The sequence below is a fragment of the Natator depressus genome, chromosome 10, assembly GCF_965152275.1.
Source record: "Natator depressus isolate rNatDep1 chromosome 10, rNatDep2.hap1, whole genome shotgun sequence".
Taxonomy (NCBI): Eukaryota; Metazoa; Chordata; order Testudines; family Cheloniidae; genus Natator; species Natator depressus.
Window position 1 is genome coordinate 2,923,700 of NC_134243.1, and position 543,235 is coordinate 3,466,934.

General features: G+C 49.8%; 13 protein-coding genes and 1 long non-coding RNA gene across 33 annotated transcripts; 6 read left to right on the plus strand and 8 right to left on the minus strand.

The window, feature by feature from the left end:
• Nucleotides 1-5,069: 5,069 nt before the first annotated feature.
• AQP8 (aquaporin 8) lies at nt 5,070-16,147 on the minus strand. Its single transcript, XM_074964977.1, has 6 exons — nt 16,041-16,147; nt 15,416-15,674; nt 9,620-9,746; nt 8,423-8,637; nt 6,949-7,083; nt 5,070-5,910 (listed from the first exon to the last, which is right to left on the minus strand). The coding sequence occupies exons 2-6, from the start codon at nt 15,664-15,666 to the stop codon at nt 5,868-5,870; spliced, it is 771 nt and encodes a 256-aa protein (XP_074821078.1). The 5' UTR covers nt 15,667-15,674; nt 16,041-16,147; the 3' UTR covers nt 5,070-5,867.
• LCMT1 (leucine carboxyl methyltransferase 1) lies at nt 16,041-54,250 on the minus strand. Of its 3 annotated transcripts, none has more exons than XM_074964973.1 (11): nt 54,036-54,250; nt 52,191-52,282; nt 51,514-51,635; nt 49,336-49,412; nt 47,523-47,584; nt 39,772-39,874; nt 37,792-37,912; nt 36,878-36,979; nt 36,299-36,390; nt 33,475-33,572; nt 30,210-31,041 (listed from the first exon to the last, which is right to left on the minus strand). In XM_074964973.1, exons 1-11 carry the CDS (start codon nt 54,248-54,250, stop codon nt 31,019-31,021), a joined length of 1,107 nt encoding a protein of 368 aa, XP_074821074.1. In that variant the 3' UTR covers nt 30,210-31,018. The 3 variants fall into 3 exon arrangements, with proteins under 3 accessions (XP_074821077.1, XP_074821074.1, XP_074821076.1); XM_074964975.1 differs by having other exon boundaries at nt 30,211-31,041; nt 53,998-54,202; XM_074964976.1 differs by lacking the exons at nt 30,210-31,041; nt 33,475-33,572 and adding an exon at nt 16,041-16,176 and having other exon boundaries at nt 53,998-54,202.
• A 2,086-nt stretch (nt 54,251-56,336) lies between these two features.
• Nucleotides 56,337-125,835, plus strand: ARHGAP17 (Rho GTPase activating protein 17). 3 transcript variants are annotated; one of them, XM_074964988.1, is made up of 21 exons: nt 56,337-56,503; nt 94,719-94,758; nt 99,537-99,641; nt 100,106-100,182; nt 101,500-101,611; nt 101,833-101,909; nt 102,973-103,084; nt 104,681-104,749; nt 104,916-104,997; nt 107,820-107,947; nt 109,311-109,422; nt 110,039-110,120; nt 110,584-110,664; nt 111,585-111,698; nt 112,348-112,439; nt 112,576-112,732; nt 112,927-112,944; nt 114,034-114,276; nt 117,455-117,624; nt 118,110-118,727; nt 124,987-125,835. In XM_074964988.1, exons 1-21 carry the CDS (start codon nt 56,451-56,453, stop codon nt 125,115-125,117), a joined length of 2,673 nt encoding a protein of 890 aa, XP_074821089.1. In that variant the 5' UTR covers nt 56,337-56,450; the 3' UTR covers nt 125,118-125,835. The 3 variants fall into 3 exon arrangements, with proteins under 3 accessions (XP_074821089.1, XP_074821090.1, XP_074821091.1); XM_074964989.1 differs by lacking the exon at nt 112,927-112,944 and having other exon boundaries at nt 124,987-125,834; XM_074964990.1 differs by lacking the exons at nt 112,927-112,944; nt 114,034-114,276 and having other exon boundaries at nt 124,987-125,834.
• Nucleotides 84,368-90,378, minus strand: LOC141994711 (uncharacterized). Its single transcript, XR_012641195.1, has 3 exons — nt 90,236-90,378; nt 89,924-90,159; nt 84,368-84,502 (listed from the first exon to the last, which is right to left on the minus strand). It is a non-coding gene; the product is annotated as an uncharacterized LOC141994711 (long non-coding RNA).
• A 1-nt stretch (nt 125,836) lies between the features above and the next one.
• On the minus strand, nt 125,837-139,996 carry TEX47 (testis expressed 47). The gene is made up of 7 exons (XM_074965002.1): nt 139,843-139,996; nt 137,214-137,283; nt 131,981-132,084; nt 130,129-130,193; nt 128,377-128,578; nt 127,693-127,852; nt 125,837-126,657 (listed from the first exon to the last, which is right to left on the minus strand). Exons 1-7 carry the CDS (start codon nt 139,963-139,965, stop codon nt 126,620-126,622), a joined length of 762 nt encoding a protein of 253 aa, XP_074821103.1. The 5' UTR covers nt 139,966-139,996; the 3' UTR covers nt 125,837-126,619.
• A 596-nt stretch (nt 139,997-140,592) lies between these two features.
• SLC5A11 (solute carrier family 5 member 11) lies at nt 140,593-159,306 on the minus strand. 5 transcript variants are annotated; one of them, XM_074964997.1, is made up of 17 exons: nt 159,051-159,306; nt 156,321-156,350; nt 155,868-156,044; nt 154,760-154,831; nt 153,803-153,907; nt 153,172-153,231; nt 151,881-151,985; nt 150,213-150,318; nt 149,217-149,297; nt 148,540-148,745; nt 147,428-147,563; nt 146,622-146,729; nt 145,791-145,941; nt 145,093-145,261; nt 143,937-144,152; nt 143,234-143,396; nt 140,593-141,923 (listed from the first exon to the last, which is right to left on the minus strand). In XM_074964997.1, exons 3-17 carry the CDS (start codon nt 155,997-155,999, stop codon nt 141,703-141,705), a joined length of 2,031 nt encoding a protein of 676 aa, XP_074821098.1. In that variant the 5' UTR covers nt 156,000-156,044; nt 156,321-156,350; nt 159,051-159,306; the 3' UTR covers nt 140,593-141,702. The 5 variants fall into 5 exon arrangements, with proteins under 5 accessions (XP_074821098.1, XP_074821096.1, XP_074821093.1 ...); XM_074964995.1 differs by having other exon boundaries at nt 156,219-156,350; XM_074964992.1 differs by having other exon boundaries at nt 156,199-156,350.
• Nucleotides 159,307-162,329: 3,023 nt separating this feature from the next.
• GRID2IP (Grid2 interacting protein) lies at nt 162,330-267,458 on the minus strand. 9 transcript variants are annotated; one of them, XM_074964981.1, is made up of 23 exons: nt 266,899-267,087; nt 245,639-246,231; nt 240,189-240,343; nt 200,905-201,159; nt 198,415-198,500; nt 198,013-198,082; nt 195,950-196,044; nt 192,884-193,067; nt 189,313-189,467; nt 186,627-186,734; nt 182,875-182,972; nt 182,190-182,307; nt 180,828-181,153; nt 179,827-180,240; nt 178,292-178,379; nt 176,395-176,472; nt 174,927-175,123; nt 173,353-173,508; nt 169,758-169,844; nt 168,232-168,361; nt 166,107-166,225; nt 165,463-165,627; nt 162,330-164,611 (listed from the first exon to the last, which is right to left on the minus strand). In XM_074964981.1, the coding sequence occupies exons 1-23, from the start codon at nt 267,017-267,019 to the stop codon at nt 164,540-164,542; spliced, it is 3,870 nt and encodes a 1,289-aa protein (XP_074821082.1). In that variant the 5' UTR covers nt 267,020-267,087; the 3' UTR covers nt 162,330-164,539. The 9 variants fall into 9 exon arrangements, with proteins under 9 accessions (XP_074821082.1, XP_074821080.1, XP_074821084.1 ...); XM_074964979.1 differs by having other exon boundaries at nt 176,395-176,484; nt 266,899-267,086; XM_074964983.1 differs by lacking the exon at nt 266,899-267,087 and adding an exon at nt 250,550-250,993.
• ZDHHC4 (zDHHC palmitoyltransferase 4) lies at nt 262,039-276,713 on the plus strand. 3 transcript variants are annotated; one of them, XM_074965000.1, is made up of 8 exons: nt 262,039-262,132; nt 263,166-263,300; nt 263,782-263,912; nt 268,246-268,319; nt 269,546-269,724; nt 270,824-270,949; nt 271,961-272,205; nt 273,516-276,713. In XM_074965000.1, exons 3-8 carry the CDS (start codon nt 263,790-263,792, stop codon nt 273,798-273,800), a joined length of 1,032 nt encoding a protein of 343 aa, XP_074821101.1. In that variant the 5' UTR covers nt 262,039-262,132; nt 263,166-263,300; nt 263,782-263,789; the 3' UTR covers nt 273,801-276,713. The 3 variants fall into 3 exon arrangements, with proteins under 3 accessions (XP_074821101.1, XP_074821100.1, XP_074821099.1); XM_074964999.1 differs by having other exon boundaries at nt 262,124-262,232; XM_074964998.1 differs by lacking the exon at nt 262,039-262,132 and adding an exon at nt 262,281-262,485.
• Nucleotides 276,262-291,907, minus strand: E4F1 (E4F transcription factor 1). Its single transcript, XM_074964991.1, has 14 exons — nt 291,751-291,907; nt 289,749-289,900; nt 289,551-289,650; nt 287,874-288,079; nt 287,115-287,235; nt 286,602-286,754; nt 285,891-286,054; nt 284,207-284,434; nt 283,773-283,875; nt 282,559-282,776; nt 281,552-281,750; nt 279,477-279,637; nt 279,022-279,084; nt 276,262-277,519 (listed from the first exon to the last, which is right to left on the minus strand). The coding sequence occupies exons 1-14, from the start codon at nt 291,905-291,907 to the stop codon at nt 277,172-277,174; spliced, it is 2,373 nt and encodes a 790-aa protein (XP_074821092.1). The 3' UTR covers nt 276,262-277,171.
• A 571-nt stretch (nt 291,908-292,478) lies between these two features.
• PGP (phosphoglycolate phosphatase) lies at nt 292,479-297,601 on the plus strand. The gene is made up of 2 exons (XM_074965001.1): nt 292,479-293,094; nt 295,172-297,601. Exons 1-2 carry the CDS (start codon nt 292,479-292,481, stop codon nt 295,495-295,497), a joined length of 942 nt encoding a protein of 313 aa, XP_074821102.1. The 3' UTR covers nt 295,498-297,601.
• Nucleotides 297,602-302,069: 4,468 nt separating this feature from the next.
• On the plus strand, nt 302,070-308,465 carry BRICD5 (BRICHOS domain containing 5). Its single transcript, XM_074964866.1, is given in 5 exon segments — nt 302,070-302,294; nt 304,402-304,554; nt 305,633-305,740; nt 307,256-307,409; nt 308,203-308,465. Coding segments are annotated over 5 exon segments (735 nt in total). The 3' UTR covers nt 308,298-308,465.
• Nucleotides 308,466-308,773: 308 nt separating this feature from the next.
• On the minus strand, nt 308,774-320,321 carry MLST8 (MTOR associated protein, LST8 homolog). 2 transcript variants are annotated; one of them, XR_012641196.1, is made up of 9 exons: nt 319,787-319,942; nt 318,135-318,186; nt 317,575-317,737; nt 315,766-315,841; nt 312,073-312,225; nt 311,719-311,843; nt 311,029-311,192; nt 310,027-310,215; nt 308,774-308,978 (listed from the first exon to the last, which is right to left on the minus strand). XR_012641196.1 is itself a non-coding variant. In XM_074965004.1 (9 exons), exons 2-9 carry the CDS (start codon nt 319,913-319,915, stop codon nt 310,097-310,099), a joined length of 981 nt encoding a protein of 326 aa, XP_074821105.1. In that variant the 5' UTR covers nt 319,916-319,924; nt 320,215-320,321; the 3' UTR covers nt 308,774-310,096. The 2 variants fall into 2 exon arrangements, 1 of the variants encoding a protein (XP_074821105.1); XM_074965004.1 differs by adding an exon at nt 320,215-320,321 and having other exon boundaries at nt 308,774-310,215; nt 319,787-319,924.
• Nucleotides 320,322-326,352: 6,031 nt separating this feature from the next.
• Nucleotides 326,353-357,036, plus strand: LOC141994713 (hexosaminidase D-like). Its single transcript, XM_074965005.1, has 16 exons — nt 326,353-326,526; nt 328,193-328,310; nt 336,091-336,254; nt 338,223-338,319; nt 339,145-339,382; nt 340,042-340,151; nt 341,412-341,499; nt 343,018-343,182; nt 344,620-344,803; nt 345,450-345,521; nt 346,183-346,387; nt 347,596-347,678; nt 349,756-349,834; nt 351,687-351,788; nt 352,964-353,053; nt 354,358-357,036. The coding sequence occupies exons 4-16, from the start codon at nt 338,225-338,227 to the stop codon at nt 354,539-354,541; spliced, it is 1,695 nt and encodes a 564-aa protein (XP_074821106.1). The 5' UTR covers nt 326,353-326,526; nt 328,193-328,310; nt 336,091-336,254; nt 338,223-338,224; the 3' UTR covers nt 354,542-357,036.
• A 14,806-nt stretch (nt 357,037-371,842) lies between these two features.
• CASKIN1 (CASK interacting protein 1) lies at nt 371,843-541,320 on the plus strand. Its single transcript, XM_074965006.1, is given in 21 exon segments — nt 371,843-371,994; nt 481,335-481,386; nt 487,657-487,754; nt 488,647-488,792; nt 489,802-489,897; nt 490,794-490,924; nt 498,529-498,637; nt 499,766-499,874; nt 500,846-500,940; nt 508,463-508,580; nt 521,296-521,403; nt 521,697-521,815; nt 522,914-523,001; nt 525,483-525,579; nt 527,832-527,901; nt 527,903-527,941; nt 529,859-529,960; nt 530,913-531,051; nt 534,560-536,752; nt 537,940-538,333; nt 539,703-541,320. Coding segments are annotated over 21 exon segments (4,494 nt in total). The 5' UTR covers nt 371,843-371,900; the 3' UTR covers nt 539,800-541,320.
• The last annotated feature ends 1,915 nt before the right edge of the window (nt 541,321-543,235 follow it).

Below are 543,235 nucleotides of genomic sequence, written 5' to 3' on the forward strand. Positions count from 1 at the left end.
CGAGAAGGACTGAAAGTAACATTTGTGAAGCAAATGTGAGGAATAAAACAAAAGCGAGTCCCCCCCTCCCCCCGTGCTTTAAGGAGCTATTATGTAAATGGATTTGCTGGGAGAAAAATGCCTCAACCACTGAGTAAGTGCAGGTACAGAGAGAAACTCACTCCTGCCTTCTGGATCCCATCAAACCCAGACCTTATATTTCCCCCTTATAATTCAAGCCACTTCACTCTTCACTGTTCGCATTGGGGCTGTTTGCTAGCCAGACAAGCCATAAGCTTGTATTATAACAAGCAGTAAGCTCCCTCCTGGCTGTTCACACCTTTCAAATCCTTGCAGGTTAAAGCACCATATCCCCCACCCCTTTGCTCACGGCTCAGCCCAGCTAGACAGATTTAGCTCTTCCAACACCATCCCTCCACACTACTCATTTCTGTTGTCTGAATTCCCTTTAATTTGTTTCTATCCCTCTGCCAGGCAATTGCTTGGACCTCTCCAGGGCCTCAAAACCTTCTCCAGATTCCATGCGTTGATACAAATGCAGCTCATACCGCTGTCCATGCCCAGTGCTAATGTAATTGCATGGGAGAAAGAGATTTATGTATTTTAGGTCTTTAAAGCACATTAAGTGTTCGGAAGTTAATTGATATTTCATTAGCATGACTTAAGCACTTTAATAAATCTGGAAAAATCAACATGCTCTTAGCAATGTGCTATTAAAAGTCAGCCCGACACATTCAAAATCGACGTTCGGCAGCGAAACACGTCACTGGCACAACAGGAAAGTTGAGAGGCAAGAGCAGAGTTTTGTGTGGGAGCCTCCAAACGTCCTGCCTTCTTCGCTCAGGCTTTATGTGTGGAGCAGCTTCCTGAATGCTCCACGCGGGTAGATATAAAACGCAGCTCCCCTCCCCTGGCCATTTTGCCTGCCCCTGCTGTGTTTATGGGCAGGCAGCAGCTCTCTCGTTGTATCTTGCCTGTAGCAGTGAAAATGGTGTCCTTACACTGAAACCCCCAGAAACAGAACTTGGGGCCCTGGCTGGTTGGGGCTAACCCCAGCTGGAGCAGGGGTTTGCATTCAGGGGAGGAAGCTGCCTGTAGGAGGTGGAGATTCCTGTGTGCAGGGGGGCAGTGGGCAGGAAGAGGCCCACAAGCAAACGAAAGGCATGTGTGTTTGTCAAACCCTCGTGGGGATGGCGGGGTAGGAGCGCAGCAGAGTCGGAACAGAAACAGTTCAGAATTCAGGAACTGGACTTAGCTTCTGAACATCTGTGTGGCTGCTTCTCTAAAAACACTTCCTGGAGGTACCTGAGGCTGCGCTTCCTTTTCAAAAGGGGAACGTTTGTTCCCTACCAGCCTTCTGTTGGCCAGTGCAACAGCTATAATTATGGAGGTCCCCATCCTGCAAAGATTTGCACCCGTGCTTGGCTTCCCGCACAGTGTGCAACCCCATGAATTCAAAGGTACCACTGCCAGTGTTTGCAGGGTCAGAGAGTGAAATGCTGAATTCATGCAGAACTTCAGCCCAAGTTTCACTGTCCATCTAGTGCTATAGATAGAGTTTCTGGTTCCTTCTTTCTGAGCCCAACGAGGGGCTCTCAAAGGGAGGAAGCCGATGCTTTGCTTTGCGCTGCTATTTGGTTTGGTATTTTTAAGTGTTGCTATGGCAACTGTCCTAGACACATCTTCGTGCCATTTGTGTTTATTTGAGAGGGTTTTTTCGTTTTCCCTCCCAAAGGAGTAGCTGTCATTGCTCCTGACTCAGCTGCTAAGGGAGAAGCTGCAGTTTGGAATCTCGCCCACTGGCTAGGTAGGATTTCTTCCCTTTTAACAGCATTTTCTACTGGCTTTTGCCTGCCTGAGTGCTGCCTGGAGCCCACTGAGAAGCACTGTAGCATGGCCTAGAATGCAGCCACCTTTCTTCGGGGCTGCAGTGTGAGGCTGGAAGTGGGGCAGATGCAGGTGTTCACAGCTGGTGAACTCTAACAAGAAGCCTTTCAGCTCATCTCTCACAGGCCAGAGAAATATCGCGCCTCGTCCTCTTTCCCTTTCAAGGACTGACTGAGAATTTCGTTTCAGGTCATAGACACACTGGGTTTCAGAGGGTTTCCATGAGTCAGTGAGAAACATTGGTCCATCATTCACTATATTCCTTTCAACTTCTGCAACAAATGAGGCAAGGGTCCTACAACCAGCCTCCTTCACTACTTGATTCAGCCCCATAGCATGGTCTATACTGTGCACTGAATGAGAGAGGGCCCTATGGGGAAAAATAGCATGTGATCATGTGATTAGAGACTGTTTTACAATGCATTGGCACAAGGGGGCTGAATGAAGGTACATGGGCAACCTTAAATCTGGAATTTACTAACTTTTCAGGGCTTGTCTTCAGAAGCTTAATAATGGCCCTTTAACTCCGGATCTTGTGCGTGTAACTTCCAATTAAAAAAAACAAACTTGAAAAAAAACCAGAAATTCCATCAGGTGGCGTCACTGTGACACCCACCGGGGTCGTCAGCAGGGCTGGAACCGTTAGATCCACCACGCAGACCTCTGCCCCTTGAGCTAACAGACTGACTGACAGCAGTAGCAGGTTGCCGTGCTATCTGTGGACCAGCCACTAGGGGGGATGCGACACACACACACACACACACACACACACAATTCACCAGTAGGCTTCACAGGTATTTGCTGACAGAAGAATAATGATGAGACTCAGGAATCTTGGGTTCCATTCCAGATGCTGGAAGGAAGTGTGTCCTAGTGGTCACACCAGGCTTCCACTTCTGTTCCCTTCAAACCTGACCCCTTCTGCCCCATCCCCTTTAGCCTGTCCCTCTCTTAGTCCTGTCTCTCTCCAGCACACCACACCACCCTTTGTCCCAGTCTTCCCCCACCCCTCTCAGTTCCTTGTACTAAACCCAGCCCTCTCACCGAGCCAGCCCAGTCTCCACCCCCCCGAAGCTCCTCACCCCGGTTCCAGTCACCTTGCCAAGCCAGTCCCAGAGTCCCCTTGCAGGGTCTCCATCTAAGTCCCAGTCTCCCCCTGCCAAACGCGGCCTCCCAGTCCTAGTCTCCCTCCCCATATTCCTCCTCCCCTTCTCCCCGAGGTTCCTTACCCTATTAACCTCGCCACCCTGGGCTCGTCATCCAATGTCTCCTCCGCAACACCACTGGCTCCCAATATTCATTCAAGTCAGGCTTATTCCTGTCCCAGGCTGCCTGAGTGCAGGACACAGGAAACCATGCTCTGCTCTTAGTTCTCGAGCTCAGTGCCACTGAGTGGCCCTCAGCAGCTTCAGGGAAAGTCCTGCTCGGCCCCTGCAGCCCCAGAATGGAGCACACTCACTTCCTCTGTGGGGATGGGACACGTGCAGTTCAGGAGATGCTGTGAGAGTTTGTAACATGCTCAGTACGGCTGGAGTCTTCCAAACTCTAACAAGTCTCTGCTGAGCATGTAGATGTTTCAAAGACTTGTAACTTGGCCAAATGTGGGCTTTTTTCATGGGAACAGCGAAAAGCACCTCCCTGACAGCAGGGCGACTCCCCTGGCAAACTTGAAGCACTTGCTCTAAAGCACAGGGGCGCTAGAACTGCTCAGTTAAATGGTTAAAAGTATTGAACATTGGAAAAACAACATTTTTCCCTAGCCTCATTCTCAGAAACAGCTGGACCATTGTTGCTCAAACTTTCCAAAGTTCTGAAGCCTGAGGCAGGTGCCAAGCACGGGAAATTTCAGACCGAATTGGTAAAGTCTGGCAAAATTATAAGCAACTGAAAACAGGGTCTTGTAATGGAAAGTGTCAAGCAGCTTTAAGCATAGGTAACACTACCAGCTCTGCCTACAAGTGTTTATAATCACACAGGGCATTTCTATAGCCTGGAATGTTTTATTATGTAATTAATCCCCACAACACCCCATGAAGTAGGGCAGCATGTGGAGAGAGGGGACGTGACTTCCTGAGTACACAAGAGGAGTCGGTGGCAGAGCTGTTTGAGGACACAGCTACTAAATACCTAGATAAGTTAGAACAAGGTGTTCCCGGCTCTGCAGGTGACACTCTCTTGCCTCCTGTGGACAGGCCCCATTTAATGCACTAGGACCAGTTCTGATTTCAATCTCTATGAATTGTTGTGCAAACTATGCGAACTCAGCAGGGTGCTAGCCCGGCCCATGGAGTGCCAACGTTCAGGCTTTCCTGCACTAAAGTGCCCTTTCCCCGGTTGCTCGGCCATCTGTGAGCTTAGGCTAAGGCTTCATACCACGCCCCCTTCACCGTTTCCTCTTCCCTGGCTTTGTTTAGTGTTGAGAGGCCTCTGGAGAAGGCGGCTAGTGACCTCCTACCCAGCTACTGTAAACGGTTATGTATATTTACAGTGACAGCCACCATAATGGTCTATAAACCAAAGCAAACACCATTCACACTGAGGCTTTAAACCAATGCCAGCTAAGCGGTCTGTGTGCACAGACGTGTTCTAATCCTACATTTTTTTTTTTGCTTGAGCATCCTCTGCTGGCCAATTGATGCACTAGCAGTGGTGCTAGTGCCAGGAGTGAGCTGCTGAGCAATTCCTTCGGCTTGCTACAGGGACTGCAGCTGTCATGGGGCAGAGGGGAGAGTTACCTCTCTGGAGGGACAGATCAGGTCAGAGCTGGCTTCAGGCACAGGATCCTGCAGTGGAACACACTGGGATAGCAACGTGCCTTAAAAGGAAAGATCCATTCTGGGGAGAGGGCAACGGGCTTTCGCGCTGCTGAGGTTTGTGGAGGGAAAGGGAGGAGGAGAGCATGGTCCTGGGGAGGCCAAAAAAAAAAAAAAAAAAAGGGAGAGAATCAGAAACAGGAGACAAAGCAGAAAACCGGGGCAGGGCGCAGGGGGCAGGCTCCCAGCGGGGCAGTGACCTTGCTCAGCCGGCCGGTGCTGGGAAGCGCCTCGCCATGTTTCTGTGAATTTATATTCTGGCCAACTGTTTGGAGGATGTTTCCGTTTTGTTTTGGTTTTTTAAGAATTCAGAAATCAATTAGTGTCGGCGCAGTGACTTCTGACGCACATTCCACAGGCATTTCTGTTCAACTCGGCTTTTATTCACCTTATTAGGATTAGAGCAGGCTCCTCACTACAGCGTCTGGCAACCGGTGGAGATGTCAGCCAGCCCTGGGGAGCAGGAGAGATTGCTGGAGATCCAGCACACGGGATTGGGCCATGGGACACAATAAAGAAGTGCTTTCTCCAGAAGCACCACTCGTACTGTGCCGGGAATGTGGTGGGGCCAGGGGAACACAGGGATGGGCGCTCCCATCTCCGGAACAGAAAAGTAAAGGAAGCGAATTTCCCACAGCGACTGGAGCAGCAAGCGCATTGGCATCACCGAGGTACTGCAGCCGCACTCTGTCATGCCAGCAGGAGCACTGTGCAAACCAGGCTAGCCCTGCTTCATCACTGCCCGCCAGACCCGCCTGCCCATTTTAGCTTCTCTCCATACTGGATATTAACCCCCAGGACAACTGCTCTGGCTTCTGGCTGCCATACGTGCAGTAGCAAGAGGCCCTGACCCAGCACAGAGAGGAAAGACCAGCGCTCCTACCCAGCCAGGCAGGCCTTCTCTTTAATCTCAATACAATAGATGTTTTTGGTTTTGATTTGTTTGTTTTTTACAGAATCTGTAGCTTCGAGTGGGATCATCCCGCCGACACCTGCTCTCTGGGGAAAACAGACTGGAAAGCTTGGATCCCTGAGCAGTTCCATGTGGTCAGACAGTGAGAACGGAGGCACTGGTGTGTGGTGAAGCAGAGTTTCTCCCGGGGGCCAAGTAGAGCCAATTTCCTATCCATAAGTGATTGTGTCCCGCATGCAGGCCCAATCCAGGGCTCACTTCAGGAGCAGGCGGATTTTCCTATCGCCAATCAAGAGCCTTCAGGAGCAAAACAGAGAGAGATGAGCATGTGCAGCGTATGTACCATCCCCACTACAGGACTACAGGGGCTGTGTACAGGCAAATTAAAAACAACCTCCCTGTCCCACTCCAAACTGGGCGCTACCCGGTGGGAGGGAAAGATAGACAAGTGGGCGGGAGGGGAAGAGCGATGGCTCCAGAAAGAGCAGGATAACATGCTAAATTCAGGGATGATTTAAACCTCTACAATCTTTCTTCCTTCACAAGGACTCTAGGAACATGCAGAGGATTCCAGACGTCCCCTGTTTTCCAGCTGGCCATGCACATTAAACAGCTAAGGGACTGCTGTCATTCAGAGAGAGGGGGAAACTCCAAAGCCCGGGGGCTGGAAGAGTCCGCAGCTGGTTAGGAGCTGGCTGAAGCTTTTATTGCTGATTCTTTTTGATCAGGGAACTTCATTCCTGTGCCTCTGGCCTTCTGATTCGTGGGAGCAGATTCCCTCCGGCCAACTTTGCATCACCCAGGGGAGGGATTTCTGCCAATCAAGGTGCAGAAAAACACTCACCAACAACTCTGGAATCCTTATTTCTAGCGCGGCACCAGATGAGTGAGGAGGGTTTCAGGAGCTCACCCAGACCCGAGGGGGGGGATGTTGGGAGACAGAGGGGACTGGGAAGAGCCTCTAGATCCACTACCATGAGGATTTGCCAGTCATTCCCCCATAACTGGGGGTTGGGGATGCAACCATCTGGCCAGGGTAGCCTGAGGAGCCGTTCCGATCACACCACAGCCAGTGACTGAAGACTGCTCCTGCTCACCTGCTCCTACTCCCTGGGAGACCCTCTGTGCTAAAGCCTCCCATCTGGGCCTGAGAGGAGGGACTGGACTTGCCACTTAGCGAACAACCACATCCTATTTTACAGACGGGGAAAATGGACACAAGCAGCACATGGCAATGTGGAGATTAGACCCAGGACCTCCGCATGACAAGGTACACACAGCTTTCCCTCTTCTGACACAGTTCATCTCCACTAAAGACAGCGTCCCCTCACCTACCTTATCAATGCACCAACTAGCAGGCTGGCTACCATGGGCCCTACCCAGTAAACCCAGTGATAGTCCCAGTAGTTTGCTACCAGAGCTGGCCCAAAAGCTCTGGCAGGGTTCATGCAAGCCCCAGATATAGCGCCTCTGAAAGAGAAAACAAATGAATAGTCACACAATTCATCCTGCTGAATATACCATGTTCGGCCATGGAACTCCAAGGACAAATTGTTTTCAGAAGTAACAATCTCTGTAATAATGCCCCATTGATGGCTGACTACAGTAATCAGAGCTACCATACAAAATATAATGACCATTGCAAAACTCATCTGAATAACAGTGACAGACCTGGGAACATACCTGTATGGACTCCAGCATTAGCTGTTAGCTAGGGAGCACCTATACCTGATAGTTAATAAATGAAAGTAAAAAGCTTCATGGGACGGAAATTAGAGTGTCTGTTTTAAATTTAAATGTTGGGTTTGCTGGCAGCTTGGGTTTTAAGCTCTTTAATGTGTGTAGGTCTCAATGTGCTGCAGAAGGGGCACGGACACATATCTTCCAGCAATGGATAAACATTTGCACCTGATGTCTCTGCAGTGTTTAAATAAGAGCTTCAAATCCCACTAGAGGGGGCTCTCCCTTAAATAAACAACCTATTAGTATTCATAATTATGGGCTCTTGTTATCGGCTTTCCAGCACCCAAGAAAGTAAACAGCCTGCTTGCTTGAAAAACTGGTGTGTGCTGAGGCCAAGCTGGGCAGTTTCTCCTAACAGCCAGAACATACAGTAAAAAATTACTCAAAATGAACCGGCTTCTGTATCCTTAGGGCTTCCTATTACAAGCATTGGCCCGGGGAGGGGGGGGGGGGTCTTCTTTATCTGCCCACAACAGTTTATTGAAAAACTTGATCTGGCTTCAAGCATCCAGCACATTAGATGCCCGCAGCCTGGCCTTTTCTGACGCCGTCATTGGGCTCTGTCCACGTGTGGCCAATATTCCTCCCACCATGAATTTCAGGCTGGTGGAAACAGCCGGAGTGACTGTCAGACATGAAGGCCAGAAGGGACCACTATGATCATCTCCTCCTGGATAACACAGGCCAGAGAACCTCACCAGGAGAGCAACAGTTACATCAGAAACTGAAGTCCACTGAATATTCATGGGACCTATGTATGCAGCATGGGTGCCACCAGGCAAGCTTCCACCCCACTGTGCTTCCCAGTGTGCCCCAGCCCTGCACCTACTGCTGCGTAACAGGGAAGCTTAGTTTCCACGGCCCATTCACTCCTCGAACTTTCCGCTGAGGCTGTCATCAGGAGACACTAATCACTGTGTATTGTCTGCCATAGAAACTAAATCCAGACCCACCAACTCATCTCCCCGGGGCTGCTGGGCAGCCATCAGACAGGAATGTCTGGCAACTATCATTCCTCCAGAGGTATATGGCTACACAGAACACAGAACAGGCTGTGATGGCTCACCCAGCTAGGATGTCAGCGGTGACGGTGAAACCAATGCAGAAAGGTGCCAAAGGGCTGCTGGTTTTTTCGTTGATGGCTCCCATGCAGACGGCTAAGACCAGAAACATGGTCATGACAATCTCACCCACCAGGGCGGAGGGGATCTGCCCGTCGTCTGTGATGCTAGTGAAAGCCGCTCCAGTGGCGTTTATGTATCTGTCATTTGCTGTCATAACCTACAAGAGAGAGCCCTGGAATTGGTACGGTTCCAATCTCCACACCATGGCTATGTGTTCCCAGTCAGGACAGCGTAGGTGGATATAACATCAGGGAAGAGAGCAGCTAATCTGATCACTTTCTTTCTGAAAGTCAACCTAAGTCTCTAGCGAATGTAAACTCATTAGCAAAGGCTTTTAGCCTGTAGATAATTACAAGTGGATTAGCCACCAGATATCCTAGCAAAGCTGTAAAGAAATTAACCTCAGGTATCTGCTTAATGGTTTGCAACTGTACAGCATGATGCTATTTATATATCAAGTACTTTGGGTGATGAGACAGGCGACATAAAATGGGAAAGACCATTGTAAATAGTGAGGGAAGTGCAGATGGCTGTAGCTGACGGGAGGAATATGCATTCTTCTGTGTATAATAAAATAACTATAACCCTGCTGCACTTATAGAGTAACTGCCACTGAACGTGAGTTAATGAAGATTCCCAGCATCCTGTATAACAGGTATGTCCACATTAAAGACAGGCAAACCGAAGCACTGAGTGATGGGGCAGTGACTTGCCCAGTGTCATACGCTAAGCCAGCCGAAGAGCTGGGAACAGCACCCAGGAACAGTGGCTCCCCGTCCTTCTCTCCAACCACTACACGAACTCTGTACCCACAAAGGAGGTGCTGCACATCACCATTTGTGTTCAGATTCCAAGCACAATGTTACGTCTGTAAGCTAAACTAGGATCGGCTGCTATAATATCCCCTGCCTTTTCCACCAGCTCAGTCAGCTGCTGGGTGCCGGCTTCCAGCATCTGCCCAATGGTGCAATGACAAACTGTTCTCTGACACAGCGCAGACCGCACTGAGAAACATAACCTGCCCTTGAGGGGCCCCTACCCACTGCTGAGATTCACATGTCTGCATGGATGGGAGCCCAAGACCCCAGGAAATTAACCCTTTAATCTTCTTAGTGAGGAAGAGTCACCGATTTCCATACCTTTGCCAGGCCAGCTCCGATCAGTCCCCCACACAGCTGGGAGATCCAGTAAGGGATGAGCAGCACGATGTTCAGCCCACCAATCAGCCATGCGGCCAGGGAGACAGCTGGGTTAAAATGGCCACCGCTGGAATCAACAGGAGAGAGATGTTAAGTGCCTCAGCTGTGGGACCCTCTACCCTGAGTTCCCCTGAGGAGAAGAACCTGAGCCCAGCTGGAAATGACCCCTTTAAGCTGGATTCAGACTCAGTTAAACCTTATGCTCTTTTAGACTGACCTGTTACCTAGGCAGCTGCACACCAGTGACCAGTCTGGGCAGCGATTCTCAGTCCTACTCTGCCTCTGTTGGATTCTGCCCTGCCCAGCCCATTCTGGACAGATGATTAAGAGGTAGAAGTCGGGGAAAGCTTCTGAGGCTGGGACAGGGAGCCAGAGACTGACTGCACACAGGAGCTTAAAAATGGGGGCTACTTACACGAAAACAGGGTGGAGGGACCATTAACTCGTAGGGCAGGAGCCAGGAAAGGGAAGTGTTTGCAAAGAGTTCCCGGCCTTGCACCTGCAGGCCTCTCTGAGCAGCTGATGGCGCTATCACCTCCCAGGGGAGCGACCACGGCAACACGCAGCCCATGGATTCCTTTAGGGAGGGGGCGAGGAACCAGGGCATGGAACGAGCATTGCTTTCCCCTGATGTTTCCCCTCAAGGTTCCTCTTTGGTGCTGACCATTTATGAGTGCCGTTCGCTAAGGCCCCACCCCAGGACTCCTCATTCCAGCCTGGCTGCCCAAAGCTGTTGCATGCTTGGTGAGAGCAAAACTTGGCCTGCAGGTTTTCTTTCCCCGTATTCACTCTTCTGACCAAGGAGGGATTTGTTCACTGACGAGCTGTGCTGTGTAACTGACCCTGGACTTGGGACATCCAGCATCAAAAGCACAAGCCTCCACTACCTGAGCTAAAGCTGGAGCAGACTCAGTAATCTCTCTCGTGGACCAGCCACTTGAGGGGGACAAGGATCCACTCTCTCCTTGCATGGGTTGCATCGAGATAACCCCAAATTCCCCTCACGACGTCCTTGTGGAGCCCAGGCCTGCAGCCCTGGGGAGAAATGCGCTGCTGGCGTAACGAAGCTATGCCTGCCCAGGCTAGACTTGAGCCTGGCTGCCAGCATGCCAGGCCCCTTCCGGAGGGCAACGGGAGTTTAGAGATGCCCAACACACATGCAGGCAGCTGGGACCAAAAGCAGCTTTCTTCTGCCTGGCTGGGGCATTGGATGTCAATTCGCAAAGAAAACGCGAAGCCCCAAACAGGACGAATGAAAACAGCAAAAAGACCCAGAGCAGAAATGCCTGTTCACTGTCAGTATTGCTGGGGTTCCCCTGATGTTGCCCTGTGTGCTGGGCACTTTCCCAACAGAAAAGCAGGCCCCATCCCTGCTCCCAAGAGCTTCCCCACTAAAAGAGACAGAACCGAGACACCAACAAATGAAGGGCAGGGGGAAAGAATGGCAGCCAGGGCAGGGGTGGGTCATGGCCTGGTAGCACAAAACGTTACTGGCATGATGGTTTGGGGGTGGGGTGTCATGTGAGTATATTTGTGTCTCCATGGATGTAAAGATGCACAGACAGTCCCTGATTACCCTGCAGCCGTGCTGATCTAGTTACTCACAGGCATTGCTGCAAGGGAAGGGGTGAAATGAGGAGAGGGTAGGGATATTCTTCGTTTGCTTCCCAGAGAAATCAGAGCTGGGAAAGACTCTTTGGGTCTCCTTGTGCCTCTCTCCAGCCCATGCAGGAGTGTGGCCTACAGATGGTTCCCTCCATCAGGAGAACGCCCTGCCTGCTAGCCTCTCTCCCTCTTTCTCCTGGCAGCAGCACCTAGGTGGGAGGATGGTCCAGCAGGAGGTGGGATTCTGCACACGTCCAGCAGAGGAGCCCAGCCCGGGGTCCTCGCTGGCACTCATCCCTTTCCGAGATACAAGCATTGCTATTCTCCTTGGTGCTACATCAGAACCAAACACGCACCAGGGGATGACAGGTTTCAGAGTAACAGCCGTGTTAGTCTGTATTCGCAAAAAGAAAAGGAGGACTTGTGGCACCTTAGAGACTAACCAATTTATTTGAGCATAAGCTTTCGTGAGCTACAGCTCACTTCATCAGATGCAACGATGAAGTGAGCTGTAGCTCACGAAAGCTTATGCTCAAATAAATTGGTTAGTCTCTAAGGTGCCACAAGTACTCCTTTTCTTTCAGGAGATGACAAGGGCTCAAGAGGCTTCATACATCAGCTAGTGCTGATACAAATGGTCCTCGTTTTCTCTTCCCGAATCCTTTGCCTCTTCTTTGGAACAATTTCTCTCTTGTGAAAACCAGGAAGACAGCAAAAGCCGTGCAGCACTGGCCAGTTGGGGCGGTGGTGCACAGTGTAACACTCCAGGCCTGTCACACATAGGCGAAGTCTGAATGATACTCAAGGCCAGAACCCAGAATCCCAGAGCTCTATGGCCCTGATCCTGCAATGGGCTCTGTGTGGACAGAGCCCTGCGAGTTGCATGCCCCCGATCCTGTAATGAGGCTAACAGGTTCACATGCATGGATCCCACATGCAGGATAGGGGCCTCTTGTCTTGTGACAGGGCCTAAATCACTGGTCTCTAGAAGTACCAGTGAGAGGCAAATGCAAATATTTTTTAATGAAAACAGATTACTGGGGGAACGCTCATTAGTGAACAAGCTTCATAACCAATAAACCCTGATAATAAATTGCCCTCAAAGCTAATGAGTCAGAGGGTTGAGGAACTGTGATTATTTCTGATTATTCGGCTTTAATTGAAGAGGTAATGGAGTTGCTAGGATTTAATTGACCAAACCAGCAGAGAATTACGTAAGTTTTCAGGTAAATTCCTAAGCTTTATACTGCGGCAGTGTACCAATTCCAGCTATAATCTTGGTGTGGGGCTGAAAATGTAAATGATAGGGCCCAATCCTGGACTTAACAACAATAGTACCTAGCCCTTCTCTAACGCGTCACAGCAGTAGAGGTCAAAGCACTTCACAAAGGAGGTCAGGATCATTATCCCTATTCTACAGATGGGGAAACTGAGGCACAGAGGAGGGACGTGACTTAACCAAGGTCTCCCAGCAGGCCAGTGGCAGAGGTAGGAATAGAACCCAGAGGCCCTGTCCAGTGCTCTGTCCACTAGGCGAGTTGCAGGATCTATATTTGCAGTATATGGTCCTGACTCAGGGAAGCCCTTAAACACGAAGTACGTGGTGAAGTCCCAACTTGAATGGGACTTAAGCATGTACTTAAAGTTATGCACGCACGTAAGAGCTCCCTAAATCAGGGTCTCTCATTATAACTACGTATCTGGAGGGTACAAACACCCAGGAAGGTCAGGAGCTGTTTAAGGCGGTCACAGGGGCACAGTTAAGAGTAATGGATGAAATTCAGCAGTGCCTAACAGTGGGAAGAGGGGCAGACCTATGGCTAAACACCACACTGGGGAAATGCTGGAGGGAACGACCTTGCCCTGGTCAAGGAGGATGGATGTGGTGATCTAATCGAGCTTTCCCGTCTCTACTTTCAATGGTCCAGTCAGAGACTTAAACCCTGTCTTTGCAAGAGGTAACAGATGCTTTCAGCTGAGGTAGCACACTCAGGAAACGGAGACCAGCGACCAGTCTAGTCCAACAATTTAGCATTTCAGTCAGAGCTGTGTATGCCCACCTAGTGTGTCTGGTAGTGGGTTAAAGGATAGTTTATTTAGCCACCCGAGCGCAGTGTCCAGTCTATTGCTAGTCATAAAACCTGAGCATCATTCATGTTTTTCCCCCCTAACACGAGGTGCATTGTCAGCAAAGGCTAACGGGGTCCTTGGGTTTCCCTGCTAGCCTGCGTATACTCTATGTATACATTAACCAATGCCAGATAACTCTGAACAACAGGCAGTTAATAAAGAGTTATAAAATGTAGATTCCAATCTATTTTTTTATGGAGCATTGATCAAAACAAACTTGTTTTTGCAGCCTCTTTGTTCCGTCTTGGCAATAAACTTCTAACCCCAAGTTAGTCAGTTCAGAATGATGCTTTTGCAGAAAAACTTTAATTGAACAACCCACTCCTCTTTCCAGAGCTGGAAGACTGCAAACATCCACTGCTTAGTACAGAAACGACCTACTTTATCAACCATTAAAAAGCTGCTGAGGCCCTGTGGAAAAGTTTGCAGAGCAACCTTTTTGGAGACAACGGAGATTTTCTGTATCTCCCTTCCACTGTTTGTGATTCCTGGAGAATAGTGACCTGAAAGCAGATCTTGGCAGATCAGAGCTCCATCACCTCCAGCGGCTTATTCCTCACTTGAACTGATCATTCAGATTTGTGACATCACAATTATCTCCAGCTAACTGAGAAATCCCATGGGATCAATGGGCTTTCTTCTATTAAAATCAATGGAGTGACACTCGTGTACACCAGCTGGGGCTCTGGCCCAATGTCTTTAACTGAGGAATAAACAGGGAGCACAGATGAAATTGTAAGCAATAAAAAGTCACGTTTTGATGCCAGTGAGGCAGCATACCCAGAGGTTAGAGCAAGGAAACAGGAGTCAGAAGACATGGATTCGATTCCTTCCCACAGCAAGACAGTGGCTCACACTGATAGTAAAAAATGGTACCTCCTTGCTCAACAGATCTGCTCCCCGAGGACCCTCAGAGCCACAGCTGCTGGGTTTGCTAACAAACCCAAATTTTTACCCCATCCTTCTCCTCTTAGCCTTGCTGAGCCAAAGCAGCTGTGGGAGAGGGAGTTGGATTCTGTTCTGGCTCATGCATCATCAGCGGAATTGCTAAGTCCCAGTGGCAAAATCTTTACCTTGAGGTTCAGACTTTAATTCCACCCTCACAAGACCAAGATATAATATCCCTCTGTTGGTCCAGGACTCCTGCTGACCGTACGTAAGTCACAGAGGACATGCCTTGATCATCAGAACACAGGCTGAGTTTGCAGGACTGGCAATTAATGGGGGGGAAACCTTCTTCACTTGTATGCTGGGCAAATTTGATCGGGAGTGGCTGAGAGAGAACAGGTGTGGAACTCCCCAGTGCCTGTTTTAGAGTCACCATTCAGAGTGGATTTGTATCTTTCTCTCTCTGGGGCTTTCTTCCCAATTTTAATAATGCAATTACAATAATAAACTATCTTTGCAAAACTCAGAGAGAAGCACTGGACTGGGAATCAGGAGGCCTGGTTTCTAGTCCTGGCTCTACCACCGACCTCAGGCAAATTGGTCCCCACTCTTTATCCCTCTAGGCCCAGATTTTTAAAGGTACTGGGAGTTAAGCACCTGAATACCTTTAAAAATCTGTCCCATTGTCTATTTGGGTCATAAGGTCTTCAGAGCAAGAGCTGTCACTCATTATGTGTACGTACAGCCCCTAGCACGATGCAGCTCTGCTCTGATCTCAGCTGGGGACTGTAGACACTACCGTAATACAAACAATAATAAACCTCAACTGCAAGGCACTGTGTAAAGTGCAGAGTGTGATTATTAATTATCACTATTACAATTATATCTACTGATCCAAAACACAAACGAGGCAGGAGAAACACAGAGAATAGGCTCACTCTAGCTAGCTATCAATCAGCAGAGCCACATTCGAATACTTTCCCGGGAGGTGTCAGGACGCCTTTATGTTTTGGACGCATACACTTTGCAGGTGCCTGCAGCCTGCTCTGTGACTGTCTGAGCCCCTCACTGCGCAGTCAGTGCCGATTAGCCAAGTCCCCAAAATTCTCTCACCTGATGTTTCCCAAAATGGCGATGATGAGCCCAAGAGCCAACCCATGCGCCAGGGCGGGCTGCAGCCTCCCTGTGCCATCCACATTCTCAATCACTGAAGCGCACCCGATGAAGATGAACAACGCCGACCCCAGGAGCTCTGCCACGCAGGGCTGGGCATACAGCTCGTACCAGTGAGGCTGTGGAGGTTTGTACTTGCCCTCCATTTCCACCTCCTTTACGGACATGCGACCAAACTCCAGGTCAGACATCAGGGGAGCTGAAATGAAGCAGGCAGAGCTTTGATGGCATCCAGTGCCAGGCTGGGCGCTGCCAGACAACGGAGTAGACTCACCACAGAATTGACACCTCACATTAGTACATGCAATTCAGAACAATCCAGATACAAACACTATTGCTTAACTCCTTCAGGGACAGCACACTCTGAAAGCGGGGAGCACTCTTTTCCAATTGCTCATTAGGTGCCTTGAGTGGGCTAGGCACTTCACACAGCATATACGAGATACGGGCTCTTATGATCAGGAGCCAGCAGGGGACCTTCTGATGCCAAGCCAACGAAAAGGATTTGGAAGGCAGAAATTCTGTGTGGATTTTTAAAATGCCTTTGTTACACTGAGGTACTTACTTTCTGAGTGCTCTGTTCTTCTGGGAGCTGCAGAGACCTCTTGACGCCAGCAGGACCTCAGCTAGCAATGATCACACTGCACCTAGAGGAATGGCTTATCTGTCTCATAGAAATATTGGAATGCTCCCTACTTGACCTGTACAGAGACACAGCGTATGGGAGGCTTTAAAAAAATATTGGAATGGATTTACATTGTTAAAAAAATGCAATAAAATCTGAGAGGCGGGTACTCCAGCCCACAGGAGTATGAAAGCTATTTATCTCAATGGTTCTATGGTTCAAGGATTTGTTAAGGATTTCTGCCAAGTTGGGGACTATGGTTCCTTCCCCCGTGTGAAGTGCAGAGTACAATCCGCGTCAGTGCCAGTTGGAGGGACAATGGGCCTGACGCTCTGAGTGCCTTTTGCTGGGTTTTGTTCTCAGAGCGTAACGTGCCATTTGCACACCTGGTCTTGCTCCCTTTCCAAGAACAAGTGCGTGTGTGGGGCGCTTATTTGTCTGTAAAGGAGCAAGCAAGCAGAATAGTTGACAGTAGCAGGCTCCGAGGAGAAGGAAAATAGCCTCCTCGTCCAGCCTTGCGTTCTTTCCTCAGACAAAGCTTCCCGGCGGGTCTCCTGTGGAAGTTCTCCTTGAGCAAGTAGTACCCAGCTGAACCCGGACTGAACTGGAAAGAAAGGAGCTGTGCCATTAGCAAGGGTGGACTGAGACCCTGACTCATCTCACGGGCGGCTCATGGCTCTCCTTCACGACTGACGTGAAATGGAGCCAAATCAGACCGTGTGAAGCTGGAGGCCGGGGTGCTCAGGTCACATCAAATGAAGATGGGGACAGGCCTGAACCAAAGCACCCCAGGGACAAACCTTGGCTTGGGAGCTGTTCCATGGCGAGGGGGAGAGAAGCCCTCGGGCACGGCCCAGCACACCAGGTTTGGGGGCAGTTTGCGCCCTGTGCACATTAGAGGCATTGTTCTTCGTTACGAGGGGCCGCACACAGTGTTGCTGCTATTGGCTCACCCCATTGCACACCCCAAGGGCCCCCTGCATCCCCACCCCACCAGTGCCCAGGTGCCTCCTTCATCTATATCAGGGACTGTCTGCAACACCCTCCCTCTCCCTCATGTCAGGGTCTGTGTGTCCCCCTTTCTCTCCTCCCCCCATGCCAGGGACTGTGCCCCCTATTATCCCTTTCCCCCCACACCAGAGAACCCCATTCTCCCCACCATCCCGTGGGCTATATGTGCCCCTCCATGCACTTCTTCCCCCCATAACCTGAATTCCTCTCCACCCCGCATCAGGGTCTCGGTGTACCTCTCCTGTCTTCCCCTGGATTGGCGGGGATGGGCAAACAGCTGGTGCCCTCTCTCTCCCCCTCACCATAGGGGCAGACTGTGGGGAGGCAATGGGCTAGGAGGAAGGGAATGACACCTCCATATCTCCTCTAGCTCCCCTTGCTAGTTGAGGATCTGCCCCACAGCTGTTAGATGGCTGGGGCTCCCTGTGTCCCCCATTCTCCCTTTGGTTTTCCAATATCCCCCCCCAAATCAACAGAGCTCTGCCCTCTGGGGCTGAGATCATTCCTTGGAAGCTGGGAACTGATTGGCTGCAGCATTCAAAAGTTATCATGTTACAGACATGTGTGGGGGTTCGCAAGCTTGGCCAATTCTGGTCGTACCTAGAGGGGCCAACCAAGAGCAGGGCCCCGTTGCGCTAGGTGCTGTCCGTCCACACAGTGTGACAGGCCCCATCTTGCAGGGCTTACAGTCTAAGTAGACCAGACAGACAGAGTTTGAGAGAGAGGGAGTGCTGCTAGTCCCATTCGACAGACAGGATCAGCGAGGCAAAGAGAGAGTAAGTGACATGGCCAGGATCACACAAGCAGTCTGTGGCAGAGTCAGAAACAGATCCAGATCTCCTGAGCCCCAGCTCAGTGCTTACCCCAAGCCCACCCTCCTCCTCTTTGACCAACCTTCCCCTTTCTTTGTGACCATCATTTAAAACCCTTTCTCAGCCCTCGTCCAGCAGGAGCAAAGGGAAATCCACACTGCTGGCAGGGTTAGACTCAAGGGCATTCCCAGGAGTGAGGGCTTCAGCTCTCTCAGCTCCGTGGAAGCACTGTCGTCCCTGTGATACTGGGGATCACATCAAGGACCCGGACCCACCCCTGCCTTCTCTAGCCTCCCCAGGGGCAAATACACGCCCTTCAGCGTGAGCTGCTGCTTGGGCTTTCAGGCTATGTGTTGTGAAGATGGGAAGAACTTTTGGTAGAAAGCAGACAGTGCTTAGTCCCGCTCTCACATGGCTGCTGCCAGCTTAATTCCTGCAGGGGGGCAGGGAGTACCAGCGTCCCCAGTCAAATGGATAGAATAAATCACAGCTCCGGGATGCAGAACCCCCTAGAGAGCAAGATCAAAGTGAAAACCAGATGGAGTGTTTGCCATGTTCCTTGGTTCGGAGAGACCCCAAGTGAGTCACACCCAAAACTGGGAGACTAACAAGTTACTTATTACTGCACTCGTGCTCCTGGCCAAAGGGAGCGGAACAGCCTGGCTGCAGGCTTCCACAGCGGAAAGGCTGTTGCTCTAACTCACTCAGCCATTAGCCCTTCTGCCTCTTGAGACAGTTTGCAAGAGAAAAACAGTAAAGCACATAAACACGATCTGCTGCCGTTATGCTGGCTGTTGCTTCCCGCCACAGAGGTGGCTGCATTTTGTGGCGCGTGAAACGAAGCCAGCCTGCATGGTTTCTCATCCTTTCTTGGGGAGGGGCCAGGAGAGGGGGTTCTGTACAAAGCTGGAAAGCAGCTCTCCCCCCAGAGCCATGCAGCCCAGACATTAGCAGCAAGAGCTTTCTCCAGCCCAGCACTGCCCCACCAACAGGCCTCCGTGCCAATCTGAATGGAGCTAGTGAAGAGACAGAAGTTTGGTCTCCATGGACTGTTAGCTCCTTGGCTCTCTGTGGGGCCCATAGAAACTGGCCAGTCAGTGCAGCTGGGGTGGGGGTGGGAAGGAGGCTCGTCTTCACTCGGAGCTGGCCACCAAGCTAGTGGGGAATTCTGTAAAGCGCTCGGCAAATCAATACAAAATTCCCAGAGTGGCTGGCGGGCAGCTGGGGGGCCACTCCCACTCCTTCCTGCCAGCCAAGCACAAGTCCTCAGGCTGCAAATGAAACCGGCTCCCTGCACTTCTCCGGACCCCATTACCACAGCACCTCACAATCACCAACAGCTTTTATTCTCAAACACCCCAGTGAGGAGGGGAACCCTTATCCTCCTTCTCCAGCCAGGGAATGGACGCTCAAGGTAGATGAAGTGACTAGGTTACGAAGTCCGTGTCTGAGCCAGGAATGGAAGCCAGGTCTCCTCAGTCCTAGCCAGTGCCCTGTTCACTAGATCATCCTTCCTACTCTAGCATCAGCATCACTAGCCCTTCCACCAGGGCGCAACCCAGAGGGCAGGTCACCAGAAAAGGCAGGTGGGGACAGAGAAATCGATACAGACCCTGATGGAGGCAGAAATACTGGGGCCTTTCACCCTAGCAGAGGCTCTTGGTGTTACTCAGATGTGCAGGCAGAGGTAGCTGTCCTGACAGGGGTGTTAAAATGCCACAGCCCTTGCGCCTGAGAGAGGAGCAGGCTTTGAGCAGTGCAGCTGGCATGGCTATCAGGAAGAGTGCCTCTCCCCTGAGCCAGGGCATTGAAGACCCGGCCAGAAACGTGAGCACCTCAGCATTTCACCAGCTTGAGCAATAGTTTATAAGGTTTTATTTTTGTAGTGGGTAATTAAAGAGCCTGGTTTATGGGGATTGTTTCTCTATTAACTAAAGGCAAAGACTCCTGGTAATGTTTTTATGATGTTTTCCCAAGGCTTTGGGGATGGGAAGGAAATTTCCATTTGCCTGTCTCAGAAAGGACTGTCCCGCGCTGCATGCCACAGGAAGGCCAGCACAGCAATGATTGAGGGAACCCAACTTGCCTGCTTTTAAAGAAGAATCCGACTGTCCATGCCCTCTCTCCACAGACTCCATTCTAAAGACCGTGGATAAAAGTCTTCTCAGCGCTGAGCTATCTAAATCTGATTCAGCCAATTAATCTCCAGAGCCCTAGCTCTCCAGCAGGGCCCTGCACACACCAGTTCAAACCCATTCACCTAGAAAAACACCCAGTTGCTCTCATCTTATAAACCACAATGCAGCGCATATAATAGGGACCAGAACCTCCTGGGGTTCCTGAGCTATCAACTCCTCGGGGATTGTCGTTACTCCCTAGGGAGGGCCCTGCTCCTCCTCCATTACTGATTAATTAAGCAACCATAGAACAGCCTTGCCTGCTGCGAGAGCCAAGGAATCCAAACCTGATTTCTTTGTTAGGGTAATGATTGTAAGGGATAGGAGCAGTTAAGGTGCAAAACCAAACAGCGATGTCCTTAGTCAGCTGGCACTTGCATGGGTCAACCAGGAACAACTCCACTGAATCGATGGAGTTGCGCCAACACAGAGCTGGGGCAAGCAAGAGAAGAATCAGACTCTTGGAATTTTTTCCAAGTAAGCAATGGCTTCAGACCACGGCATGGCCACAATTCAAACTGTAGCATTAGCCCAGAGTCCGCAGCTTTTTAAATATTTACCGTATTTGTTTGGGGAAGAGTGAGGTTCTTTTGAATGTGCTGCAGCACAACAATGTAGAGGTTAGTTATTGCTAAGCTCAGGACTGGAAATGAAGCTTCAACAAACAAGAGAGGTGCAGTAGGGAGGAGTCTCTTGTCCTGATGGGGAACCTCACACAGTTTGCAGCCAGCGCACATAAGCAGCTTGGCTCCAAATATTCCTCCGAGCTATCCCGACCTTGCTTCCACCACACTGGGCTGAACTGGCCTGAGAACAGGTTCTCTGGTGAAATTTCAGCATTGTTGGTTCCAGTCTCAACCCAGAGATGGATCCACCTATGGCCTTGCTGACTCAGAAAAATAAGAAAACAATCAGTGTATAACAAATGTGCCACCGTCCCATGTCTCTGTGCCATTCATAACTGTCCTCTCTATGCTGACCCTCCTGTGGTGTTAAGGTTTATCATCGTTTGTATTACGGTAGCGTCTAGACTCCCCAGCTGAGATCAGAGCAGAGCTGCATCATGCGAAGGGCTGTACGTACACATAATGAGAGACAGCTCTTGCTCTGAAGACCTTATGATCCAACTAGACAATGGGACAGATTTTTAAAGGTATTTAGGTGCCTAACTCACCTGTAAAAATCTGGCCCTAGAGGGATAAAGGAGTGGGAAGGGAAACCAAGGCACAGAATGGGAATCAATTTGCCTGAAAATAGATCAGTGGCAGTGCCAGGACTAGAAGCTAGGGCTCCTGATTTCCAGGCCAGTGCTTCTCTCCGAATTTTGCAAACGTAGTTATTATTGTCATCCCCATTTTAAAATTGGGAACACTGAGCCCCAGAGAGATTAAGATTCAAATCTGCTCTGAATGGTGACTCAGCAGGCACTCGGGAGTTCCACACCTGTCACTGTTAATTTAAAAAAAGACATGCTCTTCCAAACAGAGGATCCATATGGGACAGCTCCTCCAGGACAATCTAGTGCACATGTGCAAGATTCCAGGAGCACTCCCAGCAGCAGTACCTCCTATCATGCCCAGCAGTCACTGCAAAGCACTAAGCATCTCTTTCAAAAGTTCCCTTATCTAAGGAGGACATTGCCATCTGGGTCCATCTCAAAGTACATTCCACCTTTAATGTCCATGGAAGTTGCACCTGCTTATTCCAGAGCTGAATTTGGTCCTGTGCATCTAATTCAACAGCTTTCCTCCACTGAGTAACTTAACGTGGAATGGATTTGGTAACATCTGATGTGGCATATGCACAGACATCAAGTAATAGCGGTAGGAATTATACAAATTATCTGACAAACACATTGAAGGCCCCAATGCAACAAGATCCCCAAAGATCACTGAACATGCCCAAGTAAATTTTATTTCAAAAACGATAAAACCAAAAAAACAGGAAAATGACTCAAAAAAAGCAAAATCTCTGGAGAGCAACACACAGAATGGCCTATAACGAACCCGTGATCATTAATAGACTATAGTGCTGCAGTGAACTGGGTCAGTTATCGGTGACCAGTCTCAGCAATCTCTCAATGTCTTGTTCCTCTGGTAGAGTATTTTCCCAAGATCCTACAGGAGATTGCTGTGTCTTTCCTGCTGGCCATGCATCTAGTGTGACACAGTTTTGTTTAGCTTTTTAATTTACCATTTTTTAATTCAGTGTGACGTTCATCATGGCAGCTGCTCTGGAGTTTGATCACCACTATGATCCACTCTGTAGGTGGACCAGTCGGTTTCATTAGAGGGGTTATTAGGCTTCCTTTCTATTGTCATAGAAAAATAAGAATATAGCAAGTGCCAAAACAGGGGTAGACCATGGGGCCATCTGCTCCAGCATTCCATCTTCTGCCACAGCGAACGCACAAGTGATCCAGGTAGTTAGACTTTCCACCTCCTGCTAGACCTGAACAGAAGAATGATCCGTCTGATCTGGTATCTAGCACCCTGGCAGAACAGACCAATGCTCAGTTCAGCTAGATTTCCTTTATCTAATAACAGGTTTCAGAGTAACAGCCGTGTTAGTCTGTATTCGCAAAAAGAAAAGGAGTACTTGTGGCACTCCACAGTATGCATCCGATGAAGTGAGCTGTAGCTCACGAAAGCTTATGCTCAAATAAATTTGTTAGTCTCTAAGGTGCCACAAGTCCTCCTTTTCTTTATCTAATAGTAACCAGTGCCTAATGTTGCAGAGGAAGGCAATGATCTACAAAGGCAATAGAAAAAAATTACCAAGGTGGCAGGTGCTTCAGCTATGCTGTGCATAGATTAATTTGGTTGATATCCATACTTCAGCTACCACTTCAGCACTGTAACAAGGATTTTCAGCTGATTTCTTTATGCCCTGAGGCAGGAAGATTGGGAGCCCTTATAATTCCAATCTAAGGAAGTGTAGAGGCTGCTGCTATTCTTATTCACAGAAATGTCACATTTCTTCCCCATTTCCTAAGGCAACAGCTCTGGCAGCCTCCTGAGTGACTCTGCAGCCAGCCAGCGGTTATCAACAAGAGCACAGTTTTGCTTGCGAGTTTCCTGCCCTTCTGCTCAGATGCTGAGCAGACTTGCTGCTCTTGTTCCATGCCAGCTAGAGAGAGAGTTTATTTTCCAAAGGTAAAGAATGCAACAAACTCCTGAACAGCAGAGGGAAGTTAAGCTACCACACGAGACAAGTGGTCATGTCAAAAGAAGGAAGGGACAATATGGAGCATACTGATAAACAACAGCGACCGCACACAGCGAGTATATATCAATGGAAGGGCATATCAAGCGGGGTCCCGGAAGGATCTATCTTGGGTCCATTTCTGTTCAATATCTTCATAAGTGATTTGGATAACGGCATAGAAAGTACACTTGTAAAGTTTCCAGGCAATACAAAGCTGGGAGGGGTTGCAAGCATTTCGGAGAACAAGACTGAAAAAACTGGTTTGTTTAGTCTGGAGTAGAGAAGACTGAAAGGGGACAGGATAACAGTCTTCAAGTAGGTAAAACAATGTTATGACGAGGAGGATAAACTGTTCTCCATATCCACTGAGGACAGGACAAGATGTAATTGGCTTAAATTGCAGCAAGGGAGATTTAAGTTAAATATTAGGCAAAGCTCCCTGTCAGGGTAGTTAAGAACAAATTACCTAGGGAGGCTGTAAAATCTCCATCCTTGGAAGTTTTTAAAAACAGATTAGACAAACACCTGTCAGGGATGGTCTAGATAATACTTAGTCCTGCCTCAGTGCAGGGGTCTGCAGTCTAGATGACCTATCAAGGTCCCTTCCAGTCCCACATTTCTACGATTCTATTTTGCTCTACTTTAGCACCTCTCAGCTGAGGCTCTCAAAGGGCTTTATACACTTTGACAAATTAACCCTCCTTGCCCTCCCCAAGCAACAGTTAGGGATTACCTCATCCACCACTGAAATGCAATTGACCCTCTGGGGGATACACCCAGGATAGGACATGGAGAACACATTGCAGGGGAATGAATATAGGGAGGCAGAATGCAATTAGCCAAACTGGAATTCAGCCAGAACACTGAACTCTGAACAGCTCCGCTCTAATGAGAAGTGCCGGGGACCTTATAGACAAAAAACAATCAGTGCCTTGGCACCTCCAGCAGTGCCCTAACTCTAGAGGCTAGGAAATTGATTCCATACTCAAACCTGGGCACTGGATCTACACACACTCCAGGAGAATAATGCCACTTTCTGCACCATTTGCATTCCTTGGAGGTGACCAATCCACATAATAATCAATAGCAGACATATTTGTTCTACATTTATAACAAGTAGAATAAATCTGTGGACAGCTCTATTAGACCTTTAATAGTATTTGCGGTATTCTAGACAGCAGTTGCAACTCCATCGTTAGTGTGGAGTTCAGTTTTGCACTTAAAGCAGGGATTCAACCACGTTGTTCTGATTCCCCCGTGAATCCTCCCCACACTTGCAGCACTCACCCTTTGACTACAGAATTGATTTTCTAATCAATTAAGTCATTTGAGTTAAAAATCATTAAAAAAATTGGTCATGCCGTCTATAGCATGTCTTTAGAAGACAGTTTAATCTAAATTGGGACAATCATTAATCATGTAATTAATGCATGGTGTCATGACAGGGCAGCATTAAGGTTGGTTGGGTGCCCTAGGTGTGTATTTCCAGACCTTAACATATTTAGTTTTCTTTTAAATTTAATCTTCATTGTGATTTTTCTGGGTTTATTGTGATGGTTTTTAAGATAATTACAACATCCCTATGATGCATTTTGCCCTAAATGCCGGATATACACTCACACTCTCAACCTAAACTCCCGCTTAAAACACAGTTTTTTCTGGGACTCAAGCTAGATGGACCAAAGTGTTTTAATCTGGATTTTTTTTTAATTGTATGAAATGTTAATTCTATTCCAGGGAAGGGTGTGTGCTTAATCTAGCTTTCCCGGGAGGGGGGGGGGGTTTCCATGTGGTGGGATTATTTGGAAGGTAAAAATCTTCCATACAATAAAGGTCCACACAGATAACTGTTTCTTATACAGCGACCAACAAAAAAAACACCGACCCGTTTCTTAATTCCGTCAGCATATGTTGCTAGTATAACAGTTATCCTTATTGCTCTTTAAGGAAAACATGTTAACAATGCAAAGGCAACACATTTGACGTGGTCTTATCTTTATGTAGAGTTGTCAAAATTATTTGGTTTTACAGACTATTAATCCAAATGTTACACACGTTCAATGAGAACTCGCAGAAACAGCTCTGCCTACATAGGTTTTATTAGCCTATGAACATTTAAAGATCTTGTTGTCATTCTTTACTTTAAGGGGGCCATTTTGCTGACAAAAACGTGGCTAGAAGCGGGCCACTGCCCCCAGAGAAATTCTAGGTTAGTTTGTTTTCTGTGGACTCCAACAGGAAACCAAGGGAAAGAACCACACACCGATCTCAGCTCTGGTACGCACAGCTAATCGCCTCAGCTTTCCGAGCAGTGAATGATGGTACCCGGCCACTCATTTTCATGTGTGCAGCCTCCCAAGAATTATACAACTCTTGGCTCAAAGAAAATGTCTTGATAAAAAGAGAACGATGGTGGAGTGTATTTTCAGTTCCTGATAAATACGGGTTTCCCTGTCTCACAGCAGCCCAGAGACAGAACGTTGCTGTAAATGGAAGGTATTAAAAGGTGCACGTTACTAGTACAACATCTAAAGCCACATTAAGCTGCAACGGCATTTCATTCAGCTCCCAGATAAAAACAGCGGGTTAGTCCCCATAGGAATTAATGGATGATTTGCTAGATCCAGAGTCACCTTGAAAGGTCCTTGAGGGCTGGGGAGGCAGATGCATGGGGAGAAGGATGGTCACTCTGCCCCACCCTCTCATCCAGCCATTCCGCTACCCGTTCCTTTTGCATACAAATTTCAGATATTTAAATGAACCTTCATATAAACCAATACACACACACCCCGGACACCACTACTAGGAAATGCAATTTGCAGCTTGCAGGCTAGACTCCAAGAGCCGGCATAAACAAGTGCAGCTTCACAGAAGTCAGGGGAGCTGTGCCGAGTTACAGGTGTGATCAATTGGGCCTGGTTCCCATTCTGTTGCCCACATTATCCTTTATAGAATGCCATTAGTGTGCATAGTACAAATGAAAACAGAGCCACCAGCGCCCTCAGGAGCTACAGATCAGAGACATGAACTGACAACAGGTGTGGAGGGATATGAGCAAGGCAGCAATACCAAGAGGCGGGAGATGCAGCCATCAGCCATAGCTTGCTGCAGCGAGTGAAGGACATAGCTGCTTCCAACTCAGACTCCATGTTAATTACTTCCCCTACCCCTTCATATATCTGTGGGCCTGAGTTGCACAGCAAAGGCCAGTTTGGTTCCAGAGCCCTGACCAAGGAGTGGGCTTTGGAGCGGAGATCTGAGATGTTTGCCCCACAAGGAGAGGGAAGCAGGTTCAGGCATATGGGAGTCACGCAGAAGGCAACATGAAGAAATAGTGAGAGACTATTCCCATTGCCTAGAAAGACTAAAAGTTTCCCTAAGAAAAGGTGACAGAAGGGAGAGCACTATCTAAACCAGACTGCATTAGTCTAATGATCCAGTGCAGAAGTAACAGCCGGACTTTCTCCCTCATCACATCTTCCTCCCTACAAACACCCCTAATGCTGCCTATGTAGTACACACTCCTTTGATCGTTATTGTAACCCTAGAGCAAATTTGACCTACTTTCAAGCTTCATTGCAGCTGGACCATTTAACTAAAAACTCTAGAGGAATGCTTACACTCAATAAAACAATTCTATTCCCCCCCACCCCCCCGGGTTGCTGCATCTTTCAGCTGTTTTTCCATGTTGCTCCAAACAAATGTTTGCAAACTGGAAGATGTTAGAAAGGGGGGAGCTTTCATAGATTCCACTTGACCATAACAACTAGTAGGGCATTTTTTCTATCCCCATCCTTCTGGCTAGGGCAATATTTCCCCTTACATTGTATTCTTCAATGCTCTCTCCAAGATAGTTGATTACTCAAGAGATAAGGGAATAAGAAGAGCTGACAGGAAGAAATTCCCCCTAAATTACCTGCCTTATCTCACCTATCAGCGAAGACAATTGCTAATACCAAACGGAACACAACATTTCCAGAGGCAGAGGAAGACCCAGATCATCACCAATGAGAAAGTAACAAAGGAGATTGTGTGTATGTAGGAATGGAAGGGAAAACACAGGGTGCAATCTCTACTTTCCGCTTTGGTAAACTAGATTCAAAGCAGGCTTGCATCAGAAACCCTGTTGTAACAGCTTGGTGCTTCATCATAGAACTGGCCATGGACGCCTAAGGCACATCCAAGGCTTTAGCCTGGGCATTTAGGTCATGCCCACATTACAATTTTAAACAGGCCCAAGGAATGCATTAAGCCCCTACCATGGTAATAGCTGCTATATCATCATCAGCAATCCCTCAAGGTCGAGGGTGATCTCTTTCACAGGCTTTATTTTTCATGGGTCCTTTGGTGACTGAGGAGTGCGATCTTTGAACCACAGGCTCTTTGCAGGTGGTGTTGGAAGCCAGGGTTGGACCACCATTGCTGCATGACTGTTGTCTTTCCTTTTGTTTCTGATGTTTTTCCTGAGACCAGGGCAAGGTAATTTTCCTCAGAAGTGGACGTTCCCTCACCAACAAGTCTTGGCCAGTTATCCTTATCCTGGACTGCTGCTTTAAGGTGATTAATCATACACTTCAATAAGCTGCTGGTCAAATAAGAGAGAAAATGGTACTGGCCTATCTACAGATCAGGGCAGAAACGACAGAACCTTAACTATAGCCAGCAGTGATCGATGGCTGTTATTGGATAGCTGTTTGGTGTCCTCTAAAAGGAGCTGGGTAGGATATCTCAAAAGATATTGACACAACATAAGTCATCACCACATTTTGTGCTAACTGGTTCCCTTGCCAGAGACACCAGGGAATGAACAGATGATAGAGACTGCACTCCTGTCTTATTTCTAAGCGCGAATCCCTCCAAACCAGGGTTCAAGTCCATTGCAGGGAGCAGCATTGTGAAAGCTTGCCCTGCTGCTGCCCCTGTTTGGTAGATAGAGGGCATCAGGTTCTGGGACGGTTGATACAGCACTTTTCGTTGGTGCTACATTTACTTAAAGTTAAAATTCAAGATGAATGACAAACTGGCAAACTACTTGATCTTGGAGAGATCAGCTGACAGCCCATCTGCCACAATCATAAGTGAGACAAGGTGGGTGAGATAATGTCTTTTATTGGACTAACTCAGGGCCAGGCAAACATTTTGGCCCGAGGGCCACATCAGGTCTCCGAAATTGTATGGAGGGCCAGTTGGGGGAGGCTGTGCCTCCCCAAATAGCCAGGCGTGGCCCCCACCCCTGCTTCTCACCCCCTGATGCCCCCTTGGAATCCCTGCCCCATCCAACCCCACCCCATTCCCTGCCCCCCCCCCGCCCCAGTCCCCTGCCCCATCCAACCACCCCTTCTCCCTGACCGGCCCCAGAACCCCTGCCCCGACTGCCCCATCCAACTCCCTCCTCTCCTTTGTGACTGCCCCCCCCAGACTCCTGCCCCCATTCAACCCCCCTGTTCCCTGCCCTCTGACTGCCCCACCCCCTGAACTCCCCTGCCTTCTATCCAACGCCCCCGGCTCCCTGCCCCCTTACGGCGCTGCCCATAGGGCCGGTGGCTGGCAGCACTACTGCCACGCCACCCAGAGCACCAGGACAGGCAGCCGTGCTGCCTGACTGGAGCCAACCATGCCACCGCGCAGCACAGAGCACTGGGTCAGGCTGCAGCTTGGCAGCTGTGCTGCCCGGCAAGAGCTCGCAGCCGCACTGTCCAGAGCACTGAGCCAGCGGCGCAGTGAGTGGAGGCTGGGGGGGGGAGGGGTCAGGGACGAGCCTCCTGGGCCAGGAGCTCAGGGGTTGGGCAGGAGGGTCCCGCGGGCCGGATGTGGCCCACAGGCTGTAGTTTGCCCACCTCTGGACTAACTTCTTTTGGTGAGACAGATGAGCTTTCAAGCCACCCAGAACTCTTCTAGAGGTCTAATTTATATAGAGTAGGTTTAACTTATATATCTTACCCATCTTTGTCAAATTTGGCCCTGTGCTCAAGTTAGGATGCAAGATGTAGAGGAATGGGACCACAGGAAGAATTAAATTCTAAGTAATACAAGCATAGAGACTGCAGCCCATTGCACTTGACTGAATTGAACCTTCCCCCAGCAAGCAGAAAGGGCCCACGAGCCAGCAGGCAAGCTGCTGAAGAGGGAGGACACTGAATGGTGAAGGACAAAAAGCATACCATGCTCTTTGGTGGTAATCCTCCTACACAAGAAGAGACTTAGGTGAAGAAGATGGGAGAATCAAGGGTAAATCCTCCCTTTTAGTCCCCATGCACACAGAGGTCAGCACAAAGGGTCAGGGCTATTGCAGACACCGCTTGCCCCTGCCTGTTGATAAAAGACAGGCACACTTAAGCCAAAAGCATGTAAAGGGTACAGGGGTAAGCATGCCGTGAAGATCAGTATCTAGGTAGCAAACAGATGTAAGCTCCGCTTGTGTATGCAGAGGAGCCTCAGTCTTGCATTTTCCTTTCAGGGAAGGGAATGTAAATAATACAGACACTCAGTGAGCAAGGCACTAATGACTTAACGGCATTTATACCTTGTGATTAAAGAAAATAGCTTGATGCAGACAGCAGCTGAGGAACCTGCAGCCACCAATTACTCCAGCAGCATTCTACTGGCAGAGTGAAGTGTACAAGCACGGGGAAGTGTACAGTGGCTGTTTCCCTGAACAGCAATTTTATCTTTCAAGTCACGTAATAAATGCAAGATTCTAAAAAGGGGTGGGGTGAGGGGATACTTTATATACAGTGGGGTGGGGTAACTATTCTGTAGCCAAGTATTATGCATTAGGAAAAAGTAGTGTATGATATTAAGACAATTGCATCTGTTTGCACCCATTACTAGAGGTAATGCTGAAGTGTCTGGTGAGATGAAAGTGTCTAAATATTAGATATTCCCCCTATGAATAAGACAGTAGACAGGTTATAATTACTAGACATTTATTACCCTTCTTGAAGGCAAGTTGCAAGACTCAATTTCAGGTAGCATTTTTTTGGAGGACGGGGGATTGGCATGAAGACACAGCTGGCGCTCTGGGTCTTCGACTCCATTTCTCACCTTTGCCATCACTGCTGGACCTCAAAGCAAAACCTTTCCACTTTCAAAGTCCTGCTGAATACAGCCAGTTTTCCTGTACACAGCTGAGCAAGAGTCAGTGAGAAATTGAGTAAAATGGCAGCCACCTAGCTGCAGCCTGAACCTGGAGAAGGCCCAGGGGATACCTTTTCACAAAAATAAATAAACCTGAATAGAAGAAACAAACCGCTCTATGATCAGCTGTGAACAACACAACATAGCATCCACTAACGCAGTCCACGGCACAGCTTACACATCTTCCCTTCACAAACGCGTTTCACGTACATCCAGAGAGACACACAGGATGAGTAAAACCACCAAGGACACAGTGCTCTCACCTTTAAACAAAGGGAGTGGGTGTTTTAAACAGGAGTTCTCGACATTCAAAACAGTCTCATACCAAGTCCCTGAAAAAGGGAGATGAGTCTCATAGCGGAACGATTGCTCACAAAGGCAGTAGCGATTGATGAAAACAATTACAAGCCAACAAGAAAGGGTCAGCATCAGCAACACTGCACTGGTCACTTTCTTTTCACTGGCGCTGTTATGAGGATGAGCAGCCTGGAGTCCTCACATGCACAGTCCCATCGTTTGTGTGAGCTCCCCTCCAGCAGTAGGTGGCAGCTTTGGCTTCTTTGAATTGAATACTTTAAAATGTGATGTTTGAAAGACCTATTTGAAAAGAAAGTGAAAGGAGAATATATTCCTAGGCCAAACACACTCCACTACTCTTAGAACAGCTACTGGGTGGAAAGTGATGTTTATAACAAGTGTCTGGAACCGAAGCATAGGGGCAAGGTAAACGGTCAATATTGCAACCAGAGAAATTACACATCAGTGATTTAAATATGTTGACATTAATTCCCACGTTCTTCAGACACCATAATATTTTGTTCCCTCCAGTACTTTATTTTAAGGGCCATACAAATGTGAAAAGCAAGAGACCACCATGGGTGATAGCAGGCAGCAATGGAATAAAGCAGAAAGAGTCTAGTCCCTCTCCATATAGTTTCTAGCATAGCCGCCACTCTATTAACAAACAGGAAGAAGCCCAGGAAAAAGCCACAGGACCAATTTATAGGATTAAAGGGACTGATTTGTGAGGAAAGATAAAAGAATCCAGTAGCCTGGCTAAGAGAAAGCCACATGGCAAGTCTGCAAATATTTGAAGGGTTTAAACCAATTTGAAGGAAAGTGAGGATTTACCTAGGGCAGAACAAACGTGGAGCTGGGAGGTAAGGACTCAGGGCAGGAATGGGAAAGTAAGGTTCAGTGTAAGAAAAAGGCCACTTTCTGACAATGGGAGCGATCAGTCGGTGGAACAGCTCCACTTCAAAGGGCTGAAGTCTCACTGCTCAAGGCCTTACAATCAGGGACGTGTGTTTAGAGTAGGATTAGCCAATGGAGGTAACAAATAAGTCTGGTCTCTCTGCAGCTTCTCAGATATGCTGTACCATTCAGTCCCTGCACATACAGCTCCTGCTGATAGCAAGAGGCCCTGTGAACAAAGGGCACCTATTGTTCAAAGTGTTTTTCTAATCAGAGTGAGGCACAGCAGAGGGATAACACTAGCCAATATTACTGGGGAGAGATGAACTTTTTGTGCTGAGCTCCTCAAGATATAATCCTGCATGGTCATCACTTCTCACCTCCCTGTCATCAATAGGGAACCAGGCATTCCTGCACCTTACACACAAAGATTGTAGGCCCTGCTTAGCAGACAGTGTAAGCCAGCAGCTGTTATGCTGCAGCAAAGGAGAGCTTTAGCTCTAGCTTCATCAGCCAGATAAACTATTCTGCACCCAGCCTGGCTAGGATATATGGGAAACCCTTTGGAAGAGGTTTCTCCCACTAAGAGTTGATGACGAAGAGCATGAATGAAGATTACTTTAGAATCTTACTCCATTGCACCTAATGGACAATTGAGAATAACTGATTCCCTGCTGTTTTTTCTTGGGTTACCCAGCTGGAGAAGCTTTTTGGGAATATTCAAACTATCGAGCAGCCTATGAAATTCTGCAGTAGAGTAGTTCTAACTAGAACTAGTCAGAAAGCCATTTTCCCATTCTGCAAAAATGTGAGCTTTTGAAAATGTTTCCCATTCTGCATCAAGACAAACCAGAGACCTTTGGAAATTTTTTGTAAAAAATTGGGGAGAGAGAGCCACCCCAGACTAGCCAATAGCCCAGTGGTTACGGTACTTACCTGTTTCAGAACAGGGACGTGAACCCTGGTTTCCTATTTGCCAGGCAAGTGCCCTAGTCACTGGGATATTGGCTATTCGGGGTGGGTTGGTCTCCCTCTCTCTTTTTGATATATTCCCACAATAAGTGCTGGTTTCAACATATTGGCATTTTCCAATAAAATACGTCAAAAATTCCCAGCTTTAGTCCTAACCCCTCCGAATGTGTGCCAGTTGAAGACATACATCCAGCCACCCAAACCATACCTAGTTAGTTGGTTTGTTTTTTTTAAATATGCACCAGCAACACATGGCGCTACAGAAGATACAAATTAAGACAAATTCCAGTCCAGGACACACAGAACTGTAAGCTGCTTGCAGTTTAAGATCAGGAGACACATATGAAGAGTTAGATTAAGAGGGGAAATTTTGTAGGTTCCCCCCACATGAAGAATGGCTCTTCAGGAGAGATACAAAAGGGGGCAGCATGAAAGGAGCAAAGACTAAGCTGATGGAGAGAGCATTTCAGTGCTGTCAAGTCACTATGAAACCAGCCTGTTTATTAATTTATACAGCACTCTCAGTGTGCAGGACTTCGGAACCCACTTTATTAGCTCTAACACCATCACAAGCTGGCAATTGCCAGAAAGGTTATTTAAGATCTCTGTTCATTTAAAAATTCTAACCCTGATCTACTTTGATAGATTTCCTGGTGTGGCAGGTTGCGTGCCTGTACAAACCCTTGGAGGATGTGGAGTGAGAAGCACTTGTCTAGTCACGACCAGGTAGGTGCTCACTGCTGTACAAGGGTAGAGAAGCTGCCCCCCAGGTCCTGCTACTGGAGACTCCAGAGATACACCTGATGTATGCAGGCAGCCTTGCCAAGCTTTAAACAGACATCCTAAAACTTAAAGAAACATTACCCAGATTACAGCTATCTTTCACAGCCCAGCAGATGCAGTAATGCTGCATGAGTTGTTCAAGGAGTTCCTTTTCGTCAAGGAATTCAAGTCCCTCTATTCTGTAGGGAAATAGAAATTATGATTTAAAACTTAATCTTCCTTGCGCATTTTGTAACACGTCTCTTTATTCCACAGAAGTGAGCGGTTTCTGTAGTAAAAATTTTCTTTTTGGCATACGAATATGTACAAAAGGGGAAATGGCAGTGCTCTGAGCCTTTGCTCAGGATAGAACGTACAGCAGTCAGGGATGCCCGATTTCACCGTTTAAAGGGAAATTTTCTGAAAATACCAAGTAAGTTGTGCAATAACTACCAATGTGCATACCTAAGTGTGATTTTCTATATACTACTTTTGTCTTCTCCCCTCCTTTCTAACTGCTGGGATTCAGTGTACCAATGCTAAACCATGCATCTTGATATTACGATAAATATTTTTTATTCATCTCTTTTGCTAAAGTACACATAACATCATCAGGTTTGTGGAGATGTAATACTATAGGCTGATGAAAGGAGCCTATATCCTGATGAATGATTCTAGGCTACCATTTCAGACTCTACTCCCATCAAAGCCACAATATATTTACTCATTGCCATTGTCCAGAAAAAGGGGAAGTTTCATTGCATTGCAGCAGAGTTTTTCTGAATGCCATCATGGCTCCCAATAACCACTTTCCTGTATGAGCAAGTGACTGGCCACACTCCCAGATCTTATGGATGAGACATGTATAATTATTTATATTACCATAGTGCCTAGAACTCCGAGTTATGGCCCAAGAACCTGCTGTGCTAGTCGCTGTACACACACAGAACAAAGACGGTCCCTGCCCCAGTTTCCCATCTAATGACTTTCTTCCTCTCGAAATGGCCATCCCTACACTTTCTATTGATATTTTAGTCTTTACCTTCCATTCTAAAATACTGTTGAAGTGGAAATGCTGCTGCTGTGGACAAGGCCAGAGGCAGGTGCATTTCGGTGATGGGTAAGTGATTCCTAGATATACACACCACGTCAGTAAACACTGTAAAATCATTCAGGATAAAAGAAGCTATAAAAATAAAAGGCATTCTCCTCACTGAAGGTCAGAGAACTGGGGTAGCTCTTTCACTGGCACCTGGGACAGACAAAAGGAACTGAACAATCATCAATGCTTTTTACCATGGAAGAAATGTTTGACACTTCAGTAACAGATTGAGAAAACCCAACCTGGTCACCCTGACTTGGACCGCATACGATTTACAATCTCATGGCTTGGGAAATCTCCATATGTGAATGTTTATTTTGATCAAAATAACCTGGTTGGCCAGCTCAAACTGCAGCTGATTACGGGCTTCTAAATTGCCTGCAATACTGATTAAACATTTAGCAAGTTACTTATTTAAAAACTTATCTGTCTCATTCTTTTTCACATTAAGGACTTAAACTGATATCTCTGATTGTGGAGATGGCCACATGCCCAGAAAGCTTATTTCATGAATAATCCAACGGTAGTGAATGGTAATGGCTCACTTTGGGAAGGAAAGTGCAGGTGAAAAATCTACTTTATAAAAGCAAATTTATAAAATAGATCACTGCGCCACTCATCAGGGAAATGGCACCCCTGGGTGGGGGCATGACAGATGTTTAACAGCCAGCAACAACACTATGTAACAGTTTCTGTCAGCTGAAGGATAGATACAACTACAGTTCAAACTGTAGATGCAATGCAATTGACCAACTGGAGTTTATTGAGGACACAAGGCACCCTCAGTTTATGCTCTGTGGGCTAGACACTGCCCTTAGACCTGGCCATGAGCAAGGCGAAGTGCGTAAGCTGCATCAACCCATTGCGACTTAGACACTCCTCTCCAATTGCAAGTCTTCTCCTGCTTCTTTATTGTGAGGTGCAGCAATGTATTCTTGGCTTATACCAGCAGTATCCATCCTGCCCTGGCTCAGCTACCTTACCCAGCCAGCAGGGGGAGCAGAACAGAGGCTGACCATTCCCCACCCACTTGCTCCAGAGAGGGAGGAAGCAGACACAAACCCTTGCTTACTCTACAGGTCTGGATCAAAGACCTGGCTAAGGGGAGTTCTGACTCCCTGGTATGAGCACGTAGCATGAGTCACAAGCTAGCCCCATGTGCTTCTAGCTCACCCGTCACTGCAGTGGCTTAGGCACCAACAAGGAATGCCAAAGGAACTTTCATTCCTGTACTTCGCATTCCTACAGGTCTCCGTGCTCGGAGCTATTTTACATCTCCTCCAAAGACAGCACCAATTGTCGTAGCAGTGCCCCGTCGTCATGCTGAGGGAGAGTGGAGGAGGGTAAACTCTTAGATCCAGGGTACTGCCAAGAGCAGTATGAGCAAAGTCCCACTTGCAAGTAAGACTTAGGGCTTGGCTACACTTAACATTTAATAGCGCTTTAACTTGCTGGCTCAGGAGTGTGAAAAATCACCCCCGAGAGCAGCAAGTCAGAGCACTTCCAAGTGCTAGCGTAAACAGGCTCCAAGAGCTGGGAGCTAACCCCATGGAGGTGGATTACCAGGAGCACTGGGAAAGCTCTCTCCCAGTGCTCCACACTCGCACTTCAAAGCACTGTCCTGAGAGTGCTCCCCTGACAGCACTTTGAAGTTTCCAGCGTAGCCATACCCATAGATAAACCTCACTTAGCTCAAGAGATAGAAGGAGATCTCAGGAAGGTGGTGCTATGTATTACAGATACCAAACAAGTGATTGAGATGAGCTATTGTGGAAACATCATTTAAAAGGAGATTTCTGCCTACAAGCAAGCAGTTAGCAGTACCTTTTGACATCAGCCTGTGGCAAGTAGCTGTAGACTTCCATCATATCAATGGCACGTGCAGTTTCCCAGCCATTTAACAGTAACCGCTCCCTCTGTAAAATGAATGGGAAGTAGCATGCTCAGACAACTTGAGAAGGAAAGTGAAGGCAAAGCAAGTGCCCGGTCTTTTCCTTGGCATTTGCTAGGAGTGCTGTGTGCATTAGGGCCGGAGACCTACTCTCTGACATTACAAGTATCTGATGAAAAAATCATTTCTGATTAATGGAAATTAAGATTCCTGATAAGCCTAAACTTGAGGGTAAGATTTTTGCTTTTCTCAAAAAACAAACAGTCACCTTTTCACTCACTGGATACAGGAGATGAATGGTGTCTATGAAATATAGAGGGATAATTCTTTATTATTATGACGAGCGGGAATATGAAGTGTTTGTACTGGCAGAGGCAGGTTAGGGTACACACAACTGCTATCCACTGGTCTGAGTCTTCTTATAACTGCCGTATCTGGAGAAGCTGAAGCTTGCCATTAGATTGATAGTTTACTACCAACCAGACTCATTGCTCTGTGTGGGCTGGCCTCACCTGAGAGTCTAAGGATTTGCAGGCTTCCACTCCAGCCAGGCTGCACTGTCTTCTCTGCAAATTCTCAATCATGATCTGCCCAAACCTATCAGCCATGTTCACCTTGGAAAGAAGAGGAGACAAAAGGTGTCATTTTTCTCTTTGAAAGGGGATTTAACTGAGCATTAACAACTGGACTGGAAGCCTGCCAGTGCTGTTCACAGATCAACTGAAACTAACAGAGCCATGGCTTCTGGTTGCTCCCAACTTGATTTAGATTCAGATCAATAACTTACAAGGTGGAAGGTTCATTATCAACCCGAGCTATCCAGGTACCAAAAGGCAGCTTTTCACTTTCACACAGAAAGGCTCAGTGAAGGCTAATGCAATGTTTGCTCCATTATCAAAGGTGCCAAAGGAGTGATGACTATAAAATGTAATAAACTTATATAACACCACCACGCAGTGCCACTTCCTTGAATTGTGCCATCTGCAACCATCATCTTAGTTTCTTTCCAAAATCTGATTAATCCAGATTTTAAAAGTCTCAGTTGTTTCATTTTGGTACATAATGACACACATCAGCCATTCACCAGAACATGCATTTGTAGCTATTTGTTACCTAATATCGGAGGTCAGTCCCATAGCCTCCCCTGCATTGGAGGTATTTAAGAACAAGTTAGACCAACACCTGTCAGGGATGGTCCAGGTACACATACTCCCGCCTCATGCAGGGGGATGGACGAGACGAACCTTGAGACCCCTTCCAGCCCTACCATTTCTGGAATTCTAATCCAAAAGCCAGCTAAATCCTGAATTTGCAGAGTTTGGATTAGAAAAGTCTAGGAAATTGTTTACATGCAAAACTCCCACTGCTCTCAGAGAGTAATAGGCAAGTAATGCAGCAGTGAAAAGCTACATCTTTTTCCTTTTACCTGCTCATAGTTTATAAACATAGCCGCCTGAAAAGTGTTTGCTGCCCACTTTAGAAGACTTGCGGACTGCTGAGGAGTCATATAAACCAGCACACACTCCGCTATCAGGAGCGTAGGCAATCTTTAAAAAAAGGGGGGAGGGGGAGAGAAAAAAAAAATCAAACTGTTTCTACTATATATCATTCAAGAATGGTGAGCAACAGACAAGTGCTTTCACATGCACATGTGAACCAGTTTGGGACACACCACATCTCAATGAAACAGACATTCCTGGAGGACTGAATCACTTTACCATGCAAAGACTAGGATTGGGTCTCCAGCCTTTCCAGGTGATATTAGCAATGCGAGGTTACTTGTACAGGAGTTGTAAGCTTTTCTATTCCAGCGGTTTCTTAATCTTTTCCATACCATGACCCCAAGTTACAACAGAAAAAGAGGTACAAGGCCCCTTTCCCATCTAGCCACAATGAAAGGGAGGTTTCACGAGCCCCCAGAACCTGTTCATGACCACTAGGTTCTGTTCTTTACCCTGGCCTGTCACTTTCCCAGTAGCAAACCAGGTATTGGCAAGAGCTTGTCCCCTCTTCATCCTGAAATTTTGTCTTGATCAGCAAAGGCAAGATGGATACTTCACTTTCACCATCACATCCTGAATCTTAATTCTCCTTTGCCATAGGAGGAGCTGGAGGCTGTGTATATTCCGTGGAGATGTGGACTTCAATGGATCTTGAAGCCTGTTCTGATGAGCGAATGCTCCCTGCTCTACTCCTTTCACACAGTAAAAGTATCTCTCTGCATGGAATATTTAAGAGGCCAACATTTTAAGGACAGCCACATACAGACCAGTACCAACAGAAAGGCCTTAACAGTACCAGATCACGTTTTGCTAGCTATGATTCAGCTATTGCTTCTCTTTTCCCCTCCATCCACACTGAAAAATGCAAATATCTACAAGAGTAATTTTGCCTATAAGTAAGAAGTTTGCTTTTTGATACTGTTATCACTAGAAATAAAAGGAATTCCACAAGGAGTTGTGTAGATAAGCTGGGACAGTGCTTTTAAGATGAAAGTGCAAAAATCTAAATGACAGCTTAATACATCCTGGCTACCCCACCCGCCTTTTCCCTGATAGCTATGCTCTCTCTCTCAGATTTGGAAAGGGCATAGATCACTTTGGAAATGGCATCCATCAAAGCTCTCTGGGCTCATGTACGGAAACTTAAGTGCATAGTTTCTGAGCAACAAAATCCCAGATTCTACTTCCAGGATAGAGCTCTTGACAGATTCTCCCTTTACCCACCTCAGGAAAAAATAAAAGTCTTAGGAAATAGGTTGACCTTAAGAAGAGGCATAGAAAGCAAGCTGCAAGAGTAAAAACCTGGAAGAGTAATTCTGTGTATGTTAGTGTCTTTATTCTATAAAGTACTGTCGTTGGGTACCAGAATCTCTGGGACAGCATCCGCTAACAGTACACAGATGTAAGAGTACACAGTGAGTTAGTCACTAATCATTAACAAAATGTAAACTGAAATGCAATAAATCCAGCTTCTAAAAAAGGCAATTCAGAATGGCAACATTTGGGCAATGTGCCAGTGTTCTTATTTTAAATCAAGCGAGATTTGTAATACCTGGGATTATAAATGAACTACACACATACTTACAGAGCAGGCATAATAGTTGTAGTGGATTTTCCTCTAAGAGGTTTGATGTTCTCATGTAGGAAGAGTGTGAATATTGCAGAATGGGCTGAAGATGAGGAACTACCCTGATTAGGACTTGGAAATATGCAGGCAATGACTGCAGTAGCAGCCTGCTCCGTGAAGCTGCACTGTATCTGCACAATTCCTTCTGCTCAAAGGATTCAGAACACGGTAACCATGGAAATGGCATAATAAAAACTGGAGGCAGTTACCGTACTCCCAAAACAGATTTTGCTTTCACCAGTACATTTCCACAGACCTTTGAAACAGATTATCTTACTGTGTATCCATGTTAAATTTCTTTAGTTTTTCATCCAGCTCTGATGAGTCTCGAAGATCTGCTGCAAGTATAGCATATCGGCTGGAATCTAGGCTGTGAGCATCTGCAATTTTAAGATTAATGGTTAAGTTCTTGATAAGAAAAAGGGATGTTGCAATTACTGGAGTATTTTTAAACAAAGGAAGACACAAGCAACTTGAGATCCAGAGTTTGACCTGCTGTATATTAAAAAGAAATAAACAGCAAAGTCTTAAAAGCTCTCTGTAGTAACTGAATACTGTATATGCAGGATATTGATTTACAGATTGCAATGGATTACTATCAGACTGTTCAGCAAGCTGAGTCTCTTGCTTCTATCACCACTAATGCAGGCAGATAGCCCTGATTGTTGCCATTGGTTCAGGGTGGGGAGAAGAGAAGGGAAACAAAAGATAAGGATAGCAGGATGTCCCCCAAGTCAAAATAAAGCTTTGCCTGAAGGCTTGATTTATTTTGTAAGACCTCCTAACATTTCCCCATACACTCTGATTTACTAATAAATAATTAAATTTTAATTCCACATAAATCAGCAAAGGAACCACCATTATGATGTAATAAGGATTAGCACATTACTGGATGGCAGACAGAGGACAGGAGTTCTGAATGTTTCTGGTTTTAGGTCATAAGAACGGCCTTACTGGATCAGACCAAAGGACCGTCTAACCAAATATTCTGTCTTCTGACAGTGGCCAATGCCAGGTGCTTCAGAGGGAATGAACAGAACAGGTAATCATCAAGTGATCCATCCCCTGTCACCCATTCCCAGCTTCAACCATTTTATCTAGTGATTACGTTAATTTAGTGTTCAAAGATTAAGTAAATGAAAGGAGGAGGTATTCTGTAGGGGGCAGAGATGCTTCATAAAGCTACAAGGATAGCTGAGCTCTCAGGAAACTGCTTTTGACCAATACGAAGAGATAAAGCCATGGTAGTCAGAAAGTTAAGATACACACGGATGTTCCTTTATGCTGGCATTAGGCCGACAGTATAAGGAAGCCAGTAGTAGCATTATCATTCGTGACTAGTAGCAAAAGGAATCCCATGTCCAGAGTAGCCAACCAATTCAGACTCTCAGTCTAGTCTCCATATGAAGGACTTTACATTTAAACTGAAGATATGGTTTGATGAGACACTTGAAAACTGCCTGGGGCAAAAGGGCAGAAGTCATATTTTGAAGGACTTTAGGCATAAAGTTAGATTGTCCAAGCAACTGGTTTATGCCCTACTTTGAACTCAAAAACTGATTATACTGTAAAACCTCTAGGTCAAAATGGCACATTCATTTCCCCATCCGAGCACTAGTAATAAAATAAGTAAACAATGGAAAAACCCCAAGTGGGGTTCAAATGTCCTTGCAGCATTCAGTCTATATACATCTGCAATAGCTATCACTAGCTTTGGCAAGGTTTCATTTGGAAGCCCGTAACACCACTGCAGACAAACATCATTACTGAATGTTAATACGAGGCCAGGTGTCAAAAACTAGCTAAAGAGAGTGCAGCCAAGTGAATGAAGAGACAGGAAGAACAGGGTTTCCATTTCAGAAAAGACTAGTAATTGAGAAGCAATTTATTAAATTCTGTAAGTACTTCAGACACTGCAACTGGCATAAACCTGCCTAGCTCTCAAGCTACCAGCACTCCAAACTGTCACCAAAACAAAACAAACAGTTGCTGAACAAAGATACAAACACAGAAAGTTCACTCAAAGTTACAGGAGAGAAGATAAAGTCGGGCAGAGTAAATGATTCACCATTTTAAGTCAACATTTTATGCACATTTACTCTGTAGTAACAGCTCTATTTCTGTGGCAAGTTGTGGAAAAGAACTTCAGGGGCTGATCTCATTTGCATAGGCACACGAACCCCACCTAGAATGAGGCCATAGCTGCCCAAATGGTCACTTTGGCTGCTGTGGGATCCCCAGTGTCTCTGTTATTGGGGCAGGAAGAATAAATTGTTATTACCCTGATTATGGGAACTGTGCTTGGAACTGTACTGGGCCTTTTGTTATGATGGAGGGACTCACCATCAACTAAGGAGCACTCGCTAGGCAAGGGACATGAGTTCCAAAACTGTGAATTGAGAGAGATTGGGGACAGGTATTTATACTTGGTGGCATAGGCCCCCTGGTGAGGGCCTTACATGCTAATTGCACTTCCTCCTCTCTCCACTGTGGAATATCAGAGCTAATGTTGATTCCATTAGGACTCTAGTTACAGGCTGCTGAGCTGAATTCCCTTTGGGCTAATGGTGCATCAGCACTAAGGCTCCCCTACTACAAGCTGAAATCACAAAAGAGCTAAAAACTGACTAAGAGCTGAAATCACTGAGCGTTGTGTTAAGTAGTGGGGGAGCCTGATGATATATTGTGGAGCAGTTTGCGGGACGGCTGGAGTGGCTTGTGGACCGGCTGGTGGAGCAGTTCATGGGATGGCAGGAGCTGCTTTTGGGACGTGGAGCAGAGCAGTTCATGCGACGTTGGGAGCTGCTTGTGGGACGCTGAGCGGAGCAGTTTGTGGACTGGCTGGCGGAGCGAAGCCCTATGGAGCTGTGGGGCAGTCAGCTTCCGATCATGTAAGGTGCCCCCTTACCTCTTCTCCTCCCTCCCCCATCTCCACCTAGGTTGGGAGGTAAAACTCTGCAGATAAACTTTCAAACTCTGGGGCTGCCCTGACCAGGGACAGAGACTTCTGGGCCATTGGACTTTTGGGACTTTGGGCGATTTCGGGTTGCTGGACTCAAGAACCCAAGGGAAAGGACATGCCCCAATTTGCTTCGGGTGGGTTTTTGCTCATGGGTTGTGTTATGAATCCTGTTTGCGGTGTTTCCCCAACATAATGCCATTGTTTATCTCTGTTATTAAAAGGCTTTTTGCTACACTCAGACTCTGTGTGAGAGGGGAAGTATTGCCTCTTGGAGGCGCCCAGCGGGGTGGTATATATTTGTCCCAGGTCACTGGGTGGGGGCTCGAGCCGGTTTTGCATTGTGTTATTGGAATGGAACCCCTAGATACTGAACCTGGCCCTTGTTGCTGCCAACTCTGATGGGCAGAAGGGTTACATTTCCCTCACCCATTCATTTCAGTTATTATACCAGGCCCACAAAAGTGGTATTCAAGGGCCAGGTGATCCAAGCAGAATTCCAGATGGCCTAGCAAAAAGCAGGGAAGGAATAATGAGTTAAACTGTCCTATCCACACAGGATATAGCAAAATACATCATCATCCAATTAGCAACTAAGTTAAATACAACAACTTCTGTTTCACACTTCATCAACTTGAATACATTAGTAAATTAAAGTTTGTTCTTGGTTGTAATAAAAAAAATGCAAGGTTTGAGAGGATGTTGTGATGGGCGCAGTATCTGGCTTTTAATACTGGCTGTCTAGGTATCTATAATCTACAAGCAAAGACATCCGAGCTCTCTTAGTGCAAACTAAGGCACAAGTGCGTACATACGGCATGCAGACTGATGCATTTGTCATATCACTAACATGACATTTTTAAGCAATAGCACCTTTACATATCACAATAATTCTTACATGCACATGCACAAAACTTGTAAGTGGTTCTACTTGTTAAGGAATCTTGGAGAAATGAAGTATGAGGTTAAGTGAATCTGTTCTGAAAAGTGAGAGTAGACAAAAGAGCATTAGGAAAAGTCTCTGAAAAGCGAGGAAAAGTTTTTAAACCACCATCTCTCTGAAATTCCTTGTAGGATTTTCCCCAGGAGCTCTACAAAAATTCTGACTTTGGAAAAGATGTGCCATGTAAAATTTAGGAAGAATTAGTTACGTTTTAGTAAACCTAATAGTGAAGTTATATGATAAAAATCAAGCTTAAACCTTTTTTAAATGGACAGACTAACATCCTTCTGTAATTATATACTGAAAACTTATCCAAGGCAAGGCAAGGGGGCTATATTGTGTATATTGCTCTGAGCTCTGAGGCCAAAAGTCAAAGTCAGGCTATAAATAGCTGCTTAAAATATCACAAACTGGCATTGTACTTTGCCACCACATGACAATATTATATTACTTAACGTCTCATTTAGACAGCTCCAGATTTACAGGTCATACCAGTGAAGCAGAACAAATATGAACACATTTTAGCATAACACAGCTACCTATAGTGCAGCACAAAAAGCAAAAGCTAACAGCATCTTGGTACTGCAGTCATATTGTCTTGACTGGTCTGAGTCCTGGGATTTATGAACAGAAAGTTTAGTCAAGTGAAGTTGATTCCAGTTCTCTTTAGTGCAAGGAACTTACACTGCTTCTGCTTTCACTATCTGCCTTGCTCCTCCAAAGGTCTCACATCACAATAACCTTCCCCTTGGGAAGAAGAGCTCACAGTTCCCACAGAAGTTTGGCAAGAAGGCTCCTTCCATCAGCCAAGGAGTGTTGCTTGAGAGCTTTCTCCCCCCATGCTGGGCCAGGGAGCTGCGACCCTGAACTATTCTCCTCCATGGCACCCAATAAAGAGAAGTGGACAACAACAAAAGGTGATTGAGAAATTGAAGGAATAAGGCTTCTTGTTTCAGGCCCTGCTTGTGAATATTTCCAAGTAGGGAAAAGAACGCACTTTTCCCCTCCAAAAGCTGAAATGTTTCTTTGGAAGAGCCGTTTATTTTCTGTGGATCACTTTTCAATAGTCCTGCCACATACCATCATTAGAAAGATTGGGACAGGCAACTAAGCACATGGCTCTTTTAGTATCTTGCGCTGGCAACCAAAACAGATGAAAGAGTCAGCTGTATGCAACTAGGAAATGAAGCAGTTGGGCTTTAAAGTGAAGAAGTCATGATCTGTAAGATTGAGGGGTTTATTTAAGTTTCAGCCTGTTCACCGGTAGAAATATGCAACTAACTTTGGGCCTTGACCCATCCTGGTCCGTTAGTGGATGACAACAGCTTATGTGCTATTTCCCCCATTTTCTTTTGAAAAGGACATTTATTGATTTGTGCCTCTATTTGTTCAATTGTGAAACAACTAACAGTTGTGTTTCAGTTCCATGCAATCTGGATAGGATACACAGATCCAACCATAGCAAAGCTGCAGAGTAGTTTGTATTAAATCATTTATACCTTTGCAGTGTGTATCCTTCCTCTGAAAGTGGGTTTCTTTTACTCAGTTTCCCTCAGTATGTTTACATATGGGGTGATGGCCTGAGGTTTGAGTTCTGTATAATCATTTAAGAAAAAAAAATAATCAATACTTTAGCCTCTCAGTTTACTGAAGGATGAGAAAATGCAGCACTTTCCAGGACAGCCACAATGAATAGCTTACTCCCGTCAGCAGTGTGACAGATGAAGAGTACCACCATCTGAGATAATACGGGGGGGGGAGAGAGAGAGAGATGGGGAATTAACCATGGAAATCAATACCTACATCAGAAATTGTTGTGAATCCATGCACCCAGAACACAAACATCTGAGGGGACCAAGAAAAAGAGCCCCCTGGATAAAGTATAACAGGACTAAGACTCGAAGAATTTTGTCCCAAACATTGGCTAAAACTGAAAGAGCAAACAGACTAAGAATGAAAAGTAACCCAGTTCTCTTGCTGTCATTCAATCACAGGACCCTCACCAATGAAAGATTTGCATATTAGACAGCAAGGATTCAACATCTGAAGATGTATGCATTTGGTAATGAACAAATCTGGAAATGCATGGGCAAAAAAGCTGCTCCAAAGTCTAGACAGGGTACCAGCTAATTAAAGAGCAGGGATCCACACAAGTGGCATGGTAAGACAGTGCTCCAAGAAAGTTCTAGATATTGCTGACAAAGTAATGGAAGGTGGAGAACAATCCTCCTAGTATTACTTTAATAAAGCCACCATGTTGATCTGGGACTTCAAGAGAAAACTAACAATGCATTCAAGTGAACAAACAGCCAAGTGTCCACACAGTGGCTCCAATTAGCTGTACAATTCAGCAAGCTATGGAGCTCTTCCCTCAGATATCTGTTCTCAGACTGCAACCCCTGCTATCATTTCCTTCCATGAAGGACAAGGAAGAAACATGCTGCCCTGGAACCAAGAAAATTCATCTGTTGGTACCTGTCCTAAGAAAGAACTAGAAACATGTTACGCTTGTGGAATGGAAAGCGGCGACAGGACAAGAGTCAGGTCAGAGGATACTTTTCATCAACTGAAGTAGCATATGCCAAAGCATACACCTCAGGAGTGATTTACATACAAGGGGCACTAGGAATCCATCACAATCCTTGATAAATTGTTCCAATTTACCTCACTGGATATAAAATGCATATTTTTACCAATCTGAATTTGTCTAGCTTCACCTTCCCGCTATTGAATCTTGTTATGCTTTTCTTTGCTAGATTGAAGAGCCCTTTACCTACACCAGGAACTGAAATTTGATGCTTATAGACTGATTAAATTCATCCCTTAACCTTCTCTTTGTTAAGATAAACCATTTAGACTTAAGGAGCTCATCACTGTAAAGTAGGTTTTCCAAATCTTTTAATTATTCTCCTGGCTATTCTCTGAACCCTCTCTAATTCATCAGCATCCTCTTGAATTAAAGCCCATCTTGCATCTCCTTTTGGAGCTGGCAGTAGACCTTGCTACTATTAGCACATGCTCTCCTTTTCAGAGTCCAGTCCTGCAAACACTGAGAATTGTTCTTATTAATGAAGTCAGTAGGACTATCTCCATCACGAAGCACATCACCTGGTAGCTGGATGGCCCCCCTTCAGTGAGACTTGCACAGACCTTTTTCTACTGAAGCAGATTAACTCGCTTTGGGACAAGTCCACAGCTGTCACTACAGGGCAATGTTCTCCCACCCAAGGCCTGAGTACTGCTCACTCAGAGCCCTGGTGATCCAAAAGCAAAGGACAGAGTTTTGAACTGTGCAACCTACTGCTATGCAAGGACTCATTAGTGAGACAGCCAAGTTAGAGTATGCTTTTTTGATAGACAGGTAATACAGTCCATCATTGAAAAGCAAGTTACCTATACCACTGTGCAAACAGTTGTTTTGGCACCGGTACTAATTAGTTACAGAAGGGGTTTTTTGGTGGGGGCGGGAAGTAGTCCCTTGGGAATGGAACTTCCAAAGCCAGGCTTTGCATGTAAGCTGCAAAAACACATTGATGGGCCCTACCATCTGAGAATGGACTATGCAGACTGACTTCATTGTGCAGTTCAGATGGTAGATACAGATAAAGGACTTGTGCAATTAACGAGACAAAAGAAGAGAAGTAGGAATAACACACAGAAGATTTTTTTTTTTTTTAATACAAGCTACTGTCCTCGTGATCCCTTATATTCTTACCTTTCCAAGAACCAGAAGAAAGCATAATCAGTAAATAATTACACCGGACCCTCGCTAGAACGCACGTCTATATAGCGTGAATTCACATATAACGCGGTCATGGCTATGGGTCCCAAATTTAATTACTTTCACTGAAATTCATTTTAATGTGGTCCCCGGGGTAATGCAGTACCACGCATGGATCCCAAGCCCTGTGTTCTAGCAAGGGCCCGGTGTACAACGTAAAGAAAAAATCCTGGGAGAGATTGCCAAGGCGCCATGGAGAGGAGAAGACCTTTTCACCAGCCTCCCCTCTCTCACGCCTCCCTTCACACAATGCATAAACCATTAAAATCCTGCCGACATACTGAAGTGAAGAGATTAGAGATTAAACAAAGACAGTGCATTACTGATTTACTTAAGACGACTCACCTATTAGAAACGACTCCCCAGAATGGGATTCCACAATTGGTTTTGACAGGGGAGGTTTTGATCTGTGGGAGAGGGGGGGAAAAGTGTCAGTGAGCAGTTAACTGGCTTACATGATGTCATTTTTCATTACACGAAAACATCTCTGCCCTCTACTGGTAACACACACATCTACGTTTAGATTTACCCTTAGACGTATTTACTAAAGATTGCTTCTATAACTAAAAGATGAACAAGAAACTGCAAATTCCACTAAGAAAAGGAATGTACTGAGCTCTAGGCACTCTTAAGCCTTGGAACAAGTCTTTCATGTCATTTCATGTCACGTATACTTTCTAACTTCCCTATGAGCTTCTATTCACTAATCATAGTTGCTCTTTCTACATCAAAATCACTCTCCCATGGTAGCCAGCCTCAGCATAGAAGTCTGAGGATTTTCCATCTCTTTCTAAGATTTTAAGGGGAGAAACAATGCAGAGTTTAGCATCGCTAGAGACAACCCTCTTCTGTCCTGCAGTCAGAAGTACAGCCTGCTTTGCTCCAGAAGTTTCTGTATATCATAGGTTTCAGAGTAACAGCCGTGTTAGTCTGTATTCGCAAAAAGAAAAGGAGTACTTGTGGCACCTTGGAGACTAACCAATTTATTTGAGCATGAGCTTTCGTGAGCTACAGCTCACTTCATCCGATGAAGTGAGCTGTAGCTCACGAAAGCTCATGCTCAAATAAATTGGTTAGTCTCCAAGGTGCCACAAGTACTCCTTTTCTTTTTGTATATCATAGAACACTCATTAATTTGATAAAGTGACTGGGTAAGCTAAAGTATAATTTGCATATATAACTAAGTCTTGGTAGTAAGAGATCTCACTACAGTACCTCTTATTTTTAGGACACCCAAAACTGTGCTATGCTTTACAACAGTTTTCAAACTTTTTCGGCCGCACACCCCTTTCCAAATAATGTAGTCTACCATGTACCCCCATCTGAGATAGGTATATTATAATCCTATGATTAGATTTCCAAGTCTTACTAAATAAAATGCATTGTCCACTGTTACAATTTTCTCGTGTACCCCCAAGGGTATGCGTACCCCATTTTGAAAACCATGGTTTAATAAGGAGACAGAGCCTGATCTTAAATAACGTACAGTTTAAATAGATTACATATAAAGAGATGTGGGGATAGAGGACTATAACATTTTTCAGTTATATTTTCACCCTATTATCATAATTTTTGTTTATTTATTTATTTTTTTTTTTTTAAAGGCACAGAACTGGAAATCTAATCAGTTTAACAAAAAGTGAATTTCAATTTGTTCCAGGTACCACCCTGGCCATGAATCTTCCTATTCATGTCTGTAGGTTTTAAAAGTAGAAAAATACCTTGTAGTCACATTTTCCTGTCCCTGCTCTATTGTTCATGTGGCTCTTTAACAAGGAAACAGTGACACTGACTATATGCGAAACATTAACTAAATACAAAAAGTAAACTAAAAAAAAAAAAGAAAACATTCTCTCTAATCTCTTCCAGGTGTTACTTGTAATGATTGTGAGCCAAAAGTGTTCAGAGATGTGTAGTTTTTAAGCTGATAGTGTCTTCAACTGTTTGCTAATGACAGCCCCTTTATATAGATTTCAACCCTTTCTTACTCACTATATTAAAGCTTTGCTGAGAAGCAAAGAGATATGGCAGTTAGTACATGTGGTTTGTGATTAGTGAGGTTCTGCTGGATTACAATTTTTTTATTTATTTATTTTTTTTAAAAGAAGCTGTATTCAGCTCTGTATAGCTAAACATGAAGCAACACACACACACTTACTTGATGTTATGTATTTTTCTTGCTACTATCATTGGAAAATCCACTTCAAAATATTTTTTAGGGAGAAGATTTTCATCCTGAAAAAAAAATCAGAGCAAGAGTCCAACCTTAGGGTATATTCACACTTCATGCAGAGAGAAGGGGGGACTTGATTTAGTTTCCCCCTGAACAGTTTTGTTTCATGTTATAGTAGAGTTTCCAGTTTTTGATACCTTAATGCTCTGGGTTTTTTTTTAAATAAAAAGAAAAGGAGTACTTGTGGCACCTTAGAGACTAACCAATTTATTTGAGCATAAGCTTTCGTGAGCTACAGCTCACTTCATTGGATGCATACTGTGGAAAGTGTAGAAGATATTGTATACACAGAGACCATGAAACAATACCTCCTCCCACCCCACTCTCCTGCTGGTAATAGCTTATCTGATCACTTTAGATAAGCTATTACCAGCAGGAGAGTGGGGTGGGAGGAGGTATTTTTTCATGCTTTATGTGTATATAAAAAGATCTTCTACACTTTCCACAGTATGCATCCGATGAAGTGAGCTGTAGCTCACAAAAGCTTATGCTCAAATAAATTGGTTAGTCTCTAAGGTGCCACAAGTACTCCTTTTCTTTTTGCGAATATAGACTAACACAGCTGTTACTCTGAAACCTTTTAAAATAAATAAACTAAAAATTAAGAAACAATATACCCACCCAATAGCAAAGAAACATTTAAGATATTCGAGTAATCTGGACAAACAGTATGGTTTGGCAACCAACATACTGGAAATTGAATTGCAATATACGGTCAGGACATAGTACACAACAGCCGGTTGCAGCAACAGAAAACTTTACCTATGGCGTTCACTCACCATCGCTCAGTGTATGCCTCCAAGGAAGGAAAGAGGAACATCGCACAGGGATGCACACAAAGAGCTTGTACTAGTCAACTGCTCACAAACATGTACCTGCTATGTAGCCCACCTGCTGCATCTCTCAAAAATCCATCCAAAGGGTTATTTTTAGACCACCTTCTAGAGGACAGTTTGTGTGCAGTCCACAAGTTGCACTCATGCTGGCAATCTCAAAGAGGATTAGAGCTCTATACTCCCCTATCAGCACGAAGTGGGGAGTCCCACCAGACCCAAGTTTAGGCACAAAACCAGAAAAGCATGGGAAAGCCTGCACTGTCCCACTGCCTATGCGGTTGTTCTTCTAGGGATAGATATGTACTGCTAGCTCCAGGGCTGTCAATCTTCCACCTTTCTGAATGCTATATTAACAAAGAGTTCTGTTAACTACCACGGAGAACACTGACAATTATTCTTAACTGGGTCTCTTTTTCTATATTACACCTGCTGGTCAAGAAGAACAGAAGGGGGTGTAGCACAAGGATATAATTAAAGGCACCACTCAGCTTTGTTAAACCTTGAGAACAGTGTTTCAACATGGTTTTAGCATAAGTGCAGGCAGGGCAAAAGCCTCAGCACTTGATTTTTTTTTTTTTTTTTAAATCCAGTCTATTTGCAGGACTATAGCACAATAGTTTAAGGTCCTGCTAAATAAACTTAGTTTTTTCAGGATGTCTTCCAGCAATCCATTTACATTGATAGGACCTGATCCTGCAAAATGCTAAACACACTTACCTCTTATAAACAGGAGGAAGAACTAGAGTTTGCTTTTATATAGAGTCTTACCATAATATTTGCAAAAAGAAAAGGAGGACTTGTGGCACCTTAGAGACTAACCAATTTATTTGAGCATAAGCTTTCGTGAGCTACAGCTCACTTCATCGGATGCATTCTTTTTGCGAATACAGACTAACACGGCTGTTACTCTGAAACCCATAATATTTGTCATTTAGAATCTTTCAAAGAATAATGCAAAGTAGTATTTAGGACACAGAGAGATGGTACCAAGTATCATGTTGTACTTGCTCTCTCTTGATTCTGGATTTAGACCCTTAAATATGAGCAAGGAAATGGAAGTATTATAGATGATACAAGAGCTATAAGGAATGGAAAACTAGGATGTTTCCAAACAGCCACTAGAGGTCACCATTGTGCCATGCACTCCTACATGACACTGGATTGACTGGTCAATAATTTGTTTGTTTCTTAGGAGAAAATAGGAGAAAGTTTCAGATATGCGCAAACCCTTCCTTTTGCTCATGTCAGGATTCTGAGTTATCATCACCTTTAATCTCCAGAACATGGTATCCATACCGGCACCAAGATTTATGATTTGACAGTTGCATTCTGTCTTCTTTAAAAAAGCCGTAAGTAGCTGACTGACTCCATGGACACGAGCGTAGTATCCTGCAGGAGAAAATGCGTTAAAAAAACCCAGACAACTATAACCATTAGATGTTTGTTTGTTTTTTAAATTAAGTTAAGATTACTAACAGAGCTCCACACCTGAGGAACTGGAAATTTCAGTTTAAAAAAAAAAAAAAAAAGAGTTCAAACTGAGTCATCTTTGCAGATTAATTCTGGGAGATGTACAAACTATGCAGCTGCTTTTATTATTCTCACGTGGAGAGTATTACAGTATTGCCTTGTGCTTTGAGGTCGTGGGTCACATCCCTGGTCTTTGGTTGCTTTGTGTAGTACATTACAGGTGAAGTGGGACACACATGAAAACACAGTTTCCAATACTAAAGGCAGAATGTGACAGAATATTAGAAAGCAATGTTCCAAGACTGAGGGTCCAGTGTGCAAACACTGGGGAGAGCTCGTATCAACCTATTACATGCTTCCCACATACATTCTATGACATCCAGTATATGGAAGCTCTATCTGCTGTTGTTCAAGAACTCCACATATTCAGAGTATGTTTGCATTGTCTTTGTTTAAGTCCACATGCTAACTTGCCTCTATTAATTTCAGGTGCTTTTCTTTCTTTGGCCTGTCTCACAAAATATTGGATGTAAGGATCCTTCCAGTAGCCGATACTTACAGCAAATCTGACAAGGGCATGGGGTGGGGGAGTGGGAGGGAAAAAAAAGAAGAGGAGGATTAGCAAAGAGAGCCATCAGGGTTTGTTTACTGATGAAGACTTAACTTAGACAGACAAACTAAAAAGCTGTCTTGGGACAGTCTTCCAAAGAGGTATCCTTGGGTGAGAGACTTAAAATGCCACTGGACACCCGAGACCATTCAAACACACACAGATTACATAAAGTAATTCTAACTAGAAAAAGACTGCTGTTACTATTGTAACATTTTTAATGTATTTCTCCCCATGTATTTGAAGAACTTCACAGAGACACAAAGCAAAGTTCAGGTACCACCTGCGAAATAATTTGAAGAACTTCAGTGCAAATATTTCTTCCATGAGGCCCACTAGACAGAGCAGCTGTGTTGTGACAAGTATCTGGGGATAGCCGTGTGGTGGCACCTTAAAGACTAACAGATTTATTTGAGCATAAGCCACTGGTCTGAACTCCTTATTGTCTGTGTTAAATTCCAAAGATTGCACATCACATGGATTTTAATTCCACACATCAACCTAACCTCTAATGGTTATGTGGCTTGCGTGAACGTAAGCCAAACTGGAGCCTATTAGTGCTACCCTTACACTAATAAAAATAATACTTCCCCCAGAATCTCTTCACAATTAACTCTCAGAACTAATCGCCAGCATGTTGTCTCCACACCCCTGATCACAATGACATCAGTGAGGGCAAAACTAGAGGTACAGAAACATTAGACTACAGTAAAAGATTTATAAGTCACTTGAAAAGACTGTCCCGAGACACCAAACATTACTGAACTGTGTCAGACTTCCATCGCAAGTATGACTCACATTCTCTTCACCATATGGCTTTATCTCTACAAAGTCAGGATGTTTTTTCAAGCCCTGCTCTTAAACGTCTGTCCAAAACGTATTAAAGGAATAAGTGTACTAGGTAAAATTAAAAATAAGTGTGCCACCCTGCCCTACCCTGTTCCATCCAGGGTGCTGTAAGTCCTGTCAATCAACTTTCTATTTAATTGTTTAGAACCGTGGTTTTCAACCTGTGAGAGGTCTGCAGACTATGTCTAAGATTTCCAAAGGGGTACACACCTTCACTGGAAGAAGTTTTTTCAGAGTCCACAAATGAAAAGAGGTTGAAAACTACTGGTTTATAATGTAACTTACTACATTCCTTTTCTTTTGAAAACCAACCAGCCAAAAACATCTTAAGCTTTCTGGACTCATTCCTCCTCTTCATCCTTTTTCCCCCTAAACAAATCTTGATGATTTTTTTTCTCTCTCTTCTTTTGCCACCTACTCTCTCTCCTCATGCATTAATTGAATTCCTATACATATATATATATATATATATATATATATATGGGGGGGAGGGGGCTGAAACCCTCCTAAGCCCCCCAGTCACCCGCACCCTGGCATCTTCAGTTACTGCAGGGTCCAACAGTCCCTCCTGCAGCCCATACAGACCATTGCCGACCCTGCAGGGACCCAACACCTTGCGCGCCTATTTTCGACGCGCCTGACCCCAAGGCCGGGGGCCTGGCCGCATTCCCTGCCCGGCTGGCTCCCCCCGCCCCGGGGTGCGGGGGGGGGGGAGGGAAGGGGTCTCCCCTACCCAGCTTCTCCACACCCAGGCCCGCCCCCCTCTCTGCCCCTCCTGAGGCCTCGGCTCCGGCTCGGGGGCGCGGCCGCCCGCCCCGGTACCGTTTACAGATGGACGCGTCCTCGCAGGTGCCCCTCACCGCCTCGTCCGCCTCCTCGGAGCCGGCAAAGGACGGGGCGTCCCGGGCGGCGGTCGCCATGGGGGCGGGTCAGCGGGGGGGAGGCCCAGACAGGGGCATGGAGCTGGGAACTGCGAAGAGGCTCGCAAACCTCCGCGAAGACTTCCGCCCCTACAAACAAGCCCCCATCCATTGGGCCTTCCCGACTCCCATTGGCCACTGGCGAGCAGCCGCATGACGAAGGGAGCTGCTGTTGGTCAGTTGTACTGCCAACTCAAATTCGACCCAATAGGAACGTGGGAAAGCTAACAAGCCCCCCCCATTAAAGGTCAGGTGCGCCGCAAGGGTTTCTGGGAGTTGTAGTCCTAGTGGCTCACAAACCTTAAATCACAAACGTTGACTAATAATATTTAATAAATAGCAGGACTGACCAGTCTCATCCTCCAGAAGCCAGACCACAAGAGAGGAAAAATCAGTTTTCTCTAAGTGCTTACACTTCTGCAAACTTTATGTGATCAGCACTGCCTGTCAGCATGGCAGACCTGATCCCACTAAAGCTTGATGTTGCAAAATCCTTTCTACCTCTCTAGGGCATGGTTCTACTTACACAGTATACAAGTAACTTCGATTGGATTACAAGTGACTTTGTGCAGGAATCTATCTACACTTCACATAAATGGGATTTACTTGTTTCCTGCAGAGGGACAGTACAGTCTCTAAATTAAAAAAATTACCTACCTGTTCACAATTCACTTGGTATTTGGGATTCAAAGTGGTCCAGCGAATAAGGCACTGGAATGGGAATCAGGAGACCTGGTCTAGTCCAGTATTGCTCCTGACCTGCAGGGTAACCTTGAGTAAGCCACTTCCCACTCTGTTTCCCCTTACACCTTTCGTGTTTCTTGTCTTGTTAGACTGTAAGCCCTTTGTGGACTGTTTCTTACTACAGTAAGGAGCACAATGGTGCCCTGGTCTCAGCTGGTGCCTCTACATACTACTGTAGCACAAATAATAATAATGTCACCTAGGAGAACAGTGGTTTTGCGGCTAAAGGACGGGATGGCTTGGAAAGCAAGCTGTCATCGTGGTTTGTGTTTCCAGCTCTATCTGTGTCTTGCTGTATGTCCTGATCTGTAAAATTGAGATATTTGCCTGTTTCACAAGATTACATCAATATCTGTTGAATACTTGTAATAGTTTTGAGAGCCACAGAGGAATACTGCTGTACGAACACGTTATTACAATAGATTTCTACTTTTGCTGCATAAGGCTGTTTACTTTTCTATTTTTTTAAATATAGATTCTTAATGAAAGGTAACACACCAGAGGAACCCAATGTGCAGAAAGAAGTGGTGTTGGTGTTTCAGTAGGTAGCAGACTTCCCTCTAGGTCAGTACTAAAGCTAATGGATTTGTTTTTAGAGGGTGTACTGTAGAGAATGGTGCAACTTTAGGGTGTAAAATAAACTGGTAAACACTTGTGGATATTAAAGATTGCACTTCTGGCAAGTCTTAAGCCTTAGTATCCTGGCCAAACTCCACTGACATATAATTATGTCCCGTCTCACTGCGCTCTGCCTAGGCACAGGACACATTCACTTCCCGCAGAAGCCTGTTCTTTAGCATTACCGCACTCTGCTAAAAGCGACTTAGGGTTGTCGACAGTCCCTTATTACAAGGGGCATCCATTGTTTCTTCATCTCTCTACAAGAAAATCGAGAGTTGCTGAGCGCCGCAAAAAGCAGCAAAAACTACCTCGACAAAGGCGGGTGCTTGTTATTATTAAGGATAATGAACGATTGTATCAGGAAGAGGAGTGAGTCAGGGGTGGCTAAGAAAACAGGCCCCAAAGCGGAGGGAACCCGGTGTGACCCGAAGAGGAAGGGGGCGCACGGCCCCCCGCCCCGTCGGCTGGGGTAAGCCGGACTCCTCTGCGGCTCGCCCTGCTCCTTGGCTGACACCTCAGGAGCTGAGGGCTGGCCTGAGGCCACGGCACCTGGCCCCGCCCGCAGGGCTCTGGGCGCCGGCCTAGGCACGGCCCAGGCTGCCCCCGCCTCCTGGGCAGGACACTGCGGCCCACGTCGAGGGGCAACAAAATGGCTGCCCGCGAGGTGCCAACATCCGGGTCCCAGGGCGCAGGGGAACGGCCCCACGCGGTGACCCCGATCCGGGTCTTTTGGCCCGCTCCCTGCCTCAGAGCCCGGATGTTGTCCACAAGGCAAGCGACTGGGTCACATGACGTTGACCCCACCACCACCACGTGACTCGTCCCTCACGGGGAAGGCGGAGCCGGAAGTGGTGGCGGCTTCCGGTGGGGGACGGCCGGCGGGGCGTGAGGTGGGCGAGCGGAGCTGGCGGTTCGAGCTGCCGCTGGGCGCAGGCCGGGTCTGGCCGCAGCGTTGCCCCGGGAGGCGCCGAGACAGGAGCCGCCGCCGCCATGAAGAAGCAGTTCAACCGCATGAGGCTGCTGGCCAACCAGACTGTGGGCAGGTCAGAGCCCGGGAGCCCCCTTGCCCAGCCCGGGGCCAGCCTTGGGGGCGGCCCCCGATCCCGGGGTGGGAACCTGCCCCGGGAGATGCGCCGCAGCCCCGGAAACCCCCGGGGACGCTCGCTCGCTCCCCTCCGAGAGCCCGGGCGGCTGGAGCCCCGTGGCGGAGGGGTCTGGCCCCGCCCCTCCCCTCCCCTCCGGGGCAGGTTTGGGGGGCCGGTGGGGGTCGTCCCTCCCCTGAGCGTCCAGTGACATGCCCTGGGCACTCGCTAGCCCCGCTGCGGCAGTGACTTGCCCGCTGCGCCGGAGGAGGCGGGCTGGTGAGGGTTCCCGGACCTGGCCAAAATATGTTTGTAATTCAGCCAGGTCTCTGAGCCCTGGGTTGCCAGGTCGGCTGCTCCCACTTGATGGACTCTCTCCCCCTCCCCCCCCCAACTTCTTGGAGAGCCCTTGGCCGTGGTCAGCTCTCTTGGCCGGAAGGGCTCTGCATGGCTGACTTCGAGAAAGACTTTGTCTCTAGGTGTTTGGTGAGACGGACTTGGTTTAGAGAAGCAGTCCTTCGGGGGCTGTGTCTCCGTACGGCATGGGGCACAGCGTCCTCAGTAGGTAGCGCCGCTCGGAATTTGGTCTGGTAAAATGTATGGGAGGGACAGGTCCACAGCTGAACAAGGCCAAACAGATATCCTCAACATCTTGAATACACTATGACCTCACTCTTTCCAGCAGTTCTCCTACAGAAACTGTTTTGTGGCTGTTACACTAGTTTAGTAATTTAAGAAACTTCATTTCTTATGGACACCATGAGAACTTGATCTCCTGCTGTTCCACATGAATATGCTGTTATCCTCCTATGTCAATACTGAAAGTGACTTTGGAAATGCTGCTTCATGAAATTGGGGTTTTGGAAATTCTATTTTTATGCTGCTCTTTATCCTATTGTCGAGGACTTTATGCTCCTTTCACATATATGTTATCACTTTAGCGATTTATGAGATTGGCTAACATAAATATAAAACAGAAAGTAGAAACCTGTGCACTGGGTCCTGTGTTTCCTAGCTGATGTGATTAAGTGTTGCCATCTCAGCAGTGCTACGAGTTTAAAGCTAGCTTGTGTAAAATGTTGCTTCTCGGGTGTATTTTGGCCTATCAGTATATTGTTTTTCAGTAGTATAATTTGACATGTGTAAAGCAAAAAACTTTAATCTATTGGAGGTATGTTATACTAATGCAAAAAAGAAATGTAAGGAAGTATTTTTAGCACCTGGATTGGCTGTAAATGTGGTAGTACAGTGCTTTGATTTATAAGTTGGGCTACACAAAGTTCCTACAAAACTATTTGCATTGTAAGTTTCCTTTTTCATATTTTGTTTAACTCTTTCACTTTCATTTCCTTATTTTTTTGGTAAATTTTGTTTACACTTTTCTAATTATATTTGATATTTTTCAAGAAAGCTCAGACTGCACAAATACAGGTCAGTCTTAATTGGCAAAGAAGTTAGCACTCTGCAATAACAAAAGTGCAAGTTTCACTAGGCATAAATGCCACTAATTTAGTTTTGTTTTATTGGCTCAGACTTTTTGGAAGGTCTTTGGCCTAGTTTCACATACCTAAGCATAACTTGGTGTCATCTGTACATACTGAAATGAGATTTAGTGTTCTTTTAAGACAGATTTGTATCTTTTAGAGTAACTTATTTCTTAAAAAGAAAAGGCGTACTTGCGGCACCTTAGAGACTAACAAATTTATTTGAGCATAAGCTTTTGTGAGCTGTAGCTCACGAAAGCTTATGCTCAAATAAATTTTGTCTCTAAGGTGCCACAAGTACGCCTTTTCTTTTTGTGAATACAGACTAACACGGCTGCTACTCTGAAACCTTATTTATTTCTTGTTTGAGTTCTGCTTTTTTTAACTAAAAGTTGGAACAAGGCTCAACTTTTGTCTCAGTTCTAAGTACCCTGTAAAGAGTGTGTGCTTTCTCTTCAGCATTCACTTCTACATGAAACAAATAAGAAATGTCAACTGATGATGGCTTGAGGGGGAGACCATGATAGCTGGTTCTTTATGATTATAAAATGGAGATATTTCAAACCTCTTCCATTCTCATTTCCCTGCCCCACATCTTACTTCTCATCTTAAGGTATTAGCTTGTTGAGGTAGGCATCATCATATCTAGTGTTTGTACAGTTTGTAGAACAATGGTCCTGATCTTAAATGGGGCTTCTTGGAGCTATTGTAATATATATGGAACTACTTAGACCAACAAATGCCACATACAACTTCTCACTTTAGAAAAAATGTATGGCAAGAGTGCTATATTTAGCAATGTGTATGGGACTAGAAGTTTCAACCTTGAAGGTGATCTTTGACTACTGCAGTTGAAAAATGTTTTTATTGCTAGAGTCCGATGGAAGCTGCAGCTATCAAAGTTGTTTCATTACTGGTATTCTCAGGGTGTGGTAACCATATAGGCATGATTATCAGTCACATTCATCTGCCAGGTGGCCTGTTTCTGTGTTAATAGTCTGTGCCTGGAATACTGGAGTCACTGGCTTCATTAAAGTATAAACATGTACAGAATAACTTCTCATAGGGGAAAAAGGTTGAAAATGGCATGAAAGCTATGAAAATTAACATGTCACGAGGCCCAAAGTTAAAGGGAATTATCAAGATATTTCTTAACTTTTTACTCTGTTTACCATAATTCCTTGTACGCTTTAAATGAAAACATTTCCTTATCAGCTTTTTGCTCACTCATACTGACTTTTCGTATTGTAGGTTTCTCATGAGTGCAGGGCTGTAAGCATGGACTCTTTCCAAAGAGAATTAAACCACTTATTTTTCAAATGGCATAAAGAATTAAATGGAAGTGGGGACATTAAGGAAGGAAAAAGTACTTCACACTTTGGACAGGGCACCTTGATCATTTAACCAGGGATTATGAGGACAGTCTGAGTTAACTCTACAGTTCCAGCTTTAGTTTAGATCTGAGCCACAGTCTTGGGGTTAACTAAATGTAGTTCTTAGTTAGCATCAGTATGCTTGCCAACTATAAACACGCACGTTTTGCTGACTTATCAGTTTAGGGAGTTGCAAAGCACTGATCAGGGAAAATAAATTTTGTTTACTGAAAACTCATGGTTATTCCTTTTTAAATCCATATTAAATGGAATGACTGAAAATCACGAAGAAAACACCTGCATATTTCTGCAGAATATGTGTGGTGATATTCGGCGGAAGGAAGAACTGACTTTTTTTACTATGATGTCTGACATACTTTAATAGACATCACCCTTGTACCTCATTTAGCACAGCATGAGAGACCAGTGTGCTATTATATAGTTGCCACCTTCCAGTAACAGGGGAAGTGATTTCTGTAGCTTGCAATGTGCATTCAGGACTTCTAAAGCAGTGTTGCCCACTTCTTTAAAAGCTCATTTCCCTAGAAGGGGGTGAAATTAATCACACATACCCTGTTAACTCCACCATGTGGTGATAGTCATATATCGGAGTTTTTGATTAAATTAAATGTACTTTAAGGAGTGACATTCAACAGTGGATGTTAAATGTTTGCACGCTTGTTAGTTTGTCTGAAACTAAAACAAGTTTGCAATAATGATACAGGTTTCAGAGTAGCAGCCGTGTTAGTCTGTATCCGCAAAAAGAAAAGGAGTACTTGTGGCACCTTAGAGACTAACCAATGTATTTGAGCATAAGCTTTCGTGAGCTACAGCTCACTTCATCGGATGCATTCAGTGGAAATTCAGTGGAATGCATCCGATGAAGTGAGCTGTAGCTCACGAAAGCTTATGCTCAAATAAATTGGTTAGTCTCTAAGGTGCCACAAGTACTCCTTTTCTTTTTAATAATGATACAGAATATGGTGAAGTGGAAATCCCCCCCCCCGACAGGAGAATGCCTATGAGCAACTCTGGCTTGGCTTTCTTTTGGTGCATCTTAGATATCCTGCTGGGCTGCTTCTTGATTGGGGAGGGATGGGGGGGAAGTGTTTGGTGGTGTCTCCCAAGCCCATCCCCTTCTGGTTTCAAAATGAGTGGTCACTCAGTAGATTGTGGAAATCTTCATAATATAACATTTGCTTTATATGCTTTGATAAGCTGTGAATTAAGTTACAGTGCTGATATTTAAACTGTTTGGATTTGAATGCATGCCCTTTAAAATGAAGGGAGCAATTTACACCTTAAAGCTATTGTTTCAGGCTCCTTGCAAACTCTGGCAGATGTTACTGCATCATTTGGCCTGGAAAAATGTGACTCAAATGTATTTCCACAACCATAACATATGAGATGAGAAAAATTTGAGGCTTGACTATGTGCATCACCCCACTACACCTTAGTAAACACTGTTTTAAAGACTTACTTAAAATGTTAAGTTTTTCCTCAAGCCACCGTCTAAAGGGAGCAGCTATATGACACCCTAACAGAAAAGGTGATTGTGTGAAAAGATGACAAAAGGATAGACAGCAATAACTACCTCTTGAGCAGATGATGTTCCCACACTCTCTCAAAAATAATGTCTGGTGGTTGTATGTAGAACTTGCCCTTACCTTACATAGCAACTGAGTGTCACCCATTTTTCAGCAGAATCGACTGTTGTAAGAAAAATGTCTACTTTTAGCTGGTTAGTGCTAAAGATGGCCTTTTCTTCAAAAATAGCTAGGGATCCACACAATTGACCTTTCCAGGGGTATGAAAGGCCTTTCCTGCAGTCAGTATGGCGGTATGTATTCCTTACCTAAAACTACCGTATCTCTTTGTTAGAAATGGATGTTTTCTTATCTCTAACTTTGTCTCCCTTCTGGAGCTCTGATAGTGCTACTTAGCTGTGGGCATCCTCTGTGCTAGGAAATAGCTTCTGGTGCTACAGCAGAGTGGTCACTTGAAAAATTAACTAGGTTGAAGTAAAGATAACTGAGAATACAGTGGGAAGTCAAGGGAGATTAGTTTCCGAGTGGTAGTCGTGTTAGTCTGTATCAGCAAAAATGACGAGGAGTCCTTGTGGCACTTTAGAGACTAACAAATTTATTTGGGCATAACCTTTTGTGGGCTAGAACCCACCATCTGATGAAGTGGGTTCTAGCCCATGAAAGCTTATGCCCAAATAAATTTGTTCGTCTCTAAAGTGCCACAAGGATTCCTTGTTGTTTTTCCAAGGGAGATTAGTTTCTGCTTCTTGGGTCAAACACATAGGATGGATAAAACAAGAGCACAGGAGAAGCAGCAACTTACTGGAGCAATGAACGCAGCAACTAGGAAAGACTGTGTTAGAGCAGAGAAGTGACACACCTAGGAAGTATGCCTGTAAATATATTGAAAGAGGGATATGGAATTACAAAAGCCCTAAAGGAATTGAGAGAAAATAATTGAGGAGGGGAGAGTTAAGTGGAGCAGAATTCCAAAATCATTAATTTGCCTGGTTTTAGATGTTCTGCAGTAATTATCCTTCAGACTTCACTGGAGAATGGTGTTAGGTACCCCACTTCATTTTGGTACTCGAACAACTACTTAACTCTTGTGGAGTGCTTTATTTTTAACTGGTGGCTCGCTGCAAGTAATGCAGCCCTGGAAACAAGTCACACTGCATGAGATGGACAGAACTTGAAGAGCCATGGTTAGTTTGTAAAACAAAATATCAAGTTGCTGCATTTTAAAATAACTGAGGAAAAGGGCAAAGATAGGGAACTGCTCTAAGTGAGAAGGTGTTAGTAAAAATTGTGTTAACATGCTGATCAGGAAAGAGACCTAGAAATTGCCATACTGGATGGTATCAGTGGTCTCCCCTCTAATTTCATTATCTGTTAGTGGACAGTACCAGCTACTTCAGATGAAGTTGCAAGTAACTCCTTCCTAGACAATTAAAATAACCTGCTATTACAGGAAGCGTCATCTTAGCCTTCTTCAGAGGAGGATGTGTTATGCTTTGAAGAAGTGTTACATCTCTTCCAAAATTACTCTGGATGTTCTTGTTACCATATCAATACCCATCCTGTTTTTGAATCCTACTCAGCTCTTGGTCTTCCTATAGTGGCAATGAGTTTCACAGGCTAACTGTGCATCATGAAAAATTTCCCATATTTTAAAAACTCTATAGTTTTACTAGAATGTTGAATGTATAATAGCTTTAGCTTTTCAGTCTCTGACTTGGATTCCATGTTATAAAAATTTAACATCAGTCTGAGCCAGCTGGCTACAGTTTGTCTCCCTGTGCTAATCTTTCTAGTAATAAACTGAAAATGTAGTCTAGTGTCCATGGGCTGGAATGCATTGAGATTTGGCATGCTAAAACACTGAGGAATTTGTGTTTTTTGCTCTGAGGATTTAAGTCAGGACTTGTAGATGGGAATACTCCTGGCTAATACCTTAACACCTTGTTTTTACATGATACCCACCAATTTTGTTTCTTATTGTAGTTGATAAAAATAATCCTCCAAAGAAACTGAATTACAATTTAATACCAAAAAAAGAACAGGAGTGCTTGTGGCACCTTAGAGACTAACAAATTTAATACCACATCTAGACTGATTTATCTTATTGATTTTAATTGCCTTCGTTTACCAGAGCATTGTTGTGTGGTGGTGGTCTCAGTGTTGCTACAGTTAAGGGTGAAATGGCAATACAAGATGTGCAAGAAGTAGTAAAGTTGAGGACTTTATCAAGTTATGATAATCAACTAAAGTTAATGCTTTCTCTTTAATCTGAAGCTTCAACTCCAGGAAGCTGTTTCCAAGAGACATTTTGCTTAGGTTGGCATTTTGACCATAGCTCAGATGGGAATTGGATCTGTGTTTTTTCGTGTGGTTAGCTGTGTACTGTGTCTGCCAGTCACAGCTGGTAGTATATCATTATATAGGTAGAATTTTTCAACTTCCTTTAGAATTAATAATTTACAGAAGTCCTTATCTTGATAGTCTCATTTTTGCCAATTCAGATATTTGCAGGGCTTTTAGATGTGTATGGTTTGATTTATTTTGTTACACATAATCTCATAAAATAGTGTATAGCTTTTAATTGGTGGTATTGTATGTGAAACTGAGATTTCCTGTTTTGGAACTGGCATATTAAGTTATTGCCAGGATAACAGAAAGGCGGGCATTTACCTTGTTTTGGATACTAGATTGGCCTCAGCCTTTGAGATAAGTGGTTTCTATATTCTGCATGTCCTACAATGACAAATGTATGCTCTTAGTTTCACTTCTATTTAGCCGAATAGACAATCATGATTTAATTTTAAGTAAAACGCTTAAAATTCTGTAAACGCCAAATACTCTGCTATATTCTCTCTCATGAGTTTCGAGAGACAATGAAATAGTGGCTAAGACTGTTCTTTGTTTCTTTATCCTTGACTCCTTGTGATCAGACATTGATTCTGCCAGGTAGAACCTAAAGTGAAGTCAGAAGTAACTGTAAGGGTTCTCTTGCTTCAGTGTTGAAATACTAATTTTTTGTGTCCAAGACCAGTAGACCCTCTAACCAGGGTCTGAAGTGTGGTAGTGCCTAAAGAAAAAATGAGGTTTGGGGTAGTTGTCAGAATTTGGCTTTATAGTTGTAATTATCTCAAATTATATTCTGAAAGTAATGTCAATATGAAGGTTTTTTTTCAAGTGATATGAATACAAATGTGCACTTGACCTACGGTCATCTGAAAAATGATTTCATAAGGGTGTTTTTCAAGGATGTGCTGTTTAGTTTGAGAAACAGGTTTGCAGTTATTAAGACTATTAGACTTCATGTCTAATGAATGTTACTCATCACTGTGGTTTCTTTCCTGATTCCAGAGACCTATCTGTATTACTACTGTTCCCAGTAATTCTCTTGGTGTTTTTAGGATGCATTTACCAAGAAGTAATTCAAACTGGGAGGTGTCAGGATCAGACCAGTTTTCCTGGAAAATGATCTTGTCAGATGTACATCTTAAACTTTAGGTTGACAGGTGCATGTGTTTCTTGGCATTGGCAGGGATGTTATCTATTAAATAATGGTCTTGGTCTCTTAGAATACAGATTGCAAATCGGAATAACTTTCCTTCCAGATGTCACCACAAATCACCTAAACGCCTGCCTTATTGGAGATGGGACAACAGTTACTGCAGCCACATCCCCCTTAGTCCTCCTCTTAGTGCAAGCTCTCCTGTACAAGTGGAGTGTTTCAATATCCTGTACACATGACATCAGTCTGACTCAACAGAAGTGTTCTAATGTATCTTTTAAAAGCTCACATCCTGGATAAAAATGATTATGCTAAGCAATAGTTAGTAGTTCTCCAAGCCATTTGACAGTCAAGATACAAGGTGGAATGAGGAATATGTTGTCATTTTATTGATCTAAATTGGCATTTAATGTTACTCTTAAATATTGCTTGTTACAAAGTACCTGTAAGTAACTCCTGACTAAACCAGTTTTTCATCTATAGTGATATATACAGTTAGTTAATTTCCAATACTTAAATATCATGCAGAAACTGGATACTCAGGCTACCAGTCACTCATAGTTTTTAACATGCACATCTACACTTACTGTTCCCCTTAATACTGCTTTTATTTATTCAGAATTATGTACTTTGAGGGAGGCAGATAAGAGCATTAATCTTCCATTGGTATTTTACACTATATTTTGAAAACTCTAAGACTATGCAGCAGCATATTATCTCCTAGGCTGACAAATTTGCAGGGGCAGCAAATTTATAATAGCAGCCAGAGGCGCCAACTTCCCCCGGCGCTGATGGGTGCTTGTGCCCGCCCCAAGTCCATCCCATGGTGTCTCCAAATGGAGCTCAGGTGCTGCTCAGTGAATGAAAATGAAGTTAGACCTCTGTTGTGTAAAAGATGGTTGGGGGGAGCTGACTGAAATCCTGAAGATCTCATTTTCCTTAACGGACACTCTTGAGTCCATTCGTATGATTGCCAAACTTTAGATCTATGCAAGTTCTGTTTAATGGTAACATGAATCACTAAATTGACAAATGCCTATTAAGTGACATCAGATGCTCATTGCCTCTAAATCACTCTTCTTCTAGTAGCAAAGGGAATTAACAGAATGTGTTTTCTACATGGCAATGCGCAGCACTGTTACTGAACAGTCAGAATCCAAGGAACAGCAAGCATTATTGATGTATGTTGGACTTAAGCTATGCAATGTAGGCATAGCCTACAGTGACACCGCTGTGCCGCTAAAGCCTTGCCACTGTAAGGCATGCAGTGTAGCCGCTCTCTGTTCTCTGGAGAGAGCTCTCCTGCCAACTAAATAAAATTGCCCACTGAGGGGCGGTAGCTCTGTTGGCGGGAGAGCATCTCCCACTGACAGAGTGCTGTCCACACCTGACAAAAGTGCAGTGTAGACATAGCCTTAGTATGAAACTTTAGTTATCTGTGCTAGTTTGAAGGATATTAGTCAGGCTCTTAAGATGTGTATCTGTGTAGGAATTCTGAATCTGCTACTTGTGTGAATAAACAGAACAGCTCATGTTTCAGAGTAGCAGCCGTGTTAGTCTGTATTCATGAAAAGAAAAGGAGGACTAGTGGCACCTTAGAGACAAACAAATTTATTTGAGCATAAGCTTTCGTGAACTACAGCTCACTTTATCAATGAAGTGAGCTGTAGCTCACGAAAGCTTATGCTCAAATAAATGTTTGTCTCTAAGGTGCCTCAAGAACAACTCATGAATACCTGATACCAGATTATCCTTCCAGTCTGTCCTCTCAACACCAAACCAGAGTGGAATAAGTTCCTTCGTATCTGCAAAACTACTTATTTCCAGAGGCAAGGATAGGGGGCGGGAGGAGTGAAGTAATATCTTTTATTGGACCAACTTCTGTTGGTGAGAGAGAGCAGCTTTCAAGCTGACACAGAGCTCTTCAGGTCTGGGAAATGTACACCTTCATACAAGGTGGAACAGAGTGTTTAGCATAAGTAGTTAACACATTTCAAGGGACCCTTCAAGGTGAAATGCCAGTTAATGCCTCTCCTACTTTGTCCCTGTAATATCCTGGAATCAACAGGGCTACAACAATACTGAATACACCTATTTTCAGGACCATTTGAGTACACTGAAGCAATATAATACATGTTGTGCTGTTAAAATGCATTTGCAAGCAATAGAAACACTAAATTATTCATGTTAGGAAAATGTGTATCCATTATGTGATTTCAGTTTGGATCTACTTCTTGCGGTAAGACCTTCTGCTTATCTAACATACTTCATCTTCTACAATTTAGCAATTCCTTGCATTGAAGTAACAATGAATAAGATGCTATGGGGAATTTCAGCTGAAAAGGATTAAATTTGGAGACTAAATCAAGCGTGAAATACTCAGACTTTAAGGCCAGAAGGGACCATAATGACTATCTACTCTGACCTCCTGCACATTACAGGCAACAGAACCTTCCCCACCCACCCCTGTAGACCCATATCCTTTGGCTAAGTTACTGAAATCCTCAAATCATGATTTAAAGACTTCAGATTACAGAGGGAATTTACTCCTGGTTTTAAATGTAGGTATCAATGCAGCCTTAACTGTACATCTGTTAGGGAGCCTACATAATTCCTCCCAATAGGAACAGCAGAGAGAATTTAAGTCTGTCTACTCTAGAGAGCTTACAGTGGCACAGCTGTACCAGTGCAGCTGCACCGTTGTAAGATCTCTTGTGTAGCTGCTCTATGTGGATGGGAGAGAGCTCTCCAGTCGACATAATTAAATCATGCCCAATGAGTGGCGATAGCTATGTTGGCAGGAGAAGCTCTCCAGCCAACATAGTGCTGTGCACGCTACCACTTATGCTGGCGTAACTGTTGCTTGGAGGGATGGAACATTCACAGCCCTGTGACGCAAGTTTTGCCAACATCAGTGGTAGTGTGGACAGCCGAAGACTGTCTGGTGACGTACCTCTGGCTTGCTCTAGCATTCTGTTAATGATGCTGCTTGGTTCTTCAGGAGAGAAGGCGCTATATGCCAAACTCCCTTTTTACAATCAGTGAGAGAACATATTGGATTTACTTGACTTGAGACACTGCTAAAAGAATAGCTTCTGTGAGAATAATAACCTAATGTTCATGATAGTAAATCGGAGTGACTGTCTCTGCACTGCCGCAGCTTTTTCATCTGCCGTTCAAATGTGCATTTCTTCTGAAGTGTCCCAAAGGATCTGCTTCATACATGACTCTTATAGTGCTCACGAGGGTTAGTGTCTGTTTAAAAAGAAAAAAAACAAAAAAGTGTAGGGGCTTGGCTACACTTAAAACACTGGAGCAGTGCAGGGGGCACCACTGAGAGAGGGTGGCAGGGAGGAAGCCTTCACCTAGTAGGCCTGAGAGAGGGGTCCGACTAAGAAGGTCGGCAAAGGAAAAGCTTAAAGAAGTGCAACAGAAAGTAGTCCAGGCAAGAGAGTGGTAAGGTTTATGAGGACCCAGACCTTAACTGCTCATTGTAAGCCCCTTGACTGGAACCCAGAATAGAGGGCAGGCCTGGGTTCCCCTACCCTCCACTGCAGAGTCTTATTGCTTTGAGCAGTGAATGGGAAGACTGCCTGAGTCTCTGCAGGAGTGCCATAAGGCAGGGGACGTGAAGAATGTTTGACATTGCTTGTGCAGGGTGACTTGGAAAGACTTCCCTTGAAGGGGAAAATCAGTGTGACCTGGCCAGAGGGGTGAGTCCTGAAGCAGCTATACTGCTCTGCTGAGGTGGGAGGAGAGCTGCAATGGTGGAAAGGAAGAGAGGGGATGCAGAACCAGGCAGAGCTCACCCCCAGAAGGGAGTGCCATGTAGCAGTGAGTAGAGTGCAACCATTACAAGTATCTACATGTATCCCTCTTTTTATCTACCTTCTGTACATGAAATTTTGGACTAACGGGTTCATTTTCTTCAACTGTTTTTTACCAGAGAAGATCTGGCCTTTGTTCTTATTTTAGTTCCCTCAACAGCTGGCAGAAAATGCTGTTAATTTTACGTGTCCTCGGTATTCAGTGTCAAGTCTTTACTATTTCCCTTCACTTGACTATATTTTTTTTCCAGTAAAATTTTTTTCTGCTTCTTGTAGTGGAATGTTTAAAATGTGCTAGTCAAAAAGTGATGGTGATAAACAGTTGTTTGTCAGACTTTCTACAACTGAGAATCCATTATTGGGTAGACACTGTGCAAGGTATTTAGTTCTCTGGGACAGCAGACAAATGAGCTAAGATCCAGGACTTAAGGATAAGAGAAACGTTGCCTGCTCAGGATTGTTGTCTTTTAATAACTACTGAACAAAATTATTGTTCTGTTTACCCGTTTTGTAATTTTAAGTTTGCCTTTATGCTTGTTCAGCACCCTGAGTGCTTTTGGAGGTGCTTTATAAATGTATTAATAAATATGAACATTTGCAATTTGAGAAACAGGTGCAATTCTTGTATTAATGCTTTTTTTTAAAGATGCCGAAAAGGCTAAATTTTGGCATGAAGGGTATAAGCCTTCATTTGTTAATGTTACAAGGACTTCATATCAGAGTGCCTGACTGGCCAAAGCCTTTCAGCCAACAGTCATTCTTTAGCTACCGCTCTAGTTTTTGAAGGTTCTAGGGTAACTTCAATCTATTTTATAAAGCCTGGTCTACACCAGAAGATTAGGTCAATTTCACTGTTGGTTAAGGTGTGAAAAATCCACACCCCTGAGTGGCAGCATTAAGCTGACCTCAGTCCCCTTTTAGACAGTGCCAGGTCTACAGAAGAATTCTGTGGTTTCAGAGCTAGAAATTTTTAATACCAGCTCATACTCGCAGACTCTTAAAATAGGAATGATTTTAATCTGCTAAAATAGCTATTCAGAAAGAAAGTTCTAACAAGCTGTTTCTACATAATAGAGTAATGCAGTTCACTTGGGATTGTCTAAAGCCAACTGTCTTCGTTAGATACTTGAATTGTTTTTAGGTGGAGTGGACATACGGATCATACTCCAGAACAAGGGAGTTTTTGTGGTAATAGGCTATTTGACCGCTTAATAAATTAAGCCTGTTTATGGTACATGTTTCATAACTTGCCTGTGCACAGTGACCTGTAATAAAGACTTTGTTTGTAGGACACTTTAAAGTTGTATATAACTTCTGGAAGCAAGGTTTCGTTATTGGTTAAAATCAGTGACTCACTGTCTTTCATACTGCAGTAGAATCTAGATACCCCATTTGGGAATTGGGGCCACATTCTCTTAAGTACTATAACTATAGCTACATGGCACATAATGGAGTCTTGAACTCTGAGGCCTCTAGGAGTTACTCTAGTCTTATACAAATTAATACAGTGAGCCACAGTAAATCTACTATACTGGATTATAATGAAGTTGTCCAAAACTTGTTGTGATGGCTTACTAACTGGTTTCAATAAATCATTCCTCTCTGCATCTGGCTCATTGTCTTAAGGCGTGCTTGATAGCGGATTGTTTGTTTTTCATTTCTGTAGTTACCAAGACTTCTGGAAGCAAGGTCACACTTGACGTTTACTAGCATTACCATGTGTAAACCACCACTTAGTGCAGCACAAGTAAGACCACGGAGATTTTCAAATGTGTCTATGGCACTGTTTTATAGGGTGAATTATTTTCACTAATGACTTGGGTAAAATAACCATTAAGTATTTGTTTTTAAGGCTTACGTTACCTTCTCAAACTTGTGAAACATTCCTTTCCCTAAAAAAGCACATCACAGTGCACCTTGCTCTTTCACAGTCCCACGGGAAATGTAGCCTTTTTTAAATAACCCAGCTGGGTGAGGCCACAACTTCTCCTCTTAAGTGAGGTGGAGGCTTTTCCCCTTTGCGTAAATTGTTTTCTTCTTAAGTTAATTACACTGCGAAGTGACAAGGACGGGTACAAACTGGAAACAGCACATGTGGTTTGTAAACCACCTTAACATACTTGTAAAATGTACAAAAAAAAGTCAAACTTGGTTTTAGATGGTACCAGACCACTAACACTTCAAACATGTATGATATGAAGGGCAATCATTGTTTTCGTGTATTTCCCTTGATCAAACATGTGGTTTGTATGTCTGTCTGCAGATGACCTCTTCAGCAAGATATGAGCATGTAAAATTCACGCGGCTAATGGTTCAGGTCTTATTTTGTAAAATTGACCCATTATATTGGAAAGTATAAATTCCTTGGATGGGTCCAGACCACCTCATTACTCTTACATATCTCCATCTACAATATCTGTTGCTGCATTTAAAGTCTGAAACAACTGGGTTGAAGTAGTATAGCTTCATACCTCTGCTTGGATTATAATCCAAGGAAATATTTTGAAGTTTGATAAATTAATACCTCGAAAGATCCTGTAGTGGTGGAATAATTCTGAGGTTTTTCCCCCTATTTAAATTGTTCTAAAGTATTCATGTTGCTTCAGATGAAGAGAAAACAGTAATATGTAAAACTGAGACCATGGAAGAAGCTTCTTTAATTTTTGCTTTTAACAGAAATGGGAATGAGGCGCTATGTTACTGGATCACATTTCTAACAAGCTGGTTCAAGTCTAGCCAGAAACTGACCTGGCATACAGAACCAGTGGTCTTAATGCAGTGTCCTTATGTGAAAAGAACACTGTGGAACAGAAGTCTGATGTATTTTTAAATCTAATGCTCTGCACTGTAACAGCCAACTTCTAAACATGCTAAAATGTCAAAACAAAAACTATATAGTATGAAGCTAGTAACCCTGAATTAGACTTTTACTCAGAGCTCCATAATTCATTCTCAGATGCTTAGTAATAAAGAGTTAATTTCCAGATTCATGCTTGAATAGCAAAAACATACTCTGCATGACACATGCCAGGATGGTAATAGCATTACTCTGCATGTTCTACACATTAACATGGTTTCTGTATACACGGTAGCTAAGTAACATAAAAACAGACTTGAGCGTCCAGTGACGCAAAACACAGTACTCAGATGAGCAATCTCAGATGAAGGTTAGTTATTGGAGAGGAGAGTCCAGCCCAGGTGGGGATCTGTTTAACAGTTATTAAGAGAACTTTTGTGCCCAATTTTTAATTCTTACACAGGCGTGTCTCTCTCAGGAAACCGGTGTGAGACCTGAATGTGCAAAGATTGAGCTTTTAACTAAACCCTCAGTTCCCAATGTTTTTCATTGCCATCAGTGATTTCAAGACCAGAAGGAACTGTTGTAGTCTGACCTATTCCTAAAGCAGATCTTTTAGAAAAACATCCAAGCTTGATTTAAAAATGAGTGTTGGAGAATCCACCACAACCCTGGGTAAACAATTCCAATGGTTAATTATTCACTGCTGAAAATATACACCTTGTTTCCAGTCCGAATTTGTCTAGCTTCAAGCTTGCCAGCCGTTTGGATCATATTATACCTTTCTGTGTTAGAGGGAAGAGCCCATTATTAAATATTTGTTCTCCATGTAAATACTTACGGACTGTTATTGAGCCCTTAACCATCTCTTTGCTAAGCTAAACCGATTGAGGTCCTCAAGTCTTTCACTGTTATTTTTTCTACTCATTCTCATGGCTCTTCTCTGAACCCTCTCCAATTTACCAACATTCTTTTTGAATTGTGGACACCAGAACCGGACACAGTGTTCCAGCAGCAGTCACACCAGTACCAAATGAAGAGGGTAAACTAAGCTCTATGCTTACTCAAGGTTGCTGTTTATGCACTCCAGGATTGCATTAGCTCTTTTGGCCGCAGCATCACATTGGGAGCTCACGTTCAGCTGATTATCCACTATGACCCCCAAAACCTTTTTTTCAGAGTCACTGCTTCCCTGGATAATGTGTCCCAGCCTATAAGTATGGCCTGCGTTCTCTGGTTCTATAATACGTGAGCCCCCATTTTCCCTACTGTCACGCCTTGACTGTTGCTGTGTCACTTCTGGTTTTTGCCCACTTTCTCACTCCTGCCTCTTTCTGTCCCTTTTTCCTTGTTTAATTTGCTTTGCTCAATTTTTGTTATCCACAGTTCTGCCTCTCCTTACAAACTGCTGCCTTCTTTCTCCATGGCCTTGTCTGCATAGAACTTGCATCTGTTTTTAGCCCTGATGTCGTTCTAGAGCACCAAACATCTAGATTCAGATATTAAATACTACTGCAGTGCCATTTGGATGCCATATCAGAGTGTCTACCTCTACTATCGAAGGTTATAAATGGGCTTATTTGGTATCATGTTTGCTATGTTTCTCCTTTATAGTAATAACTGTCATGTTTGAATCTGTAAACGTCATGCTTTTTTTTTAGGGAGGGACATTTTAAAGTTATGTACACCATCTATCTCTGTGGCCAGATGTGCATTTTCTGCTTAAAATATCTCTCAATTCTGGGAAGATCATGTGACTGAGATGCAAGACTTCAGTCTTGCCAATGCAAAAAAAATAAGTTTAAATGCTTTTAATTAGCTCAACATGCTTTGTGAATTCTACTTGGTTGTCCTGTTTTATCGCAAGCATATGCTATTAATATTGTGTGCCTGCATCTAAAACTAAGCAATGAGACAGTGGTATTTTAAACATACGTTTTTAATGGCTGTATATACTAAACATCTTACTGTTTTCAACATCTCATGATATATAACAAGAGCTAAGGTGTTCTTCCAGTATGTAGCAGTATGGCAATTGCAGTTACACAGATTATGGAGCTTTAAACTACGTTAAATTGTACGCTGCCTACCTATTTCTTGGTGACAAGGGCAGGAAAAAATAAAGTTTAGAAATCTAAGGGGGCCTATTTTCTTTTGTGACAGCACAAGGGAACTCCCAGGTCACCAGGTGATTTAGCAAGGGAATTGGCTCTTTTCCAGAACTAAAAGCTTGCCATCTCACATGTAGGGAACTTCTGACTCATTCTGTTATCTAAGAACATTAATTACTGACTTAATGTCACACTTGTGTTCAGTTGCACTGCTTAAAAAAATAGATGCTGGACTCCATCTTGACCAAAGTTAAATGTCTGACATTTTTTTCCCCCTCACAGCACTTAGTATCTTCAGTGAACAGAACTTTCTTTTTGCATTCCTAACCGTGAACGATGGGAGTGCACTTCTTATAGTCAGTGGGAGTACTTATTTTGGGGCTCTTACGCTCATTTAAAATAAACTTCTAACTTTGTTTTTTGGGGAGACGTAACAAATACAGGAAAATGGGTCACTAAAGCCCTACTAGCTAAAATATTCCAGCAAGTTATTTAATTGTATAATGAAGTACAGTATAGCTGCAATAAATATACAACTTGACAGTGGACAAGTTTCTAAGTCAGTATAATACACAGAAAATGCAGTAGAAACTTAGAGTTACTAATTGCTTCTGATTTTTTTGTTCATATCTGAAATTGAAATCCGATTCAGGGCTCAAGGCAAGAAACATAATTTCTCTTTGAAATGTCCATGTGCTAATTTCCTCTAACAAGGAACTTATTCTGCATTCATAGACCTGAAATTGTGCGATGTATAAAAGGTTTGCCTTTAACTCATCATTAAAGCAACGAAGTTTGATATTAGTGTTCAGTCTGTATCTGTCCCCATTGAGTACAGAATTTGTAATACATGTGGCATGTAAAATCAGCCACTGTCTAGATGCTTACCCTGCTCCATTGATACCTGAGCGCACACAGTGGCTTAAAGGTTATTTTAAACTAAACTGAATGCCCACAGTTAAGTATTTAAATGTCTATCAGCATGTATTTTGCAAAGAGGGTTGTGAAGTTCTAGTACAGAACCTCATTACAGTAACTTATGCCTTACAAAGACTCTGAAGTAGGATTTGGCCTGAACTGCAGTTGTTCCTTAATAGCGAAGTCTCTTGACTCACTTGGGAGAGGGCTTGGATCTATTTAGTTTACTACGGCATTCCAGATCTGCTAATATGAACAGTCTGCCTTGGGTTTCCCTCTGCCTGTGAGGAAACAATCCACTTTCCTTCCAGGATGATTATTTGTGGAACTTGTTGGGATGCCTTTGATTAGAATAACTTCATCCTGTCAAAGTTGTGTGGTGGGAATTATATCTGGCTTCGTATGCAACGGTTGTTTAAAACTAAACTGAATAAACAGATTTAACTTAAAACTGGAAAACTCGCCATACCTTTGAGCAGAGTTCACTGGAAGAGCTCAATGGAGCAAGAGAGAGAAGATGAGAATTGAAGTTCTTAACTATTGTTTGTGACTATATCAGCAAGCTTTTGTTTCTTCATAAGCTTCTAAAACTGTAGTTCTTGATTAGTGAAACATCTTGTGCTCTTAAAAATGGCACCCATCAGATAATTAAATCAACTTTCCTGAGGGGTTGGGTATTAAACCCGTTCTGGAACCAGAAAAGCTGCTGTTTCAGAACAAACTCCTTTGACTGAATGCTGTGAACTGCAAGCTGTCATCCAGACTGGTTCTTAACCCAGGAAGAGTTGTTCAGGTGAATTCATGCAGTATATGTTCCAGAATTACAGTATTTATTGTTACTAATGTCTAAAGTTTGAGTTAATGCTTTCATCTGGTGATGAATGCAAAACCCTCAATAAAGAGGTGGAGATGGAAATAACTTATTTATAGTTTGTGCAGTAAACTATCTAAAATTCATTCACAGTAGGAAACTAGTTTGTTTAAAATGGGGCAGGCCATTCAAGATGGAGCTGGATTGTCAGGGCCTAAGGACTAGCCCCACCTCTTGGGCTGCATCATTGGCATCTGCCAGTAATGGCTTGCCTACCCTCGGAATAGGAGGGTTGCTGTGGTAGGTATCGAGCACAGGATTGGCACCTTACCACCCGCCCACCTTAAAAATAAATAAATAAAGTGATAGTTGGAAACTCTTCCCTGCTCTGCTCTGTGGAACACCACCACCTTGTATTTGATTGTTAAATACATGGTGGTGTTTTGTGTACATATAATCATGGATGGCTTGGTTTTAGTGGTATGGCTGATGCTGTCTGGGCATGGACAAAGAACCAAATTGTATGGATATTAACTTGCTATTGACCTGACTATGAAAACACTGAAAATAAATGGCTGTGCTGGGATTTCAGAACACCCCAATCCCTAATCATTGCTAAAATATTTGGAAAATAGTACCTAATCTATTCTGAATTCTTGTAAGCTTTTTTAAAAGAAAAAGTAGAAGAGAAATGCACTCTGGAAATGTTAGCTCCTACTGTGCACACTCTGTTATTGGTAGTTTGTATTGTGGTAGCGCCACCTCAGAATTAGGGCTTCATTGAGTTTGGTATTGTCTCACAGGAGGACGTGCTCCCTTCCCTGCAGAGTTTACAGTCTAATGTAATCTGGCCCCCAAATTGTCTCCTGAGTTGGAGAATATGAATTGACCAGAAGGATTAGATTCCTAACATCCCTTGTTGGGCTATTACTTCCACAGAGTACGGAAGGAATAGTGCTGCCTCCTATTTGACTTGAAAATTAAACCTGCCAAAATTGAATATTAGAACTTCGCCAAAACCTATTGGAAGCTGAATTTAAATATAACCTTAATGAGGAGGCCACCTTAGCTTTTTCCATGTATAATTATGAAAGAAGAAAACATTTCATTCTACTTTTGAAAAGTTCAAGTGCTCACATCAAGAGGTGTGTGTATAGATAAGGATGTATGGGAAATCCCATGCTAGAATTGTGTTTGAAAATGGCAAAATAACTGAAGCAGCATATGTTTTGAAAAAAGATGGTGTTTGCATGTCCCTAAGCCTAGTCAGAACATATGCTGTAGTTTCTTAAATGTTGAGTAATTCTCAGGGGAAACTACTTTTTGAAAAGAAATTTCAAAGAAGTTGGCTTGTCTAACTTTCCATAGATGTGAAGCACACTGCATGTAGGGAAGTCAGGATGCCAAGTGAAAAGGAATATGGTTGGGGAAAAGCATCCTTACAGCTTAGTATCCATTTTTCAGTAATGGGCAAAAAGCATTAAGATGTACCAAAAAGAATCAAGGAATACTTGTGGCACCTTACATGCATCTGATGAAGTGGGTTTAGCCCAGGGAAGCTTATGCCCAAATAAATTCGTTAGTCTCCAAGGTGCCACAAGGAGTCCTCAATTCTTTTTGCTGATACAGACTAACACGGCTACCACTCTGAAACCAAAAAGAAATTATCACACTATATGAGTTGGTCTAGGACTTTTTGTGCTATGCTATTCTGCACTTCATGTAAGTTTTAGAGTCTATGCTGTTCTGGTTAAGTGGGAGCATAGATTCATGTCTTGATTTCTGATGAAAAAATATTTCATTCTACCATGTCTCAAATAAAATAAAATTTTTCAGATAACTTAGCAGTTTTGTGTTGAGTGTCAAATGTACCTAGTACATGTGTTTTAGCTTTCTAAATGTAGTGTGTAATTGAACACTTCTCCTCAGATTGGGATTAAATACTAATCTTGTTCATAATGTATCATGTACAAAACCTAGAATGCAGAACAGTCTAAACTGAAGTATGAAGAATAGAAGTATGCTGTGAGAAATCTGTGCAGAGATTTTCGAGATCTTCCCCTTTGCCATTCCTGCCAGCCTTCTCCACAAGTCATCCATATCCTATGTCCTCTCTCCCAGTCAAGGAAGATTGAAATCAACTCTATGTAAAGCAACAGGTGTCATACAAAGAGCTAATTTTTGAAGAATTTGCTGGGCTCCCTTTGCTCCTCTCAGGCATTAAGCACGCAGCTTGTTCCCTGTTGGGCAGAGGAGCAAGTGAAGCTGTCTTCACAAATAAAATAAGCTGAAGTTGAGAGAGGGCATTCTCAGCAATTTCTCACTAAATGCACTTGATAATAAGGCTGAATGAGACAAAATGAGAAGTTGGGAAGATCATATGAGCAACAGCGTTTGCCATAAGAAACTATTTCCTACTTATCCTCTCAACTACTGACTGTCCATGTGTGCATACTCCCAGATTTCTATACTTTATTGTGTTTCTACTCTGGAAATTATAAGTGGAGAGGAGGGGGCATTGAAGTTCCATGTTTACCTGTCAGTCACTTCCAGATCAAATCTGCTTGGTCAATGTAAAAACGAGAAAAAGGCTTTCTCTGACTGTAAGCCCTGCAGACTCAGGGAGGTGTCCTGAAAGCGAAACTGGTATCTTGCTGACTCTTGCATTGTGTAGTAATTCTGCAGTCAGAACAGAATTGCTTGACAAAGCTGAGTCTCTGAGCTGCATGGATGTCAGTGGAACAGGAGTAAAATAGTAAAAACTACTTTTGACACCAAAGCAGATGAGACTACAGAGAGGAGAGTAGTTGAGTAAGAAGGTGGATTTGGTTTCTATGGTGAGAGACAGTGTTCTGTTTCGGCTTGTGTTCAAAATGCTATGCCAGTAAAATCAAACTCCTGCAACAGATCTTGCTGTGTCCAGAAAGCTGAATGCTGGCACAGATTGCCAAAAGGAGAAAATAATTTCCCTACATTAAAATGGCTCTGAAGAATGACCATTGTTATATAATTCCAAAGGCAGGAACAAATTGTAGAAAATATTTTTCTACTACCCCTAAAGACTTTTTAACGCTTTTTATATAAAAGTCCTGTTTCCTAAAAGGATACAAAACTAAAAGCAACAAATGCACTTCATAAAACTTGCTACACCTCTTCTTCCTCTCCCTATCCAACAACTTCATAGCACTTACGTACTCACTCCCATTAAAGTCAATAGGCAGATTCCCATAATGTTAGTGGAACCAGGATTGGGCCCTTAAGGAAAAGCTAAGTTTTCTTGCTGCTTGGACAGCATATGTTTTTGGTGTTATCAGGTCCGCAAGCAAACCACAAGTTCAAAAGCCCCAAACTGTTTGTTTATAGAAGTAGATAAGTACAGAACTTGTGAATGCTAACAATATATTCTTCCAGCTCACACTAATAGGAGATAAAATAGTAAGGGAAGTGTGGGTTATCACTTCAGTAATAAAACTTTTAAGTTGTGTTGAGAATAACTAGGATAACTTACCAATTTTTAAAAACAATTGAGAGCTGAATGGATAAAAGGAAAGAAGGAAAAAACAAATATTTTGTCACATCCATGATGATCCTGGAGTTCGTCTACTCCCCCATATTATCTCCAGTGGTTAAAAAAGGCCAATGAAAGTTTAACTGTTTTCTTTATGGTAAATTTGTATTAAAAGTTTGCATAATGTGTTCTATCTGTCTAGAGAGAGAAGTTATAGCTATTTCTGTTTGTTTAACTGCACAGTTAACGGTACCTAAAGTAGCCAGCTCTTCCTGAACTTTCTAAAACTTTACTTTTTAGAAAATATCACATTATTTAGTTTTATTTCCACTAAGGTCGGCCAGAAATCTGAAACTGAGTTGGGGACCATTTGCTTTGGTGGTGTTCCACAAAATCATGTTTTTCCCCTTTGGGCATTTTTCTCTTATCAGACATGTTAAGACTTTTAAATTAAGACCTGGAACTTCAGACTAGCATATATAGTTGAAGTGATAGGAAAGAGCTAAAGTCTATTCACCAAGATGCTTTGGATCTTAGTACAGTGTAGATTGGGTGAAAAAATATTAATAAATGTCAAATGTCTGTCAAGTTACATTTTATGGAGAATTTCCAGTTAGCTTTAGAAAAACAAGACTCTTATGGGAAACTAACTTCTTTAATTCTGAATACTTTGTCTTTGTTTTTGAACAGAGCTGCTAATTTTCCATTTTTCCTGGCAGCAAATCCTGCCTATTGTACTATAGAAAATCAGCAGGATGTACTGGCAACACAGCCCTGTGTGAAGGTGCTCTGAAATGTTAGCTTGCCAAAAGCTACCCATCTGGCTTCTTTTGGGTAGCAAGCAACTAGGTTTCATCCAGTTAAGGAAAATTAAATGGCAGGAAAAACTTAATAGTCTTGTGTCATGTTTTCATGGATAACTTTGCCTCTGCTATAATCTTGTCTGAGTTTAGGAGCTCAGACTTGTCATTTCATCATGAAGCAAACTATTCCCATAGGCATCTATTATACCAACAGTTAAGGTCCCATATACAGTGTGAATAAAGATTTGGAACCAGTTTTACATTTGCACTGAGTTACTTTTTTTCTAGTAAAAACAGCTAGGAGTCCTTGTGGCACCTTAGAGACTAACAAATTTATTTGGGCATAAGCTTTCATGGGCTAGAACCCACTTCATCAGATGCATGGAGTGGAAAATACAGTAGCAGGTATATTTATAAATAGTACATGAAAAGATGGGAGTTGCCTCTAGTGAGTGTCCAAGTTTTTTTTTACAGCACTTTTTGTTTTAGGATTGCTCTTGTTGCTTCCTTACCAGCTTTTAAAAGGCATTAAGCTTCTTGTTTTGTAGCTCTTGACCTACTTTTTAGCCCATCCATGATCACAGAATCCTTACTGTGCTGGTTGGACAGGACTTGTGACTTTCTCTGAAGCCAGTGGCCTCTCCAAAGTGTTGCCAAACTGAGGCTTAGGGTATGTCTACACTGAAAAAAAAACAAAAAACAAAGCACAGAGAGAGACTCTGCAACAGCGAGTCTCAGAGCCTTGGTCAACTGACTTGAGGTCACACTACAGGGCTACAACTGGCAGTGTAGGCATTGCTGCCCGGGCTTACCCCTTTCCCAGAGTGTCAGAGCAGTGCTCCAGCCAGAGTGGGAACGTCTGCATTGTTATTTTTAGTCCTGTAGCATGAGCCTGAGTCACTTGACCCCATGCTCTGAGACTTCCTCCTATGGGTTTTCTAAGGTATGTAGATATACCTTTAATCTCTCCTTCAGTTCTCCAGATTTGGCTAATCAGTTTTTCTGCATCGAAGACGAAAATTCCTAGCTCCCGAATTCTTGCTCCTGATCTACTGTTTAGAAAGTATAAGTGACCCTGACCATGGTACATGAAGCAGAACTGCTCACTGAAAGTAGAAGACAAAGGATGATTTTAAAGTGAAAGTGTAGCTGTGAGCTGCTACTTTCCCCACTGCCTATCCAGACAAGAGAGGAGCAGCATATGTTTTTATATTATGTCCCAAAGCTTTATTGGGCTGAAGAGCCCTTCCAGAAAGGAGGAAAGATGAATACAGTGGATATGACTACATAACCCATGTAACCAAGGGAGTGGTACTGGAACATGCCGTAAAAAAATAAACAAACATGGTGGGATGACTAACCTAAAAAGTTTTAAAATAACCATTAAGAAATTCTTGCGTTCTTACATGGTTAGTGGTCTTGGCACAGAAGCGGGTAATTGCCCTAACTGTGGACCAAAATATATAATTTCCTAATGTCTCTTTATAATCTGGAATTATATATTCCACCTTAAACATCCAATTTAATTACTGTCTTTATAAATGACTCCCTACATGTTAACATGCCAATTGAGACTGCATGTCATACTGTGTGACTTGAAATATTAAAGTTCTGTAGTATTCAGAAGGAGATGATGATTTCACCATAGTATTTTTGGCTGGTTTTGAACAAGTTGGGGAGACTATTTCCCAGGCTTAACATTAGAACAGTGATAGTTAATCCTTATTGCCTTTCAAGATGTTTTATATACCATCATTATATTTACAGGAATTCTGCATCTGCTTGTGATATTCCTGGTGAAACTGGTATATTTCTTATGGATGTTCAAAAATACTTGACAAACAATTATGTTCAGGTTTCTTCGGCTTTCTAAACCAGCCTTTTAAAATTTAGTGTAAATTCTTCCTTTTTACTGGAGAACACAGGTAATTGAGATTTGGGTAATTGTGGAACCCTTAGTGGTTATTCAGAAAACAGGAACACTTGTACTCCTCCGGAACAGCTATCAATAAATTGTGCCCTTTGTCCTGTATCCTGCAACTTTGCCTTCAGTTCCCAGAATCCTCCTTTTCCCACAGGTCCAAATCTTACTCTTTCAGTGGAGTGTTGCCAGTTAATCAGGTATTTTATATCTAAACCGTGTGAACAGATGAGCTATCAGATTACCGTTTCTGTTGTAGAAAGGAATGTAACATTTGAGAAGGACCTTGGTGTGTGCAGGGCTTCCACTCTCTGTAATTACAGTCTACTAATAATTTCTAACAGTCTTTTTTATTCTTACGTAAGCATTATCTTTGTTACAGAATGTGTCAGGGAAAATCCTTAGTTTAAACAGATCTTCTGTTTCCAAGACACATGCCAGTAGGTTCTGTATACCAGAAGTTCACACAACAGATCCAGTCATAAACCTGGAATGTTTTGAGCCTCCTAGTACATAGGAGGAGCTGGAGAAAGGGCATGCTTTGTCAATTCGTCATAGTTTGGAGAGAGACTTCATTTTACATTCCCAGTATTTAACTGTTTTGTCTACATTCAGTTGAACTCTTAAATTGTGAAACTACCATAGAGGATGTAGTTTAGGAATTTTAGTTTGGGAAACGAGATTCAAGATCACGCTATGTGTATAAATAAGCAGGTACTGCTGGAGGAATTTGTATATGAAGCTGCAGATGTGGTTTATTACACTGAACACCTTGGTTAAACCCAGCTAGTTTTTCCCTAGTCTGTACATATTTTTTCTAAAGCATCTGGAAATGTTCTTTAAAAGATTCTTAGTTGCAATTGTTAATCTACTCCAATAGAACACTCCTTCATTGTCAGATTTATGCTGTGTCATTTCATGGAATGAGTCTGATACAAAGTTAATAGCCCTTTTAACCTAAGGGGATCAGGCCAAAAAAACACTTGTTTACTGATATAGGCCCACAAAAATTTGGTTGGAAAAACCCCTTGATTGTTTTAAGATGTGGTGGGATCTTACACGAGTCAAGAGGTAAGAGTGCAGAGCAGCTATTTGTGAATGCTGCTCAGCTAGTGGCAGAGTTCCTTAATCTTTCCCAGTGGCTGTAGGAAGAATTAAGAATGCCAGTCTCCGTCCACCACGCCCTCATGCAGTGGATAACAGTAGGCTATGCATTTATTAATCCATGATGATTTTATCAGCCACTGTTAATGTCTGACTTCTGGAACAATACTAGCTTACACCCTTAAGGAATCTGACCTTATTTCTATTATTGTAGCACCTGAGAGACCCAGTCAGGGACCAGGACACTGTTGTACTAGGCACTGAACAGACACTGAACAAAGACCATTACTGTCTTTCCAAAGTAACAAACTTCAAAACTACAAGGTCCTTAATTTTAATATGCAGTACAGGGCCCATTTTTTTTAGAATTGCACCCAAACGCTATCATTGCAAATGGGCATGTAATTAAATGTAATAAGTGCACCTATTCAGTCTGCTTCTGGTGCAGTAAATGTGTGGTTTTTATCAGAAACCATACACATGGCAGAATATGGCTTTTGTACAAAGTGGTTTTTGGTTTTTTTAAAAAGGATTTCCCTTGGCTTGTAACACAACCTAGCTGAAGAAAAATAGTTTTCTCCAGCTCTACCATTAACATCTTTCAAGTAGAATGTAATTGAAACCTTTCTCATTAGTAACCCAAGAGTTGCCCATGCGGCAACGGAGCACTGATCAGTCTAGTACAGTATGTCTTGATTCCTATTAAAAAAAATCATAAAAGCGTCTCTGCAAAATCTTAGTGTGTTACCTCTTCTCATAATGTTAAAGCTGTGCTGGAGCAAGAGACATCATGACACCCACCTCATCACGTGGAGGGTGCAACAAATGAAGCAACTTTTGCAACTAACCTCTATCTAAAGTATACTTTTAGGTCTTTTCAAAATGCAATAGATAATACTTTAAGCCTTACCTTGAGCTGCTAAATGATGTTTAAAAAAGTACGATCCTGTGTGCAACTGCAGTCCATTGATATTGGATCAATCCTTGTAAGCCTAGATATTGACAGTTAACAGATGTTATGTTGAACTAACACTGAGTGAATGTGGTGAATGACTTCGCTGGTCAGACCAGGATCATGACAACACTTCGATTGGAGGCCCAAATTGACACCACTACTACTTGTGCTCTCAACAACCCCAAGCTTTAGCAAAGTGTGGTGCCAGTTTACAGCAGTCTAGCTTGGGTCCTTCTTGTAATTTAAAGAGGCTTATTTTTAACACTCTGGAGACTTCCTTGTTTCATAAAGCCCGCTGTCCTTTTGTGTTTACATAATATTTACACTGTTAATATTTTCTGCGTTCTACAGAGTTGGTTGATTTAAAGCCTGGGCCATCATCCCCTGTTCTAGATCAGCCAATTCACCATGTGTTAAAGCCAGTGATTGGTTTATACTTTGACATCTAAAACGCATTGTTTTCACATGTTTGCTAATGTGCTCTCAGATCTTAGATTCTTGTCTAGACAAGTCCTAGATTATCATGAAGTAGATGGCTTCAAAGGATGCTTCCCGGCTAGCTTCACAGAGAGAGAAGGAATTTAGTGCTTAAAGTTGGGGGTGTGATAGTCATATTAGCAGGAAGAGTTCTTAGCTGAAATGTTGCTAACTATAGTCTGTCTTCAACATGTGCTTAAAATAGCACTGTATATTGTAGACATATGTATTCCCATCAGTTTTAGAGGAAGCGCTTGAAACTGAAAAGCGACAGACACTTGTCTAGACAGCCACAGCATGTCCTTTGTTTTAGTCATTCAGGTGTTTTTATTGATATTACTATACATCTGTCACTGTGGCATTTAATTATTCATATAAAAATACATTGCATCTAATTTGCTCATTGTCTATACACCTTTCTCAACTGTGGCATCTTTTGATATAAAAAGCATACACAATGCTCTTTGTCTGGGAGAGTGGTTGCATTGTAGCTTAAACTTTTTTATTTCTAAGTGTTACTTTATTTTCAGGCAGAGTAGTGATGTCTCTGTATTAGATAAAATAAAAGGATGTATCTTTTATATACACTTACAGTAAAATCAGATGTGTTCATTTGTATATAGGTCCTACAAAACTAGGGCTAAATTCTGCCTATATTTGCTCTCAGTGAACCCTATTTTCAACCACATACCCCCTTTTTTGGTACTTCTAAGCTAGTAGCTAACAAGTTGTGTTGATTAGCTTTGCATAAAATGTTGGGTGAAAGGGTGTCTTCTCTCATCCAGTGTATCCGGTGACATAGTTGCTTCTTAGCGGTACTCATTGCTGAAAGAGAGGAATGCAGAATGCTGTTACAATCTTAAACCTGCTCATCTATGAAAATGTGTACATCTAAATACATTTCTATAAAATCTCTAACAAGCTGATATAATTCTATGGCTGTATTAGATGTCTGTTCCCTCTTACGTGATTCACCACTGTTAAGAACTGAACATACTTTAAATTAAATTCTTCGCTAATTCCTGAAGCAGATGGCAAAAAAAAGTATGTAAATCCCATGATGCTGGGTATTGGATGTAAAATCTGGCCTGGAACAGACAAGCCATAAAATGCAAAAGGAAGCATGGTTATCTGACAGCTCAGCCCTCTGTTCCACTTGCTTGTGACTGTTCAGTAATAGGAAGTAGCTGGAAGACTTAGCCTTATCATAAATATTGTACAGTTGCTTCATGGTTTGAGTACAGTGATGAACAGCTGCTGTATTTAGCATATCCCCTTTGGTTTAAGTTAATAACGCTCCTGTTTTATTTTCTAGTATTCTACTATGCATAAATATTACAAAGCCCAAATTACCACAGTCAACAACTCCGTCTGTCACGTGTAAATTCTTTCTCTTGATGGCTCCATCTGATTTGCTCATGCAAGAGGCATCATTCTATATCTCTGAAATCCAGTGATTGGCTTTCTTTTAAGTCAGTCTTGGATGAAGGGCTCACTCCTGCTCCCAGTAAAATAAACGTCAAAGTTCTAACTGACTTCAGTGGATGTAGGTTCAGAGCCTTAAATTGTTCATGTTTTGTCTTTTAACAGACTTATGCTGTGCACAGAGGGACTGGGATGAGATGTGTACATGATTATTTTTAGCCAAATGCTTTGAGTCACTGCATGGACTAAAGGTCCAGTTGGCAGCCTTATAAAAGGCATATTGATTATAATGTGAGAACACTCTTACCAGATGGCCTCTGATCAATTAAATTGTTTTGGTTTCTAAATATTTTCTTAGTCACAGAACTACTTAAAGTGAGAGAATAAAGATGATCCAAGAAGATTTGTGAATCTTACCCACTCCTGTGGAAGTTCTGGGCAATTGGCTATCTGGCTCATTTTTGAGAAATGTATGTTCGACTAGTTGCCAGATTTGCTCCAGAATAGACACAGGAAGTTATGAGTGTAATGAGAAACTTTTTTCCTGACGCACCGAGATCTTAAAACAGTGAAGTTAACTTGCAAGGTGTCTATTCTGGATATTCATACTCTTGACAGCAAAAAGTTAACTTTTTAAAGTTCTTTATGGCAATGTGAAATTCTGCTTTGCTTATGAAACTTCAGAAAGGAGTTTTCCGAGCAACAGTAAACCTTTCCCTTTTAATTCTTATCTCTATTGATCTAATTAATAGAAAGGTTTGTTAAATTAGCAGTGCACTCTGCTTTGGTATATCAGAATTGTTTTGACCTGTTTTTGAGGTCTGAGTTTCAAATCATGCATTTCCATAAGAAATCTACAGTAGTCTACATAACATTGTTCCCACAGTGACACTCGGTGGTCCTGTATGCTTTTTACTAAGTCTGCTAGCTCAACAGTGTAATTGCTTCAACAAGGGGAACTACACAAAAATGAGGAAGCTGGTTAAATGGAAATTAAAAGGGTCAGAAGGGTGAAATGCCTGCAAGCTGCATGGAAACTATATTAAAAACACCACAACAGAGGCTCAAGTTAAATGTATACCCCTCACATTAAAAAAAAAAAAAAAGAAAAAAGACAAAAATGCTATGAATCATAGAATCATAGAATATCAGGGTTGGAAGGGACCCCAGAAGGTCATCTAGTCCAACCCCCTGCTCGAAGCAGGACCAATTCCCAGTTAAATCATCCCAGCCAGGGCTTTGTCAAGCCTGACCTTAAAAACCTCTAAGGAAGGAGATTCTACCACCTCCCTAGGTAATGCATTCCAGTGTTTCACCACCCTCTTAGTGAAAAAGTTTTTCCTAATATCCAATCTAAACCTCCCCCATTGCAACTTGAGACCATTACTCCTCGTTCTGTCATCTGCTACCATTGAGAACAGTCTAGAGCCATCCTCTTTGGAACCCCCTTTCAGGTAGTTGAAAGCAGCTATCAAATCCCCCCTCATTCTTCTCTTCTGCAGACTAAACAATCCCAGCTCCCTCAGCCTCTCCTCATAAGTCATGTGCTCTAGACCCCTAATCATTTTTGTTGCCCTTCGCTGGACTCTCTCCAATTTATCCACATCCTTCTTGTAGTGTGGGGCCCAAAACTGGACACAGTACTCCAGATGAGGCCTCACCAGTGTCGAATAGAGGGGAACGATCACATCCCTCGATCTGCTGGCTATGCCCCTACTTATACATCCCAAAATGCCATTGGCCTTCTTGGCAACAAGGGCACACTGTTGACTCATATCCAGCTTCTCGTCCACTGTCACCCCTAGGTCCTTTTCCGCAGAACTGCTGCCTAGCCATTCGGTCCCTAGTCTGTAGCGGTGCATTGGATTCTTCCATCCTAAGTGCAGGACCCTGCACTTATCCTTATTGAACCTCATCAGATTTCTTTTGGCCCAATCCTCCAATTTGTCTAGGTCCTTCTGTATCCTATCCCTCCCCTCCAGCGTATCTACCACTCCTCCCAGTTTAGTATCATCTGCAAATTTGCTGAGAGTGCAATCCACACCATCCTCCAGATCATTTATGAAGATATTGAACAAAACCGGCCCCAGGACCGACCCCTGGGGCACTCCACTTGACACTGGCTGCCAACTAGACATGGAGCCATTTATCACTACCCGTTGAGCCCGACAATCTAGCCAGCTTTCTACCCACCTTATGGTGCATTCATCCAGCCCATACTTCTTTAACTTGCTGACAAGAATACTGTGGGAGACCGTGTCAAAAGCTTTGCTAAAGTCAAGAAACAATACATCCACTGCTTTCCCTTCATCCACAGAACCAGTAATCTCATCATAAAAGGCGATTAGATTAGTCAGGCATGACCTTCCCTTGGTGAATCCATGCTGACTGTTCCTGATCACTTTCCTCTCATGTAAGTGCTTCAGGATTGATTCTTTGAGGACCTGCTCCATGATTTTTCCAGGGACTGAGGTGAGGCTGACCGGCCTGTAGTTCCCAGGATCCTCCTTCTTCCCTTTTTTAAAGATTGGCACTACATTAGCCTTTTTCCAGTCATCCGGGACTTCCCCCGTTCGCCACGAGTTTTCAAAGATAATGGCCAAGGGCTCTGCAATCACAGCCGCCAATTCCTTCAGCACTCTCGGATGTAACTCGTCCGGCCCCATGGACTTGTGCACGTCCAGCTTTTCTAAATAGTCCCTAACCACCTCTATCTCCACAGAGGGCTGGCCATCTCTTCCCCATTCTGTGATGCCCAGCGCAGCAGTCTGGGAGCTGACCTTGTTAGTGAAGACAGAGGCAAAAAAAGCATTGAGTACATTAGCTTTTTCCACATCCTCTGTCACTAGGTTGCCTCCCTCATTCAGTAAGGGGCCCACACTTTCCTTGGCTTTCTTCTTGTTGCCAACATACCTGAAGAAACCCTTCTTGTTACTCTTGACATCTCTTGCTAGCTGCAGCTCCAGGTGCGATTTGGCCCTCCTTATATCTTTCCTACATGCCCGAGCAATATTTTTATACTCTTCCCTGGTCATATGTCCAACCTTCCACTTCTTGTAAGCTTCTTTTTTATGTTTAAGATCCGCTAGGATTTCACCATTAAGCCAAGCTGGTCGCTTGCCATGTTTACTATTCTTTCGACTCATCGGGATGGTTTGTCCCTGTAACCTCAACAGGGATTCCTTGAAATACAGCCAGCTCTCCTGGACTCCCTTCCCCTTCATGATAGTCCCCCAGGGGATCCTACCCATCCGTTCCCTGAGGGAGTCGAAGTCTGCTTTCCTGAAGTCCAGGGTCCGTATCCTGCTGCTTACCTTTCTTCCCTGCGTCAGGATCCTGAACTCAACCAACTCATGGTCACTGCCTCCCAGATTCCCATCCACTTTTGCTTCCCCCACTAATTCTACCCGGTTTGTGAGCAGCAGGTCAAGAAAAGCGCCCCCCCTAGTTGGCTCCCCTAGCACTTGCGCCAGAAAATTGTCCCCTACGCTTTCCAAAAACTTCCTGGATTGTCTATGCACCGCTGTATTGCTCTCCCAGCAGATATCAGGAAAATTAAAGTCACCCATGAGAATCAGGGCATGCGATCTAGTAGCTTCCGTGAGTTGCCGGAAGAAAGCCTCATCCACCTCATCCCCCTGGTCCGGTGGTCTATAGCAGACTCCCACCACTACATCACTCTTGTTGCACACACTTCTAAACTTAATCCAGAGACACTCAGGTTTTTCCACAGTTTCGTACCGGAGCTCTGAGCAGTCATACTGCTCCCTTACATACAGTGCTACTCCCCCACCTTTTCTGCCCTGCCTGTCCTTCCTGAACAGTTTATAACCATCCATGACTGTACTCCAGTCATGTGAGTTATCCCACCAAGTCTCTGTTATTCCAATCACGTCATAGTTCCTTGACATCACCAGGACCTCCAGTTCTCCCTGCTTGTTTCCAAGGCTTTGTGCATTTGTATATAAGCACTTGAGATAACCTGTTGATCGCCCCTCATTCCCAGTATGAGGCAGGAGCCCTCCCCTCACAGACATTCCTGCCTGTGCTTCCTCCCGGTATCCCGCTTTCCCACTTACCTCAGGGCTTTGGTCTCCTTCCCCCGGTGAACCTAGTTTAAAGCCCTCCTCACTAGGTTAGCCAGCCTGCTGGCAAAGATGCTCTTCCCTCTCTTCGTAAGATGGAGCCCGTCTCTGCCCAGCACTCCTCCTTCATGGAACACCATCCCATGGTCAAAGAATCCAAAGCCTTCTCTCCGACACCACCTGCGTAGCCATTCGTTGACTTCCACGATTCGACGGTCCCTACCCAGGCCTTTTCCTTCCACGGGGAGGATGGACGAGAAGACCACTTGCGCCTCCAACTCCTTTATCCTTCTTCCCAGAGCCACGTAGTCCGCAGTGATCCGCTCAAGGTCATTCTTGGCAGTATCATTGGTGCCCACGTGGAGAAGCAGGAAGGGGTAGCGATCCGAGGGCTTGATGAGTCTCGGCAGTCTCTCCGTCACATCACGAATCTTAGCCCCTGGCAAGCAGCAGACTTCTCGGTTTTCCCGGTCAGGGCGGCAGATAGATGACTCAGTCCCCCGGAGGAGAGAGTCCCCGACCACCACCACCCGCCTTCTCCTCTTGGGAGTGGTGGTCGTGGAACCCCCAACCTCAGGACATCGCATCTCATGCCTTCCAACCAGCGGAGTCTCCTTCTGCTTTCTCCCCCCAGACATATCATCTGGTTCACTCTCCGCAATGGTACCTGTGGAGAGAACATGAAAGCGGTTGGTTACCTGTGTCTGTGTTACTGGAACCCAGACATTCCGCTTACCTCTTCTGGAGGTCACATGTTGCCAAGCTTCCTCACTGGCCTCTTGGCTCCTCTGTGCCACCTGCTCTATATCTTTAGAGCTTTGTGCCCCTAGAAGCCTATCCTGTGTTTTTGTCCAGAAAATCCTCAGTTTCTCGTATGCAACGCAGGGTCGTTATCTGTTGTTCCAGACCTTCAATCTTCTCTTCCAATATGGAGACCAGCTTGCACTTTGTACAGACAAAGCCGCTTCTGTCCTGTGGAAGAAAGACAAACATGGCACATCCAGTGCAGGTCACAACAGCTGAACCCCCCCCCTTCCATATCACCTACCTACTATGAGCGTCCTCAGAGACGTTTGCAAGATGTAAGCCTCCCTGGGCTCACTCCAGGCGAACTCCCAGGCAACAGAAACAGCAGAGTAAAAAAAAGGTGGTTAGAGGCAAAAAGACCACTTCTAAAAATTGGAAGTCAAATCCTACTGAGGAAAATAGAAAAGAGCATAAACTCTGGCAAGTAAAGTGTAAAAATGTAATTACGCATCCCCCCCAAAAAAATTTGAGGAGCAATGACAAAAGATACAAAAACAGCCAACATTTTTTAAAGTACATTAGAAGCAGGAAGCCTGCCAAAGAATCAGTGGGGCCACTGGACAATTTAGCAGCACTCAAGAAGAACAAGGCCATTACAGAAACGCGAGAATTCTTTGCACTGGTTTTCACTTCAGAGGATTCCGACACCCAAGCCATTCTTTTTTAGTGACAAATCTGAACCGTCCCAGATTGAGGTGTTAATAAAGGTGGTTTTGGAGCAAATTGATAAAATAAACATATCAAGTCACCAGGACTTGATGATATTCATCCAGGAATTCTGAAGGAACTCAAATATGAAATTGCAGAACTAACTGTGGTATTTTAACCTATTGCTTAAATCAGCCTCTGTACCAGATAAATGGAGGATAGCTAATTAATTGCCAACTTTTTAAAAAAAAAATGCTCCTGGAGTTATCCTGGCAGTTACAGCCAGTAAGCCTAACTTCGCTACCAAGCAAATTGGTTGAAACTATAGTAAAGTACAGAATTATCAACACACAGATGTTGGGGAAGAGTCTACATGGCTTTTGTAAAGGAAAATCATGCCTCACTAATGTATTAGAATTCTTTGAGGAAGTCAACACACGTGGACAAGGGTGATCCAGTAGGTGTAGTATACTTGGATTTTCAGATAGCCTTTGTTGAAGTCCAACACCAAAGGCTCTTAATAAAAATAAGCAGTCATAGGATAAGAGGGAAGGTCCTTTCATGGATCAGTAACTGGTGAAAAGGTAGGAAACAAAAGGTAGGAATAAATTGTCAGCTTTCATAGTGGAGCGGTGCTAATAGCAGGATCCCCCAAGGGTCTGTACTGGGATCTGTGCAGTTCAACATATTCTTAAATGATCTTGAAAACTGGGTGAAGCGTGAGGTAGGAAAACTTGCAGATTATACAAAATTACTCAACAAAGTTAAGACCAAAGCTGACTGCAAAGAGTTACAAAGGGATCTTACTAAACTGGGTGACTGGGCAACAAAATGGCAGATGAAATTAAATTATAGTGAGTGCAGAGTAATGCATATTGGAAAACAAAATCTCAACTATACATACAAATTGATGGGGGTCTAAATTAACTGTTACCACTTTGAAAACATCTCAGTGTGCCGCAGCAGTTAAAGCTAATAATGTTAGGAACCATTAGGAAGGGGATAGATAAGATGGAAAATATAATAAAGCTACTATAAATCCATGGTACACTCACACCTTGAATACTGCATGCAGTTCTGGTCACCCCATCTCAAAAAAGATATATTAGAACTGGCAAAAGTACAGAGAAGGGCAGCAAAAATGATTGTGTATGGAACAGCTTCCATATGAAGGATTACAAAGACTTAGTCATCTCTCTCCTTTCAATCCAAGGGCAGATATGATAGAAGTCTAAAATTTCAAAGAAGTTTCAAAAGAGAATTAGATAATTTCATGGAGGATAGGTCTGTCAATGCCTATTAGCCAAAATGGTCAGGGATACAACCCCATTCTCTGGGTGTCCCTGAACCTCTGACAGCCAGAAGCTGGGACTAGATGACTGGATGGATCACTCAATAATTGTTCTGGTCATTCATTCTGAAGCATCTGGCACCAGCCACTGTCAGACCTGGGCTTGATGGACTATTGGTCTGACCCAGTAAGGCCATTCTTATGTTCTTTACTGTTCATGCTTGGAATGAAATGTAAGTACAGTCAACACATTTTAAGAGCACTCCAGTTAAAGGAACACATTTCTTACACTACGGATTTCTCCCTGGTAGTTTTCAATGGGATTTTTCATCTGTGATTATCTGATCCTAGTCTTGTATTACCAGTTTATCACTCACTACTAGGAAGTGATGAATATATCAAGCAGAGCAGTCATGCTTTATTTACAAGGAAAATAATGCTTAAATCTCATATATATTTAACTTTGCCAGAGTGATCATTTTGCTGTAGCCTTTGCACATTTCATTGCCACTATAAAGTATTTAAGTGTTGGTGTCTGTCAGTTTTGAGCATTAGCAGATAATAAATATTTAACAATTAACAACACTTTATGGATCACTGATAGCCCAAGGCAGGTAACTTATCATGAAATTAAAATTAAATACCTTTCAAAGTTTAACACATGTTAACTGAAACATTTCCCATGTGATCAAAGTCCCTCACAAGAGATTAACGGAATTATGGGTGAGAGGTAAAGCAATGCATTGGATTACAAACTGGTTTGGACAGACCAGGGGAAGAACAAATACATTTTTAGTAGGACAAAATGTTAATATTGGGGTGCACCATGGGCCTGTATCGAAACCAGTGTTTAAAAGGGATCAACAGTGAAGTGAAATGTAGGTGACAGACTAGGTTGGGTATGACTACAGAAGACTGAGGAACTTCAGAGGGACCTAACAAAGCTAGGTGAAAGAGGAGCAGCATTATAGAGCAGGTTAGGCAAACACCTGTCAGGCATGGTCTAGATGACTTCTTGAGGTCCCTTCCAGTCCCATGATTCTATAGCAAATGAGATTCATTGTTGACAAATCTATGGTAATTTGAACTACGTGTACACAATGCTGGGATCTAAATTTAACTATGACCATTCAGGAAAAATCTAGATGTCACTGTGGACAGCTCAATGAAAGTATTGGCTCAATGTGCAGCAGCTGATAAAAGTTAATGCATAAGGATTGGGTTAGAAAATAATACTAAACACATCATAGTGCTGTTATATAAATCTGTGGTAAGCCTTCACCTAGAATACGTTCCATTTATAGTACCCTATCTCAAATACAGCAGCAAAAGGAGGGGCCCAGAAAAGGATAGCAAAAATGAGTCATTGAGAGACTACTTTATGAAGACTGGAATAGAAGGGACTGTTCACAGAGGAGATGAATAACCAGGGAAATGGTAGCTCTACAAAATAACGAGTAATATAAAGAAAGTAAATTGGGTGCTTCATTTACCTCTTCTCAGAATACAAGAACAATAGCCATGAACCAAACTCAAAGGCAATTTAAAATTGACAAAATTGTTTTTATACAAGACAGTAGTGGCAATTCACTGCCACAAAATATCATTCAGGCTAAGATATTAATAGATTTCAAAAAAGGGCAAGACCCATTTTGATGAGAATAGTCAGTTATGTTAGATAGGGGTTTTATAAAGAGAACTAGCCCCTCCTGCTTCAGAGCATTAGCCAACCACTGACATGAGTTCTCTCATGAGCAGGTTATACTGTAATTGTCTACCAGCAGTGTGTTTTGCACCTTCATCTGAACATCTGGTAATGGCCACTGTGGCCTTATCAAGACTAGAATTTGGAAGTTGTTAGTTTAACATATGTTGAGACTCTAATGTGGAAAAGTCCTTTTAATGGATTGGCGAACACCTGACAAGGCCTGTCAGACAGGGTATTTGACTGAGTGGACCACTGGTCTATCTGTCAATTTCTGTGTTAAATTAGGGAGGAAGAGAAAACGGAGTGGCGCATGGTCTGATCAGGAATCACTGAGACAATAAACATGAAGCTCCATGATGCTGTTTCTGCGATCATTTTTTGGAGCAGAAGTGCTCTTTAAAATTATCCTTGGAACTTCGTTTTACTCCTGCTTGTCTTCTGGCTAAGTACTGAGAGATTCCAGTTTGTTACATAGAATCATAGAATATCAGGGTTGGAAGGGACCTCAGGAGGTCATCTAGTCCAACCCCCTGCTCAAAGCAGGATCAATCCCCAATTTTTACCCCAGATCCCTAAATGGCCCCCTCAAGGATTGAACTCTCAACCCTAGATTTAGCAGGCCAATGCTCAAACCACTGAGCTATCCCTCCCCCCATGTTTCTTGCATTAGAATTACTCGTTTTTAGGCAGGTAATGTACAGAAATGATAGCTATGGATGCATTAGTGGGTTAGGCTTGCAACTTTAGAAATGTGCAGCTTTCTTTGTTAATCTCACTAATTTGTGGTGTTGGACAAGTGGTGAAAGATTGCTCCTCAGCAGTGATCTGCAACTTGCATGTAGTATGGTACATGCCACATTGACTGAGTGTGCTGTGTATCATAACAATGCTCATAAGCTTGTCGCAGGGTGGTATTTTTTAAAATGGGAGAACTTTTTCATAAGAGATCAGTTCTTAGCTCTGAATATTTTTCCTGTTAATGTATTGCAAGTTTTTTTACCCTTAACCTAAAAATCTTTTTAGGTGCAAATTATTCTAATTCAAGGCTTACATTTCTCTTGTTTTTTTTCCTTTCAGGGCTGAGAAAACTGAAGTCCTCAGTGAAGATCTATTACAGGTACTGTAACTCGGTTAATGTGCTGCCTTTAAATGCTTTATTATAAAGAACTAAGCAAGCCTTTTGACTTCATAGAATGCTGCCTGTGGAAACAAATTACAAGGACAGAAGTTAGGTGGCTGTAGCTCTGCTTCCTCAGACTGGACGAGCTATGATATAGCTTAAGGAGAAGAGGAACTGTGAAGCCACATGAGACAAAAGGGGATTTGAAAGTTGAAGTACACTAAAAAAGCAAGTGCTAGATTAGAAGCAAAGAAATTGTAGCTTTGTATTAAGTAAACTCATTTACAGTATAAAAATGATTCTTTACAAGAATATAATTCAGGTTTCAGAGTGATAGCCGTGTTAGTCTGTATCAGCAAAAAGAACGAGCAGTATTTATGGCAATTTAGAGACTAACAAATTTATTAGGGCATAAACTTTCGTGGGCTAAAACCCACTTCATTGGATGCATGCAGTGGAAAATACAGTAGGATTTTTATACACACACACCATGAAAAAATGGGCGTTGCCATACGAACTCTAACGAGACTCATCAGTTAAGGTGGGCTGCTATCAGCAGGAGGGAAAAAAAACTTTTGTAATATAATTGCTTTTCTTGTTGACTCTCTCATGCTGTTTCTAGCTGGGAGAACATTAGTGTTTGGAAGGCCTCTTCCTGTCCCCTTGTTCATCTATATTTCTTCCTGAAGGAGTTAATTTATATGGGTTTCAGAGAAGCTGCAATAAATGCCCACTCTGCTTGCAGAAATCCAAGGATTATTCCAAATAAGCCCATGTTCTGTTTATTTCTTGCAGTTCACACAGTAAGTGCTGTCCTGACTGTCATGCTGATAACAACTGTGATACTTTGAGTTGTAATGGAAATTTTTTGTGCAAGTTTTTTTAAAGTTGTACCATCTACTTAAACGTACATTTGTGCCTGAATTTTTAGGTACTATTTTTACAGAGACTACCAATGACTGGTATAATTGACAGATCAATGAAAGTTTTCTTTTCACTTTTATTCATTCATTTGCTAGCTCTTAATCAGTTTCTCCTGTATGTGTAGGTCTTTCGCACAGCAACTAGGGGAAGAAACCTTTTTTATGAACAATGTGATTGCTAAACCACACAGGTTGGCTGGGGAACACGGCTACAGTAATAGCCCAAACCAATTCAAACTTATTTACATAACTAGGTTTCAGGTTGACAGTATCTTTCTAATATGATTAAATTTCCAAAAGACTTGCATTTGAGGCTGAAATTTTCCATGCTTGGTCTCTACAAAGAAGCTCCTTTTTTAAAATTTGAGAATCTCTTCAGCTGTTGAAGTTACAAGAGTGGGAAAATTAATTTCAATTTAAAAAAATTTAAATGATGATGATAGAGGTGTATGTATAACTACCTCAGGTAATCTTGAAACAAGCTAAATTGACATAGTCCAGCTTTCTCCTGGACTAGAGGGTTTACTTTATCTTTGGATCAGAAATATCCAACAGTTTTTGGCAACATTAATGAGAAAATATCTGAAGTAAAGCTTAAAAAAATCTAGCTATATTAAGGACTTTAAAATTTGCCATGAGAGAGCTTGCAGGGATCATCTGTTGTCTTAGTTAGAAGACAGAATATGAATGTGAAATAAAGACAAACTCTCAGTCACTTGTTGCCAGCAATTTTTGCAAGCAGTTTTCCCAGGCTTAGTAACCAGACTGGTTACACCCAGATGGAAGAGTTTGCTCGTTCTTGGGGAAAACTCTTGTCTGACTAAACTGCCTACGAGTTTGGTAGTGATCATTTTATAAACAGGCTTTCTACTTTTGTTATGTTAACTCATAAGTTTTGGCTTTTTGGTACATTTTGAAATAGTTGTTCTAATTAGCTGAGTGCAATATTCATCTTCAAATATGCCTTAATTAAATTTAGTGCCTTTCCAAATCAGGCAGGGACTACCCTTCAACCGTATTAGAAATGTTAATGTGTCTCCATAGTGCATTCTCCCTACAGTTAGCGCAATGTTGTCCAACCAATTCTCTCGAGGCAAGGTTGGAAGTATCTGTGTTTGAACCTCGAATGAAAAAATGCTACTTGCTAATCTACACTCTAGATATATAAACCAAGTTACAATCAGTGTTACCAGCAAAGATGAGTCTTTCAGTAGCTTCATTGACCTGGAGGAGGAAAAGGAAGAACTACCAAGTCTGTTCCCCCTTTATATGTTGAGGACAGTCAGATCCACTTTTGTCAGCAACTGGACAGTAGTTACTGTAGCAAGCACTGTGACATCTTCAGTTCTGTATTCTTCTGCAGAACAAAATACTGCTTCGTGCTTTTGTTTCCTGCTCTTTTTGTGATAGTGGTTTCTAATCATGCTGGAATTCTTAAGCAAAGATGTGATTAACTCAGCCAGTAAGATTTTTAGGTGGTCAATTTATATTGAAGATTTAGTGATCATTAATAAAAATGTGGTAATATTCTTAGATAGGCACCCATGACTACTTATAACATTGAGATCTCGGAATCATCTTAGAAGGTCAAGAAAAAAAGCACTGGTATAAATAAGCTTAATCTTAGGAGGCACAGCAAAAATGAAGCACTCAAGCACATAGCACGTAGCAGAAATATGAAAACCAACCATTGAAACCTGTTTTAGAGTAGTAGCCGTGTTAGTCTGTATCCACAAAAGGAACAGGAGTACTTGTGGCTCCAATGAGAAACTGCTGAGCTTGAATTAATATGCAAACTAGATACTATTAACTTGGGTTTGAATAGAGACTGGGAGTGGCTGGGTCATTACACATATTGAATCTATTTCCCCATGTTAAGTATACTCACACCTTCTTGTCAACTGTCTAAATGGGCCAGCTTGATTATCACTGCAAAAGTTTTTTTCTCCTGCTGGTAATAGCTCATCTTAATTAAATAGCCTCTTACTCCACCTTTTCATGTTCTCTGTATGAATCTATCTTCTTACTATATGTTCCATTCTACGCATTCGATGAAGTGGGCTGTAGCCCACAAAAACTTATGCTCAGATAAATTTGTTAGTTTCTAAGGTGCCGCAAGTCCTCCTGTTCTTTTTATTGAAATATGGCCGTCCAGGCCACTCAGTGTCCTCGGTGAGCACGATTCCTTTGTCTAAGACTGGAATCGTTTCCAGGGAGAATCAATTTTAATGGCAATATTCAGCAAATGGAAAGCAATGGTGTACATAATTTCAGTGCAGCATTTTACAGTGGCTGTTTACATCTTGGCTTATGAAAGTAAAAAGCCTCCTTTTATCAAGGTTACCACACAGCTAAACGTGAGTCTTTCAGGTCAGCAAGCTGGTTTCATTTTTTGTTTAAATGGCCATAGATGCCAAGCAAACAGTACATGAAAGCTTTCAACTACCTTGAAGAGGGGTTACATGAAAGGAAATCCATTAATTGGAAAAAGCTTCATCGGGGCTTTGGGTGTAGGACAGTTCTCAAAACGGAAAAGAAGAGAAATAGCAGCAAGTTCGTTCTGCATTCTTTGTAGTTAAGAAAAATTTGAAGCTCAGTTTGCCATTTATGGGGAAGCCCACAGTTGATACGCTTTGTAATTTTACAACCAGTTGCTGTGTGCTTAAGGGTCTGATACCTGAGCAGAACAAATTTTAATCTTTCCTAGACAGAGTTTAAGCTATATTTATGTTTAGACATAAAGTCAGAAAATGTATTGTCCTCCTGAAAATGTTAATTTTTCAGCACTCGCGGCATTTTTAGGTGCTTAACTGAAGGCGTGAATCTGTGCAGATAACCAGTTCCATCTGCAGAAGTTATGCTTTTTTGATCTTTAAATAGAAACCATTCTGAAGGGCCTCCTTTTAATGTTGGTGAGTCATCAAAATGCAGAAAAACTGCATTCCTTTGACATTGTACATAGAGTTTTTATAGTGCCATAAGCATTCCTTCTCCAACACACTCATATTTTGGGGACTGTTCTTGATAAGGTCCTTTACTTAGAAGAATCCTTTAACTATTTCCATTACTGGCTTTCAGTGATTCTTGAAGCAAAATAATCTTAAAATATACAAAGACATTTTAATATTTCAGCTAGCGAGGACAAGGGTTCAAGTGCACTAAACTTAACTTACGGGCATGATCTTGAAAAACATACCAGTATTTTTTCTTCATCACAAAAAACCCTTAGTACTTCTCTCTATCTCATCATCTTTTCCACCCATCCATGCCTACATCACCTTGTCCTCCATCTACTATTGCATAAGAGCTTAGAATTTTCCTTCATACTTGATTGGCAAGCAGGTTTGCTCTCTGGTTAAGACCAATGATGAGGACTGGGGGACACTGGTCAAAGGCCACACTTAGACGGCAGCCACGTGGTTATCTTCCATCCCACCCAACACAGCTGTAGGGAAGGGAAAGGACTATTGAATTCTTACCAGGATATTATCCCTAAATAATGCTTGTGAACGTGCCTTTCATATCAAACTCCAAATAGTAGGTGTCAAAGTGGGAACCCCTTCTGGCTGCTATATGGGGAAACAGAATATTGTCTCTTCTTTCCCTTCCATTCCCGAGTCTCTTGGATTCTGCAAGTCACAGCAAAATCAGGGAAAGTTTAGGCCACCATTAATGGAAATCATTTAAGTCCCTTTCAAAATAAATTTGTTGTCAAGCTCTTACTGTTAAACTGAATTTTTTGTAAGCTGCAGAACTTGAGAAACATGAACTAAATGTGACATAGGAGGAAGATGATGTGCTGAGGCCAAGAAAATAACTTCTGGGTTTTGTTTTTTTCTTTTCCATGGCTAGATTGAGAGGCGTCTGGACACAGTGAGATCTGTTTGCCATATTTCACAGAAGCGGCTGATAGCATGTTTTCAGGGCCAGTATGGCACAGATGCTGATAAAAGACATGTAAGTACTGAGCGCTTCAGATTGTGCTCTGAGTCTGGTTTGTAAAGGCCTTCTGTGTACGGATAAGCTGTTATGTCCTAAGTCAGCTACTGGAACAAAACTCTCCAGAATCATCCCACATGTTGACATTTCCTACTGATTGGAATGCTTTGGTATAGTTCACAGTCCAACTTCAGAAGTCACACTGCATGCAGGGTGCTATAATCCTGTCAGAGCACTTGCTCTGTCCCCTGGGTCTGGGTATGTATTTGACTTAGGATACGTTATTTGTATCCTCCCACCAGATTTTCAAACCTCGGTATAGACCTCAGGCAAAAGTTGTGATCTGGATACAGTAGGGCTGTCAATTAATCTCAGTTAACTCACGCGATTAACTAAAAGAAATTAATCATGTGGTCCCTGTTTGCCTGCAAAGAGTATCTTAAGGGAGAGAAACTAAATATGAAGTCTCGTCTCTTCTACAGAAGAAGCTTCCTCTAACAGCTTTTGCTCAAAATATGCAAGAAGGATCTGTCCAGCTAAGCGATGACACTCTGTTGGGGTAAGTGTCTGGGTTTTTGTGGAGCTATGGTTCCTCATTGTTTAGTTCTGCATGCAATAACTTCTGTAAAATGAGTCTATTAAAATGGTTGTACCTTTAGTTAATTTAAAGTAACAGCAGCTAATCCAGTTGATAAGTGCTGCAATTTAGGCAATCTGCAGGACAGTGCTGATAGTATTTAGCCCTAAAGTTGACATTTTATTCTGGACAAATGCACATTTGCAGGTTTTTTTCTATAGGATCATAGAAATTTAGGGCTAGAAGGGACCTCAGGAGGTCATCTAGCCCAGCCCCCTGCGCTGTGGCAGGACCAAATAAACCTAGACCATCCCCAACGGGTGTTTGTTAAACTTGTTTTTAAAAACCTCCAGTGGAGGTTCCTCATGCTCCTTTGAAGCCTATTCAAGAGCTTAACCACCTTTCTGGTTTAGAAAGGTTTTTCCTAATATCTAACCTAAGTCTCCATTGCTGCAGATTAAGCCCGTTACTACCTGTCCTACCTTCAGTGGACATGGAGAACAATTGATCACCCTCCTCTTCATAACAGCCCTTAATATATTTGAAGTCTCTTATCCCAGTTGTCTTTTCTCTGGACTTAAGAATGCCCAGTTATTACCCTTTCCTCAGAGGTCAGGTGTTATAAACCTTTTAGCATTTTTGTTGCTCTACTCTGAACTCTCTCCAATTTGTCCACATATTTCCTAAAGTGTGGTGCCCAGAAGTGGATACAGTATTCCAGCTGAGGCCTCACCAGTGCAGAGTAGAGTGAGACATTTACCTCCCATGTCTTACAACACTCCTGTTAATATACCCCAGAATAATAGCCTTTCTTGCAACTGCCCTCACATGATTCATATTCAATTTGTGATCCTCTATAACCCCCAGATCCTTTTCAGCTGTATGACCATCTAACCAATTATTCCCCATTTTGTAGTTGTGCATTTGATTGTTTTCTTTCCTAAGCAAAGAACTTTGCACTTGTCCTTACCGCGTTTCATCTTGTTGGATTCAGACCCATTCTCCAATTTGTCAAGATCATTTTGAATTCTAATCCTGTCCTCCAAAGTGCTTGCAACCCCTCCCAGCTTGGTGTCATCTGCAGATTTTATAAGCTTATTCTCCACTCTGTTATCCAAGTCATTAAGGAAAATATTGGGTCCGGTGCTATTCAAGATTGACCCCTGTGAGATCCCATTAGATACGCCCTCCCAGTTTGCCAGCAAATCATCGATTCTGCATCTTTTTTTTTAAGCTGTTGGTGTGTAATAACTTGAGTAAACGAGACAATGCTGCTTTCCTGTCCTTTCCTTTTAACAGGAAGATGCTTGACACTTGTGGTGATGCAGAGAATAAACTGGCAGCAGAGCTCTCTCACCATGAGGTACAGATTGAAAAAGAAATTTTAGACCCACTAAGCCAACTAACCGAGGTAAGTCACTTCACGCTCCAGGAAAGACTTGCGGCATTATATTTTCTGAGCGAAATCATAACTGTGCATGCGGCAAACTTTACTTCGGTTCAAAAAGCAAGTGACTATTTTATTTGTATTTTAATGCAGGCTTGTGTTTTAAGTTTTACAGATTTCAGTTACACTTAGCTACATGACACAATTCTGAAGTAAATGTAAACATTAGATGTCTGTGGTTTCAGGCAGAAATCCCCAATATTCAGAAGCAGAGGAAACAGCTTGCAAAGTTGGTTTTGGACTGGGATTCTGCAAGAGCTAGGTGAGAAGTGATTTCAAATACCATACAGTTTGCATAGTACAAACTGATTTCTTAGTAATATCTCCTCCATGCCTAACCTTCTTTTGGTATTTGCTTCTGCCGTGCTGAAATGTGCATGTTAACATTTACGGGGGGAAAAACATCAGTTAAGTTTAAGACCTTAAATGGTACAAAAAAGAACACATGGCTTTCTGATCCGAATATGGATCAAATTTAGATTTCTCATATTGTCTGCCACCAATTTAGGTAGGAAAACTGTTCACGTTGAAGTGAATACAAGAGTGCATCTTTAGTCTATTCCACTTAGCTCAATAATTTAAAGAGACAGAGTTCAGCATCTGTCAAAACCTTATGCACCAGTGTTGGGAAGGGTTCCTTTGCACAGTGGGGATTATACTGTTTTAGATTTTATTTAATCAGGGTGCTACTAGAACTTTTTAAAAATCCTTTCAATGTTGTGTACTTCCCACCATCTGCTTGTGAACACCAGGCTGAGGGCGAGGCATCGTCATTGTGTTGGCCATAGGATTTTAGTTGTCACCATATTGGAGTGCTTTTATACCATTGTCAGTTGAACCCTCTCATGGGACACTGCCCAGATTTACATTTCAGACCTCTCTACGTCCTGGCTTACTGAACCTGTCATCATGGATAAACGCCGTCTTTATTAAGGCAACGTGGCCTGCTAATATTAAGTCATGCTCATTTTTATCTGAGCTGCCTGGGGTGTTTGCTAGGGCTGGTAGTCTCTGCAGACTCCACATCCATGTTGGAGATGAGTGCCTGCAGGATCCCTGCTAGGATATAGTGGCACATTAGAGTCGCTTGGCCACCCTGTGTCTCCTCTACAAGACAGTAGACATGTTTCACACTAATGGCCCAGAAAGGGGGGTTAAATTGTACTGGGACCTGGTTTTGAAACTACCTTCTGGAGTAGTGAATAGTTGTCTGCTCACCAGAGGCAAGCAGTTAAGAAGAGGGGACCTTAAAGACATTGACTTTGTAAGTAGTATATTAAACACTAACTATAATCTCCACTGAATAACTAGTTTCTCCTACACAGATATAGCCAAGCCTGCAAGACTTCAGGAACTAATTTTCAAATGCATCCATCAAAAATAGATTCCCTTAAGGAAGAGATGGATGAGGCTGGAAATAAAGTAGAACAATGCAAGGTAAGGCTGGCTCTTTGAATCCTCTCCTAGGATATATCTGCCACTAAGGGATGACTTTGTACACCTCATTGTGGTACCAGTTGTAATTGCTGCCATCTTCACGAACTTTAATGTGTTGTTAAGTGTTGTTATAAAACAATATGCAGTTGGGGCTAATAAGCAATGCAGAGATGGATTCACACTTCTCAATTAGCTGTTTGTTTCTGATTCCTGGGCTATCTTACTGCTCTCCAGAAGGTCAAACACTGTGTTGTCCATCCCACAAGTAAAAATGTTGTGCCAAACCTTGCACTGTTCTCTCCATGAAGTGAATTTGGTCTCTCTGGTTCATTCGTTTCTTGGTCTCTGATGCTACGCACAAGGGAGACAATTGTGAACATCTGTCTATTAGGCCTGGACTGAGATGTTTGGATACTTTAAACCAACAAAGAGCCATTAGGTGCTAACTAGAAGGATGGATTTCAAGACAATGACCTGGAGATTATGCTCCCAGTTTCCTCATACACAATCCCTCAGCTGTCCAAACTCCATGCTGGAGATTCTTCATTGGGCTTTATTACTCCCATCTTTGCCTGTCTTTGGTTTTGTTACTCAGTTAAAAAGTAATCAAGAAGTTTGCATCTCACTACTGTGGAATTTGGGCAGGAAAGTCTTTGGGAAGTAATGAGTTTATAACGAAATTCGTAGGTATTTCTGCCATATACTACTATAATATCCAAGCACAAATCATTGTTATATTTAGTGGGCAACTTGACTTGCTGTAGTAAATAAAAACAGAAAGTTAAGTAAAATCCAAAAATGCTTGGAAGAAAAAACCAAGGTGCCATATGAACAGCTCTATTTACTTGCTTCAAGGGATGATGCTGTCAGTATTGTTGTTACCTAAATGATGTACCTCGATAGTAATCCAGTTTAATATAGTGCAGACCTTTGTTTTGCCCTGAGTAGCTGGGTGGAAGTGTGGATTTTTGGAAGGGCGTTCCTAAAACAGCCTTTTCTCTGTTGGCCCTCCCACAGGTAAAGCACATCACTGGTGATGCTGAACCATTGGGCTGCAACTGCCAGTACTGTTTATCCCATTAGTCCACTTGATAGCCTGCCACCTGATCAGTGTGCCATGGGCAGGTGGCTTGCTAAATTTCAGATCTTCTTGAGATTCAGCATTTTGGGCTTAGTGGGGGAAAATTATGTAATATAAATCATAGACATGTAGAACTGGAAGGGATCTTGATAGGTCATCTAATGCAAACCTCTGCACTGAGGTAGGGTTATGTCTTATCTAGACCGTCCCTGGCAAGTATTTGTGTAACCTGTTCTTAAAAACATCCAATGACAGATTCCACAACTTCCCTAGGTAATTTGTTCCAGTGCTTAACTACCCTTAGAGTTAGGAAGTTTTTCCTAATGACTAACCTAAATCTCCCTTGCTGCAATTTAAGCCCTTAACTTCTTGTCCTGTCCTCAGTGGTTAAAGAGAAGTTTATCACCATCCCTTTATAACAGCCTTTTTTGTACTTGAAGATTTCTCTTCTCTCTCCTTTCCCTCCCCTCCCCCCCCTTAAAAAAATTACAAGGTATGCTTTTCTTTCCTCAAAGGATCAGCTTGCTGCAGATATGTATAACTTTGTGTCCAAAGAAGGGGAATATGCCAGATACTTTGTCACGGTGCGTGTTCTCTTGTTTGTTTATATTCAGTTATGGTGTTTGTTATATGCAAAAAAAAACCTTCACATTTCATTTCATGTGTTAAACCTTCTAGTGTTTGTATGTGTTCATCAGAAGCTAACAATATTTTTGTTTTGTTTTTTTAAAATATGGGTTCTGTTCTCAGTTATTAGAAGCACAAGCAGATTACCATAGAAAAGCATTAGCAGTCTTAGAAAAGGCCCTCCCTGAAATTCAAGCCCATCAAGGTAAAGTAACTTGTGCTCTGGCTGACGCTTCTCCTTGCCTCTGCCACCTCTGCCCTATATTCTCCTTCTTTATCTTGACTCTTTTGCATGCAGACCCTTTCTAATAAGGACGTCATCTTTTTTAACCACGTTGCGTTCCCCAACATACTTCCATCTTTTGCCGCTGTGCTCTCTGGAGCTCCTCCAGTCCTGTATTAACACACTAACGTAACATTAAGGGTCTGTCTGAAACCTGAGAGAGAAAGGGGAAGACATGTTTTTAGGTTGCACTGGGGTGTGTTCCCTCTCTTACCTGGACATAGTGTGACTTTTCATTAACCCCTTCCTGGCACCTGTGCGCCAAAGAGAACTCTCCAAGAGAGAAGCTAGGATCCTAATTTCTCTACTAGTACTGTGGGATTCAGACCCCTCCCTAAATGTTTTTCCCTGCCTTTTCAGCATGGGACAGGGGCACTTGCTGGTTTGAACTAAAGTAAATGGTGAATTCTCTGTCACTGTGTCTTTAAATCCAGTTTTGAGGACTTCAGTAACTCATCCAGAGGTTGCAGCCCTACTACAGGAGGGTGTGGATATGGTTTTCTGGCCTGCAATGTGCGAGGGTTAGACTAGATGATCATGATGGTCCCTTCTGGCCTTAAGTCTGAGTCTAAACTTTGTGGGGGATGTTTTTTCCCTGGAAAACGCCCCCCCTTTCCCCCCCCCTCCCCCGTGCATATTATATTGCAACTACATCCTGGCCTCTGAACCCTGTGGCTAATTCTAAGTGTCCGAGACTGCAGAGCTAGCCTACATCTAAATGAGGCAGCTACTTCTGTTCTCTCAGGCTATGCATTACTCAACTCGAGTTTAGGATTACTCTAACGTTGTCCTAAATATCACCCTTACCAGCGTGGTGCCCACTATTGTCATTGAAGTCACTAGTGCCAAAGGGTTTAGCTTGAGCAAAGTCTGAGACACCACTGTATCATGATTGGTATCGAATGTGCTGAGACTTTGGCAGAGCATACCAAGCTGTGGACCAAGTGGAAATTCTTAAATTTTCTAAAGCAAGGAAACTTCGATATATGATTTTGCTGGAAGTGAGAGACACAATATCTGCATTTGATAGACCTAATGGAAGATGCTATTTAACAGGCTAGTGCAAACTAAGTATCTTTATGTGGTGCCATGATGGAATGCTGTGGACAATTGAGGTCTGTTCTGTATTTAAGGGAACTAGATCTGACTGCACTGGCTTGCTTCCTTGCATATTCATTAACCAATTTGTTCAACACTTGAAAGACTAAGTCCTGCATAAGTGCTAAGTATTATATGGCCTGCTAAACCCAGGGTTGTGAGTTCAATCCTTGAGGGGGCCATTTAGGGATCTGGCGCAAAAATAAAAATTTAGGAGCGTGGTTGAAGCACTGGAATGCGTTACCTAGGGAGGTGGTGGAATCTCCTCCCTTTTTAGGGGGGAGGGATAGCTCAGTGGCTTGAGCATTGGCCTGCTAAACCCAGGGTTGTCAGTTCAGTCCTTGAGGGGGGCCATTTAGGGATCTGGGGCAAAAATAAGGGATGGTACTTGGGCCTGCTGTGAAGTCAGGGGTCTGGACTCTATGACCTTTCAAGGTCCCTTCCAATTCTATGAGATAGGTATATCTCCATATTATATAGCAGTCTGTATCGCTTCAAAAGAATGGTCCAGTGGATGCCTGGAGCAGACTTGGGTTCTTTTCCCACCTCTGCTCTAAGTTATTGTGACTCTGAATGACACGTAAGCTCTCTACACCTCAGTCTTGCCACTGTTCGTAAAAATTGGGATAATGATGGCTTGCTTGCCTTTTGTAAAGCCTTTTGCGATTGGTGGATGAAAAGGGCTAAATAAAATGCCAGGTAGGGGTGGTACAGCTTTTTGTATTGCATATATGCGTTATGGAAATTAAATTCTTCGAAGAGGCCACAGTGCATCTGCACTAGAATCTTTCAAACCTGGTATACTCAGCTCTTCCATTTTTTCTTTCTGAAAGAAATAATGCATGATAGAGACTGACAGCCTGTCAATGCTTTATATGCATTTTTTCGATGACAACAGCAGAGAAGTGTGGCTAAAAAGAGAAATAATTTGTTATAGGGCGCAAGGCAAGTTGGTCTCTTATGGGGAAAACATTTTGTGTCAAACTTAAAAAAAAAAAAAAAAAAAACCCAAGGCTTGCAGTCATGAGGAAAATTTTAAAGTGAGCTTGAATGCTTATTTTGGAAAAGGGAGGGTAGGATTGATATTAGAACAATGACAGATCCTTTAATATGGTGGTTCTAATGGAGACATGGGGCTACTAATTATACGTGTCTAAATAACTGTCTTTTTACCGCAGTAGAAGGCTTTGTGTTTGGCTTAGCCGTTAACACACAACGTCAGCTGCAGGTAAAACCATACTACAAACAGCTCAGACCAACCAATTCGAACTTATTCTGAGCAAAATTCTTTATCTACAAGAGGACTGCAAATCTACACTTTGGGGTCTCCGAGAATCTAAAACCACATGAATGTTCCCACTAATGCGTGGTGGAGACTAATGTCTTCCACTTATACAAAGGAATAATTATTTGATACACTATCCAAGAAAGATGGATCATTGTTTTTTACAGTCTTGGTAACACCTGCGGGCTCATCATTTTTCTTTTTACTTGTAAATTTAAGGGGCTTTACAAATCAAGGCTCAAACTTGCAGTATTTTTTTAAAATTCCTATTACCATACTGGAGACTCTTCTCTAAACTTCTCTGGGGCATAATTCAATTTTATTGGATATCTTGCTCAGTGTTTTTCTGCTCTTTAACTAGACAAATGGACAGAAAAGCCAGCCTTTGGAACGCCATTGGAAGAGCATCTCAAACGCAGTGGTCGTGAAATTGCACTCCCAATTGAAGCCTGTGTAATGATGCTCTTGGAAACGGGAATGAAAGAGGAGGTAGGAACTTCTACTTTAGTGCGCAGTGGCCTTTTACGCATGTAAAAGGCTCAACTCAAAAGAAAAAAAATGGACACAGTAGAGCCCAGTAAAACTATTAGGTGGGGGAAGAGCAGCTATACCTATCAGTGTGCGCGCTAAGGTGTATAATTGCTTATGGCATTTTGTCCAGTGGTATGATATAGGCCTTCCAAGATTACGTTTTTCAATTACATCCAAGAATCGGATGCAATGTAACTTAAATGTAGAACAGCAGAGAAACAGGAAAGAAGAAATTAAAGCATGGTTATCCCTTAGTTCTTCTTCGAGTGATGGTCCCTGTTTGTATTTCTGTCGTGGGCGCACGTGCACTGGAGCCAGAAGGTTTCATAGCAGTGTCCGTTGACCTGCACATGTACCATGCATCTCCTTGTGCTCCCAGTCAAGTTTATGATAGGCTGTGTATGCCTCCAAGGCAGACAAACCCTTCACTCCCTTGTTGTCCACAGTGCCTTAGCCACCTACCTCCAGAGGACCCATGTCTTTCGGGCATCACCAAAGCTAGTTGTAGCAATTGCAGACCAATCCAAAGGCCAAGCACTCTTGCCAGCGGATCTCAAAATGGATCTCTGGGTGCATCTGGATGTGCTACGTGCTTTGACGTACAACCACCAGATACAATTATAGCACGTTCTATGCGAGCGCAACCTACCACGTTGGCATACCTAGCAGATGTTCCTGGAAGGACATCAGTCGAGCAGCAACATGGCAATCCGGTCACACCTTCACCTCCTACTATGCTATCCCCCAAGCAGTGGCTGTGGGCCACACTGTATTAGACTGCATTTTCTTCTGCATCCTTGCACCCACCTCCACACTGATTACTGCTCACCACGATTGGAATACATATTGGGACCACCACTTGAAGACGAGGTTACTTATCTGTAACTGGAGGCTCTTCAAGATGTGAGATCCCTATTGGTATTCCAGTACTCGCCCTCCCTCCTATCTGCTGCAGACTGGCACACTTAGCGGTAAGGGGGTCACTGGAGAGCTGTTGACCCGCACAGCTGGGAGCATGAGGAGATGCATGTGTATCAACAGACACTGCTACGAAAACCTCCCAGCTCCAGCACCTGGCACGCAGGTGCACGTATGATTGGAATACCAATAGGGACCCCACAGCTCGAAGAGCCTCCAGTTACAGGTAAGTCTCCTCTTTTTAGTGCAACAAGAGCTGACTCAGTCAGGGCACAGTTTAAAAAAAAAAAAAGTATAGAACTTGTCACTGCTGTGAAAATGGAGCCTGGGTCATAGTACTGCAAGTGTGAAAGATGAGACCAGCTGTTCAAGTGAATTTGACACTTTAATTCTCATCATGTAGGGCTTATTCCGAATTGCTGCTGGAGCCTCCAAATTAAAGAAGCTGAAAGCTGCATTGGACTGTTCTACTTCCCAGCTCGATGAATTTTATTCAGACCCCCATGCTGTTGCAGGTATTTTCAGTATTCTGAATCAGACCCTTCATAAATTACTTCATGCAGTGAAGGTTTAACTTTATTTCATGTTTAACCTGGCAGACACATTACAGTATTTTAAGATATTAGATATGATCTGTAAATGAAAATAAAATGAACCTTCCACCCTAACTGCATAGCCTTAGAGATCAAGCGATGGGTGCGCGTGCCTTGAAAGTTTTGCATGTTTATTTCTGTAAGGCCAGAGCAGTGTTCAAAATTCAGGTGGTGATGTTCATACGAGTGTCATATTTCTCATGACAGGACTATTAAAATGATCAAGAGATACTAAGGCATGTGCAGTTGTAACTGTAACTCTTACCTGGTAGCACCATCTTGAGGCTTTATAGTGTGTACTCTTGTCGGCTAGATTAGCAAATGATCTCTGTAGTGTCCAGTGGCAGGCCCCATTCCGTTAAGTGCTGTACAAATCTATTAAGGGAAAAGTCTGAAGTATGGTCAGTCTGAGGCCTGATCCTGCGCTGACTTCAGTGGGGCTTCACTGAGGTGCAAGGATTGAAGCCAAGATGGTTTCAAACAAAATCTGAAATGAGTCTGTATGATCTACTGGCTAAGAATGTCTCCCTACTTGCAGGTGCCCTGAAGTCTTATTTACGAGAGTTGCCTGAACCTTTAATGACCTACAGTCTGTATGAAGAATGGACGCAAGCTGCAAAGTAGGAGCACTTAGAATCTAGATATGCAAAGAAATGTGTGTGCTGACTTATGCTACTAAATGAGAAAAAATTAATTTATGGAAAAGTTCATAAGTTTACACACTTGTTCCAATTGTCTTTCAACTCCAGCTAGTAAATATTTGTGTGCTGAATTAATCTTCAAACTTTTGTGCATTAGTGTCCTGAGTTTTTTTTAAAAGCATTAAAATATACTTCAGTAAAACAGCTTACGTTACATTTGAGTATTAAACTACTTCAGGCTCTCAGTTACACACCGTGAGACAGGCAATGCCCTTTGCACATATTACAAGCAGAGCTAATGAGGGGATTCAGAGCAGTTATTAGATGAGTGAATGCAGAGGCAAGAGGATAATACATAGGTGGAAGCCTATAGACTCTGCTTTTCAATTGCTGGTAGCTGAAGGAATTCTGTTTGCTGATCTAAAAGTTCTCTTCCCCACAGCATACAGGACCAGGACAAGAAGCTGCAAGAATTATGGAAAATTTGTAAAAGATTGCCAAAGCCTAACCTGGCTAATTTCAGGTACATTAAGAACAACTGCTACAGGTTTTAGCACTACAGGTTCAGTGCTAAGAAGTCTAACCTGTTTCAAGGCTAGGATTGATAATGATATGCGTTTTGATCTGGCTTGTATTAATCTATTTAAATTCCATTAGGATTGTAAAGGGACATTTTGTTTTATCGAGGCACAAAGTGCCTCAGTGTCACTGTTGATGGTTCCATTCACTTTTATTAATTCCTTGAAGTGGGGTCATGTAGAATTGTTCCCTACTCTCTCTCGCCCTGGACTGATCATAGAACAGTAGTGTAGCTCCACTCCAGTGGTGCCAACACTCATTACGCGAGGTTTCGCAGCTTCTCACATGGTATTCCTTTCCCTTGAGAACTTCCCAAGCTCAGACACTGCACCTGGCTTCTTAAGTAGCTTAACCCTCTTGCTTGTTTCACCCTCAGAGTGAAACAGAAGGAAAACAAGGTTTCTAACTCTGAGTAGTCTTAAGTGCATGATAGGAAAATGTTTACTGTAATATGGTATTCTTTAGGTTTTATTTAATGTGCTTTCCTAGTGCATGATCATTCTAACCTCAGTACTCTAGTTTTTGCTGTAAATATATTAGTTTTTGAAGGCATGCTAGTTCTTCCATGCTTAAGATGGAAGATATTTCCCAACTATTAGTCACTTTCTCAGTAAGCTCAGTTTTCATTGATTAATGGGAAGAAAATTAGGAGCAAACTACTAAGCATGACATTTTAGTCCCATTTTTACCAGTCACCCTTAGGAGTTTCTGGAAGCTTGACTTGAAATGTTTAATCTCTGTGATTCCAGTTAGCCATGTCCCCTCCAATGAGAGACAGCAATTATCAGTCATGTGCTAGAGAGCATTGTGTATAGTGAGCTGTTGCCACCATAACTGCCTAATGACTTGATTCATTCTTTGCAGGTATCTAATCAAATTCCTAGCAACACTTGCACAGAACAGTGACATTAACAAAATGACACCCAGCAACATTGCAATAGTGTTAGGCCCCAACTTGCTATGGGCAAAGACTGAAGGGTAAGTTGGTTTTTAAATACTACTACTAATTGTATCTTCAGTAAAGCATAGAAATATAGCTGTAAGTGCTTACCCAAGATCTGAAAAGGTCTTAAACAAGTTGTTGAGAAATGAATTGTAAGGGGTGGGATTTCAGGAGCATGTCTGCTTCTTTCTCCAGCAAACATTATGAAATTGCACACAGACCAGTGGCGTAAAGGCTGTGTAGTTTTCAGAATGTTTACATTCCATGCACTTCGTGGAAGTCTAGAATATTCTGGAAAAACCCTGGGCTTGATTTTTATGTGGCAGTAATTAAGTGTATAGTGGCACTCGTTTAATTCACAGCTTTTGGCATGCAAAATGAAAAAAACCAACAGGATTTTTAACTTGGAAAGATGTCAAGTATCAGAGGGGTCGCCGTGTTAGTCTGGATCAGTAAAAGAGGCAAAGAGTCCTGTGGCACCTTATAGACTAACAGACGTACTGGAGCATACGCTTTCGTGGGTGAACACTCACTTTGTCAGATGCAACCCACGACGTGGGTATTTACCCACGAAAGCTCATGCTCCAATACATCTGTTAGTCTATAAGGTGCCACAGGACTCTTTGCCAACTTTGAAAGAGCTGTCTGTATCCAAGATCACAATCTTCTGAATTTTGTCCACAGATCTCTTGCTGAAATGGCAGCGGCAACTTCCGTCCATGTGGTAGCAATCATCGAGCCAATAATTCAGCATGCAGACTGGTTCTTCCCTGAAGGTAAAGACTTGCAGTAATGGGAGGAATTCTGTCAATACTAGTTCCATGGTATTCCTACACTGTTAAATAATTAGGAATATAAAATGTTGATGCACTGCTTTTGGGTACATACATGTCTTAATCTGTCTTCATCCAGATGTGGAGTTTAACGTATCTGGAGCATTTGTTGCTTTACCTGCCACCAATTCCAATCACTCCTCACAACTTGGGAGTGAGTATGAGTCGGGGACACTGGAGCGGAAGAGGCCTGTCAGCATGGCTGTAATGGAAGGCGATTTGCTGAAGAAGGAAAGGTATGTTTAGCTCCTGTAACTTTTTTCCAGCCATTAGCCCTCACTCGAACTCCCAACCACTGCGGAGGCTGTAATTTGACATGTTTCGTAGCTCATCTTAAAATAAAATTTAAAACCTGTGGTCAGAAGGTGAATTCTATGGAAATACTCCTAGATAACCCGTCAGTGATTTATTTCCCCTCATATTATTGCAGCCTGAGGAAGGGTCAAAGGTAACGTACTGGCATTTACTTCAAGTTATGCTCTATGCATGATAAAAGCCAAGCAGATAATTACTGTTTCTGTTTACAATATTCCCAACTCCTAGGTTTTAGGTCTCAAAATAATCCATTAAAAATAAAAGTTCATTTGATAGTATCTATTGCTTTAACTTCTGAATGTTCCAAGGCTTCTGTTTAAAACCACAGGCTGAAGTGGTGTTATCTGGTGCCTTCATGATAAAAGACTTCTGATTTGATGATGGTACAGTATACCATGGCAGATGTGCTGTATTTACCCCCATACAATAACATGTAGTGCATTTGTTATCAGTTTTTCATATCAGTATTCAAGGGATGTGCTGTTCTAACTCCTTATGCAAATGTTAAATTGTTACTTTGGTTTTAACTATGGTTAGACACATGCAAATTTATTTATTGCAACTGTATACTAGATTTCCCTACTGCTGTCATGTGGTGAACAGTATTGACAGAGGGGAAAAAGAGAATCAATTCAAGGTTCATTCTTTCTTGTTTTAGTGGATTTTAACCACATCAAATTAAACATTTCTAGAACATGTTGTGTTAACTTTTTTAAATGACCTATATTGGAATGACAAAGTTTATCCATAGTTAAATAGTTTCCTTTTTTTTCATGCTTTTAACCATGCAAATGTATATAAACCTTTCTTTAGTAAATAAATGTTTATCTTGAAGTCTATATGGTGACTTGAAGATACCATTTTAAAAAGTTTGCGAAATACCTAATGCACAAAGTCTGAAGATATCCTGGTGTCTAAGGAAATTTGTATATATTTACCGGTGTGGTAAAATTACTCAGCATTCAGATCTTGTGTCTTCAATTTGTAATTGAATAGCCCATCCCACTGATGTTTAGTTTACCCTTCGGTGTGAATATGTCAAGTTGTGTTGCATGTCTTAACAAAAGTGGTGTTATCTGGAGAAAGGTGAAGCTTTCCTTGTTGCTTTTTTGCATGCTAAGCAACAGGTTCCTGTCTGAGTTATAACATGCAATATTGCTCTTTGGCTTTATTTATCTGGAGTTGGCCTGCATGGTGTGTGTTCACTCTCTCTTCTCTCTAGCTTTGGTGTCAAGGTTGTGGACTTCCAAGTGAATCCTCGGAGATGTGGCACTATAAATAGAAAGCACACATCCCCAGCTTTCCAGCCACCACTTCCACCTACTGAGGCTGGCATGCTGGCTCAGCCTGTAGCAGAGCAGCATTCACAGGGTTCTGTGGCTGAAACCAGCCCAGTAAGTGCAACTTTTGCTCTCTTTGCTGGCACAGCAGAACATTTACAAAGTCAAGGAAATGAGGATGTCAGGTAAGAAGTCTGGTTTCTGTTGGCAGTGGCTTAACAGGCTGTTTCAGCAACAAATTGGTCTCTGGCAGTATAAATTAATCAACAGGGTACTACCATCCAACTTGAATATACCTGCCCTTTTTATAAAGTGCTTTGAGGTATATGGATAAAAAGCACCATACAAGAGATGATTATGCAACTTTCTCTTTTTAATTTGAAGTTAATTACTATAAAATCTGTTTTACACATGAGAATTTTCAAGAATTCTCCATCAGTATACTCTGCTGCCCTCTATTGATCTCTTCAAGTCATACTCCTGGAAGTATCTTCAAAACTCGGGCTCAGTTTATTGCTGAAAGCACTAAGAAACTCTGGCAATACTAGAAGCCTGTGAGGCTTGTCTTGGTCATTTCTGTTAAGTGATGTAGATTCATGTCTTGTTTGCTTTTCGTTAGCAAGTGTGTTAGCTAGCAAGGAACAGACGTAATCTTAACCTTAACCAGCAAGTCAGAAGTCAATTTATCACTCTTCGGCATCAGTTTCTTTAGCACAATGGTATATTAGATTTTCACCACTTGACTGCTATTGAAATTCTCTGCAATCATTTACTTTTTTGCTAGTCACTGTATATTCTGATCTGGAGATTAATTATAATAGATTTGCCCATTCCTTATCACCCTCTAGGGTTGATGTAACACTTTACTTTTAGGTATTCTCCTGGTTTGTCCAAGTGAGAGCTGGTAAACCATTTTTAAGTGAAGTTTGGAGAGGATTAGTCTTTTAGGCAACCTCCCACAAAGTAAAACAGTCCACAGGTGCCATTGCTGGATTGGTTCAGATCAGTAACTTTGTTGCACTTTACTTAACTTTTGTTCCCAAGTGACATTCTTGCAGATCTGATCATAATGGATTAACTCCCCTAAATTAACAATGCCCAAGATCTCTAACTCTGAAAACCTGAACTACACCCAAGCTATTAGCAAACAGTACTAGTGGATTCGGAAGTACAGCAGTATAGAAGGGGTTGTTCTCTGCCTTTAAGAGAATGTACTGGTAGTTTTTCTTACCTAAATTTATCTACACAAAAGCTTTCTTGTTTTGTGAGTGTTAATGAATTCTTTAGTTGAACTGGATCTTGTAAAAGCCAATACCCTCTCCAAATTCAAGATTACAATCTAACAATACAGACGGGGGAGGGAAACGTACAACATGCAGGCAAAATGATCAGGCACCGGCTTTAATTTCTTTTCTTTTTATTGTGAGGCAGGTATACGGTGTGGGAATTGCAGAAGTCAAACAGCATGTGTGTGGGAAGGAAGGAGGACATGGATTAGGGGGAAATGCATTCCCAACAACCTGCACTCCACACAAACCATTCAGACTCCTTGGTTCTCTTCCCATCCTGCTGCCCTTATGCCTTGGTGGCTTCACTCTTCCTCTGGCCCTCCTCATTGCTGAGATCTTTATACAGATCCCCACTTTTCCGTACTTTCTCCATTTGTAGGTCCCCACTAACCTCCTGTCTTCCTCTGAAGTACCTCCGTGGTGGTCTGTCTGGCAGAAGCAGATCCCATGGCAACTTCTCTGGCACTGCTTGTGGGTCATGCATGATTTAAGAAGGAAGCTACTCCTTTTATCAAACAGCCTGAACCGTGCCCTTCTAGTGGCAGCTTCAGCATGGTTTTCCCAGTCCTCCTGCCTGGAGCTGCACTCAGAGCCAAGAGCATCACAATGCTTCTCTGCTCTCTGCAGGGCAGTTTGATATGCTCCAATATCTAGGTCAGAGGTTGTCGTGTCAATGGCTCAATCAGAAGCTACTGTCATGTTCTCTAGTATCTCTGCTCTCCTTTAAAATAGTCTGTAGCTGTTACATTGCAAGGGAAACTTTAAATATGAATAAAGCGTAACCAATGCAAAGATGTCTGAGTCTGTTCCAGGGCCCCTGCAATATCCCTGGGGTATGGCCTATCTCAGCTCAGTGAGGTGTTAAATCAGACAGCCAATGTTGATATCACTGGGCACGTCCGGACTGCACAAAATGTGGCAGGGGTGGAGCGGAGTTATACCAAGATGGGTATTTCAATGTCAGTCTTGCACTGTAGTCCCTACCCTGACAAGCTACATGGAAAATAAAAACTAAACTCCAGAGGGTGGCATCAGGTAGCTACACTGTGGTAAAAAATTCCTGCCGTCTTGTCTCAAGACGTTTTCCCCCAGTCAAGGAGCCACGCCAAGAAGCCAGAGGAGCTCAGAACTGCCTGCACACTCTGAATATCTGCATGATCTAATGTGAGCAGAGTCTCATTTTGGTGACTCACATGACCTTGTGTGGGAGGAGCTTAACAGAGCATCCCCACTTTTATTCCCCAGTCTCATCTCTGGGTATATCAAACTAGCTGCTTTTTGAGATGTCCTGCAATGCTGGGGCAACCGAGGTTATTCTGTTAAAGCCACAAGCACATGGTGACTTAAAGTGGGGTATGAATTTTTGAGAGTAATCAAAGGGTTTTCCATGAACTTTCAAGTTGGGAGTCTGATGAACCAGCCTTAAATGTATTGACTCCTCTTCAACACAGAATACAGTTGGTATTAGAACAATAATTAATGTAAATATGTATTCCGGTGTTCATGCAAGGCTGGCTATAGATTTATTTGTTTTGGTGAGACTACATCAAATGTAGTCAGCAGGGCCCATTTAAGACTAAGACTTGGTCCATGCTAGAAAATTAGCTTGGTTTAATTACATCGGGGGGTGAAAAATCCACACCTGCGAGTAGCATTTTAAAGCTGACCTAAGTCCCTGTGTAGATAGCACTAGGTGGATGGAAAAATTCTTCTGTTGACCTAGCTATGACCTCTTGGGGAAGTGGGTTTACACTGATGGAAGAATCCCTCCCATCAGCACAGTTCGTGTCTACACTGAGGTGCTGCAGCTGTGCCGCTGGACTGTTTCAAGTATAGACAAGCTTGAAGTAGACAGCTGAGCATGGCAGCTCTAGAGATGCACAGTCTTGTTACTTCACTTGCAACTCAGAATCCCTTCAAATACCATTTTAGTACAGGAATCTGTTTCCCATGACTCAGACACCTGTATCTGGAATTAACCTGTTTCTAGTGTAAACCCATAAGTGTGATGCAGTACATCTGGGGGAGAGGTATTTCAAAAGCAACTTCTGATGCAGGTGTTTTACATTTTCAGTACCTCAAAGCCCAGGGACACTGCAGCTTCAACCACTCCTCCACCTGTGAGAAATGGTGGGCACTTAAGCACTGTGCAGAATCAGCCGCAGTCATCCAGTAGCTCTAACCAGCTTTGTGTTAGTCAGCCACAGAATGCTGCTGGTCCCAGCCCCCACGCAGTGAGGAGAGGTATGTTGGGTTCTTGTTTGCAGTTTTCAGTGTGAGACTAGACTCATTTCTTAAACAATTGTTGTGATTAAAATATTGACCTCTCACAGCTGGGTGCTTGCCCACGTAGCTGTTTCCTAGGATCGTTGCCCGTTATTGCACTCCTGGTTTATTTGGATGGACCAGTTCTCCACTCAAGCAAATAGTTCAACCGTGTATTTTACCAAAACTTACTTAAACTTGAGTCTGCCACCATGGACAAGTCTGAGGAATATTGTGATGTTGCCAACCATGTACAATGGTATCACTCGGGCAGGAGTTTGCTGATCAATAACCTTTGTGTACATTTCTTGGTAGCCAGTATGAAACTACAACTGTAGTAGGCCCAGATAATTTCAACTGGAAAGCGTATGAGCATTTTAAATGATGTTACTCATTCCCTTATTTCAAGGTTTTATTCCAGCTGTACATAGTAACTAATATATTCTTATCAATGTCTCTCAAAGCTGTGAAAAAGCCTGCACCAGCACCTCCTAAACCTCCACCGGGGCAGCCAGGAACCTATGGTTCTATTGCAGCAGCTCAGCTACCTTCTGCCTCTCCAAAACCACCCACAAGAAGTCCTTCTCCTCCCGGTCAACTTACAAACCCAGGGGCAGTCCAGAGTTCCACCTCTTCCCAGGTTTCTGCACCTCGGAGACACTCCAGCAGCCTCTCCCCAATACAGGCTCCTAACCACCCACCTCCACAGCCCCCAACACAGGCTACTCCTCCTCTGCAGCCTAAACTAAGTAGTCAGGTATCTTCTCCACCTGCTGTACCTAGTGGGGAACATGGACCTGAACAGCCATCTTGTACTCCTCCTCAGACTCCAACACCACCTGATACGCCACCTCTAGGAAAACAAAATGCTAGCTCCACACTGTTTCCACTGCAGTCGTCTACCCTAGAAACTTCGCAATCTCATTCTCCTCCTCAGACTGGTACATTACCGAGACCAAAGCCAGTACCAAAACCCCGGAACCGACCTAATGTTCCCCCACCACCTCATCCTCCTGTTTCTCATTCATCTGGAGACAGTGTTCTTACAAATCCCACTCAAACTGCTTCCAAAATTATAACTGGTAAGTGAATTCTTTGTATGCTGTAGCATGTTAATATATTTTGGGGCTGGGGGACTGTCTACTGCTGTGAACATCAAGTTGAAATATATTGATGAACCTTCTTTGGTGAAATATGAAAGGCAAGCTCAGTTAAGTTATTAAATTACTTGTTTTATTCTGTTAAAATGCTTGACCTGCATATTATGGTTTACGAGGTCTCTGCAGAGAACTGTCCAGCACTTTCCACGGAGAGGACTTTTTGTTCTTATAAAAATGAATGTGATTTACTTTCTGAATATGTTTTCCGGCCTTGACAGCAGAGCATTGTTACAGGACTCAACTTTAAATGGCTTTTCCAAGCTCTTCACATCATGGCAGCTACCATTACGTAGGCACGAGTTGCAGAAATGGCAAATATTTTGAAGTGGGGGGAGGCCTAGCCAAGGAGAACACATTAAGCATCTAAGTCAAGATTTCTGAAGTGGCTAATGCCTTTGTGAGCCCTAACACAATGTTAATGGACCGGACTTTTCAGAGGGTGAAAATCAGGCCCCCATTAAGATGTTCCAAATTAGGCACCCAAAATCGCTGATTGTTTTTGAGCACCTTGGCCTGGTATAAATATGCATCTCTGTATTCCAGCATAACCTACCCATGCTACTCCAAGTATGTCTACATTGCAGTCAGAGATGCAAATAACAATAGGAGTGAAGCTGCAGCAGCATGGGCTACACAAGCCAGTTTGGGGACCCGGGGAATCTATTTAAGTGGCTAGTCTGTGCTGCTGTGGCTTCCCTGCTATTGTTCAGGCTAGTTAGATCACAGTTAACTTGGGTATGTCTAGACATGCTGCAAATACCTCTGACTGCAGTGTAGACATACCCTCATGGGGCACAAGGTGGTATTTGCAGGCTCCCACAGGAATAGTAGAGTCTGCATATTATAGATGATAGGTGGCAATAATGAATTTAAATCTTGAAGAAAAATGTGACCATCACAGTCACAAAAAGCAGCACCTTTGAAATGTCTTCCTGCTAAGTCTGACTTTTTTAGACACTTTAAAAAGGAAAGGTAATGAACATAAAAGACTAATGCTTTTAAATCTGCGTGTTTAATGGTTAAACCCCTTTTCAATAACACTTCAGCTGTCTAGATTAAAGACTAATTTTGTTTGGAATGCAAACTGTATTCTGTTATCTAATAGCTCTACCCTGTGATGCCTTCACAGGTGGGGAAGGTTACTGCGACTAAGGTTTGTACTGATCAGAACCCTGCAATACAGCTACAAATGCTCCTGCGCAGCCATTTTTATCTGTAGCTTTCTTTTGTTCATGTGCTTTAAAACGTGTGCTTTTGTCCAGTTTGCCCTATAGCTCATTATTACACATGCCGTCCAGTTTGTAACAGACATTAGGACCCATGTTTCATTTTGATAGTCACTTGCAAGCTTTTTTGAAAAGAATCCTCCTTAAAGTGTACCATGCAAATAATTAACACTTAATGTAATGCAGTTATCAGAACTACCACTTCTGGTGTCTAAAGTGATGTAGTGACCCATTTAAAATGTCTGTTCCCCTCCTTGGTTAACTTTTGCCAAACTGAAGAGTTAGGAGTTAGCACAAAAAACTTTGCCACTGATATTTGGTTTCTAATGCAGCTTTTACACTAGGATTTTGATTATTTGGATTTTAACTGCTTGGAACTTACTCATACAAAGCGCACACTGTTCATGAACTAAACCCCAATGCAGAAAAGCTCCTGGCAGCATCTCTTTGCATTCTGGCATGTTTGTATTTACATTCTGTAAGGTCCTTAGCCTCCTTAATGGTGCTACAAGTCTCCAAAGAATAGGTCGTTTAGAAACTTGACAGTTGCCTAATGTAATGGCTTAGAGGCAACAAATTATGGTGTGCTGAATAAACAGAGGCCACATACCTGTGTTGATTACCCCAGGATGTGGTTATTACAGGATTTATGGACAATGCACTTAAATTAATATTATACTGAGAAGCTTAATTGTAATTGCAATTTCTAAATGAAACTACCACTAAACTGGCTGTCAAATTGCTGGAAGTGAACAGCTTTAAAAAAGGCTTTAATCTTTTGTCCTCTTCCATCTCACTCCCCCTCCCTTCTTCACAGGTCAGCCACATTAATCTCTCCAGAATAACAGCAAAATTCTGTTTCCAAATTGAATTGGGAAAATAGTGCTGAGGGGCTGGGATTCTTGCAGTATGCTTGACAGTGAGTTATTCTGGGGATAAAGAGCCATGCTGACATGTAGTGGGGGGGAGCAAGGGCTGAGCCTCCTTTTCCAAATGTTGGCTTCTGCAGTTTGACTATCTTGTTTGGGCTTTGGTGTATTTTTCCATATACATGGAGTTTCCTGCTTCATCTGAGGCAGTGGCTTTGTTGCTGGCAAACAGCTAAAAACTGAATTTTATTAGGTCAGTCCCGTAGGGTTATTTAGGAATAGCCATGTAATTAAGCAAATCCCTCTCCTTTGGATAATAGCGATTCAGAATACAGGAGTTTACTTATCTGTTGTAACATGAAATGATTATTCAAATGAGGCAATCACAACACAGTACAGCAATCTGCACAGCTGAGAGGTGTGGCTATATCAGTAACATACAACACTCCTGCAAGTCTGTGCTGGGGAATTCCATCTGTTTAGTAAAAGAAGCCACTTAAAGCAGAACTAAAGTGTTCTTATAGTTTGATTTGGTCCATATATTTTCTTAATGTATCCAGGAACTGACTGCCAACTGTATCTCAAATGATGCCATTTGTACAGTGTCAGACTGGAAAAGTTTAAGGCCACAAGTACTAAAGTAACGTAATAGTGAGCAAGCTTTAGCAAACCAGCCAGATAGAGTGGCTGATGTAAGCAATAGTACAAGAACTTTACTGGCATTATTACATGACTAGGGAAAAGCAGGAGTATTTATATTATTGGATTCTGTATTAAATCTAACAAATGCATCCATGCATATATTCAGAAAGTATTCCAAGAAATCTCCTGGAAGCTAAGGAATTTGGAGAAAAGGCTGAATCTCAATGCTCAGGTTCACCCCTTGCAAGCCACACTGGGATAGGCTCATCCACTGTTTGGAGACTAAAGAGACAATCATACAGACTATGACTAAAATTTCATCCTTAACCTAACACTTGACATCATACTACTTAAAAGCTATGGAGCAGTTACTCTTATTACAGGTTTCAGAGTAACAGCCATGTTAGACTGTATTCGCAAAAAGAAAAGGAGTACTTGTGGCACCTTAGAGACTAACCAATTTATCTGAGCATAAGCTGAATGCATCCAATGAAGTGAGCTTTAGCCACAAGTACTCCTTTTCTTCTTATTACAGGTGCACCTTAAAAGCACTTATTTTAAAGACCACTGGGCTACTGTAGTTTTCATGAATTGGCTCCTTTGTTATATATTTGTAACTGATTCGTGTATATAGGCTGTCTTTTTTTTAACTTTATGCTTAACAATAAATAGCATACTCGGGGAAAATCAGACTCTCACAAGCTGAAACTATGGAACTCCGAACTAAAATTAGCAATAAATGTCTAACATTTGAACTGTAACCCCTGAAAAGCTTGCAAGGGGTTTGTTATACCAACTCCTTAGTCATGCTTTAGATTTGAGTAACTCTTCAAATCTTGTTTATGGTTGTAAGTAATTAGCTCTAAATTCTAATTGAAAATTTTATTAAACAATCTAGATGTTTGACCTGCATTATTCAATGTGAACTGAAATGGGAAAGTTTAATGGTAAGGAAAAGGCATTTGATTGGCCAAAGACATTGCTAGTTCATGACTGAATGTGCACTAATGCCCAATACTAACCTGTCAGCATAACGCCGCTTGCTTGCATTCTGAGTAATATAGCATGCAAAAAGAATGGCTCTTCTATTTTATGCTTGCCCTAAATTTAACAAATACTAAATGGATTCAAGACTAGAATGTAGTTCATGTTTTGCATCACTAATTTCTCATGTCCTATTTTACTGGGAGTCATAACATGAATGGATTTTATCTCTATTCTGAGTTGTATTTGAAGAAGCTGTGCCTTTTTACTATTTCTCTGTAGCAAAAAAAAATCTTACCCCATCATCCTCCTATTAATGGTCACCCTCCCTCTTCTAGTCCATCCTTCACAATGAAGTAGTGATGGGGAGCTCTCCTGTCCCATGCCTTCCCCTAGAGGTTATGACACAGTCTAACATGATTCTGCAAAAAAGCTGTTGGAATACTAAACTACTAGTGCAAATTCAATAGTACTAAATTTGTAGAAAGTGTAAGGTGCTAAGTGTGTAAGTGCTTCCAGGGCCACTGCCATTTTTAAAAAACTTTTTTTTAAATCAGACTGCAGGGATGAACAAGGTATAAAATACTGAGATGGATTTGGAAAGTCTTTAATTGTAACTTGCAGTGTTGTGAACATATTGGTTCTAGGATATGAGAGACAAGATGGGTTAGGTAATATCTTATATTGAACCAACTTTTGCTGCTGAAAGACGTTTTCAAGCTACACAGAGCTCTTCAGGTGTGGGAAAGAAGACCTCTGTGTAGCTTGCAAGCTTCTTTCACCAACAGAAGTTGGTCTAATAAAAGATCGTAAAGAGCTCTTTACTAACATTTGAGTCTAGTAAGTAATGCTTGTGGTGATGGCAGTGTAAGAACCTTGTGTAGGAGTTCCTTTAATACTTTTTTTAAAAAGTACTTAAAATTGTAATCTCTTTATTTCAGTATTAAACAAAAATTAGTTTGGTCCACCCTTGAAACAAGAAGAAATCTAATTTTTTTTTAGTGGTGGTTCACCAAAATATGTAACTTTGTTTACCATGCTGCTTGTTCTAAAATCTGGAAAGTTTTTATTGTACCTTTATTATTCTTATTCCTAACAGTTTAGGAGCTTTGGAATTAAGGATTAAAAAGGAACAATTTCACCTATCACTGAAATTCAGCCACTTTATGGATGGTATATGCTTTTGTTTTCTTCACACAACACCATAGTACAAAAATTAGAGAAGCAAATGCACAACTGACTGGTTGAATCTACACAGTGAATTTAAGTAAGCTGAAAGTTATGTAAACTGGAATCCTATTACAAAAAGGGCCATGGGATCTTATGACTTCATGTGGTAAGGACCTGATTAAGCGTTCTGCAAAGAGCTATCAGCATAGGACCTTCGGGACTCCAGTGCCACCTACAAAGACAGCAATATCACTGAACTGCAGTAACCTGGATTTTCCAGGCCGTTTTTTTCTAACACCCTTGAGCAAAGATTTACATAAATTTAATTTGTTGCTAAAGTGGGGAAGGAGCAGGAGTTACGCTCCTAAATTCTAATTCTGCCTTTGCCACTGACAATCCCTGGGCCCAGATCTTCCATTTATGCATTTGTAAAACAAATAATACTTACCCATTGTTTCTGATTGAGGCTTAGTGTTTGATATCTTTGAGCTCTTCAGGGGGGTTTAAATTGCCTCTCCACGAGCCAGTGGAATAAATTACTGATCTGTGTCTTGAGAAGCTGAAGTGTATGTGGCATATTATGAACACTTGGCTACTTTCCAAAACACTGAGGTGAATGCTTTCATTTAAATGGTTAGCTGTTCTTTCTGGTTTTCTGTCCTGTTCCTAACAGCCACCAGAACTGCAAGATTGAGATCCCCTCTGTCACTTTCTAGATACCTCTACCAGAAAGGGCCAGAACAAAACTCTCCCCTGTCATTGATCAAAGACAAACTACGAGATGTTCCCTACCAGCAAGGGGAAAGAAGCTGAACCCAACCCTTTCTTGGGACCATTAGTGTTGATTTTAAATAGTTTCTCCTTCTGCCTGTAATAGACACCTTCCCTGGATATCATACATGTTCGTTACTTCACAAGTCATGGGGAGGTATTTCTATAATACTCTTTATAGAATGCAAAATTCATTCTTGTTTCCTCCAGAGTGGGTGTCTACAGCAGAAGCTGGGAATATTACAAGGCAGTGTAATTTGACATTGAAATGTTCAGTTCTTTTTTAGCTTGTTTCTGTCAGGCAGGTGACGATGGGGGTGGCTGGGAGGAGCTACCCAAACTTCATTCAGTTTTTCTGAAGTGGCTTGTGTGCATATGCAGGCCCTGAACTTGCAAAACCTCTGTTAAGCTGTTGTCCTACCTGGATCTGTTCCTTTCCCTTTGTTTATAAGGAAATATATCTGAGATCTAATGACTGTCCAGACACTATACATTTTATGTTTTTCTGCTTTTTTGTAGACTCCAATTCCAATGTTCAAGAACCACTTAGTAGCCTCTCTTCAGAGTTTCCTACAGAGTCAGCAAGCAAGGAATTGCACAACCATCTCATGCTTAATGTTGACAATGATACAGAAAGCACTGCTCTGTAAAAGAAAACACATGCTCCAAAACTTTTAAAAAAACCTTTCTGTCCTCATGGAAAAGTAGCAAATCAAGACCTAACAGTGAAAAGCTTTTTTTGAAGATATGGTGGAACTGTATGAAGGCTCTACTTACATGTAAGGCAATCTAACCATACAGAAGAAGTTTAATGATCTGTGTCTTGACAGTGGTTTCAAAAATCCTAGATGGGAAGAGTTGATTACTGTGGAAATTTACATAGGACGCTTAACTGCTGCTAATACAGATGGCATTAGCAGAAATCCCAAAAGAATAAAAAGCAGTGCATCAGTTACTATTTAAAGTGCATGTATGGAAATAACCTACTTAATGTCACTGTTACTTTTGTTCCTAGTTCTTAGACATTATATTAAAAAGGAGATGCCTTGCAAGAGACTTTCCCTCACTGACTTGCTGCAGACTTTTGTTTTTGTTAAAGTATGAACCAAAAAATGCCAGAGTGCTGGTGGTGACTGCTGGTTATCAGTCACCTGTCAAAACTGTGGATGTATTCCAGTGCCTTGAAGGACTGTCATATCATAGAAAGAAACTTACTGTATCTTTAACCATTTTATTGCTACTTTAAGTACTGACCATTATCTGTATGTCATAGTTATTTGTATTAACTATACCTGCTTTTTATGTGAAACTGTGGAAATGTTTATGCTTTCATTTAAATTGGCTGAATTTTGAACATCTGTTTGGATTCATCAGTTGAGTGAGCATTTATAAAATTAAAGGATTCTGTCTTTTGTTGTTTGAAGGCCTATTTATTCCCGTATCCAAATATAACTAACTTCTCCATGCATTTTTGTGATCCACTGAAAACACAATAGGACTTCAGTGCTGAGCTTTAACTGCTACTCTTTAAAGTGGCTACATCTGAGACCTGGTGCCTGTTAATTATTCCACCACAAAGTATGGCTGAGTGCTCAACTGATCTATCTTTCATAGACTATGCAAGAGAGAGAGAATCCTAGGACTGGAAGGGACCTCAAGAGGGACCGTCTAGTCTCCTGCACTCATAGGCAGGGCAAAGTATTATCTAGGTTGTTTTCTAGACCTTTAATCATACTTGTATGATAGTCCTAATTTGTATTCTTTTGTATACAAGCTCATGCACTACCCCTATTTGACCCTGCCTCTGAATTTTTTGGTATAACTCATGCACAGTGATTGTCACATTCCATAGTTTCACCCTGTCCTTGAAAGTCTATTTATTCACATTTCATATGGCAGATAACACATGACTTACACTGAAGCCCTTTTCCTGACCCTCTCCTACTGCATAGAAGCTGCTCCTTCATACTTCCACTGGTCTCCAGGAAGAATGTCAGGTTAAAAGTGCATGGTCTCTAAAAGATAAGTGGATCCAGCATTCATGGTAGCTTGTTCACTGTTACACGTAGAATTCAAGGGGGCCTTGAAGCGTGTTTTGTAAATAATGAAAACATGACATAATGCTAAGAAGGAAGTACTTTAGTTTAGTGTATCATGGATACAAGTGACATGGGGTAGGCCACACAGTTTCTGTGAGGAAGAAAAGATGAAAGCCTTAATCATTGAAATGGAATTGAGCCAATATTCATACAAACAGCTGAAAGTGATTTCTTTAACCCTTACATCCTGCAACTCAAACTAGCTCCTATTAGTCAAAATATCAGACTAGCCCTTCGGGTTAATTGGGGGAACATGCTACCTCTTATAGGCCTTGTGGATTACACTTCAGTCCTACAGCCCTCTCATACTGTAGGGGGATAGGAGTGGTGTATTTCAGAATGGCTTTGTCTCCCACATTGAAAACAAGCTTATTCTAATATAGGTTCTGGAGTAAGGCTTTCCCCCATCTACTTAGCCTGACTGCTCCCCTCACAGAGCAGAAAAGGTCTTGAGCAGCCTTTCAGGAAAGCAGCTTGCATTCCTAGCCACCTTTCCTGGCCGGATTGGGAGGGGCAGAGCTATAAGCAACATAGTGACAATTGCAGGGACCCGTGTCACTGTGATGAACAAAATGGGCAACAGTTCTTGTGAAACCACCTTCTGATTTTTCCTCTAAGACTGAGTTTTGCACTCTTCTCTTCCCCCCCCCCCCCCTTCAATATGCACAGTTGGAGGGTCTAATCAAAAGCATTAAATGCCCACTCCTATTGAGCCCCTAAAAGGGGAGGAGATGGTGTTACCAGTAAGACTAAGCATCAGGTCAAGATTCGAACCTTTTGCCCCTCAGGCACACAATCACATGCTGCAGCTGGAATGAAAAGCTCATTACTGTACTTGTGAAAGGACAATATTAAATATTTTCAGAGGAGGTGGTGACTTCATGGAATAACTTTAAAAGGCAACATTTGTTTAGAAGAGTTCTTAACAGGGAAGGAATCTCTTGTTAATAGGTACACTCAATTACAGTAATTCTCCAGGTTCCTCTACCTGTTAGCATCCCTCTACTTTCCCATAAATTCACCATTATGTGAGCTAGAAGTTTGGTTCCATAGGGTTCACGTTTTGTACTATCTGCCCTCTAAACAATTCATCCCAACCAATTGCCTTGTAAAACTGCAGAAGTACCTGAAGCCATGGCAGGCTGTAAAGGATTGTTATACATTTTCAGAAATGCTTCTGGACTCATAAATTCTTTTGCCTTGCACAAGTAGTTAATTGTTTCTGCTGGGATTAGAAGTTCTGGAACAAGGGTGTGTAGATTGTCACCGAGTCCCTTACTGCTCACCTATGTGTGAAATAAAATTATAGTACTTCAGCGCAGTTAGACTTTTATGTTACAAATTCGTTAAATACACCCAGGGCATTCCTATCCCCCAACGAAGGGAATGTGCTAAAGGAAGCATATCTGATTTATCTTCCCTATTTACAAGTGGTGTTCTTGCTCTGCTCGGAACAATGGATCAGGCTGAGCTGGGTAACCAGAATTTAGAGGGTAGCTTAGCCCATGAGGTTCAAGAATGAAATTTGTATGGTTTTCAGCTTGTTAATGCAGTCAGTGATAGACTGAAAAGGTGTAACCAGTGGCTGCACAAGCCGGTGTAGTTTGGAAGACCGAGGTTTGAAATAAAAGCCAAGTGTTTTCTTCATTCCTCTCACTACACCATTCTAGAGTCCAAGGAGAAAGGCAGGTCGATGCACAGCAAGATGAGACTAAACCAGGACTTATTTGCATTAGTAAACTCATATAGTTTTGAAAAAAGGTTAATTTAGAATAGTAACTTGAACATTCTATTTTAATGTAAGTTTCACCTTAAAAGTCTTTGAAAGGTATGTTCCCAGTTTGAGGAGGAGTGTAAGACATTCAGTGACCACCTCTTCTGTAGACTCTGATTGTGTCACATCTTCCAGGTATGTCACAGGCAGTATCACCATTGTGACATACCACTGCAGGAAGAGCCTGGTTGGGATGTTATGTGACACCACTAAAATCTTAATTTCCTGTAACAAAGCACTAAGTGAAGAAAGTTAGCTGTAGTCTGAATTCCATCATTCTTCTGTACACATAAAAGGTTTCTGACCAGACATGGTGTATTTCATAAACTGGCAATGTTTGATTACTTGCATCATATGGACCATTGCTATTTTTAACAACATTTTTTTTTTTAAAACTTCCTGCCTATATTAGCGATCACCTAGTTCTATTTTGGATCTAACTATTGATATGGTCTCCTTATCTGACCACATCTTAAGGCTCTTATCTTGAATAGTAATTATATATTGTGGGGTGTGGTTTTATATTTATATATTATAAATGTGTGGTTTTGATTGGTAAAAGTTTATACATCTGATGAGTTTGACTAGGACAGCAGTCAATTACAAAATGAAAGCAAATGCCTGAGATATTTTCAGCATGTTTACAGTGTCTCCTTTACTGCATCTTGTGCTGGGGTGTACTCTCCAAGCTGCCACTGCAAGAGCTGAATTAGGCCAGGTGGGCTCAATCACCCAATTAAGCTGTGAATTGGGGATATTTAGGCTGTGTGGAGGAAGTTAATTAGAAGGAGGCTCAAGATTGAGGGAACATGCAGGGCTTTCATAAACCCAGGAGGGCAGCAACAGTGCGGGGAGCAGCAGCGAGGAAGCCTGCAGGAAGGGAGAAGGAAGGGGGAGAAGATGCATGGTGGGTGAGAGCAGTAAAGTTGATATAGACACACACCTTGATTGCTTGTTGAGGGTCCTAGACTCGAACCCAGGGCAGAGGGCAAGCCTGGGTCCCTCTGCCATCTGCTGCAGAGTGGCACAGCCTGGGGCAGTGAATTGGAAGGCTGCCTGAGTCAATGCAGGAGTGACCCAGTTAGGGCAGTGGGTGTGAGGATTGCATGACAACTGTTGGTGGCAAAAGGCTTTGAAAGACCCCCCTGAAGAGGGAAAAACAGTGAGCTGGGCAGAGGGCTGAGTCACGAAGCAGCATGCTGCAACTCTGAGTGGGAGGAGAGCTGCAACAAGGGAAGAGAAGAAAGGGGGTGCTGAACTAGGCGGAGCTAATTGCCACCCAGTGGCTAGTGGAGCACACAATGTCATACCTGTTCTTGTTCAAAGCACAATTCGGAAACTGTACAGCCAAATTAAATGCTAGGCATTGGATCTCAGAGGGCAGGAGAACTGCAAACAACTGAAGTCCAAGGAAAACAGAGAAATTTCAATGGAGGAGTTTGCCAACTTTCTTAGTACTCATTCCCACCTATCCAGTTTTGTATGGGATACTGAAGAGGAGGAAAAGAGCCATTCCTCCTTTCAAAAGAAAGAGGCATATGGCACCTGAAGAACAAGGAAGGATAAATACAGATGATAAATCTAAATGAGGAAAATATTTTTCACACTAAAATTAAAACGTAACCCACCCCATGGTCTCTCAGTGTTCAGCAGGGGGAAATACTAAGCTATTTCTCTCTAATAATTATACTGAATGCTCATTTTAACCCTAACAAATTCATTGTCATTCCTGCATTAAAAGTTACTTCCACAAGAGCAGGTTTCTTTGAGCTCTTCTGAAACACTTACCTGGAGCCTTGCTTCTGGAGAGAAGCTAGAGCTTGGAGGATATGATATAATGTGCCGCTGGAGGACTGCAAAGGAAAAAGTGGGGTTGTTACAAAGGTTCAGCGTAAAAAACAACTGAATATAAAAATAACTGATCAGATGGTATTGGTGTATGATGAGCTTCCAAGCTGGATCACAGATGCTGAGGTGGGAACACTGCAAAGTTCAAGTGCTCAGCCAGAGCTGGGGGGCACTATTCCCTCTGGTACTGATGGACTCTACAGAGAATGTTGTCCCGTCTTCTTCACTCAGAATTGCAAATTGGGGGCATTACTTGAATAGATTGGAACAACATGGACAGTCCTAGAGACAACTGATTCTCAGTCACTAACCCCACCAGTAGGGCTGTAGATTCATCACAGTTAACTCACACGATTAATTGAAGTTTTAATCACCCTGTTAAACAATAGAATACCAACTGAAATTTATTACATATTTTTGGATGTTTTCTACATTCTCAAATATATTGATTTCAATTACAACACAGAACACCAAGTGTACAGTGCTCACTTTATATTTATTTTTTTTACAAATATTTGCACTGTAAAAATATTTTTAAGTTCACCATATACAAGTACTGTTAATGCAATATCGATCATGAAAGTTGAACTTACAAATGTAGAATTATATACCAAAAAAACTGCATTAAAAATAAAAATGTAAAACTTTAGAGCCTACAAATCCATTCAGTCCTACTTCTTGTTCAGGCAGTCACTCAGACAAGTTTGTTTATATTTTCAGGAGATAATGCTGCCCGCTTCTTGTTTACAATGTCACCTGACAGTGAGAACAGACATTTGCATGGCACTGTTGTAGCCGGCGTCACAAGATATTTACATGCCAGACGCGCTCAAGATTCATATGTCCCGTCATCTTCAACCACCATGCCAGAGGATATGTGATCATGCTGATGATGGGTTCTGCTCAATAACAATCCAAAGCAGTGCAGGCTCATGCATGTTCACTTTCATCATCTGAGGCAGATGCCACCAGCAGAAGGTTGATTTTCTTTTTTTGGTGGTTCGGGTTCTGTAGTTTCCACATCAGAGTGTTGCTCTTTTAAGATTTCTGAAAGCATTCTCCACACATCATCTCTCAGATTTTGGAAGGCACTTCAGATTCTTAAACCTTGAGTCGAGTGGTGTAGCTATCTTTAGAAATCTCATATCGGTACCTTGTGTTTTGTCAAATCTGCAGTGAAAGTGTTCTTAAAATGAACAGTATATGCTGGGTCCTCACCGGAGACTGCTATAACATGAAATATATGGCCGAATGCGGGTAAAACAGAGCAGGGGACATACTATTCTCCCCCAAGGAGTTCAGTCAAAATTTAAGGCTTGAAAGTTTTACAGTTTTATTTTTGAATGCAGTTCTGTAACAAAAAAAAAAAATCTACATTTGTAAGCTGCACTTTCACGATAAAGAGATTGCATTACAGTTCTTGTATGAGGTGAACTGAAAATATGATTTCTTTTATCATTTTTACAGTGCAAATATTTGTAATAAAATAAATAAATGGCATTCTATTAACAGTATGATCCAATTAATTTTTTTAATCATGCAGTTAATCACGATTATTTTAATTGCTTGACCGCCCTAATTTTAAGGTTCTAGTCCTTTTCTTTAAAGCCTTAAATGAACTAGACCCTTAGAGCCTGCCTTGCACTACATTCACTACATCAGCTAGGGTTGACAGGGATGGTTGGACAGATAGCACCCAGGGTGTTTGCACAAGAATCAAGGATACAGCTTTCACTGTGGGAGGCCCACAAGCTTATAGAATGTATTACCCAAGGAGATTTACTTAACCTACCTCTAGTATATGAAGAATGGAGCTGGGATAGAGGAGAAGTAGACCTGAGACTGGTTCTCCAAGGTGGTATTTTAGTATGTTCTGAAACAGTCTTTCATGGTAACCTTATTTAAAAAACACAGGATTGGCTGTCATGTGGGAATACAGTGTACAACTTCAGAAAACTAGCATTTCACCTCACCCTATGCTATAGTCATAATGTCAGAGGCCATCAAGAATGCGGTGAGTGAGCTGACTCTTTAAATCTAAGAAGAAACATTAAAAATAGTCATTGGCTTGGGAGTCTATTCTCTTCCTATAGGCAAAAGACTCCTAGATTTTTTGAAAATGGCTTTGCTCAAGTATCATATTCAGTAAAATTGGGGCCAGCTAATCAGATTGATTAGTGGCTAATATAATTAATATAACATTTCAGCAATAGGCTTAATCTTAACATGGTTCACCTAAAACTGTTGTACTTGGTGTATTAGCTGAGGCATGTAGCAAAGAGTGCCCAGAATTTCCCCTAACAATTGCTGCATTGAATGCTTAGCTCTGTCTTTGTTGTTGTGGTTGTTTTTTTTAACTGTGCAGCACCCAAAGGCCATACAGGTTGGGAATGCTTTAGAAATAACTCTGTGGGAGTTTTACAAATCCACATGGATAAGAATCCTTGCCTCTCGCTGTTGCAGCTAAATGTGTAGCTGTTTGATAAAGGCACCAATAACTACTGCATCCTCATTCATCAAGGTATTCAACAGACATACACTAATCATTTGGTTTAACAGAAACAGTCATAATTGAATGTACGTCATAGAATCAGTCTCCTGCTCTGAAAATAAAGATCTCCCCGTTCCCTTCAGGGTTGCTTATTGATAGCTGTGCTCTCATTTGCTCCAGTATTTAGTACTAAGCAAGGACTTTTGACAAATGATAACTTTTTATTGCATTAGTATCTAACCAAATGGTAGGTTCATCTGTACTCCCACCCTTTAAATAGACTACTGCTTTATTGCCAGTCCATTATCTGTAGGTTACTTACCCTTTGTATGAAACATTTGCTATAACTGTGTAGTGGCTACAGCTTTGGACGGATGCTTAACAAAAAAAATTGAAAGAAAGGGGGGAAAAAATAAAAAGCTAGGTATGGAATTAGAAGTGAGCTGTAGCTCACAGAAGCTTCTGCTCAAGAGGGTGATCAGGCTGACATCTAGGGGCTGTCCCTGACCATAGCAGCATAAATCTTCAACTGTTACACCACTGTGAATGCATCACAGTAACTGCTACTTTCCATATTTTATTTGAGTTCATGCCAAGTCTGATCTCTTTGAGGACAAAGCCAGCTCCCTCTGGTGTATAACTGAAAAATCACTGTAAAGGTACTGTAAAGGTAGAGAAGAAATGATGTAATGAATCACCGAAACCAGTACCATGGTGTGATAGCAGAAAGAAATGTCAACTACTTTCACACACTTCTTCTCCAGTTGGGGTTATGAAGTAATTGGTGTGTTGAGGGTTTGTTTTTTTTTAAAACTGTTTGTATTTATCACTTGTCATACCAAAAAAAAAAGGGGGGGGGGTTTGTTGAAAGGCTGCTATCTTTAACATATACTGCAGCCATCCCTGCCCCCTCTGCATACATGATGCATTGGATTTAAATCCAAGCGGTGCTGCTTAATTCACAATACTTAGTTCCATTGTCTTCAAAATAAAGTGAGGTCACGGTGCTCATCTTTTCGTTGTTGATGATGAAGCTGTGAAAACAATGGATTCAGGTCCTCTTCAGCCATGACGCTGGTGTGTGGCTGACAACAACAGACATGGCCCCGAGAGCTTTGTGGACTTAGGAAGAAAGGGCTGGGAGGGTGGGAAACAGGCAGCAGCACTTTAAAAGTGCGTCTTTTACCTGATAGCACAGGTTTGCTCTAGGTGTTAGGGGATAGGTATGCAGAAGAATTTATGGTTTATAATGGCATGAACGAGAAATGTATTTGTACAGCAAGCTTTGTTCTACCAGCCTCTAATTACTTCAGCAGTGAATAAACCTGGTCGTGGTGATCATATAATTAATTCCTTTCAGGATCAGCAATATATCTGGACTTACCTTAAAGGCAGTTTAGCTTTATTATAGGAGCCAAAGAGACTGGTGTATTCTCCCCATGCCAGGTCTGAAGTGGTCGTTATTTAAGTTGTCATTAAAGCTGTATTGGGAACTCTATCCTCACTTTAAAAAAAAAACAGGAGTACTTGTGGCACCTTAAAGACTAACAAATTTATTAGAGCATAAGCTTTCGTGAGCTACAGCTCACTTCATTGGATGCACTGAATGGAACATATAGTAAGAAGATATATATATATATACACATACACATACGGAGAAGGTGGAATTTGCCAAACAGTGAGGGTATGTCTACACTACGAAATTAGGTTGAATTTATAGAAGTTGTTTTTTTAGAAATCGTTTTTATATAGTCGATTGTGTGTCCCCACACAAAATGCTCTAAGTGCATTAACTTGGCGGAGCGCTATCACAGTACCGAGGCTAGCGTCGACTTCCGGAGTGTTGCACTGTGGGTAGCTATCCCACAGTTTCTGCAGTCTTCGCCGCCCATTGGAATTCTGGGTTGAGATCCCAATGCCTGATGGGGCAAAAAACATTGTCGTGGGTGGTTCTGGGTACATGTCGTCAGGCCCTCCCTCCGTGAAAGCAACGGCAGACAATCGTTTTGCGCCTTTTTTCCTGAGTTACCTGTGCAGACGCCATACCACGGCAAGCATGGAGCCCGCTCAGCTCACTGTCACCGTACGTCTCCTGGGTGCTGGCAGATGTGGTACTGCATTGCTACACAGCAGCAGCAACCCATTGCCTTGTGGCAGCAGACAGTGCAATAGGCCTGATAACCACTGTCATCGTGTCCGAGGTGCTCCTGGCAGCCTTGGGAAGGTCGGTCAGGAGCGCCTGGGCAGACATGGGTGCAGGGACTAAATTAGGAGTGACTCGACTAGGTCATCCTCTTTAGGACTACCGGTAGTCCTATTGTACCATCTTATGGCGAGCAGGCAGGAGATGAGGATGGCTAGTAGTCCTACTGCACCGTCTGCTGCTAGCCAAAGATGTAAAAGATAGATGGAGTGTCAGTAAGGGGGGGCAGCATGAGCTCAGAGAACATTTCATCGCAAATGTGTTTTTTTCGCCTTCTAATCTTCACTAGCCTCTGGGAAGGAGAAGATTCTGTGATCCTTGAAACACATGCAGCTGGTGGAGGAAAAAAAAGGGACAGTGGTATTTAAAAAGACACATTTTATAGAACAATGGGTACACTCTTTCACAGTAAAACTTGCTGTTAACATTACATACATAGCACATGTGCTTTCGTTACAAGGTCGCATTTTGCCTAGCCCCACCCCCCTCCCCATGGCTAACAGCGGAGAACATTTCTGTTCAGCCACAGGCAAACAGCCCAACAGGAAAGGGCACCTCTGAATATCCCCTTAAGAAAAGCACCCTATTTCAACCAGGTGACCATGAATGATATCACTCTCCTGAGGATAACACAGAGAGATAAAGAACGGATGTTGTCTGAACGCCAGCAAACATACACTGCAATGCTTTGTTGTACAATGATTCCCGAGTACGTGTTACTGTCCTGGAGTGGTAAAGTGTCCTACCATGGTGGACAGAATAAGGCTGCCCTCCCCAGAAACCTTTTGCAAAGGCATTGGGAGTACATCCAGGAGAGCTGCAAATGCCAGGGCAAATTAATCATTAAACACGCTTGCTTTTAAACCATGTATAGTATTTAAAAAGGTACACTCACCAGAGGTCCCTTTTCCGCCTGGCGGGTCCGGGGCGCAGCCTTGGGTGGGTTTGGGGGGTACTGGCTCCAGGTCCAGGATGAAAAACAGTTCCTGGCTGTCGGGAAAACCGGTTTCTCCGCTTGCTTGCTGTAAGCTATCTTCCTAGTCCCCAAAACCTGCTTCCGTGTTGCCTCCATCTCCACTGAAGGAGTCAAACAACACGGTTGGGGTAGTGGTGGCTGAACCCCCTAAAATGGCATGCAGCTCATCATAGAAGCAGCATGTTTGGGGCTCTGACCCGGAGCGGCCATTTGCCTCTCTGGTTTTCGGGTAGGCTTGCCTCAGCTCCTTAAGTTTCAAGCGGCACTGCTTCGGGTCCCTGTTATGGCCTCTGTCCTTCATGCCCTGGGAGATTTTGACAAATGTTTTGGCATTTCGAAAACTGGAACAGAGTTCTGATAGCACGGATTCCTCTCCCCATACAGCAATCAGATCCCGTACCTCCCGTTCGGTCCATGCTGGAGCTCTTTTGCGATTCTGGGACTCCATCATGGTCACCTCTGCTGATGAGCTCTGCATGGTCACCTCTGCTGATGAGCTCTGCACTCACCTGCAGCTTGCCACGCTGGCCAAACAGGAAATGAAATTCAAAAGTTCGCGGGCCTTTTCCTGTCTACCTGGCCAGTGCATCTGAGTTCAGAGTGCTGTCCAGAGCAGTCACAACGGAGCACTCTGGGATAGCTCCCGGAGGCCAATACCATCTAATTGCATCCACAGTACCCCAAATTTGACCCGGCAAGGCCGATTTCAGTGCTAATCCCCTTGTTGGGTGTGGAGTAAGGAAATCGATTTTAAGAGCCCTTTAAGTCGAAAAAAAGGACTTCGTCGTGTGGATGGGTGCAGGGTTAAATCAATTTAATGCTGCTAAATTCGACCTCAACTCCTACTGTAGACCAGGGCTAAGAGGCTAATTAATTAAGATGAGCTATTATCAGCAGGAGATAAAAAACTTTTGTAGTGATAAGATGGCACATTTAGACAGTTGACAAGAAGGTGTGAGAATACTTAACATGTGGCCTCTTACAATTGTATGGCAAATTCCACCTTCTCCGTATGTGTATATATATCTATCTTCTTACTATATGTTCCATTCAATGCATGGATGAAGTGGGCTGTAGCCCACGAAAGCTTATGCTCTAATAAATTTGTTAGTCTCTAAGGTGCCACAAGTACTCCTGTTTTTGGGGGGGGGGGGTTGCACATACAGACAAACATGGCTGCTACTCTGAAACCTCACTTTTTAAATGAGCTATATAGAACCCAGGAGAGCAGCTGTTTCTGCTGTGTAGCCCTGAAATTTCTGCTACTCCTCACCTACCAGAGTCTGCATCCCCAGGGCAAGTATCTTACAAGTTAAACAGTCAAAAGGCAGATTGATGAAAAGATATTATTGTACCTGTAACCTCTCGCCTGTCTGCTCTTTCTGATAGCTTGGCAACAAAAAATAACCTGTGCAGCAGGAACTTCTAGCCAGGAAAGAAAACCAGACACGTTTACCTAAAAGCTGTTATTCACTGGCACTGATCACTTTTAACTGTGTACTACTCAAGTATTTGAGCACTTCCTAAGCCTCGATGAAGTTAACCTAACAACTACATTGTAAATTCATTTGCAAATTGGATACTATTAATTTGGGCTTGAATAGAGACTGGGAGTGGCTAAGTCATTATGCAAGGTAGCCTATCTCCCCTTGTTTTTTTCCTACAAACCCCCCCCCCCCCCCCCCCAAGACGTTCTGGTTAAACTTGGATTATTGCTGTGCACATTGTAAGATGAACTATTGCCAGCAGGAGAGTGAGTTTGTGTGTGTGGTTTTTGGAGGGGGGGTGTGTGGGGGGGGGGTGAGAAAACCTGGATTAGTGCTGGAAATGACCCACCTTGATTATCATGCGCATTATAAAGAGAGGTTTCAAAGAGGGATGGGCTATTACCAGCAGGAGAGTGAGTTTGTATGTGTGTCTGTGTGTGGGGGGGGGGGGGGGGGAAGAGTGAGAAAACCTTGATTTGTGCTGGAAATGGCCTTCCTTGATGATCACTTGATGATCACTTTAGATAAGCTGTTAGCAGCAGGACAGTGGGGTGGGAGGAAGTTTTGTTTCATGGTCTCTGTGTGTATATAATGTCTTCTGCAGTTTCCACGATATGCTATGCATCCGATGAAGTGAGCTGTAGCTCACGAAAGCTCATGCTCAAATAAACTGGTTAGTCTCTAAGGTGCCACAAGTACTCCTTTTCTTTTTTCTTTTTACGAATACAGACTAACACGGCTGTTACTCTGAAAATTGTAAAGAAGGGAAAGAAAGGAAAGAAGTAACATGTCCAAGGTCACACTGCAAAGGTGGGGAAGAGGTGGGACCAGAAAGGAATCCAGACTCTTTAGGGGCTGATTCTCCACTGTTTTGCAACTTATTTGTATTACCATCCTACCTAGGAGCCCTCATGCAGTTATTTATCTCTGCACAAGATGGGTGCAATCCACTGCTAGTCTGGCCTGGTAGCATTGTACATTGTCTTGCATAGGGGTAAATGACTGCACAAGGTCATAAAATGGAGAGAATCAGGCTCTTTCTTTCTCCCATTTGGCTAAATTATTCAGTTTCAGAAAGCTCTGTCTGTGGGAACAAAATGGCATTGCAAAGAAAGAGACCTACCAATAGCTGGTGCATGAATTTATCAATCTATCATCTCTCTACAAAACATCCTGGTCCCCACTCGGAGACCCAAAGCGGTGACTCCAGCCCCCACTAAGGCTCACAGGCACCATGGAGGAGTGAGTTAGAAATAAGCTGGGCCTTGTTTCTGTACCAGGCAGCAGGGAGTCAAGGGCCTGGCTGGGAGTGGTGCCAGCCGACAGGCTCCAGCGAAGAGGGTGTGGGGGGAGAGAGGAGAGAACCGTGGGCCTGAGAGTGTAAGATGGTCTATGGGCCCCATGCAGCGATGGGGCTCTAGTGGGGAGGGCGGTGCAGGGACAGGCCACTGCCTCTGGGGCGACAGCTGGCCTGCTTCCTCTGACAAAAACAGCAGAAGCTGGAGGACAGCCCCCGGTCTCCTCTACCACCACCCACCCCTCCCTTCTTCCCCTCTCCCCAGCCTCCTCCACCTCTCACCCCCTCCTCCACTCCCCCCACATTGCCCAAACTACCACCCGCCCCTCCTCCAACTACCCCCTCCCCCAGCCTCCTGTACCCACCCACCCACGCACTCCCCAATCTACTCCAGCCCCCCACCTCTCACCCCCTCCCCTCCTCCAACTGCCCACCTCTCTCCCCCTCCCTCCCCCAGCCTCCACCCCCCACCCCATTCCTCAATCCCCCCTCATGCCCCCTCCCCCCAGCCTCCACCCCCCCACACCCACACATTGCCCGACCCCCCCCACCCCATTCCTCAATCCCCTCTCGCCCCCTCCCCCCAGCCTCCACCCCCCCACACCCAATTGCCCGACCCCACCAACCCATTCCTCAATCCCCCCTCGCCCCCTCCCCCCAGCCTCCACCCCCCCACACCCAATTGCCCGACCCCCCCACCCCATTCCTCAATCCCCCCTCGCCCCCTCCCCCAGCCTCCACCCCCCCACATTGCCCGACCCCCCCACCCCATTCCTCAATCCCCCTTCGCCCCCTCCCCCAGCCTCCACCCCCCCACATTGCCCGACCCCCCACCCCATTCCTCAATCCCCCTTCGCCCCCTCCCCCCAGCCTCCACCCCCCCACATTGCCCGACCCCATTCCTCAATCCCCCTTCGCCCCCTCCCCCCAGCCTCCACCCCCCCACATTGCCCGACCCCATTCCTCAATCCCCCCTCGCCCCCTCCCCCCAGCCTCCACCCCCCCACATTGCCCGACCCCATTCCTCAATCCCCCCTCGCCCCCTCCCCCCAGCCTCCACCCCCCCACATTGCCCGACCCCCCACCCCATTCCTCAATCCCCCCTCGCCCCCTCCTCCCAGCCTCCACCCCCCCACACCCAACTGCCCGACCCCCCCACCGCATTCCTCAACCCCCCCCCCCGCCCCCTCCCGCCCGGACCTTGAGCTGCAGCCGCCGCTTCTCCTCCAGGGCGCCGAGCAGGTTGCTCCGCGGGATCAGGGCGGGCACCAGGGACTCGGCCCGGACCGACCCCTTCGTCCGCGACGGGTGGGCGCCCGACATGGCGGCCCCGAGCGCCCCAGAGCGCGGCCGGGCGGCGGGCGGGGCGCGCGCTCATGCCCGGGGGGGGGGGGCTGAGCCCTGACGCGGGCGGGAACTAAGCGCCCCCGGCCGCCGCTGCTGGCTCTGACCAGCCCCCCCCCGCAAACCCCGGCCGCCGCCGCTGGCTCTGACCAGCCCCGGCCCGCTGTGACCAGCCCCCCCCCGCAAACCCCAACAGCCGCTGGCTCTGACCAGCCCCCCCGCAAACCCCGGCCGCCGCCGCTGGCTCTGACCTGCCCCGGCCCGCTCTGACCAGCCCCCCCCGCAAACCGCAGCCGGCGCGGGCTCCCGGGCGCCTGAGACCCGGGGAACGGCCGGGCCCTTGGACCCCGGCGGTTTGCGAGGCTGAAGTTACTCTTTACTGCGCCTGGGAGCCGCGGCTGAGGTGTTACCCCACGGCCTCCCAGGGCACGGGCCCAAACGGCTCCGACTCGCTGCGGGGCGGCCGAGGCAACAGCCGGCGGGAAACTGGGTCGGAATTCCGCAGTCCGGGGATGCAGCTTCCCGCCGGACTCCATGGCGAGTAATAAATAAACATGTTTTTATTAACAGGGGCAAGGGATTTTTAAAAGGACAATACATTAAATTGCTCATAAAATACTCTGGTTGTAATAATACCTAAATTTATTTAAAAAAAATTAAAGGGACACTGTCAAAATCTCTTATACACATATGATCATCTCTCTCTCTGTGTCTGACGAAGTGAGCTGTAGCTCACGAAAGCGTATGCTCAAATAAATTTGTTAGTCTCTAAGGTGCCACAAGTCCTCCTTTTTACCAACACCTGACACTATTGTCTGAAAGGATTTAAGAAGCCTACTATACTCTTCAACACTGATGCTGTTTTACTTTTTGAGCCATACACTCACACTTGACAGTGAAATTATGCTGTCTTGTATTTTTTTAGTCAGTGTCATTTTCTAGTCCACATACACTACCTCAGCATTGTGTTTGGATTTACAGCCCTGCAGAAGATTTAACTTCCCACACTAAGAAACTCACTGACTTTTTAAAAATGTATGCAAAGAATTACAAAAAAAAATCTATATTAATTTTAGTGCCAACTGTATTACAGAAATGCCAACGGAACCTAATGAGCTGTACAACATAGGCACGCATGCATTTATACACCTTACATGTACATACATTTTGGTGTAATGTTTTGTTTTCCTTAATCTCTGTATGCCAATACTGTCCCCATCACTACAGTATCTAAGTATCTTGCAAACATAAATATTGATCCTCACGACACTGCTTGGAGGTGGGGAAGGATTATTATTACCCATTCTTACAGATGGGGGAGTTAAGGCACAGAGAAATTAAGTGCTTTACACAGGTCAGGCAGATCTCCTGAGTCCCTAGTGCTTTAAGTGCAAAACTATCAAGATGTGAAACATAACCAAACAAATCCCTTTTGCCTTCCAAACCTCCCCCAACCCCTTACACGCGTATAGCCTATCACTGTCTGGGGCCTGATATCATTGGTGCTGAGGCAGAAGATAAGGAACCTCAACAACTCTCAGGAGCGAGCCCTTCATTAAGTGTAACTAAAATAGTTAAGTTTTTTTCCTATGAAATGTAAGAATGGATTACAAATCACACTGAACCATCATTAATTATATTATTATTATTTATACCAATCTTAATTCCGGGGCCTAAAATTAGTTGACAGTGTCCCTTGAATCGTCTGGCAAGCTGCTATGCAAAGTAGCCCCAGAGAAAGATGCCGGCACATATGCATAGTATCAAGTTGATGTTCAGAATGTGTTTCACCAAAGGCTGCTCATCCAGTGAAGCCAAAGCGCATTCAGGGCTGGTAGGCGCTGTGTTCTCAGGAGGATGTTCTTGTTTGCTCTCCATCCCACAGAGCCACAAGAAGACTCTCATCAGTTTAGACCCTTTTTGAGTACCAGTCACACCTACAATGATAGTAATTAGTGAGGTAAAAATTCTGTCCATGGAACAAACTCTAACACATGAGTGTTACAATCTTGTACAAATCATTGTGACATTACTACACAGAAAACATATCAGAACTCTTCAAAGTGACACATTCGCTCCACCAAGCTCTAGGTAGCCATTACAGTAATTTCTATTTGTCACTTCAGTGTCATTCTTCTCTAAAGATCTGAATTCAAATCCTGCCATTCACAACAATTTAAGGAAAGGTCTCAGTTAGCCAAGTCTAAAAACATGGCTGTGCTCATCATCTTCCATTTGTTTCTGTATGCTTGAACCCACTTTGGGCCAGGGCTAGTACATGCAAGTTCCCCAAACTTAGGGTGACCAGACGTCCCGATAAAATTGGGACTGTCCCGATTTTTAGTTCTTTGTCCCGCGTCCCGACCGATGCGCGGTCAGGACACCATTTGTCCCGATATTGCAGCTTTGGCCACTCCGGATGCTTTTTTTTTTTTTTTTTCTTCCTTCCCCCATGTGTCCCAATATTTTGTCTGTTTCATCTGGTCACCCTACCCAAACTCTACTGAAGATTAGGGCATGCATAACCCAACAACAAGCAGGTAACAGTGGTGCAGGGAGGGAGTGAGAATGCCAGTCACAAAAGGCTAAAGTCCCAGCAGCTGGGAATCAGCACTCTAGTGCATTAACTCATTTCACCACTTCATACTAGTTTCATTGCACATAAAGGAATACGCATCGGCCAAGGCTGCAAAGCCACCTAAGTGATCGTGCAAGTTTTGCAAAAACCTGACAATCATCTCTGGGTGTATAAGAAGTGCAGGATCAGGATCTATACAAGTATGTATCTAACATTGGTACATCAATCTGCTTAAAAAAAAAATGTTTGCAAACTCTCCTTTGCAACCTGCCAAGAGCTCAGCTCAGGGTTCTATGTTTTCCCTGCCACTAGAGCTGGTGAGAAAATACCAGTGAAAACAGAAATGGAATTTTGTGAAAACTTCAGCAATTTTTTTCCATTTTCCATCCAACTCTCCTTGCAGCAGATACTAACAGCATTATTCCCTAGTGCAGAAATAATGGGTTCCCTGCTCCATTGCAAGGATATGTGATACCATTAAAAGATACAGAAGAAACATAGCCCTGATCTTTAGTCTGTAGATAAAAAGTCTTTCAGCACCTTGAAGATACAGAAATCTGAAAGCAGCAGGAAGATTCATTTAACATTTCCTACCTCTATAACCTTTACAAAATGCATAGGACTGATTTTAATTGAAACACATGCTGTATATAGTAACAGGGCACTTACTTGTATTGTCATTGGAGATATTTTCAGGAACAACGCTAATATCAAGCTGGGCAGGTGGACCCTCAGACTTACATATGCCACTTCCAGAATCAGGAGAAGTACTGACCGCTGGGTGTTTCTTGGCTGGTCGATCCCAGCGTGTGAACCAGGTGAGATGACTGATCTGGCAGCATGAAGAGCATTGTTAAAGAGAACTGCTCCTATGTTTGTTTAAAGGGAACACCTCAGCCATAAGACAGCTTTGAGGGGTTCTTATATTTTCTAAGCACTTCGGGCCAAATTCTGGTCCCCTGCCTGGGCAGCCCCACTGGAGCTGGGGAACATCCAGCGCTGATAAGGTACTATGGAAATAGATACGAGGAGGCCAAATGAAGCAAGAAACAGCTGTTTGGCGGCGGCAAGCGCTGGGAGGTAGGCAGAGGAGCGGGGACGCGGCACGCTCAGAGGAGGAGGTGAGGTGGGGCAGGGGGGTGGGGAGGGGAGCTTGGCTGCCAGTGGGTGCAGAGCACCCACTAATTTTTCCCAGCCCCGGAGCACCCATGGAGTCAGCGCCTATGAGACAGACCCATGATCTGATACAGTATTACAAGTGTTTCCATGTGTACAGGAGGAATGAGAACGTCCATCCCCGTGGGTGCATAATGGGGGCCTTATTGTATGTCCATTAAAAAACAGTGAAAGAAACCTGTTGGGGAAGACTCACCATTTCTTCCGAGGGAGGTTCTGTGCACAGGCTCACGACCACCACAGTGACAGTCGTGATGACACTGAGGATCATTGAGAAGTACAAGTAGTGCACGTATCTCACCACGGCTGGCCGGTGCTCTGGCTCCCCGCACTGGGGCTGCGGGTAGAGAAAGTCCAGCACCAGCCGGATGAAGCCCAGCAGCATGCCAGTCAGCAGGCCCCAGAACGCACCCTAGGAAATGAAGATCATTCCTTGATGGAACAGGAAACATACGTCTACGTCATATCTGGCAACGAAGCGCACGCTGGCTCTCGGGCTGAGTGCTGGCAGGGGTGAGATATGCTCAGTCACAACGGTGACATTCTGATCAGCACATTCTGTGGGAGGAGGGGAGGTTTACTAGGCTTTTGGGAGGGTTTCTGAGATCCCCTCCATTTTCTCCTCCTTTGCTGTTCTCCCTTATACACACAGCCCCCCACGTTCTATTGACCTGCTCTTCCAGTGGAGGAGAGCCACTCTCTAGGCCTGCTGGTGCTGTTCAATAGCGACCAGCTCCCACCTTTACAGCACTACCCACCCCAACGGTGGCCCTAGTCATGGGCTGCTTTAACTGTGGCTGTTGCTTCACAGAAGTCCTACCAGCAAAGGCTGCCCAGAGGAAGCTCTAGAGCCTGCATACAACCCTTTCCCAGCCAGCGCCGCCCTCTTTTGGGGTTGGACTGGCCAGCTCCAGTTTCCCCAGAGGAGTAGAGGTTGTGGGCATCTTGTGTCACTGCAATCCTTCCCTTCCCCTCCCCCCCCACCCCGACTTACTTTCCACCCCCATGGACTACAAGTCCTGGGTTACAGCAGTGCAAGGCCACGACTTGCAAATCTCTGCTCCTAGGTTTGTGAAAGGCACCTGGCAACCTTTGCCTTCTCTGCTAGAGCAGCTGAGGGAGCTGCCTGAGAGCAGTGGGGAAGTGCTCCCTGCTGCCTGGGCTGCGTGGCCTCAATAAGATGCTCCAAGCGTGAGTGCAGTCACTCCACCGAGCGCCCACAAGGGAGAGGCAGAGCAGCGACACAGTGCAGCTGTTCTAGCTGCCTGGCTATTTGTTTGTGTAGACAGCGGAAGGACGGGCTCGCACCCGGCACACAGAGCACGGTGTGTCAGACCCTGCCCAAGTGTTACCTTTTCATTCGTTCTCTTCCAGAAACAGCCCAGGATGAAAACCATGGCCACCGGGGGCTGTAGGTAGGAGCTGATTGTCTGGATGTAAATGAATAGCTGCCCCCCTTGGCTGGCCTGCACCAGTGGGATCCACAGAATGGACACCACCACGAGCAGAAGCACAAACACCCTGCTCAAGAAAAAGACAGTGTTATTGCTGGTCTTTGCCCCTTCCTCTGCATGAGGGTCTCCCCCGAGAGCTCCCCTCCCAGGAGAGCCTCCCTCCTCTCTCTCAAATCTGCCCAATGGTGCTCCATCTGGACTTTGTTCATCTGTATTGTGTCCCCTTGCCCGTCTTCCATCAGAGTCCAGCCTTACACAAACACCCAAATCTAGATGCTGTTGCCCTCGTGTGCCTTTCTGCCACCTCAGCCTCCTAAATCCTGGTTCTGCTGCTATAACTTACATCCCTTCACTGGGCCAGATTCATTCTCATGAGCAACCAGGAAAAGAAAATGTAACATTGGCAACAGAACAAAAAAAATACCATGGACTGGAAGGGCCAAATTCTGCTCTCAGTTATTGCAGGGTAGGTCTGGAGCAATGGGCTCTGACGATGAAGGAGTTGCTCTCCGTTTGCACCAGAGAGCAGAGAGTGGTGTGAAACATCTCCAGGACAGGCTCTGTGATTTAACACACCATGCCCTAGAGTTCCATACCTGCCAACAAGCATAAGTTCCCACTCAGAAGAACGGGGCCGGAAGTGCCGCCAGAGATCCATGGTAAATATGGTGCTGGAGCTGTTAAAGATGGAAGTCAGGGAGGACATAAGTGCTGAAATCATCACCGACATCATGAGGCCCCTGAGCCCTGAAAACAAAGGGAGAGGCATGTTCACTCTAGTAACAAGGTACAGACCTTGTGCGGAAAGCGCTAAGGGTCCGACTTCACCCCCCATCAGCCAAACCTCTCAGACTAACGGCTGCATCTCCCTTCTGAACTCACCCCTTCCTCAGTGCTGAGGGACTGCCGCCTACACTGCCCTCCCAAGAGTCTGGACAGCAGGTCACCTCACAGGCCATATGAACTTGTCAGTCTTTCCTTTTGGACCACTATAGCTCTGTCTGCATGGGCAGAGTCTTTACTCTCCTCTGGTAGCCAGCTGGCTGAGAGAGGCTGCTGAGATGCAAGGAGGAGACCTCATCTATCTGCTCACTCCTGTGTTATAGTGATTGTGCTCCCCTTAGGGTTACATGTAACTCAGTAAACTTGGACACTACAATGTCCTCATCCTTTAGGGAACTAGTCGTGCCCAGGTGATAGAAGTAGACCTCCTGAATGCTGGATGCCTTGTTACCCAGCAGAGGCCTCTCACAGCAGCTGTGCACCCTGTTGCATGTTATTCCTTTTTTGTCACTATACCATCAGGCCCAATATCAACCCCAATATCATGACTGTGGTGTATTCTCCTCCCCAGACATTTCCTACAGCCTGGGTTTTGGCTGGTGTAGGCCCTGTCCCAGTTAGTTAATTGCTGTGAAGTTCCTCACCTAGGGGCAGCAGTTCTATGACCAGTTTGGGGTAAGCAATATCGGAACAGCCAGATGGGTTGCCACAGATTTTCTGACAGATTTCTGGGTCTGCACAGGCCACCAGATCTACAATAAACATGGGGGGGAAAGTAATCCAATAGTTACAAGAAACAAATACGCCCGGACGGTAACCACGGAGTGAAACCCATCCAGCAGATAATGAAGCATATACACACATTCACGAGGGTAGCTCTCAGCTTTCCCCTTTCTTATCTTTATTTTCTGTGTAAAAGATCCCACCAACTGAAACAGGTTTAATCAAAAGATTTGCCTTAACAGCTCATTTGTCTTGTGTGCCTGACTCTCTTCTCTGAACGTTGTCCTTTTTTAAAACTCATGCTGTTCATCATGAGAAAACAGTGACTCCCTCCAGACGTGCTAACACCGACAGACATGCATGCTCGCTCTCTCACTCTCTCTCTCTCAGAACATTCAGGGAGCAGACTTTAGGATTTTTTCTTTTCTGATTGCCACAAACATGGGGCCCAGAAGGAACATCATTGGGGCAGCTCTTAAAGCTGGGTTGCTACCGGAAGCACCTGGGACTTGTGTTCAGGATGAAGGAGTGTGGTCCCTAGGGAGCAAGGTAGATTAATAGAGTGTTATCTGAAAAAAAATCTATTATGAACTGCAAGTTCATGCTCCTGGCAATTGAGCTGCTACAACCTTTTAGCTTATTCTGGCGGGTCTTCACTTATGCACTATATAGAAATCACAATCTGTAGTGACAGACACCAGGAATATTTATCTCCTTCAACTCTTACCTGGGAAGAGAACCCGGCTGATCATGCCTGGCATCACCATCATGAAGAGAGGCAAAATTTTCAGATAGGAGGCCAACAACGAACCTCCTTTGGCATGACAAAGGTTTTTAGCTGCAAGGGACCTTTGAACAATGACCTGTAAATGAGGAAGACAGTTTGATCCAGTGCTTTGCAGAGAGAGTAAAGAGAGGCAAGATGATGTGATGTATGTTTCTATTTATAATTGGACATGCTGGTTCCGAAAGCACCATACTGGATCTCTAGGGCCAGACTCTGTTCTGGATTGCATTGATTTAACTGAGAGGGAACTCAGACCATTATCATGATGAAGGATCTGATCCTGCAAAGTGCTGAGTGTTCTTAATTCCCAGTGGCCACTCCAAACCTTGTAGGATCATGCCGTGAATTACCTAACTCACCTGTAGTGCTTTAACTAGCGCGTCTTGCCTTTATGCAAGGGAAATCTCACTGTGTTCACTTCCAAGCTACGGAAATCACTCGTCATTATTTTTCTCCATAGTTTGTTCTTTTTTGGACCCTGTGTATCTTATACGCCTTGAGATGGCTTGTCAGGTCAACAGGACTACTGACTCACAAACCAGGGCACAGGGGTAAACTTCGGGACATCCTCGAAATTGACCCTCACTCCGTAAAAAGAGTTTGATAAACAAATACCTCAGAAATATCTGATACGGATTTTGTTACGATTCTGCTCTTCTTGGCACTGCTGTTTACAATTGGAGAGACAGCAACTGGAGCCCTGCAGAGCCTGAAGGGGTGGTTTCACACAGAATTCAGACATGCCCACTTTATAGTTTGGGGTTTACATGCCCCTCATGTTGCATATCTGAGTTCAAATGAGCTCCAAAACTCGAATTTAACTTAGCTATTGGTGTCAAGTTTTGTCTAGTTTGAGGTTGAAATCATCAGATTTCACATGGTTTCCACAGAAACAGTAAAGCAGCCCAGGTTCTGGCCTGAGTCTGGATTTTGTAATGAGACTTGGCCTTAGTTGCTTGCAATGAAAGTTCTGCATAGTTCTACAGCCAGCTAGGTGGCATGTCTCAAAACCGAACCTGAGGGTTAATCTTGTGAAGGAAACATTGGTCTACCTGATCTGTACACCAGTACCACAGAGATGGGATGGTCATTCCAATCAGAACTCCTGGCCAGGGAAGGTCAGAGGTGACAGGGTCTCGGAAAATGTGGAAGGCATCTTCTCTTGGTAAGCCACAGCTACTGTTTCCTTTGTGGCTACTAGCAATGGCTTTAAAGTATTTGGCCTGCAAACTTCCAAGCCCACCAATTTTAACAAAGCCTAAAATGGGAATAGGAAGCAGTTACCACATTGATCAGGTTCATGCTATTATTTTCACTCTTGGCAGTTTGCTCTGTATGATCCCAGTTCAGTGTCCACTGAAGTCAACGGAAAGACTCTGATAGACTTCACTGGGAGTTGGATCAGAACCTACAATGACAAACCTGGTTTAATACCATACGTTATTTGGCTACAAGAGGTAGTTGTTTGCTTTGATATGAATCTCAGACCACAGGGTGTTTTCTGTTTATTTTGGGTGGTTTCATATCTTTCATGGAACACCCCTACACTTTTCACCCTATAAAGAACTATCACAAGATTATTTGTATAGAAAATATTCTAACATGACTGTCTATTTCACAAGATGCACTGAATAAATGTTAAATGGCTTGTTCCAGTGATGCATATTTGCAGTGATTTGGTATAGGAACAAATGTATTTTTAACAGTAAAATCCCGGAGAAGTACTCACTGAACCCCATGAGAATTAATCCCCCAGCCAGCATGATGACAGTCTGCAGAGTGTCTGTGTAAATCACAGCTGCCAGGCCACCTAAGGAAAAAAATATCAGAAGGACAAATTGTCGGGAACTGGGTTTGTTTTGTGTAATAACATCTCCTTCTTTGCAAAAGTCTGTTGGCCAGTAGCATAGCCAGAATGCTTTGCCTGACACAATGGGATGTTTTGTGGGTTGTTCTGACTACTTTGTGGGATGGTTTGGCCAACTCCCATTGCTGATACTTTGGCTGAAATGTTGCATGTTTTGAACCACAGTGAGTCAGTGTTTTGTCACTAGAATCCCAAACTCCATAGCAGAAGTCTCTACAGGAGATGCATTGAAAACCACAAGAAGGAAGGACCCGATTGAAACAGAAGCTGCTTCAAAAAGACAACATAACAACAACCAAAAGGAAGTAGCTGTATGGCCCACATCGCTGGGGGTGAGCGCTGCAAGAAGAGAAACTTCCATTCGTTTTGGACACACATTACACTCCCTTTATGGCACCATTTCCATCCAAGTTGTGAAGATATTTCTCACATCACCCTGCGTAGTGCTGTGTGTGGCTCTCACTTACACACTCATAAAGCCAAAAGGAAGAAAAGTCCTGAGCAAAAACCTTCGGTGTGGCTCCACTTTGAGCCAGAGAGTGCTGTGCACAGATCTGGGCTGACTTTAAGCAGGCACTTTACGCTAGCCTTGTAAAATTACACTCACCCGCTCTCACCTGGAGAGTAATACTTGTGACAAGTGCGTTACTGTAATTAGTGTTTTCATTATAAACAGTCATCTTGGTAAAGGGCAGACAGACAGATTTAGTGCCTCGGGCTAATAAGGAGGAAGTACTTTATAGAACGGTACCTTGTGGAAACTGCTGAATACTTATTACATGGGAAGATGGCTGTTCTCAGCCCAATAGCGAAGATGTAGGACATTGCATTCCTATGACCTGGAACACAGAAACGCACCTGCAACAGTGTAAACAGCAGTGATTGCCAGAAGACCAATGACAGCAACATAGAGGTCCCAGCGTAAGGCTTGCTGAATGAACAGGGCCCCAGCATACATATCAACCTAATGGAAAAAGATATTTAGAAGGGTTATAATGGTGACAGCTCAGTGTGTAATGCAGACAGCTGAGTGGATGCACAGTGTATGCTAAGCCAACCAAAACTTGTGTTTCTCAAGGACCAACCTGTTTGTTAACTTTTCATGGCTCCCTGTTTTCTATCAGTCTTAGGGACAGCTGCTCCAACTGGCACATAAACCCTAACCTGGCCTCACCTCCTTCTCCACACTCCTCATTAACAGCCAAGCTCAATTTAGTTTTGAGATACAGTTTAATGAGGAAAATGCTCGTTTTGCGGGGGGGGGGCAGGGAGTTTTCCATTGAGAGAGAGCTGAGTTCAAAGACGAAATTACTTTTAGTGGTGCGGGGGTTGCTTCTCCACTCCTCAGGAGTAGTGGGCACAGGGTGAGAGCCAAGGAGTGAGGGGACAATGAGGGTCAGGAACTGGAGCTGCCATATGAGCTGGAGCCCTGTGCATGGGGAGTTCTGAGGGCAGTAGCCAGCCAGAGCTCCAGGGGTTGGCATAATGCAAATTCCTTTTCTCTGACTGGCATAGGATGAACCTCAGCAGGGATTTCCACTATGTGCTGTTATAGAGTTGTGGGTTAGGGACTGTGCAGCCTCATGTCCCGGTGGCCTGAGGTGATTGCTCTGCAGAAGAGTTAGGTATAAATGCAACCTGCAGACCATGAAAGCATGTATATGTGCAAAGCCCTGATGACTTTGGCCAGCTGTAAATAAATGGGCCTGTCCCATTATCCAGCAACTGGGGATTGGAATGATCCAATTTCTCTCTCAGAAAACTTGTCATCAGAGATTTGAAAAAAATAGTTGATTGTTTCCATAAAAAAACCCTACTAAGGACCAGCCACCTGGCCCCAATCTGACACCACAGGCATCTTCAGTTTCAAGGAGGAGGGAAAGGGGCGAGAGGCCAGTCTACCCTTCCCACTGCTGCCTGTAAAAGGAGTAACACCCAGCTAGGAGTTTTTCTTCTTATTTTGTCAATTCAAGCACTATATGGTGGTTAATTAACAGCTGGCAAGGCCCTGCACAAAGGGTGACTACATCACTCATTTAAAGCATTAGAGCAAACAGGAGAAATAAATGCTAAACTAGGCAGCCAGCAAGCTCGCGGGAGGGTGCATCCCACTCCCATATGCCTCTATATCCTGCTGCTGTCAGAAGAAATGTACAGAGAGGACAACCCAAATTAACTGAGCAGATGCCAAAAATCTAACAGCAGATAAGACTCCAATGAAAACGACTCCTTCCCCTTGACTGGACTGGTGTGCTTTGATACATTACCAAGCTCTCCCTCCGACAGCAGCAAACATTCAAACCATTCATGGCAAAGCTTATGGATCCTGGGGTTTGGCACCTAATGTCTTGAAAGAATTGAAATCCATCCCTTTTCTCCACTCTTCCAAGACATTTTCATAATATCACTATCACTAGAGCAGTAAGGGGACCAGGACTCAGTTGCACTTATGAATCCCATAAATTAATACAGACATACTCTTTCAAACTGAATTCTAGTCAGTCCTCTTTCCTTCTTCTTACTTACTGATATTTTGGTGAATATATAGATAAACAAATAGAGAATTGCCAGGAATATCTGTATTCTTTTGCCACCAAAGCGTTTCTGTAAGTACTCGGGCATGGTTGTAACCTGCAGGGAAGGAGATTGTATCAGAGGAGGTAGAATACAATAACTTCCTCTAAGTAGCATATAGAGACATTGGTACAGACCTTGTGTGGTTGGCAAACCCTGGCCAGTTGCTGTGTCTTGGCATATCTGCTGGGAAATGTCTGTCCCTCTCACACTCTTACACAATGAATGGTCACCAATATTTTGCCTCTAGGGTCTGGCACACGGTCCAGTGAGGCTACTTGATAAAGGAGCCTTCACACCCTTTAGAGACTGCAAAAACAGCCTCCGCTTTGTTCCCTACTTTATCTGGGAATTGTGTGCCCCATGTGGTTCCCCTGGCCTAACCCTACCTAGCAGTTCTCAAGGCATCACCTGTCCCCCTGACTTGGTAAAGCCAGACTTGCCCACAGTCGCTTGGCAGTGTCTCTGGACTGTCAGGTGTCATATCACCGCAACCTCTCTCCTCATCTTTGTGTCAGGGAAGCACCATTTCCACCTGAACTCCAGCCTCTGTCCCTGAAGTCTCATTTCCAAGGAGGCGGCAGCTTTGGAAGTAACGTTTGCTCTTGGCAGTGGGACATGGCATTGCTCCCTTGGGCTCAACACGAGTGGGTCCTCCTGTCCCCTCTTTGATCCCCTTTCTAAACTATGTTTTTTAAAACCATGAGATCTCCTGATTTCCTTTCCAAGGTAAATCTTTTGCGGGCTCTTCTTCTCTCAGTTAGTATATCAAGAGAAGAACACCCCTGCGTGTGAGTCCTGGAACGCTGCTGCTTCAGGAACTTTACCCGGAGCCCAGGCCTTTTCAGTAGGTTCAGCATGTAAAAACCCATACATTTAAAAGGATGTTAAAAAAGCAAGTCACTGATACTGTGTGGGGGGGGGGGTGAGAAAACCTGGATTTGTGCTGGAAATGCCCCAACTTGATTATCATACACATTGTAAGGAGAGTGATCACTTTAGATAAGCTATTACCAGCAGGAGAGTGGGGTGGGAGGAGGTATTTTTTCATGCTTTATGTGTATAAAAAGATCTTCTACACTTTCCACAGTATGCATCTGATGAAGTGAGCTGTAGCTCACGAAAGCTCATGCTCAAATAAATTGGTTAGTCTCTAAGGTGCCACAAGTCCTCCTTTTCTTTTTGCGAATACAGACTAACACGGCTGTTACTCTGATACGCATAGTGTGGCCCATTAACTTACCCCAGCTGCTATGTAAATAGGAAGAAATAGCCAGGCCAGCACCAAAACACAAAACATTCCCTAGGGAGGCAAAGGAAACACAGGTCAGAGATACTGATAAATGCTGTCGTCAACTGGCTAATGCCCACGCATGCCTCTGTGTGTGTGTACATACAACTGTCCAGCTGTGACTCAAACGCCCTATATAGCTAACAGCGATTCTCTAGCTCATGTAGTAGATCACGGGGTTTTGAATCTAAGGGATCTGAATTCTATGCCTGCTCTTCCTGTGAGGTTTCAAGGAGCTGCTGTGGGCAGCATAGTGACAGTCACAAAGACCTACACGGGCACAGGGTTGCTACAAGGATGTAATGTTGCCCAAAATTAGTGCACCTGCAGGAGCTGCAAGGCCAAGCAGAGTGGAGCAGATTGCGGGCCCTGACTCTGATACGTTAGATCAACCTGAACAATCCTCGTTCATTATAATAATAAATATAAATACAATTAATTAATATAATTAATTAATATGGAAACAGCTTCTGCCTCTTACATAGCTGCCGATGGAGCCATGTGGGTGCAATATGGTAAAAGCTAGAAAGGACCAAGCCAACTTCAATGATATCGAGAGCAGCTCCTGCAGTGCAATACTTACGTTCCACTCATACGCTGTAGCAGCAATTCCTGACGCTGCCCCTGATCCAGCCAGGCCTATGAAATGCCCACTCCCAACATTACTAGCAAACAGGGACGCACCCACCTGCAGAGATAAAGAGGAAGCTAGTTCTGTGTGTGGCATAAGGCATGGTTCTCAGACCCTGGGAGGAGCTCCTAGTCCAGTGGGGGTGGGCGGGGGGTTCTCAGAAGTGAGCCATATATAAATAAATGGAGTGGCCAGTGTCTCCCACTGCACTTAGCTCTCCATTGGATCCATTCCATGTAGACCTTGCAGAGCCCCAGTTCCCACAAGGCCAGACTGCAGTTTCCTCACAATCCGTGGGAACTGAAATCCCCTCCCTCCTAGCCCCTGCTGCCTTTTCTCTTCGCCCCATTCGCTCACTGACACCGGTACTGCTGTCAGACCTCATTCCTTCCCTCCTGCTCTGTCACTCATCTGTGAGGTTGCACGGAAGCAGCCCGCTTCCTAGCCGCAGCGTCATGGTCCCTCCACTGGGGAGCCTCAAAGACAAGCAAAGGGGCATGGGATGAAACAAAGAGAAACGCCAACTGATCAGTTAGCTGGTTATGGCTTTATTTACTTCATTATGATCAGTCCATCCCAAATCAAACCTCTACCCCCATAGACCAGCTAAATGCCCCTTCCTCCCCAGAGACCCAGCCACCCATGCTCCAGAAGCCCCAACCCAACGTTTGAGGAAATAAATGAGTCTTGCAAGTCAGCAAACAGTAACTATCTTGGTGCAGGGGGTGGGGCTGTGACAGGCATATTATTGGATGGAAAGTGCCCCCTCCCCATAGGCTTTGGAAATGCAGGAAAAGCTGGTCACAGGCTCTCCTGTTCTGACCATAGAGAGACATGCCAGTGGGACAAAAAGCACTGTTCAGTCTCACTGCGACATAGTGGAACAGGCAATTTGATGGAGACACTTACAGGCCACCAAACCATCTTTCCTCCAGCCAGGAAATAGCCCTTCACCGAGCTTCGCTTTGTCTTCCACATGGACTGGGAAAGCAGAAAAACAGGACAAAAGCTTTAGAACACTCCAAGTGCTGCTCAGAACGTTACAGAGCAGAGCAGGTTCCCCAGAGGGACACTCTGTACTGTCATCACCACTGGACGTGGGTGAGTTTGTTATGGCAGAAGAACCCTCAGTTGCTGCAGCTACAGGATCCTGTGTGGCAAAGATCAGAAATGAGGGACACCACCATGAACAATAGTTGTTGAGGGAGGAAGGGAACTGCCACCGTGGAGAGGTTTACGTCTGTATTGCATGCAAAGCTTTTCACAATCTCAGCTTCCTGGTTCAGTGTTTTCTGCAATAAACGTCAAGATCACTCCAGAGGCACAAGGAATGCATGCAGATTTGGGTCACCGATTAGGGATATCACTTGTTTCAGATGTACCTGAGAGGGATACTCAGGGTTAGACTTAGAACTCTGGACTCTCCCTTTTCATAGTCTTCACACGACACTATAGTATATCACCCTACAGGAGTTATGCCCCTGTATCTGGAGAGAACAGCAATTCCTGTCCAATCTCATGGCAGCTGGGTTGGCCTTTTCCTGTGATAGAAGCCATGCCAGAAAGTTGATTTATGGCCTAGCCACAGTTTAAGAGTACTTGTAGTTTGCAGGATCTGCGATCAGAATCTTATTGTCAAGCTGATATGATTTCCTGGATAGCTCTGTGGCAGCCTAACATGTGTGTTGGATTCTGTCCAGGCTAGATACCAAACATTAGCAATAATATTAGGTTGTATGTCTACACCTCTTCTATCAAAGGGTCCTCAAGTGTTTAAAAAAGAACAGTAACCCTGAACAGCACCCCTTGGAAGTGGCTGAGATTATATCCCTGGATCTGGGTGAACAGGTGGTAAAAACACAAAACATTGTGGTCAGTTGATGCCAGTGAAGTTAGGCCTGATGAAAGCCTAAGTACAAAAAAAAAAAAGAAAAAAAAAAAAGAAGTGCTACGTATGTGACCCTCACCTTTGAACATAACAGGACACATAAGAAAGGATCTAAGAGCATCTCCTTACCCACAATCCAACAGCCAGGACGAATACAAAGTACAGAACAAGAACGACAATGTCCACAGCCTCCAAGATCTGTTGGGGAAATGTGTTCCAGTTGGGAGTGACGGAGGGCGGAGTGCTACCAGGGGTCTCCATTGCATCTCATACGGATCCAGTTCCTCTCTTTTTTGATGCATTTATCTATTGAAAAGTGGGATAGAAAGTTATAGGGACCTGTGTTGTTATGACAGCGATGGCCGCCCAGTGAGGATCCTGCCCCCATCCTGAGTTGGGCCAGCAGGGGATGGTGTCTGAAACTGGTGGGTGGGCTTTTCCTCTGGGCAACTCGTGTTACCTTTGTGCAGCAGCTCCTACCCTGTGCTGTGGGGAGCGGAGCAACCACTGCCAGATGAGGTGGGCACTGGTGGTCTGGAGGGGCCCTGTGGCTGCAGGTTTGGCAGCACTGTATGCACTGACCTTGGAGAGAAGCCACAGCCACAGAAATGCCTGTGAATAGCCAGAAGAAAGGATGAAATAAACAAGAGCTGAGCAATTCCTTCCATGGAAACCAGGAGAGCGGGGGTGAATGTGAACGCCTAGCATCCCGATGGTTGGTCGCCCTGTGCTACCATCAAAGGGCCCAACCCAGATTCCAGGGAAGGACAGTGGGAGTCTTTCTGTTGGCCTTTACTTGGAGCTGGCCTTGGGCCCAGGAGGAGAGAATGTTTGAACCACCTCACAAATGAGTCCAAATGGCTGGCGTCCAAGCACTGCCCGTGCCATTCCCTGACCACCCCGCATGGCAGGAGGGGGAAACGGGAATGCATCAGCAGGCACTGAGACAACGTACCCCCAGCAGGGCCGGGAGGAGCACGGAGGCACCACGCACCTTGCTTGTGTTGCTCTGCTGCCGTGACAGGTTCCAAAGGGAACAGCTGCCAACACCTAACCAGGGGCTTCCACAAACATTCCTCCCTCTGCCAGCGACAGACCCACTCCCCAAGGAAGGGGGAGGGAATGATACATTTGTTTGTTTTCCACTTAAACAAAAGCTCTTTCTTGTAAGCCTGGCCCAGGGGGAGGTGGCACCGGAGGGTGAACAAACCACTGAGTGTCCTGGCCGGAGCTGTCTGTGCTGGGATCTGAGCCCTCCGCTGAGTGAGCTGAGAGTACCCTGCAATGTCCAGTGTGTGCCATTTGGAGCAAGGGCACAGAGCAAAGACCTTCCAGGAGAGGTGTCCTCCCCCGGGGAATGAGCTGAATAAATCTACCATTCGGTACAATTGTGTCCCCTGCACAGGCAAAACATTTGCTCTGCAGAAGCGCGGGGAAAGTCCTTTCCACGTGGCTGCTTTAGCGATAGCCAAAGAGGGGGCAACAAGAAGCAGGGAAGTTGTCCCAAGCAGCTTCCCTTCGGTTTGATGGTGGGGCTTTAACAAGGGTTTCCCAGGAGCCCCCATGATCCCCCACCAGCACATCCCCCACTGCCCAGCTCCCCAGTGATTTACCTTTCCTTTCCCTGCTGTGCCATGCAGCTGGTTCCTTTGAATGGGGACAGAACTTCCCTTCTTCAAGGCTCGCTCTGCCCCCTTCTAACGGGTCAGAAAACTGGACGGCAGGGCAATACTTTCCAGGATGGCCAGATCCAGCGTTTGCTGCTCCTCGCGCCCTTGTCACAAGTAGGCTGGAGCCTTTGGCCTCTTGTGCCCAAAATGGGACACCTCACGATGCCGCCTAGGTGCGGGGGGAAACCGACACCCCGAGCAGGAGAGGTGGGCTGTCTCACCCAAAAGGCCCCAGCGTGTGTGCTCTGGCCCAGTGCTCAGCTCCTCTGACAAAGAGGCTCTGATTGTCTGGTGCTATGGAAGTGAGGAGCAGACAAATGAGTTCTGCCTCAGAAAGCCCTGCGGAGGTGAGAGCCAAAAGAGCTCCTTGTCTGTGGGTGTCAATTTCACCACGGCCACTGGCCTCGCCCACTTACGGTACAAGGAAACAAAGCAGCCTCTCCAAGGGAGCAGTCAGCAACTACCAGTCCCAAGCATTACCTTCTCCCTAAAGAATGGCTTGGACTGTCCCCAGCCATGCCTCTCTCTGGCATGGCTAGTTTCTCATGCCTGGATGAGTGAAAGAACCCAGAGAGAGTGTGGATTCTCAACAGCTTGTTCATCATCACACACTGAGGCAATGTTGTAGCAGCACCGCAATACAGTGTCACACGACGGCACAATGGAGCGATTTCATCCCATTAGCCAAATATTCAGAAGTGCCAGCTCTAGCCAGTGCCCCTTGTTGGGCTCAGTCCTCCAGCATATCCTGCTTCAGGAGCAGCGGCATTTGGTTCATGCAGCTGGAGGACGGTTGAACAGTGAGCACCACTCCCAGGGGAGTGATGATCAATTACCTGCTTTCAATCACCAGCATTTTAATGCATCCTACTTCCTGTTCCTTCTGTCTGACATGCCTATAGCCCCTTTCGTGTAAAGCATTTACCATAGCATGGCCAAAATCCCAAGTGATGCCCAGGACCCACAGCTGAAACTGAAATCAACGTGCACAGCACATGCTCTGCAGCATTTTGGCTTTCTGTACAGGAGTTGCTTCACCCCCAAATGCAGCTGTTTGTAGCACACAGCCAACACTGCAGTGGTACTTTGCAGCAGTAAAGAAAGGAAGTGAAGATATATGCACTCCAAGTGGAATGCCAAGGGGAATTTAGGTATTTGCTTACTGGTCTTTCCATAAGATCCCCCTGTAGGACAGCCTGCCTGGGGGCAGGGAGAAGTTTAGTAAACTCTGATGCATCTGATTTCAAATTCTATGTGCACCTTGAGCCAGTGGAAAGTTTGACTGTTTTGCTAATTCAGGTCACAACCGAGTCTCCCGTAGTTCCCTTGGCATGAGCTGCAGTGATTCGCTAGTCAGGGATTCTGAGCAAAGAACATCTGTGGCATTGAAATGAATCTGTTGAAGCCAGCCCTTTATCGATGGCCTGGGAGAGAGGGCAGCCCATATCGGTCTCTCGTAACCCACCGGGATTGTATCACTTCTGTTGCTTCTCAAATAGGATTTTTAAACATTCCTAATTCCTTTCACCTGCTAAAAACATCACAGGCATGGAAAGGATAAAACTGAGTCCACAACCAGAACAAAACCCACTTACTTACTGAGACCATCCCAGACACAAGCAAGACGCTGAAAAGAACTTACCATGTTCAGCTGGGTCCCATTCTGTTCACTTGCACTGGGCACCAGCGATCAACCGTCTGCCAGCCCACAGGGCAGCTTAAATATTGCCAGGGAACCAGGAATTGCCAGTGAAACCGTTAACAGTTTCACAAGGAATGAGAAGAAAAATGTGTAGGGGGATAGTTAAACTAATTCGCCCTAGTTACTGTTTCAGTCCCTCTCTCCTCTGGTGTGAATTCTGTGCTATTCTCACTATCAGGGCTTGTGGGGTCAAACTCCAAAGTGTGCGATTCTCTTAAGCAATCATTCCAGCTAAAAGGAAGATGAATTACACTGAGGAATGGGCTCATCCAACCCGCCAAGATGAACTCCCCAAGCCCTAAGGGGAGCTGAAATCCAGCTGTGTATCTAAAGTCACAGCTAAGCCCTAGATCTGTATAAAGCAGGGGGGAAAATCCATCTCCCCTTCACCCCACAATCTTGGGGCAGGGTGAGTGCTCAGAACACAAATCCAAAATCTGGATATTAACTTCTCATCTGGATCCCAATCTGAATCTAGATTTGGCTTCTGGCTTAGGCATCATCTCTGATAGAAATATATTAGAATAAATAAAGCACTACTGTCAAATAATACATGGATTAAAAACGTTAAAAGAGGACCTGAACTCTCCAAAGCACTGAGATGCTGCAGCAGCAGAGGGATACGACCGTCTGAAATAGATACCATTGCTGGCCTCTGGCCAGGCAGGCCCCAAGCATTGCTGTGTATGCCCTTCTCAGCCAGAAGGTCCCATGGCACTACATGATGTCAGAGAACATGTCTGATTCAGAAATATCCCCCTGCTACCAGTGCTGGCATTAACCCATTCACGTACTTAGCCCAGGCAGGATCCACTTCCTGAGGCTGTGGGTTGAAGTCAGGATTTTAAAGTGTTCCATTCTCTTAGGTTATGTTTTACAGGCCTTTTAGCTGTCACAGTCTCTGTTCCACTTTGATGCTGTGGTGACCTCAATCGCCTGGAAGGATGAGAGCTGCTGGGATCCCAGCTGCTTCCCACAGCGTGGCCTTGAAGGGTGGGAAAGCACGTTCCCCAGAGACAGATCTGATGAAGTTTCACAGGACTCTAGGGAACCCATCTCATCCGTTTGTTTCACTTGCTCATTGCCTGGCTAATTGAACCAGTATTGCCAACTCTGGTGATGCTACTGCAAGTCTCGCCATATTGGATCTTTCTCTTAAAGCCCCTCAGCTGGACCCAAGAGACAGCAGGAGAATCTCAGCTTTCATTTTTATGCAAAGGTCAGGCCTCACCCTCCCGGTTGTGAAGGAAGGCTTGGAAATGTGACTTGGGTGAATCCCAAAGGCTCAGAAACCGGAAGACAAAGAAAAAGAACCCCACATTTTTCATGTAAGCTTATGATTTCCTCCCCCCGCCACAGGATTTTGAGGGGCCTGACTCATAGTTAGCAATATTTTAATTGGATTTCCTGGGATCCAGTATCTGTGATTTGATAGAATTGCATCTGTAACCAGTGACAGGCAGACCCTCAAAAAGTTCAGACGTCAGCAGCCAGATCCTTCTGCCAGCTTCCAGACCCTTGCACCTACACAGCTGAACCGAGTCTGATTTTCAGCCCTTCCGGGTTGAAGCTGGGCCAGAAAATGCCTTGAGAACAGTCATGTCCTCGGGGATTTCTCTTCAATTTCCTTCACAGCATCCACCGTCATGGTATCTGAGCCCCTGTCTCAGTGCATGGGGCCCCAGGAAGTGCAAGGAATCTGAATCCCTGTAAAAGGTAGCTAGAGGAAAGGTTCCGGTTTGGTCCAGTTTGGAGCCCAGATGCTGGTCAGGTGTCATTTTATCCCAGCTGCTCTGTCCACTGGGTCTCGAGGGAATCAGACTTCTCTCTGCTGTGACTCCACTGAGGCTATTCATTTTTTTCCTAGAATTTCCTCTTTTGCTGCAGAGGAAACCTAACACGTGCCAAGGTCTGAAATCGAACCTCAGCTTAGCGGGGGATGATTCTGTTCTTGGTGCAAGAGGGAGACAACATCCTAGAGCTGAGCCAAGCAGGGGTGGAGCCAGGCCCACAACAAGGTGTGTGACACTGATCAGGAGACTGGCTGCTTTGTGCCTCAGCCACGTCGTCCTACTTCGGTTGCAAAGCACTCCAGGCACAAACTGTTAACGATTAACGGCGCAGGGCTGCAGGGGCAGCTCTCAACTGATACTTCTTTTTCTAGAGTGTTCGAGGTCACTGCCAAAGAATCAACTGATCTCAAGAGCATATGACTTAAGTTATGCTGAGGTATAAGAATGAATTTCAGCCTGTGTCAGATAATAGCTGCAGTGGTGGCTTTAGGTCAGCATAGTCAATGCCACTCAGTAGCTCACCTCAGCTGCACGTGTTCTCATTAATTAAGGGCATGTTTGAAAGTGCTCCTCAGTATTTAACTGTGGTGGGTGGGCTCTTCCAGAAAGGACCGCTGCCTGGCAATCGCCTGCTGGAATGTCTGAGGTGTGCGTGAGGCAGGCTGAGACACCTGCCCAGCTGGCCGACCCGGGTTCTGGAGAAGCCAGTCTGTTCAGTTAACAGCTGTGAAGGGCTCAGAGAGATAGGAAGGAGGTACATTTATTTGCCATGTAAGTGGCACTGAGGGCTTGCCCAGTGAATGGATTTTATCTGTGGCATTTTGTAAAACCCTTTCAAACTCAGTCTACACTTTAGGCCTATGCTGAGGCCTCACTGTCAGATGAAAACATTGCACATATGCAAAGAGCAAGAAGCCACAGCGCCTACCAGCCGCCGCAATGGGAAATCTGGGAAATCAATCACATGGTTTATTTCCTGTTAATGCAAATGCAGCAATTGCCACAGGAGAGTAATCCCCTGGGAACATGAGCTCAACCTGCTCCAATTGCCTTTGAGAGGACTGCAATTCTCTGGCTCATGCTCACACTTAAATATTGACCGTTGAGCAATACAAAATGGCAGCACTATTTTAAACCAAAACACTCCCGCCTCACTCCCCACCCTACTCTGAATACTGATTCGCAGGAAGCCTCCTGCAGAGATAATTATGCAATTATCCCTTCTGTTCTACTGCTGCTATTGAGATGGTTAAGCAAGTTAAACCTCCATAACTGGGGCAATGATGCCTCAAGGGAATAAGAAGGGCCATATAAAATATTCAGTCTTAAGATGTGCAGTTATAAAAGCTGCCAACCACAGACATGCACCCTCTTTATAAGGCTATTGTGGAAAACCAGGGCGTGTTATAGTTTTTACCTATAATGGACTCAAATGCAGTTGGAAGGCAGAAGGCAGTAGCTTTATTTTGGGGGACAGCACATAGGTTTTGGGTAGAGACTGAATTGTGACTATACACATAGTCCTGTTATCAAATAATATAACCATATCTCAGAAGTTCTGGTTCTCGCAAAATTTTCACATAAAAATACTATCTGGAAACAAAGCGACTGGAGTTTTAGCTATTTTGTCAAGTTACAACAGATAGCAAAGTCTATGTACAGCATTTTCATTAACGACAGTTTCAAAATAACCTCAAAGGGTTTAAATACATAACATGTGCTTTAAAAAAAATCAACTATACACAGTATGCAGCATCTGAAACACCGAAGGGAGACAAATATGCATTGTCCTATCATCAATCAAGAAGAAAAAACACAGATCTGATAATGCAATGCTTGGGCATCTGATAATACAATGCTAGAAGCTACCTGGCACTTAAAGCTGTAAAAACTGAAAACACTTGTGGAAACATACATCACTTTCTACAGCAGGGAGTTTTAAAAAGTACTGAAAACAAAGGATTTGATGCACATAAGGTCTCCTGTAAATAATGCACCAGTTGGTGAATCTCTACTCTCCGTACAGGCTGTGATAGGACCTCTTGCTCTGGCATCAAGTGAGGAGAAGCATTTGGATGAGAAATGTTACCTAAGCTCCAGGTGTTGCTGGAGTGTTTCAAGGAGCAGGATGTTAGAGCACATCAGAGTTGAAAGGCAATGACTGCTTTTTGCACAAAATAATGCCTGACAATGTGAACGCACTGATGCTTCTTGCTGTAAGGATCTTAGCAAGCTGTATCACCTGGAGGCACATGCGCCGACCACAGAAGTCTAGTAGAGCATTAATCACAGAAGGACATCTCAGATATAATTAAATTTACCTACAGAATAATCAGAGGCTGCCAGAACAATGGAGCATGGTGCGTACAGTTCTGCAGTTCACAGAATACACTTGGCATGAAGAATTGATTGACTCCTCCATTATGTCAGATGTTATCACAGAACTACAGGCCCTCAGTAAATGATTGAAAGGTACAGCACATACTTGGTTTCCTGCTAGGCTCTCTGGCTAGCCTCAGAAGCTACACTGCAGGGCTTTAGCTGCTTGAAGGAATCCCACTGATTGCTAGACTTTTAGACTGCCAAGGGTTTTATACTTTCTACGGAGGCTTCAGGATGCTCAGTGAACTATGTCTCCTGGCAAGTCCATATAGATCTGGTGAGGAAGATGTTAATTTTCTAGTGAACTGTCCAGACCCATCCGTCATTGCCACACACCTAAGCAAATATGACACCGCCAGGAAGGAATTTCAGGATTGTCCCATTGTATAAAGCAACTGGATGGAATCATACTGGATCCATGTTTGGGGACAAAGTGGATACACCATGCACAATTCTGGGAGGTAATTTCCTGACATCGTCACTGACCTTTCCCTGCAAGAGTCCAGGATTAAAGATTCTGAGCCAAACCCTGAAGCGCCCTGACTCAACCAGCGAGGGGTCAGTGGGAGTTCTGACTGCAGCACGGCAGGGACTCTGAGGAGGGATTCAGCTGGACTCATCAGCGGTTCCTCCCAAGGCTCCCTGGGGCGCGTGCTCCAGTGGCAGGTCCATCACCCTTTCAAGGGGTATGCCATGTGCTGCTTCTGTGCCCGACCAGCTCTTGCTCACTGGGTAGGGGGCAGGCCCTGGCCCTGCTCTCCCTCTGACTCCTGCGGAGCAGGGCCTGTGTCCCACAGTGGGAGAGTGCTGAGCCCCTGTTACGTGGGGAGAAGAAAACGCTTTGTGCACCCACAACAGAGCCCTGGGCAGGGATCCCAGGGTTTACTATTGCCGACATGTACAGATTCTAAAAAATATAAGCAGGTTTCTACATCCCGGTGTGTCTGCAAACCTGATTCAACAATACACTGGAAATCTAGGGCACTAAAAGTAAGATCCTGTAGTTAGGACTAACACAGTGTTTGTCTTAACTCTGTAACCCTGCCCCACCCCTACATCCATCCCAGGACCTATCCATGGTGCCTTTTCACAGAAGTTTTGCCTACAGTGTCCAGATTACCATTAAACAAGCCCCTTTGCCTTGGTCCATGGTTCTGATTGGTGCTAACATGACAGCAGCATATTTACAACCAATAGGAACCCATTGCACTTTGTTGGCAATAAAGTGTTGCACCAAATGTCACCACAAGCCCATCACCAGGCAAGGGGCGAGGTCATCCTGGGACTGCGCTGGCTTTCACAGGCCTGCACGTCACCGAGCGCCCGCTGCAAGGAGAGAAGGAAACAAAACGAGACGCGTCATCAGGCAAAGCCAGCTCTCCATGGACAATAAGACTGCTTCAGACTCGCAGAAACACACAGGACTGAGCTCTGCCCTCAAACTGCTCCATGCAAATTCTACCCAAGTCAACGAGTGGTGAGCATGAGTGGCTGAGGGCAGTAACTCTGGTTGCAGGGATAGTGCCAAGTAGAGAGAGGATCAGGCCTATACCCAACTTTCCTCTTCTACAGCAAGTTTAGTACAGGTGCAGGGGACTGCACTGAGCCTCCGAGACTGAAGTCCTCTCTTCTTCCACAGAACTAGTACAGCATGCGCTGTGACAGTTCCTGTGACAGTGCCCTGCAGGAGTGCTTTTCCTGTGACAGTGCCCTGCGGGAGTGCTTCAGGGCTGTCCCGGGAGGACTGTCTGCAAGGATACCTCTGTCTCTGCACCCTTTCCATCCTTAGCCTTCTGCTGGGCCCATTGGCAAGGGGTGCCAACTAATGCCAAGTCTGTTGTGGAACTCGCTGCCCCTATGCTTAGATTCAAGCCCGTGATCACTGTCCTTCACAACAGCCCATCAGGTGGCAACAGCAATTGTTTCACTTTCCATCTGGTCAATATTCAGCACGGTGACCTAGAGCTGAAAGGCTCTGAAGTATCATCCGAGTCTCCCGAGCCAGCCAATTCCTAATTTGCTTTTCTTTAAAGATTTGGATTTTATTCACATTCAGAGCCAAATATTGAGCTAAAGCTAAACTAAGCCCCAGTAGCAGGTGATGCAGCAAAACCCATCCCGGGCCTTTACGGTGAGACCCCACCCACATCTGCTGGCTCTACAGCAATGCAGCTCACCTCAAACTTGCTCATGAACTCAGCAAAAATGCCAAAAAAAGATTCAGATGTGGTCTCTTTGGAGTCTTCCCCAAAAAAGGACAGCACTTTGCCGAATTCCTCCATGGCCTTATGCTGCAGGTCATCCAGAGATTGCCTCGTGGGATGGGCGCTCTCCAGGAAAGACTGAGAGGAGTGGTTTAAGGGAAAACTACACCATACTGTGGCAAGATCTTGAACAGATGCTGCTTATAAAGGGGTGGGTTTTCATCTACAGCCCAACAAAGGGTCCCCTGCAACGTGAGCACAGCAACTGTGGGCTGAGATACTAGTTAAAAAGAAACCCACACAAAAAAGGGAGTTTGTTTTGCACAGGCGATGTCTCTGCATCCATCTCCTACAACACAGGGAGAGACAACACCAAGAGCCTTCTGCCCACAGGGAAGTGGCTTCCCCCATGATAACTCTGCAAAGGCATGAGCACCGGCAGCCTCAGTGCAGCTCCATTGGGAGCCCTCTCACCTCTGGGTCATAAGGGTGGAGGGCCATACCATGCTCTTCACCAAATGGTGCCTCCTTACTAGATGGCCGGAATGCTTAACAAACACAGGGATAAAGAAGGCAGATAGTGATGTTTGTGATTTTCCCCTTTTATGGAAGGATACATTCATCACAATAGCAAATTTGTCCTCCTCAGCAGCTGGCATGCTGTGGCAGGCAGTCTCTATTTCACTGATGGTGGTGTGAAGGTCGTTGAGATCAGTTGTTAATGTTCTCTGATTCACTGAATAAGGAGGAGAGTTTAAAACAAGGTCATGAAGATAGTTCTGAGTCAGTGCCGGCTTCTGCTAAACCAAGAGCAGCGAAAGTGAGATCCATGGGTCAAAAGCACACCAAGGGGCTTTACAATGTGGTCTACAGCTGCCCTCATCTTTAATGCAGAGGTTCTTCTTGTGGAGGTACATGTCTCAGCATATGCTGCTCCCTCTTGACCTGAGTGACCAACCTGCATTGCATTCTGGGTGAAGCCAGACCTCCAGGAGGGGATAGAGACATTCTTACTGACCTCTACCAGGCGAGTGAGCTACCCATTCTCTCAGAAAGAATTCATGATTGTCAGGAGGAGACATGCAGAGAACACTGGAGAGAAACTGGGTCTTGCCAAGTGCAAGAGGCCTGGGGGATTCAATGGCAGAGGAGGAAAGGTAGTTATGGATAAATAAGTACTTTGATGTGGGAAGGGAATTTAGTGAGTTTAACCACAAAATGAATGATGGAAGGAAGGATATTGACTGTTAAGTGGTGGCGGGGGAGCAGGAGCTGGGGAGAAAAAAGTAGTAATAAAGGAAGAGAATTATTTTAAGAAAAGCTAGGTCAAGTGAGAGCGCTGGGCAGGAATATTACAGGTGCAAACAGGCTAAGAGGAGAAAATTAAAATCTAGGGCCCTGAATCTCCTGTCTCTTACACTACACCAGTTTTATGCAAGTGCAACTCCACTGACTTTGACTGAGTTACTTCCAAATATCAGGGAGAGAGAAGAGACTTAGGCCCCATGTATGATATTCAGCATGTCCATACTGTATGTTGGGCCACCACTGACACATGCACATGACAAGCCAAAGGACCATGAGGCCTTTCAATTATATCTCGGCAACACCTGATGTCTGCAGTTAAAACGTGAACTCCTTGGAGCAGGGCCTGGGGCGGCCGGGTGTGTCGCTAAGGCACACAGCACAGAAACATTATTCTAAACAATCAAAACGCTGGGATCTGTAATCATCACAGCTACCTTTGTCACACCTGCACACTCAGGAGGATGGGGCCTGCAGATCACATGTGGCTGTCAGGTCCCCAGCGTGGCTGTGATAGGACCCACAACAGGCCTGTGTTTGTGGTGCTTGTGAGCTCAGTACTGCTGCACCATCTGGTCCTGACAGCGTGATGCTGATGAGCCATGAGAATGAACCAACCCAGCTGATGTCTGTGAATATTCAATATAACAACTGGGGCCTCATCTTTGCTGCTAAAAAGGTATGTTTTTCACAGCAGGGTAACTAACACACGAGAACAATCCTGAGGTAAGAACACTGTCCAAGGCACTTTGGTTTTACAATGAAGTACATTAGGCCAGATCAGCACTAATGGGTCTGGCTTAAAACCAGCAAAACCAAAGAAGATGCAAGGTCAGACCAACTACCACCGTATGCAATGTCTCCTTTGGGGTCTAGTGATTGCTGCGCTGCCCAATGGGCAGACTCTGGGCTGAGTTCAAACACACACCCGAGAACTGGAACACTTCCCCCAAGGCATCTGAACTCTAAGCCTCCTGAGGCTGGAAATCTCACAAGAGCAGGCTCCCTTCTGAGATCTCCAATACTTCCTGCTTCCCACGGGGCCAGAAACACCAGGGACAGAACCTTCCCTATGGTATTTCTCCTCCATTGCTCACCAGGACATGGACGGACCAAAGCACAGCATAAGGAGTAACTAATATTAAAATGGGAACCAAATGTTTTCAAGACACAAGAAAGGTTCCCTTTAGAGATAGGTCCAAACTAAAACTCCAGATCCAGATACATCCGTGCTTTATGGTTCCAGCCCATCGCTAGTTCTCATTTATCCAGACTACTTTCCCTGTCTCTATGTGTGTCAAACTACTGCAGTTCATATGCTATGCCTAATGGTGGCATAGAACCAAGAAGGGGGCGCAGAGAGGCCAGGGGCAGGGGAATCCTTCATTGGCCCTATATCAAGACAGGTGTCTCTGAGGATGCTCCTTGTTTATTTACCTTTGGCAGCGAGCAGAACTGTAGGAAGGTCCTTGGCAAAACCCAAAAGTTCTGGGAAATGTTGGCTAAGTGATTTGGCAAGAATGTGAAGGAAAGTGGATTTCCCATCAACGGTCTTGGTTGTGTTCAGCTAGAACAAAGCAAAACAGGTAAGGAGATTCCTACACACATGAGGGTGGGTTTTTCACTGACCATTCAGCCTCCATGTGAAGTTTCCAAAATACTGGCAGAAACACTCACGCGCTTCTGCTGGGATCACTCTGCACTCACGTCCACAGGAGCTCCCACCAGCAGCAACGGCACGTTATGGATTAATGTTTAAATGTGGTGTTTAATGTTTACACAGTATATTAAATCCAGATTAGTGAAATGGAGAAACTAGATGAAACCTTTCCCCACGTTGGGGCAATGTTCCCTCTAATTTTTCCCACCCATGTGCAGAATGAATTTTGTTAAGTGCACCAATATGGAGGTGAGGTGTGACACATCATCTTCATATAGGTGCACCTAACAAAATTCATGCGGTTGGGGTAGGGCCGAGGGGTTCAGAATGTGGGAGGGGGCTCAGGGCTGGGGCAGAGGTTTGGGGTGCAGGTGCGAGGGCTTCGGCTGGAGGTGTGGGCTCTGGGGTGGGGCCAGGGATGAGGGGCTCAGGGCTGGGGCAGAGGGTTGGGGTGCAGAGGTCGGGGGGAGGGCTCTGGGGTAGGGGCAGGCAGGAGGGGTTTGGGGTGCAGGAGAGTGCTCTGGGGCTATGGCGGGGAGAGAGGACTCCTCCCGGCTCTCTGTCCCTGCAGCAGCACCTGGGCTGCAGGGGGAGAGGCACCTCTCCTCGCTGCAGCAGCTCTGGAGCTGGGGCCGTAGGATAGGCGCCCCCTCCACCGGCCCCAGCAGGTCCGGGTCATGGCATACTTGGGGCCGGGGGGCCGCCTGGCATAGTTGGGAGCCAGGATAGGTTCAGGCCAGGGGAGGGGCACCTGTCCCCCGGCAGGTCCCCAAGCAGGTTCCCTGAGAGGCCTCCGTGGTGCTAAGTAGGGTGCTGCGCAGCTTACAGGGAACTTAGTCTGGGGGCCCTGTGAGTCTACCTCCACCCCGAAGCATTCTCTCTTTATGCCCCCTACGTCACCAGCACACCTGAGCTGCATGAGGGCACAGACAGGCACTCAGATACTACAGCAATGGCTGCAGTATAAGAACCTATACAGAATAGCAGGCCTTCTCCCTGGAGATGTCCATGGTGCCACCACAGCACCATTATTAGCTCCTGCCAACCTAGGAACCGAGTGTGAGTCTGAGACCCCCACAGGGAAGCGCACTGTGTCACCACTGGCCCAGCCATGCTTTATAACCCCTGCCTTGGTACCCCCACCCTGCCACTAACATGCTCCCTTCAAGGGGCCCTGAAATGGCCACTGCACTCAAGAGCTGTCTTTGGAAATACATCCAGTACCCTGGTCCCTATCTGAGCTCCCAGAATTCATCAGCATGAGAACAGCATGTGCAATGAGGATTGTTCCCATTCGCCTTACCTCGGTGAGGAAGTTGATTTTAAAGCCTGTCGTTTTATTGGTCTTGGGTTGCCCGTTATTCAGATAGTTCCCCATTGCCAGCACAAACTGCAAAGAGAACCTCCCATGAGTGATCAGTCACCGAACCCTGAGCTGTTACTCTCCCTCCCTCCCATCCTTCCCTTCCCACTGTGTCTCATGCTGGGCTGGAGCTGACACATCAGGACTCAGCAGGGAAGCTAGTTTTGGTGTAGCACCTGGATCATGGATAGAGAGCACGCCCGTGGAATAAGCTGAGAAAACAAGCTTATTTGTGTGCCAGATCAGGACGTAATGTGCATGCTTGGAATGTTATGAAGGGAAACTGCAGTGATTCATTACAATGCATTAGACAGACGAATACATGTCAAGGGCAAAATTCTGCCTGATCTTTTGTGAATGCACAGTCAGTCTCTTCTTCACCCTGGCTCACCTGCACAGGAGCCAGGCACAGTCCAGGCAGAGCACTCCCTTGAACTCTAGGCCCCGGGGCTACCAGCAGGGTAGCAGCATCCCAGCCCCATGGGGACTGGTCAGTAAAGTGGGGTGTGGCCAGAGCTCTCTATTTCCCTGGCTCTGTCTGGCAGGAGGTGCTGCGAGGAATGTGTGCCACTCCTTTCGAAGACAAGTATAGGATGCACGACATAGCAGGCTCAGCACCATCAATGCTCTAAGTCAGCTCTGGAAACTCTTCCAACTCCAGTTCTTTTTCTTCCCTAATGAGGGCTACAAAACATACCACGTTGGCCATCTTCAGCATTAGCTATCTCTGAGTAATGACTGTGCAATTATTTCAATCAAACGGTCTTCAGGTATGTAAAAGATGATGATATAGAAGATGGTGATCAATTGTTCTCCATGTCAGGCTGGATATTAGGAAAAACTTTCTAACCCTAAGGATAGTTAAGCACTAGAACAGGGTGCCTAGGGAGGTCGTGGAATCCCTGTCATTGGAGGTTTTTAAGAACAGGCTAGACAAACACCTGTCAGGGATAGTTTAGTCCTGCCTCAGCACAGCAGGAATGGACTAGATGATCTCTCAAGGTCACTTCCAGCCAGATATTTCTCTGATTCTATGAATCAGGACATATGGCAAAAGGGTCATTTTTCCACCCACATACATAACTCAGCTGAACTAATTCCGAGGCTGTGTCAGCAGTGGGCTGAAACAAAGCATGGAAAATGGTAGCCTAAAAAACAACAGGGAGAGAAAGTTCTGAGTAACTGGGAAGGGAGGAAGGTGGGGAGATAGAATGGAAACTGGAACGTACCACGAACTACAGTGGCTGCTTCAAGCATGTTATCATGTTTATTAAAAATGAATTCTCCATGCAGTTTGTGGGAATACCCATTGCTGCTTTATTAGGTCTGTAAAAGCAAATAGTGTCTCTCTCAGCAAAAGCTGCCACTGCAGTTCCCAGCAGGTGCTCCAGTCTGATGGTCTAGAGACCAAGGCAAAGAATGCAGTTCCCAAGTGAATGTACAGGAACTCCGGAGACTTTCAAAGTCATTTGGGGGTCTGTTACTTACACGTTTGGTTAATGACTTGGAGGGGGCTTGTGCAGTCAGAGAGCACAGTGGGAGTTACAGACAGAGGATTGTCCTGAAGGATCTGCAATCCCGCCTTAAATTCAAATGGGAACTAATGTACTGATCCATCGCATCGCACTGGCCATGAGGCAGCTTCTTGCATGATAGTTAATGATGATTTGTATGCTGTATTTGACCCCTAACTTTGTGCAGGCATGTGTGCATGATAGATTTACTTTGGCTTGCAACTCGAGGTAGTAAACAGAATCTCCTTTATATTCTGCAGCAGTCTCCCTTTCAGGATCAATGAGCTTATGTTTTGAGTATGTAGGCCCTGCCCTGGGATCTGTAAGCCTGTTGTATCGGGAGCTCTCCTGTTGATTCAATAGCAAAGTGCCCATGCTCTTTGCCGCACATGGAGATCTTTGTGGAGTGAATTCTTTACATGTGACCCTTTCACTAGAGCCATGCTTTCCCTTCCTTTCTGTCCCTCTGACCCTTCACAGTGGGGCTGTGCAGTTTTGGAAACAGGCTAGGACCCCCAGGGCTGAGCCTTCAATAAAGTGCTCTCAATGCCTTTCATTAGAAAAGGCCAGTCACAGGAAGATGATTCAAGGAGAGGCCCCAAGACCTGTCATGACAAGAAGACAGAGGAGCTAAAGGAAAGTGGGGGGTCCCCTTGTCATGAGAGCTGGAGACCACCGCTGGAGCTATGTGAATTTCTCATACCTACAAGTTAATCTGTAGCCAGCTACTGGCTCCAGACTGCTAACTAGGTGTGATCTGGGTTGCTGCAAAAAGGTCATTAAGATGATTAAACATTCATTTGGAAATGTCCTTTGTCACATTGTGTTCTGTTTGTTTTACCAGTTTCTTCTAAAGCATGAAACTGATAGCAAGGGGCAAATCTACAAGCCCCACACTCAGTGGATCGGTCAGGAAGGCAGGGATAGGCTGCTGCAGTCCAGGGCCAAGCTGGACAGCAAGGGAAGAAGGATTTTTTCCATATGGCAAAAAATCTTTGGCTAGCTAGGACTTCACAATTGTTACTGTGCTGCAAACCACGGCCCCTCAGATGTTCATAGCGACTGCTAGGTACAGCCCACATCCTCCTGCTCCAGAAGCCCAGGCCCTGGCCACTTGAGCTAAAGGAGAATCTCTTAGGCTCTGTAAGTCCACATACAGCCAACCATTCTGCTGCAGTGTTAACATGCAGCCAGCTGTCAATTCTACCCCGAGCCCAGGATTGGTCCTTGATGGAATAAACCAATAACCTGGACTGGATCAGCATGTGCATTAACTCTCTCCCCATCCTTACACCATACATGCATTCCAGAGGAGGGCAGCGTTGGGACCGTCTGGAGCCCAAAATGCTGCTGTAGAACCCATGAGGCACCTACACATGGATGCAATCTGTGGCCTTCCATCTCCAAGGCACAGAATGGAGAAAAAGAGTGAAAAGAAATAATTGCATGAGTTCAATGAAGCTTAAAAAGAAATTGACCTGCTCCCCATAACTCCTCTGCATTTCTCCTTTTAGAAGGGCCAGCATTAATACTAGCAAAACTAAGTCTGCTGCTGCTTGGGGCTTTGCTCTTTCACAGTCCGTGCAAGCTCTGCAACTCATGGGTCAGACCTATCTCCTCAGCAGTGAGACCACGGGAGAAGGAAACAACCCACTGACAGCTCCCCGCTCTGGGAATCAGAGCAGAATAGAATGTCCCTCTTCTGGCAGAGTGGGCCTTAAAAAGCATGAAGGTGGTCCTACCTTAGAGGAACTCCTGGAGAGCTCAGTAGCTACCACCGCTGCCTTACCTACTGTGGCAAGGGGAAGGCCTTAGAGAGCGTACCATTTCCATCTGTCTTTCAGTTTCTCCTGAGAATTGTGATGCCCCAGCAGGCTAATGCAACACCACCACTGATCCAAGGATGCTGATGGGCTAGAGGGAGCCCTCAACAGGCTGGCACACTGTGCGCGCTTCGCTGGGTGGCGGACCCTGGATGCCCCCCCAGTGGCTATTACTGGTAATGAGGTTTGTTCTCTGACCTCTAAGATCTTAGCCAGTTTCTTGCTGCTTTTCAGCTCCAGGGATGCCTTGCAAATACACTCATAGCTGGCTTTGATCTCCTCTGCCTTCTCCTGCAGGGTGGTCTTACAGTAAAGGCTGCGTAGCCGGGTTTTATATTCTGGTACTGATAACATCTGAGAAAAAAGGGAGCAACAAATTACTGGGGTCACTGTTGATTAACTTCCTCCCCTCCCACTTAACATGCAATGTTCCCCTTAATGCAGAATTTCCCTCTACTGTGAAGCAGCGCTTGCCTGCCCTCTCTCAGGTATCACTGGGTGGCAACTGTGGGTAGCTACTGATGTTTTTATCAGCAATCGCTTTCAACTCACTGCCACAGACTGGGTTTAATGCCAGTATCCACCAGAGAGTCTGTCACTAGGAATCAGAGTAACAGCCGTGTTAGTCTGTATTCGCAAAAAGAAAAGGAGTACTTGTGGCACCTTAGAGACTAACCAATTTATTTGAGCATAAGCTTTCGTGAGCTACAGCTCAAGCTTATGCTCAAATAAATTGGTTAGTCTCTAAGGTGCCACAAGTACTCCTTTTCTTGTCACTAGGAAGAAACTCACAGCTGGGCAAAAATCGCACAATCAAAGCTCAAGCTCAGCTGTTTGGTAACACTGATTTGTCACAATTCCCATCCATTTATAGAGTGGTAACCACATGGCAAGAGAGATTTGGGAGACGCAAATGGCAGACCCTGAGGTCGATACGCTTTACTTTGGTACCTGAATGCAGGGCAGTTCACAAGGCCTGGCCACATACTTATATGTCATCAGCTAAACCAAAACTCAAGAGCAGATCTGGCTATTCCACTGAACACACACCAGACCCCCACCCCAATAGTGCTGTGATCCAATACTAACAAGCAGATCACAGAATTCTGATAATCCTTTCCTCTCTGCATTGTGTTCCTGGGCTGTAAAGTTGAAAACTGGTCAGAACATTGCATTATTTCCTTTAAAAAAGGAGCCAGCTCTGTGAAACCTACTAACCATTACACTAGAGGAAATGCAACCCTGGATTCTGGAACTTCCTCCCTGACTCACTTCCACCCTCCCCTCATTAAACCAGTTTTTTTAAACACCCTCCTGCCAAGAAGCCTATGAGCCCTGAGTCTTGTCTCAAAAAAACACTGGCAAATTAGACCTGAGAAAAATCTACAAATAAAACCAAGTCTAGTTAATAATCCCAGAGGTGCCGAGATGTAAGCTAATCCGCCCTGCTCAACCACGTGGACTCCCAGGTGCTCCACCTCCCTCCCCGGGTCTGCATAATGAGGGTTTAGGCTGTAGGCTCTATTGTGCAGAGACCTTGTCTCCACCCATGAGTGTAAAAGGCCCAGCACACTGTTGGTGCTACACAATTTATACCTGATAACACCTGAAGCCGTTTGATTTGATGCAGGTTAGTCTATGAAACAACGCGCAATTATTCTCCTATAGCTGGCTGAACTGCTTCCATTTACACTGGCTGGAGTTTCAGCAGGACCATCCCAATGACCCTGCGGTACCCATGCCTCCCCCATGCCCAACCACATGGCAGCTACCTGCAGGACAAACTGGTCTGGCTCACTCAGCTTGCTGGGATTGTCCTGGTAGTTCTGGTACTGCTGGACCTCCTCCGCATCAGGCGCATACAGCAGGAGCTGCTTGATGTGAGAGGACTCCAGGCGGTCGCTCTCCATTGTCATGAGAATCTGGCGCAGCTCGATGTGTGAGAGCTTGAGGTGGGCTATCAGGATGGCTGGGGAGGAGGAGGAGGAAGGGCATCAGCTGGGGCACAGGGAGGAAGCAGACTCCAAAGGCTGGTTACAGTCTATATGAATTTTAGTGTTAGGGAAAAGCTGCCGGGTGGACACCCCAAAGGGAAGCTCCATAGGGGCAGGAGGGCAGCCTCTTGGCCTCTCTGCTGAGACTGTTGGCAAGAGGGCCACCTAAGGAGCTGTTTTTGTGATGTGGACACCTGCCCAACAGGAACTGGGCCAGGACAGTTATATCTTTTCACCCGAGCCACCAAACCACCATTAGATGGTAAGAACTTTCAGTCACTACCCAGCTGGGCTGGATCGAAAGATGCAATCCAGAGGTAGAAGACTCCATTCCCTTTCCCAGCCCCCTTTATCCAAAGTGTGTTTGGAATATGGCTCATTTACATATATCCGAGTGGAAGCAATGCAGGGCATTAGCCTGGGTGACAGAGCAGAAGCATGTCAGGGTCTAGTCTCTCCATGGAGCTCCCCTAGGATTAATGGGATTCAGGTGCATGATAAAGTCAAGTACCTAACGGTAACATTCTGCCTTGTTCTATGCAGTGCACAGGGGGTGGAGGACACATGAAGCCTCTTTCTCCTCTGCACCTCACAGCATTCCCATGCAGGAGCCTGGCAGAATGGTGACCTGTCGCTCTACTGAATGCTAGGAAGCAGGACCAGGCTAACTCATCCACTTGCATTCCTTGGATTCCAGGGGGAGTGGCCAAGTTGTCTGGGGTCACCGTCAGGCCCTCACCCCCCATCTATGTGCCTGCTGGTGCCTCATCCAGAGACAGGCGCTGGGGCAATGCACACTGATCCTTACTGGAGCAGTTGTAAAGATCAGCAGAGTGTGCTGCCCTCAGGTGCTTCTGGCCATGTTCTGCCGTGTCCTCTGCCTTGCACCTCCTCCCTGCCCACCACTCTCCACAATGGGGGAAGAAAAGGCTCTTTCCTGGGGCTGCCCCATTATCTGGAGCTCTATCCACCCCACTCCAAGCCCGTGAGTCACATCCCATCTTTATAGTTCTCCTTCAAGCCTTCCTTTCGTTAGCTTAGGGCTGACTCTCTCTGCTAGCCTACAAAAGGCACTGTATTGCAGTGGCCTCTATTGTCCTGTACCGACCACTGCACCCAGGCTAGCTGGGATGTACCTATTTATCTTTGCTCTCTTTTTACCTTTCCAGTTCTCTATACTGCCAGGTACTGCCGTTCCATCTCAGGACCTGTTTAGGGTTTTGCTTCCACTCTGACATTTACTTACATGTGTTGTAGGCCTTTTTGTGAGACAAAATTTCAACCACATCTTTCTTTTTAAAGGATTCAGGCAACAGAGTTGGCTCTGGAAGAGAAACTGAAAGATTTAATCAGATGTAAGGACGGGCTCAGCTGACTCCAGCACAGAGGAAACTGGGCTGAAAACAGTGAGATAATGAATGAAAGTGAGGAGACATGATGCTTTGGGCACAGGAATGGCTCCGGGAATCCTTGAATTCTGTAATTCAAAGATCTCCTCAATGGAAGACTCATGCTGAGCTGAAAAAGGTAAAACAAGAGGTGAGATACACAGAAAAATCCCAGATTGCTCCAGAAACTTACCTGGGTGACAAGGAGTACTTGTGGCACCTTAGAGACTAACAAATTTATTTGAGCATAAGCTTTCGTGAGCTACAGCTCACTTCATCGGATGCATTTTCCACTGAATGCATCCGATGAAGTGAGCTGTAGCTCATGAAAGCTTATGCTCAAATAAATTTGTTAGTCTCTAAGGTGCCACAAGTACTCCTTTTCTTTTTGCGAATACAGACTAACACAGCTGCTACTCTGTTACCTGGGTGAGTTAGTACCACCTCACCCTGCCAAAAAGCCTCCCAGACTAGCACCCCCGAATGACCCTCCAAAACCACTATCAGATTTATTATCTGAGCACAGAAATCCCACTCAGGTTTTATTCTTCTCAATTCAAGTGAGTCACAGACTATGCCTTTCTAATGCTTAGTCATTACTTCCTCCCACATCCAGGAGAGCAATCGGAAGCCACCCATCCACCTTCCCCCAGGAGACAGATGGGTTATCACACCCCCATGCCCCCCAGGAGACAGACGTGACCTTCCCCCACACACATACACACTCTTTTTCAGCTATGGAACTGATTTTCATTCATTAAAGGTTGCTCTGCTAGGAAGACAGACCAGGACTCCCAAGTTCATGCTTAGAGCTCCACCTGGAGTTCTTTCTAGTCCATTCAGTGCTGTTAGCTTCTGACCCTCAGTGTGTGATTTGCACCCACAGACTTGACCTGTGTCACATAACTGGGGTGCCAGCTAACCTCAGTGGGGCATATACGCTGTGTCTACAGCAAAGCCATGATTTAATGAGACTCTGTCCACTAGGCTTAGGGCCAACATTTAGATTTGTGTAAAAAATATTTTACATTTGAAACATATAAAAGGAGAAGGGGGTTCCCAAATCTTATTATGCTTTCATGACTTTTTCAGGGCCTGGTTCTCAGCAAGGCAGATGCCCAAAGCTGCAATTCTGCACATAATTTGCAAACTCAGATACCAGTACTGTGAGCACAAATCAGGTATTTGTGCATGCAGTTCGCCAATTAGATGCCCGATTGGCCATTTGCATGTGCCAATATCCTAATATGCAGAGAACTGTAGTAATTGTGTACACTATTTAGATACAAAGTTATGCATATGTTTTTGGTGCAGGTTCAAGCTGCTGGTATTTGAAAACCAGGCTCTTAATGATAAGGAAAAGAAGTTTTTGCATGTCAGCTTTCCCATGTAGTGTGGGGAGCCGAGATACAGCTGCATGAGAACAAGTAAGTGAAACTGAACATAGAAAGTGAAACTATCCATTTGAGTTTCACAGCCCGATTTTGGTTGAAAATAAACAAACAGCATCACTGAAGAATATTAAGGGAGATTTTAAAATAATCTCCACTTTAATAATCTGAGTTGTTATTTAGTATCGTGTGGAAGAATTATTGGTAGACCATTATATATTACTTCTGTGTTGACAGTGTCCCTGGAAATAGACATTATATTACTGATTACTTAGTTCTTTCACCATAAAGTGTTCCCTATGTCTGTTCTGCATCAGCTCTAGGTTCTAGTGGCAGCATGGCTGTTCATAAGTGGTTTACTTACTTGCAGGCTTTTGAGTTCCAAAATGAAGCTCCAGGTCGAGGTATTTGACCATATCACTCAGTTTGTCATAATCTGAGTCTTCTCCAAGCTGCAGGAGGAGGAATATAGTCAGTAAGACCCTGTCCCAGGAGGAGATCTCCATGCTGCACATCCCCATTCTGCGCTGCGTTCCCACCCCAAAAGCCCTAAACTATGCAGCCCCAGAATATGTAGAGACAGGTGCATTTTGTGGCATTTTCCTTATAACTGGGGTTTGCCCACTACAAAGCCATTGCAGACACTGGAGTCTACGTGGTCATGAATTTCTCTCTAACAATGTCCTGGAGCAGAGGTATTTTTTAATATCGGAGTCTGACTACATCCCACAGGATCATTCTCTGTTCAGAAGACAGTCCCACTGGAGTTAATTTAGCAGGTTGTATGACATTGAAATTTAAAAAAATAACAACTTTTCAGCATGTTTCTTGGGCAGATATTACTTCACTAATGCATACGATGGGAATTACAGAAACCTCAAGGGCCTTTTGCATCCAAAAAAATCACTGAGCAGAAATACTTCATTCCCAGGCCCCCCAAAAGGGGAGTGAGAATCAAATTTACAGGCAGAGTACTCCAAGTTAATTCACAGACTAAAATCACTTGGTGAATTAGGGACCCGCATGAGAGACTGCCCCGCTGTTCATTTCTAAGTTTTCTAACGTTGTTTAGGGAAGAAAGTACACAGCTTGGAATTTAAATCTCACAGGGCTCAGCTTTTTCCAAATCAATTCACAGCAACTAACATTCACCTCAATCAAGTCAAATCCTATCATTTTACCTGAGATAAACAGCTGAGTTCTGTGTCACCACTAAGGGGCGAATCATAGTCTACAACACTGTCTAATGAACACTTCTGGTTCTAGCTTCTCATTCATCTCTCCAGTTGTAATGCACCCGTCCCTGTGATACCTGGCTGCCATTCTTCTGCTTTCCAGCATGTTCACAACTTTTAGCCCACCCCTGTCAATAAAAATGCAATTTCCTAGGGCTGGTGATTGATGACAGCTCCTGCCCACACTGACCAAGCCATATGGATATAAAGGAATATTCCGCAGCGTGCTGCTGGGGCAGATCTTATTTGATACGTTTTCCACTAATAATCACACCTGACCCTTATGTGGTCCTTTGGGTTCTGATCCAAACAAAGCAAGGATGAAATTAAGTGAGAGGCACCACATAATACAGCAGAATAAGAACTGACACCTTGGGACAGATAAGTGAGTCCACCTGTTTCAGTTTCTTGCCTAAGGAGTGGCCAACCCCTGACATTCCAGGGGAAGGGAAGAACACCCCCACAGAATGCACCTGGCCAACCAGAAATGCTGCTGCACATGACGAAATCTTCTTTCCTGACCCCTATAGTGTATGCCTTGGAGCCTGAGATTTGATTACTTGGATTGTTAACTTTGCTGATGCAGACGTCAGTGTGACTAATGGACCCCATGTCATCCTGAGTCTGAGTGCTGTCATTCCAGTTGCTGGGTTCCATACTGTACCTGCCCCCAGATGGTGCCTTCCGAGTTCTCCACTTGCTCCCACCGCAGCCTTTTGACGCTCATGTGGCTGGACTCACTCCTGCGATGTACGAGGCCCCGCTGCAGCAGGGGGGGTGCACATGGCAATGGTGGGGGAGGTGGGGGAGGAGGAGGGGGAGGAACTGGGTGTGAGTGACTCCCTAGGGTTTTGGAGAGTGGGGAGGAGATATTTCTGGTGGCCTCTGAGCTCAAAGTGACTGGTCTTGGATCATGGAACTGCGGTGGGGGCGGGGGCGGACTGAGTGGGGGAGGGGGGATGTGATCGGATAGGGTGGAGTAGGTCAGAGAGCTCCCTTCATCGCTGCTGCTGATGTACTCGCTGGCACTGCTCATATCATTGGTGACATAGCTGCCCTGGTCGTCATGGAAACTCATCTGAGTTGGGAAAAAGAGAATATAACTACACCATGAGAAAAGCTTCTACTCCCAGCCACTGGGCACAAAAGCCCACAAGGGTACAGGCTAAAGCTCGAGTTAGCACAACTCGTCAGCCATTAACATGACCACTCTGTAGTGTGGACACAGGCTAGCACCTAGGACACAATTCACTGGGAAAGAATTCACATCTTCCTGCCGTGCAAAGAAGCATGATCTTAGTGCCTCACGGGAGGACTGCAGCGCCCGTGTGCATTCAGCAGCCTCAGTGGGGCCACTCTCACTCAAGCTAGGCTGACTGGAGAGCAGTAATGTAAGTGTAGATAACTTGAAGTTACCTCTACAGCGCAGTCAGGCCCTGGGGGAGCTCTCGGCCCTAGGATCGCAGTGTTGCTGTACAGCTCAGAAGTCTCCTTCATTGTCCCCATCCAGCTACTTCTGCAGGAGCCTCCCCGAGATATAGCCACCAAGCTTCTCCCTCCTGCTGTCTGATTCTGATGCGACTGTACCTCATCCAAACAGGGAACCCAACCTGAGGGAGCCCAGGAGAGCCCTGAGTGCAGCCCTGTCCAGCTCCCCTTGCTCACCTCCTCGTAGTCATTCTCAGGTGTGAGGAAGTCATCCACAATGGTGACCCTGTGTCCCAGCTGCTCACTCAAGGCGTCCAGGAAGCGATCTGTGTCCCGGCTGCGTGGGGGCCTGGAGAAGGTGAAGAGCTTCTTCCGTCGAGACAGTGGGCTGAGCGTGTAGTCCATGTGCTTGGGGGAAGGGGCAGGGCTGCTGTCTAGGCTGACGTAGGGGTTGGACTCTGTGCTGCTGGGGGAGGGGATGCTGCTGTGTGGGTGGTAATAGCACTGCTGGGAGGGCAAAGGATCACTCTGCCAGGAGATCGTCATCCCCGACTTTCGAACACCTGCAGGAAACAAACAGTGCTGTAGAGTAAACTCCTCCAAGCCTACATCTCGTTTAAAAACAGGGCTATGAACATTTCCTGTGGTCTAACATGGATGCCTAGACTTCACCCAGCCATGGGTCACTAGAGCAAACTGTTTGGAGCTCCAGTGTCTGTGTACAATACAGCAACCTTGATATAAAGGTGCAGACTGGAGAGATGATAGTTGCCAGCATCTATCATCTACCCTGATCTGAGCAGAAACTTCTTGGATCAAACCAGAGCATGGCAACTCCCCAATCCTCCCCACTGAAGAGGAAGGTCACATTCTAGAACTCTGTGGGCCCCCTTAGACTCATAGGCTGCACCATTGCCTTCCTTCGTATAAAAAGTTGCGGTGATGTGGTGCACAGACCCCACACTGACCAAGAAGGGGTTAATTAGGGTTCTGGGTTCCATAAGCCCTGCCCCAATACACCTGCGAGAGCTGTCAAGCCTGGAGGGAAGGTTAAAAGGCGGAAAGCCCAGCTCAGTAGTGGCTGACCAGCAGAGAGAGGGGACGTCTTACGCTAGCTCCTTGAAAGAAGGAGTGGATGCAGCCAGGGGATGTTTATAGACTACCTGAAAGAAAGTGTGGCTGGGGCCAGGATCTAGCATCTAGCAGTCTCTGGAGAGAGTCTCCCTGGGGGTAGGTAGGGACGGTTACACTTCACACAACTAACGTGTTTTTCTTTTCGACCTGGGAGATTGTGTTTGTTGTCCTGCCCAAGCCCTGCTTAAGGTCAGAGTATGACCGGGGAATCAACAGGCCCTTCACCCACTTTCTCCCCAAAAGGGGATGACTGCCTGCAATAAACCTGTGTTGATTTCACCCTTCTGGAGCCCATGCAGTAATTTGTCATGAGACCTCAAGTGACTTGATCCCAGGTGCAAAGAGAAATGTAACACAATCCTGGGACTGCATAACTAGCACCAAACCTGCATGTTGCAGGTCATCATACCAGCTAGAGCAAATGAACTGCCTCCATCCCAAAACCAGGAGAAAGAAAGCCTCTACCTGCAGCGTTTGCCTGGTCTGGGACAGGGGGTGAATCTCTGTGTGTGGTGGCATTAGCCATCTTTCCTGCAAAGCTGCTGATCAGGCGATTTTCTAACTCTGCATAGACAGCCGACATCTGAAAGCAAAAGGGAAAAAACAACCATAAATGTCCAACTCTGGAAGTGTCTGAAAACCAGTGACGTAAAGGAGGAAGGCTCTGTGTCCCATCCCTGATCCCAACTGCTCTCTATTATTGATTGCATTAAAAATCACCCTTTTTTAAGGAGCATTTGGCACTAAAGGAAGATGATTCCCTCTTTTCTGAATCTCACACAGTTCACGCTCCCTGATTAGATTATACCAAGGCTTTGAAAGATGCCAGTACTGTTAAAGCAACTGACTGCCAGGGTAATTTGTTTAGAGAGCCACTCTGATGAGGTGCTGAAGGGATTGTGTCTGGCATGGGAAGCAGATACCAAGATGAAACATTTGCATGCAGCTCCCTTAGCACCCTTCCCTTGTTTATCTACCTTCTGATGTGAACCTAAAATAAAGTCAAACTGTTCTGCTGCCCTGTGAAGTCAAAATGTTACATATTCATTGAGCAAGACGCTGCCCAGGAAAGCTCCTCTCTCCCAGCCGCCACCTTCCTCACAGAAAACCCACCCAAACAGCTGCACACATAGATAGCCAAGGTTCAAACCATTTTGGGGTTGGGAGTCTCTGGAAGGGATGTGCCGTCACCCGCTTGCCTCTCTCCAGGCGTCAGTCGACTTGATACTTCCCCGGTGTCACTGTGACCTGCTGGGAAAGGAAAGAACTTCCAGTGATGTCCTCTGTATGAGCATCCTTTGATTTCACTGCTGCACCTGCCCACCTCTCACTACTCAGAGAAAAGGGAACATCCACTCACATGAGACTAAGGGCCTGATCTCATCTTCCCTGTGGACCCAAATATCTCACTCCCTTCAGTGGAACCTTTGGATGCAGAACAAGGATAGTTCAGACTTTATGGACTGTACAGTCCCCAAACCCTGAATGAATGATGAAGAAAATGACATATTTCCTGCTGCACTGTGGGTAATTTGTTAAAAGCTTCATTTAAATTGGCATCTACACTGTAGGACAGGGTCGCTCACTAGGGAAAATATTTGTGTAGAACAGGCAAATGTGCAAAAATATTTTAATTATGACACTTAGCATGGAGACACCAGACATCACATGAGGAATTAGCTGTGGTCTAGTGATTGGAATACAAGCCCGGCAGCAAGGAACACCAGAGTGCTAACTGCATTTCAACAGCTAGTCCTATGCTTGGGGGCAAGACACTTTGCCTCTCTGTGTTTATAAAATGAGGATATTAGTGTTCACCTGCCTACCTTGTTGGTGGGTTGGTGTGAGGGTTCATGTAATTTCTCACTGTTTGAAAGGTGCTTAGCATTATTATTACTCTATAATCGATGATGCACTTTACTGGTGATGGTGTTGCACAAATTTTCATCACCAGTTGCACGGTCTCTAGTACAACGTTGGGAGGAAGGAACATTACCCAGTTTGTCAATAGGTATTTCTAATGTATCCATCATGGTGCTATCAAGGCATCTTGTTACTGCAACACCAAAGGTTTTCTCCTTTTTTAATAAATCCCTGGATATTGTTTCATTAAGACACTTCACCCTAATTGTCATGTGCTGGATAACAGATGAATCCAGAATCACTGCAAATGAAAAGCACATGCCACAGATTCTGAGCTGTCACCAGAATAAAAGCAGGAGCACGAACAGTGAGGGTGAGACGAGGTAAGCGCTGGGACTCACAGGGTTGCAAGGGGGACTATGCAGATAGAACAGCTTTCCTAGGACAGCCACTCCACTAGCAACAAGCTAGCAGGCATATTCCTAAACTCATTTTCCTCTGTGCCAAATGCATCAGAGTGTTTTTTCTGAAGTTGCCATTAATAGCTGGACTTTGTCCATTCAGAGCAAACGGCTCAAAGTCAGACCTGGTGTGAGTGCGTGGCACACCATGGCTTTCTCTGGAGATGTACCTGCTTGTACCAGGGTTGAATTTGGCCCTAGATTTGGAGATAAAAATATCTGGGCTGAAAGGAATGTAAATCTCTCCATAGGCTCTTTAACATTTGGAAAAAGATGGGGATTAAAAAGCATTTCCTCCCTGGCAGTCACTCACCCGCGTTTCTAAATAGAACTGGGAGTCTGAGCCTGCTCTCAGGAGAAGTGGCCACGGCAGCCAATCAAACCATTAACCTCAGGCCAAAGAACCAGATTGGCCATAAGGGAGAGATGGGCTGCAACTTAAAGCTGAGCAAATCAGTTTAACAAAAAACTCTAACTGAGTTCAAACACTGTCAGACCGTCCCACCCTGCAGCATTATTGCTCATGGTCAGAGGAGTTCCAGGGGCTTCTTACTTCCTGCTGGACATGGAGGAGTTAAAATACAGCCGAGGGACAGATCCCCATCCCATCTCATGCCCTTGTGCTATAAAAGGACACCCAGATGGAGTAGAGCCAGCATTCCAGGTGTGTGTTGGGGCAGGAGGGGACATGGCTGGAACACCTTGTACTCCAGTGATCCTGGGCCAGCCGGATGGCCCCTACAGGGTCACTATAGTTTATGCATAATGCCACCTTTGCTCCCCTTCTTGGGGACTGGAATCCTGGGGTCCTCACTCAGTCCTCAGGCAAAGTGCCCACTGCCTTCAATGAAGCTTGCCTGAGTAAATGCTGAGTAAGGCCTTTAGGCTTTGGCCCGCTGAAGTCAATAGGTAAAACACCTGAGCAAGGCCTGAGTAAAATCTAGAGAAGGAATTTAGGATTTGCAGCTCAACAGGCAGAAATTCACCAGGCACCCTGCAAATCCAGCAGGTGCGGGTAGCTTGGGTTACATTCAAAGAAGCCCCTGTTTTTGGGTGTTCATCTGAATCTCTGGCACTTTTGCCACTCCTCACTAGCAGTAAATAGCAGACAGGCTGATACTATCTTCCAGTTTAGATTCTTTGTCACCTTGACCTCGAAAACCTTTTTAAACATGTGGTTTGTGCAATAAAGACAGCTGGAAATCTGCTGGGTATTGTCTATTCCCAACACTCTCCTTTCAGTTTGGGACTAGTTCATTCCAAATATTATTAGGACAACAGGTCACGCTTTCCTCCTGCTTTGTTTTTTCAAAAGGGCAGCTGAGGACAATATTCCTAACCTAACAGATGCCATATATCTGTCTGGAATGTGAGGCTTCCCTCTGGCTAATGCAGTTGTCTTGGATTCCATGCATTAATGTCAGTCACAAGAAATCTCCCTCAGCAGCAGGTTACTGGATTCTCCCAGTAGAAAGGTCTTCTAACTGGCGGCTCTGACAGCATCCTCCTTTGACAGCTCAGTAACACTACAGTCCCTGTTAATGGTGACAAGTTCACAAGAGGACTTAGGTTCCCATTTTTAAAAGCCCCATTATCCTCCAGGTTAGAGGCACCTGAGGCTGTTACGTCAGAGGAACATGGCTGGTTATGGTGAGTCGCATGGTGCTGAGAAACCAATGAGTGAGAAAGCGCCACAGTTAGAATTCTATTCCGCACTGGGTGCCAGCTGCTAAAGGGAGGTGAACTGGCTGTGACTGCATCTCCAAACTATCAAGCGGGATCTGGCAGAGAACTGAGGTGGGAGGATGGAGCCAGCAGCAGTGTGATGCTCTCCTAGGGAGAGCTGCAGGGGTTTCAGGATGCTGGAAGGAGGCCCTGAAGGAAGGTAAGGAGGCTGTGGCTTATCATGGGAGGAGGAATGAGGTGTTTGCTGAGGACAGAAGGAAGGCTATATCAATCTCTCAGTGCAACTCATGCACTGAGAGTGGCTGGACAGGTTAACAAGCCAAGACCTCCTTCAGAACCAGCGTTTGTGGTCCTGGGGACTTTCCAAACACCATTTTAGGTGTGAGCCTTGGGAGGTCTGGACAAGCAATGATGAGATCCAGAAAGAACTACGGATCCAGACAGACAGAAGTGAGCCTCATCCTTTAATGCTGCAGTGAGGCTTATCCCTGGAAGAGCCTCAGTGCAGGGGCTGTTTAGATGATTATTGCTAATCCACTGGCCTGGCGGCCCACTGTAATTCTCCCTGGCTGCCCCTCTGAACAACATTAGGGACCCTGAACAAACAACTTACAGCCTCCACCCAGGCAGCTTTTCCATTAGGACTTTCTGATGCTAAACACTTTGTTCCTTGTCTGAACAAAAGTGGATTTGCTGCCAAGGACTGTGAGCCTAACTCTCTGCTAGATTGTACCTAGTGCTGCTATTTAGACCAGTGTCAAATCAAGGACTGAGCTGGAACAACAGCTAGAAATCCTGCATCTTGGGTCTGTGTCCTCTGGGCCCAGGATAAATGGGAAACAGCTACAGGAGCTCTCCAAAGGGAATCTTAACAGAGCAATGAATTACCTACCTCCTGTCCCCCCTTCCTCAGGGCCTCGCGTTCGAATGCTTCCCCGACATACTGAAGCCCCTCGAACTGAAGTCCGGTGCCGTTCCTCTGCCTCTGGCTCTGCTGCAGCTGCAAAGAGCCTTTATAAGTTACGGTCTGTCTTTGCAAGATGCACTGGCTCCCAGTGCTCCTCACCTACCATCTTCCTATTAATTACAGAGGGACAACCCCAGGGACATTCAAATTTGCAGCTGCTGTTGACCACAAAGTTCTGTGAGCCTGAAATCCTACCCCCACATGGGGACAGGATCCCAGCATATATGGCTCATCAGGAATGACTCCAGAGGGAAAGAGTCAACCTTCTCTTTCTCTGCCCTCTAGGAATGGGCTCCTGGCATGCAAAGCAGTCTATACTGCAGTGCAAGCTGTAAGAAGAAATCTCCAAAACCACAGGGTTGATGCTGGTGTTGGGTAAAATAATCTTAGCATTACACCAGAACCTAGAGGCTATGGTGTTCAGTGCCTGGCAGGTAGGCAGACATCCATGAAACATTACCACAGTGGAGACGACCATTTGGTTTGGAACCAGATCAAATGAAGAGCTACCCTAAATCTGGGGCGGTTTGGCCTTCATGTTCCCAAACATGGGTATGCACACATTGTACCAGAGTACATGGAAAGTCACATGAGCACAGACTGACCTTTTATGGAAGGGAGCACATCCATCGATTCCTAATTGTAAGGTCTGAATACCAGGAACTCCTGGTTTCAATTCTGCCTCTGAAACTGTGTGGCCTTGGGTAAGTCACTTCAACACCCTGTGCTTCACCTCCCTCATCTGTAGAATAGGGCCAGTAATGCTGACTCCGTGTAGGGCATTCTTAAATTACTATCTGTAAAGTGCTTTGAAGATGAAAAGTGATGTGTATGTGCCAAACAATATTATTAATCCATTCAGAAACCCAAGCTCACATCAAATGACCTGAAGTAGATACATATCTAATCTAACCATATACACGGGGAAAGGGCTAACTTTCAAATAGCATCACCTGTAAAATACATATCTGTGCATGAAAAAGAACACATACATGTATAGTGGGCTCAATTACATGTTTGTAGCACATTTTACTTGTGCAACTTAAATGCCTATGTTTGAAAACTGCATTCACAGAATAGGAAAGTATGACCCATTCTCTACCAGTGTTAAACTAAGTGAAAACAGGCAACTGAAATCAAGACTTCTGATCTGCCTCCTGACATTATTCTGACGTTAATAATATCATTTAAAGTCTTCATTTTGAATGTCAGGGCCTCACTGCTTGGAATGCTCATGTAACAATATGCATGTTTGCCCACTTATTCTGAATGCACGAACACAGTCATGTTAATTGTACGTGCAAATTAGGTGAGCAAATACACAAGCATTTTTGCATGCACAATTCAGAACATGTGTGCCTACACTGCAAGAGCTGGTTGCTCCTACACAAATGGCTTTTCCTTCGTAAACAGATGGTGTGTAAAAAAAAAAAAAAAGAAAGAAAGAAAAAGGGTGCCTCAACAAGTCCTCCCCTTCTTCAAACTGAAAACTCCTTCCTGCAGTTTTAGCCATGATGGGTTTAAAATAAACTTATCCGCAAAATGTAAATGGTTTAAAACACAGGAATGTCAAAGTAATTAACAAATCTAGATACAAAGATTAAAACCTTTCATTCTAAATTTACCCTCTGCCTTTTTGCTGTCTGATTGTGAAGCCCATAATCCACAGCACACCACAGTTGGTTTGTATGTTGCCACAGCAACGACAGCTAGTGACAAGGAAGAAAAGGTAGGTGCGGACTCCTTCACTGCAGGATGCAATGTGATTTGCTAATGCCACCCTAAATCTCCGGGACAGAACAAAACCTCCTAGGCAGGGGCCTCCTAGGCAGAGACTGGAATCAAGCATGTTTCTCACTTTCTTTGTGTGATCTTTATATGGTCCTTAATTTTAACTGAACCCTAATTGTAGACATTTCTTTATGCCACATGTTGGTGACATCAGGGAAGAAATTGCATCCATTATTTACCTCTGACTATCTCAGATGCATTCTGCCCGCTAAACCATCCATCTACTCCTGGGACTTCTATCATGCTACGCTTTTGAGCAGCCTTCAAAGAGCTACCATTTTTTAAGACAACCTACCACAAAAATATTTTTCTTTTTTTTCCCCCAAAATGTGAAGTTTTCTTCCAAAATTACACTGGTCCAAGGTGCAGGAAGAGCAGCCTTTAGTCCTGGACCAGTCCCAAGTTTAAACATCAATATCTCATGAATGATCAGGGCTAGAAACTGAGGGTCCTGATTCTGCACTGTCTTATACCATGGATAGTCATTTACACCTGTGCAAAGCGGATGTACAACACTGCCATTCTGATCAGGTAGAATTTTACACCCAGTCTTCACAGGTGTGAGTGACTATACAAGGTGCAAGGCAGGGGAGAATCAGGCCCCAGAGCTCTGTCCCATTCAAGAAAGGATGGCAAGCCACCCTTTCTAATGAGAATTCACCACTTTTTTCTAGCCCTAGCACAACACAAGATATTTAACCTAACCTCCACTAATCTTTGGCAGCTCTTGACAATGTGATAACATGCAACAAGTCCTGATCCCCAGGGACGTCAAGAGACACAGCGTGCACATGTCAGAGTACAGGAGCTTTCCTCTCACCTGCCACCAACTTGTAACCAAGGAACCTGGCAATCTTTTGCTGGCAGTGCTCCTGCTCTTCATATGTCAATAGCTGGTAGATAAACTGCCAAATGATCTGCTTGACTGGTGTGTCCAGCACAGGGTACACATCCACTATAAGAGTATCGATGTTCCTGCACAGGTGAAAAGAGAAGGCAAGACAATGATCACCTACTTTTGCTGCAGTATTCCTTCCCATGAAAACTCCCTTTTTGTTTCATCACTTTCTGTCCTATATTTTAGGTTTTAGATTTTAGCTCCTGTAGCCAGGGGCTTGTCTCTTATTTGTCTGTGTAATTGTACTGGGCCCTTTATAAGCAGGCACTGCCAGCCCATTTGGCATGGCACCGGTACTTGTCTCTTTAAAGCAAGAGAATCTGGGAAATGTAGTTCTACAGCAGTCCCAGGGCATGTGACTCAGGGACCATGTGATGGCTAGGCTATAAAAAGCACTGCTCTTGGGTCAGTGTGAGGTTGAGATAAGATCTAAGGCTGAGGCCTATCTGAACTAAGGAAGCAGGCTTGAAGAGATTACTGGAAAGGGCCTGGGAGGAGGCCTAGAGACAGGTGGAAGAAGAAGGAGAAACCCCACGGAGAGGTAAGATTTGGACAGGCAGTAAGTAGGAAGTGGCCCAGGGCAAAGTGAAGCCAGGGGTAGAGTGGCAGAGTTGAAAACAAAACTTGGGAGTCTTGTCTACCAGTCATCCGCACTCGCCTCCTGAGGGATGCTGGGAATTGAAGCAATGTATATTCCTGGCTTGCCATTTGCAGTCCTCAATACAATCATTGTCAGAGACAGAGACGCTGGGATTATAACGTCTGGCATGTCAGTTGGTGACAGGCAGTATTATATCGTACAGTTCTGACCCTTCCAATGTTTTACCATGTAACTGAGCAGCTAATTCTGTTTTGCTGTCCCTCATTTTCAAACAACCCTGGCAAACTACACACAAACAAAATCAAATGAGAACATAGGAGGTGTGACAGCTGATCTGACCACTAGTCCACCAAGTCTAACTCCGTGTCTCTTGCAGTGGCCTACAGCTGGTATATCAGAGCTGGTGTACCCAAAGGACCAAGCCACAGGTGTAATGCAGCACCTGGGAGATGAAGGGTTAGCCTTTGTCTACACTATGCACCTTTCAGCGACACGGCTAAAAGGCGTGCAGTGTAGCTGCTGTTTGTCGACAGGAGAGAGCTCTCCCGCTGACAAAATTTGTCGGCAGGAGTACCGGTGCTTTTCATCGACAAAACTTTTGTCTTTCAAGGTGTGTGTGTGGGGGGGTTAACACCTCTGAATGACAAGTTTTCTCGTTCCGTTGCCAGTGTAGACAAAGCCTTGGACTCATTACATTTAATATCTATGGGCACAATCCTGCTGCCACTGAAGACAAGGACAAAACTCCTAATGTAATTAGGATCAGGCCTCTAGGCTGCAAAACTGCATCTTGTTAATGACCAGCATTGAAACAAAATGCAGAATACATCATCCTCTGCTCCGTCAGGGAGTGCATGATTGGGGAATCCATACAGAACTGTTCTTGCCTCATGAGAGTTCAAAATGCTGCTTAATCAGGGTAGGATTAGCATAATCTGTGTTTAAGGAGGGCTCATTCAGCCAGCGCCAAGGTGCTAAAAGGTATCTAATCAGGTGTGGAATTCTGAGCTCTGAGACACTGCTAAGTAGGGACCTGATCCTGCACTCACTGATGGTGATGGTAATGCTCCCATTGATTTTAGTGTGTGCAGCATTGCGGCCTGAAGGTGAAGAAGAAATGAAGAAGTGCTATGAACAGTACTGTTATTGGTGCATTTTTATTTAGTAGCTTATACCACCATGGACAGTCCCTCATCTTCCATGGAGCTAAATTCTGAAGCTTCCCTTGGAACTCCTAGTGAAATCAATGGGCCAATCCGCTCCCTACTCCATTTCTACTCAGTCCTTATTCAGGCAAAGCTCCCAGTGACGTCAGCAGGAGTTTGCCTGACTAACTCCGGGTAGGAGCTCTGGATTTGACCACTGGCATTTACACCTGTAAACTTGCCATAGTAACTAATATCCAGTGGAAGGGATAGGGGAGCCAGGCTGCTTTTCCCAGTGAATGCCAGGGCTCTAAGAAAGATGGTCCTGAGTAGCCCATCTGGGGACATTATCACTCCTAATATCCAAACGTCAGGCCTGATGATGGCTTTATCAGCATTGTCTGAAAAAGGGTAAGGGTCAAGGGTAGAAAACAAGTGCATTATTGAAGCTCTCAATGCCTCCATAAGATCAGTTTCAAGGCCTGCAGCAGGGCGAAGAGGATGTGTTCAATTACAGGAAGAAAAGTTTGCCAGCGGGAGGCATTCTTGTGCTAAGGCCAAGGGAACACATTTGCCAAAATGCTGAAAGGAGCAATAAGAGGAATAAAATGCAATGAAAACTAAACAAAAGGGGCTGACTGTAAGAACAGGACATGCTGTTGGCTCAGGGTCTGTCCAGGCAGCCAGAGACCCCTAGCTGCATGAAAAGAACAAGGTAACTTTTGTTGGAATAAGGGGCAATTATGGGTGAATCTCAGAAGGTAATAAGTTTGGATGATTCCCTGACCCCTCAGTGGGTTGGGCATCTGGCCAGATGGGGCTTTCCACCCTGTTACCTCAATGCTTTCTCTGATGGATATGTACAGGGTAGGTATGGAATACAGATCGGTACCCTAGTGGATGCTCATCACTTGTGGGAGAAGAGAAACTGCACCTCATGTTGCCTTCCAGCACCCTTTTCTAGCTGCTGCTTAAACAGCAGCCCTGAGTATCTCAGTATGGGAGCAATGGCCACATCTCCTCATCCAGAGCAACAGTCACTGTGATACAGGGCCCCGCAGATAGTTGGGGAACATAGCCAAGAAAGTAAGGAAATCTCAGTTGAATCCTTTACTGTTCTGGAAAGATCCCTTCAAAGCCTTATAACAACTCAACAAATCCATCCCAGGTTTACTCTGGGACCAGGCATAACGGGAAAGAACAAAGTTTTGGGCTTGATCCTACAAAGTGCTGAGTGACTTCAACTCTAAGTGAAGTCAGTGGGCATTGAGGGTGCTCAGCATCTTACAGGATCAAGTCCTTAATCCCCATAATCAGTACAGTGCAGGTATCTAGGTAATGCTGATATGGTCAGTAAAGCTGATGTCTGTTCCAATCATAGAATCATAGAGGATTAGGGTTGGAAGAGACCTCAGGAGATCATCTAGTCCAACCCTCTGCTCAAAGCAGGACCAACCCCAACTAAATCATCCCAGCCAGGGCTTTGTCAAGCGGGGCCTTAAAAACCTCTAAGGAAGGAGATTCCACCACCTCCCTAGGTAACCCATTCCAGTGCTTCACCCCCTTGCTAGTGAAATAGTTTTTCCTAATATCCAACCTAGACCTCCCCCACTGCAACTTGAGACCATTTCTCCTTGTTCTGTCATCTGCCATCAATACCGAGACTCAGTGCTTTGATCCAAGAAGCAGATTGTAATCAGGGACACCAACACAACCAACTAAAGGAGTACAGCATTTAACAAGTTACCGATGCTGGAAGAAGCCTTCTAGTGATTTGCAGATGATGTAGCGCTCGGGTGGTGTCAACAGACGTTCCAGCTGCTGATTGAAGGTCCTTCCTTGGATCTTGATGCTAGAAGGAAGTATCTCTGCCACCCACTGCAGGGAGGTGAGGGCTGAGGAGGGGTTTGGGGAGTCAGCAGACTCAGAATCTGCAGCACATGGGCACAAAGGAAAGATTATTAAATGGATAAAGAACAGGAGGCAACACAGAATCTTAGCATCAGGTTTAGGCACCTGAATCCAGTTTCAGCCATAATACCTCTGGGGGAATCTGAACTCCAGCATGAAGAGGAGAAGTGATTTAAAGAGCTGGGAATGATTGCAGCCAAGTCTGCTGTGAAAAGACAAGGACTCAAGTCCACCAACACCTATCCCTGGTTCCAGAGTAGCAGCTGTGTTAGACTGTATCCGCAAAAAGAAGTACTCCTTTTCTTTTTGCGAACACCTATCCCTGTAACTACAAGGAATTTCTTCCCTTGGAGAAGAAACAAACTATCAAGGCCAAAGGGTCTCCAGCCTTTAAAACAAACCTAGAAAAAAAACCTAACGTGCATAGCCTTATAGCTATACCTGACAATCCTCAAAACTTTCTGCCCTCATTTTATTAACTGTTCCACTTTTACATATACTCAGGCAAAACTCCCATCAGCTTCAATGCGAGTCTTGCCTGAACAGACCTCAAGAACTGGTTCAATCTTTGTGTCTCTGATCTCTGTATACCTGCAGCTTCGATTGCCCGGGCATCCTGGACTCTGCATCCTATTTTTATCAGTAGGAAGGACTCTGATAAGGCCAGATCAGCGAGGTAGCGTAGAGTGTGAATTGAGTGGAAACCCACCAAGACCAATATTAAAAGGAATGTGTGAGGGAGCATATGTGCAGCTTTGTCTCAGAATAAAACAGACCTAACAGACTAAATTTACAAAAACACTACAGCCACTGAAAAGCCATGTGGTGAAGAGGGTACTTTAGCTCTCAGAAGAAGATACCCTGGCTGAACCACAGCTTATCATTACCCTTGCCATTCTCAAATGTGCTGAACCCAATATAAACAGAATAAACTATCATGGAGCTTCTATTATTTCAATAGGCCTGACATTTAATCAGTACAAAGAGACTTTTAGACCTTTCTCTGCTCTTTTGGATGTGGTTTACGTCCTCTCATGAGTCATAATTTCTAAAGTGAAGGATTCTTTTTAAGAATAGCAAATATACACAATCATATACTTTCTTTTTCTATAGAACCTTCTGCTGAGAATCTCAAAGCACTTTACAAACATGAATGTACTTAGCCCTCGCAACACCCTCTTTGAGTGCAATATTATTCATATGTTATACTTGGGTACACTGAGGCACAAAGAGGTCAAATTACTTTGCCACAGTCACACTGTACTTTTCCTACCACTGAAGTACAGCCACCTCTGGAGTGGAACACAGCAGCTGTTTAACAGTGCATTGCAATACTGCACAACCGTTTGAGACAGGAAATCAAGAAAATTGTATCCAACAGAACCTAGAGAGGGAATTTAGGGCTACAAAATGTAATTACCCAAGTAGGCATTTGGCAAGGCACCAGAACTAAAAACCAGACACACTTTTTTTTTTTTGCGAGGAAGGATTGTCCAGTGGTTGGTGCACCAGCTTAGGTGTCCCAGGTTCAATTCCCTGCTTTGCCACAAACTTTCTGTGTGACCTTGGACAAGTCACTTAGCCTCTTTGTGCCTCAGTTCCCAATCTGTGATAATAGCACTGCCCTCCCTGACTGGGGTGCTGAGAGAATAAATCCAATAAAGACTGTAAAGTGCATTGGGATCTACTGATGCAAAGTGCTATGTAAGAAATAGGTATTAATTATTATTATTTATTATTATTCATTATTAAGTAGCCAGGATTCCAGTTTTCCTTTTCATCCAAAAGACAGCACTTTCAGCAGCACCAAGCCCCTAACACTCGGCTCTGGAATGGATTCAGTAGTGAGGGAAAGGGAACAGTGTCATTCATGGAATCCCAATAGTATTTCCTGAGGCTAGGTGTTTCTTGGCAGCATTCCAACAAAATACTGACCAAGCCTGCCCTGGGCTTAGGAAATGACTTAGGGCTTGTCTACACTGCACCAAAGTACAGATGATGGGCACGTGAACTGTAGGCACCACAGTGCTGTGCTCTAACTGGCCCAAGTGCACGCTGCTGGCATGAACTAAAATGTATCTAGTTCATGTTACTGCACTCCTGTTTGAAAGAGGACTATGTTAATGCACCTTTTAGCTCACACCAGCAGCAGCCACACAGGGCAGTTAGAGCGTAGCGCTTTGGTGCACTCTAATTATATACCCTCCCCCCACCCACCTCCCCATAGGCCACAGTGCAGTGTAGACATAGCTTCAGTCACCTATACATTGTGGGCCAAGCTCTCCTCTCCGCTGCACTGAAGTCAATGGAGTTGCTCTGGTGAAACACTAGAATTTGCCCCATATGTTCTGATGACTCTGACATTCTCACCACAAGTTACACAGGATAAATTATTCTGAACACAGCAGAGTTACATTAAATAAGAGGTACAAAATTGCATATTCAGCAACATATGCACTGGTGTGTTCATTTAGTCATATACACAGCACAGGCTTTGAATGCAGGTCATTCTAAAGGGCCAGCACAGGAAACTAACAGCAGTACGGTGATCCCTTGGATAGCAGTGTGTGTCTGAGACCAAGCTTGCTCCCTCAAGACTGGCAGCAGCAACTCTGACTGCAGAGGAAAAATGCTCAGCTGTTGCGGGAGGAACTACCTTTCATCACTGTCCAGTGACTCTCCGGCTAACTCAGGAGCAGTGTCAGGCTGAAGCCAATATGTGAAATTTGTTGGGGAGCATAGGAGAAACCTGGCAGATTCCTTCACCAGGTTTAGTGGTTTGAAGGATAGTCATCCCCACCCCACCCCCAGCCCCACCATGCACTGACACGGCAAATTCACGAGTGAATTCCAGGTTTTCCGTTCTGTCTACCTGTTGTGCATTTCTCTTTAGTAATCTTACCAACTGGAAAATGGACCATCCCTTCTTCTACAACCAGGGTAGGCATTGCCCCACTGCCCTGCAGCATGGACACCACCTTATCATGGGAGCAATTCCTGCAGAGCCAGACAAAGAGAACCCAGATAAATAACACTTTCAGAGTCTGCACTGCACCCACCATTCGTGACATGGGCATCTCTGAAGTCTCCTAAGGATGGAAAGGGTTGACAAGAAAAGTAGGACTCCTCTAACAGGAACATAACAAGTTTGGGGGGGACACCCAAACCAGGGCACAATGGCAGGTGTTTGACAGCTGCACCCCTTGGTATAAAATGGAGAAGACCACAGCTGCCTTCATCTTTAAGACTGAGACTATAAATTCAGCATGCTGCTCAGACTGAGGTAGAGTATGGTACTCTAGCTGTAGTCTTCCTGGGCTGCAGCTCTGCATTAGAGATGTAGGAGCAGATTCTGCTCATGGTTACATCTATCCCATGCAGAACAGAATCTAACAGTGGATCTCATTGTAGAACATTTATGGGATGTTCTTGGCCATGCCTGCAGCATAGAATAAGTACAGAGCATGTATATGGAGGGAGTCAAGGAGTCTGTTGTGGCTAATGATGAAGTTACTTCTGCAGCTCATGCTGACACACTCCTTAACTGATCTTTCCATCTAACATGATACACTTTCACAGAGCCTTGTCTCCCACTTCTCTTTCTACATAAAGAGAAGATCCAAAGTGAGGACGAAACACATTTTTCCTGCTGATGGTATTGCCATTTTGGATAAAGTACAAGCAGACCTGAGACATTGTCTGCCAAAATGCAGGCTCAGAGGGTAATCTACAAATAGTCTCAGCTGTTTTCTGGGGATGCTGCTTCAGCCAAAAGTTTGCTGAATCAGCTTAAAACCGAGAACTCAGGAACCAGCCAAAGTGGCATTAGATGTTTAACCTTTAAATATTAATCACTCTTTTACCATGCAGACTGTTCTAGCACTTCACTTCTGCTTATTGTTCAGTAAGATTTAGCCCTAGAATAAATGCTACTGTCATTGTATAATGGGACACAGAGCGAGCCAAGATTTGGTGGGGTTGGACTGCTTTGTTTTTTTATAATCCTTGTTAGTGCAAATAGTAGGTGGAGAAAAGTAGTTCTGGATGGAAATACTACTGTCTGTGTAGTTTTATGCTCAGGATCCTGTTCCAGGGGTGATCCATGGATTGGTTTGTACCTTGCCCCTTCCACACTATGTAACACATGGAACTGAATTGACACTGATTCGAGTCAGAGGTTCCAGGATTGTTACATTTAAGAGCTGTATTGTTTATATTATTTCACGCATTATGCATGGCTATTGGCAGAATGAACTGTAAATAAACAAAGGGAATGGAAGACAAGAGTCTGGAATACTAATCTTACAGAAATGATAATATTAAAATAAAACATTTGCATGAGGCCAGGATCACTGCAGAGACATCTATGCCTGCATATATATGTTACACACACACACACACACCCCTTGCACAAAAGCACCTCAGACCTTACGTAAGTAGCCACTTAGTGCACATACCTACCATATCCTTCCTCACAAACTTGCACACCTCTCATGTTCATGAAGACAGCTGTGCTTGGCTATTTCACACTATCCTGGGTTCTCATTAAAAAAATGGCCACACTGGGTCAGACCAATGGTCCATCTAGCCCAGTATCCTGTCTTCCGACAGTGGCCAGTACCAGACGCTTCAGAGGGCAAGAACAGAACACAGTACTTATTGAGTAAGCCATCCCCTGCTATCCAGTCCCAGCTTCTGGCAGTCAGAGGTTTAGGGACACTCTAAGCATGGGGTTACATCCATGACTATCTTGGCTAATAGCCACTGATGGACCCATCCTCCATGAACTTATCTTTTTTTAATCCATTTATGCTTTTGGCCTTCACAACATCCCCCAGCAATGAGTCCCACAGGTTGACTGTGCATTGTGTGAAGAAGTACTTATGTTTGTTTTAAACTTGCTGCCTATTAAGCAGCATCATTTAAGCCATTTTGAAGATACAGTTTTAACAGCCAGCATCTCACCTCATATCCAGCCCATTGAGAAATAAGATTCGGTCTCCAGCTTTGAGAGCAGCCTTCTCAGCTGGGCTGCCTAAATATACGAGGAAATGAAATAGGTCACTTAGCTGTACTGGTCTTTTAGTGTGGGATGCATTAAGGCTGCTGACAAAGTAACATGCAGATTGTGGATATGGTTACAGTTACAGGGGACCTCTGCTTAGAGGGAAGTTAGTCTATTGGAAGAATGACTTCATTAGAAAAGGTCCAATTCATAAAGATACTCTGGGGCAAAGCAGCTTGACAGCATCAAAGGGCTGAGAGTTTACGCTAAAGTAATAAAAACAAATAATGTTTCTGGCAGCCATTCAGAATAGATCTTGGGTGTAAAGCTCAATGTCACCTGGTAATGTCAGGTTTCCTTACCAGGCAGAATGGACTCAATCCACACGGGGGCATGTCCACGTAACGTGAAGCCAAAGCTTTTGCTGCCTTTGTAAACTCGAACAGTTCTGCAGGTGGAAAATCAAAAATCAAAACCTAACAAGCTTTTGGTTCCTGTTTCATATTCCCTTCCTCCATCATGGCACGTTTTGGACCTTTTTCACACTGGATTTCACTAGCACTGAATTGGGCGCCCCCTACTTAAGGTGGATACAAATTGATTTATTTTTTTTAAATAAAAAAATTCAGATTTTTTTAAAATTTAAATTAGATTTTTTAAATTTAAATCAGAGTTTTTGGTTTAAATTAAATGCAGGTTTATTTTTTAAACATAAATCTATTTAAAATTGCCAACCACTGTTAAAGCCTAAACTTATTATAATCTATTAAAATCATTACAATGAAATACAGAACAAGAATACTAAGCCTGATATGTTTTCTGCTAAATTTTAAGAAAGTTCCAAATGAAACTTTCTGAAAGCTAAAGCTTAGCGTGCATTAACATGAGAGCTTTTGGCACAGAGCAGATGGGGGACTGAGGAGAGAGGAAGGGATGACAGCAGCAGCAAGAGCTGCTCAGGTCTTGGAAGGAGAGTCAGAACACCCACTCCTGCTCTCCTTTGGAAATTTCCTTTCTAAGTCATTAATTAACAAATGTATAATGGTGCAGTTTAGCAGAAATACTATATTCTTAACCTGAAGACACACAGACATGGTTACCTAAAGATGCAAACAATAGGGGGGAAGAATTACTTGAGGTGATACTAAGACTAAATGAGCAAGGAAAATTTGGGGTGAGCATTAAAAAAAAAATCTTCCCCTCAGGAGGTTTTTTAGACTGTGGAATTGTGTCAGGGAAATGATGGAAGCCCTCTCACTTGGGCCACTTAAAACTAGACTGGATACAGCTCTGGAAAGCTTGTTATAAGGACTGATCCTGTGCTGGCAGGGAGAGGGACTGCACGGAGTTTTGATTAGTTCCGTCTCTGGCTTCTGTGCACCAAACTCCGCCCTGACTTCCATAAAGGTGTACCTGGTGTAAATCGGGGCAGAATTTAGTTTGCTGATTCTGTGAAATACAACAAGGGTGCAAGAGCAAGGGAGAATCTGTGTTATGACCCCCCTTGGGAGGTACCAAGGGATCACCCTCATTCCACTCTGCCTGCAACATTCTCTTTGTAATTAGGCAATCCTAATCCGGTGGCTCCCACGGCCAGGGCAGGATGGGGCTTTTCATGCTTTTGTATTAAAATGAGACAGTTTTTTATTGAAAATGCTGAATGGTCTGAACTGGCCCAGCATTCTGGTGTTACTATGGCACATCTAATTACAGTTAGCATAAGCCTGAGATTTGAACTCAATTCCTCGCTCTGGCCTGGCAGAAACTGAGAGTGCCATGGTGGTGATGTGCTGGGACCCAGAGAGACAGTAGCTTGGGTCAATCTGTAGACACTTCTGGACACTTTAGGCATAGCATTCATAAGCTCTGGAGAGAGCCACATCCAGCCCTTCTCAACCAGGGGGAGGTCCAGTCACTGACGTAGATAAGGAGGGGAGTCAAAGTAACTCAAGAGGGGAGACTCTGGACTACGAGAGGGGTGCGGGAGGCTCCTCTACACCTGGGGAGGAAACGGCCTGGTCCCAACTCGTGGGGAATCCTGCCTGCAGAAGGATTTGTTCTGTGCTTGTGCCCATCAGTAAGATTCTGGTAGGCGTGTAAGCAATTTAAGCATCTCATGATGGCTTTACAGTCAGTCCCGTAGGAGGATTCACCAGCTGTGATGACAATGAAAAAAAGAAGCCAGCACATTCTTTTGTGAAGTATGAAATGAGATCGGGGGGGGGAAGGGAAGGGAACACATATCTTACTAGTCACTGGGGAACGGTTCAAACAGGCTCCTTGAGGCCTCCAAGTATTCTGAGGTCTAGCCACATGGGGCCATGGAAATGGGTGTTTCACACCTCTCATCCCTTCCCCCAATTTCTGCTACAGCTTCTAGTGGCCTCCCATAGATAGTGCTGAGGAGTTCCCAGCAATCATACAATCCAGCATATGCTCTGAGAAACTGAACACTGTGCATGCAGCCTACAATGGGGACCTACGTCGCATCAGACCTGGGCCATGCAGGAAGGAATTCCACAACCCCTAGCAGAGCACGCCCTCTTTCCCAGAAAGAATTCATTGAAACAACTTTAGAAAACCAACTGAAATGAAAGGATCTACCAGGAGATGGGCCTGAGCTGTGACGTGGAGCCCAAACTTTCTCAGAGTTCAAAGGGGAGATGGTTACAAAAAGGCCACAATTCAGTCTCATTTCTATACTAAATTCACTTGCTATGAGCCACCGAAGTCCTGTTTTTAATCTCTTCCCTTTTCCCCATTACAGTGCACCTGCTCCTTCACAATAACCAAGCTTTGTTATACTAAAGACCAACCAGCTTTGCATTTGAAAATTAAAGGAAGGACGTTACCTGCGGGCAGCCCCTGATCCCACACTGCTGGTGATCAGAGAAGTTGTCTTCCGCAAACCCTTGCTGGCTTCCTCGTGGCTCCGAGGCACCGAGCTTGCCCTGGTCGACACTAGCAGCCGCTCCTGGTGGTCTTCGCTGCGGCTGCGCCTCAGCCGGTTGGTGTGCTGCTCACTCTTTGACCGGCAGAGTTTGCTGATCAGGCTCTGGGACACCACTTCATCAAAGCGCTGCCGGTGTTTCTTGGGGATGAAGATCCTGGCAAACATGACAGAGGAGGCAAATCAGAAGAGGAACAAAGCCAGCAGCGTCCCAGTTGTGGTGGCAGGGCTCTGGGTTCAGCGTCACCTGCGGAAAAGTTCAAAGTGGCCTCCTGCAGCACTAAACCCCACTGCACCATAAATCCATCAGCCTTCCAAACAGCAACTCATGCAAGAATACAGGACCACACCCAGTGGGCACGATTATCACATCTTTGGCTAAATCACCTGCTGGATATTTTTGTAGGATTCTGTTGCAAAGTCCTCCCCACAACTCCTTACAGCTCCAGTCAATCCTGAAAAGGCTCTAATGCCACCCTCTATAGAGCGGCTGTAATTTGGGAGCAATGGCCGTGAAAACGAGAGGGATTTCTCCCAGCAGAGATGGATTTAAACGACTCTATTACCCCCCCACCATATGCCCAGTCTCTGAATCTCCTTCAGCTGCCAGTCCCTCTCTTCTGGTAACGACAAGGTTCAACCCGAATCCCAAGTTAAACACTTGCCCCACGCCAGGTAACTTCCCAAACAGCCGGGAATGAGGGAGGAAGAGTCTTGTCCCTGCAGTGTCTATTCTGTTGACGACCAACAGGATCTGTTTCCGTGGGTTCTGGTAGTTCAACACTCCATTGATTTTTTTTTTTCCCTTCAGCATCTGCAAACCGCTATGCTATTTGCTGTGTATATGAAGTATCATGGTTCTACAGCGTGTGTCGTAGCAAAAAGGATTTTTAAAGTTGATCAGCCTGATGGTAATTCATAGGAACTACGTTCTGACAGCAAAAGCAGGATGAAATCATCTGCCTTCCTCCAGGCATGCTCTATATTACTGATATTCAGGTGTACAAACACCCCCACACTAACGTCCCTGCACATTGAGGACGCCAAGCTACCACCTCCAGACATTTACTGTTTTTTTTTTTTATTGGGACAATCTGCCATGCAGAATTTGGATATCCATCTCCCCTCACCCAACTTTCCTGCAATAGTATCTTAGCACACACCAACACTCCAACTCCTCTGTATTTGAGCTTATCTCTTGGCTATAGGGGCGGAAGAGAAAGATATTGTTGTCTTTCTTACTCTTGGAAGATGCTCTGATATTAGGGTGATGGGTGCCAGTATAATAAGATTAGATAGGAAGAAAGAGATTACCAAGAACTGAAAGGCAGAAAGGAGAGAGATGCTAAACAGGCAGCTTTTAAACTCATACCATGTCTATCATATTAGCAGCAACATCTGATATATAGAAAATGCAAAGTGATTTTCTATAACAATTTCTCTCTCTCCAGCATACTGAATCCTAAGGAATCCCAAAGCGCTACCCAAGCTATATACATACAGCACTATTAAAATGCAGCCACCTCTGGGGTGGAGGGAAGCAACCAGCACAACACTGCCGGGAAGAGGAGAAATTTTGGTGGCAGAAATCAGAGCAAACTCTGACACTTCTGAAAAGTGCCTCCAGGAACTTTAGTATCTGCACAAAAGAGACAAGGTCTCGGGTTTTCAGGTCTCCTGTAAAAGACCCACATGCAGTAAACTGTATGGAACCCAATTGCTCTCCTTTGGCAGGACAAGGACAGAAATGGCTTAGGCCTCTAAGTCACCCCTCTAGCAGTGCCTGTCTGAGTTCTGTGGTTGGAAAGTTCAATCTCTTTACATTTGAGGACGTTTGTTTCCTTTTGGGGACCTGTGTTCACAGCACAGGGGACATTTGAATTCCTTCTGCATAGGCAGGCAGGGGGCTTCGTAGCAGTATGTTACAGAACAGCCAAAGAAACCTTTCTTCTAAGGGTGGATTAAAAGTGTACTGAGTCAGAGTCAATACAAATCTTAGCATGTGAGCACCACTCCTCCCCCCGCCAGGGGTGAAAGTAAGTTAGAGGACTTACCAGTACACCAGAGTCCTGAGCAGGGGGTGTGGCCTCAACCGGAAGAGGCAGGGCATTATATCCCTGGGCCCTTTAAATCTTGATTTAAAGGGCCAGGGCTCCAGCTGCGGTAGTGGCGGCTGGAAGCCCGGGGCCCTTTAAATCACCCCCGAGCTACCAGCTGCAGAGGCGACTGGGAGCCCTGGGGCTTGGGGGTGATTTAAAGGGCTCAGGGCTCCAGCTGCCACTATCGCAGCGGAGCCCCGGGCCCTTTAAATCACTGAGGAGCCCTGGGGGCTCCCGGCTGCCACCACTACCCCAGGGCTCTGGCAGAGCTTTAAAGGGCCTGGGGCTCCACTGTGGTAGCAGCTGCAGGAGCCCAGAGCCCTTTAAATCCCCGCCTGAGCCCTGCTGCCCGAGGCCTGGGGTAGCGGTGGCCGGGCTCCATCAGGGATTTAAATGGCCCTGGGGCTCCAGCGCCACTACCACCCCGGACCTTTAAACGCCCGCTGGAGCCCCACCGCCGCTACTCCAGGGCTTTGGCAGCAGGGCTCCGGTGGGGATTTAAAGGGCCGGGGCAGTAGGGCTGGCTGGAGCTCCGGGGCTCTTTAAATCCCCACCAGAGCCCCCGCCCCTACCCCAGGGCTCAGGCAGCAGGGCTCAGGCGGGGATTTAAAGGGCTTGGGGCTCCAGCCGCCGCTACTGTCCTGGCCCTTTAAATCCCCTCCGGAGCCCCGCCGCCGCTACCCTAGGGCTTCAGCAGCAGGGCTAAGGCGGGGATTTAAAGGGCCCCGGGAGGGTAGCGGGGGCTGGAGCTCCGGGGCCCTTTAAATCCCCGCCAGAGCCCTGCTGCCTGAGCCCTGGGGTAGCGGTGGCCGGGCTCCATCAGGGATTTAAAAGGCCCCGAGGCTCCAGCCACCGCTACTGCCCCGGCCCTTTAAATGCCCGTCGGAGCCCCACCGTCACTACCCCAGGGCTTTGGCAGCAGGGCTCCGGCGGGGATTTAAAGGGCTGGGACAGTAGGGGTGGCTGGAGCTTCGGGGCTCTTTAAATCCCCGCCAGAGCCCCCCACCCCACCCCAGGGCTCGGGCAGCAGGGCTCAGGCGGGGATTTAAAGGGCTTGGGGCTCCAGCCGCTGCTACTGTCCCGGCCCTTTAAATCCCCTCTGAAGCCCCGCCGCCGCTACCCCAGGGCTCGGGCAGCAGCGCTCAGGCCGGGATTTAAAGGGCCCTGGAGCTCCAGCCGCCACTACTGCTCCGGGGCCCTTTAAATCCCCACCAGAGCCCCGCCGCCACTACCCCGGGGCTCGGGCAGCAGGGCTCAGGCTGGGATTTAAAGGGCCCCGGAGGGGTGGGGGGATAGCAGCGGCTGGAGCTCCGGGGCCCTTTAAATCCCCGCTGTAGCCCTGCCGCCACTACCCCAGGGCTTTAAATTGCCCTCTCAGAAAGCCGGTCCTGGTACTGCGCACCGGCTCTTACCGGTACACCGTACCAGGGCGTAACGGCTTACTTTCACCTTTGCCTCCCGCCCCAACAAAGATCTGCTTCCCCTGGCCTGACCGCGGTTTGTGCCATGCTTCCTGGTTGAATCGGAGTCATGTATTCCCAGGCAGTGCTCCCCCTGTCCCTTTCCATTGGGGGATGTGACCTGAGGAAGGAGGTGGGGGACCGTGGAATCAGAATGCATCTCTTCCTGCCTGTGACCTTCTCTAGCAGCAATCAGCTGTGCACCATGCCATCTGCTGCTCACTGCTCTGAGTAGGGGATCTGGACCCCATGGCTCCTCCCTGTATCCTGACTTGAGTTTTCCCCTTCTAGTCTTCCCTTTGTCTTTCCATAGGGACCTTTGGCTTCCTAGTCAACATCAGTCATTGGTATAGATCCAGATCTAAACTTTGCTTTGACTTTCACCTCATGCAACCTCAGCCCAGTATCTGATAAGCAGAGTGCAGCACACAGTACAGAGAGCTCTACTGCTGGGGTCATTTTGGCTGAAACCAATTTCCTGAGATAGGCTTCAGCTAAAAGATTTGTGCACAACAGAGACCAATCTTGTTCTTTGTTACATTAGGTTCAGTCCTAGGGTGACCAGATGTCCCGATTTTATAGGGGCAGTCCCCGATTTTTGGGGTTTTTTGTTATATAGGCTCCTATTACCGCCTACCCCCCTCCCCATTTTTCACATTTGCTGTCTGGTCACCTTATTCAGTGCCAACTGAACCCCTTGAAGACCATATCGCTGTCTGATAAATATTATACATGCTCTCCATCTTCATTTGTCTGGTAAGCTGGAAAATACCAGGATCTACCAGCAAACACAGAATTATCCACGGAAAAAAACAGATTCATTCAGGTTTTGAGTATATGAGAAAATTTCTTCTGCCTCTGCATGTCTCTTGTCGTCCCTTCTCTCGCAGTTTATTCAAGGTGAATCAATGATTCCCATGGAACTGATTAGCATGTTCCCACTAGGAGATCAGTAAACTCTCCGAAGTGTACAAGGAGGAGGAGCAGGCTCCCACCGTTAACAATGACTGTCTGGCTGACTCCCCCGGAGCCTTAGCTTTCCAGTATAGACTAGTTCACATAGAAGACTGGTCTCCCATAGAAGACTGGTCTCCATTCAGTTTCTGAGCTTTTTTTTTTTGCCAATAATTGGCTCTTTATTATTCATTTTGGGCCAAGTTCTTACTTCAATTACATGCAGGCAGCCACAGTGGCAGTACCATCGACGGCATGCACATCAGATAGTCAGAGGCCCCATTTTCCTGGATAAAGCTTCAGGCTTCAGCACGTGGAGCAAATTTTCATTTCCACTTGCTGACTGGAATAGTGACTTAATGACATCCCAATTCACCGATGTCCCACCCATTTGGTTTGCACTAGTTAGGGGATTATTGGGAAACTGGAATCCTTTAGCGTTTCTATAGTAACCATCCTTATAACTGAATATATCTCCATAGGGTGTCTTATTGTCAGTCTATTCTTCCACAATTGTTCTTGTTCACTACCCAATACGTTCTGGCTAGAGTCAATAGTTTATTACTTTGCAGCCGTGTTGTCTTCTGGTAATCAAAATGAACTCAGTGCATTTAAAAAAAAAATTTCTAATATCTACGGCGAGCTAGGGACCCATGGTTTACAGCTTCCAAATAATCTAGATTAAAGATCACAAATGATATACATCAAGTTTTTGCTGAATTATAAGCAGAATTATTGCGCCAAACTCAGTGCTGGTTTCACAAGACCCAGCTCCATTACGTTAGGGGAGTTGTGGCCTCTTATCCAGGTGTTGAATCTGGCTCACTGTCTGACAGCCATCTATTTAGTGAACACAAATCAAGCAGAGAAGAAGCTGATGGAATAATGACTGAACATCAGGAGAGCGACTGAATGGATATTTCAGAGGAACTAAAGGTGGGATGTAGAATCAAGTAATCAGCCCAGGACAGTGGTGACCAAAAGTCATTACCATCTGATTGCTGTTTGGTACCTTCTGTGAAATGAGTTTGTGGGTGTCAGGCCAGTTCTGAGGATGCAGCCATCCATTCACTTAAACTCCCATTACAAATGGCATTAGATGGTAATCTAGAGCCCTGGGACTGTTTAGGCCATGAGGACTAAATTACTCTCTAACCCATCGAGTGGTTCCTCCAGGTCAAATTTAACACACATTGGTGGTGAACAGCACTCCTGTTGCCTGTGCAATGCCCGTTCTGTGGAGAAGCAGCGAAATCCCAAGCAGCAATCTGGCCCCTTCTGCCAGCATTAACATTTATTTTAAAATATTTAAAAGAAAAACAATCCCTGACTGTGCTCAGAAAATAATGTGTCTCTGCTGCAGCAGGAATGGTTAGCATTTGCAGCCGCACCTGTCAAAGGCATCAAGCTCCCAGGAGTGTTGTCCCCCTTTATTTAGGCAACTCATCAAAAGGGATTTGGGGGAAAAAAATGGATGAATTCAGGGTAGTGGGAGGAGGGAGGGCTTTAAATCCCACATCTACCAAGTACAATGACGGCTTTAACTCCCTCTCCAGTGAAAAGCAGAACGCAAAACTAGTGTTCATACATTAATAATAAGTAGCAACAAACTGCTTACAAGCACCCCTGAGACTGAAATATGTTCATGTTAAATTTGGTGATTGCTTAAAAAAAAAAGAATTAACACATCCTTAAAAATCAGTGTGTTTGTGAATAAGTGGCTGTGACAGGATACAAGGACACTGCCTAGCCCAGACCCTAAAGGGTTACTGCAGCAGTCTAGCGGGAGCAGGAAAGGGCTGCCTAGGAGGCTGGATAGCATGACTGGAGCGCTGCTTACAGGTCTGCATGTGGGGAGCAGTGGATGTAGTTGCTGTCTTTGTTTTGCTATTGCCAGTTTTGCTTTGTTTGGACTCTCTCTAAGCTCTTATAAAGGTGGCCCTGGGAAGAAGGGACCACAACCCTCCTGGGGAGTAGGACAGCACCATCCCTATTTCTCAGATGAGGAAGCTGAGGTGCAGGTAGCAAACAGGTCTCAGAGTTAGGAACAGAACTCCCAGTCCTGTCCCTAACCACTACATTGTGCTTTGTTTCCCCACAAGGGTAAACGCTGGACTCTGCATGCAAAGTAACCACCCGCTTTTTTTTTTTTTTGCTGTTCAAATTTGAGGGCCAGAACCTCAATTGGTGTAAACTGGCAAAGCCAGTGTGGCTATTCCAATTCACACCAGATGAGAGCTGGCCCACACTCTTTAAATGAAAACCACAACAGAGGGAAACTACAGCTAGTATTGTAAACATGATCACAAGATATTTTAAGTGTTGCACTGTTAACTTATTCAGTGTTAAAGAATTAGGAGTTGTTAGCAAGAATGAAGGGTAAAAGACTGGTATAATAGTCTCTCTAAAACCATATGAAGTGTTTTTCATCTTCAGAGCACTTTACAAACCATTAAATTATAATTACTCACATGGCGCCTTTCATTCGTAACTATATAGTCTACACAAGAATCATATCACTCACCACTGGAATGCATCTGGGGGATGTAACTGTTTAGCAATGGAAAAGGAGGACTTGTGGCACCTTAGAGACTAACCAATTTATTTAAGCATAAGCTTTCGTGAGCTATAGCTCACTTCATCGGATGCAAGCTCACGAAAGCTTATGCTCAAATAAATTGGTTAGTCTCTAAGGTGCCACAAGTCCTCCTTTTCTATTTGTGAATACAGACTAACACGGCTGCTACTCTGAAACCTGTTTAGCAATGATCGGTAACACTACACAATGGTGCAGGGCACAAAGTGAATACTGGATCCAAATGCAAAAGGAGTTCCTCTCAGCCTGCTGAATGTAATTAACTGAGGTGGGATTATTTGGCCACGGGGATGACTGCGCCCCAGCTATACCAAAATCCACTGTGTGCGCAAAATGTGCCAGGACTCCCTTTAGCTCCCACTATTTATTGGCGTTGAAGACACTGTTCTCTGCCCATCTAGAGCTTATATTTAGGAAAATGCAATGGTGTTTCTGAAGGTTATGTGATGTGAACCCTTAGTAATTCTCAAAAGGGAGCAGGTGCTATCAAATCTGTCTGCGTGCTGAACAGATCAGATGCCAGCTGATTAATCTCTAAATATGAGCCTTTTCAATATTTTGGATCAAAGCCCAAGCCCAGTGTTGCTCCCCAGATTCTTTGGTTTGGGAACACCCCCAATGGGGAGCGAGGGCCATGCAGCTGGCACAGTCATAGTCACTCTTGCACCAAAAGTGCACCTGCTTACAATATGTTATACCATGCAGCTCTCCTTTTTGCATCCATGTTGCTAGGCCACTGAATTAAAGAAGCATTTGAGCACTAAATCTCCTTGTTAGCAATAATGCACTAGCTTAGCAAAACGCCAGTGACTGGATCGTAAATTACAACGAGTAACTGCCTCAAGACTCACATTTGGGGTGGCTGAGTAAAAACTCCATATTATACCACAAACACCCTGCAACCTCATCAAAGCAGAGTAAATCTGTGAAGTTTATTGGAAAGCCCAGCAAAGGGACAGCAGCTCCCCACAGATTAGCTCTGGGCTTGATTCTGCCTGAGTTTCACAGAAGTTGTGCGATTCAGCAGGGAGCAGGATTTTATGATTGCCATTAGAGGGCACTGTAATGTCCTAAAAAAGTCACAAGTGGAGTGTCTTGCGCATCCGATGAAGTGAGCTGTAGCTCACGAAAGCTTATGCTCAAATAAATTGGTTAGTCTCTAAGGTGCCACAAGTACTCCTTTTCTTTTTGCGAATACAGACTAACACGGCTGTTACTCTGAAACCACTCCTTAAAACAGGTCCCTAGATTGGCTTGGTAACTCATTATACACAGGTTTCAGAGTAGCAGCCGTGTTAGTCTTTATCCGCAAAAAGAACAGGAGTACTTGTGGCACCTTAGAGACTAACAAATTTATTAGAGCATAAGCTTTCGTGAGCTACAGCCCACTTCATTGGATGCACAGAATGGAACATATAGTAAGAAGAAATATATATACATACAGATAAGTTGGAAGTCGCCATACAAACTGTGAGAGGCTAATTAGTTAAGATGAGCTATTATCAGCAGGAGAAAAAAACTTCTGTAGTGATAATCAAGATGGCCCATTTAGACAGTTGACATGAAGGTGTGAGGATACTTAACTTTAGGGAAATAGATTAAATATGTGTAATGACCCAGCCACTCCCAGTCTCTATTCAAACCCAAGTAAATGGTGTCTAGTTTGCATATTAATTCAAGCTCAGCAGTTTCTCGTTGGAGTCTGTTTTTGAAGCTTTTCAATTAAAAAATTGCCACCCTTAAATCTTTTACTGAGTGGCCAGAGAGGTTGAAGTGTTCTCCTACCGGTTTTTGAATGTTATGATTCCTGATGTCAGATTTGTGTCCATTTATTCTTTTGCGTAGAGACTGTCCGGTTTGACCAATGTACATGGCAGAGGGGCATTACTGGCACATTATGGCATATATCACATTGATAGATGTGCAGGTGAACGAGCTCCTGATGGCGTGGCTAATGTGATTAGGTCCTATGATGGTGTCACTTGAATAAATATGTGGACAGAGTTGGCATCGGGCTTTGTTGCAAGGATATGTTCCTGGGTTAGTGTTTTTGTTGTTTGGTGTGTAGTTGCTGGAGAGTTATTTGCTTCAGGTTGGGGGGCTGTGTGTAAGTGAGGACTGGTCTGTCTCCCAAGATCTGTGAGAGTGAGGGATCATTTTTCAGGATAGGTTGTAAATCTTTGATGATGTGCTGGAGAGGTTTTAGTTGGGGGCTGAAGGTGACAGCTAGTGGTGTTCTGTTACGAAAGCTTATGCTCTAATAAATTTGTTAGTCTCTAAGGTGCCACAAGTACTCCTGTTCTCATTACACACAAGGTCTGCATTGACTGGAAATAAAACATTCACTTCTTTAGCCTCACTTCATGTCCTGAGCCTCTGGCTATACAGGGCATTAGTAAAACTGAAGCAGAGACAGTCCCCAAAGCCCGATGCATAATGGGACAGGGCACAGCAGGAGAGTTCCATCCTCTCTATGGGGACCTCCAGCCCAGCTGAATGTGCTCTCTAAATCTTCGTTCTTTATCTTATTACAGAGCGCGAGAGAGCACTTCCATATATCAAAGATCCTCCCAGGGACCTGTGACAGGACAGCACCATAACTTGCTCTTGCACCAGATGCTGAGACAGCTTCCATGGCTTTTGGGCCCTGACTCCCCAGAGGCTTATACCTTGTGCTGCCCTTAGCCCTGTTCAGTTGCTATAAAAATGCTACCAAACGAGAATTCCCTGCTCACTCACCACTGGATACACCCATTTTGCACAGAAGTAATTTGTGACGCAAGATGCCAGGCTGGGGAGAATCAGGCTCTATTGTAAATAAAGACACCCCTCTGTGCTGCACACGTAGAAATGACAAATGCAAATCTGCTTAGGCAAGTGGTGGTGACACAAAGGACCTGCCTCAGAGACTCTGCATTATATTGGGAAGGAGGAGCCCAGAGTGCATGGCACAAAAGTCTCAAGGTACTAAACTGACGTCTGCCCCACCGAACTAGGAGCCACAGGCCTTTCACCATTGCTAATCAGTGTGATTCTATGGGAATGCAGAGGATGGTACCTTGGAAGGCCCCTGCCAACACCTGGGAGCACTGGAAAAACATTCAAATCACCCAGTGTATATGTGCAATGTTTCTGTCCCTGCCAACTCTCAGATCAGGACCAATGCAAATTAAAGCAACAATGAAAACTGAGTTGAGTCCAGGTTTCTATGCTGAATGATCCCACTAGCCAGGTATCAGAGCACTCAACACAACTCCATCCCCTTTAACCAAATCTAAGGTGGCATTCAGCACCCTCTCCTCCCACTAACCCAATCCTGGGGAGGCATGCAGTCCCGCTTTTCCCCATCCATTGAACCTTGATTTGGGCATTCAGCACATAAATATGTCTGTTTAAATCTTTTTGTCCTCTGTAAAATCCTCAGGCTGCTTCCTGCTTCACTAAACTTCTCCCAAAAAGCAACATCACAGATGCCAGTGGTCTCTTTGTAACCCAGAGTATTTTCATTGTTGCAGAATGATGCACTTCTGGGATGCTAGTGGTGAACTGGGAGGTATCAAGAGCATTTCACGGAGGAAGAAAATATTTTATAAATGATTAATTATAAGGTATTTCCATGCTCAGTATCCCTGCAGCCTGGCTAAAGGAACATTCTTCACAGAAATCAGTGTTTAACTCATTCCGTGCATTTCACCTTAAGCAGGCATAAATCTGAAAGGACAGCTCAACAATTTAGCTTTCATCTGCACTGAGTCATCACTTCAAACTTCCACAACTAGTCATCATGCTCATTAGTTATAGCCTCTTTCTTGGATATGCTCTAGCTGGCTATGCATTGTGCGCTGCAGAATGCAGTCATTCCAGTAGCAAAATAAATTGATGCGACAGCTTATGTCTCCCATTAAGGTTCTGCTCTGAGGTCTGAAATGGGATGGTGGAACAAGGTCAGTGAGGACTAGCAAATGGTTTAACTGCAGATATGTCCCCAGATTGCATCAACTTACTGCAGTACTTTGGTGATACAGAAACATTGCTCCAAGCCCTGCACTGCATTATCTTTATATGACATAAAATACCATTCCATTCTGCTCATAGGAATCTCAAGCCCTGGTGCTGGTATCGTCCCTATCCATCTCCTGAACAGTTCTTCACATTTACTTTTGAGTTGAAAACCCTTGCCCTGGTTCTGGTTTCATTGACAAAAAAAGTAATTCCAAAATGACACTCCCTGACCCCAGATTGGCAGCCTCTAGGGCTCCTTTCCTCAGGCCTAAAATCTGTTACACTTCCTTCCACTCTGGTGGGAACCAGAGCCTAACCCCCTCTTCCCGAGGGCTACTACCATCTCCCATACATTCAGGGTGAAGTCTAAAGAGCTACACCTGACCCCATGTGTCAACAGTATTTAGCCAGCTGCTTTAGACAAGGCTCCAGCAGCTGCTAACAGGGTGGCTCACTGATACAGGCTCTCCAAATGTTCTGCATTTTCATAACACAAACCGGGCAGATGACCTAGTGATAGGGGAGCCCAGGGTTCAGGACCCGAGCGCCCTAGGCTGACTGTATACTCTGCTCTGGAAACTGCTGACTGATTATACAAAGAGGAAGGTAATAGCTTCCATGTTTGTATTTAGAGTCCAAAATATATAAGGGCTTGAAACTAACCCTCCCTTCACTCACACCCCCCGCCCCCCAAAGCTGGAGTACAGCTCTGTAAATCTAGCATGAAAGGCCAGTCTGATGATGTGCAGCTGCTCTGTGGCAACCACCACAATATGTGCAGGTCAATGGGATGAAAAAAAAAAAAGAGTCAGCAGGGGGCATCCAGGCCCCCGAGTTTGCTCACTCTTCAATCTATCCTGGGTTTCTGTAAGGTACCCATCACCGTGGTAACTATGCTGTGTACCACAATTAAGCACAGCACTGAGCATGCCCTCAGTGGCAATATTCTCACAGCTCCCTTTGTTCCCTGTGTCTGCAAGCCTGGGAGTAGTTTTGGCTTTTCGCTTTCCTTCTTGCCTTCCGCTGCCTCCGCAGCTATCTCCCTGATTGTTGGTTGGGCCAGGGAAGCTGCTGTTACTGGAAGAAGGCTTTACTTTGCACCTAGATATGAACATGGTCAGGGTTAGACGCATCTCATCTTCTTCGGTAAGGTATCTCCCACAGCTGGGGTCCTGCCACTGTGCCTGAGCGTAGCTCTTTGGCCTTGTGGGAAATACATCGTCAGAACACGTGGCAATTAACACGTTTTAACCAGACTGACATTACATGAGTTTCCCTTGGTGTGAACAAGGACAGTCAGGTTTAAAACCAATTAGGTAAGTGTGTGATAAACACTTTTAAACATGACCATACTGGTCCATATGAAGGATAAAATTGCGTTTCATATTGTGTGATTTTAAAAATGTTAGTTAACATGTTCTAACTCAGTTAAATTTCTCAGGATAGACAAGGCTTTAGAGGGTTGTGTCCGCCCAGACTCCTCTTACAAAACTCACTCTGCTATAGATGTGTACTGTGTACCTGTGGGATGCATGTTCCCCGGCTTCAGAGCCAAATGCACATGTAACAAGGCGGTGTTATTTTAAAAGTAATTGTCGTTTTTATCTAACCTGGATCTTTATAAACCCCTGTCACCATAGTAGCTAAGGACCACTTGTTTCTCCTTGTTTAATTAATATGAGCAAAGGATTTGCAGTGAATGGATCACGCTCACTCTTTTAAAAACTCACAAAACAGGCTGTAGTGATTTCTCTCTCTTAATATAGGAAAATTCCATTGCTCCAATTGTATTTCAGGGACAAGATATTTCCTTCCTTCCCACTATTCCCTTACCCAGTACAGCACCTTGAAAAAGACACCTTTTTTTTTTTTTTTTGGGAGGTTTCCAGAAACAGGTGTGCACTAATGATGTATGAACCAGAACCAGTTTGCTGTGATTTCTGTGTCAGGTACGGTTTCTGAACTGCAGACTTTCAGTGCAGTTTAGACTCCACAGTCCTGACCTCCAGTAAGGTTCAGATGAAAGACTGGGAACAAGTACTGACCACAGTTAGCAAACAGAGAAGCCTGAAGCTTGTTCAGAGCTCCAAGTCAATTAGTGCTGACTCTATAGCGAAGAACGGCAGCTCCACTGGAGATAAGGATTCAATCAGAGAGGTTAGGGATGGAAAAAACCCTATGAGATTATCCAGTCCAGCTTCCTAACAGTGCAAGATTGTGCTGGTCAGTATCTTCATTCCTAGAGTTCCGACCAGTCTAGTTCTAAGAATCCAAAGCAACGGAGCTTTCCATCCCTCCCCTTGGGGAAACTGCTCCACAGCCCGATACATCTCACTGTTGGGATGTTTCCCCCTGATATTCAGCCTAATTCTTCCCTTTCCTAGTTTCATCCCGTTATGCCTAGATTATGTATCATTCTAAATAATTCCTCCTCATCTTCAGCAATTACGCGCCCCAGACTTCTGTTGTGTACTTGGCTTAACCAAACCAGATGCATTCAGCTCTTTGAATCTTACCCCAATCCCTCCAGCCCCCTGAACTTTTTATTGTTGTTTTTTCTTTTAACTCCCTCCAGTTTCTCCATATCTCTCTGATAATGTACAACAATATTCCCATTACAATCAGCCCAGAGCTATATCAAGAGGGACTCTCACCTCCCTGCTTCACAACATGATACACAAGAGAATATGTTTAAAGAATATAGTTTAATAAAACGGCAACAACAGAAGGCACTAGTAAAATCAGCCTCACGCTGTTTGTGGGGGTGGGACCCATTAGTCTGCTCTGCCAAAGATTATGAGACATCCTCATTAAATCTAACATCATGCATTATAAATGGAGAGAGAGAGAGAGAGAGATCAGTAAGACATACCGAAAATGTCGAGAGAAATTCCGGTCCTTTCCCATTGGTAAGCGTGTGATAGGAACAAAAGGAAGATTCTTCAGATCCTCAGGCAGATGACAGTCAGACTAGGATCACACCCAGGACACGGTCAGATCCAAACAAATGCAAACCATACACCAGCCGGTGCACCTGCTGTTACTTTACACCTCCCTCAGTGCTGAGGGATATGTATCCAGATGGACCATTTGCCCATGAACTGTACCTGGGATAAGCCTCTCCTGTCTCCCCTTTCACACTTTCCTCTTGTCTAGCTTCTTGCACTCTCTGTCCCAGAGTTGGGGGTTTACCACATAATAAGGTCTTCCTTGTTCATCAATTCTGCTTTTAAGGTCTGTTTTGCCTTTTATTTTGCCCAGTGGCTCAAGAGATGTTTTTGACCGTCCCCTGCCTCCCCACACCCAGGCAAGGAAGCCTCCTGCCTTCTCTAAAACTGCAGACACTGTCTCTGTAGTTCCAGCTGGAAACTATCTTGTAGCATTACTGCAAAGAAAGGAGGGCACCAATCTTTCTTGAACTCCAGAGGGATGCCTCTGATAGTGCTAATTAGTTGACTTCTAAAGTGTTTCTGTTTAAATTACATGCCATTATAATGGGTGAAAAGCCTTAAAGGAAAACAGCAACCAGAGACTCTGGATTGCTTAGCTGTTTTCAGACCTATCCTTCGGTGAGCTTTTACTCCTGTGGCTCAGTTCAGAGCCCTCTTTTGCCTGGAAGGTTATGGGTTCAAATCTGTTCCAGCAGACGGCTTTATTCCCAACCCTGATTCTTCAGGAGCTGGTGCTGCACTGATGTAGGGTCTATCACCAATTTATACCCCTTCCAGCTTATTTTCTTCTCTCCGTCTCAGTCACGATAACATTTCCTCCCCTTACGCTCCTGCTTCAAAATAGCACTGAAGGATCACACCAACTCTATTTCAGAATGAGAAATGGTGCCAAAGAAGCAACTGCCTTTCTTGTGGTGTTTCAAGCACACAGCAGGAGCCTATCTGTGTTTCTGTCCATTCACCCTCATGCCTCAATGCAATTTCATCACTGTTACATTTTGAAAAAAGCCCACTTGAGACCAATGTGATTCAGAGCCGAGTGCAATGCTCAGTCTCGTTCCTTACACCCATTACCCAAGAGTATGCAGTGACACCAACACCAGCAGGAAGGAGGGCTTCAGCATTCTCCCCTTCCCTCCTCTTCCCAGCCTTTCTACCTGCTTGCGCTCTTTGGCCATATCCCAGGAGCTGCCACAACCTCATCCCCTGGCAGGAAGGAGGTGCTCTACTCTTGCAGGATTGAGTCCTTTATCTCCTCCTCTCACTCTCAGCTTCATGCCCTCTCTCTACCATGCTGTCCCCAAAACTGGAACTGTCTTCACGTCTTCCTCTGCCAGGTATCCTCTCTCTCCTCAAACCCAAAGACTCCAAGAATCTTCCCATTGTTCTTCTCATGATTAATAGTCCCCACACCCTTCCATATCTGACTGCTGGTCACTGTCCTATGTTTGTCTCATCTAATTTAGGAGAAATTCTGTTTGCCTTGCTCATGGCAGTATTCTCATTTGTGTCAAAAGCAGGCCCAACCCGGCTTATACTAAATCAATGGGTTGATTCTCCATGACCTTTCACCTTGTGTTGTCATTGGCGCATGTGCAAAAACAATGCACAGTGCATTTTTACTGTCATTTTGCACAAGGGTAGATGACACCCCAGGATGTTAGGCAGTGGAGGCCCCTTGAGATGATTCAGCTCAAAAAAGGGAGGTGATTTAGCTTTTATACTGCACACTCTTCAGTGCCTTAATCCAGAGTTGTAAAGTGCCATGTAAATTTATGCTGCAGTGTACATTATTTATTCAGTAAAGATAACATAATTTTAGAAAGTCCAACTGCAGCCCCAAGATATAAAAGCTGCATTATGCAAAGCAGCCCTCCAAGTCATTTCTGCCATGTTGGGAAGTCCAATCTTTAGAGCTATATAAAAAAAATCCCTTGATTTTAATAATGTTGCCTTTCTACACAGCAAAGTATCTCGTTTATTAATAAAGAGGGCGCAGAGCTGCCAATCTAAGAAATTATCTTCAGGTAGCTATCAAGGGAATAAAAAATGAAAAATGTTTGATTTATCGCCACAACAACTTGACCCTGAGCCTGTCAGTTGTGCAGAGAAACACGCCTCAGAATGGATTAAAGCACTGAACTGTATTTGGATTACATCTGAGTTGTACTATATAAATTCCTCCAATAGGGCTACCAGCCTGGAAAAAACACTTCAGCCTTAAACATACACTGCCAGGTAAAAAAAAATAAATTACTTATTCTTATTGTGCAAACATCCTTGCCTGTGTTACAAATACAGCAAGAGCCTAGGTTATTAAACTGAATTAATTTTCTAAAATCTAATTTACTTTTCACAATTTATGCCAGTTTTTTAATTTGTCAGTCACTCATATTCACTTTTGGATTCTAGCCAATTTCACTTTCAGGTTCTTATGCAGTAGCCCAGTGCTGCAATGTGTAAGCTGCAAATGTTGCAGGGCACAATTAATGGTTTAAAAAACAAAAACCTGTTTCCACTGGGATTAAAAAAGAAATTCTTTCTAAAATTCGTATTAGTCTGTAAAGCTCTTTTTACTAAACCTACATTTGGGGCCACATTTTACCTTCAGTACTCACTTAAAGTTGTGCATTCTCAACTCACAAATAGCCCAATTAATGCGCAAATCCGTATATTAGGGTTGTCCCACTTGACTTTTCACAGAACCGTGTCTCTTCCTGACATAAGCATTCTGCCGCCAAGCCCTTGAAGTAGCTAAATATATTTTCTGTGCCACTGCATGACATTGTCAAGGTTTGACTTAGTATTATGATGTGGTGGTGTTTGCCACTTCTCCAAAATGTAGATTCTGCATATATCACATCACACCATCCCTCTAAAAGCAGAGGCTGTATCACAAGGTACCCTAGAGGTTTAAAGAGGTTAATGGGAACTGTTATTTGCAACTGAACACTATTAAAGAGAATTAAAACAAAGTTCCACCGCTACCACCCCTCCACTGCAGCACTTCAGTGGATACTCTCATGATAAATACCCCAAGCCTTAAAGTAGTTGGAGCAGGGGATGTTCTTTGTAAGTATGCTCAGGAGAGATAGTGAAAACATGTAAAGATCCTGCATATCCCAGAGAATAGAAGAGATGGAAAATCTGCAATACATGTGCATGTGTTTACAGTCCGTGTCTTGGAATCAGGCCATCAACAACAACAACCCAGGAACATAAAAGCTTCTACAAAACAAGCTTTAGCAAGAAGGATTTGCAAATGGAAATTATTACTTCAGCTTCTGCAGCAAGTGCAGAACTGTAATTTTCACACAATGCATTTTTATGTGCACTAGACTATTATCCCCTGTAGTTTAAGGCTCAATTATTCGTTTAGTCACAGATGTTTTGCAGACGTGGCCATAATTATCATTAAAGAGAAATGAAGGCACTTTTCCACCTGAGAACAGATGCTGACTTGGGCATTATGTGATAGCTGTTTGTAAACCAAGAAGAGCTAAGCAAATCAAAACAGCGAACAATGGGTCAAATCCTGACGTTCTGAACCGGACCTTCCCGTCTTTACTCATACAAACCTTTGTCCAAAGTCGTCAGTTGGAGCTTTGACTGCATAAAGACTGAATACAAACTGAATAAGGATTTCAGGAGAACCAGAATATCCTTAGATTTGTAAGGTCTGAAGGGACTGTTAAAATCAGCTAGTCTAATCTCCAGTCCTGCATAACAGCCCATAGAATTTCACACTGTAATTCCTGTATAAAGTCCATAACTTCTGGTTGAGTTAAAACCTTGAGCATTTTTTTGAGAAAGAGGTATCTAGTCCTGAGTTTGAGACTCCAAGCAATGGAGAACCCACCACATCTATTAGTAAATTGTTCCAATGGCTAATTACCATCAGTGTTAAAAAACTGCACCTTATTCCAGTCTCAATTTGTCTAGTTTCAACTTCCAACCACTGGAGCTCCTTATGCCTTTGTCTGCTAAGTTAAAGAGCCCTCTGCTATCAGAAATCTTCTCCCCAGGTAGATACTTACAGATTGGGATCAAGTCACCTGTTAAACTTCTCTTTGACAAGATGAGATTGAGCTTCTTAAGTTTCTCACTGTAAGGCATGTCTTCAAGACCCTGAGTCATTCTTATAGCTCTTTTCTGAATCCCTTCCAGTTTTTCACTTCCTTTTTGAAATGTGGACACTAGAACTGTCAGAGTCTCACTAATCCTATAGACAGAGGCAACACCACCTCCTTATTCCTACTCAGTATTCCCCGGCTTATATATCAAGAATTGTATTACCCCTCTTAGCCACAGCATCACACTGGGAGCACATGTTCAGCTGGTTATCCAACATAATCCAAAGTCCTCTCTATAACACCCTTTATCTTGAGAGATCCCCAAAGTACAGTTACCTCTGGCTGCCTTTTTGTATCAGCAACTCACAATATTTTTTTAGGAAGAGGGAAAATGGTGAAATACTTTAACAGTTAAAATGAAAGGAGGAAATTAGGGAAGGAGAAGTCTCTAAGCGTCTCTAGTTAGCAGCATAATATACACAGTATTGCAAAGTGCTGTGTCACAGTGTATTTTTATAATACAACAGCAGCCTGATTTCTCCACTGCCTTGCACCTTACCTAGTAATTCCCACCAGTGCAAAGCGAATGCACAATGCTGCCGTACCAACATGGCTGAGTTTTACACTCACGTTGCACAGGTGGAAATGAAATCACAGACCCTGATACTCTGCTACTCTCCAGCTGCTTTGTGCTGCTCCAGTGTAAGAGAGCAGAGACACGGGCTCCAGATTTCTTGTTAAATGCTAGAAAAGGGTCAAATGAAGTCTGTTATGTCATAGGATACTAAACCAAGATAAGCAGAATCATTTGTATAGCCAATAAAGCTGATGTAGCATGTTTTTATTGATCCAGATAATTAGCTCAATGCTTTGAAGGAGGCATCATAATGGGGCATTGTTTAAACAAAAGAAGAAGTCCAATATCTTCATATTTTTCAGGAAAAGGGACTCATCTGGGATTCCTTCCCCCTATTCTTCCTCTTAGCCCTCCTCTCACTTCGCACAGGTGTACACGGCTATACAAGGTACAGTGCAGAGGAGAATCACACTTGTTGGGTGGTAATGGCTCTCCCACCAACTGGTGAGGGCTGGATGTGATTCAGTTCAGAGTCCATATATTTTGCTTTGAGCATCAAAACCAGGGGGAATAGGTGATACCTCCTTCCCTCTCTCCCAGGTACCGAGGGTGCTGTTTCTGCTGCATTCCTGACGCCAGCTGACCCAGGACCACAGCTCTAGCCCTGAGTTTAGATCCCCTGCGTAGCAGAATGTTTCTCTAACAGCAGGAAGATACCATATTAATCCCCTCTGCACTCACACACCCTGCCATCCTCTGTTCAGATAACTATTGATTGCCACTCTGACACCATCTCCCAGAACAAAAGGCCAGTCAGAGCTTCCCTGGAGCCACTGTAACACTGTGTTCATTAATGAGTGACCTTCCCTATTAATAGATGGGAGTCTGGTCCCTGGGGCGCTCTCACTTGTCACTACATGAGCTCCAGAGTCTGGGAGGAATCAGCAGAGAAGTACATGGGCTTGTAACATCCCTTTCAGCTACTGAAACTGACGTCACCTTCTGCTCAGGTAGTTTAATACATTCTGATCAAGTGGCTTTGTCCTACTGTGAAGGGTAATTCTGACAATCCAGCTTCAGAGACATACCTGAGACAGAGGGACTTCTCATTTAGAGGCAAAACAAACAGGAAAGTTTGTGTTGCATCATCTATTCTAAGCAGCTTAGCAAATAACAATGCCAAGCACCATTCATAGGCTGTGACCTAATCCCTTTGAACCAAGCATCAACTCACCCCCATGCTCCAGGCTCACCTCCAGAGGCCCAATGACCATGTCCCCCTCCTCTGCCAAGTACCACACCCAGCCTGCAGGCTAACCCCTAGGGACATCTCGCCCCTCTCTGCACAGAAAAGTGCCACATGCACAGGCAGCGAACTAGCCCACAGGGCCTGTGGTGATGACTTACCTTCCCCTTGATAGCCTACTCCAAAGCAAAACTTATTCCCACCCTGCAAAGCAGATGGCCAGATCGCACATCCAGGCTTCAGCCTAACTTCCAGAGCCATTTTCTCAGAGTTATTTTGCAATGGTGTAGTTAGAACAATTCCTATCTTTCCCATGAGTGCAGGCTCTGCCAACAGTAGCTGCAGCCTGCCTCTCTCCAATCAATCAGTCTAGACTTTTGTGGGAGAGGGGGTTATTTCTGCAGACACTCTACCTTCTTTTGACTCCCCTACTTCATACTGCCTCTTTCTAGGCTAGGGTGACCAGATGTCCTGATTTTATAGGGACAGTCCCAATTTTTGGGGGGCTCCTATTACCCCCCATTCCCTGTCCCGATTTTTCACATTTGCTGTCTGGTCACCCTATTCTAGGCCCTGTGCTGTCACACCCTTCATCTGGAACCAAACAAGAACCCCTCAGCTCATGACACAGCAGACACACTGGGACTAAACACCTCCATAGGCTGCACCTCAGAATTCTGACAGTAGCCAGCAGCACTCTGTAGTATTTTGAATGCTGCATGGAGGCCCTCCCACTCCATGAAATACATACACCACAGTGAGAAACCACTCCATCCGGGAAAGAGTACCAGCAAGGCTCAAAATGTATCTTATGAGGCAGACGCTAGCAAACTTGGTCTCTGTGAAGGGGATGTTACACTGGAGATGAACTGGTTCGACTTATCTGTAGATCACAAAGTTAGGAGAGCAGGCTGACTTGTTTCCCTCATAACAGATCAGCATGTTCTAGCAGGCTGATTGGTTCCTGCAGGCAGGTGCTGCTTAGCTGGCGAAACTGAGTGTTTGCAGTCAGCTCCCACACATCACTTTGCCCAGCACCTTCCTCATTACCATCTGCAGCTCCTTCTGTTCAGACTCCTACTGTGTGCCATCTACGGCGTCCCCTGCACTGAGAGAGCAAAGGATCGGGATCGGGATCCAAACTCCAAGGACCTTATTCTCCATTGCCCTGCACCTCATGCATTCATTTACACCAGTGCCAAGTGGGGGTAAAACACACCCAATCTGAATAGTAGTGCCTTGCATCCCCTTTGCATTGGTGTAAAGCACTACACCAGAGACAAGGTTAACATGGAATCAGCCCATGAGTCCTCTCTCAGTCCTCCATCATGCCTCCATTTCCAGAAGGACTTCATAGGAGAGCCCAAAGTCCACAATCTGAATTCCTTTTACTTAATTTAGACATGGGTCCTATTAGAATCCAAACTTCCCTAAAGTATAAGGGGAGATAGAGCCAGGGTTCTGACAATCCTCACCTCAGCCAGCACGAAACAGCCCTGCCAAGGTAGCTGGGGATTCTCCTGCTGTAAAGCCAGGATAGCTGGCTTGATAGGGAGATGGGGAGCAAGCAGAGGGTTGGTAAAAGTGTGGCCAAACCATGCTGCAGTCCCATAACTGGAATCTCCTTCCTTTGAAGTTTTTAAGGTCAGGCTTGACAAAGCCCTGGCTGGGATGATTTAGTTGGGGATTGGTCCTGCTTTGAGGAGGGGGTTGGACTAGATGACCTCCTGAGATCCCTTCCAACCCTGATATTCTATGATAACAGACCCTAAAGGATTGTTTCTGCCAACATAAATTAAAGCTGCCCTCAGGTTGCTTTAAATTACACGAGGGGCCAAAGCAGTCCTCAGTGAGCCCCGGGTACTGGTGCAGCTGTGCGGCTGCAGCACTTCAGTGAAGACGCTACTAGGCTACTACTCTGCAGACTGCTTAACCCTGCCTATATGTGCTTCCCCCTGAAGGGTAGAGCAGCCAGCACTCCCATGGACAGGCAGGTAGCAGTTATGCCCCCCCCCCCGCCTCCCACATACTAAAACTGAAAAGAGTGGGCCTAATCCTTTACTCACATATACCAATGAAAAACTGGAGTCTGTCTCTGGAAGTTAGTGGAGAGTTAGTGATGTAAAACTGCTGGAAGTGAGAGGAGACGTGGGCTCCTTACTTCTGTTTTTAAAAGTGACATTTCAGTATGATAGAAAGGGGGCTCCGGGTTTTGTGAAAATATACCATCCCTCCAAGGAAGTAAATACATGTAAATGCATTTCTAACTCTAAAGGGTTGCTGTGTATCAGCAACAGCTTCTTCCAAGCATGTCCAATCATGTTGCTCTATTCAGGGTCTAGTCTGTTTTTTAAACTCCATGGTCTGGAAATAAGAACTAATTCAGCTTCCCATGACTGTTTCATTTATAGAAAGCTAAAAACATTTTTGAATTGAACAATTACTTTCTGACATAAAAGTTACAAACCATTTAAAAAAATATAACCTGCTATCTGTTTTGATCAAACCATTCCTGACACCATGAGAAAGGACTATGTCAAAACAAAGAGCAGTATCTTCACAGGAGAGTTTACACTGGGTCATACTGGTCATGACCTATTTGAACTTTCCCCAATGTAAAAGGAGCCTCACTCCCAGTCATTTTGATTCTTGCTATCCAGTTGCAGATACCTTTTCTGCTGCCCTAATTCCTTTTTTGGTCGTTTAACATATGTCTGACTAGAAGATTAGTGAGTTTTTAAAGGGAAATAAGCAAGAAGCTGCTTTTCCTCCTTTATCTCTCCTGCTTTGCACAGAATTTCACAGAGGATCTGCATGGATTTTTAGACAAGATGAGAGCATTCTTTGGTTTGAAGTTCTAAATTCTGTACAAAATCAGCAAGACAAAATAAAGCAAATCCAATGGGGATATTGTCTCTCTCTCTCTGTCTTACTAGCAGTATTTCCACATAAATAGAGAAATTTTCTCCACAGAGAAAATATCCATCATATCTCAGAGGAGCAGATCTTTGGGTGGGGGGAGTGGGGAAAATGGCACAAACTAAAATATATAAATCCCTCTGGCTAAAATTAAATTTCTTATCCAGTCAGTGTCACAGATGGCTGGAGAAGTTTAATACTGTGACATTCCAAGCAATTTCATTGCTGTGAAAAACAAGCCGAGAAAAATAGATTGTGTCTGAACCATTATTAAAATGAACTTAGTGGAATCTCTTCAGTAATAGAAGAATCCCTGATGGGCAGAGGTTTTATCTTTGTCAGCAATCTAAAATGACTGTGATAAAAAAGGTTTCAGAGTAGCAGCCGTGTTAGTCTGTATTCACAAAAAAAAAAAAGGAGTACTTGTGGCACCTTAGAGACTAACCAATTTATTTGAGCATAAGCTTTCGTGAGCTTCATGCATCCAATGAAGTGAGCTGCAGCTCACGAAAGCTTATGCTCAAATAAATTGGTTAGTCTCTAAGATGCCACTAGTACTCCTTTTCTTTTTGTGATAAAAAAAAAAAAATCACTCATGCTCCCATCTCCCTGGAAGGGGGGTTGTTCATGGAATACACTGTTTGGTTTTCTCCCAACAAATGTAGGTTGCTTAAAAAGCAGACAAATAATTTACAATAAAGAAAGTACCAGTAATACACTGTACCGCTGAACACTAAAATACAGCCTGAGGAAAAGATTATACAAAAATGTATAATAAACTGCATAACATCCCTAGAGTTATCATCTAATGAACAAATATGTTCTGAGGTCAGTGGAATAGACAGGAAGATTAGAATCTGAACGTACCCTGCACTACACACATTCAGCTATTCAAGCCCCAAGTTAAAGGGACATTTATAGTTTGTAAAAACAAGCTTTTATAACACTGAAGATCAACAGAAAGAGTCAATTAATGTCCAATGTCAATCAAGCTGATTGTGATAGGGTTAAACATTTCCACAACTTAACAACTCGAATGAAAATGGTTGTTTTTATACCCAAACACTACTGTACTGGGCACCTAAAAGCGAAACAGACAATAACAAAAAGTGACTGTGACTTCACGGATGTTCACTGTCCAAGCCAAGAGAAATGCAAAATGTTAACAAAGAGCAGAAAGAGCGACAAGTTCACTGGATTTTTAAGGCACTAAAATGCTGTTAGTAACTTAAGAAAGAAATCTGTTTTTAAGTTGAGTGTCCCTTTAAAGTATCTGGGAAAAGACACTCAGTCATTCTGAGACAGCATTAGGAAGTATCAGGAAGAGATGTGCTGCAATCTGACACTTCCCTGCTGATACTGCAACTCCTCCATGTAATAAAAACAGTTGTGAAATGAAAGAAGAACCCAGAGGCTCACACACTGTTGGGATCCCAGCTGGCCCCAAATGAACCAAAATCACAACACAGTCACTTTCTAACTTAAATGTGTGACACCCCCGCCTCTGCACACACATACCCAAGTTCAACCCGGAGGCATTTCCCAACTAACAAGAGAGTTCCATGTCTGGAGTCACTGTTTGAAAAGACCAAGTGCCTGAGGAATAGAGGAAAAAGTTTCCCTATCTCCCTCTACTTGGCTGAGTCCCACTGACCCAACAAGTCACCTCTGACGGAAGCCCTTGTACAGGGAGGATGTTTAGCATTAATTAACTTTAGCCAGCTGAGTTTTTGCAGTGTCCGGTGTTATCATTAGATTACGGAATTAAGTTGTTAAAAATCATTCCAGTTCCGCCCCCTGACTCCCCCAGGAAAGGTCTCATTTGTTACTTACCCAAGGCAGCTCATCTTTCCTTCTCGCTGCTGTATTTCATCATATCTGAGCAGAACTAAAATTGTGCACTTTACTATGTACACCAACCATATGGGCAAGGGGACTGAGTGCAGTGAGGAATTGGCACAGCACGTGCATTATCCCTGCTATCCACAATGAAATGGATGAAAATGTCAGCAAATTAAAATCTGCAGGAGCTTAATTCTGGATAAATGGGCTGAAATCCATTTGAAAAAAAAAAATCAACCCTAGCATGGAGGGAGGGGGAGTGTTTCTCCAGAAGGGGGACTTGATTGTCTGCTAAACCTCTGGTTTCTTGAGGTATGCCAAAAAAACACCTGGCAGGAAATATGTTAAATCATTAAGGGGGGAGACAGGGAGGCATATGGAGGAATCATCAAAGGAAGAGACCCAACAGCAACAGCAGCATCCACAAATTAAATCCAGCTAGTGCAAAAAGGAAAAATCCAATCAGGCTACAGCTATGGTTAGCAGCTAAACTGGGGATTTATAAGCTGCATTACTCTGCACACAATACATGCCAGCATGGAAAAATCTGCATCACATTCAGAGGTGTGCTTTAACCAGAGAAAGAATGCACTTGTGATGCTGGGATCCAGGGGAGGGGACAGTGCACGGTAAGCTGTGGGCTGAGAGATGACAAGTAAATGCACATCCTGCATGAGGGGCACAGCCAGAGCTTCACTGTCCAAAGGGCAGACCACAGAGGGGTTTGCTGGGGGACCCAATTATAAGACTCCTAATCTCACCATTTCTCTATGAAAAAAATCACTGAACTTGTGCTGAAATCTACAATTAAAATAATTCACCAGAGAATTAACATGCAGAAGGACTGTATATATTTTATTGTGAAACCACTGGATTCCAGCAATAAAAACAAGAATACTCTCATGCACACGTCTCCATTCTGCTTTATCTTCTACTCCTGGATGCACAGTGAGTCCCTGGATGCCCCAAGACTTCAGATACAAAGTACCACACTGGTTTAGAAATGGGCCAGAAGTCAGTGTCCATCTGTACCTCCTATATCTAGGAATTTTTGTGGCCCATATTACTACAGTATCTGGGTCTAGGAGTCACTTGGGCAGGAAGCGGACTTGCAGAGGACTTTACTGGCTTTTGATGTCATATGGTGCTAATGATTTCCTGTCTTGCACACCTTATAAGAGAGAATGCAGTAGTCACATTGAGTGGCTGAATATACAGCCACCAAAAGAAGTCAAAGGCTCAGGCTCCTCTTCTTATGTAGAAATTCAACATTTGTAAACCCATGGCATGCTGACCATGAATGACTTAGTCACTACAGAAAATGTAAAGGAAATTAAACAGAGATGCTGGGGAAAGGTTTCAATGCGGGTGAAAAATTACCAGAAGACTGAGTTCCTCGGTTTAATCTCCAGCACAGGTACAGAACAGCAACAAGCCTCCCCAACTCTGCTGCACCCTGACCTGACAGGCCACCTCCCAAAAGGAATTGAGGCTCCAGGGCCCATTTAGTGCTTGGTCTTTCTTCTGAGACTACCAGCAAGGAAGCCAATTAGTCCCATTTGTGGTGACAGGCTTTTTATTATGTGGACATCTTTCTACTGGATAGAAACCATCAACTCATTTCAGCCACTAAATGACCATCAGTTGGTAAGAGAGACAAGGTAGGGGAGGTGATATCTTTTATTGAACCAGCTTCTGTCGGTGTACATGACAAGCTTTTGAGCCACACCGAGCTCTTCTTCAGCAAGGTACTCCCAGCCTCACAGCAAAATGCAAGATGGAACAGATTATTTAGCACGAGTAGTTAGCACATATTGTAAGCGACCATTAGTTGGGAACAAATTTCAGCAACCTGAGCTGAATTCAAATTGACAGCAAACAGGTAACAGGTTCCATCTCATTTAATCTATTCTGAGTCATCCAGTCCCCTTACAAAGGGCATTTGCTGACTTTGCTCAATTTAGCTCAGCTTATGAGGGTCACAGTTCAATTCATTGGCTGCAAACACCATGTAGTGAGTCTCTGAATGAGCTCTGCACAGGTGAGCTGCTGTCATTGTGGAAACCCTTAGCTTCATCTGAACCTCATAAAAAAAATTTAAGTCACGCTGTTCTCAGTACTGCACCAAACTCCTTACGTAGCTTATACTCAGGCAAAACCACCATTCACTTAAGTGGGAATGTGACAGGGACTTGACTGGCAGGGAAGGGATTAACCTGTCTCCTTAGGAACAGCCTCAGCTGCTAGCAATAATTGCAGACAGTCAAGGAGAGGTCACATGACTGAACAGGGTCAGCTGATAATTGGGCAAGCTCTGAGCTTAGCAGAAGGAGAGATCTGTAGGGAGTAGCAGGGTTCTTTTCTAATAAATCCAGGAAATACTACGATGCTCTCTGCAGTGGGCTAGGGAGACAGCCTAGGAAACAGCCAGAAAGGGCTGATGGGAGACCAGGGAAGCCTGGGGGAAAGAATCTCCAGAGAGACTCAGGGTCTGGAGTGAGAGTAGCAGAACCCTCTATTCAGAGGGAACTGGGGAGCTGAGATGTGAAGGAAGGGATCCAGTGGACTTGTGAAACTCTGATATGAGGGTGATTAGGGAATCCAGATGGAGGAGGGCTACAAGGATGTGGGGAACTTTGAGCTGAGGCTGAAGAGTTGAAAAGACTTGGTGATGTTGAACTTCTTGTTTATACAGGGGCGGGAGTATGGAATGACTCTACAACTTAGCAGGAGTCTCCATCACTTAGATGCACCGGAACTGGCTTGTGTGAGAGGGGGGAGACTGAAGTGTCTGGAGCTGGGAGATAAGGTGATGGTGTCACAGGGAGTCTTGCTGCTGTAAGAATCAAGCAAAAGCAGTGTGAACACCTCAGAATATGGCTCCCTTAGAACCCTGGTGTTTCAGGTGAATGCTGAGGACCGTGTCTTCAAAGGGTCATTGTCCATGAACTTTCAAACAAGACAGTATGTTTAATCACAAAAGGCATAGCTGCAGAAAAATTGATGCTTAAAAAAAGCCTCAGCCTTCCTCCATGTGTGTGTGCATGCCTGTGGGTGGGTTTTGTTTTTGAAGAGGTAAAGAACTTTGGGAAGTTCCTTTGGGAACTCTGGGAAATTTCTAGTTAAAAAATGGAAATGTGTAAATACATAGTTAAGGTCACTCAAACATCTCTAACTCTGTCCCTGCATCCCTGCCCACAGAACTGAAAACAAGGGGTTAAATGTGCTCTCAGGTCAACATACATCTTCAGCACACCAGTGACTCCAAACACTGAGAAATTATCTGACTGGCTGACCTCACTCAGGTTCACAGACTGTATACTGCTGTATCATTCATACTGAAGTGTGTCTTTAGATCACTACAGCCAATGACTTCTGTCTTCTTTAAGACCAGGCATTTGCATCTTAAGTCACTTGATTTGGGACAATGCCCCTAGTGTATGAAGGATCCCGAAGAGTAAATGTGTTGGCATGCTGGGAGACAATATAGACTCTCAGGGCTGGAATTCAAAGCCTGGGTAGATGTTTTTGAAACTCCCCCTAGGCGCCTACCTACATCTTAGATGCCTAAATAGCTTTGAAAATCTGGTCCATAGTGCCCAACCCTGCAAGATGCTGAATGCACTCAAGTCCCACTAAAGCCAAAGGGAGCGCAGGGTGCTCGGCACCTGGTAATAACAGGCCCAAAGCTACTGAACGCCCCACCAGGACACATCGTTTCAGTCCACAAAGCACTGAGTCATTCCTCTCAGGACACTGGAGCATTCCTCAGGGGTTTTTACACCAAGTGCTCTGCAAGACAGCTGTGAGCTTGCCTGGATTAGAAGAGTTCCCCAGAGCCAAACATCCTCCTTGGGGGCCCAGCTGGCTCTCCAGCCAAGAGGTGATCTTGCCAGCTGCAGACTGCAGGGAAGTGTTAGGTCTAAATGCTCAATCAAATATTAAACCAAGGCCACACTTACTGCACAGTTCCTCGACCACAAAAAAATCGCAACCATTAATTATACTTAGTTCTCTTAGTCTCCAGGTCTGGAGGCTTTGAATTAAAGGGAACTTATCTGCTTGCTTTGTAAAGCAGCTCCTTCTATTCCCAGATCTCACTTCTGTCTCTGTATTGTCCCCAACTCCTTTACTCTAGGGTCACAATCCACAGGTGGCCAAGAGAGTTACAGTTCACAGAGGTGAGAACTGCTGTTCCTGGTGCTCTGGTGAATGGTTTGCTAGTGCATCATCAGGTCTCTGGTTTGCTGCTGCTGCCCAGCTTCTCTGGGGGTTGGCACCAACGAGGTGGAAAAACTAAATCTCACCTCCTCCCCCCTGGACTCTGATCCTCCGGAAAGAGGCACTGAGCACCCTCTGCTCCATTGGGGTGGAGAGTGCACAGCACCTTGATGACTAACACAACACAAAAGGGTGGGCAGAATTCCAGACAGCATCAACACAAAGGAGATGGAACGAGAGGGAGGAGCAAATCAAAGTACATTGGGGTATGAAAGCAAGAGGAATCCTCAGGCAGGGGTGAGAGTCAAGCAAATGTGCGTTACCCACCAGCCCTCAGCACAAACCATTACAGCCCCCTCCCATCCCAGACAGTCACTCCAGGACCTCCATGCTACTCAGCCTTCAGGCTGCATGTGCCCTCATGGCATGTCCTCAGGCTGATTTCAGAGGGGGAAGGAGAGAGGCTGGGTATTTGTACTGGGTTTTTTTAAACAGCTAGGAAACTAAATTAAAGCAGGAGACAGCTCCTTTCACCATTTCCTTCTGCTTGGCTTGAAATCCTTGGAGACTTCACAAGTCTGCTGTGCTGAGTAGATTTCCATACGTTAGTCTAGCAAGACTGAGAGGGGATTCCATATGCTAGTCTAAGGACCCTGCTGCCCCGATACAATAGCTCAGAGTTAAAGAACATATGATTCAATTAGTAGCATCCAGAAACCCTTATCCAATTTGCACTGATTGCCATTCACCTGAATGTGCGGAATACAGTACAGACTCATGTGAATTACAGCCTGTGTGCACTCTGCCCAGGTATGCTGTAGGTCCACACACATTTCTAATATATTAACAGCAATACTTTTCCTCAGAAAACCCCCAGATGCTTAACAAATATTCCTTTCAAAGCCTCCCAGCCCTCCTGAAATGTAGATATTATATTACCCCAAACTTACAGAAGAATAAATTGAAGCACAAAGCAGTTAAGTGACATGTGCAGGAGCAGAGTCTGAAAAAGAACTCAGGAGTAATGACTCCCTGACACCTGCTCTCTCCATTAGACCTCATTCCACCTCTGCTGCAAAGGAAACGTACCCTGACCTGTGCTATCTGTCTCTTACGCTCTACAGCAAATTCAGGGTCTCAGCCCTTATCTTCAAGGCACTCAGTGGTCTGGGTCAAGAATACCTAAAAGATCATCTAAAGTTCCAGGATAAGGACCCTGGCTGACAGCTCTGCTCCTCTGGCCCAATGGAACCTAGGGATGTAAGATATTAACCGGTTAACATTAGTCTTACTGGTTAACCCACCTTAACCGTTAACCCCTGGGCCGGCTGACCCCAGCAACCTTCGGCCGACCGGATGGCCAGCCCGCCAACCCCAGCAGCCCTGAGCCGGCTGGCCAGCCAGCCAACCGACCCCAGCCCCAGCCACGCCACTCAGCTGGTCAAATCCAACCCCAGCCCCAGCCTCGGACTGGCCAGAGCAGCCCCAGCCCCTCTCCCTTTAATCAGTTAACTGTTTAAACAATCAGAGGGGTAGCTGTGTTAGTCTGGATCTGGATTGGCATGCATCCAACTAAGTGGGTATTCACCCAAGAAAGCTTATGCTCCAATACGTCTGTTAGTCTATAAGGTGCAACAGGACTCTTTGCCATGTTTAAACAATATAATTTTAATTCGTTAAACAGTTAACTTTTTAAACAATATTTTACATCCCTAAAGGAACCATCAACTGCAAGGGTAAAGCTCTCTTGTGCAGTAGACTGAATTTTTCAGAGACTGGTCCAAGACTTTGAAATGAACTCCCCCAGGAACTAAAAACTACCTCAAACTTCACTATCTTCGATTCCAAGTGCCAGGTGCACTTGTTCCACCTGCCTGTGCTAATAGCACACAGCCAAAACCAAAAAAGCCATATGCATTTTTCCCCTTAAGAAGAGGAAAGAGAAAGGAAGGGAGCACACGTGACAGATGCTAGTCATGTCACTTAATGCATTTATTGGTGGTGTGCAGATACCATGGTGATGGATCTGGTACAACAACCTGGATCCAAGGACTTGACTTAAACCCATCCCTAGTGGAAAAGGTAGAAGGATACCTGATGGAATAAATCCATCTCAAGCCATGTAGGAATAACCAAAAACTATATACAACATCCAGTAAGTCTGCAGCAAATCAGGGCATCTCATCATCTTTCATTCTGGATAGCTCATAGAAAAGCTCTGCTCAATCAGCAGCAACAGTCAAAAAAGCAAACAAAATGTTAGGCTAGAGAAACAATGAGATGGAGACTAATGCTGAAAATCTTCTAATACTTTTATCTGACTGAATGATCCCTACCTGGAATACTCTATTTAGTTCATGTCACCCTGCCTCAAAAAAGAAAACACAGAACTAGAGGGGGCTCAGAGATGCTCAATAAGAAGTTGGAGAAACTTCCTCATGAAGAGAAAGTGAATGGTCTGAGACTGTGTAACATTTTAAGAGAGGAGACAAATAAGAAGGAACACACTAGAGGCATACTAACTAACTGTTATAGAGAAGATAAAGGGGTTGCTTCTATTTACCGTTTTCTCATAAGGTGACTTTAATGAAACCAAAACTGAGCAAAGGAAATGCTTTTTACAGAACACGTAATTGACCTGTGGGACTCACTACCACAAGATATCAGTGAAGCCAAGCACATAATAGAATTAGACATTTATATTCCCCATTTATTAAGGAAATAAACTCTCATGCTTGAGGGCATGAGCCAACCACAAAGTTCTGGGGGTTAGGAGGGAACGTACTCAGGGCAGGTTATTCCATAATTGCCCAGTAAGGGCTCCCTGGCCCCTTTCTCTGAAGCAGCTCATACTGGTCACTATCTACCTGGCCTAGATGGACCACAGGTCTGATCTGGAATGGCAACTCCTATGTCACTATCACTACACTTACATACATCTGTAGAGCTGGAGAAAGCACAAGAGATCATGCTAAGAGAATTCTGGGGCTCAGTTCCCCCCTATGTCTGAGCTGGGCCAGGGGAAGGGGCATCAAGGAATTTGAACCAGCTCCATAATTCTGCACTGACAAGGCTAAGAGCTCCCCACACCAGCGTGTAAGGGGGCTGGTGCAGGTTTCCACCAACAGGGGGTTCCTCCCCATCAGAGGAATTCAGAGCAATGTTCTGGCCCCTTCATACCACCCTAGTGATGCAAAAGCATCACTGCACAATGCAAAATCCAATCCCTGGTGTTAGACATATACAGCAAACTGAAAAACTGAAAAAAATCCAGCATAGGCAGCTCATATTGTACAAGGCAAGACACACAGCCTGGCTCATGCTTCCAGCAATGCAGCTGGCAAACAGGAACCTGGGTTTCTACAGCAATGTTTTCTCTCAAACTCATTTCATTAGATTAGATGGTAAATCTTTTCCCTGAGCTAAGTATTTCATTCACATGAAACCGAGATTAGCTGCCCAGGACACCGAGCCCTCCTACCCCACCCCTAACCTTTCACACCAGGGCACAGGGAGTGATTAAGGGTTTTTTTAAAAATCAGTTATTTTCCAAATCACAGGAAACAAAATTTGAAGCTGCCTTGATGGCTTTGCCCTTTTAGGGAATCAGATGCTGGGGAGTGACAGCTCTGATTGTGCTTCAGAAATTCATGCATTACCATCAGGAGAGTAATAGATGATTACTACTTTGACTTCAGACTCTGACACAACATGATGTGCATTAGGGAATAAAATGAACAGTGAGGAAAACAAGCAACAGGCAATGCTCCATGGGCTTAGAGGTCCAGAAGGAATAAGCATCTGAAAGTTCAGGTGCTCATTTGAATCCCCTGTATGGAAAAATCCTATATAATTTCATAGGATTGAAGACAATACAGTTCCATAGTAATGGAACAGGGTCTATAGAAATGATGTGAATACCAAAGAGAATTTCTTAGAGAATAATGTCCTTTCTATAAGGTTTTTTGTTTTGTTTTGAAGTTCAGGATGGATTTGAGTTTGAGTGAAGGTCCAGCTGTGGTTTTATTCTATCCACACTGGTTCACCTGTCTCTGCCCCAGCTGTCTGTACATTCAGTCCCATACAAAATATAAACAACTGAAATTGTATCTATGCTTCCATAAAAATCTAATCAGAACATTCATAATCTTGATAGTGATTTTTACATAACATAAGAACAGCCATACTGGGTCACACCAATGGTTCATCTAGCCCAGTATCCTGTCTTCTGACAGTGGCCAATGCCATGTGCCCCACAGGGAATGAACAGAACAGGGAATCATCAAGTGATCCATTCCCTGTTGCTCATTCCCAGCTTCTGGCAAACAGAGGCTAGGGACACCATCCCTTCCCATCCTGGCTAATATCCATTGATGGAGCTATCCTCCATGAATTTATCTAGTTCTTTTTTGAACCCTGTTATAGTCTTGGCCTTCACAACATGCTCTGGCAAGGAGTTCCACAGGTTGACTGTGCATTGTGGGAAGAAATACTTCCTTCTGTTTTAAACTTGCTGCCTATTAATTTCATTTGGTGACCCCCTAGTTCTTGTGTTATGAGAAGGAGTAAATAACACTTCCTTATTTACTTTCTCCACAGCAGTCATGATTTTATAGACCTCATTCATATCCCACCTTAGTCATCTCTTTTCCAAGCTTAAAAGTCCCAGTCTTATTAATCTCTCCTCATACGGAAGTTGTTCCATACCCCTAATCATTTTTGTTGCCCTTTTTTGAACCTTTTCCAATTCCATCCCTAGGTCTAAAGCCCCTCACAAAGGAGGTAAAAATCATGGTCTCCATTTCCCAAATGAGTTAGCTAAGAGACAAAAAGGTGAAATGAGTCCAATCTGCCCAGGTTTCAGAATAACAGCCGTGTTAGTCTGTATTCGCAAAAAGAAAAGGAGTACTTGTGGCACCTTAGAGACTAACCAATTTATTTGAGCATAAGCTTTCGTGAGCTACAGCTTATGCTCAAATAAACTGGTTAGTCTCTAAGGTGCCACAAGTACTCCTTTTCAATCTGCCCAAAGTCACACAGCAGCAGAGCTAAGAATAGAAGCCAGCACTCCCAGCTTCATGTCTAACTCACTGGAGTTAGTCCACTGAATGCATCTGATGAAGTGAGCTGTAGCTCACGAAAGCTTATGCGCAAATAAATTTGTTAGTCTCTAAGGTGCCACAAGTACTCCTTTTCTTTTTGCGAATACAGACTAACACGGCTGCTACTCTGAAACCTGTCACTGGAGTCTGTTTACTCCCTTCACTGAGGAGCATTACACGAATCTAGAAAGAAATGAACATAGCTGGAAGTTTCCCCACCATCTGCCTCCATAGAGAAGACAATTTTCTGCCTGTAAATTCCTTAAGTGTGCCAGCTCAGCCTTGTATGTACATCTTCCTGTGTGAGAGAGTGGGCTGACCAATAACAATATTAAGATCTTCTATAGTGTCTTCCAGCCAAGGATCTCACAGTTTTACATCAAGTATTGAACGAACCATAAGGTGGGTTAGTGTATTTCACAGATCGGGAAACAAGACACAGAGGTGAAACAACCCGTCCCAAGGTCACACAAAGGTTAATAGCAGAGCCAGGAGCAGACCCCTAATCTCCTGCAAACTTAGACTGTGCATTAGCCCCCAGATCACCCAGGATCACAGTGGCTAAGCACCCAGAGAGATTCCCCTAGGAACAAGAGTTAATTGGAAAAGCAGAGTTAATTTAGCTAAAGGTGACAAAATCCATTATCTAGAATAATTACATGGGACATATGTTTGGTTGGTCTTCACCCAGCAAGGGAGGCACTGCCTGAGAACTGACATCAGCTACATCTGGCCCACCCCTTCTCAGCACAGATGCCCATTCTCGCCAAGGTCTGCTTGACCTACTGGCAATCAGAGTGGGAGTGCAGCCCCCTGGCGCCTCCCAGCAGCATTCCCACTCTGATTGCCACTAGGTCAGAGAGAATCAGAAGTTCCACACACACCAGGAGCTGCAGATGGTTGAAAGGTGGCAAGCATGGATGGGTACCAGGAGGCTGAGCCAATCTCTCAGTCATGTTTCAAAGGTGGCCATCACCTGATTAATGATTCACTTTTTCTTTCTCCTAAAGGAAGCTACATGCAGTAAATGCGCATGGTAAGGTGACAATACTTTCATTTGAAACATGGTGTGATGCTGCATGAAGAAGGCAGGCAAGATGGGCTGCGAGCTCCCATCACTCTCTTTGAGTTGCAGTTCCCTTTGCAAAAGTTTCTAAGACCCTGTGCATGGAGGACAGTTGTTATGGTAACCATAATATCTTACAATTCAACTGATTAAACAGGAATTGGAAAGCTGGTCCCAGAGTGGAGCCAGATGGAGGTCTGATTCCCTAATGAACATCATCTCCGACAGACCATAATCCCCATCATGTGTCCTGCATGCAGACAGCATCCCACTGCAAAATAGACCTGGCACTGCCTGGCCATAAAAAGAACGTGCAGCACCTGTTATACAGACTGTGGGGCCAATCCGGATCTCACTTACAGCAGGATATTTCCACTGAAATCAATGTGTAACTGAGCTCAAAGTCAGGCTTCTGTGCATGGGGTATGCACAGCCATGCCATCATCAGCATTAAACAATCATAGTCTATTGAGGACCATTGTACCAGCCAGAGTGACCACTGTTGAGGGGTTACACCAGGCATCACATAGTGAAGTTCCCAGATCTGGCTCAATTCTGCAAATCCACAAATCTCTTGGATAGCCCCTGGGCAGACCCAGGTAAGGTCAGGGTGTGCACCCCTTTGCATGTCGATGGAGAGTTTAAGAGCACGGTGTGCTGGGGTGCTTTGTCCATCCTATCAACCTGGCCAAAGAGCATGAAACTCCCTTTTTTGAATATAATGAGTGACTGAAGGAAAGCAAGATCTCTGTGACGTTATGCCCGTACGTGGTGCCCAATGCTCATTTACGACTCAGGCCCTTTTACACCGCTCTGGCACTGACTGTAAATGGCATTTATGCCTATTTTAAGGCTATGTTACACTGGCAGACTGGTGTAAAGTGACTTTTTTGTAAATGAGAATCAGGTCCTCACTCTTTACACTTAAAGAGACAGGCACAAAGGCTCTTTCTGCATAGGAAAATCTAACATCTATGTTCCAAGTGCTGTTCGCAGACACACTGATCTCCCCACAGCTTAGCCACTCTTACTGATGTTTTTCGGGCTCCTTTTGGAGTGATGGTACAGGCCACTCTTTCTGCCAATTGGTGAGAAAAGGAGCTTCAAGGGCAGTAATTTTCCTGTACTACCTTTATGTAGGGATTCAAGCTGTGCTGTAAGTGCCAAGCCCAGAAAAACCAATTGCTGTGATCTAGTGTATCTACTGGCAGGTGGGGAGAGATTCAGGTACAGCGCATATACATGGACGTGCAGCCCCCTTGAGGTGCAGCCCCCTTGAGGTGCAATACACACCCACCTCCTTTGCACACACACAAATATACACCTTTCCCTTGGCATACACACACACACATACTACCTTCACATTCCCAAGACACTTCAAACTCTACCCCATACACACACACAGGCACGCAAGGAGCAGAAAGCAGAGCAAATAGCATTGCCAAGGATAGTCTCATCCAGAGGCTCAGAGACGGAGCAATATTTAAAGCCAAGCAAACCTTTTTCTTGACTGGAGGTAGTGACACAGCCTGTAAATAGCTCAGAGCCAAGTGATCTGCCAGCCTTTCACTGCGCCCTCATTAGCTGTTTCAGCTGTGCTGGGTGTAAAAGCTGAGAGGAAATGTCCCATGGGAAACAGGAAATAATGAATTTGTCACTAATTCAACACTGTGTGATATTAAAAGAAAATTACCAAGCACAGAGCCTGCTTGTATCCTTCTGATTTCCCACCTCCCTGTCCACTTCCCCCACCACTAGGAGTTCACACTCAGGGTCAGGGGAAGGGAAGCCTTATTGTCTGGAAACGTCACTGGAGCTGGAGATTTGAGCTGCTTTTTTCCTTCTCATAATAACAATATTTTTCCATCAAGTTTTGAAAGACAAATTATCCTGACAAGACCTTGTAGAGCCTGTGGCCCCCTGTTTTCACATGACAGGCAGCTAGTGTTGGGAAGGCACACGGCAGGTCAGTGCTGTAATTGCAGGCTTCACTCCGCTCCACAGAAAGCTGACACTAGGGCTGACAGATGGACTAAGGCTTGCAGTGTGTTTACTGGGAAATGGAAAGCCAGCCACTTTCAGAAGTCTAAAGTCAGGCAAAAGATCCCCGACTTTGGGAATTTTACCACTGTCTTCAAAGGGAGCAGGATCAGTCCCCGTTTGTTCATGGGAGACAATGGGTATGTGCCACAGATTAATTAAAATAGTGCTGTTCGTTCTGGGGATCAGAACAAACTGGAAGGAATTCAGAGAAGAGAACCATAGTGATAAAGGACTGGAGAGGCTGATTTATGAGGAGAAATGAACAGCGCTAACCATGCAAGGCCGGGTTCCCAACTGCCATTCAGACAGGGCAGCATTTTACACCTGCTTTGCACAGGTGTAAATGACAACAGAAAGTGGAAGGCAGGGGAGAATGAAGCCAGTAGGTCTCGGCCATAATGCCATGAGGAGAGTCTACAGTCCTCATTCTCCTCTCATTTACCATCCCAAGGGATGTGGAAACACTTGGGGCATCTAGACAACTGGACAAAGCACAGAAGTAGACTGTAGAGAGCAATCCTGAATGGGACATGACCCTTCTTCCATTTCTAATGTTCTATTTATTCTAGAATTATATAGTCACTTCGCAGTTGCTCTACAACCAAGGCTACTGAGGGAGTTTTCTCCTCTTTACATAAAAGATTGCCATAAATTTGCTGCTTTGGAAAGTGGCTCACTTGAATCAATACAACTACTAATCTATGTTTCCCAGACCCGTGGCGTCCATGCGTGTTTGCAAGTGTGACCCAAAGAAATGGCAACATCCCATCCCGGGGCACAGGAGGCAGCTGCAGCTCAGACACAGTACTCTGCAGTGGCAGCAGACAGGTATAAGGTAAAAATCTGCCAGCCAATCTGGCAGAGACGAAGCCTTGCCTGCTCCCCCTCATTCTGATTCACCCTCCGGCCCCCGGCCTCCCCACGCAGAAGTCTGCCTCTCCTGCTCGTCAATCCATCACCCCCCTAACTGAACCCTAATTTATCTCCAGTTTTCTAATTGTGGATTTTGGTTTATTTTCCATCATCTTCCTTGGTTAATTTCCAGACATTCTGTAGCTAATTTAGTTTCTGTTTCAAATGATGTCCAAAAAAAGGGATCCAGTTAAAATGCTGTTAGTAGATGGAATGACTCACCAAGGAAGGCAACAAACCAGAATATTTTTGTGAACTTGACAATGGGAGATTTCATCCCTCAACCAACGCTAGCCACAGTGAACGTCACCTCTGCAAGCACAGAACGTCACCTCTGCAAGCAGGGTTATGCATGACACGTGCTAGGGCACACATCTCTAACCAGCTGACTCCTCTACCTAGTGAATGCACTTGCCATGTAAACATGTCCTGCAAAATACTGTAGCTGGGACTCGAACTGAGAGCCTGTGGATCTGTAAGCAGTGATTGTTGCAAGTGGGTTAAATGACAGTGTCCTGATGGCTAATCTGTGGCCTTATGAACTTCACACTGGAAAGAATTCAGGCCCTTCTGCTCTAATTTACAAGCCCCCTCACTTGAGCTCCAGGACACTGTCAGTTACCTGTAGTCATAGCTCCGTGGGACTCCAGCAAAGGGTGACATAGTCATACATGCTGGAGTAGGTCTAATGTTCTACCAAGTAGTAGGGACACAAACGCTCGTCATAAGGTGCTAGATTTTCTACTGAACTCACCACCTACCAGGTCCCATGGAGAACAATGTGTAAATGTCAGGTTTTGACAATCTGTCCTTGTACTGTGTTGAGTTAGTCTCAGCTGCGAGTTAGCGTCTCCTGGCAAAGCTGATCTGGTCTCAGTCAGGAGTCTGCTCCCCTTGGTAGGAGTCAAAACAATATAGTCTCAGCTGAAAGTCACTGTGCAAGTCTTACACTTCCCAAATCAAGAAAGTGAAAGATTCTTGGTGCTGCTGATTGCAATGAAGGATTGGAACGGTCTCTATAATTAGAGCCCAGTGCCCTTCATCCATATTTGCCTCCACCACCTAGACACCCCATGTATTAATTACCTGCATGACAACATGATAGTTACTGATTACTTTGTACCTGATATTGTCAATGAGAAGTTGATGGGATTCTTTGGTGAGAATCATGGAAAGGGTGTAAGCCAAGTATTCCACCTTCCTCTCTGCCGCATACTGTTTCAAGATGGTGAAAACTTTCTCTTTTACCTCTGGCTGATCTCCGAGAATTTCGTCAACCTGTGTGGGCGTGGGAGCAAGATACGCATTAACAGAGGTGGAAACTGACATGAAACTCAATGGAAATAAAACCATCAGAATCACGTACATATTTGTAATACCTGGACCAACACAAAAGAGAGGAAACAATTTACTTAAAAAACAAACAAACCCACCCTTTATCATCAAATGATCGTGTTAGATGCTAGTGACACAAACTCAGGACTCCCAAGGACTTCACTGCTGTCCTTCATCATATGCAATGGTCAGTGAGAACTTTACAGCAACAGCAGGATTAGAAATTCTCCTACTTCAAAAGCACAGAACCCCACACATGAGCTCAAAAATAACCTTCATTTGCAGTGTAGGGCATGACACAGTTGAACAGTTCCGATTCTATCCTAACCCTTTAATTACCACATGATTACACAGAATGACATTTTCTTGCTATTAATTTATTGAAATGCTGCAGAAAAATAGGAAATTAACCTTAGAGAAACTCTTGCTTTGGTGCAGAAAGTGGGAAGGGGCCACGTTATCTCATGGTTCCCAACCACTGGGATGTGTACCACTGCTAGTACCTCAGGCTTTTGTGACTGAGATTCCCAGCTCCCTTTCTCTGCCTTAATGAAAAGCCTTGATGCTAGTCTTCAATCACTCAGTTACACATACTCTTACCCATAGCGGACCCTGGCAAGGGGTCATGACCCTGCAAGATCCCATCTCTGACATATAAATGAATGGGAGGCATAAATAGGTACTGGCAGGTACAGCTGAGCTCAAGGTCTTAGTCTAGTTACTCTGTTACTCCAGTTACCCTAAAAGATTGGAACCTGCTGTGTAAGCTGGCTTTGGAGCTGTCTGCTCACCCTGGAATTTATGACTTCGGAGAGTCTGCATTCTAGGCAAATGTTCTCCAGATACAATAAATGCCAAGCAAGCAGAAAACTGTCTGAGATCCCACCCCTGCCCCTGTTCCTCTTTTGCTTGCTTTTCCATTGGTGAAGCATTTTGTGGGCCAAGCAGTGACCCCCAAATGATGCAGGCATCTGACTTACTGGGGCAGGGCACTGCTAGGAAAGCCCTTCATCAGCTCCTGCAACCCCGTTACACTTACAAATACAGGTTGGAACTAGTAGCCAAAGAACTCATTCACTCTTTGCTCTTGAGTAACAAAGGGACCACACCTTTCCTTAGGTTGGGTTCTCTCCACTCCAGAAAAATATCTAAAATGAGCAGAAAATAAAACCCATCTGAGAAGTGCCACATGCTGGCTGGTGACAGAGACCTTTACATAAGAAAAGGAAAAGGAGCTGTTGCCTCCTGGTCCTTGTTCCACTTTGAAGTTCTCCAAAGTCACTTCTCACCGGTGTTTCTAACCTACATCGCAAACCACAAGGTACCTGCCAATTTGAAAAAGCCATCACGTGACCACTATTGAAATTCCCAGTAAGCAGCAGACATTTCAAGGTTATTAAATCTGGAGCAGTAAAAACAGCAGTTACACAGCATACAGACTCACATGCTCCTTACTCTCAAGTGCCAGTGCAGTGTTTACAATGAACCTGGTATTTTCAGTGGGCCAGATCCTGAGGTCCTCCTGTTAAAGTTTTTTCTGAGTCAGGACTTCAGGATTTAGCCTAAAAGAAAATTATAAAACCTGGTCATATAATGAAAATTCTGGGCCAGAATCCTGGGTGCCCTCTGGCTGCTGCAGCCATAAACCCAGCGATCTAATGAGTTAAAGATTCACCTGCTTACAAGAATCCTTGGGGTGGAGCACAGCTACCAAAGCATCTCCTATACCACACCCTCCAGCTACTTTCCCCTCTCCTCTCCTCCCCACGCAGGGACATGACTTGGGAAAAGAGATTGGCAGGGCACCTCTACGTCCCGGCAATTCTTAGCTCTAGAGCGGTCCTTTGGGCCATGGTCAACTGGGTGTAAAGTAGCACAGTTGACTTGAAAGTCATAAGAGGGAACTCCCTGTGTTTATGCACAGAGCAAACACAGGATGGGCAGTGGCAGGACAAGCTTCCCTTCCTTTGCCTTACTGAGGCACATAAATATGACCTGAAGGGGCTACAACTAGGGATAAGAGATGTTCCGTCTCCATGATCCATTCAGTCCTTGACCTCTCTCTGCCAACAAGGGGGCCTAATGGTGAAAACAGTATCATCTGCCACTGGGAAGGGGACTGGGACTAGCCATCTCATTCATTACTCAGCAGCCACTAATCACTGGGCTCAGTTTACACTGTAAATTCTTCATGACAGGGACTGTCTTTTTCATTGCTATGATTGTCTGTATGGTGCCTGGCACACACCTGGGTGCTCAGTGAATAACAACAGGAGAGGGTGACCTGTAACTGAAAGCCTAAGTATTATTATTATGTCCTGACAAAGCCCCACCCTACCCCACCTCACCATTCAGACAAAGAACAACAAGCAAGGAGGCCAGAACCCCATCTCTGGGTCCATTCTTCCCATCAACTTCTGTAGTTCCCCTTGGAGTGGGCCAGACCGGAACATTAAGTCCAATAACACACAGATCCTGGATCAGTGACTCAGACACTGGAAATGTTTGGATGCAGATTTCGAGCCCCCAGGTCAGGGATAGGTCACTGAGGGTTTGGGTTCATGCCCACAGCATAGCCAGCCATGACAATAATACAAATACTGCCACTTGAGTCACCCAGCCCCCTCCATGAGTGCTGTTAGCCCAGGAAATCAAATCAGATAATGATCTAGCACTCAGTGCAGGAAAAGCCTTCTGCACCTTGGGCTCACAGAGCACCCAGCACAGAACCCAGTGCTACCACAAGCACCCTTAAACCTTTTAGCACGTGACCAGAGCCTGGACCCCAGTGATGTTGTGAAACAGAGGTGAGCTACTAGTTCATTCTGGGTAATGACATGTAGACGAGCTTCCCAAGCATCCCCCCTGGCTTTTTGGCTTATTCTATCCAATTCTACCACCAGCAGCTCTAACTGAAGCAGCGTTTACCGATAAAGGATGGAGGGAAGCACTCTATTGGGTTTTATTATTTTCTGCAGCTTGTTGAAAATTAGGCTACTTAAAACATCCAAGCCATTACACTCCTGTTCCTGAAACCAGCAACCCACAAAGCTCTACAAACTCATTTCCACTCAAACACTCTGGGGAACAAGAGGCTGGATGAGCTGGTACAGAAACAAAGTGTGTGGAGGGGTTACTGCTTGCAAGCAGTGCAGATTGATTAAAGTTACATAGAGATGCAGCAACCACACCTACATGGCTAAATCCAGCTCCACTTCCGTGAATGGTCCCATTGACCTTAGAGGCACACATTGCATGAGGAAGAGCCTTTCCAAAATCATTAATGTGCTTGCTTCCTAAATTTTAATGACAATCATCCGAGAAATATTTACTGTGGTTTAATCCAATTGCACTTGACAGTGTAAAACAGACCAACACCTTCATCCATTTGTTAATCCTCAATAATCAGGAGGTATCTGTCTAACATACAGTGGGACTGCCTTTGGAATCATAAATTAAAAGCCCTCAATTTAAAGCCTGACTGAAGAGTGAGATTCTGCTGATACTGACACATCTCTTTACTAATATCTTGGTGTTTATCAGCTTGGGATCAACAAACACAACCCGGTTATTTCATAACAGTATTTTAAAAGGACACTTTGAAATGGAAAGTAGGAAGATTAAAGAAACAACCATGATCAAATTTATAATTAGCAAGAGGTGATGAGTTTGGCAAATTACCCACCGGGTAACCATCAGGAACACAATGAAGCTGTAATTACTTTGATTTTTTTTACTTTGCTGCAAAATAAGAGCTACATTTTTTTAAAGGCTGATATGATAAAACTCTAAATAAATATTTAGATACTGAAGAGAAGGATATCTGGCCTTACAGATAATCGCTTGACAATAATTATGCTTTAATGGCGAAAAATTAATAATACCTGGCTCTTCTCTTCAGCCTTCCACCCAAAGATCTCAACACCCTTTGCAAATATAAATTCATTCTCACAATCCTCATCTGTAAAATGATGGGGAAACTGAGGCACAGAAAGGGGAAGTGATTTGCCTATGGTCACCATCCCTTTGGTCAATGGCAGAGCTGCAAATAGAACCCAGAAGTCCTGATTCCACTCTCGTTAACCCAAGTTTTATCCAAATGTAGGGTCACACTAATTTACACAGTTATAAATGAGAACAAAATCTGACCCCAAGTCTCCTGACTCCTAAGCCTATGTTTTAACCACAAAACCATCTTGACAAATCAGGCTCCTCCCACAAAACCATCCCCCTTCTCCTTTAGAAGACATTTTTGGTAACAGTGAAAGAGAATGTCCCCAAAACTTGCCTCTGTGAACCCTTCCACTGCACAGATAGAATCCGTGCATGGGACCATTCTTGTTTCCAGCTAGATCTGAGAGGCACACCCCTGATTTTCAGATGTTCAGAGAACCCACATCTCAAACTGACGTCAATGGGAGATGGAAGCGCTCAGCCCAAAGTCAGCCCCCAACACTCTACCTGGCACTGAAAATACTATACACACCAGAAAAACTGGAGCAGGCAATGAGAGCCTAAGGTATAGCTGGGCTTCCAAGACTCTGCATTCAGTGAAAAGTGGCAAGAGAAAGACAGCTCCACAGGTTTCCTGTGACTTACATGGTGGAAGGGAAATAACAGGAAATGGCCAAGACACCAGGCGAGTCCTCCTTGTTTATGCATTAATATATAGGCTCCTGCCTCGACCAGGAAATAGTCACCACCCACAGCCCCTGACCCAAATCACATCTGGCCTCCAATATTTGAGCACACCTGGGATGACTGACAGATTTATATGGAAATCACATAAAACTCAATGACTTGAGTGGAGCTACCCTGATTTACACCGGCTGAGGATATGGCCTTTTGGTCTTTGCATTTTGTGAACAAACCCAGTGCTCATGGTAAAACGCCAGGGGATTTGAATTCCTGAGACCAGAAGTGTCCCAGTTTCACTCAACTCAAACATCAGTGACCCCAGTACATAAGAAAAGGGAAAACATGGATCTATATTATCCAAATCTGCAAAGATATTACTGGACATCTCTTAGTAGAGCTCATTCATGAATAATACTTTGTGTGTTGACTCTTTGTGCACCCCTTCCTTGAGTGAAGAGCTCCACTAAGTGCTCTAATCACTATCACCTATGAACACATGGATCTGGCCATTTTTACCACAGCCGCCTCCTCTTCCCCGGCTTTAGCCAGACTCACAGTGCCCTGCCAGACTGCCATCTGGCCCTGTACCCTGGGCTTTACCTTCTTGTTGAATTCCTGAGCCTTCTGTTTTCTCTCTTGGTGGATGGTGTCAGCACTTTGGATGAATCCCCGTACACTGCTGCTGGTCCATCTCTGCACTCGCCCAAGCCGCAGCAGCCCCAGTCTCAGAGCCTTCCCTTGGCAGGATTTGATCATGGCAGCTGCTGCTTCATAAAGCTTCACTGGAATCCCATTGACTTCCAGCACGTAGTCTCCCAGTTTGATTCCACACTCAGAAGCAGGCGAGTCTGGGGCTACCCTCTCCACTTGCAGTGGGTTGCCACTGTGACACATCAGGCTGAAACCAAACTTTCCATCCGGGCCAGGATTGATATCCATCTGCTGAATGCGTGAGACCACTCCAATGCTGGGAGGCACATTCTCACACTGCCTCGCCAGGTTGATGAGAGTCTCGCAGTTCATGGCAGAAACATGCTGGCCTTCTATCTCCAAGATCTGGTCTCCTGGCTGAAGACCAGCTAAATAAGCGCTGCTGCCCTCTTCTACTGCAAGGATGTAGCAAGGACCATTTCCACTTATCTTAAACCCAAACTCTTCAGGCCACCCCTGATTGGTAGCTGGCATGGTTGTAACTGGAGAGGAAGGGAAGAAAAAAAGTTGTGAAACTGTTTCCCATACAGTCAGAACATTAGGTCTAGCTGCTGTTATTTATATAGGATGCCGTCTGGCGGGAATTCTAGTCTGCTCTGTGTTCTCATTCCTTTGGAAAGGAAATGCCCATGATAGGGTGGGGAGAAGATCCTTTTTATCCCTCTCTACAAACCGCTCCTTATCCTTCTAGTCTAGTCCTTTTGTTTCCTTTGAAGCAAATTAACTGTCTTTTACCCGCGTAGTGAAACCATCATTTCATATTCCTGGTAATGTCACCCTAAAAACCAAGTCACACAAATTACTCAAAATGGGTTACTATAACAAATATTTCTCATTACACAATGACTGCAAAAATATCTGTATTAGAATTTGCCAGATCCTCTAGATCCTGCTGGAATGAGCACTCATGGACTTCACATGGGAGAGGTAACATTGCACTCGCACCAGTCTGGCCAAGACCAGGTAAGCTGCAACACCCTTTATGTGGTACCAACCCACTTTCAGTATGATGAAGGGTAAACCCAGAATTTAAGAAGAGGATGTATGAAAGGCCTGATTCATGAGTAAGAACAAAGGATCTGATTCTGCATCCACTGAAATCAATGGTGTGATGCTAGCAGGCCAGGTGCCAGCTCTTGCTCAGGCTGCAGGAATCAGCTAAGAACTGACAAACTCATAACTGGAGACCAGACCAATTCACTTATGTGTTGCTCAACATAGGTATTAGTCTTATAAGAATGTAGTTAGTGTTTAGAGTCTATAGAATGTTTGTATATTGCTGCATGCATTTATCTTATTTGTAATGTTTGTATTCCATGCTACAAGGAAATACATAAGTTTTGCTTTACAACTCTGAAAATAGAAAAGGAGTACTTGTGGCACCTTAGAGACTAACAAATTTATTTGAGCATACGCTTTCGTGAGCTACAGCTCACTGAATGCATCCGATGAAGTGAGCTGTAGCTCACAAAAGCTTATGCTCAAATAAATTTGTTAGTCTCTAAGGTGCCACAAGTCCTCCTTTTCTTTTTGCGAATACAGACTAACACAGCTGCTACTCTGAAACTTTGAAAATGTTTGCTCTAAACTTGTGAACTCAGATGGGACAGGTGTTTCTCCCAGCCCATCCAGAAGAACTATCGAAATCAGATGGACCATCAAGGAACATTGCAATACAAATAATTGGTGAATGGCCCAGTCGCACTTTGGGAATGCTGCATACAAGGAAGCTCATCCTATGGACTTGGAGGCTGAGTGTAGGAAATAAAACAAAGACAAGGGAAGTCTTTCATCTCTTTGCTGTTTGAACTCTCACAGGCCAGAGACACCAAACTGAAGACAGAGATCCCCCAGGGCTATGCCTGGGTCCGCCCTGAAAGAATCTTGAATTCACCGATTACTACAACTGTCACTCTCAGGATTTAGATTCCAACTCATTTGTGTGTATATGTTTGTTTCTATGAACCTGTAAATAACTCTCTCCTTTCTTTTTCCTAGTTAATAAAACTTTAGATAGTTTATTACAGGATTGGCTACAGGTGTTGTCTTTGGTGTAAGATCTACGGTACCAGCTGATCTTGGGTAAGTGACTGGTCTCTTGGGACTGGAAGCAATCTGAACATTTTGTGATTTTTGGTTTAAGTGACTGTTGCGGTTCAAATACAAGACAGGACAAGCTTTAAGCAAGCAAGCAGGCTGGTCTGCCGACAGGCTGGTCTGCCTGTCAGCTTTTCCACCCTCTCCTTTATTTCTCTCTCTCCCCCCGCGCATTACATACTCCAACAGATAAAAGGAATACACTGGCTTTGTATAATATTCTTATTTACCAATTTCTATCTACCGCATTTCTTGCTCTCGGGCCTTGAGCCCAGTCCTGGGAGACATCCCACGGTTCATGTCATCTGGGCGAGATTTCAAGGTTCATGCTCTTGAGAGGAGCCGTGTGTACACTGCTCCTACACAACACTTCGGGTGTGCCCTGAATGTTGCCAAGTGCATGAACCTTGCATGAATGCTACAAGTGACCATTTATCACTACATCCAGCTTGCCTGGGTGGCAAGACAGACTGGAGAGTCTAAGGGGACTGTCTGTGACTCCATGATGAGATTGTTAGAATGACCCAAGAGTTGAAATGTGTTACTGGTTTGATGAAATCTAATTATAGAACATACCACCAGTTTGGGGTGTCTGCCCTCTCTTTGACAGTCTGCCCTGAGGCAGGCATTCAAGGTCATGAGTCACTACAGAGAGCCTGACAAATGGCAAAACTCCCATCGACTTAATGGGGAAGATTAAACCACAAAAGAAGTGTCAGGCTCATCAGCCATTAGCGTTTGTGGAAGAAGCACACATTTAAGGGGAAACTGGAACATGTGATCACCAATGCTTCTTTAAACACTCCAGAACAACATCCTCGAAGCTCTTCTCAGCTACACTGGATTCACTAAATAATTTGCAGGCACACCCATTAACTGTCCTTTGATACTCGCTAAATAATTTGCACGCAGACTCACTCGCTCTCCTTTGATCCAGCCTCTCTATGAAGATGCTGTTTACTCTCAGATTTATTACACATTATTTAACATGCATTCAGCATTACTGAAAAGCTAATAGAGACAGGGCCCTTGCAATCAAAATATTGCAAAGGAAATAAAAAGCATTTTGCCTGAAATGACTGGATAAATTAGTTTATGGAGGCTTAGAGAAACAAGGTGGGTGACATAATATATTTTATTGGACCAACTTCTGTTGGTGAAAGCGACAACAGAAGTTGGTCCAATAAAAGATATTACGTCACCCACTTTGTCTCTCTAATATCTTGGGACCGTTACAGCTACAACTGCACTACATACAATTTATGGAGGCTTGTTAGTAATAATAATCTTTAATCAATTATCATAATGAATGCATTTTTATTTTTGCACTGTTCAACTCCAAAAGCCTCGAACTCTACTCAAGATTACAAAAAAGCAAAGTAACAAAACCCAGGTGTTTTTAAACCAGTACTATGGACCAGTTCCAAAGAAGCTTCAATAACAACCGCTCATACAAACTAAAAAAAGAAAATCAGTCTCCAGCATCTCTCAATCTTCATACCTAGTGATAGGAGAGTATTCCAAATACCTGACTCCCATCTTGAGATTGATTACACCAAGGGACTGTCAGCAGAGAACCACAGAGAATTCCTGTGCCCATTTGTGTACTCAGTGCCCAATTCCTACTGGAAGTTAAGGGAACTGGGTGCCTCACTCTCCTTTGTATCTTTGAAAATCTTCCCCTTCTTATTTTTCCCTATTATTTTGAGTCGCCCTTCATCTGTGCCAGCCCCTTCACTAAGAATAGCCGGGGCAGCGTTGATGTGTAAACAGAATCTTGATTTATCACCCAAAGTGGCTTTCTTCTGCCTTTGCATTCATGGTCAGAGTCCTACTCCAGTCCACGCTCATCCCCAGTACAGATGCATATGTGTGCAAGAAGCCATGGCATCATCATTTCAGCTGTTCTTTCACCCAGTGACTATCAGGCCAGCTTGACTCTTCTAACTCCAATTTTAGTGACAAAATTATGTTTTCTCTTCTCATTTAAGTCCTGAGAAGAGCTCCTTACATTTTTATCATTTGGAATTCAGCAAGAGATTGAAAGATTTTTAATATCCTATTAAAATCCAAGTAGGTGAAAGACAAATATCTCTTACCTCCTTCTCTTGGAAGGGATGAAGCAGCTTGTTCACAGGGGAAAAGGATAGTGGGGGGAGAGAGAGAGATTCATTACTATAGAAACCTATATTAACAATCACTGTCTGGATCTGCTACTGCAAATAGCTGCTTAAAGCTGTGCTGTAAAGGGAATTGGGAGGACTGTCTTACAAAGGAATATTAAAAGAACTAAACAACAAGCAATAACTAAAGGAGAGATATAACAATTGTCTGTGAACATCGGACAGATGAAAATGTCCAGGAGACAGCGTAAGTCTTTAGGGTGGAACAAGCCTGGGATTAATGGGGTGAAACTAAGCAAAGGAAAATTTAGGCTGAATATCAGGAGAGCTATTAGGTTGTGGAGTGAGCTCCCCAAGGGAAGTTTGGAGACCCCAGAAAAGGGCCAATAAGCAGGGAGACAGACAGACAGACAGTTGTCCTTTAGGCTGGACATTTGAAATGAGACTAGGCAAAACACTGGTGATTATGTACAAGGGAACAATGCTGCTTTGGCTAAAGGGAGATGGAACAGGTGACCACCTACAGTATGTCTTTTCCAGCTCTAACTTCTATGAATCTGTGATATGAGAAAAGACTTACAGAAATCTGTGGCCTTCGGAGGCAGGCCAGCCAGGCTCTCACAAAGGGCATGTTTATCCCCCTGAGGTTTCAGGACTGTCTTCCTTCTCATCCGTTTCCTTCAGAAGCACATATCACTGATCCACACAAATTCTTTTTACTCCTTCAGACAGCGAGGTCTGATCAGCTGCTATATCCACAATCCAGCATTCAAGGTGCACTTCACTGGGGAAGAATAGCCTATACACTTCTTTTTTCCTTAAGGCCCACAATAGTGATTGAACTGGCAAAACACTTATGTAAGGCACCTTAATGGTGAAAGTGTTGAGATCAGCAATATAAACACAGATTCATTCTAGCAAGGTTTCATTTTTCCCAACTCACTAGCACAACAGACTGCCACTAAAATGACCTTCCAGTCTTCTTGGAACAGAAGAAGTTCCCCTCAAGATGCTGTGTGTTAGCTTCATGCGTATTTTTCTTACTCTGTTTAATCTCACTGTCACTCCAAAGAGAACTGCAGACTGATTACAGTGTTAGTAATGGCTTGTCTCACGCTGACCTGAGACTGAGACCTATAAGTGGAATTAGAATTTGAAAGGAGTTAAAATGGATTAGAGCCCAAGCAGGGAAATCTACTACCCACACGAGCAAATCAAAATAGACAACTATGGGATGTCAGAGCAGCAGAAATACAGAGCTAGAGAATGGCCAGAAGCGCTGGCCTGGCCTGATCCTGCAACCAGCTGTGTTGGGGAGAAAATCAGGAATATTGTGCTGGGTAGGAATGCACCGATATGCATTTGGCACAGAGACAAACACGTCACTCGGCTGACTGCCGAGATCTCGGCTGAAGAGTGTGACCAGAACTGTGTTTCCTGTTTCCTATTCATACTTGGCCCCCATGCAAAGAAACCAGTGGCCATTCTCCTGGCTGAGAATGGCTGAGAGAGTTGGAAAGAGTGGGCCAGAAAGGCAGGGAAATGTGTGATAACATGGACTGAATATTAAACTGCTGTCTTCTGATTTTCTCTTTTGCTTCCTCAGCATGTCAGGATCCCTGGGCTAAGCAAGCTAAAAGGGTTTAAGGTATTATACCTCCTGCTGTGGCACCAGCAGGAGCTGGGGCCTGCAGTAGAAATCTGGGGGAGGGATATTATATCCCATTAGGGACTACACAGCATGACTTTCTTCTGTTTTATGTGCCAACGTGGGCTGAATATCAGGAGAAACTGCCCAATGGTGACATCCAGAAGGGCATGGAATAGTCCCAAGAGAACTGGTGAGAGCCCCATTACTTGTGAAACTTGAAACTTGACTGGATAGAGCCTTGGAGAGGACACCACAGGCAAAACTCCTGACTTGCTCTGGTATGGCTGTGATGCTCTGTAGGTCTTTTCCATCTCTAATAGTATCTGTTCATGGCCACAAATGTGTCACTGCTGTAACATTCATAAGCATCTGTCCCTCTCACCTTCTCTTTCTTGATTCCACAGCAATAATTACTTTTACAACAAATCTGTTTATCCATCATATGCACAAGGAACCGAAAACTTCCCTGGTATAACACAGTGGACCTCAGCAGAGTTGCATCAGAGCTAAATCTGACCCAATATAAACATGTGTGCTTTTACTGTCACTTTTGCCCCCATCTACACAAATGCAAAACCAAATGGAAACAGAAATAGTGATGGGCTGTGAAGCATGAACACTGGAAATTTGAACAAAAAAAGCAGCCCAAAGAGATGTTTATGTGGGAAGTATCTGAACCTCTCAAATCTGGAAATGGGACTAGAGACCCAGAAAGCTCAGGTTCTCTCACAGAATTCCCAGCAAACCCTGTCTTCCCTGAATCATGTAGATGCACAGACACAGACTGCACACACAACATTACAGGCCCAAATTTATGCCTGCACAATTTTTCATGTGGAACATTTTGCATATGCGAAATGCTGTGTGCATGCAAGTTATACTTGTGTACCTAAGTCAGGTAGTCAGATGTCTGACTACTCACTTTGAACACACAAATGCAGCTTGAACAGAATACTTGACTTTTTTGCTCCTGCAAATATTGTGCATCAAAATTGTGCATGCAAATACCTAAGAGTAAAAATTTCCCTACTAATTCTGATGTGGAGAAAGTAAATAAGGAAGTGTTATTTATTCCTTCTCATAACACAAGAACTAGGGGGCCACCAAATGAAATTAATAGGCAGCAAGTTTAAAACAAACAAAAGGAAGTATTTCTTCACACAACACACAGTTAACCTGTGGAACTCTTTGCCAGAGGATGTTGTGAAGGCCTAGACTATAACAGGGTTCAAAAAAGAACCAGATAAATTCAGGGAGGATAGCTCCATCAATGGCTATTAGCCAGGATGGGCAGGGATGGTGTCCCTAGCCTCTGTTTGACAGAAGCTGGGAATGAGCAAAAGGGGATGGATCACTTGATGATTCCCTGTTCTGTTCATTCCCTCTGGGACACCTGGCATTGGCCACTGTTGGAATACAGGATACTGAGATAGATGGATCTTTGGTCTGACCCAGTATGGCCATTCTTATGTTCTAATTTTAGAGAACGGGTTGAGGCTTATCTGAAAATTTGCCTCATTGGGCCAGTAAGCATTTCTACATCCTTAATCAGGGGGGATAATGTTTGACTGATAATGTTTGTCAGATGTATGACTGATTGCAATAAAGTGTACAAAATATTCACAAGAAAAGTGAAGGTGTTCAGAATAGGAGGATTTTTTCTCATTTGGCATGAACTCAAGAAGACATGTTTTTCCAAAAATATTTTCTTCCTCTCATGTATTTGGGGGTGCAAAAACAGGCCCTGTTATCAAACCACAAAACAACCCATTTTTGAGCAGAGCTGTCTACACACAGGGGCCTAAAATTGCTCCAAATGAAATAGTGAACAATTCCACACATAATTTAGTGAACACGGGGACTGCCGGACTAGATCAGACCCAAGGTCCATCTAGTCCACTATCCTGTCTCCAACAGTGGCCAGCACCATATGTCTCAGAGGAAGATGCAAGATTCCCACACATCTGCCTCCTCTTCATCAGTTGTGTACACGTCTTGAGATGAAATTCTCGATAGCTTGTGGCCATTGAAAGCTCCATTGTGCAGCAGCCCACTCAGATAGCCCCCCCCCATAGGCAGCGTCATAGTGTGTCACCTCAGGACCAGCGCCTCTGGGCATTCCATGTGCTATACTTCATGCCAATCATCTTGCACAGTTTGAGATGTCTCCCTTATTTCTAGCTAATGGCTGGAGTTCCTGCTGATTCTGTGGTGATGCCTTTCCTGGTTTCTGTGATATGTGCTACCTTATATTTACCTGGGACACTGTGTACATTTCCCAGAACTGAAGAAGAGCTTTACGTAAGCTCAAAAGCTGGTCTCTCTCACCAACAGAAGATGGTCCAATGAAAGATATTACCTCACTCACTTTGTCTCTCTAAAATCCTGGGACCGCCATGGCAACAACAACACTGCATATGTGCCCCTAATCCATTTTAATGCAGCTTCAGTCTCTGGCCAGGCACAGAAAATCGGCAGAAAACAGCAGCTTTATCTCCTGGAGGAGTCTGTGTGTGTTTACCTCCAGACTACACTCTTCTTTCTACATTAAATATTTTCACTGCTGCAGGATGTCCAGAACAGGACAAGGCAGCATTTAACACCAAAGGCTGATGACTGACTTCTCACTCTGCTAACTGGCCAATGTACATTCCTGCTCTCCGCTAGCAGCGCTGTCTGTGTGTTTCTGTTGTGCTCCTTACTCTCCCCTTCCATAATCCCACCCAGTTTGCTGCTGATTCCTACACTGGCTGCCATATTCCCAGGTGCAAATTTAACTTCTCTTGATCAGGGAATGGAGGAAGCTGATAAGGGATCTGGGTCACGACAGAAATGCTGAGCTCTGGGAAGGTCACGGATGTGATGAGTTGCCAGGGAGGGGGGGTCTCAGCCTAGTTCCAGATTGGCATTTGCTCACATCACAAAGTATACTATTTAGCACAGTTCAGCTGAACTGCCAGTCTCTGCTCAGAAGAAACCTGAGGCTAAAATAGCAGAGTGTGCTGCAGACCAGGGTCCTGGCAGAAACGGATGGAAACTGACTAGAATAAAATAAGGTGCCATAAAGCAGAATTGCGGTGCCTGGGTAGCACTCAAAGGGAATTCTTGACCAAACAGCCAATAGTCATGGGCGCTGCAGCTCTGGCCGGAGCTTAGTTTGCAGAGTTGTGAGGACTCATGACTGGATTAGCAGCGGGGGCTGCAGGTTGGGATTGAAGTTCACTGGCAGAGCTGGAGGGGGAACCCAGTGGCTGAAGTAGCAGGGGATGGTCCAAATCAGGACTGTGATGCACTGGCAGAGCTGTGAGCGGGAGTTTGCACAGCATCTCTCCTCCGTATGCTTAGCTCGTCTAGCTCCGCACTTTCATCAGCACCAAAAACACACAACAGCCAAAATAAAGGTAAAATTTCTAGTTCAGAACTGCTCCCACTTCTGCACCACTATGATCAGAGACATCCCAATGTTTGTCAGGCACCGGCAACATGTCTAATTAATATGGCACGGGTGTTATTGATTAGGGAAGAGCTAGGAAACCCTTATAGGTTATCACTGGCCATATTAAGACTATGAAGAACATAGCATCTGGTGATAGGTCTTGTGTAAACAACAAAACCAAATAATCTTACCATGTCCAGATACCTGCAGAATAGAGAGAAAAGGCCAAGATGCACTGGGATTTGAAAAGGAAAATTTCTTTGATTTGTGGGACCCTCTTTTAAAAAAGTCCATAACTAACAGAAAATTCTTTTTTTACCAGCTGAAACAAAACAATCTTGACTTGGAGCACTAGCTGGTGTATTCACTGCCCTCTGGTGGTGACACAGAAATAAAAATAGGAATTCCAGGAGAGATTTTCTTTAGCTATTAAACCCACTCAGTATGAATGAAGGTCAATAATTGTGATGGATCTTCTTTTTTAGCAAGTCAAAAAACCTTTGTCTCCTTTGCGAATAAATTTTCAGTGTAATTGGGTAATTTAAAGCACCAGACACAGGCTTGACACTGAGCTCCAGCCTTTGGTCTGCAAACAGAGCTTCCACAGGAATTAGTAATAGCCAGGGATCTCTGAGCTAAAGGCTAAAACTCTGGATTAGAAAAAAGACTCATTTTGTTTCCTAACAGACCATCATCCAGACTCCTGGATGAAACGCAGCCTCGTATGTGATGACTGCTCGGCACAGCCTGTGGATTAAATTATCTTTACCTACTTCAGATTCAAACTCATCCTAATATTATTATATTTAGTAGGTGATTTTTTTATCTGAGAGTTTGAAAGGTCACTCCCAAAAACAATATCAAGCTGCTGCATCTGTGCCAGCATGCAGCCTTTGGTAGCTCTGTGGTATTCCTACAATTATTCCTATTTATTCAGCCAGCTCTATAGCTATGCATGGCACTTTGCAGACAAATAAAATTACAGTCCCTGCCCCCAGGATTTTACAACCTAAATTAGACTTAAACCAGGGCTCCCAAACCATGCCCTACCAAGGGTCCCATTAATAACTCTTCAGGGGAGAGAGGGCCAGGCCTAAATTGTACATACATATAACATCAAAGAAATACACACACGGAACATCTTCTTGCACTTGAATCAATGCACAAAACTTGCTGGTTGGTTGTATCCACCAGCAGTAAGAACCTGCGGTTCCTTAGCTTTCTCCTCACTCTACGATAACAGGAACAGAATGACTGTGGGCTGCATTGTAGCCTATAGGACACCACACCTGACCTTTGGGTTACACTTTGGGGTAGGTATTGCCCTACAACTAATATTTTTGCTGCATTTTCTGTCTCCTCCAATTTTACTTTGGCACTTTCTTTGTCAGGAATTTACCAGTGAACTGGTTTCCATTGCCCTAAAAAATTACCTTCCGGCTTTCTGAAACTACTCTCCCTGACTAAAAAAATTATTTTACTCTCAGTATGAAAGCAGCCCATGCAAGGCTTACCTCTTTTTCACAGGGTCTAGCCAGTAGCAGATTGGAATAAGGAAAATTACCAGCTTCAAAGCTTTTGGATCAGTTACATGCTGGTGACAACTACCTGAGTTTCTATGGCAAATTCTATCTGAGTACAGTAACCTAATAGGCCATTCATTAGCAAGCCAACCTAAAGAGCTTTCTGGAGAACAGGAGTACAAAGTGTGCCGGGCAGGCACAGGAGCGGTTTCAGCTACCACTGTCACCATGCTTGGAACAAGAAGAAAATTCTCAGGCTCTTAAAGCTTTAACCAGTTTAAACCTTAGATAGATGTAAATTCCAGGGGAGAATTTAGGAAGCAACCGCCAATGTACCTGCATGGGAAGATGCTACTTCCCTTAAACAGTGAATTAAATTCATTCCTGTTTTAACTCCATGGGTGTACAGCAGAGACAACACTTTGGTGACTGCAGAGGCACTGTGCAGCCAGTGGAGATATATCTCACAGCTCCTGCAGAAGCCAAAGGGTTATTTGCTTAAAAAAATGTTTCTCCTAAGAAAGCTGCAGGGAAGAGGAGACAGCAAATCAGATGAATTTCTATGCTGCTTTTTAAACAAACACAAAGAATAGCATATACCATATATCTGTGTTACACACAATCTTTCCTCTTGGGTCTTGGCATTTCCAGGTGACCTCAGCTTTCTCGATCCATCTAGCAGTACACAGTGATCAGAAGGAAATTCAATGGGAATCTTTGAGAATCTGAGACCCAAACATGTATTTATACTACTAGGGCTGTCAAGCGATTAAAAAAAATAATTGCATGATTAATCGGACTGTTAAACAATAATAGAATACCATTTCTTTAAATATTTTTGGATGCTTTCTACATTTTCAAATATATTGATTTCAGTTACAACACAGAATACAAAGTGTACAGTGCTCACTTTATATTTATTTTTGACTACAAATATTTGCACTGTAAAAAACAAAACGAACAGTATTTTTCAATTCACCTAATACAAGTATTGCAGTGCAATCTCTTTATCATGAAAATTTTACTTACAAATGTAGAATTATATACAAAAAAAACTGCATTCAAAAACAAAACCATGTAAAACTTTATAGCCTACAAGTCCACTCAGTCCTACTTCTTGTTCAGCCAATCGCTCAGACAAACAAGTTTGTTTACATTTGCAGGAGATAATGGTGCCCAATTCTTGTTTACAATGTCACCTGATAGTGAGAACAGCCATTTGCATGGCACTGTTGTAGCCAGCGTTGCAAGATATTTAGGTGCCAGATGTGCTAAAGATTCATCTGTCCCTTTATGCTTCAACCACCATTCCAGAGACATGCTTCCATGCTGATGACGGGTTCTGCTTGATAACAATCCAAAGCAGTGCGGACTGACATACACTCATTTTCATCATCAGAGTCAGATGCTACCTACAGAAGATTGATTTTCTTTTTTGGTGGTTTGGGTTCTGTAGTTTCTGCATCTTAGTGTTGCTCTTTTAAGACTTTTGAAAGCATGCTCCACACTTCATCCCTCTCAGATTTTGGAAGGCACTTCAGATTCTTAAACCTTGGTTCGAGAGCGGTAGCTATCTTTAGAAATCTCCCATTGGTATCTTCTTTGTGTTTTGTCAAATCTGCAGTGAAAGTGTTCTTAAAATGAGCAACATGTACTGGGTCATAACCCGAGACTGCTATAACATGAAATATATGGCAGAAAGTGGATAAAACAGAGCAGGAGACATACAATTCTCCCTCAAGGAGTTCAGTCACTAATTTAATTAACACATTGTTTTTTTAAATGAGCATCATCAGCATGGAAGCATGTCCTCTGGAATGGTGGCCGAAGCATGAAGGGGCATATGAATATTTAGCATAACTGGCATGTAAATACCTTGCAATGCCGACTACAAAAGTGCCATGCGAATGCCTGTTTTCACTTTCAGGTGACATTGTAAATAAGAAGCGGGCAGCATTGTCTCCTGTAAATGGAAACAAACTTGTTTGTCTTAGCGATTGGCTGAATAAAAAGCAGGACTCAGTGGACTTGTGGGCTCTAAAGTTTTACATTGTTATGTTTTTGAGTGCAGTTGTGTAACAAAAATATCTACATTTGTAAATTGCACTTTCACAACAGATTGCATTAGGGTACTTGTATAAGGTGAATTGAAAAATACTATTTCTTTTATCATTTTTACAGTGCAAATATTTGTAATTAAAATAATAATATAAAATGAGCACTGTACATTTTGTATTCTGTATTGTAATTTAAATCAATATACAGTATTTTAAAATGTAGAAAAACATCAAGAACAGTTAATAAATTTCAATTGGTATTCTATTGTTTAACAGTGCAATTAAAATGGCGATTAATTGCAATTAATTTTTTTAATTGTGGGGGGTTTTTTTTAGTTAATCGCATGAGTTAACTGTGACTAATCGACCACCCTAATTTACACACAACTCCTATTACAATGAGCTGCATTGGATCATTAATAAGAATCCTAAATAGAGCTTTGGTATTTAGGGGATTTTCTTGGCTTTATCCTCCCTTTCTATTGGTTTTATCCTCTTTCTACTGTTCAGGGCCACAGATGTGGAAGCAAGTCTGAATGAATGGCCCTGCTACTACCTCCAACAACATCACCCCAACCCCACAAGTCCTGATCACAATACTCCCTGAACTGATGGCCACTTTGTTTCTCAATTTGGAGCCATTTCCCTGGTGGTTTGGTTTTGTAATTGCTACATTTTGAATCCACGGTACTACCTGTCTTATTAACTAACCTTCCTGTCCCAGTGGTCCCTACCCCTTGTAGAGCTGCACCCATGGGCTAGCTCTGCATAATACAGCTGAATCCCTGTATAGCCTGGGGAATAAACAAACAGACTATAGAGAGGCATTTTTCCTTTAAAAAATAAGGCTTTCCTCCAACATTAAACTTCATTCTGCACTAGCCTGGATTCTGCTTTCTCTCCAGGGGACCAATGACTCCTTAAAGGCCTGGAATTAAAACTTAATTATCTCAGATTCTTAGTTCAAAGGAGGAAAAAACACAGGTATGTGTTGGGAGCTGAACTCTCTGTACTGACTAGGTCAGCTGGACAAGGGCAGCTCCAGTCCCTTTCTGGCCTGGTCTTGGTTTAACCTCTCAGCAGCCATTCTCATTATGTTCCATAAAAAGAAATAACACAAACGGAGTCAGTATTAAGCAGTTAGTTAGGGGTCAGGGTGCCCTGGCTCCAAAACCAGCCTGAGTCACCTGAAAGGGGGTTGTTAGGAGAGTCCCAGTGCTAGAGGCTTATCAGATTACAACAAACAGCTGTAATCTTTGCAGCCTCTCATAACCCTGTCTCCTGATTCTTGTTATATGTGGCTGGCTGCTGCATCCTTCTTATATTTGTCTACCTTCCCTCTCATTAAACCTTAGTGATAAACTACACTGGGGGATTCTTCATCCCTCCCTCTTCCCCTACCCCAAAAGATCCTTGACTCATCTACCCCAACTGCTGATCTTCCCTCCGCCCATGACAAGAAACCCTTATTCCCCTTTCAGGAAACTCTTCCCCACACATGTACTCCTGGCTGCCACTCTGCCCATCTGGGGATTGAAACCAGGAGCAGAGAAGTGGGTCAGAAAGACAGTACACATCCAGGGCGTCAGGGTAAGTTTCTGGCTGAGGGGAAGTAGGTAGAATAGAAAGCACAGGCTTGGAGATAGATCAGAGAGGCTTTTCAGCAGTTGGGAGACAAGTGTAGGGGGATCTGGGAGGGTTTCTGGCAGGAGTGGTAGGTAGATGAAGGAGGAAGCCTACACCAGGTGTGTGATGTGTGAGGGTTTCTGCAAGCCGGGAAGTGGATCACATAGGAAGTGCATATCTAGGACTCTCAGAATGTTTTCTGGCAATCACATAGGCAGTACTTGGAGGGAAAGGCACGGGTGGATCACTCCATAATTGCCATATTCTGTACACTTCCTGGAAGCCGTACTCACTGTCAGAGACAGGATGCTGGGCTAATTGGACCATTGGTCTGACCCAGTATGGCAGCTCTTATTGTCTAGTTCTCATGATCTGTGCACAACCAGTGGGAATTGGGGAGGGCTTCCAACAGCAGGGAGGTTGACTTGGGGAAAAGATTTGGGCTTTGCCATTGCACTAATAATAAATTGCAACCAAAAAGATCTCAGTTCTGGACTTTGAAGGCGTAAAGGAACATTATTAGGTTATAAATCACAGCATCATTACCAACCAGTTCACTGACTGGATTATTAACCTACCATTTTGCAGGGCTTCTGTACAATTTCCAGTGCCACTGAACTATAAGTAACATGACCTGTTATTGTAACAGTGTTGGTCACAGGATACTAGAGAGACAAGTTCTGTGAGGTAACATCTTTTATGCGACCAACTTCTGTTGATGAGAGAAACAAGCTTTTGAGTTTACACAGTGCTCTTCTTCAGACCTGAAGAAGTAACATGTCCTGGTGCGGTGTTGAATAAGTATTCCAGGGGTGTGGAGATGAAACAGATGCATGCCTCAGACCAAGGTTTTTTGGTCAGACTGGATCATTTGTTCTTTTTTTTTTCCTTCAATAAATACAAGTATTTTTAATTTCCCAGATTGTACCTCCTCTTTGATCATTCTTGTTGTTGTTATCGTTGGCTGCCAATTTATTGCTGTTTTATTGCTATTATGTTATTTTGTTTATAATTAGCTGGCAAGGTGCTTAGAAAATGAGAATAACTGTCTTTAATCCTTAAAGCACATGACAGTCTTGGTCTCTACTCAGAAGACGTCACTTCCATCCCACTGGATGCAGTCTCTGTCCAATTTTTCCATTCAGATTGAAATTTGTGGGCCAGTCCCAAGTTTCACAGGGCTTAGCCTCCTGCATCCAGCCTATGAGACAGTTAGGGCCTCCTGCATTTCAGATGTGTTGATACACCATCCCTGAATGATGACTCATTTCTGTGTCCAGGGGTGCTGAAACAATTTTTACAGTGGGGGTGCTGACCGCGGAAACCATCTATTTGGGTTTATTACTACTTAAAGCCAGGGGGTGTGGCAGCACCCCTAGTTCCAGCCCCTATGCCTGAGTCCTTCTTATGCTGACATGGCACCTTGCAGAATCCTAACAAAACAGCTTCCTTCTGCTAGGGTGTGGCCTGTTGATGCAGTGGTAGCAATTTGAAGACTGTGGCATCATCATGCAGCCTTGGCAACAGCCTCGCCCCGCGGCTGGTGATGTGAGGATTGTGCCAGCACCAGGCAGTGGCAGAGCGGGTTGTGACATCATGCATCGGCTGCGACATCATACACTGGGCAGCGCATCAGCTTCACCACATCATCCCACAGGCCAGTGTGAGGCTAGTGAACTGTCCTCGCACCACATGCCAGGACAACACCGCACTTCCCGGGCCGTTTGGACAGACCGGGACAAATTAAACTTGCTTGGTGGGAGCCACTGCTCCAATGGTCTTGGTTCAGCAGACAACGCTCTTCCGGTTGGGCTGACAGAACTTCCGGTTACATAACGTCTTAGTAACCGGAACTTCAGGTCCCGTAACGGTCAGTCATGGCGAGATCCTTAGAAGTCGTGTGAGCCGGGCTCTGGCTCCCCAAGAATCTTCCCAGCGAGGGGCGGGGCTCGGAGCCTCCCGGTTACTAGGCAACGACCCCTCCGTGACTAAACGATTCCTGAGCAGCCGGCTGCTCGGCGCTCGATTAGCCAGACCTGGAGGGCGCGGCGCGAAGCTGGCGGGGGGTCCTCGCGCCGGAGGCCTCCCTCAGAGCCGGGCTGCGTCTGAGGGGCCGGGCCCCGGCTCAGGGGCTGGGCCCCCTGGGCTCGCTCCGGCCGGGAGCCCCGCCGGCCCCTGTGTGACCCTGGGCGAGTCGCTTCCCGCCCTGCCAGTCCCGACACGGTCAGCGCGGGTCCGCCAGGCTGCCGAGCCCGGGGCGGGCTGCCGAACCTGGGCCCGAGCCCGGGGCGGAGGGGGGGGGCTGTTCGCTTATCTCGCTGGCGAAGAGGTTTAAGCCCAGCCCCGCAGTGCAGCTCTCGGGCCGCGGCAAGAGGGGGTCCGGGGTGGGGGTTCGCCTGGGGGGGGGGGTACGAGCCGCGGGAGGGGGAGCTGTCTACGGGAACAGCCCGGACGCGCGTGGGGACGCCCGGCCCAGCCCGGCCCGGGAGCGTCCCATTGCTCCCAGTGGCCTGATCCGCCCCCCGGCGTGTGGCGGGTTCCAGGCGCGGGCCCTGGGGCAGGAAAGCCTTTCCGCGGGGACTGTGTCGCCATGGCTGGCGTTCGGTAGCGTGGTCCCTCCGGCCGGCCTTTGAGGAGCCGCGAAAGGGCCTAGCAGGGTAGGGAGCCGACCGCAAGTCCAACAAACCTCCGTGAGGCTTAAGCAAGTAGAAGTGATGGCTTGTCAGTGCCTTGCAAAACTGCAGGTGTCATCAGGCTTTAAACAGAGCTTGGTGCAACTCTTCCTTTCCCTTTCTAGTATTAAAAGGGACCCGAAATGTTGTTTTTTTTAAATCTAGAATATCTGTAGATTTTTTTCAAATGACAGATTAGTACTGTTACTTACATGGTGATATCACCCACAGATCCCAGTCAGGGCTCCATTGTGCTAGGCGTTATATAAACACATAACAAAAAGATGTTCCAGCCCCCAATAACTTACAGTCCCAAGTAAAAGACAAGCGACAACAGGTGGATACAACAAATAAACAGAACACAAGGTAAGAGTGATAAATGCAGATGAGTACATTTTAAACCAAAGATGAAAATCAATGTATTTGTCTAGACTTCAGGGTTCTGAGTTTCCCCATGTTTATTACAGTAGCATCCGTTGGCCCCAGTCTGCATTGAGCCCTGTTATGCTGGGCTGGGTGTAAATACAAACGGATTACTGCCCTAAAGGGGCTGAAGCCAGATATGGCTCCTTGTTTTGGCTGTAGACGCTTCTAAAATGCTTCATGCACACTATTAGAGCTCTATAGAAATACGCAAGTAATGTTTTGAACTAGATTCTTTGCCCCAGTCTGTGCCTTGCCAGAGTATTTGTGGAGATTTCCAGGACTTCTTTCCATCAGAATTGGTTACTGTTTATAAATGTTTTGATAAATATTGTGCAGCATTTCTAATTCTCGATACCAGCGCATAGAGGCTAGGTACACACAGCAATAGGCAGCGCCAATAAGCTGCTTTTTTTTGTTGCAGGACTCAGGATGGACTTTTTGGCTCTCTTCATAATTTATCTGCTGTTAGTTCTGGCTAGTGGTGTTCTAGTCTGCATCTATTCAGGAAGGAAACAGAGTTTTCCTGCAAGAGGCCTCAGTTGTATAACTCAGGTAAGGAGTCTAACATCGGTCATATTCATATCATGTTATGGTCATGTCTCCCCAGTTTTGAGTATGAGTACAGCCAGCACAAACTGAGCCTCCGGTTTTCAGCTTTGTCTCTCTGTGACTGGCTGGCTGTGTTAGGCGCCACACTTAAATTTCTCAAAAAGAAAAGGAGGACTTGTGGCACCTTAGAGACTAACAAATTTATCTGAGTATAAGCTTTTGTGAGCTACAGCTCACTTCATCGGATGCTTTCAGTGAATGCATCCAATGAAGTGAGCTGTAGCTCACGAAAGCTTATGCTCAAATAAATGTGTTAGTCTCTAAGGTGCCACATTTCAGAGTAACAGCCGTGTTAGTCTGTATTCGTAAAAAGAAAAAAGAAAAGGAGTACTTGTGGCACCTTAGAGACTAACAAATTTATCTGAGTATAAGCTTTTGTGAGCTACAGCTCACTTCATCGGATGCTTTCAGTGAATGCATCCAATGAAGTGAGCTGTAGCTCACGAAAGCTTATGCTCAAATAAATGTGTTAGTCTCTAAGGTGCCACATTTCAGAGTAACAGCCGTGTTAGTCTGTATTCGTAAAAAGAAAAAAGAAAAGGAGTACTTGTGGCACCTTAGAGACTAACCAGTTTATTTGAGCATGAGCTTTCGTGAGCTACAGCTCACTTCATCGGATGCATAGCATATCGTGGAAACTGCAGAAGACATTATATACACACAGAGACCATGAAACAAAACTTCCTCCCACCCCACTCTCCTGCTGGTAACAGCTTATCTAAAGTGATCATCAAGTAGGGCCATTTCCAGCACAAATCCAGGTTCTCTCACCCCCCCCCCCCCCACACACACAAACTCACTCTCCTGCTGGTAATAGCAGGAGAGTGAATTTGTATGTGTGTGGGGGGGGGAAGGGTGAGAGAACCTGGATTTGTGCTGGAAATGGCCCTACTTGATGATCACTTTAGATAAGCTGTTACCAGCAGGAGAGTGGGGTGGGAGGAAGTTTTGTTTCATGGTCTCTGTGTGTATATAATGTCTTCTGCAGTTTCCACGATATGCTATGCATCCGATGAAGTGAGCTGTAGCTCACGAAAGCTCATGCTCAAATAAACTGGTTAGTCTCTAAGGTGCCACAAGTACTCCTTTTCTTTTTTCTTTTTAAGGTGCCACAAGTACTCCTTTTCTTTTTGCGAATACAGACTAACACGGCTGCTACTCTGAAACTTAAATTTCTGAAAAGGGTCATAATTTGTATGGATTTAAGCATGTTTCTTGCAACACCTATGTATATCCCATAATGCTCTGAAAACAGAAAAGAGCCTGCTCCGTATTTGTTTGGGGGGCAATCCTGGCCCATCCTCTGCTGGTTGTGGGCCTGCTCTTAGCAGAACTGATGTGGTTTTTTTGAGCAATGATGATGTAAGGTGGCCCACTGATAGGTGGCAGCGTCCAGGGGGCGGGGGCAGAGAAGGGCTGGAGATGTGGGGGAAGAACAAGGGAAAATTGTCTGCTAGTGGATCCTCCAGCTGTCTTCTGCATGAAGAGAGTGGGGGGGCACTGGGATAGAGCCTATTCCATATAACCACGTCTGTATTCCTTGGTATGTTGATTTTTTCCAAGGAATTTTGGTAGCAATTCAATGGTTTTGAGACCTACTATGGACATTTCCATTAGGCCATATGAATACCCCTCTAATTAGATGCAAGCCGGGATCAGGAATGAGATACAGTGTCTTTCATCTGTCAGTCATCCTGCACACAGTGATGCACAAAGCTGGTAGCCCAGCTGGTGGTGACAAAAAGTCTAAATGACCTATCTGAAATGAGGTCACTCTACATGCCATCTGTGAACTGGAATCAGTCTCAGCAGAGACACTAAAATCTGAGTGGGCCATGGAGACTGAATTCCCCCCTCTCTTTGTCTTGGGGTTCCTCTGCTTCAGGGTGAGGCACATTGACTGGGAGGCTTGTGTTACAGCAAACTGTGCTGAACCTGCTCAGTAGATAAATGAAAGGTTTCCAGGGCTCTGAACCCACCACAAAATGTAGTTGAAACCAATGTTGTTGCTTCATGGAATAACCATTGTATGGGGTAAGAACAGAACTGGCTGTTCTGTAATATAAAAATTACACTTGGTCAATAGCACTGCAAAATAATTATTCTTAAAAAAAAAAAAAAAAAAAAAAACCACACACACAGCAAGAAACCTGACTTGTCATACATGTACAATATTTGTAGTTCACATGAAAATAACTGAAGGGCTGTTTTAGTTGAGAGAATATAGCAAATGGGTCATACACAACTGCAATTTTAATAAAAAAAAAAAACTTCAAAAATGCTACTCAGTATTATGTATGCAATGTTATTTGCTAGAAAATGCTAACAAATAAGGAGAATGAAGACCTTTAGCTATATGAGGCATTTTTCTTTAAAAGGAGATTTAAAAAAATCATGAGTGTTGCAAATAAATCAGAACAAGAATAAAAAAAAATATTCCTCTCAAATCTGTCTAAATGAAAAGAAATAGCCCAGTACTATAAGCAGGGAAAGGAGAATGAAAAATCTGAAAAGTCAGTGAAGTAACTAGATACATTTAAGATTAGTTACATGATTATGAACAGTTTTTGACTTTTATTATTGTACTTTGCCAGTAAAGGGAGCTGGGCAAATTGTTGATTGTATTTCTTCGTTACTTAAAATGTGTATCGCCGTGCTGTTTATGCAACAAACTAAATATTACAAATACCATTTATGATGTAAAAGAAGTACTCACATTTCACCAAAGAAATAAAATGTTAAAATATCAAAGTTAAACAATTACAGGGTAACTTTAAAGGGGCTTTTATGTATAAACTCAATCTTTAAAAAAATTGGTTTCTGACTGTAGTCCAAAATGCATAAACCCACCGGTTTGTTGAAGGTGTGACTGGTTGTATTTTAAGCACCTCAAATGTAGATTTTGAACAATATAAAATGACTTACTTACACACACCATAGCTGTTTCTAGCTCTCTGGCAGGTCAGCGTCCATCCCACTGTTCTTTTTTTCATGCTGCCAGTGTTCATTGGAGCAAAATGGTTGGCGTCTGTATGCGGTTCTTTCCACATTCATATCATCTTGCTTCCATAACACCGAAAGGCAACATTTTTAAGAGCCTTTTTGCTTTGGTTTAACTTGAATGCTGTTTACTTCAGTGGTGTGCGGGGGGAGCCCTCTGAAACACACAAGCTTCTTATGCCACCTTAATTTTTACATAAGGGAGGAAATGGGGTGTTTACTTCTGTCTTCTTTTGGATGCAATGATAGTTAGAGGATAGTAAACACATTTTCATACAGTTAATTTAAAGTCAGATTCTGAAAGTTGCATAAGAGGGTTGTTTTTATATCTATTTTCTAATGCCCCTCTAACAGCAGCATATAGCCTCCTGTTTTTTAAAAATTTTCCATGAACTATCTTGTAGTATGAGGCAGACTTGTTAAAAGTGGAATACTTACCAACCCTCCCAAACCTGCCTGACTCGTCTGGCTTGTGATCTTGTCACATGTAAGATAAAAGGCCTTAGTGCAATTTTTTCCCCCCACATATTGCAATTTTGCTTTGCTGCTGCGCTTTTTGCACCATTGGTGGAGAGGTGTGTTGCTATAGAGATAAATCATCTTCTCCCTGGCAGGCAGAGACTGCACAGCACTGAGTGTGCTCAGCATGTCACTGAATGAGAACAGACAGGTTTTTTCCTTAATTGTTTATGGCTGTTTTTGAATTGACAATTAGAAAAACATGAAGCTATCAATCTGTATATTCTCAGCATCGCACCTTTCCTGGTCGCTTCTTGACTTTCGTTATAACCCTTTGGTTTCATTCACTCAACTGTATGAAAGTTCTTATTTTGGGCTAAAACTTTCCATGCATATTCTCAGCCTAAAGGTGCTCTTTCCTTTTAAACAAAACAGAACACCTTTAAGGTTTTTTTAAATCGCAAATAACTCAAACAGCTGATCTTTAAAATTTCCCAGAATTGGTAAGATCTGGGGTGAAAAAACAACTTAGTTAGGTGCTTCTGAACACCCCATCACCATCTTTAGGTGCCTAAATACCTTTAAAAAAACTGGCCCTCCGTGCATCAGTTCTCTCCTCTCCTCCCCGCCCCCGGTAAAGTGGATATAACAGTATCCACCTCAGAGGAATTAGGAGACTTTAGTGGACTAATGTTTGTAATGTACTTTGAAATCCTCAGATGGAAGGTGCTATAGAAATATCATTTTTGTTTGAATTTTTCACCACAAAGAGGGAAAAGTGATGTGCAATTCAGATTGGTATCTTCATTTGCTCCAGGTATCTTCATTTGTAATCCCAACATGGCTTCAAAGAGCAACACAGAGGGTGCTTCACAGGCTCTTCCACACACGGTACCATACTTCTTTTTTCTTTGACGTCCTTTTCCTGAACTGTTTCTGATCATTATCGGTGGCAGCCTCCCACTGGTGCCAACAAAGCTGTGAGAGATTGCTCTTAGAGGTGTTTCCCTCTTGGCCAAGGATGTTTCTCTGGGACTACATATTCTCTTTAAAGTTAGCTGTGCTGTTCTCTCTCTCTCCCTTGCTTGCTATTGAGAGAATGGATGTCCAAAAGTATTTAAGCAAACTCTACATAGCATAGCTCCATAGTTCTGAAAGAGTGAACCACATGGATAGATGTTAGTCACGTCACTTAATGTATTACTGGCAGGTGCTCAGAAACTATGGTGGTAAAGGTGGTATAAGAACATAGGATAGAGCTTTTCTGTCGTTGAGAATTCAGGCTATAGTAAACCACATATTGCTAAGGCTATAAAACTGATAATACAGGTATTCATCCAGATTACTCTTGAACAGCGAAATTTAATTAATAGACACATCTTTCCCTTAATCCATAGTAATTCCCCCCACTTCATGGGTGCACTGATTTTGAGGCACAGATTCAGCAAGATGTATCTGAGTATCTAAATGCCAGGGAGATGGCACACTGACTCAGTTTAAATTGCCCACCTAATAGGATATACAGTATGATTTTAGGTGTGAATTAGTGTTTGCTATCATTAACCGTCCAGTATGCTGCTCTTTTGTTCATAGTGCTGCTTCCTTTCTCTTATGGCTGCCAAATTGGTCAATTTTACTTAATATTTTGTTTGTTCAGTGCTTTCAAAGCAGTTCATGGGATCAAGGTGAATCTCTGTCAGCACCAAAGTGTTGTCTAAGAATCAGCCTGTTCCTGTGGCACACTTTTGTGCCCATGAGGGTCCATTTTGGTGAGATTTACTTAGAGCACCCCCTCAAAGACATAAAAATATTGGAATTATCGTAAATTTTGGGAACTCCAGCCTTGAGATTTCTCCTTATGTTTAGGTAAAGCTGTGTTGTTGTGGTGGGGTTTTTTTATTTAAAAAAAGAAAGAAAGGCAAGACAGCAGTTGGCTAGACTGCGTGCTATCAATAGGGAATCCCAGTTAGAGAAGTTAGTTTGACCATGAGCCCGATAGCGGCTCTTCCTGAGTATGAGAGAGCCTTTGCTGCTGAAATGTCACCTCTGAATGATGCTTATCTTGTATTTAGAGCACTGATTGTGAATTAAGCTGTCTTTTTCCCTTTTCATTACAGAAGTCGCCTGTTCATTGTCCTGCATTTAGCCTTACAAGTGGCGGTTTATGGTGAATACACTTGGGAAGTATTTGGCTACTGCCAACAGCTAGAGTTCAGCATTCATTATCTTCTGCTGCCGTATTTGTTGCTGGCTGTGAATATGGGGTTTTTCATTCTGTGCTCTGTGACCAACCCTGGTAAGTTCATATTTGTTTTGAATTGTTGCCTTTCTTGGGCAATTGTCATTTCGCTTTTGACCTGGTGCTTTCTCCCACCACCCAAGGTATCATGTAATTGCCCAGAAATGCTCTGTGTGTCATGCCTGATAGATAATTCGTTCCATTGGATGGTAGATAAGAAATGGCCCCAACGAACCCCATTTCTTTAATGCTCCAAATAAGAAGTGCTGAAATAAGTGATGAACAGTTTAAAATGTACTCTCTGCACTTGCCCTGAAAAAAACAGCTGTGCGTTGTTTTTTTTTAAATAACACTTTGCCATAATTAGCTCTTAATAAGGAAGAAAGTGGGCTAATTGCTTTTGGTGTATTTTAGTAACACGCTCCAACACCAGGAATATTCATGTTCATCACACAGTGTATTTCTGTATAACAAGCAGATATTGTGGTTAAATCAAAGGAGTCGGGAGTCCCAACAGAAGACTGGGTTTTTATTCATGGCTCTGTCACTCACTAATTTACTTGGCAACCTTCCTCAAATCATCTCACTTTTCTGTTTTGAGTACTTGATCTGCCAGTCACTGCTATGTTGTTAGTTGCTGCTGTTTGTATAGATTGGCTTGGTTAGAGGAGTGAGTGAGCCGGGAAGAGGTGCATACAAAGTCACAGAGTCGTAGAGTGAAGAAAAAGTCCTGGAAGAGTTTTGAAAATCAGGAACGTATTTATTGATCAGGCTTTGGAGATAAAAAGCCAGGGAAGATGATGTATTTGTAGGGCATTCATCTGCTTTCCAGAGCTCTAAAGTCATCATCGCTATTACTTCATTGGTGAGCAAATTTTATAACGTTTGCTTTGATTTTCCTGTTTTTGGGGGTTTGAGTCAGGTTAGAAACTTCAGTATTCTGTGAATATATTTCTCTCTGGAAAGATGGTGTAACACCAAAAATGGGCTTCTGTACTATTATTTCTACTCACTACAGTCTTTGTAAGACTGTCGTCCCCTTTATGATTCTGGCAACGCAGACAAATTCAAAGTGCAGGAGCAGCCTCACACAGTGTTAAATATTCAGCACTTCTTGATTGAGAAGTTTGCTGCTATAGTGTTGTTTCTCTTATAGGTACAATAACACAATCAAATCAGGAGTCCTTTCTAAAGGCTTATGGATACGATGGAGTAATGTTTCAGAAAAGCACCCTGTGTCCTACGTGCAACGTGGAAAAGCCAGCCAGATCTAAACACTGCAGTAAGAGTCTTTATCCTTATGCTTGTCAAGGATATTAAAAAACAATTTACACCAGATTCATTTGCTGCTGATGATCACAATTCACCTGCATTTAACTTAGTTATCCAGTTTAATTATTGCAAAGAATTGTTGGCATTATTGCTCATTTTCAGGGAGATGTCAAACCAAGTTTATCAGCAACATATCTATGCTGCCTTTAAACTACTGAGAATATTAGCCTGGAGACCATATCTTGGTTAGTTTCAGGGAATAAATTGCAAAGCAACCTTTTAGCCTAGCTTTGGTATTTTACTTCATACAAAGGAAACTGGCTAGTCAAGTTGGATCCTGACATGGAAAAGCTGTTGAGCATCTGAGGTGAAATTAAAAGCTTTTACCTGCCCAGGCCCAAGCTCAGGATTCTGTGTTTCTCTTGCTCTATTTGATATCCCTATCACTTTAAATGAAGCAGAGAACTGTACCCTCTACCTTCCAAATGATGCTTTAGGTAGCACTAACAGGAGAAACCTAGATCCCTGGGCTCCAGCCTTGGCTGGCAAGTAAAAGAGGAACTGTTTTGTTTTAATCCCTGTTAATATTTTAAAATTATGTTTCTCTTGCTGATTTTGTCATCTGAAACTATCTTATTTGCTTAACCCTGAAAATCCGTACACAGTGGTAACAAACGAAAAGAGGATGAAACATTTCATTTACCATTAATGGTAACAAAGGTCTTTGACAAATGTTCCTTGGCTCCTCTTCTATGAGTCTTCTGGCCATAAAAGATTCCTTAAGAAGGAATCAGAAGTCTGGATATATTCCTACAAACCACACTGTATGCTCCTGTGCACTCTTCTACTAATCAAATGTCATCAGGCACGCACATGGCTATTCTCATATCTTAATGGCAAATGCTGGTCATGTTTCTGTATTTCCTTAGTGGGAAAAAAAATAAACTAAGCTCCATAAAAAATCTCATTGGTCATTTAAAACTCAAATAATTGTGTTGTCTTGTGTTTAATTTTTGATCAGGTGTATGTAACAACTGTGTACATCGTTTTGATCACCACTGTGTTTGGGTCAACAACTGCATTGGTGCCTTCAATATAAGATATTTTCTTGTTTACCTCTTCACTCTGACTGCCATGGCTGCAAACCTTGCAATCATAACAGCAGCATTTCTAACCAAGGTAGTGCTGCTATCAAATATGATGCTTGGAAGTTACATTGATGATCAGGGACAAGAGCATGCAGTTGAGATTCTCTTTCTTATTCAGGTAAGCTCACTGTAATGTCTGAGTTTTAACCTACTTCTGGGTTTGTAGCCTGAAAAAAGGGGTTGTTTAAGTCTCATCTCTTAAGAATCTTGCAGTAGGTCCAGCAGTTCTGTTTTGTGGGGGGAGCGAGCCATTATAGTGAACCCACTTTTGCTGTTCTAATTAGAGGCATAATCATTTCCAAGGAACTTAAAAATATTTTAGAATGGCAGTTTCTTCAGTTTCCAAACCAGTTATATCCAATATAAATTTTTGATCTCTCTAGAAATAACCTTATAAACATCAGTTACAGTATACACTACTAACATGTTTTAAAGTAGTTCACAACCTTCTTTACTGTTTGAGATGTCCTTTACAAGAGATGTTTAACTTTTATTGGCCCAGAGAGGTCTTGGTTTAAGATCTCTGGGTGTGCGCGCGCACACGTCCTGACCAGTATTTTTGCTCACACTTAAACAAAGGTGAGGTTTTTTTAGGTGAGTTTTTGAGTCTCTAATTTTTTTCTGGTGGGTCTCGTGCCTCGCTCTGGAAACCTTGCCCTGGCGTTTTCTTTTCATTTGACACCACCAACTACTGCGATGTTCATACTCTGTTAATGTCGCCATACTTCTGGCTGAGAAAGGAAGACTCACCTTTGGAGCCTGCTTAAGCATGGCTGAGTGATAGGGAGCAATCCATCTCTATCTTCCATGCCCTGAGCCAGCCAACAGCTCTGTCAGGCAACTCTCAAATCCCAAGTTAATTCCTCTTTCTAAAATGGAACCCATCACCCTAGAATTCAGATATATTAATTCATCTTTGTGTAGTATCTTCACAACCGCCCTATGTGGGATTTTAATCCGGAAAATGTCTTAACTAACACTGAATGCATCCGATGAAGTGAGCTGTAGCTCACGAAAGCTTATGCTCAAATAAATTTGTTAGTCTCTAAAGGTGCCACAAGTACTCCTTTTCTTTTAACTAATACTAAAGCTGTGACCATAAATCACCAAAATCCAATAAATTCAAAAGTGAACCAGGTGTCACCATTAAGTTCTTCTAGATCAGTATTTTTTTATCTTTATGGTGCAGGTCACCCACACAGTCTTGTGTTCAGTCTGCAAATTCAGAAGCTTGAGTGTCCTTTCATAAACATATTCTGTGAGGAAAATAAGTTCCTGAAAATCTTTGAATTACTAAAGGCTTCATATGGGATTCACCATCTCTGAGCTGGTTATACTGTAGTTAATAGAGTGAAATCAAAATGTTTTAAAATGGGACTTTATACACTATGACTTTAAAATAAGTTACTATTTTATCTGTCTTTGCAGCACCTGTTCCTGACGTTTCCTAGAATTGTTTTCATGCTTGGTTTTGTTATTGTCCTCTCTCTGGTGCTGGGGGCATATTGCTGTTTCACGCTGTACCTGGTCCTGACTAACCAAACATCCAATGAATGGTATAAATCTAGAAGATATGAATGTTCTTGCTGTAAGGCGTTGCAGCCCCATGACAGGCATATTGTTTACAGAAATGTTTATTCTCAAGGAGTTTGGGTCAATTTAAAGGAAATCTTTAAACCTCCTACAAGTTCAGAAAAAAAGAAAAAAACATGAGGAAATAGCTACATATTTTTAAATCTATATTTACTTTTTAAACTTTTCCTGAAGGATTTAACTCCAAGAATAGCTTTTTGCCAGCACAAAGGACTCTTGAAATGATACTGTGCTTTTCATTAAGTGCTGTAGCTAAAGAGTTTTTTTCCTAAATGACTCTATTGTAAAATATATTTTTATAAAGCTGATCATTGTCTGTGGTGTTTGCCAAACTTCTAGAATGAATGTGCTAGTTATTAACAGTGGGGACTAAGGCCGTGGCTTGTAGGCCTCTTTAGAAAATAGCTTCTTTGGATGTCGTAGCTCAGAATTTCTTAAAAGGTTTTCTATCAGTGCATTCTTTGGGTGACAGTATTAAAGCAAATATACTTTTGCTAACCAACTTCCATGTGTGTTAAGGACTAAGTATAGTAAGCATATTCAGCAGGAATGTCCACATCTTATATCTAATGTTTTTGTTGTAACTATGAAAGTGAAGTCTTTGAGGAACTGCATGGAAGTGTTTTATCAAATGAATGTATAAGACCTTGAAATGGCTTCTTAAGGAATCTTAAGGTGAACAGATCATGACTCTCCTAGTCTTAAATCTTACTGTTGTGTGGCTTCATCACACCTATGTGAATGTATCCAATATTATACCACACTGTACAGCTCTTTTTGGATTTACACATTATCTAGGTCTTGCTTTCCTGGGAAGGCAGTGGCTTTTGTAATTGTTGAGAGAGCAGAAATTTAGGCTGGGATCACACTACTACTGTTTCCACCTCATCTTTGAGGGGGCTAATAAATTATTGTATTCTGTATTTGCTTAGATGCTATCCATGACAATTATTTAATTTCATTTGATTTAATGAACTGGAAATTAATTCTCTTTACAGATCACCAGTGTGGGTTTTACAAGCAATAAGAAGCTGTGAGAATGGTCTCCTTTGGCTTACTAAGCCAAATGTTTCCCTGGCTGTACTTGTGATGGATCTGTAATTTGTAGAAAGTAGAACATGTCCCTGTAACATTGATAAATTTTCCTAAGAGGGGTGCTGGTTTATCATGGAAGTTCTTTAGAGTAGGGGGGCCATCTTTGTGCATGTACGAGGTACCTACAACCATGAGGTACCTCACCCATAACTAGGGCTCCTAGGTGCCACAGTAAAAGAAATACTAAATGGGTGACAGAGCCTTACCTCATGATGAAGAGTATGCTTGCTAAGACAGTCTTGTGAAAACTATTAATCTCTTCTTGTCAGGAAAAAGTTACTTTTTCATTCATGCAAATGTATAAATGCTGGCTATGTAATCTGCCTGTAAACATAAGTAGTTTCACTCTATTTTTTTAAGCTACGGCTTTATGGAAAAAACAAAGATGCATCATTTCATCCAGGAAACAGTGCTATTTTGGATCTTCCTTCAATGCTCTTTGCAATGGAAGCGCATGTGTACGTAGAAGGTGACACAGGCTGAGACTTGATGTTTCAGTGCCTCAGTTTGACACTATGCCCTGATTTTCAGAAACTGCTGAGTTTTCATCCTCTGCAAATCAAACCCAATTATAGGTATCTTAAGTTGCACATTGAAAATTACTAGTCACTTTTGAAAACTGTGGAGATAGAATTTAGGTATGGTTGCTTTGCATATGTAAATGTAGGACTTTCTTATAGAAAAGTATGCATGTTTTTTGTTTTTTTTTAAATCTTGAGACTTTGAAATTGTGGCTGTTTAGCCACCCTTACTATTGCAGAGTCCCACAATCAGTATGGGATGTGTTGTAAAACTTAGACTTGAATTCTGGCAGAGTTGATACATGATATAAGCTGAGTGGATGGGCTTATATTTAATTATTCCTGAATCACTTGTCTTCATCCCAAGCTCACCATGTGTGGCAGTGAAGATGACAGGGGTGAGGTACATTAACCCAGTTTTTCCTTTTTTATCCCTGGAGCCATAATAGGTCAAATTGCAGTTGGTCAGAATTGGTGCTTAGGGGTAGGGGGTAGATTGCACTGCCCTTAGCTGTGCTAGAGTTATACAAAGGAATCCAGGCCCAGCTCCACAAAGTCAACTCAATGCAGTTGTTGACCCAAACACAGTGGTTTCAATGGAAGTTAGGAGTCTAAATACCATCATGGATCTGGGCTGTAGGGTCCAGAATGTTAAGCTAATGCTTGTGAGGAGGAATGAATAAAACAGGAGGTGGCCTTCTGAAGCCCTAGGTTTGTTTGAAGCCTCATAGCCCATGAGGGATTGTGCCACACAGACTTCAGGCACTAAGTTGAAGACAAGTTCAAATCACCCTCAGTGAGGATTTTTTTAAAGTTGTACACTTCTGGGGGGGAAGGGAGAAGAATGTCCCCTTCTCCTTTCAGAGATTCTTCAGGGTGGTTCTAGTGATCAGTTCACTAGAGGAGAAATACTAGAACCACAAAGAACTTTAAATATTTTATTTTTTAAAAAATGTATTCTATTTACAATCTGCAAGTAAAAATCTGTATACAGTTAAAAAATCATGTACAGTATGGCTTCATACATGAAAGTTAACTCTGCGTAGCCACTTGTGGAGCATTGCAAGGATATGATGCATTCTGTCAGATCTCTATATAAAAGGCTATCATCTGTGAGATAAACCTACATTACTATGCCTTATGAGAATTAAAGTAGTGTGGTTGGAAGGCATGAAACCATGGCCTTTCATCAGTGGTAAATTTGCCCAGAAACTCTTCAGTTATTTATTAATCTGGTTCTCTCAGAGCAAGACATATCTTCCATTTAAGTTGCAACTTAAATACCAGAACACTACTGTTCAATGGTCTGAGGTAAATGCTTTGCAAAGGATATTCCTTTATTGGAGGCAGCTGTACAAAAAGTTAGATGTGTGAATTAAGACTGTTAGTCACTTATTGCACCTTAAAGCTAGGCAGAGGTCTTTATGGTACTGGCATTTCCATTTTAAAACAGGAAAAAAGTATAATGTCCTAGTTTATACCACTTGCAGTTTATAAAGTGTTGCCTTATATATTTTTAAGAAGAGTTTCTCTCCTGCTCCCCAAGCAACTGGAACAGCAAGCTTTAGTGCTGATTGAGCCTGGTGCCTGCCCTGGTGAAAAAACACTTGACTAAGGCAGTGGTGGGCAACCTGCGGACTGTCAGGGTAATCCAGTGGCGGGCTGTGAAACAGTTTGTTTACATTGACTGTCCGTGGTTTGCTGTTCCTGGACATGCTGCTGCTTCCTGCAGCACCCAGTAGCTGGGATTGGCAAATCGCAGCCACTGGGAGCTGCGGGTGGCTGTGTCTGCGGACAGTCAATGTAAACAAACTCTCGCGGCTCGCCAACTGTCCACCACTGCTCTAAGGTCTGCCATTCACTATATGTTAGCCCCTAGACAATCACTGTCTGAACTTCCACCTCCCCTTCCTGGGAGGCTATCACAAACTCTCCTACGTGCTCCATTATTTCAATATCCTCTGATGCAACCATTGTCACAGTTGCTTCTTCGGTCTCAATGCTACCCTCTGTTGTCAGCACAGCTCCTTCTCCAATAGCCGACGCCAGTGTCATGGCAACCTGCTCTGTAAGACTTTCTGGTGTTGCTATGGTGATAGTGTCTGCAGTGTCAGTAGTTACTTCAGAGTTTTCTGCCACTGTAACGTTCTGCACGATGATCTGGTGGCCAGAGTTTGCTTGATTTACTATTTGCTGCACAACCTTCATAATGTGACTGTCAACCTAAGTTAAGAAAAAAGTTTATTAATAATCCAGACAATTCCTCTTATTCAGTGTATTGTGCTTACTACTGCCCAGCTACAACTGTAACTGCAGCCTGGTAGCTTTTTAGTGAGGTAATACAAACAATTAAATAGGTTCAGATGAAATCAAATGTTTATTGAAGGTATGGCATCTTAGTGAGATAGCTGGAGTACTTTACATCTCATCTCACTAGAGAATGGCTGGTATTTGAGGAAGAAGCAGTTTGTATAATGAAGTCAAGACAAGTTTTTTTTTAAAACTAGCATGAGGATGTCACACATCCAGGTTCTCAAATACCAGAGTGATGGCCTCAGTGTAAGAACTTAAAGATGAACCACAATTTGTTACAATGTGTCCAGCAGGAGACTAGCCAGCCTCTCACTTTAGCTTTGCAGTTCCAACCAGGAAGTTGAACCAAACCTGAACACTGGTTCAGAGGTTTTTTTGAATGAACTGAATCCAAAAAACCCTAAATTGGTAACTTGTTCCAAACAGGTTGAGTAATCCAATGCTAAGGGACGTCTCTGTAGTCTTTTGGGAGTGCTGAGGAAGGGTGTGTCTCTCTGCTCCAAGCCGGGGGGGAGGCAGAGACACTACGCTTCCCAGGAAGCCACTGGAAGAGGAGAGTGGGAGAGGAGGTTTCAGGTATTGCTAGGACTAATCAGGGGAAACTACAACTTCCAGAACACCTCAATCGCCTCCTGTTGAGTGCCTGTCCCTCCTGTGCAAGTCAGCATAGAAAGGACGTTTTCTGGCCTGAAATTCACTTTGTACATGACATAAGAGCGGCCACACTGGGTCAGACCAAAGATCCATCTAGCCCAGTATCCTGACTTCCAACAGTGGCCAATGCCAGGTGCCCCAGAGGGAATGAACAGAACAGGGAATCAAGTAATCCATTCCCTGTCGCTCATTCCCAGCTTCTGTCACCTTAACAGTCAATTATGACTGACAGAGGTCTGGAGGATGTTGTACTAGTGAATGCAAATAACTTGTAAATTTTTCTACAGTGAAAAATGCTTCATTGTATTCTTTTGCTAGGAGTTACAGTGCAAGCGTAAGTGTGAGACATTAACCTACAGGAAACACAGCTGAACTGGTTACTGAACCATCATTTTAGGTTAGCATTTGAATGGGAACTCAACCGCAGAGTTAATATTGATAATTCCAACCAGAATTGAATCAAATTTAACTCCTTCATTCCAACTACGATTTTTTTGGTTTTAGTACACTTAGTGAAATTAAGAGAACAGTAAGTTTCACAAAGATCTTATGGTGTTAATGTGAAGTCCTCACTTATTCAGTATGTACACTGGCTATAAAGCCCAGTCTGCAAAACTACATATTTGCGGGGGGTTGGGGAGGGAGAAAGCTAGCTGGGTTTTGGTATACTTAGTGTGGCTTTCAGGCACTGTATGTTCATCTTAACAGTGGGTAATGGACAACAAGATCCAAAAGGAGCATCATAATTGGCAGCCTACCTCGTGTCTTGTTCCCTCTATTATTTCAGTAGCTTCACTGGTCTCCATTTCTTCAGTAGCAGTCTGGAAAGAGACAAAGCAAAAGATTGCTAAAGAATGCTATAACTTCGCAATTGGAGTGTGGGATCCCTCTCAACATTCTTCCTGTTCTCCCTCTGCTGCTATGATCTGTCTTTCTCAAGGAGGCAGCTGTATGTAGTTCCCTCCAGGCGTTAACACAAGTTTCTCAGAAGTGAAGCAGGGTGCACCCCTCTTAGAGACACAGCATCCTTTCGCCATAGCACCCTGTGGACTGATGGACTCTTCTCCCCTATTTATTGCATTACAGGTGAGCAATGCACAGAACTGTGCAGGCATTTAGTTACAGCACAGGTTTCAGTGGAACACAAGCCCTTCTTCCTATCTGTCCTTCCTTATCCACTTGTTACTAGCAGCCTGGTAGAGTGGCTTATTACCTCAATGATGTATTCCTGAGTATCTGCCACCACTGAAGAAAATTCTACTAGAACAGTATGAGGATCTTCAGAAATAACTGTTGCCGCTAAGTTGTCAGCTGATTGACTTTCCTCAGAAACCATCACTTCTTCAACCTCTTTCAATGCAAGAAGGCAGCCACCTGAATGATATTTCAGGAATGTCAAGAGAATGTTAGTCTACTATGAAACAAGAGAAATCCAAAATCAAATGCTAGATCCCACCTAATGACACTTTTTATGGGCTACTGGTAGGTGGAAGCTAGCAGCAGTTATGTAGTCTCTCCCTACCCCCACCAAACATTTTGGCCCAAATTTTAGGCTCCAAGATATGCTACCTTGGAAACTAGAATCCAGCCTCAACAACTAATACAATGGAATTACTAGGAACATACAAGAGTTTGAGTGCTTAAATCAGATAGGACTTCAAAAGTCTTGCCCAATAAGAATAGAGGGGTGAAAGTAGGCAGTACGGGGTGCTGGTAAGAAGTGGCTGCTGATACTGGCCTGTATGCAGCCGACTACTAAAGTGCTACCATGGCAGTGCTTTAACGTCACTGCCCCTTTTGTCCATTTCCCCCTCCAAATCAGCAGCCCTGCCCCTAGGGACCCTGCAGGCAGGGCCACCGATGGGGAGTGGGGGAAAGAGACAGTGATGTCTAAGGAGGGTACTTTGCCATGGCAGCACTGTGTAGTTGCCCCTTTTACCCCCTCCCAGGTCACTACCAACAGGGGGAAGGGGCAGCTGCCCCAGGGCTGGCCATTGAAACAGGCCTGGGGCTCCCAGCTGCTGCCACTACCACAAGCAGAGGCCAGAACCCTGGGCCCTTTAAATCACCACCGGAGTCCTGGGCAGCATGGGCCAGACAGTGTGGATGGGCTGGCTGGGGGAGGCTGACCCCGCAGCTGGGCCCCTGTACATGTAAATGCTCAATATTACTTTCACCCCTGAGAATAGATCCCAAGATTCCTTAATCTCCCTCATAAGCAGCCAGGCCATTGTACCAGTATACAATTCAGCATATTTATGTTCCTAGCAAAGCTGTAACTATTCTCTAGAAGCATTATATGCCAACGTGATTTTAGAACATATTTAGTATATATAAGAAGAAGTAGTGTGACTCAATGGGTGCTGATCCAGTCAACCACGTAAATATTCGCAAGTGTTCTGAATATTATTATTTGCCCAGCAGACCATAGCAGCTTCAACTAGACATAGCACACCCCTTTATGGCATTTCACAGAAAAAGGTAGTAAGATAATGGGCAATTTCACTTGTCAAACCAAAAACAAATGTAGAGGTAGATTTCACGTTTAATTTTGCAGAACACAAAATGTAAGCAGCTTTTGGCACCTGGCACTTCTATTGTGTTTTAATCCCTTTGATGTTGGGAGACAGGTGAACTTGCATTAGTTTATGAAGACACCTGTTCCTTCTGGCCTCACCTGAAGCCTTGGAGAATGTAACAATTACAGGATAAAATAGCCAAACCCATATTGTGAGATTCAGAGTGGAAGCTGTGCGGAAGAGAGGATCTCTCCCTTTCAAATGCTGCATTTTACAGATCATGGAAGCTAGAGTTTGAAACACAGATAGCTCAGTGTTTTTGCCTCTGTCAGACTTAACACAATGAATTTGATTTCACTGATTTCCACTTTTAGTTATTGTTGTACTAGATGAATGGACTAGCTCTTGTTACCCATAAACCAGTTCTCTTACTGATCAGGGTTGTTTTTGGGTGGAAGGGTGAATGTAGAAGGGCTTTATTTAGTAGTTTAAAGAATAAATGTTGCACCTTTTGATGCCACTCAACAGCAGGTAAACAATCAACAGCTTATACGAAAGGTAGCTAGAGCCCATTCAAACAAGACTGGTCTATCAGCCAGTGAATTAGCTTAGTGTGACTTGAGCAGGCCTTGCTGTCACACTAATCTGAGAGGTTTACTGTTACATGGAGTCATACAAAATGATCACTAAGATTCAGCCATAGCAGGGCAGGTGGCCCAAATCAAGCCACAAGAGAATCCCACCATAGACAGATGCCTCCCTATCTCACCTTTGGTTTTTAAGTGCCTGTTAAGAGTACCATGCTCTGCGAACCCACGTCCACACTTGTAACATTTGTATGGCTTTTCGCCTGTGTGGTGACGGATGTGACGAACCAACGAGCCCTTCTCCCGAAAGCCCCGGTTGCAGAACTGGCAGGTGTAGGGCTTCTCCTCCAAGTGAGTGCGGAAATGAACCTGCTGGGCATTCTGCAGCAGAAAGTGGATACGATGGAAGAGTGACTGATAGGAACAAACCACTTAAACAGCCTCTTACAAGGAGTATTCTAGTTCTGACTTTGGAACAGACACCCCTTTGAGGTTTTCCTCTCTGCCAAGGCAGGAATATGCCTCTGCGACAAGTACAACACAGATTATTCTTGAATGAGGAAACAGCTCCCACTATTTCTCTACTGAGAGATGAACTGCAAGGCCATTGTATCTAATAGTAGAGTCCAGGATCCTTTAGTTCTCCTGGAACAGCTGAAGATCGCTAACTAAAATAAAACAGACAAAAACTGCATTCCCTCCACTGCATTAGGAGTCAGTTACAGAATGTCTATAAGGAGGCTGACATTGGTCCAGTGTGCTAACCGCAGCCTATACCTAGCACTTCAGAGGTAACTGCATCGTACTGTTTCTGAAGGCAAACTTCATTCCCCAGAGGTGATTAACTTATGCTTGTACATAGCAACTGATCTCTTAACTGTCATATTTAGCAAAGAAAAAGTCAGTTCACATAGCAAGTCATTTTTTTCTAACAAATCTGCTATTTGCTGTACCAATCCCCTGCAGCACAGGCTGTCCATCCAGAACAGGAGGGAATTTTCTCCAAAACTTGTTTGATTCTTACTCCTCACTTTAAGTCCCTCATTCTTGTATCACTGGATCTTAAAACAATTTAAAATTTTTAAAGAATTTCAGTTCCCTGTTAGACAAAGCCTGTTAACTTTCCACAGAGCATGACTTTGGGGAGCAAAGATCTGCAGACAAGAGTGTTTTGGAAAGAGGCACCTACCTTTGTTTTGTATCTCTTGCCACACTTTGGACAGGAATATGGCCGCTCATCTGAGTGCACCCTCTTGTGTCCCTTCACATGCGCGATGGTCTTGTAGAGCTTGCCACACTCACCACAACGGAAGCGCCGCTCATTGACATGCACTTCTTGGTGCTTTTTCAACAGGTAGCCTTTCATGAACTCCTTACCACACTCCTCGCATTTAAACACTTTGTAACCTAGAGGGAGACGCATCTTAGACCACAAGCAACAGTAGCACAAGGGAATTCTGAAATCGTTACTGCACCAAAGTAATAACGTGGTTATAGCGTGTCTGACCAGAGGGACTAGATGGCACAGGGGAGTTAATGTAAGATGATGTGGTGCTTCTCCCCTTCAGAGCCCTGGTTCAAATCAAGATCAGGTTGATAATGGTTCCGTTGGTACTATCTAATGGCTATTTTGTGTCTTACATGAAGCAGATCTGGTCTCAAACCATTTCCCAGTATTTTTGCCCACATCAGAGATCACCCAGTTTGCACTTGTCAGCAGTATCAGAGCCAAGAAGACTGAAGTCCAACTGTCCCTGCATTTTAATAGCGCTCCCTCCACAGCAAGGCAATGTGCATGCATGTAGCGGGAACATTTGTCCTGCTGCTAACTGTGCCGTACCTTTTATGTGGCTAAAATGAAAGACTTTCTGCAGAAGGCCATTCTCGTACCCGCCTTGGAGTGCAGTGAGCAAGAGGGGGAATGATTTTTCCATAAGCATTAATAATGGATAATAAATATGGGGTCTTCTCCATTCTCTTAATTGTAGTAGCTGCCTATTCTTTACAGGATACAGCTCAAAAATTGTACTTGTTTGCTTTTAAAGCAAGTCAAGGAGCTGTTCCAGCCACTCACAGATCTGGTCTCTCGTCAGTCTTTTCCCTGTTCATCTAGAATCCAGTTCTCATGTTCCTTACACTAGTGGGGGGAAGTTTGTGCGGAAGAGCCGTCACCTCTGCACCTCCTGAAATATGGAGCTGCTTTTGCATTTTTTAACCTAGACTTTACATCACTTTCAGATCTCAGGGGAAGTCTCTTCTCAATTGTTCTGACCTCCATTTCTCCATTAGCGTTTTAAACGCTAATTGAATCTGCATGCAGTTGTGGGATAAAGTTTGCACAACAAATGCTATACAAACAGTTCAGATATGTACATTTGAGAACAGCATTTGCACTAGGCTTACCTAAATGTCCTTTGATGTGTATTTCAAGGGAAACAGACCCACTGAAGACTTCACTACAGTGAGGGCAAACATAACTTTTGTATCCGTTTGTTTCTGTATCGGTCTATTGAAATTAAATATCATAATATAAGTGCCTTTTCCATACATTATGTGGAATCAATATTCCTAATCAAAATTCTAAGCTAAATGCCCTTTGATTTAAAGAAAAATCAAGTTATCAAAGAAGCAGATGGTGCTAACACTGCAAGTTCTAACGCACAAAAAATATTACACTCTGCTGGTCACTATGCTGATACATAGTGCACAAATATTAAAAGTGTAGATACACTGAAGCTAATGCCTAAGGTGCTCACATGGGCTGTTAGGAATCTCATGTATTTCCTGTAGAAAAGAAAAGAAAAGCTAATTGATAAAAGCACATGATGCAAACATACAGTCTCTACTTGCTCTACTTCAACACACTGTTCCCCACACTGCTCTTCTTCAGCTTCCATCTCTTCATTTTCTAGTTCTTCTGTAGCAGCCACACCAGGTTCATCTGATTTTTGCATCTCCTCCACAGTAACTTTTTCTATCACAATCCCAGAATTCCTCATGGCCTGCCTCAGCAAGTTCTCATTGTTCACTTCCCATTCACATGGTAGTTCCTCAGGATTTGATGGCTAAAGAAAATAAAATACTCAGATGATAAGAACAGCAGATGTGAAGTCAGCCTTTTAGACAAAAGAACTCTAGGTATTCCAGTGCTTGTCACCAGGGTGACCGGTTCTGTGATCTCAGATACCAGAAAGCAAAAGAGATGTGTCTGCTTTGGAGAAGTCCGAGAGCTTGAGAAACTCCAATTGAAAGGATACTTTCCAGCCTTTCACTTGGAGTCTAACCTCAGGGAGTGGCCATAAAATATGGCCATTTTAGGTCACCCAAGTAGTATACCAGATATCACTGATCACATAAAGATACAGGACAGATCACTTTTTTGATTTTATAATAGAGACTGTAAACTCCACGACCAGATGCTCTAGTATGGTCTTTTCAGGTAACCTACACAGCCATTTTTTTTTCTCTGAACATGCAGGCTGTTTTCCTATATTGGGGGTAAGCAACTTAGGGCGAGCTGATTTTCAATGGCACTCACACTGCCCGGGTCCTGGCTACCAGTCCAGGGGGCTCTGCATTTTAATTTAATTTTAAATGAAGCTTCTTAAACATTTTAAAAACCTTATATACTTTAAATACAACAATAGTTTAGTTATATATTAAAGACTTATAGAAGGAGACCTTCTAAAAACGTTAAAAATGTATTACTGGCACGCAAAACCTTAAATTAGAGTGAATAAATGAAGACTTGGCACCACTTCTGAAAGGCTGCCGACCCCTTTCCTATATGCTTTTGAGATCAGTTTCGCAGCATGGGCAGGAAAAGCATCCTTACCCTTATTTACACCTGGCTTATTAGCTTCTTTTAAGTTTCATATTCACATCAACATTAAGATGTTAGTAAATAAGACATTAGTAGCACCACAGACTTTTGTTTCTCCCCAAGCAAGAGGCTATATTGACAACCAGATGCCCTACCACTCTCAGGTCCTATAAAGCAGTGGTCTCCAAAGTGGGGTGTGCGCAGCAGGAGGAGCACCACCGAAGGAGCGCTGCTGGCACGGCAGCAGCTCGGCTATCCCCGCTCTGTCTTCGGCGGCACACTGGCGGTGGCTTTTTTTTTTTTTTTTTTTTGCACGTCCCTAGAGCTGGCCCTGGGGATGCACGATCCAAAAAGTTTGGAGACCACTGCTATAAAGAACCAGTCAGCAGCATGAGCTATGTCATTATTTTCAAAGGAGTTTAGAATATTTGCCATCTAGTGTTGGAACTGAAGTTCTACAGGAAAGGAAGCTACTGAACATAACAGAATTAAAATTAGCCTATACAAGCCCTGTGCGGACCTTCCTGAGTAAGTCCTCTTTAGATTCCTCTCCTTTTGAGTGTGTCCTTGGAACTGATGGGAAGGTGAATTTATGTGAGTAATGCTGCCTTCCAACTCAAGAGCCCTGGCCAAGGAACAGCAATTCTGCTTCTTTGCATAAAATATGCGAAGGGTATCCAACAGAAACAAACACTCACCTCTTGATCCAAGGATTTTGCATCAACAACAGGAAGCTCCTGCATTTGGACATGGACTTCATGAAGGACATTGCCTTTTGCATCTGTTAATAGGTGAATCACAGGAGTCTCAATGGATTCACTTGCTATAGGTGAAACAGTCTCTGTGTTTGAACTACAGGATTCTTCAAGAAAAGAAGCACAGGATTAAACCACCACTCTAATTCTGAGTGTGAAGCTAAACCCTATTTACAGCCACTTGACTTAATTCTACTTCGGTGTATCTTACTCAGTGTATCTAGAAATATTAATCTCTGGCTGAAGGACTGCTTTTTTGCATTTACCCTGTGTAATCCTTTTCAAGCATTGTTCCATACAATGAAATACAGCATTTTGCAGATGGATACATTTCAACACAGATTTCCATGTCAATTTTGTGATTATAATGGTCTTAGTGCCAGATTCTCAAATAAATCTTCCAATCTATGATCCGTATTTATTCATCCATGGTATGACTCTGTCCATGTGCACTCTGGATTGATACGTTCGCTACCTGTCCAGAGGTAGTTGTTTGTTTCTAAAAAAATGGGAGCCAGATTGCCTGCCCCACCCCCCCACACACACACAAAATATAAAAAAAATATGAAGGAAAATAATGTTATTTGAATGCCAGGAATGTCACGTGACCTACACTTTGTTTGATGCAGGACATGCATTTGCTATTTCACTGACCTGTTGGCAGTTCATCTTTGCTAACAACTATTTCTTTGCTCACGTTGAAACGGATTTTTTCGGTGCAAGGTGTCAAAGATTTCAGATGCCGTGTCAAAGCTCCTGATTCCCTGAAGCTTTTCCCACACTTCTTGCATTTGTAAGGTCGCTCATCTTGACAAAGTAAGAGAAAGCATGAATCATTACACCAAATAAATTTTATTAACTCCATCCAAGAATTTTCACTTGATCAAACATACGTCTAATACAGCATTTCCCAACCTTTTGGGGCACGTGTAGTTGCCTGTGCCCACTACCTTCCATCCAATTACATGCACTATCTGCAATGGCAAGAGTCTTTAAAACTGGGCTTCTGAGTAGCCCCAACACCATGGGATTTAGACTGCACTCAGCTCAATGCAAGGTGGAAAACGGTGGAGTATTTCAGCTCATCATTTAAGGCAAGATGGAGGAGCCAAGTACAGCCCAGTCCAACAATTAGGAACCACTATACTAAAACAGACAGTATCTTACCTGTGTGACGGCGGTGGTGTCGAATGAGAGACCCCTTTGTCCTAAATGATGTTCCACATAATTTACATTCATAGTCCTTCCTGCTACTATGAGTGATCATATGAGCTTTAAGGATACTGGCCTAGAAAATGAGTTGATTTTAAAAAATGGGTAGCAATGCTCCTTCATTAGTTGTTTTACATTTGAACAAATCAAAGACATTCAAGAACACTCACACTATTAATAAAAATGCAACTGTAGAACTGCTAGAATGTTGAGAAAAAACACAAAGTTCCAGCCATTATCAGGATTAAAGAAGTGCTTGTATCATTAAATTTACAAGTGAAGATAATGGACATGTTGGAATGCAGCCTAATGCAAAACTACATCAGTTATATAAGCCTTCCTGCTTCAGGGCTTAAGCCAATTACTACAGTTAAGAAGCAGCTTCACCTGCAGATTATTCCATGATTGTCCATTATAGAGGTTTCACACTTTCCTCACTGGCCACTATCAGAGACAGTGTAAAAGATAATGGGTCCGCTGTGTGATCTAGTATGGCAATTCCTTTGCAGACAGTAATTAAAGCTTTATCATGAATGTCGAATTTGACTGACTGGCACTAGTTTTGAAAGGAGGTCAATCTCCAAATAAGATTATGTAGTAGGAAATGAGTTTTCTATCAAGTCTGAAGAGATCATGATGCACAACTGTCCTAAAAGATTTGAGCATATGAACATTACAAAAGTAGACTGTAAAGCTACCAGCTCCATAACTTACTGTTTTAAACGTCTTGTGGCATAACTCACACACATATCGACCTTCTTTATTAACCAGCAGCTTAACCCTGATCAGCTCTGTGGAGCCATCTTGTTCCAGGTCATCGGGGCTGCCCTGCGCTTCAGTGATCTCACCATCAATCTGGCCATTTGGGTTTTCAAAAACATGTTCTCCTGTGACAATGACTTCTTTGATGTGCCCACTACCTGGGAAAATGATATGAAGACAGCTACGTTCTTTACATAACAAGGTTCACGTGACTCAATGGATTCAATTTTTTAGAATATCAAGTAGTGGAAAGAAAAGAGAAGCAGGTGACTAAACACGAATGGTATATGCCAGAGTCAATATTGACTGATTATGGAACTCTTTATTGCGTTTTCAAAGTCATTCTAAAAGGTGTTAGAGCTCAGGATGGATGTTCTTTGAAGTAGATTTTTAAATCTAAGTAAAATACATAATAAATATACTCAAGTTAGAGTTGGAAAGGTGCCTTGCAGGATTTCCATTCATCATGGTAGCTGCAGAGATTTAGTATGCTACCTCCTTAGTTCTACCAACCCCAAAGCTCAGGAGCCACACACAGATTCCTATGTGACAGTTTAATACATTGTCTCAACCACCAGACTAGTCAACAAGGCCTTTTTTAATCTGAATTATGACAGGGATGTCATCTCACATAACCTTTGAAAATAAATGCCACAATCATTTGAGTTGGAAGGGACCTGTAACTAAGTGGTCTGCAGCATGGATTTATTTTGTACAGAAAATAGGCAATACGGTGCAAGCCAAAATCAGTTACACTGCGGAGACACTAAAACAAAAGGTTGTACTTCTGCCAAATCACATTAGACAGGGATGCAGTGATTATGGACCAAATGGAAAACTGACAGGGAAAAAGTTCATTTCAAACTTTCTAACTGCGTACAGCTTCAATAGAAAAAAGTATTTTGTAATTATGTCTCTTTTAGAGGACCTATCAATTTACTAAAATGAATACATGCAGAAATGAATAATGGAAGTAAGGTTTCAGAAACATTAATGTCTTTATTTTAACAAGAGAAAATACTTCCATTACTAATTATTATGGGCATTGATTAATAATTTAATGTCACTTCATTTGAACTAAAAATCTAAAATTCTATTGAGAAACCATCTTCAGTTGCAGAGTTAACATTGCCACACAAGGACCTACATAGAGAAAAGTTTATTCAATTACAATTTTTGCCTCCAGTTTAGAATTCACTCCAGAAGATCCAAGTTATTTCTAAAACAGTCAAGGTCACCCTTGTGATGTAATAGAGAACTCCTATCCACAAAACGTTCTTAGTAAGTGTACACAGCAATTTTCAGACCAGAAGATGTGTGTATTAAAGTTATAACTCCCTAAAAACTGGAATTTGCAAAAGAAGCCATTAACTGAAAACTAGTATATGTTTTCATTGCTTAAAAAAGCACCTAAAATCTGTTTCTCCCCATATACACAATAGAGTGAAGCTAAATGAGCTCTGGCAGTATACAGTATTGACTATGAAATCAAATTCTTACAGAGCTAGTGAGGGCACCACTCAAATTTACAATGCAACTCCATCTGACTAACCTTTAGAGTAAGGCAATAGACTAAATGAGAATAGATTACTAAAGTAACATCTGTTACATAAAAACCTTGCAACTTACCTACTATAGAAGATGCATTACTGATTTCTTCTGCTATTGAAGATGCTTCAACAACTATATGAGCAACAGTTATGGACTCCTCAACAGAAGGAACCACCTGCTGTAACAGATAATGTTTTAGTAAGAAAAGTTAAAATCATATCTTATGTTCACTTATGATAGATTATTGTTCTAATTATTTTGAGACATGGCTGTCACCTTCTGTACTTCTTGGCTAGGAAGACTTGTTGATGTGGCAGTAATGGCTTCTTGAGTTCGTTGACAGATCTTTTGTAATTTGTGTTGTACAAATTCTTCCAAAGAGGTGAACTCAGAATGGCAACGACCACACTTGTGAACATCATCTTCATCTGCAATTTAAAATGTAAGAAATTATTAGATTTGGAAGTTAACGTATACAATGTTTAAGACTGTATGACAACAGCCCTTTGCCATCCAGCCTACTAAATCTCCCACAATATAAAGAGAGAAAGTTGGAATTGGAGCGTGTAAGAATTAGGACTATTTCTACCCCATTAAATACATTTTTGCTCTTACAGCAGTGTTTTCTTTCGGGGTCTGTAGAGGGTTGTGATGTTAATTTGCTTACAGGGCAACACTATGGCATTTATGCATCACAGGGACACGGGCTGGACAGGTCACAGCAACAAGGGGCTCCAAGTTTTTGAAGCCAAGTTACATAAACACTTTGTGCAGTCTTGCGAAAGCCTCATGAACATTTACCAACACACAGAACAGAGCAGAGGATATTAAAAAAGAAATCTAGTGACATGTTCCTTGCCCCCCCCCCCCAAAGTGGGGTTACTCATCCCAAGAGAGTGAAAATTTACAAAGCTGCCTTACTACATAGCCCATTACAGCATCTCCCTCAATCAGCACTAACCCTCACTATCTGCCTGAGAAACCTGGAAAGGGATAGGAAGCCTTAATCAGGAAATAAAACCAAAAAGAGACAGCCTTTGGAAGAGGACTTCTAGTGTCTAGAGAGCTGCTTTCTAGGAACATAGCAATAGCCATATTGGATCAGACCTGAGATCCATCTACTTCAGTATCTCATCCCCAAGTGTGGCCAGCATCAGATCCTTCAGAGGAAGGTGTAAGAACCCCCCACCCGCCCCACATTAGGTCTCATCTGGATTCCTACTAGTTAAGAGATTAGTTTACATGGTGAAGCATGAGGTTTAATATCCCTTCCAAATCTGTTGTTAGCATTAACTCACATAACTCTGGATACTGTCATTCATACAAATGTCCAGTCCTTTTTTTTGGATCTTGCTAAATTCTTGGCCTCAACAATTTCCTGTTGCAATGAATATGTATTTCCTGAAAGATACTTCCTTTTTCAGTTTTCAATTAGCCATTTTTTAAAAAATTTAATTGACTATTCTCTTGTTGTGTTGTATGACAGGGAGAACTGAAGCTCCCAATCTGCCCCACTAGAACATTTCTCATTTCATCAGGTCTCCTCTTATCTCCTTTCTAAGGGAAATTACCCCAATTTTTTTCCCCACGCTCTGCCAATGAGTTTCCCCAGGCCCCTAATCATTTCCATCACCCTTCCCTGCAGCCCCTCTAATTCTGCAACATCCTCTCGGAGATGGGCGACCAGCACTGCAGGCGATGGTCCCCAGGAGACCCCAGCGCTGCAGCGGGGAAAGCTATTGGAAGGGTCTTTGGCTTAGTCCCCATCCCAGGCCTTACGCCGCGCAACACCGTTTGCCTTTTTCTGGCCGCGCTGCCCACCGGGCAAAGGCCGCCTCCGCGCTGGCGACCCCCAGTCCCTCCCCTGGGGGGATACGGTGAATTCGGCCTCCGCCGCGCCCCGCTTTCCCGGGCACGGCTTTGCCTCCATCCGCAACGCGCTCCGCTTGCCCGCCTGCTGCCGGGGCCCCTCGCCGCCCTCTCCGGCCCCGGCGAACCGACACAGCCCGGGCTCCTCCGCAGACTGCGGTCCCTCGCTGCTCCCCGCTCGCCTGACCCTGACCCGGCGGCAGGAGCACGGGCGGGCGGGGAGGCGAGAGGCCGGGGCGGGCCAGGAGCGCTCTGGGGGCCCAGCGCTGACCGGGCCCCCGCCCCCCTGAGCGGCCCGGCGGGAGCCCCCCGCTGCTCCCTCTGGGCCCGGCGGGGGCTCCCCCCCCTCAGCAGGCCGCGCTCCGCTCAGGCCCCGGCCGGGGGAGCGGGCCCGCCCCAGGCCCGTTACCTTCCTCGCTGAAGGGCGCCGGGAGGCTGAGGACGGTGGCGGGGCCGGCGGGCGCCGGGGCCGGGCTGGAGGCAGCTGCCGCCGCCCCCTCCTGCTCCCCGGCCGCGGCTGCCGTAAGCCCCGCCGGCCCTGCGCTCGTTGCCATCACGGCCTCCATGTCGCAACGCGCCGCACCACCAAGATGGCGGCTTTACGGCCGTGTCGTCATAACAACGGGCCGCATGCGGCGGAGGGGGGGGTGGAGCAGGCGCGCGGCCGGCAGTGGGTGGGGCACCGAGGAGCCCCCGCGCAGGGGCCTCACTCTGACAACCACGCCTATGATCCCACCCTGACCCTCCGTGCCCTTCATGAACCCGAGCTCTCAGGTGACCAGTTACCGCCAGATGCAACTCGGGGGCGGGGCTCCCGGCTCGGTTAGCCAATGAGCTGAGAAGAGGGTGTGCGCCAAAACCAGTTGCCCAATGAGATGGTAGGGGCGGGGCTGAGGGTCCCCGCGCGACGGCCCCAAGGTTATGCATCCGTCACCCATTGGGCCACAGAGTGGGCGGGACTCCGCGCCCGCTTCCCCCAACGAGCAACGGCGTGGGCGGGGCTCCCTCCCCCAATTTGTGGCGCGGGCGGGGCTCCGGGGGCGGCCGCCCAACTGCCCGCCGCCTGGGCGGGCCCCGCGCCGAGCGAGCGCGCAGGCGCCGGGCGGAGCGGAGCGGGCCGGGCCCTTCGGTCGCACCATGGCGCAGGGCTCGGCGCGCCGGTGCCTGCGGCTGGAGCCGGCCGCGGCCCGCGAGGTGCTGGGCGCGGCCGACACGCTGCTGTTCGACTGCGACGGCGTGCTGTGGCGGGGCGACGCGGCGGTGGCGGGCGCGCCGGCCGCGCTGAGCCGCCTGCAGGCCCGGGGCAAGCGCCTCTGCTACGTGACCAACAACAGCAGCCGCACGCGGGACGCCTACGCCGAGAAGCTGCGGCGCCTAGGCTTCCCCCCGGCCGAGCCCCGCCAGGTCTTCGGCTCGGCCCACTGCGCCGCCCGCTACCTCCGCCAGGCCCTGCCGCCCGGCGCCGCCGCCTACGTGCTGGGCGGCCCCGCCCTCGGCGCCGAGCTGCGGGCCGCCGGCGTCCCGCACCTGGGGCCCGGCCCCGCCGCCCTGCCCGGGCCGGGCCCGGCGGACTGGGCCCGCGCGCCGCTGGACCCGGCCGTGCGCGCCGTGCTGGTGGGCTTCGACGAGCACTTCTGCTACGCCAAGCTGTGCCAGGCGCTGCGCTACCTGCAGCGGGGCGGCCCCGGCTGCCTGCTGCTGGGCACCAACCGCGACCACCGCCTGCCGCTGGAGGGCGGCGCCGCCATCCCCGGTGCGTGGCCGGGCCCCGCTCCCGCTCCCCCTGAGGCGGGCGGGCGGGCTGGGCGGGGGGGGCGCGATGGGGCCGCTCCGATGGCGGCGGCCCGGCCCTGGCCTCGGCCTGCCGCCGCTTCCCTCCCGAGACCCCGCCCTGGAAGCACCGCCGGCTTTTGCGTGCGCGTTTCCGCGTTACTGGGGGGGGCCTTGAAATATCGCCAAAAGCGTGTCCCCTTCGGAGCTGAGCGCCACGTCGGCAGCCCCCTCGGCCGGGCAGTGCGCTGATCTGTGGGGTCGCAGCTGCCCGCGCCCCATCCGCAGCCCCCTCAGCCGGCTGGTGCCCTGGCACCGTGGGTCACAGCTGTCACGCGGCTCCCTGCCCCGTCCGCAGCCCCCTTGGGCAGGCGACGGGCTTGCCCCCTCGGGTCACAGCTGTCACGCGGCTCCGTGCCCCGTCCGCAGCCCCCTTGGGCAGGCGACGGGCTTGCCCCCTCGGGTCACAGCTGTCACGCGGCTCCGTGCCCCATCCGCAGCCCCCTTGGGCAGGCAGTGTGGTGGTATCTGATGTCACATCTGTTACGGTTCTGTGCTCCATCCATAACCCCCTCGACCAGGTCATGTGCTGACGCGCAGAACTGTCACACAGCTCCATGGCACATCCAGCCTACTTCACTCCAACGCTGGAATGAGGAAAGGGCCATTCAGTTATTCTCCATGTTCTTCCTTCGGAGAACCCTTTGTGGGCACTACTTTAACTGTCCCTTTGCCCTGGCATCAGCTCCTTTGCTCTCCAGCCCAACCCTAAGTTATAGTGAATGAAAAGTGCTTTCCTGAACAGCATGCATCCTTTATTAGCATTCTGTAGCTTCTTATTTAGTTTCTTAACCCTTCTTTCTTTGTTGCAAGAGGTATGGATGTGATGGCAGTACCTACAGCTTTTATGACTTAATCCTCCATTTGAGTCTCCTCTGCTGTATTTTGTTAGAGAATATGGGGGGACACCTATGCTGCTTGTATATGGGCCTCTGGATGCCACTACAAGTTTTGGAGACAGGTGTCTTTCCTGGATACAGTCCACTGACTACAGCTGCGTAGAAACCAGCACTCTGATGCTGGGTGGTTGGGGACCATGCTGTCTCCATGCTTCAGGGCTGCCCTGTTCCCTAGTGGAGCCTGGATTTGTTGGGACCAGTGGTCCCCAGCAGCCTGATCTCTATGGTTGAACATACAGGTAGAAACTTCCCAATTCCAGTCAGAGCAAATGAGGCAGTCTAAATCTGGAGTACTCTGGAATGTGAGAAGCTTGAGGGGTTTGACTATGGCTGACCTGTGGCCTAAGTGCCCTCTAAGCTCCCAGAGCGGGCCTGCCGTGGCGAGAGAGGGCTGGGGGGAGTCCTCTCTCCCCACCACAGCCCCAGGGCAGCCTGCACCCTGAATCCCTCATCCCCGGCCCCACCCCAGAGCCCGCAACTCCAGTCAGCCTTCACACACACACACCCGCACCCCTGCCCCAGCCTCCTGCACTCCGAACCCCTTGCCCCCCCACCCCTCCCATGTGAATTTTATTATGTGCACCAGTATGAAGGTGATGTGTCACACATCACTTCTATATTGGTGCACATACCAAAATTAATTCCGCACATGGATGTAAAAAACTTGAGGGAACACTGCCTGTGGCCCCCATTTTACCTGTTCAGTCACAACTGGATTTTCTAGAAAAACGTGTACTCTAAACCCTCTTCTGTTGCAGTAACATGCAAGCACCCCACCCTTTGCAGCCGACTGGGAATCTGGTGGAATGCAGGCACAGCAGTGAGGTCTATATGGCAGCAATCACTCTGCATGGCTTTGCTGGCAGGGTAGCTCAGCAACCCTCTTAGTTATTGCGAATTACAGTATTTTACAAAATGAGAGGGAGGGATTGGACTTCCCACTCTGCCTTAATCTGCACCAGGCAAGCTGCCTCTTGCCCATTATTAGGTCTTTAATACTGTGGGGTTACACTTCTGAAATACCATGCAGTGCAGCACTGACTCATCTGGTACCACAAGTCCTCGCCTATATTTCACTTAGCTTTTCTCTTCTGCCTTCAGGGACTGGCTGTCTTGTGAAAGCAGTGGAGATGGCAGCAGAACGTGAGGCATTCATCATAGGCAAGCCCAGCCGATACATTTTCGACTGTGTGTCTAGTGAGTTCAAGATCGAACCTGCTCGTACCATCATGGTGGGAGATCGACTGGACACAGACATCCTTATGGGCAATAACTGCGGCCTCACCACCCTCTTGACTCTCACTGGAGTCACTACTCTGGAAGAAGTAAAAGGTCACCAGGAGAGTGACTGCCCTTCCAGGAAAAGCCTGGTTCCTGATTACTATGTTGATAGCATAGCTGACCTTCTTCCTGCACTTGAGGATTAAAATAGCAAAAACCTCTCCAACTCCTGAAATGGTACCCATGTTAGTGAAGGGCAGTAGTTAATATCACCTCTGATTATTTTAACACACACAGTGTGACACCACTTGCAATTGCAAACTGTTAGCTTTTAACCTTCAATTTGAGTCCTACGATAATTTTGTTTACAAATCTTATTTTCAAAATGCACTTTGAAATGAAGAGGGCATTATAGTGTCACCCAGTCTTGTGTTTTTTAAAGTCAACAAGTACATCCAAATGTTTGCAATATTAGGTGTCAGGGTATTGTTTTTCTGGACTGGGTTAAGGAAAATAGAATAGATTTAAAAAAACAAACCAACCGTGCAGTATGTTTTGATGGACAAACCATAGCTCAGACTTGATTATTCAGGGAATTAACTCTTTGGGTATATAGCTGTCCAATGGCTCTCTTCTCCTATGCTTGCACAGGCTGCTTCAGTTAGAATTTTGGTCCCATGCTGGGTTCTTGATGCTTACTCAGGTCCTGTTCTAGACATGCAGCCTGTTGCAGTGTAACTTGAAGGGAGAGCTGTTCAAATATCTGTCCTGTATTTGATCGTATAAATTGCAGTTGTGATACAAACTAGACTGGTTCTACATGCAAAGGATATTAATGGTATCTTCTCTATGTTGTATTTGTCCAAATATTGGATGTATATGTAAAGTATGTGTGGTATATAAAGTAATTACCCTGACTGACACTAAATATATATCAGAAATGTATTTAAAGTATACATTAAACATAATATATTGAGAATGTATCTTGTTTCCCAAAAGGAAGGATATGAGGAATTTTCTTCACTCTTTATTAAGGATTAATTTTTAAAGGCACTTGCATCCTAATGAGATAATGCAGTAAGTGTAATCACAGAACTGTCCTACATTAATACCATTTGCAAGAAAGAATTATATCAATGGATATTTTAAAAAAAAAAAGTCCATTCTGATCATCCTTAGAACTCCCTAGTCCCTCAATAGCAAAACAAATGTTTGCCTGGACTTCAGCGGCAAACCCTAAATCTGCTCCTCCTTTGAAGAATCTGGGTAGTACACATGGTAAATCTTTCTTCCTCCCTGGGCTTATTGTGGGTGGAATAGTGAGTAAGTACTGGAACAGCATGGGGCTTCCTTTACATTTCTGATTTTAATACCTTCCTTGCAGAGCTGGTGTGAGGGCCTGACACCAGCTACTTGCCTAGGTAAGAATGAATGCTCAGGTTATTTTGCTTCGCAACTTTAAAATAGGCCTCCAGATAGCTTTTGTTCTTGCTGCACTAACAGCCACAATGAATATTTTAAGCTTGTGTGTTTAAAAAAATAACTCAAGTAATCAGATATGCAAATTGCGTGTTCCGTTATTCCACAGAAGTTCTATTGGCAATTGAAGGAGAGCATGTTTTAATTTCTCTCTCATTGTTCAGTTTGAACTAGTCTGGCAGTGTATATTAGTGCCACTTCCTCGTACTTAAACACTTGAAACATGTAAATGTATCATCTTGTTCATACAGCAATAATTGTGCAGTTCATAATATCTTTCAGTGTTACCAGGATATGAGCTGAAAAAACTCTTACAAAAGGTTAGTTATAAGTTGATGTCCGCATTCATCTGTAACTCGAAGTGTGTAAGAGGCATGAGTCATATCTCTACCCTGTATTATGTGTCCTTTGTAAGCCTCAAAAGGCTCTAGCTGAAATGCCTGTGTCATGTAGAATTTGTTCTTGACACTAGTTAATGTAGAATTGGACATAGTGGGTTTATTGCTGTTAGGGAAGACTTCAGATACAATATGTTCTTTGATTTATTTTCTATACTTGTGCTTATCAAATTCTATAGAGATTCAGGAAAATATATTAAGTAAAGAAGTAAATATCAGTGTGGTATTAAACCATATAACAGCTGCACATAATCCCTGTTGAGAACTACACCTATACAATGGTACCATTACCTCTATTCATTCAGTCTTTCCGTAAGTATTGTGGAATTGTATTGGTGAAAGCATTTATTATGCTTAGAGTCTCCATATAAATTTTGTTGGAGTTGTTAGTCCTATACTTGAATTTACATTAAACTTACAAACCTGTTTTTCCTCTGGCTTTTCTCATTGTTTCTGTGGTCTGTTCTGTGTTTACATGCAATATTTCATGTTGTTGTAACTATTACATCTAAAGGGGTGAAATACACATGCTATTATATTGCTAACTCTAATTTTTAGAACTAATATTCACTCAATATCTTATTCTCCATTTTCAATACCTAGATCCAGCAATGAGTGAGTTGCAGAAGCCTATGACCTGGGTAGCATTTTCACATTCTTGCATTTTCAAACAAAATACCTTACTCAGCATGGCTAAGCAGATTCCTGCCCCTTTTTGTTCAGATAAATTAGAATAGTTTGTGAAAGATTTCACTTGACTTTTCTGTCTCTGAGAGCATATATGTGGTGTGAACTTGTTTGGAAGAAGGGTAGAGTGAATGTTCAAATGCTGGTCAGGAGTTACTCTTGCTGGACTAACCAGTGTGGTTAAATTGCATCACTGCCTACTCTTTCTTCATCGGAGCTGAAGCTACTTCCTTTAAGGAACATGTTGTGCTGCAGTATTTCACAATGCCGGCATGTGCTGCAGAGTTATTTCCTTGTACTACTTTTACAACTTGAAAGGAATGAGAAAAGTGGCAGGTAACCCTCTGGCCGTAGCAGAACGTAGGCATGCTTTCTTAATTATGTGTCGTGAGCACTGTATGGTTGATTTCTAATACATTAACTTCACACTGTCTTCCCTGAATTTTCAAGTCCTACAGAAGTAACAATAGAATGAGAAGAAGCACAACTTTCTCCACTGTCAGTTTCCCTTTTTGTATCTTTCCAATATAAACCAGTGGGTCCCAGATAACAAGGGTGGAGCCCTCTTTGGTCCTCTGCACAGTTGAGAGGCAATGTGGAGGGCAGGCCAGGTGCTTCAAAAGGAATGAAAAACCAATGACCAGCCACTTTGGGCTTGCACCTGCAGTAAGGTTTAGCTTTATCCCAAGCTTGTTATGAAAATTCTTCAAGACAGCCTGCTCAGGGTTGTTAAGAGTACAAGGAAACTGCTGCATTACTCTTCTAGATCTCCTCTGGGTAAACTGGTGGTTGTAGGACTTACAAAAGTCTTACTTGTATAAGATCTGCTTTAAAGAGGGTCCTCTATAGGGCCATGATGAAGCCCATAGCATTTATTATAATAGAGGTTGGGCTTGATGTGGCCACATTTCTGAGCTCTAGCTAACCCTACAGGAATACACAGGGTACCTGGTATCAGTCAACCTATAAAACTGACAACCAGTAGGAAAAGCTGTATATCTAAGTACTATAACATACAGATCCCTTCGTCTTTGGCTGCCAGTGAGGGTGATTGGTAGTAGCTTTGCAATGCGGGTACCTCTTCACTGGGAACTGGACTATGCTCATTAAAGTAGCTGAGATACATAGGTGGATCCTGGGGCAAATCTGTACTGTGATGACCTGTGCTGCATCGGTCTCAGGGTGAATAAAAATCAAGGTAAATAAAAATGGTTTTTGAAATTTTTTTTAAAAATCCATTTAAAATTAAATTTGAAATTAACCTATGTTAAGGCCTAAACTTACTATAGTCTGTTAAAACTATTTAAATTAAATACACAAATATTTAGCTGCCAATTTTAGAGAGTCAAATCACTGAACTGCTGGAAGTCACTAGCTAAGCACCTGGAACCAGAGTTTGTTGAAGTGCTAAATCAACTTCTGACAGCCATAGCCTCTTCTGCAGGTGCAGAGAGTTTTCTTCATTTCAATTTATTCAACTAGTTCAGTTCAATGACTAGATCATTCAAACTTAGAAACCAATTGGGAGTTGAAAAAGCTTGTTTTTCTCTTCCAATCTATGGGGAAAAAACTAGATATAAGAGGATGAGATCTAAAATCTTGAAGGATGTGATGACAGAAACCATCATTTCAATTCACTGATTACAGATACTTCTGTTGCACTTAACTCATTTATTAAACAATGTTTTGATAAACATTTTTCTTATGTATCTGGCACATTTAAAGTAGTTTTATTAATTTTTTTGAAAAATGCTGTTTTGTCCATTTTAAATAGAATTTTAATATTCATACAAACCACTAGAAAGAAAGGAATTAATAATCTAACTTCTTAAACGTTAAAATTAAGAATCTGAATAAATGTACATTAAGTTTATAATATCTTAGATCTATTGTATTCTCCTAGTTAACAAAAAGAAGCACCAGTTTAGTGTAAAGGCTATATTTAGTTGCAAATCAACTTGTTTCAAGGATTACCAACCAATGAGAATCAACCTTTCCTAAGGAAAATAACTAAAAAATACGAATGCAAAACATGATTAAAACTGATGATTAAAATAGCTTTTATTTAAATCAATTCACTCTGATCAGTCCTAGAGATAAAACCGTTTGACTTCAGCCTCCCAGAACTATCTGACCAGCATTACATTCACTTTGAAATGTAAAAGTAATTAGATAACAAGGGCAAACGGCTGCTCTCCCCTATTCATTTTCAATTTTTCCTAATAAATAAGACTTGGCATCTGCCATAAGTGTGGCTGGATAACACAGAAGGCCCTGCACAAAGCCCGTGATTGTGTTCCAACTGAATACCTTCAGCTGACTCACAAGGGGAGGCAGGAAGAGCATCTTTACGCCAGTGACAGTATCTCTCCACAGTATCTGTTTTGCCCCCATTTACTGGATCTAAAGTTTCAGCCTCCACGTGGGTTTCTCTGAGCTGAGAGGCTGGGGTAGGGATTTTATTTGGCTGTGATGGACACATCCTTCATTTCCAGCTGCATTCAGAGGGTTCTGATCATGCACAATCTGTACATTATCAGGAGACGCAGGAGCAAGGGCTGTGTCTAGATTGGGAGGATGGAGGAAGAAAGGAGCAGTGCTGGCAACGCCACCTCTGCAGTAAGTATCCCTTCTGTCAGGGAACAGCCAGACCAAGGACCCCAGGACCAGTTGCCTCCACCAAGTCCTTAGTTCTGTGTTTTCACAGGTTGTTGGAATGGGAGTTACCAGACTTTCCAAGGTGCTGAGCACCTGCAACTCACACAGACTAACGTGATATTTGTGAGGGCTCAGCATTTCCAAAGTGCCTATCACTGACTCAACTAGTTGGACTAAAATCTTCGTTCCTGTAAACCTGTTGGAATCATATCATCTGCTGATTTGCTGCAGATGCCCCTATGTACATAGCATGGAATACACATAAGATGAACTAGCATCCAGGGACATGTTTGTAGTGAAATCAAATGGAAGTGATACCAATCCATCATAAAGTGCATATTGCAAGTCAATTGGAATTTGCAGAGTTACAGAGGACCTTTCACAGAGGAAAGAGCTCTGTGAAAGATAGGACTTCATTAGACCTTCATTATACAAGGGTTCCCTTGTCCATGTGTCTGTGTAAATCTGCCCCTGCAATCCAGGGGAATTTCACTTGCAATTGAAAATCTCATATCAATAAGTCTTGTGCAAATTTATATTCAAACAAACAGGCTTTTGAATGTAAGTATCTTTAATTTTTTTATCTGTTACATCCAGTGGGTGATTTAATATTTAATGCATTTTTCTAGAATATACAGTAGATCAACAACTGTAAAGTATGTGTTTAAAAATATAAATTCTAACAACTTGATGAACTTTTAGAAGTTCATTTACTGTTTGATTCTAACATCTACTTGCCTGAAATTATTTGATTTATCCCTGTGCTTCAGAGCCCGAGAAACAGGTTATTTTGTTGTTAAATCTGCATTCTGCTATTGTATTTTCTTGGTGTAACATGCTTTGTTTACAATCTGTTATGAAATTACTACAAAAATGTTTCAAACACAAACATAAAAGTGAGACTGAACCTTTTCCATGTAGTAATGAAAATGCTCTGTGTATCAAAACGTACTGTGGAAACATTAGAAATACCCATCTGACTTAGTCTCTAAGGTGCCACAAGTACTCCTTTTCTTTTTGCGAATACAGCCTAACACGGCTGCTACTCTGAAACCCATCTGACTTTAATTTTTTTTGCTTTAAGTAAAAACTGTCACAGGAAAATAAGATATAAGCAATTATCTTTTGTAAAAGAGGGGCAACGGACCATCGTTGCAGTGTACAGGGAATTTTAAAAAAAGATTTTTTTTTCTATTTCAAAACAAGATAATGGCATTTAATACTAAAATATCTATCTTCTAAATCTTCCCCATGGTAAAAAGTAAGGTAGCAGCTTTTCCACCCAGGAAGCCTGGTTGGTTCAAGTAACTGTACAAACATTTTAAGGGCTTCCTATCTACATGGGGAAATTATTGAGAGAACTATAGTGGTATGATTATACCACTATGGCTATGTTGGTATAACGTCTCATGTAGACACGCTCTGTTCCAGAATAAAAGTGACTCTGTTCCAGTATCATTACTCTGCTTTGGAAGTTCTGCTGGCCAGTTTCTCCCATATAGACAAGCCCTTACACTTTGCCTTTAATCCACAGGGCTGCCCATCCAGCACCTTTCATGAGCAATAATTTACTTCTGCAACTTAAACAAATAAATAAATGTTTAACTCCATTTGCTTTCTTATTTATTGATCTGTGTCTTGGCTCCTAGGAGAGAAGACCTCTGGCAGAATCCAAAACTCCTTCCAGAATACTTTGGGTCATCTTGTCTGTAATCTTGTTTTTCGCCATTGTTGGCATCAGTGTGGTGGTAATTTTCAGCTTTACCCGTAGGACTACCAAGGTAAGGAATTAATTCATTTATGGTTCCATATACATAGTTCAATTTCCTATGGGAATATTTTGAAATTGATCTTGTGGGCCGGGGAAGAGGGAGCACAGAGGAAACCTTCCACAAATTTTTTTCTTCCTCTTTTTACAGTAGATCAAATACAACAAATACACAGCTACTTATAAATATCCGGAAAGTTTTGCCAGTTGCTTGACCTCATGTTGTCAAATTCTGCCCTCAATTACCCTTGGAGTCAGTAGGATTACATGGTTCAGAATTTTGTCCAAAGGATGCCTTTTACCTTCCTGAGAGCAGACATCCAATTTTTCTTAACTGTTCCTGATATTTTAATCTCTCATAATAAATGCTGCCTCCCAGCAATAACAACATCACTCTCTGTAATCCCAGGGAGAGTCTGGATGGAGGGGAATACAATTTTTCTTTCTTGTCAAGAATCTGACAGCCAAATGGTCAAGGGTAAAAAAAGAAAAATATTGATGTTTGCTCCTAGTTAAGAAATCGAATAAAAACAAGCGTGGCCAATTCCCACTGGTCAGGACCAGATTAAGGAACCGGTGCCATAGGCCTGTGCCAAGAGCCCATCTTTTGGATTCATGTGACTACATCAGAATCTGTTTTCTTTTTGTTCTTTTCTTTCTTTGTTTTTTTTAAAGTACATTTCAAGCCCTTTATGCTTACTAATAAGTGTTGAAAACATGATCCAAGCATGACTGTCTCAAGTCGTCCGTGCTTGAGTCTGCAGAGAGCCTGAAACAATAACTCTGAGGTATGAACTGCACGACTTAGCTCATGGAGGTGTTAACTCCAAGACCCTTTGCTCTGGAGGCCTTCCCAGCTAAGGTGTCCTTGTGTGACAGAAGGAGGGCAACAGCCCCACCCACCCAAGCAAATGCACCCCAGCTAAAGGGTTTAAGTAATAGGGAGTGCCTGCTGCCCCGCTCTGGGAGAGAGCAGCGCTCTTGTTGTTACTCCTGGGAAGGAAAAAAGGGTCCCGTGCCATGGCCCCTGCTTCTCTGGGAGGAGGTGGGGGGGTGGAGCATGTCCTTGTTCCGAGGGCCCTGGTTTGCCTACTCTGCCCTTGCCCCTCATGTAACTCTACTGCAGTCAGTAAGATGAGATCAGGGATTAATCTGCCCCAGTGTCCCTTTTAAGGTGACCTGCCAATAGCAGCCCTCAATAAATGCATTTGAGAAGCCACAGTATCACAGTAGTGTCCAAGTGGGGGGGGGGGGGTGTTTCAAGGAATGATGCACGTAGCCTGGTGTGCTATTTACATCTTGGGGAGAACTCATCTGCAGGGGACGGCTAAATCAAAGGAGTCTGAATATCCCATTTGTTAATAAAGGCAGGTGCTGTTCTCTTCTAAGCAAACAGATTACATGTGTGATTATAACCTCCTGCCACTAGGGTAGCCGTAGAGGGTTGGTGCGCCCACACAGCGAGCAGTGCTGGCGGGGAACAGGTGAGCAGTGAGGCTCCTCCCTTCGGCATCCTCCATTTGACGGAGCTCCTTGGGAGCCTCACTGGGATCCAGCGCTTCCTCTCTGCCAGCGAATACACTGCCCTCTATTAGGGCGAATGTCTGCATGGGTGCCAGGGGCAGCCCTGGTGTAACTATCCCCTGCACTGGCTGTCACGGAGCTGGCCTGGCCTCTGCTCAGCACTCCCACACTGGCTCCATGTTTGCCTCCAGCTGCATGGCTGGGGGCCCCTGCCGGAGACCAGCTCTCGCCCACCCCAGATAGCGCCCAGCATGTGCTCCTGCTCACATGCCCTCGGTTTGAATCTGCCCTCTGGAATCTGCTTGCCCCCTTGTGCTGACAGAGTCTGCATTTGGCTCTGTTCATTGTTAAATAGCTCAGACTAAGAACGTGTGGAAGCGAAGGTCCTGGGAGGTTATTCTCGTAACGAGTGAAAAGCACATGCACGTTCCCTGAAGCAAGTGGCTGAGAACGATTAGAGAGGAAAAGATGCCTCCCTTGGGCCAGCTGATCCCCCCCCCCCCCTCCCAGGCTCTGTAGCCACAATCCCAACCCGTCACTCCTTGGGGCTGGGAGCGCAGCCTCTGCTCTCATTTTGTGTGTGTGTGTGTGCTCAGCCTGTCTTGCAGATTGTGCGGCTAACGTTTCAGAATCACCAGGGCTCCCAGACGAATCAGTCGGCCTTTGTTGACAAGTCCAAGAATACTGTTACTTATCATGTAACTTCGCCAAGTAACCACACAACGGTGGTCTTGTTCGACAGCAAGAATGTGAGTGCAACAGAGCAGGAGGGCTTTGCTTGGTGTTACCATCTCTTTGATTGAAATGGGTGACTTTGCAATTATAAGAGTAAATGTCTCAGAGAAAAGTTTCAACTAATTCGTGCCTGATTGTCGTCGGTTTGAGAGCTAGGTGCAGACAAGGGGGTGGTAGTGATCAGCTGGTTTTTTCTAATGATCCTTTCAGAAGCTTCAGGGAAGCACGTGTTGGCCCTTCGTCCAGGCAGCCTGAGGCAGGAATACATACCGTTTACAGCACTGACTCTGGGATGCGCTGTTCCTCCCTGCACATCAACTGCTTTTACACAAATCCTAGAGCTGAGGTGGCTTTGGAGATGGCTGCTGTGCTATACTGGAAAGCCATTAAATGCGAGACTCTGTCCAAGATGGGGAGCTGTCCAATGTCATTTTAATGACCCCATTTTATCCCCTATCTTCCCCGCATCGCTGACCATGCAACAGGGAAAGGACTCTGCAGCAGATCCTTGAGTGATGGAGACAAAGCGGTCTGAGTAGGTGACCAGGACTTTGGAACTCATGAGTTCTAATGCCAACCTCCGCAGATTCCCATTCATAATCCCAGGGACCCCACCTCCTTTCCTGTTCATCATTGCCCAGTCCCACCTCCCTTCCCAACTGTGATCACATGGCACCCCTATGGCAACTACAGGAATTACTTGCTTGCAAAAGTATCAAAGCCCATTTAGTACTTTCCTTTCTTCTAATGCAATTTAGCAGGTGAAATGAGAACAGCTTGCACACTGTCACCAGCTAGCTCTCTACAGGCAGCTTCCAACTGCTCCTTGGACCACAGTTGGAGAGCTACTGTTGTGTATATACCACTGCAAATTCCCACTGCTGATCCACAGTCAGCGGCTAATAAATCTCCCCCACCCCATTTCCAGGGCTATGCTCATTCCTGTCGAAAGGCAGCCATTCTGGCTGCTGCTTTGAAAAACAATGCAGGACAAAGGGAAGACTTTCTATTAAGTGTTAGCTTAGATAAGCACTGCATACACACATGCTGTGTCAATGAAACATACGCTGTTCTGTGTTATGTTTTGCACAGGGCTATGTCTGCTATAAACTCGCAGATCAAAATGCATGTTACCTGCGGAAGATGGATGATTGGGATCTTGAGAACGTGCAGATATCTTTCAATCTGTCTGAGCACAGGGTGAGCAGTTACATGATTTCTGCACAGGGGAAGCTGAACCGCTGGGGGAGGAATAGACACCAGCTTCCCAAAGGCTCTCTAGAATCTTGTTAAATCCCCATTGCTGGGTGGATTTGTTTTCCTAGTGAACGTTTTTATACATTGAACCAAGGTGATGCAAGTGAAGCTAAACAGAACCACCAGCTCTTCCAGCTGTAAAGGAACTTTTTGGTATTTCCTCATTTTGTACCATTTGTACTTCTAAGATGAGAGCAGAGGGCTATTTTCCTTCAGAGAATAGTGCCACTCGATTCTGCCTTGCACCGGTAGCCAGGTTGGATTGTGACAGAACAGTTCAAATGACACTGGGAGGAAATGGCTGACTGGGTTTATAGTGATTTAATATTTTTTGTACAAAACATAAGAAGGGGGATGGAAGGGCAAGACAGTGGTGTGCCATGGGATGTGAATAACTGGACTTTAACAAACCCCAGTCGCACTGTACTGGCTTGGCAGATTCTGTTACCTGCTAATAATAATTCTGGGGAAGAAGACACAAAGGTGGTTTTGTTAGCAAATCAACAGTGGAAATAAGTTTTGAGTAATGATGTATAACAACCCTCTGAACAAAATGTTAATGGATTTAATAGAGGGGAAAGCCAGCTTCTATTTCAAGAAGACAGAGGGCCCTATTTTTTGAATGTCAGAAAACAGATGCCAAGCTCTGGGCCAGGCTGTGCTGGATTTCCTTACTGCCTTGATAATGAGGGCTGCTTAATGCAGACTCATCCTTTACTTTCCTTACCCCACTCCCTTGCTGGATAAGGACCATTTAGAATAAACTAACAGAGGAATGAGAGACCCCTGAGAATGTCAACAAAATGCACCCAGGAAAGAGAACCCTTCAGCGGAAGCAGTGTTCTGGGTTCAAGGCCTCTGCAGGGTTGTTAAATGAAACTAAAGAAAGAATGACAGCCCCAGAGGCAGCACCTCTGGTGGTCACAGCAGGAAAACAGCAAGTCTGTCTTGGTTTTAGTCCTGTCTCTGCCAGTCACTGAGTGTGGGGCCTCAAGGTCTTATCTGGATACTCTGGTGAAGGAGAGATTCACACCTGTGTGTGTCAGGTTCCCCACCTGTAAGTAGGGATAGTAAGAGACTTAATTATTGTCTGTGAGGCACTGGCAGATTCTTGGGTGAAAGGGCAAAGGGACATTCTCATGTGGTCTTTGCTGTTAAAGTGACTTTTTCCCACAGGAGGCCTCAGAGTCAACATGGGAGACCTGCATCCAAGCTCCCCTCCCGTGAGGTAGCGTCCTGAGAGGAGGACAAGCCCTCCTGCCCCCCTCAGAAGGGTTCCACCCATCGCTCATCCTGTCCTTCCTAGCCACAAGTAAAGTTCCTGTGAGAGGGGAGATTCCATAGAGAGGTCCCTGTGCTTGCCACTAGGTTAGGGATTGCTCTTAGAGGGTCTGTGAAATGAAACCAGAGACAAGAAGTCCCTTGGGGACACTTTCTTTCCTGTGATATTCCTTTCAGGTCAATCAGCTGCTGCTTCAGAATAATCAAACCAAGTACTACAGAGAGTTCCTGGGGATCTTGCCGGGGAGACAAGCAAATGCCGGAAGCCTGGGGGAAGCCATCCAAACCCTGTGTGAGCAGACTTTCATCTACTGGGTCAGGAAAGGGGATGGTAAGTTAGAGGAACTACCCTTCAAAGGAGGGGAGCAGTCATTGCTTCTGAACTGAGGATCATGGACCTGGAGAAATAATGGGCAAAGGGGGGTTCAGATATGTCATATGTGGAGACAAGAGATGCTGTAAGTGACATGAGTGCAGGTTATCACTGCTGCTGGCTTGACAGTCCAGGCACATGAAGTGGTCTCTGCCTCCCCAGACAGACATGGAGCTATGCTAGTGCAAACTTCCCCATCCTAGCGTGATAATGAGCATTAACTCTGCTGAGCTGAATCTCCAGGACCATTTGATATTGGCCACTTTGCTCAGACTTTTAACAGTGGGGCCAGCAGCGATGGCTTCTGTAACATGGACAAGGCACTGTCCTAAGATCAAACAACTCATTTCACTAGTCACTGCATGGCTGTTAGATGCTAACAACTTCCAGCCACATCAAGCTGGCTTGGTATTGAATTAGTGAGGAAAGGCTGCATCCTATTTCCCCTGGCTTGAGCCACTCCACATGCCCCAGGTAGAAGAGTGGAATAAAAATCAATAATGACCATCTCAGGGAGCCCCACCTCAATGGCTTTGGCAGTTTAATATTCACCATCTCCTCTCCCCCCTCCGAAAGTGATCCACTGAAGAGCTTGTTCTGTTTTAACTGAGCTCTTCAAGGACAGAGAGCTGGGAAGACTCTTACCACAGGTTTCCCATGTTTCATTCTCCAGAGGGGCAGCATTCCTACATGTGAAGGATTTGCGACAGGCCAAGCTCTTTCTGTGCATTTTATCTCATTTTTTTTGCAGGCCCTGGGAAGAAGCGGCTCATTTACCTATGCATTGACATCTGTTTTCCAAGCAACATTTGCTTGTCTGTCTGCTTTTATTACCTTCCTGATTAAGCCCTGCTCCAAGGGGACTGACTCCCCCTGCTACTTCTCTTTGTACTTGAATTTAAATCCTGAAAAGCCTCTGACTTAAATAAGCTAATGTCTAAGGTTATTCAGATAACTTCCATATGAAAGGCTCCGATCCTGATTTCATGATGCAATTTGAGAGGTTGGGAAAGTGACAGAAGGGATCAAATTAAACAGGACTATTTCCAAAAGCATGTTGCAATATATATACACATTTTATTTACAACCCTATGCCTGGGCTGGGACCTGTAGACACGCATGTAGAGTAATTACATCACATAGGGAGGGGACAGGCTAGGCTCGGGGCTGCATGTACTAGTGTTCAACAAAGAAAAAAAATTTTTTGTTGATCAGTTAAAACTGATTGTCTAAAATTCCCCTGCTAAGTCTGTGCAATTGATTTAAATAAAGTGACTCCAAAATGAGGAAGTGGTTGTTGCTCCTCTGCTACCTTTTCAAAATGATTCATTCCAGCTTCCGCCCGAGAGAGGCTGCTGGCTTCTTCCCCTCCGCATAGAGGAACTTCCAAAGGCTTTCGCTGCACCGTCCGTGCTGCAGAGGCCGTACAGGGACTCGCTTGAGCTGCACTGTCTCCACCTTCCCTGCACTGAAAGGGGCTGGGCACTCTGTTCAACTACGGTTCCGGTCTGTTCCCAGTGAGAAGTGCTGGGGTGAGGAAAAGGGGCAGTGTCCTTTTACTCTAAGGAAACGTTACATGCAATGTTTATTCTAACAAAAAACCGGGCACCCAAGGCTAAGTCCATTAGTCAGGGTACTTGGTGCATTAAACGATCAGGCGCTTACAGAGCAGTGCCTACCCAAAGCTCCTTTATTTTTTCACTCTCTCCTCTAACCCTGCTCTAGTCACTCCACTGCAAGTTCCAAACCACCTATCTGAGGGAAGGACCCTTTAAGAGCAGACATCCATCAGGGGTAGCACTGCTACAACTAATAGAAAATTTGTATGCAACCCCAACAGCAGGAAGGCTTATTCTATACTGCAGAAGTCTCAATTCAAGACAGTGCCTCCCTCCCCCAACTATGATGTAAAAATCAAGTACAAGCTGCCAGATGATGTTTACTGGTCCTCTTTTGACTTGAACACGATACAGTGTCACAAGGCCAATCTCCAGCTGCTTCCATTTCATTTTGAAACAGTAATGGGAGATGTCATGCTGCTGACTGACCAACAGCCCTGGAGAGTGAAGGCCTCTCTCTGTCCTCAAAGGCATTGCAGGACCAGCTTCCCTCACAACCTGCCTCAACCCTGAGCTGCAGGGATGCTCTATAGCAGTAAGAGGAATTCAGTCTCCAGGGCCCATTCCGTTCTTTGCCTTGCTGCTGAAATTGAACAAGGAGACCATGTAGTGCCAAATGTGATGGATGTTTGTGGGTTTGGCTGTGCATCCACTAGGATTTGGACTGTGCACATCAGCCTATTTCACACAGGCCCCGAACACCCATCTGCACAGAACCACTTCTAGCTGCTAACTACCGGAGCTGGATGTGAACGGGCAAAGTGGAGGTGAAAGGTGCTGTGTCCCACTCCCACCCATCTGAGCCACCCAGGACCCCTCTCAATTTAAGATTACTTCAGTTTTGCTTTGCTTAAAACTGAAGGCTGTTCTCATTCCGGTTGAAGGCTGTTTCTGCTGAAGATTCAGCCGTCTCCTATCAGAAAGGGGGGTTGGTTACAAATGTATGTTACACATACTCTCACTAGGATACTTGTCACGAGAAGACAACTGAATGAGCAGAGGTCCCTTCTCTCCAACACGTGCACGTTATCCCAACACGCTATCGTTGAAAGCGAGGCAGACGACTGCTTTCTGGTGGCCACTGTATTCCCTCTTGATCTCACCAGTCTCCACACACCAAAGCCTGGCCAAGTTATCCGAGGAGGCTGAAAGGGGAAGAGAAGAGATATTGACCATAAGGAAATTTCACACTTGTGCCTGTTTTTTCTTGCAAACATCCTCAGGGATATGTACTGCACTGTTCCATACAGCATGGAATAGTGACAGGGAGTGCTTTGAAAATACTAAAATGGTCATACGCATTTCAGGCTACCTCCTTACCACATGGAAAAAATACAACACACGTTGGGCTTATATTAAAGAGACAAGGTGGGGGAGGTAGTATCTTTTAATGGACCAACTTCTGTTGGGGAGAGAGATGCTTTCAAGCTTACACAGAGCTCTTCTTCAGGTCTAAAGGAGGTCAGGTCCAGACTTGAAGAGGAGCTCTGTATAAGCTAGAAAGCTTGTCTCTTTCACCAACAGAAGTCGGTCCAGTAACAGATATTGCCTCACCCACCTTGTCTCTCTAATGTCCTGGGACCAACACAGCTCCACCACCAGAGCAAACATGAGGCTTATGTCTGATTAAAACAAGATGCGATAGCTATTTTTACCTGTTTGTTATTTAAACATAAAACCTAAGAGAATTAGTCAACTATATGGTATAGTGGAAGAGTGTATGAGGGATGGATCACATGCTTTCTGTGCGCAGGGGGGGGGGGGGGGAGAGGAGGAGGGGATCCTCCTTTCCCTTGTACCAGATGCATTTGGCATGAATGGGGGAAGTCTGCGGTCTTTGAAGCATTGTGAATTGGCAGCACCTCAAGCTAGAGAGGTCAACAAATCCTGTGATGCTATACAGGCCTCCCTCCCTCCAAGGGATTATTGGGATATCTGGCCAGTGATGCATATCTTACCGGTGACAATATACTGAGAGTCCCCAGAAAACGCGCAGTCCCACATCCAGCCACGGGAGGTTTCTCCAGGGTTGTTACTCTTAATGCTTAGCTCCGTCATTAGAGAGAAGTTTGAAGTCCTCCAGATCTTACACGTCTGGTCTGCAGAACAGGTAGCTAAGAGCCTGGAAGGGAAAGAGGGAAGGGAGACGTGTACATGTTTACGATTTGGTGCTATGCTTCTAAATGACTCACTAAGCTGGTTCTGGACTGGCAATAAACTGATGAAACACAGCATGCTGCGGCTGGCAGTCTTCACAGGCTGTTTCCCCAACCCGGTATTAGAGGACAATGGTCGCAATCTGCCCTCCTTAATGAAAGGTAAATGGGGTAGAGAGAGAGAGACTTTCACTCAGAGAGGTCAGTAAATCAGATCTCTGGTGTCAATGCAGCACCGGTTCTCACAACCATAAAAAGGGTTGAAGCTTCCCAGAGCACTTCTGAGATCATTAAGCAAAAACGGGGAAATAAGTGACAGTGGTCCAACCGATACCTGAGCTGCCTCCTGATCCACTCTCGGGCAGCTGGAATGCTGCTACGGAGCCAGCATTATGTCAACAGCTGGGGGCACAGCCAGTCCCCTGGCACCTGACTTGAAAGGACACTTTTGTTTGAGCCACCAGTAAATAACTAAGCTGGCAAGTCACTCACGTGGAATCAGGGCTGAACTTGCACTGAAGGGCATAGCGGTTGTGTGCTGGAATTTTGGTCTTGGGGATTAGCTGAGTTACCTCCTCTCCAATGCCACCTGTTAAATTCCAAACATAACAATTGCCCTACGAAGAGAGAGAGACATTATTGCTGCAAGAGATCAGGAGAGATTTGAGCACCACCCCTTTTGGTCTTTATACCCAAGTACTCACCACCTCCTGCTCCACGATACAGCAAACTTTGCACATCAGACACACGTGCAGCAGCAAAGTGTTGATGTGCAAAGGCAGGCCGACTTCTAATGTGTCGCTGCAGCAGTGACAATTCGTATTCCCTTTCTCCAGCTGTACCTACCGAACTATTGACAGCTGCCATGTAACTGGCATCTGGGTCAATATGAACTGAATTGACAGAAACTTCAGGCTCTGGAATCAGTTGTTCATTGTGGTCTGTTTTCAGGTCCCAGATGTGAATGGCACCACTCTGATCACCTACAATTAGCTCAGCCTGCAAGAAACAAACAAATTCTCCATAGTGCTCAGAAACACCAACTGGGGTAAATATCTGTGTGTGGCACACCCGAGGAAAAGTGCATCAAATGCAGCTGCCACTCTTGTTTAAGAAGTCTAGACTTTCCTATTCTATCCACTTACTCATTAATACGGCAATCCTTTGGATCTCCATCTCACTGTACAAATGTTAATAGTTAATCCTCGCTGCAAGCTAGAGAAATATTATCCTCATAATACAGATGGGAAACCGAGGCAGAAAGATTAAGGCCTACATTTTCACAAGTGTCCATTAATTTTCTGCACCCATCTACAGACAACGAGAGCCTGGTTTTCAGAAGCACTGAGCGCCTACAACTCTAGCTGAAGTCCACTTCAGCACCTCTAAAAAATCAAGCTCTAGAGGTCCAGTGGGCACCGAAAATTGAAGCACTCAAAATTAGTGAAGACTTTGCAAACCGTGGGTCTAAATGCTTTTCTCAGGGTCACAAGTCACTGTAGGATTTGTTCTGCTGGATCAGATCATGGGTCAATCTAGTCCCCTCTATTATGTGTCCAACAGCGAGCAACAATTATTGCTTCTGAGAAAGATGGCCACCATCCATAATGTAGTTAGCCAATGGGGCAGTGCAATAATTTCTCCCGGATATCTGCAGTGATCAGCTTCCACCCTTAACCATGACATTTGATTGCCCCAAATGTTAGAACAGGTCATTACATTATTTAGGCCTCCATAAAATCAATCTAGCTGCAGACCCTGAGTCAATGACGTCCTACAGCAGTGAGTTACACAGGTTGATGACACTATATGAATAAGTATTGCCTTCTCTTTGTGCTATTTACTCTGATTTCCTCTTGAACTAATGTCCTTCTTACAGCACTGTAGTGTTCTGCTTAGCCATGTTTTCAAATGCAAAAATTGTGTACAATATTGGACACTAATATAAAACTTTCCATTTTCAAGCACCGTCACTGTACGAACAGTATTAATTAGGTGAAGGTCATCACTGATCTAATCCAAAATTCAGCTCTTGCAAAATTAAGCTTTTACAAAGCCAAACATTTTCAGGCTTATGCACAATTACTAGAGCTGAACAATCAACAGAGAGAAATCTAAAACCATAAGAATCAACACACAGTACCAATAACACGTCCTGGGACTGACAAAGAAGAGGTCTGATATTTCACATATCTTGGCAGCATTGTAAGTATTAAAGGTGGAGCAGATGAAGACATTAAAGTTAGAACAGCAAAAACCAAACATGCCTTTGTAAATCTAAAGCCCATCTGGAGAAACTGAAACCTTGTACTCCAAACTAAACTTAAGTATTTCATCATCATTGTAAAGTTGATCTTACTATATGGGGCTGAAACTTGGAGACTTCTTAAGATCTCCTTAAGGTCTAAACTCCCAAGTTTTCACAGTTAGTGGCCTTAGATAAATCCTCAATATCAGATGGGCGGAAAAAATTACAAGCCAAGAACTCTGGAGAAGGATGAAACAGAAACAGATAGAAGAGGAAAATACAGAACAAAAATGGAGATTACTTGTACATCCATGGAGAAATATCTGAACAACATAAGACACGCATTGGATTGGAGCCCTTGGGCAAGAGGCAACAAGGTAGAGACCAAGGATAACAGGAAAACACACAACAGAAGCAGAACTGAAAGCTATCAAAATGACATGGGAAGAAGCTAAGACTGAAGAAGGAGACCAGCAACAAAGGAAGACAGCGATGAAGGCCCTATGTTCCATGTGGAATACAGAGGCATAAACATAAGGAGGCCAAGGAAGCGTTTGTGATTTTCCCCTCTAAAATGACAACGGATTGTTTTTCATGACAAATAAACCTTTCATTGCAATGTTTGCAACTCGAACATTGAGCTTGTAAATATGAAATTAATTTAACGTGGATTATCAAAATAGAAGTGAAATCAAGTGGTCTATTTGCATTGTCTCAGCCGAGCAAACTGCAAAATTTTAAGAAAAAGCCCACACACATTTTCCTCTTATTGCAGGAAGAATTTAGGTGGAAATCAACCCAATAACAGCTACAGTTTAAAACATGTTTAATGTGCAAATCAAAAGTTTTAAGCCTCCGCTAGCAGAAATATGTAATTTTAAAATAGGATTAAAATTCAAAATCAGCCACCACAATGTCCTTGAAAGAATCCAATAGGCAATCTGAGTAAGAATGAAAGAATGAAAAAGCTCCGAGCGCCTTTTTTATTTACTGCACAAGGGAGGTTTTGCTTTCACAACACAGAGAGTGAAGAATATTTCCATGGATCAGGGCGCCTGTGTCTCAGTTCAGCAGGAGATCATAATTAACAAATAGACACTGTGCACACTACACCAAGAAGTGGATCTGCAGCAACAAATGGCAGTATTGCTTACGTAACAATCACGCACTATGATGCTTATCCAGTAATGCCATCTAGTGCTCAGAGAGGCACTGGACAATCATAGAAGTAACTCATCTACCATACTCGCACAAATTCACTCTTCGTGGAGCTGGGTCATTATCTGGCTCAAAAGTATTATAATATCTTTGACTCTGACCACCCTTTGTAGCAACCACAGCATCTAGTAGTTAAAGCAGGGGTTGAAAATCAAGACTAGTGGGTTCTAATCCTGTCTCTGCCTTTGATTTGCTTTGTAGCCTTCAACAAATCACCTTACTTCTGTGTCTCAGGACTTGCCTACACTAAACACGCTATAATGGCACAGCTGTGCCGCTGCAGCACTTCAGGGCAGACATTACCTACACCAACAGGGAATGCATCCGATGAAGTGAGCTGTAGTTCACAAAAAGAAAAGGAGTACTAGTGGCACCTTAGAGACTAACCAATTTATTTGAGCATAAGCTTTCGTGAGCTACAGCTCACTTCATCGGATGCATCTGCTGTAGCTCACGAAAGCTTATGCTCAAATAAATTGGTTAGTCTCTAAGGTGCCACAAGTCCTCCTTTTCTTTTTGTGAATAGAGACTAACACGGCTGCTACTCTGAAACCAACAGGAGGGGTTCTCTCATCCATGGAGGTACTCCACCTCACAGAGAAACGGTAGCTAGGTCTATGGAAAAATTCTTCTGTCAACCTAGCACCATCTACCCAGGGATTTAGGTCAGCTTAATGCCACTCAGGGGTGTGGATTTTTCACACTTCTGACTGCCATAGTTAAACCAATCTAATTTTCTAGTATAGACCAGGCCACAGTTTCTATCTCAGGTGCTGGGAGGCTGCATGGTTTGTAAAGCACTCTATTATCCTTCAACAGAAAGAGTGGAAGGTATTACATGAATTACAACAGTTGGGGAACTCAGATCTTGCTGACACTAATTACCTGACTCACACAGCCAGGAAGCCCTCAACGTTATAAACAGAGGAGAAAATATTGTCATATACAAGAGCATTTGCTGTAATAACTGCCAACATAAAATGATGTAGCACATCAGATTTTTAACGAGAACATCCGTAAAACCTTCCTCAATCAAGAATAAGTCTGGTAAGTGCAAAAGAGACTGCGTTTACCTGGTTGGGATGCAAGCAGACACAATTAATAGGAGCATTCACTTGGAAAATGCGTTGGCACTGAAGGTTACGTGATCTGGCAACAAAATGAACACAAACAAGGGAAGTCAGATGAGATGAGAGTTTACACTAAGATCTTCCATTTCTTGTGGCCTTGAACAAGTCACCTTACTTCTGGATCTTAGGGTTGTTTACACTTAACACTACAGCGGTGTTTACCCAGAGCAGCTGTTTGACAGCACATACCACCACTACACAATAGCAGGATGTGCAGAATTCCATTTCCAACTGAAACTTCAGAAGGGATTTTAGGGAGACAGAATGTAATTACTGTGACACAGAGACCCTTTGACAAAAGGTCCCCTATTCTTTGTAAACAACTCTCACCTGACCAACTCATTACACCAAATATGTCATACAGGATATTTATCCATAGTAACATGTAAGGTACCTACCGAAAGCTCATAACTTGTCTAGAGTCATAATCGCGGTGAGATGTATATATAGGTAATGTTTAAGGAAGAATACTGAAAATATGCTTAATGGACTTGGAGCAAAACGTAGCCACCGGGGTAACAGGTATCAGGGATGGAACATTCAGGCAGGAGCGAGTTGTCACCAGCCGTTTAGCTGGTGATGCAATGCGAGGCTCAACTGCTTAACCTTGCCAATACCAAGCCTTTCAATGGACAAACATCAAAGACAACTACAATCAATCAAACCCTCTGGAAGGTAAAAAAGGAACATTATAACACGAGATTTTCCCTGACTATGAACAGAAACAAAAGACTATTTCAGTATAACCCAGAGAAGGGGGAGGTCCTCTGTATCCTTTCACTGAAGAGACATCTTGGGGGGCAGGGATGTTCTCATGAAAAATTGGACCTTAGTTCTTTGTGAAGCCAACTAGCTCTGCCACAGACTATACTTAGGGGACAAAACCTACTTTATTAGCTAGGAAAGGGACCTATTCATAAGTATAGACCCAGGCTCACACTTTATGCTTTTCTTTTCTTTTGTAAACCATTTGTTTCCACCACTCTCTCGTTTCTAGTTAAAATCTGTATTCTTTCTTACAGTAAAACAAAGGTAGGTTTATGTAAGTGCTGTGTAGTTTACAGGAGGAGAGGTTTAAAGTAAAACTGGGGCACACTGCTTTTTTGGGGGCAGGGGATCTGGGATTTCTTGAGTAGCGAGTGTCAAGAGCTGGAGAGCACAGAAAACGATTCAAAGGAATTCAGTGACTGGGGTACACTCACGGTTAACTTGCAAGACAGCCCAGAGGAGAGTGCTCAAGTCACTGAAAGGCTGGTGGTGTGAGAGAGCTGATCCCCACCCAGGCACAGGTAAGACTCCCTGACACTGGGGCAGAAGGTAACGGAGTAATTCACAATCTGGGCACCCCAAGAACTGTCACAGTTACTCAAACTGGAATTAGCCCAGAACACTAGGTTTAACAGTCCTCTCTTGTTAAAGGTACTTTGGAATCTCTAATGATCAAAACTGGCCAGGACCTTGGTTTTACATCTCTTCCAAATAAGGCACCTCCAGGAGCCCCACGGCATCATTACTGGTTCAATATCGATTCTGGGGAAAGACTGCTACCTCCTGAATCCCCAGTGCAACTTCATGTGGCACCTGGCATTTCCTTGGAGACCTCCCATCCAAGTACTGACTAGTGTCAGCCTTGCTTAGCCTAGGAGATTTCATAAGCTCAAAGCCCAAGGACATTTATGGAAACCTCAACTCTCTTAGGAGTTTTGTCCCAAGTGGCCCACCACAGGGAGGTGGGCTGGCATCAGCAGTTACCTCAGGTCCCATATCCTAGCCATACAGTCTTCTCCTCCCGTGTACATCCAACGACCATCTTCGTGGAATCCAACAGAAGTGATGTTCTTACTTACGCCATCATAATTAATGACAGGGTTGGGGTTATTAGAGTTCAGATCATACATTCGAATGTGCTGGTAACCTGGGCGACAGAAATATGAACGCTAATAGTCAGACACTCTGCATGTTTGGCTTCTGTCAGAAAACTGCCAAAGCCCTATTCCACAACCGCCTTGCTTTGGGGCCACTAAAACACGGTAAAGGGAAATTTCACCATTTCACTCACCTCAGCAGCTGCAACTCAAAAACTGCAGAAGCGCTTCTCACAGGGATTATAGTGAGACATGCTCATGAAATAAATGACAATTGGCATTTCTGAGCCTATTGCTGGTGGCCAACTGGAAATTAAAATTGCATCATGTGCAATAGGGCTAAATTACAACAAGGGTAGTGGGGATCACCCATATCAGAGGCTGTAGAACAGTTTCAACTCTGCAGGCATGAGAAAAGGTGGGGAGAAGCCCAACAGCAAGACTCACCTGCAGCAGCAATCATGCTGCGGTCTGGGGTGATCTCCAGAGCATTTACTTGCTAGCAGCACTGGTTAAGGTTAACAAAGAGAACAATTAGCTCTCAAGCAGAACAAAAGTGTCATCTCAAATTCACACTGCCCTTAGAAAAGTACGGTTAACAAAGACTTTCTGATCAGGGGACCTTTCTTTAGGGATTATCCATTTTGGAAAAGGGGCACTTTAACACACTATGATGTGTCAGGAGATTTTCAAATCAAAAGAATTCTCCTGTTTAGACCTTTAGTCTCACACTGACTCTGTTTCAAACATGTTTATTTAAAAAGTGGGACATAAAAAAGTCAGCTCCTCGGACATAGCATAGTTAGATGTTAATGCAACTTGATTTAAGCTCAACATGCTCCACCGTTTAAATACAGCACAGTACCCTTGACCACTATGTTCTACTTTGGACACAGTTGTCTTTTCAAATTCTGGATTTTCATTTAATGTTGACAGTTGAGATCAAATACAGAAGCAATAAACTAGCTCTTCTTTTTGCCCCAAAAATCTGTCAGAAAGTGTATCCACTGTTGAGGAGTTAGAAAGATTTGTAGGGGAGGCCAAACATGGAGAGCATCAGTGGGGCTGTTTTCTTACAGGCACAGACCAATTCCTGCTTATTAAATATATTTGTATAGGCGGTGGGATCCAGGAGGCTACTCTTCATTGATTGCAAAGCCCTTTTCCCAAGACGTTATATATTCATGCTTTTCCTGCCTCATTTTTGCCCTTTGTCAAACACTATTTATTTATCCTTCGCTGTTTCTACTGAAGTTGGGTTTTGTTTGCTTACTTTCTCATCTGGGGAGTAACATAATGCATGATGCCATCAGGCATTTGCACTATTCTAGGAACCGTGGAGTTTTAGCTTACTGAGTTTGGCTGGTCATGAGGGTGAGAATGGTGGCTAGATTCTGTAGGGCAAACAATTTTTTTCTTTTCATAAAGCAAGCATGCAAACAGATGAGAAAAAATTATCTGTGTTCCCCCCGAATCCCCTCCCCACCAAACTAAAGCATAACAGTGTTAGACAAGCCATCGTCTCATCATATTTTGGCATCCCATGTAGCAATTTCTGGGTCGTGGGCAGAGGATAGAAGAGTTCCACCACACCCCCACCAAATCCGACTGCGCTTTTAGAAAGTGTCTCTCACAAAGCCTGCCTCTGGTATGGCCACACCCTAGCACTTCAGATAGCACACTGTGAATGTGTGCTGAGCGCGCAGAAAGATACACAGAGAGAAGACAGCAAAGCCATTTACTAAATGGAAAGGCCATTGGTGGTTTCCCAGCTTTAAAGGGCATCCAACGACCGACTGAAGCCGGGGTTGAAGTTTGGGTCACGTGTCTGATCTGGGGACCATTTCAGGGCCAGCCCGTGCCACAGGGGTGGAGGAGCGCTCTAAAGAGATGGGGTGAGACATACACGGGTTTGCTTAGGGAAGCAGGGAGGGTCGTGCCAAGGCACTGCCAGGAAAGCGTCCCGTGACCCTTGTCCCTGCTCCTCAGGGCTAGCAGGGCTCAGGCCTGGCGGGCGCAGCGCTGCGGGGTGCCAGGCTAGCGAAGGGAACCCCACCTCGCGGGCCCAGCCGGGGGCACCCTCCGTGGGAGAAGGATACAGAGTCCTGGTGCTGGACGGTCCGGGTGCAAATGCCGCTGTGCGCCTGCCAGAACCGGACTGTGTGGTCGTAGCCAGCCGTCGCCAGGATCACCGGGTCGCTGCCCACCGTGCCCTGCGCCGCGTTCATGGCCGACACCTGTGCGGGGACGGAGCAGAGAGGGCGGTGAGACCCAGGCCGCCCCCGTCCGGTCCGAGGCCCGGTCCGGTCCGGTCCGGTCCCCCCGGCCCTGCCGGCCCCATCCCGGCCGCACGGGGGCGCAGTCCGGGGACACCTGCCCTGGCCCGGCGCGGGCTGCCCTGCACTGCGGCCGTGGCGTGCCCATCACCGGCGCGTCGGGGCGCCCCTGGGCGTCGAGGCGGCTCCCAGCGTGGGGCGGAGGCTGGGGGAGGGGCCAGGGGGTGGGCCCCGGGCGAGCGCCCCGTTACCTGCAAGGCCCGGCAGGAGGACCGGGCTTGAGAAAGAAAGCCGTTCCGCGGCGCACGCGCACAGCGAGCAACGCCCCCCCCCACCCGCAAGAGGGAATGCGCACGCGCAGAGTAGCGTCGCTTGTCGGGGAAGGGGCAAGAGGCGCGATGCGCATGCGCACAGGCAGTCTCCGAGTCCTCGCGGGCTCGGGGGCGCATGCGCAGACTGCAATTGCCTGTCAAGGCCTCAACGGGGCGAGACCATGGGAGGCAACGGGCCGGGGGGGGAGATGAGCAGCGGGCACTGTGCTCGCGGAGGGAAGCCGCCCCCAGCCCATGCCTTGCTGGCCCACGTGTCCCCGAGAGGGGGCGCTAGAGAGAGACTCAGGCCCAGTGCGCGGCCGCGGCGGGGCGTTTCCCTGCTCAGGGGGGTGCCCCTTTCGGGGTCCATGCTCCAGCTTTTCTCCACACCCAAAAGGGCTAGGAACGCCCCTTTCCTAAATGGAAGCGCGGGCTATTATTAATAATAATTCTCATCGGCATCCCCTGAGCACCTCGGAGCCCCAGCCGTGCACCAGGACCCAACTGTGCAAGGTGCTGTCAGACAGGGAACGGAAAGACGGTCCCTGCCCCAAAGCGTTTCCAATCTACGTGTAAGACAAGAGACGGGGGCAGGCAGGGAGGACAAGGAAACAGTAATGGTCAGCATGCGAGGCTGTGGTCTCTTGGCTAGTCACCTGCCTTCTGGAGTTGGGGCTTTCAGAAACGTCCAGATATTTGAAGACTTATGAGAAATTTGTGGGAATTGGCACGTGCCAGCTTTGCCACCGCCGGCCCTAGGCAGGAGAGTGGCTTAGTTCAGATTCAGTCCAGCAGCGGGCAACGGGGCACAGCCAGGTTATCACCACTAGTTCTGCATTCCTGCTGAAGGCCCAGAGCAAAGGGGTGCATTGCACCTGCTGGCTCCTCACTCTAGGTGCTGTTTCCTCAACCCAAAAGAGCTGGAGGGAGAGGATCTAGCCAGCAAAGGGCACTGGGTCACGCTGGAGCAGCCCTGTGCATTCTGCTGGCCAGGGCAGAAAATATTTTTGAAGAAGAAAGAAAGAGAAGAAAAAAAGAACCGAAGTGGCCCAGCACCCCTCAGAAGCTGGTGCTCAGAGCAACGGCCCTGCTCACCTTCCCCTCCAACTGGCCCCAGTGTCAGTTCAGCTGAGGGCTTCATAATGCCTAGAGAACAGGACCAGGGAGTTTTTCCAGACATCAAATGGGACCAGGCTGGTGGTGAATGAGCAAGGACAAGGGCAGCAGGCAACAGCTGAGAGTCAGGCAGGGAAGCAGCCAGTGGCTGGTAGGGATCAGCAATAGCAGCAGGATACAGGGCAGCAGCCAGCACACAGGGCATATGGGACAGCATTGTGCAGAGGAGCTCCAAGGAGACCATGGACAGAAGAACTGGGCTCTGGACAGCCGGGCCTGGAGGCCAGAGCTTGATTGCTCTGGGAGGGTGATACAGAGTGGAGGGAGTAGCCCGGGTATGAAGCATGGGGGAATCCTACAGGGAGCTGTGACCTTTATACCCCCTACTGAGCAGCCCCCAAGGCGTTGCATTAGGAAGTGTTGGAAGTAATTCTGTTGTACAAGTGTTTAAGTCCTTGTGTCTAGGGTATTTGCATCTGTTATTTCTTGCAGCCCTATTGAAATATTTGGTGTATTTGAAATGTGTGAGTGTTAATAGTGACCCATCAAGGGTCTGAGAGTAGCAGCCGTGTTAGTCTGTATTCGCAAAAAGAAAAGGAGGACTAGTGGCACCTTAGAGACTAACCAGTTTATTTGAGGATGCATCCGATGAAGTGAGCTGTGGCTCACGAAAGCTCATGCTCAAATAAATTGGTTAGTCTCTAAGGTGCCACTAGTCCTCCTTTTCTTTTCATCGAGGGTCTGGTGCGCCTTGTGCGTGGGGTGCCTACGACACTTGTGGTACACCAAGCGTGGTGACAGACACCTAGAGGGGACTGGTGCATCACAACTCCCATCGTGGGGGACACCTTGCAGCGGGGTCCACTACAGGGTGTTTCACAGCCCCAAGATTTCAAGGGAGAAATTAAGTGAAGAGAATGAATCCTGTGACTTGAACCTTCTTGCCACGCTGTTGTTTTCTTGTGTCCCTTGGCAGCTGCAATGCTTTTAGTGCTTCTTGCTTGTGAGTACTTCTTAGCTCAATACAAAGCTGAGCTGCAAGTTCATGAGATGGTGCATAATTTATAGGAAGACTTGGCCTTTCCCCTGCTGGTTCCATTTCATTTTTGTTGTAGCAGAACATTTCCCCTTCACTGCAGGTGTTGAAATAAAAGCCCCTGTTTAACTCTCTCTCAAACACTCGCACCCTTGTATAATGCCTTACACCTTCTCTGATCAAAACCCTTAATTTACCTTGATGGTTTGAATCCAGGTTCGTAAATGTATTAACCCTAACTGCTTTTCTTGCAATGCCTTGGCAGATGCTGACTGCACTGATGTGCTTTTAATATTCTCCAATAAGCAGACAGTAAAGGGAGGTTTGTGGGAGAGCTTTCAATCTCTGCGTGCTACCATCATTCATCCACCATCAGGGTGAGAGTTCCCCATAAACCTTGTATTGCTCCAGTTCTTTATTTTCCATTGGCGTATACGCACTGCTGAAATTTAGAGCATGCTTTAAATGGGAGCAAAGAATTGATAGCGCAGGCAGTGTTATGATTAACAGCTCTTTTCTTTTAAATCAGAGAGGAGATATTCCGACTTGGGCAAAGCCCAAGGGAAACATTAATTTATCTCGAGGGTGACTTTACTCTATTGAAGGTTTCTTGTTGACTTTAATGTTTAAAGCGTCTCTACAAAACCACGATACAGGCAGTACAACATTAACTGAAAATTAAAACTATGTTTGGATAAAATACATTTAGTTAATAACACAAAGGTCAAAGAGGGTTTATGAGAGGTGGGCTAACAGTGCCAACACATGTCCACTTTAATATTTTCAGTGATTTCATTCTGGCCAGGCTCACGCCCTTTGGCATTTGCTTTCTGCAGATACTCACGTGGTTGAGTTTTACTAGCACAAATGTGTGTCGAAAGCACATTTCAAAATCATTTGTGCAAAGATTGGCAGAAATTACATTTTACATTCGCAAAAAGAAAAGGAGGACTTGTGGCACCTTAGAGACTAACCAATTTATTTGAGCATAAGCTTTCGTGAGCTACAGCTCACTTCATCGGAGGCATTCATGAAAGCTTATGCTCAGATAAATTGGTTAGTCTCTAAGGTGCCACAGGTCCTCCTTTTCTTTTTGCGAATACAGACTAACACGGCTGCTACTCTGAAACCTGTCATTTTACATTCACACACACAAGTATCTGTGCTAAAACAGAGGGATGGGTGGTTCAGTGTTAGGGCATGCTGCTAGCCTTGGACTCAGGAAACCTCAGTTCAGTTTCCTTTGCTGCCACAGATGTCCTGTGCGAACTTGGGCAAGTCACTTAGCTTTCACATTTATTTCAATGGGAGTTAAGCACCTAAATACGCTGGAGGATCTGGGCCTTGGTCTCCCTATGCATCACTCCCCTCTCTGGAAAATGAGCTTTACGTTACTGCTGTGCCCCAAAGGGGGGTTGTAAGAGTAAGTACCTTCAAGTTGTGAGATGGTTTGCTACTGGGGGGGCTATATAAAATATCTTAGCTGGAACTGCTTCCACGCTCATCCTATCAAAGCAAAGTAGCATGTAAATTATCTCACTAGTCGCAGCTAACCAGCATAGCTCAAATAGCAAAAAACAGTATACAATAAAATAATCATAGCAATCCGCACGTAGAGTAAAAACAAGAAAAGAAAGTCTCTTTCGTTTGAGGATCTTGTGAACTCCTCACAGATACTTCATGCACAGAAAAGGAGGCTAATTCATCATCATATATGTTGTATGTTAAGAATAATTCACTCAGCTCGCAGTATTGCACATATTAATTTATACTGGAATCACAGAATGCTCAGAAAAGGGAGAGTTTAATAGCACCAGCTAGGGAGAAAGTTCACGTGGCAATTGTTATGTAAACTTTCCTTACACAGCTCTGCTGATACGCTTCAGCCCTGCCCTGCGCACCCTCTGCTCTCCAGAAAAGAGATTTGTTGATCAGCTCATGGTGAGCACTGCAGTGGTTTTGTGATGTGTAGGGACTAGGACTGGACTCCGCCAATGCATTTTCACCTGTGGGGTAGACTAGAACTGGAACTTACGTCTCCCGGTGGAAAACGTTTGTGCACCATCCTGCTGGCCAGACCCAATTTAACCATCCATTTTCCGTTTCAGGAACTTTATTTGTATGGCAAAGCAGCAGGTGCTGTCAGCACTAATCCAGGGTGCCCATAGCAGGTTTATGCTGTCTCTCCTGTGTTATGGCCCATGGGTGACTCTTTCCCTCAGCAGTCCTGGCTCCTCATGCTCACTGATGCGCCTACCCTCCCTCTCTTGCATTTCTTTGCACAGGGTGACTTTAGAGTTCTGCACTTTGGCAGTTCCTCTCACAAATACTCACACCCAGCCACCCCTAATTCCTCATCCGCCTCCCTCTCTCAGGCCATCGGGATGGGGCAGAGACTGAGCTCCCCATCTGCCCTTGCTTGTCAGCGTCACCTCCTCTAGCTTCCCACATCGGAGCCTATGGCGCTTCACAAACTGGTGGTGGACGAGGGGTGCCAAAGGGGGTCTCAGGCAGATTGGGGCGGGGAGAAGGTGGTCCTGGGGAGGGAGATGGCTGGGTCCTTCCTCATGTCAGGTTGCACAAAGTCCTGCAAGGCCCAGCTCCATCCCTGCCTTTGCAAGTCAGGCGGTAGATGAGCAGGTCTAACCTGTAGCACATGGGGGATGGGGAGGCTAGTGATGGGCTGCACATGGCTGCCCCCACCCCTCCCAAGATCTGCACCAGCAATGGGAACTCAGTGCTGGGCACATTAAACAGAGCCCTGCAGGGCCCCACCTGCACCAGTGTGCCACAGTGCTGGAGGCACTCATGCCTCAAAGCCCTCTGCATGCACCCCAATTCCTCCATCCCCCCCCCCATGCACCATGATACTCCCATATACCTACCCTCCTGAATACCCCATGTAACCCACCCTGTCTGCATTCACCTGATCCCCTCCCCATCCCCATCTATTTCCAGTGCCCTGCAGGTACCCGGGTGCCCCACAACCCTATGATGCTCCTGGGTGCCCCCCTGCATACCCCCTGATACCTCTATATGCACCACCCCCTGCATGCCCCGATACTTCCATGTGCTCCACCCCCTGCATGCACCTCGATACTCCCATATGCACCACCCCCTGCATGCACCCCACTACCCCATATGCACCACCCCCTGCATTCACCCCGCTACCCCATATGCACCACCCCCTGCATGCACCCCGCTACCCCCATATGCACCACCCCCTGCATGCCCCGATACTTCCATGTGCTCCACCCCCTGCATGCACCTCGATACTCCCATATGCACCACCGCCTGCATGCACCCCACTACCCCCGTATGCACCACCCCCTGCATGCACCCCGCTACCCCCATATGCACCACCGCCTGCATGCACCCCGCTACCCCCATATGCACCACCCCCTGCATGCCCCGATACTTCCATGTGCTCCACCCCCTGCATGCACCTCAATACTCCCATATGCACCACCCCCTGCATGCACCCCACTACCCCCATATGCACCACCGCCTGCATGCACCCCGCTACCCCCGTATGCACCACCCCCTGCATGCACCCCACTACCCCCATATGCACCACCGCCTGCATGCACCCCGCTACCCCCATATGCACCACCCCCTGCATTCACCCTGCTACCCCCATATGCACCACCCCCTGCATGCACCTCACCACCCCCGTATGCACCACCCCCTGCATGCACCCCGCTATCCCCATATGCACCACCCCCTGCATGCACCTCACTACCCCCGTATGCACCACCCCCTGCATGTACCCCGCTACCCCATAGGCACCACCCCCTACATGCACCCCGCTACCCCCATAGGCACCACCCCCTGCGTCTGCATGCCGGGCCGATCTGCGGGGCGGCCCGCAGCAGCCGGGCTGGGTCCGTGCCCCTTTAAGAGCGGAGCGGAAGGGGACTGGGCTGGGCTGGGCTGAGCCGAGTCGGCACGGGGGAGGCTCCGCTGCAGGCTGATGCCGGAGCCTGGGCTGAGAGCCCCGCTCGTTTCCTGCACCAGCTCCGGGCAGGGCTTTGCTGCGGCTCTAGCCAGGCGCTGAGCCCGCAGCTCCCCCCGGCCGGGCCGCCCCCTGCACCAGCACGGTAGGGGCGGGTTGCATGAGGGCAGGACCCGGCGCCGACCGCCTGGCGGGCCCGGGGGGGTACCGGGCAAGGGCCAGGAGGGGAGATGGGGCAATGGGGGGCAGAGGGATGGGGCACTGGGGGGATGGGGCCCTGGGGGGTACTGGGCAAGGACCTGGAGGGGAGATGGGGTAGGGGGATGGGGCTACTGGGGAGATGGGGCCAGGGGGCAGAGGGGTGGGGCACTGGGGGGTACCAGGCAGGGGGGCAAGGGTCCGGGGGAGGAGATGGGACAATGGGCAGAGGTCACTGGGGGGATGGGGGGGCACTGGGGAGGTGGTGCACTGTGCAGAGGGATGGGGTACTTGGTAGGGGGCACTAGGCAAGGGGATGGGGCACTGGGGGGGTACTGGGCAGGGGGACACCAGGGAGGGATGGGGCACTGGGGGGAGTAATGGGACACTGAGTACTGGGCAGGGGGTACTGGGGGGAAGAGAGAGTAGTGGGCAGGGGGACACTGGGCAGAGGGGCATGGGGGTACCAGGCAGGGGCACTGGCATAATTTGGGAGTGTTGGGGCTGGTAAGAAGGAGCATGGGCATCCGTTGGGGGAGGGGTTGCTAGGAGGTCTGTACAAGTCTCCAGAAAGTGCCTTGGCCCCAGGGGTGGGGTGGGGTGGGGTGGGGGGAGCTGCAAGACGCTGCTGCTGGTTCCAGAGAGATCAGAAAGTGAGACAACCATGCCTAGACACCCCCAATCTCTTCCCCTTGCCCCTGTAAGAGCAGTAGGTTTCTCTGCTCTTGCAGGTGTTGTTCCATAGGGCGCTGTCCTGCGCTGGCAGGGAATGGGCCAGGTTTAGGGCTTTTCTGCCTCAGCCTTGGGGGCCTGGGTGTTCCAGAGAGTCAGATTGATCAATGTGCAACTTGAACCCTGCGGACGCCAGGGGATGGTGCCTGTGGCTTATTGAACAATACAAGGGTATTTTATTTGTCTGGCTTTCACCATCCTGTTAACCAGCCACTGTTAAAATCAGCACATCAGACAGAGGCTGATAATGATCTGTCTGTATCTTCATCCTGCCACCATCACCATGGCGTCTGAGCACCTAGCACAAGAATATTCTATAACTGATCAAACCCGGCACCTAGCATCCCCCCATGCCTGATCTCCTCCCAGGGCTGGGCTGCTGGTGTCTGCCTCTGCTGATGGAGGGTTTGTCCCCATTGCCAAATTATGGAGGTGCAAGCCGGCAGAAGGGAGCTCTGTCAGGTCTTTTAATTATTAAACTCAATTCTGGTGCCAGTGTACCCTGACCTTGTGAGGCTGCTTCCAGCTGAGTGCAAAACCACTTTGGCTAGGTTGCAGTTCATTGCAGGGACGGGGGCCCCTCTGGGCCTGTACTGTCTGCCTCTGCTAAGTTGACATTTATTAGACTCTATGGGGCTGTGGGTGTGGGGATGTGTGGTTTCACATAGTCTCACACTTGCGGGAGAAGAATTGTATATGCCAGTAATGGCTGAAGAATTTATTTAAAATGGAACTGCAGACAGACCTCTCAAATGGATGTGCTGCTGTATGAGGCAGCAGAATTCACAAGAATAAAATGGTCATTCTCTGAGTCCAGAGTGCTTTCTGGAGAAGCTGCATTTTCAAATCCATCTGTCTCCTGCTGCTTTTCTTCTGTGCAGGGCACCCTCCTCTGGCTACACCAAATCCTGGGTGGCAGGGCCAGAACACTGATGATCCAGCCAGCCCTTGTCCCACTCCACTGCGTTTTTTAGGGTTTCTCTCATCTGACCTAGAAAGGTAGGTCGTTGTACATAAATCCCAGCTCCCCAAAAGGAAATTATAAAACAAACTCTTTTCTGTTTGCAGCAGTGGGGGGGTTTGAATTGGGGAGGGAGGATTAATGCATCATTTACTGCCATCTCAGACAATTACCCCAGGCTGGATAGCAAGCCATGTATCTAGCTATGTGTAAAGCCATGGTATTTGTCCAGAGCACAGCTTGCTATGCCTAGACACTTGTACAAAAACAAAATTAGAAGCTCAGTTTATTATTTTCTTGGGTGTAATTAATTTTCTACATTTTAAACTCTCGCCATCTCTATCCTGCAGCTTTGTTGTATTGTTTCCAAAGAACAACATTTAAACTAATGTGTAAAACTGGAGTGGCTGGAAGTGCTGTGTACTTTGTAGGCTGTTTTAGAATTTAGCTCTCAAATTTGAGAAGGGGGAACCTTAAAGCTAGTCTGACCTTCTGTCTTCAGAGGCCCTGGGGCTTGCTCTTGAACTCTGAGGACTTGGCTTCAATAGTATGCCTAGTACTCTCCTAAAAGTACTTCTGTGAGCAGACCATGTCCCTTTAATAAACATAGGGTTCGGTTGCATGTGGCCGAGTGATTGTAAATAGCCGTTTTCAGTGGAATGTTTTAAAATTGTGGAAACGTTTCTATTGGACAGAGAAGGCTGTTGAAATGCTGGGCCACATTTAAGTTGCCAGTGCCCTTTTAATGTATATAAAGCACTTCCCTGGTCCCATTTGGAAGGTGCTAAAGATGGGTGAAGTATTTCTGGTTTCAGAGTAACAGCCGTGTTAGTCTGTATTCGCAAAAAGAAAAGGAGGACTTGTGGCACCTTAGAGACTAACCAATTTATTTGAGCATAAGCTTTCGTGAGCTACAGCTCACTTCATCGGATGCATACCGCTTGTCTTTTTAATTCAAGTTAAGCATCCAGACCAGGTACTGGGGGGTTTAAAGGTCTGATTCTCTGTCCTCGTGCTTGGTGTGGGAACTGGGGTGCAGTTGCAAAGATGCGTGTTACCATTTAAGCTCTCTGTCCAAGCTGACTGAAAAGCAAAATGAAAACAAACAAGGTGATCTGTTTTGAGAGTCTCCATTGCTCACGCTAACTTAGGTACTTATATGGCCCCATTACCCTACTGTCTATCTACCATGGCATGGCTGCAGATGGAGATGAAAGTTCAAATCCAAGCAAATTATTTTTCAGTAAAATTAAAAACAAAATTTAAAACCAAATAAAATGAAAGCCAAATCTCAATGATCTGATAGCACCTGTCTAAATATTTATAGTTATTCTGGTGAGGCATGGTGGTCCCATGACGGTGTGACTAGCATGGTACATATTTATGGACTTTCTGAAGTCAGGTGAAGTCTGTTTCTCGGTGCTTCAGAATGCTCTGCACCCTGTCTGTGTTAGTTCATTTCCCATTTTAGTTTTTTGGGCATTTCTTTTATTTTCACTTGATGTGTTTTCATGTGGTACGATTCTGTTTGTGGTCTGAGCATGAATTACCACCGGCAGTGCACGTTCTTTACACAACACAAGAATCCTTCCTGGTAGTAGTCTTGACTGTGGAGGAAAACGAAGAGGCCTGAGGGGTAGGGTGGTCTCTAGGGGATGGGGCGCTGGTTCTGAGCTTCACAGCACGGTCTAGTCCCTCCTCTGCCACTCATCTGCTGTGTCCCCTGGGTGAATCACTTCCTCTTTCTCTGCTTCTTTCGCCTCCCACCCTCATCTTGTCTCTGCTGTAAGCTGTGTGGGGAAGGGACTCTCACTATGTGTATGTGCAGTGCCTAGCAGAGACCCAATCTCGGTTGGGGCCTCTTGGCACCACCATAAGAGACACATTAAATAAGAGCAGTGGGTGCATGGCTATGAGAGGAATTAACTTAACTTTGTATTTGCTTTTCTTTTTTTTTTTAATTGTAACCAACCTGGCTTCTCACAAGGGAGTTTGTGTAGCTTGCAGAAAAACACTGTGACCAGAGATCCCTGGAGAAATTCCTAATGTCTGGTTGAGGACTTGATCAGATGAAGAGCCTTGATGTCTAATTATATCTGTTTTAGATCAGGGCCCTAGACTTCCTGCTAACGTACTTGGTATCTGAGAGACAAGATAGGTGAGATGATATCTTTTACTGGGCCAGCTTCTGTTGGTGAAGTCTGAGAAACAAAAAGAAAAGGAGGACTTATGGCACCTTAGAGACTAACCAATTTATTTGAGCATAAGCTTTCGTGAGCTACAGCTCCGATGAAGTGAGCTGCAGCTCACAAAAGCTTATGCTCAAATAAATTGGTTAGTCTCTAAGGTGCCACAAGTACTCCTTTTCCTTTTGCGAATACAGACTAACACGGCTGCTACTCTGAGAGACGAGATTTTGAGATTACACAGAGCTCTTCCTCAGATCTCACTGGAGGGATGTTAATGGGCCACTTCATCTTGAATGGTCCCTTGAACTATGTGTTAACTACTTATGCTTAAAGCTATGTTTTAATCACCAGTATTTTTAGTTTCAGAGTAGCAGCCGTGTTAGTCTGTATTGGTAACATGACCAAACGTGGTGAGGTCCATCCCTCTTCCCAGAGTCTCTATGCACGCTGCTGTTTTCTGCTTGCTGCCCATTCACTTTCACTTCCAGTGTTCCTGATGAACACTGGCAGGACTTGGAGGGGCATGCACTGCCAGCAGAGCAGAGGGCTGCGTATAGGCACAGGGCTGCCTGCTGCACAAAGTAAACAAATGGACAAGAATCGATAACAATATTTTCTTCACTTTCTTTTTGTGAGTCCTGTTTAGAGGTGCTCATAATAACGGCAGGTACAGTCAGTAGCTATGGATACGTGGATGATTTTTAAGTTTTTGCTTCTTTAAGAAATAAAGCACGCTGGCTAGAACCATCTTCCATGCTGTGAGCCTTCAGAATTACGCGTGCTTCCCGTGTGCCTAGGCCAACGCTACCGGCTGAGCACTATTATCACGTGGAAACAGCAACAGGACAAAACGAGCTCCTCGGAATAGGAATGGTGACAGACTTCAGCAAAGAAGTCTTGGTTTCTTTTTTAACTTTCTTAGGGCAATATTTTTAGCTCAGCCACAACATCTAGCCCCAGGCCCATTGTTCCCACTGCAGGATGTGGACCTAGCAATCACTATTCCTGTTGCCATTAGCACAGCACTTGCTTTGATGGCTAACAGAAGCGTCAACGCTTAACAGACCTCAGGACCTTTCCAAGGCAAATGCCTCCTCTCGGTGGCTTCTGCAGGGTGGTTTCCACTGAAATCCTGGTCCGGGCTGTCTGTACAGATTGTGAAAGACCTTCCTGCTGAGAGGTACTGGAGACGGATTAAGCTCCACCCTTGTGCCAGGGAAATCAATCCAGGAAGAATCTCTCTCTCCTCCTTCCAACCTGCCTCCCCTCCTCTCGATGGAGCTCTCTTGGTTCTGCAGACTGTAGCTGTGCCGACTAGCTCCCCAAAGAGCCAGTTAACTCGGTAACTCTCCGGGGGCGCCCGGGAATAGCTATGTCCTCAGCCAGCCGGGTGCTCTAATCTCTTTCTTATCTCTTAGCTGCTTGTCTCCTTGCTAGTGCTGCAGGAAAGCACAGTATCCCCAAGAGCAGGTGGCTGCATGAGAGGAAAGTGGTACCCATCGGGGTTCTTTGGCATCACTGCCCTTCCCGCCCAGAGAGAGTCGCTGTTCCAAGAACTGGAGAGCATCTGCCAATAAATCTCTTGTCTCAGGACAGCTTGAGGCTAGTGACTAGGCTGTTAATGGGCACCTGTGTACTGTGGTGACGAGCACAGTGTAAAAGCCTAAGTGGTGAGCATGTTGTCTAGGACCGTGTCTGTGCCAGGCCCAGCAGTGTGGTGGCACTCGTGGATCAGGACGGATGGCATTAGGGGGTGAATGAGCTGCAGGCTAATCGTGCTGTGCTGAGGAACCATAGCTCCTGTTGCTCAGTGCCTCTGAATGTTGGTCTGTGTGTGACTGGACCTGCAGCCCTTCATCCTGCTGAGCTGAACGGGAACTTTGCCTGCGTGAGGATGGCAGGATTTGGCCTGATGTACTGAGCAGCTTGCTCCCAGCCCCGTGACGCTCTCCGTGGTTCTATTTCCCTCCCCCCCCCCCCCACCCCGTTTGTCTGATCTGTTGGATCTTTGAGTTCTTTGGGGCAGGGACTGTCTCACCGTAAATGGAGAGCCCCTAGCACAATGGGGCCCTGATCCCCCTCCGGGGCTTCTAGGCACTAGAACTACTAAGTTCTATTAAGTAGTGGGGATAAAAACACATGAGTTGTGTTGGCCCTACAGCCACTTCATCGGGAGTAGCTCCACGGCTCCTCACCATCCTACTGTAGACCCAGCCCAGCCGTTTGTCACCTAGATTTCTTTCTTCACTCAGCTGGGCTGTTTTCTTTGCCACGTCTCTGATCTGAGAAGGGAAGGGATTTGGGCAGCTGAGGCAATAATGGCTACAAAGGCTTTTACCGTGTCCTCCCTTATTGACAAGACTGCTGTTGACGTAACCTAGCACAACCCAGTTCCAGTTTCTCCTGTGGCTCCTGCAGCCTGTATCTCCAAGTGCTGTAGGGTGAAATAGCTCTAAGGGCCCCACGCTGAGTGTCCATCTCCCTTTGGGGGTTTTTGTTTTTTGTTTGTTTTTTTTTTGAGGAGGGTTGCAGGCAAGTGATTTGCATCTCTGCAGGTAAGGCCCTAAGTTAAAGAACAGCTCATAGAGGGAGAGGAGGAAAAAGAGAGATGAATAACAAAGAGAAGCCTGGTTTCAGAGTAGCAGCCGTGTTAGTCTGTATTCGCAAAAAGAAAAGGAGGACTTGTGGCACCTTAGAGACTAACCAATTTATTTGAGCATAAGCTTTCATGAGCTACAGCTCACTTCTGTTTCCTTGTGACTGGAGAAAAGGAGTGAGCACATCCAGTTATACTGAATTTTGGTAAGTGCTCGCATGCTGTAGCAATGGCTGCTGTACAAGAACCCAGACAGAAATGGGGAAGAAAAGAAGAGAAGGTCAGGAGTTGGACTGGAGAAGGCTCTCCTACCAAGAGCAGTATGGTTACATGAGGAGCAGCCGAGAGACTGCTGTTTCATGAGTGGGGTGGGATTGGGGCAAGTCCAGGAGGATTTTTAAGACTGAAGAGAACAATTTTGAGAAGGATCTTGGGATTGTTGTGGGGCTTGTTTCTGGCTCACTAATTTCAGTCATGATTTCAGTCACTGACTTTAATCATGACTGAAATTAGTGAGCCAGAAACCTTGATTTTTATTTTTTTTTAAATAATTGAATTTAATCTTGTTTTGCATTTGTACTTTAGTTATTCCTAAAGAAAAATTAATTCTTAGTGATTGGTATAACAATTAAAACATTGACTTGCAACCAAATATAGTCTTCACACTAAAAGTGAAAAGAAAAGGAGTACTTGTGGCACCTTAGAGACTAACCAATTTTATTTGAGCATAAGCTTTCGTGAGCTACAGCTCACTTCATCGGATGCTTATGCTCAAATAAATTGGTTAGTCTCTAAGTTGCTACAAGTCCTCCTTTTCTTTTTGCGAATACAGACTAACACGGCTGTTACTCTGAAACCGTACACTAAAAGTGGTTCTTTTTGCTAACTAGGCAGATACACTCAGTGGTTTTCAACCTCTTTTTTTTTTTTCCCCCCCCCCATTTGTGGTGAAAATTTCAAAAATGGCGGCATAGACTTCTTTAGAAACCTTAGGCAGAGTCTGTGGAGCCTCAGGGATTGGCAGACCCCAGGTTGAAATCCACGGCACTGTCTGTACACAATCATTTACGCTATTCTATAGCTCAGCGTACACTTATTCAGATTTTTAACTTCTGTGTTTTGTGTGTTGTTTTTTTAGTGTGTTAGAAAATGACAAATGATGCATTTCTTATTTTACTGGATTGGGGTGTTTGTTTTTATTTGGGATTTATGTTAAGATGCCTTAGGATGGTAACCAGAATTTAAATTACAAATATAAAACAACAGCATTTTGAAATAGTCTTTATTAGTTAAATGAAACTTCCTTAAATGAGCTGCATACATAAGAAAAAGGCTTCTTGAAAACTGCTTTTGCATTTTAAACTGACTGATTAAACCAAGGAAGTGTTTCTGATCACTCTCCTGTCTGTTCTCTATCGGCCAGATTCTCAAAGGTATTTAGGCCCCTAAAGATGCAAGTAGATGTTTTTGAAAATCCCAGTAGGGCGCTAGCTGCATCTGTAGGAGCCTAAATACCTTTGAGAATCTGGCCCCTTGTCCAGGCAGTGGTATAAATTTGGGGGATGTGCAGGTGCAAATGCACTTGCCCGCCCTAGTTGCTGCGGAGCGTATTTTATAACACGGCCCTGGAGTCGGTGTTGGGGGTACAGGCTGGGAGGCCTCAGCAGCGCATGGCTGGCGTGGCTCAGTGGTGTGATGCCAGGACTGTGTACTCAGTTCCAGGGCTGGGCCAGCTTGTTTAAACATCCTCCAAGCAGAGGCTGAGTCAGGGAGGTGTGTTTCCTGTTAGGCCGTAGGCCTACGTGGAGTGGTTCCAGGTTCTCCAGCGGAGGGCAGGGTGTTGGGTGCCCACGCCAGGTGCACTCTGACCTGAGGGTGGACTCGGGGGAGGCGTCCCTGCACGGTGGCCAGCCCGCATTCCATCCTGCGCCCCCTGATAACCTCATTGCTCCCTAGGGGAGCACGCCCCCCAGTGTGAAACCCAGTGCAGTTGTGTGTCTGTGCTGGGCACATTGTGTGTAGCAGCCCTAACTGTTTCACCACAGACTTGGGTTTATTGAGCTGAGCATCCTGCGGGTTCCTGGTACATCTTGTAGCTCATCTCTTGTCACACACCTAGAAAGAAATACACAGTGAGGGGCCGTTTTCTCTGAATCCCCGTCTGGGTTTTACGCTGTGTGCCCCATCGTGTCGCGCACACAGACCTAGAGCAGAGAGCCGTTTCTCTCAGCGTGTGTTATATGTGTTACAAATCCCTGTCTGCACAGTGCTAATCCACAGCAGCATCTAGCTGCAGTGAAGAGGTGCTCCTTCCTTGTACGGGGCATGACCTCAGCCATGCAGAGAGAATGCCTAACTCTTGGCTTCAGCAATTCAGAAAGCCAGTTCTGGGCACTACACCTAGAAGTGGCACAATACACGCGGTACCTGCTCAAAGGTTGGTTGCATATTGGCGACAAGCTTTAACAAAGCAGAAAGAATTGACACACCCTCTGCCTAAAGAAACGTAGCCACAGAGCCGCACTGGGCCACCATGAGAGCAAAAGCCGTCTGTCTGGTCTGTTTCTGGGGCTAGCAGAACAGCACAGCCTGCCTGGAAGCAAGGCAGGATAAGGGATTTATGAAACACTGCCAAGTACGATGAGCAAGCTCCCGTACAAGGAGAGATTAACACAAGTGGGATTATTTCTGGCCTGATCCGGTGAAGCCTTCCTCAGGCGATTGGTCAGGGCGAAATCATTAGGGCTGCTCCATGAGTACGGGACTGCACAGTTGGTCCCTTAGCTTGTAAAAGGGGGAAATCTGAGCTGGGGTGAGGGGTCTGAAATAACAGATGTGCCAGTGAAGGCAGGTGGTCTGCTCTTTGCTTCTGTTTTATGGTCCTCCTGTTTCCTCCTCTGTGGCTGGAGCTAAACTTCTTTGCACACCTCTCCCTGTCTCCGGTCCCAGCCTCGTTTGGCACTGTTCAAGCTTCTCATGTGTCTGAGAACCTTTGCTTGTGTTTTCTAACTGGCCTCTCTTTCCCCGGTGCAGGGACGTTCTCCCTCATGCTGGCTCCCTCGGTCCCTGGACAGGTTAATCCAATGAAGTGTGCTCCCCACGCCAGGATGGCTGCTTTTTAAACCTGCCCTGGCGCTGTTGGCCTCCCCCAAGCTCAGACACAGCTTTTCCTGCCAGTTGCCACCTGTGTTGTCCAGGTAAAATCCATCACCTTGTGCAAGGGTGGCCAACCTGACCCTGAGAAGGAGCCAGAATTTACCAATGTACATTGCCAAAGAGCCCCAGTAATACGTCAGCAGCCCCCCATTAGCTCCCCACGCCTCCCAGTCAGCTGTTTCGTGGTGTGCAGGAGGCTCTGGGGGGAGGGGAGGAGCGAAGGCATGGCAGGCTCAGGGGTGGGGGCGGGAAGGGGTGGAGTGGGGGCAGGGCCTGTGGCAGAGCCAGGGGTTGAGCAGTGAGCACTCCCCGGCACATTGGAAAGTTGGCGCCTGTAGCCCCAGCCCTGGAGTCGGGGCCTGTACAAGGAGCCGCAGATTAACTTCTGAAGAGCCGCGTGTGGCGCCAGAGCCCCAGGTTGGCCACCCTGGTCCTGTGGTTTGCAGTAAATCTTCTGCTAACTAACGCTTTCCTCTAACAATGCCGTGTGTCTGGATTAAACCCAGGAGCACCAGAGAACCTGGTGGTCTGTCCCTGGTGTGTCCTGTGGAGCTGGCCGGCTCCGGGCAGGGGACAGCAGGGGTGCAAAATGAAACTGCTGCTCTGATCTGCTCCCAGCAGCAGGTGCTTTGCTCCCTCCACCCCAATAATGATCTTATAAGAGCATAACCTAGCTCTTGTTTCACAGACCTCAGCCTGCGTCCCAAAATCCTTATCCCCGCTGTACAGATAGGGAAACTGAGGCACAGGGCTGGGACGTAACTTGCCCAAGGTCATCCAGCAGGCCAGAGCTCTACCCAGTAGGAAACATTGCCTTGAGTCGTCCTCCTCCCCCCCCCCCCCCCCAAAAAAAAAAAAAACAGTATTCAACTCCCAGCATCTGCAGCTATCTCACTGCTTCCCCACCCACTTGTCACTCGGGTCAAGTCCTTGCCTAATTTAGGTTGCGACCCCTCGGGTCAGCGGTGGTACCATTCTGTTTGCCTGGACTCTGCTTTGCACCCCAATAGCACTAGTTTAATGACCGCATGGTATAGGACCTCGCCTGCCCCTCAGGGGGGACCCATCTCCTCCACAGTGTCTCAGGGCCGTTGCTGAGTAACAGCCAGGAACGTTGGCCTCAAATGTTTGCTTTGTATCGCAGCCAAGACACAGGTGCTATCTCGGAACAGAGCCAGGTCCCTGCCTGAAGGAGCTGGCGACCCAGCTCCGACACCACCACCACCCCCGGGCAGGCTGGGGAGGGTCTTGCCGGCAGTTGGTGAGTTCCTGTGGGCAAGGCTTGGACTTTCTTGCCTTGCAATAGCACCGGGAGTCCCCACCCCCTTGTGCAGGCTGCTCTGCAGCTGCGTGGTGAGAGACTGTCCCTGCTCCAGAGAGTTTGCTGACAACAGCCACAAAGATGAGCAGGGGAATGGTGTGTGGAGGGATGAAGTGACTCCCCAGGTCCCAGCTCATGTCATATGGGCCTGAGCGCAAGAGATGGGAGGAATTATTCTCCCCAGTTTCCAGAGTGGGAACTGAGGCTCGGAGAGGTGATCCGACACGCCCGAGCTGGGAATGGAACCCAGCTCTCCTGAGCCCCAGGCCGGTGCCCTAACCATACGGCTGTCTTCCCCCTGCATTGCACAGGTGGAGCAGAACCACACTTGGGATGTCTGGGCATCAGCTGAGGTAGCCTTGCCAGGCAGGAGCCGGCCAGCCAGCAGGGTCCCTTGTGAAGGTGTCTCTCTAGTGTGTATAGCTTGTGCCTGGGTGTCTCTTCCATCCCACCCCTGGAGTAACCCCGTGAGTCGGTGGTTAGGGTCTGTTCGGCTGGACACGCTTCTGTCCTGCTCGCTCGCAGCACCACTTCACAGCTGTGCGTTGGCTTCCGTGGCCTGAGCTCTGCCTCCTCCCCCGGGCGTGAAAGGCAGGTCCTGGCCGCAGGTGGAGGTTTTATCAGCGTTTGTCAGCTGCCTGCTCCACATCCTGCTCTGCAGCGCCTCCCGCCCCCCTTTGCCTTGCAGACATGGCCTTCCCACGGAACCAGAAGCTGAACCTCCTGCGCCTCACCGTGCTCTTGATCGTGGCTTTAGCTGGTATCAAATTTATCTTCCGAGACAGGTAAGACGCTTGTCCGCAGCCAGGCTGCCCACGGAGCCCGGGTAGTGCTGGGGCCAGTCCCCTGGTGCTTGGAGCTGAGTTCTGTCTGTCTGGCCCCAAGGCAGCTCCTTAGCTGAGCTAGCATCAGTATGCCCTCGCCCCGTCTCTCTCGAGCGCTGCACTGGCATGGCCAGCTGAGCCTGCCACACGCCTCTGGATTTGTAACCAAATGGTGGGGGCTGGGATCTTACTGCTGCTCCCCGGCATCTCTCACTGGGTGCTGGAGTGTCCTGGGTTCCCATTGCTGGGACAGCTCTCCCCAGAGCGTACAGACCTGTAGATGGGGAGGAGGGTCCCAGTGACAGAGAGCTGCGTCTTTCCCACTCTGCCCCCAGCGGACGTCCCAGTCTGCCGGTGACAGCGGGCACTGGAGACTGTGACCCATTCCCAGGTGGCCTCTATGGGACTCTCCTGCAGAGCACACGCTGGAGGGCACAGCCGCAGGGCAGTAGGTTGGACTGTTCAGCTCAGATACCCTCCAGGGCCAGCAGCTGTTCTTGGGGGCGGTGGGGCTGGAGCAGGGCACACCCCCTTTGGCTTAGGCACGGGGAACTATGTGACTCCAGGAGTGGGTGGAAGCTGCTCTCACAGCCCTGGAGGCTGATGTCCCTGCCCGTCTCCAGAGCAGATGCTGTTGGGCTTTCCCCCACACCTTCTGTCCTGGCAGAGCCCCTGGGGGCTGGGAGGGGAAGTCAGTGCCTGGGGCCACTCTGCTGAAGCTGCCCACAAGGGAGCCGGTGCGTCAGGACACTGAAAGTTTCCAGCAGCTCTGTTCTGCACGCGCAGTGTTACCCCAGATCTGCACAAGCACATCAGTAAGGACAATGACTTCTGGGGAAAGGCTGGAGAGGAAAAGGAGGAGGCCAACCCTCACAACCAGGCCTTAGAGCTCTCGGCGGTGAAGATAATGGGTCCAAAGGAAGACACCAAAAAGCAGCTCTCCAAGGACTTCAGCACCACGGAGATGAGGCTTGTCCACCTGGACCTGAAAGGAGCCGCGCCCAAGGTGTCCTACTTGGAACAGGTGAGCAGCAGAGGGTTCTGGGATGACACTTGTCCCCTCTCTCCTGCCCTGTCCCTGTCCTGCTGGGCTGCAGGTGGACATCCCACTTGTTACGAGCAGGTCCTGTGGGCGCCAGAGTTCAGCCTCTGGCTTCCAGTGCTCGCAGAGAGCACTGGGCACCTTCCCGCCCTGGTCGCCCGAGCCGCTCTCGGCTCCGTGGTGGCTGAGCAGAGCAGGGGGCAAGGGAGAGGAAGAGCTGGCTTTGGAACTGCCTGAGCGTGGGATGTTGCCCACCGGCCAGGGATCTCACACACTCCCCTCAGAGGGACGTAACAGAATCCCGTGGCCACAGTTCAGAGCGAGAGAGACCCGTGGTAGCCTGGGAGCTCTGACTCCTTTTGCTGCCCTTGTGCTTGCCTGGAACCCATGCAGCCTGGCAAGGAGCCCTGCTGAGGCGGGTTTCTAGCCAGGCAAGGCCATGGGCTCTTCTCGTGCTATTGAGCCTGGCTCCATGGAAGCCAGGGGAATTGCACCATAGACACCCAAGCTCAGTCTGACCTGTGGTCTCTGGCCAGGAGACTGATAGGCGAGCTTTCCGTTTTTCCCCCCTCCCAACCCCCGCTATGCTCTCCAGCCCCAGCAGGTCGGCTCATTGCCTTGGGCATTTGCTCTCCTTGCAGGTGTTTCCACTTCTCTCCAAACTTGGTGCAAATGGAATCCTGGTCGAGTACGAAGACATGTTTCCCTTTAAGGGTGAGCTTGAAACCCTCAAGTCTTCATACGCTTATAGGTAAGATGTTGCAATGGGCACGAGTGAACCGCAGCGCTTTTCCACATGGCGGGAGGGGGCTGGAGGTGACAAAGGAGGAAGCATTTGGCTGTGTGTGTTGGCTAGGTATCCAAAAGTAACGTGACCCACTCGGTGCCAGAGGGTCTGCAAGTCTGGGCATGGCCCTGCTGGAACAGCCCTCGATAAGAGCCCGCTGCCTGCTACAGTTCTGAGCCCTCTGGCTGGGCCCGCCGTTGGAGCAGCCTCCATGTCTGTTCTTACAGTGTCTGTGTTTGGATCCCAATTTGCATTCCCAGTTTCTCTCCACATGGAAAAGCAGTGAGCCAATGAGCAGGGAGAGACTCTGAGCTGCACCAGTGTAACTGTGCCACTCTGGGGACGCGCATGGGTTTCCTGAGCTAATGTGCAGCGCTCTGAATGTGGGTGTGTAGTGGGGCAGCCGCCCTGCTCTGGCAGAATGGGATAAAAGCAGCCCTGGAGAGGGCTGTGGCTAGGATAAAAGGAGTGAGAGCAGCTGAGGGAGTGGCTGACCACAGTTGGCCCTGATAAGAGGGCTGGGGGCCAGGAGCTGAAGGAGTCTCACGCTAGCCCTGGAGTGGGAAGGGCTGGCTGCCTGGGAGCAAGGTACCTGAAGCAGAGCAGAGCAGTGCTGGGGAAGGGCAAAGGAAGTTGGGAGCTCCAGCCTGGTGGACTCAGGCTGCAGGCCTTGGTGAAGGTACTGGGCCTACAACGGTGCAGCCTGGGGATAGGCAGAGGCAGCTGGTCCAACCCCCTTGCCAATGATGGGTGGCCATGACACTGCGGTCTGCCCCAGTGAAAGGGGGCTAGATCTTGACTAGCAGTAGCCACTGAGGCAAGATGGGCTTAGAGGGTTGGGGGTTCCCCTGGGAGGGGAGACCCAGAGCGTCAGGGCACGGCGGTGGGGCAGCACCCCAAGGCATGGGGCACTGGGGTCCGGGAGGGACACGGGGCCTGCGGCAGGAGAGACGCTAGCCAGCAGAGGGCGCTCCGGAGCTGGAGTTGAGCTAATTCCCAAGACGACCAGCAGGAAGCGCCGCGGCGGTGAGTCGTCGCTCTGCTACAGGGAGTACCAGACTCCTCCTGTCTGTCGCACAGCCGTTAACACCGCCAGTGCCCTGAGCCAGATTTAACACTCGGGCGTCGGCGTGTCTGGGAGCCTGCGAATGGCCTGAGTTTGCCAACCAGCATCTGCAAAACGCAAAGCCCTCTGACCTGCCGATTGTCCCTGTCGCCCTGCAGCGAAGATGACATCGAGAAGATCCAGCGGCTAGCAGCGCTCAATAAGCTGGAGGTGGTTCCCCTGGTGCAGACCTTTGGGCATGTGGAGGTAGGCGTTGATCTCTGTGCGAGTCGGCCCTTCTGTAGGGGCAGGCTGAGAGCAGCTGCTCCTGGCCCGGAGGCTGAAAGGCATGTCCTGCCATCCAGATGGCTCCAACTGCCTCCAGAAGTGGGGTGGATCCAAGTGCCGACATGGCTGGTACCAAACACTGCATAGAGCTGCATCTCTCTCTCCTCTCTCCCCATCAGGCATGCCTGGTGGTGCACAGACATGGCCCCACCCTGGAGCTCTCCCCAGAAAAGCTCTGTTCTTTTCTGGCTTAAACCAGGCTCACCCAGGTGTTACTGTGTGGCTTTAACAATTACTGCACACCCTGAATGGCTTGGCTCTGGATGTAGACCTGTTCCAGCAGTAGATGAGGATGGGGAAGGCCTGTGATGGGACCTGCTTAGGAGGGCACTCTCCTCGGGATTGTTTGTGCAGGGTTTTGTTTGTGGTGTTTGCAGCTCTCCGTCTTTCAGGGAGCCAGGCGAGTTCTTGGCGCTCGCAGACTGTTTCCTAGTGGTTATTCTCCCTTTGTCAGGGGGAGGCAGGGTGACAGTCCATTGCCCTTCTTGACTGGAAGCATTTAAAGGGCGCTAGATATAGATTGGGTTTTTTTGGGCTCTGAACAGGCAAACGTCTCCCTGACCGCGGGGACCGGGTGTCATTCTAAGTCTGAAGCACCATGCCCACCTGTGGGGCTAGGAACCCCCTTGTAGAACAGAGCCACTCAAGCCAGTGTCACACCAGAGTGACCTCCTGTGAGGACCAGGGTCTGTGAGACACCGAGTGCTCCGGTCTCCCATGCGATGCCCGTTGGCTGAGCTTAGGCACTGAGCCAGGGCTGTTTCTGTGGCTGCTGGGTTTCCCTCACGAGTGTCTGGCTCCCCTCTCTGTTGCTGAGTGAGGAATCTGCTTCTCCTGAGGGTGTCTCAGTCTCTCTCCTCACCCTGCCACCTCAGTCTCCTCAACCCAACAAGGTGGCATTGGTCTCTGCCCCCAAACTGGGAGGTAGCTGTATGCTGGCTTTCCTCCAAGGCAAGGAGGCAGCTTCCTCTCTGTCTTGTGCCCCCCTGGGGCAAGGAGGGAGCTGGCAAGGATGCCTGCCATGGGTCCAGCTTGGCTCCACCGCCACATCACCCATTCGTAAACAACTGCTGTTTGCACAGGTCTTGACAGTGAGCCTGGTGGAGGCTCCTGTGGACTCTGAGCTGGTGCGCTCAGCCCGGGGCATTCCACAGGGAGCAGGTACGCCTCCCAGAGACCGTGCTGATCAACCCCCCGGGCATGTGGACGGGGGGTCCCCCTCTTCCTGGCCCATGTGTCCCCATTGCGCAGCATGACTCTAGCTGGACAGAGCCCCTTTAAAGCAGACCCGTGACTTGCCTCCCAGTTACTCCTTTCCCTTGCAGTCAAACTGCTCTCTTTCCAAAGCACAGTGCGATCTGCCTGGGGTCCAGTGGGGTTGGTTTGTGCACGGTGTGGTTTGGTGCTACGTTGGGTTCACACGCTTCCTTGTGACAGTTTATCCTGAAGCACGACAAGTACCGATACCTGCGGGAAGTCGAGCGCTTCCCCAACAGCCTCAACCCCCACGTCCCAGACACCCTGTCCCTGCTGAAGAGCATCCTGTCACAGGTGATGGACAAACACAGACACTCGAGCTGGATCCACATCGGAGCCGACGAGGTAAGTGCTGGGGAGGTTTCTGTGGAAGGCGTCCCGTGCTCTCCCCTCTGCCGGCTCAGGGAGTTGTGTGTGTGTGTGTGTGTGTGTGTCTCATTTGTATTGCAGTAGTCCCAGCTGTAGATTGGAACCCTGCTGTACTAACACAATGGCTGCCCCTGCCTTGACAAGCTTACTGTCTGATGGTCTAAGGAGGGACACAGTAGACTGTCCCCAATTCTAGGTGCAAAGTCCTCTACAGCTTACGACAGCCCCTCTGGGTAGAGGGAAGGGAAGAGGAACAAAACGTCTGGAGAAGAGGCTTGCAGAGCTACTCCACCTTCCAGCACACCGAGCACAGCTTTTAGTGGCTTCCTTGCAGGTCCTGTAGCGATCTGGCTTCTGTTTACAGACCCCAAAGTATCTCCAACTCTGCATACAGTACCAGTGAAATGTAGCCCCCTGTGGGGTGCAGGGTAGCAGCTCTTTGGTGCCCGACACTGGGTTGGGAGGAGGTGACATTTTTGGCCAAAGTACACGGGGACAGACTCTTGCATGTTACGCAGTGTCCCCTGGGTTCTCGAACGACTCTGCAGAGCAGATGGGGCCTGGTGTTCCAAAGCATCCTGCAAAGGTCCCATGAGCAGTAAAGGGCCTATAACTCATCTGCCCACCCTGCAGGGGTGAAGGTCTGAGTTGACCCAGCCTGGGTGTGAACTCTGGGTTAGTGGGGGAGCGTCGAGCTGTGTTCCAACCCAGCTGGCTACTTTTGCTATCCAGGATTGCCCCAGTGAAGAGCTAATGTAAGCTGTGCTGTACTGACTCTTGACTGTCTAGATGTTCTGGTGGGGGGGTTAATTTTATTTATTTATTTTTAAACGTACATGTTTACATCCGTGTTTACATCAGCGAAGGCCAGTCTGAGTGCGCACCTTCGCTCCTGGGGAGCTAGTTAAACAGTCTCGAACCAACCCTGAGAAAGGTCTCTGTGCTGCTCAGACAAGCGTTGGCCTTGTGGGGGAGAGCTCCAATGTGGGGGTGATCCTTCACACAGAGGAGATGGAACTGTGCCTACAAGCTCTTCGGAGAGCTTTCCTCTGCCACTGTCATCACCTCTGTCTGTCTGGAGTCAGGCTCAACCAGCTGCTCACGCTGGGCCAGCTTGGTGACACTGGTATAGTTGTGTGTATCATCTGCATGTTGCTGGCACTTGGGTCCGTCTCGTCTGGTTGCTTTGCCTAGTTGCTGTGTGTAGCTGTTGACTAGGACTGAGGAGAGGCCTGATCACTGTGGGGCTGCACTGGGGAGGGGTCTGGTGCAGGGGTGCTGTTTCCCATCATTGCTCCCTGGGTGCATCCCTCTAGGAAGGACGTAAACCTTGCACACTCTTCACTCTATGCCTGTTTATAGAGGCTATTAAGCTTCTGATCTTAACAATAGTTTCCCTTCCGGTAAATCCAGGTCTTTCATCTAGGGGAAGGGATGGATTCCAAGAACTGGATCAGCCTCAACAATGGAGATGTGGGGAAGATGTACCTGAATCACATCAAAGAGGTCGTGAACTTCATCGTGAACCAGTACAAGGGACTCCAAGTCCTCATGTGGGACGACATGCTGAGGAAGATCAGTATGGGAGCCATCCAAGGTCAGGGTGGCTTTGTGCTCTTCTCCAGGAGCAGTTAGTTGTAGGGGATTCCCTAGGGTGACCCTTGCGTATGTCTCTCTCCAGAGCAGCATCCCAGTTGCACCCTCACACTGCTCTGGCAGTGCAGCTGCCTGGAGGGTGCCTGTAATGCCCCCTTCCCTCCCTCCCTCGGTGTCATCTGGGATGGGGCGGGGCAGGGGAGAAAGTGTAGCACTGACACTAGAGTGTCTCCTGGGGGTTTGGTGGTGTCCACCAGGAGCGGTGGAAGGTCCCTAAAAAGTGGGGCGGGGGGGGGGGGGCACGGGTGCCAGAACCATGGCCCTGCCCTTCAGGCTGCCCCTTCCCCTGAGGCCGTGCCCCCGCTTGCTTCTCTCGGGGTGGGGGGGGTGGGCTCCCCCCCCACCGGCACCCCTGGTCCCCGCCCATAGCGTGGAACGCTTCTGGACTCACTTATATCTGTGCAGTTTGGAGTTGTGTATCCTGCGCACAGTCACCCCAACTCTTCGTGTAGGGAGCAAGGGGGGTCTGGGCTGGAGGAATGTGGTTGTGGGGAGGGTTTCCCCACCAGCCTTCTCTCTCCTCCCCTGGAGCTATTGGCAGAGATGCTGTTGCATTCTCTCCCCTCCGGGTTTTTTTTGTCCTGCAGAGTCTGGCATACCGAAGCATGCCTCCCCAGTGCTGTGGTTTTACGCCCCAGACTTTGACACTGAGCAGATAGGTAAGGGGCAGAGCCTGTGACGGTTTCATCCATTAGCTGCTTTGGGAGACTTGCCAGATTGCATGTCAGGAGGCTAAAGGCCAAGTTGAGTCCTGGTGTAAGCTGGGGACGGCGCCATGGAAATCAGGGTCACGTTTCCTTTGTGTCCTGCCCTGCTGATGTCCTTCGCTTTGTCCCGGTTGTGACTGTGACTTTTGTGCCATGGACCCCTGGTGCCTAGGAGGTCGGCAGAGTCCCCCCCATTTCACGGCCATGGGGCTGCCAGCTGGTGACCCTCTTACTCTTTGCTAGTCTGGGTCACATTTGAACCGGTTACTTAAAGGTAGCATAGGATCTAGGATGGAGCCTAACAAACTTCTGAGCCACCCGCCAGCATCCTGTTGCCAGCCCCAGACAAGAGGAGCTGATAGGTGGGTAATGGTGTGAGTTGTCCGGCTGGTGTGTGTGCCCATGCCTATGGCTTGCAACAGGACCAGTGCGTCTCCGCCTCCACTTGTCAGCCACTCAGTGGTGCTGGTGGGTCTGTGTGGGGCCCAGGGCTGGCGCCCTCCAGGGGCACTCTGCGGTAGCACTTCGGGAGTGCTGTGTTGAAGCTCAGCCTATTGGCACTGGCAGATGTTTTCCAGCTGTTTGCTGATCATGGTATCTCCATCTCTCTTAGGAAAGTTTATTTCAAAGTACGCAGACAGTGGCTTCAAATCGGTGTGGTTCGCGAGTGCCTTCAAAGGCACCACCGGCCCCGCGCAGGCCTGGACCCCTTTAAATTACCACCTGAAAAACCACCTGAGCTGGCTGAAGGTGATCCAGGCCATGTCCAAGTTCCCGTTCATCAAGTTCCAGGGAATTGCCCTCACGGGGTGGCAAAGGTGAGGCCCTGCACTAGGGACCGGAGGGCGGCAGGGGGAACGGCTGTCCCTCCGCTTCTGAGCGAGCGCCAGTCTAACAGACGCTGCTTGCAGAGAGCGTGACCTCTCCCCGGGGGGGGGGATGGATGGCGGGCGAGACGAGAGCAGCCCCAGGCTTTGCTCACTTTGCTATGCCATGGCCGCAGCTGGAACGCTGCCTTCAGCCGGGGCGACCCTTGAGTGGGAAGATCCCGATGACCTGCCAGGGGCTTGGAGAAGAGCATCAGACAGGATTAGTGAGCTGGGGGGCGGGGTTACGGGGGAGTGAGACCAAAATCGTCCCAGCTTGGCTGGGTGGCTAAGGGGAGGATCCATCAGTCTGGAAATAAGCGAGGGGTCATGTCACAGCAGGTGATACAAGGCAGGGGAGAGGGGGAGGTAACTAGGGGCAACGGCATCCAGAGAGATGGGGCAAAACAGATTGAGCCTGCGGGAGGATCCCTTCACCTGCGGATCCTTTTCCTGAGGGGAAGGGTGAAAGCTGCCATGCTGGGGACTGGAGAGAACTCTAATAGGGAGCAGCCCTGCCCTGACAGGCAGCTGGGGACCTCCTGGGTCCATCCCAGCTCCAGCCCTATACTTTGCTAACTGCCGCCCCCCGCACACTTTCCTTTGCTTCTCCTGCTGTTACCGCTTTTCCTGACCAAATCTCCTGCCCTGGTTAGATAGAAATGCACCTGGAATCCTAGGCTGTGCAGCAGGAGAAGTCCCCAGCGGAGTCCCTGGCTGTTGCAGAATGTTCCTCTTCTGGCCCGTGGCCATGCCCCGCAGCACCAGTGCACCAGCCTGCTGGAACGGCTCTCAAAGGGGCTGCCTGCAGCACGGACGAGCAGAAGCTGGTGTGGAGCTCTGGCGAGAAAGGGGCAGGGATAGCTGCGGGGCTGGCAGAAGTCCCTCAGGGCAGCGGGAGTTGGGGATTCCTGCTGGGGCTCAGGGCAGCTTAGGGACCCTACAGATCATCAGTGGCAGGATCTGCAGCTGTCCACCGCGGCTGTGTGTGCGTCTGCCTCCCAGTGCGATGCCAAGGGACTGCGGTGAGACAGTACAACAGCTGGCAGAGGGTGATGGGCTGGGGATACCATTCTGCTGCTGCTGTCCTGATAGCAGGCCACTGATGGGCAGGGGGTTCCACAGCGTGACCACGTGCTGTTGCTCTCCTTTCCCCGCAGGTACGACCACTACTCCGTGCTGTGTGAGCTGCTGCCGGTGGGGATCCCGTCCCTGGCCATGTGTCTGCAGACGCTAGTGAACGGTGAGGGGCTCGCTGCCAGGGCATACAGTGCGGGCTGGTGTCACCAAGCCTGAATTAACCCATCCCTCTAACGTGAGAATGAGCATGGTCTAGCAATTAGACCAAGTGACTAGGAGTCAGGACTCCTGGGTTCTATTCCTGGGTCTACCACTGACCCCTTGTGCGGTTTAATCTCTGGCTTCCTCTAAGACTTCATACAAAAAACAGTGTTTAGACCAATTTTTAACGGTTTCCTCTACGTGTATGAGATCTATAGTTACCCCTTTTGACCCAAGCAGTTAGCCAGTGTTCAAGGTCTTGTGGGTTGTTTTTGTTAGGAGGCCAGGTGTTTCTCGGCAAGATTTACAAAGTTCTGCATCCCTGGACACAGGAGGAATCAAACAGGAGGCAGTGTCTTTACTCACCACTCCCAGCCTCTTTCCAGCCAGCACTCTGCTTTAAAAGCACTCTCTTGGGACCACGTTCCCAGTGCTTTTCTGGCAGCTTCTCACACTTACCCTGAATGAAAGGCAGCTGTCATACCCACCAGCATCAATGAGGTATCACTCGGCCTCTATCATTATAGGGAGCTATACATTTTATATATATATATAAAATGTATCCCTTATCGCCCATAATTTACAGGAATGAGCTCTAGGGGTTTGTGCACCCTTCATACCAGTGTAACTCCATCTGTCCACACTAGGGGGTTGCGCAGCTTTAGCTATCCAGGTTTCAAACCGATGTAGGTAAAGCTGTACCAATAGTGTGTGTAGACCAGCCCTTAGTGACTTGCCCAGGAGCACCCAGCGCATCAGTGGGAAGGCTGGGATTAAAACAGTGTCATAACTCCTAGCCCACCAAGCTTGGAGTTCCTGTGGTGAGAGGAGGAATACCAGAATTATGCAATTCTCTGGCAAGATACTCTGTTTCTGTGGCCTCAACCCAGCCTGCCTGCTAAATACATGCAGCGCTGCTCACTCCAGGAGTGTTGCTCCCTAGCTGAGCGATGCAGTTGTGCTGTTTGTTTCCCTGATGGGTGAATATTGTGTCCTGGAAAAGCAACTGGTTTGGCCTTGAACCTGCATGTTGACGGCCAGGAGAGTAAAGGTTGCCTGTAAAATAGTATTGAGCTTTTTGGGGGCATTTTGGTCCTTCATGCTATTTTTATTCAGTGATCACCGTTAAGGTGCTCTTCCTACCGGGGGGGGGGAGGGAGTGTGTGTGCGCATGCGCACTGTTATACAGATCAGGTTGAGCGGAGCTTTCTGGCCAAGAGCGGGTGTTTCAGAATGCTGTACCATCCCCAGGCGTTCTCTGACTGCTTCCAGAATCGCGGTGCCGCATCAGGGAGAGGGCCGGTGGGGGAAACGTGAGGTCATCTGGCCAAGGGGTTCCCCAGACACAGCCCCTTGTACAAACTAGCAGTGTCTAGTGTTCCAAAGGCTCTCCGTTGCCTAGGGCTGGAAGTCGGTATGCCCGGCCGGCGCTGGGGTTGGCTAGTAGCTGGTGTTCCTCCATAGGACATACAATATCCATCCTGTGCATTCGGCCTGTTTGTGGCTTGATGCTCACAGTGCTTTCCTGGGTATTTTGTTTTTCCCTTTATAACAGGGGGCAGCCGCAGTGCATCCTCCCACATGCCTCCCATTTCCCTAGTGTGTGGGCAGCTCCCAGCCTGTGGCGATGTGCCCATGTAGCTCTCATTCAGCTGGCACATGCTACACCTAGTGGGCCCATGGTAGCATGGGCGGCTGTCAGTGGGGCTGGCCACCCTGAGCACGTACCCAGGGCTTCCAGACAGGTTCCTCCCGCAGCTGCCTGTGCTCCTATGGCTACGCTACAGTCCTCGCCACGCTGGCTGGCCGGGTGCTACGCGGGTGTGTCCCCTCAGATGGGGACCACGCCCCCAGCGCCACGTGTAGGCGTGACCTAAAGATGAAGGTGCCCCCCCGTTTGAGCTCCGAGCAAGCTGCCAGTACAGCCCCCATCTGGGTAAAGTTTAGACTCCCTCTCAGGGCTTCTCCTGCCTGCTCTGGCCTGTCCTCTCCCCTTCCGCTAACCCGTGTGTCATCCCCCCCTCCCCCTCCCCCCCCAGGTGGATTTACTGAAGCAACTAACAAGAAAATCCTGGACGTGTTGGGCTTCCAGAACATCCATCTAGAGAAGAGCACATGGTACGTTGCTCAGGCCAGTCTGTTCCAGCTGGCTGGTTTCCCGGGGCTGCTGCCCGTCAGCCATGGCTCCGAGTGCTTATCCTGGGCTGTGCTGAGCCATTACGGAGCCCATCTGGCCTGCTGTGTCCCCCCTAGTCCTCCCGTTAACTCTTGTTTGTGGGGTGTTACCAGCGCATCCCAGGAGCCTGCTGCACCTCCTAAGGGGGGTCAGACAAATGTCACAGACACACACAGAGGCAGGGCAGGGCCATATCCCCATTGTAGGATGGGGCCAGGCGGCACAGAGAGACTGAGTGATCCGCTCCAGCTGTGTCATGGGGAGTGTGGGTCTCCTGCATCTCAAACTAGTGCCCTAACCCACTAGGCCTTTCTTCTCTGTCTAACCCACCAATCCTCTGTTTTAGCTGCTGCTTCCATAGTGGTGACCCTTCCTCCGAAGCATCCAGGTTCCATGCCCATTGGACTCGTCAGCAGCAGGTGCTTGGCATGCAGGCATCTCATGCCTATGCCCCAACAGCCTCTGTGTATCTCCCCCTGCCCCTCTCCTGTGACCCGCTTGGTGCCTCGGTCCTGCGGGCAGGCGTCCCGGCGTCACTTTGAACCTGGTCTCCAGGCACCCTGCGGTTAGCACCTCCTTGCACTAGAGTGCTACTCTCCTGAATTTAGTGCTTGTCTTGTGGTGGCTGCTGGCTAGCGGGCTAGTGGTTCAATTCATTTCTAGCAGCCTCTGTAGCCCTTTAAAGCTCTGGCAAAATGTTCCTGAGAGGTGGATCCAAGCTCCTGTGTTTAGAGTCTCTCTAAAGGCTCCTCAACGGCAAGATAATTGAAAGTCTTGCCCTGGTGCTGATGTTCTAACACCCAAATTCTGAGTTCCAAGGAGTTGTCTGGCTCTTAGTCACATCAGTGAAGGAAGGATCCTGTGACTGCAACTCCAGCTGATGGCGAAAGGCTTCTCATCCGGGGCTGGATCAGTCCAGCCATGCCACTTGTGATGCTCTAGCGGGTAAAACGCCGGGGGCAGGAGGAACTCTCTTGCATTCAGAGGGCGCAGTTGTTAGGTAGCCTGGGATTTGGGAGATTCTGCTTCTTTCCTCTGCTCTGCCATAGACGCCTGTGTGACCTTGGGCAAGTCACTTAGCCTCTCTGTGCTGCCATTCCCATTTATGCCATGGGGACAACAGCCCTGCCTGCCTCACGGGGTGCTGTGTGAGTAAACACATCTGATATTGAGGTGCTCAGACACTGTGGTGATGGGCGGGGGGGGGGGGCTGAGTAACTCAGACAGCATCCAGAAAGGAAATATCCACATAATATGGCAAGCACCTTTGTTTTACGTACCTAAAAGATCTGCAGTAAGAACTGTGTAACCAATATCCCTATCGTCTATCAGTCCATGCACAGGGCTGTCCTCTTAGTGTGATCTAGTCTCTCCCCATCTATTTGAGCCTATTCTCTACATAATGACCCAGTCCCTGGCACAGAACGGGACCTGCTGTGTCTGACACAGAGCTTGGGTGAAGTCATGGGTGGTCTTTGGGGGTCTCTCGTCTTTCCTGTCTTGCTTGGAAACTTGTCCATGTCCTTATTAATTAAATTCCAACTTTCTGTTGTCATTGGCCCAAACCAAAAAGGCTTGGTGGGGATGAATTAGTGGCTGCCCAGCAAGCGTGAAGTAGGAAGCTGGGTGTCCTTTGGTTCCAGAAAGGTTGGTCGCATTAACCAGCGATTGGATGAAATGGAAAGTCCCCTGCATCAGCTCTGAGAGCAAATGGGGATTTGGGGATCTGCTTCCTTGGTGGTATCAGGAACTATCCCGTGGCTCACATCTGCTCCTGCTGTGTGTTTCTCCTAGCGAAGGGAACGGCGCATTTCCAGGCTCTGAAATCTATCGCATGGTCGAGCAAATCAATGGCCAGTTAAAAGAGAGCACTGTGAAAGTCCTGGAGGAAGAAAGGTAACTGGGTGCTATGGGGCTGGAAGCTGGGCTCTGTACCCTACCCTAGTCTCCCAGCTCATGTCGAGGCGTGCTGGAGTCTGGGTGCTGAACCCAAAGGGCTGGATTGTTGGGAGGGGGTGTTTACTGGAGCTCCTCTCTGGTCTCTGCTATGTCTAGCTTTCGTTCAGAGGTGTGCAGAATCAGTGACTCCTCCCAGGCTCCTTGCCCAGCTCCTTGGCTGATTTCAGTCTCTTTCCCTGCCCAGCCTCCACCCTTCAGGGTCCTTGTCCTAATCTCCCCTTTCCACTGCATGCCCCGCTCCAGCTCTAGTCCCCTCTGCATTCGAGTCAGCCTTATTCCTCCTGGGCGCCAGCAGCGGGTGCATTAAGTGCATGGGGGAGACATGCTGCTTGCTCTGTTTCTGTGCCCAGCACCACAGCCTCCCTCAGCTGCTGTGGGGAGCAATTTCAAGGAAAGTGCTGCTAAGCCCCTCCAGCCTCAAGATGAGGCATGCTCAGGTGCGCTGTGGGGATAGTGCATGCACAGTCCAATTGCACTAGGAGCTGTGTGGGGATGGAGCATGCTCAGTACACATGGAAGCTTTAGAGAATTTAGCTGCCGAATTCTTAACAAGTCTCTACTGAGCACGTGCAAACTGAGATTTTATTTTTTCATAGGCTTATAACTTGGCCAAATTTGGGTAGTTTTTCACAGGAATGGCAAAAGGCACCTCCCTGACACCAGGGCAACACCCCTGCCACATGTCAAATCTGTGCCCCAAAGTATGAGGGTGCTGGAGCGTCTCAAGGAAAAACGTGGTCAGATTTTTTTTTTATATATATAAAACCCAGCTTAACGTATTTTCCCCTAATCACGTACTACAAACAGCTGAACCCTTTTTGCTAAAACTTTAACATAAAAACTCGGCCTGAGGCAGATGCCTGGCTTGGGAAACTTCAGCCCAAACAGCTAGTCTTTTTGGCAAAGTTATAAGCAAGTGGAAAGTGTTGGACAACCCTCAAGTAGAGATGTTGCTGCCAGGCCTGCCTGTAGTCCAGTTTTCTGGCGATTTGTTACGGGGCTCCCCCACCAAGGTTAGCTTTTGCTGGCGAGACCTGCTGGAGTGAGAGGCGTAGTTACAAAACAACTAATCTGGTGTTTCTGGGGTGGGGTCCGTTTCTCTCTCACATCAGCGCCATCAAAGGCTGGTTCAGCCCGTACCACAGGAAGCACCAGTTCGGTAACCCGCGCAACCTGGAAAACTTCGGCAGCAAGGTGTTGAAGTACGTGGGGCTCCCTTGGCCCACTCCTGGGGGCGGGTAGATGGGACTCGTACCGCTGTGTGGGCCTGGCGGAGTCTCTGTGCGATGATGGGCTCCTGGCCAGGCTTTCACCCTGCTTCCCGTCAGGGAAGGGGAACAGAAGCAAGCGCTCGCCTTCCCGGGGCTCTTCTCCGAGGCGGGGTGAAGGCCTTGCGCCACGAGCGAGGCCTCCGCACTCGAGGTCCCCACTGAGCAGGAATCTGAACTCTGCCCTGTGTGAACGGGCATGGGGCTGAGAGGGGCAGTGTGGGCCTGCCCTGTCGCAGCCCTGGGGAGGGCACACAGGGAGGGAGTGCCATGTGCCCTGCGAAGGCAGTACCCAAATCAAGTTGCCCGTGTTGCTGAGAGCCGGGGCTGGTCTCTCACAAGCCTGAACCTTGATCCCCACCCAACCCCTCTCCCTGTCTGAGGGGTGGAGGGGGCAGCTTCCCTTGTCCCCTTTGGGGATGTCGCATCCAAAGCGGCAGCCCTAACTTGAGCAGAGTCCTGGCTGCTGGGTGTGGCCCAGGGCTGGGGTTCCTAGTGCAGTGCTCACAGCAATGGCCTGCTGTTCTCCTTGGAGAACTGGTGGCCTCTTTCCAGCCGCGAGAGGTCACCGGGCCCCCGGGTCTCTTGACATGGCGATGGCGTGCTGGCAGGGGACACTCCCACAAAGCCCAGTCCTGCCTTCCTGGGGCCGGAGGGGTGGGGGCCGGTTATGTACCGGGCAGTTAGTTCTAAAATGACGGGAGGAGGGCTGGGCCGGGAGGTGGGAGACCAGGGCCTGAGGCTTGGCTCTGGCCTAAGCTTCCGAAGTGACTTTGGACCAACCCCTGCCCCTCCCTGGGCTCGGCTGCCCCTCTGTAAAGCAGGGAGGGGGAGGAGGGCCTTCCACCCAGGGGTCTTGTGGGCCTTCACGTGGCATCATCAACTTCCAAAAGAGCATGGGGGCCTGGGCCTGCCCCAGAGCCCCCGCTGGTCACCATGGCGATGCAGTTGCCCCCTGCTATGTTGAAAGGACTCTGCTCCCGTGGCTGGGCGGGGGGCAGGAGGAGCTCACAGAACAGAGCCTTTCACCTGTACCTGGAGCGCTGCGCGGAGCAAAGCCTAGGTCCATGGGGAGATCTGTCCGTGGCAGGAGCTAGGCTGGTGATAGCAGGTGTGATGCTGTGGGGTTCGTCTGGTTGATCTGACTCAGAGCCCCATGGCAATGGTGGTTAATCAGCCTGCACCCCTGCAAATGCCGCAGGCTCCTGGCTCTGACACGCTGCTGCTTCTGCCACCAGGGTCCATGAGGACTGGGAGAACTTCATCCAGAACTTCCGCTCCCAGCTGGAAAGCATCTACTTCCCCGACACGGTGGAGGAGTGGATGGAGGAAAACGTGAATCCCTACATGGACCGGCTGCGGGAGTTTGTCCGGGACTACAGGGAGATCATCCGCCTGAATGCCAAGCCCAAGGCCTTGTAGGGACAGGAGCCCAGGCTGGCTTGCTGCAGCAAGGAGCCCAATTTCACTGCACAGTGGACTTGAGCTGCCAGGAATGTGGTGACTCTGGCCGGAGCTTATTTCCCCTTGTCGTAGTCCATTAGCAACCCCCAGGCCAGTCTTGTTTCCTGGCTCCCTCTCTCTGCAGAGGTGGCCACTGGACTTCTCTGTTCCAACCCCTCTTCACACTAGTCCCTAAAATAATCTTGAAAAGCATGAGCGAGGCCCTGGGGGGGCTCTGGGATTGGGCAGCTGTTAATGTCTTGGGCTTGCCTGCTCAGAGCCACTGCAGCGCCTGTCCCAGACAGCAGTTGCGGCCCACGAGTCGCTGGCCATCTGAGCTCTGAGCCCTGTGGCTGCGATGCGTTCTCCAACCTTGGAGCAGTGCCCTTTTCCCTGCATGCCCAGGATCATGCTGTCACTGCGGCTCCCCCAGGAGAGGTGGGATGGGGCTGGCTTGCCTTTCAGCCCCCATTCACGCTTGTCCGGGAGCCCATGGCTCTGGCAGCGCAGACCTGCTCCGTGGATCCCCCTTCTTTGTGGGACCAGGTAGGAAAGCCATGCTCACCTTCTTCGAGGGGCCCAGGGGTGTGTCTGTCCCCAGCCTGGCGATCCTTGAAGCCGTAACAATGGGAGCTGTTTGGCCCTTCGTGGGAAAGCTTTCCTGGCAGTGACCAGCTCGTTTGGGACGGAGACCCCCATCTACTTCCTGGTGACCCAAAGTCATGAGAGGGAGCCTCTCCTTAGGGGGAGCTGGGTCTCTGCCGACACTCTGGCCACTCGGGGAACAGCTCTTCCCCGAGCGTCGGCTGTGGGGGGGTCACACAAGGTCTCATGCTCTTTGCACTAGTCGCAGATTGGTGACCCATAGAAAATAGGTGTATCTGTGCCCTCCGTGCCAGTGAGGTGACTGGGCCACTGTCTAGTGCTCACATTGGCCCAGTAGCCATAGTGAATCTGAAGACGACTTGCTTAGGCTTTGGGCTGTTTGGAGCGGGGCTTTCCAAAGGTCTTGGAGCTGGCCTCGCTCCTGCTGGCCACGTCCCTGGTAAAACATCCCCTGACTGCAGCGGGTGCAGAGTCATGCCGAGCGCCATTGAACACTGCACCCTGACCCTACGTCGGCACTGCAGTCCCAGGTGTCACGGGCACTCAGGCTCTAATCTCGCTAGCGTGGCTATAAGTAGCAGTAAAGCTGCAGTGCGGTGGGCTAGCCGTGTGAGTACGTAGCCAGCAGTCTGGACCGGCGTGTCCAGCCTGTACTGAAGCAGTGCCGCTGTGGCCTCACAGCTGTTTTAGCTGCACGAGCGAGGTCAAAACTACCTCCCGTAAGCCTGCCTGAGCTGCAGTGGCTCCTCCGATTGTAGGGTAGACGTCCCCTTAGCTGCTGGTATCTATTTTGAACGTTGAGATCTGATGCCCACGATCTGTTTCCTTCTGGAGATGTGGATCTTCATGGGCCGGGCGAGTCTCTGGGGAGAGCCGCTGCTCTTCTGCACCAAGGCTCCCCCATGCAGGAGCCCGGGAAATGTTGAGGGGTGTTGTCCACTGCAGTCTGGGGAAGGGTTAGGCAAATGCTGAACGATTCCTGCTTTGGGAGGCTCCTCCAGGGACAATGCTGCCAGACAGGCTTGCTGGGTTTGCAGGGAGAGGGTCTTGTTTTGGCAAATAAATGCCCCAGAGCAGGAGCCTTCTTTCTACTAGGGATGGTGACAGACCCTGGGCCTTACAGCGGGACACAAACTAGAGACACTAACAAGTATCAGAGAGCTCAGAACCTGCTGGGGGTTGGCCTGGGGGCACTAAATCCCCCTGGAGCTGGGAGTTCTCCCTGCATTGGTGGGACTGACACAAACCCAGTGTGTGAGCTCCCCCTGCTGGTTCCTCATCAGCGCTGGATCCAGATGCTTCCCCAGACTGATAACTCCCTTCACTGATGCCGGTGCAAGAACCAACGTCTTGGCCTAATTACTGTGTAGTAACTCGGTGTAGCAGCAATCTCTGCAAGCAGCTGTATTCATATTGGTTCCATTTGAGGGGGCAGGGGACTCTGGTGGCTTCTGATCTGTGGAGTAAAGGGCAAGTCCAGGGTGGGAGACCCTGATCCAAACATCTGAACTCATCGCAAACAATGCAGTTCCAATCAAAAGTGAATTGTGTGATGTATGGCGTCCTGCCCCCGCCCTCCCAGTCACAGGGCTAGGGTCCCTCGTAGGTTCTCGCTGTGGGCTGAAGTACAGTGGGATGTTTCATTTCCCCAGGGAAGGTGGCAGACACTGTGCAATAACCCAGGCTTCTCTCGCATTGCCACTGTCTCTGCACTCGCTGATGTTGCTGTAATACAGTGAGTGACACTTGGGTCCGATGCCTGCATGACTATATGGAGAGGACACCTGTTTGCCAGTGGATCTATTTGGTTTAATATATTGAGCCTAATTTGTTTTTATACTGTATAGAAAGCTCATGTAATAAATACCAACTTCCACAATAAAGTATTTTCCTAAGAAATGCAGCAAATGGTCACTTGTGGCTAGAGTCCCTCTTACTGATTCTACTGCCCCCTCAGGGCCTCTTCCTTCTCTCTGGGAACAGTCCCTGGGCTGAGGACAGGGTTCTGCAGCGCAGCGGATTAGTGCTAAATGGGCATTTCTCCCAGGAGAGCCTAGGTTCAAATCCCAGTTTGGTTGCAGGCTGAAAGGGTGGGAAACTGCAACAGTGTGGACTTCAGCCTAGCTGTCTGAGTACACAGGGTCCGGGGTGGGCTTGACCTTGTGCTGCTGAGGCTTTGAGGCTATGGTACTCACCTAAGCCATTTGTAATTGAGTTAGTGTCCCCCCCCCCATGTGCTGCAATCACCCCTCTGATTGCAGCATCGACAGACACAGACTTAGCCCTGGCTGGATACGGCTCTGTTCCACCAGAAAACTACCATGCTGTTGGCCAAGAGTGGCAGTCTCCAGGCCCAGGATCAGACTGTCCCTGGGTACTGCTGTCATGGATGGGAGCTGTGCGTGAGGATCCCAGAACAGCGAAAGGTGCGTCAGCAGCAGAGTTATGGGGAGGCTGGGATAGCAGGGGGCTGTGGGTCAGGACTGAGGGGCACTGGCAGAGCTGTGGGGGGAGCCCAGGGCTGGGATAGCAGGGGAGTTGCAGGCCAGGATTGAGGGGTGTTAGAACTATGATACACTTGCCCAGCACCGGCCTAGGCCTTGCCTGTCTCTGACCCAACACATATTTTTTCATTGCTTTCAGGAGCCCCCTCTAAATGTGAACGGGGGACGCTCCCCCAAGGCTGCCTGCTCAGCCCATATACAGCTGGAGCTGTTCCCCACTGAAGTGCTTCACGCAGCTCAGGTCCAGGGGTGCTGTGGATGGAAACCATCTATTTGGTGTTTGTTACAACATGAAGCTGGGGGGGGAGGGTGGCTGCACCCCCCCCCCCCGTGCCCCTAGTTCCAGCCCCCCCGCAGAAGCTGCAACTCTTGGGTGTGATGAGCTGGAGGGATTTTTCAGCCAAGAGGTGGCGCTGTTCTCTCTCCATGGACGCCGGCGAGGTGCTTTGAGCTGCTCTGCCAAGCGCCCACGGTGCAATGGGCGCTTGGAAAGGCTGCGGCGCGGCCACCCGGCAAAGCAGGGGGAAGCGTCGGAGCCGACACGCAGCCACGGCTCTCCTGGCTGGACCGGGCGCTTGGGAGCCGTCTCTTCGGAGCCTGGCAGCCTGGTTGCTCGGGAGCTGCCTCCTGCCTGCGCCGTGATAACCCGGGGGTACTCCTGGCAGGGTGCCCGCCCTGGGCCAGCCTCCGGCGCTGCTCTGGGGATGCCTGTGGTGCCCCAGAGCGGAGGCGGGGGCACCGGGCCTGCGCAGGCACCGCTGCTGAGCCACGAGGCTGTTTGCAAAGCCCTCCGTGTGCAAATGCCATCAGCGGAAATGGGTGGAGGGGTTTCATCTTGGGGCCGGGGGGGGCAGAAAAGCCCCTACTTAAAGGGGGGGACAGCAGCCGATCGGCGTCTCTAGGCTCCCTGCAGCGCTCGCTGTCCTGGCTGGCGGCACGTCAGGGCGTAGGAAACGAGACCCAGCCGCTCTCTGCCGGCCTGTGGGGTTTAGCTCGGTCTCCTCCTCTTGAAGCCTGAGCCCTGGTTAGTCGAAGCGCCAGAGGTAGATGTAGCCTTGTTTAAAGGCCTGGGCTGCAAAAACCAGCTGGCTCTTTGTTGCTCTGGCCTGTGCAGGCCTCGGAGCTAAGGGAACCGTCGTCGTCTCTGGGGAGAGAACCGTGTCTCAGGCAGGGAATCCCTTCCAAGGGCAGCGTGCCCTCCGAGTGGGGGACATACCCAACAGCAACACTAGGAAGACCGCGGAGGGATGAGCCAATCCAGCCCAGGCCTTCACAGCTGCAGCCAGGAGCGGGGGAGAGCAAGGGGGGCTCGGTGGCAAGGTCGCAAGGAGAGCGCTCCCGGTTTATCATCCCTGCTTGGCACCTGGGGGCGGGAGAGCGCAGCCCTTGCTCCAGAACGACTGTCCGCTTTTTGGGAGGCCGGGGGGGGGGTGCCGATTTGTGGGTCAGTTCTGGGCACTGAACAGGTCTGTAAAAGCAGCGAGGGAGCCCCTGAGCTCCAGGCCCTCTTCGGGGAGGGTCTGAGCAAGGACGTGCTTCCAACCCCCTCGAGCTGCTGCATGTTCTAGGCCAGGCCAAGGCTGGGATGAGCTGGGTGAGCTCCCTGCTCCACAGCCTGCAGCCCATGACACTAGCCTGCCCCTGGCTTGCCAGCCCTGCCTTTGCTCCCGGGCTGGGAAAGGCGAATAAGCAGGATGGGGGAGATGCTGTCCTGGATCCGTGGCCCTGGAGGCCTGTAAGGCAGAGTCCTCCTCTGCTTAGTGCTAGGCAGGTACCACGGCTGTGGGACCCCGCCATGTGGGGAGCAGAGCCTGGTCTCTCTTCTGTCACACAATTGCGCTGGTGAGAATTTTCCCTGTGTTTGTTCTTCCTGCGGCCGCAGGCCAGGGCCAGGCTTTGGGGTTCAACCCAAGCCAGTGAGGAGTTGTCATCACCTGCAATGCTCGGCTGCTATGGCCCCTAGCCTGCCCCCTAATAGCTAACGGACAGTCCCCCCTCCCCTCAGCTTCCACCACCCAGTTACTGTTTGCAGAATGACCCCAACACCCCTCATCCCAAATTTCCCCAAAACTGGTGGACCACTCACAGACGTAATTCGTTTTGCTGCCCCTTTAAAGAGACCGAAACTGCAGATTGGTCTCGTGGCTGGAGTTAACAAGCGTGTCAATTCGGTCAAAGCACTGGGCTGGGTAAGAGAAAATGTACAACCAATGTATTTAATGAGAGAGAGAGTTCAAGTCTAGGGGATAAAGCTAGAATGGGTTACGAACAAACCCTAGCTCTTGGGTCATGAGGATCCCAGCCTGTGGTCAGAGAGTGTACCGTCACTGAAATGCAGCTCCTGCTGGGGAGGAGGAACAGTCCTCTAACAGCTCCCAGCATCAGCGCATGCCATCTTCGGGCTGGAAATGAAGATTTCTGAAGAACAGCCTAGCCCCTGTGGGTTTTACAAAGCCCTGCATCACATACACAGATTAGCCGGGAGGTTTGCCTTTTGTTGCAGGTAACTGCGCGGATGTTGGGATGTTTCTGAAACCAGCTGAGTGGAGGATCCAAAACAAAGGTGGCTTCGATTGTGCCGGAGCAGGGCACAGCTGCTCCAGTGAGGTGCACTTGGAGGGAGCTTTCAAGTGACTGTGGGCTGCAAAGGACAAAAGAAATAGGAGTGGCCCCCATGCACTCCTGCATACACAGCATATAATCCCACTGATCACACAGGCACCCTCTGCCAAGGGTCTTTCCTTGACGTCAGTGGGAGTTGCTCAGGACAGGACTGGGGCCAGTATTGCGCATGTAGGTCTAGGTGTGGGTAGCAGGGAAAGGTGAGATGTCCCAGTCATCGGCTGCTGCTGCTTTTGCTTGGAACGTTTCAGTTTCTTCCGAGAACCTGGAGAGAAGGAGACTGCATGGAATCACAACTGAATCCTGCTTTCTGCCCTCCGTGCAATTCCCCTGAGAGCTGCTTGAGCTGATACAGCTCCCACCCTGCTGCAGCTCCGAAGGACACAGGGTTTGGAGCAGAGCAGGACACATCAAGTGATGTGCAACTGAGCAATACAAACCTGAGAGTGTCTCTAGCTCTGGCCTATGACCCAGGGATGCTGATGGAAGTAGCTGACTGTAATAAAAGTGGGCCAAGGGCAGCTTTGTATGGGATGGAGGGGTTCAGGTGTCAAAGAAGGAAGGGACCTAGAGGAGCCCAGGCAGATAGTCCGTGTCTAAGGCCAGCGGCCATTCAAACCTGGAAGCACTGCCAGCAGCTGTATGCACCAAGCCTGTGGACAGCAGAACAGAGGCATTGCTGCAGCTGGCCATGGAGTGAGGCACCAATCCAGGGGCACAGACCCCTTGTGAGTGGTATCCTTGTTCCCCTTGCCGTTGGAGCCGTTCAGCATTCCAGCCGTGCGCAGCTGTGGGCTGAAGGAGGCAGCAGAAGTGGCAGCCACAGCAGGAAGAGGACTCAACGCAGCGCACCTGCTCCAAGCGCCTGCTTTGCTGAGCGTGTGAAATGCCCCATACTCCCAGGCCTGTGCCCTCTTCCAGCTGTCCTGGCTCTTTAAGGACAACAACATGCCAGGGCTAGGGTGGAAATCTGCATTCTGCTGCTAAAGAGGGAGGAGCCTGTTTAAAACTGGCCAGCTGAGGCTGGGAGCTGAATAAACAAGGCTCTGCCGCCAGTTTCTGCTGCTTAAGCTTTTCCCTTGTTCTCTAACATGCTGGGAACTATCTGGATTATGGCTCTGCCCAGTGGGGGCAGGCGTCCATATGCCCATCTCCATTGGCACGGCTCGGAGCTGTAAGGGTGAGTTAGAAAAGGCTCCTAGCAGGGGTTTCGCAGACCTCAAATGTGGTGGTTATGCCCCCAAGGATATAACGGTTTTGCCAGCTTGGCTGGCAGTATGTTCACAGCCAGAGCCTGCCTTCCCAAGGTGCTGAGCATGCGTCAGTCCTGTTGACTTCAGCCGAGGTGCTGGGCCCATCTGAGCATTACCCCCATGGTGTATCTCAGAGGAATGTCCGCTCCCATGCAGTGCATGGACTGGCCCTTCACATCGCCCCCGAGCTGGTGATGGAGGGGGACAGAGCCTGCTGTGTGCTTTTTTTTATAGCACCCTTGCTGTACCATCATGCCAGAGTGTCAACGCCCCAGCCTTGCCCTCCACACTCAAAACTGGGAGTAGCTCCTGGGAGCAGGACATGGGGTGGAGCCCTATAGTAAGAGAGTCCATCCCTTATAAGTTGCAGGCCCCCAAGCTGCCTTAAGATGGGGCTGGGCAACTGCCTCGCACTCCTACCTGCAGAGGCTGGGCTGGCTCATCAGTTGCTGAGTCAGAGTCGCCCCCATCGCCCCCCCAAAATCCTGTTGCTTGTGACACGAGATCATAGTGTTGGAAATGCAAATGGTCAAGGCCTTGCTCTGGCTGTTAAAGCCAAAGGGAGACAGGTTTCCAGTCAAATGCATCTGCCACCACCACACAAGAGCAGGACCGGTTGTTGAGGGCTGGTGACAGGGAGCAACCTTGCAGAGGCCCCGGGGTCAGGACTGGAGAGATGGAGGAGACAGATTAGGTCTGAAATTCTCACATTCAATCTGTGATGCTCAGGGCTGGCCTTAGACCAAATGCCACCCCAGGCGAGGGGTGTCTTCACTCCCACCACCCTCAATTTGTTAAACTTTTGAATACTTTATTTTTTTTTATTACATTTGTAGCCCATTTCCCTGACTGACTGGTGATGCCCCGTCCCTGGTATACCCATGACGGCCTGGCTGACGGAGGTTCGAGGAAAGTGTAGTTCTCAGAAAGTCTGGAAGCTTCCATGATATTCTACAAAGGTCCAGAACGTTCTAGGAGGTTCATGGAAAAATGAATCCACACCCGGAATACCAGGAACATTTTACTTCAAACATTCTATTTTCTCTTTTGTGGCTAACAACCCAAACAGCAGCCTGAGCCCAGGGTCCCCCAAGCCCGGCACCCCAGGTGGTTGCCTGCCCCTAAATCTACCCCTGGTGATGCTGGACTCCCCCCTCCCCTGCCAGCATCGACTAAGCTATTGCTTCCCAGCAAGATGGCCACCTGCAGCTGGGGGTTCAGATGGAAGAAGCCGGATCACAAATTCAGTTTCCAGGTGGGAAGCGGTCGGAGACTCGCCCAATCACTGAGCTGAGCCCAGTGGGCAAAATTTCCCTTTAAGCACGAATTTTGTCACTGGAAATCTCTTCCTGGGAGAGGCGGCTAGCCCCTGAAACAAAGCCATGTGCCACTGCTAACCGTGAAAGGGATACAGCCAGCTAGGCGAGAGGTGGCACTTGGAAGTGTGCAGATGTGAGCTGGAGAGAAATGTTTTCATTATTTGTTTACCTGTCAGTGAAAACAGGCCAATATCCAAGCTTCCTTCTGAGGCGGCAGCAGTCCAGACCCAAAAGCAGTGCTGGGCTGGTGCATGGGAAGGGGAAACTAGCCAGCCTGGCAGAGTGATGTTCTCCCAGTCACACAGCAGGGCTGGGGAAAGGCACCAGAACATTAGCGTTCTTTCTGTTCCAATAATCCAAGGTGTATCTAACAATGGGAAGGAACGTGCTGCGTGTCCCATTAAAACCTGCCGCTTGAAAGCCAGACTACAGCCTGAAATGCCAGCTGGTGCTCAAACAGCCTCTGATCATAGTGTGAGACAGAGGAAACAGGATAATGAGCGAATTTTCATATTTCAAATGTTACTAAAAACATGTCCTAATGGAAAATGAAACCTCTTTAGTTTCTCCTTCGTCTACTTTTAATCTATAATCCATGTACTGGGCACGTTTCCCACCCAGTATGTGCTCTGCTTCCTTTCCATAAGGGCAGCGTCCTTCACTGGTATTTATCTAGCTTTGAGATGGAATAAATATTATAATGAATTTCTGATTTGTATTTTAAGGCACATTGTCAGCTAACAACTCTTGTATTGGGACCAAGCCCATTTTGTTATCTATGTTACTAAAAACACCCTAAGAACATAAGAATGGCCATACTGGGTCAGACCAAAGGTCCATCTAGCCCAGTATCCTCTATTCCAACAGTGGCCAGTGCCAGGTGCCCCAGAGGGGATGAACAGAACAGGTAATCATCAAATGATCCATCCCCCGTCACTCATTCCCAGCTTCTGGCACCTTGGGTTATTAGAAGTGAATGAATATGTAAAATGCAGGTTCCCCTGTCTTGCCATTATTTATTCTGTTAATTGTACATCTCTCTCAGCTTCTGCAGAGGGAAACATTGTAAGTCAGTTTTGCTGTTATTTATAGGCCCTTTCAGTTTTGCTTAGTGGCTTTCACATTCAGCTTCTCAGAGCTCAGTGTTTAGCTTTCACCCACTCCAGAGTGATGGCTTTTGTTTACAATGTTCATGTTTTCTTTGTTAAAATTATGATTACCATTAGCATAGTGTCCGAAGGGCCCAGCCAAGATCAGGGCCCTCTTGTGCGAGGTGATGTACAGACACACAGGCCCAGAACCTCCCAAGGATTTAGGCTCCTACCATCCATTGAGCACCTGAAATCAATGGCCATTAGGATCCCAAATACCTGGAGGATGTGGGCCCTACTAAGAGACAGTCCTGCTCTCAAACTGGTTACAGTCTAAATAGATAAAGCACACAAATGAGGGGAGGGGAAACAAGTGCAGAGAGGGCATAGGGCTTGCCCAAGGTCACTGGCAGAGCTGGCAAAAGAACCCAGGGCTCCTGAACCCCAGTCTAGTGCTCTGCCCACTGGGCCAGTTGCTCCCTATTCATTGTTAAGACCTTTCTGTTGATGTCAGGGTTTATCAAAGCTTGCGTGTACAAAATGTATGGGGCAAGTTTGGTATGACCACGTCCGGGGCAGTGGTCCCTCGTCCAAAGAGGAAACGTTTGCTTTCCATCGGTGCCGTGTCAGACAGGCAGAGCCCGGAGGATCTGGGAGCAGAAATGCCATTTCTTCCATTCAGTGCCCCACAAATTATGGGCACGACGTAAATTATCTCCCCGCTGTCTCGCTCACTCCAAACTCCCTCTTGGCTTGGCCTGGGCTATGCCTCAGTACAGTCAGTTTTGTTTTTGTTTAGACTTACAGAAACAGGAGGGAGCTGGGAGGGGAGCCACAAACATGCAGAAAGGTTTGGAACACGCTTTAAAACAATAACTGGCTCAGTTCAGGGGGGAGAACGGATGCCTGTGGGAGACCAGTTACTGAGCCAAGTTACCCTGGCTCAACCCCACTGCCTTCAGCTTGGCGAGCAATGGCCTAAAGAGAACAGGGGCAGCTCACTCTTACTAAGCAGCGAGGGCACAAGAGAAAGGAGTGGGTGAAACGGCTGCAAGCCCAATCCTGGTTAAATAGTCGGAAAAACACTCTGAGGGGACAGCTCAGTGCTGGCACAAGGTGGTGTGGGGTGGCTGTTAGCAGAGATAGCCCAGGGGTGGGGTTGGTTTGGGACCACGAAATCACTCCACCCATGGGAGCAGGCGGGAGAAGAGGTCCAGCCAGGGTCTTTCCGACCCAATGGAGTGTAGTCTGTGCATTTAATTTTACGCTGCATTCAGGATCTGGCCTCAGTGGGCAGCCAGCCCCCCGTCTGAGACCCTGACAATCGTGGGATTGTCAGTTCAGAGGCCAGGCTGGCACCAGACCCAGGCAAGTTACCAAGCAGAATCCCTCTGTGTCCACAGACTGATTCACCCTGGGAAAGAGCATGTGGAAGAGAATTCCCCTCTGGCCTGCCCCTTCCTTCCATCCTCCTCGCTCCCTCCCTCTGCCCCAGCCGCAGAAGGCACAACCGGTGGTGCTCTGTGCCCAGCTGGGATTTTTGCTGCACAGAGACAGGGCTGGCTCCTCTCCGTAATTACTGCTCAGTTGTTTATCTAGCATTAGCCGGGCTGCTGGAGTGTTTGCTCTTGCTGAATAGCTGCTGCCAGGCTGTTTCTCTGCTGTATTTCAGGCAATGCCTGGGGAGCAGGGCGACGGCCAGGCCCTGCACCGGGCAACTCCCAGACCCAGCTGAGCCAGGTTTAGCTCCCATCCCATTAAGGAAGGCGACTCCCATGTCAGCCCAAGTAATTGTAGCAACTACCGGCTGAGCCTGGAATGATGGCGCCTCACTGAGAGTCCGACCAGCTCAGCCAAGGAAGGGGGCTCCCAGGCATCGGCTCACTGGTGCTCCTACCACAGTGGCCAAGGCTGGTGACACAGCTGAATCCAGCATGGTGCAACTCCTACCAGACTGGCCTGGGAGAGGTGGTTCCCGCCTGAGACCAGCTCTGCCGGCGGGAGGCTCCGTTTGGCCGATTTGTGCCTCGGGCTACAGCTGTTTGCAAAGCCCCCAGACGGTGAGAGAGGGCCGGCAGCTGCCCCGGCTTCCTGCCCCAGCCTTGGCCATTCAGCTTGTGGGTGAACCGTGTCTCGACAGGGGGGCTATTCACTGAGTCACCAAGTGAGGTGGTTGGTCTCCACCTGATTGGCTGACTGGGACATTAGGAGGCTAATGATCAGTTGCTCACGCACAAGGCACTTCCTGGTACCAATTGTCACTTATCTGAAAACTCGTGCAAACTGCGGCTTCAGAAGCGTTTTCCCAAAGAGCTGGCGCTCGCCCATGTACTCGTGAATAGTGAGTGATGGGAGCCGGGACTTCACAAACTGGAGCGACATGCTCGGTGCTTTTCCTCACAAATGTACCAGCAGCTCAGTCGTGTCAGCATGGGGCTAGCTCTGCTTTCCCCACTCGGCTCTTGCTGGGCAGGAGATGCGGGCTCACAGCAAGGCTAGCTGGAGTGTGTATGGGAATTCCTAGAATCAGACGAGTCCATGACCAGAGAGGCACTAGGCTGCCTTCCTTGTTCCACACCAAGCTCTCCCCATCATCAGGCTCCATCCCCTCCTTTACTTCCCTTCCATGCTGACGCTGTGATCTGTCCGCGGGGCTAATGCCGCATAGCAGGGACGACAGGTGAGGTATGGACCCTGCTGAGTGGTGGGGGCTCTGTTATGCCGTGGCGAGGTGTGATGCTGATGCTGGCAGTTCCCTTCAGCATGGTCTCAACGGGTGACACCAGGGCCCCGTGAATCTCTGATGGCAGTCCTGTTGTGACAACGCACCTCAAGACTCATCACACGAATGCTGCCTTCTTGGAGAGCTGGAACGAGGTGAAGCTGTTAAAGAATCCCATGGTTCCTGGGCCAGCACAGGGTTGGGGCATGGGGGAGTCTTTTATATGTCTAGGAGAAGCCAATTGCAATGTTGATCAAAGGAGAGGCCCTGGTAAGGCATGGGCAGGGTACTGAAGAGACTTTGCTGCCGAAGGGCTAGTCAATGAATGGGCTTAGATGCAGGAAGATCACAGACTTGGGCTGGGAACGACACTCCTCAGAGACACCCGGGTTTGGGGGGAGGCTGGAAGCTCCTGGGAACAGTGCTGGTGATGGAGGAGAGCTCGGTTTAGAGATGCTCAAGGTGGAGGCATCTGCTCTGTGAGGACTGTGCAGTGACGGCACCAGGTGCCTGGCAGGTGAATTAGTGCCTATGTAGCCCATTGGTCAGTGCGTGCCCCGTGCCCGACCCACAGCGGGGGGTGTCTGTCCCGGCTCAAGCTGGAACACCTGGGCCTGCTGCTCAAGCTGTAGAGAGGTGTGTTTTCAGTGGTGGTCCCTGGTTCAGTCCCACGGCGGCCGAGCTGGTGCCATCAGCGTTGCACAGACTTCAGTTCACCCTCCTTGCACGCGTAGAGCCCCCAGTAAATCCTGTCCTCCCCCTGGGCTGGGGCGGAGCGGGAGGGCAGGGTCCAGCCTTGTTAACATTGCTGCATGCAGAGTTACGGCCCTTACGAAAGGGCAGACAGTGGAGTGATTATGGGTAGAGTGAGAGAGGCCTGGGGCACAGCCTGATAGGCCAACACAGGAATGGAGGCAGCCGAGTCCCAGAGAGCTTAGGCTCAGATAAGGGAGAGCTCGAGGACTGGCTAGAGAAGTGGGCTGAGCCAAGGGGCCCATCTAAGATACGAGATCTGCTGGATCTCTGCGAGCCCAGCAGAGCCACTCCATGCAAATGGTCACGTTCAGAGCGAGTGGACAGAGCATTGCCGAGGGCACGAGACTGAAGCTTAGGAAGTGCTGCTGGGCATTCCTTGATCTGCTTACTTTCTTGCCACACGGAAATTAATTTTGCCCAGATGTGCAGGGCAGGGTTGGGGACCGAAGACCCAGTCACACCCGCAGAGGAAGGGCGGCGAAGGGACAGTGACAGAGCTGCTACTCCCAGGACTGAGGTGCACCCCAGGCTCAAGGTCTGGCTGTTTGGCTGATGGAGAATCGTGTTGCTCTGGTTTCTCGATTCGCTGCCCTCTAGCGCCCCCAGGAGGAAGGCTTGCTGCCTGGGCGTATGCATTGCCAGTGCCAACCCTGCTGATGCGCATAGTCAGTTGGTCACAGCGGTACCATCCGGAGTGGGGAGACCTATCCAGTCCCACTGCAAAATGGAGAGAGAGGACATCAGGACAGACTCTCTGTGCATGTTATGGGTGTCTCTCCTGTACCCATCACTGCTGAATCTAGGCCCCTAGCAGGGATGGAGCTAAACTCTTGTAGACACAAGGGGCCTGAGAGGAGATGCTCAGGGTGAAGGAAGGATTTGTTATAACCTACAAGATGCCAATGATTCCCTATGACAAGGTGATGGCAGCCAGCACGTAGGACCCCCTGAAACCGATCACTGCCGATGAATTCCACATGGACCTCACTGTGCACACGCTGTCTTGGAACAGGAAGGCAGCTCCTGGCTCTGCAGAGCTAGATGAAGGAGATCCTCAGCAACCAGAGATCCCACAGCCAATGGCATAACGATACGCTGCTGGATTAAAGGGCAGATTAGAAATTGTTTTCATCCTGGAATCCATGGATTGCCAAGTGGGAGTGGGGGTGGGGGCGGGGAGGAGGCCTAGAAAGACATGCTCAGATCCTGGCGAGAGACACGGTGCACTGAGGGTAGAAGGGTCAGCAGAGAACGGGGGAAGCTTTCCTGGAAGACTGTGCTGTGGAGAGAGTACTTGGGGTACTGCCCAAAGGCACACAGCCTGGGTAGGGGGCTGGTGTGGAGAGGGGCAGTGGCCAGGGAAGGAGGCTGCAGCACGCCCGGGTAGCGTCAAGCTTCCTTGACCCGTTTACAGAGGTTGTCATTGTTTTAAACTGAGACTCACACCTTCACTGCCCCCTCTGTGTGCTCTAGCTGAGGTTATAGGCACTGGGTCTGAACTCAGCCAAATACCTGCTGTAGCCCGAGTCCACTGCACTGCAGCCATTAACCTCCTGCATTAAACACAGAATCTGTGACAAACAACGTTCAACCAAACTTTTTTTCTGGGCCATCAGCCTTTCAGGAGCCTTGATTGGTGGAGACATTCTCTGGCAATTAGCCCCTGAGCTCACCAGCCCCAGGGGCAAACACTCCAAAAGGGTCCCCACCAACCAAGGCTCCTGCAAGGCAGGTGGCCCGGAAAAGAAGTCTGGTTGAACTTCTTTTTGTTTCCACCCCGTTTTATGCACGTGGGGCGTTTACGTCACCACCATGTTTACTCGGCTTCACTGGAGCATTAAGGCCGGGTACGTTAGTCAATCATGTTGAACAATAGGTTTCTCAGCATCTTGTTAGCCCATTATAGACTAAGACATTCCTGGCAGCGTTTTCTCATCTCCACACTTTTAATGTCTCACCCATTTAAAAAAAATAAAATAAAGGCAGATGGACTAATGTCCCTGGCCATCTGGCTCCGAAAGTGGAAAGTTAGAAAGTAATCAGGACTTTATTTAAAGAAACTGAAACCTGCTCCCTTCTTCCACATTATTACTGGCCAAACCCTGATGTGTTGTGCCTGCCAAGGCCAAAGGAAGGAAAGGGGAAGAGGAGATCGCACAGGGCACTTCAGAGCCTTGGCTTTGAAAGGGAAATGTCTGAGCAAGTGTGAGGCTAGGGAAAGGGAGCCAGGAGCTAACCCCCCAGTGCAAATGCCTCCTGCAGCTCTGCCCGTACACATCAGTGGTGGCCCACAGTAGCCCCACTAGGCCAGTAGTGGGCTCTCCACACACCACTCTGCTAGTGCTCCTCAGGCCTGGTCCATAGCCCTGCCCCCTCCCCCCCCCCCAGCACAGTGCTCTGCTGACCCCCCTCCATCCTGACCTGCAGCCCCTTGCCTGCCTGTCACATTCCGCGCCTGTGCCCCCCAGCTCGGCCCATGCCCCTCCATCCTGACCTGCAACCCCCTGGCCTGCCTATTGCATTCCATCCCTGTGCTCCCCACACACAGAGATCTGTTCATGCCCCTCAATCCTCAATAAAAACACAACACCCAGTACAGATCATGAGGAGGAAGGGCTACCAGAGAAGTACCTTGTTAATGGGGAGCAGAGCCTTTCCAGTACCTGTAGTGCCCTCACCCCCACGCCACCCCCATCTTTGCTGCTAATTCAGACCCAATTGCATCGGATCCCGTGCTGATTTGGTCATGTGGACAAATGAAGCCCCCAATAAACATCAGAGAAAAAGAAGAGTTGTTTAAGTCATAGGCCAGTGTTGGCACAAGCACAAATTGCTATAAATTGGCCATCAACAAGTTTAGGCTTGAAATTAGGTGAAGGTTTCTGACCATCAGAGGAGTGAAGTTCTGGAACAGCTTTCCAAGGGGAGCAGTGGGGGCAAAATCCTAACTGGCTTCAAGACTAAGCTTGATAAATTTATGGAGCGGATGGTGTGATAGGACTGCCTACAATGGCATGTGGCCCATCTGCGACTGCTATTAGCAAATATCTCCAAGGGCCGGAGACAGGACACTAGATGGGGAGGGCTTTGAGTTACGCCAGAGAATTCTTTCCCAGGTGTCTGACTGGTGGGTCTCACCCACATGCTCAGGATTGCCCCATTTGGGATGGAGAAGGAATTTCCCCCAGGTGAGATTGGCAGAGACCCTGGGGGTTTTTCACTTTCCTCTGCAGCGTGGGGCATGGGTCACTTGCTGGTTTGAACTAGAGTAAACGGTGGATTCTCTGTAGCAAAGTCTTTAAATGAAGATTTGAGGACTTCAGTAACTCAGCCAGAGGTCGGGGTCTCTTACAGGAGTGGGTGAGGTTCTGTGCCCTGCGATGTGCAGGAGGTCAGACTAGATGATCACGATGGTCCCTTCTGGCCTTAAAGTCTCTGAGTCTAGCCCTGGGGGAGGCCCCCTGCACCTGTGCTTCCATGGCCCGCAGAGCCAGGAGGAGCCGAGATTGTTCTGTGGGGTCTTCCCCAGGCTCAGCTTGAAACACCCTAGGTGAGGAGGCTCCGCCCCTACCCTGGGGACCCTGCCCGGCAGCCAGAGGGCACCCCCCGGCCGGCAGCCAGGCCCGGCTCCTTGCAGAGCTGTAGCAGCCGTGCTGGGGCACACTCCGGGGGCCCAGCCAAGGAGCGGGGCTGCAGGAACCTGTAAGGAACAGCCAGTCCCTGCCCCCCACCCATGTATCCACGTCCCGTTTCCTAGGCTCACCCCACTCCCAGGCGCCCCATTCAATAACCCCTCCCCCCCCGCCCCACTCAGCTACCGACAGACCCGCCCCTGTCACCAGCCCTTAGCCAGCCGCGGGGATTCAGGTGCCCTGCCAGGGATCGGTCCGTGCGCCCCAGGGGCTGCCCGGGGACTCGCCGGCGGAGCGCGCCCCGGCTCTGGGCCGGGAGAGCTCTGCCCTGCCCGGGGGTCTGGCCCCGGCCTCCCCGCCCCCTGCCCGGCGCGCCGGGGAGGGGGGAGCCGAGCGGCCCCTGCACCGGGGCTTCCCAGGCGGCCGCCGCGGCTGCCCGGCTTGGCAGGGAGGAGCCGCCTTCCGGAGGCACCGGAGAGCCAGTGAGCGGCGCGCTTGCGGCGGCGAGCCCCAGCCATGGAGGAGCCGGCGCGGCGCAGGGGGGCAGCAGCCCTGCAAAGGCGGCGGCGCCGCTAGCGGGGAGCAGCCGCGCCCCCCCCGCCCCTCCTGCCCGGGCTGCGGCCCCGGGGGCTCCTGCAGCGGATGCATCGCGGGCGCCGGCCCCCGCCGCGCGCCCCCCGGCTCCCCCCTCGCCGCGCCCGGGCTCTGCGGCTCCAGGGCGTGTGAGCCGCCGCCGCCGCCGCTCCCGGAGCAGGCTCGGGGCCCCGCGCCCCGGCCGGAGGATGCTCGGCCTCTGAGGGCGGCCCGCTGCCCGCCGCGCCCGGCCGCTCGCCATGGGCAAGGACCAGGAGCTGATGCAGGCGGTGAAGGCGGAGGACGTGGGCACGGTGCAGAAGCTGCTGCAGCGGCCCAAGCCCGGCAAAGCCAGTGAGTGGCCCCGCGGGGCACCCCCGGGGCGGGGTGGGACGGGAGGGAGGAGGATTGCGGGGCAGGCTGGGCCGGATGGGGGGGGCTGTGCACCCCCCAGGGGAACTCAGGGGGCGGGGCGGGGAGAACCCCCCTCCCCGATCTGCCTGGTCTGGGGAGCAGCCCCCCGGGCTCGGGTGGCCCCTGGGGTCTACAGAGGCTCGTTGGGATTTTCTCCTCAATGAACCGATGTGCAGGGGGAGGGGGAGCCGGCGGGTATCTGTGCCCTGCTCCTTCCTGCCTGGGTGCCCAGCTGAGCTTGCAAGCCGGAGCTGTCAGGCTGGAGCGGGGTGCAGGGAGGGGAAAGCAGGCGCTCCGCTCTCCCTCTGGCTGGGATGGGGGTGATGGTGATGGTGCTCCTTGCAACAGTGACTAAATCCCAGAGCCGCCCTCTCACTCGGCTGCTGCATGTTCCCTGGGGTCACTCTGTTGCCAGTGCAGTACCGTGGCTGTGGGGTTGCATTCCCCCCGGCCTTTTCCCGAGCCACTCGCCTGCCTTGCACATCCAGGATGATAGGATCCTTTATTTGATTGCAATTGGCTTCTGGGGCAGCTGGGCTTGGGGACTACTGCCCTGCACGGCCCTCTCATCTGAGAAACCCAGCCCCGAGTGGCACTGCAGCTGGGTTTTGCCCAAACATGGACTCGGGCATTCCTAAGTGCCTGGGAGCAGTGCTTAGAACTGTAGCCAAGTGCACAGGATACGCACCGTGGAAAATAATTCAGTGCTACTCGCCCAGTCACCCCCCTCCCCATCTATCCTCTGCCTCGTGTACACACACCCTTCGGCACGCCAGGCTCGCATCCAGCGGGTGGGAGCGAGATGCAGCAGGAGGCGAGGGTGTTTCTTCCACGCTTTAACCCCCCAAGCAAGCAGCCCCTCGGGCCCCCTGGTTCAAGCCGTAGCCCAGCCCAGTCCAGCAGAGCAATGGGGTGGCTCTAACATTTCAGGCTGCGATGGTATCAATAATGTAACAGCAGTGGTTTAGTGTTGGAGTGGAATTAATTGAGGGCGGGGAGAGTTTGAAGTGAAAAGGGGAAAAAATGAACCTTGAGCCTTTCGGCAAAGGAACAGCTCTTTGGGAGGGGGCTGATTGCAATAGGCTCCAGGCCGAGCAGGGCCCAGTGTTTGGGGAATCTCTGAATTTGGATTAGTGTTCATGAAAGTGAGGGATGCAGCCCTGGCTGGAACCAGGCGGGTGCTGTGTGGCCGTCGCCCTGCACCAGTCCTGACCACAACAACCTGCTCTAGTCTGTGGCGCAGAGCTCCGGCAATGCCCCTCAGTCCTGAGCTGCAACCCCACTGATGTCTTCTTAATCCTGACATCCCCATCCCCATCCCTAGCTATAGCTTTGCCAGCCCTGCCTTGCTGCTCCAGCCCTGCCCCCTGCAGCTCTGCCAACGCACCTCAGTCCTGACCTGCGGTTTGCCCTGTCTAATCCAATCCGGCCCCTCGCGAGCAGCAGTTATTTGTGCCATAGCTCTGTGGTGCCAACAAACACCCCCAGGGAGTTAAGCTGAGCCCCCCCACCCCCCCATTTGACTGGTGACCAAAGAAAACGCTCTTTTGATTGTTTCCCAAGATGGAGCTACAGGTGGGTGGAGGGGCAGGAATGTTGGGTGCCTTTCCGAGTTGGACACCTGGGGCCAGGTTTTCAGAGGTGCAGATTCTCTGTCGCTCCCATGGTTTTCAGTGCGAGCTCCGTGCAGGTGAAAACCAGGCCCATGGTGCACGCTGAATGAGTATGTCCTTATTTTATGAGGAATGAGGCCTCTCTAGTGGAATGGGGCGAGCATCAGGTTTGCATTCGGCTTTAACTCCCTGAACTGGGAGGTTCAAATCCCGGCAGGTTCAGCTTGGAACTTCACTCTCAGCAGCTAACTATGTATGGGTCTTTCAGAAGCCTGAAATGATACCCGCCCCCCCCCCCCAAAGAGCTCAATGCATTTAATTTAAAAAAAGAGAAGGTCAAGGGGTGACTTGATCACAGTCTGTAAGTACCTACATTGGGAACAAATATTTAATACTAGGCTCTTCAGTCTAGCAGAGGAAAGTATAACACAGTCCAATGGCTGGAAGTCGAAGCGAGACAGATTCAGATCGGAAATAACGCGTAAATTTTGTGGATTCTCCATCCCTGACAATTTTTAAGTCAAGAGTGGATGATTTTCTAAAAGATCTGCCCTAGGAATTATTGTGGGGACATTCTCTGGCCTATGCTATACAGGGGGGTCAGATTGGAGGATCACAGTGTTCCCATTTGGCCTTGGAATCCAGGACTCTCTAAACAGGGTCTTGTCCCCAGTTTCCACTGAGTGGGACATGTCCTGGTGCCTATCAGTGTTGGAGGTGGAGTCACGTGGCAGGGTGCGGTTCTGCCGGGCTGGCCAGGGGATGCACGATTTGCTTGGCTGGGCAGACTAAGCCATTGAACCTCACATGGTCGTAAGTTTGATGAACACTTGACACGCTCTGAACTAGCGCTGAGGTGTCAGCCCACAGGTCCAACGGCTTTTGATTAGATTCGGTGATGAAATAAATGACTTTATGGAGCCTGGAGTGTCGAGGAGAATTTGGTCCTGGTGCATGTTACATAGGGGCCAGATGTTGAGCGCTATGAACCTCTGCAGCTCATTCTGTCTCAGCACTGTCTACTGTATTCACCACCATGTACAGTGTAGCTATTTCTTCCCTTGAACTAAACTAGCTACCGTGACTCTCCATATAGGTGTAGTTATGAAGTACTCAAAACTTATTGACAGGTTTCAGAGTAGCAGCTGTGTTAGTCTGTATTCGCAAAAAGAAAAGGAGGACTTGTGGCAGCTTAGAGACTAACCAATTTATTCTCTAAGGTGCCACAAGTACTCCTTTTCTTTTTGCGAAATTTAGAAGGGTTGTTACAAAATCCAAGGCCAGCAGGAATGTTTTGGGATTGTTTGAAATTCCAATAGATAGCATGTTGTTCATGAATCGACCCTGCTGATGTAGTGTGTGCAATCCAGACATTGCGGAATTGATTGGAAACAAGAGTGAAACTAACCAGCCTGGTTTCGTTGCCCCGCCTGGGAGAACTGCAGAAAGTAAATAAATGAGACAGAATGAAAAGTACATTTGATTTTTTTAAAACAGTTTTTTTGTGATCATCTGAGAGGTGGCGAGGGAGGTGGAAGAGGCAGTCATGTGTTTTTCAATATGGTTTCTCGCCTGAAAGGGTCTCTTGAAGTAAGAGCTGCCAAGACATGTGCCTGTGTTTGTTTACTATACTGTATAAACTCACAGGATCTTGAAATTGCTCTGCCAAAATCTCAGCCTGAAGGGATGCTCTGATTTGTGGCGTAATGGTAAGAGCGAAATAGTTTTGATCGAGCCAGAGCCAGAGACGGATGTTTGTTCTTGTTTGGTTGCAGATGGTACCCTCCTGCGCTGGGGGGGAAGGTTTGGCTTCACAGCACTGTTTGATGGGGAATGGGGGGGTCTCAATAGAGGGAGACTGTAACAAATGTGAGATGTTACAGCATTGTCTCATGTCAAATACTCTACAGCTCCCACCACTCTAGGGGTCAAGCAAGATGGATCTGTTCCTATGGGAGTGTTTAATTTGGTTCACTCTTCAACCTGCACAAACTCTGTTTCAGTGCACGGGGAGGCAGATTGTGTAGACTGCATAGAGCCCCCGGCATATGTTGTTATCTCCTAAAGTCTTTGCCCTTCTCTCTGTGCTGCTGCCCGTGTAGTTGATTGTGGCGAGCGGCCACCCGCAGATGTGCTGGAGCAGGAATAGCTTTCCCATTATGGGATCTCCTGATTTCTAGCACTGCAGATTGCTTGTGGAGCAGGCTGGCTCGGCAGAGCAAGCCACGCTGGAAATCGAGGCTCGAGACGCTTTTCAGGGGAACACATATGCAGATTGCAGATTTACTGTAAGCCACTAACATGCAGCTAGAATTCACCAGAGCCGGAGTGCAGGAAATTGATTCCCATTTCAGATGCTGAGATTTTGTGTGCTTTGCACAAGCAACAGGCATAGAGGGACAGATCCTAAAGCCCCTGATAATGGTCAGAGGCTTTCGGGGCTTTCCTCGTGAAAGCCGGGTGTGAGGAATGAGCCAGTGCTGGGACATGTATGATTGTTCCTGTTTCATATCTCGTTCGCAGTATTGAGACGGGGGAGTTGGCTCTGCCATGCACCTGGCAACAGGGAGCTAACTCCTGCCTCAGGTCTGGGGCAGCCCCTGCCCACGCAGGTGGAAGATACCAGGGTAATGAAGCATTGCTCCTCCTTGAGGCATCAGGAAGCCCTGGCCTTCTGTTAAACACAAGGGAGAATGAGTGCAGAGAGCAGCTAAGCCAGGAGCCTCATGCTAGGTTACAAGGTGCTATTGTGGTAGCACTAAGGTACACAGACCACAGCCCCATTGTGCTAGGTGCTGTACAAACACAGAACAACAAAGACAGTCTCTCCCCGTTGTACTCAGGTTCTTCTATTGCGCCTATCACTGTGCTATCATAGAATCATAGGGCTAGAAGGGACCACCAGGGTTATGTAGTCTAACCCCCTGCCAAGATGCAGGATTTGTTGTGTCTAAACCATCCAGGACAGATGCTGTCCAGCCTCCTTTGGAAAACCTCCAGTGAAGGAGCTTCCACGACCTCCCGAGGTGTCTGTTCTATTGGCCGACTGTTCTTACAGTTAGATTAAATCTCAGGAAAAACTCCCTAACTCGGCTGTGCTGTAGTTTGAACCCTTTGGCTCTTGTCCTGCCCGCCGTGGCAAGAGAGAACAACTTTTCTCCATCCTTTTTATGGCAGCCTTTCAAGTATCTGAAGACCGCTATCCTATCCCCCCTTAATCTCCTCTTTTCAAACTAAACATACCCTGGCTGTGACACCAAAAGAACCTTTGCGTTTTCTGCTTGTGTAAAGCCCTGTGGGTTTTGTAAGAAATCTGTTTAACTCCCAGCCCTTACAGTCAGTGCCTGGGAGCAGAGCCCCCTCTGTGTAATATTCTTACTGTCAGACCATGCTGGCTGACTCTGCCCCTTTAATTGTCTTAAAGCTGCTAGCAATCTCTTTAAAGCTTGCCCGAGCAGCTTAAGCGTGATATCACTAACGGGAGCAGTCCAGGCTGTATCGGGGCAACTGAGATGGGCATTATTATTATTATTGTTGGTGCTTCAAATGTAGGCCCCATGTTGGCATTTCGGCAGTCCGCCCACTCAGCCCCGTGGAGAGCTCTGAGCTGATAGGCAAGCGACCAGGCGAGTAAGGCCTTACGCTTCTGCAAGCGATGGCATCTGGCAGAGAGCTGGTTGGGGTAAGAGCTGATGGGACGTCCCGAGGGGGAATTCATCACGCAGCATGGGCACGCTGGAGTCAGGAGAAAGCTTTGCTGCTGGTCATGCCAAACAAGATTTGTCATACAAACAAATCCCAATAGGTGGGAACTCCCTTTTCTTCCTGCCCGCTCCTCTCCCGAGAGCGGGTTGCTGGTTGCGCCTAGTTTTCATAGAGTGGAGCAAGGTGTAGCTGCTGCATCAGGATGCAGCGGTGCATTGTGGGTTATGTAGTCTCCGCAGGCCGCACTTGTGTGCTAAAGAATTCCTCTGCCTGTGTCCTCTTGCTCTGGCCACCCCTGGCTGCTGCTGCTAACTTTGTTGTCGCCCGTTCAATAGCCACTCTGACTTGTATGTGACTTTAAACTACATCCTGGGGGAGGGAGGGCACCGCCCGCGAGCAGTCATGCTTGCCACGGAAAGCAGAGTGCAGAATTATCCGTCTGCGTGGGCGCTCGCCGGGTGAGTTTGTATCTTGTAAGATGGAGACAGTATTTCCTAACTGCTCTGGTTAAAGGCATTTCATCCACCAAACGGAATAATTCATGAAGGCTTATAAATATACAAATTTACCTCCAGCCCTCCCCTTCCCTGTGGGACCCAGATCGCTGATAAATATGGCACTTACATCCTGCAAGACTGCATTTCCCCAGCAGAACCCGTAGTCGGGAGGGGACGTGAGGGATGCTCCCCTTGCAGGGAGAGGAAAGCGCATGCATTTGCCTTTTGGAGCTGGTAGCTGCGGGTGGATAGGGGAGGGAAATAGGCAATGGAATAGCAATATAGTAATGCTGCTTGTGCCTGGGGGCTTTTTTTAGTGTGCTTTGTGTGGCTTGGTTCTTTTACCTGCACCATTCCCGCTGCAACAGTGGTTTCTCTTCTGGAACCTAAACGCTTCTGCTGGGCCATGCGTGAGACAGCAGGAGAGACCCTCTCTTGGGAATCTGACCTATCCTTGCAGTCCTCCAGCTGGAAATGGGTTTCTTCTGGCAGGGCGTCTTGACAGGTCTCGGGACTAGGAATGGCAGGGGATATGTAGCTTTCCACCTCCTGCGACGCTGGCTCCGATCTGGACCAAGGCGGGAGGGGCAGAAAGTGACTCCCACTCTGATGGCTGTTTGGCCCTATGTGAAATGAGTTACTGGGTCTCAGTCCAGGTGCGGCAGGTGTTCACTTGACAGGAACCACTCATGCAGTTGGCACTGATGATTGGTGGATTCTGGGGAGCAAGAAGCAGTTCACACCATTAACCGGAGTCCTTCCAGGGAAGAGTAAAGCCGCCTTGGGCCCGATCCAAGGTCAATGGGAGTCTCTCTGCTGGCAGGGGGCAGTGTATGGGGAAGGGAGCCTGCCACAGTACCAGCTGGGCTTTGCCTGGTCTGTGCATGGAGACACTCCTTCTGTTTAAAGTGAAACTCTGCAGAGGACGAGCCCCTAGTTTGCTCCAGAACGTTCCCACGCTGTGAGAGGGGCTCAGTGCACGTACCTGACCAGGTAGCCCCGACATGAAAGACCATCCTTGTGCCAGTTCATAAAAGCCGCTTCCTCTTAGCTGGGGGCACCCGTATGTCCTCAAACCTCCTAGCAGCAGCACCTCCAGGCCAGTCCTGAAGCGGCGATAGGCCTTGCACTGCAGCTCCCTTCCAAACTGAGGCAGATTCCAGAACCCGGGTCCCTCCACTGTGACCTCCCTGTTCCTGGCTTGCTCAGGATTCGGTCCATGGACTGCATTTTGCCTGCTGTGATGCACCACAGGGAGAGAGGGGGAGTGCTGCTAGCCAGGACCCAGGTCATCCAGGGGTCTCTAGCCCAGCCCACCCCTTGTATTGCAGGTGGGGTACCAGTCTCTGCCTGACAGCAGACAGGAGGGGGGATTGCAGCACGTGTAGACAGAGCCGCTAGCTTTGCTCAAGCTGGCTCAGGTACCTAGAGCAATGAAGCTGCGGCAGAATGGGTGATCGCATCAGGTAGTGGCCCGAGCACGTACCCAGGGTCCTGGGTGGGCTTGAATTCAGGTGCCCTGAGCCACCATCTATGCCGCTGTGGCTTCCCTGCCAGTTTTAGTGAGCTGGCTAGATCAGAGCTAGCTTGGGTGTGTGTACCCGTGTTGCAGTCACACCCGCGCAGCGCGGTGCAGACATGCCCTTGGTGCTCACAGAGACAGTCCTGAGAGCTGATCAGAGAGCAGTGCTCTGTTCGGCCGATGAGGTGCTCTTAAAGGACCCTAGCAGCCCTCAGCCAGGTGGCCACCCCCAGCGTTCATCTCTTCAAATCCCCTCCTGCGGGCAAGCACGCACAGCTGGCGTTTCCATGGCAATGCCCAGCTGTGTGTTGGAGTGAGGCTCTGCCCCCTCACTGATTCTTTCTCTTCCTGTATTTTTTTAAATATGCCCAAATCCTCCTCTGCTAAAAACTCAGCCCTCCAGTTTCTCAGTCAGGGAGTGTCCTGTATTTTTGAAGAGACCAGGCCGGTCACCTGGTAGATATCCACGCCCCTGACTACGCATTTAATCAGGTCCGCAGGCCACTTCTGCAAACAGCCAATTAGTGGATGGCTGATCCTATGTGCAGCGGGTACTTACCCAACCCGAGACATGTGGCTTCCCACCAGACTTCACGAGTTCTGAAGGCTGGAGGTAAATTATATGCCGGTTCATGTTTTCCATAAGCCACTTGTGTGCTCAGCGAGGGGTCTTTGCAATGGAGCAATCCTTGTATTGCAGCCCCAAGATAACTGGAGATACACACACATGCTTTCTCTTCAGTCTGTTGATCTCAGTGGTAAGACCCGCCCACACCAGTAGCATCTTTCTGCTGGAAGAATGGGGGTTTCCAGTTCTCTTGTGCAAATGTCAGGAGATAGCAGCGGTCTTGCCACCCAGGCTTGTGAATGGATCTTGGCTTGTCTAGCTCCCTGCGGGATGCCTCTCACCCACCTCTGCTGGCCAGAGTCAGGGTTCAGCCTTTGCTCGTCTTCTGATGACTCATGTCAACAGGTTGCTGAGGATTCGCTCTCCCGGGTTGACTTTCCGTTCAGTGTTGAACTGAGAGCCCTTCGGGCAGCCTGGAGCACAGGTGCATTTCTTATTTGTGTGGGGATAGCACCAAGGAGCCCCAGGCACGGGCCAGAGCCCCGATGCTAGGGGCCGTACAAACCCAGAACCAAGAGACAGTCCCTGCCACAGGGAATTGAGACTGGAGAAGAGTGGTGGGAAGGAGCCTGTCACTGGGTGTCCCCGGCGTGCCGCACTGCCTGGCTTGTCTGTTGGTCTCTTAGTCACAAACGCGCAACAGGTTGTTACCTTGTCACCATGTGGGTGTTTGTTCTTCATTTCCCAGCTATGTCAGAGTGCACTGCAGGCTTAGAGCAGTCCTCAGCCCCGGCTCACCCTCGGAGCTTGCTCCGTTCCTCCCACTTACTGAACTCCTTTCTCATTAGCCCAGCAATGGCCACCCCAGAGTCAGGAATCCCCAGCAGAGACTGGGTTTGGCTTCAGTGAAGCCTGCACTCCTCCCAGTGCTGCAGCCACCGCAGTGCTACTGACCCAGAACCGCAGTGCTCGGGTTAGTCAAAGCCAAGCTGGCCAGAGCACTGGAGACCGCAGCTGTAGGGACCAGTCCTGCACTGGTCCCTGGGAGACGGGGCGAGATCACCTGAGAGGGCCGGGTGGCTTGCTACATGTGATTGTTACCCGAGCACCTTGCTGTCATTAGTGTGTTTATCCACCCAATGCCTCTGCGGTAGGGCAGGACCATTGTCTCTCCAGGGGTCCCTGAAGCACAGGCCCGAGGAAGTGACTTGCCTGGGGCCCACAGAGGGAGGGAGCATACCCCTGAGCCAGGAATTGAACCCAGATCTGCTGGGTCTCTGCCTAGTGCCCACCCTCCCTGCCCTAAGGTGACCACTCCTCTGGGCAGTGACATGCCTGCCGAGGTTGCTCAGTAAATAACCCGCTGGTAGGGTCTCTAACTGGAAGGGAGGGGTGCAGGGCAGGAGCTGTGATGGGGGAAGCAGTCTGGGGGCCTGTGCGTGAGATCAACTTTAGCACGTGATCCCCTAGTCCATAGCCCCCTCTCGACTGGTCCCCGCTCCAGCTCGGCAGGGCCTTGGCCTGGCGGCTCCCTACTATTGCCAGAGAAAGACCCTTTTACTCTCTGCTGCTCCTCTGCCGACGGGCCTGGAAGAGCTGTGATGGGAGCTGGCGGCCAGGGAGACCTCTCTCCGTAAAGCAGTCCAGGGCCGGCTCCGTGTCCCGCATCCTCAGAGACTCGCAGGCACTTGGAGCCGCGCACGGATCTTAAGCGAGCGAGAGAGGGCGGGGGAGGCGTTGAGCCACAGGAGGAAACGTAAATAGTGTAGTAGGTGCAAGCTAATGTTATTCCAAAGGAGGCTGCCAAGCGTGAGCTGCCTGCGCTGCGAACATGCGTCCTCGCTCTCTTTCCACTGGGTCCCAGCCGAAGGAAAACCAGCCCCGTCCCTTCCCCTCGCTGCCCGCCCCAACCCTTCACAATCTTTGGGGCTAATTTCCCATCTGCAGAGAGACCCTCTTCTGTTTTTACAGGGAAGATTTGAGAACTCAGCTTTGGATCTGGATAATGTCCTCTTCGTAAGGGGTTTAATAAATCAGATTTTTAAAAAATCCCTTCATGAATGAACACAGGTTGCCATGGCGACCCGGGGCCCAGGTTAGCGTGCAGAGTGAAATACTTCAGTTCAGCGACGCGTCTGGGGCATGGCGAACGGCTGGCGAACGCAGGGCGTAATTCCCCGGCATCCAGAATGAATTAGGTTGTCTGAAAGGTACGCGGACGGAGACTCGAGCGCTTGGCAGCAAGTTGTTTTTCCTCCCCTCTAAATCAACTTACCGGATAATTGCAGTGACTTGGCAGTTTTACGTAAACACTCATCACTTCTGCTCCCTGTCTTTGCACCTCAGCATCAGGAGACAAGAGAGAGGATTTCCGCTGCCCTGGCCAAGGGCTGCATGTGTGACGGGGATGTAGGCCACCCAGGAAGTGCCAGCTCGGGTTATTTCGCGTGTCAGATGATGTTTAGCTAGAGTGTTGCTGCTGTTGTCTCTTTGCACCCCCGCCGTATCCGGCTCCCAGAAGTCCTCGGCTCTTAGCTATTGTGGGGAACACAAGATTCTCCCTGGCTCTGCCCAAATAAGGAAAAGGGCTGAAGAGGTCAATGGAAAACTCCCCTTACTGGTGTCTGTGGCTTTGCTAAGGAAACTTGTTGCTCATGGATAATTGGCACTATATTATCCAAATTGGCACTATATTGGCAAACAAAACTGACTTCCCAGGGACGGCCTGGCCAGTTGGCCCTGCTGGCTGGTTGCCTGATTTGAAAACCCAACGCCACTTCTGATGGTCACAGGCTTTTGGCTGGTGCCTAGCGCATCCCGACTGCTTCAGGAGGAAGGAGTCTCCGCAGGGAGCACCGATATTCGAAGGGGTTGTACTTGAGTCCCTTGTACTTGATTTCTGTCTGCCCAGAGCTGCTGTGTCATGAACTGACTAGCTCCAGAGCCTGTGCTTTGTGTAACGAGCCAAGGGCAGGTCAAGCCAGTGTCTCTTTCCAAGACACATTCATGTGTGTGTTATTCTTGTGGGGAAGTCTGTGCTCCTGACTGCTGAGAGCAGCCGTGCTGTTGTGTGCATGTCCAGGGAAGGTGCATGTCAGCCCCTCTTTAACTGTGCAGGGCCCAGGCCTTCAGTGCGTGCTGGGGGTGACTGGCACCTGTGCAGTGATGAGCTGCCAAAACCTTAACAACCGGTTCCCGATACAAAGTTTTGATTTAAGGGATGTGCCCCAGCATGTATTTTTTGTACCAACAGGGTTACCATACGTCCGTATTTTCCCAGGAGGAATTTTTAAAATTTAAAAATCCTCCTGGACGGTGATTTAAGAATCAAAAAGCCTGACCTGTCCGGGAAAATACGGGTGTGTGTTAACCCTGCCTAAAATTCTTTGTTAAAAAGATGGGCCTGAACTAGAAACGAGCTCCGTTTCACAGGTGTGGGTCCCCGCCACGCCCTGGGGGTGTGCTGGGGGGACCAGATGTCCCGATTTTATAGGGACAGTCCTGGTTTTGGGGTCTTTTTCTTATATAGGCTCCTATTACCCCCTACCCCCGTCCTGATTTTTCACACTTGCTGTCTGGTCACCCTAGGGTGTGCACTTGTGTGGGTCCCAGCTGCTCTCTGCCCCCCTCATTGAAGCAGGTAAAGTGAGTCGCAACCCTGTTTTAATGGACTCACAAGGGCTGGCTTAGATTTGCTGGGGATTGAAACCAAAGCCGGAGCCCCACCGCCCAGGACTGAAGCCCAAGGGCTTAAGCCCTGGGTGGAAGGGCTCAGGTTACAGACCCCCTGCCTGGGGCTCCTTCCCCCTTGCCCAGGGTGGTGGGGCTTGGACTCTGGCTTTGGCCCCTTACCCTGGGGCAGTGGGGCTCGGGGGGCCGGGGCTCAGGCTTCCAAGTCACAGGGTTTGATGAAATACATCCTAGAACACTCAAGGAGCTGACTGAGGAGATATCTGAGTCATTAACGATTATCTTTGAAAAGTCATGGAAGATGGGTGAGATTCCAGAAGACTGGAAAAGGGCAAATACAGTGCCAATCTATAAAAAGGGAAATAAGGACAACCCAGGGAATTACAGACCAGTCATCTTAGCTTCAGTGGCCGGAAAGATAATGGAGGAAATAATTAAGCAATCAGTTTGCAGACACCTAGAAGATAATAAGGTGATAAGTAACAATCAGCATGGATTTATTAAGAACAAATGGTGTCAAACCAACCTAGTAGCTTTCTTTGACAGAGTAACAAGCCTTGTGGATAGGACGGAAGTGGTAGATGTGGTATATCTTGACTTTAGTAAGGCTTTTGATACGGTCTCACACGACCGTCTCATAAACAAACTGGGGAAATACAACCTAGATGGAGCTACTATAAGGTGGGTGTAGAACTGGTTGGAAAACTGTTCCCAGAGAGTTATTGTCAGTAGTTCACAGTCAAGCTGGAAGGGCATATCGAGTGGGGTCCTGCAGATATTGGTTCTGGGTCTGTTCAATATCTTCATCAATGATTTAGATAATGGCATAGAGAGTACACTTATAAAGTTTGCGGACAATAGCAAGCTGGGAGGGGTTGCAAGTGCTTTGGAGGACAGGATTAAAATTCAAAATGATCTGGACAAATTGGAGAGATGTTCTGAAGAAAATAGGATGAAATTCAATAAGGACAAATGCAAAGTACCTCACTTAGGATGGAACAATCAGTTGCACACACACACAATGGGCAATGACTGCCTAGGAAGGAGTACGGCGGAAAGGGATCTGGGGGTCATAATGGATCACAAGCTAAATATGAGTCAAAACATCATTCTGGGATATATTAGCAGGAGTGTTGTAAGCAAGACACGAGAAGTAATTCTTCTGCTCTACTGTGCACTGATTAGGCCTCAACTGGAGTACTGTGTCCAGTTCTAGCGCCACATTTCAGGAATGATGTGGACAAATTGGAGAAAGTTCAGAGAAAAGCAACAAAAATGATTAGCGGGCTGGGAAACGTGACCTGTGAGGGAAGATTGAAAATACTGGGTTTGTTTAGTCTGGAGAAGAGAAGACTGAAGGGAGACATGATCACAGTTTTCAAGTACATAAAAGGTTGTTATTAAAAGGAAGGAGAAAAATTATTCTCTTTAACCACTGAGGATAGGACAAGAAGTAATGGTTTTAAATTGCAGCAAGGGTGGCTTAGGTTGGACATTAGGAAAAACTTCTTAACTGTCAGGGTGGTTAAGCACTGGAATAAATTTCCTAGGGAGGCTGTGGAATCTCCATCATTGGAGATTTTTAAGAGCAGGTTAGACAAACACCTGTCAGGGATGGTCTAGACAATACTTAGCCCTGCCACGAGTGCAGGGGACTGGACTAGATGACCTCTCCAGGTCCCTTCCAGTCCTATGATTCTATGATCCACCCCTGTTGTCCAGTCCCAGCTTCTGGCAGTTGGAGATTTAGGGACACCCAGAGCACAGGGTTGCGTCCCTGACCATCTTGACTAATAGCCATTGATTGGCCCCATCCTCCATGAATTTCTCTAATTTTTTTTTTGAACCTAGTTATGCTTTTGGCCTTCACAACATCCCCTGGCAATGAGTTCCCCAGTTGATTGTGCATTGTGTGAAGAAATACTTCCTTATGTTTTTTTTAAACCCACTGCCTATTAATTTGATGAGGTGATCCCTAGTTCTAGTGTTATGTCAAAGGGTAAATATCACTTCCTGATTCATTTTCTCCACACCAGTCATGATTTTATAGACCTCTATTAGATCCCCCCTTTAGTCATCTCTTTTCTAAGCTGAACGGTCCTCGTCTTTTTAATCTCTCCTCAGATGGAAGTTGTTCCATACCCCTAATCATTTTGTTGCCCTTCTCTGACAGGTTTCAGAGTAACAGCTGTGTTAGTCAGTATTCGCAAAAAGAAAAGGAGTACTTGTGGCACCTTAGAGACTAACCAATTTATTTGAGCATAAGCTTTCGTGAGCTACAGCTCTCTTCATCGGATGCATCCGATGAAGTGAGCTGTAGCTCACGAATGCTTATGCTCAAATAAATTGGTTAGTCTCTAAGGTGCCACAAGTACTCCTTTTCTTTTTGCCCTTCTCTGTATCTTTTCCAATTCTAATATATCATTTTTGAGCTGGGGCGACCGTATCTGCACACAGTATTCAAGGTGCAGGCGTACCATGGATTTATATAGTGGCATTATGATATTTTCTGTCTTATTATCCCTATCTCTATCTCTTTCCTAATGTGCATTATTTTGCATTTATCAACTTTGAATTTCATCTGCCATTTTGTTGCCCAGTCACCCAGTTTTGTGAGATCCTTTTGTAACTCTTTGCAGTCTGCCTGGGACTTAACTATTCTGAGTAATTTTGTACTGCCTGCAAAGTTTGCTACCTCACTGTTCACCCCTTTTCCCAGATCATTTGTAAGCATGTTGAATGGCACAGGTCCCAGTACAGATCCTTGGGGGACCCTGCTATTTACCTCTCCATTGTGAAAACTTGGAATGATGCAGAATCCTCCATGCCCATTGGTCGGTGGCAAGCACTTGTATGTGACAAGGAAAGATAGACTAACTCTGCCCTGGTCTATGCAGCTGGGGCTTCTGCAGTGGAGGTTAATGGGAAATGTGACCTCAAAAGGAGCGAGCATAGTCCCAAGTATGGGACTCGGAGCCAGGATTCCTGAGTTCTTTTGTGGCTCTGTGGCTGACTGGTGTGACCTTGGACCAGGTTGCTGCCACAGCGTTCTCAGAGCAGGCCCCTTCCTCCATGTAGAGTGTTCAGAGATAGCATCTTCCTTGGAGGAAGGCTCTGTTTTGAAATATGTCATGTTCTGTCTCTCTGGTGAGAGCTCCTTTCCTTTGTGGCTGGCAGTTAATTCTAGGTTTCTTGCCTGCATTTGATCACGTTAATAATCTCCTCCGATAACAGTATTTAATAAAACCAGGCTAATGTGGCATAGTTAAGAAATGTCAGATGTTTTATAGTTCAATTTTCATGCTGTAGAAGGCAGGGCACCAGCAAATCCAGCCGTGGTGTGGTATGCACAGAGCGTGCTGGGGTGAGAGGGTGTAGGAAAACCACTAGGGATGGTCCAAGGGTATTGTTCCTACGGATAAACTTTCTCTTACTTGCCCCGTAAAGCTGCTAGCACTCTGCAGGTGCTGGAAATGTAACTACTGTGAATGATATAAAGCGCCTCTCTTAACTGCCGTGGGCACCCAGCAATAGGTCACGCAGCAGATCTTATCTAAAAGGACGTTAAGGAGGCTCCTCAACCCACCCTAGAGAGAGAAAATAAACCCCCACTCCCGTCTCAGTCACAGGGATTCCAGACTTCCCTCCAGCACGGCTGACCAGGAGGGCGCAGCACCAATGCGTGGGCCCAAGGTGGGCTCCTGCTATTGTAGTGCCAAGGCTAGTGACTGTCTGCAGGGTTGGCAATAAAAAACATCTGACCCATGAGAGGAACTAAGCAATGCATTCATGTTCTCGCCATGGCGCTGTTGGGGAGCCATCACAGAACAGTGAGGTACCAGCCTGTCTCTAGGGACCTGATTCAAAATTCCAGGGGGATCGGTTTCTATTTGAAAACCCTGCATCCACTCCTGGGCATTTCCGTGCTAGAAAGATGTCACGTCAACAAGCCACAGGGAATTTGGAGAAGAGTGACAAAAGTGAGGAACAAGCTGGTGGGATTGACTCCTGTGGAGAGATTAGTAGACACTCACAAGGGTCCCTTTGGTTTTATAATCTGTGATAGTTTAGTGTCCCTAGCCTGGCCAGTTAATGGCTGGTGGGAGCCGATGATCATTGGGTTACGAAGATGCCTTCCCTCCCCTGGCAGGTGCTGTGTGATGACTGCAAACGGCAAACAACACTGAAAACAGGTAGAGATGTAGAACGGGGCTTCTAGATTTGATTGGCTGTCTGCTTCCTAATCTGATTCTAAGGGCTGGCTGGGATGAAGGGTGGGGGGAGAGAGGGGGAAGGAATAAAACTGAACAGAGTGAAATTTAGGAAATATCTCCAGCAGTGTGATCTCTGCATACTAAATGCCCTTCCAGGGAGAGGCCAGGCGTGGCCGTGTGCTGCGTGGAGTAGTCCTGCCCTGCCAGTCGACTGGCTCAGTAGATAACCCAGAAACTCATTTCCATCTCTCCCGCCTGCGAGTGCGGCGGGCTGGCCGCGTCCGGGCTGCATGCTGTTTGTCAGAAGGATGCTGCTCAGCTCACTGCCGTACTTAATGATGTGTCAACGTTTCCCTTATAAACCTCTTTGTGGGGTTTATAACCTGACTGTGAAGTCTTGTTCCAAGATGGAGCTTGGCAGGCTGGGAACACTCCTGCGTGCCAAGTTCCATTCTGGCCAGGAATTATTACTCAGCCTGGGGTGACATGTATTTATGTTACAGTTTTTGCTTCTCTATTTGGCCGTTCTGAAGTTGTAAACACGAAGCCTCTGCTTCCCTCCAGCATCTTTCCCCGCTGCAGCCCCCGCCAATGCTGGGAATCAGAATGTGGGCAAGGGCTGGCTAGCTTTTCCCGGTCCATCAGCACGAGTGGTTCGCCGGGAGTCTAGTGCTGGTGAAAGGTGCTCAAGTGCCAGCCCTGGACGCTGGAGCCCTTTAGTTATTCCCAGAACCAAGGATGGGCCAGGACCAAAGCCCAGGGTCTGAGCAAAACTGACCTTTGGGGGATTCCCAATCCCAGCCACCTGCTAGTTCTGTAACAAACTGAACTAAAGAAGGTTTCAGAGTAGCAACCGTGTTAGTCTGTATTCGCCAAAAGAAAAGGAGGACTTGTGGCACCTTAGAGACTAACCAATTTATTTGAGCATAAGCTTTCGTGAGCTACAGCAGATGCATCCGATGAAGTGAGCTGTAGCTCACGAAAACTTATGCTCAAATAAATTGGTTAGAATCTAAGGTGCCACTAGTACTCCTTTTCTTTTTGTGAACTAAAGAACTGGATCTTGCAAAATCTAGGTTCAAATATTGCAGCTGGGCCCCATCTCTCCATCACACAGGTGCAGCAAGGGCTGCCTCCCGAACTGCCCCTGCCAGGGCTTCTCTGTTAGGGGCAGCAAGTTCAGTCTCCATGGGCCTTCAGATCTCGGCCTCATTGCTGAGATTGCCAATGAGGGGTCCCACTAGCTAGGAACTTACATGACTCCCATCACACGACCTGAGCATCTCCTGGTGGTGTCTGGGATGGCCACCGAGAAGAGGGGTGAGACTTCCCAGCTTGTTGCACGTAGGTCTATCAAAGCGCTGGCTTTGTTCTGTCACTGCCTGCCTGGGCTGGGGCTGGACCAGCAGCCTGCAGGTGATGGGCTCTGCTTGGCGTTACTGACTGTCTGAACAGACACTGTCCATGTGCATTTTAAGCATGAAATACGCCTAGTTTGGATTAGCATTCTTGAAGCACGTTTCCTAATACCTTTGCTGCTGAGTCCAAAGCTGACAGTACCTGGTCTGCAGCAGCTATCCTTGCGCTCAGTAACAGCTCTCGTCCCACCCTGTGTTTGGATGCTGAGTCCAGTGTTATTCCTGTTGACCTGGGAAACCTGGGTTGTTATCCCCCAAGTCCCTCTGAGCAACCATGGGGATCTTTAAATGGTGTTTGGAAGCTGACAGGAGGGAGCACAGATTGCTGACGAGAGGTCAGAGTGCTTCCCAGTAACACTGCACCAGCACTGGGTATGTGCCGCGATCCTGAGGCTTCATTTGAGCTGGTGCCCTTCTGGCCCAGAGGAGACCCTGCCACTAACCAAGCCTAGGCCTGTTAGCACGGGGACTGTGCGTTCTGTGATCAGTCTGATCCTGCCAGGCAGATAGGAGTGATGGTCTGGGGCCATTCTTGGGTAACTGGGCAGGTTCAGAAGTGTCTCTGCTGATGCAGGCCTGGTAGGTGAGCAGCAGGTGTTGGGAAAGCTGCTCAGGCAAACATTTAATAGGCCAGAGTGACTTTGGGGAATAAAATTTGCCTGAATTTGCCTGAGAATTTGCCCTCCGATATTAACCCGGAACAACTCCAGTTTCTACCCTAAAGCTGCCTCCTGTGTACTGCTCATTTTGAAAGGCTCCTGGAACCCTTTCAGCAGGAGAGATTTCTGCCTCTGCTGGAGGGGTGAACGTAGAGGGACGCTGCCATGTTAAGAATTCGGCACCTACAGACAAGTTTCCATTGTTGGTGCCCCAGGACCAGGGTGGAACGAAGAGGGAATTTCACTGGAGGCTCCGCTCTGAACGTGCAATCACCGTTTCTGGCTCAGGTTTTATTGCAGGGTTTCGGGATGAACCCAGTTCAACCCCAGTTTGGCCAGAGTCTCTAGCGCCATATAGCAGCTGTGCTGCCCTGGGCTCCCTGCTGGTTTAGAAGGAGGATGGTGATTTTTAATATTTGGATTGTCGTAGCGTCTCCAGGCCTCAGTCTGAGGCTGGGCTCTTCAGCGCTAGGTGCTGTACACATGCACAACAGAAGGCGCTTACAAGCCAGCAGTATGATGAGGAGACAGGTGGCTACACCAAGCAGAGTGGAGAGCACAACAGAACTGCGAGCCAGTCACCGCGGCACAGCTGACTAGCTCCTGTCGAGTGTTCTGTAAGCGTGGCCGCAGGGGGGAATTTTAAGATACAATGCCGGAACATTGTCTACACTAAGGCTTGCACCAATGCAGCCGGGCAGGTGGGATCTTTTTGGTGCAGTTCCCACCCAGGTACAGGCATGAGTAATGTCTGCTTTGCTAAGGGGTTGAGCCCAGATATGTTCAGTGACACCTTGTTAGGTCCCAGCTGGGAGTGCCTCCCTGGGATTCTGAACCCTGGCTGGGAATGAACTCCCCAAACCCTAGGCTGTTGGCCGGCTCAGCAGGGCCTCCTCCTCAGGACCCAGGACAGGTGCAGCAGGGTCTTGGGCTCATCTCCAGGGGCTCCATACGCCCCCTTTCACCTATTGGGTTGCTAAATCCACCTGAGAGGATGGAAAAAGAAATCCGATGTCCTGTTTGCCATGAATGCAGCTGCTTGCGCTTTGGTTCTCACTCCTCTTGGGAACGAGGACTGGTCAGTTTAATTTTCTCCTTGTGGACAGCCTCTCTTCCTGCTTCCCTTGCATTAGCACAAGGCTGTTTTACTTGGGATTCATGTTTAACCCTTCTGTCACGGAGTCCCTGGGCGATGCTCTGGAACTGCTCCCCATGAAGCCAGTCAGGACTCTGGGGCAGTCGCCTTTCTGTGAGCAGCCTGTCTTCAGGACACACAGCTCACCCAGCTTCCACCTTCCTGGGTCTGACCTCGGAGCATTCAGCCTCCTCTGCCCCTCTGTGCGCTTCCCACAGCGAGTCCGCTCAGGCGGGTTCCTGGGGAAGCCAGAGGGTCCTGCACCCCAGCTTCACAGTCAGACGTGACTCTCAGCCAGCCAGTAAAACAGAAGATTTATTAGACGACAGGAACATGGTCTAACACAGAGCTTGCAGGTGCAGAGAACAGGACCCCTCAGCTGGGTCCATTTTAGGGGGCAGTGAGCCAGACAGCCACGTCTGCCCTTCACTCCATGTCCCAGCTATCCCCAAACTGAAACTCCCTCCAGCCCCACCTCCTCTGGGCTTTGTCCCTTTCCCGGGCCAGGAGGTCACCGGATTCCTTTGTTCTCCAACCCTTTAGCTCTCACCTTGCAGGGGGGAAGGGCCCAGGCCATCAGTGGCCAGGAAACAGGGTGTCGGCCATTCTCTGTGTCCAGACCCCTACACACACCTGCCCTCTAGGGCTCTGCAGTGATCATATACCCTTACCCCACCACCCGGACACTCAAGAACTGTATAGGGGAAACTGAGGCACCCCCACACTATTCAGAGGAAACATTAAGAACAGTCCCACTTCGTCACACCTTCCCTTTCCAGCTACAGGGGAAGCTTAACATAGAAAACCTGCTATGATTAACACTTGGACCGGGGGTGGAAATCATGAGAACATTTTCAACCCTCTGGGCTGTGTAAAACCCTTCCTCTTTGTTTTCACCAAACCTAATCCTGACCATCTCCCTTGAAAGAGACTTGAACTTGGGCCTCAGAATTTAGATGTTGTGGAAAAACAAACTGAGCCCAGTAGAAATGTGTCCACCGCAATTTTCTTTAAAATGCCCCCAACCAATTGCTGGGTTTGCAGCCCCAGCGCTGCATCTGGCAGAACCTGGATGTGAAAGTTGTCACAGGCCAAAGTGAAAGTGCACAAGGGAATGGCTGGGACGCTCTGCTGGGCGGAGCATACGGGAATTCTCTCAGTCCAGCCTGTGCGTTTCCTGCTATGACTGAGTTGTCAGTGTCCTTTAAGTCAATGAACTGTCAATCCTTGAGCTTAAATGTCTTCCAGACTAAAGCCCCCCGGGTGGAGAAGCCAGTGGAAATGCCCATGGGGACTTTGGCCCTCAGTCCTGGGCTCCTCCCCTCCTCGCCATCACCCCATCATTCCAGTCCATATTCACGCCCACCTTGGGGGCCGTCTTGCCCCACTCTGCACATGGTTTAAACGTGGCCTGTCCCTTTCCGGAGCTCAGCTGGGTCGCTCCATGCTGAGCCAGCCAGGCTGTTAAGCCTTAGCCATGTTGCCAAAGACAGCGGTGAAGTGAGCACTTCTCCCACATCCTCGGCTGAAAGCCCACCCCCCTTCCTTGGCAGGTGTGGGGAGAGCACCCCCTCCTTGCCCCACTGGCTAAACGTGCCCATAGCGATCAGGGGCACAGTAGGCAGTGCGGGGGCAGGGGAAGAGATTCAATGACTCAGGTGTGAATGCCAGGGCTGCTGGAGGCTTCCCTGGGGTGGGGGTTCTGCATGGATCTGAAGTGGTAACTCCCAGCCGCCCCCCCCCCTTCCCTCTTGCCTGTGTGTCTTTCCCTTCGAGCACCTGAGAAACGGCCCAGAAGCTCGGCTTGCTGGCTGTTCTGTGTCCTGCGAGGGGCCCTCTGGGACACACGGTGCAGGGGTTGCTCTGGCAGATCAAGGCCTCGGGTACGCAGCGAAGATGGCTTAGTCGCCATAGACACGTGAACAGAGAGTGATGCCTGCAGCCATTTGAACACACTCATGGACGTGCAGCGTGTGCAAATTTTTCCTTGAGGCATCAGCTGGAGCGGGGGCTGGGGGCTGAGCTAACTGAGGGCAAATCCATTCGTATCGAAAGACGTGCGCCTTGGGGAGATGATGGTGTAATGGCTAGAGCCGGGGGCTAGGAACCGGGACTCCTGGGTGCCGTTCCTGGCTCTGCCAATCACTCGCAGGCCAAGTCGCACCACTTCTCTATGTCTCAGCTTCCCCAGCATGGAAAGAACTCCGGCAATGTAAACCAGATAAGCTTTGCATGTTCCAGAACAGCCCCGATGGTTTCTTGGACGGCTGAGCAGGGGCCTGGTTTGGATTTTTCCTGGGAACGGTCCTGTCGTGTGCGGAGCGAAGGGCCCCTGGGGACGTTCGGTTTGATTGACGTCCCTCCAAAAAGGCTGCAAGAATCTCAGCCGATGAGGAGACTGGTGTAAAGGTTCCTCCCCCATCCCCAAGTCTGGTGATTGTGGCCGTTTTATCTCCAGGCTGCCTGTTCCGTGATCTCAGATGCCTTAGTCACCCAGAGGTCTGGCTGTGCTCTGTGCTAGGGCGGGCCCCAGGCCTTTACTCTCTCTGCATCCTTGTGGTGCTCTGTATGGATGTTGAAGCCCTAATCATCATCCCGATTCTGCTTGTGGTTTCTAAAGATCCTGTGGCATTTTTGCAGGAGTAGGGAATAGTAACCTCGGAATGCTGGCCGAACTCAAAGTCATTTGTTTCCCTAAGTAATTCAATTCAATTGAATACAGGATTCCTGACATCCTGGCATAAGCAGCTGGGTGGTGCTGCTGTGGTTTGCCGAGTAGCCACTGCGTTTTTAGCGGTGGATGAAGGGATCCCTGCAGTGACAGTCTGCACAGCTCTTTGGGGTCCCTTGGACCGCCGTCGATAGTAGGTATATGCCACCACTGCCCTCTGCTGGACTAAATTAAAACTGCTCAGCCGTGTGTCATAAGGCCTATACAGTTAGCTGCTGATGTGTAGCAACATAAGGCTTGCCAGATGGGATCAGACCCGAGGTCCATCAGGCCATTCTCCAGCAGTGGCCAGCACCAGATGCTGCAGAAGAAGAAGGTGTAAGGACACTGACGTGAGCTCTGAAGCACAAGGTTTAATATCCCTTCACACTGATTCACATTAACTGTAACGACTCTGCTTACTCCTCTTATCCACATCAGCGTCCCGTCCCTCTTGAGACCTTGCATCAGTCTAGGCCTCAGGGACCGAAATTCAGCTGGGTTCTCCTGCAGCTCAGGCAGGAGGACTGGACCTGTGCTCTGGCCATTGCTGTGGGGTTCCACATGACTGCAACATCCATACGGTGACGCCCGTGAAGTCCTAGGTGGTTTTGTTGCCACATCCTGTATTCATGATGGCAAAGACCTGCCAGGAGCAGCTCCCCCCTGAGCTGGGCCCAGTGCACCTCCTGCCGACACAGCGTGGGGGAGAAGTGCTTCTGGCTCCCCGGGCAGAAAGGCAGGGTGTCTTGACTGTTGAGCGAATTGGATGTGGTCTTGGCGTCTCTGTCTATGAAGTGGGTGCTGTGTGGGGGGAGGGGTCTCGGCTTAGTTTAGTTAAATCCGTCTCTGCGAGGGGGTGCCTACCCCACACAGGTGGTGAAAGTGTTAATGTGTCTGGGCAAGGCCAATTCACATAGCTGGCTGCACCTGAATGGTGGGCCAGGCTTAAAGATGAAGCCCAGCTGGGAAAGACTGTGGGTGATGACGGGAAAGGGAGGAAGGGGGGCTGGCACAGACGGGGGCTTGGAACGAAGCGGTGGGGCTGGACTGTGGAGGGTCAAGGAGGATGCCCAGTGGGAGAATTGGCCCTGGAATCCTCTCCTGAGTGGGGAAGTCTGGCTGGAGGCCAGGAGAGCCATGGAGCGGGCTCTGGTGGTGAGGAGCCCTGATAAAGGGCAGGATCTGGAGTTCCCAGGAGGCGTCAGTGGAGGGATAGAGCAAGGGGAGCCTCAGAGGGCAGAAATTGGTTTAAATCTGTACTTTTAGTTTAGGTTCTGTTGGGGGATGCTAGGGGGAGCCCTGTGAGTCTGGTCCTGGGAGAGGGTGAACCTGGAGAGGCTCTGGGAAAGCCCTGCTAACAGGCTGTGCCAGGGAGAAATCCAGGAAGGCAACAGCAAGGAGCCTGCAGGCCCAGACTTTGGCTGCTGTTATGGGCTCCCTGGACTGGAATCCAGAGTAGCGGGAGGCCCTGGGTTCCCCGACCAGCCTCCCTCTGCTGAGGTGGCGTGAGGCCCCTGAGAAGGGGACATGGTCAATTGAGAGCCCTGAGAGACAGGTGTGGAGACCAGAGTCAGAGCCAAAGACATTTTGTGAGGACTCTTTCTGGTGGACTTTGTTCCTCCGAAAGCAGTGGAAATAAATGGTGACCTGGCTGGAGGACCATCGGGGCCGGGAGTGACAGTCAGCAGAGAGTGCTAGGGAGGAGGAGAGCCTGCTATGCCATAAGAGGATGTCAGTGGCAGTCCCCTTTAATCTGTTCTCTGTCTGCAGAACTTAGCGGTGGCACCGGGAGGGGAGGGGACCAAAGCCATTTCCACAACGCCAGGATTCTGCCCAGGGTGGTACTGCCCATTTCCCTGCAGTCACTCACGTTTGTGTCTGTAGCTGTTGGAGGGTCTCTGCTGCAGGTCGCTATGAAGGCAGCAGGTTCTGGGGTGTCATTCTCAGGCTGGTGGGGGCAGCACACTCAGTTCCTGGGCGTGGGGGCTGGCAGGCAGCCGCTTACATGGCTTGCTTGAGCCCCTTGGCCAACCTGGAAGGGGAACAGATGGCCTGGGGAGGCCTGGGCGAAGAGGAGATATCCAGTGCTGAAGGGAGCAGGGTGGGAGAAGAGGAGATATCCGGCGCTGAAGGGAGCAGGTGAGTCTGGCCTTTTCAGGGTCTGGAATTCGGGGGTGGGGGGTGGGAAGTGGGGTCCTGCACAGTAAAAAGCGGATTGTGGAAGCCAAGATTCACTTTAGTCAGCTGGACACTTGCTATGAATCATGGAGATGCAGGGCTGGAGGGGACCTCAATGTGTCATGCAGTCCCTCCTGTACGGAGGCAGGATGAAGTGTAGACCTAGAGACCATCCCTAGGAATCTCAGGTACTGGGCGTGTGTGTGTGTTGTAAAGCTCTTCCTCCAGTTGCTAGTGTTACTGGATGGGTCAGTGTCAGTCTCTGATTCTGGTCGGTTTCACCGTCCCCTTCCTGCCTGAGCTCATTGTTGGTGCATTGGTGTTCCCAGGGGAAAGGGTCAAATCAAGCCCCTGCCCCATCCTGGTTTTTTTTTTTTATGGTGGCTTGAACCCTTTGAATCTACCTGGCAGTGCCCTGTGCAGTGAGGAAGGGGCTGTCTCCACCCGCCCTCTTCCTGAGCTCTCTGTTCAGCCCATCTCCCTGTTCAGCTCTGGCTGCTGTCACTTCTCTGTTCAGAGGTGAGATTGATTTGCCTATTGTTGAAGGTTCTTACAAACCCAGCTCTGTACCCACTTCCCCATGCCAGGAAGCTAAAGGTGCCTTTCACAAGTGTTTTAAAAGCCATTGGGAGAGCATTAAGAGCTAATTTGCTAATATTTAATGGTCGATCTATATTACGGCCGGACTTGGATCCGGTGTGCAAAAAAGGATTACAAATCAAAGCTGCTCTTTCTCTCTGCCTGGGAAGTGTGCTGTGTATTTGGTCTGCTCACAAAGATACGATGCTGTTCAATCCAGCAGCATATGGGTGGGATTCATGTTTCTGGGTAGGAAGCGCTGCAGTCAGCGTAGTTCCCTTCACAACTGCATGCCCTGGGTGGATGAGAAGACCCATGGGACGGGGGGAGCTCAATGGAGTCTGTGACTTCTCTTATACGTACAGTGTGTTGCAATGTCTGCTTAATGCACACAAGGGGGAGGGAGGATGGTCTTGTGGTTCAAACACTGGCTCAGGTGTCGGGACTCCTAGGTTCTGTCCCCAGATTTTCTGTGTGACCTTGGGCAAGTCACTTACAGCCTGATCCTGTGGGGGTTAAATACTGGGAGCTCTGGAGCCAGACGACCTGCAGGATCAGGCTTCAAACTCTTCAGGCTCCGTTCCTCAGTTTCTCCAGGGCAATGATGCGCTCCTACCTCCTTCATTCGTTGACGTTCGTAAAGTGCTGTGAGATCCTGTGACACAAAGTGCTATCTGGGCAAGGCGTTGCTATTGCTTGTTGTATCTCAGAAAGGAAGGTCCGTGGGTCACGCTGCGGCAACCCTTAGGCGCCTGTGTTGCGGTTGTCAAGTAGCATTCCTCTACCACCCAAGTCCCCTTTTACACTGAAATATCTCCTGGCTACCCCTCCTCCAGGCTCCAAATCCACTCTCTGTGGTTTATTCACTATCTCTTCATGGCAGAGGGAGACAGAATGGCCGGCGAGTCCCTCACCCAATGCGGGAGTGATATGGGTATGGATTTTGCTGTACATCTCTGAATGAAAGGGATCTTTAAAGCAGTAATGAAATGTTAATAGTATTTTCAAACTCGGCTATGAAAGAGAAAATGATCTTTTTAAAGCCAGCCTCCACATTGACAGAAGCAATCAGGCTGAAAAATTAGAGTCTACGGTCCCCAGAGCACCAGCCTCCTCGCTTCTGCACTGAAATGCCTCAATAATAAGGTCACATTCAGCCTGCCACCCCATGCCTATCGCTAACCTCTAATGAATACTGTGGCATGAAAGCTTTCTGCTGCTGTTCCAGGGGAAGGAATTGGCTACGGAGTGTGTGCGCACCACTGCCCTCTTGTGGATGGAATGAGTCGCTCAACTATGTGTCATATGCCCCATACTGCCAAAGCATATGAGAGATTTTCTGTTGCCTCCAGTGGTAGGAGCCTGTGCTTTGGGAGCAGCAGGATTTGGATTCTGTCCCTGTTAACACCAGGAGCCCCCTGTGCTGGTTTGGAGATGCTGGGGGTGCTGGGTGCCAGGCTTTGCAGCAGATCAGCTCAGAGCTGATGGGGGTGTCTACACTGGGCCTGCTGCCTGGGATTCACCGACAGAGTTGCCTGGCTGGGTGAATCCAGAGCTGCTTGTGGCAGGGCTGAGAAGTTTGGATGCCTGGAAAGGTGGTAGTAACCCTGTTGCTTAGATATCACCTGCCTGCTGTCCCTATGGTGACTGGCAACTTATGGTAACCTCAGCTAGACAGGGGAACATCCTTCTCCCTCCCCCCTCTCCACCCTCCAGTGGTGTGAAATCCAGAATAGCTCTTTGGGAACCTGTCCATCTGCAGCTTCAGGACCAGCTTTCTCTTCCTTTCCCTAGCTCCAAGGAGCCCATTGTCTGTGGCCTATTTCCCTGTGTCCTTGCTCCTTCCTGGCAGGGCTGGGGCTCTGACACCTACCCCTAAATCCCTGGCCACTGCTGCTGGCCAAGGGGGGTTGGGTTTAGCCTTTGTTCACTGACTCAGCCGGAGAGGGGTGCTAGAGAGAGGTGGTGCGCACCAGACCTGGTGCGTGAGACCTGGGTGGCTGGTTCTCAGAGCTGCCTCAGCAAAAAGCCAGAGGAAAATGTTTGCATAACATTTACATAGAGACATCTTCATGCATATTAAAGTCCATGCCCCTCTCCAGCACCCCCTGAATCCGCTGGGGCTTAGGTCCTGTGGTGGTGGGCCCTGGAGAAAACCCCAAGACTGAGAGAATCCCCTGATCCCTCCCTCCCCTGCAGTCCATCCGTTCTCCCCATGGCAATTAACACACACTCTCCCTGCTCTTCAATCCTATTTCCCTTCCTCTTCCCAGCCAGGTTCCCGCCCATCCCTTTTCAAAACTTAGTCGCACTCCAACCAGCTGCCTGGTGACCCCATCTCCTGAGCTGATCCGTCCCAGTGAAGGGACCTGTGTCTGGGCCATGTGGATGGGGGTTGCAGAGCAGGGCAGGCGCCCTGGTTGTGCACCCTGTGGCTGGTGTGGGAGCTCCTCGCTCCTGGCAGATGATTGCTGGATTATTTAAGGCTTCCATTTTCCCCCCTTTTAAATTGCATTTTAATGTGATGGGTCATGAACTGCTGCCAAGCGGCTGCTCACTCTGCTGTGCCATGTGCTCCCAGCAACTGTTCCTCCTGCCTCTCCAGTACCGGGCCTGCCCTTGCAGCGGGAAGCTCGCTGAGCGGCCGCATGCCTGCCCAGGCAGAGGGGAAGCTGGACTGAGGACTGGGGGGATTTCAGCAGTGCAGACTGTGGATGGTGCTCTGGGCCAGAGACCTCCCCTTGTCCTCCCTCCCTAACTCCCTTGTGGCAGAGGCTCTGCAGCTGGAAGCCCCCTCCAGGCTTGCCCTCCATTCCCCCCCCGGCTTGGGGGGCTCAGGCTATCAGGCCTGCAAGTGGGGAGGGTCCCAGAGCCTGGGCTCCAGCCCCAGTCCCAGTGTCAACACCACAATTAAACAGCCCTGCAAGTATGAGCCAGCTGACATGGGCCAGCCACGGGTGTTTACTTGAGTGTAGACGTACCCTGCGGGGCCGGACGAGGGCTGCTCCAGGAGGTGCCCCGGGTGGAGATGACGTGGGATGGTTGCCCTGATGCATAGTAGCTGCGTCCCAGCTGGAATAGTGACTTGATTGTGTGCCCAGCCCCTTAGGCAGGTAGGTTAGGATCAGCCAGCAGTGAATTCCACCTGCAAGTGACCAGGGGCTGATACTGCAGGGTGCCCAGGCATCGCCCACCATTGCTAAGCTGCAGTTGCCAGTTTGACACCCATAGGGGAAGCTGTCTGCGTCCCTTGCTGGCAGGGGCATCACAACAGCAGCAAGCCAATGGCCAGCCGGAGGCTGAGGCTGGCTGTCCCCCAGGGCTCAGTGCAAAGAGCGAGCGGCTGGTGCGTGCAGGCTTGCAGGGGGTGGGACGGGTGCTTTGCCAGCGCATTCTCCTTGTCACTCCTGAGCAAGGTTGCTGATGGCATTCCTGGTGCCAGGCCAGATGATTTGAACAGATATTTCAGGTGGCTGCATGGTTGGTGTGAGAGCCCTTGTGCATTGCGGCGCCACGGTGCAGGGAGGCACTGGGGCTGTGTGGCTTGGTGCGTGTTCGCTCTGCATCTCCCCTGGGGGGCCCGTGCACGCAGTATAGCAGGTACGAGGCCCGTTTCCTCTCCTCCACTCCTTTTGTCCCCCCATAGGCCCTGTGTCAGGGTGGCCCTCTGGGCGAGGAGGAGCGTGGGCATGCTTCCCTTCTGAGCGCGGCACCTCACCGTGGGGTGGTACGTTGCCTCCTGGAGCCCTCTAGCGCCAAGGATGGCTTGAGATGGAGCATTGCACGGTGGGTTTTCTCATCTCTGGGCTCTTTGGCTGGGATGGAGTGTGCTGGGGCCCGGGTGCCAGCACAGAATGCTCTAGGCCGTGTGTGCTGGCTGTGTCTGCAGCAGTCTTGGCAAGGGGGCAGTCGCAGCCCATCACCCTGGTTCCTGTCACCGGCCAGCATCCCTGTTATCCGGGTAGCTGTGTCCGGTACTCTGCTTTGTGTCCCTGTTTGTCTCCTCTTATCGCAGTATCAGACTAGTTAGTGTTCCCAGGACAGGCCCTTGCGTAGGGGAGCAGGCGGGAAGGGGGGCTTAGGAAGAGGGTGGGCTGGAGTAGCTGTTATCTCCCACAGGCAGCTAGAGGATGGGGGGCGGGAGGGAGGTGAGTTTTGTCTTTGCTTGGGTCCAGTCAGGTTCAGAATTGTTCCGCAAGCCTTTGAGCCTGGAGACAGAGAGAGTGGCTACCGTGGAGCATTCTCCATTCTCAGCGTGCAGGGGAAGGGGAGGGATGTGGAGAAGGGCTGCCGAGAGGGAGCCCCTTTCCATGCCCCATTGCATGCAGAGGGCCACGTTGGGAGATCTCTCCCTGCATGGCTCTCTGGAGACTCCTCCAGGACCCTGGGCCAGCGTGTTGGGTGCTAGCTCCCGTCTAAAGCATGGGCGCTCTCATCTGGTATTCTAGTCTGACTCTGGAACTCACTGGCTGCTTTTGGGTCAAGATGTGCTCTGTCTCTTCGGTTCTGTTCTGTTCTCTGGAGGGTCTTATCCCGCCCGTATTGCTACCGTGTCTGAGCGCCTGCTAGTCGTGCGTTAGTGATGTGACTAACATCTGTCACGTGTGGTTTGTTCTCTCTCATCCTCTGTCCAGGGGGCGAATTCTGCATGCAGCAGAGTGGTTTGCTTTGGTAGGAGTCTTTGCTGTGTGTACGCTGTTGTGTGTATATGCTGCCGAAGGCAGGGCCGCCATGTACAAGTGGCACTTGGAGAGGGAGGTGAGGGATGGTCCAGGGGGATTTCGTTCCGCAGCCTGGGACCAGCCCCTGAGGAAATCTGGTCTCCCACACAGATGTAGCTGTCGACCACAGTCTTCAGCCCAGAGCTTTAGGCTCTTTTAGATACCCTGGGCCCTGGTTGTGGAGCACCTTGAAGATAACGCCTGAGACCTTGCACTGGATTCAGTTCTTTGGGAGAGAGTGGAGGAGAGGTGTGATGTGCTTGCAGTAGCCTGTGGTACTGAGGAGCTGCCCTGCAGCGTTCTGTACGGTATTCTCCATCTGTAATATTGTAATGAATTGGCCAGTGTATCTTCCTCACCACTGCTGTCTACTGGGTGGAGTCAGAACTACTCAGCTGTGTGTCAGAGGCCCCATACTGCTAAAAGCTAGTGGAGATTCTTCTTGAACCTGAGTGGTAGGAGTCCAGCCTTGTGGAGCAGGAGGAACCGTGCTCTGAGCCCCACTGTTGCTGTGATATCCCATGTAGCTACAGCGTGCAATATAGGGTGACACCTGTGAAGTTCCTAGTTAATCCAGCTTTTGCATTTATCCAGCACTACTTCTGTCCAAGTGCTTTGGAGACTGATACCTGCTGCGTGTAGGGAGAATGACTGACCCTGGGGCTGCTCAGTAGCTTGCCCAGTGATGCTGCCCCATGTTTCAAGGCATTCCCATGTGTCTCTGTGAGTCCAGTGACCTAACTAGCCTAGCAGTAGCTGATTTCAGCCTCTGTGCCTTTAAGAGAGGCTGCCTTCCCCAGTCCATGGCCCTGTGCAGCTGTGGCCTGGGGCCTGGTCTCCCATTTCAGTAGCAATGGGCATGGAGTGGAGCAGCTGATGAGTTCCAGATGAGGATGTTAGGAGCTTGGCAAGGAGCCGCCTTCCTCCTACTCCGAAATGATTCAGAAATAGATTTTGGTTTTTGTACTTTCGTGTTCGAGCTGTTTGACAAAATTAAGCAGCTGCCGTCGCCGCTCCTGCATTGCAGTTGCCTGTTTGCAGTGTGTATTCCTCAAAGGCTTCTGTCCGACTCATCAGCAGCTCTTCTTAAATCGGTCTCATTTCCAGGGATATCAAATCCTGGGGTGGTTTCAGACAAAAATAATGTGGACTAAGCAATTACATGGACAGCTCTACAGCAGGAATTCAGGCAATCTGTTCTGTGGAACACCATGCAATCCTACTCTGTTTTCCTGCAGTTAATACTGAGCTGGAAACCAGTGAGGCTGCCTTACTGGAACCAGTAGTCAGAGCTGTGCTGTTCACACAGAACCCTAATTAGCTCTTAAATGGAAGAACGATACCCAGAGCTAATTAGGTGCTTATGATCCATCAGGCTCCCTGTGCTTTGAGCCTGTCCCATTGCATTGTCATTATGTGTCACCGCTGCCTGGGAGTCATTTATTTCTAATGTCCTGGCCCAACTCCAACTCGGGTAATTACATCCTGTCAAATTTCCCCAGCAGTTTCTAGTAATTCTGAGATTCCTCTTCACTTCCTGCTCCAAACGGTGACTGTGGTGTTGTTGGGGGCTGTTAAACACCTGCTGTACTCCACCCAAGAGGCTGCTGCATTTGGGTTTAGCAAGGTGATGAACAAAAGGAGACAGGATGGAAGCGTACACGATAACTAATGACATAGAGAAGGCAAATGGGGTGCGCCTATTTACCCTCTTTTTATTGTACAAGAACAAGGGGACGTCTTGAGGAAATGGAAAGGCGACAAATTTAAAACTGATAATGGGGTCCTGGTCTGTGACCAGGGCTCCTGGGAGCCACAGCAATGCTTCCTTTTATAATTGGTATTATTTATTTATATTTTTACCAACAGCAAAATTAACCTGTGGAACTCACTGCCACAATATGTATTGGAGGCCAGGACCTCTGGAAAGACTGGACATGGATATGGATAATGAGAATGCCCACAACTACATTTTTAAGGAAGGATTGAGAGCCCTGAGTCAGGGGTGAGGGGCTGAATATCTCTCAAACCAGGGCCCAGAAGGGAGGCTTCAGTCGAGAACACTAAGTATGTGGTGTGTGTGATTACCCCTGAGGTGCAGAAGTAGGAGAAACTGAGGCAGCTGAGTGCCTGACAAGGCATCAGGCAATGTGACCCTCTTACCCCATCAGTCGTGGGGCTACTGCTCCTGCCAGCCTTGAGCCAGTTTGCCTGCAGCTCGCTGGAGCCACCCATTACTGGGGTTTCATCAGACTTCACTGCCTCTTCGAGTTGCCTCAGAACCCTTCGCATGGGCAGGAGCTCGGGTGTGTTTATTTGGAGAGCTCCAGAATGGGCATCCCTCTGCTCAAGGCGAGACCCAAAGGGAAGGCTCCATGCAACCGAAGGTCCATTGCCGCTCCAGAGGGCTCGTCCCAGTTCCTCATCTCCCTGCCGCACGCACGGTCTGGGCCTGCCGAGCGCAGCCTTGAGCCCTTGTCCTCAGAGCACGCGCCCCTGAGAAGATGGCGGCTACAGATGGGCTGGGCCTTGCCATGCTCTTTGACAAGCCCGTGACCTGAACACATGCAGTTCATGCGTGTTGGGCTGGGGGGCAGAGAAAGTCTTAGTCTGGTCTCTCTGCGGGCGGGTGTCTGAGGCCCGTGGGGCAGTTAACATTCTCGTTCTGCTTGCTTTATGGCTGCCTTCAGTTGAGCTCCTGGGGCCAGCTGGGGGGCACGGTTCAGGCTGGCTGTGATGCCCAGGGCATAGGCTGGGCATGAGGAGCCCTGGGGGTGCTCCCCCTCGGCCCTGGGACCAAGGAATTCACAGCTTCCCTGGTGGGCTCGCTTGGGCTCTAAACTGCCGGTGCCTGAGGTCTAGGCCAGACAGCCGGGACAGTGGGGCTGTTTGCTGACTACATAGCATGGTCTGCTCGGACTTCGGGGGCTGAGGATCTTCCAGGGACCGCAGGGAGAATGCTGCAGGGTTGGGTGTGGCGTTCGTAGGGCAGGGAGGAGTAGAGCCTGTTTGCATTGCTAACCCGCAGTGCTGCTGAGGGTCAGGACCTGCCGTTGAGGCGCTGGCCCCCGGTGCAGTACTGAGTTTGGCTGTCTTTCCCTGGGGTTTGTTTTAAATCTCGCAAGATGGAGCTCAGGACAGAGATGCTCGTGCTCACCCCGGCTAGTCCTCACTCTTCCCGGTTATGCTGGGCTCAGGGATATCCTTTGTCCCTGATGGGGGCAGATTTATCCACATGTCCCTCTGCATGCACCTTGCGATATCCCAGCCTGCCTGGTCTCTGACCCAGTCTCCTCCCGGCCCAGGCTGCGTCACCCGACCCACGCAGCGACCGTGCCAAGTGCCCCTGCTGACGTACTGCTGCTGTGTTGGCTGTCGTCGTTGGGATTGGTGTACCTTGGTGATTGCAGGCTGGATAATGATGGCTCGTTTGTGCTAGTTATATTCCAGCGGGCTGACACAGTGCGGCGCGTAACAAGGGCTTGATCACAGGATCAGCAATGCAGAACTTGCCCGTTGCCATGGAGTTGGCTGCTAGTTTGGACACTACATTGTAATGTTCATCCCTCCTCTCGGCAGACACCGTTCGCTCAAGGCAGATGAAGAACTGATTCCCCCCCCCCCCGCCATGTAGTTAGATGCTCTAACCTGGAAATATTTGATTTTTCCTGCCCTCCTCCCCTCCCCCCCAGTAAGTGGAACTAGTGGAGTGTCTTCCGTGCTTTGGTTCTGCGAAGATGGGACTCGCGCTGGTCACATATTCCTTCTGCCGGACTGCAGAGCTAAATGAGCAAAGACCTCTCATCCTGGGGGGAAATCAACCTGCAGTGAAACCTGTACTGCCCGGTTTTTTAAATACTCTTGAGGCAGGTGTTTAGCTGTGCGTCCCTGGCGGCAGTGACTGGTGTGACCCAGAGAGCAGGATAACAGCCCCGTGCAGCCCCACAACATCCTGGGAATGGGAGCCAGTCATGCTGGCCACCCCGCTCTGAGCTGGGACTGGGCTGGGCTGCGGTATGGATGAGAATCCTTCTCCAAGGAAAACCCAGGTGCAGGAGGAAGTGATGGGGGCAGCCCTGCCTCTGGACCAGTGCCGAAGCCTGGTGCTAGGGGGCGCTGTCTTTCAGGTCGGGGTCTTGACTTTACCAAGGACGATTCTGTGACCCTTTTGGCACCAATCACGGGTGTTAACTCAGTCCTGTTCAAATTCCACCCTGATTAAATTGTCCCCCTGAAGCCACCCCCTTCCATCCTACCCCCCCCCCCCGCTCCAAGGTTTGATTGGATACATTATTCTTTTTCACTTCCTGCCTTACCTGTAGCATAATGTTGCTGTGTACAACTAGACAACTACTGTGTTCCAACCCCAAGGTGGCTGCATTTCAGCAGGGGGTGAAGCGATGAATATATTGAGATCCGTTAGTGAAGTACTGCGGGACCTCTTGAGATGAAAGGTGCTATAGAAACTTAAGATCATGCTCCCTGTTCAGTCCCCGGTGCAAGGTCCTGTGTAGCTGAGTGCTGTCTGAAGTTGGATAAGGGCCTTTGGGTGCTCTGGAGCCCGGGGAGATCTCTCGGGAGAGGAGAAGTGCATTTTTGCCCATGCACCGAAACGTTCTCCTGCAAACACGAAAGAGACTCTTGTGAGCTTCCCCTGCCGTGGGGTGAGGCCTGTGCCTCATGGCAGCACATCACAGGGCCCCTGTATACAATGAGGCTTCTGTTCCCAGTTCGGCAGGGAGATCCCCTTCATCTCTGGGCTTTGAATTACAAATAGGTCCTGTAATTGCTCTCTCTCCGTCCCAGGGAGCTGAGCCCTGCCCACGTTCCTCCCCTCCTGTGCACGGGGCTGCGACACTGGCATCTTGGCTGTTCTGTCTAGCCAGAGCACAGAGCCGTGTGGTTTGTGCTGACTGCTGCGTGGAAAGAGAGCTGCTGTCCCGTAACTCGACAGGCGCAGCTTGTCCTGGGATCGCTCAGCTAAGCATCCAGGACACTTGTAACTTTGTTTGGTAGCGTCTGAGCGCTGCTCCCTTCTCCTCGTTTGCTGCCGTCAATCCAAGTCAGATGTTTGCTGCTAACAGGCACGCTGGGCCGGAGGAATGGCTCAGCACAGGAGCCTGGAGTGGCGGCGGTGAACTCCAGCTGCTGGGAGTGGCTACCGTCTTGGGTCAGTGGGAAGCCAAGGCCCGAGTCTTCCTCCCGTTACTGGACCTCGCCCATATGGAGCAGTGATGCGGGGCTGGTGGCTTCCCTGCTGACGGAGGCAATAGGAAGGGAAGGTAGCTTAAATGGGGCTAAATTCTCCACCAGTGACTAAAGTGGTGTTACACCCGGAGACAGTTTGGCCCAGCTGAGTAGAGGACAGTGGAAGAGGCTCTGCGAACTGGCCGGAGAGGGTTGTTTTGTGCGAGGGGGTGTAGCTATATGCCAGGATGGGCAGAGGCAGGGAGAGAGGGCGCTCCAGGTCTGGGGATTGACCTGACTTCCCAGGGGAGGACGACGTCAACAACCCTGCTCCATCAGAGACCTGGGGGCTCTAGCCCAGCTGGGCTCCTGCGCGTCCTTCTGGGAGGCCGAAGGACACTTCCCAGTAGCCTGATTGATAGGCAGCAAGAGAGACTAGCAGGATGTAGAAAGGGGCAGTTTCTCCTGGGTAGCTTTTATTGCCTTTAGCGTCAACCCGGTGCAGCTAAAGAGTGTATGTGTGTGTGGGGGGGACGACTTGGTGCCCAGCCTGAGGCAGGGACCTGAGTTCTCGGGTTTGTCTGTTCTGTAAAAGGCCACTAGATACTCATGTCTTAATCTCACTGGAATTGGACGACGAAGGGTTTAGCAGGGAAGGCTCCTGGCTCATGCTCTCGAAGGAGACAGAACTCACCGGAAGCAGAGGAAGGTGACCTTGGCAGCCCCCGGGGGCCGGGGGGGGGGTAGGTAGAGGAGGGGGAGGGACAGGAGTGTTGTAGCACTGGGAAGGATGTGGGCTTTCCCCAGAGCAGTGCCCTCACAAGGCCCTGTGGGTATCCCAGCGGGGACCAGAGGGCTGCCTGGTGTGGGGTGCTGGACGCAGTCACGTTGGTGATGAAGACGCACCCAACAACCTGGATCCTCCAGGATCTGCAGAACTGGACTGGAGCTCTGCGGCGGCTCCTTGGATACCGGCTTTCTCAGGGGTGGGGAGGGAGCTGGACGCTCTCCCTAGGTGACGAGTGTTTGCTAGTTTGAGTGATTTCCCCTGACCCCCGCAGTCAGCGTTGGGCTGAGTTGCCTCCAGGGACCAGCCGGGCGCTGCAGGATGCGATGCTGGTGACTCCTTCCCCGAGTACCCCAGCAGGACAGCACATCCCTTGGGGCATCGGCTCAGGACGGAACCGAGCGCCCCCGCGTGGCACTGGGCGGCAGGAGCTGGTGGCGGGCCCGTCTTTCAGATGGGACGATAAAATGAAGCCCTGGCCACTTGTGGTCAGTAGGGAGCATGGTGCCCTGCTTACCTGCCAGTCTCCCCTCCCTGCCCTAGACTTTGTGTAGCATTGCTGTGTGCTGTTAAAACAGCTGCCACATCCCACCCCAGAGGTGTCTGCATCTCCGTGGGTGACAGAATCCTTTATCTACCTCATGGCCGTGTTGGGGGGCCTCCATAGGTAAATGTGGGTAATGAGCTCTGAAAGCTTTGGGCTGGTGCCGCTTCCCCGAGAGCGTCTCTAAAGAACGAGCTAAAGTGGGGAGTCAGAGAGAGAGAGACGCTCTCCCGCCCCCACCTCTTTCCTTTCTGCTCTTTTCCCTTTTATGCTGCGCGACTCCTTTCCAGCTGCTGTGATTACTGGAAATTACCTGTTTAATTTAGCCCCAGAGCTGTGAACATAGAGTTTCAATTAAGGCTCCGTGAAATGGCACCAGTGTGAATTTCCACCCAGACGAAGGTGGGTGTTTTGCTGATGAGAGGCCTCTTGAAGCCGGGCTGGCTGTGTTGTGCGCTGGGCAGTGTGTGGAGCAGCTCAGCCCTGCCGCTAGCTCGGGGAAGATCCGCAGGATGTGACTGGCAGCTCGGGGCGGAGCAGGTCAGCCCCAGATCTGCTGTTGCCCCATTTGCACTAGGGGCCTGGTGCGGGCGCTCCTCTCTCTCCATCAGTTACAGGTCCCCAGGGTCGTGAAAGGGAGCTTTTCCCCGTTCACACCCTCGCGTCCTGGAAGGGCAAAGGAGAGGGTCCAAAGGACAGCGGAGAGGGTCCAAGGTCCTGGTGTGTGCGTGCTAGCCTTGTGCTGCATTGCTCCAGAGCAGGCAGCGTGGGAAGCCTGACCCTTTGAATGCTGCTAAACCAGGATATGCAGGGGTAGAAGTGGGGGGTACCCAGCGGAATCTGCCCTGCCCCTGCAGCAAGGACTCTGGACGTTGGGCCTGAGTTCTAGGAGACTTTCCACACACACTCACCTTCATCACTGGCTTCCCCAGACCTCTGTTCTATTCAGGCCCTTACACTGTGCCCATCACCGTGGCATCTGGTGCCTTCACTGCCCCATCAGCGTGGGCAGCCAGAGGCTGCTTTAGCCACCCTGGCACCGGAGCACAGTGGTCGGCAAGGCTCTGTGGCTGTCACGTGCGAGAGGGGCCCTGGCTCTCCCAGTGTCGTGGGCAGCACCATAGGCACTTGCTGCCTCCCCCACAGTGACCCATTTGGGAGGGTTCACATGGTTCCACTCTCCCCCCAAGAACCAGGAACAAAGCCCTTCGCTTCTCTGGGAGTGATGTGCCCTCCCCTCCCATGGCAGCTGTCCCGATCAGATCTGGGTCGGGCTGGTGGAGCCAAGCCCTGGCTTAGCTCTGCCTTTCCCCCTCCCCAGGTCCTGTCTCCCCCGGCCCCCCGCCCCCTGATCCACAGCCTGCCCTGCTTTCTGTATCATCCACAAGCCTGCGGGAGGCCAGACTCTTTCCCTGCTACCCTCCCTCCTCCCCAGGGGGATGCACTGAGCACCTGGCCAGTCCTGAGTGTGCATCCTTTGGACGATGCTGCCGAAGCCGAGGGCCTGTCTGCAATGCCTTTGTTAATGATGCCATGGCTGTCTCCTGAAAGCAAGGGTTTGCCGCACCCCATCCCTCCTTACACTGTTCTGCAATGCTGTGCTTGGCTGTCATGCCTCACCCCAGAGGTGGCTGCATTTGGGGACTGGTGCCGTAGCAGTGAGCTGTGACTGGTCGTCTCCCTCTCTGGGTGTGATGGGTTTCTGGGCAGCTGGTAAAAACCTGGTCAGGAATTTTCTAAACAGCGTGAACTCATGATTCAGCCTCCTCGTCTCTGTGTCCTTCCCATCCCAGCCAGTGATGCCGTGCCCGGTGTGGTGAATAACGCTTGTTCGTAAGGGAGGATGCTCTGACCCCGATCAGCATGGCAGTGCTGGTCTGGAGAGCTGTGTCTGTGTCCTGGGAGCCCTGGGGGGAGGCCCTGTGTTTGCTCTCTGTCCCCTCTGTTTAGAGGCACTGGGATCTGTACGGTGCAAAGGCAGACGTGTTGTAAACCTGATGCCCAGACCCTCCGTACCGTCCCACGGCGGAGAGTCCTTGAGGAGCGCAGAGAACCTTGATGTTCCCTGTCTGGGCCGCGCTTCCTCCTGAGCCTGCCTTGACCCTGCTGATATCATGGTCTCCTCCACCTCTGCCTCTTCAGGGGCTAATGGGGGAAGGAGGGGCGGGCGGGTGATCACCGCAACCAGGCAGCTCTGGCCTGGAGGACTCGTAGACAGGGAAATGGCTACTACACAGGCCAAGATAGACGACCACCTGCCATAGCTGTGTGTGCAACAGGCAGGGTTGTGCTGGCTTACCTGGCTCCTGTCCTGTAGGTGTGCCCCGGAGAATGTTTTTGCTGCCACCTCTGTGGAGACGCTGGGTCTAAGTCACCTGGAGGGCTGTCCCATTTCGGAGGAGTTTCCAGGGTGCAGGATATCCTGGGTGTGCTGCAGTGTTCAGCTGGCTTCTGTGCATTGTGTGTGGCGACGTTGCAATGGAAGTGGGTCTTGTGTGTTACTGCAGAGCCTGCTTTTCCCCATGCGGGCACTGTGCTGCTCGTGGGGCTCCGTCTGCACCCATGTGGCTGGCTTTCCCTGATTCTGCTCACGCACACGAAGCTGCAGAGGGTTTAGAGGAATTCAGTGCAGGCCAGGCACATAACCGGGCAAATAATTCAACCGGTTGTTTGGGGATTTTTGCAGCTACCTTCCTCCTCCAAAATCTACTTCTCCAGATCCACGGTGTGTCAAACTGCCCAGTCCAGCACCCTGAAACCAGCTGGTTCTCCAAGCACCTGGTGCTAACACATCTCAGCTCTGTAGATGGAAGGTGTAAAGCTGAGATGTGTTCAATAACAAACAGGCTGGGAGCCCAGTGTCCTGGGGAGGGCAGGGAAAGGCGTGAGAAACCTCAGTCGTTTATCCCTGCCTCGCTGGGTTTGTGGCTGAGCCCTTTCCTGAGTAACAGCCTGTCCGAGCCAGCTGGGAACCTCCCGGGTACCGTGCTGGTGTTACTGGTATGGAGTGTCCCTTGCACCCACTGCCTGGAAACACACCGCCGTGAGAGTCCTGGGCAGGAAGCATGCGTCTGCCTAGAGTGCATGATGTGGGCTCAGGGCTCCTAGGTTGTGCTCCATGGACTTGGGGTGAGCCAGGTGCTGTAGCAGTGCCCTGTGTTTGCAGGGTGCAGAGGGACGGGGAAGGTGGGGTCTGCAGAGAGCAATCGCTATGTCCGACTATCTGCTCCTCATCACCCCTTTTGGACTCCATGGGCACTTCGGGGCTGATACACCTGGGGGCAGTGAATGAGAGCCGGGTTCCACTGGCTAACCCTGCTGTCTCAAAGGGTATGTATACGCTGCAATGAGACACCCGTGCCTGGCCTGTGCCAACTGCCTTGGCCTAAGGAGCTGTTTAATTGCAAGTTCTGGGGCCCTCCCACCTCGCAGGGTCCAAGGCCAAACGTCTACACCGCAATGAAACAGTCCGTAGCCTGTGCCCCGCGAGCCCGAGTCAGTGGGCATGGGCCAGCCACGGGTTTTTAATTGCAGTGTAGACAGATCCAAAGGGGCAGAGCCGTTTCCCAGGAGATGCCACACTTCCAGAGACTGCAATTAGGGCACCGACAATATTGGTAACCCCTAGCACCTAGGTCCTGCCGTTTCCACCTTGCCGGGGATTTCTCTTGCAGGACATGTGGCCCTGACCAGTTTGGAGTAGCTCAACTGCCTGGGGGCAGGGATCTGAGCTTGGATTCAAGGCCTACAGCGGGGGCAGCGCATGCTCAGCACCTGGGGTGGGTGGGGGAGAAAGGAAGGGTCATAGTCCTCTGGCTTCCTTCCATCCTGCCCTAGAACTGAGTGTGAATCTGTCCGGCTTGGGATCTTGGTGGGGGAGGTATCCAGAGAATAACTCTATACTCTAATAAGCTGACTAGTGTGTGTCACCACTGCCCTCTACTGGATGGAATCAGGGCAGCTCAGCTGTGTGTCATAGGCCCCCACTGCTAACAGCTCATGGAGATTCTCTTCTAGCTCAAGTGTTACCGGCCTGTGCTTCTGGAGCAGGAGGATCTGAGTTCTAGCCCTGCTGTCACTGTGTAGACAAGCAGCATTAAGGAGCTGCTGTCAGGCGTGGTGTTCCCCAAATGTAGGTTTGGCTGGAAGGAGAGTGGGGGAACAGAAACCGATATAAAAAGGAGTATACCTGGAAAGGTGGGGAAGTTGGCTTTGGATTCAAACCTTCCCATACAGTGCTGGCATCCCAGATACCACCCTGATGGGCTGGGGCATGAGGACCAGGCAGCAAAAGTGACAGGCCTAGAGTCACTGTCTCAGCTGAGCGGTGTGCAGAAAGCAAGAAACTACCTGCCTGGCGAAGCACAATAGATTTGTAAAAGCTCTTCCTATTTGAATAGTGTGGAGTGTCGTTGTTGGTTACACAGGCTGAGCCTTCGCGGGTCTGAGTCTCCTCTTTGCTCTGCGTCTCCTCTGGTTTCAAACACAGACGTTGCTTTTCTTTGAGTGCCCCTCTCACTGCTCTCTGTCTTTACAGCCTGTTCTTAGCAGCAGCGCTGTGCTGTTGATTGTATTAGGATGAGTCACGTAAAGATCTAAAAAAGCAAACCAGGCCTTTTGTGTTATTCAAGGGTCACTGGGTTTGCAAGGAGCCCAGGGCAGCAGGGATTCTCTTGCCTGCTGGAACTTCATCTCTCGTAACTTGAAATGAAGTCTCTAGCAGTGCCCCATGAAAGGGCACTTCCAGTGACCTGGGCTTGAGAGACCGCTCTGTGCTGTGATACCACTAGAGAGCGGGGAGACGAACCAGAGTGTGCCTGGGGATTGGAGAGACTCCAGCGCAGATGGGAAAGACGCAGAAATCATGAGGGATACGTTGGGTGAGGTGGGGGGCACCATGAAGCTGCCATTTCTGGGGGCACCCTCTGCTGGTACAGATAGGGGGAGATTTGGTATGGGGAGGCTGGCTGGGTCCATAAGCTGGGTGCTTATGGGCTCTCCGAGCCCTCTCCCTGGGCTGGTGACATCCAGCGGGGGGACAGAGATTGTACGGAGCTGAGATTTCTGTGGCATTGCTCTAAGTGACACTTAACTTCACTGCTTGACTGAGAACTCAGGGACATGTTTTAATCTCCCAGAAATCACACAGGAAACAAGATGCTCGAGAAGGGCTGTGTGTTCCCCAGGGTCCTGCGGGGGTAGAAAGAGATCGGTGCTAGCACCGCGTGAAACCTTGATTAGCTGGCTAAGATACTAGGCAACCCAGCCTCCCTGTCCCTGAGTGGCGGGTGGGGTGGCAGAGAGAGGAGGTGGGTGTTCAGCTTCATTTGGGAGCTGGCATCTCAGGCCAGGGCTCACTCTGCATGGAGCCACTGCCCCAGAGCCCACCGGTCTGTCTAGTCCCAGGATGAGAAGCCCAGGAGACACGATCTCTCGCCAGTGAAGGAGGCAGAACGTGTGGCACTGGGCCCCACAGGTCGCAGGGAAGGTTGCCCCAGGAGTCGTACGTGGCTGTCTCAGTCCTGGCAGGGAGACCCAATAAAGCAGCATGGGCATCAGGAGAGAGACAGGAGCAGCAGGCAGAGTGGAGCGTGCCCTCGGGGTGCAGTGGGCCTCACCGGGGAAAGGGGGGCCATGGGGTACATCCTGGGATTGTGTTTGTGTGCACAGCCAGCTGCCACAGGGTGTGTCCAGGGGATGCATGTGGCCAGTTGCCATATGGCACGTGCCCCAGCTGTTAGGCTGTGCGCCAAAAGCTGGGTATCTACAGTCTGGGGGTGACTAGCCACACATCGGGTAGGGGGTGGAGATCAGCAATAGAAGGGCTGAACTGTGTCTGTCAGAGAACCCCTGCCTGGGGGCACTGCATCTCTGCGGCTCCGGCCCTGCCGGGGGCTGGGTGCCCGCAGAGCAGGGTCCGGGCTGCCACCCTTGCTCCTCAGGCCCTGGCAGAAGCTCAGTGGGCTTGCTGTGTCTTGTGGCTGGTCTCCAGGCTGCCGTGGGACCGCAGGGGCTGCTGCCTGGCAAGCTGGCATGGGTGTTCCCCTTCCTCTGGGTGGAGTAGGTGCTGTGCGCCAGGCAGCCCTGGCCCATCTTCCCCTGGGAGCCAGATGCTGATGGGAAGCAGTGGCGTTGGTCAGAGCTGGAGACAGCCAGACTCCCCTCCCAGGGCTTTGGAGCCAGGGCTGGCAGCACGGTACATTCCCAAGATGGCTGATCATTTCCAACCCAGGGCAGGCCTGACTGCTGGGCACCTGGGCATCTCCTGTCTCCAGCCAGAGCCCTGTGAGCCCCATGGCTAGGGAGGGGAGGAACCTCTTGCAGCCCAGAGGGGAAACGCATGAGGCTTGGAGCAGGTGGCTGGTGGCTTTGCGGTACGCGTCCCGGCCCCCCCATGCCCAGCGCCCCAGGATGCAGCCTTCCTTCCACGTCTAGAATGAATTCTCCAGAAACGGCTGCCGAGTGGTTCATTTGTGAATGGAAAGAGCTTTATAGCAAAGCTGCTGAGCACTCCGGCTGGTGCATAAGGCGGGAACGCATGCCTCCCCCGGGAGCTGAAGCGGGTGCTCACAGGAGAAGCAGGCCGACCCCAGCGCTCTGAGACAGCAGGGGGTCAAACAGGTGACAGAACGTCTAGGGCGTGGCAGCAGGGTCCACGTGGCCAGGCAGCGCGCAGCAGCCCGAGGCACTGCAGAGTCACACCCAGGCTTGCTCGTGCCCTTGGTCCCTCTCTGAGCCGCCCAGCTGTACCCTGGGATAACAGCCCCGCCTAGCTCCTGGGGGCTGTGGGATCAACACCTTGTCACTGGGGACCTGCGCAGTCACTGGGGACCTGCTCCGACCTTGGCCGGAGCCCAGGCTCTGCTTGGCGGCTTGGTCCCACATGAGCTACCAGTGCCTCCAATCTGGACAGTGCCACAGCGATTGCAGAGAAGATGGTAATGGCTTAGCTGCTGCCTGCCATGCGGGCATGGGCCACCCTGCTGCCAGAGGTTCCTTCCTGCCAACCCACTGCCCTGCTGGGTGTCCCCAGCCACCTGCGTTCCCGAATGTCCTGCGGCTCAGGAGTGGACCTGCTGGGACTGTCTGACCTCATTCATAGCCTTGCACCTCTGTCGTTCTCTCCCTTCCAGTCAGACCAGGTGTCACGGAGTCCCCGGGCGATGCTTTGGAAATGCTCCCTGTGAGACTCTGGGGAAGTCTCCTTTCTGTGAGCAGCCTGTCTTCAGGACACACAGCTCACACAGCTTCCACCTTCCTGGGTCTGACCTCGGAGCATTCAGCATCCTCTGCCCCTCCGTGCGCTTCCCACAGCAAGTCCGCCCAGGCGGGGTCCTGGGGAAGCCAGAGGGTCCTGCCCCCCAACTCCGCAGACAGATGTGACTCTCAGCCAGCCAGTAAAACAGAGGTTTATTAGATGACAGGAACATGGTCTAAAACAGAGCTTGCAGGTGCAGAGAACGGGACCCCTCAGCTGGGTCCATTTTAGGGGGCAGTGAGCCAGACAACCATGTCTGCCCTTCACTCCATGTGACCAGCCAGCCCCAAACTGAAACTCTCTCCAGCCCCTCCTCCTCTGGGCTTTGTCCCTGTCCTGGGCCAGGAGGTCACGTGATTCCTTTGTTCTCCAACCCCTTTAGCTCTCACCTTGCAGGGGGGAAGGGCCCAGGCCATCAGTGGCCAGGAAACAGGGTGTCAGCCATTCTCTGTGTCCAGACCCCTGCACACACCTGCCCTCTAGGGCTCTACAAGGATCATACACCCTTACCCCACCCCCTAGATACTTAAGAACTGCATAGGGGAAACTGAGGCACACCCACACTATTCAGAGGAAACATTAAGAACAGTCCCACTTCGTCACACCAGGTTACCCTAGCTACCCCCCTCCCTTGTGGGGGGGAACCAAAGTGCTGTATCGATGAGCAGCCCCTGTCCCAGTGAGCCTTGGAGGGCTCTGGGGCTGGTGGAGCAGATGGAAGCACGGGGTACACCAGGAAAGCTGCAGCGGCGATGTCTCTGTTCAGCTCCGGGATTTGCTTTTGCTGTTCTTTGTTTGTTGTATTCATATGAGAAGAGATGCCCCCGTCCCCTCCCCCAGGCACGCTGATGCCCCTGGCCCCATCCCCTGGGTCACTGGGCACAGCAGTGTCCCACTTCGGGCCCTCGGGAGAGGTCCGGGGCAGTGGCTCTGAGCCAGCCGTTCCCCTTGCTGGGAGCACATGCAGCCTGATGTGCTTTCTGCCCCTCCTGCCATCCTAGGCCGGCTGGTGGCTCTGCCCAGCACTGCCCCGAGGGGTGTAGAGCCCAGCTCTGCAGCTGTGTGTCCTGTGGGGTGTGTTCTCCCTGGGACGCTGCCTGGCACTGCTCACTCCGGAGTCATAAAACCTTCCCGATGAGCTTCTCCACGTGCCCACACATCCTCCTCTCCCAGTAATCCCCCCTCCCTGCAGAGCTCTGTCCAGTTGCTAATGCTGCTAGGGGCTCGTGTCCAGGACCCGTGGGGGTGGGTCGCTGCCCGGTGGCATCCTTTGGCACCTGTGGCTAAGCCAGGATGGAGCTGACGCTCCCCTGGTTACCAGCTGTCACTAACTGTGGGCACCTGTGCTCAGTGGGCTGAGGGGAGGTGAGATCTTGGACTCCTGGGTCCTATTTCTGGCTCTTGACTCACTGTGGGACTCTGGGGTGCTCGAAATGAGGCACAAAGTGTCTTGAGTTGGGCCCCCCAAAGGGGCGACTGCTGCTGTGGGTTCCGGGCCCCCGTGTCTGGTACTGAGATCCTTGTGTCCTGGCTGTGGTGAAGCGGAGGGTGGGGAGGGCGAGTGGCTCCTCGGATGGTGTCTGGGGAGGATGGCAGTTCATGTTGCAGGCTCAGCGGCTGCCCCGGAGATGTTCGCAGAGCCACCCCTCCTCACCTCAGGCAGCCTCCTGCCTGTAACCATGGGGCCTGGTCCCGAGAGGCACGCTCTTCAGTGGACACTGTGGGCACTCGCTCGCCATCTGTCCGGATCAGGCCCTCGCATGCCATGGTGCAGCGCTCCTCTGGCTGATGTGGGCTGCCCCGGGGCAGAGGATGGGCTGGAAGGGGGCATCCTCCTGCTGCTCGGGGGCTGTGCAGTTGGGAGCCGCGTAAGAACTGAAACCCAGAATCAAACCTGTGGCAGGACTTGGCCTGGGAGCCGAGCGGGTGACGTGGCCTGTCCCGGGCCCTCGTTCTGCTTGGCTTCGGTGGAGCTGAGGCCTCATCGGGAGGCTGTGTAGGGTGCAAGCCCCAGAGAGGTGTTGCGGTGGTGACCAGGGGCCCCAGTTTTGCGACACGAGCACCTGGGCAGACACAGTCCGTGGCCTGAAGCGCTCATGGTCCAGGTTGGAGACAAGCTGCCACGAGTGCAGGGAGCTCACGAGGTCGCTGAGTTCACTTGGCTAGCGCCAGGCTCTGATGGCAGCTCTGAACCCTTTGGTTAGTGCTAACGCCATCCCTCCAGGAGCTGCCCGCCCAGCCGGCGCTAGCTGGCCTGTGTCCCGCAGATGCTGCAGCAGGGAGTCATGGGTCGGGCCTGCCGGATCCGTGGTGTGAGGCTGGCTGTGAGAGAAGCAGGCACTGGGGGCTGGGTCCCCGACATAAGAGATGACGATGGCTAGTGAGGAGGGGCCCCGTCGTGAAGGCACTGGGGGTGTGTGACGTTACTGACTTGAACTGGGACTGTATAGAACATTGTTGCAACCAAGGTCCTGTAGTGGCACCAAATCTTGTATAAAGGGAGTCAAATAAGGTGTCTAAGTCAAGGTTAGGGTTGGCTGGTTATGATTATGCTGTCTATACGTGTGTATCATTTTTGTAGTTGAAGTTATGAATATTGGCTCTATACTGTCTGTAGTTCAAACTTGTGCTGTGCTTCTGGGTGACACCCCAGACAAGTTGGTGTCAGCTCTGCCTCGCCTGCTGGATGGCCCATTAAGGGCCATCAGCTACACAACTGACCCATTGAGAGAAGGCAGACACGCCTTGGGACTCAGCAAAGTAGGCAGGGACTTGCCCATGTGACTCCAAACTCCATTTTGCTGTAATTTTCCACAGTAAGAACAAAGAGGGGTTCTTACACCTGGAAAAGACTATAAAAGGCTAATGCCTCATCTCCATCTGGTCTTCAGTCCTGCTTCTGACCTCTGGAGGGACTTTGCTACAAACTGAAGCGCTAAACAAAGGAATGAATGGCCCATCGCAGCTGGGGATGTTCTCCAGAGACTTGATTTGAACCTGCAGTTTATTCTATCACTGCTGCAAGCCTGAACCAAGAACTTTGCCATCACTGTATGTCATTGATTCCATTTAACCCATTCTAGCTCTCATCTATATTTCTTTTCTTTTATGAATAAACCTTTAGATTTTAGATTCTAAAGGATCGGCAACAGTGTGATTTGTGGGTAAAATCTGATTTGTATATTGACCTGGGTCTGGGGCTTGGTCCTTTGGGATCGAGAGAATCTTTTCTCTTTTACTGGGGTATTGGTTTTCATAACCATCTGTCCCCATAACGAGTGGCACTGGTGGGGATACTGGGAAACTGGAGTGTCTAAGGGAATTGCTTGTGTGGCTTGTGGTTAGCCAGTGGGGTGAAACCAAAGTCTTCTCTGTCTGGCTGGTTTGTTTGCCTTGGTGTGGACAGAAACCCCAGCCTTGGGCTGTAACTGCCCTGCTCTAAGCAGTTTGTCCTGAATTGGCACTCTCCGTTGGGTCTCGCCAGAACCAGCATCGTTACAGGGGGGCATGGAGGTGAGGCCCAGACGCTCACAGTAATGACGGTGGCTGTTTCTCGTGAAGCATGTTCAATCCGTAGCTCAGCGTGTCTGTTACGTACTGACCCTCCCAGCACCCCGGGAGGCAGGGCAGCGCTGCGCTGTTGTCCCCAGGGTACAGCTGGGGATCGGAGGCACGAGGAGGCAGAGTAACTTGCCTGGGATCACCCAGGAATTCCATGGCGAAGCAGGGAATTGAACCCTGGTCTCGGCTGCTGCACTAGCCACTGGCCCAACCTTCCTCCCACGTGGGTTTGGGGTGGTAGATGGGAGCCAGAGGGGAATTTCAAGGGGGGCAGGAGGCCATCCCAGTGGCGGGTATGGTGCTTTAGTGCTTGCTGCCACGAAGCCGCCTGATGGTGCCACATGTGGGGCAAAGGCAGTGGCTGTGATGTGCAGGGAGCTGCGCTGGGCTGGGGAGAGCTGCTCGAAGTGCTGCTGAGACAGGGGAGCAGCTGGTTCCCCAAGGGACGTCACCTCCTCCCATTCCCTGGGGGCCCCCTCTGTCCGAGGGAGGGAATAGGCTCCATGTGGGTAGGATCCCTGCTAGCGGCTGCTGTGTGGACACAGCCTGGGGGCGGAGAGGTGCAGTCCAGGCAGGCAGCCTTTGGGCAGGGGAAGGGGGGTGTCCCCGAGAGAGAGGGAGTCCCTGCATTGTGCGTGAGGACGCCTCGGCTGGGTTAGTGGAGATGACGCTCCTAGGGTCTTGTTACCGCTGTGCTGCTCCAGCCCGTGCTCTGCATGTGACCCTGGGCCCAGGAGGTGCCTGAGCTGGCCTGGCCCCTGGCTGCTTTACTGACTCCAGCCACCCCTGCCCAGCTTCCGGAATCACTGTGTACGTTCCCTGGGCTTCTGAGAAGAAGAGCCCTGCAAGAGCCCTCCTGCCGGGTGGGTGGAGGGGAGGGAGCCGTCCTGGCAGTCCCCACTGGCCCTGCCAGCTAGGATTCTGTGTGCATGGCTCGGGCATCTCCAAAGGGTCGTGCGTGTACTCCACCGGCCCTGTGACCCAAGGCGCTGCATTGCCCCTGCCCCCCTTCCCCGGGGCTCTGTGGGGAGCTGCACACGGTGCCATAGCACTGGCCAGGCCCAAGCATGATGTAGCTGGGGCAAAGATACTGATCGGTTCAGACATGCTTCAGAGCAGCTGCCTCAAGCGAGTTCTGGGTTGGGGGGGGGGGTCGAGTGAGGACAAGGCTCGGGGCCGGGGGGAGTGCCTGCAGCAGACATGTGAATCAGATGCTGTGGTGCTGAGGGACAGAGGGCAGAGCTGCCCTCTCGCCCCGTGTGGTACGTGCTTTGGGAGCCTGGCTGAGCTGCAGCCTCTGCAGGAGACCCGGGGGGTTGAGACCCTTCCTGAGCAGCGTGGTACCCAGTTCTGCTCCCCTTCCAGCTGCCCCCTGAGTGCTGGGACCAGGCAGCTCCCGAGCCCATCCCGCAGGGCATTCGTGCGTGCGGTGCCTGGAGCACTGGGTCTGCGTATTTACTGTAGATACGAGGGTCCAGAATTGAAAGGCAAAGCCTGGCTCACTGGGCTACACCAGCTCCTTTGAGCCCCGCAGCTCTTCCTGGGGTGCAGTGCAGGGAGCCTGGCTGGGGAGGCCCCACCGGCAGCACGCAGGGACTGAAGGCTGCACCTTGCACGCCAGTGTGTGGACCATGGTCGCCCTTCCTTTCGTTTGAGGCAAAATGCAGAGACACTACAAGTCCCAGCATGCAAAGGGGCCAGCTGACTGGATCAAGGGAAGCATTGCATGCTGGGACGTGTAGTCTGCATGTGCTGCTTGGCCACCCCAGCTTTATAAGCCAATGAATGGACCTGTGTCCTGGTGTTTTTTACAATGGGTGGGGGTGGATTGAAAGCAACACTGAGTTTAGCCCCCCCCATTGCACCTACCTTCACCAGGGACCTGGGGAGAAAGACTGGGGAACCCAGTACCCCGGTCACCTCCAGAATCTACATCGCGTGGTTGCTCTTACTCTTCTTGCCTTGAATTTTCATGACCTGTTGAGCAAGGGGGCCAGTGCTGGTGCCCAAGTCAAGCAGTGCACGTGAGCATTGGCTGGCACAGGGCCCTCCATGCTGTCTCTGTGAGGAGGGAGCCCCACCACCAGATCCACCAGTGATGGGCACGTCAGTGGCTCTTTGGGAACCTCGGGAGAGAGGCCAGGAACTGAATGGGTCATGGGGAGTGAGCTGCCCTCCAGCCTGTGTTGGTGGGTTCCCTGCTGGAACGGGATTGAGATGCTGGCTGGAGGTAGCGGGGTTGCAGCCCTTCCAGGGACTGGGTCGAGGCTTTGGCTTCAGTCTCAGGGCATCGATCCAGCACCTTTCGCTGGCGCTAAATTTAATCAGGAATAATCCAAATTCCCACTGGCCTTCAGCCAAACCCGTCCCTTGAGATGACCTCCTCTCACCCCCATGCGAGGCTCCCTGTTGGGAGGGGAGAAGCAGTGATCGATGGCGGCTGCTTTACTCGGGGCAGGCAGGGCTGCAGCTCTGGGGGCAGAGGAACACGGTGACTAAGCGAAGGCAGCAGAAGAATTTGCAAGCGTGAGTCTGACGCTTGCTCGGCCCAGAGACAAGCTGCAAGCATCTGGTCCCCATCCTGATTCTGACCATCTGTCTCGCTCTCCTTTTGTACTAAACATATGACCATCTCGGCTGTGGCCCTGCAGCGTTTTTCTGTTGTGCACTAGGAGACGGCGTGGGCTGTCAGGAAGGCTGAAGCGTCTCTGTAGCAGGCAGGACATCACAAGAAGGCTCCTCCACCTGCCGCATCTTTCTAGGCCATGCAGGATGAGCCCGGATTCCAGTAGCACTGCACCTTTTTAACGCTCCATTTCCCACCTCTGCAACCTGTCCTCTCCCCAGCTGCTTGCCTGCAGCGCCTCCCTCTGGCAGGAGCTGTAAACCGCATTGACAGCCATCTGAATCGGTGGCGAGTTTGCGGGTAAGGGATTTCCCCTTCCCTCCTCCATCCCCCGGCTTCACACCTCCCCAAGTCAATATGCAGTGCTGAAGGGAAGCACTTTCCTTCTGTCTCTTGATTTTTAAAAGTTTTTTTTAAATACAAAGGAGTTCTCTGATTTCCTAAAGGCCCAGTTAAGATGCTTCATCTGGGCCCCGGGGGCCAGGCTCGCTCTGCAGATTGCTGCTACCAGGCGTGAGGGAAGGATCGATTTTGAAGTCGCTTGGAAAGACTCAGACAGAGGCTCAGAGATCCAGATCAATCTGTGTTGGGGATGAAAGCAGCATTGCCAGGCACAGCTGGCTGCCTGCCCTCTCCTGCAGCTCTGCAGACGCTGGGCTGGGGGCGGGGTGGATAAAAATCAGTGGGATTTTTTTTAAATAAAAAAAATCAGATTTTTAAAATTTTTATTTAAAAAGAAACTTATGATTTACAAATCAGCCTGCTTACAATCAAACCTGAATTTAATACACAATATGTTAAGGCCTAAACTTCTTATAATTGCGTAAAACATTTAAAATTAGAAAATGAATATGCTGAATCCATGATCCTCTAGCAAGAATTTTAGTTCAAGGCTGCTCCTCTGTGTCCAGAAAGAAGTTTTCCCCCTGATTATACGGCCTGACCTCAAAAGTTTGAATATGGCCCAATATCTAGTGTAAAGGCGCTAATGGGTTGTAAATCTGCATGTTTTAGTTATAGCCACCAGTGGGAATGCACCTTTCTTGAGAAAAGAACCGAAGTACAAATAGAAAAGGTGGTTGAAATTGATTATTTTAATCACGGCTTTCCACTGGGTGATATAAATGAATCCACCCTGGCTGTGGGGCAGGTGCCTTGCCCATTAAGATGATTGGCCGTGTTTCTGCGTCGCTCTCGGCAGATGGGGAGGGAGGAGAAATGTCTCTGGGAGGGGGACGTATATCCTGGGCTGAGCTGGAAGGGAAGTTGGGAATTCTCTCTGGGGGCTGCTGCTGTAAGCGTCTGATTCACGCTGCATGTGTCCCTGGGTTGTCAGAGCCAAGTGTGGGGGGAGGGAAGCGGGGCTGGCATCCCCTCGCCTCACTTAGTTATTGTTCGTGTTGCGTTTAAAGGGGGCAGAACCAGAATTAGAAGGAAGAGACACCAGAGGGCCCTAACCCCAAACACGGCGCCTGCAGCAGTGAGATCCTGAGACGGTAAAGGGGATTCTCTGTGCTCTCCCCTGTCTGCTGCTGTTCCCATCTGGTGCCAGGGCAACCCATGCTAGTTGTCTCTGCCGTGCTCGTAGCCTAAGGAGGGCTGCTAGCTCCTGGCCAGTGTGCTGGTGACTTGCATTCTAGCCCCTCGCATTACCAGGTGCTTCTCAGATGCTGTATTCTTAGGGATGATTTCACCCATCACTGACTTTTATCCACCCTGCCCACAGCCCAGCGTCTGCAGAGGGGAAGCAAGAGCTGCAGTGGGAGAGGGCAAGCAGCCAGCTGTGCCTAGCAATGCCACTCCCTTCCCAGCCATGGACTGAGCTGGATCTCTGGGCCTGCCACCTCTAGGGTGGAATTTGGCAGTTGGTTAGTAATGCACAACAGTTTAGGATGGGAAGGGAGGGATTTTTCTACATGTTGCTGCAACTGCAGAGAGCCAAGCTGTAATGTGCCTCTAATGTGCCTCTGTTGGAATTTCAGGAGGATGCTGGGGCTAATGTCCCCTGTCCCCGTGAAACGTGTCTTGGGATTGAATGATGATAAGTATCAGGATTTATGTCTTATCTGCAAGACAGCAAACCCCTCTGCCGTCACTGCTGGGAGAAGTGACTCTCTGCGGACACACACGGGATCCTCACGGAGCCAAGAGAGGGGAGCTTCCTGACTTCTAATCCTAATTGTGCCACTTGGGGCCTTGGTGAAGTTTTTCCCCTTCGAGGTGCCTCGGTTTCCCCACCTGTGAGCAGTAGCCTCTCTCCAGGAGCATTAAGGGCTCATTGGTTAGTGCTTGTGCTGCCTTTTGAAGGCAGTGGGTACCGTAGAAGTGATAAGAATTAGTGTTTCTTCTGAGCCCTCCCCCAGTCCCATTCACTGGACAGGCCAGCCCAGCCCAGCCCAGCCCTTGCTTAGCTTGGGAGCTGCACTGGGAGGGGTGCCCTGGGGGCTGGGACTTGCCTCCTCTGTGCTGGCAGCATCAGTGCCCGTGGTGTCTAGCTCTTTAACCAAAGCGCACATGGGAGTTGGTCAGACTGTCCCTGGGCTGCAGGGGCCTGTAGCCCTGGATCAGGCCCATGACCCATTCCCCACCATGTGTCCTGGCCCGCCTGGCCCTGCCAGAGACATGCAGGGCTGCTGTAGCCCCTTTCCCACCAGAGCAACTCAAATGGGGCCATGAGGAGATGCAGCTGCCTTGAGCGCCAGTTGAGAGGGAAAACAGACCCGCCAGGCAGCCCACTCACTGTGCTCAGCCTGGCCCGCGAGATGCCATCTGTCTGCTGTACAGCCAGGGGGAGGGACTCTGGCCCCAAAAGCCACAGTCCTGTCCCACCTGGGCTCACATTCCAGAGCTGCACCCCTGCAGAGACCCACAGAGAGCTGACTCCGCACCCATAATGCAGCCACCTGCTCCCTGGCTGAGGGTCAGCTTGTGGGGAGGGTGGGTCTAGAGGATCCTCCATTTCCTCCCCATAGCTCTCAGGGCCCTCCCTTCCACCAAAGGGCGCCTGGCAGGCAGGACCCCGGGCACTACAAGTGGCGCTGTCACCCAGGGCAGGTCAGCAAAGCTCTGGGCCTCCGCTTCCTGTTCTTTTGTTCTGTGCACTCTCCTCACCGCTCCTGCTAGCAGGCTAGCTTCAGCCAAGCTACTGTGCCTCTGGCTACCCGCGCTGGGAACAACCCCTCCAGCTGCAGTGTAGATGTTCCCTAAGTGATGTGCCCAAGGCCAGGCAGGATGTCTGTGGCAGAGCAGGGAACTGAACCCTGGTCTACCGAGTCATAGACCAGTGCCGCGACCACTGGGCCACGCTGCCTCTAGGGCCGTCCCACTGCCCTGCCTCCTGGGGAAGAGCAGCCAATTAGAGCACTTCTTGGAGGGGGGAGAGGGAGCAGAAAGAGCCTAGCAGCTCAGGACTCCCCCCTTCCCTCGGTGAGCCATGGATCAGTCTGCTCCCCCCCAAATCCATTAGCAATGGGTCAGTTTGCTCCCTCCTCCTCACCCCTCCCCTCCTTGCAACACCTGCTCTGGGAGGAGGCCCTGGAGCTGCAAGAGGAGCACAGGTGCATGGGGGCAGAATTTGTGGGGATTGCATCCTCTTAGTGGGCTGGGGGAGGGGCAGAATCAGTCTGGGGCTCAGGGGGGCACAATTAATTGCTGGGCCACGAGGTTGGGGGGGCAGAGGACAAACGTCACACTGGGGCTTTGGGAAGAATCTGGAAGTGTGGTGCCAAAGCACAGAGCGGTGCAGCGAGCGGTGGCGCTGCGAACCCCGGGGAAAACACACAGGAACCGTTGCCTCTCTCCCCAGCGGGTACGGTGCCGGCGCGGTGATGCTCAGCGGCTGCCGTGGAGTTTGGTCGCCCTCCGTCGAGCGTGACCAGAGCGAGACGACTGACCCGGGCAAGCCAGCTCGAGGACAAAGCCGCTGCGGCTGATCGTCACTCTTACCAGTGCTGGAGCTTCAAAAGAAAATAATTTAGCCAGGAAATAATTTAGAGTTAAAGTGGCCTCTCTCTTTCCAGTCACCCTTAACTCTGCCCTGTCAGAGAGCACGGCCTAGTGGAGAGGGAAGTATTGCACAAGGCCTTTTCTTAGGTTGGTTTCACTGCACACACTCAGTGCAGAGAGGCTTAGTGAGCAGGTTATGCTGTGATTTTTCTTTGTAGAGATTTAACGTTATTAGCCGAAAGCTGAAGCTCACTGGAACCAATGTTCCAGAACAACCTCCCTATAGCAAATGTCATTAATATTTTAGATTTGATTGCGACCCAGTAACCATTGGTCCTGAGCATTAAGTAGAGACTGAGGACGACCTTGGGATTAACCCATTGGCCTGGGACTCAGGAGGTCTGGGTCAGTTCCCAGCTCTGCCACAGAGTCCTTGGGGGTAACTGAGGCACACAGCTGTGAAAGGGGGATCACAGTTTCCTCTCTGCTGCCCTGTCTGTCCTGTGTATTCAGTCTGCAAGCTCTGGGCAGGAGCTGTCTCTTGCTGTGTGTGAGTGCGCACACGTGTGTGTGTGTGTGTGTGTACATTTGCAACACCTAAAAGATAATAAGGTGATAAGTAACAGCATGGATTTGTCAAGAACAAATCATGTCAAACCAACCTAATAGCTTTCTTTGGCAGGGTAACAAGCCTTGTACATATAAAACGATGAGGTCTAAATTAGCTGTTACCACTCAAGAAAGGGATCTTGGAGTCATTGTGGATAGTTCTCTAAAAACATCCACTCAGTGTGCAGCGGCAGTCAAAAAAGTGAACAGAATGCTGAGAATAATAAAGAAAGGGATAGATAATAGGACACCGTCAACCTGTGGAACTCCTTGCCAGAGGATGTTGTGAAGGCCAAGACTATAACAGGGTTCAAAAAAGAACTAGATAAATTCATGGAGGATAGGTTCATCAATATCTACTAGCAAGGATGGGCAGGGCTGGTGTCCCTAGCCTTTGTTTGCCAGAAGCTGGGGATGGGTGACAGGGGATGGGTCACTTGATGATTCCCTGTTCTGTTCATTCCCTCTGCGGCACCTGCCACTGGCCACTGTCAGAAGACAGGATACTGGGCCAAATGGACCCTTGGTCTGACCCAGTAGGGCTGTTCTTATGTTCTTATGGATGGGGGAAGTGGTAGATGTGGTATAGCTTGGCTTTAGTAAGGCTTTTGATACTGTCTTGCATGACCTTCTCATAAACAAACTAGGGAAATACAATCTAGATGGAGCTATTATAAGCGGGGTTGTGCATAATTGTTTGGAAAACCGTTCACAGAGCGTAGTTATCAGTGGTTCACAGTCGAGCTGGAAGGGCATATTGAGTGGGGTCCTGCAGGGATCAGTTCTGGGTCTGGTTCTGTTCAGTGTCTTCATCAGTGATTTAGATAATACCATAGACAGTACATTTATAAAGATGGCAGATGATACCAAGCTGGGAGGGGTTGCAAGTGCTTTGGAGGATAGGATTAAAATTCAAAATGATCTGGACAAACTGGAGAGATGGTCTGAAGTAAGTAGGGTGACATACAATAAGGACAAATGAAAAGTACTCCACTTAGGAAGGAACAATCAGTTGCATACATACACAATGGGAGATGAATGCCTAGGAAGGAGTACTGTGGAAAGGGATCTGGGGGTCATAGTGGACCACAAGCTAAATATGAGTAAAGTGTAACGCTGTTGCAAAAAGCAAACCTCATTCTGGGATGTATTAGCAGGAGTGTTGTAAGCAAGACACGAGAAGTAATTCTTCTGCTCTACTCTGCCTTGAATAGGCTTCAACTGGAGTATTGTGTCCAGTTCTGGGTGCCACATTTCAAGAAAGATGAGGACAAATTGGAGAAAGTCCGGAGAAGAGCAACAAAAATGATTAAAGGTTTAGAACACATGGCCTGTGAGGGAAGATTGAAAAAATTGGGTTTGTTTAGTCTGGAGAAGAGAAGACTGAGAGGGGACATGATAACAGTTTTCAAGTACATAAAAAGTTGTTACAAGAGGAGAGAGAAAAATTATTCTCCTTAAGCTCTGAGGATAGGACAAGAAGCAAGGGGCTTAAATTGCAGTGAGGATGGTTTAGGTTGGACTATTAGGAAAAACTTCCTAACTGTCAGGGTGGTTAAACTCTAGCATAAATTGCCAAGGGAGGTCGTGGAATCTCCCTCATTGGAGATTTTTAAGAGCAGGTTAGACAAACACCTGTCAGGGATGGTCTAGGTAATCCTTGGTCCTGCCATGAGTGCTATAACCTCTCGAGGTCCCTTCCAGTTGTACGTTTTTATGTACCCAGTACCCGGTGTGATGTGGCCCAGATCTGGCTTGGCGCATCCACTGTAATACAAATTATAACGTGGTCTTGGCTCGGGGAGGCCAGCAAAGTAGGTTCTCCAGCATTTTGTAAGTGTGTTGTTTTTTCATGGTGGTTTACAGGCAAACTGGGCTTGTGGTGGAAACTGTTTCAGCCTTAGCAACGGAGCAGCTGCTCCCTCTCCATAGCACAGGTGCAAAGTATCCTTGTTGGGCTACCGAGGGCAGGGTAGAGCATCAGCTGGCAGGGGGTCTCTGGGGCAAGGCTGGGTAGGGTTCTCCCTACAGGAGAACTCAGGGATTGCTCAGGTTGCTCATTAGGCCTGTTCCTCTTTTCCTGTCTGGCAATGTGGGTCAGGCCTTGCAGAACAGAGGGAGAAACGTCCTTCTGCGTGGGTAGCAAATGCCGGCTGATCTGTGCCTGCTGCCTCTGCTAGGGGAAGGCTGTGGGTTTAATCCCCCTATGGGATCGAGCCCTTGGAGGTTTGTCCAGCCTTTTGCAGTCGGCAAATGCGAAGTTCCATTATTAATGTGCTTCTGCAGCATCCGACGAGCTTCCCAGTGCATTATTTATACAGTCCGAATTGATCATAAGATGATAATGGCTTCATTAGCATCTTAACGGAGTGTGGGGCTGGTTACTTGACATGACCTTGGCTGCAGAAATACAAGCGTTATCCCTGTTTTACAAGCAGTGGGAACTGCTCCCTGCCTTGGCAAGGCCCCTGCCTCCATGCGGCATCTGCCGGCTGCCTCCCTACCCTGATCGCGTATCAGGCACATTCCCGCCCCCTGGCTCGGAAATCCATCTGTCCCCATGCGCGGGCTGACAAGCGCTGTCTGTCCGTCTGTCTGAGGCCTCGTGGGGTTTGTCTGGAGCGTTGCTGGCAGGGAGGAGGCGGAACTGGCAGATGGAGCAATAGCCCCTGCAGAAGGGTCTTTGCAAGGCAGAGTGATAAATGGGTCTGTTGTTTTCTAATCGTGCGCTGCAGGTTCTGACGCTCGGTTACCGGGCATTGTGGCCGCCTTTCGGTTGTGGGGGCTTTGAATGGCCCCAGTTGTACGTTGTAACTTTGCGTTTGTGTGGCTGCCAAAGTAGCTGTTCATGACTATTGACTAGACGTTGGAGCAGAGGATGGGGAGCTAGGACTCCTGGGTTCTTTTCCCAGCTGTCCTATGTATTCTGCCACTGGGCGATGCGGGGCCCGTAGGCTGTGTACCCAACTGCCCACTGGCATACGCCACCTGATCTGGATGGGCAGTGTCCAGACTGGCCTGACCTGCTGCCAGAATCCAAGGAGCCCCCACGCCCTGCCCTGTTTGGCCTCTGGCACGCTGGCCCGGGGCTTTATAGTCAGTTTGTTTGCAAGTGACTCACCTGCCAAGACAAACATTTGAGGGAACATCCCTCCCTGGGTTGGAAGCTAGGTTTCTTGCTCTCCCTCTTCCTCAGATGAGATCAGCCAGTTGTTTGAACAAGCGGGCTGTGGCTTTGGGGCTTGGTGTGCAGCTGGCTTACAGTGAGGGGAACGGGAGCCATGGCCGAGAGGCGTGTCTGATCCGTGAGAGTATATTGCAATCCCCCCATTTTTAACTGGGCTCAAAGTTGGCTGTGAGCTAAAACCTCCTCTGGCTTTTCCAGCTGAGATGGGGAAGCTGCTGCTCCCAGGAACAAGGGGACGAGTTTGCTGTATAGAGCCAAGCAGAAGCGGTGCAAACTCCTACACGTGTCCCACTAATGCACCATAGCCCTGATACACAGCACCCCCTGCCAGGCACGGCCTGGCCTCCCCGCACGCTGAGCCTGATTGCAGTCCCTCTCCCCATGCCCGCTATTCGATCCAGCTCTCCCAGCCCTCACCCTCCATCCCTTCACCTCTCTTCCGGGGGGACTGCGACCCCAGCTGACCGGCAGTGGGTTAATGTATTAAAATGAGGGCAGATTAATCCCCAGAGTGAGAGGTGACAGCATCTGAGTGTTCCCCTTCAGTCTGCTTCAGTGGCTGCAGTCACCGTGGGACCTGGGAGCCAGCTCTCCCGGCCCCCAAGGGTGCAGAGACCAGGGATGGGGGGCCTGGCTTGGGGTGGGTGCTAAGGAGGCCTGTGTTTCTATTCCATCTCCTCAGTGCTGTGGCTGGCTAGAGGGGGTCTCTCTCTGCCCCACAAGCCACACCCCAAGAGGGAGGTCGAGGAGGAAGAGGAAGGTTTCCTGGCTGCATGAGCCCAGCCTGGCCTGGGGCTCAGGGCCATGTGCTGCTGAGATCCCTGCTCTGGGAGCCCTGCAGCCCCATCTTGCTGCCAGCCCGGGCAGGGAAGGCTCTTCCCAGTTACTAATGACACCTAGGAAGACTGACAGGTCGGGGTAATAAGCTGAGCTGTTACATAAGCGCTTGGAGCCCAGCTGCCTCTGTGCAGCACCTTGTCTTTATCCATCAGCCTTCCGCGATGAAGTGTTAATACCAAGCCTGAACCCTATTCATTAAAGCCAGCCCCACATGTAAGGGTCTCTGCAGCTGCCGCTGGCGACGGTCTCTCTGCAGTCACCCCCACCCCCGCAGCCCATGTAAAGAATGGGGAGTCTGCCTGGGGCTGCCCCTGTCCTTGGAACCCCTGGAGGGTCAGGGCCTCAAGGTCAGAGCACGACACCCTTGTGCTGTAGTGCGGCGCTGCAAGGTAAAGATCTGACCTGGGCATGGCACCGTACCCCGGGGCTGCCAGGTGAGATCACACCTGATGTCCATCTGGCCCAGTGGCCAGTCTGACAGTGCCCAGCACCGGGGGCCTTGCTGGAAAGGTGCAAGAGCTCCACAGAAGGCCGATGTGGGATAATCTTCCCCCAGGGAGCCTCCTTCCAGCCCTAATAGAAATTGGTGGAGCCCCAGAGCATGAGGGTTTCTACGTTATCCAACCAAGTGTCCAATGTGTCTTCTAACCTTGCTAAGTTCTTGGCTTCAGCCACATCGTGTGCCAGTGAGTTCCACTGACTGCTTATGTGTCGTGTGAAAATCTGTTTTCTTTGATCAGTTTTGAATTGGCCATCTCCCAGTTTCACTGAGTGTCCTTGTGTTGGGAGCCAGGCACAATGGGAGTGCTTGGCCCATCTTCCCTGAACTGTTCACTGGTTGGTGTACGTTGGGGCTGACTTGTGAAGGGTGGGACCCCGCGCAAGGCTGGTCGGCCCTTTGCCCTCGGCTGCTGCGCCCGGGGACACCACGGAATCCCCTTCAGGAGCCTTCCTGCTGCGTTGGCAGCTCTCCTGCAGCGTGTTTCTGGGAGCTGCCTGGCTCACGCTCTCCTTTCAACCTGCCTTTGATCAGCCCAGGAAGCTGGACTGGAAAATATCATTGTTCTCTTAACGGCATTTGATAAGGCCCAGCTAATGCAACAAAAGCTTTCAGCGCCGGTTATTTGTGAGCTGCTCGTTAGCCGGAATATAATTAAGAGCAGCTATTTCTGACACTTCCTTTATCTGCCAATTCACAGCATTTGCTGTTATGAAACCTCCCCTCATCCAGTGAAACATGCACTTCATTTCCTTCATAAAAATATTCCTCGCTAACATCCCGTGGGCGTCGGGAACTAAAACACAGCGTGCGGCGGGAGGAAGGCAGGAGCTGCTGGCGTAACGGGATGTTTCAGATCCGTGCTCCCGTGCCAGCCTGCGGAGGTGGCGATGGTGGTTCTGGACCCTCTGCGAAATGCGCGTTTGGCTGTTGCCTAATGAACGGGTATCCAAACGCACCACTGCCCCCTGCTGGCAGTCTTGGCCAAGGCCTGCCAGGCGTAGGGTGACCAGGTGTCTGGTTTTCGACCGGAACACCTGGTCAAAAAGGGATCCTGGCAGCTCCGGTCAGCACTGCTGACTGGGCCGTTGACTGTCCAGTTGGGGGTGCCACGCAGCAGGGCCGGCAGGCTCCCTGCTAGCCTCCGTGCTGCGCGACTCCCGGGAAGCAGCCAGCATGTCCTCCCTCCGGTTCCTACATGTAGGGGCAGCCAGGGGGCTCCGCATGCTGCCCCTGCCCTAAACGCCGGCCCCGCAGCTCCCTTTGGCTGTGGGAACCGCGGTCAATAGGAGCTGCAGGGGCGGTGCCTGTGGAGGGGGCAGCGTGCAGAGCTGCCTGGCTGTGCCTCCGTGTTGGAGCCAGAGGTGGGACGTGCCGCTGTTTCTGGAAGCTGCTTGAGGTGGGAGCTGGCTGGAGCCTGCCCCTCTTCCCGGGCCTCAGCCCCATGCCCCAGCCCTGATTCCCCTCCCACCCTCCAAAGCCAGAGCCCTCACCCCCCGCACCCCTACCCTCTGCCTCAGCGCAGAGTCCCGTCCCACACTCTGAACTCCTAATTTCTGGCCCAACCCTGGAGCCCGCACCGCCAGCCAGATCCCTCACCCCCGCCCGCACCCCAGCCTCGTGAGCCAGCCCTGTGAAAGTGAGCAAGTGAGGGTGGAGAGAGCGAGCGACAGGGGGAGTAGGGGATGGAGTGAGTGGGGTCGGGGCCTTGGATAAGGGGCAGGGTCTCAGAGGAGGAGTGGGACAGGGGGTGGGGCAAAGGGTGTTCGGTTTTGTGCCAGTAGAAAGTTGGCAACCCTAGGCTGGCTCTGTAGGCTCAGCGCCCTTCACACCTGCAAAGGATTTTCTTTCAACACCCCACAAAGCTCCTCCCCGTGACGAGCCCCAGGGAGTCAGTTCCCTGTGAGAACAGACCTTTCTTGCGCCGGGAGCGGGCAGAGGCCTTTGGGTTTCCCAGCCTGTGCTGGCTGAGCCCTGGAGCATCTGGGCCTCGTGCTTTGCACAGCCCAGCGTTAACAGGCCTAAAGGCTCCGCCTGTCCTGATCTGGGGTCTCTGCAGCTGCTGGGGGAGCTATCTGCGTAGCCCGGTCTTTCCAGCCCATAGCTCCCGCTCACTGTGGCTTTTCAGATGCCCTAGAAGGTGAAGGGACACAGCGTCGCCAGGGACAGGACCCAGGAGTCCTGGCTCCCGTTTCCCGGGCTCCCTCTCTTTTGTAACTGATTTGCATGAGCAGAGCTGGGGAAGGCGAGACAGCCACTGCTGCCGGCGAGGGGATAGTTCCACGGAGATTTACGGGCAGCTCGGCTCAGCTCACATGTCCGAGGGGGCCGAGCACCAGCCACACCCGGCTCCGAACGTGTCTCTCTGTGCGGGGGGCTCGATTCTCAACTGAGTCAGTGGATGCTGGGGCTTGCTTCCCTGGCCTCCCTCACCTGCTCCTCTTTCCCTGGCTGGGCTCCCTGGTGGGACGCACTGACATCCCGTCTATTCCAGAGGGGGTCCCCTCAGGTTCTGTTCCCCGGGGTGCTTGCAAATCTCTAAGCCCAGCAAGGCTGGGAAATCTGCAGCTCCATAGGGAGAGCCCGTCTCTTCTCCCCCCCCCACACCCACCCACCATTGGGCCTGGGGCTGGCGATCTCGTGGCTTGAGCCTCTTTCAGAGCCCTAGTACCAGCTCCCTGACTGGCCTGTCGGGCATTGCAGGAGCTGGGCTGCGTAGTGGGGAGAAGGGAGGGGACACGAGGCAGGCCCTGCACCAGGTGAGGGGTGATTTGGCGTGGCGGGTCTGAGGGCGTGTGCCCACGCTGCTCGCCCCTTGCTGAGCGCTGGCTGGAGATGTTCTGAGCTAACCGGGGAGGGCTGAGGGCTGAGGGCTGCTGACCCGTGGGGTAGCGTGGTATCGACCAGCTCCTTGGGGCGATGTAATTACGAAAGCAACTGCACGATAGTTAGCCTAGTCTTGATGCGCTGTTGGTGATTGCTGCTGACCCCACAAAATGCAGCTTGAGCAGCGATCAGCCCCCGCCCCCCACAGCAGCTGGGGCTTAAAGACGGCCCAGAGACCTTTCTCCTGGTGCTAGCTATAGCAATGGGGGAGGAGAGGTCCCTGCAGGGGGGCAGGTGTGTCCGTACGTCTGGCTTTCTCCATGCAAATCCAGGCTGCCAAGCCAGACTGGTCCCTGTTGGCCAGTCAGAGACCTTCATGGCATTGATTAATGGGAGCACAGACTCACCAGCACAGATGGTCCTTGGGGGTCAGCGAGAGGGGCCATTGCTCGTCGGAGGATTGGGGGAGCCGGTGGGGTATGGCTGGAGCAGGAAGTCAGGACTCCGGGGTTCTGTTTCCCACTCTGCCAGGGCTGTGCTGGGTGCCTTGGGGTCCAGATTTTCCCAAGTGCCCAGTGCCTTTGGCAGGGGTTCGGGGCAGCAGGCCACGCTGTGCAGAGCAGGGGTGGGCAGCCTGTCCCGGGTAGGGCTCAGCCTGGGCCAGGCACTTCGCATTTCTCTGGAAATGTCCATGAGCTCCCTCCGACTGGTAAAAGCGGCCAGGGGCTCAGCACCGAGGAGCCTTCTGAACCCCTTGGCTCTTCCCCGCTGAGCACACGCCGAGGGGAGCTAGCAGATGGAAGCTCAGCTGCTGGAGCGATCTCTGACTGGTTCATGCCCTTATAACAACCCAGTGTTAAGGAGTAGGTCTAAGAGACCAGGTGACGGCGGAATGCGTCGTTTAAAGACCTTGTTGAAGTGGAGCCCAGTGGCCAGCAGGTGCTCCGCGTCCCCCTCTGCGCCGGATCCATAGAGGATGTGGCCCTGCTTCAGCCCTTCGCTACAGCGCCTGCCACAGGGACATGTGCTTTTAGCTCTGGAGGGCCCCCGCTCAGATCAGTCCCCGGTGGCAGCCATCACCTGGGATCCTCTCTGATCCTATGTTTCTGGGGCGAAGTCTATCCTCGCTGGGCTGCAGGCAGAGCAGCTGCTGCTGCTGTCCAAACACCGATGGCGACTGGGGCTGAAGTCTGCACCCCTGCCAGAGCAGGGGGCCACTGGGGGCTCAGTAATGAGGCCCTGTTGCAGGGATGGTTCCCTGCGTCTGTAACAAGCCAGAGTGGAACTTCCCTCTCTCTCCATGTCGCTTGCTCCCGCTCTCCGTGACTCGCTGGTACAGCAAGACTGCCGTGAATGAGTCTGACGCCCGAGGGCGCAATCAAGTGGACAGTCCTGGTGACGGAGTTTGGGGACCCACTTTGAGATCCCGCCAGGGGCCCTGATTTTCAGAAAATGCTGAATCGGGCCCTCTGAGGCATCAGGTGGGGAGCCCCAAAACAGGAGACATTCTAGTCGCCCTTGGAAACCTTGGCCCCTGTATTTTAACCCTTCCCTCCCCCTCGCTCTTCCCCCATCTCATATCACCTGAACTAACGAGAACTGAAAAGGCCTCCAAACGTCTGTCGGTTTCACCCGTGACTCTCCTGCAGTGGTAGGTCCCAAATATTGGAATGGGCACCAGCTGTCCAGGAGTCCAATCCTAGGAAGAGGTGAGGTTTGATAACACCTGCTGTTAGGTCCCTTAGGGGCCCTGCCTACCTGGGATTGTTCCTTTAAGAGTCTCCCTCTTATAAACAGCCAACAGCTAGCAAGGTAAATAGATGGTTTAGTTGAGTGGAGAGCAGGGGGAGGAAGGGAATTGTTTTTCCCCAGATGAATGTTGATTTAACTGAAGTTGAAACCATCTGCTCTGCTCTGCTCAGAAGCTGGTTCCCTGACAGTTAGCGCTAGCGGCCCTCCCTCCCCGTGGGATGGATCAGTAACTGTAACGTGCAGGGGCAGCAAAATGCAAAGCTGGGTGCAGAGTCCGAGGGCTCCAGCGCTGCAGTGACGGGGACGGGGCTGCGGGTCAGCTCGGAGGCTGTCTCATCACTTTCAGCCCCATCTGCAGCACTTCCACAGACTCTCCCAGGCGTGGGTGGGATCGATAGCTGCTTCATCAGGATGAGCTTGGTGGATCAGTGGAGAGGGGCAGAAAATCCTCTGGAGACCCAGGGACTGGGATCGATCTCTGCTGGCTCTCGCCTTCCCTGCAAATGCAAAACCCTTGATTAGTCGATTTTTCTCACAGACATTAATGGGCATTTCGTGGCCCGACAGCTGACCTGTGAGAAGCAACCGTCCTTAGCACTTCTTACCCAAAGGCCCATCTTTCGCTCTGCCTCTGCCGCTGTTTGGGGCTCCAGTCCTCACCGGGACTGAGTCGCTGGGCGCTTGGCTGGTGCCGGTGGCGTGAGAGGCGTGGTGGAGAGGAGCCCCGGGTGAGGTGGTGCTGGCTCCTGCGCGGAAGCTGCCGCAAAGGACCTGTGGTCGCGGGTAGATGCGCGGTGCCCGTCACGGGGCTAGTGGTCAGCCATGGTGGCGTGGCTCGGCTCCAGGGGGAGGCAGCATGATGCTCTGCATGGCCTGCACCCTGGAGGAGAGGGCCATTGCTCAGAATACGGGGGAGTCTGAAGTACAGAGTGCAGAATGAGAACAACTGTGTACGAGGCTCCTCCCCGCAGCAACTAAGCCCAGGGTGCGGGCGCGCAACCCGGCAGGGACAAACATTGAACAGATGCGGAACTCCTCCTCCGCAGGGCGCTCTGACGGCAGGTGCTTGGGGCCCATGTGAGAGCAGCTCTCAGTAACCACAGCGATTGGGGTGGGATCGGTAGGGTCTGATTGTCAGAGGTGCTGAGCAGCTTTCTGACTGGGGAAGCAGGTGCTCAGCCCTCCTGAAAGTCATGCCCTGGCTGTTTTTATTCAAGCCTTGATGGTTTGCTCAGTGCTGTACAAGACAGAGGGTGAGACGGTCCCTGCCTTGAGGAGCTTCCAATCAAAGTGCTGGAGCTGTCTAGGCAGTGGCAAAGCGTGGTGACCCCATCTGGTGCTGCGGTGCCCACGCTTCCATATGGTGGCGGGTCAGCCCCAGGCTGGACCTTCCCATCCATGCTTGTGTGTTGTGTTGAGTAGGAGTGCCCCCAATCTTGCTCAGTGCACAGCACAATAAATGCAGCGTGCAAAGGAATTGTTCCCCAATCCAGAGCAGTTGGCACATGCCCTCCTACCCCTGCCCTGCACACAGCTGTTACAGGTGTGCCCAGTGCAGCACAGTTGGCCCGAACTGCTCCCTCGGCTCCTTCCCGTGGTCATGAGATCTGTGCGTAGAGAACGCTTCGCACAGCTGCAGGGGAGCTGGAAGGCTTAAAGCGTGTCGTGATTTCATGTCTGGCCCTCTGCTCGCAAGGCCCATGTTCTGGTCTGACTTGGACCCACCAGTTGGTGAATTACTCTGGCTTGCTGTGTCCTTCAGCTGGATCAAAGGTTTTGGGTAGAAGGAACTCGGACAGCTAAGTGACTTTGTCCTTATTCAAGTACTGGCCATCTGGTGCTCTCCTGGGTTGTGAGGGGAATTGTTATTTTACTTTCCATCTGGTGCTTCAGTTGCACAAAATAAATTTGTAATTTTAATCTTTTATGCAGACAATTTCATGCACCTACATCTCTTGCTTAATGTGCCCTCTTGCAAACAGTGGCCCCACTGATCCCAGCACCTTTAGAGATGATGCCCAGGGACTGGGTGCTTCTGCTTGGCCAGAGCTTCAGACACAAAACTCACACTTGGCTTGTCTCTGTGTTCAGTTTCCCTTCTCAGTATAATCCCAGCTGGCTGGAGTGAGGAGCGTCTGCTGGGGGGGGAGTGGGGGGGAGTGGGAATCCACCTGAGCGTGACATTATGTCGTGGGCTGACGGACGTCCGCTCTCATCTTGTTGGGAAGGCTCTGGGAGTCGCTCGTGGTGGCTGGATCCCCTGTTTGGGAGGATAGCGAAGGAAGCCAGTGCTGTCTGAGCTGTGTCTTGGAGGAGATGCCAGAGTTTCCCATTACCCTCCAGCCCAGGGGACACATTCAAGACTTAGTGGGAGTCCAGGGCCGTGCAGCTGTGTGTGAAGAACCTCCCTAGGTGACAACTGGGCAGAGTAGCCATTAGAAGAGCACGTTCCGGCCCCTGCAGTGAGACGTTCTGATTCAAATCTCCGATCCCGGGAGCCGCCCGTAGGTTTGAATGTGAGCGAAGGCGTTTTTGACAGTAGTAATTGGGATTGGATCTCTCGGTAAGTGTTTATGCCCACCAGACTCTGTTTATCGTTGCTGTCTCTAGCAGTCGTCTGTCTCTCTTGCACTAATCTCGGAGTGGGGTGGGGAAGAGCATTACCCAGAGCAGGGTGGGACGTTTTTTCCTTCCCTTCCCTGGAGCTGTTTATTTCTCTCGCTTCCTATTTAACCCTGCCAGGCCTTTGGGGCGATGGATTGGGAAAGATGCTCTAGTGAAGTCTAATCAAGCATTGTACTCTGTGTGTGCCGGCACGCATGTACGAGTGGCTATCCTGTGTGTGTGAGTGGCTATCCCAGCTCGGGGGTCGGTAGGTGGTTGAAAGTGGCCCTATCAGTGCATGAGCACAATATATGGGGACAGCCCCGGTGGGTTGCAGGGCAGTTTGTAGTGCCCCGTGCCTGGTGCTGGCCAGGGTGCGCGTGGCGTGTTCAGCCTCCATTCTGGACGTAAAAGGTCCCTTCCCCGTTCTAAGGCCGTGTCGAGTCATCAGGGTTGGCCACTAGGGGGAGCCACGGAGCAGTGGGAAGTGTGTGCGCTGTGGCCCCCATCCCTGGGAGTCCTCGGAGGCTCTCGGAGTTCCCCTCGCTGGCCGGGAGTGGGTCTCGAGGCAGTTGTTGGGCAGTTTGGGGCAGGAAGAGAGGATTGCCATGTCCTGCTGGAATGGGGGGCATCCGAATGAGCCTTTGGCCAGGATCCCGGGCTTACACCTCTGTAGAGACCAGGGTGTCAGCATCTCTGGGGTCTCAGCTCCAGGCTGGGCACGGACTGGTGTGGGGAGAACTGGTCCCACCGCTCTCTTTGGGAATGGAGACTGAAAAGCGGCTCTAGTTGGTACAAAGGCTTCTTCCCTCGTAGGATGCCTGGGATTGGCACGGCTTCCGTAGCTCCGTGGGGCCCACGGTTACCTGGCGCTGGGCCGGATGTGGTGATTTACCCCCTTCTCTTTCAGAATGGCCTCTGGGATCTCCAGGGAGCGACCCCGGCGGCCTGGGCCCTCCAGTGGCTGCATGTGGCCGTGGGAATCTGGGGCCAGCAGCGTCTGGTGGCAGGTTCGCTGCATTTCAGCAATAACTGACAGAACCGGCAGGCTCGTTCGCTTTGCCCTGCACCTAGGGAACTCTCATGGAAGTTGGCAGTACGGTGCCTGTCTGTTTACCAATAAACAAGGCTCCATAAAAACAGGCTGGACCCGAAGCTGGGCTCTGGCTTCCGAGAGGAGGTGACACCAGGCCTGATTCCCAGCCACGCACAGGCTGGTGCTGAAGTAACCGATCTCGCCCTTGCTTGGTGCTCAGCGCAGGGCCTAGCGTGTCGGGCAGCAGCTGGCAGAGTGGGTGGGAGGTCGCAGTGTGCGCTCTCCCTCTCCCTTCCTCCCCTGCTGTCTCTCTGAGCGGCAGGTGAGGGCATGAGGGGGACTGGGTGGCTCCAGGAGTTGGTCTCCTCTGGGTGCCCAGCTCCGGGGTGATGGAGTGATGGCCTGCGAGGAAGGAGTCAATTGCACTGATAGGCATTTCTGGGGTGCTCCTGGTGGGCGGTGACCCCCTGGGGAGCTGGAGCCCTGGTCCGGGTCAAAGGAGATGGGTGCACCACGATGGGCCCTGCTTGCTGGTAGTCACAATAGAGAGGCCAAGCAGGAGAGTGATCTGTGCCCCAGCCCAGGCCCTTATTATTTGTATTCTGGGAGCCTCAGTCCCAGACCAGGCCCCCCGCAGTGCTAGGCGCTGTACAAACAGAACTGATAGATGGCCCCTGTCTCAGAGTGCTTATAGCGCTGCTTCTCTGGGCAGAGCTGCCAGCCCAGCCCCTCAGCGGGCCCATGCATCCCAGGGGCGAATCCTGCTCACGTGCTCTCTCCCTGGCCTTCAGCTGGCTGGGAAAGGGGCCCTGCAGGGGCAGGAGGAGGGCAGCTGCTGGGAAGGGCAGCCCTGCCTGCAGCACAGCTTTGAGCTGGACTGCTGGGAAATGTCCCTGAGTGCTTTGGGCCCCATGCGCGGGTGGGGGAGCAGCTGGAGCTGGCCCGAGCTGAGACCCTGTGGCTTGCGGGCTGAGCCGGGTGCTGCAGGGCAGAGCTGTGCTCTTAGCCTCCGGCTGCTGGGCGGGAGGGGCAGTGCGGGCTGGTCAGGCGGCTGCAAGGCACGGTGCTAGGGAACGTGTCGTAACGCCTGGCGGGACAGAGCCCTGGAGGGGGTGCAGTACTGGGGCGATGTGGGTGGACCTGAGCATCTTCCTTCCCAGGGCTGGGGGGCGCTGTGCTGCTGGGGGCGCTACAGACACAGGCGATAAAGCTGAGGTCTCACCCCGCACGGGTCTAAGGCTCCCTGGCGTTTTATTTCACTTGGCACTGGCGGGGGAGGGAACCCTGGAATCCTGGCCACGTCCCTACTGGTAATTAGGCGCTACCTCCCTAAAATGCCTCCGGCAGTTTCAGTCTATGCATCCGGTCCTCTAAACTGGTGCCTGTAGCTACTGCTTTTAAACAATGCTGCTGAACGGTTGCTGTGCGCTGTTAAACAGCTACCATGTTCCACCCCAGCAGTGGCGGTATTTCAGGGGTGGGTGAAAAGATCCCTTTACAGGGCTTGTAACTCTGAGGCCTTTTGGTAGACGTGCAAGCGGTTCAAATTACACAGGGTCATCATGGAGGAATCTTTTCTCCGCCTGGTTACAGCAGAAGTACAGACTTCCCCAGTCCTCTGCCGGCAGGGACATTTCTAGGGGTCGGGTAACCTCCTCCTGGAGGCGGTTTTGGTTGGGGAAGTAAATAAATCAATAAATGCACGTTCTTTAGTTTAGCAACAGAAAGCGAGCGAGTGGCTCTGAGCCGGCCGGCGCGGATGTTGTGGAATCAGCAACACTTTAGCTGCAGTTAATGCTAAAGTAGGACAGACGCAAGACGAAACAGGGAGAAAAAACCCCAGACTCTTAACAAGCCGTTCTGTGGTCAGCTGGCCCTAGTGTGGCTCTTGTGGCCACGCTCTTGGGAAGAGCCCAGGGGCAGCTGCTGGATACGAAGCTTCTGGGGCAAAGAGATGGTCTCTGGGTGAATAAAAGACTCTGTTCCGAAAATTAAAGGGGTGAAGCATCCGCACAGCGGATCTGCCCTGATCCAGGAGCGCTGGAACAAAGTGTGTAGTGGGGGTGCTGAGAGCCATTGAACCAAATTGTAAACTCTGTATATTCCGGAAACCACTTCAGGCCAGGGGGTGCGGCAGCCCCCCTCGCTCCAGCACCCATGCCCTGATCGCGCACCCTAGCGTGGCTCCGCCGGCCAGGACCCAGGGCAGCTTGGTTCATGTTCTCGTGCTCTCTTAACCTGCAGCTTTGCTAATGGAGTGTTTTCGCTGGGGGGGCTGAGCTGTGGGGCTGCCCCTCTGGGCGTTCCAGTCCCACCGCCTGTTGCCAGTGGCCCAGCACTGCGCCCAGCCCAGGGCGGTGAAAGGAATTCAGTTCTCAGTCCTTCTCCTAGCAGGCCGGTGTCTACACGGCACAAGCCACCAGCCCAGCGTCGCGCTCTCCAGGGAGACCAAGGACTGCTGTCTGCAGCAGAAGAGAGCAGCACAAGGATCTGAGTGGCAGCTCCTCTGCAGCCAGAGCTCCCCAAGCCAGGAGAACTACCCGTGGCTGGGGGAGCTGATGCAGATACCGTCATTAACTGGCAATTGCTGCGCAGCCTGGTGGCTCCTCCCAGCCGTGTCGGGGGGCTCTGGCTGAGAGGGCAGCTCGGAGGCCTGTGAACCCAAAAGCGGGAGGAATCGGCCCCAGATGAAGCTGTAGCAAAGGCCTGCGGATTTTCAAGCAGCAGCTTTTGGCCTTGGACTCCAGGAGCTCTCTCTTGCTGTACTAGGGCATTATTGCCTCTTTCCAGGCTCCCAGGCACCAGTGGGCAAGACTTTCGCTCCGGCTGGACTCTCCCGTGGAGCGAGGCTGGGGACATGCATGCGGCAGGTCTGGGCAACCAGCCCTGAGCTCTGGGGCTCTCTGCATACATCAGCACCGCCCTGAGCAGGTGGCCTGCAGGTGCGAGGCACTCTGGCACACACTCTGCTGTGTGTAAGTAACCTGCCCTCCACACTGCTGAGAGACAGTAAATCGCTTCGGCTTCCCGCCCCCAGCCCTCCCCAGCGGCTGCCTGGCGGGATTGGTTTCCCAGAAAGCTGAGCCTGGCGGGTGCAATGGCTTCTGTGAACTACAGCAGGGCCCCTGGGGAGCATCAGGCACCTCTGTGGGGGGCAAGGAAAGCAGGCCTGCATGGCTGGGCTGGGCTGGGAACACCCCGAAGGGTGGTGGGGTTGGGGACTTCCCAGGGGCTGGGGGAGGTGTCTGGTGGAGGAGGAGAAGCCTGCAATCCATGGCTGGGTGGGGGCGTGGATGGTGGGGAGGGCAGTGGCAGCTGTCTGGGGCCTAGTGTTGATGAGATGGCCCTGGTAGCACTCTTAGGACTGTGGCTCCCTGTGCAGGCCTGGAAAGTACCAGATGTTGGCCAGCTGGGGACACTGACCAGATCAGGGATGTCCAAACTGATCTCACTTTCTGGGGCCTGCCTGGGCTGTGGGCTGGATTTGGGTCACAGCGCAAACTGGCCCCAACGTGGGGACGTGCGGAATACTCATCAGCTTGTACCTAGGCCAGAATCCAAAGCCCCTCTCCTTTGCCCCCAAAACTGCCCTTCCCCTGGCTCCGGAGCATGCGAGCTCCAGCACGGCCCTGCCGGTGCTAAGGGGATGGCGCACAGGGGGAGGTACAGTGCTGGGCAGATGTCTCTCATGCGGAGGGGTGGGGAGCAGCAATAGGGCTGGCTGGGGAGTTGGGGGGCTATGCCTTTGGATACCAAGGAAGAGACCAAGAAAACAGAACCCCAGAATAAAGAGCTACGTCAATATGTGGAGGGAAGCTAGTCTGGCTAGCGGCCTTCCCGGCTCTGGTAGATACAGATGTTCAGGCCTGTCTTTGGATCCCTGCTGTTGTCATAGCGAAGCTCCCAGCACCGTCTGAGCAATGGGTTAGCCGTAATCCCGCCAACGCTAGCGGCCGCCTGCCACCCCCTCGGAACAGCCATGGGGGCTGGTTGTGACGACTCCTGACTGTTCTGAGCAGTGGCATATGCTGCGTTGTCACCATGTGGGCGCAGCAGAGGGCTCGGAGTGATCTCCTTCACATGTCTTTAATTAACGGCAGGCAGAAGAAGCCGGGTACACAGTGTCTCTGGGTAATTAGCCAGAGAGCAGCAGCAAGAGGCTGCTCGTTAGCGCCAGTCCCCCCTTCCAGAACGGTTAGCTCTGCTGCACTAGCCATGCTGTTAATTCCCTTTGCAATGTGTATTCTTAATTAGTCCAGTGCGTAGCTCCCCTCGTCTGACGGTCTCCTCATTAATCGCAGGGAATTTTGTTCTCGTTTCAGTCCCACTAATGAGCTCTTGTTTTCTCGGGAAGCAACACCCCATGTCCAGTCTCTTGCTGCTGGGACGCAGGCGGAGATGGCCCGGTAGCTTGTGTAGTACAGTGATTGCATCTCCTTTGGGTGCGCCGAGAAGCAGTGAGAGCCACCAGCTCGCCTTGTATTGCAAGGTCTGCAGACGTTTGTCAGGTCCATGCGTATGTCTGGCTTAGTCCTGTTTCCTGCTGCTCAGAGCCCTGCCTCCACCAGTCGCCAGCAACCTCCCCGGCCCCAGACGCGCTTCCAAAGTCCCACCCGGGGGGGCAGAATGGGGGCAGCACTGGGATCACAATGGCATGGCATGGGAGCTGGCTACTGCTGCATCATTCCCTCCCATGTTCCTGTGCGAAATCTGACCATGTTATAGGCTGTAAGGCCTCTCTTCCAGTCCCTGTCTTCACTGCAGACTTACCCTGGTCTTTTACCCAGGCGTTCCCCGAGCCCTGCTCCCGCGCACAGACACACAACCCACCAACCGGGTGCCATTTTCACTGAGGTTGGTAACCTGTTCGCTTTGCTAGACCCTCCAGTGTCGATAGTCCTCCAACACCTTCCTTCCCACAATCCCTTCTCCCCTGGGACTCCGTGGAACCCAGACAAATCCCTTGTGGCTGCAGAGAGTGGCTGGGTAAGGTCACAGCATGGTGGTGCCATCGGGAGAGTGGCGGCATGCAGGGATCTTGCAGCGCATCCCTTGCTGGTGGTGGTTGGCAGACCCCTGCACTGCTCCTTGCCCCTGTCCCCAGGGTGGATCTGTGTTGTCCTCCTGGCTCAGAGGTTGGGGAGCCCATACACCAGAGCCGGGGAATTCGCTGGCGGCAGGTTGCTGGCGGGCACCTGTGCAGCCTTTTCCTCAAAGCGAGGGGACTTGGATGGCTGGTTCAGTGTCAGTGTTTCTGACTGCCTGGCATGCAGGTGTGGTTCTGCTGGTTAGTGAAATGCCAAGGGCTGGTGTGAAGGGGAGGAGACTTGCATGGTAAGAGCGTCAGATGCTGCTGCGTGCGAAGGATGGGCTGGGAAAACGGGGTCTCGCTGGAGATGGGGGCCAGGGATGCATTGGAGAATCGGCTGCTGGGGTGCAGGAGGAGTCCCCCCCCGCCACACACACACATACACTGTGGGTGCGTGGGGCGTGCTGACACAGGGTGCTGCGCTGGACTAGCTGGGTGTGTTCTGTTCGGGCAGCGAGGGAAGGGTCGCTCCAGGTGGAGGCCTCATGGGGGTATTAGAACCAGCCAGGCGAGGCTACTGCGCTGGTCCGCTGCTGTTTGTGCCCATGGCAGGCAGGGCACTGCCCCTGCAGACCCGGTCCCTGCCCTAGCTATGGTGTGACTCGGCTTGGGTCTCCCCGCTGTCTGTGAGCCTGCAGTGGCCGAGGCCGCCAGCCTGGCTGGCCGGATCCCGAGAGGGCGTCATGCCTTCCAAGTATTGCTCATTCTGATGAACCGACCCGCCGCCCATCGCCACGGTGCTGGCTTTGTGGCGTCTCAGACCTCCTGGCCCAGCCCCCCTCCTGGGCGAGCGAAGGAGACACCGGGGCTTGCCAAGGGAGCAGCATTTTGCTTGCTGCTGTCACCTCTCCCCCATTCCTTCTCCCTCCGCCCCCCACACCTCAGGGCTGCTTTAACAGGCTGGAGGCCCTTGGCTCGATGCAAATCTCCAGCTCCAGCCAGGGCACCGGGAGGGTGACATCTTCTGCCAAAATCAGCACCGCTGCTCCTCTGATCTTTGTACAGCGAGCGTCAAGGGAGACCTCGCCGCCCCTGGTGGAGCAGGCACCCCAGGCTGCCAGGGCCATGCAGGGCTCAGCCTCGGCATGCTGCCCCAGCACTTGGTCCAGCCATGCTGGGGTGGGCAATAAGTACCGGGGTGCCGTGCTGGGGGGAGGGACACGGAGAGTCCTGCATCCAGCAGCAGGCGTCTCCAGAATGCAGGAGCCGGTTCTCCTTGGAAACCCTGCGACAGACAATTGGCTCTGGGATTTCAGTGGAATCAGGTCACTCGAGTCTCTGCCAGAATCCAGCTGCGTTGCTGTCTCTGGCGGGCAAACCTGTCACACCGGCACGCTGTGTTAACCCCTCTGCCGCCAGGCTGGCCCGAGCCCTAGGAGCTCAGCCGGGAGAGGAGATGAGACCTCAGAGCTGGGGAGGGATGAGTGGGTGGGAGTCAGGATGGTGTGAGGATGAATCTGGAGATGGCGGGTAGGTGCGGAGCATCTGACAACGCTGCTTTCAAGGTTGCAGGGAGCAGCTGGGGACACCCCTGGGCATTGGCAACAGGTCACCTCTAGGCTCGGGCCCCAATCGTGCAGCCTGTTCCGTGTGGGGGGAGCCTTATGGCTCCATGCCAGCCCAGGGGCTCCCCCTTCCACTTCCCCTGGAGCAGAATCATCTGGTCAGCTCCGCCTTGCTTGCTGTAGGGAGCAGCGGGCGTGAGTCTGTGTGTGGGCCGGGGGACGGGGCCTGGGCTCTGTTTTCCATCCAAACAACTCTCGACATGAGCCTTCGTTAAGCTCCATGAAGTGGGGCCCAGCAGCCCAGTGTAATAAGGGGGTTTGTTAACTGCTGACGAGCTGCCTGCCGCGGGCTTCCAGTGGAGCTCCCTCTCTGCTTTTCTTGTCCCCGCTCGTGTATGCGGTGATATGGGGGATTCGCCGCAGCGGCTGTGCTCCTCATAGGCGTCTTTATCAGCAGGGGGCAGGGCCGGGCGCCATGGTGTAGGATTTAAACACCGTTCAAGCCCATGTTAGTCGCAACCCCGGAATTAGCGCTGCTTAGGAAAGGGAGACAGGAAATCAGCTTGTACCTCCAGCGGGGAGGGCGGAGGGCCATGTCCCCCCAATCCCAGCCTCCTTTAAAGGTTTCATCAAGAGCCTTTTAATTCTTCAGCCCTCTTCCTTCCTTCCCCCCCATCCAAATAAATACACGATTCAATCCCTCGTCATTGTGTGCGGTGTGTTCCGGCCCTGCCTGCCAGCTGAGATCATGGCCCGTTTCGCCAGGCACTGCACGTGGGGAGGGAGAGTCCCTGCCCCAGCGGCCTTACACTTCAGCCGGAGAAGCCAAAGGAAGGATGATTGGCCCTGTTGACTCTCCGAGAGGTGAAGTGACTTGCCCAAGGTCGCCCAGGGAGGCTGTGTCAGAGCTGTGGATTGAACCCACATGTGGGCCTGCTGGGGTATCGTCTGTTCCACAGCTATGCTACTGGTGTCCGCCGTCATCCCCCTCCCTGGTGCCTTTCTCGGCACATAACTGCCTTCCCCCCACCTCTGAAAATGGCATGGGAAATCCATCACAGCAGGTGTCTTTCTGGGCAGGCCATGGGTCCCCGTGATGGAAATGTTACAAGGTCTGCTCTGCTGCTAACGAGCTTTGCTCTCGGTCACTTCGGTTTTCGGGCAGAATGGGGGCACATTACAAAGGCAAACAATGAATCCATTCTCTTCCGTGGATGATGGGTGTGTGTCTTCTGTTTGTCCAGAGGCTCTGTGCTGCTTACCAGTCACTCAGCTGGGAGCGCATGTGCTGTGTCTATAGAGCATTTATTTATTATGATCTAAAGATAGGCCCCGTAATGCCCTGGTGTGACGCTTCCCTTAGTGTTGGCTGCTGGTGTTGAAGTGTGATGAGCGGACGATGCGGGGCGTTCCTCTCCGAGCCCTGGGAACGCCTCTCTCCCATCCTGTCTCTTAGCCGCTCTGCAGCTCCTTAGAGAGGTGTTTGGTTGTAGACGTGAGTTTAGCATCATTTTCCTGGTGCTGTCTGCCTGTCTGTCTGGTGTCCCTCTGTCTGTAAGGCCAAGTCAACACCCTGTGATCCTGTCTCCTGCTCCCTGGTTGGGGAGTTCCACGCTATAAAATTGTGGCCTCCCAACGCACCAGAAAGCTGTGCTGGCAGTTTCTGAAGGGGGTTTTGGACTCCTTAGTGGTGCAATGACCCAGCTCCCTGCGCTGTGGGGAAGTTCTGAGCTGCACCCAAACACGGCTACGCTGCCCGTGCCGTATGCCTGCTGCAGACTTTCTACAGCCGTGGCCCCAGAGCCCTCGCTCTGTCCTGGCAGGGATAAGCACTCTGCAGCTCTGCTGGTTGCTAGAGCAATAGGAGCCAATGCCGTGATCATTCCCACCTGCTGCTGGGGGCTCTGAGCTGAGAGCCACGCTGCCCAAGCAGGCGAAGCTGGAGCGACTTCCAGGGGCCCTGGCCTGGAAGGCAACAGGCCCTTCAGTCAGTGACTGACGTTCCGTGCTGGCTTAAAGAGAACAAACCAACCTGCAGCCGCTCATCCAGCCCCCGCCTTCGCCTGGCTGCAGAAACCTGAACTCAGGGCTCTGTGTCTCCCCAGCTGTAAGCCACAGACACCTAAAGCAGAGCGGGGAAGCTGTGACTGCTTCAGCTCTGGCGTAGGGATCAGAGGACAGCAGGCAAGCCCCCCACTCCTCCCCCAGACAAACCTATGGCCAACACTCACTGTTCTGTATCAGTGTCATTAGGTTTCAGAGGCAACACCTCCAGCCGAATAAGGACCAGTGCACGCCTCTCTGAGATGAATCACTGCTGTGAGCCCGCTGGAGCAAACTAAGTGACAGCAAGTGTGACTGTGGCCCCTTGTTTCTGTGGGTCTGGCTGCAGCGTGGTTCCGAGTCCTGTTTGGAAGGTTTGGTTGTGGTTCTGTCTGGCCCCTGCTGAGAGCTGGCCTCCAGCCAGCGAGCTTCCCATCATAGAGCATGCGAAGAGCAGGGATGCAAGGGAACTACAGATCCCCACCATGCTGTGACCATCTGTGCACTTGACCACATGGTAGTCTGGCTGTAGCGCTCCCAAGCCAGCCAGCCCCTCCACCTGTGACCTAGCTGTTGAGGCTGAAAGAAGCTTTCTTGAGGCGAGGTGATTAAAGAGCGTGTGAGCTCTGTCCGAGACGGACGCATGCTGCTGCCTAGCTGAGCACACGCAGGATTTCAGCTAAAAACATGAGACCAGATGTGTGGCTGTCAGAGGCCAGAAATGATCCTCTGCTGGTGTTCAGGTGACCGTATTGCCATGCGGTAATGGAGGAGGCTGAACAAACACTGTGGCCCCCCCAGCTTTAACGTGAACAAGCCAATCAGCCAGTTACGTCATTTTAAAGCATTGAGCCTGGCTTTCCATTACACGCAGACAGCTGATCGTAGGGCAGGCGAGACAATGAGACCTCGCCACGCTGCTAGCTTCATCAGGGACCTTCATGGGTGGTGCTGGGTGCGGAGACAGCCAGGCCACCAGCACCGGCCAAGGGGATTTTCAAACAGACCCATCAGCTCGGGTGAAAGGTGCCAGGTTCGCTGCGCTGTGGGGAAATCTGTCAGGGCAGGCGATGGCCAGCTGCCAGCGCAAGCTCCACGCACGATTCGTTGGTGACGGGGAAGATGGGGTACGCCGAGGAGATGTCAATCCTGGATGATGCTGTAGGGGACGGTGTTGCAGATACTGGGGAGGGCTGAGCAGTAATATCCAGGGAGCTGGACAGGTATGGGACGTGGTCAGGAACCAACAGATTCGCTCAGACTCAGTTTAGGACGTTGCAAGCTCTGTGCATTGGGGGCGGGGCGGGAGGAACTAACCGGGAACACAGATATTCCGTGGGCTGGAGAAATCTGGGGAATTGCAACAGCTGGTGGAGACCAGGGGCAGCCAGTCCAAAGTCATTTTTGCAGCCAAGGTTGTCGCTGCGACTTGGGGCTGCGCTCCAGGTCCCACAGCTAGGGGGCAGCATGGAGGTCAAGGGGGTGCTGATCCCACTTCACTGGGGTTGAGTTTAACCCTGTGGCCCAGTCAGATCGTGGGTTCTCTGCGGGGAGGGGGCTGGGGGGTTAATGAACACCTGCTCCTGGGAACTAAACTGGCTGTGTCCCTCCGGCTACGTCTACACAGGGATAAAAGTGTGCGGCTGGCCTGAGTCCGCTGACTCGAGCTCGGACTCCAGGGCTGAAAAACCGCTGCATAGGTGCTCGGACTTGGGCTGGAACCCAGGCTCTGGGACCCTGTGAGGGTGGAGGGTCCCAGAGCTCAGGCTCCAGCCCCAGCCCAAGTACCTACACCGTGATTTTTAGCCCCACAGCCTGAGCTCGCTGTGGCTGTGCTGCGGGTCTTTTATCCCCATGTGGGCGAACCTCTAACGCCCAGCAGACGATGTGACTTTATTGACATAATCTGGGACCGTATAGATCGTGGTTGCAACCAAGGTCCTGTAGTGGCACCAAATCTTATATAAAGGGGGTCAAATAAGGTGTCTAAGACGAGGTTATGGTTTGCTGGTTATGATTATGCTATCTGTATGTGTGTATCATTTTTGTAGAAAAAGTTATGAATATTGGCTCTATACTGTCTGTATTTCAAACTTGTGCTGTGCTTCTGGGTGACACCGCAGACAAGTTGGTGTCAGCTCTGCCTAGCCTGCTGGGTGGCCCATTAAGGACCATCAGCTATATGATTGACCCATTGAGAGAAGGCAGACAAGCCTTGGGACTCAGCAAGGTATGCAGGGACCTGCCTATGGACAGAACTCTGAGGTTTTTCCAGGCCATGGGATGGACAGCTTGTCTTTGGGACGAAGAAAGACAGACCACACGGCAAGAGACTATAGAAAGCTGCTGCAGCTCCTCCATCGGCCTTCAATCCTGCTTCTTACCTCTGGAGGAACTTGGCTACACTGAAGCTTTGAACCAGGGACTGAAGGACCCATCCCAGCTGGGGATGTTCTCCAGAGACTTGATTTGAACCTGCAGTTTATTCTATCACCGCTGCAAGCCTGAACCAAGAACTTTGCCATCACTGTATGTCATTGATTCCATTTCACCGATTCTAGCTCTCATCTCTATTTCTTTCCTTTTATGAATAAACCTTTAGATTTTAGATTCTAAAGGGTTGGCAACAGCGTGATTTGTGGGTAAGATCTGATTTGTATATTGACCTGGGTCTGGGGCTTGGTCCTTTGGGATCGAGAGAAACTTTGTTCTTTTACTGGGGTATTGGTTTTCATAACCATCTGTCCCCATAACGAGTGGCACTGGTGGGGATACTGGGAAACTGGAGTGTCTAAGGGAATTGCTTGTGTGGCTTGTGGTTAGCCAGTGGGGTGAAACCAAAGTCTTCTCTGATTGGCTGGTTTGGTTTGCCTTGGTGTGCACAGAAACCCCAGCCTTGGGCTGTAACTGCCCCTCTTTAAGCAATTTCTCCTGAATTGGCACTCTCCGTTGGGTCTCGCCAGAACCAGCATCGTTACAGACGGTGACAGCCTTGGGTCACTACGGAGCCGGACTGGATTTGAACTGGCGACTTAGACCCCCGCATAGGAGCCAGCCTGGCCCCGAGTGAACAGTGACCATTTCAAATGCATAGCACAGCAGGCCGGGGCAAAAACCTGCAGTGCACAAGAGCAGCATCCCAGTAAGCATAATGATGAGCCACCTTGCCAGTCATTAACGATCCTGAGAGGTGGGCCACGGCAGAGCCTCGTTGGCTCCTCTCTACTCCCGTTTTCTGCCATCCAGCCCAGGCCAGTCAAAAGACCCCAGAAAGGGGCTGGGACACCCCCTTCCATGGCGAGAGGCTCCCCCAGCCCACTCCAGCACACTGTTGTTCCTGATCATCAGCCAAAATGTTCCCTTCTCAATTTCAGACCATCACCTCCGGAAATCCCGAAATAACGCCCCTTAGAAGGGGGCCAGTGGCCCTTCTCCAGCACCACTCGGCACTTGAGCTGCGCGAGCGAAGGAATGAGACCCTCTGCTGCAGCCCTGTGCTTAGAACAAAGGCGGAATGAGCTGTTGATTCTCCAGGGAACTGACATCCCTGATTTGGTTTGAAAAAAGCCACTTTGGGTTTTAAATGGGGGATAATTAGTAGCTGCTGGTTGGAAATTAAATCCAGTGCATAATAATCTATTACTCGCTGTCACTGTGGTGGTTTTTTTTTTTCTTTTAAAGCATTAATTGTTATTAGTCATTTTGCGTTTGATGAGATCAGGTGGCGGAGTGTGGCTCATTGTTCAGCCACAGAGACATGGCTTCATTCATTCACCAGCAGCACGTCAGTGGCAGGTCTGTCAGATTTGCAAAGTACCCAATGAATAATTCCAGTGGCAATTGCTAAACAGGCCTATTTTTAGGTGCTCTCCTAAAGGCTGGCTGGTGGCAGCAGGGGAAAGACACTGTGTTTAGGCAGCACCTGTCGCTCCTAAAGGACCGCGCAATGACGTAGTTCATAAGACCTCAGTGCCCGTGTAGACAGCGCTAGGTGGACGGAAGGATCCTTCTGTTCAGCTACCGTCTCCCGAGGAGGTGGATTTCTTACCCCAGGGGTTCTCAAACTTTTTTTTGCTGGGGCCCCCTTTGAAAATATTTCAGGCTGTGACACCCCCTCCCCCTATACCATGCCACCTTTACTTCTGTACTGCTGCCGGAGGCAGATCTGCCTTCAGAGCTGGGTGCCCGGCCAGCAGCTGCCGCTCTCCAGCTCCCTCTTTCAGGGTGGCCGGCGGGCTCTTGCTGCTTCGTACGGGGTTTGCTCCATCCTGCGACGCTGCAGAGACTATCTGACCAAGAGCTTCGTTCTGTTAAACTAACCGGGAACAGAGCCCTTGGGCCGCTGCTGCATTCATACCCCAAGCGTTGGCTGAGCCGGTGGCGAGCTGGAGCCGGTTCACGCGACCCCGTGGTTACATTTGGAAGCCGTTTTAGAACCGGTGGTTAACCCGCTTCGCTGCAGGGGGCGCTGAGGCTTTGATGGGCTCCGGCCGAGAAGTGATGTAATTCCTCCTCCGGCCACCAGGGGCGCTGCGCTGTGGGAGCCATGTGGGCTGCCACCTGGCCCTGGGCACGAGCCCTGGGGCTGCTGCTGCTCCCCCGGCCCTGGGGCTCCCGCTGCTGCCTGGGGGGTCCCCGGCTGCTCTGCTGGGCCGGGGCTGCGTCCTGCTGCTCGGGCTGCTCCGGGCCGCTCTCCCCGCGAGCACCCACCCCCCTGCCCTGCCCGCGGCCAGCCCCTGCCCGCAGCCACCCCTGCACCCCTGCCTGCATCCAGCCCCCATCTCCAGCCACCCCCGCACCCCCTGCCCTCAGCCAGCCCCCGTCTCCAGCCACCCCTGCACCCCCTGCCCTGCCTGCACCAGCCCCCGTCTCCAGCCACCCCCGCACCCCCTGCCCTCAGCCAGCCCCTGCCTGCAGCCAGCCCCTGCACCCCCTGCCTGCAGCCAGCCCCTGCACCCCCTGCCTCCAGCCACCCCTGCACCCCCTGCCTGCAGCCAGCCCCTGCCGCACCCCCTGCCCTGCCCTGCCCACAGCCAGCCCCTGCCTCCAGCCACCCCCGCGCCTGCAGCCTGCAGCCAGCCCCGCACCCCCTGCCCTGTATCCAGCCAACCCCTGCCTCCAGCCAGCCCCTGCCCGCAGCCAGCCCCCGTCTCCAGCCACCCCTGCACCCCCTGCCCTACCCCCAGCCAGCCCCTGTCTCCAGCCACCCCCTGCACCCCCTGCCCGCAGCCAGCCCCTGCCTCCAGCCACCCCTGCCCTTCCTGCAGCCACCCCCGTACCCCCTCCCTGCCCGCAGCCAGCCCTGCATCCCCTTGCCTCCAGCCAACCCTGCACCCTCCTGTCTCCAGCCAGCCCCTGCCGCACCCCCTGCCCTGCCAGCAGCCAGCCCCTGTGATGAAGTGGGACTGTTCTTAATGTTTCCTCTGAATATTGTGGGGGTGCCTTAGTTTCCCCTATGCAGTTCTTAAGTATCTAGGTGGTGGGGTAAGGGTGTATGATCGTTGCAGAGCCCTAGAGGGCAGGTGTGTGCAGGGGTCTGGACACAGAGAATGGCCGACACCCTGTTTCCTGGCCACTGATGGCCTGGGCCCTTCCCCCCTGCAAGGTGAGAGCTAAAGGGTTGGAGAGCAAAGGAAGCCGATGACCTCCTGGCCCAGGAAAGGGGAAAGCCCAGAGGAGGTGGGGCTGGAGGGAGTTTCAGTTTGGGGCTGGCTGGGACATGGAGTGAAGGGCAGACGTGGTTGTCTGGCTCACTGCCCCCCAAAATGGACCCAGCTGAGGGGTCCTGTTCTCTGCACCTACAAGCTCTGTGTTAGACCATGTTCCTGTCGTCTAATAAACCTCTGTTTTACTGGCTGGCTGAGAGTCACGTCTGTCTGCGGAGTTGGGGGGCAGGACCCTCTGGCCCCCCCAGGACCCCGCCTGAGCGGACTCGCTGAGGGAAGCACACGGAGGGGCAGAGGATGCTGAATGCTCCGATGTCAGACCCAGGAAGGTGGAAGCCGGGTGAGCTGTGTGTCCTGCAGACAGACTGCTCCCAGAGAGGAGACGTCCCCAGCGTCCTGCCTGGCTTCGAAGGGAGCAGTTCCAGAGCATCGCCCAGGGACTCAGTGACAGCCCCACACCCCCTTGCCTCCAGACAACCCTGCACCCTCCTGTCTCCAGCCATCTCCGCACCCCCTGCCCTCCCCGCAGCCAGCCCTGCACCCCTGCTTCCAGCTAGCCCTGCCTCACGCCCCTGCCTGCAGCTGGCCCCACGTCCACTGGTGCCCCGCAGTTCCCAGGGCAGTAACCCTGCACACCTGCTTCAATGAAGGGGGCAGGGAGCAGCTGGGACCCACACATGTGCACGCTCTAGGGTGACCAGACAGCAAGTGTGAAAAATCAGAACGGGGGTGGGGGGTAATAGGAGCCTATATACGAAAAAGACCCCAAAACCGGGACTGTCCTTATAAAATCGGGACATCTGGTCCCCCTAGCACACCCCCAGGGCGTGGCAGGGCCCCACACCTGTGAAACGGAGCTCGTTTCTACTTCAGGCCCATCTCGGTTTGGAAGAGGGGAAGCTGTGGTAGGAGACCGTAGCAGGAGACGGCTTTGGGGGCATCTCTTTGGGTAGTGAAAGGCAGCATTATTCTCAGCCCTGAGCCATGGCCAGGGCCCCCAAAGGACCAGCGTGGCCCCATCACGTGGAGCTGGCCCCAACCAATGAGCAGCTTGGCGGCTGTCAGCAGCGGAGGTGACATCTCCTTTAGGAGCCGGGGGAGTGGCTGGGGGGCTGCAGCAGGAACAGATCCCCCATGGCCAGGCACAGCCCTGGGGGCTTAGCAAAGCACAGGGAAGCTGCTGTCTTGGGGCAGGGGCCGTGGGAGGTGGGTTCGAGCCCAGGGCTGCTGGGGTAGCATTCCTGCTCTGTCTGTGACTCGGGGCTCTCTGCACCTCTGCAGTGGGGATGACACCCCCTCCAGGGACGGCCTATGGGGATTCATGGATGTCTGTACGTGGCTCTGAGATCCTAGTGCTGCGTGGCCTCGATGCTCCTGCTCCAGCCCCATCCCTTGGGATGTTCAGTACTAGGCTGATAGCCTGCAGGCACGCTCCTGGCGCTGGGGAGAGGGGCAGGGCGACCTCCCAGAGATCATCCCTGGCCTGGCCCAGAGCTGGTTACTCATTCGGTCAACGCTCTGGTGAGCCCATGGCACTGGGGCCAGGCAGGCTGTGCTCCATGGTCATCCCCTGGCTGCTTTTCACTCCTCGCAACTGCTCTCTTGTTCCGATCCCTGCGCTTTCCCGTTGGTCACCTGGCACCCCGGGGGGATGGGGCAGTGAGCATGGCAGTTTATTGCAAGGCCCCACAGGCATTGATCCCACTGTGATTAGCTGTCCTGTGCACGTCCCACAGAGCTACTGCCCACCCATCCCCTAGAGCTGGGGCTTTTCCTGCAGCTCCCACGTTTCAAATGCAAACCTAGCCCAGCCAGTTCTGCTGCTGGCTTGTTGGTGGGGGGATCGGCTGTGGTGTCCCCAAAAGGGGAAGGATCCAGCAGCAGCATCTTGCTACTGCTCTGTGTCTAAGCAGATCACAGTCCAGCGCTTGGGGCTTAGAGCTCCAGGCTGCTGCCACGGGAACAAGAGACGCTAATGTGAACGCAGCAAAGGCCATTGGCAGACTGTAGATAGCTCTGATCCCTGCCAATCACTAAATCCAGTTAGCCCCTCAAAGAAAAGGAGCCTTTTTCTTTTGAGCCACCTACTAGCAGGACGGTGCTGCTGGAAGCCGACTGCTCTGGAGGTGGCCGACCAGACCTGCTCCCTTTAGCTATGCAGAGTAGGGGGTACGTGGGGCTGGGCAGACCCCTGGGGGATCTTGGGTTACAGAGGACGCTGGGCAGGCCTCTGGGGGACTCTGGGTAATGGGAAGCGGCATAGGGTTGGGCAGGGCCCTGGGGCGTTCTGGGTCCATGAGCTGTGTGGAAGCTGTGAGTTCGGAGCTGTCCGTCCTTTGGAGGCCCACAGCACCAGCATGGTGGCAGCGCCGGTGGGTGATCCCTGAGGACCGAGTGGGAGTTCCCAGGGCCCGGGGGAGTGCTGCAGAGCGTGTGCCCCTGCCAAGGGATGCCATATCTGCATCGCACGCGGCCTGCCGTGTTCCTGAATCCAGACACCCCCTGCCTTGCTGAGCTGGACTCCTGGGGCAGACTGTGCTCCAGGGCCCTTGTTGCTGTACGTGGGGTGCTGCTCTAACGAGCTCCCGCTGGGGCTGGGGCACCTGCAGCGTCTCTGTGTGTCCAGTAAAAACACACTCTGGGCTCTGGCAGGAGGCAGGTTTTGTTCCTGCTGGGAAGCAGCAGTTTTGTTGCAGATGCTGTGAAATGTCTGTCTGGCCGGAGCCTGTGGAAGGAACGGGAGCAAACGCTAAGGTTCCACCTGCCCGAGAGGGGGCAGAGTGGCCGCAGGCTCTGTGTGAATTCTCCTGTTTCCCGGCGTTTAATTACAGGGCCATCCTCGGGCAAAGCCACATGCAGGAGGTCGTGCCTTGGTCACCGGCTGAGCTCCCGCAAGCACATGGATTAGGGATAGCTCCCCCGTTCTTGCCTGGCTAGCTGGCTGTGAGTTTATTATGAACCCAGAGTGTGGGGGACGTTCCCACGGGGTTGGCCTGTGCTGGCAGCTTGGATTTCTCTGCACGTGTGTGTTGTTTCCTTTAAACCTCTTGGCGGGACCGGCTGGCTCTGGAAATGGGAACAGAGTCTGGAGTGTCTCTGAATTCTCTACAGGCCAGTGGTGACCCCAAGTTCCCTGCCCTAATGGCCAGCAGTGCTAGAGTGATGTGAGTTGGGCACGTCTCAGGACAGGTGCTTGGGAATGCTTGGCCACGTCACACCCATAAATCCCAGCATCACCAGGGCCATTAATTCTTGCTCTGGGTGTCACAGTCTCAGCAGAGGGGCTGAAGACTGACTGGGCCATGGAAACCTTATGTCCCTCTTGCTTCTGGAGTGTGTGAGGGGGTGTCCAGCTCAGAACTGAGGTGCGCTGGCTGGGGACGGGTGACGGAAGCTTGTGTTGGTCCTGTGGATATAGGCTTCCTTCGGTGTGGGGCTGTCAGTCCAGCCCCTTTCACCACCAAAGGGATTAGATCCCTGCAGTGACACCGGCTCTGGGCTGGTCTAGGGGGCACGCACTGATCCCGGGCAGGTTTGGGCAGACGCTCCCTTCCAGGACCGTGCAATAGGAGGGGTTTCTGCCCCTATTTGGTTAGAGATGGGGTGCTCAGTCCCGGGGCCATTGGTCTGCCCCTGTCTGGAGTTGGAATATTCCCGCTTGGCCAGCATGAGGGCGTTGCCTGGGGCGGGCGTTGCTGCAATCCGGCTCGGATCTCCAGCGCTCGCTTTCTCAGCTGTGCTGCTAATTTGTTGCTGACGTACTTTGTTAATATGTTAAACAAACAGAAGGCTCCACGTGGGCTCAGTTCAGAGGAAAGCTGATCTCCCCCTGCCCCCACACCTTTGTGATACATTCTCTTCCTGCCCGATCTGATTCTGTGGCGAAGAAGCAATTGTGTCCGATGTGCTCCAGGTACAGACCAAGGAGCAGGTACCTAGCAGAGCGCTGCGGCCTCTGTGCCATTGGGTGACAGGGGAGCTGTCCCACCAACCCCAGAGCTGGGGGTCCCGGCTCCCCATGAGTGTTGCTTTGCTGCTGTTTCAGGCCTTTCCCAGTAATTACCCAGCTTGTGTCTCTAGGACAGTGGTTGTCCACCAGAGGTACGTGTACCTCTGGGGGTAGGCAGATGTCTTCCAGGGGGTACATCAACTCATCTAGATATTTGCCTAGTTTTACAGCAGGCTACATAAAAAGCACTAGTAAAGTCAGTACAAACTAAAATTTCATACAAAGACTTGTTTATATGGCACTATATAGTACACACTGAAATGTAAGTACAATGTTTATATTCCAGTTGATTTATTGTATAATTGCATGGTAAAAATGAGAAAGTCAGCAATTTTTCAGTAAGACTGTGCAGTGACACTTTTGTATTTTTAGGTCTGATTGCATAGGCAAGTAGTTTTTAAGTGAGGTGAAATTTGGGGGTACACAAGATAAATCAAAGAATCATCGAATATCAGGGTTGGAAGGGACCTCAGGAGGTCATTGTGACGATGTGACGCAGCAGGGAGGGGGGAGTGTTGACCTGGGAATGTGCCCTGGGGACGGGAGACCTGAGAGCCTGTCACCTGAGCCAGGAGGGGGAGGGGGAGGTGACACCTCTGCCCAGGAATGTGGACAGAGGCTGCAGCAGGGAACCTGCTGGGGGGGTTTAGTGTCAGTTTGGGGCTGGGTGGAGGAACACAGGGAACCCCAGGGCTGGGGTCTAAGCTCCCTGCTCCCCCAGAAGGACTTCACTGAGGGGTCCTGGGTGTACCCACAAGCTCTGTTTTGGACTGTGTTCCTGTTGTCCAATAAACCTTCTGTTTTACTGGCTGGCTGAGAGTCTCAGTGAATCCCAGGAAGAGGGGTGCAGGGCCTGGACTCCCCCACACTCCGTGACAACTGGTAGCAGCGGTGGGATCTACTGCACCCCGTGAACGGCGCTTCCTGCAGTAAGTGACTGGGGAACAGTAAAACGAAGGGGGATTGACGGGGACCAGGTGTGCTGAAGATTCAGAGAGAGACGGTTTCAGGGGGCGGTTAACCCCTGGGAGTGTGTGACCAGAGAGAAGGACTTTTGCAGTAACAGGGTCCCCCGGGGGATTGCAGCGAGCGGTCCCAGGGGCGGAGGAGTCTGCAGCTCGACCCTGGCAAAGAGGTGGTGACCTCAAGAAGGACTGGCACACTAGGGGCTTTTCCTGGAAACCGTGGACAGCTGCCAGCCTGCGAGTGGCCAGCCGGGAGATGTACGCTAAACGCCTTAAGAGCGACCTGGTGGAGCTGTGCAGGCAGAGGGGGCTGCGCGTCGGGAGGTCCACCAAGGAACAGCTGATCGCCCAGCTGGAGGAGAGGGATCGCTTGGATAACCCGATCCCTGTCCCTGAGGGAAGCCGCCCGGCGGACGCAGCGTGGGCCCTGGGGCCTGACCAGGCTGGGAGGGGTCAGACTGCTGCCCAGGACACCCCGAGACCCTTCCTACCTATGCCTGGGGGAGGGGTTGTGGGAAGCCCAGCGAATACCGAGGGCCCCCTGACCCCAGCAGCCAGCAGGGGATCCTCCCAGCGGAGCTCCCCATCCCTGGAGCGGATGCGGCTGGAATGGGAGAGGGAGAGGAAAATGAGGGAGCTGGAGGATCATGAAAAACAACGTCAACATGAGGAGAAACAACGTCAACATGAGCAGGAGGAGAAGGAGAGGGAACGTCAGGAGAAGGAGAGGGAGCGTCAGGAGAAGGAGAGGGAGCGTCAGGAGAAGGAGAGGGAGCGTCAGGAGAAGGAGAGGGAGCGTCAGGAGAAGGAGAGGGAACGTCAGGAGAAGGAGAGGGAACGTCAGGAGAAGGAGAGGGAACGTCAACATGAGCAGCAGGAGAAGGAGAAACAAAGACAGCATGAACTGGAGCTGGCCAGGCTGAGGAGCAGTGGGGCCCCGGCTGCGGTGAGTGAGGGGGGACCCAAGACTGCAAGGAGCTTTGATAAGTGCTTCCTGGCCCAGCGGAAGGAGGGGGAGGACATAGATAGCTTCCTGACGGCCTTTGAGAATGCCTGCGAGCTGCACAGGGTTGACCCTGCAGACCGGCTCCAGTTCCTCACCCCCTTACTGGACCCCAAAGCCGTGGAGGTCTACAGCCGGATGACAGGGGCAGAGGCAGGGGACTATGAACTGTTCAAACAGGCCCTGCTCCGTGAGTTTGGGCTGACCCCCGAGATGTACCGGAGAAGGTTCCGGGGTCAGCGTAAAACGCCTGAGGTCACCTACCTACAACTGGTCAACAGGATGCAGGGATATGCCCGCAAGTGGACAGCGGGGGCCCAAACTAAAGAGGACCTGCTTGACCTGTTTGTACTGGAGCACCTGTATGAACAGTGCCCTTCCGACCTGAGGCTGTGGCTGGTGGACAAAAAGCTCGCGAACCCCCAGCATGCAGGGCAGCTGGCCGACGAGTTTGTGAACAGCCGGTCAGGGGGTAGCCGGGAGGAGTCCCAAAAGAACAGGCCCCCCCCGATGCAGAGAGAGAGTCACCATGGGGCCTCCCAGCGGGGAAATAGGGAGAACCCCCTCCAAAGGGGAACGCCTGGTGTCGGGCCCCTCCGACCCGTTCGAGGGGACCAACGTGACCTGAGCTGCTATCACTGTGGCCAGAGAGGCCACGTACGGGCCCAGTGCCCCGGGCTCCGGGACAAACTGAGCAGACCCAACCTACCCAGGGTTAACTGGGTAGGGACTCAGCTGGACGAGGGGCAGGCGACCCAGGAAAGGGGGGCTACCAGTTTGCCACCTGCTCAGGAGGGAAGAGTACCCCCAGCCAGCCCCGCCAGAGGGCTGGAGGCTCTGGACTCAGGGTGCTCGGTTTACAGGGTGGGTGCGGGGCTGTCCCTCCGGAGAGAGTGCCTTGTTCCCCTGGAGGTGGATGGGAGGAAGGTCAATGGATACTGGGATACGGGCGCAGAGGTGACGCTGGCCCGGCCCGAGGTGGTGGCCCCAGATCGGGTGGTGCCCAACACCTACCTGACCCTGACGGGGGTGGGCGGGACCCCATTTAAGGTGCCCGTGGCAAGGGTACACCTGAAATGGGGGACCAAGGAGGGCCCCAAGGATGTGGGGGTACACCACCATTTGCCCACTGAAGTTTTGATGGGGGGAGACCTAGAGGACTGGCCAAGCGACCCCCAGACCGCCCTGGTTGTGACCCGTAGCCAGAGCTGGCGAGGGGCACTGCGACCTGACCCTGGGGAGGGTACCACACTGGAGGCGCGAGACCCTACTCGGGTGGGGAGGGAGCGCCGAGGGGCACGGCTCAGAGAGGCTGCGGCCTCAGACCTGGCCACGGAGGGGGAACCGGGCCCCATCCCTTCCCCAGCCGCTGAGTTCCAGGCCGAGTTGAGGAAAGATCCCTCCTTGCAGAAGCTCAGGGACCTGGCCGACCTCAGTGAGGGACGGACCATGAGGAGAGGCTGCCAGGAGAGGTTCCTGTGGGAGAAGGGGTTCCTGTACCGAGAATGGGCTCCACCAGGGGAAGGGGAGTCCTGTGGGATCAGGAGGCAGCTGGTGGTCCCCCAGAAGTACCGCCGCAAGCTCCTGTCTCTGGCCCATGACATCCCCCTCGCAGGGTACCAGGGAATCCGGCGCACCCGGCAGAGGTTGCTACAGAACTTTTACTGGCCCGGGGTCTTTACCACCGTCCGGCAGTATTGCCGATCCTGTGACCCCTGTCAGAGGGTGGGGAAGGCCCGGGACAAGGGGAAAGCGGCGTTGAGACCTTTGCCCATCATAGAGGAGCCTTTCCAGAAGGTGGCCATGGACATCGTGGGGCCTCTCAGCAAGACGACCCGGTCGGGGAAGAAATATATTCTGGTGGTGGTAGATTTCGCCACCCGCTACCCCGAGGCAGTGCCCTTAACTTCCATTGAAGCAGACACCGTGGCAGATGCGCTCCTGACCATTTTCAGCCGAGTGGGGTTCCCCAGGGAAGTCTTGACAGACCAAGGCTCCAACTTCATGTCGGCCCTGCTCCGGTGCTTGTGGGAGAAATGTGGGGTCCGGCATGACTGGGCCTCAGCGTATCACCCCCAGTCCAATGGGCTGGTGGAGAGGTTTAACGGGACGCTAAAGATGATGCTGAAAACCTTTATGAACCAGCACCCGCAGGATTGGGACAAGTACTTACCTCACCTGCTGTTCGCGTACAGGGAGGTGCCCCAGGAGTCTACCGGATTTTCGCCTTTCGAACTGTTATATGGAAGGAGGGTGAGGGGCCCCCTGGACCTGATGAGAGACGAGTGGGAGGGGAAGGCCACTCCCGATGGAGAGTCAGTGGTGGAGTATGTCCTGACCTTCCGAGAGAGACTGGCTGAACTCATGGGCCTGGCCAGGGAGAATCTGGCCAGAGCCCAGAGGAAGCAGAAGGTCTGGTATGACCGCACGGCGCGGGCCCGTGCCTACGCCACCGGGGATCAGGTGATGGTTCTCATCCCGGTGAGAAAGAACAAACTACAGGCCGCCTGGGAGGGCCCGTTCAAGGTCGTCAAGCAGCTCAATGAGGTAAACTATGTGGTGGAGCTGTCGAACCGGGCCCACCACCGCCGGGTGTACCATGTGAATATGATGAAGCCATATTATGCCAGGGGGAATGTGGTGTTAGCTGTGTGTGGTCAGTGGGAGGAGCAGGGAGATGACCCTTTAGTAGATCTATTCCCTGGGACCAGAGCTGGTTCCCCCCTGGAAACAATCCCCCTCTCGGATCAGCTCACCCCTGCCCAGCAAGCTGAGGTCAGGGGGGTGCTGCATCCGTACCGACAGCTGTTTTCCAACCAGCCTGGACGCACTAATCTGACTGTCCACCGGGTGCAGACAGGGTCGCACCCGCCGATAAGATGCTCCCCCTTCCGAGTCACAGGGAAAACTGCTCAGGACCTGGAAAGAGAGGTCCGGGACATGCTGGCTTTGGGGGTGATCCAGCCATCGGCCAGCCCTTGGGCCTCGCCGGTGGTGCTGGTCCCCAAAAAGGATGGGTCAGTCCGGTTCTGTGTGGACTATCGGAAGCTCAATGCCATCACTGTATCGGATGCCTACCCCATGCCCAGGCCGGACGAGCTCCTAGACAAGCTGGGAGGAGCTCGGTACCTTACCACCATGGACCTTACAAAGGGCTACTGGCAAGTGCCGCTGGATGCAGATGCCTGGCTGAAATCGGCCTTTATCACCCCTCTGGGGCTCTATGAGTTTCTGACCCTGCCTTTCGGCCTCAAGGGAGCGCCGGCCACCTTCCAGCGCCTGGTGGACCAGCTCCTGAGGGGGATGGAGAGTTTTGCCGTGGCGTATATTGACGACATCTGTGTCTTTAGCCAGACCTGGGAGGACCACGTGTCCCAGGTTAGACAAGTGCTGGACCGACTCCAGGGGGCTGGGCTGACTGTCAAAGCGGAGAAGTGCAAGGTGGGGATGGCTGAAGTATCTTACCTGGGCCATCGGGTGGGGAGCGGCCGCCTAAAGCCGGAACCGGCCAAGGTGGAGGTGATCAGAGACTGGCCCGCTCCCCACACCAAAAAGCAGGTCCAAGCCTTTATTGGGATGGCCGGATACTACCGAAGATTTGTGCCCCACTTTAGCGCCATAGCCACCCCCATCACTGAGCTATGCAAGAAGGGGAAGCCAGACAAGGTGGTCTGGACCGAGCAGTGCCAGGAGGCTTTCCGGGCGCTGAAGGAGGCTCTGGTCAGTGGCCCAGTTCTAGCAAACCCAGACTTTGACAAGCCCTTTGTGGTGTTCACCGACGCGTCAGACACGGGACTGGGGGCGGTGTTAATGCAGGAGGATGAAAAGGGGGAGAGACACCCCATCGTGTACCTGAGCAAGAAATTGCTACCCCGGGAGCAACACTACGCGGCCATCGAGAAGGAGTGCCTGGCCATGGTGTGGGCCCTCAAGAAACTAGAGCCCTATCTCTTCGGGCGACACTTCACCGTGTACACCGACCACTCTCCCCTGACCTGGCTGCACCAGATGAAAGGAGCCAACGCCAAGCTCCTGAGGTGGAGCCTGCTCCTGCAGGATTACGACATGGACGTGGTCCATGTGAAGGGAAGTGCCAACCTGATAGCGGATGCGCTGTCCCGGAGAGGGGGCCCCGAACTTCCCCAGGTCACTGGTCACAGTGACCCCGCTCAGTTCAGTCTCGAAGGGGGGAGAGATGTGACGATGTGACGCAGCAGGGAGGGGGGAGTGTTGACCTGGGAATGTGCCCTGGGGACGGGAGACCTGAGAGCCTGTCACCTGAGCCAGGAGGGGGAGGGGGAGGTGACACCTCTGCCCAGGAATGTGGACAGAGGCTGCAGCAGGGAACCTGCTCGGTGGGTTTAGTGTCAGTTTGGGGCTGGGTGGAGGAACACAGGGAACCCCAGGGCTGGGGTCTAAGCTCCCTGCTCCCCCAGAAGGACTTCACTGAGGGGTCCTGGGTGTACCCACAAGCTCTGTTTTGGACTGTGTTCCTGTTGTCCAATAAACCTTCTGTTTTACTGGCTGGCTGAGAGTCTCAGTGAATCCCAGGAAGAGGGGTGCAGGGCCTGGACTCCCCCACACTCCGTGACAGTCATCTCGTCCAACCCCCTGCTCAAAGCAGGACCAATCCCAACTAAATCATCTCAGCCAGGGCTTTGTCGAGCCTGACCTTAAAAACCCCTAAGGAAGGAGATTCCACCCTCCTAGTGAAAAAGTTTTTCCTAATATCCAACCTAAACCTCCCGCACTGCAACTTGAGACCATGACTCCTTGTTCTGTCATCCGCTACCACTGAGAACAGTCTAGAGCCATCCTCTTTGGAACCCCCTTCAGGTAGTTGAAAGCAGCTATCAAATCCCCCCTCATTCTTCTCTTCCGCAGACTAAACAATCTCAGTTCCCTCAGCCTCTCCTCGTAAGTCATGTGTTCCAGTCCCCTAATCATTTTTGTTGCCCTCCGCTGGACGCTTTCCAATTTTTCCACATCCTTCTTGTAGTGTGGGGCCCAAAACTGGACACAGTACTCCAGATGAGGCCTCACCAATGTCAAATAGAGGGGAACGATCCTGTCCCTCAATCTGCTGGCAATGCCCCTACTTATACATCCCAAAATGCCATTGGCCTTCTTGGCAACAAGGGCACACTGTTGGCTCATATCCAGCTTTTCGTCCACTGCAACCCCTAGGTCCTTTTCTGCAGAACTGCTGCCTAGCCATTCGGTCCCTAGTCTGTAGCAGTGCATGGGATTCTTCTGTCCTAAGTGCAGGACTCTGCACTTGTCCTTGTTGGACCTCATCAGATTTCTTTTGGCCAAATCCTCTAATTTGTCTAGATCCCTCTGTATCCTATCCCTACCCTCCAGTGTATCTGCCACTCCTCCCAGTTTAGTGTCATCTGCAAATCAGACTCCTGAAAGGGGTACCATAGTTTGGAAAGGTTGAGAGCCACTGAGCTAAATAGACAAGGCATGCTCCAGGTGTCGCCAGCAAGTATCCTTGTGCTCCAGCTGCCTGCATCTCCTAAGAGCAGAAAAACACACGTCTCTAGCTGTCTGGGATGCCCTCTGCCGTGACAGCGGGCACTCTGCCTCGTGCATTCACGTCTCAGCAGGGGAAAGGAAGAGGGCTCCATCTCCCTGGTTTGGAATGAGATGTGTGTGTAATCTCTGTGAGCGCAGCTCCCGACATGGGTTTAACGGGGCAGGGCACTGGCTTTGCCCCCCGATGGATCCCTGGCATTACGGGTCTCTTCAGCAGCACACCAAATGGCCTGTGACGTTAGCCTCTCTGCGGCTGTGTGGCTGAGTGGGTCTGGGATGGACGGGCGCAAGTCTCGCTGAACCTGCCCCCCCCCATTCACCCAGCAGCCATGACCCATTGGCACAGGCTAGCATACTGTGGGGAATATCCCCCATCCGCTGCCACCCCGGCTCCCACCCAATCCTACCGCAGTGCCAGCCTGAAACAGCGCTGTGCAGAGCGCAGCTGTCCCTGCTGATTTCTAGGGAGCGTTGGGCTGGTCACAACCCCCAGCCGGGAACATTCGGGCTTTAGAAGGGTCGGTCTCTGGGCCTGCCTGCTTGGGCCTCCGCGGCTGACCTGTGGCGCTGTCTTGTATGCAGATGGTACCGTCTCATGTGCCAGCTGTCCTTCCCTACCAGGGCTGGCGTTTGGCATTCCTCCAGGGTTCAGTGTGCGCCGAGCAGCTCTGATTAAGCTCAAGCTTGTTTGGAGTATTTCAGGCCCCAAGTTCGTTTGTTGGCGGGTCTCTGATGCCGTGGTGAGACGCCAGTAGAGGACAATGGGATCCCTGGGTCTGCTGAACGTTCCCTTGGGAGGCGGTTGATTGCGTGCTGGTGCTAACGGCTCGTTCAGCTCAGCGAGGCGAGGTCACACACGCTGAGGGGAACGCCCTGGCTCCGTTTGCCAGGATCTTCTGGAGGCACTGGGACCGAGTCCATTGCTAGCCAGTGGGCGGCTTGGAGGTATGGAGGCACAGCTGTCCGGGCTTCCTCCCCACTGCTCCCGCGAGGCCGTTGCAGCCTCTCCCTTGTGACTGCGATAGGCGCTGGCGCCGGTGACTGGGGCTGTGTTTACCTGTCTGCTGACCTGGAGAGAAACCTCCCAGCCCAGTGTGCTAGCCACCAGCGGCACACCGGGCTGCAATGCTTGTCAGCCCTTACTCACCGGGGCTGGTCAAAGGTACCACAGCCAGAATCCCCTCGATCCTCCGGCCCTCTCCCAACATGAGCGGCTGCCCCTTGGCGCACAGGGCACTGAGCCACATCGAAAACCGGACACCTGGCAACCCTATGGCTAGCCGGAGTCATTAAAGGTCACATGGTCCTTGCAAGAGCCAGGGTGGTGGTGCAGCTGTCCTGGCTGGGCTCCAGCCTGCCTGATGCTCTGCTTCCCCACAGACCTTCTCCCGTTTCAGTGGGATGCTGGAGCCTTCACAGCATTTCGGGGCAGGAAGCTGTTTTGCCCTGCACGTCCCTCGCACCTCAGAGGTGGCTGGGGGAAGTGACTCCTGGGTATGTGGTTTTACCCCAGATCTCTCTGGCTGAAAGGCACTCTGGAAGGGTGGGCGAGCAGCCTGCAGCCCTGCTGTGCAGTAAAAAGGAAGGGGATCCTTTGGAGGGGATATGATGGGGGCCGTTTGTGTTCTGGCAGCCCTCGCAGCATGCTGGGCTGGGTGCTGTTTGCACAGAGAGGGAGGCACCCTAGGTGCTCGTGCTGTTGGAAGGCGAGCAGTGTGGAGGGTGCAGGGAGAAGGAGATCATCCGAATCTCCAGAGCTGCGATACACCCTGTGCACAAGACATGGGCATTCTGTTGCGTTTTGGGAGTGAGCAGTTCTGCTGACCCTGATCCACCAGGGACTAGCCCCTGCCGGCTGGCCTGAGACGTGATTGCATTAGCTGTTTGCTTCCTCCTTTGCTCTTGTTTAATGTCATCACAGTGACAAGCCGGTGGATCGAATTAAATCTGGCTGCTGCGCGGCTGCAAGGCACGGCGGTGCATGCCGGGGAGGGACCGGGCAGGCTGGCAGGGGGACTCACTCCCCTGACGAGGGCTGTGTGAGGCAGGCCGCATGGTGAGCTTCGGCCGCAGGCGGAGCGCAGCAGATCCCTGGAAGGGGAGTGTGTGTGGCAGGACATCGTGGGAACTGCGTCTTTCCGTGCTCCCATGCGCTGCAGGGAAAGGCAGTGAATCAGCATCAGCCCCTCACTCCCTGGCACTGGCATTTGCCATCCGCACTTTGTGCCAGCCATGGCTCTCAGATGCATCCCCGAACGTATTTGTAGTGAAGCCCCAAGGCCCACGCCCTGCTGCCCGCTGGGGAGCTTGGTCAGGGCTGCGGTCTCTGCCCAGTGGGGGAAGTGCGGGCACAGACAAGGTGAGCGCCATGGGCCCTGCGCCAGCAAAGCGCACCCAGGTGTGGTTTGCGCTAAATGTGTGAGTGGCCCTGTTGGCCTCAGTGAGCCTGGGGACACACGCTGCAAGCGAAGTGTGCGCTCAAGCGCGCTGCCGGATCAAGGGGTTCGCCCAGCGAGCCGGTGGCGAAGCAAGCATCAAACCTGCTCTAAGCAGAGATGCCCTCCCTCCTGGAGCGAAGCGACATTCTCTGCGCCCCGGGGCCTTCCTGTTGGTTTGGCCAATGCAGCCCTGTGTGGCATATAACTGAACACTCCCCGCGGTCGCGGCGACGGAGGAACAGCTGGATTAGACGACACGCTCTCACGGCCTTGGACGTTTTTCCTTTCTTTTTGCCCATTTTCACGTCTTCCCTTCTGCCAGGTCTGTAGTGAGCAGCTTCCAGGCCCCAAATCGCATTCTGCACCCAGCCTGTCAGGAAGATTGATCACTGCTCTTCACGTCTAACTACGTTTTCTGGTCTTGATTAATTGATTTCCCATGTGGTCTGGGCAGGTATTGCTCCGCTCACGGCTGGCGTGGGCATGTGCGAACAGCAAATGGCTTTGGAGAACGTCCCCTGCATGCAGGCCCCAGTGGCAGATGCACATGCAGGGGCCGGAGTCTTTTTAAACAACCAAACATCCCCCCAGAGGGTTCAAGGCTAAGGCCCTGGGTGCTGCCAGTGGGCCTATGGACTGCTGGGCCCAGGACCGCATGGGCACAGGATCGGAGGGTCTTGCTCTGCAGATCCGCTGGCAGAAGAGGGGTTGTACAGCCCCTGTGGAAGCGCATGGTCCGGTGCACTGGCCTGTATTCAGGGTTCTACTTCCTGCTCTGCCACTCATTTGCTGTACATCCTTGGGCAAGCCTTGGTTTGCCCCGCTCTGTGCCTCGGTTCCCCCTCCCACCCTTTGTTTCGGTTGTGAGGTCTTTGGAGCAGGGACTGCCTCTGACTATGTGTGCGCGTAGTGGGGCCCCGATCTCAGCGGCTTGGTGCTGTGGTTGCAGGAGTGAGATATTGATTTTCTAGCACTGGGTTCAGATCCAGGAAGCTTCCCCCTTTCTCCAAGATCCATCCGTCTCCTCTGACGGTTTCCCAGCCACTGTTCTTTTCCCCAGCTAGGTATATTTTTTTCCTCTGAGGTTTAAAATAGATCTTTGAAGTGGAACAAAAATGCTTTATTTAGAGCTAGTCTGAGATCCCAGACTAGGCCTGTGAGTCCCAGGAACCCTCCAGATTGATTTCAGTGGGAGCAGGGCCAAGCCCAATAGGCAGAAAAGCCCTAGACCTCCTGTAATTTCTGGGGTGGGTTGCTCTGGAGGGAGCCCTCTCCCCTCTGGGTCATGCATGCTCACTCGTTGCCCCAGCATGGTAGAAGGGGCTGTATGTTGTGGGGGTTGCTATGCGCTAGTTTGGGTGTCCTGGTCCCATCCCAGCTCTGGCACACTGTGTTCTGCCTCCTTCACGTCATGGCTTGCTCTGGACTGGTCTGCAGCAGGACTGTATGCTCTTACCCAGCTGTCGCAGGCCACCCCAGAGGTGGCTGCATTTCAGCAATGGTGAGGCAATCCCTCTGGGCACCTCATTCTGAGAGGGTGGGCTTCTCTGTAAGCTTTCAGAGACCCTCTGTGGAAAGTCACTCGAGCCGTGCCCAGGACAATTCCCCTGTCCGCTGCCTTCGAGACCAGCCCTGAGCAGAGATGGCTGCGGAAAGGACGGCTTGCTGAGCAGTGACTAGAGCCCCCAGGGGGGCACAGAGTACTCGACAGAGAGAAGGGGGGCAGGGTATGTAGGCAGCCTGACTGGCCCTCAAGGGGAGCTCTCACTGCAGAAAAGGTCAGCACCGCCCCAGGCGGGTGGAAGAGGCAGAAGGCCTGTGTCTGGCAGCCTTGCTGAGGCTGTACTGCCTGCACCCTGGGGTCCCTCCTCAAAGGCCGCCCAGGGTTCTGTGTTGGGCACCGAGATGGGCCCTGGAGAGGGGTGAGGAGAGACAGCAGCAGGCTGGGGTGTGAAGGGGATTGCACAGCCTGGGCTGGAAGATACTGGGACCAGCTGCCTGAGCCGGGTGGGGATCGGGGGGTTGGAGGGGGGGCTTCGCTTCCTGCAGAAACCAGTGCAGCTCCACGTGCTTCCTGTTACCGCTTGGGCTCCTGACACAGTGCCAGTGTGGTGCTAGGGGCTGCCCGGTCTGGGTGCCCCTGGGTTATTCGTGGGTGGATGGGCTCAGTTTCTGGTGGAATGAGAAGGAAATTAACTGAAAGAGGGAGGCAGTGCGGCCTACATGATAGAGCACTGCTCTGAGACTCAGGAGACCTGGGTCTATTCAGTTCTGCCAGTGGCCGGCTGGGAGCACCATCCTGCTCTGTGCCTCAGTTTCCCCTGCTGTACAATGTGGGTAATGATAGGGCCCTGCTGCTGGAATGGGCTAGATAAGAGCTGCCTACTCTTGTGTGATTGCAGAGCGGAGGCCAGGGAACTGAGCTGAGGAACGGACAGCCTGCTGAGGGGAAGGGGCTCCGAGGTGCTTTAGAGCCAGTGCTGGGGAGGGGGCAGGCAGAAGGACTCCCGCCTCCCAGAGATGTCCCCTCCCCAGCGCTGGGCTCTCTAACCATGCCGGCCCAGCCTCCGCTGTCCGGCGCGCAGTGACTCCTGGCTCTCCTGTCTGCCCGTGGTGCCCTGTGCGGGGTGGGTCGTTAGCCTGGCAGCCCTGGTTGTTCCCTCTGAACAGCCCCGCGTAGCGTTGTCTTGTCGATAGCCCCGAGACAGGCAGCTGAGCCGGAGCCCTCCTCCCCCGGGTCTCCTCCCCGCTTGGGAACCTCTGCCGGGGCCCAGAGCCACAACGCCCGGGGCCTTGCCAGCAGCAGCAGCCTCTGCGTTGCCTCGTCCCTGCAAGACAGCCCTGGCGTTGCCATGGTACTCGCCAGATGTGCGCGTGTAGCGCTTCTGGCCCTGGGACGATGCTCCTTGTAAGGAGCGGTTTCACCCGCCCGCCCCTTGCTCTGCCGGATGCCGTGAGTCACTGCCAGGCGTGGTGCTGGCGGGTGCCCGCTCTTAGGCAGGCAAGCCGTGAGATTGCCGTGGGGCTAGGGGGGGCCTGTGCTGGGGTGCGGCCCCTTTGCCTTGGTGGGTGAGGTCACCCTGCTGGCCTGGCCCAGCTTCGTTACCAGTAACGATGATGAACGCCAAGAGCGTGGGCACGCAGCTCAAGCGGACGTGGGGCAGGGCAGGGGTGATATCCCTTTGTTACCCAGTGGGGAGACTGGACAAGAGCCTGCTCCCAGCCGTGTGCCTTAGCCTCCTTTGAGAGCCAGGCGCAGAGACCCCAGCGGTGTCAGCTCAGGGGCTCCCTTCTTCCAAGGTGGTGGCTAATGTGAGCCACGGGTGGGTTGTTCAGGGAGGACTTTCAAAAACCGAGGTCCTGTCTTGTCCTCCAGGGCCAGTGAGCCCCGTGGCTCTGCCTAGCAATCAGGGTTTGCTCCTCCGTCCCGGCCAGCGTTTCCCCTCCATGTGTGGCCATTGAGCTGATATCTGTGCCCCACCCAGGGGTGCTGTAGTCTGTGGGTGTGGTGGGGCCCTTCGGAAGGGAAGGCCCTAAGTACCTGTGAGACCTGGTTATCTGGCTGCTCTGGGGCACACGGCTCAACCCTGCGATGGCAGCCCAGATGTTCGGTCTTGCCAGGCCAGCAGCTCAGTCATTGCCAGGGGACTCTGGGGACACGTCACAAATGAGCAAGGAGCCTGAGTCATGGAGGGATCCGGGGAGCCGACCCACCTCCCACAGCGCTAGGGGAGCAAGGTTCAGTGAGGTGCCCAGAGGCACACAGGCCGTCTGGAGCAAAGCTGGTGGATAGAGCGGGGTTGGACAAACATCCGGTCCCTACTCCAGCACTCCCTGCCCGTGCCGAAGGGTAAAGGTGTCAAAGAACAGGCTTGTAATTCAAACCCAGACAGCTCTGTTTGCGTTGGCCCTGCGCCTTTGTGCTCTGGCTTCCCCTGCTCCCATGCTGTGCTGTGCCAGGGCTGGGATGAATATCCCTTTAATTGAAAGCCTTAGCTGTATTAGTGAGTAAATCTTATGTAAATCTTACAAAATTTGTCATAATTTTGGTAATTGGATTGATTCCCAGTGTTTTATTTTCTCTGCTGTTAGCGGGAGGAAAGTCCCACGCTCTGCCAGGCACAGTTTGGGTTTTGAGCACAGCCAAGCTCCATTTAGCATTCTGCTAACGCAGCATGAATGGTAGTGACTCCAGGTGTGGGCCGCCCTGCCAAACCCAGGCCTCGGGGGAGCGAGGAGGCCTCTGCACAGCCAGAGTGAGAGCCAACCCCGAAGGAGAACAAGCCCTGCCTCGAAACCAACTGCGGTTCTGTCACTGGCTTGAAAGCCACTTTGCCAATGTGTTGCTGTGTGAGGTTAAACAGCAGCCATGTTCCACTCCAGAGGTGGCTGCCATCCAGTGGTGGGTGTAGGGATTCTGTAGTTTGTAAAGCACATTGGGCTCCTTTGGGATCAAAGGTGCTATCAAAGCAGTGTGGTCCAGTGGCCATTCTACTCCTGGCTCTGCAAAACCCTCATTCTCAGTCTCTCTCTCTCTCTAAGGTTGGGATAATACCTGTCTTCGAAAAGCCCTTCAGGAGGCTCAAAGCAGTTGGGTGCAGCATCTACGAATCAGTTGGTTACTCGTGCATTTCGACGTCAGCTCGGCGGTGGGTTGATCAGAGGCAGGGTGTGCCCTCTAGCAGAGAAGGGGGTGGGGTTCTTAGAGGGACTTTATGGGTTCTCTGACGCTGTGGTCGAGTGGCCCTGCCTGGAGCACCCCCCTGCAGCTGGCCGCAGCGTGAAAGGCACACTTGCCTCAGCTTCCCCCCTTCTGAGTCCTCCTGCTCCCTGGCCCTCTCGCTGTGCCCCTGGGTCCTGCTCTCCAGTCAGTGTGTGAGCTTCTCCGGTGGTCCTCTGCCTGCAGCCCTCTCTAGCTCTTGGCCCTGGCTCTCTGGCTTGGGGATGCCAGCCAGCAAACCCCTCTTGTTGCTCTCCTGTCTTCAGGCTTCTCCCCGATCCCAAACATCTCCTAGCCAATGTCTCCCTATTCCCAGGGCGGGCCTGCGGCGAACGTCCTGTTCTCTACAGCTTTCCCCAGAGACGGCCTCCCCCAGTCTCCGGACTTTTCCTGACTGCCTGTCTCTCGCTGCTGCTGCTGCTGCTTTATGGCGAAGCAGACTCATCTACTGAGTCCGTAACCACCACTTACTAAATTCCTCAGGCATTCATGGCACTGCACTGCACTCCCTGCTCTAGCGCCGTAAAAAAAAACGTAGTCGAGCTTTTTTAATGATCCCCCCTCGTTCCCAGTCCTCTCAGTAACCCACTCCTCGTATAGTCTGTCACCCGAATGCGTCTAACTGCTTCATAAAGGGCCTGTCTTTCCTGGGAACATTCCCTGCATTCTCATGCCAGCTGATCAGCTGTTTCTTTATCCTTACGGGTGTTCCCCACCCCAACTCTGTGTCTCTTCAATAAACACAAAGTATTATTCAAACCATGGTGACCACTTATTCTAAATACAAGTAACTCATTACCCTCTAGTTTGGGGCACACTTCATAGAATGTTCTTCCGTGTTTCTCCATGGCCCACAATTCGTGCCATTCCTCTTTCAATCCCTGTTAACTAAACTTTGAAATTCCTGCTTACTCAAAGGAATCTTTATCTCAGTTTCTCCATGTTTTAAAACGTTGTTCGCTTCTCATCCGCCATTTCATTGCCAGGTGGCCCAGCCGGTGCTGGAATCCATGCTAGTGCTATGTTTGTACCTGCGCATGCTAACTCTGTTGCCAAAAACAATATTTCATTTATTAGATCACTCTGGCTTTCTGTTATACCCCTTTTACTTGCCAGCAGTATACCTGATGAGGAATCCAAGACGAGAACAGCTGTGGTAGGCCATATGTCCCATATCCAGTTTAACGCCAACATGATTCCCACCCATTCACCAGTTAGCATGGCCGCAAAATTAGATATTCTTTTAGATTTCTTAACTCCAGTCTCAGGGGTGAAAAGGGTGGTCCCACTCTACCTTTTTTTCCCCATCTTTAGCTCTGTCAGAATGTATGGTGCAATGGTGACTCCATTTACCATATATAAACTCATAAACTTTATCTTAAATTGGTCCAATAAAAGATATGACCTCGTCCCCCCCCCCCCCCCCCCGGTCTCTTTAACCCTTATCTGTCACATAGGATGACTCTGTCCTTCCCTTTACTTTATTCTACAATTCTAAATCCACATCCAGAAAGATGATATGCCAGGTATAAATTACAGCCTAGCTCACGAAAGCTTATGCTCAAATAAATTGGTTAGTCTCTAAGATGCCACAAGTCCTCCTTTTCTTTTTGCGAATACAAACTAACACGGCTGTTACTCTGAGAACTATCAATGTTAATCTCCGAGACTTTCCTTTTCACTTCAGTCTTTTACCCGCATTTTAATCCAAGGAGCATGAGGGAGTTTATTGCGTCGGCCTATATTCCTGCTGCACAATTCCCAGCATTTCTCATATATTTGTCCACAATTCGTGTCTGCCGTGTTTCCCTTGAGTTTAACCCAAAATGCCAGACGGAACGTTGCCACTCTTAAGCTGATAGGCATTTCTCAGACAGCTACCTGAGTTACATCCAGCGGCGTCATAACAATGTACCACATGCAATTTGTAGCGCTCGGGTCTTGAATTGATTCAAACGTCTAAAGCCCTGATTTGGATGCAGAATTAAAGGCTTGACGCTCGTAATCTATGCTCTATACAGCATCGTCAGTACTTTCTTATCTTTTCCCTGCTTAATCCCAGCAATGCTTGTAAATAGAGTAAGCCTACCCTTACATTTGTTTGTAAAACTTTCCTGTGTGACCCTTCCAACTAAGTTTATTATCAAATAAATTGGTTAGTCTCTAAGGTGCCACAAGTACTCCTTTTCTTCTTATCAAACAGTGTGCCCAGAAATTCAGAACTGTTAATGACATGCACCTGTTCGCCATAAAGATCTGAATTACACTAATCTTTCATCTTGCTTCTAGTGATGCTCATTCCCTTTGGTTAGCGGTTGAAAATTGAAATCCCCAAACATCTCCCCATTCCCACCCCATCTGTCACTGCGTCTCTTCCAGGTCTTTTATGGTGGCCAGGTGCTGCCCTTCTGTCACGGAGTCCCCGGGAGATGCTCTGGAACGGTTCCCTACGAAACCAGTCAGGACTCTGGGGAAGTCTCCTTTCTGTGAGCAGCCTGTCTTCAGGACACACAGCTCACACAGCTTCCACCTTCCTGGGTCTGACCTCGGAGCATTCAGCATCCTCTGCCCCTCCATGCGTTTCCCACAGCGAGTCCGCCCAGGCGGGGTCCTGGGGAAGCCAGAGGGTCCTGCCCCCCAACTCTGCAGTCAGACGTGACTCTCATCCAGCCAGTAAAACAGAGGTTTATTAGACGACAGGAACATGGTCTAACACAGAGCTTGTAGGTGCAGAGAACAGGACCCCTCAGCTGGGTCCATTTTGGGGGGCAGTGAGCCAGACAACCACGTCTGCCCTTCACTCCATGTCCCAGCCAGCCCCAAACTGAAACTCCCTCCAGCCCCTCCTCCTCTAGGCTTTGTCCCTTTCCCGGGTCAGGAGGTCACCGGATTCCTTTGTTCTCCAACCCTTTAGCTCTCACCTTGCAGGGGGGAAGGGCCAGGCCATCAGGTGCTAGAAAACAGGGTGTCGGCCATTCTCTGTGTCCAGACCCCTGCACACACCTGCCCTCTAGGGCTCTGCAATGACAGTACACCCTTATCCCCCCACCTAGATACTTAAGAACTGCATAGAAGAAACTGAGGCACCCCCACACTATTCAGAGGAAACATTAAGAACAGTCCCGCTTTGTCACACCTTCCCTCTTAACTAACCCCACTGGGAGCCCCTGCTCTGGTGCAGGGGAGTTGGACCATTACAGCCACTGGTTTTAACTCAATTGCTCTGACGGTACCAAATCCCTCACTGTTGCTTCCATTTATCCTGTCTCCTGCCTCTCTGCCTGCTCAAGGAGTCTCTTAATTCTTCATTGTCAATTTCAGCTGCATTGTGGTCTCTCCTGAAAAACAGACGCAGCTGTTAGGAACACAAGAGTTCCTGTACCGGAACAGAGCAATGGTCCGTACGCTCCAGCCTCCTTCCTCTCTGCCAGCACAGGCTGATGGGCTATCTACTCAGAAACCACTCCTGAATGAAAAAAGAAAAGGAGGACTTGTGGCACCTTAGAGACTATCGAATTTATTTGAGCATAAGCTTTCGTGAGCTAGGTGTAGCTCACGAAAGCTCATGCTCAAATAAATTTGTTAGTCTCTAAGGTACCAGAAGTACTCCTTTTCTTTTTGCAAATACAGACTAACACGGCTGCTACTCTGAAAACTCCAATGGTGGCCAATTCCTGATGCTTCCGAGGAAGGATAAAAAATCCCCCAGTCCAGCTAATTGTGCAATCCTGCACTAGGCTGGAGATTGCTTCCTGTACTTCGCTGTTGATCATCTTCACCCTGTAGTATGAGGAGTGAGCTATTAAAATTTGTACCCTACTTAGTGTGTTACAGATGCTGATCTTATCAATATAAATATCTAAACCCACTTGCCTCAACAGTATTATGCAGCAGGCTATTCTGCAGGCTAATCACAGATTTTGTTCAGTGATAATATGCTTTACCCAGCTTTGTACTTGTCACTTTTCAAGGCTGTTGTGTTCTCCCTGTTCTGCGTGTTAATGGATGGTGTAAATAAGAGCCCAGCTGGCTTCACTATTTACTGCATACACCACTTTGTCGGGAGCCCACTTAGTTTGGAACTCTGTTTAACTGGGATGTCTCCCAGGGAACTGGTTTCAGAGTGATAGCCATGTTAGTCTGTATCAGCAGAAAGAACGAGGAGTATTTGTGGCATCTTAGAGACTAACAAATTTATTTGGGCATAAGCTTTCGTGGGCTAAAACTGACAAATACATTTGTTAGTCTCTAAGGTGCCACAAGTCCTCCTCGCTGTGTTTCCCAGGGAGCTGTTTAGCCCAACCACAGGGGACCCCACTGAACTCTGGGCCAGACAGCATCAGCAAACATGCTCCTTAGGGAGTGCCAAGGGACTAAGTGACTTATAACCGAGTGTGACGTAGGTGTGAAACTCTCCAAGTTTTGGTCTTTTAATACAGAATTTGCCAAAACCAGACGAAAAGAAGAAGAAACGAAGATGAAGGAGAGTGAGCCGCCTTTGTGTTCATTTCCCTTGGTGCCAGACACTCTTGTATGTGCTTTTTCAGCCTGAATTTAGTTTTTAAAGTCGCTTCTTCTCCAAGTCAGAACAGACACTTAGTGCAGATGCTGGGCTGCCTGCCAAGGCATCCAGTTCAAAGGGTTCCTCTCTTTGATATCTCCTCCAGTGCTGGAGAGCCTTGAGATCTGGGGCCTAGGACCCTAGGGGACCCTCCGTCAGCAGAGGAGATGGCTATCTGCCTGCACCCAGAATGGAGGAGATGCACCCTTGCCCTACAGGTGCAGGGTATGTGGGGGGCTGTGGCCAGTCAGCAGCTGAGAGGTGCTCCAGTGTCTGGGGCTGGGCAAAACATTAGTGGATTGAGGACCAGGAGAGACATGACCTCTCTTGCTCCTTGTCCCCTGGCTCCTGGGTGGGACGGTGCTGGCTGCAGGGAGCTCTCTCAGCCATCTAGGCACACGATGGACTTGTAGGGCCTGGGTGGGTACTGTGGGAGAGGGCGTCCCCAGGCGAGCCCCTTGCCTTGTGTGACGTTATTGACATGAACTGGGACCGTATAGATCATTGTTGCAATCTAGGTCCTGTAGTGGCACCAAAGCTTGTATAAAGGGGGTCAAATAAGGTCTAAGACAAGATTATGGTTTGCTGGTTATGATTATGCTATCTGTATGCATGTATCATTTTTGTATTTAAAATTATAAGTATTGGCTCTATACTGTTTGTAGTTCAAACTTATGCTGTGCTTCTGGGTGACACCCCAGACAAGTTGGTGTCAGCTCTGCCTAGCCTGCTGGATGGCCCATTAAGGACCATCAGCTATACAACTGACCCATTGAGAGAAGGCAGACATGCCTTGGGACTCAGCAAGGTGTGCAGGGACCTGCCTATGGACAGAACTCTTAAGGTTTTTCCATGCGATGTGCTGGATAGCGTGTCCTTGGGACAAAGAAAGCAGAGACCACATGGCAAGAGACTATAAAAAGCTCCTGCAGCTCCTCCACCTTGTTTTCAATCTTGCTTCATACCTCTGAAGGGACTTTGCTACAAACTGAAGCGCTAAACAAAGGACTGAAAGACCCATCCCAGCTGGGGATGTTCTCCAGAGACTTGATTTGAACCTGCAGTTTATTCTATCACTGCTGCAACCCTGAACCAAGAACTTTGCCATCACTGTATGTCATTGATTCCATTTAACCAATTCTAGTTCTCATCTCTATCTTTTTCCTTTTATGAATAAACCTTTAGATTTTAGATTCTAAAGGATTGGCAACAGCGTGATTTGTGGGTAAGATCTGACTTGTATATTGACCTGGGTCTGGGGCTTGGTCCTTTGGGATCGAGAGAACCTTTGTTCTTTTACTGGGGTATTGGTTTTCATAACCATCTGTCCCCATAACGAGTGGCACTGGTGGGGATACTGGGAAACTGGAGTGTCTAAGGGAATTGCTTGTGTGACTTTTGGTTAACCAGTGAGGTAAAACCAAAGTCCTCTCTGTCTGGTGGGTTTGCTTTGCCTTGGTGTGCAAAGGAACCTCAGTCTTGGGTTGTAACTGCCCTGCTTTAAGCAATTTCTCCTGAATTGGCACTCTCCGTTGGGTCCTGCCAGAACCAGCATTGTTACACCTTGCTTAGCCTGTTGCCTTGCTCAGTGCTTGGCAGCTGGGATGCAGGGAGCCGCTCACCTTTGGGATGCAGCCAGCAGCGTGCTGCCAACTTTCCAGCCTGGTGTAAAAACAGCTCCACTTAGCGCCAGCCTCCCTGCAACCTGCGGCTGCCTTGTTTCCAGCTGGAATAAAGGGTGGCACTGGTGAGGGGTGCACCGCTACCTGCAGAAGGGGCCGAGTGCCTTCTCAGCCGGCAGGAGCAGGGGCTGGGTGCTGCTGAAGGGGGAGCAATCGCTGAGCGCTGTCAAAGGCTGTGGCTCTGGAGAAGCAGGAAGGTGCTGCCCCGGGCAGTCACTGTGTCCTGGGGAGAGCAGGGGGCTTGGCCTCGGCTTGGGCACAGACAGGTTGGGCAAGGCATGCACTCTCGGGTCAGGCAGGGCCCAGCTGTCGGCTGTGTTCTGTTCGCGGGGGAGGGTTCGTCGCTGGAGCCGAGTGATGCTGGGCTGGAGAGAGCGCTGGGGGGACTCTGACATAGGGAACTGTCCTGCCCTAGTGGGGGTGAGGCCGGCCCAGATGTGAGGCCCCCGGTGGCAGGAGGAGTGTGGCGGAAGCTGCAGTGGTCTGTGGTGTTCGCAGAGGGCTCTGGCTTGTGCCAGAGTGGGAGTGGCTGGGGGCTGCGGATGGTTGGGCGGTGGGGGTGTCATCGCTCCGGCTGAGCAGGTGGTCGCCTCACTGGATCCATTTAGCCCTTCCGGGAGGAGTGCATGGCCGGGGCAAGCCCCTTTAACCCTCTGAGCGTGCGGCCCAATTTGCTTTCGCTCCCTGATGGGTGACTCTCCTGCTCTGGGGTTCCAAGCTGCCGGGAATCTCTTTGTGGAGAAGGCTGGGTGTGTGTAGGGGCATCTCCCCCCGTCCCCCCCCAGGTATAACAGTGATGTCCAGCTACATTTCCCCGCCCCGATCAGTCACTGCTTCTTACCCTTGTTCTGGAGCTATAAACCCCGTGTCTAGCATCTCTCTAAAGTCCTTTGCAGGCAAGAGCCCTGGAGCCGGACTGCTGGGGGCTCCGTCTCTCCTTGGAGAGATGATGCATTGTGTCCACGTTGCACTTTTGTGATGTTTCAGACCATGGGCTGGATGGCCTGACGTGGTACCTGGCCCACTGCGGGCTGCTATGGACCGCACATCCCCTGGCACTGGATCGCAGCGTGAAAGGTCTCACCACCACTGCCCTGGCATGGCTCGGTGTGGCCTTCCATCCCGAGGAGCTGCTGCCTAGGCTGCCTCCCCCAGTGGGAACGCATAAAGCAATACCTCTCTTACTGAACTGGAATCAGGGACAGTGCAGAGGGGAGACCAGGGGAGGTCAGCACTGGCTGAGAAGACCAGGAGGAGGCAGGATTTCGGGGCTCGGCAGTTGTTCTGATGCTTGGGAGTATTTCTCAGCATCAGAAGGAGCATTCGCTCCTTTTTTGCCTGAGCTGCAGGCCTAGGGGCGGCTGTGGCTCTGTCCAAGGAGATGCTTTCTCAGATGTATGTGGATTTCCTGGAGATTTCATCTGTGCGACAGGCTTTGATACAGGGGAGATGAATGCGCGTGTCAGCCAGGACCCTTTATTTGTTGACGGCACTCGGGAGGAGGTGGGTCGGGCCTCTGGGTATAGGAAATGAGAGAGGGTTAGCAGATGTGATGCTCTATAGCAGAGAGACGCAGATGCAGATCATGGACTGGGAAAGGTTTGGTAATGGCGGGAAGCGAGTGTCCAACTGAGGCAGAAGAGGATTGCCAAATCATTTCCCTGGCTAGGGCAGCATCACGCCTCCTGCTGAGCTGGACTTAGGCAGGGCTGCTTCCCAAGCCACTGCACCCAGCGTCCCAGTGTGTGTGAGGGGCAGCAGCCTTCCAGAGAATGGGTCAATCGTGGGCATTAAGCACGTGTTCCCGAAATTATGTGATTTTAAAAAATACCAAGTTTGGGGTTCTTGTTTTTTCTGGGCATTGAGCCTTTAGGGCTCATGTTTTCCAGCTTCCTTGGTGACCATGCCAGAAATGTAACTTTTGTTGTTGTTAATAATTAAAGCTGAAATTTTGTCAAAATAACATGACTCCCAGAGCTGGGTCTGTAAGAAAGAAACACCGTATACCATGAGAGAATCCCAAGAGCTGGCAATGCTGTGTCTCACCCAGAGGTAGTTGCATTTCAGGGGAGGATGAAGTTAGAAATTCCTGGTGGCATGTGGCAGGGAAAGTGCTTTGGTCTCCTCCCCAGAGATGTAAGGGGCTGTGATACACATATCCTGGCCAGGCATGTGCCAAGGTGAGACCCTGAGCGACAATGGTGCCAGCAGAAACCCCTAGTGCAGACGCAGTTATGCTGGCGGAGCTGTGCTGTTACCAGTGCAACTTATTTCTCCAGGGCGGGGAGGGGTGAGGGGGCTGAAATACACAATGCCAGCAAAAGCCCACAACAGACCTGACTGGAGAAGGAACAAAGAGGTTCGCTGGAGACTCTTTCAAAGCAGGGCAGCTGCCCCCGCACGCTCACACTAAGCAGCAGCCTGGGCAGGAGGAGGATTGAGGCCTCTATCTTCCATGTGCAGAGCAGCCTCGTCCGCCCGGGGGCCCCATCCCTGAGCCCACGGAGCTGATACGTTAGAGCTGGGATTCTCCACTGGGGCCTGGGGCAGTATGCTGCAGTGCGGGCAGGGGCTGGGGTCTTCACCATCATGTCATCTGACCCTGGTTAAAACACCATTGACACGCCTGGCGGAGAACCATCAGCGTGTCTTGCTCCTCATCCCAGCACTGCTGGCAGCGTGGCCACCCCGCGCCCTGGAAACGGAGCCCCCATGGCACCCATCACAGATTTGTGTGCCTCTTATTTTATGTGGGTTTAACCCAGTTTTCTAAACCCTGACTCTGCAAAGCATTTCTGGGTGGCCCCCAAGCCATGCGATGGGATTATTCATGGGGGCCTGTGCTTTGCCGAGGCCTTGGTCTCCCTCTTCTCTTTCCTGGGCTTGAGGAGACCTGGCTGCAGTGGGAAAGGAAGGGTTCTGACAGGATCCCTGCTTCCATTTGGCGGCCCAGCACGAAATCCTGCCAGCTGTCAACTGCGTGGGCCCCGGCTCGCTGCCTGGGAACCGTGACATTGTCGGAGCAGGGGGTGATGCCCAGCCAGCCCTCTGGGCTGTGATGTCTGTAACATCCCCTCCTGTCCCCAGTTCCCTGTGCCCTGACGTGAAGGAAATGGACACTGTAGAATGTGCAGGGCCTGAGCCAGAGCCCACAGAAGTCTGGCTGGCTTAGAGGCCTGAGCTATGGCGCTTCTCTCTGGTGAGGTGCTGATTCGAGTCCTGCCCAGGCTGGTGGCGCACGGCAGATGAACTGGGCATCTCAGCCCAGTTTCTGGTGGCAAAGTGCCCACATCTGCTCCCTCTGCCCCCCCCCCCCCACAGCTGGCCGTAGCTGGGCCCTTTGCTGGGATTCTCTGAATGGGCCACGAAGTGAATGAGCTCCTGTCCCATCCCAGAGTGGGGTCCAAGGCAGGATCGAGTCTCCCCTGCTGCTTTCAGGGCTGTCCCCATTCCGTGGTTCTGCAGGGGCCCTTAAGGTAGCATAAAACGGCATTTACAAAGCAAGGGACAAAGTGCCATTTATCAGAGCTTGGATGAACGTCCCTGTTTGTCACTTGTTTAATGTTTGCTTTCTCTCTCCCACAGAGCTCCTCGGCTCGGCAAAGAGAGTCAATGTCAACTTCCAAGACACTGATGGGTAAGTAGATGCAACCTGCATGCCCCGGTGACCAGCTGAGTGTGTGAATGGGGGCGCTTGCCACTTGGATAGTGCTAGAAGAAGAGCATCTCAGGTGTCTGAGAGCCCTCCATGAGGACATTGGGCTGCCCTGTAAATGAATTGCTGTCTGTGGTCCGTTGGCACCTGCCTTTTCCCCCTTGTTTACGAGGGCCTCTTCTTCTTTTGGCCAGCCCAGCTCTGAGATGTCTCAGGGTTCGGGAGAGGGAAAAGACTGCGTCCGGTTCTGCAGCGTCCCCATCCCACGCGCTGAGCACCCGCAGTGTTCTCTCTTCGGCGCTCTCTGCCCAGCTGCTTTGCTTTCATGAGCTGCTCTGGGAAGTGGGGTTGCTAATTGTTGCATTCGAGCAGCCGGGGGGGAAAACTAGTTTCCAAAACCTCCAGTTGCCATGTTACCCCCAGACAGACTCCTCTAGCTGGCACTGTGTCCCCTGAGTTTTCGGTGGACGGCAGAGGGGAGCACTGCCTGCCCTGGGGAATGCAGGGTGCGGGGCCTTGTATCTAATGGGCCTCAGTGGAATGGCCACATGATTCGTGCCAAATCAGTTTTGCAGACACCGGTGGAATGAAAAGCCAGGCTTGGCTCCAGTCCTGTGGGCTGGATTTAATGCTCTGCCGGGTTTCCCTCAGACCGGGCCTGCGTGGTCTGGAAAATGGGCACAGGATGTCGAGAAGTCACCGGTTACAATTACGTTCTCTCCCTTCGAAGCCAGCGCTGCCTAAACTGCTCTTGAAACCAGCCCCTGGCCTCTGGCTGGCTCCAAAGCCCTGGGCTAGAACAAGCTGCAGTTCCAGAAGTTGGGGCTGCCCCCCGTGGAAACCCCGCCTGGGCTAGATGCTACCCTCACCTGGGAAGACACAGCCTCTATCCCCAACAGCTTAGTCTGAAAACAGACTAGAGCCCAGGTGTTCTGTCTCCACTCCCCCGCGCTCCCCTCTAGGCCGGGCTTCCTCCGAGGTAGGTTCCCTGTAAATAATGGCGCAAACCCGCCTGGCCTCGCAGTCGGTCTGAGGCTTCCTAGGCCACCTGCACAGTCACCAGTAACTCCATTGGAAAGGGACCGGGGATATTTTGTAGGCAGGGGTCTGTGTTCCACCCGCAGCCTTCAGTGACCCAGCTAGCGGGGGGATGCTTGACCCCAGATGTTAGCGGCAACCAGCTGGAGAGGGGGAGTGCAGAGCCCGGAGCTCAGGCCAGGGGAAGGGCCAGGCTGGGCCCCTGGATGACTGCGCCCGGCTGGCTTGCAGGCGCTCTGGACGTGGGGAGGAGACCCTCTCCCTCGCGCTCCTGGCTTGGTCTCATTACGCTGTCGAGCAAGCATGGCTTCTGTTGCTCTGGGCCTGGCTGTTCCCGCTCGGAGCAGCGTCTGAGTGGCTGCGGGGACTGCGAGACGCCTCCACAGGGCACGGATTCCTCTCAATGAGCAGCATCTGGCCTGGCTCTGTTTGAGCCCCGACAGCTCCTGAGCTGGATCCTCGGGGGCATCCCGCAGTGCAGACAGTGCCAGGCAGCATCACAGGCCATAGCGTGCGCACACACGGTCCTAGGCAGCGCTGCTGGGCAGGGGCATGGAAATCCAGAGGCTCAAAGGCCAGTGCTCAGGGCTGTCTGTTGCCCTGTTCTCTCCTTTGCAGCCGAATCTTCCGGTCCCCTGCTCTCTGCAGCATCAATAGCAGCCTGGACTCTGTTTCATCCCCCATATACCTCTCCGAGATCACAGTGCCCTGTCGGGGCAGAGGATGGGGTGGGGAGGTGGCGCCAGGTGGCTCTCCAGGCTTGGGGTGGCAGCATGGGCCAGGGAGCTGGAGCCCTGGGGGGTGGGCAGCCCTTTCCAAAACCACCTTTCAGAGCTTTTTTTTTTTTTCCTAGAAACAAAATCAGAGGCACACAGCCCCAGATAGCCCCATGGCACAGAGAGACACGCTCACCCCTGTGATGATGTGACGCAGCAGGGAGGGGGGAGTGTTGACCTGGGAATGTGCCCTGGGGATGGGAGACCTGAGAGCCTGTCACCTGAGCCAGGAGCAGGAGGGGGAGGTAACACCTCTGCCCAGGAATGTGGACGGAGGCTGCAGCAGGGAACCTGCTGGGTGGGTTTAGTGTCAGTTCGGGGCTGGGTGGAGGAACACAGGGAACCCCAGGGCTGGGGTCTAAGCTCCCTGCTCCCCCAGAAGGACTTCACTGAGGGGTCCTGGGTGTACCCACAAGCTCTGTTTTGGACTGTGTTCCTGTTGTCCAATAAACCTTCTGTTTTACTGGCTGGCTGAGAGTCTCAGTGAATCCCAGGAAGAGGGGTGCAGGGCCTGGACTCCCCCACACTCCGTGACAACCCCATCCTCCAAAGCCCTCTACAGGCCGGGTCGATCTGGGATCTCCCGCGGTGCTCTAGGGAAATGCCCCAAGCCTTCCTGCAGTGAGCTCCCTGGGGACAAATGTTGGTTTCTGCATGAGTCTGGGCTTCATGCAGACAGCACAGAGCTCACGGCCATGGCTGTCGGCCATCTCCCCCAGCCCGGTGGGCCAGCCCCAGCCCTGAAAGATGGCCAGCAAGTGGCTCAGGGAGGCCGGTGTGCCCTGACAGCAGCAGCACGGAAGCTGGTACATTGGGGTTCTCTCATCCCTTGGAGCTGAACGGATGCCTTTGCCAGGTAACTCCTAACCCTTCCAGAGCTGCGCACACAGGTTTGCCTGGAGCAGGCAGGGCCAACAGAGACGCTGGGGAGCTGGAGCTGAACAGAAAATGAATAGCTGCAAAAGCCGCCCGGCTTCTTTACTTCCCCCTCCCCCCCGCCTGTGACTGTGGGCTCTGCTGTCACGAACGGCCATGGGCTGGCTCCCTGGGGGCTGCATGACCTAGCGGGGTTTTCCCACCCTGCCGTGCTCTGGATCAGAAGCCGACAGCAGAGAGGCAGGAGAGATGAGAGCCTTGCTGGGGAAGGAGCAGGCTGGCTGCAGCATCCAGCGGTGCAGACGAAGGAGCCGGCTCTGCGTGGGGAGGTGCTGCAGCCTGCTGGGGGGGTGGCAGGGCGGGGAGGGCACTGAGGCAGACCTGGGCCCAGCTGCAGTGCTGGGGGGCGTGGGCAGGCACCGCTGGAGAACTAAATCAGGGAGCTGGGTAGGTTCCAGGCAGCGGTTCCCATTGAGTTGCTCGCTTTGGTTCCTATTGATTCCCTTCGCCTCTTCCTAGTGATTGGCCCCCCAGGGCAGTCTGCTGTGGCAATGCTGGGCTGGCCATGGGGAGCACAGCGCCTGCCTCCCGTGTAAATGACGCGGCCAGGGGTTGCTATCTGGGTCTCTCGTGGCCTCTGGATTATTAGTACTACAGGCCCCTCGGTGGGTCGCCAGTAGCGGGGGATTGAACCCCTGAGCCCCTCTGTTCCAGCCCCCAGAGGAGCCAGAGCGCCCCCCGGTGTTCATGTGGTCACGGGTCGTGGCTGACTCCCTCTCTCTGTGCCCTGTGCTGTGCCTTGCTGGCTGTCTGGTCAGAGGAGCCAGAAGCTCAGGTGCTGGGTGGCTCTCCAGAGGGATTCAGACAGAAGGGGCCCCTCATCGGTGCCATGGGATCCCCCAGGGACGCCCAGACCCTGGGCTTGGCTGGGGTTGGAGGCAGATCTGAGTGCCATCCTATGCTGCAGTGAATGGGCAGGGAGCTTTGGCCAGGCCCCTCGGGGCAGTTCTCCTGCAAGCAGCCCAGGGCATTCAGGGCAGCTGCTGTAGGGATACGTAGAGGCAGGCACCCAAGGAGAGCTCTGTCCCCAGGGCTCTCCCCAGCGGCTGGTCAGCTGGGCTGGCAGCGGGAGTGAATGGGAAATGTCACGTCCAGCTCGCTCGTCGCACCATTGTCACTGCTGTGTCCGAGCGCCTGCCGCGCTCCCTGCTAATGGGCCGGCGCGCGGGTCACTCTGCGGGCTGGGGCAGGGTCTGGCTTGCGATTCGGCCTGGAGGTTTGAGATCGCCCCTTTGCTGTAATGCACAGCGGAGAGGAGCGGGATTCTCCTAGAATGGACCATTTTCCAGTGGTTAGTGCCGGGGCTGGGTGTCGGGACTCCTGGGTTCTTTCCCAGCTCTCCTGCACACTGGCTGTGTGACCCTAGGCAGATCACACCCCCCGTACGTCGGTTTTGCCAGCTGTGAAATGGAGGTGACGGTACTGCCCGGCTGCAGTTGAGTTCTTGTCTGCCAGCACTATTGGGCAGCACTGCCCTGCTCCTTCCTGTGGGAGGCCCGCCTTGCTCAAAGCCGCTCTGCTCTGCGACGCTCCCGAGCTGGCAGGATTAGCGCCCGCGCTCCCTGCAGAAGTTACAGGCATTTTCATTAAAAATTAACTCAAAAGCCAGCCAGGCTGGATTAGGTGGGATGCTCTGGGGTGGGGGAGGAGGGAGAGACACCTCCCGAGGAGAATGGGAACGTGGGCCCTGCCCACCTGCTGGGGGTCCCCGGCTTTCCCCTGCATGGCATGAGCCCGTCAGCTCCCAGCAGAGAGTAGCTTCCTGCTGCAGTGGGGCTGGGCTGCAGGAGAACGAAGGCCCCAGGGTGGAGGTTTCCTAGGGAGCAGGGTGGGAGCGGCTGCCATCTCTGGGGGGGTGTATCTGGAATCATGCAGCTGAGCACGGTCACTGTTGGGACCCGCTATTCCTGCCATAGGGGCGCCCGTGTTGCTGGTTACAGCCCAGTTCGTGGTGCCCGCGCTCCTTGCTCCGTGGCTCTGCAGGGGGGACGATAGGGAGAATAGACTCAGTGATGGGAAGGCCAGAGGGGGCCCGTATGTTCAGAAGGGCTCTAGATCTCCCCCAGCAAGTCCTGCTTTGAACTCAGAACTTCTGAGCGAGTAGATCCCGTAGAGAGAGACCGACGTCCCGTCTTGACTGAGAGATGGAGCCGCCCCCCGAACTGTTCCAGTGGCTAACCTCACTGTTAAAATTGTGTGCCATAGACAGTGGCAAGGAGAGAGCGAGCTGGAGGGGTTATTGCCCTCCGGGTGGTGATGGATAATGGTTCCCCCGACTCCCCGCTCCAGCGAGCAGCACCCCGGGGCAGGGGGCAGGGGTGCAGCCGGTTACCCAGACCCCTCTTCTCGGGTAAGGGGCTGTGCGCGGTGGGACGCAGGCAGCCGGAGAACATTGTGGTGGCGCAGAGGATTCTGGGTTGTTTACAGAAGCAAGTAGGTCAGCGCCTGTCCTGCTTTCTCCCGATGAGCCTGGATGGGGAAATCTTGATTGAGATTTCCCCCGGGTTACAGCAGCAGGGCCTTGCCCGTGTTCCCTTGCAGCCTGGATTGCTCGGCTCAGCGTCCGGCTGCCCCACACGCAACCCAGCACACCCGGTCTCGTAGCTGGAGAGGCTGCAGGGCTCAGTGGCTGGAGCAAAAGATCTGGGACCCAGGAAAGCTCCTGGCTGATTGGTTATATTTCAGTAGCAGCTAGAGGCCAGGCAAGATGGAGCCTCCATTGTGCTGGGCACAGCACGCACACACAGCCCCTGCCCCGATGGTCTAAACAGGCAAAGGGTGATAGGGAAACTGAGCACCGAGCAATGAAGGGCTTTGCCCAAGGTCACCCAGTAGGTTGGTGCTTGGAAGAGAACCCAGGCCCTCTAGATCCCAGTCCGGTGCTCTGTGCACTAGGCTGCACTGCTTTTCAGTCCCATTGGGCTCTTGGTCCAAGACATATGGTCAACTGCAGGCCTGGCTGGAGATTTGGGTGCCGATCCCGGGGGGTGGGGGGGAAGAGGGAAGAGTTTAGTGAAAAAGCAGATTCCCTGCCCTGTGGTGGCGGCGATTCCCTGGGTCACTGACTGCCTGGGATCCCACTGCCTGGACCTGCCTGCCCCTGGGAAACCTGGACCCCCCAGGGTCTCCCCAGAAACCCAGCGCTGCCTTCCAGCTGAGCTGTGCTGTGGATGGTCTCCCCAGGCGGGGCCCTGCTGCTGTAACCCAGGGGGAAATCTCAATCAAGTTCCGCACCAAAGAGCGAACCCCACATCTCCCTCTCTGTGTATCCAGCCCTTGTTGTAGGCCTGGGCTGTGGGTGGTTCGTGCTGCGCCCTCTGCGGTGTTCTCCTGCGCTCCGTGGGGAAGGGGCTGACTGCGAGGGTGGTGGGGTCCCCAGACCCTCAGAAACATCCTCTTGGCGCTAATGCGCTAACCTGTGCCCGAGGTGCTGGGCCCCTCCTGCCCTAGCTGGGACCCCGGGGCGGGGGTCACGGCCTCACCCTGTGCCTTGTCTCCCCAGGTTCTCGGCCCTGCACCACGCCGCTCTCAATGGGAACACAGAGCTCATCTCACTGCTGCTGGAGGCCCAGGCCGCTGTGGACATCAAGGACAATAAAGGCAAGTGCCGGGGTCCCTGCCAGGGGCTGGGAGCTCAGGGTGACCCCAGTGAGCTCCGTAACTGGCCGGGTCACAGCAGTGGTGCCCGGGCCGTGCCCATCCGGCTGCTCCCAGCAGGGGCTGTAGGCTCTCCAGGCTGCCAGCCTGATGCCCCAGAGACCCCTAGCCACAGAGCAGGGCAGCCAGCTTGCTGGAGGGACCCCACTGCTGGGGCTGGTAGGGAGCTCAGGGCTTGTCCAGTGCCAGCGCCCTCACCCCCAGCACACGGGTAGTACGCCGGGAAGCCTGACTCTGCCTTGGCTGGGAGCAGTTCCCGGGCTCCCACCAGCCCTACGGGGGATACTGCCCAGAACCTGTCTCTTCGGCCGCCCCATCCTGCCCCTCTTACCCTGCCCCCCGGAGAGTAAGGGAGTGGGTGGGGGCTGGAGGCATTTGACCTGGCTCGTGCCCCCATGCAGCCTCTGTTCATACATGCACCCCTCACTGCATGAGGCCTCACGGGATCAAGGCCAGAACCAGGGCGGGCATTGACACGCTGCAAGGGGGCTGCGATGGGCAAGCAGCTCCTGAAGCTGGGGGAGGTGAGATCCCGCTGGGCCCCTGCCAGCTGCCCCTCCTGCGCTTGGCCCCCTCCTCTCCCTGCCGTGTCAACCCCCCAGCGGGTCACTTCCACTCCTGGCCCTGGCCCTGGCCCGCTCGGGGTTGGACGGGAGCAGCGCAGATCCCGGGGCCACGCCATGCTTTTGGGGGCAGCCGCTCTGTCGGCTCCACCCTGGACAGGGCTGGAGGTGGGAGGCGCCCACTCAGCCAGGCCTCCCGTGTGGGCTGCGGCCGGGTTGCTGGCTGGGGGGCACCTCTTGCTCAGCCAGCCATTCCCCTTCCGCCCCTGCAGGGATGCGGCCCCTGCACTACGCTGCCTGGCAAGGCAAGAAGGAGCCCATGAAAATGGTGCTGAAAGCCGGGTCGTCCGTGAACGTCCAGTCGGACGAGGGGCAGATCCCCCTGCACCTGGCGGCGCAGCACGGCCACTATGACGTGGTAAGGGGGGCTGGGCTCGCTGACCACCCCCGGGGGCCTGGTCCACTGCCTCCGCGAGGTGGGAGCTGTGCGCCGGGTCGGGACCGGGTGGGCTGGCACTGGCCGGGCGCGCTGACAGCGGGGTCAACCGGCAGCAGCTCCGCAGCATGGGGGAAGCTGAGGGTGTGGGAGGATGGGGAGCATCTTGGGAAGGGACCCTGCACCCGGGGGCTGGCCAAGGCCATGTGCTCAGCTGCCCGTCCCTGAGCCAACTTTCTGCCCTGGGGCATTCTGAGCGCTGGCCAGGGGGCCGGGCGGCTGCGTTGCTGGGCCCTGTCCAGGCTCCTGCTCACGTGGGCAGTAGGCGCTGGCTGGCTGGCGCTCTGTGTGTCCTTCCATGGCAAGGGGCAGAGGGGGTGTGCCCCTGCCAGAGGGCAGGGGACTGAAGGGTGAGTTGGGATAGCAGCTGGGGTGGAGGCCTGGCCACATGTATCACAGCTGGTCACCCGTCTGTGAGCTTGGTTGGTCTCATTCTCGTCCTGGCAGGACATTTCTCCCTATCACAGAATCACCCTTCAGTTTGGCGTAACTGGCATTCCAAGAAGTCTGGGGTAGCAGGGGGCTGTGGGGCAGGATTGAGGGCACTGGCAGAGCTGTGTGGAGGCCCAGGGCTGGGCTAGCAGGGGGCTGTGGGTTGGGAGTGAGGGGCACTGGCAGAGTTGTGGGGGGCCCAGGGCTGGGCTAGCAGGGGGCTGTGGGTTGGGAGTGAGGGGCACTGGCAGAGCTGTGGGGGGCCCAGGACTGGGCTAGCAGGGGGCTGCGGGCAGGGATTGGGGGGCACCGGCCAAGCCAGCGGCAGAGTGCAGTCTCCAGCGGGCAGCCTGGGGCGGTGCCACATACTCTGGACTGGTTCCTGCCCTGGCTGGAGCTGCCCTGATGCCCCTGCCCCGAGGGGCGGGCCAGGCTCTGTGTGCTGTGCCAGCTCTGCGGGGCGTGGTGCTGACCTCTGCCCTCTCTGTCCGCCCCACAGTCGGAGATGCTGCTCCAGCACCAGTCCAATCCATGCATCATGGACAATTGCGGGAAGACGCCCCTGGACTTGGCGTGTGAGTTTGGCCGGGTCGGGGTAAGTCCGTCCAGACGCCTGAGCCCCCTTTCGACGACGTGGGCAGCAGCGCCAGTGGAATCTGCTGCAGGGCTCAGCTGGCCTGGCAACCCTCTTCCTGGGCAGGGCTGGGGTTGCGTGTGCGTGGGGAGCTTCGCCCTGCCCCTGCCCGGGATCCCACTCCGCTCCCGGGATCCTGCTCTCACTTCCAGCAGGGGAAATCTGGATTCACTCCCCAACTGCCCTGGAGTCACACTGGGGAGACGCAGGGCAGGATCCAGTGTCCCTCCTGCTCCACGTTGGCTGAGACTGGGAAAATACTCCCTTGCATTCCCGCAGCTGGCACGTAGTGCCCGGGGCGGGGGGCACAGGGAGCCGGGGGCTGGGACGCCCCTAGGGGGCCGGGGGAGGTGAGTTGACCTATTGATGGTGGCTCCCAAAGGCAGGGTGGAGCGCAGTGTGTCCCGGGAGCCGCAGGGCAGGCTGGCTCCGGGCTGCAGGGCTGCTCCCCTGGCAGGGGCAGCATTCGGTTGGGGGCGGTGGGCCAGGCCGCCTGGCAAACAGCCCCGGGGGCTCAGAAGAAACGGGGGGTAGTTTGATGCTTTACAAACCTTCCTGCCCGGGCTCTCCCGGCCAGTGCAGAACGTTCTCCGGCTCGCTGAAAGACGCCAGCCTGTCTGTGGCCAGTAGCCCACCTGTAAACGGCCGCCCTGCCCTGCGGTCCGGCCCGGGCCCTGCCCCGGGGATCCAGTTCGAGGCGTCTCCGCGCCCCAAGGATCTGGTGCCGGGGTGGGTGGCCCAGCCCGTGCTCTCTGCACCATGTCGCTGGGCCGCGTCCCGCCCACGGGCGGGGATCTGCATCTCCAGGGGAGCCGAGCCGTCTCTGAAACGTCTCCCTTCCGCCTCCGGGGCCCCAGGTGGTCCAGCTGCTGTTGAGCAGTAACATGTGCACAGCCCTGCTGGAGCCCAAGCCGGGAGACACCACCGACCCCAACGGCACCAGCCCCCTGCACCTGGCAGCCAAGAACGGGCACATCGACATCATCAGGTGAGCGCCAGCCCCGCCCGGGGGAGGGCCCCTGCTGCCGCCGTGGGGGACGATGCGGGGAGGGGCTGCTGGAGAGAGACGCCCCCTTGGCAGCTAGAGACTCCAGTCTCTGGCCCCGGCTCGTCCCTGGTCTGATGGGGCTGGTGGCGTTCAGGTGGTGCCCAGGGCTCCCTGCCCTGGCGTGCTCTGCGCTGAACCCAGGCGCCTTGTCGCTGCCCCCTCGGATGCACCCCTCCTCTGGCAGGATTCAGGCTCCTGACGTGTGCGCAGGCAAATGGGGCACGAGTCGCCCATCCCGGCGGGCAGTGGCCGGCGAGAGCTCTGGGGGGCTGCGTGCGTGGACGATGCTCACTTTGCCTTGGCTGCAGGGACCGGGGACAAGGTTCATGACCGGAGGACCCACCAAGCTGGGCTCTTACACGCAGCCGCGCCCCCAGGGCCAGGCCCCTCCTAGCACCAGGGGCTGGGTCGCTGCGTGTCCTCCCCTGCTGAGCTGAGTGCTCTGGTCATGGCTGGGGCACGGCCTGCCCCGTCGGTCACAGGGGGCTGCCACGAGCGGGCGTCTGAACCCAGGGCTGCAGCTCCCAGCACCCTGGCAGGTTGGCGGGAGGGCGCTGCCTGTCTGGGTCCTAGTCCGGGGATCCTGGCTGCCAGGCGGAGTCTGCAGCCCCCCCAGGCAAGAAGGATTGGGGAGGCTGCCGCTGGCTGCGAGGTGGGGCCATGCAGGTGGCAGGGCTGGCAGTGATGTACCACATGGGTCCAGTGGTGGTGGAGCGGCAGGGAGGGCCCAGAGCGATCCCGTGGCAGTTTCTGCAGATGAGGGGTTAGCCCCAGGCCCTGCCCAGACCCAGCTGGTTCAGTGGCAGCAGCAGGGTGAGAGTCCAAAGCCCAAGAACACACAGTCCCGGCCTCAGGGCTCATGGATCGAGCTCCCTGGCAACTCACCGTGAAGGTCCGTGCTAGCAGCTTGGTTGGCTTGGCCTCCTTACGCGCCGTGTGCACCGGGATCCCTCCCTTCTGTCCCCACGTCTTGTGCAGTATGGCCGTGCACCGTTAAACAGCTGCTGCGTTCCACCCCAGAGCTCGCTGCCTTTCGGTGATGCAGGAAGAGCGTCTGGGGTTTGGGGAAGGGGGTGTAAGATTGTCTCCCTGGCAGTGCCCTGGGAGGGGCAAGGAGGGTTGGTAGAATGCTTAGTGGTGCGGTGGAAGGGGTTACACCTTGCAGCGAGCTGTGGCGTTTGGCGGGAATCCCTGGTGGGTCCTTTAATTCCCTGCGGCGAACCTGGCCTGAGGCTTAACTGCTGTCTGACTCCCCAGTGCGAAGCACACCCCAGGAGATGGGGGGCTGGGAGCCCCTCCCCCATGCGCCGAGCTGCACCCCACAAAGCCATTTCCTATCCAGCCTGGCACCCGCTCCTGGTACAGAGAGAGGCTGAGTTCACGTGTTCCCCCCACTCCCCATTCCCCCCCACCCCGGGCGCTGGGCCCAGGGTGGGGGGCTGAGCTCCCCTGCTGCCCCCCAGGGACACCAGCCCGGGACACTGGGCTCAGGGTGAGGGGGTCTCGGGGGAGGAGAGCGCCAGGCCCCAGGGCTGGGCACTTGGGGGCCGGGTGCAGGTTTCTCATTGAAGCAGTGCCACCTGCTGGAGAAGCTGCGGCATTGTAGTGGAGGTGGCTGGTAGTGTGACGAGGGGCTGGGGGATGCGTCCCTGATGCCCAGCACCCCCCGAAGTCCTGGTGCCGTGCGCCGGCCTTGGGCTCTAGGCGCTTCCAGCTCACGGCAATCCCAGAGCACAGGCTGCTGGGTCACTGGCCTGCCAGAGCGCTCCCGGGGCGCAGGGCAGGGCGCGTGGCAAACCAGCCCCAAGGGAGCCAGCTGTGAATGGGGTGGGCCCCATGCCAAGGGTTCCAGGGACGTCCCCCTAGGGGACCAGCTGCCACCCCGCTGGCAGAGGAGATGCTTGGGCTGCGGGAGCGGCGTTTGGTCCCGTGCCCAGGGCTGTGATGGTGGGAGGAAGAGCGGCCCAGGTCAGACGGCTCGCCGCCCGCCCCTGCTCTTGCCGCCGTGGCAGGGAGCGGAGCAGGAGCCGCGTGCCTGTGGGCACCTGGAGCAAGGCCAGGCCCCCAGCACCTGTTAGAGCAAGGCCAGGCCCCCAGCCAGGTCCCTGCCTCTAAGAGCCACCCAGCCCCTGCAGTCACAGGGTGCCCGAGAACAGCCTCTTAGCCCCATAATCTGCCACTTGCAAATCCTCCGTGAGTCCCATGGAGGCGGCTGCCCTGGGGGGTTCCCCCTTCCCCCAGTGCTACTCTCACTGCAGGGGCTGCGTGGCCCCTCCCCCAGGCCAGGCTGTGCATGCAAGTGGGGAAACCTCTAACCACACCTGCACGCTGAGTGGGGGTTTCCCCTCCCTGCCCCCCACCCCAGCATCCTGCTAGCCCAGAGGGGCTGGCCAGAGCTCTCTTTGGAGCCCGTTTCTACCCTGGCCTGGGCGGGGTGCCAGAGAGTGACACCCAGTGCCTCCCCTTGTGGGGTCTCTCCAGGAGGGGGGACTGAGCAGGGGTCCGTATCTCGGGGTGTCCCCAGGTGGCTCAGCATTCATGCAGTTGTTTTGCACTGAGATGCTAGAAAGGCAATATCTGCACGGGGAAGGTGACGGGCAGAGCAACTCCGGACTAGCTACTGTGTGGACACTCTATTCCGGAAGAGAAGTGGAGTAATTCTTGGAAGCAGAGTAATTCTTCCAGAATAAAAGTGATTCTGTTCCAGAAGAACGTCTATGCTGGGGAGTCACTCGGGGATGGCTTTGCTGGTCAATTCCTTCATGTAGACGAGGCCTTAGGGATGGACTGTCCTCCCCCTTCCTCTGCTCTCTGCCCCTTGGGTTCTGAATCTGGACTTCTGGGTCCCTGGGCAAACAGCGGGGGCCTCTGGACCCCCGTCCAGCGCATGCTGTCAGGCTCCCGACAGGATTTTCTCCTTTGCTGAAAGCAAAATATTTTTCTTCTGAATTCTTGCTGGTTTTCATCAAAAACCTGGAACTGAAAACACCTGGGTGCACTTGCCAAACCCTGACCCTTGTTGCCATTTTTTTTTTTAATTAAAACCTGAAAACATTTGACAGGTGGAGATTTTGCCCCCAAAGATGTCCAGTTTGCCAGGAATTTGCCACCACCCCGGGGCCTCTCCCACGGTCGCCAGCCAGCCAGGGGCAGAGCTGGGAGCTGGCTTCCGTTGCGCACGTCAGACACACGGGTGCAGGGGCTGGACCAAGAGCCTAGTGGGAGCCGAGAGAATCGGGCCAATGTTCTGCGTGGCCTGGGAGCCAGGACACCTGGGCTCTGTGCCCAGCTCTGCCGTTCACCTGCTGGAGCTCAGGTTGGATCTGAGCGGTCCGGCTGTGTCGCATGCTGGCAGCTGTTGTGTCTCTGGGCTGCACCACCGTCTACAGCTGTGAGTGGCTGCAATACCCCGCTCCGGCTGCCCCCATGTGACCCAAGATGGCCCTGGTGTGGGGAGAGACCTGCTAGGCTGGGGTCATGGGCCTGTGAAGGGCTGGCAATGGGATGAAGGACCCCCTCCGTCTTCCCCCCTGGGGCAGCGGAATGAAGGCAAGGCCTCTCCTGGCTGCTGGATTCATTTAGCAAATTGCTTGTGGCTTGACGCCCTCTAATGAGGGTTTAGGTCTCAGCGGGAGGCGCCGGAGCCTGGTGGCTAATCTCGGAGCCTGGCAGCAGCTGTTGTGCTGGATCCGACTCTTGACCTCATCGGTGGTAATGACGAGCTCCCCACCCTCCTAGGCATCTCCGGACGGCATTTGCCTGCGGAGGTGCAGTGCAGCTCACAGCTGCCAGGCTGGGGTGGCGGGGCGGGGGGGGTGAGCAGCTGGCGGCGTCCTCCGGAGAGAGTTTCTTTCACTCCGAGGCCTGGCCTGACCCTCTTCCTTTGCCTGCTCTACAGAGATCACGGACTGGTGCTCGCCAGCTCCACAGCCTGGGCAGCTCATTGAAAATAACCCGCTCTAGCAAACCCGTGCCCCTTGCCAGTCACTGGGTGGAGCCCTGACTCCCGCACCTGGGGGCCGCGTGCAGCCTGCTGCCAGCCGGGGTGGTTGGAGGGGAAAGGGCAGCGTCTGTGGCACATGGGTGCAGTTCTGGGGGGGAGCTGGTCCAACCAGGCCATGGGATGAGGGAGATGTCCTGAGTCCCTGGCTGTGCTCACCCCTCCCCAGGGGCACCAGCAGCAGCCTCCGGCACCGTATCCCGTCAGGGCTTTGGTGCAGCCTGGTGCCCGGGCTTTGCAAAGGCACTTCAGCACCCCACTCCTAGGCAGCACAGGGGAGACACAGCCCCGGTACCTTGGCAGGTCTGACCCCTGCTGTGAGTCGGGGGGTGGGCCGAGACCTACGGGAGGCCAGCTGTGTCCCGCCTTCGCTCCAGCCCTGGCTCTTCTGGGGCGGGCGACGAAATGGCTCCCCCAGTGGCGACACGGCACTTTGAAAAGCCGTGCCCCCCACCCCGGCTGCTGGTGGAGTTAAGTCAGTGCCCCCCCCGGGATCTACCTGTTCTGGGGTGGAGCTGTCCCAGGCCTTGTTTCGGGGCCCCAGATATGGCCTGTGTTCTGCTGCACTAAAGGGGGCCGGCCCACACGGAGGGCTACAAAACAGGAGCGTACGCCCTCGGGGCTGCTCGTCGAGTAGCTGCTCAGCGGGGCAAGTCTGGTAAACGCTGTCCCAGGAACCTTCTCCTCCCCTGGGCTACTGCATACAGACGGCCACACTGGGTCAGACCAATGGTCCATCTAGCCCAGTGTCCTGTCTCCAACAGTGGCCAATGCCAGGTGCCCCAGAGGGAATGAACAGAACAGGGCAATTACCGACTGATCCATCCCCTATTGTCCACTCCCAGCTTCTGGCAGGGTTAGGAACACCTGGCGTGTGGGGTTGTGTCCCTGACTATCTTGGCTAATAGCCATTGACGGACCTATTCTCCATGAACGTGTCTAATTACTGTTTCAACCCAGTTATACTTTGGCCTTCACAGCATCCCCTGGCAAGGAGTTCCACAGGTTGACGGTGCGTTGTGTGAAGAAGCACTTCCTTCTGTTGGTTTTAAACCCACTGCCTGTTAATTTCATGGAGTGCCCCCTGGTTCATGTGTTACGGGAAGGGGTAAATAACTCCCTTCCACCCCGCCAGCCCCTTCCATCGCTCCAATGGCAGAGCTCTTGGCCCTTTGCTTCCTGTGTCTCGCTCACTGCAGCGAGGCTGCTCCGTTTCCCGGGCTGGGTGTTCTTGTGTCTCCAGCAAATCGAGCCTGGATTCCGTGTACGTTTCTCTAGCGTCCTCTGCTAAAGCCAGCAGCCCGAGGGTGGCTGGAGCTCAGGGGTTCCTGGCTAGCCAGGCGCGTTCTCCAAGGGAAGAACAATGGGTTTCTCTCCCTGGCATCTTCGCAAACTCTCCCTGGAGCTCAGAGAGTCACGCTGGGCTGACGGCATAGCCGGGAGGAGGTCCTGCCACCGAATTCTAGCCTCTGGGCAACCCGGGCATCCCGCGGGGTTCTTGTTGAGGAGGAGAGGAGTGAACTGGGGCTGGAGCTGGGCCTGTGGGTGGTTTCACTCAATAATCCAGCTGCTTTGGCATAGAGTTGAAGGCTGGAAAGGAGCATTGCTCATCTCGTCTGAACCTCGCCCGGGTCCGAGAATGTCACCAGTTACTCTGGCACCGAGCCCAAGAGCTTGGGTTTGACTAAAGCATCTCCCAGGCTCGATTTGAAGCCCTCGTGGGATGGACAATCCACCAGGTCCCTGGGCAGCTCGTTCTGCCCTCCCCGGTGACAAGTCGTGCCTTATTTTGAGCTGGAATTTGTCTGGTTTCAGCTTCCAGGCACTGGCTCTTCTTCTGCCTGTCTCTGCTGGGTCCTGGTCCTTACCACCCCTAGCGTCTCCCCACCAAGGGCCTGGCCTAGACGCTGTAATAAGTCACTCGGTCTGGTTTGCCCAAGCTGGACAGGCTGAGCTGTTTGTCTCTCTCGGCTGTTTTCTCCAGCCCTTGAAGCACTTTTGTGGCTCTTCCCGGTATCCTCCCCAGTCATTCTTCGCCCCCTTTAAAACACGGCCCCCAGGACTCATGCTGCACGAGCCAGGTTGGAGTCTGGCTCTCTGCTCCCCGACAGGAGGGGCCGGGCGCAGCACGCCTGGGTTTCTGCCATCGGAACGTACAAACGGCTGCGCGGGGTCAGACCGATGGCCCAGCCAGCCCCGTGTTCTGTCTTCTGACAGAGGCCGGAGCCAGGGGCCTCAGAGGGAGTGACCAGAACAGGGCGAGGATCACGTGGGCCAGTCCCGGCGTCTGGCAGCCGAGGTGACTCGGAGCACGTGCAGGGAGCCAGGCCGGTCAGAGGGCTGGGGGCGGGTGCCTGCCCCTGGCAGCGCTGGCATGGTCGACTGCCCCAGGAAGCGTGTGTGTGTTGTGCTGCCCTGCGAGGAAGGTGACAAGGGACCCGACCTGGGAGAACTGGCATCGTGGGCCTGATCCTGTGATGTTCTGGGCACGCTCTGCTCCCACTGGGCGCAGGGCTGTGCCCACTGCTGCACTGTCTGCCCGCTGCAGGCTGGCCCCGTGGCTCAGCACTGCCCCTCCTTCGTGGTAGTTCACGGCCAGGCGGGAGGGCCAGGCAGCGTCTTTGAAGTGGCAGAGTCCTGTGGGGGTGGTGCCCGGGTGGGATCCGGCGGTGGGTGCTGCTCTGCCGAGGTGGCTAAGGCATGCGGGGCCGGGCAGTGCAGATGAGACGGGACCCCCCCAGCCCCTTGGCTTTGCACCTCACAGCCACCCGCCTGTGGCAGGAGCTCCTGGCAGTGCCAGGTTTGCTCCCACCTGCTGCGATTGCGGCCGGGATGGAGGCAGCTGCCTCTGTTCACCCCCAGCCCCTGTCCCTTGCTGCCCCGGGCCCTGCAGTGTGGAGGGGGAGGGCTGGAGTCACGTGCTCGTCTCCCGGGCCCATCCGCAATCCCAGGCGTGTCTGTGGGTGGGGGCGCCGGGTGGGGGGCTGCTGGTTATGTCCCAGCTGGCTGATGGGGGTGCGGAGTGGGGGGAACAGAGCGCAGGTGCCCCACTGCATGCCCCACGGGTGGGGCAGGGGCTGAGTCCCTCCGAGCTGGGTCCCGCCCAACGTGGGCACCAGTGGGACGAGCGCAGCAAGTCTCCTGCTTTGGCAACTCAAGGGAAAAACACCCACAAGAGGGGCTGGGGTGCGGGACGAAATTGCCACAGAATCTGGCATAAACAGCAGCCCCTGCCCTGGATCTGTGGGTCGGGATTGAGGGGCAGCACCAGAGCTGGGGGGCAGGGCAGGGCTGGCAGGGGGCTGTGGGTAAGGAGTGAGGGGCACTGGTAAAGCTGTTGCAGGGGGGAACCCAGGGCTGGGCTGGCAGGGGGCTGTGGGTCGGGATTGAGGGGCAGCACCAGAGCTGTGGGGCAGGGGGGCTGCCGGTCAGGAGTGAGGGATGTCGGGGCAGCTGCATGTGGGGAGCTTGCACCCGCCTGCCCCTGTTCTCCCCCCTTCCCCTGGCTCACGTCACTAACCCCTGTTCGACGCGGTCTTGGCAGGCTCCTGCTGCAGGCTGGCATCGACATCAACCGGCAAACCAAGGCGGGCACAGCCCTGCATGAGGCAGCCCTGTGCGGCAAGACGGACGTGGTGCGCCTCCTGCTGGACGTAAGGGCCCCTGTGTAATGCTGCATGTGTTGGGAGGGGGCGGGGGGAGCTGCTGAACGGGGCAGGGGAGCTCTCCTGTCTTGGGGTAGCAGGGCTGGCGCCGGAACAGGACGTGGTCCGTTCCCCATGGACGGCTCTGCCAGGGCAGGATCAGGGCATTAGAGGGCCCCTTCCAGTGCAGGAGGGTCTCAGCCTGGCTTGCCAGGGGACCGTGAAATGAGCGTCCCCCTGCCCAGCTGCCCCCGATGTCCTTGGGGCGCTGGGCCATGCCTAGTGGTGTGGCTGAGTCATTCCTGGAGCCCACCCTCCTGGGGGCGCTCTGTCGGGGGAAGGCGGCAGAAGGAGGCCGGCGACTGGCAGCTCGGCCCCAGGGCAGCTCGGCTGTGCCAGGGCTGGGGCACCGCTGGCTGTCGTGTTTGCTCACCCCCTGCCCCAGTTACCCAGCCAGCGCGGCGGCTCTGCCCCCTGCCCCGGCTCTGCCAGCAGGAGCCCCTCGCTCTGGACTTGGGGGCTCTGCTGCTGCCCGATGCACCGCAGCGGGGGGCCGCTGAGAGGAGGAAGTGAATGGGAAGGAGGGGGGCCAAGAGAGAGAGTCCAATGTGCAAACCCGCTTGGCCTCTGTTGCATCCAGGGGGCGTCCCTGCAGAAGTGGGGCCCTCCTGGGCTCTCCTCCCCCCATGGGCAGAGCCAGGAGTGGGGCGTTGACTCGCCCTGGACTGCAGGGGAGGGGAGGGTCTGACTCACACTGGCTTTGTGACCCCCCCAGTCCCCTATAACCAGCCCGCCCCCAATCACCCCGTGGGTTTCGCGCTGGTTCCTGCAGACCACATGCTGCCCATGCAGTGGGCGCTGGCCAGTGCTCGCCCAATCCCAGCCCTCCACTGAGCTCCCACGATGCAGCTGGCTGGGTGGTGCTAGCCTGGGGGGGGGGGGGGGGGGGCGTTTGCTGAGCCCACGCATGGCTCACGAGGCCGAGAGCGTGTGGGCGTCTGTCCCAGCGGGAGTCGCTGGTCTCGCTGTGGCACCCCTGAGCTGCCGGCAGGCTGGGTGTGGCTGCTGTGGCCAGTGGGGGGGGGGCAGCTCCGTGGCCAGCCTGGAGCTCCCCGCATCGGTCTCTCCATATTTCAGAGCGGGATCAACGCCCACATCCGGAACACCTACAGCCAGACGGCGCTGGACATCGTCCACCAGTTCACCGCCACCCAAGCCAGCAAGGAGATCAAGCAGATGCTGCGGGGTACGGGGGGTTACCTCCAGGGGTGGGTGCTGGGGGTGCCCGGGGTCCCCTCACATCCCACCAGGGTGGGGGAGCAGTGCGCTCCGCTGGCTGCCATCCGTGCTGACGGGAGCAGAGCCCCTGCCTGCCCTGCTGTTGCCAAGGGCAGGGCGGTGACTCCCAGCCGGCTCTGAGCTGCTCTGCCGCCCTGGGGTGGGAGGTGAGTTCTGGGCTCACACCGCGGCCCCTCATGCCGCCCCCCACCCCCCGGCTGAGGCGTTTAACACTCAAGAGGCGAAGTCGCGGCTCCTCTGCACCAGGAAGGGGATCTGTGGCCCAGTGTCTGGCCAGCCCAGGCAGAGCCGCGCGCAGGGAGCTCCCGGCCACCTGATGGGCTTGGGGCTTGGACTCTGACCCACCTCTGAAGGTCGAGTGTATCAACTCAAGAGCTGCTTGGGGCGCATGCGCAGGGCTGTTAGCCCTGGTGCCCCGGCCTAACTCCTGCTCCAGGACAGTCATGTCCGTTATCACTGTCCTCAGCCCTTCAGCAGTATTGCTGTTAAACAGCTGCCACGTTTTTCCCCAGAGGTGGCTGCCTGTCAGTGGCAGGTGACTCGGTTCTGATTCTGCAAAGGGCTGTGGGCTCCCTGGCAGGGGCTCTGTACCAGATGTGGACCGGGCACAGAGCTCGCTTGGACACCCACTGTGTTCATCCTAGGATCCTGTAATGCTCTGCCGGGCCTGGTTGAGGTTCGGCTACACATGGCGCCTGCTGGTGGCTGAACAGGATAGTCCGGTCTAGCGCTCATGCAGGTTCGGGTTGGCGCGGCTCATTGCTGGAGCAGTGGGTGCTCTCTCGTCGCTCCTCTAGCTACAGGGGACTCCTGTCCCCTGTTACTCGCCAGGGAGCCCAGAGCTCTTGCTGGGGGCGGGGGAGGGAGGTTACTGTGTGGAGCTTTCTCTCCGACGCTGCCCTCCTGCTCTCTCGGCAGATGCCTCGGCGGCGCTGCAGGTCAGGGCCGTTAAAGATTATTGCAACAACTACGACCTGACCAGCTTGAACGTGAAAGCCGGGGACGTCATCACCGTGAGTTGCTTGCAGAGCCGGGCGCGGTCAGTGCCGGCAGCGGCGGGCCAGGCCAGGGCTGGGTTCACGGCCCCCATGACCCAAGTCCCCTCCCTCCAGCAGCCTGCCCCTCGGCCCCCCTCTGCTCACGGGAAGGGAGGAGCCTACTGCCCCTTAGTGCCCCAAGCCAGGAGCCCTTCGCTGGCACCAAGCTGCTGGCACACCCGCAATGGTGGGCTCAGGCTGCAGTTGGGCCGCGGGTGGCGGGACCAAGGCCGAGGAGGGTAGAAAGAGCCTGGTCGGAGAAGGCAGGACTAGCCGGGATGGGAAAGGACTAGAGAAGCCCTTGCCCCCATAGCGAGGGGCTGGGCAGGGAGGCAGAAGGCAGCGGCCCTCCGGCCACACCCAGCGGTTGCAGAGATGGGAGCAGCCCGCCCCCATGTTGGGGGGATGGGGCTGCCACCCAAGCCCGTGGGCTGGCAGGAGACTCGCCCCCCACGTCTGAGCCGTCGGTCACCGAGTTCGGCCCTTTATGTGTTCTTGGTCGCTTTCAGAGTCGTGCCTGGGCAGAGATGGACATGGGCTGCCCCTTCTGCCTGCCCCTCTAGTCCTGCCACCTGGCCAGCGCCGGCCCATTCCCTGCGGTCCCTGCCCCCCCACCGCCTGGCCAGCGCCGGGCCATTCCCTACGGTCCCTGCCCCCCCACCGCCTGGCCAGCGCCGGGCTGTTCCCTACGGTCCCTGCCCCCCCACCGCCTGGCCAGGGCCGGGCCGTTCCCTATGGTCCCTGCCCCCCCACCCAACCATCTGGCTAGCACCGGGCCGTTCCCTACGGTCCCTGCCCCCCTGCCGCCTGGCCAGCGCCGGGCCATTCCCTACGGTCCCTGCCCCCCCGCCACCTGGCCAGAGCCGGGCCGTTCCATATGGTCCCTGCCCCCCCACCGCCTGGCTAGCGCTGGGCCGTTCCCTACGGTCCCTGCCCCCCCCAGCGCCGGGCCGTTCCCTACAGTCCCTGCCCCCCTGTCACGGAGTGTGGGGGAGTCCAGGCCCTGCACCCCTCTTCCTGGGTTTCACTGAGACTCTCAGCCAGCCAGTAAAACAGAAGGTTTATTGGACAACAGGAACACAGTCCAAAACAGAGCTTGTGGGTACACCCAGGACCCCTCAGTGAAGTCCTTCTGGGGGAGCAGGGAGCTTAGACCCCAGCCCTGGGGTTCCCTGTGTTCCTCCACCCAGCCCCAAACTGAAACTAAACCCACCGAGCAGGTTCCCTGCTGCAGCCTCCGTCCACATTCCTGGGCAGAGGTGTCACCTCCCCCTCCCCCTCCTGGCTCAGGTGACAGGCTCTCAGGTCTCCCGTCCCCAGGGCACATTCCCAGGTCAACACTCCCCCCTCCCTGCTGTGTCACATCGTCACAACTCTCCCCCCTTCGAGACTGAACTGAGCGGGGTCACTGTGACCAGTGACCTGGGGAAGTTCGGGGCCCCCTCTCCGGGACAGCGCATCCGCTATCAGGTTGGCACTTCCCTTCACATGGACCACGTCCATGTCGTAATCCTGCAGGAGCAGGCTCCACCTCAGGAGCTTGGCGTTGGCTCCTTTCATCTGGTGCAGCCAGGTCAGGGGAGAGTGGTCGGTGTACACGGTGAAGTGTCGCCCGAAGAGATAGGGCTCTAGTTTCTTGAGGGCCCACACCATGGCCAGGCACTCCTTCTCGATGGCCGCGTAGTGTTGCTCCCGGGGTAGCAACTTCTTGCTCAGGTACACGATGGGGTGTCTCTCCCCCTTTTCATCCTCCTGCATTAACACCGCCCCCAGTCCCGTGTCGGAGGCGTCGGTGAACACCACAAAGGGCTTGTCAAAGTCTGGGTTTGCTAGAACTGGGCCACTGACCAGAGCCTCCTTCAGCGCCCGGAAAGCCTCCTGGCACTGCTCGGTCCAGACCACCTTGTCTGGCTTCCCCTTCTTGCATAGCTCAGTGATGGGGGTGGCTATGGCGCTAAAGTGGGGCACAAATCTTCGGTAGTATCCTGCCATCCCAATAAAGGCTTGGACCTGCTTTTTGGTGTGGGGAGCGGGCCAGTCTCTGATCACCTCCACCTTGGCCGGTTCCGGCTTTAGGCGGCCGCTCCCCACCCGATGGCCCAGGTAAGATACTTCAGCCATCCCCACCTTGCACTTCTCCGCTTTGACAGTCAGCCCAGCCCCCTGGAGTCGGTCCAGCACTTGTCTAACCTGGGACACGTGGTCCTCCCAGGTCTGGCTAAAGACACAGATGTCGTCAATATACGCCACGGCAAAACTCTCCATCCCCCTCAGGAGCTGGTCCACCAGGCGCTGGAAGGTGGCCGGCGCTCCCTTGAGGCCGAAAGGCAGGGTCAGAAACTCATAGAGCCCCAGAGGGGTGATAAAGGCCGATTTCAGCCGGGCATCTGCATCCAGCGGCACTTGCCAGTAGCCCTTTGTAAGGTCCATGGTGGTAAGGTACCGAGCTCCTCCCAGCTTGTCTAGGAGCTCGTCCGGCCTGGGCATGGGGTAGGCATCCGATACAGTGATGGCATTGAGCTTCCGATAGTCCACACAGAACCGGACTGACCCATCCCTTTTGGGGACCAGCACCACCGGCGAGGCCCAAGGGCTGGCCGATGGCTGGATCACCCCCAAAGCCAGCATGTCCCGGACCTCTCTTTCCAGGTCCTGAGCAGTTTTCCCTGTGACTCGGAAGGGGGAGCATCTTATCGGCGGGTGCGACCCTGTCCGCACCCGGTGGACAGTCAGATTAGTGCGTCCAGGCTGGTTGGAAAACAGCTGTCAGTACGGATGCAGCACCCCCCTGACCTCAGCTTGCTGGGCAGGGGTGAGCTGATCCGAGAGGGGGATTGTTTCCAGGGGGGAACCAGCTCTGGTCCCAGGGAATAGATCTACTAAAGGGTCATCTCCCTGCTCCTCCCACTGACCACACACAGCTAACACCACATTCCCCCTGGCATAATATGGCTTCATCATATTCACATGGTACACCCGGCGGTGGTGGGCCCGGTTCGACAGCTCCACCACATAGTTTACCTCATTGAGCTGCTTGACGACCTTGAACGGGCCCTCCCAGGCGGCCTGTAGTTTGTTCTTTCTCACCGGGATGAGAACCATCACCTGATCCCCGGTGGCGTAGGCACGGGCCCGCGCCGTGCGGTCATACCAGACCTTCTGCTTCCTCTGGGCTCTGGCCAGATTCTCCCTGGCCAGGCCCATGAGTTCAGCCAGTCTCTCTCGGAAGGTCAGGACATACTCCACCACTGACTCTCCATCGGGAGTGGCCTTCCCCTCCCACTCGTCTCTCATCAGGTCCAGGGGGCCCCTCACCCTCCTTCCATATAACAGTTTGAAAGGCGAAAATCCGGTAGACTCCTGGGGCACCTCCCTGTACGCGAACAGCAGGTGAGGTAAGTACTTGTCCCAATCCTGCGGGTGCTGGTTCATAAAGGTTTTCAGCATCATCTTTAGCGTCCCGTTAAACCTCTCCACCAGCCCATTGGACTGGGGGTGATACGCTAAGGCCCAGTCATGCCGGACCCCACATTTCTCCCACAAGCACCGGAGCAGGGCCGACATGAAGTTGGAGCCTTGGTCTGTCAAGACTTCCCTGGGGAACCCCACTCGGCTGAAAATGGTCAGGAGCGCATCTGCCACGGTGTCTGCTTCAATGGAAGCTAAGGGCACTGCCTCGGGGTAGCGGGTGGCGAAATCTACCACCACCAGAATATATTTCTTCCCCGACCGGGTCGTCTTGCTGAGAGGCCCCACGATGTCCATGGCCACCTTCTGGAAAGGCTCCTCTATGATGGGCAAAGGTCTCAACGCCGCTTTCCCCTTGTCCCGGGCCTTCCCCACCCTCTGACAGGGGTCACAGGATCGGCAATACTGCCGGACGGTGGTAAAGACCCCGGGCCAGTAAAAGTTCTGTAGCAACCTCTGCCGGGTGCGCCGGATTCCCTGGTGCCCTGCGAGGGGGATGTCATGGGCCAGGGACAGGAGCTTGCGGCGGTACTTCTGGGGGACCACCAGCTGCCTCCTGATCCCACAGGACTCCCCTTCCCCTGGGGGAGCCCATTCTCGGTACAGGAACCCCTTCTCCCACAGGAACCTCTCCTGGCAGCCTCTCCTCATGGTCCGTCCCTCACTGAGGTCGGCCAGGTCCCTGAGCTTCTGCAAGGAGGGATCTTTCCTCAACTCGGCCTGGAACTCAGCGGCTGGGGAAGGGATGGGGCCCGGTTCCCCCTCCGTGGCCAGGTCTGAGGCCGCAGCCTCTCTGAGCCGTGCCCCTCGGCGCTCCCTCCCCACCCGAGTAGGGTCTCGCGCCTCCAGTATGGTACCCTCCCCAGGGTCAGGTCGCAGTGCCCCTCGCCGGCTCTGGCTACGGGTCACAACCAGGGCGGTCTGGGGGTCGCTTGGCCAGTCCTCTAGGTCTCCCCCCATCAAAACTTCAGTGGGCAAATGGTGGTGTACCCCCACCTCCTTGGGGCCCTCCTTGGTCCCCCATTTCAGGTGTACCCTTGCCACGGGCACCTTAAATGGGGTCCCGCCCACCCCCGTCAGGGTCAGGTAGGTGTTGGGCACCACCCGATCTGGGGCCACCACCTCGGGCCGGGCCAGCGTCACCTCCGCGCCCGTATCCCAGTATCCATTGACCTTCCTCCCATCCACCTCCAGGGGAACAAGGCACTCTCTCCGGAGGGACAGCCCCGCACCCACCCTGTAAACCGAGCACCCTGAGTCCAGAGCCTCCAGCCCTCTGGCGGGGCTGGCTGGGGGTACTCTTCCCTCCTGAGCAGGTGGCAAACTGGTAGCCCCCCTTTCCTGGGTCGCCTGCCCCTCGTCCAGCTGAGTCCCTACCCAGTTAACCCTGGGTAGGTTGGGTCTGCTCAGTTTGTCCCGGAGCCCGGGGCACTGGGCCCGTACGTGGCCTCTCTGGCCACAGTGATAGCAGCTCAGGTCACGTTGGTCCCCTCGAACGGGTCGGAGGGGCCCGACACCTGGCGTTCCCCTTTGGAGGGGGTTCTCCCTATTTCCCCGCTGGGAGGCCCCATGGTGACTCTCTCTCTGCATCGGGGGGGGCCTGTTCTTTTGGGACTCCTCCCGGCTACCCCCTGACTGACTGTTCACAAACTCGTCGGCCAGCTGCCCTGCATGCTGGGGGTTCGCGAGCTTTTTGTCCACCAGCCACAGCCTCAGGTCGGAAGGGCACTGTTCATACAGGTGCTCCAGTACAAACAGGTCAAGCAGGTCCTCTTTAGTTTGGGCCCCCGCTGTCCACTTGCGGGCATATCCCCGCATCCTGTTGACCAGTTGTAGGTAGGTGACCTCAGGCGTTTTACGCTGACTCCGGAACCTTCTCCGGTACATCTCGGGGGTCAGCCCAAACTCACGGAGCAGGGCCTGTTTGAACAGTTCATAGTCCCCTGCCTCTGCCCCTGTCATCCGGCTGTAGACCTCCACGGCTTTGGGGTCCAGTAAGGGGGTGAGGAACTGGAGCCTGTCTGCAGGGTCAACCCTGTGCAGCTCGCAGGCATTCTCAAAGGCCGTCAGGAAGCTATCTATGTCCTCCCCCTCCTTCCGCTGGGCCAGGAAGCACTTATCAAAGCTCCTTGCAGTCTTGGGTCCCCCCTCACTCACCGCAGCCGGGGCCCCACTGCTCCTCAGCCTGGCCAGCTCCAGTTCATGCTGTCTCTGTTTCTCCTTCTCCTGCTGCTCATGTTGACGTTCCCTCTCCTTCTCCTGACGTTCCCTCTCCTTCTCCTCCTGCTCATGTTGACGTTGTTTCTCCTTCTCCTCCTGCTCATGTTGACGTTGTTTTTCATGATCCTCCAGCTCCCTCATTTTCCTCTCCCTCTCCCATTCCAGCCGCATCCGCTCCAGGGATGGGGAGCTCCGCTGGGAGGATCCCCTGCTGGCTGCTGGGGTCAGGGGGCCCTCGGTATTCGCTGGGCTTCCCACAACCCCTCCCCCAGGCATAGGTAGGAAGGGTCTCGGGGTGTCCTGGGCAGCAGTCTGACCCCTCCCAGCCTGGTCAGGCCCCAGGGCCCACGCTGCGTCCGCCGGGCGGCTTCCCTCAGGGACAGGGATCGGGTCATCCAAGCGATCCCTCTCCTCCAGCTGGGCAATCAGCTGTTCCTTGGTGGACCTCCCGACGCGCAGCCCCCTCTGCCTGCACAGCTCCACCAGGTCGCTCTTAAGGCGTTTAGCGTACATCTCCCGGCTGGCCACTCGCAGGCCGGGCAGCTGTCCACGGTTTCCAGGAAAAGCCCCTAGTGTGCCAGTCCTTCTTGAGGTCACCACCTCTTTGCCAGGGTCGAGCTGCAGACTCCTCCGCCCCTGGGACCGCTCGCTGCAATCCCCCGGGGGACCCTGTTACTGCAAAAGTCCTTCTCTCTGGTCACACACTCCCAGGGGTTAACCGCCCCCTGAAACCGTCTCTCTCTGAATCTTCAGCACGCCTGGTCCCCGTCAATCCCCCTTCGTTTTACTGTTCCCCAGTCACTTACTGCAGGAAGCGCCGTTCACGGGGTGCAGTAGATCCCACCGCTACCACCAGTTGTCACGGAGTGTGGGGGAGTCCAGGCCCTGCACCCCTCTTCCTGGGTTTCACTGAGACTCTCAGCCAGCCAGTAAAACAGAAGGTTTATTGGACAACAGGAACACAGTCCAAAACAGAGCTTGTGGGGACACCCAGGACCCCTCAGTGAAGTCCTTCTGGGGGAGCAGGGAGCTTAGAGCCCAGCCCTGGGGTTCCCTGTGTTCCTCCACCCAGCCCCAAACTGAAACTAAACCCACCCAGCAGGTTCCCTGCTGCAGCCTCCGTCCACATTCCTGGGCAGAGGTGTCACCTCCCCCTCCCCCTCCTGGCTCAGGTGACAGGCTCTCAGGTCTCCCGTCCCCAGGGCACATTCCCAGGTCAACACTCCCCCCTCCCTGCTGCGTCACATCGTCACACCCCCCACCGCCTGGCCAGCGCCGGGCTATTCCCTACGGTCCCTGCCCCCCCACCGCCTGGCCAACGCTGGGCCGTTCCCTACGGTCCCTGCCCCCCCAGCGCCGGGCCCTTCCCTACGGTCCCTGCCCCCCCACCGCCTGGCCAGCGCCGGGCTATTCCCTACGGTCCCTGCCCCCCCACCGCCTGGCCAACGCTGGGCCGTTCCCTACGGTCCCTGCCCCCCCAGCGCCGGGCCCTTCCCTACGGTCCCTGCCCCCCCACCGCCTGGCCAGCGCCGGGCTATTTCCTACGGTCCCTGCCCCACCCCATCATCTGGCCAGTGCTGGGCCATTCCCTATGGTCCCTCCTAGTGCCACTGCCCCCTTGCTGCCGAGATGGGTGCAGCAGATCACCAGCCGCCAGCCCGGGGTACCAGCCCTCGCTGGCAGGCGCTTGGAGCAGGATGTTGCCCCCTTCTCTTCCGCCGGCTGGCTCTCACCGGTGGTTCCCGTCCCCACGGCCGGGCCCCGGTCCCGCCCGCGAGCGCCCCCCTCTCTGGCCCTTTCTGTTGTGCAGGTTCTGGAGCAGCATGCGGACGGCAGGTGGAAGGGCTGTATCCATGACAACCGGACCGGCAATGACCGCGTGGGCTATTTCCCGTCCAGCCTCGTGGAAGCGATCAGCAAGCGCACAGGCAAATACCCGTCCCTCCCCAACCCCCGCCCCCGCCTGCCGCCTCCGCACCCAGCACCCGGGCACCGGGCCTGGGCTGGGTCTCCCCGGATGGGCCTGCAAGCCCCATGAGCCCCACGGGTAGCGTGGGAGGGTAGAAGGGGCACTGCCAGATGCCGCCAGGAGCAGGGACCCTGCGAGTGCGAGCCCTGCTCCGACCTTCAGCTGAGATGGGAGCGCGGGGCCAGGTTCCTCCGGGGCTTCGGCCGTGGCCAAGGTCCCACGTGATGTGGCCTGGGGCCTGCGGGGAGAGGCGTGGCTTCAATGGTGGGCGTGGCTGGCTGGGGAAGTGGCGTGGCCAGAGCTGATTGCGCAGCTCCCAGCTGGCAGAGCTCCTATGGGACGGGTCATAGCTGCCCTGCCGCGGAGCGGGAAGTCTCCCCTCCCGGCACCGCTGCTCTGAATCTGGCCCTGGATTTCTGTTCTTAGTAGCCCATCTGCCCTCCCCACACCCAGGGCCTTGCTCCTCTCCACAGCAGCTGGTTGTAGCACCACCCCTGAGGACCGGAGCTGCTGGAGCTGGCAAGGGGCCACGATCCTGTTCCCGCGCAAACCCTGCAGGGGCGCAGTGACCGGCTGGCTTGTGGCACCCTGCCCCCGGGGAGGGGAGGCAATGCAGGCCAACCAGCCTGAAAGCTCAGCACATGCTGAGCGCTGCAGCCGGCCATGGGGGCACACAGTGCCCACCCTCTGTGCTGGCCTGGCACCCACTGCCATCCAGACTGGGCCATGCGGCCCTTTGCTCTCTCCCTGCCAGCGGAGATCAGCTCTCATGGGCCACACCGGCAGCGGAGGGGATCTCCCCTCTGGGCCATATGCCCTCCATGGGCCTGGGCGTGGCTCTTCGGGGCGCGATGCCAGGGGCTTGCCTGCGAGGTGGAGCGGGGTTGGGTGCCGGGAGTGGGGGAGGTTTCTACACTGGAGCGTGTCTCGTTCTAGCTGGGGCGGCTCTGGGGTTCTGACCCTGCTCCTAGAGAGGGCTGGGGTTGTGCTTGGTGGGGGGGTGGGGCAGGACAGACGGGGGGAGAGCACCCAGTGGGGTTTGGCGGGGTGGGGCAGGCTGGGAGAGCACCTGGGGGGCGGGAGCGGATGCCCGGGCAGCTGGTAGAAGCCACATGCTAGCCGGGTGCAGAGGGGGTCTGCTGGGGAGGGGCTGGAAGAGCGTCTCCTGCACACCCCCTGCTGGCCAACCCATGGAATGGCTCTGGAGTGACTCCCAGCTTTTCCTAGGTGGGGAGCCCACGCCCTGCGATGGGGTACACCCCGCAGGGGGCGAGAGCAGCTCCTTGGCCATGCCTAGGCGCACCCCAGGGGTGTGTGGACACCAGTTGCTCAGCGAGCTGGCTGCCCAGGCAGTCGGGTTTCTGGCTGCAGTTCCTGTGTGTCTCATGCCCATAGGATCGGGGGGTCTACGGCAGAGCCCCTGCCTCGCACAGGCCAGTTTTCACCATTCACCAGCTCCCCCCAGACCAAGGTCCTGACCTGTCTGCAACGTCACCTGTCGGGAGAGGTTTTTGCGGCTCCTGGGTCTGCGGAGGAAGCTGGCTCCGGGCTCAGGCGGCAGGGGCTGCATCGGGGTGAAAACGAGCGTGTCGGAAGAGGTCAGCTCAGACCTTGGAGACCCGCCAGAGCACAGAGATCCTCCCCTCCCCACGCTCTGGGAAGGCTGTTGTGCTCTGGAACGTGGCTCTAAGAACGGGGTGTCGGGTCACCTTGGCCTCAGGGGTGTCAGATCCGACTCGCTCAGCTTACAAATCGAGACGCTTTCCCCCGTGCCAGCCCTGTTAACCCGCCCTGGGGCCCTCATTCTCCCCTGCCTTCCACCTTTTGACGTCTTTTCCACCTGGGTCACCTGAGTGCAAGGCGGGGAGGGGGAGGAAGCGCGGCCCTGGGGGGTTGAGCTGGAGCCATTCCCTCTTGTGCTTTGCCGGCAGAGTCAAGCCCTGACTGGCTGCACCAGGGCAAACCTGGGCAAGGCAATGGGGCCGCGTGGGATTCCTAAGGCAGGGGCCTTGTCCTTTGTCCTTGGGGATGAGGCGCACTGCGGGCACAGCCCGGCCTGGCGCTCAGATCCCAGGCTCTTTGCAGGGCTGTCGGCTAGAAAAGCCACCTCCTGATTGGTAACCTGAATCCCTCTGCCCCGGAGTCCTGGGAGACCAAGTGCGCGGAGCTGCCGACTCCGCGTCGCTGTTCAGAGAGCCACAGTTGAAAGCCCAGGGAACGGGCAGGGAGCGATTCAGCCAGGGTGGTCCCGTGGATCGCGGCATGCCTTTGGCTGAGCTGCGGTGACGTGGCGCGTCAGCTGAGGAGCCGCTGGACCACAGGCTCTGCACCGTCCTGGTAGCAGGATCCAAGGACTGCTGCAGGGAGCGGGCCCAGGCTCGGCCCAGTGGCACGGTCATGGGGGTGGCGTCCAGCGACGCGGTGACTGGATCCCATCTGCTGTCGAGTTCTAACCTGGCTCCGCGGTCCCTGTGGGGTCTTAGCCCAACTGGCGGTCATGGGGCACACCCAGGGGGTGGCAACCTTCACGTTAGAGCTGAAATGAGCCAGACCTGGGTAACCTTTCATTCTTTGGGCGTCTGAAGAGAGCAAGGCAGGGAGAAGCTCTGTTATGGGGCGATTTTTCCAACACTGGCTGATGGCACCAGGGCACAGAAATGCGCCGAAAGAACATTCGGGGGAAGGATAGCTCAGTGGTTTGAGCCTTGGCCTACTAAACCCAGGGTTGTGAGTTCAGTCCTTGAGGGGGCCATTTAGGGGATCTGGGGCAAAAATTGAGGATTGGTCCTGCTTTGAGCAGGCGGTTGGACTAGATGACCTCCTGAGGTCCCTTCCAACCCGGATATTCTATGAACATCAGCTTGTGCCAGAGCTGTGGTTATCACTGCAGATCAGGGAGACCAGGAGATTTGTCTTTAGTTTGGCAAGCTGCAGAAAGCAGGCGGGTTCCTCAAAGCAGTGAGACCCCCCAGCCATGGCTCAGGGGCTGTTTCCTCTTTCGTCAAAGCCAGGGGAGGCACCTGGAGGCACCTGGAGGACAGAGAGGGCGCTTTGATCAGAGGGGGCATGAAGGCCCCAGCACTGCAATGATCAGGGCTTCAATGGCTGGCCCAGGGAACCAGGTGTCAGGAGGCCAGCCAGGTGTCAGGAGGCCAGGGGCTGGGGTGTTTGTGCAGGGAGCAGAGGAGGGAGAGTTCTTCCTGGGGTGTGAATGGGGGGGAACATGATCAGGTGGCTTTTGCTGGACCCAGAGTGTGCGTCGGGCTGTGACGGGCCAGGCTGCTGCCTGCTTGTGCAGGATCTGGAGTCTCGTTTCCAGAGCTACGTGTAGAGCTGAGTGCTGGACGGCTCACGCTTCTTAATCCCGGATGTTATTCTAGCAGCGGGAAGCCGGTGTGCGGCTCCTGTGCCTGCCCCAGTCGCTGGCTGTCCCTGGGTGTACCCAGCGGAGGGGCAGGTTATGTGTGTGCAAGCCCCTTGCCCCATGGTGATGGCCGTGTCCTGCTCTGGAGGGTGGTTGGTGTCGCTCCCAGGGACAGTGCTGGGGTCAGTGCGAGCGATTTGCCTCCCCAGCTCCGGCTGGGAGGTGCTAGTGGGAGTCCGCACACTGCTGCCCCCCACTGGTTGCAAGGTCATGCATGCGTCAAGGGGAAGTTGAGGGTCCCCCTGAGCCTCGGGCCCTGATGGCGCTCATTGCGTGTCCTGTAGCCGAGGGGCAGAGTGCTTGGCACAGCGGGTTCTGGTCTCTGCCAGCTAGCGACCGTGTGGTCCAGGCCCTGCTGCTCCATTTGGGTTTGGAGAGAGGCCGCCTGGAGTTCTATGGCCTGTTGGTTTCCAGCCAGCCGGCACCGGGGAGGCTCTCACGGCGGGGAGCTGGAATCTGCCCTCTGGGGTTGGGTCCAGTCCCTGCAGCCCGGAGGGGCTGGATTCTCGAGGGGTCCGGGTGCGATGCAGCTCTCCTTCCTGGCTTGGCTTTGCTTTCGTTTTGGCCAGTTGGTTTTGGTTGCTTTACGTGTCTCTTGATTATTTGCTTCTTTTTCATTTTGTCTCTTGTTATGTTTTTATTAGCAGGTCCGTGGGGCGCAGTCACCATTCCCCACCACTACCAAAAGATCCCGCTCCCAGCTCCCAGAGCGGCTGTGCTTAACGGTGACTCCTCGTCCCATCCGTTCCATTTCTTGCCTCCACCTCCACCTCCTCCACCACATTCCCATCTGCCTCTTTTCAGTTCCTTTGGCTATCACAGGCTCCCCCATAGCACTGCAGAGGAGCTGCCTTATGGACCAGGTAGTTCACCGCTCGCTTCATGGGTTTTCATTTGGTTTGTGTTCCTTTTTTGGGTTGCCTTCCCCTCCCCCTTGGTTTGCTTTGGTGCGTGTGCGAGCGGGGTTGTCTGCCCAACCCCTCCCTTTCCTTTCCAGAGTGGCTGTGGCATGAGTGTGGCATGATGGATATACTATGGTCACTCCCTGCCCACGTTGGGGGCGTGTCCCGAATGGTCCTTCGGGCTGCAGAACTCCCTAGCCGGAGGGTGGCTGCCGTCCGCGGTCACCGCCCTCGGCCCATTCACTCGGCGCTCTGCCCTATAAAGAACCGTGACATGCATCTGCAGGCAGGGCCAGAGAGGGGGCATCCCTGCAGAATGCTCTCCTCATTCTGACTCCACCAGGTGCCAAACCCCAGTCTTGCAATGGGTGGTCAAAGTGCCATGGTGGGAACCAGCACTCTGTAGCCAGCTGGAGGCTACTGGTACAGTTGAGGTCTTAGGTGCAGCTGCTGTGGTTCCCTGCCAAGCTGCTGCCCAGATGCAGCAGGGTCACAGGGAGCTGTTTCGTGGAGAGGGCCCTGGGGCACAGGGGGTCCTGGGCAGGGCTGATGTTCGGAGCCCGTTTGATGCCACAGCAACCAAGCAGGTGGGGCTGTCCTCTGCCGTGGGTCCACTGGCTCAGTGGGACCAGCTGAGTGTAGGTGTGCGGACCCCGATTTGTTCCTTGCTGGTTTGACTCTCTGCCTCCTTTCCTCCCCATCTGCTGCCAGGCAGCCTAGCACTGTGTCTAATACCGCAGCAGTTCCCCGGTACACGCAGTGCCAGCCACTCATCTGAATGCCAGACAGGCAGCCCCTCGACGAGACAGCATCGGTGTGTGTCGCGGGCTGCCCAGCACAGCAAATGCTTGGGCTCCTGGAGCTTCTCCTAATTAAGAGCCATGCTAAACATTTAAAGCGCTTGTCTAATTACAACCAAAAACATCGAGCCCTGGAGACTTCTACATTGCAGCCGTTGGGCCTGGTGTGCCATCCTCCTGCTCCTTGTGCCAAACCAGTGTCAGACACTGCCCGTCTGTTCTGCACCCACCTTGCACTGGGGTGTAAGGAACACACGAGGGGCCTGGCAGTGGAGAATCGGGCCCATCGTCAGCAAGAATCGGCCCCAAGGCGTAGATCTTGTAACTGTGAAAGGTGTTGCGGAAGCCAAGTTCTAAACATGATGTTATGGCTGAAAACAAAACAAAGATTGGTTCAAACCCTTCTGTTTTCAGTGCCGAGAAACCAAAGGCACCAGCACTGGGCTAGCTCAGCAGGAGAGCCGGGCGGCGAAGCTGACTGTCCGCTTTCATGGCCCTGGCTGAGGGAAGCGCCCAGAGTCACAGAAACTCATGAGGAGAGGGATGTACACAATGGGGGCCTACTGTTAAGAATCCAGAGGCAGGTCCCCCAAATCACCAGATTGGCTTGCAATCGAAAGATTGAACGATGCTGATAATTAATGTGGGGGGTTCTTTGCTTTCTGGTTTCAGAGGCCTCAGGGCACACTCACGTCACATTTCCAGGCTTTTCTCTGCAACGACAAGGGCTGTGAGAAAAGCGGAAGCTGAGACTCTCCCAGAATCCTGTGACTCCAGGAGCTGGGGCTTTAAGATAGACACCAAATACTGCAAGAGTTGGCTCACTGCAAGCATGTGATAATGTCACAGGGCCTGCATTGCTGCTCTGAGACCATTGTCATGCCCCTCCTGAGCTGCACAGCTCCCCACTCTCCACATTGCTGCCAGGACAGCATGTGTGGGGACTTGCCCAGCAATGTCCTTGCTGCACTGTAGGGTGCATGGCAGGGGACTTGGCAGCAATAAAGGGAAAGCCAACTGGACTGTGGGATCTCTCCTTGTTACCAATGGGCTGCTAGTTCTTTTTTCAGAGAGCCTTCAAGTGAAGGTTTGAACAGCGAAGCAGGAAGCAACTCTCGACAGTCTGGTGAAGTAATTTGAGACATAAGGGGCCTGAGATTGGGGAGGTGGGGTGCAAAGGTGACCAGAAACGTACCTTGATACTCTTCTGATCTGGAGCTGGCTTGGTACCCACTTAGAGCAGCATTGACTTGGGCTAGTTGGGCCCAAGTAGCTGCAGCGGCGGATTGGCGTGGCACTGGGATGTCCCGGGCAGTGAGGACGTAGGGGTGGTGGGAGAGCCATCAGTGCTGCACTGGAGAAGTTCCTCTGGGGCCAGACAGGCTGGTGGGAGCTGTGGGCAGCAGGGTAAGGCTGTGGAGCGTTTGGCTGGAGTGCTCAGGAGTTGGATTCTGAGTTTGCCTCTTACGCCAGTTGCTGCCAGATCTGTGGCTATCTTGGGAGGATTCCGGTACTTAGTATGTGTATCACCGTAGCGCCTAGAGCCCCCCTCACGGACCAGGGCCCCACTGTGCACGGCGCTGTACAGACCCAGAACACAAGGCTCCAGCTGCTCTGTATGCATCACCTAGTGCTGGGAGCCTGGGCACGCTAGCTAAGTGGGGCTGGCTCTTGCATGGGAGGCTCCGGGCAGTAGGTTGCCCTTTCCCCTTGGGCAGGCAGTGCTGGGCTGCTGGAGGTGCTCCCCGAGGTTCGGAGGGTGCCCCGAAAACTGTGCTGGTGAGCACTGATCCCGCTCCAGTGCGTCGGTCTCTTCTGCAGAGCGAAATTCCCCCTGGGCTGGTGGCTCTTGCTTCTCTGTGCAAGCTGGGCCGTGCCTTTGTGTCCGCTGCACGGAGGCTGCCCGGGGGTCGTGGCTGCGGCGAGCTGGCTGCGTACCTGTGACCCTGCAGGTGGTGAGGAGAGGAACTGGAGACCCCCAAGCTCGAGTTGAAATGGTAGGAGCAGTTCTAGGCAGGGCATGTGTCATTTCCCCCGCTGGAGAGTGCCTAGGGCATGAGTCTAGCACCTGTGCCACGGGATCTTTGATACACACGGAGGGTCCAGACCTCATTTTGATGTCTCCTTAAAGTAGCTATTCCAGCAGAAGAGCACCCCCTAGCGCCATGCCAGGGCACTGCCGTGCAGGTCTCCCCTGCGAGCACTTCCCGCGCCCGCTCTGCATAGCTCCTAGGGGCTGGCTGGCTCCCCGTGGGAGGCAGCGTGGCTGTCGGGCGCAGTAGCAGGGTATTCATGCCCCTTCTCTTTGGCCAGTTAAACTCTTTACCTGCATCTAATCTGCCTGGTTGGTTTGTGAGATGGCGGCACGGGAACTGCCTCTTCTCTGCGCAGGCAACATGTGCCATGCCCAGCGGGGATGCTCGGGAGGGGGGCGGCTTGTTAGATCCTCTCCCTGCCGCTCTCGGGGATGTTCCCGGCTGTGAGCTTCCTGCTGCGGTGCCAGGCAGGGTTGCCCAGCTGGGTTAGCTGTGGCCGAACCTAGCAGAGGTCCTTTTATCCCCACGTTCGGCCGCGGCTGGAATCCCGGGGCCAGTTCTGGAGGCCACAGTTCAAGGAGGCAGCTGATGGATTGGAGAGGGCTCCGAGAAGAGCCACGGGAATGTTTAAAGGATTAGAAAACCTGCCTTCTAGTGATAGACTCCAGGAGCTCCATCTAGCTTAGCAAAGGAAGGGTTAAGGGGTGACTTGATTACAGTCTGTAAGCACCTACCGGGGGAACAGATATTTAATATCGGGGCCCAGCCACCACTCACTGCTCATGGTTCATTTCCCCCCATCACTGGTTGTCTCACTGATCTGCCCCCCAGCCTGTCCCGTCATCTCAACCATGCCTGATGTGCAGACATGGTGCGTGCTCCAGGGTGGCAGGGATGCTGGCAGCTGTTGGTGCCTTACGTGTCATGTCTCTGGCCAGTGCTGAGATGACTCCAGAAATTCACCCTCTGGTTGAACATTAACCCACAGAGAGATCCAGGACCGAATGTGCCCAGGGAATGGGGGGGTGACGTGTCTGCTCTGTGCACGGAGGACGTCTGTCAGTCCGTCACTGAATTCACTGGGGAAGAACCAAGGCACGGAGGCTGCAGTGCTGCTTGGTATGAAGGGAGGAAATGCAGAAAGGCCTCGCCATAAAATAATGTGGAGGAAAAGTCAATGTGCCAAACCTTAGCTGGGTGGGTGCATGCCTAGGGGGCTGCCTGTCGTTTCCCCTCTTTTTAATCTCAGGCAGATTGCACTTCCCTCTTCGCCATCTCCTTCCACTGGGCATTACTCCGCCCTGCTGGCCTGCCTGAGTGCTGATGAAGTCCTGGCTAATGCAGAGCAGACAAGTTCCATCTCCTTAAAGGCCGTGGTCCTCTCGTTTCAGCTTCCAGCCCTTGCAGTGGCTTTATCACCCTGCACAATCTGCCCTGCGCTGCAGCCTGTGTGCAAACTGAAGTGGTTTAATGCATACAGATAGCATCTGCAGTGACACCAGCTAGGATGAAATGCACAAGGGCTCTGCTGCGGGGGTCAGGCAGGAAACTTCCCTCCGGGCTGGGCTGCCAATTTGATTGCTTCTAGTCTCATGCAGTTAGTCCATGGGTCTGGCAGAGCCCTGTCTATGGCTATAGCCAGCCACAGTTGGGTTTTCCAGGTCCTGGGCATTCCAAGAAGCAGGCTATCGGGCCCGTGACCCCATCTGGAAACGAATGACAGTGGTGTTTGTTCCTTTCAGAGGGCTAATAGAGACAGGAGCAGATGAAAGGTTTAAATTCTGGTGCATCAGCATCATACCCGTGGGTCTCTTAACAAACCTTCCCCTTCCCCGTGGGAGCTGGCAGTCTCTCTCCAGCTGGTTTGGAGCATTGCCAGGCCAGGGGCATGCTGAGTAATCTCCAGTTTTCTCCATTTCCTTTTTCAACCAGCTTTTCTGTTTCTCTTTCAGGTGCGAGGAAAGAGTTTGCTGAGCCACTTCCCTTTAACTCTGGTTTTCCTGGCGCGGGGGTTGGCAGGGGGATAAGAAATGCATGTTTGTTTACAGGAATCTCCGGGGAAATGGCTGCGTTGAGTCTTTGTGCAGTTGGGTTGAGCTGTTTCCCTGGTGCAATCTGCAAACCCCTCGTTGTGTGGCCCTGCACGCGGGGAAATGGCTCTGCCTGTTTTAACCCTCCTGAGAGCCGAACGCTGCCTGCACAGGGCTGCTTTCCTCAGTGTCGGAGCACGCCCCCAGCGTGACCCACTTTGAAACTCCTTCAAATCCAGCGGAAATTCCCTGCACCAGTGTGACCCGTTTGTTAAATCTCTTCGCTCGCTGCTGAGAGATCTGTTTGCAGACCCCAAGTGGGGCTCACTTTACATAACACAGGTGGGCTCCCCTCTCCCGGCTCTCCAGCAAACATCACAGCATGGGGCCCAGAGCTGGGCGCTTTGACATCATCTGTGCGCAAAGAGAGCTGCCTTCCCTTCCGCTCCCTCAGACCCAGGGCTAGAGGCAGGGGGGGGTTTCCAGGCTTCTAAGACCATGGAACTGCCGAGCGAGTCGCTGACTGGGCCTTGGAAAGCGTAGGGAGCGACTCCCCAGGTGCAATAAACACAGGTCTCAGGGAAGGCCAGCGGATGAGGAACTTGGGGCCTTGTGTTGTCACTTCCCAATGGCTCCTAGGTCCGTGTTTTCCCAGACATTCCCTAAGGGCTGGATTCAGCTCCCCCTCTGTGCACGGGCATGTGCCTGCCTCCGTGGGCAGTCCATGTGTAACACCGACAGACCCCGGGCTTCGGGATCGAACCGGGGACCTCTGGAGCTTAGTGCACGAGTCTCTACCACGTGAGCTAAAAGTCTCCTGGCTGTTAGCTAGGGCTGTAGAGCAGACTCATTTAACTCTCTCTTTAAGTGGTCTCGGTGCCACTAGAGGGGACAGACCCTCCCACCCCTCCGACGGCGTGTGAGTTACACCTGCAGTCAGGGAGGGGCTGCTTCATGTGAGTCGGGGGGCAGCACTGAGGTCACTGGGTCGTGACTTGCTGCGCTTATTCAGAGCCCATCCCGGGGGACCGGGGCCCTGCTGCCCTGGCCAACCACAAGCAGGGTCCAGCCCCCCTTTACTTTGGGGGCACTGGCATCCCATCCCCTAAGTAAAGTCAAGCAGATCAGAGCATTGGGAGGAGCGCTGGCAGCTGGCCTGCAGAGATGTCCCGGCTGGCAACCTCCCTCAGCCCATTGCAGCCGCCCTCCGAGCCTCCGTATGGGGAATTCACAAGTCTTGAGGCTCCCTGGCCAGGCGTTGGGCTCGCTCAGTGCTCGGAGGGTCGCCAGGGCAATGGGCTTTGCTGCCATTCACTGTCCACCCTGCTCTCTGTGGTGGAGGGGCCAGGCCCCAGCAGGGCTCCCCGGCTCCTCTCCAAGGCCTCTCCCAGTGGTGCTGATCCGCACCCCGAGAGCACACAGGGCTCAGCTCCACCAGTGCAAATAGCGGCTCTGCCCCTCTAGCAAAGTGTGTGAGGGTCAGCGCAGCCCCCTGCCGAGCCTGGAGCCCCCAGTGCAGACCAAGCCTGGCCCATGCGGAGGGGGCAGGGTCTGTAGCAAGGTTCCCAATTCTGGAAAGGGTCTGTGCATCCCCGAGCAACGGCCCGGCCCAGCCCACTGGCTATGTGCTAGTCAGGATACAGTTCGCGAGAGACTCCAGCCTTCAACGTCTGTCTCTCTCCCGTCTCCTTGCCGTGCCAGGAGGCTGGCTTGGTGAGACCGTTAAGCTCCGTCGTCCCTGCAGCGATGCTGAGCTGCCTTCTCCCAAATCCGACCTGGCAGCAGCTTCCCACCAGCTGTGGGGGGACACGGGCTCTGGCTCCGGGGTGACCAGTGAATGTCCGAGGGTGGGGAGAGTCCTACTTCCGCAGGTGTTTGCTGCTCCGGGGGAGGGGGAGGGGAGGACAGGGAGCCGGGCTAGGGCTGGGCCGTGTCAGCCCCCGTTTATCTGGCCGAGGGGTCGCCGCAAAGCTGCGGCTGGTGAATTCTAGCACGGTGGCTCGTAGTGATGGGACAGAGCTCTCGGGTCCCTTGTGGGCCATTCACCCAGCTAGCGTCATTCCCAGTTCCAAATGCCTGTGCCCCTCTCCCCCGAACATATGTTGTGGGGCTGGCGGTGGCAGCTGCCCCGTGGCTGAGAACCGGGTATGAAACGTTCTGGAGCAGACACGGCCCAGGAGGCGCCCGCCTTGGGTCTGATTCCTGCTACTCAGCCTAAACTGCCGTTCATCCACGGCTCCTCATCCTCTCCCCATGTAAAAACGCTGCCCGGGGCACTGTCAGCCCCTTTCCCATGGCGCGTCTCGGACGCCTCCAGAGTGTAGCCTGGGAGCCAGTGCCAGGGCTGGGGACTGCACCACGCCGTGCTCTCCACAGCCCCGGGGAACCCCCTCCTCCATGCGTTTCTCTCTCAGGCACCCCTGGGGCTGAGCTCAGAGTGGGGCCCACCGGCGACTGAGGAAATAACCACTGGGAGTGTAGACTCAGCAGTGGTTTACCAGCTGCCCGTCTGTTCGGCACACGCCTGCCATTATTGGCTGAGTCTCGTCTTGTACCCCTTGCTGAGTGAAGGGTTAGCTTTACTGAGGGGCTGTTGTGTGTGGATAGCTCCCAAGGGGTCCTTACAAATGTGTTCCCTGCGTGTTGGCCAAGGTGTGATGGAGGGTCTAGTACCCGCTCGGCCGCCGGGGCTGGGTGCGCTCTCCCTAAGCAACGGACTTAAAATAACCAGAGAGGCTGGTTGCCTTGCTGTTCTGTGCGAGTCCCGGGGACCCCTGCCCTCTGGTCGGCAGGGAGGGCGCCAGTGCTGTGGGGTGGGGAGAGGAGCTGTTGCAGTCCACGCTGTGTCTTCCAATGCAGTGGGTCCCAGCTGCCCTGGAACTTCATGCCAAGGCCTCCTCCCTGGGCCTGTGATGCCCACGGGCGCAGTGCCTGGCACTACCTAGGCTGGGAGGCTGCCCCCAGGAGGCCAGTGGGGTTGGTCAGCAGAAGGGGGCAGAGGGGCGGTGCAGTGGTTCCGTGCTGTGCCCAGCCAGACTCCTTTGGTCATCACAGTGATGCCAGCCTGAGATTGGCAAAGAGTCCTGGGGCACCTTATAGACTAACAGACGTAGTGGAGCACAAGCTTTCGTGGGTGAATACCCACTTCGTCGGATGCATGTAGTGGAAATTCCCAGAGGCAGGGATAACTATGCAAGCACGAATCAGGCTAGGGATAAGGAGGTTAGCCTGCTCAAGGAGGATGAGGTGTGAACGCCAAGGGAGGAGGGAGGAGAAACTGCTTTGTTTCTCCTCCCTTGGGGTTCACACCTCAACTGCTAGAAGAGGGCCTCATCCTCCCTGATCGGACTAACCTCATTACCCCAGCCTGATTCTTGCTTGCATAGTTATCCCTGCCTCCCGGGTGCGCGTATGGGTGAGACTGCCCTGGTCCCCGCAGCTACACCCCTTCTCACCGCCGCTCTCTCTGCTCTGCTCCAAAGGTTCCCGAGGGTCTGACAGCCCGTCGCATCTGTCGCCGTCGCAGGGCGGATCAGCTGCCATGCCAGCTCCTGTGGAAGAGATCTGGGTGCTGCGCAAACCCTTTGCAGGTACAGCTGCCTTTACATCAGTCTGTGTGTACGCGGGCTCGTCACCGGATCCCGCGTCCTAGGAACTGCTTCTTCAGCCCCACGCTGACGGCTACTGCTGCCTGGTGGCAGGCTGGTGTTCTCCTGGACTCGCTGGGGTGGCACTCGTCAGCCGACGGGAGGCTCCGAAACACCGGCGTGAAGCTTCTGCTGGGGCCTCAAAGCCAGGCCACGCCCGCAGCAGGGGTTCTCCGTGGCGTGCGGAGAAGTGCCCTGCCATCGCCCGCCACCTAACTCTCCCTCCCCGTTGGCAGGTGGGGACCGCAGCAGCCTGGGGAGCACGGGGAGCGTGGCCAGTGCCCGGAGCTCGGGGAGCGGGCAGAGTACAGGAAGTGGCAGCCATGCCCTGCATGCCGGCTCCGAAGGGGTCAAGGTAAGGGCGGCTGGGTATGCTTAGGCAGCAGGTGACCCTTGGCCCCTGTCTCCCCAGGGAGCTGGCAGCGGAGTGAGGTGATCTCCCGTCCTCCCCTACCATGGAGACGCTCTCAGCATATGCACCTGGTGTAACGAGACCAGCCAGTCCCTCGCCAGGCACCCACTCCCTCCCCAGGTGCCAGATGGCCCAGAGCGCTCCAGCCCTCTGGCCCGCCCCGTGCTCTGCTCCATGTACGCTGGGCACATTCCTGCCCTTCGCTCAGTCAGGCCTGCCTGGGGCTGGTTTTTTCCTGCTCTCCGCCCGCTGCCGGGCTGCTGTGTTTGGGTCCCCAGCCCGGGGGGGGTGGGATGACAGGGCAGACGCTAGGCCCTGCATGTCCATTGGTCTCTGCTGCAGCCCGCTCTGGGCCTGGGGGTCGGGCGTAGCTCTGTCTGCTGCAGCCCTCCCCTAACAGGCTTTGGGCACTCCAGCGCCATCCTGGCCCTCCACCCCACTGGCCTGCCTGGGGCGGGACCGGCAGACCCTGCCCTTCTCTGAGGCTGTCCACTGGGAGTGGCACCAGGGCTGACTTTGGGGGTAGGAGATCCATCCTTTGCAGGCTGCTCTGTCCTTCCCTCCCCTGCACCTCCTCCATGGGGCAGAGGGTCCCCAGGCTGCTGCTGCAGCTGGCTGGGCTCTGTTGCCCCTACTCAGCCACACAGCCCCTGGCTCCAGACGCCTGCCCTCCGCCCGGTGCTCTGGAACCACCAGGCCAGGGGGCCATGCTCTGCTCCTCTTCCTGGCTAATCAGGCCGAGGGGGGCCCCCACCCCGCTGCTCCCTGTGGCTGCGGGGGGCTGGGGCTAGGTGTGCGTGAGGCTGGAATTGAGGTATCCCGGATGGAGTTGCAGCTCCTGCCATCCCTTGCTGGAGGCGAAGCACCATCTGTGCTGTGAGCTGTGTTCTCACGCACTCCCTGCTGCATCCAAAATCCGCTGCGCCCCTCCCTGCCCGCCCGCGCCTCCGGCTCCGGCTGCCGCAGCGTTAGCAACACAGTCTCTGGCTCCTGACGGCCCCCCCCTCCCCATTTTTTACCTTTGGTGGTGTATTTTTTCAGCTGCTGGCGACGGTCCTGTCCCAGAAGGCATCGGTGCAAGAGTCTGTGGTGGGTGATGGGCCGGCCAAGGCCCTGGAGGCGCCTGCAGGTGCGTGGCTGGTGGCTGCCTGGCCGCTCGGAGCAGGGCTGACCCTCGGTACCTACGAGGGCTTGGCGTTGATTTTTTTGCTCCTGTTGCCCAAGAGGAAAGCGCGTGGGTAAAATGACGCTCTCGCCTTTCTGCTGCTGCCAGGCCTTCTCCTGCTTCGGTTAGTCGGGGGCCAGGGGGCTGGGGAGGGCGAGGGTGCGTCCTGGTGTGTGCTCCACCTCCAGGTTGTTGGTCTGGCCATGCTCCAGGCCAACCGAGGGAGCAAGGTGCTGCCCGCGGCCTGCAGGCTCGGCGCTGCTGCCAGGGCCATCTGTTGGTCGCTGGTCCCTGCGTGCCAAGCAGCATTGTGTGTGGTGTGTGTGTGTGTATGATTGGTGTGTGTGCGCGCATGATTGAGGTGCGTGTGTGATTGGTGTGTGGGGGTGTGTGTGTGTGATCGGTGTGTGCGCGTGCATGATTGAGATGCGTGTGTGATTGGTGTGGGGTGTGTGTGTGTCCGTGTGGGGTTGGGGGTGGGGTGTGTGTATGATTGGTGTTTGTGTGTGTGTGATTTGTGTGGGAATGTGTGGGGTATGTGTGTGCGTGGGATGGGTGTTGGGGAGGTGCATGGTTGGGGTGTGCATGTGTGTGTGATTGGTGGCTGTGTGCCATGTGGTTGATGTGTGTGAGTGTGTGTGTGTGTGTGATTGGTGTGCAGGCTGTGTGTGCATGCATGGGGGGCTGGGGCATGTGGGGTGTGTGTACGGTTGGTGTATGTGTGTGGAAGGCAGTGTGTGTGTGGGGGGGTGCCTGTGTGTGTGTGGGGGGGTTGAGGTGTGTGTGTGTGTGTGTGATTGATTGGTGTGTGCGTGTGCATGTGATTGGTGTGTGTGTGGCATGGTGGTGTGTGTCTATACGATTGGTGTGGATGGGGGGGTTGGGGTGTGTATAATGGGTGGAGGGGTTGGGGGTGTGTGTGGTTGGGGTGTGTGTATGGGGTGGTTGGGTGTGTGCGTGTGTGGTTGAGGTATGTGTGTATGGTGTGTACATGTGTATAGTTGGGGTGGGGGGTGGTTGGTGTGTGTGTGTGTGTGTGGTGGGGGGGATGATTGGTAGGTGGGGGGGATTGCTGCTCACCTCCATGCTGGTTGCATCCATTTTACCAGCCCGATTGCAAAGTGCTTACCTTGGGCTGCGGGCTCCCCGGAGGCTGGGAACTCACCCAGGGGCTGGGAACTCGGCCCAGCCCGCAGCATTGTGTCGAACAGCTCGAGCCGGGAAAGCACAAATGCCTGTCACTAAACCCTGAGACCGAGCGGTGTGAGTTCTCAGCCAGGCCCCAGGAGCCAGTCACTTAGCCAGGCTCCACGGCCGGCTGCTGGCAGGCAGGGGGAGGGGAGAGCAGCCCTAAGCCGAATGCCGTAATCCCTGTGGGTCCGAGCCGCTCCCTCCTCTGGACCTGGAGCTCGCCGCTGAGGAAAGACCTAGGCTGGGTGTGCTGAGCAGAGGGCCCAGCGGGGCACCGCCGTGGTGACGGGGCTGGAGAAGGGCCAGTTTCCAGTCGGAACGTCCTGGCCTTTGCACTCTGGTCCAGGGCCCGTGTCCAAAAAGCAGCGTCAGACCTGGGGCCGTTCTAGGTCTGATACACCGCTATCCCCAGGGTGGAAGGCGGGGGCACTGCACCCGTGGCAGGCCGGCACCCTGGCGTTTGTAGGGTTAATGTCTCGTCCTGACATGCCCTAGGACAGTGACAAAAAGTGGCACATGATGTTAAGCCACGCTGTGATTGGTGAATAGCTTCGATTGGTTAATAATTCCATCAGGAGGCTTTTACTGTGTTATTAACCAATTGCAGTGGATAAAGTAATAATGAGGTCTGAGCATGGCTGCCCTAGGATGTGGGACAGGAAATAGAGCGGTGGGTGCTCCAGACCGTGTCGTGCTGTTCCATTTGAGTCCTGATGGCTGCCTCACTGAAAGCCACACGGGCTACTCACCGCTGGTGCGTCGCAGCCCAAGGGGCTAGGGATGCCAGCGCCCCAGTGGCAGGAAGCGGGCCCGAGACCCGCTAAGAGACACAGCCCCGGCGTGCATGCAGACACGCCTAACAAAGTTCAGAGGAGGGTGGGATCAAACAGAAAAGCCACACTCTGCTCTCACTCTAGATCTCCCGATTCATGGGAGGATTCCAAGCACCCCATAGACATGAATGGGCTATACAGGAAAGGCGCCCATTGGTGAAATGCAGCCACTACTGGGGAGGAGCTTGGCAGCAACACTGGACAACAATTTAGGACAAGTGAGAGAGGGTGTTCCTCATCCAGTTGGACCTACAGGGGAACTGGGCCACCCGCACTGCCCTGGGGCCAGGACCCCCAGGCTAACACCCCAGACAGAAGTGCCGTGGGGTCTTTAAGTCTACATCCTGCGAGGCCCCTGCAGGGCCTGCCAGTGCAGCGTTCCCAGCTGCTCTGACCGCTCCCTTTGGCTGCTTTGCAACAGGTTCTTCTCGGACTCAGAGCCTGGCCAGCTCTGCCTACGCCGGGCAGCCACCCGCTGAGCAGCAGCTGAAGAAGATAGAGCCAATGTCAGAAGGAAGGTAAGAAGGCGGGAACCACCTGGCAGCTGATTGAATCCAGCCGGAAGGGGAAACGGGCCTTTAAAAAAGAAGCAGCGCCCACCTGCCAGGCTTGCTCGGTGCGAGGGAAGGGACTGGCAGCCCAGGGTCACAGCTCAGCTCGCCCTGGCCCCGTCCAGCAACGATGGGCCAGCTTGTCCTGGCTCAGAGGCAGCTCAATTTTAGCGATCAGTCATCCCTTTTCGTGAGTGGTGGAGAGAGCTGCCCCCTGCCCTCCGAGGAGGGCGCTGAGGCACTCGCTCTGTCCCGCCGCCTGCATAGGGTGGCCAACTTTCTAATCGCACAAACCTGAACAGCCTTGCCCAGCTCCTGCCCGCCCCTTTCCCAAGGCCCCGCCCCGGCCCCGCCCCTTCTCTGAGGCCACGCCCCTGCTCACTGCATCCCCCCTCCCCCTGTCACTCGCTCTCCCCACCCTCACTCACTTTGACCGGGCTGGGACAGGGTTTGGGTGTGTGCGGGGTGCAGGCGACGCTTACCTCAGGCCGGCTCCCAGAAGCGACCGGCATGTCCAGCTCCTAGGTTCAGAGGCGGCCAGGTGGCTCTGTGCCCTGCCTCTGCCTGCAGGTGCCTCCTCCGCAGCTCCCATTGGCCGCAGTTCCCGGCCAATGGGAGCTGCAGAGTCGGCATTCAGGGCGGGGGCAGTGCGCAGAGACCCCCCGGCCGCCCCTGCTCCTACTGGACATGCCGGTCACTTCCGGGAGCCGTGCGGAGCAGGGCAGGTAGGGAGCTGCCTTAGCCCTGCTGCCTGCAGGGGGTGCTGCGTTGAGGGAGTTCTACCCCCTGGGATTCTCCCCCTCCTAAAGTTCCCGAGGCAGGGCCTGTACTTGCCCAGTGTTCTCCCCCTCCCTTTTCCTGGAGTCAGGGTCGTCTCTCTGCAGCCCAGGCCCAGGACCGTGGCCTCAGCTGGGGAACGGTGCAGCGTGAGCTAGTGAGGGCTGCAAAAGCTGAGGTCCCGGGGGCTGCTCCTGCTGCGTTCTCCCCACTTGAGTTCATGTGCAGTTTGGTGGCCGCCCAGGTGCGGTTTGGGTGTTGCAGGAGAGTGGCTTGTTCTCCCCAGCCCCACATTCTCATTCATTATGTGCCCAGCCCCACATCTGCCCTTCCCCCAGCCCAGCAATTCTGCTCCCCAATCCCTACGTCTGCCCCTTTGGCAGCTCGAGAGGTTCTGGTGTTGTGGGGAGGGGGGCAGTTGGACCCATTGCTCACAGCGCGGTGGGGCTCTGGAGAGGAAGTGGGCCCTCGGTGCCGTTGCCCTGCGAGCAGCTCTCAGTGAGGGAGTGCAGGTGGGGGTCGGGGCTGGCTCTGCGCGGGGCAGGGGGACGCCATGGGCTGGCTGCGTCTCCGCTCTCCGGAGCCCGAGCTTGCCGCGCGCTGGGCTCCGTTGTCTGCAGCCCTCGGCCTCAGCCGTCACATCTCGGCAGCGGCACGGCGGGGTCCCCGCCCCGGAACAACCTTCCGGGCGCCCAGGGCGAGTGTCGCACGTTGGCTGAGCACCTCAGACAGCCTCCCTCATTGCGCTGCCAGCTGCGGCTCACAGCTCCCCGGGGCGGCGGGGCGCTGCCCGCTGCAAACGAGCAGGCTGCCAGGAGCCTGGTGCGACGGGTGCAGAGAGCGCGTGGGCAGGGAGGGGCCTTGGGCGCGCTGGGAACTGCGGGGTTCGGAAGGGCCTCTCCGTGCTGGGCTGAGTGAGGGGGAGGAATGCTGCTCGGTCTGTCTCCTTGGTGGGGTGATTCTTGGGGCTGGTGATGGGGTGAATGACTCGCCTGCCTCCTGCTGTGGGGCCCCAGGGCAGAAGGGGACCATCTGACAATTCTCCTACAGGCTCCTTCATGTCCCAGGGAGTTCCCCCAGGCTCCTGCCCCTCTTCCATATGCCCCTCACAGTCTCAGACTCACAGACTCAGATTCCCTGCTAAATCCTGCAGGTGGCTGGGCTCTTGCCTCTCCTACCCGTGGGGTTACGGCCAGGAGCCTCTGGGCTTTGCAAGACTGCAGCTCCCTCTCCCGCCAACTGCTGGGTCTGGGGGGCAGCCCCTGGGATGGCGGAGTGGGGCCAACCCCCGACTGCTTGGGGCCAGGGAGGACTCTCCTCCTGTACGAGGATTGGCTGGGTGCAGCCTGGGTTGGCACTGAGTGCGCATGCTGCCGTGTCCATGGCACAGCCTGGGCTCGCTTGGCAGCGCCGGTGACCCCCGTTCTGTCTCGCCCCCAGAGCGCCGAGGCCGTGTACCAGTGGCTCTGCAAGTTCCAGCTGCAGCTGTACGCAGCCAACTTCATCAACGCCCGGGTACGACATCCCCACCATCAGCCGGATGACCCCAGAGGTGAGGGTGGCCGGGAGCTGAAGGGCGAGGGGCCCGATCCTGCTCTCCTGGCAGTGGCACGGGATCGGGCCCAGATAGCACGCATACCTCCCTTAGGTGAAGGGTGGAGGAGGGGCTGCAGGACGGGCTGGCAGGCCCCTGCCCTGAGCTGCTGTGGCTCTGCGATGTGGGCTGGGACGTAGGGCCTGGATCGAACGGCGAGTTGCGGCGCTCGTGGGCGGCATGCCCAGCTTTGCTGGCTCCCGGCGTTCTAGATGGTCAAAGGGAAAGGGGCTCATTCCAGACCTGGCTGAGTGGTAGCGGGGGCTGGGAGCTGTGCAGGGGCTGGGGCAGGTGCGGCGCTCATGGGCAAATCCAGGCTGAGCTACCACCTTTGCAGATGCGTTAAGATCCCCTCTTCGGGCCCTAGCCCCCCAGAGCTGCTGGGACAGGCCCATGTCTCTCCCCTTCCCCCCTCTGCACACACCTGTGGCCGGGCGGGGAGCTGGAGTGTGGGGAGTGCTGGGAGGGGCCAAGGGCGGCTCTGCATGGGGGGCTGGTGCCCCGGCCCAACCCCCTGGGGTAGCCCTGCTGCAGCAGCATTACCAGCCCCTGGCGAGCCCTGGGGCTGAGGGCTGGGTGGTCACAGAGTCCGTGGGCGCTGGGCGCTCTCACAGGGGACGCTCCGGGCCTCTCCGAGACGCTGAGTTCCCACAGCTCACGCTGGGGTTGATCGCAGCCCAGCGGCGTCCCACTGAGCTCGGAGCAGCACCCAGTGGGGCTTGTCCCAAGCTGCCGGGCGCCAGGCCGGGGCCCCCGTGAGCTGCTGGTGGGGTGGGCTAGGACTGGCCCTGAGGACAGCTCTGAGCGGCTGGGCCCAAGCTCCATCCTGAGGCTCCCAGCCCCTCCACACTCCCCGAGCAGCCTGGCGATGTGGGATGGCACGTGGCAGGGCTGCTCCAGCCGCAGCTCTGGGGGCTTTTCCCTGTTCTTGCCAGAACCGGGGGCATGATCCCAGCGGGGTGACTGGGCGGGGACCCCTCAGCCTGCTCTGGGAACACGGGAGCAAGGGAACTAGCCCCTTCTCCCCTGGTCTCCGGACCTAGAGCGGCTTTAGAGAGGCTGACGGTGTGTGTCCTGGCTCCAAAGGATGGCTGAACTCTGCCCTTCCAGCCGGAGTCCGCTGGCATGTGGTGTGTGAGGGGCACAGCATCACCTCCCCAGGCTCACAGCCTCCCTGTTGGGGGAATGCCACGGGACTCAATTCATTCATTCCTAGCAGTGCAACTGCCTCTTGTGGGTGGGGCCCCTCTGCGCTGGGTGTGGTGAGTGTATGCACACACACACGCAATCTCTGCCCTGCAGAGCGTGCCCTTGGCTTTGCCAAGCCAGAGCCTTCCTTCGCACTAGGAGAATGCCATTTGGATTTGTTTCTCATCTCCACGGAGAAGCTCGATGTTTATTGTGGAGCACTTTTTCATTTGTATTGATTTTAAGTTTTTGCAGTTGGCGGGAGTTATTGGGTCGGGGGTCAGGCAATGCGGGAGGGGCTCAGACCATAATTATTGAATGACGATAGCTGTTGAGACTCAAAAAGTTAAAACTTTGTCACTGTTAAAACGCCGACACGTCGCATGTCCACATGCACAAAGTCATTAGCCTTGCACTCTAACGAGTTCTCAAGCGCATTGTTCTCACTTCTCCTGTCTGCTGCTCTCCATGGGGGTCGCTGGAAGTATTTTTGTGGGTTTGGGTGTACAGCAAAATCGCCATTTAACGATAAAAACCTCGCCCTTCCGAGCCTGCTCCCACGCCCCTTATAACGGAGAGGAGGCCTGCGGCAGCTGACAGCCTGCGATCTTCTGTGGGGGCTGCCAGTGCTGAGCGGCTAGGCCCTGCTTGTGCAGTGAAGGTGACGGGTGTCTTTCTGTGCCCTAGGACCTCACAGCCATTGGCGTGACGAAACCCGGACACAGGAAGAAGATCACTTCGGAGATCAACAGCCTGAATATCCCCGAGTGGCTTCCGGAGTACAAGCCGGTAAGGCTTCCCCAGCTCTCCCCGGTAATGGACCTTGGAACGCTCCCTGCCTGTCAGCTTTGCCCTATTGGCAGGTTTCCCTATGAGGCATGGGGTCACCAGGCTAACCCCCCCGGGGTGTAGCTAGGCCTCGCCTCTCCTACCCTGAGACGGCCTGTAGCTCTTTAACTGCTGGAGATAGGTGAGGCCCTGGACCCCATCTTCTTGCCATGTGGGGATTGGCCCCCGTGTTGCAGCCTGTTTTGTTTGGGACAGCGTCCCAGTGCAGCGTAAGAAGGGCCCTCTCCTGGCGCATTCGAAGGTTCCAGTCCTCTCCCAGAGAACAGGGAATGCTGTCCACCCAAGAGAGGAGCTCTGCCTGGATCTCCCCCGAGCTCTGAGCACAGATCTGGGTGCCCTGTCCTGGAGGGGACCCTGGGAAATGGCTCCTGGCTGCTGGGTTGATCGGGATGCCAAGGGAATTTAGGCAGTGTGAGGAAACCCCCTCTTGGTGAGACCTCCATTGCTGTGCAGTCCTCTCCCATGGGAAGGGGTGGACTAGACTGAACAACGTGCTGGAGAACAGAGCCCAGGCAGGGTCCTGCAGCGAGGCTGAGCTAGCTGGGCCCAATTCGCTGCTGTCATGTGCCTTTGGCTCAGGGTATCCTGAGAAGCCAGGGGCCTGATTCGCCACTGCCTGGCACCTTGGGCGCGGTTCCCAACTGGGCAAGGCGGGTGTGCAGACCTGAACGCTGGCACGTGGTGCTGGTGCACACGGATGCACAGGAGACTCGGGCCCCAGGGGCAGGAACGTCATTGGGTGGATTATAAAGCTCTCGGCTGCATTAACCTCGGGGGAAGGGAGGGGCGTTAATACCAGGCCATGGCATAGGTATTACCCCCACGCTGTCCCTTTAAATGGTGTTGGGTCAGGGCCAAAGCACCGTTCTCCCTTTGCCTCCTGCCCCTGTAGGCCAACCTGGCTCTCTGGCTCTCCATGATCGGCCTGGCCCAGTACTACAAAGTCCTGGTGGAGAACGGCTACGAGAACATCGACTTCATCACGGACATCACGTGGGAGGATCTGCAGGAGATCGGGATCACGAAGCTGGGTAACGCGGGGCCGGGCATTGGCACGGGGCAGCGCCCGCTGCATAGGGTGGCAGGTCTTCGTGGCATCCTCCTGGCCAGGAGGCGAAAGCGGCAGAGCTGTAACGCCCGTGGGCACCGACAGACTGTGCAATGCACCATGGGCAGGCGCCGCTCTGCCGCTGGCTGTAAAGGGACATGAACGGCGCACCCTCAGCTCCCATTGACTGTGTCTGGGCTCAGCACCGTACAGGGAACATGCCCCCGTCTCAGTCCTGAGGCCCCCCCCTCGCCCAGCTCTGCCCAGGCTGTCCTGGGCAGCCCCACATCTGTCGTGTTCCGGTCCTGCCCACTGCACGCTGCTCAGTTCTGATCCACAGCCCCTTGTGATCCCAAAGCTGGGCTCTCACCGCACTGCTCTGCTGGTGCCCTGCAGCCCCCTGCCCGCTACCCCCGTCCTAGGCCTCTGTCTTGGTCAGAGCCTTTGTCCCAGGGACGTGCCCAGCAACGTCCTGGGCATTTGGGACTGGACGGGCCGGCTCGGCCCGATGGCGCCTGTGACAGGGCAGGTCTGCCATGATGTCAGCACTGCCCTGGGCTGGAAGGCTCCCCGAGGTGGAGAGGGGATTCTCATGCCAGCAGCTAGGCTCAGAGGATGCTGTGGCACCCTGGGGTGCACCTAGGCCTCGCCTCTCCCACCCTGTGCTGTGCTCTGTTTACCCCTGGTGTGCTGTACCTTGCTTCACACCCAAAGCCTTCAGCGTCCAAAGCAGGGCCAGGCTATCTATTAGAGCAGCTGCAGGGCTCACAGCACCGTCCCGCTTGGCTATGTAAGGACGTTCCCTAGGTTTGGCGTCCTCCCAAGCGCATCTCCAGACCTCCTGGGGGCTTTGTGCTTCACTGCTCCCGGTGCCATGAATCAGGAGCGGCCTGCAGCTGCAGCGACATGCAGGAATCACCCGTCTCGTTGTGGTTACCTGGGCAGCCTGACATTTCTGCATGCGGTGACTGATTCCTTCCCTGCCCCAGCTGCCCGTGTCCGCGAGAGTTGCCCGGTCAGAACACAAATGCCCCGTGAAGACCAGGGGTGGTGGATGTTATTGCAGCGTGTGTGCTGTGCCTCCAGGGCACCTGGAGAATTGGGCCCATTGCTGCAGAGGGAGGAACAGACAGGTGCCCTTGTATCTTGGTTACCACATGCACCCTGTCGACTTGGCCGACATCCCAGTGCAGCATGGGCACAATTCCATTGAAGTCAGCGAAGCTGCTCTGGGGGAACTTGGCCCAGAGCTGTGTAGCCATGTATTTACACCGCTATGGCAAGGCTGGTCAATTTCCCCATGAAGACACGCCCCAGATCGTACACTGCTGGCTCCTAGATAACGCACAAGCCACGCCATGCGAGCTCCCAGTGCGATGCCATGGCCAAACGGGCTGTTGTGACGTTTGACTGGAGAAACGTGGGAGCAGTGAGTAGGAGCAGGGAGGTGATTTTACCCCATGTGCGGCATTGGTGGGACTGATCTTGGCATGCTGAGGCCAGGTCGGGTGCCCCCAATTTAAAAAAGGGTGTTGACCAATTGGAGAGGGGGCTGAAAAAAGCCACAAAACTGATTGGTGGGGTGGAGAGAATGCCCAACAGTGAGAGAGACTCAAAGAGCTCGATCTCTAGCTTACAGCAGGACGGTCAAGAGGTGACTTGATTATAGTGTCAGCTCAGTGTCTTCACAGGGAGAATATACCGGCTGCCAAGGGGCCTTCAATTTAGCAGAGAAAGGCAGAGCAAGGACCCGTGGCCGGAAGCCAGGCAAGTTCCCATTAGAAATAAGGCACAGTGAGGGTGATTAACCAGTCGCGCAAACGACCTAGGGAAGTGGTGGGTTCTCTAGTGTTAAAGGTGACATTAAAGCCACCGGTGTAGAGAGCAGGTGCAGTTGGTTGTTAATGGAAATCGGCGGTGGGTTAAGTCCCTGAGTCAATCTCCAGGTTTTTGACATATTCATGCAAGTAACCTCAGGTTTAGGAAAGAAGGTAGCAATGCGTCTGGAGTAAGCGCGGTCTCTGGTCCTGGCTGGCTCTGGACGGATCGCTACACTTTGCACCCGCGTGGTGATGGGACGGCTGAGGCCAAGAACGAAAAACCTGAGCAAGGCAGCCGAGATGCATTTGTGGGTGAGGAGAGACGCCGGGGCCCTCTCGCAGTGGGAATGGCTTGAGTGGAGGAGAGATCAGGATTCATAACGGCGAATGGCACTTGGAGCACGTAAAGGAGCAATGCCTGCTCCCAGGAGATAGTGTGCTTGTGTAGCTCCCGGAGATTGAGAGGCCAGCTAATGGCTGCTCTGTAAGCTCAGATGGGAGCTAGAAAACCCATCAGCCTCCCCTCCTGCTGGGAGAGATTCTCCTGTCAAGGGCCCCCGTGGTTGGCTGCCTCCCTGCTCACCAGAACCGCCAGTTGCTTTAGTTAAGGGGTTGTTGCTTTGTCCCAGGTCTCCCCCTGCCTAGCCACTGGGTGCTGTGCAGTCATTCCCAGCAGGAATATTCCCCACGCAGCCAGGAAACAAACGAAACAGTTAAAGGGCTGGAAGTGTTGGCTCAAATCCAGCCCCAAGGTCAGGGTCAGTGGGAACCAGCTGTTCCAGGACCTAGGAGGGGCAGCATGGCTTCCAGGAGAACCCCTGCGCTGTGCTGACCGAAACGGGCTGCTGGGAGGGTAGGATTGTCAAAGGAGCTTAAAGGAGTTGGGTGCACAGGCCTAAATCAGTAGGACTGATGTGCCTAACTCCCTGAGGCTCCTTTGAGAACCCCTCCCTGCAGCAGAGCGGGGCTGTGCCTGAGGACTGTAAAGGGGAAGGGTGAGACCCCGGAAGGGACGGGCATGTCTGTGCAGAACAGGAAGAGCCAGAGCTGGGATAGCTAAGGCTAACTCAGCTGTTGTCAGGGACATTAAACCTCCTGCTTCAGGGCTTTAGCCAAACACCGCCTATTAGAGTCCAGGGTGAGACCTAGTGTGGGGGGCAGGTTATCCCACATCCAGTCCTGCGGGGGGTCCCTGCACCTCGCTCTGAAGCAGCCAGACACAGGATACTGGGGGAGATGGACCATGGGTCTGATTTACTGTGGCAGTCCCTAGGTTCCTGTGAAATCATTTCTGGTTTCATGATAAGGAGTCTTTCATCGGGGGCCATCTGGGTCAAATCCTGCATTCATGTCACCAGTGTAACTCCAGAGAACTCGGCTGACACCAGTCAGGGCCCCCCAATGTGTCTCTAACCTGGAAGCCTCCTTTTAATTAAAACACCCTAAAATACACAGCCCCGGTTAAACTGCAAAGGCCCCACCGATGCTCGGTGGGAGACGAGCGCTCAGTCAGGGTGTGGGCATGGTTGGGTTGGGCTGAGACAGCCATCCCGGGGCAACGAGCATCACGATCCACGGGCCAGCACCAGGGTCTCTGGGTTTGCTGGTGGGACGAGTCGCTCCTCGTTGGTTAATGCCCCCTTGTGCCATGTGTCCCCTCCCCCCTTGCAGGCCACCAGAAGAAGCTGATGCTGGCGGTGAAGAAGCTGGCAGAAATCCAGAAGGCCGAGTACATCAAGTATGAGTCGGGGACCCTGAAGAAGAAGGCACCCCAGTCTCTGGACGTGCTGGCCATCGAGTCCCCCCAGCAGGAGAGCGCCGAGTGCCAGTCTCCCAAGATGACCACCTTCCAGGACAGCGAGCTGAGCAACGAGCTGCAGGTGGCCCTCACGGGTACGGGCGAGGCACCCGAGGGCCAGGAGAAGCAGGCGAACCACGTGGCACATATCCGGGACGGGGCAGGCTACCGGGGTCCCCCCTCCAGGCACGTGCATGAGAACAGCCTGAGCGGCCGGGCGAAGCACATAAGCAGCTCCCAAGAGCTGCTGGGGGACGGGCCCAAGGGGCCGAGCGCAGCCATGTCCAAGAGCCAGGAGTACCTGACGGAGGAGGTGAAGGAGGGGCCTCCCAGCATGCCCAAGGAGGTCAGGCCCGTGCGGCATGGGCACACCGTCAAGAGAGCCAGCGTGCCCCCGGTGCCAGGCAAGCCCAGGCAGTCATTCCCCCCAGCCGGAGGGCGCTTCACCCCACCGCAGACGCCCACCAAGCCGCGGCCGTCCTCGCCCCAGACGCTCATCGTGCCCCACGCCACGGCCAAGGTCAAGCCCACGCCGCAGCTCCTCCAGCAGGCCGACCGCCCCATGTCGCCCAGGTCCCTGCCTCAGTCCCCCACCCACAGGGGCTTTGCCTACGTCATGCCACAGCCCGTGGAGGGCGAAGGCCTCGCCGGGCACCCACCGGGCCCCGTGGCACAAGGAGTCCCAGTCCTGCCAGTCTCGGTGCCCGTGCTGTGCCTGCCGCCGCAGAGCGGGGAGGCAGAGGAGGAGCTGGGCAGGCCGAAGAAGCGCGCGCACAGCCTGAACCGCTATGCCATGTCCGACAGCGAGCAGGAGCGGGACGAGCTGCTGGTGCCGGACGCCGGGCCCTATGCCACGGTGCAGCGGCGGGTGGGCAGGAGCCATTCGGTGCGGGCGCAGTCGGGCGGAGACAAGAACGTCAACCGCAGCCAGTCCTTTGCCGTCAGGCCCAAGAAGAAGGGGCCTCCCCCGCCGCCGCCCAAGCGCTCCAGCTCCGCCATCTCCAGCACCAACATGGCCGACGACTTCACCAAGGAGGGGGAAGGGGAGGTGCCCGGCGGGGAGGATGAGGAGGCACAGGAGAGTTACCGGGAGCAACGGCGTGCGAGCGACTTTGGGGGCAGCGTGGACACGGGCAGCGCGGGTAGCGTCAAGAGCATCGCGGCCATGCTGGAGATGTCCTCTATTGGCGGGGGCGCCCGGGGCTTGGCCCTGCAGAAGCCTCTCGCAGGAGGAGGAGGGAAGGGACCCGAAGGCTACTACCTGCACCCTGCTGGCGCCATGCACCTGGCCAGCCCGGAGCATTCCCGCGTGGCCGCCGTCCTGGCCACTGTGAAGCACAAAGACGCCATTGGCCTGGACGGGGAGGTGGTGAACCGGCGCAGGACCATCAGCGGCCCCGTGACCGGCCTCATCGCGGCCGCCCGCAGGGAGCGCTCCGACAGCATCAGGTCGGACACGGGCAAGGACGGCGGCCCGGTGGAGCGGCTGCGGGCAGAGCACGGGGGCTCCCCCCAGAACAGCTCAGCCGAGAACATCCCCTTCGCCGAGGAAGGGAACCTGACCATCAAGCAGCGGCCCCGGCAGATGGGGCTGGCCAAGGGCGAGGCAGGGGAGGGGCTGTCACCTGCTCACCGGCACGGGGACCTGGCTAAGGTGGAGGCCAGCGCCACACTCAAGAGGAGGATCCGGGCCAAACAGAGCCAGCAGGACAGTGTCAAGTTCATCCTGACCGAGTCGGACACGGTCAAGCGACGGCCCAAGTCCAAAGACAAGGAGCAGGGGCTGGAGCCGGCCCCCCTCTCTGTCTACCAGAACGGCACCGGCACAATCAAGCGGAGGCCGACGTCTGAGATGAGCGGTGCAGAGACACCCCCGCAGGGCCCTGCTGCAGGCGACAGGCAGGACAGGCTGGAGCATGCGCCGCAGGGTGTGGGCGGGGAGCCCAAAAAGCCCTTCAAGCCACCGGTCTCTCCCAAGCCCGTGTTAACCCCACAAGCACAGAAGGTCCCCGGGCCGCCCACACCCACTTCCAAAAAGGCACCGATCCCCAGCCCCGGCAGCCCAGGTAGGTGGTGTCCTGCCGAGGGGGCTGGCAGGAGTCCGGAAGGACGCAGGCTCTGCTCCCCCGGCCCTCAGCTCCGCTCCTGAGAGCCCACAAGCTGAGCGGGGTCAGAGTCGGTTCGCTCTGGCCTGGGAGAGCGCTAAGGCAAACCCAGGTGGTGCAGGCGCAGGGCCCTGCCTCGTGGTCCCTACAGCAGCAGCGGAGTGCGAGGGGATGGGAGGCTCTGTGCCAGCCAAGCGTCTGCTGAGAGCGTTTCGGGTTTAATCCCCTTGGCCTGCGTGAGGTGAGAGCTTCCAGTCTCACTTGCATCCTTCCTCCAGCCAGCCTCTACTGGATGCAGTGTCTTCCCCCCAGTCCGGCCCAGCTGGGCCGGGTCCCGGGTCATGGCCAGCAGCTGCTGCGCATCACCCCGTTCGGGGGAGTGGGGAAGTGAAAAGACCCCCTGGGAACAGCCACTGGAATTCTGGGCAGCGTTCGGCGGCTTGTCCCAGCCATCAGCCAGGCCCCATCATTCCTAACGCTCTTGGGAGGGGGGTGGGGCATCACTGGAGTCCTAGAGGGGCACGTATGGGGACCAACCGTAGGAGCTCTGGAGCTAGGAGTACAAGCCTCTGTGGCCGTGGTGGGCAACCTGTGGCCCGTGGGCCGCAATCAGCCTGTCAGGGTAATCCACTGGCGGGCTGCCAGACAGTTTGTTTACATTTGCACGGCCGGCCGCCCGCAGCTCCCAGTGGCCACCCCCAAGCTGAGTCAGGGTGGCTCAGCCGCTGGCTGCCTGCTTCTTGAGCTAGATTGTATTGAAAATTCATTAGCCCATGAAGTGGCTGGGTTTTATATTGACTGAGGTTAATTGTGGGGTGGGCCATCCTTAAGCAGGGGCCCAGGACTCCTGGGTTCTATTCTGGGCTCTGCTGCTGACTGTGGGGAAGCCTCCCAAAGGTCTGATGCTGGCTCCCATTAGTGTGCCCCCCTACAGGGCAGGGGCGACCCCCCTCACCCAGCCCCTCTTAACCAGAGCAGGGGTGACCCCCTCCCCCAATCTCAGCCCCCCTCGCCCAGGGCAGAGGTGACCCCCCTCATCCAGCCCCTCTTACCCAGAGCACGGGTGATCCCCCCCCAATCCCAGCCTCCCCATATTAACAGCAATGGCTATGACCCTCACAGTCCCTCTCCTCTCTTCTCTCCTGCAGAGGTGAAGCGAGTCCACGGCACCCCACCCCCGGTGTCGCCCAAGCCCCCACCACCCCCGACGGCACCCAAGCCCCCCAAGCTCCACGCCGCCATCCAGTCAGTGAGCGCAGGCTCCACGCCCACCCCATCCCCTGCCAAGCAGCTCACCACAACGATCAAGCCTTCAAGCACACCGCCTTCGCTCTGCTCGAGCCCCGCCAAGCCCCTATCGCCTGGCGGGCAGCCCCAGCAGGTGCCTGTCAAGCCGCCGCGCTCCTCCATCGCCGGGCCCTCGACGGAGAGCGCCAGCCCCGAGATGGCACACCAGAAGCTGGAGGAGACCAGCGCCTCGCTGGCGGCTGCCCTGCAGGCTGTGGAGGAGAAGATCAAGCAGGAGGATGGGCAGGCAGCAGAGTAAGGATCCCGCTCCCTCTTGCGCATGCACACGGGGCTATGCCTTTTTTGTGAGGGGCGCCGACCTTTGGGACTCACTGCTGCTGGACAGTGTCGGGGTCAAGAGTCCAGCAGGGCAATTAGGAAAAGAGTCTGTGGGTGCAAGGGCTGTTGCTCCTCATGCTTCAGGGATACGGTACTCCCTGTTGGTGTCAGGCGGGGCTGTTTGCTGAGCCAGACTAGCTCCATTGGAAAAAGCCCCTTCTCACCTAGTGTAGACAAGGCTCAGCTGTCCCCATTCCTGTGGGTCTCCCGGTGCGTCTGGTCTCTGCTGGGTCAGTCTTTCTAAGTTCCTCAGGGCAGGGGCTCCCTTCAACAGGGCCCAGTGTGACGGCACTTACTGCAGACAACCTTAATTCAGGTACCACCAGTGCTTAGCTTTGCAGGCCTTCACGTGCTTGTAAAGGAGGGGTTTTTAGGTAATTTCCCTAGGTTTAAATACCGTATTAAATAAAACCGTATTGACCCTCCACATGGGTCGTCAGCAGGGCTTGGTCAGGTAAGCTAACAAATAACCGGTAGCAGTAGAAGGCTGTTATCTTCTACGTGGCCCTGCTCCCAGAGGGGTTGGGGATGCGCCCTCTGCCAGTGGGTTTCACAGCTGATTGCTAGGCCCTGAACGAATGGTGAGATGCAGGGCACGTGCACCTAGGGAAGTGATAGCGCCATAAGGTGGGGTGTGAATTCAGAGCCCTGCAGTTATACCGGTATAACTCCCTGGTGGAGGCTCTTATTCTGGTGCAAGAGGACCTATTTCTAGTTTAGCTTATGTTGCTCGGGAAATGATTTAAACTAAGCTGAGAAAACCTACTCTTAGGATCGGCCAAGCAGAGTCACTGGGAGGGTGGAAAAATCCAAGTCCCTGTGAAGACAGCACTAGGTCGACCTAGCTACGGCCTCTCGGGGAGGCGGACCCTCCCATCGGTCTACACTGAAGCACTGCAGTGAAACAGCTGTAGGGTTTCTAGTGTCGACAAGCCCTTGTACTGGAACAGGGTGGGTTATTCCAGGATAACTGTTGGGGTTTAGCTGTACCGGTGGAGTTATACTGGTATAACTGGAAAATCTCCCATGCCGACAAGCCTGCAGGACGGCTGGGGTCAGTTCCAGGGGGGGTGGAGGGGCTTGCTGGGCTCTGAGGGCCTGTGTCCCCTCCCCGCAGTTTGGGTGGAAAGTTACTCCACTGCTCAGTGTGACACCCCTCCCGCCCCCATGTGCCCGCTGCCCCTGCCCTCCGGGCGAGACCCACATCAGCCACGGGCGGTCCTGTGGGACGCAGACCCCCCGCCCCCCCCGCAGCGATGCTAACGGACACTTTCTGCACCCGCAGTGCCGCCGCGGAAGCGAAGAGCACAGTCAGCATTCTGGACGACATCGGCAGCATGTTCGACGACCTGGCCGACCAGCTGGACGCCATGCTGGAATGAGGCCCGAGGAGAACCCCAGCTAACCTCAGGATTTACCGTGGGTACAAGGGCACAACGATCCACTGACTCCCAGCCCCCCTCCCTGCCCCTTGTACAGCCTGTCCCCCCTCGGCGAACAGCCCATCCTTCGGGGTTTGCACAAAGAAGAAAAGATTACCTCAGGATTGTGCTCACACAGACCGCGGCCCGCGGCGCTCGGGGCAGGCTTTTGGCGGGAGTGGGTGTGCAGAAGCAAAAAAACAAGAAGCCCTGTTATGTTTTATTTCCTACCTAAGTAGCAAGCGACCGTGGGATAAAGGCGCCCGTAATGCTGTCTACACCCAACTGCCAGGCCGAGAACCCCGTGGGGTGGGGCTCGTCCCCTGACTCGCCCCTCCGGGCCAAACCGGACATCCCAGCGAGAACGGTTCTGATCCGGTTGTGCCGTTGAGCTGAACTTCCACCTTTTTTAGTTTGAACCGACCGTCCTCTCTCTCTCTGGACTCCCAGATGTGACAGTTCTGTGTGTAGCCAAACGTGGCCCAAGTCAGTATTGATCCATCTGCTTTCCTCCCCATTCGGTTTGGGTTAGACTCTCGTTCCGGTGACGCCGGGTTGCTATCGTTTCTCACCCAAGCACCGCCATTATCCCGTGTGCCACCGTCTGCGTTCCCATGCCCCCGTCTGCTGATGTTGGGAGACGCTAGGAGTGGTGGGCCGGGGCCGCCCGCTGTGGGTGCCAGGGTGGGTGCTTGCCCGCTGGCGTTCGATTAGCTGCATGCTTTGTTTTACTCGGAAGGTGTTTGTTTGTTCTTTCCTGGTGCTGAGAAGCTGTGACCGTGAGACGTCGTTCTGGTGACAAGTCCGGTTTGACCAATTAGCTCTTTTATTTAAAAAAATTTTTTTTTTTTTCTGTGTTCTGGTTATTTTGGGGGCCGTCTTGCCGCGGAAGCAGCGCTCTGTGCCATGAGAAAGCTTTGTAGGTTTGCATGCTCGAGACAGTGTTATGACAAGAAAACAAAAATATAGCAAATAGCCCCCTCCCTCCCACATGCCGCTCCCTGCTGGGGGGCGGCTCCTGGCGGCTGCCCGAGGGGGTGGTTCCTGGGTGGCTTTCACTGCACAGAAAGGGCTGTTGGAAATCTGAGCACAGCCCCATCACCTTGCCCCTTTCTCCACTCACAACCGCTTGGCTTCCAAAGACTTTGTCCTTGACTTGGACTATTCAGCTTTTAATGTCCGTCCTCACCCCGCTCCTCTGTGGGAGCGACAGCCAGTCCCAGGCTCGCTGGCCGCCGGGGGCCTGATTGTGCTCTGTGGAAGCCCGTGGCAGCGGGCTGGGGGCCTCGGAGGGCAGATTCCATGGAAAGGGATGCTTGCCTGTGTTCGGCCCCAACAGGGTGGTGTCCCCGGAGCAGTGGGGCTGCGGGGGATTTGGTGCCACTGGGGATCTGGGCCTCACCCTTTGGGGACAGTGTGAGCTGGGCCGTGGAGGGAGTGAGCAGTGGTGGGGCTCTCAGCCAGGAGGAGCCGGAACATTGTGCTGGGTGGGGGGCGGGGGGAGAACCCTCCTGCAGATGCTGCTTGAGGGCAGGGGCTGGAGGGAAGGGGCTCTGATGGCAGGAGCCTGGGGGCTTGTCAGCTCTCTGAGGGGCGTGGGTGCCAGGCTGTGGGTATTCAGAGCCAGGCTCTACCCATGCAGGGCTGGGGCATCGGCAAACCATGGGCCAGGCTGACTCCCATTTCACTGCTCCGTCCCCTACCGCAGCAGCCAAGAGCCCCGCCTTGAACAGACCCCCCAGGCCTGCCCTGCAGGCCCTGAAGAGCCCAAGCCCCCGGGAGCTTTGCTGCTGTCAGAGGAGCATTGCCTAGTGAGCGGCACACAGGGCTCTCATCCATCTCTAGCAGGGCGCTGTGTCAGCCTGGTCCCCGGCTGCCGTGGGAGGTGAGGGGCTGCAAGGGGGATACGAGAGGGTGGCTCTGTGGGGTCTGCTGGGGGCATCAGCAGACAACTCAGCGATGGCAAAGGGAAGCCAGCCTGAGGTGCCTCCGCCTTAGAGACACGGACAGCCTGAGCCAGGCCATGGGGCCCCCAGCGCTCTGCCCAGTGGGTTCTGCTGGTGGGGTGCGGCCCGTGCGAGGCAGGCGACCGCCAGGGCCAGATCCGGGGGAGCTGCGTGGCGAGGAGGGGGATGGGGCTGCAGCCCTGGGGCAGGACACCCCTCATATGAGCACAATACAGGAGTCCCTGGTGTTGGATTCCCAAGTGGCCGGTCAGGCCTCACTGCTCCGGTGCTGCTCCTCCTACCCCACACCGGGCCAGAGGGCACTGCTGGGGCAGCGCTAATGCCCCTGGAGCAGAGGGAGCTCAGGGAGCAAATCCCTTTCCTTGTCCCAGTCAGTCCCAATGCCAGCAGCATTTCCTGATACCCCTCTGTTACGTGGGGCTCACTCGGCCCCCCCACCCTGCGCCCCAGCCCTGCCTTCCCTCAGGGAGACCAGCTTGTGTCAGAGCATGACCTTGGAGAGCCGCAGTAGCTAACACGCGTATAACCCGTAGCACGGCTAAGCCCTGCTGGAATGACAGGCGTGGCAGACAGTTCCTCCCTGGGCCACTGACTGATGGAGCAGGGCGCTGCACCGTGCTGGTTAATCCCACTGCTCCAGGCTGTGTTCTGAACACCCCGCCGTCCGTGGGGAGCCGAGCCCCGGGAGGGAGCCGCACTCCCTAGAAATGCGCTGCCAGTTTCCAGTCCAGGCCCATGGGCGTGCCTGACTGGCTCCAGCCAGGCTTCTGCTAGCCCAGTGTCCCTTCTCAGAGAGGGGCCAGTTCCAGATGCAGCGAGGTGGGTGTAAGAATGCCGCAGTGGCAGGTGTAGGATAATTCCCCTCGGCTCTCATTAGGCCTCCTCCTGGTCTCTTAGGGCTTGTCTGCAGGTCACCCCTGTGCCTTTGCCAGGGGTGTGAATTGTAGAGATGAAATTAATAGGCAGTAGGTTTGATACAAACGGAAGGATGTATTTCTTCACACAATGCACAGTTAACCCGCGGAACTCATTGCCAGGGGGTGGGTGAAGCCAAAGTATAACTGGGTTCAAAAAAGTATTAGATCAGTTCATGGAGGATTGGTCCTTCGATGGCTGGACAGCAGGGGATGGATCACTCTGAGCCATCTGGTGCCGGTCACTGCCGGAAGACAGGACACTGGGCTGGATGGACCATTGGTCTGATCCAGCGTGGCCGTTATGTTACGATTCACTATGTACCTTTTAGTTCATGCCAGCGGGTCTACATGGGGCAATTAGAGTGCTCAACCATTCACACCCCTCGGGCTTGCACCGCAGTGCCATGGAGACAAGCCCTACCCATCAGCATTTGGCTACAGCCCTGAAGCAGGAGATTTAATGTCCCTGCCCATATGTGTGTTGCCGTTAGTTATGCTAACTCCGGCTCTGCT

Excerpts from the sequence above, each read along its gene's own strand:
- LOC141994713 (XM_074965005.1), top strand. The coding sequence starts at position 338,225 with ATGGCCTTCCCACGGAACCAGAAGCTGAACCTCCTGCGCCTCACCGTG. Across the intron at positions 346,388-347,595 it reads GCCCTCACGGGGTGGCAAAG|GTACGACCACTACTCCGTGC; the intron begins GTGAGGCCCTGC and ends CTTTCCCCGCAG. Across the intron at positions 349,835-351,686 it reads CATCTAGAGAAGAGCACATG|CGAAGGGAACGGCGCATTTC; the intron begins GTACGTTGCTCA and ends TGTTTCTCCTAG.
- LCMT1 (XM_074964973.1), bottom strand. The coding sequence starts at position 54,250 with ATGCGGCTGCTCGCCAGTGGCCAATGGGAGTCGGGAAGGCCCAATGGA. Across the intron at positions 39,875-47,522 it reads TGGGGAGTCGTTTCTAATAG|ATGCTCACAGCCTAGATTCC; the intron begins GTGAGTCGTCTT and ends TTAAAATTGCAG. Across the intron at positions 31,042-33,474 it reads GAAAGATAGCTGTAATCTGG|GTCTTTCAAACATCACATTT; the intron begins GTAATGTTTCTT and ends CTTTTCAAATAG.
- MLST8 (XM_074965004.1), bottom strand. The coding sequence starts at position 319,915 with ATGAACGCGGCGCAGGGCACGGTGGGCAGCGACCCGGTGATCCTGGCG. Across the intron at positions 317,738-318,134 it reads CAGCATGATTGCTGCTGCAG|GTTACCAGCACATTCGAATG; the intron begins GTGAGTCTTGCT and ends TCTGTCGCCCAG. Across the intron at positions 312,226-315,765 it reads TCTGCTTGCATCCCAACCAG|GCTGAGCTAATTGTAGGTGA; the intron begins GTAAACGCAGTC and ends TGTTTCTTGCAG.
- PGP (XM_074965001.1), top strand. The coding sequence starts at position 292,479 with ATGGCGCAGGGCTCGGCGCGCCGGTGCCTGCGGCTGGAGCCGGCCGCG. Across the intron at positions 293,095-295,171 it reads GGGCGGCGCCGCCATCCCCG|GGACTGGCTGTCTTGTGAAA; the intron begins GTGCGTGGCCGG and ends TTCTGCCTTCAG.
- SLC5A11 (XM_074964996.1), bottom strand. The coding sequence starts at position 155,999 with ATGGAGACCCCTGGTAGCACTCCGCCCTCCGTCACTCCCAACTGGAAC. Across the intron at positions 148,746-149,216 it reads ATTAATTCTCATGGGGTTCA|GCTTTGTTAAAATTGGTGGG; the intron begins GTGAGTACTTCT and ends TTCCCATTTTAG. Across the intron at positions 145,942-146,621 it reads CATAGAACTGCTGCCCCTAG|GGCTCAGGGGCCTCATGATG; the intron begins GTGAGGAACTTC and ends CTTTGTTTTCAG.
- AQP8 (XM_074964977.1), bottom strand. The coding sequence starts at position 15,666 with ATGTCTGACCTGGAGTTTGGTCGCATGTCCGTAAAGGAGGTGGAAATG. Across the intron at positions 7,084-8,422 it reads ACCGCTGACATCCTAGCTGG|AGGCGCTATATCTGGGGCTT; the intron begins GTGAGCCATCAC and ends TTTCTCTTTCAG. Across the intron at positions 5,911-6,948 it reads CTAGTTGGTGCATTGATAAG|GCTCTTGATTGGCGATAGGA; the intron begins GTAGGTGAGGGG and ends TTGCTCCTGAAG.
- TEX47 (XM_074965002.1), bottom strand. The coding sequence starts at position 139,965 with ATGTCGGGCGCCCACCCGTCGCGGACGAAGGGGTCGGTCCGGGCCGAG. Across the intron at positions 132,085-137,213 it reads AGACAGGCGAGAGGTTACAG|GTTACCATGAAAGACTGTTT; the intron begins GTACAATAATAT and ends TTTTTAAATAAG. Across the intron at positions 130,194-131,980 it reads CCATTCTTCATATACTAGAG|TCCTCCAGCGGCACATTATA; the intron begins GTAGGTTAAGTA and ends TTTCCTTTGCAG.
- E4F1 (XM_074964991.1), bottom strand. The coding sequence starts at position 291,907 with ATGGAGGCCGTGATGGCAACGAGCGCAGGGCCGGCGGGGCTTACGGCA. Across the intron at positions 283,876-284,206 it reads AAGTAGAGCAAGTAGAGACT|ACCGATACAGAAACAAACGG; the intron begins GTATGTTTGCAT and ends TAATTTCAATAG. Across the intron at positions 281,751-282,558 it reads GCAAGAGATACAAAACAAAG|AATGCCCAGCAGGTTCATTT; the intron begins GTAGGTGCCTCT and ends TTTCTGCTGCAG.
- ARHGAP17 (XM_074964988.1), top strand. The coding sequence starts at position 56,451 with ATGAAGAAGCAGTTCAACCGCATGAGGCTGCTGGCCAACCAGACTGTG. Across the intron at positions 104,750-104,915 it reads ATGCCAGATACTTTGTCACG|TTATTAGAAGCACAAGCAGA; the intron begins GTGCGTGTTCTC and ends TTCTGTTCTCAG. Across the intron at positions 110,665-111,584 it reads CCTAACCTGGCTAATTTCAG|GTATCTAATCAAATTCCTAG; the intron begins GTACATTAAGAA and ends CATTCTTTGCAG.
- ZDHHC4 (XM_074965000.1), top strand. The coding sequence starts at position 263,790 with ATGGACTTTTTGGCTCTCTTCATAATTTATCTGCTGTTAGTTCTGGCT. Across the intron at positions 263,913-268,245 it reads GCCTCAGTTGTATAACTCAG|GTATCTTCATTTGTAATCCC; the intron begins GTAAGGAGTCTA and ends CATTTGCTCCAG. Across the intron at positions 270,950-271,960 it reads AGCCAGATCTAAACACTGCA|GTGTATGTAACAACTGTGTA; the intron begins GTAAGAGTCTTT and ends ATTTTTGATCAG.
- GRID2IP (XM_074964978.1), bottom strand. The coding sequence starts at position 267,019 with ATGTGGAAAGAACCGCATACAGACGCCAACCATTTTGCTCCAATGAAC. Across the intron at positions 175,124-176,394 it reads CAAAAAGGCCTACAACACAT|CCATCCTGATAGCCCACCTC; the intron begins GTAAGTAAATGT and ends CCTCCTCCCCAG. Across the intron at positions 164,612-165,462 it reads AGTTCATGAGCAAGTTTGAG|CGGGCGCTCGGTGACGTGCA; the intron begins GTGAGCTGCATT and ends CTCTCCTTGCAG.